The 519985-nt window shown below is 43.4% G+C and overlaps 9 protein-coding genes and 1 long non-coding RNA gene across 44 annotated transcripts; 5 read left to right on the top strand and 5 right to left on the bottom strand.

Annotated features, from left to right (window-relative positions):
• Window positions 1-3566: 3566 nt before the first annotated feature.
• CAMK2G (calcium/calmodulin dependent protein kinase II gamma) lies at window positions 3567-126304 on the top strand. Of its 8 annotated transcripts, none has more exons than XM_075155366.1 (22): window positions 3570-3877; window positions 5653-5747; window positions 57200-57259; window positions 72849-72903; window positions 73644-73709; window positions 76553-76625; window positions 79736-79838; window positions 80691-80774; window positions 81655-81749; window positions 84378-84500; window positions 86813-86896; window positions 87571-87613; window positions 97034-97074; window positions 109891-109959; window positions 111562-111606; window positions 112270-112318; window positions 114386-114499; window positions 116159-116284; window positions 118940-119015; window positions 119503-119597; window positions 120718-120963; window positions 124903-126304. In XM_075155366.1, exons 1-21 carry the CDS (start codon window positions 3813-3815, stop codon window positions 120948-120950), a joined length of 1794 nt encoding a protein of 597 aa, XP_075011467.1. In that variant the 5' UTR covers window positions 3570-3812; the 3' UTR covers window positions 120951-120963; window positions 124903-126304. The 8 variants fall into 8 exon arrangements, with proteins under 8 accessions (XP_075011471.1, XP_075011467.1, XP_075011466.1 ...); XM_075155365.1 differs by having other exon boundaries at window positions 3571-3877; window positions 123593-126304; XM_075155370.1 differs by lacking the exon at window positions 120718-120963 and having other exon boundaries at window positions 3567-3877.
• Window positions 97081-106217, top strand: LOC142084524 (uncharacterized). The gene is made up of 2 exons (XR_012674389.1): window positions 97081-101161; window positions 101506-106217. It is a non-coding gene; the product is annotated as an uncharacterized LOC142084524 (long non-coding RNA).
• Window positions 126305-132108: 5804 nt separating the features above from the next.
• NDST2 (N-deacetylase and N-sulfotransferase 2) lies at window positions 132109-274513 on the top strand. Of its 8 annotated transcripts, none has more exons than XM_075155361.1 (17): window positions 132109-132251; window positions 190201-190274; window positions 221064-221124; window positions 246733-246875; window positions 247912-249310; window positions 256742-256829; window positions 257025-257179; window positions 258676-258861; window positions 259273-259401; window positions 264633-264815; window positions 265612-265708; window positions 267062-267185; window positions 268727-268901; window positions 269158-269328; window positions 270730-270839; window positions 272339-272441; window positions 272597-274513. In XM_075155361.1, the coding sequence occupies exons 5-17, from the start codon at window positions 248318-248320 to the stop codon at window positions 272720-272722; spliced, it is 2640 nt and encodes an 879-aa protein (XP_075011462.1). In that variant the 5' UTR covers window positions 132109-132251; window positions 190201-190274; window positions 221064-221124; window positions 246733-246875; window positions 247912-248317; the 3' UTR covers window positions 272723-274513. The 8 variants fall into 8 exon arrangements, with proteins under 8 accessions (XP_075011462.1, XP_075011457.1, XP_075011461.1 ...); XM_075155358.1 differs by lacking the exons at window positions 132109-132251; window positions 190201-190274; window positions 246733-246875 and adding exons at window positions 213583-214937; window positions 215032-215137; window positions 217113-217360; XM_075155356.1 differs by lacking the exon at window positions 246733-246875.
• An 8136-nt stretch (window positions 274514-282649) lies between these two features.
• ZSWIM8 (zinc finger SWIM-type containing 8) lies at window positions 282650-346272 on the bottom strand. 3 transcript variants are annotated; one of them, XM_075155353.1, is made up of 26 exons: window positions 345140-346272; window positions 320566-320719; window positions 318795-318889; window positions 312808-312980; window positions 310929-311036; window positions 307920-308001; window positions 306551-306671; window positions 305988-306189; window positions 304953-305128; window positions 301536-302544; window positions 300601-300732; window positions 299468-299647; window positions 297984-298167; window positions 297309-297407; window positions 296281-296405; window positions 294758-294989; window positions 293773-293925; window positions 292758-292980; window positions 292274-292563; window positions 291296-291519; window positions 290526-291008; window positions 289751-289919; window positions 287247-287420; window positions 285717-285836; window positions 284558-284736; window positions 282650-283266 (listed from the first exon to the last, which is right to left on the bottom strand). In XM_075155353.1, exons 1-26 carry the CDS (start codon window positions 345315-345317, stop codon window positions 283063-283065), a joined length of 5469 nt encoding a protein of 1822 aa, XP_075011454.1. In that variant the 5' UTR covers window positions 345318-346272; the 3' UTR covers window positions 282650-283062. The 3 variants fall into 3 exon arrangements, with proteins under 3 accessions (XP_075011454.1, XP_075011455.1, XP_075011456.1); XM_075155354.1 differs by lacking the exon at window positions 285717-285836; XM_075155355.1 differs by lacking the exons at window positions 285717-285836; window positions 287247-287420.
• Window positions 346273-354905: 8633 nt separating this feature from the next.
• On the bottom strand, window positions 354906-382627 carry LOC142084192 (neurotrypsin-like). 11 transcript variants are annotated; one of them, XR_012674283.1, is made up of 17 exons: window positions 379500-380529; window positions 378628-378859; window positions 376463-376508; window positions 374832-375068; window positions 373395-373518; window positions 372515-372690; window positions 371852-371999; window positions 370218-370396; window positions 369670-369811; window positions 368401-368603; window positions 367214-367355; window positions 366735-366940; window positions 366104-366182; window positions 365733-365855; window positions 364923-365203; window positions 362442-363214; window positions 354906-356164 (listed from the first exon to the last, which is right to left on the bottom strand). XR_012674283.1 is itself a non-coding variant. In XM_075154452.1 (17 exons), exons 3-17 carry the CDS (start codon window positions 378697-378699, stop codon window positions 362904-362906), a joined length of 2469 nt encoding a protein of 822 aa, XP_075010553.1. In that variant the 5' UTR covers window positions 378700-378859; window positions 379500-380350; window positions 382573-382627; the 3' UTR covers window positions 362218-362903. The 11 variants fall into 11 exon arrangements, 9 of the variants coding, with proteins under 9 accessions (XP_075010553.1, XP_075010551.1, XP_075010552.1 ...); XR_012674284.1 differs by lacking the exon at window positions 354906-356164 and adding an exon at window positions 357743-361902; XM_075154452.1 differs by lacking the exon at window positions 354906-356164 and adding an exon at window positions 382573-382627 and having other exon boundaries at window positions 362218-363214; window positions 379500-380350.
• A 145-nt stretch (window positions 382628-382772) lies between these two features.
• On the bottom strand, window positions 382773-386280 carry CHCHD1 (coiled-coil-helix-coiled-coil-helix domain containing 1). Its single transcript, XM_075154460.1, has 3 exons — window positions 386068-386280; window positions 385369-385487; window positions 382773-383574 (listed from the first exon to the last, which is right to left on the bottom strand). The coding sequence occupies exons 1-3, from the start codon at window positions 386207-386209 to the stop codon at window positions 383461-383463; spliced, it is 375 nt and encodes a 124-aa protein (XP_075010561.1). The 5' UTR covers window positions 386210-386280; the 3' UTR covers window positions 382773-383460.
• A 5024-nt stretch (window positions 386281-391304) lies between these two features.
• POFUT4 (protein O-fucosyltransferase 4) lies at window positions 391305-405400 on the bottom strand. 4 transcript variants are annotated; one of them, XM_075154456.1, is made up of 6 exons: window positions 404587-405400; window positions 402675-403300; window positions 396396-396520; window positions 394585-394862; window positions 391720-391738; window positions 391305-391482 (listed from the first exon to the last, which is right to left on the bottom strand). In XM_075154456.1, exons 1-4 carry the CDS (start codon window positions 405361-405363, stop codon window positions 394795-394797), a joined length of 1596 nt encoding a protein of 531 aa, XP_075010557.1. In that variant the 5' UTR covers window positions 405364-405400; the 3' UTR covers window positions 391305-391482; window positions 391720-391738; window positions 394585-394794. The 4 variants fall into 4 exon arrangements, with proteins under 4 accessions (XP_075010557.1, XP_075010558.1, XP_075010556.1 ...); XM_075154457.1 differs by lacking the exon at window positions 391720-391738; XM_075154455.1 differs by having other exon boundaries at window positions 391305-391738.
• A 1321-nt stretch (window positions 405401-406721) lies between these two features.
• On the bottom strand, window positions 406722-446322 carry SEC24C (SEC24 homolog C, COPII component). Of its 5 annotated transcripts, none has more exons than XM_075154440.1 (25): window positions 446192-446322; window positions 438041-438243; window positions 434989-435075; window positions 432275-432416; window positions 431103-431281; window positions 429427-429876; window positions 428026-428156; window positions 426690-426758; window positions 424822-424933; window positions 423823-423950; window positions 421023-421161; window positions 418983-419098; window positions 417600-417724; window positions 417160-417351; window positions 416111-416204; window positions 414824-414940; window positions 414172-414342; window positions 413686-413782; window positions 413252-413397; window positions 412628-412766; window positions 411699-411817; window positions 411135-411314; window positions 410287-410478; window positions 409781-409870; window positions 406722-409332 (listed from the first exon to the last, which is right to left on the bottom strand). In XM_075154440.1, exons 2-25 carry the CDS (start codon window positions 438213-438215, stop codon window positions 409192-409194), a joined length of 3531 nt encoding a protein of 1176 aa, XP_075010541.1. In that variant the 5' UTR covers window positions 438216-438243; window positions 446192-446322; the 3' UTR covers window positions 406722-409191. The 5 variants fall into 5 exon arrangements, with proteins under 5 accessions (XP_075010541.1, XP_075010543.1, XP_075010542.1 ...); XM_075154442.1 differs by lacking the exon at window positions 446192-446322 and adding an exon at window positions 445943-445963; XM_075154441.1 differs by lacking the exon at window positions 446192-446322 and adding an exon at window positions 445702-445828.
• Window positions 446323-447866: 1544 nt separating this feature from the next.
• SYNPO2L (synaptopodin 2 like) lies at window positions 447867-484110 on the top strand. Its single transcript, XM_075155436.1, has 4 exons — window positions 447867-448295; window positions 462613-462764; window positions 465521-466182; window positions 481251-484110. The coding sequence occupies exons 1-4, from the start codon at window positions 448191-448193 to the stop codon at window positions 483587-483589; spliced, it is 3258 nt and encodes a 1085-aa protein (XP_075011537.1). The 5' UTR covers window positions 447867-448190; the 3' UTR covers window positions 483590-484110.
• Window positions 484111-495639: 11529 nt separating this feature from the next.
• On the top strand, window positions 495640-513284 carry MYOZ1 (myozenin 1). Of its 2 annotated transcripts, XM_075155437.1 has the most exons (6): window positions 495640-495816; window positions 497972-498073; window positions 499708-499889; window positions 508542-508776; window positions 511147-511306; window positions 512155-513284. In XM_075155437.1, exons 2-6 carry the CDS (start codon window positions 497998-498000, stop codon window positions 512384-512386), a joined length of 885 nt encoding a protein of 294 aa, XP_075011538.1. In that variant the 5' UTR covers window positions 495640-495816; window positions 497972-497997; the 3' UTR covers window positions 512387-513284. The 2 variants fall into 2 exon arrangements, with proteins under 2 accessions (XP_075011538.1, XP_075011539.1); XM_075155438.1 differs by lacking the exon at window positions 497972-498073.
• The last annotated feature ends 6701 nt before the right edge of the window (window positions 513285-519985 follow it).

Below are 519985 nucleotides of genomic sequence, written 5' to 3' on the forward strand. Positions count from 1 at the left end.
CCAGAGAATGTCTATTTAAAAAAATATGCCTACTCATTCCGTTCATTGCTTATTTCTTTTTTGCTTCTTGCCTTCACCCTCCTAGACTGATTTCTAACTCCACCCATTCTCTCTTCCCAGGTCCTTCATTTTTGCTAACGCCCTCTCTTCATACTTGGCACTAGCCAGCACACTGATACATGCTGCCCTTTTGCTTATTCAACCTTGCTGGAAAGATGCTACTGTGCAGCTTCTCCAGCATCCCTCCCATTTTCAATGGTGGATTGAATTCCAGTTAGTTTCTGTGAACTTACTTTGTAGTCCTTCACTCTACTTCCCTAAAGACCAACGCTTTTGTGTTGTTGCCTTTCCACAGACATTCTTCAACATGCCAAAGCTGACCTTAGGCTCCGTGGACAGATGAGGCCTGATCCAAAGTCTATTAACATCAGAGGAAATGTCCATTTTCGGCCATGGGCTTTGCATTAAATCCTTGACATCTCACTTACTTTCTTTAGTGCCTCTTACTCAGCTCCAGTTATTAAAATCAGATTAATCCCTGACAGATCCTTGACAGTTCAGTGTACTGTATAAGCCAACCTGTGCTGCTTCAAAAGATAGAGACCAAAACTGCTACTCTGCTAATGTGAAATCTGCAGCTGGTTAATATTAAGAGCAAGGCATTACTTCCAGATTTTATTCCTGCATAACTGAGGTCAGAATCTCACTTAGTGTTCATTAGCTAAATCTCTCATTACTAGTGCACAGGCTCTCTCAAAACCATTTCTTACTGTTCAGATATTTTCTGGTCTCTACAATGTTATTCTGCCCAGGCACTGTTCAAGATTCACCTCTGTTTGCGGTTTTACTCTCGGTGTAAGTAGACTGCTATGTCAGCCAGAACATCAATATTTCTTTCTGTTGACACAATACTCTCTTATCCATATTGCCACCCCTCCTCCTGTCTACATTCCTTCTGAAAACTCTACTCCCATAATTTAGTCTCCCACTCAGTACTTGGTTTAATCAAGTCTGTCACTCAATTTATATTCCACTTCTCGCTTAACACAAGTTTCTCGGTTAGCAATCTGTTTCTGTAGCACTTGCTATGCAAAACACATGGTTAGCTTTTCTTTCCACACTTGCTTCTCTGTTCCCTTTCTGATTTCCAGACCTCACTTTTCCTTGTAACACTTGAAGATGAGAAACTTCCTCTTCTGTCTCCCTCTTTTTATGTTCCTCATGTAATTTTATGAGACCATTGCAATTAGGGCTTCTTAAATATCATGGGGTGCTTTGTGTAGGGCACAGAACAGTCCTTGAGTCCAGTTAAAACAGTTTTGAACTGCAGAACCTCACTCAGTTTAATACATAGCTTTAGGTAAACCTCTCCTGTTGCTGTATTTGGCTTATACCCCTTTGCATCTTCATCATCTTTCCTCGGTTTGTAGGAACACAGGACAAATGCACAGAAGTTCACATTCTCTCCCTCTGGCTGCTCATTCAGCACAGTGTGCTAAAATCTGGTCTTAAACATCCAACCTTGGTTTTTGTGTTAGGGAACAAAGAGCAGAACAGGGTCCTGTTCCAGTTGTCCGTACATTTTAACATAGGGGACTGGGTTGCGTGTATCTTGACTACATGGCCTAGTGCAACCACAGCACAAACTTAACAGCTTACCTTTCCTGCACAAAGAACATCTAATTTCATTTTGGATGGTGGAAGTGCACTGCAGGTTTGCAACATTGCCCACCACTGCATCTAAAATCTCCCATCTAAGTTTTGTGTTATCAGCCGATTCCCTGGGTAAGGACCGTGGGTTGTCAGACTGCTTTCCTCCTCGTCTGCAGCTCTTCTAGCTGTTAGAAAAACTGGTGGACCACTGAATGAGGCTGTTGGAGCAGTTTTAGCTCGGCAGGAGGCAGATTCACTGATTGGCACCTGTTGGATAGATCATTTGTTGGTTCTCTGAATTATTCTGCTGGGTCAGCAGGTTTCCAGGTTTAAATGCTGGCATGGTGTAAGACGCGGAATGCTGTTGTTTCATAATCACCTTCTAGAACTATTGCTTTGTTGTAATGCTACTGTTATACTGTCCTACTTTTGCTATCTACTTTCTGCATAGGCTGGGTGAATTTTGCCCACTGCATTACTTAGGTGCAGACTTTGCAGCACTGGGCTGGCTGCATTTAACCTGGAAATGGGGAGTGGGGGGGATATGCTGGTGGCTGCTGTCACTGCTTTTCACGTGATTGAATAACATGACAATTTCCTAGTTCCGTCACAGAGCAGTAATGCACGGTACTTACACAGTACTTTTCATTCTCAGATCAGTTTAATACTGCTCCTGGCTTATGGTACGCTCATCTGTCTGTCTGTATGTTCTTAACACAGCTCGCGCTCCCAGGCGTGCAGGAGAGGCCAGAGCAGTCCTTCCCTCTCTGGCTGGATCAGTGACTGCCCTATATAAATCTGCATATTAAGCAGATTCGGCAATTGTTCAGGCAGAGACAGACTCACTTAAGAGGTGAAAATAAACTTGCTTATAAAGGCACTGCAGACAGCACTCTCGTATGGTATGCTATTAGAGAGAGAACAGAGGCTGGTTTGTTTTCTTTTGCAGTTGGAGACTGATGATTTCTGTTTGTCTTCTGCATCCAAGTCCCATCACCATAAACCATACCTGTGTGCGAATGCCGGGTATCATTCTTTAGCAGTTCCAAGACATTTTGCATGTTACCATTCTACCTCTGCACCCGATGGTTCCTTTCCTCGGGGACTCCCACACGCACCCCCCAGGGCTGGGCACCGCCTGACAGCGCTGCCCCCTCGGGAGCGCGCCGGGCCCAACTTTGAGGTGGTTCAGGGGGAGGACTTGGCGCTCCGCTTCCCCCGCTCACGGGGGGGATCGCAGCGCGCCGGGTCCCCTGCGCTGGGCGGTGGCCTCGGACTGCGGCCAGGGCGGGCGGCAGCGGCCGGGAGCTGTCTCTTCTTCCTCCCCGCGCCGCCCCCTCCGCCGGCGGAGCACGCACAGAGCGGCAGGGAAAGAGCCGGGCGGCTGCTGCCTGCGGGGCGGCAGCTTGCGGGCCGGGGCAGGCAGAGGCCGGGTCGCCCGGCACTAGCTCCGCTGACGTGCGCCCGAGGGAAGGCGGCGGCGGCCCCCCTTCCCTTCCCTTCTCTTCCCTTCCTCTCCCCTCCCGCTGCACGCAGGAAGTTTATCCGGCCGCGGCTCTCCCTGCCCCGGGCGCTGCGGCCCCGGCCCGGCGCCCCCGCCGGGGGAAGTAAGAGAAATACCCGCCGGTGCGCCTGGCCGGGGGTCCCCTCCCGGCCCTGCAGCCTCCCCGACACGAGCGCAGTGGCGGGGAGGAGGAGGGGGCCCAAGCCCGCCGCAGTCTGCCCGCCCTCCGTGCGCGGGGGCGGGGGCGTTGACTGCAGTGCCCGCTCCGGCGGCCGCGGGCGGGGGGAGGCGGCCGCGCCCCGGCTGCAGCCCCCCGCGCGGGCGGCGGCGGCGGCGCTGCGGGCGCCCCGGGAGCGCCCCCGGCGGCCACACCCCGCGGCGGGCCGGGGCCAGCGGAGGGGCGGAGGGAGGGGGCCGGCGCGGGGTGTCTCCGAGCCAGTTCTCGCGGTGCTGGCCAGGCTCAGCCTCCTTCCCCTCCCCGGCGAGCGGTGACTGTGCACGGCGGAGCGGGGAGCGCCGAGCCGGGCGCGGGGGGAGCCCGTGCCGCCCCGCCGAGCCAGGAGGGAGGCCGCCGAGCAGCGCGCCCGTCCGGCCCGGCCCGGCCCGGCCCGGCCGCCCCATGCCGCAGCGGCGCTGAGCCTCCCGCAGCCCGAACATGGCCACCACGGCAACGTGCACCCGCTTCACCGACGAGTACCAGCTCTACGAGGAGCTTGGCAAGTACGGAGCCCGCTGCGCACCCCGCGCCGCGCCCCGCTGCCCGCCTCGGCCCCGGGACCCGCCGGCGCTGCCGGGAGCCTTGTGCCGGCGGCCCGGCTCTCCCGGGAGCCGGAGGAGGATTAGCTGCCGCGCTGTAATCCTGCTCTCCAACCCCCCGTCCGCCCCAGCGGCATCGTCGCTGGAGGGAAAGGTGTTTCTGCGCCCGTGGGTCGTCCCCGCTGCTGGATGGGGTGTCCCCGCAGCCAGCCTCGGGCTGCGCGCTCCTGTTGCACCCCAAGACTTCCTCTCTTGCCCCCTTGCTCTCCTCAGGACCAGGCTGCTGAGTTCTCCTCCCCGCATCGTCTCCCTGCTACACGTTGCCGTTCCCTTCAACTGTTTCTGCGCTGGGACACGGCACTGTTACTGCCACTCAACGATGCTTTAGTCCCCACTTCCTTGTGCCTGTGAAAGGACCAGGTGCTGCTGCACCGCGCTTTTCACTCCCTCCCTCCTTCCCTCCATCTCTCCGCACTTGTCTCTGCATTGGCAGACCTGCTGCTGCATCCTAGGACAGGGCTTTGCAGGGGGACCCTGTGGGACAGGAAAGCAGCGTAGCAACGGCCAGGGTAGGATTATAGGGACGGTGCTTTCCTGGGTGCTGCTGCTCTTCCCCTCCCTCCCTTCCTGCACCAACTGCTGGGCTTTGCTGCATCTCTTCTCTCCAGCCCAGTGTCCCTGTTCCTCCCCACACTGCTGCAGCTGTGTGTCACCAAGCCCGGGCTCCAGTGCCGATGCTCACCTTGCTGCTTATTGGTTTATGTAGAGGTTGAGGAAGGGGAGAAAAAGGCAGGACTCTGCAGTGTCGGCAGGATTCAAGCTATTTTAGGCTCTCTGTAGGGCTAACTGTCTTGTGGGACCCTTGTGCAGCTTCTGTTGCCCTTTCTTACGCTTCAAATTGTATATTTGTCCATAGACGTGGGTTCGCGTTCCTGGTCTGAAGGACTTGGAATTTTCTGCCAGTTTTCTTTTATTTGTCCTTTTCCCCTTTTCAGATCTTTCCTGTAAAGCCAGTTGTTATTCTTATCCCACCCTGTTTTGTTGTTTCCTTTAAAAAAGAAGGGACTGCTTTCAAGCGCTCATCTGTGTAGTCCTGTAGATTTTGAGTCCCTATCTTTTCACCTTGGTCTCTGTTGTATTATCTCTTCTTCCCTCTCTCTCAGACCTCTTCTCCAAGTAGCTTTTTGGAATAGTTGTAATAATATCAATAACTCCAGCTTCAGAAAATGTACAATAGCTTCCTACCCACTTCATTAATAGGTACATGCTTATCCCCATTTTGCAGGTGGATAGAGAGATGTAAGAGAACTAGTAACTTCTTGAATGTGGGAGAAATGAGTCCTGGTTGTCTGATGTAGCTGCTGAGGATACTGTCTTCGGGAGATGGACTTACCAGCTAGTGTTTGCAGCGTCGTTCTGAGCTGCTTGTCTCCCGTTCACCAATCCTTTCATGTCCTGTTTCTGTGCCTGTATGGTGTCTCCCTGCACAGTGTGCTGTTCTTACTGCGCTGTCTGTGAGGGGGCTTGAGGGGTCTTCAGGAGGCTTGAATACCATATAGACTAGGTTTTATTTGCTGATCAGACAGCATGCACTGTTCATCAGATTCTCATGTGTTGTTTCCCTCCTCTGTATGTCTTCTGCCCTGTCCTTAATCTGGTCTGCTCTGGGGATAGAAATTGCTGCTATTGTATTCTCATTTTCAGTTTCATAGCTCCTACCCTCTTTATTTTTCTTCTAGGGGAGCCTTCTCTGTGGTCCGCAGATGTGTAAAGAAAAGTTCATCACAGGAATATGCTGCAAAAATCATCAACACCAAAAAACTGTCAGCCAGAGGTTAGTGTCTCGATCTACTCTTCTTCCTTTTATTAATAGAAAATACTTCACTGGAGTTGAAGCTGTAATAAGTTTAAGGGATATGAAGTTGCTTGTCTCAGTCATTATTTCAGCATTACAAAATAATTGAGTTGTGTGGCGAAGAGGAGATTGAAAGGAGGTAGCGTAGGATGATAGAAGAATTCCTGTATCTGGAAATGGATACTCTATGAAGTGACGTCTTTTTTCTTTGTGAGATCTTTCTTCTGCAAGCTGAGCTAGAGGTATGTTTATAGAAGATTTATCTATGTGTGTGTGTACTGATCGCTCATAATAAAGAGAAGTGTTGCAGACTGATTTTGCTGAATGTCTTTTCTACCTAGGAGATCTGTCTTACCAGAACAGATATGATTTTTTTTTTTGAAGGATAGGTGCTATATGCCTTGCTCCTTTCATGCTGTAGTTAAATGTGGTGTGTTTGGAAACTAACAAGTTTGCCTTCAAAGGCAGAAGTAGGTTGGATGGAGAAATTTTGCAAATTTGACTTCTCAACAAATTAGAACAAGTATTTTTTGCTTGTCCTGGAGATTCCAAAATCTGAAACCAGACTGTAGTCTTATGAAAAGAGAAAAAAATCTTAACTCTTCCCCCAAGCTGTTGGTCTTCTGTTTTCCAGGGACGTACATATGCACAAAGGGTAGTGTACCTTGTAGTATGCAGGGAATGTGTATCTTCTAGTGTGTAGGCAATCCCTTACAGGGATTAAAGTTGCTTGGCGGGTGGGGTGGATGAGGGGGAGAATGAGAGAAACTGAACTGCAGTAAAAGATGCTGAAAGCAGAAAGCGCAACAAGCTGAGATGCCAGAGGCAACTGTTTCTAGAAGAGGTGAACAAGACAAGATCTAAGTCCTTAGAGGCCTTTCAGATTTGACAAAATTAATGTATTGGGCCCTTGACTGTCTTGCTAGTTGAATAGATGGCTTAGTAGGGGGATTGACTGAGAAATGAAAAAAAAGCAGGAGGAGGCAGCAAATGATCTTGATAAATGATTTAGAAGTGAAGAATGTTTTGCCTAATCCCTATAAAAGAGGAAAATAGAATATGTAGTCTCCTTTTTGCTGGAATACGAAACGTGATGATAAGAGCAGAAGACGGCTTGAAGAATGGTGAAAAATTTCCATTTACTGTAGTTTGCATGGAGAAGTAGTGTCAGAAGTAGAATGCCTACTCTCTAGTAGCTGTGAAGGTTGATTTTTTTGTTTGTTTGTTTTGTTTGACTTGTGGAAGTAAGCATGTGTGATAATGTGTTGTTTTGGTATCTAGCCTGAGTGAGGTCATGTGGGGGACCAACCAGGGGAGCCCTAGATTGTTTAGGAGGCGTCTGCAGATCCTGTGAGAATTGGTGACCCCTCCACGCTCAGGTGTCAGTGCCTACTGATGTAGGTGGGATATCCAATCTCTTGCGTTCAAAATTAGTTCAACTTAATATGGGAGAGGTTTGAAGGGTGGCTTTTCTCTGCTGACGGCCATTAATGCTGTGTTCACTCCACAGAGTTCTGCGTCCATCCTGTAGCAAGGACTAAAACTCAGGAGAGCCATCTTCTCAGATGCTAGTGGACACAAGCCTGCTTAGAGAAGGGAGAGGGTAGCGTGATAAACTGATCACAGATGAGAAACCATTTTCTTACAAAGGAGGTGGTATTGAAGTTAACTCTGGAGATAAGAAAAATGGGGAAAATGCAAGGTGAATAGAGTTGAAACAAATTCAGAAACGTATTAGCAGAAGTCCAAAAGTAGCAGAAGGAGTGATTGAGTCAGTTTTTAAGTGTTTGGGCACCTAATGAGTTAGAGGGACCAATATATAGATTCTAATTGTTTTTCATATTAAGGTGATGACTGTTTTATGACCCAGCAAGTAGGAAAAGTAAGTATAGGTGAATATAGGCCATGTTTTGATCCACTACTTACTTTCTACATTTCATATCTTCCTACAAATTAAATACATTGAGGATACTAGCCTGGTCCTCAGCTACGTAACTTGAGGCAGCTGGCAACGATTTGCTTGTAAAGGTATTGGTTAGGTAGAGGGCAAGTGTGGGGAGAGCCAAGGAAGGAAATGGATGTTTCTGCTAGTACAGGAGAATATCAGAAACAAGGGACTGATCAGGTTTCGTTGAAGCCTTATGTGAGGACTAAAGAATCTGCATTTACAGTGCAAAGTGGATGGTGACTTCAGCTGAATATATAGGTTCCTCAGTTATTCCAGCTGTGTTTGCTGATAGCTGAAGTAGTTAGTACAAAAAGGGACTGAATATTTTGATAGGAACTTAGTGAATTCACCTTGGAATAGGTCTTTAAAGCACTGAAGGAAAAATGTGTGCTATTTAGACCTTGCAGCTGTAGATCAGTGATTAGGGAGATTCGATTCAGCCTGAAAATGAAAGTCTCCGGGAACAGCATTTTAGAAAGCTCTCTCCCACAGGAGGAGAATTACGCCGTTAATTCTGCAGCAGCCTGGATATATGTTGCCTGATGCTTCCTTTCCCGGAGCTGGCACTTCTCCCTGGGGAGGCCATGTCTCTGCCCGGCAATACACATGCACAGGACTCTCCTGCGCACCCAACTGCACGTCTGTCTGTTGCACAGGTTAACCCACCCTCCGGACCTGCCTCCCGCGTTGTTCGTTTTCCTCTAGGCTAGGAGAAATTCTAGTGCCAGAATATTCCCTTGTGGGGATACCCTGCCCCTCTCCAACTTAAGCATAGCTACATTAAACATTTTGTACCTTCTCTAGCAGAATTTGAACGTGTATAGACACCTGATGTAGTAACTGCTACTTCAAGAGCCAGCGTCTTGCTGCTGCTGAGAAGTATGTCTAGCCCATTGCTGTTTCACAGAAGTTTTGCTTGCTGTAGTGCTTCCTTTGATTATGTCCAGGGAAATGGTAACAAAGCCTTGCTCCCCTTCCACAGTTACCTTCTTGTTACCTTTATTTTTCAAGACTCTTGATGAAGTAATACTAGATAGCTGACTGGGAGGTGCTGAATAGCTTGCTGTACATAGTTGAAAAGGAGGAAGAGGAACACTTCAGGGTGAATTGTATGCATTTAAAGGGTTCTGTGTTACTTAACATGTTTATCAAACTGTTTTCTTAAAGCAGTAAAGAGTTGAAGAGGCATGGTGCTGTTACAGGGCTTCTCTGTGAAAGCAAGGAGGATGTGGTACTGGTCTTTGTGAAGGGCGGTCCTGACAACTTCAGTCTAGTAAGCTTCACCCTTTGTATAATACGAAGTTGGATGTTGAGAGGAGAGTCTCTATATCTCTATTGTCTATGATTTTTGGATGTCTTTTTTAATAAATCATGTCAGTAAGAGCTGGTATAGATTAAAATTCATATTTCGGCTTTAATGAAATATTTGCTATTATTCATATTGTGTTGAGGCTTAAGACAGTGAAGAAAATGCCAAGAACTTTAATGTTAAATAGGGGCCAAATGCTTGTGGAAAGGGAGGGGAAACAGACTTGACTTTAGTCAGCGTTCAGCTGACATGTAAGAGCAGTGGTTATTACACATGGGGGAAATACAATGCTTCAGTCATCTGAAATTCCTATGGGATTGAATGCACACGCTTTTACCACAGCTACGGGCAGAGGGAAGTAATAACTGTAATTTTTTGGAAGTTGTCTTGTGGGTGTCACCAGAATACTTCTTGAACATGAAAATGAATAGCAAGTAGTGCTTCAGTTCCTGGGCAGCAGTGAAGTTCAAATAAAGTAAAATTGCTTGCACGGATCAAAAGGATCAAGAGAGAAGCAGTAGCTTTAGTAGCAGTAGGAAAACATTCAGGATTTGACTCTCGAGCGTATACTTTAAGAGAGAGTCCTGCATTGGAAAGAGGTAGATAGAACTCTATCCTGTGATAATTTTTAGGATGTTGTTTATACCAAATCGTATATAGTGATCCTACCACCACGTGTAAGATTTTTGGCCCTTGTTCTTTAGGTGGTGAGAAATGCATTACATCTATTGTTAAATTTTGTTTGCTGCTGAAAATCTGTATCTTTCAACTCTTGCAAGTGACATCTCTTGATGAAAAAATGAAAAGCAGCTGTCTTGGAAGTTAGACCGCTTCACTGCTTTCTCCTTACTGTGGCTTTGCTCTCGCCCGTGGAATAAAGAGGTGGATTCTCTCCCTGCTCGCCATCTTTCCAACTTTGTAAACTAGATCAAAATTTGCGGTCTACTCAGCTACTTTGTTGTTGTTCCTGTAGGAGGTTATGGGGATTGTGGGAAGGGCAGGGAATTACTTCTGTGTATCAAACCCTGTCGGGAAAAAAGCTCTCTCTTTACACTTACAACTCAGGTTTTTTTTTCGTACACCTCTCTTGTCCTGGCTTTCAGTTCTGTGGTGGTTGCTGATTTGTAGTTTCCCTGGACGCTGAAATGTTGAGCCTGAATGCTGCAGAGGAAGTTCAGCAGCATCAGTCCCTAACCTCTATCTTAATGTGATGTGCTCTGTAAATGTTCTTATCCGGCGTTTGAGTGAGGACTCTCTTCATCTGCTCTTGTGGCTGCCAGGTTTAGAGTCCCCTGGGGGGCTTTACAGCACACCCGCTTGAATTAGGTGCACGCAGCAGTGGTGCACTGCAGCCTGGCAAATCGGCTCTGTCTGAAAGCAAGGAAAGCCCAGCAGAGCGGTCACAGATGGCTGAAGCACAAATCCGAACTCATGTAGAAATGTCCTGTAATAAGTGTCCTCTGCGTGTGCCTGTGTTTGTAGGTTGGGGACAAATGTCCTTTCTTGCAGAGGACAGCAAATCAAACCATGTCTGCTCAGCTGCACTTGCTGAGCAGCCAAATCAGGTCTGGTCATTGGCGTGGGCGAGGAGCGGCCCTTCCTGCAGGGTGGGCCTTAGGCTGAGAGTGAAGTGCTTCGCTGCGCCCCCGTCCTCCTCCTCCCCTCTGCCGCCCGCGAGAGTCTAAGAGGTGCTGTGAGTAACGGTTGGACTCGATGATCTTAAAGGTCTTTTCCAACCTAAACGACTCTGTGACCAGCTGCAGTGATGGCTGGGGATTTTTCTGGAGGTCTTTGCGCACGTGGGGGGATGCAGGGAGCAGAGCAGAGCGCTGCCCCCCCCGGCGCGGTGTGTGCGGCCGGGGGCCGCCTGGCGGGGCGGCCGTCAGGGACTGGGCGCTGCGGGAAGGGGCTGCGGGGGAAGAATCGGTCGGTGGGGTGGGTGTGTGGGTAGCGAGTGGCCGAACTCTCCGCTTTGCACCGCAGCACACATGCGTGTGGCGGGGGGTGGCGGGGGGGCTGCTCTGCTGATGTCAGAAACTGCAGCCCTCTACCTCCGCCAGCAGCCTGCCTCCCCCTCCTCCTCCTCCCCGCCTCCGCCTGCAGCCCCGCTTAGGGGAAGAGGGGCTCAGGTAGTATATGTCACTAGGGGAAATTTCGCTGGAAGAGGTGTTTGGAGAAGAGGAGGGGTGTGTGTAAAAGGAGAGACCCTGACCTTGGAGGAGAGGCTGGGGCTGCGAGCTTGAGGGGGGTCAGCCTGGCTGTTTGCCTGCCCCTACACACCGATGCGGGCAGGAGAGTGGCCTGGCGTGAGAGCCGGCAGCGGTTGGCTGGGTGGCCAGCAGTGGAAGCCTTGCCTTTGCTGTGGCTCGCTATGGCCAGAAGCTGGCTTCCTCCTGCTGTGGATGTCGGTGATGGTTGGGGTTACCCCAGGTTGCCTCTCAGTTTACGCTGTATATTTTATAAAGGAGCTGGAACAGAGCAGACAGGATTTCAGCTCATGTCTGTCTTCTCAGTGGTCACATTGAGTATTAAATTTCCAGCATTAACAATGAGGAGGGGGGGCAGTGGGCACACAGATTGGGCAGGAGTTCCTACAGCCTCCGCGTGAGGTTGGAGAAAGGGGCTTGGCGAGAGAGTCGGGTTTCTTGTTTTCCCAATATAAACTAGGTTTGTGTACGGCAGAGATGTGATTAGGCTAACTCCTGCACGTGTCCCGAAGCCCTTGGCTCTAGAGCATTTACCCTGATTAGCAAGCCACAATTGAAATATTTCCAGGTGTCCCTCCAGTGAAGAGCAGGATGTTGAGCACACTGTAGATATTTGGGGCAGGGAGGGCTACTTGAATTTCTTGTAAGAAGGGTCCAGTGCAAAAGCTGCTGGGTTTATTTGTTGGTTTTGGGGTGTAGCGTGGAAACCTCAGTGCCTCCAAATTTAGTCCTTCTCTGGACAGTGCCAAAACCATCACTGCCAGAGAGGACTCTTCTGTGAATCATAAAGAAATTTGTGAAGAGTGCTTCCCCCTCCCCACCCCCACGCTGCCCCCCAACCAAAAAAAAAAAAAAAAAGGTGAGTTAACACCACTGTTTTAGGAGAGGACTATGACAATCTTTTTGTTCCCTTCCATGCCCTGGAAGTATTTTAGTTTTTCTGGCCCTGCAAATTGGCTGAAGACAATTTTTAAAGGGGAAGCATGCTGATGTAAAAATCTCTCTCCACTGTGCCATCTATGAATACCATCTATCTGCTTCACAACTCTACAACAAGGGCATCACCCCCTTTTTTATTAATTCTGACCTGTTTTGGTGTTTCAGGTATTTTTTTTTTCTTTCCTCTGTTCTTGAAACCTCCTGATTTTCACCAAGATAATAGACTTTACAAAAAAATTGTTAATTTGCCAGTGTTTGACTATAGAGTGAGCTATTGCTGTTGGGTTGGCTGGGGTGAAAGGGCAATATCAGCTGGCACCAGGATCACCAGCACAGGAAACAAGCCTTGAATGTTGTAAAAAGAAATGCGGAGCATCTCGCCTCGTTGTGTGTTTGCCTGCAACAGAAGTGATGTCAGTGCTCAGAGCAGTCTTCTTGGAGGAAGCAGAGGTGCATTGGCTTCTGATGGGCAAATGTGTACTTAAAATTTTGACGTGCTCACTGGAATGTTTTTTTCAGTGTATAGAGGAAATGTCGAGCTGTAACTTAAACGACTGTAGTTCCTGCTGGGCCTTATGACAATAAGCTTAATGCTTCAAAATATGGGGTCCTGTGAGTTAGGTTGACCTCAGGTTCCTTTTTGTACCTTCTTAAATTTACTGTCTATTTAAATAACACTGTATACTTCTGTTACGGCTCCCCAAGCATTCTGGTATTGCAGCCTACCTGATTTTTGGAGAACAGTAGCAGAATACTTCTGAAGAAATGGGCTGGCAGTATCTTAGAAATCAGCTTTTTGAACAATGAGGGTAGCTGAAGATCCGTGGGGCATTGATTTAGCTTTCTGGAGAAATTGAGTCTATAGTTGTAAGATTTTGATTCCTCATAGCTTTTTCTACCTGTTACTCTCCGGCTCTCTTTCTTTCTGTTTTAATTTTGAATTTGTTTTGAATGTTCAGTTGTCTCTCACGGATCAGTTACTTTAACCAGTAATTGTATTAAACTATAATGCTTTGATTGAAAATATCCCTTTAGTAATGCTGCTTTACCCTTCTCCTTTCCTCCCAGAGAATATTGCAGAATTCCTGTTGCTCCCAACGGTTAGATGAGCAGACTGGGGAAGATGGTGGTTGGTGCAAGCGGCTAATTCCTGACAACTCTGAGAATAATTCAGGGATGTAGGGACAGCTGGTTAATATTGTATCTTGCCTTTTTATGCTTCAGGAAAGGAGGAGATAACTGTGGCTTTACTCCTGGTGTCAGGATCTGTCTCATTCTGCTCCTGGCAGAGTCAGAAGGAGTATTCCCCGACTCTGAGATTTGAGTTGAGTAAATGTGATGACCTTTCAGAGAATGCGTGTGTGCGTATGCGTATAGCTGTGATACTGTATTCTCAGCACTTTCGCATTATGTTCCTGAGAGCATGAGTTACATCTCTCTCCGAAGCGGTGACCCACTGTCCTGCTGCTTCAGTCGAAAATTCCCATCTTGAGTTAGCCGTCGTCTAAGCTCCTGCAGCGATGGGCTGTCTTTTCTTTCCCGTGGCTGGAGTCTGCTTAGCAGTGACACTGGGACAAGTCCAGGTTAGAGTCCTGCTTCTGAGAAGGGTGCTAGCTAACCTCTTTCCTTTGCTAGAAGGCACAGGTGATTTGGCTGTTAAACAGAAGACCCTTTTTCTCCAGGGCAGCAAAGGTAGCATCTCTCTTTGCAGTGCTGGTGTTAGTGTGATTCTGTCAGAGTCCCAAAAATTGAGCTGAGAGCTGTCTGGGAGAAAAGAGTAGGCATTGTGGGAATGAGGACGTAGTTAATTTAAAAGAAAAACAAACCCCGTGCAAACACATCTCTGGGAAAGGAAGGTGCTCGCGAAGACGAGCCTGGGAGTGGGCATAGCTCTTTGTAGGCCTACCGAGCCAAACACTAAATGGCAGAGAAGGCAGGGAGCGGCAGCCTGCCTGCTGTGGCAGAGCTGCTGGGTTATCTCTGGGGGCTGTTGCCATGATGACAGTGGCAAACAGGGACTGAAAAATTTACCAGATGCGTGTGAGCCAAAGGATTAAACTTTCTCATAGGAGGAAAGGGAGGGGAGGAGGGGGAGGGCGGGTGATGATGTATTAACGAAGGACAGCACCCTAGTGAGAAACACCAGGCTTGCTCTCCTATAGCCACTGGGATGGCAGGGGGGAATGCGAACTGGCATTCCTCCTCCAGTCTAAACGCTGGGCAACGCTGCTCTGACATTCCCTCTTTGAAGAGGGGGTGAATGCACCCTGCTTTCGCTGGGTAAATTGGCAGGATTTGCATAGTTTTGGCAGGTGAAACATAAGAAGTGGGAAAAGATGGTGTCTCTTTCTTTTTTTGGCCTTTTTTCCTATTCCTTATACTCACAAATAACTCTAGTTCTCTACCTTGTGCGTGGAGCTTTTCCACATGAGAGTTGGTGCAAATAATCAAGTTTCAGTGTTGCCTGCAGGTTTCAGACTATCGAACATGAAGCTAACCAGCCTGCAGTAGTGTTATCGATAACGCAAGGCTGTTGTCATTGAAAATGTCTGATGCAAAACCATGTCAGCACTATTAGGGCTAGTATAGGTCTTCACCCTGCATACTGCTTGTGTCCCTGCTGGTTTCCCTTCCCAGAGCTGGAGTGGTGTCCCTGCATATCAGAGCTGATAGCATGGTGGGGAAGGCCCGGTTAGTGGGCAGGTAGTGCATGAGAGAGGCTAGCTTGGGCAGCTTTCCCTCCACTGGAGTCTGAGGGAAGTCCTATCACTACCCTGGGCTGCAGCCTCCTTTGTGGAGGTTGACCGTTATAAGGACTGGTCCTAGAAGAATTAGTGATTTGCAGTTGGCTGGGGAGCAAGGAGGTGGTGAGGGGGTCTCTGCCCTCAGTGCCCAAAATCTCAGTGCCCCGTAGCTCAAAAGGTGGTACCACTTGGTTGTTTGCAGTACTCAAGTTATCATGGTACCTTTTTGCAGGCTGCTTCAGGAAAGACTTACCTGGTTGTGCTCAGCAAACCCCTGAGCAGCAAAACACATACTAGCATAAAATGTTTGTCTGAAGACTTAGTAAGATAGAATTCTTGTAATTAAAACTAGTTTCTTTCTAGAAGAGCTTCTTCAACTCAAAACATTTATTTATGAAATGAGACATTAATATCTATGGAAATTAATGGTATAGGTCTTTCCCAGTAGCCCAAATCCCAGTAGGCTTTTTAAGCCCCTGTGAATACAGGCAGTGAGTGAGAACAAGGATGTTAAGGCTCCAAAGCCAGTTCCTGAAAGCTTGTGGAAAGGATTCTTTCCTTTCCCTTTCCTCACTTCCTCTTCTAGGCACCTGAGTTAGCTGGTGTAGTCTGCAGCTTCTCCAGTGGAGTAACTCAGTATTTGGATGTGCTTTATCTTCTGCTGTTACTGTGTCATCTCCGGTAGGTCAGTTGGTGTAAACTGTGGTAAGGGATAGCTGTGAAGAGAGACATTGATATTGCAGACAAGTCTCCTTTGAGGGAGGAGGTTTTCTCAATCCCAGGGGGGCAGTGAGAAAAGGAGAAGCGGTCTAACACAGCCTGAAGTCTGAGGTGAAAAAAGGAGGGAGAAGAGCTAGAAATCTTTAAACTCAAGTGCACCGTTTTTTTTCCTGCCTCTGAGCTGCCTTCTTTTACAGGTGGGACTGAGCATAAGGTAGCTCAAGAAGGTGAGTTTTACCCCGACTTCTCTCTTGAAAAAGATTACTTCCTGAACCTGTTGCTTTGTTCCAAATCTGCCATACGTTCCAGAGGGGTCTGCCGTTGGTGGTCTTGCTTCTGAGTGAGGGGTCTCCTTGTCTGTGCAGCAGAATATAGTCAGTGTGTAAAGTTCCCTGCAGCTCTGAGGAGATGTGTGTGTTGATCCAGCTGCTGTGTTGGCTGCTAGAGACCTGATGTCATACACCTAACTTGAAACGTGACTTCAGAGAGGATCGTTCAGTGCTTTCTCTGGGACGCACTTACTAGATGCACATTTTAAATAGCAGGGGTGCCCTGGAAGCTTTTGCAGGGAAAACAGCTTGTTAAATTTCTTCTTGTATTGGTCTCCAGTGCCTGCCAAATATACTTAGCATTTCTACTGTAGTGGAGCAGCTGCCATTCTGAAAATGTTCATGTGTATCTTGGGTTTTTTCTTTTTTTTTTTTTTTTTTTTTTCCCCTCCTACCACCTTGTGTCAAAGCATGTAACATTTCATGGGTGGTGGGCCAAGGAATCACCCAGGATGGCTGGAGGGAAAAATAGATGTGGAAGAAGGAAGTTGTCTTTAGCGCCCCTGTAACCCAGAGGGACTTGCTGGAAGGTTGTTCCTGGAGACTAATGGAGAGTATAGCCTAGTGATGCCAAGCAGGAGTTCTTTCTCTTGTTTGCCCAAAGAGTTGGTATGCTGTTAAGTTTAATTTTGCCTGCCTCGGGGCCTCTCCATCTAAGCTTTGGGTATCAAATGTCCTCTGTTGTGATTGTGTCGGAAAGATTAGAAGAGTTGAAGTTGCGCAGCTTTATTTTATTTTATTGGTGCCAGTGCAGAGACAAAGCTCGATCATGACAGATGTGCTTCTTCAGTGCAAGTTAAAGTAGTGATTCATAGCCCTTGTGTTATTTTAAATATTCCTGATTTTTGGACTGCAGGATTGAAAAGTGACTTCCAGCTCTACCCATTTTTGTTTGACTTGTATGTCATCTGGCCTAGAATCTACCAGCTCTGCAGATTAGGGTATTGTGTTGTTTCTCCTGCTTGTTACGCCCAGATTAAAATTTTCAGTGTTGCCTGATCAGTGCAGAGCAATGATCCACAGCCTTCTCTGTCTGTCTGAATTGCTCTTGCGCTTTATAAGGATGATGTAGAGGAGGGAAGTGTTGCTCAGCTTGTCCTTTTTGTGGAAGTACTTCTACAGCAGCAGACTGGGAGTCGAGCTCTCATAACGCACTTGTTTGTCTTCTCCAGACAGCCAAGTTCAGCATCAGAGACATGAAAAAAGAAGAACAAGGTAGTTTGCTTTTTTGATAGCCATTATCAAATATTGCTGACAAGTCCAGGTGACGCTGCCTGCTGCGAGCAGTTTATGTTGCTGCAGAGCTGGTTACCCAGCTTTAAGGAAGCACATCATGCCTTGTTAACTCTTTGTGGCTGTGTACACTTAGTTTCTTCAGTAGTCCCGAAGCTGAGCCTAAAAAGCTTTCCCTCCCACCACCTCACAAATGGTCAAGAAGTTTCTTGACTTTTCTAGGCTTTTCAGCCTACTCATCTCCCTGACGAAATATGAAATGTTAACTGCTGAACTTTTTTCACATTTGAAAAACACAGCTAAAACTCCTTCCCCATCTTGGAAACAAAACTCAGGTCTCACCGATGCAATTACCTTATCTGAAGCGGTGGTGGGGGCCAGCTTGGGAACAAGGAAACACGCAGCTTGACTGAACCAGAGGAATTTATATTCTTCCTTCTGCATCTCTGAATTCCTGGATCCTGCATTGCAGTGACTTGGCACTGCTGAGACCTGCCTCCCTGCCACACTGCTACCTTGTCTGCTAACCAACTGTAGTCTGGTATTTATTTAGCTGGTTCATGCAAACCCACTGGCACCTGATGTGATCAGCTGATGGGGAGAAGAAAGGAGCTCATGTCCAGAAATGAGCTCACTTGGTGGGATTTCTCTTTGTTAAGCTGTGCACTTTAGGACCCTCTGTGCGTAATGGGATTGAGACAGAGTCGCTGGAGTTCTTGCACAGTTGCAGTCGCTGTGTGTGTGGTAGAAAGGTCGCTGGTATGGCTGCGTCACCTTTGGAGCAGCTCTGTGCCCTACTGTCTCACTTACTGCATGTCCACTTTAAGAGGGTTCATCTGCAATGCAGCTGTTAGCGGGGAAGTTCTGTAAATCAAGAGGGAACGAGCGCAAGCGAGCTCACTGGGTCCTCACCACAGCACAGGGAAACTTGTCCAGAAAGACTTTCTGCAGGAGGAGGAGGAGAAAGGGATGGCAGCACAGTGCTGGTGCTAGGAGCCCCTCCTTTCTGTGCCTGTGTCTGCAAAAGCAGCTCAGCAGCTGGAAAACGTGTGGAAAAGCACAACGGGCAGCAGCCCTGGAACTGGAAAATCCTGTCATGCTTTTCCCTTCCTCACTCCACCACAGAGTCTAACCAGGTGTTTGCTTAGGGCCGGTCCTGTCAGGATGTCTTTATTGCCTTCTCACACAGGATGTCCTGTGAGAATTCGGAGCTAGTGAGCTTCTGCACGCGGCTCAGAAGCGCATAGAGACCTCATGAGTTGCAAGTTTATTACTGTGCCCACCTCCGTTGCACGGGCTGTAAGAGCGACCACTTGCTGGTGCAAGGGGATGATGCCGGTGACCTGTGGGGATGCTGTGATGCCAGGGAGGAAGCCCACAGGTGGAGTCAGCTGGAGTGCCATGGCTGTGCAGGTGTTGTACCTGGCAGGCTGGGGACTGCTGCTGAGTGACATGGTACGAGGAGGAGGAGAGGGACTGTGTGCTGCAGTACCCCTGCTGCAAGTGAGGCAGATGCGCTGTCTGAGGGGGAGCTCTGCAATGGTTGCAGCCCCTCAAGCACATGTCAGGGAGGCTGGCTGGGGAGCGTGTGGCTTCGAGCAAGTGGCTGAGGAGTGGACGGCTTGCTGTTCTGCTCTTCCCCTGCCCCTCTGCTTCTCCAGTGTGCAGAAGCCCTTTGAAAGACTGCCTGGGTATCAGCCATGCCTGGGAGCACTTGTAGGATTGCTTCCTGGTTCCCCAGCCACAGGTTTCTGAGGATATTCTGGTGAAGAAAGTCCTCCATGGTTTCTGTGTTTAAGTAACTGGGAAGCGTGATGCCTTCCCACAGGGATCCGCAGGGCTACCTGGAGCTCCATGGGCCAGAGATGGAGAGGGCCCCACAGGACCTTCCTTAAAGGTGGCTGTAGCTGGGGAGAGTGCACGCTCCTTTTCACTCTGGTGCTTAGCAGGCAGGGCTCCTTCCTTCACTGCATTTAAAAGTATTCTGGGCAGACTTGGTTCTGGGTTTCTACTTCGGTTTCATTATTTCCACTTGGGAAAGCATCTCCTATTGACAGTCTTTGGTGATGCAGGAAAAATTGGTGTATGATTCACCACCTGCTTTTCCTCCTCTGTTTCCTCTCTGCCTCTCCTTGTTTGCCTGGGCATTCGTTGTCCCTCTCATAATAACCGAATTGTGCTAACCGTGTATAACCAATGTTCCCTCCCCTTTTGTCGGGGGACTGGCTGACTTGTTGTAAGAAGTTATTTTTAGGGTTTGCTTCCTGGGATATTCTACCCGTGGCCAGTTATGGTGATGAAAATGTCACTGAGATGCAGAAAGGACTCCCAACTCATTGCTAGCATGCCTGATCTTTCTCCTGTAAGGGTGTTCATGGGGGACATGAGTCCCTTACCACTACATCACTTGTGATTAGGGAGACAGCCACAATGACTGTGCGGCATGACTCCCTGTGAAAAGCACACTGGGCTTCCAGGGTGATAGATTATGTTGCAACTGAATTGGCCCAGGGAAAATAGAAAAAGAAAAAGGAAAGAAAAAAAAAAGAAAAAGCCTTTCTTTGGTTGCATTGGAGTTTGTTTCTGCCCTTTTTCTTTTTTGTACATAGGGATGTCAGTGCTGCAGAGCTGGGTGTCTGTGTGCAGGGCTGTCCCTAACGGGCAATTTGCTCCTTATACTGGATGTATTAGGTTGCGCTGGGTTGCTGCCAAATGCCTGGTCTAGACTAGAGGAGAAGGTATGTGCTTATTCTCTTTAAACACCTCTCCCACCCCAGATCTGCAGCTTGCAACACCTGAAAAAGTTGATCTTTATGGCAGCTATGGCTAGCAAACCATGAATGTAATATGGGCAAATTACAGAGCCCAGCTGAACGAGGCCATGGGTTGACAATACACAGTCTCTGGTGCCAGTGTTGGCTTAAGGAGCACCTGCCTCTTTCTCTAGAGATGTCTGTTTCCTTCTCTGTGTCGCAGCAGGTCTCTTTGTTTTTCTGTCTCATCCCTTGGATCAGGAACCCAAGCTCAGAAGAACCCTTCAGTAAGGAATTTATGAAGTGGTGGAGATGGGAAGGCAATTGGTTTCCAGATAGGTTTCTCGGAGCAGCCATGGAAGTGGTTGCTGGGGTATAGCTCCGGGAACCAGGATCTCCTGCAGTTGAGACTGAGAGAAGTGCATGTGGAGTGGTGCGTTAGTGGACCAGACTGGTGGTATGGAGATCGCTGTTGTGTGCCTGTATTGTAATTCTGGGAGAGGGCATGGGGAGCAGAGACCCCTCAGTGGCTTTGGATCGAAGTAGCGGAGAATATTAACTTGGTTTCAAGCCTGATGCCGTTGGGACGGGAAGCCGGGTGGCTGCGTGCAGGGCTGGTGGCAGCAGTCTCGAGGGGGTGGGCGCTGTGCCCGTGCAATGCGGAGCCTTGCCAGCTGCCCAAAGGGGAGCCTGGTTACAGAAAGATTGGGAGACACTCCTTCCTGACTAGATAGTGTCTTCAGAGTCATCAGGGCTTAGAAACAGTTTTGTGTATGTTTTTAAGTAATCCTTACATTTAAAGTTGCTTTAGTGAGTGGTAACTTTTCCTCTTAAAATGTCTTCTCGCTGTCTCGCTTTTATACAATATGTAGAATTACCTGAGCACTTTGCATATACAGGATCAAGTTTTTGGGCTCTTCAGGAGCTGGAGGCAGCCACGCTGTCTCTTTCCCCCTCTGCTTCGTGTTCCTAACTGCTGCGTGGACTTACTGATACGTGGTGCGTTTTGCCCTTTTGTATAGAAGTGTGTTGGTGGCTCTGCTGTGGGTGATAGCTGGTGTGGTACATATGTGCATGTTAAGTCTTCTTTCACTGAAATTTCTTAGTAGCCTGCTCTGTATTTACAGCTTGCTCTGCTTAATTTAAAGTTATCCTAGTATTGCTAGGGGAACTTAGTCTTAAAATAGATGGTTTGGCCTTTTTTTTTTTTTTTTTTAATTATTCTAATCCTCTGAGACTTGGCGTTTCTTCTTGTCAGAAGAACGTATTTTGACAGAGGTATTCTCTCTTTTGGAGAGGAGTTATTCAGCACTTGGGTGCAGCACCATTCATCTGTGCCCTCAAGAAGATTTTCCATTTAGTTTACTCCTCTCGTTCATGTCCCTCAAATACCAAATCAAGTCTTGTGCAGTGAAGAATGGCCTTCTGCTGAATACCAGTATTAGGAGCATGCAGAAATTCTGTGGTTTTGGTTCCCTCCTGAGCTTCCATCATTTGCGTTCAAATACAGATTTCCTTGGTTCATTCAAAAGAAATCCAGCTGTTTGATGACCAGTGGCTGCATTATCGTATAGCATTTTATTCAAGGGCCACCTCATACAGATGTGTTGTTGGAAAACTGGGGAGTGGATGCAGTAGGTCTGCAGGCTTGGACAGCCCGGACAGTGTCGGCTGAATTCAAGTGTGTCGGGGTTGTATGAGGAGCCTGCATAACCCCTCCTGCACAGGACAGCCGTATGGTTTCTGTTCATATGTTGGTAAATGCGGAGTCAATGCCAGGAACTTCCTCTTCCAAGTAGGGTTTTTCCCAAGGTTTTGTTAGAGATTTGTTCTCTCCTATGGAGAGGGATGGGTGTTTAGTCTTGTTCTCCAGGAGTTTGATTCCCCCACCTCTTGACCTCCTAAAATTTGTATTCCCCTACCTGAAAGAAGGTCCTTCCTCTGTGCCACAAGGAAGGTGTTCCTGCAGCTTTTTTTTAGCTATGTACCCTCAGTCTTGCTTTGTTGTTCCTCCCATCAATTACGTAATGCATCAATAGCTTTCGTTAAGCATCCTTTATCCTCCCAGTACTGCTGCTGGGCAGGGAAGTGTTAGCCCTGTTTTACACTTGGAAATACTGAGAGAGATGCAAATTTTAAAGCGCTTTCCAGAACACTTGGCAATAAGCCATGACGAGTTAGGAAAAGAGTCCAAGTCATATTCTTTGCTATAACAGTGATAAGAAGAGTGTAGGTAGAAAAAAGACTGTGGGCATTTGGCAGGAAAATAACGTGGGCTAAAGCATGCAGTATTAGGAGGAGTTGTAGTCTAGTTTGCAGGTTATAGGAATAAGATTTTGGCGTGTTCCTTGTACTACTTTTCCCTCTGATTTGCTTATTGTTTATGGAATACAGCTCTGAAATACGTTATGTTGGGCATGCCTTTGGACTTTCTGCCCTTCTGTTATTTTTCCGGGTGATAAGAGACGGATTGAAAACTAGAGGTAATTGCTGTTGATACAGAAGGCTCTTATACAGATGACACTAAACAGCATATGATTTTTTTGTGTGTGTGTTTGTGAAGACTAATCAGAAAAAGTGAAGGACATCATGTAGATATAAAATTGTTTCCTTGTATCAGTCATAACTACAGGAACAGGGACAGTAACATCTGCAATGGGTTGCTTTCTGAAGTGAGTAAAAGTAAAGTGGCAAAAATGAAAACTTAGATCTCTGGGATCAGCAACTGTACCTAAGAGTGAAAATAAGATCAACCTTATGACAAGAATTTAGGTAAGTTCTAAAATTGGCCGCATTTCAGGATCTGAGTAAGTAATTGAGTCACTTGTGAAAATTTAGATTAGGGGATGCTGTCAGGAAACCATTCCTACTCCCCACTCGCTGTGTCTCTTTGACTGTCTAATTAGTCTGTTTGTGCAAAGGTTTCCTATCTCCTGGAGAATTTGTAAACATTCACATTAATGTATGGTTAAGGCATTTGAAGTCTTCCCAAAGGAAACAGTTGTAGATGCACAAGGTATACTGCTGCAAGCCCTCTTGATCATACGATAATGTCAAACTAATATGAAGTCTTCAAGAGTAGAACATCCTTTGCCACCCAGGGAGGAATAAAATCTTGGATGCGTTTAAGAAGATTACTGTTAGCTCGTCAGAAGGAATAATGAGAAGTTATGGGACAGAGCTGAAGACCTGTCATTATCTGAAAGCTAGTTCAGGGGAGGGAATAAAAAATGGGAGGGAATGACCAGAAAGCTATTCTACACTTAATAGCATGTGTGCTGGGGATACTGCTCTCATTTCAAATAGCGTGAATCAGGTTTTGTTTAGAAGGCAGTTAGAAACCATGCTGCGGAGGTGTTGGAAGGAGTATCCATATGAGGGGGGGAGCGGAGGGAAAAGGAAAATACTAGGGAGAGGTGGAATGTGATTAAGGTTAATTGAAGTGTGCTGTGAAAACTAGTTAGATGTTCTTGTGTGCCCTTTCTGTAATAAGAGACAAATGTGGTTATGCAACGAATTGAAAATTTATCTTTTCAATAATTCATTTCAAACTTGCTGCCTTGAGACAAATATCATAGATTGGAAAAAAGGATGAGAAACTTGTGTGTCATTAAAGTTGGCATATTTGGAGAGGAATTCTTTTAAAAAGTAAAGGGCTTACAGACTTATTTCTTCAGGTTATTTGTGTTTGGCACTGGGAGATTAATCCCTTCTCCACTTTGTACAGGGTGACTGGGACAGTCCTGAAACATAGATCTGTGTCTTTTTTTTTTTACTGACAGTTGTTTTCTCCATGACTTCAGAGAAGAATACAAGCTTCCCTTTGGAGATACACCCTTTCCTAGCACCACAGCAGGACAGTGGAAGGTGGGGCAAGGGGTGGAGGTTTGACTCCAGCATTGGGAATGATCCATCCTATAGCTTGATTTAAAACAAACAAACAAACAAAAAACAAAACAAAAACAACAACAAAGGACATCCAGCCACTATCCTTTTTCAGTCTGTCTTTTCTGCTACTTTGCTGTCCTAATGTTCCAGCATGTTGAAAGTTGATTTGTTGCTATTCTACCTGAATTAGCAGGTTTCAGCGATCATTGGTTATGGAATGCGAGACAAAATGAATTAGTGGTCTGGCAATGAGTATATATTAAATTTAGGAGCTGACAGTACTGCCCATCATGGCTTGACTTTCTTCGCTTTTGGAAATTGCGTTTGTCTTTCTTTGCACTTGAGCTTTGTCTTCTTAATATTTAGCTGCTGAGGACTAATGCTGGTGCATGGACCTATGCTAGCACTATTGCATGTACCTTTTGGCCTCCAGGTTGCAAAGAATATTTCTGTTAGTTTGTTGGGTGGTTTTTTTGGTGGAGGGCAGGGGAGAAGATAGCAAAGGGAAAGCCTCAAGAACCGGTAACATAGCATCCCATGATGCTGTTTTTAGAAGTTCTGTGTGGTGCAGGTCTACATAAAAGCTTTTTTTTTTTCCAGTTTTTTCACCTCCTATGAAAAGGAATGTTAATACTGTGAAGGAGGATGTGAAGCACAGTCCTCTCAGGCTCAGTCCTGTGAACTGCCTGGATGTGGCGTGTACTTGGAAATAACTTTTTACACTGGAGCTGTAAACATTGTTCTGCTTCTCTCTGTGGATGATAAGCTGGTTGCCTCCAAACAAATAGGGTGTCTGTTCATGACTAGAAATTCAGGTTGATTTAAGCAATATTTGAATCGAAAGCATGAAGAGTATGATGTCAAGCCTTCTCCATGGAAAATGATATTCTAAGTTATTAGCCGATTCAATGCACAAGTCGTAGGGATATCAACTGCATTACTAACTGAAAGCCCTGGTGATTCTGCAGGTTTTGTGGAACACTGAAACACTGCAACAAATCGGGTAGGTACTTCTCTGACTCCTGAGAGTGGGTTTAACTGTTGCCTGGGCTGACTCTTTTAGCAAGAAGCGTGCCAGCTTCCCCTGTGCTCAGCGGCTCTGTAGCTTCATAAAAGTGAAATTCTTGTACAGCCTTCTCTTTTAGGCTTCCAAGTACACACATTGTTTCAGACTTTCAGCTGAAGTGAGAGTTCACTATCCGGAGTCTGGCTGTTTGAGGGGAAAAAAACCAGTATGGATTTGTTCCTTTAAGTTGCTTATGTGCCTGAAATTTAAGGATGTGGTCACATATCTTTAGAAGTCAATGATGTGATCACTAACCCCAAAAAGTTCTGAAAGTTTTTCTTAAGTAAAAAAGAGGAGGTGTGAGGTTTTTTTTTTCCAATTGCTGAGTTTTAAAATGAATTGTTGTTTCTTTTTAAGTCATGAGGTACACCTTAATTGCAAACTGAAGATCTTTAAAGCCATGCTTCTCTTAACTGTCAATTCATTTGGAATAACTGTGAACCCAAATGAAGGGCAAATAGTAGTTGGTTTTGAATTATCAGTGTTTATGGAAAGGCAAACTGTTTCCTTCCTTCCTGTCCTTGCCACAATAAGGGCATTGCTTTTGTGCAATGTAAACTGCATTTAGTAATGGTCTTGTGCTTAAGAGCTTCTAGTTAATGAGACCTATTAACAATAATGAAAAATGGCATCCTTAAAGTGCAGACCTAGTCAGAAAAATGATTCTCCAAGAATGACTGGATGGCTGCGTACTTTCTTGGCTTATTTAATTTAGGGGGTGGGGGAGGAGCACAGTCTTGGCTGTGAAACTAATTATTCTCCTACAAATATGCCTATGATCTGCAGTTCCCGCTGGGGGTTTGCAGGGCTGGGGCTTCTAGTGCTAAAGAGCTTCCCAGACTGAGCCTAGCTGAGACTGGCATAGGCTTGACTTTGCTTTCCCAAGTCTCAGTGGGAGTAGCAGTGGTAAAACCCAGCTTTTTGACTGCTGGAATGAACACATCTGAGTCAGCAATACAGAACAGTTGCATGGAGTAGGAAAGTGATGTTTTTATGTAGTTATTCATCTGGCTATGTTTGTGTTTTGGTGTGTTGCCACCTCCACATCATGTGCTGTTTTAGTTGGGAAGGATATGCATTGCTTTTCAATACGTGAATAATTCTGATTAAGGAAAGGGAAGGATTGGCCATGACTATATTGGATTCAAAATACAAAAAAACCCCTCACATTCCTGCTTAGGAGCCGACATGAGAAGACTGCATGGATGATGTCTGTTCATATGAATAAATAGTAAGGCATTACAGGGAAAGTTTACAGAAGTGGAAGCTTCCTTTATCTCTACCTTAGTGTTCTTCCACTCGGTACTGTACCCACACGTCCATTCTAATAACTCCCTTTTGAGATAGGACAGCCTGCCATGCCACTCTGCAGGCTTGGAATAGCTTCCCCTAATATGCAGAACGTCCATCCTCATTGAAAAGGATTTCTCTGGTTGTTCTCTTATTCCTCTGTTTGTGCTAAGTTCTTCTTAAGAATTATAACTTTTTGTGGTTATAGGTGTTCTGTACATTGGGAGAACTTCCATGCTGTGGGAGAAAGGGGGCAGGTTTTAGGACAGAGGGGAGATTTTCACATAAAGGGGATGTTTATTCTCCCATTTTGGGGGCAGCATTGATTGCTGGAGAGAGCAAGACTTGATTTCTTGGTGCTATACCCTGGCTGCCAACTCAAGCTAATGGTACCAGGCCCTTTAGGGTTTTAATTGGACTTCATCTTCTAGTAAGGTACCCTCCTATTAATTGCCATCTGTGGCAGGATCATGTGCTTGAAGCTTAGTGGTCCTAGATGGATAGCTAGTGGCAATTCCTCTGCCTCTTTTTCTTCTGGTGCTAAGCAGAAGGGTGTCAGTGTCTGCTCTCAAAGGAGCCATTTCTGTGCTGTAATGAAAGCATTTCAAACCACCTTGCCCTTGTCTCTAGCAGTTGTATTTTCCACGTGGAGGTAGAGAGGCTTTGGGGGGTTCATGTAATTTTTCAGGATGTGTTATGTACTCACACATCTGCCCTTCGTGGAAGAGGGGGGTTGGAGTGTTTGCCACTGAGCACTCAAACCCTACCGTAGGGACTGTTGAGCCATCTGTGGAAGAGACTCAACTGCTTGAAAATAAAACAGATTTCTGAAGCTGTTTACGTACGGAAATCGGAAACTGGTGGACGCCTAGGGCGTGCAGCAGCACTGGCTAGCAGCTTCAGTTAAAATGGAGCAAGAAAGATGCTGCGTGGCGAGCTGCTGCATCCCCGGTGGAGCTGCGAGCTTGTTGAACAGGAGGTGCGCCAGTGCATGGAGGAGGACGTGGCTGGCAGCACAACGGGGAGCAGGCCACTAATGGGGCTGTCCAGAGCGCTGCTGTGTAGGTGAGAGGAGAAATTAGCTCTTGGTGCAAAACGTTTTGTGGCCTGACGGCCAAAAACACTTAACAGTGCCAGGTTTGCGTGCATGCAGTTTGGCCAGATTTTCTTTTCCAGGTCTTGCTCTCCTGCTGTACGTTGCCACAAGGCCAAGATTTGTGAGTTTGACCCAGAATTGCAAGGATATGCTTCTGCTCTGTTAGACTGTTGTGTTTGAAAAGATTGGGATTTCTTTACTGAAAAATCAAAACTGAGAAGATTCCCCTAGGCTTTAGTATGTTCTATTATGGTGTTAACAGAGGGAGGAGGAAGAAGCAATTGCAAAGCTGAACACCATGATGTGAGCTTGTGCTAAAACTTGGACCTTGTAATTGCCAGTTGCTCTCCTTAGCTTGTCTGTTTTAGAGATGGAAGCACTGGGCACCCATGCTTCTGCTGGGCATAATTTATCTTGGCATACCCAGTATTGCTGAAAATCAATTTTTTGGGTATTCCTTGGAATTGGACATTTTAATCATATATTCTGTAATCACATTGATGATGTGGCGTCACTACCAATTTGCATAGACAATATTAATTCTGCTGTTTTTTAAACTTCCAGGTATTTTGTAAAACAATTTTTTTGGAACAGGACTTAAGTATTACCTTTTTCTTTTTTTTTTTTTTTTTTTAAATGTGTTATGCCTACTGGACCTAGATAAATGTTTTTTCTCTCTCTCTTCATTGACTTGGTCATTCAGTGCTGCAGCCCAGAGTTTTATTACTCACGCTACTAGGTTAAGTGTTGACTAGTAGAAAAGGAAAGCTTTTACATCTATGAACCCTTCACTAAGAGATAATGTCTTTTGCAGTAACTGCTACTTCATCTCCTTCTCCTCTCTTCCTATGGCTTTTGAAAAGTGTACAGAAGAGCAGGGGGAAGACAAGACACAGTTTGTCGTAACCTGCCATCTCTTTCAAGATGTCTGGAACATCTTTTGACTAGAGTGGGTCAGTATAAATGGCTGGGTGCCACTTCAAGATGCATTTCAAGTTTAGGTATCAGAGCTTAGCTTGTAAGTAGCTGGTGTTGAAGAAGAGGTGCCATTTCTAGGACAAAGAAGTGCCCTTTATTGGAAGTGCCTATAGCAAATGGGTATCTCTGAGGCAATATTGCCCTTTTACTCTCTTTTTAAGGAAAAGATGGTGAGCTATCTGTTCTCTGATCTTGCCTTACTCATAGCTTGTGTGATGATAAGCAAGTCATTGCATTCAGGTGTTTGTTTGGTTTTGATATTAAATTCCGACAGAAAACCCAATAACCTCTCTCTTTTTTTTTTTTTTCCTCCCCACTCTTTCGTGTGTCTCTGTTCTTTCAAGAGTAGTTGAAGTCTAATCAAAGCAAATCTGATTGTTGGGCAGGCAGCATCTGTGGAAAAGCAGAGAGTCATATTGGGCCTCAACCTTTTAAAATGCAGACTATTTTGAGTCTCAGATTGTGTTTCAGCAAAATGGTGTATTCCTCTTTTATTGCTGGTGCTATTAGGCTAAATTAATTGCTGCTTAAAGCACCTGAAAATCCAGTGCTATAAGGTGGTGTAGGAAATGCTGGGTGTTCCTTTTGCAGCCAGTACGAACGATCTGGATCTGTATTTTATTTGAAGGGCATTTCAAATTGTTCTTCTTGATGCTTAGTCATGACCTGTCTATATGTTAACGTGTATTTTCTACGTGATAAATGGAAACTTTAACAATTTATGTGCTGAGCGGAAGGATCTTTCCTATAACATACATGTGAAATATTTGCTAATAAGCTGTCATGTTTTGAGTCACTCCAGTCTCTACTGAGGTAGATGATTAGAGATGGTCTAATGATGCCCTCAGAGCTTTACTAAGCAGAATCTTAGGCACTAAACCAGGAGCAAATATTTTATCTTTGTAATAAGACTTCACATGCTGAAGGATCTCGAAGTACATCCCAAGCTGACTGTGCCAACGGGACCACTGAATTGCAGTCATGGGCTGGGGAATCGCAGAACAAGGCTGTATCTCAAATTGGAGCTGAACCCGAATGATCCTATTTAGTAACTCAGACATGATGAAGACAGTTAACATCTTGGGAATATGCTGCATCAGCATAAAATCAGAAGAAATAATGAAGCTGTCTTTTGGGGTGGTGGTGGTGCTTATTGCTCTTTTAAAAGTATGAGGAACAAAGGCAAGCAGCCAGATTTAACTTGTACTGATGAACACAGGAAGATGCAAAATAAATATCTGTGTTCTATACTGTATTTCTGCCCAAATATGACTCATTGTTTCTCTTGTCCGAATTATATTCCTGGGAGCATCTGATCACCACAGAGCTACAAACTGATTTTGCCCAGTGGTTAAGACTCAGGGATACATCTTGGTATCATGAAGGCAACCAGAAGTCCCTAAGGACAGCCTCTTGTCAGAATAGCTGCCTTGGACAGGGCAAAATACGTTTAAACTTGGCAGGAGAAAATTGACTGGAAAAGCACCTTAGAGCTGCAGACATTTGGTTTTCTGAGATACGCTGCCCTCTTCTTCCTCTGACTTTAGAGAGCGAACTGTCCCAGCTCCTCCTATGTGGGGAACCTGCTTGTTTGAAAAATGGAACAAACTCTTCAAAATCCCCTCTTTTCCTGGTAATCTGGGTGTTTTCCCTCTCTGGACTGAATACTTATCTTGTCGTCCCTTGCTGCTGATCAGAGAGGCCAAGCCAGGTTTATCTTAGCCCACAGTAGTGCAGGCTGCCATCAGCGTCAGGCTCTTGGCGGTGTCACCTGGCTTTTCCTGCTGAAACTCCTTCCTCCCATACCTGCCGTGGCAATTTGATAACTGCTTTCCCCAGACCTGTTTTCACTTTCTCTGTTCCTCTGGTGCCATCTTAGTGATGTTTCTCTTAGAGCGCAGAGCTATCTATAGGCTGTAATAAATACAAGTTTCTCCCATAAGCAATCAGTGATGTGCTTTTCTAGATATGTTGCTGTCTAAATTATTTTCCCCTTAAAGCTTCCATTTCTTCTAGTCACTGAGTCAAGTGTCCTATCGTTCTAATACTTGAATAATTCTTGATGTGTGGTCTCCATTCTGTCCTTGTAGGGCAGACTGGGAGCTTTAGCAGTCTCCAGTTTTAACTTCAGATCATGTAAATTCTTCAGTGCTCTGGCCTGCTGCTTTCCTGACCAGCTAGAGCTACAATTGCTCTGTATGCTCATAGACACAGGAGGAGATGCTGCTCATTGCAAGTTCTCCAGTATATTGAATGGATGGGAGCTACATGTAGGTTTGGGAGTCAGTACACTCTGGTTTTGGCTGTCCCTGTTAAAGAGCAGTAGACAACCTGACGAGTATCAGGCACTGTCTGTTGTTCTCATTGGCGAGGTCCTTGGTTCTGACTGTAAGCAGCCAACTGCATAATTGCTTCTTGGGAAATCAGTGTGTTTCACTAGCTGCTGAAGAGCCCCATCTCTAAAGCAGTCTCAATAGCAATGTCGTATTTGCCTTGCTGTAATCCAGCTCTCTTGCGATATCCTGGTATTACAGACTGGGGTTTTTCTTCTTCTAGGCGCAGGATCCAGGGCTCCGCTGTACTCCTGACTCCTTGTGATTTTCAAATAAATTGCTTTATTCTCACTCCACTTTTTTTAACCTGCAAAACTGGATATTTTTCTTCAATATGTGATGAGGAGAATGGTACGGATTGATCTGCATTCTGTACTTAAAAAAAATGATGACCTCTTACATGAGTGCCAGGAGTTACGAAGGGAGTTGGGCGAGCTCTGATGAATGGTTGTCTCTCACGATGGATCGGAAATTAGGGGTAGACTAATTCAATCAGAAGACTAGAACATCGTACAGTCTGACATAAACCACTTGTGGGCACTAATTCTTGGAGTATCATAGCAAAGGATAGTGGAATTGTACCCCGTAGCGTCATGAGCAGTCGCAGCCAGTGTGAGCTGCGTGCTGCTGCTGAAAGAGGCAGCCTTTCTTCTGACCGTTTGTTCCTTCCTTGCACCAGCACAAATTCTTTATATAGTTACCTGGTGAACCAGGTTAATGATGGATCAGTTCAGCTATCCAGTTCAGTGCGCTGCTGCACAAATGCTTGCACCAGCATCAGAAGCAAAGAGGATGCAGGGCCATTAGGAAACGGGCAGGGGAAGGATGGGACTGCAGTGACTGCCAGCGTTACAACAAAGGAACCTCCTGTACCTGCTGTTGGACAAATCTGCACCAAGACAGTGCCCCGAAGAGCAATCTCTTTCTTCCTAGAGATACTCCAAAAAATCTGGCTTTATCTTACCTGTGGCCTTTTGGGGAAGAAGGTGAGGGGAATCAGTGCTACAGTGGGACCTTTAGTTTATACAGCTGTACTACTGGAATCCTCAATTCTAGTAGCTTAGCTAAGGAATTGGAGATGCCACTCCATCTCTATACAGCTGAATTAGTAAAATACCATCTGAAGGGTAGGCGGGCTTTTTGCAGGGAGCAGGAGGTTCTTCAGTCTAAACAGTGTCTTGCTGTGGTGCTAGCTTTGCTGGTGTGCACTTGTCCTTGCTGTAGGAACTCTTCTAATGCAACATGCAGGAATTGCTATGCCTGTGAAATGTGTTTACTGCTAGACATGATCCAGACAGAAATGAACACCAGCAGTGGCTAGCATTGCCTCTAGCAGAGAATTTTAATGTTCTGAAAGTGTGGATTTGATCTGATGGCGTTGTTTGCCCCCTCACATGCAAGCCTCAGTTTCACTCTCTGAGGTGCAGGTACTGAACCCCAAATTTGGGTCTGAGACTGCTCTGATTATCTATTTAAAGCCACTGCACGTCTGAAGAGAATGTCACACAGTCTTAAGATTGCTTGAATGAAGAGATCTCTCTGTTGCGTCTCCCTCGTCTCTTTGCGAAGTCATTTGCTACGATTCGAGAGCTAGGCTCCAGGAGTGGGAGCGGGTTTCTCTGTGATCCCTCACAGTGTCGTTGCCCATGGTGAGTCACTGGTAATGCCCGAGTTCTTATTTTTAGTCCTGTTGCTGCCATCGGGCTGAAACCATTGGCCGGTAAGAGACTTAAGCATGGAGATAAACACGTTAATCTCCCTAGGCCTTCCCTCTCAGCTGCTGCCTCTGTGCCTTTGTGCATCTCAAGATGTAGCTTTTCCTGGACCATCAGGCAGAACGATGATCCCGCCGTACCCTGCTGGGATGTCTTTCAAACCTCTTCACTATTAAGGGCTGTAGCTGGGAGGAATGCCCTCCGTACACGTGGGTTTGCAGGCGCAGGCAGGGCAGTGTGCTGTGTCTGCAATGAAGGCAGGCTGGGCAGGCTGTTAATTCCACACCGGCACCTTTGCCATCTGGGCTTTTCGTGGGTCCTATCACCGCACCACCTTTCCCTCCGTTCCCTCGGGGAAGAGTCCTGAAACGACAGGATTATTTTGTATAAGCTTTCTGTAGCAATTGAGAAAGTCTGTCGCCTTTGGTGATCTTTTAAAGTATCTTGTTGAATTCTTGGCGAGGTCACTAGTGTCTCTCAGTTATATTGTAGAACTCTAATAACAGTTCGTGCATTCATTCTTAGGCTTCCTTTTTTACTTGCTTTCCTGACATGGCAAGGTAGTGGATATAGGAGTACTGGCGAGTGCTTCTTTGCCCAGTAGTGGGCTGGTGGTGGTGCAAACTGAATAAGGTGTTTTCTTCTGCCCCTTCCTTTTCATGCCCTCTTTCCCAGCTACCTTTGATCCTGCAAAACAAACTAGTTTGCAGATCCCAGGGTTCCAGCTCTTTGTTTTCTGTGCTTTTTCTGTTAGCATGTGCGTCTACAACTTTAGGGAGTCTTTTGCACAGATTTACACCATGTGAATTTTAAGGGAAGAAAGGAGTGTGTTCAGCTGTTCTTTACTTTTATTAACAGGGTAGATTATTTTTTAAATTATGTATTTGGAGGATTTCGCTTGTGGAAGAAAAATGAAGGCACGACAATCAACTGGTGGGGACTTGCTCTTCTTCCAGCAACAGTACACCTGAGTCCTCGTGGACCTTGTTGTTCCAAAAGTCCCAAAACACACATTCAAAGCTGGTAGCACTGTGTGGTTATGGCTGATGTGCTTCTCGGTTTGCTTGGCTCAGTGGTAGCCAGCTGTAGCTCGTAATTTGAGTGAGGCTCAGACTCCCGAGCTCCTGGCAGTGTGCTGGTGATACAAGTACATGCTTAACTCGGATGGAGTTCAGTCCTGTTGATTATGGCTCAGTTAGTGTCATTCTTCTGACCTTTCTGGTCCAAAGCCTTTTTCAGTTCTGCACCCTCGTTTTTGTCCCCACACATGTGTCTTTGAGGGTGGCCCAATCTTTACAAAATTCAGAAACAGATTTTTGAAAACCTCTTTTCTTTCTGATACCTGCCATTTGGAGGGGAAAGGATGAAGTCTTGCATGTTTGAGGCCTCCTGTTTTTCTTGGCAATCTCTTCTCAGGTACAATTTGAAAGCACTTCTGACTGTCAGATCTGGGAGAACATTAACTCAACCTAGACTTAGCATGCTCAAGTGGAGAGTTGAGGCGTAAGTTCAACAAAGTAACTACCAGTATTGTCCTATCTGCTGGGTGATGTGATGTAAAAAGGCAGCTGAAGGGGGTGACCACAGTTTTGAATGTGGAGGTACTGTGCCAGCATGCTGAGGTGGGGGACCAGCCCTGCGGGAACAAGTTAGTCCTGTGTGTGACTGAATTTACCTGGATCTTCTCTGGAGGCTCTAAAACTTATGCAAAGCTGGCTCCTGTTTGTTTTCTCCCCTGTAGTGCTAGTTTTGAAATGGAGAGCTAGTGTGGGAGAGCAGGACGCCAGTAGCTGTGCTCAGAGACCACTGTAATGGGAACTACTGGGTGCGTATTTGTAAATCTCTGCACCCATTGAGCTGGAGATTGGTACTTGACGCTGCTTGCTCATTGCACTGAAAATGGAATTGGCTGTGGGCAGTGGAGTTGTGAGACATGAAATGTAATCACTTCACCCACATGTGCTGTGAGTTCCCGGAGCTGTTCTTCATGTGTGTCTCCCTTTTGTCTTTCTAAGTCTTTCTACTATTATTATTTTTTTATTATTGTTATTATTACTATAGAACTTGTCTCTGGGTGTGTTCAGTGTTTGAGTGGGAAAATGTGCAGGACTGGACAAACAAAGCGTAATTAGAAATCTCTCACCGTGTGTCTGTATTTTTTCCCTCCTCCTCTCCATTCCTCTTATCCTCGTTCTCCTAGTCTATATACAGGTACCGAGTATCTGAAGCTGATGAAGAGAGAGCTTGGTCTCTCTGCTGGTGGTGTAGCAGAAGGTGTGATTGCAGCATGAAGGACATACTTCACTAACTTTATTCTCAGTAGTGTAGAGATAATAGCATTGAAGTCACAGTGATGTGGATTTCAGTGTGGGCTAGCAACTTACGTATATATGTAGATTCCCAGCAGGCCTGTAGAATTTGCGTTGAAGTCCATGAATCCCGCTATTACTACTCTTGCTAGTGAGTATAGTGCTGACGTGGATATGTCTATTCATGCTGCGATTAAACCTTTGATTGCAGAGTACACATCTCCATAAAGCTTTGAGGCTCTTTTGCAAGGACAGAAGGTGCCCAGTAGGAACAATATCAGAAGCTGGGTGTCTGTCTCCTGCTTGTGAGTGCCAGCTCCAGAGGAAATTGTTATGCAGTTTGCTTATCACTTCAGTTTTACTCCAGCTCTCGCTCTGCTGCTGCACTTTTAAAGTGAAGATCTTGACTTCCCAGAGAACAGCTGCTTATGGTATCCCCTTGCACATGGTCTCGTTCACTAAAGCCCAGCCTCCTGGAACTTTTCCAGCCCCTAACCCTATGGAGAAAAGCCTGTGCGATGACTTGAGTCCTTATAGGCAACAGCTTGTGTACAGTGCTGGATGCGTCATCATCAGATCCTAGGGAATGGTGATTTCTGTCCCCTCTCTTAGTCAAGGTGAGGAGGTAGGTGGGTGGAAGATGCTGGTGAGAGCCACCCATCTGTTCATTCAGGGCACAGCAGCAACGAGAGGGCAGTGGAAAACCTGGGGTTTTGATAGCCTACGTCTATGCTAACTGTAGTGTGGTAGGGATGCTGGTGTTTTTAATGCCCTGGAGGTCAAGAAAGTTAGTACTGTGGCTGTGATGTGCATGGGGAATTACCATGACTTTCATAACTTCTGAAATGTGAAAAAGGGATCTGAAAACTAGGAAAGTGACCAAAAAGCCCTGTAACCCATGTGTGCTGCAGCATGCTTTGCTTTACTCCTCCACACACCTTTCCTGCCAAAGGAATGGAAATGCAGCTGTGGCAGATGTATTCCTAACCACACAGCCTGGAAAACTCTGGGAGCTGTTAGCTACGTTGGCTTTTAAGTCCCAGCAGCTGAGTTGTGGTTTGTCTGGGGCATTTTGGTTTGAAGAGGCCTTGATTTCCGCTCCACCCCCCCCCTCACCCCCCCCCCAAGCTCCAGAGAAGATTGTTCTTGGGAAGGTGACTCTGCTCCGCCCTGTGGATGTGTCAGCCCTGCAGCTCCCCAGGGCAGATGCCTGGAGTGCTGCAGAAGATAGAGGAGAACTGTGGGGACAGCAGGGCTGAGCCCAAGACCACCTTGGTCTGATTCTTGGAATCAAAATAACAGATACCTGCTGCTTCCCTGTGTGTTTTGGGTGATAGTGGACAAGTATTGACAGCTGCATTTTGCTGGTGCTTGGGTCTTCACACAAGGCTCACCCATGATGCTGGCTGAGATCATTGCAGTGATGGTCATGCAGAAGTTATCCTCTTGTCCCTGCCAGAGACCTTCCCCTGGCCTGTGTCTGCTATAACCTTCCTCCAGTTTGCTGAGAGGGTTTAAGACTCTTTCCTCCTGTTCACCTGGAACCTCCCCAGATGTATGTGTATCTATCGAGCTGTTGTTCAGAATCATAAGGGTGTTTGTTCCCTCGCTCTGGATATTACCATGGATTAATCCTAGGCTGCCCTTAGCATCTCTTCTCGGGCTCTCTGAAGCTGCGTGTTGGACAGTGAAGGTAGATTATCCTCGCTAGATGGGATGCAACTTTCCTGTGTCCATAGTGTGGTCAAGTGATGACTGTGAAAATCCTTGCTAACCTGTTCTGCAGGACTTGTGCAGCCTCTCTTTCTGGATTAGATGGAGACTTTCACCCAGGAGTAGAAAACAGCTTATATGCAAACTGATGGCCCAGCCACCTTCTGGGTTCCTTTGCAGTAGCCTCAGCTCCATTTGAGCTGCTGCTTCTGCTGGATGCTAGGGTGAAATCCTGTCCCTCATGGTGCAGTTCCCTCTCCCCCTTACTCTTCCCCAGACACACATCCACAGATGCTCTACACTGTCCCTGCTGTGGACCTCCTCTCTGAGCATTCAGTTTTCCAGTGTTCCTGCTGCCCCTCAGTCGGATACAACTCTGGGTATGCTGCCTGTGTTGTCCTCCTCCTTTTTAGTTGTGGTTTACAGCTAGCGTCTTCTGCTCTGGACCTTGCTTCCCACTCGTGCGGGGAGGGTGGTGTTTCCTGTCTCTGCTCCTGTGAAGCTGTGTAGCAGGAGTTGAGAATTATCACGCAGCTTCTGAATGAGGCTGCAGCCAGAAGGGAGTTAGCCTCTGATGTATGCATGATGGGACGGAGAACGCACAACATCACTGATGGCACGTGGGCATAGGTTAAGAAGGTCAGGAAAGCAAAGCAACATCTGCGTAATCCCTTTGCTATTTTGTGTGAAGATGAATGAGTGGCTGGGTGGGGGGAGGAGGCAGCAAAATCACTGTTAGCAGGGCAGATGTGAGTGTGGTTACAGGTTTGATTTTGTTTTTTTTTTTTTAACAGGAATCAATAGATTTGTAGGACAGTAGCAGTAAAACATGCACTAAGCTGGCAGCCCTCTTCTCAGGGGTTCGAGAACTTCCCAGAATTTCTCAGATGGCAGATTCCCTGCAGCTCAGAAACTCTTGAAGAGTTGATAACAGCTCAGCATTTGAAGGGACAGTGTATTTATTCTGTGACAAGTCTTGCATTCCCTAGCCGTGCCTGACCCTCCTGCTCCCTAGCATGTGAACCTCTCTGCAGGTGCCGGCGGAAACACAGCCACTGCATTTCCTCGGTGCTCCCTCCATACCGAGGGGCAGGTCCTGCTTGCTGCAGCCTTTCCCAATGGCCATAGCCAGCACACGGGGAGGAGGTGTGCAGGAAAAGACAATTCCTGTCTGACTGCTGGGGATGAGGTGTGCTCAGAGAGCTGTGCAGAAGTACATTGTAGTCCAGACACTTCAAACTGCCCTGGCTAGGGTAGTGTCTCTGTGTATTTTAGGCTTTCTGCAGCATGCTGCGACTTTAGGGAGCAAAAGAGGAGTGGCTGTCTTTGCAACACCTCTGAATTGCTTGCCTTGCACTCTTATCTTCCTTTGTGGATGAGCTTTCATGTGAGCAGTGACAGCTACTAGAGAAGCTGCAGCCTCAGTATTTTCCTGCGTCTTCCTCCCACCAGAGCTGGCGGTGCTGTTTTGATGTGTGTTTAATAGACCAAGCCCTGAGAGACAGTGTAGGCCAATACTAATCGTAAGGATCTCTTTTCCACCTGCGTCTTCCTGGTCGGTGTCTGTCAGAGAGCAGAAGGCAGCGCCTGGGTGGAGGGATGCGGGGACCTCGTGCTGTCATGACTGCTCTCTGGAATGAAGTGTGCAGCGGCTGCGCTTTCGGGCACGGAGGCCTTGTCTCCTGTGGAAGCCGGGAAGACAGAACCCTCCTCTGCTCCCTCTGGAACAAAACCAGTGGATGACTAATGCAGTCTTTGTAAATACAACTTATCCTATCAGTGACTAATGAAGGCTTTCCTCCTCCCCTCCCCTCTCCCCTCCCCAACCCCCCCCCAGTGTCGCTAAAATAAAAGCAGTTGCTCAGAGCAAGGCTGCTGATGGGATCTCTTTTCTCTTATTCACTTATTAGTGGTGTAGCAGGGGGTGCAGGGCTTTTACAAAAGGCAGCTTATTGTCCCTTTTCCTTATGTGAAACTTAATCCCAGATGGTAATTTGTGTACTCATTTTTGTTAGGGTCACGGCGCGCTCCTAAAGCGATTTTCTGTTCCATATGCTGATCTTTGCTTCTCATACTGGAACCTGTGTCATGTCCACAATGCAGGAGAATCAAACCTTGCTTTAACTTTTTTGATAAAACCTTTGACAGCGTGCCGTTAGTCGTGTACATTTGGACCGTGCTCAGATGCTTGCTCCTGATTGTGCATCTGATCCTTACAAAGGGGCATCCCATTTTTCTCTTGGCACTCTACCAACAGACAGCTCCCAGCCTGCAGGTTAGGAAGCTTGTGGGCTTGCTAAAAGCTCTTGGAGAAAGCTTATTGTTCTAGTGCCATGCTGTCTGGCCCTCGCAGGTACACACAGTACGCTAACAAGCTACCCAAAAGAACCAGAAACAATATTCACCAAGATGTGTATGGAGATAGTACTCATACGTTTGGTAAGTGCGTTGTTAAGAAGTAGGACTTGTAATTCGATAGAAAGCTTAGTTTTAGATGGAAATTGTATATCAAATAGAAAAATTGTAACACAGAAGTTCTCTGAACCCTGCTCTGTGAATTGCTGCCATGGTCCCAAGGGTTATTCATCATCAGAGACAGATCCGTAAGGGACTTGAACAAGAATGCTCTTGAGCGCTGTCTTGGATTTGGCAAGCAGATTCCATAAAAGCCAGTCTGAGCTTGTCACATTGACCTTTTCTGAAAAGGAATCTAGAAAACTGCTTGTAAGTTTGGTCAGTTTGTTTTGCACCTCAAATATATTGCTATTTTCAAGGCAGCAAGGATAGGAAAGGGTGTCTTACTGCCACCAAATACTGTCCTTCCAGCTCTGCCTTGTGAACCTCCTAGAGGGAGCAAAGGAGAGCAGTACTCTGAGAGACCATGTGTCCTCTTTGGATAATGCCATCAAGTGTATCTTCCTCCTTCCCTCTCTGTGCAAACCAACCTCTGTCGCATTCATCTGGCATTTTTATGGCTGCTAGAGCAGTAGTTTACATGTCACTGCAATGTTACAAAAGAGAATTTTCAAGAAATTGTCTTTTTTACTTTCTAAAATTTTTTTTTCAGTCCTTTTTCTGGCAGGAGAGTGCCTCGTTTTCTCTCTCTTTTGCCCTGCAGCTCCCATCCTGCCCTTCCTCCCAGCCAGATCACGACCTGTTCTCTTCTGTCGCTCTCCCTGCCTGTCCTGGTATGACACCAGGTCTTCACTGCAGCCTTTCCCCACCCCCTCTTTATATCCAGCTTATAGCTGGCCTTAGTTGCTACTCCTGTGGCAGCGTGGCTGCTTGCCTTTGCCTACACTTGCGCTCGCAGGTCTCCTGGGTGCTTGCAGAAGTGGAAATAGCCAAGTGCCATGTGTCTGCATGACTTCCAGAGGTCATCAGCAGTGACCCTCAGCTGTCTTTCGGGTACCTTCTGAATTAAGATTTATATGAAGTTACTTGCTGACTTTACTATAAAAAGCCAAAGTATGAATTTTCTTCTATAGGCCTTTTCAGTTTGTTGTTTATGTTTCAAAATGAAAAATTGTTTTATTTAAAAGCACAAATCTATTAGTTAAAATGTGACGTAAGAAGTCCACAAGTATGGTGAAATGGGAGGAGTGTAAGAGGGAAACTTTGACTTCAAAAGCAAGAAATCTGTGCTGGAATTGGACATTAAATCAAACTCTGGTCACTAAAAGGAAACATACTTGCTGTTTAAAACCTAGCATAATTGCTGGTAGTAGAACAGCATCAAGCTGTTCCTCCTAAAAATGTTTCTTTCTCCGAAGAACACAGACCCCTGCTCTGTTCCTCACAGGCTCAACAATGCTAGTGACTTCCTCCTCCCAGAGACCTTTTATCTCTGAGTTCTTGGGCTCTCTGACAGCTTGGTGAGGAATCTCTTGCCCCAGGTCTCAGAGTTTGGCTAAAGAAATGCCACATTCAAATATGACGAAGGGTGATCGATTGCACAAGCAGGACCTGAGCCAGTTGATATAACTCTGCCTCTAGCACAGATGTATAAACGCTGGGGGCCCATGACGTACGTTCTGTGCTGAGGAGCCAGATGCTCAGGGGAGTTAAGCAGAGATTACACTAGAGTGGTATTGGGTGGACCAAGTCAACTGGTAGAAGGAAATAAAGAAGTCTTCCCAGGTCTCCAAGTCCACTGGTTGATTTGTCCATTGCTGTGTTTCTACGTGACATTTTGGAGCACAGTAGAATGGGAAGCTGCTTTCCTCTGGCTCTCCATAGTTCGTTTAGTCCCTGGACCACTTTCTTTTACAGCAGGGATTTGCTGTGTTTTAGGATACCTTTGCCAGAGCTGGATGGGAGATAGGCCTCTTTAAGGCGGGACGTCTTTGCATTTTCAGGAGACTTTAGAGGCCTCAAGAATACATCATGTCTTGGGCTGGCCTACTTTTTGGCATTGCTAGCCAGACAGTTGCTTGGAAGGGGGAACGGCATCGGGTGCTTCAGGAGAATCAGTGGGCTGGAGTACCCAGCTGGAGACTGGACATAGCATAGTCATAGTCATAGACTTGACTAGCATAGTCAATTTGCTTTGCCTGTCTTAGGGTACGGTAGGCAGCAGTTCATGTCTCGACCACTCTGTTTCATTCATTTTCTTGCGCTGTTTCTCAGTGTGAGCTGCCTTGGTCTGAAGGCTGCAGAAATGGTCATCTCTTTCCTCTTCACTTCTCAGTATTGCAGTAAATGAGTTCAGATACGCTTGTTTTGGCTGCAGCTTCCTTAGGGAAACCTGGCATCAAAGCATTCAAGCAATCCTGTCTGTCTAGAGGGCTGTAGAAAGACTGCACAAGTAGTTTAAATTGTTGACCTTTCCTCGATATTTAGTTATATTAGTGACCCTTTATGAAACTATTGCATGTAGGTATACTTGGTAGGATTTGCTGTTACCATACCCTTGGTTGAGATAGGTACCCTACGCAGCATCTTACTTTCTGCCTTGTGCTGCTCTCTTCTGTGCATATTCCTTGCTTTTAACCATATGTGACAACACTGTAATCCTTCTATCTCATGTCTTAAAAGTTATAGACGAGGAAGCTTTGCAGGTGAATCTTAAATTACGGGGTTTTTGTGGTAGGGAGTGGGAAAACCACTGTGAGATACGTCTTCAGGCCAGAGGAATAGATGGATTAGGCAAAAGAGAAGCTGTTCTTTTATTTCTTTGCATTTCCTGAACTACTTAAGATAACGGTGTGGAGGAGAAGCCAGTGCTATCTCAGGCAATTATAACTGTGAGAACAACCATGTTTTCCCCAGGATCCTGTGTGTTTTGGAATTTCACAACCAAGAGTCATGAGGGAAGTTTTCAGAGCTGTGTGATGTAGAAGATGGAATTTACAAATTGCAAAATTTAACATCATTAGCCTGAAAGCTATATTTTGAGGTCTGACCCTTTCTTCTTGGTGTATCGGATAGCCAGCTTCTGTTGCTGAGATCTTCAGCATCCAGCATGTGCGCCAGTGTTGCAGATGAAGAAAATGGAGACTCTCTCTGTTCCTTCAAGGTTCTTTTCCTTTTCTCTCCCAGTTCCTTCTGGCATGTTTGTACACTTATGAAACTGGGGGAAAGAAATCTGTCACATACTCAATGGGTGAGGATAGTTAAAACTTTTAATAGCTCTCCCGTAGGGATTGCATTAGGCACTACAGGACTTTCTTAAAACACTGAATTACTTCACTGCAGGATTTGCAGCTGTGGTGCCTCAGTATTACAGCACTTGAGGCTTTCTTCTGTGTTGTAGAAATCTAACTAGCTGGAGTGTCTGTTTTAGACCAGTTCCCTGTCCTTGGTGCATCTGTAGGGGAGATGTTACACACGTGATTTAGACTTGATGTGATTTGCTCTTAATTCCAATGCATTTTGTGCTTTAGATAGTTAGCAGGCTTACTGCTGCCATCTTGCTAAATTTCAGCAGTGAGGTAAGGCAGTCCTGATGTGATCCATCAGAACTCGTTGCTCGGGTGGTACAAGCCAGCACTGTAAACAAACTGATACCAGTACAGGGATGAGGAGCAACTTCCTACACAGTGTCTTCATCCCTGTTTTTATTTTATCATCTATTTGTTTTCACATTTTTTTCAATCTTTTCCTTGTCTAAAAGGGGGAGCTTTATATTGCATCCTCTCCTGCCTGAGATCCCAGCCCTTGAGGGGGGACTTCTGAAAGCAGGAGCAAGGACAAGAAGAGGCATAAAGGTTTATCGGCGCTGTACAGGAACCTTGGAGACCTAATGGCTGTTGTGACTACCTCTCCTGCTTGCACACTTGCACAGAGATTGCGTTGTTCAGTGCGGGCTCTGTGCCTGCCACAAGATGAGCAGCAGGGATGCTGTGGGCTTAAGAGTTGGTTTGCGGCACCCATCATCGACTTGCAGCAGCATTTATCTAGGCCAGCAGAGATGCAGGGAGCGAGTGACTCACTCAAGGATTCATGCGCGCTCTCCCCCCCTCCTCCCCCTGTCGCAGCTGTGGCTTGGTCATCAGCCATTTGGGAACTAGCAGCTTTATTTGGTTGCTGTTTGTAACAGTTTCTGTTAAGGTTGTTAATTTTATCAACTGCCTTGGAAGCTCAACTGACTTCAGAGAAGACTTAAAAATGCCTTTTCTGCCTCTCTTCTCCTTCCCTGCTCATAGGGCTGCCACCCAAACAGCTGATCTGGCACTGGAGTCGGCTGAGGAGGTGAGAACAAGCAGATGGGCCGGAGGCAGAAACTTCCTAAGCTGATCAGCCAACAGCATGGTCACTGTTTTGGATGTGGCTGATGTCGTTAGGCTGAATGCCTTCTCCGGGCGCCACCTTGGCTGTGGTGACTGGAGGGTCTGGTGGCTTTGCTCCAGCTGAACAGAGAAACACATTTCATGGCGTGGTGGAAGAACAAATGTGGGGACAGTGTGAAGTACAGGAAATCCTTTAAATAATTGTAAAATGGAAAACTGATTACTTTGTGATCACAACAGTTGGTAAACTTGTCAGAGGTTACCAGGCTTATTTTCTGTTGAACTGTGGATGACATGGTCAGTAATGCTTCAGGCTGCTGCTGAGGGTTATGGCCCGTGAAGGAGACCAGCCTGCCCTGGGCAGCCACCGTGCTGGCCTTTGCTCCCTTTCACCAAGGCCAATGAGTCTCATCTCTGAGCTGGGCTTTCTCTTCTCCTGTGATCCCATTTTCCTTGCGCTGCTCTTTTTGGTGGGTGCTCTGTCCTTCCTGTACTCTGTACTTTTTCTTGTGGCTTTGGCTTCCTTTTGCACGCTTCTTTAGTAATTTTAGTCTCTTGTCTGTGTTCCTGGCTACAAGTGTTGTTAATGTTTTTCTTTTACAAGCACATTTTATGCTTGCATTTACTAGGGCCTGGAGGACATGGTTTCTAGGCCTTCCTACCCCCTGGCTGCTGTCACTTCAGATCTTGGCTGTGTTGGATAAAAGCAGCTTGGGAGACTTGCTGTCCCTAAGCCCTGAACAGCGCTGCCTGCCCTGCCACTGCCCCCTTCCCCTGCTGGGTCACGGGACCTGGGAACCTCTTTTTGCTGCAGAGACCAGTCCTTCAGTCCTTCAGCACAGATGAATTTTTTTTTTTTTTTTTTTTGTAAAGGGCTGTACTTCTGTTTTCCCATGTTCCTCAGCTTTCCGGTGAGCTGTGTGAGCTATGTATTTCTATGCTGAGGCTGCAGCAATATCTTCACAATATACTGTATTCAGACGTCTGTAGTTGTCCTCTGCCTGTCGTGCTGAAGGACTGCAGTATTTGGATACGCTGCTTGACAGAAGAACTGAATAAGAGGAGAGAGGCTGAGGAAGGGGCAGGGATCAGTTCTGCTAACATTCACCTTGAACCGGAGATAGCAGTTTTGGCGATAGGATGAGCAGGATCCCAAGTCTCACCTGGCTGGACCAGCTGTCCAGGTAGAGATGGCAAAAAAGGAAGCATAAGGAGACTTTTTTTTACCATGCTGTCTGCTGGGAATGGTGGCTGTTGGGGAGCCTCTTTTAATAGGGGCTGCTGCAGTCTGGATCCCACCTTTGTGGTCCACAGAGCTTGTATGGGACTGCAGAGGCTTCTCAGACACTGGCCACAGGAGACCATGCTCCACTGTCTTTTTTTGGTTTGAAATTCAACTTATGTGGGTCCAAGTAACATTTGTAGGGCCGAAGTGCGCCTTTTATATCAGGGCTGAGGCTATCTGATGGGTAGTGTGGGAGCAGCTTTCTCTGCCACTATTCCTTATTTGTGTGTTCTGCAGAAAAAGGAAGGTTTCATCTTAAGACATGTTGGCTTCACTTCTTAACCGCCACCCCATTAAAACCCAATCTCAACAGAGAAAGTTGCTTTGTAGAAACCAGTGTTAGTGCTTTAATAACTGTTTCACTGCATTTTCTTTCTCCTTCTGGCACACCTCCCTTTCCCCTCTCATTTTTTGCTTGGGATAGGCAGCAATTTACAGATCTGCATGCTTTGAGATAACATGAGAGCAATGGTTGCAACTTCTTGTCCTCAGTCTTTGTTTGTCGATCAGTATATGGCGTGGACTTAATCAGTGAGGACTGCTCTTCAGGGTATGTTGTCTGTTAATCAGCAAATCTGGCCATCTCTGGAGATTAAGTCTGTCAGCTTGATATGGTGCTGTGGAATTCAATGCCAAAATGCACCACATAATTTAGATCCAAACAATAGCAAAAGACTTGTGGGGGCAAAAAAAGCTGTAGATGGCCTTAAAATTAGTATTACCGTAATGTAGCAGCATTAAATGCCCCCAGGCTAACAAGATCTAAACTGATCTAGCCAGGAGCATTAAACATTCATCAAAACAAGAAATAAACTTAGCCAGAGAATAAATCAAAACTGTAGCATAACAGCTGCTTTTTTGGAAAGGATGCAAGTCAAGTGCCTCTTTCCCTGGAAATCTGAAAGCAGGCATGGTGATGGGGCAGGGTGACTACTTTCAAGCTGTTGTGCTTGAAACAGGCCAGATCTTCCACATTAAGGAAGCTGTTTTCAGGCTGTGCTCTTGTCAAGTGCAGTTCCACCCAAACAGGCTAAATGTTGTTTTTTAAAATTTTTAAATTTTTTTTTTCCACTTCTGAACACTGGACCTTATAATAAAAATTTGTTAGGTCCTAGTATGGCATTGAGGTAGGATTTCATGCTTCCCAGAGTGAGATGCGATGAGGTATCGCAGCAGTGCTAATGCTGCCCCTATCAGTTTTTGGTTTGAGCGACTACTCAAAATCCGTTAGATTTGAACTGCGTTGTATCTGTCTTCATTTTTCTTTCTGCAGAAGGATGAAAAACATGGTAGAGAGAGGCTCAAATTCCAAAGATCTGAATTTGTTCACAGATTTGTCACTGACATGGTCTCTGGTTTCAGTACCTCTGCTTTTCTCTTCCATGTCTTTAAAGATAGGAAAAAAAAATCTTGTGCTTCAGGGATTTTCAGGCTGTATAGTAAACGTTTGTTACACACCTAGAGATTCTCCAACAAAAGATGCTATGGAAGTAGTTGTTCTTCTATGGGGATTTTTTTGTTTGTTTTCTAACATAGGTTTTTTTTTTCCCCCCATTTAAGTATCTGTCTTCTAGAAATTTGCCAGAATTTCTATTTTCCCAAAATCTCTGCTTGTGGTCTGCAGGTCTCGGGACAATTAAAGAGAGCTCTGCAAAGAGCCGCTGAGAAAAACATTGCACAGCTGTGTGTGAGCTAAGAGACACCACCGTGCACATTGTCCTGCCCCTCTCATTGCCGGAAGTGTGTGGAACCCCTCTAAAATTTAGACTGTATGTTTCTTTCAAAAATCACTTGTCCCTTCTTAATCTCTATGAAAGCATGTTGGGATGCTGTTTATTTAAACACACATTCTACAGCCGGCCTCTTGGATCTGAAACACACCCCCCCCCAGCTTTCTAATGAAAAAAAAGTAGTTACCTGTGTGTGGAAGTTAGCATTGTAACTGCAGCTCCTGCCTCTTAATCCCCTAATCCACAACTTCCACCTTTCTGTGCATGGGAGACGGCAGCATGCTGCCTGTAACGCTGCCCCAGGCCTCGTGCTCAGAGGTGCAGATGGACTCTCGAGTTGCCGTGTCAGGACATCAGACGTCGTTCGCACTGCAGCATTTCTTGGGGCTCTCATGCTTCCAGCAGGGTAGGAGGAACCACCCCAACACCTGTGGAGCAGCAGAGCATGCTCCTTCCTTCTGCCTACCTTTAATACTGTATTTTTTAATTTTTCCTGCCACCAGTTTTCCATGACCCGTCGCTGTTTTATAGGAAAGATCAGCTCCTTGCACGTAAGCCTTCAGACGATCAGCTGGGGTTTGAGGCTGGTGTCTCACCTCTTCTCTGACTTCAAGGTTGGCTGTAGTCACATGAGGTGCCAGTCTCTCCTGTTGTGCATTTGCTCTACATCTCTGCTGCGAGAGCGTCTGGGGGAAGGGGTTGGTGGTGAAGGAGGGGGGTGTGGGGAGATTCTGCTCTTGGTCTCAGTGAAGTTGCTGGTAAGCTGGTCACATGAAACAAAAAATACATCAGCTCCCCTCCCCCATGCACTGGAGTGTTTCTTGGCTCTGCACCCAAACTAGCAGCTGAGCACGTGATTTACTTGTAAAATGCAGTTTAAAAAAAAAAAGGTGCCATTGCAGATGGGAAACCAGGGATGGGAGGGCTGGACTGGGGCTGCCCTCGTGCAGCCGGGGGCTGCAGGGGCAGGGAAGGGGTATGTCTCCCGGCTGAGTTGCAGGAAGCTGGGGCGACGCGGTGCTGCAGGACATGGGCTTGGGGAACGTGTGCTGCAGGATGTGGGGCTGCAGAGGAAAGAGCGAGCTGCAGGAGGCAAAATGGAGGGGAACCACAGCCCTACCGGGGGAAGGAGGTGGGGGGTACTGCATGTGGGGAAGGAAGGGGAGGGCTCTGGTGCAGAGGTGGGGTGCAGGTGGTATGGGGGTCTGTGTTTTGAGAGTTAGGCTAGACAAGTGCTCTGAACTGAAGGTCTTCTTACAGGATATGAGGTCTGAAGTGACCGCAACAGAGGGTTGTACTAATTTTTGCTCTGTTTTGGTGCAAGAAAGGGGAAATTGTTTGACCATTCAAAGCTGTGGAGCTCAGCATCTTCTGGTTTGAGAACTTCATTCTTTTTGCTCATTGTGTTTGTATCCCACAGTTCTTCCTTTCTCTGGGATGTAGGCGCTCTCAAGCTTTTGAAATTACACTAACCCAATAGCCCAAGGAGAGCTAAAATACGCAGTTACACTCATCACAAACGTGGTGGGGGCCTTCTCGCAAATGCCCCGCTAGGCTGGACAGCACAGCAGTTGCACCGTTCTTAGAGGGAATACAATTACACCACACTTCTTCCTGTGTCAGGACTGTGGCGGGTGCAGTTAACGCCTCCTGGCCACAGCAGATAAAACGAGATAAAAGAATTACTGCCCTTTGCTGTGCTTATATCTGCCTGTCAGTGTTTGTGGTTGGTGATCTCCAGTGCTTCAGCTCAGGAGGAAGGTGGCTGTGTTTTTGTTGTTGTCAGCTGGAGGATGTATTGCTTCAGAGGAGAGCTACAACGCGCTGCTGCAGGAATGGTTCCCAGTACCTCTCACTGCAGCGCCGGCTTTCCTCGTGTCTCATTCCACCCTGAGCAAGGAAGAAATCTTGTAGAAGCAAGAAATGGCACTCTTTGGAGTAGCCAATGAAGCAGGTGGAGTTGGTGAATTGGTGGGTAGTTTTAACGGCCAGTTGGTAGAATTCTTGATTATTGCAGCAGACTGTAGGTACCGACTTCTGTGGCCATAGGTGTTAACCTAGCACACAGTTTGGAAGGTAGCCTCTGTGGGGAAACGTTTCCTTCCCACCTGTTCACCACCAAACCTGGAAGGGATGTTCCCTCTATGACTTGCCTCCATCACGGTGGCACAAAATAAGCTGATGGCTAGCAGGAAAAAAGAGGGGGAATGAAATTCAGATCAGAGGCTCTTGGAAATTCTTCATTGGTTTTTAGTAACTAAAGTAACTAGTTGATGGGAAAAGCAAACATAGAATAAAGACGAGTTGCACAGGCCTTGTATATCCCACTGGCAACATGGGAAGGATGACCAGGGAGATGAAGAGACATTTATCTTGCCAGCAAGAGGAACTGGTATGCCCTGAGAGGAGGTGTGGACCAGAGCAGGGCTTGTACATGAGGAACGGCCTGTGTGTCATGTCAGAGCTTACTGAAGACTTTGACTGGGGCCTGAATGGTGCTTTGGCCTCTGCAGATATCTGCAGTCCTCCACCCTCCTAATGTGCTCATGGTGCTGGCTCATTTTTCAGTGGCTGCGCTGACACCGAAGCTTCAGGCTGAATCCACTAGGCTCTACTTGGCCCATTGCTTTTGGCTGAATAAGACTGGGAACAGCTTTTGAAACAGCCTGAAGAGCAGGGGCTGTAGGGCCTGTGGCTTGTGGGGAAGGATGGGTCAAATGGGGAGGGGGCAGTGGATGCTGTGGAGGGATGTCTCGTCAAGGGGTTTAAAAAATCCTGCTCTGAGTGCTGTAGCAAACTCAGAAGGAGGTCCCTTGCCCAGATTCTGAGTTGATCTCAAATGTGAAGCAAAGGACTATGCCTGCAGTGGATGGCTGGGGTGCTTGGTCCTTCCCTTTCTATATACTGGTGTATGCACATGCATTCAGATTTCATGTTGCTTTGCAGTGCTGGCTTTGGTCAAACCGTGGGATCTGCTGTAGGCAAGAACCTAAGCTGAATGGTGGAAGTTTTCTCTGAGAGAGAGAAAACACCCAGTCTGGCTTTATCTGTGCCTTTGTAGGCAAGGAATGGTATATCAGGCTTGAGTACACTTAACCCCCGTGTGTTCACATTGTTAATTGTGACTGAGATGACTCTTACCTATAGCTGTGAGGCTGCGCTGATCAGTAATTTGACCTCCTTTGACTCTTGAAGTTCCTGGAAAGTTGCTGGTGTCTGTGAGAGCCCAAGCTCCCCACTTCCTCTTAACATGCACATCAGGTTGCTTTTCTTTTGCTTTATGATGTGTACAATAGATAATACTCAGGGTATGCATTCCTGCTGAAAGCAAGAGGACAGGAATTCTCCTTCCCTTACCAGGTCCACCTGCGGGATAACACAAAGAAAAATATTGGACAAGTTGTTTGCTGGTAAACTGAAAAATGTGCGTGTGAAAAGAAAAGGCAGCTTTGAATAACACAGGGCGTAGAAACTGCAATGGCAAAGGTGCACACTATGACTTTTTTAAAGAGATACATCTGTTTTAGGTATTTTTAATACCTTCTTTCCTTTTGCCACTGTTGTACACATGTTCATATCTGCCTTCAGTTAGATTATCTTTGCAAAGTAAGTACAAGGTAATGAAATATTGGAAAAGAATAAATTTCCCTGGCCCACTCTCCAGGGTGCTCGTCAGAGGTACAAATATAATTACTTAAACTTCTACTCTGTGGTGTTGATAGTCTAATTTCTGCATTACTTGAACAAAAACCTGGAAATTCTGTTCTAAGTTCACGTAGTTCGTTCCATTTATTTTGTTTGTTTTGTTTTTCCAGTAAAGTAATACCAAGGGGTTCAGGGATACTAGTGTGTGGAAACACAGCTTGTTACCAACTGTGTGAGCTTTCTGGCTGTCTTTAAGATCCATGTGTGTATGTACTTTTAGGGGTAGTATTACACTTTTACGTGTGGAGTTGTTTGTTTCTGGGAGATTGGGAGAGCGTGGGAAAAGGCTGTTACAAGGTAATATTATTAGTGGTTTTGCTAGAGGAAAAGCTTTGTCAGAAAGTACGTCTGCCAGCATTTCTTGAAAGAAGTCTTGTGTTTGTCTATTGTGTCCTATTGGCACTTGAACCTCCTCCTCTCTCAGTAGCTGAAGGCAAGTGATGAGGATTTCACCACCGTCTTGTTTCTCTAGCTTTCACTGGGTGAGAAAAGTGGAGCTTTGCTGTTTCATCTTCACTTGCTCTCTCCAGCCGTGTCTTTCCCTTAGTGACTTTGACTCTTGCGATGCTGCTGGTGGTGGTAGGGGATGGGTGCGCCTCTGCCCTCACGCCTGGGACGGTGTGCCACTGGGGTCGTTCTGCACTGGGAGGCTGGAAAACAGACTTGGGCTTTCAGAAGTGTCTCCTGCAATGGGAGTAGTATGCTGTTACAGATTTATTAATTTTGGCTGGTCTTTGAAATGGCAATGTAGAAACACTGAAATGGAAACGTCGAAGTCCTGAGCTGCAGATAGTTGGAGGCAGGGAGGGAGAGTGTTTGGGAAGTGTCGTTATATGCTTATTTTCTTTATATTTTTCTTCAGGCATCTACTGTTAGCTCTTGTCAGAAAGGATATACAGAATCCACGGGGGCCTCTGGTTATTCTTAAGGCCTAGGATGATTTTTTGTTTGTTTCTACTAACTTCTGCAGAAGGGGAAATGGTGGTGATCTGAGACTTGCTGGTATTCACGTTTAAAGTGGTGGTGTGGCATGGGATGCTGTCCTGTGCCACCCTATTGCAAATGCTGAGAGATCTCAGCTGTTCTGTAGCGCAGTCCTGTTGGAAAAATAAGAGAATATGGGGGAAAGTCTGTGGCTTGAAGTGCAGGATGAGGGAGCTATCTCTCTTTTGCTGGAAATATCTCAGAGAGGAATTTTAAATTTAAACAAGCAAAGAAAAGCATGAAGGAACCTGAAGGCTCAGACTAGTCTCACACTACAAAATGTATTTGATGCAAATTCGATTTCTGTCTTGAAGCAACTCAAATGATATCTTAGCAGCTGGCACTAATTGACTATCTCCCGGAATTGGCATGATGACAGCAATCAAACTGAATTTATTGCTTTGGGTTTGATTCCTCTTCCGGACTCTTCCCATTCTCAGAAATGTAATCTAGAATGTGTTCCCACAGGAATGATAGCTTCGAGCCTCCTTTAACAGCAAGGATAGAGCATGGTCCTAGTGCAGGATGAAGACAGGTGGACTGCAGTATTGAGCAGCCGGTTGAGAGCAGGAAGATTGTGTATTGGTAAAGGAAGGAGCAGGGTTTTTTTCTTCATGACACAGTTTCTCATCAGAGATGATTCACAACTAAGCGTTAGTTTTGTTACTGCTTCATTTTACTGCATTTAGGAAAGAATCTGCCTTCCCATTGGGGTGGCTAAGCTTTTAGACTGCTAAAAGTTGCCCCCCCTTTCCCCCCCCCCCCCCCTTAAGGGAGGTGTACTAAATAAAGAGTGAGCTTTAGCCACAGGACCTCAGTATAGCTGCAGTTTGGTAAAGTAAGCCAGTAAACACTGCTGTGGGTGTGCTCCTTTGCACGTCAAACCGTTTTGAAACGGTGCTGTTTCTAATGCTTGTTGAAGAAAGTATGGTAGAATTAACTTTTTCCACCTCATTTTCTGGTAGGTGTAAAATTAATCACTTTCACTGATAAATCTTGGTTTGACTTAAGAACTGTTTTGTCCACTCTTTCAATTAGTTTTTAATGCTGTCTTCTGCTTCTGCTTGCCAGGAGAAGGAACTACCTGAAATAGGTGTGGTTTTGCTGACGTTTGTTCCTACAGCAATAAATGTCAGCGTTCCTTGGGCAGGTGGAGGGGATGGGGTGCAAAGGGCACATCTCTTTCAACCTCCCCGGTCACTGGTCCTTTGAGGAGCTTGTGGCAAGACTCTGGCTGGAAAGCGTGTTTGCGTGGCAGCTGCCTGCAGCTGAAACAAAACTCCTCTCCGCATCTCTGGGGAGCGGGAGTCAGTCAGGGCATCATAGCTATGTCCGAAGCTGGGAGGGTTTCGTGCTGTGCTGCCTGTGCAGGGTGGCAGTGTCGGCACCTGACACCATCTTCTCCTGCTCCCCGGCTCAAGTTTGGCCCTCACCCCGCTTGCTTGGGACTGATCTCCTTTTCAGGTTTGTTGCAGGTGTCTGTCTTCAGACTCTGCCTTTTGCAGAGCTCAGCTCCATGCAGACAGGTCTGCCTGTGCTTCCCTGGCAGCCCCTTCTCCTCAGCACAGCTTCCTACCAGGCTGATTAGGCACAGTGACCTTTTTCTTCATCTTTTTTTTTGTTGCTGTTATGTAAATGTTTTCACTTGACAGCTCTAGACTACTTGGATTTGTAGATGTCCTGTGCCCTGACTGTGTGTCTGAAAGTGATCTCCTCCAGGCCTCGGGTACCCTTGGAGGAGAAGGACCTGGTGAGGAAAAATCTCCTACGAAGCAGCCGTGCGTGTAATGGCTAGAGTAGAAAACTGGGAAGTGATTCCCTGGAGAAGAATGGAGCCCAGAAGTTGGGTCTTACACTACTCATCCATCTCTGCCACTACATCTTTGGGGTAACAGACTGAAGTGGTCAGACAATGAAAGGATTTTCTTACAAAAGAGTAAGAAATGTGCATCAATATAAAACTAGTCATATTCCCCACCCTGCTGGAGATTGCCAGATTTTCGTGAAGTAAAGCTATCTGCATTTTGTTTTTTATTTCTGTTGGGTACATCTTTCTTTTACATCACATTATCCTGTCTATCTGCTGAAGTTTGATGCATTTAGAACATACAGACCAAATTATCACGGTTTTGGTCTGCTGTCTTCTGTACTCAGGCAGGGTTGTTTTTGTTTTAACCTGCTCAGTTAGAGATTCTTACAGCTGTGACGTTATTAATTGTGCGTGGCCACTTCTGTCCCTCTATTGTGCATGAGCAGTCCTGTCCCAGTGAATAGACAGCATGTTTGCATGAAGTGAAGCAGTGTCATTTTTGCAGGTCCTTAACTCTCACAAATGGTGCTAACACAATCATTCTTGTTTTCTATTAAAGTAAATCCCTAGACAAATCAAAACCCAACCCAAAGAAATCCCAGTTCTCTGAACAGCCAGTTTCTTACCAGGTATATTCTGAAGAAACCCTGTATTAACGTTACTAGAATGACACTTAGCGCAGTATTTACAGAGCAATAACGTTAAAGATGCTTGGTTTAAATGTAGTCTGACATGCTGAACCAAGATGCAGAAATCATATCATATAAAGGACTAATAAAGAGAAATAGATAGTCACACCTTAGTTTGTGTATCAAACATGAGAAAGTTTTCTCCTGCTGTTTTTAAGTACCATCTCCTTAAGCATTTACGTTTTAAATTTTGCTACAAAAGAGCTACATAGACTGCACTTTTCTGTCCATGTAGATACTCATTGCTTCAGACTGTAGATAGAAGAATTGTCCAAATAGCAAGATTCTCTTTTTTTTTGGCTGGAAAACAGTAAATGAATATTAGATGAGTGTTTGTAATATCCTGTACTTAAGTTTTAAGCATCAGCTATTGTTTAGGGCTAGACAGCTCTGTAACGTAGCAGGAAAAGAGCTTAATGAAATCCAATATTTGGAAGCAGGAGGTAGATGAATTCAGACTTGGAACGGCAGTGCTAAATTTTAACAGGAAGGGTAACTAACATTTGGAGTAACTTCTGTGGGTGTATGGCTTTATTTATCACTTTAAGTCTTGAATGTGAATCCTTACGTTTTCTAAAGAATATACTGTATTTTAGGCAAGTTATGGAAATTGCTGGTTGAATTTCGTAGTTTGTGAAGGGTGGGAAATAGGCCTAATATCCCAGGCCTGGAATCCTGTAAGGTAGGTCAGATGTGTTGCTGTGTTTGTTAGCGACGAGGTGTACTTCCACTGTGCATTAAGAATAATCACCTTCACTCCACAAATGGCTTGCAAAAATAAATTTGATCTTTTGGGCAGAGGGAGGAGAAATTATTTGCTTTGCAAGCTCTTGGTAAGGCAGGAATCTGAACCCATGTTGTCTTTTCATCATTCTTCTGATACAGGTAAGAATACTTTGCAATTTTCAGGTTCAGTGAGACCCTGTATAAGAGATGTGTTAAAGCCCAGCCTTTTGATTGCTCTGCTGGACTCGCAGAGTTTTGTTTTTTCAGTCTCCCACTGGGAATAAGCATTGTTAGACCAGAGAAAGGTAGAAAATTTGCAGCTCCATGTTTATTCCTTATGCATTTAGATACGGGTTGTTCCCTGCAAGAACCAAATCCACTCTGCCATTGACCCCTGGAACGAGAGTCAAATGCCTGCACTGTGCCAAAAGCCACCAGGCAATGAAAGATTTAAAAAGGGGCTCTCTTTGGGGATGGGGTGGGGGGGGGCTCTTTCAAGTCAGAGGTTGGGCTGTGTTCTGGTGCTGCCTACAGCGGGACGGGTGACCCTGCAGGAACGGGATCCATGATCCTCCAAGACCCACAGCAGGAAACCCGCCCAGCCTGACCTTTTGCTGCTCTCGGTTGTGGCGGCTGGCTGCTGGTGCTCCCGGGGCTGGAGTGTGCTTTCTCTCTGCAAGTTGTGCTTGAGTTTGCCTGTTTTGTTGCCCTGGAGACAGAGGAGTGTGGTATGCTTTCCCCCTGACCAGAAATAGTTTCCTGTACCTTGTGACCGGAGCGCTGTACTCCTCCTCTGGTCTCCGGCCAGGCTGTGTGGCGCTGGAGGGATGGGGTGCGGGGTGATGACCTCTTGTCACAAGTTCTGGTGTGGCTGCTGCCCATGATCACTAGCTGCCCTGCCCGCTCCCCTCCCTCTGCACGATGGTGTAGGATTTCAGGGGAGCAATTGCTCTTGATTTACATCTCCCATGGCATTTTGATGGTTATGTCATTTTGTTTGAGCCTTGCTCCTGTCAGCTGTCTGTCCTGGCTGTCAGGACTCGGTGGCTGAGTAGCACGTGGTGAGCTCTTACCTCTCCTTCCCCCTTTGCTCAGCTGTTTTTGCTGTCTGCTTCCCTGTGTCCTTGTACTTGGGAACAGATTCTCAGCAAGTGTAACTGCGCACGAGGGCAATGTGATCCGGGTGGATGAAGGATCCCCTTCTGTAGGAGTTCCAAGTAGAGCTGGGAGGGTAAGTGGGGAATTTGCAAGACCCAGGCGTGCAAGCGGGCTATGGATAGTTTATCTTAAACTGTTGTCCTGCTGTGAGAATCTGGCCCGAAGGCAGAGTGTGCAGCACAGTCTATTACCTTGCAGCTGTGTTCTGCAAAACTTAATTTGTGAGAGATGCTGCTGAAAGGGGAGCGGAGGCACCCCCACCCCTCCCCAGCAACAGAGGTGAGAAAGCGCTTGCACTGCACCAGGCCTCGGGAGTGTGGAATCTCTCCAGGCTTTCTTGCTGCCTGCTACTTTATTTGAGAGTGGTTCTGGCATACAATGGTAAAATATATGCAACAACAACAATAATTTCCAGGACTGAGAAGGAAGGAGAGATGAAAGGGGTAATTTACCTTCCTCCATCCCTGAACAATAGCAGATGAGGATGTAAGCACGTCTCAGCCCTATAAAATATTAATTGGGACATTTTCTACAGTTCAGCAGTGGGAAAGAAGACAGAAATCCTGCAGTGCCCTGAGCTGCTATTCCCAGCCTGGGAGAGAAAAGTGTTCTGAGCTGAGATCTGGCTCAGTCTCTGTCTTCTGCTCGTGGGGAAGAGAACAGTTGCCCAAATCCTTCCTTTACAAAGGGAAGGGAAGACCACGCAGAGACCATGGAGCTGCACAGGCTGTTCTCAGGCAGAGCAGTGCAGTATGGCTTTATTGAAGTGGGTCTTCAGTGAGTTTCTTATAAATCAGAGGATGCTGCTTTCCTACCAGTGATCTGCTGAGTAGCCCGACCAACCAAGGGTCCTGCTTACTCCTGTGGAGAAGACTTGTGTGTCACAGGGGATGCAGAGAAGGTGTGTTTTTTAAGCCTGTGTGCTGAAGATCTGCTACAGAAGAAATGTCAAGAGCAGGCAGGGACTGCTCCTTCCCCTTGCTATGTTCTTTTGATGGCTGGACTGGGGAGGAAGGGCAGTCCTTGCTTCTTGCCTCTTTCTAGGCATCTGCATCCCCAAAAGTCTAGAGTTCAGCAGCTGCTAAGGCTGCCTAAAAGAATTGCTTCACTCAGATCTTTTCAGTGAAGCTGTGCTTGTCCAATGTAAGCATTTCACTTGAGAGGATGGGGGCTTTGTAGTGAAAGTTCAGGACTCAATGATCGCTGTAGTGAAAAATCTCCTGTCTGAGCTTTAGTGGCTAAAAGGCCCCCTGCTTCTTGGCTGAGATGGGCAGAGTTGCTTTAGCTCCCTCTCCTTTCCTTGCACTCAGCACGTTACATTTCTAGGGAGGAGAAGTCATTTTTTACTCTCCTTGATATTTTTTTCTTTCATCCAGATGACAGTCGTGCTCGAACTGATGTTGCCTTTGGGCTGAAATAAGCATACTTAGCATTTGGGCAGAAGTTCTCGCCTGGAGATCTCGAAATGCTTGATCAGCATTTCACCAGCAAGTCTGTCCATGGGTACTGAAGTACAGTTACCTTTACGGTACACTGGAGCTGACAGAGTTCCCTACTTCATGTGATGGCTGTGCCCTAGCAGGATTTCTCCCTCCTACTCTGCCCTTCTTCCTCAGTGTTTCTCTGGACTGGAAGCAGGTCCTTTTCCCATTTCATGTGGGCCGTTTCTTCAGAGACTTCTCCTTCTGTCCAGCCTTGGAGAAGAGGGTAAGTCTCAGAAGGGATGTCACTGGAAGTGGCTTTGCATATTTGTGAGGCTGATGGAGGAGCGGCGTCTTTGCCTCTGCTGCTGCTCACTTTGAATCCAAGGAGGGAATATCAGTTTAGCGCTAGCTCTGTAGCGGGAGCGGAGGTCCTCCCGCAGCCTCGGCTGCATAGGCCTCGCCTGAAACAGCTGTGAGGTTTTGGGAGACAGTCGTGTTCCAGTAATGCCCAGCCCTCTGGATGTCTGCTGGGTCACTGTGTTCCTTTCTCCATTGAATATGAACAAGAGCTTAGTTCAGAGTTGTGGTGCTTAATGCCTTGTTTCTTATTCCCTTTCAGATCACCAGAAACTGGAACGTGAAGCTCGAATCTGCCGACTTCTAAAGCATCCAAATATTGGTAAATCTCCTTGGGCTCAGAGGGATGGGGGTGAGAGAGGAGTAATGCGTCTCATCTAGTGCGCTGTAAGAGAGCAGATGTATTCTGAATGTTCACAACAACTTCTCAAACTTGCCTGTTGATATCACCTCAGTTTCTCTCTTTGACAAATTCTGCATGTGACCCTGTCCCATTCCTTAGCATCCTGGCCCACATGTTGACCAAAGTGTGCTGTGTCCGCTCGCCCGTGGAGAGCTGTCCCTGCTCCTCGGGCGATGCACAACTCTTGTCTGCTCTTCTGATGTTCTGCAACAGGAGTGAGCTGTTGTGTGTGTTTTCCCCACACCTGTCTTCTGTTTCCTCCTCTTGGCACTTTTTGACGTGTCCATTTAAATGCTGTATTCAGTGACATGCCCAAAGTTAAAGGAGGGTGGGCTAATGTGTCAGCTCTTCTCATTACAGTGGCCACTTACTCTAAAAACAAGAGACCAAAACCCAAATTGCCCATTTTGGCCTTGGTAAAAAAAAAAAAAAAAACCACAATAGCAATGGAGTAAAGGGAATAGTTTTGTGTAGAAATACAGGAAGAGGCAAAATAAGGCACAACTTCAAACCAAAACTACATTATTTACTGAAGTGTAGAGAGAAGGCATGGATTTTTATCTAGTTCCAAAGCACCGTGGAAGTTTGTCCTGTTTTCTTTTAAAGAAATTTCACATTGCTGGAAGTTGCTTTGAGCAAAAAATTTGGACCATTAATAATCCCCTTTTTAGGATCTTTAAATAAATAAAGCCTCTAGGATCCTAGCTAAGGTCTAATTTGAGTTCATTTATTTAACAAAACATGGAGAAATACCAAACTGCCACCTCCAACCAAACCATTGTTAAATATTCCTGTCTGGGAAACCTGTGATGCATTACATTGACCTTCTTTTGCATAACCCTAGCTGTCAGTGTAGATGATGTCTTAAGGGCATGTGTCTGGTTTACTCCTGTCCTCTGAAGACCTGTGAGAGGAAAGGTGCCTTACAGCATACTCCGTGGACTAGCATCTGTAGCCTATTCCATGCGTGATGAAGAAGCAATTTCCACAAGCTCAGGACCTCACAAAATGCAAAGTACTTTAGTAGCAGCTTTGCAGCAGAAAGAGCTTTGTTGCATCTGAGTGTAGTTGGGGAGGTATGGCATGAAGAGAGGAGCAGTGGCCACTTCCTACAGTAATTTGCACTGCTGAATATATTGGCCGGCAAATTTATTGCTTGGCAATATTCAGAATGACTAAAACTCGTATTAGCTAGTTATTGAGCTTCATTTGCCCCGTAAGACTTGTTGCGCTTAGTTTAGTAGGTGATGTAACTTTTTATTTTGGCCTTAACTTCACTTTCATCCTCTCTCCTTATCATTTCTTACATCTTTTCTTGCCAGGCCTCTCATAGAGTAAAAATTATACATAAGAGGAAAACCACTTTTATAAGTAAACCGCACCGAAAACAGGAGCATACCATTTTCCTGGTTCAATTCTACAGCTTGTTCCTCATCTGTAATGAGTGGCAATGCTTGTCCCTGTTGTATTGTGGTTTGGAAGAGACAGTTTGGGGGAATGTCAGTGGTTCTTGCATTTTCTACAGAGCATTTCTTGTCTTCCTAGAAAGGAAAGTTTTTCTTTTAAGATGAAGAGACCAGTCATTCTAAACTCAACGGGTGGTCACAAATAGCAATAAGGGAATTAAGTTTTATGCCTACAACACAGAATCAGAGTGTGTGGAATAAGACCTCAGGAAGTCATATGGTCCGTTCAGGAGTCCTGTGAAAACGTTTTATACCTGGCTGGTTCCAGGCTTGTTTGTTCTTAAAAACCTTTAATGCTTCCACAGCCCCTAGTGGCAATCTTTCAAATGTTTGATTTTTCTGTCATTTAGACATTAGAGAAAACATACTTTGCTGCTATCTTAGCTTGTTGTTTCTAGTTCTATCTGGAGTATATGTGGAAAGTAGTTTTTCTTTCTTGTAACAATCTTTTACATATTTGAAGACTGTTATCATGTCTCTTTTTAGTCTTCTTTTTCTTCAGACTAAACAAACCCAGTTCTTTCAATCTTTTCTCAAATGTCATGTTTTCTAGACCTCCAGTCTTTTTTTTTTTTTTTTTTTTGCCTTCTCCCCCCGCCCCTTTCCCTGGACTCTCTCCAGTTGCTTCGTATCTTTCTAGAAGTGTGATAATGTGATGGCCAAAACTGGACATAAGATTCTAAGGCCATGTCGGTGCCGACTAGAGGGGGAAGAATTGTTTCACCTGTCCTACCAAAGATAGTCTTGTTTTCACATCAGCCTGTGAAACTTGTCATTTAAATACATTGTTGATGCACATTTGTTTTCTGACGCATCATTGCTCCAGGCAACTTTCTGCAGAACTTCTGGCAAGCAAATAATTTTTCCGTCTTGTATAGATGAGGATTCCTATGGAAGGGTACATTACATTTGTCTTTATTAAAACAAATAGGAAGAAATCCACTCTGTGGGTTCCCCCCCCATTTTGTCAAGACCATTTTGATTTATCTTTTGATAGTATAATAGGGTTGCAACTCCCCCCATAGTAACGTGATCTTTAATAACAAAGCCATATATTGCATCGTGTAGATAATTAATAACACTGTTGAATACTGTTGGACTCTAGGCAAACTCTTGAAGATATCACTTCATACATTGTTCCAGTTTGGCAGTGATCAATTTTGAGTGTGTTTTTTCAATGAGTTGTATGCACCATTGTAAGCTAGTTCTGAATACACATTTTTTCTAAATTGCTTATGGAAATAGTATGTAAGATGCTGTCAGAAGCCTTGCTGAAGTCCAGATGCTGCATGCATTGCTGCTCCCGTATTCCTTAGACTTGTTACATTGTCATAGAAGAGAAACATGTTGTTCTGACATAGCGGTAGGTTATTCCTTGAAATGCATATTAGCAGTTAGTAATCACCTACTTACTGCCATTCTATGTTGTAAACTTTTCTGGTTGAATACTTGCTGTGTTGCCTTAGCGTGAGCTATGCTAGTAACACTGCACCAATCCCGAAGAATTCTGCAGATTTTGGGCTTGCTTTAATTTCCCCATGAAGTTTTGTTGTTACTGTTTTTGTTGCAAACTGCGTTGGAGCATGTCCTGCTCTTCTACAGTGACCTGAGCCTCTAGTGAGTCTGGGGCAGAGGATTGAAAGTTAAGACTGCGAGGTGGGCTGCTTTTCTCTCCTGCCTGTACACAGGATATAAAACAAACCTATTTTGAATTTGTGGTTCTTATCCATTTGCTGCAAGACAGTTAATTCTGCTATGGAGATTCTGGACTGCAACACACTGACTATAACACTGCTACTCTGATAAAATAAAGGTCACTCTAGGTACAAAATAACGGTGATATTTCCATTTGCTGTTGCTCTTTGTGAAATGACCACTTTCTGAGTTATCCTAACATGCCTTCATCAAATCGCAGCTCTTATTATAGGGTATTGCTCTGTAATTGGGTGTTTCGCTTGTCTTCAGATGCACATTATCGCCAAGGTAATCACAGTGGAGTAATCCTTCTAAGAGCTTAGTGTTGCAGTAAGGTTTTTTGTCTGGACAGAAGAAAGTTGACTTGAGGCAATTTTCTGATTTCTGACTCATGGTATGTACCGTGTTCTCATTGTGAACCATCCTTTTGAATGTGCCGTTATAGCTGGTCACCTCAGACTTTAGTTCAGTAGAGGAAGGACTTCTTTCCCTAACTTTCAACTTGTTTTTTTTCCTCCTGACAACTTTCTAGAGTATTTTGCGTTCTGGTCCAGAGAAACTATTTGCCAGCCATGCTCACCAAATACAGCAGAATTGGGTGGAGGTCAGTCAGTGATCTGTTCACTCCATCCAGTTTTAGAGGCAAAAAAGATGCACTTATTACTGAGGATGGGAGTGTTAAAGAGAGGCAGAAGGCAACATCATTAAGACCCCACTGTCCATAAGCAGATAAAGTGTCTGTGGAAGTTGGCAAGAGTCACGGCTGTATGGGGAATTCCACTTCTTGGACAACTTACTGTTCAGTGATTCACTTATCTATAAATCTTGTGGGCGTTTGACATGGATGTATTTGGGAACATGTAGGAGAGAATGATTTGGTTCTCTTCTCCCTTGGTCCCTGCTTTGCAGGACAGAAGCAGGTTCATAGCCCTGACCCTTCATTTCCAGACGCTTTCTTGATTGTGCCACTGAAGCTTGTGCAATGGCTAAGATAAAATAAACTTCACCATTGCCTTCTGTTTGTTGTACGCTAAACTTACAATGTGTTGAATATCAACTCTTGCTTACTGGAACAACTCTTTCAGTCTTCTGCTTAGTTGTAAACTTAATTTCAGTCAGTCTGTATTTGTTTTTTTAAGTCCTGTAATTAATTCACTACATCAGGATTCTTATGTGGAAAATTCAGTTTTTTCCCGTGCTTCCTGTTACCCATTAAATATTAGAGCAGTGACAGAGCTGGGAACCCCAGTATCTTCCTGCAGGCTTGTTCAGTGCAGACGTGAAGTTCAGCACAGTGCTGAACATGACCTTTCCTGTCCTAGTACTCCCAAAGCAGTAATGATGCAAAATTTGATAAAAACCCTCATTCATAGTTTTGAAAACTCTTCTCTAGCATTCCTGTGTTCTCCTACAACTAGGATTGTGGCTTGTTCAGTGCACCATGAAGTCCGCTCTGGGCATGGATTTTGTCCACTGTGTTGTTAGGTGTTGCCCTTCTCCTCCTTCTAAATTTTCTTTGTTATGCCAGTCTAAATATGTGCCGCCTCTTTGGATCTGTCACCAGATGATCTGTACTCTTTCTTAGATATTTTTAACCCAACTGTACAAAAGTAGTTCTTGAATATCTTTTGTTCATAGTTCAAACTGAGCACTTCTGGTCGGTTATTGTGTCCCAGCTCATGGCAGCCTTTGCTGTGAAGAGCTGCGTGCACTTAGGTCTAGAATAATAAAAATACATATTTTAAGAGAGGCTGGTAGTAGCCCAAGAGCCAGAGCCAAATTCTGTTTCTCATTTCTGCCTTCATATCCTTTGCTGAACTGCTTCAGAGTTAATTTCTTTGAAGGAATTTATAGCAGTAGCGAAATGCTGTCCTCAGCATCTATCAGAATTACTGCTTTTTCAGGTTTTTCCTACTTCTGACTTTTTCTTCAAAATATACTTGCACTTGAATTCTTTTTATTTGAACTTCTATCTGTTGGCTTCTCTCAGCATAAACGATAATTTTGGACATGTCCTTATTTAAAGTGGAGACAAAATGGTATAGAAATCTCCTGTGAATTAGAAGAATTTCTTTTGACCCAGTTCAGTTTTATTTCCTTTGACAAGTGGTCTGTCCTCCTACTCCCTCTGTCTTGTGGGAGTGATTTTGATGGATGTGTATAAAAAAGGCCGCCAGTTTGTGTGCCCTTAAATGATGGTTATGATCAAGGTGCGAATTGCTGCAAGGACCAAGAAGGATGCTGTGCTTCTGTGTGCAGCCCAGATGGAGAATCTCACAACGCTCATAACTAACTTGGGTGGGAAACGGGGTGCGTTGATCATGTCTGCAGACCTAATACTGGATTTGTTGTCTTAGTGGTATCTAAAGTTTGCTCATTCCTCATTTTGAGATACGGCTCTTGATAAGCAAGCCCTCACTTTTTCCCCCCTGCTGCCATTTGGAATGTTTTCCTATCTCCGTTTCCTTAACAAGAGATTTGAATTGCTTCCATAGTGAACAAGAAAAAAAACGTAGGCTGTGTTTTGCTGTAAACAGCAGATTTCCTTGTTTTCATTTGGCTGCAGACATCCAGACTGCCTTTGCAATTGGGACAGAAAGGATGTTATGTGCAAAGAATAGTTAAAATGCTGGGGATTCTCCAGTGGTTTGGCCACGCTTGCTGCCCTATGGAAGCTCACTGATTTCCAAGTGGGATGCTCCTGCGCCTGGCCCGCTGTTTAAAGCTGCTGCCCTGCGATTTCTGTTGCTGGGGGACTGCTCCTTTTCTCTGGTAAAACTGGTGCAGAGAGGGGATGGTGTGGGGAAGAGAAGAGAGCTCGTAGCAAGACTTATGCTTTAAGCCTTTCTCAGTTACTGAGCAGCTTTTACTTGGAAGTGTCATGGGGCTGTCTGAGAGGACAGCAAGTTGCTGTGCTTCCTAAGAGGTCAGACAACAATGTTCTTGGCCTTAGGCCTTTAACCTCCTCTCCTCTTCCTCCCCCACCCCACCAAAAAAAAACCCAGCCACCAAACACTCAAAAAAACCCTCTAACAGAGTATCAGCTAGACTGCATTCCTGCTGGAAGGTTTGAGCCTTTGAGCTGCAAGTTACCGTTTATTATTTCCAGTCCCTGCACCGTTAGGGATTTAGGAGAGTGCCCATGCATGTCTGGCTGAGAGGAGGCTCCCCAAAACCCCAGGCAGTCCAGCTTTTTATTTCTCATTCTGATTCTCCCACTACTTCTTTCACGAAATATTGTTTATTTACCTCTTCTTGTTTTCTTCTTTTTCTGTGTCCTCTTCCTATAGCTTTTCCTGTAGTTTTAAGAAAAATGTATAATCCCCTGCAATTTGGAAATGGAGTAACAATTGCATTTTCTTCCTTTCCAGGGGATATATTTATTCTGTATGTCTTTGTGGTCTGTACTAGAGACGTATTCGGATTCCATTATTCATCTCTTTAGCTGCCAGATTTATCTGTATGCAAGCAATCCCTTAAAAAAAAAAAAAAAAAAAAAAAAAGTGGGACGATGGCCAGACTCAATGCACTCAAACTCTAAGGTACTGCAAAAGTTGGAGGAGGATTCCCTACTTCCCCCACCCCCCCCAGTTAGAATAGAGTAGCATTGAGGAAATGGAAGGAACCTCCTTTGGGGTTCCCCCTGCCTGAGCTCTGAACAGAACGGAGGGACGGCTGCACTCTGGTGAAATCGTGCAAGCGACAACCTGCCTTTTGAACAGAGCTTGCCTCTGTGGGAAGGTTTCCTGACTGTCCTGGGCAATGTGAGAAAGGAGTTGTGAAAATCAGGTTAATACAACAAGGGTGGGAAGGTGTCAGGCAGAACACCTGCCTGCACGGGCAGGAGCGCTGCTTTGCAGCACCAAAGGCTGATTCGTCCCTGGTGGCAGAAATGTGTGTAGCAAAGTTGCAGAGCCTGTATGAGACCTAAAATTTGTCACAGCCTCGATCTTTATTTTATTAATTCTAATAAAGTGGGTATTCTCTGTGTATTTTCTTTGAGATACCAATCAAATTGGCTTGTTATTATTTTGGGGGTTTTTAGAAAAAGCTCTCATATAATACTAGTGGTTATCAAAAGTACTTTCCTTATCTGATATGTGGATAGTCGGAAATTATTAATAACAACTCTGGATGGTCGTGATTGCACTGTTATCAGGAGAGCAGGAAATATTCCTGCTAATGCACTCTTTTGGCTTGTGTAATGTTTAAGTAGGGCATACTAAATGTTATATATCATGTGCTGAAGTTCAGCCTTTCAATACAGACATTGCAAAATCAAAGGAAAAATAACATCTAGTTGGCACTGAAATGTTTTTAAAAAAATACTTTGTGTTTTCCATTTTTACTTTTGCTTTTTACCTCTGCAGAAGGACCAATTTCTTAACAGGAAAGATACTGTTCTCCCTACAACTTTCTAGGCTGTGAATTTCTGTGCATAAGGGAATTTCCCCTGACTTGGCACCATGTACGGCAGAAAGGGCACTGCTTTAACCTCATTTTTTAGGGCTGGAGTGTTAAGAAGGTTGGAGTGAGAACAATGATGAGGAAAAAAAAACACCTCTGTGTGCGTGTGTGCCGTTTCATACTCCCTTAGGACTGTTCCTTGTCTGTCTTTGCAGAGCCTGCAGCAGCTTGGTTCTGCCTGAACCGGAGCAGTGTTAATAAGCCCTTCTTCCTTTCCATTTTCCAAAGCTTTAAAACTGCAATTGGTGTGAAATGCTGTGAGCTTGGGGAGTTTACAGCAAGCTCGTATATATCCAGCATACTGTAACCTCTCTGTGTCAGATTTGGAGGGAGGAGGAGGGAAAGAGTCCACGTTCCTAAGGGACTGGTTAACAGCAGCATGCTATGTCCTGTTAGCTAACTGTCCTGCTGCTGTTAGTTACTGCTCTAACAAAGCTGGTCATTAGCTGCTGGAACAGATGATTTCTAGAGGATTATTTGCATTACACAATTTAGTACTTCTTAATAGCAAATTTTTAATTAAAAGGAAAGTCCTTTTGGAAGCAGCCTGAGCAGCTGCAGCTGAATTCTGCGTGTTTAATGTAATTAGAGAAACAGCTGGGGTGGGAGCTGAGCACCCAGCTCACAGGCAGTGACAGGTTGGTGGTGGCTCCTCGCGGGACAGGCATCCTGAGTGATGAGAACCGCGCGGGAAGTGTCCTGGCACGCAGCCAGACTCGGAGGTGGTGGGACAATTCCCATCTTGGCTGCCCAGGCTGGTGAGCAGCTGGGGAAGCGGGAGTGGGTGGTAGCCATCTGCGTCAGTTCACTTGTCACTTGTGCTGCCACGGACGATAGCGCTCAGTTTGCAGTCTGTCGGGCCGTGTGTATTTGTATCTATAGTTTCAGCATCTCCTGGCACGTTGGAGAATATATTTGGAAGAGGGCATCAGGCAGGTTTTAGTCTCCAATTTTATTCTGCTGCTTCTGGCATGCACTGTCTCTTGAAATATGCCCCCTGTGGTATCTCCTGCCTCCTCCCTTTCTCCATGATACAGGCAAATGTCTGATGTATGGTTGGAAACTGCTGAGAAGTGAAGCTGCGGCTGCTTCTAACGAGTGGCTGACCTTTAAATAGCATTGTTCAGTCCAGAAGATCCCAGAGCACTTTTGAGTTTCCACTACTAAGGCTGTGTGAAAGAGTTACTGCCTTGCAATTATCGTGACCCAGGAGACAACCAGAAATCTCTGTTGCCTTGTATTGGCTCTGCTGCAGGTACTGCAACGCAGGCAACTTAATTTGAGAGCCCCAAATATTATGTAATCACAGCACGCGATGTGTGTTGGTGCAGAGGTAGTTGGCTAATAGTCTCCTTTACGTTCCCATAGTATCCAAATGCTTTACACTCAGGAACACCAGTGAACCTGGATTTAGCAGACAAGATTACCCTACTCTGTAGCTTGAACACTGTCCCTAAGGACAGGCAAAGACCAGTGGTATGTAGGAGCAAGCATATTTCAGCCCATGCTACCTTTTCCTAAGCAGAGATGAGTAATTGCAAAGCGAAGATACTGGGAATTGTCCCATGAAATACTTCTTCTGTTGTGTACTTGCCTTTTGCTGTGACTTTGGTAACTACTTTGCTCGCAGAGATTTACTTGCAGCAGGTTGCCAGAAACCATCCTGTGTTACAAGAGCCTGCCTGCCCGAACTGTGGGACGAGCCCCCGGACAGCCCTGCTCCACTGTTTGCTGTGGACGTGGGATACAGGGGAATGCTCATCCTGGGTCTTACGTGGCAGGCATAAATGCTCCTGGCCTGTTATGCTTGACATAAGAGTAAAAAGATAATAATATTCAGCACACTGGGCAGAGTGAAGGGAAGATGTGGGTCAAATCTAGGCTCAGCGTAATCTGTGTTTGTGACCCCAGTATCAATTGGCCTTTTACATCTGCCCCTTTAAAAATGAGATGCGTGTTGCTTTTCAATGTCTTTTTATGTTCCTGTAGTTCAGGTGGACTTTTACATGAAGAAAATCTTTTCTGATTTCTTCATGATTCACTTCAACTTTTGCATTCACAGCGTCTTGCTTTGCATGACTCAGCAGCAATTTGCACTGGTGGTTAGGCTGGTACAGTTCGTTATGAGGGAGATGTTCCTCTTATGCTCAGTTGCTTCGTATCACACTCGGGCATCAGAGAGCTGCGGCTGCCTGTACAGGGTCACTTTATTCAGGCAGGGAATGCAAAACACGTGGCATGACTGTTACTGTACTGCTGTTTCTCACTAAAATGCTTAATTTTCTGTAGTTAGTGTCATAGCTTATTAATATTATTTCTTTCTAAAATAAAAACTGTACATGCATGAGGATTTTGAAACACTTTGAAGTATCAGCTTAAAGTTTTGTTCTTGAAGCAAGATTTCCAGAGACACGCTGAAGACAGCAGGCAGAGAAAAGTAATATTCACAGCAGATGTTCTTAGAAAGTGCTTGAACTCCTGGTACGCAGCTGCTGTTAGGTTCAGTAACCGCAGCATGTCCCCTTGAGCCACTCGCTGTGGTATCAGGCTCTTTGCAAATGCTCTGAATTGCATTAGGGCCTCGGACCTGACACATACACCCACACAAGACAGAAAATAATTTGCGTAACTTGCATCAGGCAGTGTTGAGATCTGAGTTTTTGGGGAAGGGGAGTGGTTTGGTCTCACTGTTTTTCTGTTGTTAGTTATTTTTCCCAAAGGCCAGCTTTGTGGGAGATGCTTCCTGTACGGGTAAGACCAGTTTACAGTTTACATAGGATGGGGCTGGAGAGGAGACTGAGGGAAGAATAGGATGCTTAAACCAGTTAGCTAGGTTGTGCCTTGTGTGTAGTGATGCATCGCAGCTCTTTAACCATGCAGAGTTACAGGTATGCATTTAGAACTGGAGGGACAGTTTTAAGTAGCAGTCTCTCATTACCCTCGGTAGAGTACCACTACAGGTACCAGATTCAGGACTGTATATGAAGAAAGCTAGGCTGTTTTTGTGTCCTGCTGAAAACATTGTTTCAGTTTCATCGAGGTGCTGCACTGAAACCACTGCTTATCTCTCCCAGAATCTGTGTGCTTCTTGGAGATACCATCCAAGTGGTGATGCACACATTCTGCTGGCCGACCAGCTGTTATTGTTGCAGAAGATGTTTCTACGTAACAGTCTGTGATTCTGCTCCTTTGGATAGCATTTGTTCTGGCATTGCTTACTAGTGCTGTGGTTTATTTGTTATTTCTGAAGTTATCTGTAAGACTTGACGGTCTTACAAAATTAGATGTGCTTGTGAACTCTACGAGCCCTCTGTTCTTTGTGTGGATGGGACTTTTTTCTGTGCTCTTACTAAAACGTTGGGTAAAGTCTTTCGCCATATCCTGTAACTGATCTAGTGCCTCGTTGTCTGACTTGCTTCTCTTTTCTTTCTTACTCCCCTCTCCTCATCTGTTCTTGCTAACCTTTGTAGTAAGTGCTCTTTCATCCATCAGAGACCTTTGACATGGGAGCAGTCATCAGGTGACCCTGGCTGTGTGTGGTGTTGGCAGGGACTGATTTCCCACATCTGTAAGAATCCCTGGGTTAAGAGTGTTTGGCTAGGAAGGAAATAGAGTTTGAATTGCTGCTTCTGGGCGACAGAATCAGTTAATAGAAATAACCTACCTCATCTTCTGGTGAGTAGAGAGAGATCGGGTTCCTTGGCACATACTGGACTCTTGTAGTTTGGTCATCTTTTGGAAGACCCTGTGTTGCTGTTGTGCAACTTCCCTGTTGCTGCGACTTGAGACTGTTTTTGTGATGTGTGCGTTTGTCTGCTGCGCTAGACATAGACGTCACTGCTCCCCTGATGAGAGAAAAAAAAAAAGGGTTCTGTAATATTTTTGAAGAAAAGGTTAACTGGATGAATACTTTTATTTTTAATTCTCCATTTTTCTTATCATGGGTAGTCAGTTTTGGGGAATCCTTTACCCTCCAGCATGTACATATGATTATATTTTTCACCCTCTCGTGTCAACAGGTTACACAGGTAGGAGCAGCCTATGTGGGCTCTGCTCAACTGCTTGGTTGAAACTGAACTTGTGGTAGTAATGGAGATGTTAGATGGTGTGTCAGGACCAGCAACCTGTGGAACAAATGGGATCTCCTTTTCATGGGAGAATGTCTGAAACAGAGGACGGCCAGTACTCGGGTTCCTGTTACCCACTCTTGGAATGTCCATTCGGGAACACGTGCCCTGCCTTAAGATGGAGGGCACTCACGTAGGACATCTTTAAAGCAAAGAGGGCTCTATACTGTCTGGAAGGTGGAGGAATCAGATGGTATCTGCTGTTTGTGTATCTTTATGATGAATGTTAACACAATGTGGATCATATTTATGAAACGAAGTGGAGAAGAAGCCAAGAAACTTTTAAAATGCTTTTATCCTTGACACGAGCTAAAGGTGATGGAGTTACTTCTGAATATATGCCATTTCATGGGCTGGCTGAATAGTTTTGTAAAAGGCGGATCATGTTTTTAAGCTGACAGTCCCTGGTAGTTAGCACTGATTAGAAAGCAGAGCATTGTAACTTGTGTGTCAGCAGAGTGAACCATGGCATCAGAGCTGCCAAATGCAGTATCCTTGCTGGTCAGGAAGGCTCTTGTGGCTCTGCAGGAGGGTAGGTAAGCAGAACGTTAGGGTGAAAGGGCACTGCGTGCTCCTGCTGTTCTGCTACTGGGTATTGCTTTTGTTTCTTCCCATTAGCATCGGTATGAAGTAGGTGTGGGCTGGAATTGAAAGTCACAAGAGTTTTGGTATATTCAGACTTTTCTTAATCCTTTTTGACTCCCTTCATTGCTGCCCACCTCCACACTTTAAGCCTAATGTTTTGAGCTGTTGCTAATTACTCGTGTGCAGGGTGGTGGGGCCCACTGTCATCTTTCCTATAGCTTTTCTGGGTTTTGCTGTTCTACCGTTACTCCTTGAGCTTTGTTACCTCAGCAGATTAAATCCCAGGCAGATATTGTTCCAGCATCGCTCTGGGCAGTCATGAGGAAGCAGCTCCCTTGTTAAGTTAATGACCTGCGTCCTGCCTCCAAGGCCTTCTTTTGCTGTGCAGCCCTAGGGTGATGTACAGCGTCAGTATTTATGAACTGTTTCTATCCTCCTATCATGGTTCCTCACCTAAGCATGCAAATACTGTTTTACTGTCCTTGAAGACTCTTTCTGCTGCCTCTGCCAGTCTTTGCCAGCTGAATTGTTACTTCCTTCCCTGTTCATAATGTATCTGACAAAATTGCTTTCCTCTAGACAAAGAGATAGCAACAATCAGCTCATTTATGTTTTACTTTCTGATGTAGTTTGCTGCCCGCATCTTTGCATCAGTTTATCGTTCACTATTTCTCATTTCTACCTGCAGACGTGTTTGCTGTTCCCTTTTCATGGCCACTGCTCTTAGCCTGCTGGTGGCTGTGCTTCTCTCTCAGGATTTCCTTTGTGCCGCTCCTCTCTGCTTGGTGTTTCTTGCAGTGCCTCAATGACCTTTCAGGTGCCAGAGGAAGGAGAATGCTTTTTCGTGCACACCGAGCATCACCAGACATGACCTTATTAGCACATTCAGTTTTCCCTGAAGTTTCTCCATCTGTTCCCCCTTCATAAAGTCCCTTCACAGACTTTTGCCCGTGCCCTGGGCCTCAGCTCTTGTTCATGTGCCTGTCTCCTGCATTCACCTCAAATAGTCTTGTGCAGTGGAGTGAAAACTGCCTTGCACTGGGAATCCAAGTATCTGTTTCATCCACTTCCCTTCTTGTTTCCAGTCTTGAATGGAAATCTTTTCTCTTAGGAAATACCCTTCTTCTTGCTTGCGTTTTTGTAATGCTGCCTCTTCTGGTTTCTGCCAAGTGCTCAGGAGGCAAGTTTTCTTGTAAACACAAAGTTGTATTGCATTGAAGTTATTACAAAGCCAACTAAAACTGCTTACTTGGAAGAAATTTTTTTTTGCAGCAAATGATTTGAGGAACATAGTTCTTAAAGGTGGTATGTCTGTTTTCATGCTGTAGGAACAGCATATTGTGCCTGAAACACCTGCTGTACTGGTACTCTAACTGTACTTGCTTGGTTGCAGCATTATGCCCTGTGGAGCGCTCCTCCCAAACCCCTGCAGTTAGGTGCAGTAGAAATGCTAAGGAAAGGAAATTGGTCAAGCGACCAGTCCAGAGAGCTTGTAAGTAAAGGCAGGAAAAATATAGGAAAGGACAGGCAGAGAGAATAATAAAAGAATGAAATCCTTCTAGGAAAGGTCCTGGCAGTGGTCTCTGCACATCTGTGCTGCTCTCAGTTTTGAGTTAGTGTGTGTTTGCATGCATGTGGAAGGGTGCCTTAGCAAAGGAGAGTTGCAAGGAGGATTAGAGGAGAGCATTGAGAACATTTGCAAAGCTGTTCCATATGAGATACGAGCATGTGCCAAGTGCTAGTTTGAAACATTCCCAAGACGGTGATGGTGGCTGACGTCATGTGCCAATAAGAGGTGCAAACTGACCTCTTGATACTGGCAGAGAGAAAATAATGATGTTGGGAAAAGTCAAGACAGGTCACCTGTATTTTATGTGGAAGAGAATGGAAGACAGGGAAGGGAGGCAAAGGTGCCGTTAAAGTGACAGAGCACGATAACGAGCTTTTTCTTGCAGGGATGAGAACGGTAATGTTACTTTGGTCAATACTCAATTACAAGGTGTTGCAGTGACTGAGACCCAGTCTAGTCTCAGCTAGTTGCTTTAGTTGGGTGAATCAATAAGGAAGGACTGTGGACGGTCATGTGAAGAAGACAACTCTTCCTAGTCAGGATGTGAATGTTTAGGAATTGAGTCAAATAGGATTGCTAACTTTTGACTCTGATTGGCAGGGAAAGTAGTGAAGTTTTCCAAGCAGGGGAGAAAAGCAAAAAGTAGGGGGTAGGTAGCAATATGAAATTAAGGGCTTAGTTTCTCCTCTTGGGTTAGAATTAGTGCCTAGGTATCCAAGAAACATCAAAGAAACGGAGATTTTGATTTAGACAAGAGGAAATGGCGCTGAGCTGGCTGCAGATATACAATAGTTATTGCCCACATGTAACATAGGGAAAGGAGGACAGGCCCCAGAAACTCCAGAATACCAGGGGATAGTGGCCCATCATGGGGGCATCCCCAGTCCTGCAGATTAAAAGGGACAAGGAAAGGGAAAAGATGATGGTTAATTTAGGCAATAGGAGCTGAACTAGGGGGGATAGGTAAGGAAGCTGAAGGAAATTTTGAGAAGGGCAATGTGATCAGATATGTCAGTGGTAACAAACGTGTCAAGAAAAAACGAGACAAGAAACTGGCTCTGAATTTTGGGTAAGGATTTGGGGTGTAAGTCAGAGTGAGGAAAACGAAGGAAAGGGAGGGAACTTCATGGAGCTTTACAGATGAAAGGCAGAAGGGAGATCAATGGCACTGATGTGCAGGTGGGGTCGGAAGTCAGTTTTTGGGTTGGGGGCTTGTTTGGAGATTCTGAAAAGGGTTTGTTTTAGGAAGTAAGAATGGGTGCGGGGAGATCACAAAATGTGAGCATGGAGGAAAGAGTAGGCAGATGTGAAAGGAGGGTACTGAAGTGTTAGACAAGGAGAACGAACAGGAGGTCAAAGATATTTAGAGTTTGTTTTGACGCTGGGGAGGGGTGGGTGTATGTGAAGGACACCCATCTGTTCCTTTGAGATAACGGAAGAAATAGGGCACTAAGTGAGCACACAAAGCGAAGGGCATGGGGAATTAATAGACTGATTGGGTTGAAGGAGAACTTGGCTGTGTGCATGGGTTTGATTTGTGAAGTGTCATATTTGCTACATGCTCTGTAAATCTCCATTTCTTGATTATGTTTTTGCAGTGCGGCTCCATGACAGTATTTCAGAAGAAGGTTTCCATTACCTTGTCTTTGATCTGTAAGTGTCTGTCTTTGGCTTTGATGCTTCACCAGTTATACAGGCACGTGGATGGTTGACTAAGGGTGGAATAAAAAGCACCTGCATTAATATAATTCTCCCTTTCTTTTTTGAGACCTGTAGATGCCTCTGGCCTATTTTACAAAAATCCATTGACTGTGTGATAGGGGATGGACCAGGAAGGCTCCTGGCAGCAGGTGTAAGCATGGGATGGCAAAGGACAGCTATCCTGTATCGGGAGGCTGTTTGAATTTTGTCTCTGAGGCAGCCTGGAGAGGGTCAGAGGATGGGTGTTTTGCCCAAGCTTAGCATCTACTAAGCTCTGTAGAGCAGCGTGAGCAATTCGTGCCCAGTGTGTCAACAGTGTCCTGTACACTGGTGGTGAAATGGGAGTCCAAGGGGTCAGTCACATGGATGTATCAGTGCCATGGTGGTGGAGCTCTGCCCTGGCTCCTCTGTGCTGCAGGTCAGTGGTGGAGCTCTGCCCTGGCTCCTCTGTGCTGCAGGTCAGTGGTGGAGCTCTGCCCTGGCTCCTCTGTGCTGCAGGTCAGTGGTGGAGCTCTGCCCTGGCTCCTCTGTGCTGCAGGTCAGTGGTGGAGCTCTGCCCTGGCTCCTCTGTGCTGCAGGTCCCCACACAGGCTGCGGGAAGGGGCCCCGATGGGGTGGCCATGTACGTCCGGTGCAACCTTGAGCTAGACGTGCACAGACTCTGTAACCTCCCTTGTTCTTTTGCACTCCAGGGTTACTGGTGGGGAGCTCTTTGAGGATATTGTTGCCAGAGAATACTACAGTGAAGCAGATGCCAGGTAAGACTGTTTCCAGATCCTTCTGTTTATCTGCCACGTGTGTTGGCAAGTGGAATGAGTTTCCTGACTGCTGCTCTGTGCACGGCTTTGTTCTGACACTCTTGCTCCCCGCCTGGAAAAAACAATTCCTCTTTTTGCTATTAGCATAAACTATTGTCACCGGTCAGCCTGACTCACTGCAGCTCTAGCCCTTGCCACTTGCAGACACTGCTGTCTTTTGCCACTTGCAGACGCTGGCTCTTTGCTGGAAGACCCGTTGCTAGCGGCTTTGCCTGACCTTTCTGGTGGGTGGTGACAGGGTGTCCTTAGTGAGCAAACGTAGGGGAGAGCTGTCCTGTGGCTCTGAGAGCACTGCCTGCCTGGCCTCTGCCTTCTCCTATGGGTTCCAGTGATGTGCCATTGCTGTTGGGCAGACCCGTTTGATTTGCCTGTGTCTAGGTAATGGTTTACGGGGCAGGGGGGAGAGGGGCTTTGAAGGCTATGTTTCTGTGGAAGCCCTCTCTGACTGTGAGCTGGTTGGCACAGTGAGAAAAGGCACAATATGTGAGAGCAACCTTTATATTTTAATATTAAAAAGATTTAGAGTTATACCCTTCTTTTTCTGAGTGTGTCCCCTCTCTCCCATGCGTGAGCTTCCTGAAATGGCTTGTGTTTGTCCCTTTGCAGTTTATGCAGGGTGGTTGTTTTGCGCAGCAGCAGCTGAGGGTCTGCTCTGACCCATCCGTCTGCTGGACGTGCAGCATTTGGAATCAATGCTGGGATTAAGCAGTTCCTGTTCTGCTTTAGCAGGGCCTGGGAGTGGCCCAATGGTGACATTTCACCCCTGCTTATTCTGCACCTGGGTTCTTATCCCTTATCCTAACCCTTGCTGGAGCAGGAATTAGGGGAGCCGTGAGAGGAGAGGGGTAAGAAGGGAGTAGCGGGTGCTGCTGCAGGGTGAGCTTGGTAGGCAGTACTGTGAGGAAGATCATAGTGCGTGCAAGGAAGGGAGGAGTATGACCTGGTGTGTTAGTGTAGGTACTGTTGTGGGGTCTGTGGGCGCTTACTTCTTTCCCTGTGATATGCTTACAGCCTCTGTCTTCTGGGCATTGCACGATGCTTTCAAATGAGGCATTGCACCGCGTGCTCCGCTGTGAGCCGTCTGCTGATGGGGAAGGCCAGTGGGCTCGTCATCTCTGATGGAGCTCCTGGCAGAGAGGTCTGAGAGCCCTGTATATGTTTTTAGTGGGGTGTACAGATGTTGTAGGCACAGCACCTCGGACAGATACACAGTCACTCAAGCTGTTCTGCCTTGAAGTTGGGAAGTTTTGAGGTTATCAATCATCATCCTTCCCCCTGTCCCTCTTGCCAGTGCCTGTTCCCTGAAATGGTCAAGAGCTGGCAGTGACAGCTGCTCAGGAAAATTATGGCAGGGTTAGGGGAAAAGGAGAACTGTCTGTTGCTCTGTGAGCCTTCCTCAGGGTGCTCAGCCCTCTGACTGTCAGCCGGCCGGGTCTCGCAGTGCCCACAAGATGACAGAGTGAAACTCCTCCCTTTCTCTCCCCATGCCGAGCTGAATTCCAGAGCAGGCTGGGAGAGCGAGGGAGCGAGGTCTGTGCCAATCCGCTGCGCTTGGCTCGCCTGGGACACCTCACACTTTTGCCATTTTTGGCCAGAAAATCTCTCTCGCTCAGACTCGGCTCTGTTCTAATTATACATTTTTGTTTTGGGAGCGGGGAGATATTCATGGACTCCCGACCCTGAGGATTGTACTGCCAGCTCCAGAGGGGTGGGAGTAACAAATACAGTGCTTCACCTCCTCTCCTCTTCCTCCCCTCACCCTCTTCCCATCTTTTTCAGTAGCCAATTTCCCTTCCCTCAAATATTTCACTCATTTCAAATTTGTTCTCCTGGGATTTGTAGAATTCGGTGAGGGGACTGACTGATCCTGCAGTGAGGACACAGACCCATCTGAGTTGCCCACATCTGGGTGCTTACTGCCCAGTTGTCAAAATCCCTACTCCATTCCACATTAGCTTCTTGGGAGCTGAGTAAATGTTTAGCGGAAGAGATGTTTTCAACCAGAAATCTCACCCATGGGTGTGTTGCGCTGTCCTTTTGCGACAGGTGTAAATAACATCTTACTTTTGCCCCTGTGGCTACAGCAGTGAGAGTGGCAGAGACACGGTTTTCTGTGAGCTGGGGGAGTGCAGCTCACTGCGCTTAACAGGGAATGAGTCTGCTTCTCAGATCACTAACCCCTTAAGTGGGATCTGTACTTAAAAGGCACCCAGCAAGCGGGTGTGTGCGCACATTGTGTATGTAAAGTGCTTGAGATGCTGCTCTGAAAGCTTTGCAAACTGGCAGGCGCCCAGGAGTCGTCATCCTGAATTTGCCGGGGGAGGCTGCTGCTCTCTGAAAGCTTATTCTTTGCTTGGGACTGGCCCAGCTGAATGTTTCCTGGAGTGGTTGGGTCTTGCTTGCCCAATCTTGGCTGCTGTTTGGGGATGCTCTGGTGCCTCAGTTCTCCTGTGTGGGGTGGGCACTGTTGGCTGAAGGAACAAGTGAGATGTTTAGTGTGATGGGGAGGAAAGGAAGGAGGCGATGGGAGGTAGGAGAGAGGTTTTGTGGTCCTGCTATAGATAGGATGTTTAGCATCCTGTTGCTGAGGGGGCTGGGGGTGTCCAGCTGTGACAGTACTGAGCTGTGGCATCCAGTGGGCATGATGAAGGGATTCAGCCTGGGGTCTTGAACTCTACCTGGTACAAATATAAAAATTAGGGAAATAGTTCTGGGATGAGATGAGATTCCAAGTGTATGTGTGTGTGCGCATAACTCTGTATGTCTCTCCCTTTATCTTGCAGCCACTGTATTCATCAGATACTGGAGAGTGTGAATCACATTCACCAGCATGATATCGTGCACAGGGACTTGAAGGTAATATTTCCTCCATGCCACAGAGGCAGAGGAGAGCAGCCAGGGGATCATTGGGAGAGGCAAGACAGGAATACTGTGTTGCCAACTGGCAGGGTTTTTTTCACTTGAACTGGGCTCAGAGTTCCTGAAGCACAAATTTGTTCCTTCAGAGTTTTCTAGAGGGTGTGCTGAACTTCCAAGGAAGATTTCAGTCTTCATGAACCTCGACAGCTCTCAGCCTCTTTGAGGCAGCTCCAGGATGGAGCTGTGAACTCCAGCTGGAGTTGTGAACCTTGGACTGCAGTAGGCTTTCAGAGAAACTTGGGTAGGATTCATTATAATGAAGGTCACTTTCTAGTCTGCCATTGAAGAGATCTCTAGAGACCTGGGGCAATCTCTGTTCAATCTGCCAGGATGAGTTTGTCTGCACAGAGCATGTATATTTTTATTCTGCACTGTTGCCAAACACATGCCATTGGGCTAGGACAGAGATGCACAAGAAGAATGTTTTGTGTCATTTCTTTCTTATCTCATCAATAGAAGTGCTTTTAATCTAAAACCAAAACTGCTGGCCAGTTAAACACTGGGTCAATCAACCACTTGCCACATTATAACACATTTATAGACCCAGAGCCCCCACAGTGTAGTTACTTAAACTCCCTTCCCACGCAGTGCCAGCTGGAGCTGGAGCTGGGCAGGCCCCAGAATGAAGAGGTTTGTGCGGGAAGGTCTGCCTGCCCTGCAGCCCTCTCTGTCTAAAGTGGGATGGTGATGGCCACCAGTGGTCCAGTTAAATTAATGCAGGATGACACCTGCTATTCGTGTTGGTTTTGGTTTGTTATACAGTGCATAAGGGGAAAAGGATAAAAATACTTTGCAGAGAGCAAGGTAAGAGCATGTTGCAAGCTCGGTGGCAGTGTTCCCCCGGTGTTTTGATCTAGCGGGCAGCTGTTAACCCTTAGTGTTTCTGGCAAACTCCCATGCAACACTTTTGGCCTTCTGATTCAGAGCAGTGTGAAAAGATGCAAGTGATCTACTGCGGAATGGCTGCTCTGGATTAGAGCTGACACCTGAGAAAGCAGCCTCCAAGAGGCACTACTGTCCAAAATTAGGGCCTCTGTGAAAATCAGTAGTGTTTTCCAGTACAGGATGGTTTAAGTTTTCCTTCACATCCTGTGTTCAGACATAATCTGTTTTGCTTCCCGAGTTTTGTTTGTGTGAAAGTTGTGAACTTGTTTAGAACTTACCAGCTGCTAGACGCTCCCCACTGTAGTTAATGTGTTGCTTCTCTTGCTTGCTCTGATTCACTGAAACTATCCAGGCCTGAGGAGTAGCCATTCCTTTTAGCAATAAAAGATCCCATGCTCTTTATTTAATATTTAGCTCCTTGCCAAAAGCTTGGCCTTCAGGATCAGTGTGTAATAACTGCAGAAATTGCTTCAAGTGAAGTTTTGTCTTTTGCAGCTCCTTCTCATAAGCCTGTCTTTTGGCTGATAGCTCTTAAAGAACTTCAAATGTTGAGCTGCCCATAGGGACCGTAAGAAATTAGGGAATCCATTCACATCCGTACCAAAAAGTTTGTGAAACCTGAGACAACCCATATATTGGCAAACATGCACATGGATAAGCACCATTAGCCTTGAGGTGTTTGTAGCTGTATTTTAGAAGCAAATAGTGCTTAGCTAGCACAAGCTTGGCCTAAATTTCACTGTTTCTTAGTCAAGCCAAGCCCAGGTGTGATCTGAAGTTGGTAGAGATTTTCAGACGACTTCATTGGTCTTCTGCTTCGGGGACTTGTTTACACTGGTAAATTTTCATCAGTGTAGGTTGATTAAAACAATCTTTTCCACTTTCCATATAGTGAAAAGCCAGTGGCATCCAAATGTATTGAGACCCAGTTCCCTTTCCTTCCATGCTGCAAGGACTGTGGTGGGCAAGGCTGTTCTACCTTTGTTCAAAGCAGAAGCAAGGCACATGCTCAGTACTTTAAGGCAGGTGAATGAGCAAAGCATCTTGTTCCTGTCAGGCAGAACAGGGATAGAGGGTTGCCATGGGATGAAACTGGTGAGCAGGCTGCAAAAAAGACTTTAATCAGATTTGTGAAACTGAGACAAGCTCCTGTTTCTGGATTTCCAGGCTTCCATCTTGCTTGGTTAAAAACTCAAGTTGATATGAATTGCACAAATGATCAGAAGGTGGTAGGATGAGAAGTCACATTTGTCCTGCCGTCTACAAGTTGGGTTTCCTGCAGAGCTGTAATAGCCACCACCTTAAAGCCTTTGGGATTTCAAAGGGTCCCATGTAACTAGCTGCTCTGCTGCTTCAGAGGAAGCTGCTGACTCTCAGTACAGCTTTTGGAGTTGTGTGAACTCCTCTGCTGGAACACAACAAAATTATGATTTGAGGGAGATTCATGTGAGGCAGAAATGTGAGGGGCAAAAGTCTGTCTGCCTTTCCTGACACATGGGGGAAGTGACATGGCTGCTTGCTGTATAGGTGACAGCAGCAGTAGCAAGACAGCATATTTTACGCTGCTGTATATATGTAGCATGAAAAACCAGCTTACAAGAATACTCACTGCTGTGCTGCTTATGCCAATTTGAGGCTGAGGCTTTTTCTGTAAGGGATGAAAGCTACTGCCTGTCCAGATGATGCCTTCCCACATTACGGCGCTGTATTTGGCAGCCGTTATTAGCATCATATTTACTTTTCCAGTGCCTTGGGGACTGTGTAATGTTCATGGGGAGAAACATCACTGCAGATTGTATCTACTGCATCTTTGCCCCCTTCCCTCCCCCCCAGTTACTCTCTGCGGGGATGACAGAAACAAATTTTGGGTTCTGTGCTGCAGGAACTGTACTGCCAGTGCCCTCTGGTGTCAGCACGTAATGTATGGGCTGAGCTGGGAGAGGCTCTGGCTCCCACAGAGGATTTCTGTTGGACTTGAGGATTTTCTGCCACTCTAGGTCAAGGCCATTTGTTGCTGCTGCTCTGCCTTCACCTGAACAGCTTTACATGCCTGCTAAATTCAGTCAGCAGATTCAATTTAGTGATGTGAATACTGAGGTAGGAGGCTTTAACGAGGATGTCTGTCTTTCATTCTTACTCCCTTTTTTCTTTCTTCTCCCCAGCCTGAGAATTTACTACTGGCAAGTAAATGTAAGGGTGCTGCTGTCAAACTGGCTGACTTCGGACTGGCTATAGAAGTCCAGGGAGAGCAGCAGGCCTGGTTTGGTAAGAGTGTTTGAGCTTTCCCACTTTTGCTCCCCCCTTTCCTGGTGGCTGGTTGAGTTGCACCCTCCCTGAGTGTTTTCTCTCAGCTCCTCCAGCACACTTGTATGTATTTGGCATTGCCACTTTCCCTCCAAGCATCTCAGCCTCTGGGTCCTTGGGCACGAGCCTAGGTGCAATAGAGGAAAGAATATGATAAATAAAGACAGAAAAAAAGGCTATGTATTTCTCTATTTTTCTTCTTGGTTTACAGTAGATGCTAGTGTCAGAGATGAATGCAGCTGCTAAGTTTAGACCCTGATCTGAACTTTCCTACTGCTCAGGAGTGTAGACATCTGGAATTTTGTTTGGTCATTTTACAGAAATGCATTTGACGTGGCCTTCCTCAGGCACATTTGGATCTGGCCTCATCTTTGTTTAGCTAAAACATAATTTGAAATGAGACCTTCTCAGGCTAAACATCAGCTCTGAGACTCTGCAGTGCTGCAGAGATTATGGAGAGATGGCTACTTCTCCTGGTCTGCCCACACCATTTGGCAATCGGATGTGTCCCATCTGTGTCTTGTGTTTTCAAACTCCAAGCCATTATAGGTAACAATGATATAAGGCCTGGCATACAAGTTTGTGCCCAGCTGGTTGACACGGTCCCTCTTTTCTGTTTTTCCTGCAGTACATAGACACTCAATCCCATCTGATTTTTTTTTCCCTTTCTCCTGGTTTGCTCTAGCAAATATGAGATGAAGGGTGGGAAATGGGTTTTGAAATTTGTTGGTTACCACTAGTGGATTTTGTGATATGGCAAGATCTCTTCTGCTTGGGTACTGTAAGTACTTCATGTCATCCATTTCCTGACAGGGTTTGCTGGCACTCCAGGCTACCTCTCCCCTGAAGTCTTAAGAAAAGATCCTTATGGAAAACCAGTGGATATATGGGCATGTGGTAAGATTCTGTCAAACCGTTTCACACTTAAACACCACTGTATCATATAGAAGAGCAATTCCTTATAACCTGTTGCTGGGAGGGTGTGCAGTGCTCCTTCTTGTTGGGTGGAGAGATGAAGGCACACTTGAGGATAAGCACCTTGTGTAGATTGAGTTAATATTGGAGCCTGAACTCATTTGATTCTGGCTCCTAATCCTTTCCTCAGGCCATCTATCAGATGTTTGAGACTCAAGAGATAGGACCTGTCTATGCTTTGCAGAGTCAGTTGTTTAGGTAACTAACGATTTCCTATTACACTAACTTTGTAGAATATGAAATACTGAAGAGACCTGATTTTTTAAAAAGGAAAAAATGAAATGTAAATGCATCTGGGACCAATAATTTAAAGATATGTGATATCAGTGTTGCCTGACATGGACTAAATGGTTCTCTGCAGGCCAGGAGTGTTAGCTTTGTCAGTGGCATTTTTGTCCCAAGACCATGCACAGTAAGCATCTAAAAACCTCGTCCTTCCTAAAAAGTCCCTTGTTGCCCAGCAACCCCAGGGGAGGTGGCTTCATTTTATTCTGAGAGCAGCTGGGAGTTGTGGCTCACCAGCCATGATAGCCAGGGGAGGGATAGCATGATGAGGGACATCATGCACCTTGTTCTAGCTCCTGGCAGCTGGCGTTAAGAGCTGAACATGAAGTGCCAGGGTGAGGTTCAGCAGAGGAGTGGTTTGAATTGTCTTTTTCTACCTCGGAAGGCTAAATATGGTGGCAAATGAAGATATAGAGCAATCATTGCCTTGGGGACTGTTAAGAGGGAAGGAAGAGGGGCTGAGGGAATAATTGGCATATTAGCCTAACCATAGTGTATCTGTGTCTCTCCCTCCCAGGAGTGATTCTGTACATATTACTAGTGGGGTACCCTCCCTTTTGGGATGAAGATCAGCACAAACTCTATCAGCAGATCAAAGCCGGAGCCTATGACGTAAGGGCACTTTCTTGCTGAGTACCTGCATGGGTGTAGAAGCCAACCAAAACATGGCACTATCTTACTTGGTGTCCAGCAGCAGGCCCCAAGCTACTGTGCAAAGTGGTGTTTGGCGTGTTCATGCATTTCGTTGTCTTCACTGGCTGGGATACAGTCCTGTTCGGGGCTACTGAAAGGATATGTGGAAAGCATCGCAGTGGGCACCAGGACGTTGCTGGTCATTAGGGAAATGCAGAGCTGGAAATGCAGATGGTGGGAAATGGTGTCTTCTAGTGCATTTACCACAAAGTGCTGCAGACATAGCCAATACTAGCTCTTTCAGGGGAGCAGAGGGAAGGTAGAATGAAGAAGCCTGTCTTTATCAAGGCCTAATTAAAAGTATGGGGAAGTATTCTGTAGAATAATAGCTTAAGTTACGGCCTCTGGTCTCCTCAGTGCCATAGTGGAGTTTCTTCCAGCCGTGGAAAGCATGGAGCCCAGGGAGAAGACTGAATGGCAGGGACCTTTGGAGGGGTGGCTTTGTGGTGGGGATCAGCGTGGTGGGTTGGAGGCTCTGGTAAAAAGCCAAGCAGTTCATGGAACAGTTCTCTGAACATGGCAAAACTGAGGTGTAAAAAGGTGCCTGAAGGAGAGGAATATCAAGGAGGTTAGTACTGGGAAGCAAAGGTGGTGTAAAATGAGGTTTGAGTACCACAGCTTGAATGTTTGACATAAATTCTTCCAGGTACGGAGAGACTTGGGAGGGAATAAGGAACTCCTGGAAATCCTAGCTCAAAGCCTGTGGGCATGAATATCAAGAAGAAGTTGGGGAGTTCATTTCGTAGGCTATCTTGCGGTTTGTATTTTTAAAAAAAAAAAAAAAGAGAGAAAAAAGAAAAAAAAGCGAGGGTTTTGCTGGACCCCAGTTACCTGCCAGCTTCTGTGCCTGAGACCATGAGAGTAGCTGTGCTGGTGAGAACAAAGGTCTGCCTAACCCCATGTCCTGGCTCAGTGGCTTCCTGAGTGAAAGGAAAGTGATGTCTTTGTACTTGATAGCCTTAAATGAACTTGTGTTCTTCTCTTGCCTTCGTGCCCCTCTTGTTTCTGTGTTGCTTGTTCTCATTTGAAGTGTTTTTGCACTAATTGTATCGATGGGGATTTTCAAAGCACTTCAGGGGTTAAACTCTTTCTGTAAGTCATGAGGAGTGAAGTGCCTGATGCCTCTTATCTACCTGCTGTTTTTGAATTCTTACCTATAATGAACAAGTTCCAGTAGATTCCTCCCCTGTTCTGCCTGGTAGAAAAGAGCTGAAGTTTTACTGGCGTACCTGCCCCTGGTGTCCTTACCCCAGCACCGAGTACGCACTGGACTGGTCTGTTGTTAACTCTTGATCATAGAGGAAGTGGCGACTGTGAATTGGACTTTGTGCTGTTGGGTAAGGGGTTTGCAAGGCATTATCATGGACACTTCAGAGTTCGGGTCAGGGGAAAGTGTCCTGGCTGGAAGCTCAGTATCATAATTTTTGAGTAGTCTCTTGCAACGTTTGCAGAACAAATTGTATAATGCCTTGCTGATGCCTGAGAATGCAGAAATAAGATTATATGGAAAATATGGTTGGTTTATTTTTTTGACCCAACTGAGCAAAGCACAAAATGCAGGAGAAAAGAGATGGGATAAACTTTTTCTAAATGTTGTAGTACTGTAAGGAAATGTTCTCAGGATAGATCAATCTTCCCCCGCTTAAAGACAGGGGACTTCTATCTCAACAGCACATTTATCTTTGTGTTTCAAGTTCACCTGTATTTGTACAGTAGATTCATAGGAGTAAGACCTACTGCATTTAATCTCAGCATGCTGTGATCTATACCACATGCAAGCATCTGGAGGATGGTGTAAATATCTCATCTTTATCATAACTGGAATTATAGAAGAGAGCAGTTACCCCTCATGGATGATCAGCAACTGAAATACTTGAGATTCTTTTCTTTGTTTCCATGCTTCTGTATTCCCATCCACTATTACATCTCTCTCGCTCCCCAAGTAATGACTTCTGGTATGGTGGATGCTTGCTAACAGCTTGCTGGTGGGTTGCTACACCTAAGTGACTGGTATTGTTCCAGGATATAGTGCTTTATGGTGGAAAAGTATACCTGATGGGATGTTCTCTGTTAGCAGTTTTCACTTTCACGAGGTTTTGCTGTAGTTAAGCGCTTGTGATTTTGCATATGCTGTTACAGCTTTTTAGCATGCTGGAGAAAGAGCAAGGTGGGGTAAAAAAGATAGTGCTTGTGTTTTTTCATATCAGAACTCAGTTAAAAAGATCTGTGACTTTACTTTTTTGACTGTTGAGTGTGAAAGAAATTCCAAGGTCTGAGTGATTCCTAAAAGGCTTGTAAACTGTTAATCTTCGTGCCTGTGTCTGGTGAATGGTACAAGTGTGTCCTGCTGTCTGGTACCATTCATTTGCTGGATTCTGTACGATTTTTATTGAGTGTGGATTTTCACAAAAATTGATGTGTTTTGCAAATATGTTAGCCGTGGTATCAAAAGGGCAAAAGCTGGAATTCAGCTGTGTAGGAGGGAGAATCTCTTCTGCTAATAGAAGATATTTTCAGTTCATCATCTGCTCCTTCTTCCTCTTTCAGTTCCCATCACCTGAGTGGGACACTGTGACTCCTGAAGCAAAGAATTTGATCAACCAGATGCTGACGATAAACCCAGCAAAGCGCATCACAGCTGACCAGGCTCTCAAACATCCATGGGTCTGTGTAAGTGTTTTCCTCTATTACGGATTGATTTGTGGTTTACCGTGAACTGACATGTCAAGAAGACTTAGCTGCAGAGGAGCCCAGAATATTTTAAATATTTCAAAATGTGATTTTTTTTGGAGGCTGACCTTCAACAAGCCAACTTTGTCATGCTGTGGTGCTTTTATTGCCATGGTAGGAAAAAAAAAAATCCCTTATTCTTTTAGAAGTTTTGTGAATGTCCATAGTTTCTGGTTTTCCCCACATCTCCTCTTGCAATCCATATCATCCTAAAATGTCAGATGGAGTTTGGCATCAGGCAAAATATTTTAGGATTTTTTTTTTCTTCATCTCTACTTCAGTTTATTGCATTGCATCTTTGCAATGTTGGAACATTTCTGCTCTGCTGCAGCTTAACTGGCTGTAAACCTGAAATCAGTGAAAAATCTTTTGCTGTTCTGTGTATGTAGTTTCTGCCTTGCCAGACCCCGCACGTGAATATTTTTCATCCTTTTCAAAGTTGGCAAGGAAATCCCAGAATGCAGCTGGGAGTGGGCGTAGGGGAGGGCAGCAATGGTGCACTTTTATCTCTGCAGGATGAAATAGCTCCACCTAAATCTAACCAGATGCTCTTGTAATACCATAGCATACTTCTGCTTTCTAGGATGTGTCTAGTATGTTCCTTCGCTCATTTTTTCTTGAGAAACTGTGGTGGTTTTTTCTTTCCACCACAAAACAACAGATCAGCAATTTAAACTTAGTTATGTGAACATTTGTGTCACAGGAGTGTAGAGTCTGCTGTAAAGTGATGCAAGTTCCTTGGAAGTCAAAATTTCACACTAGCTGAGACTTTGCATCTCTCTTTTTTTTCTTCTTGCATGCTTGTAATCAATAGCAGTTCCTGTATATTTAACTTTTGTCCCCATGCCTGTAACCAAAGCTATATGTATTACGATAGCTCGCTCCCTGTGGCAACACAATATAGAACAGTTCAAGAGAGGCTTTCCTTCTCTGAGTTATGGGGAGTTCGATTTTACTTCACAACCATTTCAGCCTCTCACCCAAACTACCTCCTGTTGAGTCTCTTGTTTCCATTTGCTGAGCAGTCCCTGTGTGTGCAACATACGTTTTCTTTCTGGAGATGTATTGCTCCTCGGAAGTAAACGTGGTAGGAAATCTTAATGGTTTATCTGAGACACCGAGTTTCTTAGCATCACTGAACTTCTGAAGTACGTGTCCTGACTCTTTTAAGCCCACATTGAACAACTGGACATTACTGTCACTCCTAAGGAGGCTGAATGAACAGTGACCATCGAAGTTGTTAAAGAGGGCAGTTTAGCTACATTCTCCCTCCACACTGCCATGTCTACTGCAGCAGGTGACTAGCTTTGACAGGATTAAAGCAGAGACTTCCCATGAAGCTAGCTAAATAGGAGCATGGTTTATACTTTTGGGTATTGCAGAATTTTTTCCAAGCAGGAGAAAGGTAATGGAGGGTTTGTACACACTGATCTGCCAAGTTAGTCATTCACCCACTGACCTTGTAAAGGGAGTTGAGGCTTGTGGCTCTATGCAAGAGCAACAGCTACCTTGGCATTAGTCTCTGGTTTCCTCATGTGCTCTAAATGTCTGGCAGCATCAGTCTCTGGTTTCCTCATGTGCTCTCAATGACTGGCAACTCTTCTGGGAAGTTCTCTTTTTGCAGCTGATGGGATCCCTGTCTACTGTGGGTGACAGGTGTGCATCACTGGCTAGAGGTTATGCTCAGATTTTTGCATTGGTACAATAGAGCTATATGATCTTTTCTCTTACACACTGAAAATCTATTTCTGCAAAACTGATGCAAAGATGCTGAGGCCTCTGCTAGTCAAATACTTATATTCAGGGAGTTGCCACGTCCAGGAAGGCTACCGCTCACTAGTATTCACGTACTGCTTGGAATTTTCCCTTAGAGCTGTAACTAATGCAACCCAGATCTTTTCTGTAGTGCCTCTAACTCAGTCCCCCACAGGTGTGCTTGTTCATTTGACTTTGTCGTCTTATTGTCTTGATCCATTTGTGTGCCTGAGATACAGGGAACATTGATTCTCACCTGTGCCTCAATCACACAGTTTCTTGGGCACGGTCCTGTAATAGCCAACCTTGACTAAACATGACTTGCTGTGTTGGGAAGTTCTTTACTTATGAACCGGTTGCAGTATTTTGTAGCCATGTAGTGGTGAGAGGCTTGGCAATGTCAGCTCGCATGTCACGGTTGTGTGCAAGTGGTGAGAATGCCCCTGGCTGATTTGGTTACGGTATGTTCTTGATCTTTTGCTGTTCCTGTTTTTCAGCAACGATCCACTGTTGCTTCGATGATGCACAGGCAGGAGACTGTGGAATGCTTGAGAAAGTTCAATGCCAGAAGGAAGCTAAAGGTAAGTATATGTTAGTTTGCCTTAAGTTTGTTTTTAATCTTCTGAATTTGAGGTTAATGCCTTTCTAGCAACAGTATTGGTTTTTTTTATGATTAACTCACTAATGTTAGTGAAGTACCTTATGTGGTCCTCCAGTACAGGGTACTAAAGAAGTGTTTTGAGGAGCTGGGTAGTTTCTTTCTCCGAAGCTGTAGGTTTCCCATGCCTCTTCTGCTACGTAATCACCCCTTCTACCTCCTGCAAGAGAGTTGAAATAGAGCAACTAGTTCTTAAATTCTGGGACTTTTAGTTTTGATCACTCTCTGCCTCCCAGCAGTAGTGTATCAGTCGCCTGTAGCTAGGGCAAAGCCTTTGGCCCGTGCATGGAGCAGCTGTCTGCTGTTTGAAAGTTAGGAAGCAACTATGTGTCTGAACATAACTCTTAGTGCCATTTTAGATTTCCTAGGCTATCCTGCCTGGTCTCTAGCTGCTGCTCTAGCAAGGCAGGACTCCGAGTGGTCCCGTGTCAGGTCCGACAGCCACATGTGGGAATCCTGGATACGCTAGGACTTTCCAGGGTAGCATTGGGATACCTCTGCTTTGGCACCTGATGGACTGTGTTCTCCATGGGTCAGCCCAGCACCTTTCTGAAGTGAGTGGCCCTGTCTGTTATCCCTGCTTTCTCTTCCCCACAGGGTGCAATCCTCACGACGATGCTTGTGTCTCGGAATTTTTCAGGTAAGTTCTCACTGTTCCCATCCCTTCCTTGGTTTTGTTTTGTGTGAGTGAGCCAGAGGGTATTTTAACCATTTTGGGGTTGAGTAGGAGGGAAGGAAACATGCTCACAATTCATCATGGTGTAATGGCGGTCGCTTTGTCTTGGCTGGTCACCGGTGTGGAATAGGAAGTGATTTGTTTGGGGAGGAGCACATGGCGCTGTAGTCTGGTACAAAACAGAAATAAAGTCAGCTGCCACAATCCTCTCGTGATATTTTGTTACCAGATTATTTTTGGGAGACTCTAGCTGGCATTTGTTAGCTTTCCCATCTGAAACCAGGAGTAAAGAACTCTTACTAGGTAGCAGTGATTCCTTTAGACCTGAGGCAGGGATACAGAGCAAGTGATAATATTGGTGAGAACAGGGACAGGAGCTATTTGGTTATTATATTACTTTGACTCATCAAAAATGGGTCTGAAGCATGTAGCTATTAGAGTTTTCCTTCTTGGAGTCTCAGAAGTGGTTTTCATCCTTTTAAGCTTAATAACTGGTAGTCTGGCTCCCACCCAACTGCATTACGTAGTGCACTTACTGAAAATGCAAATCTCAACATGCAAATCAGTGCTTTTTGGAAGATGATTGTCTTGGCTCAGCACATCTAGGTGCTGCAGTCTTATCAGTGTTCATTTCCATTTGGGTGCAAAACCTCTATTTGCAAGTGCTTTTGGTTTATGGGGTTGTTTGCTTTCTTTGCCCTCTTTGCCTTTTTTTTTTCCTCTTTAAAAAAGGGCAATCATTAAATGCATGAGTCAGATTTTTATTGCACCTGACTACAGTTACTTTCAAGTGGAAGTCTGCTCTATGGATTATAAGTGATGATCACATGAATGAAATAGAAGTGTATTTATTTCATCTGGCCATTTACTAATGGTGGATACCAATACTTATATTCTGCGTGATGTTACAATAAACTTTAATCGGAATGAAAACCTCTGTGAAATGATCATCCCAGCATTCAAAGTGCGCATTCATGCATACATTCTTTTGTGAAATCAAGGCAGCATTTTCAACCTCTTGTATGGTGATTTAAAAAAAAAAGAAAAGTAAAGGTTGTGAGATCAAGCTACAATTTTCCTTGCTCGGGTCTTGCTTTCAGGTGAACCTGTGCATGGACAGGACATGGATTCCATGACATGGAATATGTCAGGACTACTTGTGGCTACAGCAATTTCTCTTTACTGCACTTCTGATAGTTTGGCCTTAAAGGGACAGAATAATTTTCTCCATTCACCTGTCCCAGGATTGTGCTGTTACAGGACTTAAAAATTATATGTTGTTTTCTGAGAACGATTCTGAAATAACTGTTTGAGGAGCTATGGCACAACGACAGGGCTTCTGCAGGGCTGTACGAAACTTAACATTTTCTTGGGCTTTTTGCTGGTGTGAATGGTTTTTGATCTATTCACACAGCTAGTTTTTATTTCACTTAATTGATGATTCTGAAATAGTCAGGGGTTTTATTTTTTTTTGAACAGCAGTTTTAGATTCATTATTAGCCTGCAAATGTTGTCACTTGTAATGAAGCTGCAGAAGTGCTTGGGTAAGAAAATCTCCTGTGGCCCAGATTTTAAGTACATGAAATGCCTGAGAGAAGGGTTCTTCTTAATGGTGTGTGACCTATACATCCACTTATTCCCTGAGCTCGTATCGAGGAGGAAAAAGCTTGCTCTGCTCATTCTTCTCGGTCTCAAGGGCTGAAGCTGCTGGATCTGCTTCAGTTAACAGCCGAAGAAAAGGAAATCCTAGGTGGCCCATAGTGAATGCAGGGTTCTCAGTATCACTGAGTTCTGCTTTGATGCCAGCTGTGACCCCAGGTAATGAGACGCTCTGAAAAACTGTCCAGAAAGAAATGTTGTGAATTTAGATGCAAAGCATTTATAGCCTCTGCGGATAGTAGCTATTCCTAATATTTTGATGTGTTTGGAAAGTGGGGAGATCAGCTACTCTTGTTTTCTTTGCAGGACTGTGTGTAATATGAGCTTGACTTTTTTTTATGATTATTATTTTTTAATTTACTTAGTTTTTTTAACTGCTGCAGTTGAAATACATAAATCTGCTGAAATTGAAGAATAAGTACAAGCTAAATGAAAGTAAAAACTTAGAAAGTCCATGTGGGAACTTTGGGTAGAGCTCAGACTTTTCCTATCGTGACAGGTCATCTAACTGCGCTTGAGAAGTTCTGAAATAGTACTTGTTTCTTTCCCTAAAGACCTTAAGGGGGTTTTATTTTCTCTAATTGGGTGACAGCGTTTTGTGGGCCTCTAAAAGCCCCATTCCCAGCAGACAGGGAACGAGATTTATGAAGAGAGAAGCTTCTTCCTGGGGATGAGATCTTCTAAAAACTTCTTCACAGATGTTTTGAACCAAGAGGAAAATGAAGGCTCATGTGACCCTGGTATCAATTAATTAGGCGCGATAGTACTATCTGCAGGAAACATGAATATGACTTTTTTAGTCCTCTTGTCATTACTATCTCCTCTGTCACACATTTTGTAATGTGGAGTTCCTTCATTTGACAGTGTGGTTTTAGCTTGTGACAAATTGTATGCTTAAAGAGTCTGTAGCACTACTCTTTCTCTTATTTTCCCATCAAAAAATCTTACTTTTTACAAAGCAAAAAAAAAGTTTCTGTTCTTTTATGAGTAATCTGTTTGCTAGGTGCCTTTTGGCCCAGGTCAGTTCCTAAAGATAAAGGAATGTGTTCTGGCTCCTTTCCCCAGTTATGGTATATTCAACAGTTTAATATTGGCTGTTTGTGGTTCTGTTTAAAAGATTGTATCTCAGGTCAGCTGTAGACTATTTGTCAAAAGCAGATACAGTTGCACTCCTTTCAGTATAAGTCAGGAAATTGAGACCTAGCTATAATAAGGGGTTTGTAGCTTCTGTCCACACTCTGGTAGGTATTGAGTCATCTGCGAGAGAGAACATTGCAATCTAAACTTCACTATGGGATCTTTAGAGTCACGCCAGGGTATACACAGGATGATTTGGGTGCTCACTTGTGGCTTTTGAAGTTCAGATGGTCCAAGCAAACACTGATCTGATCTCCGTTCGTTTACAGAACACAGAAGTACAGTCAGATAAATCAATTGATTAGATCACATGCAAGAAACTCCTAAGTCACCTTCTGAGAAGTAAATGTAAATTTATTACTAGGAGGAAGTTGGCAAGGTTTTCAGAGATTCCTAATAGCTGCAGTATTTCAGGGTGCCTGGACTCATTTATGTAGATAAAACTCTGTAAGTAAGCCTGCTATAAACTGAGTGAAAGGATGGTTTTCGTCTTGGAAACAGCCATCTTCACAAAGTGCTGAGAAGTGGCTTTTCTCCATAAGTTAATTTTTAGGCAAGACTTACCAAGTGGACTACGTGAAATTCTTAGCACTGTTTTCCTAACTGGATTGCAACTGTTAATTTGGGGAGGAATTGTTCAACAAGCTTTCACGCTCTATGAAATTCACTTCTCTCAAGTGGTTCAGTGCAAGTCCTGTGTGCTACCCTGTGTTCAAAATAGATCCTAAGGCAGACTTTGTAGGTAATTAAGCCTTGTGCCTGAAACCTCTATCTTTAACTGATGCTGAGCTTTTTTGGGGGGAATTGGCACTGCTTGCTCAAGTCAGTTTTGTGAGGGAGCTATTATGGCAGCTTGTGACAATAGCTGGAATTCATTACATGTCTCTACAGATCCTTATTAACTCTCCGATGTGAAGTTTGAGGTTTTTAACTAGATAGGTGAGGTTGAGAGAGGCTGGAGGCAGATCCAGGGAGCAGAGTGCTTTCTAACTAAGTAAAGAAGGGCTGAATATGCCTATGCATGTTTGGTCTAACCTGTATAGACACGTTTTTGAGCTGACTAAAGAGCAAGAAGAAGGAAACGATACAAATACTGAAGTGGTACTGAAATATTTCACTGTCCTGTTATGCCTGCCTTCCAGAAGTGCTTGTGAAACTGAATTTTTGCTATTTTGTGTATACATATATATATATATACACACACACACACTCAGATGGGAATTTGGGTTTTTTCCTTTAACTGAAGTAAAGTTAAAATTGTGCGAGTAATATATTTGAAGTTTCTGCTGTGTTGTGTTAGTTATTTAGATATCCATTCAGGACCAGAAATTTGTATCACCTGACTCATGTGAACACTAATGTCCTGGTGTGAATTCAAAGGATGAAAATATGGAGGGAAAAATTTATCAAGATGTTTCCAGAGAGCTTTGAATAAATGAGTATGAGATCACTGGGAACCACATTTCCCAAACAGAAGATGAGGTCACATTTAATGAAAAATTAAGTTGTTTTTAAGTGATTTCTCTGTATCTACTATGTTGCTTAAGAAACAGTCAGGGATTTCAGAGAATGGTGCTCACCTACTACAGTGTGGACCTGCTGAAGTAGTGTACTTCAGTAAGTAAACTTCCATTTTGCAGCTTCCCAGAATCACATGGATTTCATTGCTACATTTGAATGTTTATCACTATGGCCTGAGAGACTAATTTATCATCAAAAGTGGATTTAAATTATTATAATAATTCCCTGTACTTTCATCTTCCTCTCCCTAAAGTTCAGGAGAACTTTGAATGCCTTTTCTTGTAGTGTTTGCCCTTCACCCCTTCATTTCTTGGTTTGTCAGGAAATGGAGTTTTTATAATACTGCAAGAGAGGTGCTCTCATATTTTTGTCAACTCTTGAATTTGGGACAGACTGGGGCATTCAGGCTCGAAAGTCTAGGATGGGTGTTCAGACTGTTTTGACCCTTTAAGGTTCTGCTCCTGCTTGTGTGTGTACATATGCATACCTGCAAAGAGAGTGTCTTTCAGGATGTGAAATTTCTGCGTTGGTGGGAAGGTGTTTAAAAACATTAATTGAAATGTCACAAACTATCAGGCTGGCTCCTGGTTTTTGGCTTTTTCTACATATTCTTGCTGGAGAATGTTTTGGTTTTCTGAGGCTGGCAGAGGCGAAAAAAGCAGAAGGAAATCACCTGGCTCCCACACAATTTCTTCATTATTCACTAGTGGGAGAACTGGGAGCTCTGTGGCTTGTGCCAAGAGGACACCAGTGGGTTGTGTATTTCAGGTTTTAGTTTTAATGAATGCTCCCTCTTTTAACCTTTCTCTGAAAGCCATTGGGGCATGTCTGGGAGATGGATGTGCATCTTCAAACACTATCTACCCTTGAGATTTTCCCAAAGCATTGAAGTATGTGCACAGTGTTAGGCATTGGCTGTGCCTGATGAGATTAACTGGATAGGAAAGGTGTCTGCTATGTCTAGAGATCCTATGGGTCCAGATCACATAAAGGCTTGCATTGCCTAGTCGTTTGGGGTTTTTACCTGCCTTTCCACCTGGTTCTACCCTTCTCTCTCTGCTTGTTTTAAAAAGAGTGTTTTGAAGTGTCTGACAGCTTTTCATGACCCTTTGTTTACCCTGTAGCAGTTCTTGGAACAGAATCACTCTAGTCTTGTTGAGGAATAGAAGCCCTCATGGAAGGCTTTTCATTGAGGGGGGACATGTTAAATGTTGCTGCTTGTCTATTGCTCAGGTACATTTCTGGAACAGTGGTGTCGTTCAGGAGGCAGAGGGAGTTAATAGCAAAGCAGGATTAAAAAAAAAATCAACTTTTCAGCAAGAGAAAGAATCCACATTGTAAATAGGTAGTCTTTGTATTGGTCTCCCACTTAGTGCATAGCGTTCCTATGCAATTGCTATTGCAACAAGTTCCCATAGCAAGTCACTGGAGAATCTAAGAGAAAGGGGACTGCTGAGACAGAACCCAAAGTGAGGGTAGAGAACACAAGACAACTCCCCTCTCTTCTGTGAAATCACTCTGCTGTGTTTAAATGGCCGCTGCTAGAGTGACTTGTGCCTAAATAGCCATCGTGGCAGAGAGTTAAGCATCAGTCTTGGCTCTATCTTCTCCTTAATAAATAGATGTTCTTGAAGTTACACTGCATTTGTGGGCATTGTTTGTAATAGCAGCTGGAGGTGCCTCTTCATGGCTATATACTGACTCTTGGTTGGTTTGTGGTAAGACCCAGAAGTGACATCAAGTTGAGAATTAGTTAATCTGACTTTCTTTGAACTGAGAATATGAGGATGACAAGCCGCAATTCTATGTCATTGGGAATTCTGTGTTGGTATGATACGATTTTTATTTTAGTAATCAAGTCTCAGCAAAGTCCAAAATTCTTTGTGGTGTAAGTGCTTGTATTTAGAAGCTGGGTTGTCTGTTAGACTAGCATCATGAGTTAGTCAGACTTAACAAAAGCAACCTCAGCGTTATCCCTGCATCCCACAAAATACTCTCTGGAAGCTTAACCAAGATGAGAAATGTGGCTGAGATTTGACAGCTGGGGACAGGGCAAACCCAGGACAGGCTGGGCGAAGGGCTGCTCCTTCTGGAAGAGGAGTGGGGCTGGCAGCGGGGGGAGGCACTATCCATGGCTGTGTTTGGAGTGGGTATTTCAGTCCCTCTTGGAAATTCCCTCCTCCACCGCCCCCCTTGGCTCTGGTACATCCAGAGTGTTTAGTGTTTATGGCTGATGAGTTCAGCATTACAGATTTGTGTGTCTGCCAGGAGCATGGTCCAGAGCCCAGGCTGTTTCCTATGGAGGCCAAAACTGAGAAATGTGGGAGAGGGAGGGGTATATGGGGTGTCTACAGGGGAGGCCTTTCGTGTTTCTCTTCAGAGATTAACTGGAGGGTGTCCTGTTAAACCAGGAACAGAACTGTGCTTTTAAGCTACCGGATTAGCAGTGTGTGCCTTTGTATTGCTTCATTATAGAGGAACTGTTAACTCCACGGAGAAGAGGGAATTTAATCCCTTTGATGTTTGGAGGAAGTGGGAAGGATGGTGAAAATAAATATTAGTACCTCATGCCTGGAAAACTGCAGAGCATGGGCACAAGACCATTTCCTGAACACTAAAGAATCTACCTTCATGTGTCCTTGGATTTTCCGCCTCCTGTTGTCTCTCTGCTAAGCTGCATGTTGGGTGGTGCTGCCTGTCTTCTAAAATTATTCTTGTTACAGGAAGTCTTGTCTGTTGCTTGCTGCAGAAATTCCACTTGCATCCCCTTTAATTTCTGTCTCATAACATGCACAGGTTGACCTGTGGGTAAATCTGCATGCCTCCCTTTTGTTTGAGGTGTCTGCAGTCATCTCTGCATGTGAATGCATTTCATGGGCTCTCCAGTGGTCCTTACAAACCACAGTATGACGCATGAACTAAATACACCACAGACCGAGTTTCCTTCTGCAGTGCTAGGCCCGTGAGAGGACAGTGTGTGCTGCGCGGAGGTACAAGCAGGGGAGGGGGCTAGGTGGGCAGGCTGCACTGGGGAGCACTGGACCAGCATTACGTGGCGTTGGGCCACATGGAAGGGCTCTCAGCTGAATTTGCTTTAACGCCATAAAACGTGACTTTAGCTGTCTTTTCTCCACAAAGACAAATGTGAGCTTCTGGGGAAACTGCAGAAAGTGTGAAAAACGTTGCTTCCCAGTTTGTGTCTGGGTCATTCCCAGGACATATGGTGGTGCTGTTTCCCTTCTCTGATGTTTTTTTTCACTTCAGGAATGTCCCATTTTTTATATTTGTTAAGTTGCAGAATCCTTTACTCCTTCTGAAGTGTTGTAAGGCCGTAACAGTTTCTTATTTTCAACAGTTGTTGTGAGATGCCTTGATGTATGTGTGGTATAAATGCTGCAACCCTTCTGACGCCATGGTCACCTTTGTTCTCCTTCTCACTTGCATGTGGAATCAAGCTGGTCTCTTTCATCATGCCTTGAAGGTGGCAAGAACTTATTTGTTAAGTTCAGTCTTGCAATGCTTTAGTAAGTGTACACTCAGCAAAGAAACTGTTGCAGGGCAGATGAGTTGCTTGGGACAATTTGTCTGCCTACCTTTACGTGTGCACATTAGAGCATTGTGTTTTGACACATCACATTCAGAAAACCTCTGCACAAGGTTCTTCCAGTGTTCTTGGATGGTTTCTGAGAGCAGGAATGAAGACAAATTCCTGATCTAGCTTTATATTTGCATTAGGGAGTAGAATTAGGAAGACCGATTCAGAAATTGTAATAAACTTATATAGGGTGCCGCCTCTTTATTGTGAGGAGACATTGTAGTCATTTGCACCAGCTCAGCTGATATTATCCACTTAATCCATATCTGTAGGGTCATGTGGTAGGGAAGGCAGGGTGGAAAATGCTTTTGACATAAAACTTGAACAGTTGCTTGGATATTGCAAAAACATTTTTGCCTAATGTTGCTGCTTCTAGAGAGAGAGTGAGCACTCTGTGCTCGAGTTGGTCAGTGTGTCTTTGAGAGTGAAGCATTTCAACCATCATGTGAGCGTTGTCTTAGGACTTGCCTTTTCTCTAGGGCTTATCTTTGCTGGAGCTAAAATCCAGGTCAAGTACCCAGACCCGTATGCTTCCCAGCAGCTGCTTAGGAGAGGCGTATCAGTGTGTTGGTTCAGTAGGTCTCTAGCGTGCTGTGTACAGAAGTTGAAACACAAGAATACATTCTTCATGAGTAGGCAAGCTATGTTTTATATCTGTTGAGGTTGCAGATGGGGTCTTACTGTTGACAGTCATTGTCAACATACCACTTTCCTGTAATAGATGGAGCAGCTCCTTCATCAGTCCCAAGTGTGCCTTCTACCAGGCATTTGTTGTGGGTTCCCTGTCTGTGCTTATGCTCTCGCTTTCATTGCTAGTGCCAGTTGTTCAAGTTGAGCACAGCAGAGCATCTTTATCGTTCAGTGAAGAAATTCAGCCTCGTTCCTGTCTCTTCTCATTCTCCCCTTTTTTTTTTTTTAACAGTTATCGGATGCTGCCTTTTGCATTTCTCCAGTCTCTTCCTTTCAGCTATCCAGATGTTTCCCCAGAGTAACAGCGAATAGCAGTAATTAGGAGGCCTCTGCGTTATCAGTGCCCCCTTTATAAGCAAGGTCTGTTATGTGAATGGCTGCAGTTGAGGGTATAGTCTTTATCCTATTGCAAAGATCTGGCAGATTTCTTTAGCTTTTTCCCCTGTAACTGCTGGTACTTCTGAATGGGGTCACTGTGTGAGTGGAGGATTCAAATAGAGGAGCTCTAAAATCTCATTTCAGACTTGGTCTTCCTGAAATGGTGAAAGTGGGGGCATTTTTGCCTAATTAGATGAACAATAGATAGGATGGGTGACCCGCTGCCATCAGGATGGATTTGATGAGTGACTTGGCCTTGTTTTCCAGGTGTCTTGCTGTTAGAGAGGAATTAGCAGGATGGTTGTCCTTCTGAAGTCTTGTGCAGTTTTGAGGGAAGTGGGGAGAGACAGCGAGAATAGTTTTGAAACCAAAATCTGACCTACTTCTCCTGCTTGTCTCCACAGCTGCCAAAAGCCTGCTGAACAAGAAGTCAGATGGAGTGAAGGTAAGTTCTTGCTTTCCCATTTCACTGTCTCTCCCACCACCTGAACAGAAGGCAGCTGCTTTCTCTGGTGCCCATCCCCTTCCAGGGTAAAACCACAGCCCTGTCTTGTGGCTGGGATTGTTATGTTCAGTATATTGTTTTGATGCCCTGGGTGGGATCTTAATGTTCCTTACATGCACCTTATACATCACACAACTAGCTAAGTGTGCTTTTGTACCAGCAAGATTTCTTTTTCCCCTTTCTCTGAAGTATGGGGAACGGGTCAATGCTGTGGGTTAGAAAGACCAAGGACTTGCTCAAGTGTGACATATGCCTCTGACTAGTCTGTTCTGTTCAGTGTAGAATGCTTCTGGGTATCAAAATTGCACAGAGCAATTGTCAGTGACTGATGATACCCAGCAGACCCCATGGAAATCTCTTTGTCTCCGTCCTTGGACAGATGCTGAAGGTTGAGCTGGGAAGAGGGTTGGGGAAGGAGGAGCTTCCAGATGTTCCATGTTTGGACAGAATGGAAACTGAGTCTTGTGTTAGAGTTTGGTCCACGTCCCTGAGGGCCAGGCACTCTCCTGTTCCGTTCTGAGGGGAATTATTTTTTCCCCACTTCAATTTCACTCTTTGTGTGCATGGTCATCCTTTAGTTCTGGAGGTCAAATAGGCCATTCCCAAAGCTGTGTGTTGTGCAGGTAGTAGCCATTTACCATCTGGTACTAGAATAGAGACAATTATGGGCTAGAGCACTGTCTTACCCTAGCTGCTCCAAAGGATAACTGTCTTCCACATGGGAAAGTAGGGTTTGTTTATTTGCTTGCATTTCCATTTGAAGTCCAAATCTTTCTCCACAGCTGTTAGGCGGAATAGTTCATCTCCTCGTTTTGCACTGTGGACAGTCTTCATTCTCCCCATGCTGGGGGGTTGACACGCACACTCCAGGACCAGCGTGCTTGTTCTCTCCTGCTCTCTTAGCCCTTTTCCATTTTAATAAGGCTCTGTTTCCAGCGGGCTCACAATACAAGCAGGCTGCTGGAAAAAGAGATGTTTTCAGAGGAGTTATGTTTATTTTGGGGACTGCTCTAGTAAAACCTGCATTCTTGCAATTCTGCTGTGTTCTGCCCTAATGACACCCAAGTCTTTGGGGTTTTGTTACCAAAATGCTACATGGAATTGCTGTTCTTGCCCTAGGATACTTATCTTTGAAATGTGCCTGCAAGAGTGAGCTTTTGTGCCTTTGCACCTGCCTGCCTCTTGTACACACATGTATTGGACACATGCACCCTAATACAGCAAGTGTGTTTGAGTTGTCACGTCTGTTGATATGGAAAACATTACATAAAATCGCAGTGGAATAAGAATGGATGATCCCAAATGTTGTGAACTGAGAACCAGTAGATACATCCTTCAAAATCCCAACGTGGCAGGGGAGAAGCAACTGGAAAAGCAGCAGATAACAACATGTCTACATGGTTTTTGTCACCTACCTAGAAAAAAATGGCTTTCTTCTCAGGATTCTTAATTTCCAGCAGGCTCTCAGTGAGTGCTACAACTTGGCTCAAAATCTTCCAGAAATGGACAGATGATGTGCACACAGGTTTTGAGGCACAGCTTCCTGGTCATGTAGTTACAAGGAGACATGTATGTTAGAGACTTCCAGCTCCATAGAAAGCTTGTGGTATTTGGTTCATTGAGAACCAACTGTATCTTCCTCTGTGAAAAGAGTAAAGCTGGATTTGCTTTTCTAGCTGATTTGAAGTATTCTTCAACTCTTCACAGTATATGTTGTTCCTGGTATATATAATTGAATACTTGTGATAAAGTGGAAGGTAGATTAGAGAGCATAGCATTCTCTGTACATGGTGAATGGGGTTGCCCTCTGGGAACCTCTTCTCTACTTCTGCATGACACTGGAGACCTGCAGTTGAGAGTCTGAATGCAACTTCCTTGCTCCTAAGTGTTAGAGCAGTCTTGCTCTGCAGTATGAACCTCAGTGGTGTCTACGAGGGGCATCGCGTGCTTTCAACCTGGGCTGAGGGCCCTCAGAAGAGTTGTTTAAGCTTCCTGTTTTCTCCAAAAAGCTTCTATCTTCAGGTATGGCTTTTGAGTCATCATTTGTATAAGCTTTAAAACTCAGAAAGAAATTATGTATTTCTTCTTAAAGCTGGTGTTTTAAGTAATCCTTTTGTTCAATAATGCATACTTTTAAAGTACAGGTCGCTTCCCCGCACTGCTAAGTTTGGACAAGATAGAGAGCAGGTCTGTGTGTGTTTGTAGTACATCCTTAACACTTCTGTTGTAGGATTTCTGTGGCTACATGCTTATCTCCTTCCTTGCCCCTACTGTCTACATGTATGGTGCTGCTTCCCATTAGTCATCCTATGGAAGTATAGCCTTTTACCACTTCCATTTGCTTATTGGAGCAGTGCTGGCACACTTGGCTGCTGTGCAGCAGCCTCTGTTGGTCACTGTCTGGTTGGTGGCCTCACCGTTGTGACTGGCTTGCTTTTCATGCATTGCTCCTTATGCAGGAAACTTGTGGTTTTAGCTGCACTGATTTTCTCATCCTGGATAGTTCTGACAAACAACTTCTGCTGGTGACTGGTTGAGTTAAGAGCATTTGGTCTTGCATTACTTGTAGCAAACGGTGATTTTCTGCCCATTGCAGTAGTGCAGAGCACAGATACCATGACTTTAACACCAAACAGATTTTCAGCTTTGTGGTATCCTTTTCAGTCCCGCTTCCTATATTAATAATTTTACATCAGATGTAGGTTTAGAATAAGCATTGCATGCTGTATTTTCAACTGTAGTCTGCTGCTAACCACATGCCGTGTGGTTAGGCTGTTTCTCATGTTCCCTCTAGATATGGAGATTCTTGGTTTGTTTGGTGGTTGGTTTGTTTGCTTGTTTGTTTATTTTTCTTAAAACCTTCTTGGAAATTAATTCCTTATGGAGATGGAGAGAAAATATGTTTCAGTTTTTTCACTGGCTTTATCTGGTCCAGGGTGACTGTGCTCCATGAGAGTGTTGCCACAGATATCCACACAGTAGATGAGAATGGAAAGAGTATTTCTTCCACAAACTGATGATTACACTAGTGTAAAAATCAATGGCTTTAAGCCCATTGAGAAAAAAAATCACCAGTTTGTCTTCCTTTATTTTCTGTTCAAGGTAACTTTCCCATCCTTTTGGCTGGTATTCAGACATATCTATGCTAGAATCCTGCATTATTTGACAAATACAGTAGGAATTTCTATTACATAATACTAGGCAAGTTTGAGTGAGGCCTATACATCTTTCTCATGCTTTATTCCCAAGAACTCCATGAAAATGTGTTGGTGAATATCAGATGCAAGGTGCAGCGTGTTGTTGCTGATTTAGCATAAATAAGAGAGGAATGATATATTAGTCATATGTGGTGATATGAGCATCTAGTCCGAGTCATGTTGAGCTGATGTGTAAGAAAAAAACACAATTTTTGTTTCTATAGGAATTGGCTTTAATCCCTTGTTGCAGCAAACCTAACACACTAAAGCAATGGGGAGGCATGCATTTTATTTGCATCAAACCATTTTGGAAGGGGGGGAAGGGGGAAGCTTAAATCAGGAGGCGAGGACTGGAAGGAAATGTTTTTTATTCCAATATAGGTGTGTCCACACTGGGGTTATTTTGATAAATTTCCATGTGTATGACCCTCTCCTCTAGCAAATTCCTTTCCAAAATCTATTTGAAGCATTTCTGGTTTTCATTTTGCACTGCTGCTTCTATTTCAAGTACTAATTCTGCTAATTGGTAGATATTTCATCAGCTTGGCACTTGAGAACTTTTCCATTATCTTAAATAATGAATGATTTAAACTGCCTTGAATCTTAAATTGTCCCTGCTCACCAAACCTTTGGTAGTGCTGCACTCACTTTCTTCAGGCAGAATTTGGATCCAGCTGATGGAGTAGCAACAAGGAAGGCCCAGGTTTTATCCCCAAGGAACATGCTTTTCTGCTTTCAAATCCAGAAAGTGAGGCTAGAAGATACTGGGTGACGAATTGCAGAGCCATGTAACATACCACGTATCTTGTGGCCACCACTGTAGGTCCCAGGTATTTTTTTAAGATTCTAAGTTTATGAACATCATTGTTGCAGCTGCCATTTTAAAATTTACTTTAGATAATTTCACGTCAAATCTGCTTGCTTTCTTGTTCCCCTTTCTGCCTGTAATCTGGACTTGCCATCCACTGCAAGGTGAGGGAGGGATTAAGGAATGGGCTGGGGCAGACACCTGGGTGAAGATTAAGGACACTTTATGCTGAATGTCCTTTCTCTGACCTTGTCAGGGTCTGGGCTCCCTGTAGTTAAGTGTTACAGTCCTACTGTTGAGATTTTTTTTTTGGGGGGGGGGGCACTGGGCAGCACTTCAATCAATCGTGTTCCCTTTTTCCCAAAGGGGAATTTCCTGTCCTACTGGTGTGAGAGGATGCATGTGTTTCCAGTTCTGGCAGGGCCCGTCAGATCCATCTTTATAATCAGAATTTGTTAATGCACAAAGTGCTATTTTTAGTTAAGTATGTAATTGTAAGTATTTTAAAATTAGTTCTTCTCTAAGCTCTTTGTGAGTTTCTTCTTTTCTTTCTTTTTTTTTTTTTTTCCTAAGCACCTTGGTTTGTGATTAGGGAATACAAAATGATAATGTTTTTCAGACCCGGTGTAATATTCTATGTAAATAGTAACTTGTGGAGAATGCTATGGGATGCAGGAGATTTTAACAGCATTCACTTGCAATGCTCTGCAAAATTTTTTTTATTTTCTACCTTGTCTCTCTGCTGCATGCACACTGAATTCTTTCCCAGTAAAAGCTGAATAGCATAGCTGAAAGGAGAACTCAGCTGAAAGAGTAAAAATCCAGATTTTTGGTGTGACAAGGTTAATGTTGTAAAACCTGTCCTTCATCTTACATAACTGCGAAGAGGCACCAAATACCATTTTTTCTGCTGTTTGTAAGGAATATTGTGGTAAGTGTACATTTTATGCCTGGCGGGTACCGGCTTTCCCTGCCCTTTGCCCAGTAAAGAGTATATGGGGAAGGCAGGATGCTCTCTAAGCTGGCATGGCTGCTGAGAAAGCAGTTAGTGAAAGTGTGCCTTAGACAGAGAAGGCACAGTAGCGAGGTGAACCAACAGGGAATCCTTAGAAAAATCTGCAAGGGTCTGGAAATCCGCAAGGGTCAAGTAACATCCATGCAGTGACCAAGAGGAGTTAATGCTCCTATTTCTGTATCTGTACTTTTTATGATCTTAAAGCCATACTGTTTAAAGATTGTTATGGTGAAGCTAAATGAGGAGAACCCAAGTTCACCTGAACAGCACAGTTGTATGCTGAACTGTTTTATGCAAGATGTTTGGGGAGCACTTCAGATCTGTTCAAGTGCTGACATCCAGTAAGACATTCTACCTACCTTCGATGCATTTACTTTTTGCACTACATTGTTGTAATGCCTAGAAACTCCAACTGAGATTAAGGGTCCGGTGTGCTTAGCCCTGTAGCGATGCCTAAGCAGAAAATCCCTGCCTCTTAGCTTACAGTTTAAATAGATGAGCTGACAAAGGGCAAGAGAGAAGATGGATTTGACAAAGATGAAATGATTTGCTCAGCATCACACAAAAGGACTAAAGCAGAAGTAGAAATAAGACCTTAAGTCTGCTAGTTCAGGCTGCCTCTCACTGATCTGCTTTGAGTTCAACATTGTTTTTTTCCTACCTGAAGTCCTGAAATGACTATTCTCTCTATAGGAATATGAGTTGCAGCAAGTGTGATATTTTAACATACTGATACATACAGTCAGTATCAAACTGGGGGAGAAATGCATGTAGAAGACAGAAATACAAAAAGCTGTTGTAAAAACATATCCATGTTAAGTGCCCAGAACTGTGCATGGGTTTGCATGCTTGGACCTTGCCTGGAATCACTCTACTCCCTATAGCATCCTCTAGTTTGTGTTGTATTTTCTATAAGTGCTCGGAATGATTTACGCTTGCCATTTCTAGTATTGCTGCTATGCTGAAGGGACAGTGATTCTTCAGGTTGTCTTCTGTCACCTGCTGACTTCTGTTTATTGTTACCTGAAGCAAGAGTCTTCCTTAAGTTTCATTGTAGACATCTGCTCCACTTTTGAGATGAACACCTGAATTTCACACAAATACAGAAATAGAACTTTAGCAAATATTCTTGCCTGGATTTGAGAGGAAAATGTTGTCTGTTCGGCTTTGGGAGAATTTTTGTCACTCAGATGTAGGGAAATCCTTAAAGAAATCAGTGAGGTATTTTACCATAGGCTATCTCTCTGCCTTTAACAATTTTTTGCATTCCCTGGGACGTCTCTGCACTGCCTAGAAATACTTAGAGATGTAGCTGTGTTATGGAAGGGAAAGAGAACTCTGTCTGTAACTAAACTTCTGTTATCTTATTTACTTTGCTAAGCTGCAGTCACATTACAGGAAGAACAAAAGTTTTGCTCACTCAGCTAGTCACCTTGGGAAAGGGATGTAGATGGCTCTGATGCAGCTGTTACAGAGGGGATTGCGAGACTGATCTGGTTTTAGTAATTTCCTTGTATATGTTTTGACTTAATAAGTTTTGATGCTTTAGCACTTACTGCTGGTGCCTCATGTTGGCATTATCCAACCTGCCTTGAGTTGTAATAGTACTTTTATGCTCTGGTCTTAACACAGACCTCACTTCCCACCCTTTTCACACTGCCTAGCTAGCTTTTCTCCCCCCTGTTATTATAGTAGCCAATAATAATGTGTTTCTGGGATTTCTACAATACATCATGTCATGTTAATAGACCAACACTGTTTTAGATGTAGATTGTACTCTAATTAAATTCTGATATGCAGCGGGTTCTGTTTCCTCCTGTGTCAGTGTTACTTGTGCCTCTAATATAGGAGGGTGATTGTTTTCTGTATGGCTTGGTTGACTCTCCTTTCATATTGAACCTTTTGCTTGTCTCTTAACATTTTCTGCCCCTTTTCTTGTTTCTGTAACTCACTGGAAATCTATATGAACTTCAAATGAGACTGTCTTCCTTAGAGAGAAGTTTCCCTGCAGTGTCCATATAGCCTCTGTTTGTCTGTTGCAACTTATAGGATACATTAAAAATAAAAACTGAAGCTTTGGAGCAGTTTCTGAGCTGGTGTGGGTGTGGATTTCCACTTCTCCCAGTTAAAAATTCCCTGCTGTGACTGGGTACAACGATTCCTCTGGGTTGGTTCCTGTTGGTGGTCTAAGCATTGTATTCATGCACTGGTAGTACATCCTATTTTAGCTCTAGCTTGAGGAAAAGCTTGTGGAGAAGCTTAATTGTCCTAAAAGAACATAAGAGGAATCACAAATTTCTAAACCAAGTAATGGCAAGCCCTGTGTTGTGCCTTCATGAAGTGGAAGATTGGTGAGCCAAATGCTGAACAGATCAGCGTTCGGAGTCTGTCCGTATGGAATTAAAGATAGATGAGGCAGAAGCTTTGCTAGTTTGAGTCTGTTCATGCAGGGGCTGCGTGATTCTGGGCTGTATGGTGTGATTAGGAATGCGGCTCTGGGTATGAGGTGAACATGGGCACTTCTGCTCTCAAAGACATGCCAGTCTGTATGTGCTTGCGCTCTGATGCGAGGATAGCAGAGACAAAGGCAATATTCAAGGTGAAAGCTGTGAAGTCTCAGTAAGTATATGAAATGGGGAGGTACAACTCCATGGCCTGTACTGAGTTGAAAGGCTGCTCTGGAGGTGGTCCGTGGAGTCCAGAGCTACATAGCTGAGCCCATGCCATCGTGGTTTTTGGCTGGGACATGCCGTTCTACAGTACGCTGTGAGCTAGACTCTGTAGTACCTCCCCATGAATAGCAAGCAGCAGAGAAATAGCCTAGATAGTACCAAAGGAGAAGGGCAGATGAAAACGTATGTGGAGAGAGCAGAGGAAAGGGATAGCATTGTAATGCTGAAAGACCTGCCAGGCTCAGCTTGGACAGGATGACACTAAGAGTATAGTGGAAGAGCAGAGAAATGCATGCTGAGCCGGGTTTACTGGAGAGTGCAGTTTGGTGTGAAGGTGTCTTTGAAGATGACTGAAGATGCCTTTGAAGAAGAGTAGAGTCCAAGAAGGTTGGGTAGTGTTTGAGCATTGCTCCCTGTTTGCTCTTCTCCCAGTATCTGAGAGCGTGAGGTGTTCTGGCTGTTGAGTGTCTCTTTGCCTTCCTTGCCTTTCCTCTATGTCTGAGCATGGGTGCACCTTGCCTCTCAAATCACCCCCAAGTTCTGTGTGAGGGAGCCTTTCTCCTCCCCATGCTATGCACAGAAATTCCCTCTTCTTTCTTTAGCTCCTGGGGATGCCCCTCCTGTTGCGCCCTCAGCCCTATCCTCTGATTCTAGTTGCAAACGCATCTCTGCTTCCTCCAACGTGAACACATGGGGGGGTTTCTGCCTGCCTTTTCAGTGTGGCTGGGGAAGCTGCGCCGTTTTCTGAGGTGGGAGAGCACATAGAGGCACCCCCTTGCATCCCACATCTTGTGCATACATATTCCTCCCTCTTCTCCTCTCCTTATAGGTGGGGCACCTATGTTCTGACCTCGATGTTTGAGTGGAGGGGGGTCTTCAACCCTGCCCTTTCCCCTGGTGTGTGGTCATGTTCTTTAACGGTGACTTGTCTCTGCGCCTTCTCGCATGTCTGTGCATTTCTGCTGCTGCTGATACCTGCCCCTAGGGGAGCGTTACTGGCAGGGGGGCCCTTGCTGGCACACTAATGTGTGAATAGTTTCTGTGCTTTTCTTCTCATCTCCTCTCTTCCCTTCTCTTTCCCTCTCTCAATGGTGTGTCCAGAAAAGGAAGTCGAGCTCCAGTGTGCATTTGATGGTGAGCACCTCCCGTAAGCTGCCTGCGATTCGTGCGTCCGCCATTCTCATGCCATGCACGCTCGGCTTGTGCTCATCACCGTACATAGCATGTCTGTGCAGGGGGGCGGTGGCGGGGGGGATCATTGTGCACTGAAAGGTCCATGTCCTCACTAAAAGGGCCCTGTGATCGTCTGGCCCCCGGCCAGTCGTACAGTTCCCATTTTGTGCAGAAAATCAACTGCTGGCAATGCAGTTTGACCTTGCCTGCTCTAAGTGTGAAATGAAAAAAGGCAGTGGTTCTCCTGGGCTCAACAGAGCAAGTGCGTGCCTTGCCTGGACATGGGGCTTTGTCATTCTGTTGCAGAGGTGCCAAAAAGAGGAGCAGGTGCTTTGCCTGGTGTTGGTGCCGTCATCCTTGGTGGGAGCCCTGCAGTGTAGAACAAACTGGGAGTCGCTCCAAATGTGGCAGAGACTGATGGGGCTCCACTGTTCAGATGAAATGTGTGGGCACAGCACCGCTGGGTAGCTCAGAGCTGCCCGTCACTTCTTTTTTTAGCATACTTACTGAAAAGGTTTGTCAGAGCCTTTGTAATCCAAAACTTCCTTTTGTCCTGATCTCGTTTATGTATCCCAGCATGACCAAATACCCAGTAACTGCCTCCCCTGTCCTGTTCATTTCCTTTTTTCATCCATCCAGATGTTTGACATCTATAGAATTTGTCAGAAAAGTAGTCAAATCCACTCTCAAGGGAGCAAAGAGAAAATTGGCCAGTGCCATATTGTAAGGAGTCATACACAGATCATTAGATGATGCCTTTGTCTCTGACACTGAGATATGAACAGTAACTAAAGTACAAAAATTAGTTGTTGCATTATCTCCTTTACACAGAAAAAGAACAGAAAATATTTCTCCCCTATTGCAGGTAGGAACAAGAATGTTATAGTACTGAGAAAGCAGAATAATTTGTTTCTACATTACTATCTGGAAGATACTTCTCCTCTTCCTCCTTCAATGACAGCTTAAAACTATGTGAACAGAAAACAGTAATCCCAAAGTACTGCTTGGAAAATCTGATGTGAGGAACTGACTTTTCACCGGCCCTGCCTTTATGAAACTCCAGGGCAGGAGTTCATTGTGCCTTTCTTGCCCTTCTTTTCTGCCCACTGCCAGCAATACTTAAATTCCCTCTGCATGTTGTTTTAAAGCAGCTGGGATATGTAAACCATGTAAGTGTCAGCCTCAGAAAGCATGGAAGCCGTGAAGGTGAAGGTGGCTAAATAACCAGAGACGGCCCATGTGTTTGGTACTTATTTTCTTTTAGTTGGCTAGAAATGTGTGTCCCCAGCGATATGATCACTGGTCTGTTTTCTTTCTCTTGCACCCTCTGTGTTGTTTGTGCCTGTCTGTCTGTCTCTTGTCTAGCTCAGGAAGCGCTGCCAACTGCTGTGCCAAAACTAATCATGTTCCATAGATCTTAAGAAGGGCCTGGCACCTTTTTAGGTGAATTGGCCTCTTTTAACTTGAGCTGTACCGCTGTGAATTACCAAGGATCGTAGCCTGCCCAGTGACTGATGTTGGCTGGCAGTAGAAGGGGAAGGAGGGGTAAGAGTTAGCTGTGGTGCCTGGGGCTCTGGGAAGGGCAGGCCGGTCTTTTCCAGGGAAGGGCGGTTGGTGAGGTGGCCACAAGACACCTAGTGTGTGCGGGAAGCTCAGTCTGTCAGATACCTCCATCTGAGAAAGAACTGTGGAAACTGCTTAGGCTAAGCCTCCTGCCTCTTATTTCCTTGGGACTCTGTCCTGGAGTAAAATGCTATGTGATTCTGGACTAGCAAACATGATAGTTGGTCTTCTTCAGTCCACTGGAAGGGGAAGAGTATGATGGATGAACTGGGTGTTCAGTGCAGCCTGGGGAGTAGGCTGCGTGCTTTGGGTCTGCGTGGGTTTGCACTTTGTGAGGTGACATCCCGCACCTAATAAGCTGCTGTCAACTTTTTTTCAGAGCAGTGGCTTCCTGGATGGTTTTTTTTTCCCATTTGGCCTCAGTTATAAAGCCTTCCAAAAAGTCAGAAGTATTTTTGTATAGCTGTTTTCACGCTAACTTTATCTTCTTATCCCAGTGGAGTAAGAAAAATGGGCCGTTCTCTTCTCACTGAAAAAGGTTTGGAAGATAGATCTCTGCATTAGGATCACTGTTTCTGAAGAAGTACAGGAACCTCAGTGCTGTGTGGAGGGTGGACCCAGGCCTTGCCAGAAGTTTGGTTGTGTTTATGCCACAAAATAGCTTGGGATTCATTTTTTTCAGATTGATCTGCTCCTCTCTTACATCCACAGCGGCCTGTCATCTCTTCTCCCATCAGGCTGGAAATACATGCAGGAAGCAAAGCTCTTGGAAGGCCAAAGTCTTAGGACAATGCGGGGATGTATAGGAAGAGGCAGTAAACAGTAATTTGTGAAGTGTTTCTCCTTTCTTAGCTTTGGGGATGAGTGTGTCATATGCTCTTTTTTTTCCCATGGACTTTCAAAGAATTCTTCCCTGCCTCTCTCCTACTTCTTTGCCTCTCCACCTACCCCATCTTCCTTTTCTGTTTCTCCTCTCTCCCTCTCCAAAAGGGATAGCTAAGCCAAGGCATGCTGCTTGTGAAAAAAATATGAAGTATTGGTAGGTGTGTGTGAAGTGTCAACCTCATAGGATCTGTCTCTGGTTGACATAATTAAACCCTTGGCAGATGTTTTCCAGCTCAGCATTTGACTTCTGCATTCTCTGTGGTGATTACTGCGTGGTGAGGGCCTGACGTTTTGCGGTATGAGTTTGCGCTCCCCAAGAACAGTGGGATGGAGAGCAGCTGCAATGAGGTCACGCTGCTGTGAGCTCCCATCCAGTGCCCCTGATCTATAAACCAAGGAGTTTGGGTGAGGCTCCTCCAGTGCTGATTTTGACATTGTTGCTGGTGTTTGGCAGCAAGAGAGCTATATACCTGGTGTGGGTTACACGGCAGTGTAACTGTGGGCCTAATTCTCCAACAACTGACTGGATTTGTGGGCTAGGAACTATACACTAGTGGACACAGGTTTGTCATCCTACAAACATAGACTTGGCTCATTCCTGACGTAACTGACATACATGACTCAATGGGATGTTTCTTTGCAGCAAGCTGGTGACTGCCTCACTGTTGTGCTATGTGAATGCAGAAAATGAAGATTTTATTCTTCCACCACCACCAGCTACAAGAGAGATTGAAGAGGGGACAGACTAAAAACTACTGGGCACCATCCAAAGGACTTGCTACTTGGGGAACTACATGGCCTTTTCCTTGCGTCCCACTCCCATCCCTTTCCATATTTTGGTCCTGAAGTCTCCTTGTTCAGGTCTCAGCAGGGTCACAACATACCATACCTCACCTTTTCTCTACCTTTTCTAGGGCTGACCACACTTTTTCTTGCATCAGTAGATTCCCTGGGATCTTCAGCATCATCACATATCTAGGACAGTTCCTGCACACTTTGAGACTTCTCAGACACAACTCCCATTCGTCCCCTGTTTGAGACTGCACCATGACTATTGTGTCTCTCTCACTTCTGTAGTCTCTTTCTCTCAGGACTGCTGCCATGTGTCATTCTTCTTCGCCAAATAGTTTTGTTGGTGCTTATTGCAGGATTCTCCCCATCCCTTTGGGCTGCTGCCTTTTTCCCTTCTGTGTTCCTTCCTTATAACTCTAGCAGTCCATGCACATTTGGGTTTTGGTACATCCCGTACAACATCTTTTGCCTCTGTGGGAAGGATGGTGTCCAGCGACCTGGGCAGCATTCCTTCTTCCTTCCTCTTCTTGGTGATCGAGCCTGTGGGGAGGGGAGGGTCTGAGGAGATGGTTGGGGTTGAAGCAATACTGTCATTTTCTTGCTGCCTCTGCTGCCCAGCAGGGGAACTAAAACCATGTTTTTCTGTCTCAGCCACAGAGCAACAACAAAACCAGTATAGTAAGCACTGCAAAAGAAACACCCCCAGTGCAGACGTCCATGGTATCTTCCCCAACCACTTTTTTTTTTTCCTGTTTGGTTTAATTTTGATTCTGTCCTCTCCCCTTCTCCCCTTCCCCCCCATCCTGAGTGCTGCTTGTGCTGCTCTGTTTCAGCTTGTGTTTTGGCTTTGTTCTGTCTGTGTCCCTGTGCTGCTGTGGGGCCTGATCACAACCTCACAGGCTTTGGGGTGGGGATGCTGAGCAGAGCTGTGGTTGGATGTGGGGATCGCAGCTTGCCTGGACTTCCCCTTGTGCCATCCCTGTATAGTTCTGTGTGTCCCGTTCAACTGTTCCTGCTGGCTTTGGGGAGGCTGGTTTGGAAGAAGAGAGTGTCAAGCTCCATCCACTCTCCAACACCCAGGAAATGGAGGATGGACTTCAGGACACCACAGAAGAAAGAGCAGGCAAAGGGTTTTTAGAGGAATCCTTTGATGGCCCATTTGTCCTGCTCAGTTGTGTGGTTGATCCTCTGCAGCTCACTGACTTGCTGGGCTAGCATTTTCTGTTTGGGCTGTACGCAGCGGGCTTCATAGGGCGCCCTGTGCCTAGTACGTTGAACGGCACAGCTCGGTGTGGTCTGCCTCAGTATGCTTGGAAGATCAGGCAGCAGTGCAATGGGTGAGAGAGGCAGATGGGTGAGTGTTTATCACTGCCCCGTCACAGTCCCTGGTGCCCTTGCTGAGCCACCCTGCAAGAGTGACAGCAGTGGGAGGAGATGGTGCAGGATCCTGAAGTCTTGTCCCGGTAATGAAGGAGCTAGTTAGCACCTGTAGGCCTGGTAGCTGCTCTTTGTTGTGTGTCTCTGGAGAGCTGGATTTGGCATTTTTTGGGGGGTGGGAGGGTGGGATTTGGTGTTTTTGTTGTTTGTTGTAGGGCAAAGGGTTCTTGGGACACTTCATAATTTTCTGCTTTCCCTTCACTGGCTTTGTTCATTATGGTTTTGATACTGAGGGAGCCTTTCTAAATTATTAATTATTGTTGTAATTATTGAAATTGGATCTCATTTTAGAGACTTTTAGAAAAATGTGCCTTTTTTCACAGCCCAGTTCCCTTAGCAGCTCCTCCCTGAGAGGCATTGAGGTGGTCTGGCTTATCCCCTTTTTATTATGGAAATTATGAATGTCCCTTTTTTTAGGGTAAAATACCTGGCAAACTTTCCAAAAAACTGGGAGACAAAGGCCCCAGCCCAGTATTATCCTTTCCTCCCCCTCTCCGTCTTCTGAAGCATTTTCCAGTGAGGACACTGCTGAGGGGTCATTACTTCATGAACGGCTGCAGAGGGTGCAGTCTGGCTGCTCAGTTGCTGTCTGGCGTTTGTCCCAGCCTGGTTCACTGGAGGCAAATTGGGAATTGGGGGCAATTGCAGGGAAGCTGGGGGCTTTGTCTCCTTGTGACTGTAGCTTTTAGTGCAGCCTCTCTCTTCAGGAAACCTGCGCAGGAAGTGTGCGCGCACGCACGCAAGCACACGTGTGCTGTTTGGAGTTTGTGGTTTGTTTTTATTTTTTTTTTAATGTCAGTCACCTTTCTCCACTTGCTGGGGAGCAAAGAGAAATGAGAGAATGCTTTGGAACTGGAGTTTAATGATTCTTCCATCCTTTCCTAGGAGCCTCAAACAACTGTTGTGCATAATGCTACAGATGGCATAAAGGTAAGGGATGGGAGCGTTGCCAGAGAAACCTCCACTTCTCTCTTGTCGTTCTCATCTTCGTGTGTCTTATTTCGGTTTCTACCTTTCCGACGTCTGGTTTGTAGCATGCTCCTGAATACTGCTGGCAGTAAACTGGGAGGATTGTGTTGTATGGCTGTGGATCTCTGGAAGAGGCTGAGTAGGGACAACTGTTCAAATATTATCATCTCTTTCCTACTGTGGTGTGTAATCACCACTCTTCCGTATGTGGGGTGGAAGAGAAGATACAGGCACTTACGCGCTTTTTTTTTTCTTCTCGAAATGGAGACCTGTTCCTCTGAGAGAGCCTAGGAGCCCTTCTTTAGCTTCTTGTGGCTATTCTTCTTCCAAACAGAAGCAACTCCCATTTGATCTCATTTGACAGAGTTTGGTAACTTCTGTCCTTGTAGAAGTTCTGGGTGGATGGCTTGAACGGCTTAAACACGCAAAAGCTGAGCAGAGATGCTGTTAAGTTTTGCTTAATATTTGGCCTGCTTCCATCCAAATCTTCCTTGTATCATCCTCTCCCTGCCATCCCTGCCAATGTTTTTGCACTTTTCCCTGTCTTCCTTCACAAAACAAATCAAACTATTTACTCATGCTCCCGACTGCTGATGCCTGGTAATGCTCTGTTCTGCCATGCAGGGTTCCACAGAGAGCTGTAACACCACAACCGAAGATGAGGATCTGAAAGGTAGGTGTTTTGCCTGTAATTTCTAATACAGTTAAGTGCAGGCAGGGGATCCTGGAGATTCGATCATTGCCTTGAACTAGCTTCCCAGATTTCTGTGTCTGACTCGGTTCATAAATTCGCCATGACACTGTCATTCCTGTCACAGGGCCCATGCATTGGGAAACCAGCTGACTTGGCCTCTGTGGTGTATGAACAATTTGCCCTGAGCTAATTTGTTTTTGCCTCAGAGGTGGAATTCTTTTCTTGCAAATATCATAATCTGTTCATCTCCAGTCCATTTCTAGGCTTGGAAAATCCCTACCAGTCCCTTGAGGTTTGGAGTCTGGTTGTGTTTTTGTGCTTCCCTGTGAGTTACAGGGAGTTACTGCTCTCTGTTACTGCTCAGTCTCCCTTCTCACCCCTTTCTGGGAATCTCTTTAGTGACATGCGCACACTTCCCTCTTTATTTTTTTCTCTTTGGGTCTATTTTTGTTTCTAAGATGAAGATCATTCTCAGCCTATCGTCTCTGAATGGAAATGATTTTTCATGTCCTTGACTGAGATATCAGTAGAGGGACAGGCTGAGAGGAGATTTCACAGCTTTCAGTGACCGTATCATAAATATTCTCTGCTTGTAAAACTCTTTCGATGAAGGAGCTCCAAGTCCCATATCTGCTCATGTTGTTTGAGCAGCTGTCCTTTTCCTGACTTCCCTAAAGAAGGACAAGCAGACATTTTCCTGAATGAGCAGGTTCGGGATGGGTGCATGCAGTTTGCATTCCGAGGCAAATGTGTTAACAGTTTGCATTTTGAGGCAGAGGTATTGTCATTCGCCCTGTAGTCAATCTGAGTTACGTATCCAGGGAAAAATCAATGCTGACCCTGTGGTGTAGCAGCAAAGTCACCTCTGTCAGTTGGGCTAGTTCCTGATGCTTTTCCTGTGGCTTGTCACAAGCTGCTGGCTCCTCTTCTGAGGAGTCACAGGGAGCAGAAACACATGCCAGTGAGAGAATGAGCTCTGCAATACAGATTGTTTCAGATAAGACCTGACCTCATTACAGGACAGTATTCTAGCTACCACCTTTTTGCCAAAGAGTAATCTGTGGTTTAAGAACCTAGCTTTGAGGGAAGGGAACTGGATGGTTTTGGTAGTATGGTAATGAAATTGATTTATCTAATCTCTGCTGGATAGCCATCCAGAACAGATATTTGTCTACAACCTTGTCTTCTTTGGCAGCTTTTGTTCAGGAGAGGTCCCAGACTTGAGCCAGTTGAGCCAACGGGTCCTGAAAGGCAGGAATACGAACGCTGTGGGGAGAGGAAGGCTAGGACTGGAACAGGAGGTGGGGGGAAGGAGGGCAGCTGGCCAGGGCTAAATCTATGAAGAATTGTGTAGGGCTACATTGTTGCAGATCAAAACAGAGGGGTTGGCGTTTTTTTTGGCAGAGGTTAGAAAATTTTGTTATGATTTTAATAGAAGGGAGCATTTTGAATGGTGATTGGGAGGGAAGGAGCTTGCACAGTAATGGTTTGTGCTATGGCCAGCTCTGGTAATTTTAGTGCTTCAGTTTAAGTGTAGCAGCGTTCACCAGTGTTCCTTTTCAACTCCTGCCCCTCCATGTTTTAAGCTAAGCAAGCACTGAAGCAAAACTTAAATAGACCAAAAGGTTTGGGGGTGTTGGAGTTCTCGGCGTTCTGCATAGCCATGACTCTGGGGAAAGGGAAGTGCTCGTGCAATTCCTCTGCCAACTTCTTATTTTCAATAGACAACAGGTTACGCAGATCTGTTCTGCTGTGGTGTAGGAGACATTGTCTTGATCCATCAGTGACAGTTGCCTCAGGGATGTGTTGTTTCCACTGTGGTGGTGCTAAAGCCAGCACCCCCCACCCGCTCCTGTGTCATTCTAAATTGCACAGCAGGTCCATGTTGTAGAGCTGTCTTCTTGGCTTTGTCCTGGAGGATACTCCTGCATGTTTTGTGCCCAGCATTGTGGTTTCTTTAATGTTCTCCTATTTCCTTTCTCTTTTTTTATTTACTGAACTTGCGTGTTTTGTTTGTGTTTGTGTTTTAATTCCCTGCCATGCTAGCTCCCCCTCTCTCCACCGGGGACGGCAGCTCAGTGCTTGAAGGACGGAGGCACAGTGAGAGCAAAACACAGACTGAGTCCATGCAGTCCCAGCTTTCTCTCTGTTTCTCAGCCAGTAAGTCCAGGGGTGCAGTGCTTCACGGCATCTTTTTCCCACCCTCCCTCCACCTTTCCCATTTCTTCTTCCCCAAGATTTTTCCTTTCCTTAACTTCCTTCCAGAACGTTGATTTTTCATTTCCAGTACTCCAGAATAAAAAGAAATCATCTCCCTTCCTGCAAAATACCCTCCTTTGCACACTGAAAATTTCCAAACCTTTCCTTCCCTTTTTGAAAAAAAATAGAACCTCATCCTAGCTAATTTCATTCCCTTGCTTTCATCTGGGTGAGACGTGGAGTTCTCTGCAGAGACACTGCCTTTTGGGGTATCCTTGGGCAAGTCACTGCATCTCTTAGTTTTCCACATGGTAGACGGGGTCAGTGGTGCAGGTCTGCTTGTGGAGGGGATGCGCGAGGCTGAATTCAGTCTCGCTTGTCAAGAACTTCTGAGCACCCCAGACATGGATGGTGCTCGGGAAGTACAAAAGGAACAAGAAACAGTTTTTACAAACTGCTTCGAGGATCCTTTGGAAGGGAGGCTGTTGCTGCTGGAAGACCCCTCAGCATTTCTGAATCCATTGTCAGGTGCTCTGAGTGAAAATCCTTGGATCATGTTGGTTCTGAGGGGCATTTCTCTATTGTGAGCTTTACCTTGCGCGTCTGTCTTGCTAGCTCAGTTAGCTGGTACCGTGGTTAGTCTGCCAGTTATGGTACTGTCTGCCTGATCTCTGCTGAATTGGCTGCCTCCATAGAGGAGCCTGTGGCTGAAAAACTCTGAAAATGGATTTGAAAAAAGCTAGTAGGTTGGCGAAGATCTAGGTGGGATTCCCAGCCTTTCCCCTACACAGACATACCATACTAGCTGCCTGACTATTTAAAGCTATAATGGGAGAATCCTTAATGTGAGTTGGGAACGTCTGGAGTATTTGATACTGTTCAGGTCAGTATGGGAAGGAAGGAACAGGCATGCCCTCTTCTGTCTCCTCCTGTGTTCCTTCCCTGGTTTCCTGCACACAGCACCAGTATCTCACACGATGCAGCAGTCGGAGCTTCTCTGTTACTTATTTTTGAAGTAGCTCTAAGAACGTCAAACTGCTGGTTCATGAGGTGCAATGGGAAAGCTGTTTTGCCCAGCCAGAACGGAAGGGAAATGATCTCTTCTGAAGTCCTTTTTGCTGTGAACTGTCCATCACTGCTTTCTCATTAACTCCTTCCTCTTGCTCATAGCAATGCCCTGCTTGGTACGCTGAGGAGTGCCAAATGACTTTTCTGCCGAGTGGGGCAGCATTCTCCCACCCTGCTCCCCTCCGAGTTGAGATTTGCAGTGATTTGGATGCCTTACTTTCTTTCCCTTTCACTCACATCTCGTACTTGCTCTCGTGCTGCTCTGTCACTACTCTGACCAGTGTTATAGGTCACCCTCGAACTACCTCCAGCAGCATTAGTGCTCTGAGGGCTCTGCTGCACCGGTGCCAGGGTGGTCCCCTCTGAGCAGTGTCCAGCCCAGCTGATGTGTGACAGAGGCAGGAGAGCGGGTGGAGGTTGCTGGTGGGATGTGGATGTCTCTGTGTGCCGGCCGGGGTTGGGGCTGTGTGTGTTTGTACTTCTTTGTTGGTTTTTATTTTGCTTTCTGGTTTTTGTTTGTTTATTATTTTAATGCTTACATTTGTTTTGCAGCTACACAGTCTTGTGAAGAGAAGCTTCTTGCCTGGGACAGCCCAGGGCAGACATTGGAGTTAGAGCGTGCTCGGTCGGAGCCTTTGCTAACTCCAGTAGTTCCCTTTGTACTTAACCGTGCACCGTGTAAGTTAGCAGCTGGGTAGCAGTAGTGGAGTAGTGCAACTAATACTAGTCACCGTAGATGTAAAGCTCCCCCCTTCTTCTCTCCACCTCTGTGCCCCTCACCCCCCGTCCGTCCGAGAAGGGACGGAGCGCCCCTCTGACCTCACCGCTGCCGCGAGGCGGTACCGGCGGGAGGCACGGCCGCTGGCAGCCAGGCGCAGGCACGGCGGGGCCGCCGGCTCCCGGCGCCGCCCGCCCGCCCGCCGCGGAGACGCTGCCGCCGCGGGCGGCGCTGGCTGCAGGGAGCGGCGGCGGCCGCCGGGGGGCGCCGCGGTGCCGCCGCCCGGGCGGGCCGGGGAGGCGGGGGTGCCCCAAACGCGGCCCGCCGGCCCCGTCCGCCGGCTCCCTCCGTTCGCCGGTTGTGAGCTCTGCCCCCGGTGTTCAAACTGAACGCCGCTAAAAGTGCTGCCGTGGCCGGCCACGCCCGCGGTGTGCCCATCTGCAGTCTCCTGTCGGCGGTACTGCGGCGGCAGCGCTGGCAGGCTGCTGTAGCGGGGCTGCCTCTTAAGTTACTCAAAAAAGACAGTAGAATGGCCGTGAGTCACACTTTTATCTCTGTCCTGGTGCATGCTTGCCTCCCTTTTGTGCCCCTCTGCGGTGTAAGGAGGCCCCATGGATTCATCAGGAGTGGCAGGCGCGAATGCCTTCCCCCATGACATCCTGAGGCTCTCTGTCCTTCGGAAAAGATGGATCACCTCCTGTGTGCTGGTTGTAGCTCGGGACATGTAGTAAAAGCAAGAAGACGAGCACAGTCTGATGGAATGGACTTGTGTTGAAGTGTAGGGTCGATGCTGCTGCATGTGCCACCTGGGAAGGGGGTGCAAATCTCCTTGGGATGAGTCAGCACATGATGGCTGTGGTCTGCAGATTTCCCCACTCATCCCAAATAGAGCCTTTCCCATGGACTCCATCTTCTGGACATTGCACACATTTGTGTGTGCTGTGCATAGGAGGGAGGTCCAACAAGTAGCCCTGCTTCATGCAGAAGCAATTCCAGACAACTTGCTTGTAAAGATGTTTTTCACAATAGACATAGCCCACTGTGTCTTTTTGATCCATTCCCTGTATACATCTTCCGATGTGTGGAAGTGTATACAGCCTGAGTGGCAAAACCAGCTCCCTTACTATTGTGAGCCAGTTGTCCCCTATCTGAGACGTTGGGTAGTATAATTCTCTTAACTGATTTCCAGAGTGGGTGCAGACATCTTTCAAGGCCAGTGAGATTATCATCTTGTTGCTCTTCAGCTGCACTTATCAATGGTGGGGTGAGATGCACACATGGATGAAAGTTTACAAGGGAGGGCAGTTCAGACTAGCATCTTCTGGCATTTAGAGTGGAATTCAGCTTCGCTGACTTGGACATCTGAAGATGGTAGGTTGGATTTAAAGACCATCCCCCTAATGACAGGCATCCGAGATGCCTTGGGTGAGACTTCCAGAAGTGCCTACTTCCTTCAGGGTCTAAAGGAGGAACAGTCAGGTGACTGGTTCCATTTCAGACACCTACGTTTTAAATGCCTAAGGGCAGATAAATTCCACTTCTGGTAGTAGAAATTGTAAATTATTTGATAATATTAAAGGTAATGCACCTCCTAAATGCTTGTATAATGTGCAGGATATTCTACCTACAGGGGTAGTGTGGGAAAGGCTGAAGAGATGTGAGGGTGTGCATACAGGCTTAGGCGTATACATGGTGCACATATAGTCGTAGAACTAGAATTGTGTTATTTAACAGAGCCGACCCAAACTTTGCAAGTGTTAAGGAGTCTTAAGATCAGCATGGGTGATGGAACACCTCAGAGGGGATAGCATCTGGGCAATCGGCTGTGAGAAACCAAGAGAAGAGGAGCTGGCCAGAGAAGGACCAAAAAACAGTAGACGACTAGCCTCCGTCTTCATTCATCTTTAAGTCCAGTGTGCTGGGTTGGGTTAATGGCAATGCTGTCAGAGTGTTGAAAAGAATTGTGCTGTAGGAATTGGCAGAAGCTAACTGCCTGACAAACAGAGTGCGCACTAGTATATAGCTAGGACTTGTTCATCCAACCCATCCATCCTGCTGCGGTTGTCTTTCTAGCTTGCAGAAGTCATCCCTACATGTCCCAGTTGCTTGTTTGCAGCATTCATAATAGCTGAGGTATTGGTGATAGTGATAGGCAAGTTGTTGGGAGACTTTTTCCAGTTGGCTTGATCTGTGTGGTGGCCATTTGTATATGACTGCTGTCGTGAAGGGTTTCCACATCTTAAGTTGCCAGACAAGTGCTTCACATTGGCAGGTTCACTGACATTCATTGGTCAGACTCCCCAGAAGCACCTCAGGCTGTCATTCAGAAGACACCTCTGGTGCCTTAGACCTTTCTAGAAGAAAAAAAAGGAATATGACATCTTTATTTCCTTTCTCCCTGCATTACGGGATCACCATTCCCTTTTCATACCACTGCCCCTCTACTCTCATGTGGATGGCTGTCATTACTGCATATCTCCAGAATGCAGGGAGCAGCATCCTATGAGATCTAGACTAACAGTGCTCCGCAAATTGCTTGTAGGAAGCACCCACTAGCCCCATATTCCCATTGAAGTCTTATGCACAGTTAAATTGCTCTTTCTTCTTGTTCACAGTGCGTAAGCAAGAGATCATTAAGATAACAGAGCAGCTGATAGAAGCCATCAACAATGGAGACTTTGAGGCTTATACGTAAGTACAGATGTCTTCTGACAGGTTGTTTATCCGTTTATGTGCAAGTGATGTTCTGGCTCCTGGGAATGAGGAGTTGGCCTGCAGTCAGGGATGGTAAAAAGTTTTTTGCGTTTTAGGCTCCATCAATTAGGAGTAGGGATATGGTAGAGCGCTCTAAATGAACATCAGGTAAAGTCAGGTATCAAACAGTAACAGGAGCGACAAAAGGAAAATGTCCTGGCTTTGTAACAAAGTATGGGGGAGGGCAGTGAGATGGGCAGAAAGAAAAGCCAGAAACCTGGAGGCTTGTTTTATGTGAAATGCCAACTAGCACCAACTCCGTGTTGTTGCAGTAGGACTGAGTCCTCCAGGAACTTAGTCCTTGGAGTAGGGAAATAGTTAGGCGGACACAGGGCGTGAGTCAAATGCCGTACCAGCGCTTCATTGTGTCAATAGTCCTTGGGCTCAAATGCAGACTGTAAGCCTGTGGTGCTTTTCTTTGCAGAAAAATCTGTGATCCTGGCTTGACCTCATTTGAACCTGAAGCACTGGGGAACCTGGTTGAAGGAATGGATTTCCATAAGTTTTACTTTGAGAACTGTGAGTGGGTAGATTTGGTAACACCAACAGCCTTCTCTCTAATCTTCTTTTATGCCACATTTTGGGAGGAAAATTGCTCATGTTTTTAATGGCTATGAGAACTAGCAAGAACTTGATCGTGCATGGGTTATGATGCATTGATAAGAGCGAGCATGCTTTCTCTCAAAAGCCTTTTTCAGTAACGATTTCAATTCCAACCCCCAGATCCCTTCACTGTAGGCATACAGTTTGCTTGGTGCAAATATTTTGTAAGCATGGACTGCAGGAGCTTTAAAAGTTTGAGGCACCAGATTTCCTACTGATATGGAAATGGAGAAAATGAGCATATTTTGACAGAAACAACATGTATATTTGGGGTAGACATGCTGAACGGCCGGACATAAAGATAGTCATGCACAAATCAGTCATGCCTTCGCTTTGAATTTTCCCTGGATGGTTTCAGATCTCTAACACCTAGTGAACCTGTTACGTGGATACAAGGGTCACCTTGTCAGCCTGGGGCAGGAAAAAGAGTTGGGAGAAATGCTATCATTTATACTAGCGAATTTGCCTCCCTTTCTGGATGTCTCCACAGGATGAGATAACTTAAATTTAAATCCTGAGCTGTTCAATTTGCTTTATTTTGGGTGTTAGGTCAAGATCCTTAGTAAAGGCAATTCCTAGTGCTCTAAGTATGCAGAGACTTTGTCTCTCTCAAAAGCCTGTTCTGGAGTGATTTTTACACTTCTCTGAGGCTTGTTCATATTTAATGCAGCCCTAGCTTAAGGATCGCCTGATTATTTGACTCCTTTGCAACAATGTTCTGTAATTAAAAGATCTTTCTTATAACTGAAGAAGCAGCAGCACTGATGTTGAAAAAGTGACAAGTATGCTTTGCAGAAGAAGTGGGAGCAAAGGGGCCAGGGGATTCTAGACAATAATAAGTGCACAGTTCCTAAGGAGAAGAACAGGTGATAGGGGAAAGAATTGCTTGGATTTTGCCTGGAAAATTGTAGGAGCAATTTTTATGGTGTCCCAGAATCCAGTGGAAGGTGAGTAGAATACAAAAGAGGTTGGAGGATGCGGGGGCTGTTCCTTCTTAGTAGTAAAGTGAAGCTGATGGTTTTGCATGTTCTGCCAGTACTGTCGAAGAACAGCAAGCCAATACACACCACCATCCTGAACCCCCATGTCCATGTCATTGGTGAAGATGCTGCCTGCATCGCGTACATCCGCCTGACACAGTACATTGATGGCCAAGGCCGGCCTCGCACCACGCAGTCTGAAGAGACACGCGTCTGGCACCGCCGAGATGGCAAGTGGCTGAATGTCCACTACCACTGCTCTGGAGCTCCTGCAGCACCTCTCCAGTGAAGATCAAATACAGGTATGGACTATCAGGGAAGGAGTGTATTGTACACACAGCTAAGGCTGCTGTATGTGGGAATTCAGTATTCAAGGCTGTTTAGCTGGCTGTGAGAGAACCATTTTTAGTTGTTTGTAGGCTAAAAGCTTCCGCTGATCAGTTGGTGTTCCTTTCTCTAAGCCCTGTCCTCTGGACTCAGTAGGATTATCTGCCACTCCTGACAAACTGGAGTCGTGTGCGGACGGTTGTTGCTGAGCAGAGCTACCCTTGTAGCAGCAGTGCTCCCTCCCAGGTACTCAGCTCTGTGCTCGGACAGAGTGCTAATCCAGAGCAGAGAGGAAGAGCATCTCATGCTGTCCACAGGTTTGCTGCATCCCAGCTATCAGGGATCTACCTTTACATGCTGGTGATTTCAGAGAACTCTTTTGATAAGCATGTCATATTCTAGAGAGGATATTGTAAAATCTATACATAACAATTTCTATGCCATAAGGGTAAAGATTTATTCATATCAATTTTACTACCGATTTTCTCATTAGCAGAAGCTATTTAGTGTACAATGTTGAGAAAACTCGGAAAAAAATATCTAAACAAATAATAATATCAGAGGATTTAAAATATCCCCCAATTAGCTTGCCACAATTCAGCATTGGAAGAAACTTTGATTATAAAATTTGACATGAAGAAACGATTGTTGCTTGCCTCTGAAGGACAGCAGATCCGTTTGCTTCTGCAGCATTTAGGCATTCTTGTTTATTGCCTTACTGGTTTCTTTTAGTTAGATGTACAAAGTCTTTCTGCCTCCTTTTGTTTTATGCTGAAGTATATGTCACATTCATCTTAAAGATCTAAGTTTCCTAATCTTAGGACCTTTTTGCTAAAGATTTTCTATTTAAGAGCAAATACAAAAAAAAAATCTACACCTGGGAGACAAGCTTTTTTTTAGTGTGGTCATTTGAAGATGAACCACTGAAGTATAGTTACCAATTGAGTCCCAGCCTTGTGTACTACTTGGGACTAAGCCAAGAGCAGTTTTTATTCTTAGGTGTAGTGAGGGATTCAACCCTACTGAAAGCAATGGAAAGGAATGTGAACTATCACAAGCAAACGGCACAGGTCACAGATGGAATTTGAAAAGCAAAAGCCAGTTGGGGGCACCGGAAGCAGGGAAGCTTTCAAGAGAGCTGGACAATCAGCTGAATTTCCAGGGAGTAAGGCAGTGAGAAGGATAAAGCCTTTGCAGGGAAACAAAAAGTAACTAACTTGCATCAGTTTTCATCACAGAGATGTTGAGGGAGACTTCTGTCCTGCATTTAGTCCAAAAAAGATGCAGAAGAAATTATTAAATTAAAGGTCGGTATGGCTCAGTGGCTATGCCTAGGAGTTCTGAGGAAGCTTAGGAATGGAGAGTCTTAGCTACTGCAGAAGAGGTATGTTTCCTTGACTTGGCTGCTGAAATGTTGCACCTCGTCCAAAAGTATGTGCTGGAGGGTTTTTGAAAATGGCAGAGCAGAAGCCATTTCCAAACCACAAAACGTTGGTTAAAGCAATATTTTAAACAACCTACAAACTAAATTGAAGTTGAAATATTTGCATGCATTTCTGGGTTCTGAAGGAGGTGTAATCACATGCAGTTACGAGTGGGGTCAATGTGGGCAGCCCCCATCTGAACACTTGAATCATTTTGGAGCAGTGTTGGCCCATGTGCAGTGAAGGGTAAGGATGAAGAAGGAATGAGGTGAATAAGAACGCTTAAATAGAAATCAGTGGTTTGTTCTCACCTGGAAGGCAGAGTTCAGTTTTGGGTAAGTCATCTTAAAAGGAAACTGCAGCTGTAAAAGAAGCTTGAGGTTAATCAGAGGACTTCCGTGTAAGGAACCAAGAAGGGAGAAGACTAATAAGAGAGTTTGTGACAAAGATTTGCAAACTAAGAAATGGTAGAAATAAGATTTTGGCTGCACTTTCATGGCCAGACAATGCTAAACAAACACGAAAAAAACCCAAACTTAAAACTAATCAAAATAAATCCAGTAATTTGACACAGGAAGATTAGCCAGGAGAAGCCTTTGCTAAAAGCAGTCACTAGGCCTACAACTTTGCAAAACTGTGGAGAAGCTCATACATTTGTTTAAATATTAAGAACATTCAGAGACAAAATTACTGGAGACTTAAAAAAGAAACCCAACACCACCACAAAACAAAACCAAACCCCACAAAACAAAAAACCAAAACCAGGTCTTTCAGTTGAGGGCAAAAGCCAATGGGAAGTGAGGCAGAAACTGTTCCTTAGGACCAGAGCCTTTGATCACCCCTTGGGAAACTTCCTCAGCTTCTGGGACATGTCACTATTAGATAGTGGGCCCGGGTCTGCTCCAATCAAGCAAGCAATTCATTTTAGCAAGTAGTTCATTTTTATTGGCACACTCAGCCACCTGGAAGGGAAAGTGTGTGCCCCTTGTTTTCAGGGCTCTCCTCACAAGCTCCAGTCTGTGTTGCATTAGGAAGGTTTTCTGCCTGCACCAAATAATTAGCCTGTAGAAAACGTGTTTTATTAATTGTGTACAGCTAATGTTTGGCTTTATTTCCTTCCATCTTCCATCCTGTTCTCCCCTCTCCTTTCTGGGTGGACACTACCTCTTCCTGACTGCAGCAACTTGTGGAGATACTCAGCTGGAGGGCAATATCTTCTTAGCAAGCAGCTCTGGAGTGCCTGAGTGACAGCAACGGTCATGTCTGTTTTGACGTTAAAAAAAAAAATACAAATTACAAACAGGCAGCAGCCAAATGCACGAAACCCTGCATGCATCTGATGCTCCGGGCGCTGCCTTTCTGTTGTTTTCCATGGATCCATCGTGTCTGTTTCTGCTGTACGAAGGTGTTTTTAAATCTAAAGAAAAAAAAGACATGTTGTTTGTATAAAATAATAAAAAACAGGAGTAATGCTAAATAAATGACAGATTATCCAACGTGCCCCCTCCCCCAGGGCTAAGAAAATGGCAGCAGCTGGAACATCTTTCAGAAATGAAGTGAGGGGGAAAGCAAAAGTGAAGGAGAGAGAAAGAGAGAGGGAGAGCAAAAAAAGGAGGCGGCTTGAGCAGCGGATGGCTGAACTGTGCTCCGCAAAGCCATGGTGGAAGCTAACATCGCATTCAGGCTGTGCTGCGACTTCAATCGGTGAGAGGTGGCGGGGAGACCCCAGAGGAGCCAGTGTGAAGACTGGGGTTCAAGAGAGAGGAGGCGCTTCTCTTCCTGTTGCCTGGCAGACTGACTTCAGCCTGAGTTTCTTTGATTTCTGCACAGCAAGAACGCTATGGAAAGCTGGTTGCTCGGCTGCTGGATCCCAAAACAGACTTTTTTTTTTTTAAAAAGAAAAAAAACCAAAATGGGATGTTGACTTAAAACTAAAGATGGAAGTAGGGATTAAAAAAATGGGTTTCAGTGAATATAACTTAAATAGAAGCTTGCTCTTCAGAGATACTGGTTTTAGAAACAGCCACTACCTGGCCAAACATGGAGGTTTGAAGCCAGATTATTTAATTTAACAAAACAAAACAAAAAAAGCATTGCATTAAGAGCAGAGATTTGAGAGGAAGAGGGTACATGTATGGGATTTTCTATTTTTTTTTTCCTTTCTAGTAGCATAGTTGGGATCCACAGTGCTGCAGAACACGTGTTCCTTAGGAACCAGACAAAAAACTTAGTGTTATGTTCTTCATGAAGACTTGCACATACACTCCTATATGAGGCATAAATAGCGTGTGTTTTTTATACTGAAATATATGCACCCATAGAATTAAAGGGGTTACCTGGCCTCCTGTTTGATTTGTTTGGTCTCCGAGTAAAATAGCAGTGGGAGCCAGCAGCCCCAGCCAGGTGCTTCTCCCCACCACTAACCCATCTGATGTTTGTAAGTGTCATGTTTCCTAGTGTTTATTTGGGTAATTTTTCTATTTTTTACAGTGATGTTGTAACACAGAAAACTACCAGATCAGAACCTCAAAAACCATAGCCGAAGGACTCCAGGCCACCTCCCTGTGTTGCCTCTGGGTGTTAGAGGATACCTCAAGAAGCAGAGGGGAAAGGGAATTAGCACATGTAATCTGATGTTTGTCCTTCGGGCCAATTCATCTTCCTTTCTTTTCTTTGCTGCCAAAGGAGTCCATTTCCTTTATTCATTGGGTGGGGAATGTGGAAGTGTTTTGTTGACCTTACCAAGGCGGGAGCCTAGCCCCAAGAAGAAGATGGCCTTTCAGGCAGACCCGATAGGATTTTTCTTGACCAAGGGAAGGCATCACTTGCAGAAGTTGGGATGGGCTTTTACCTGAATTTCTGTCTACCCCTAATCATTTTTCAGATCTTTCGAGGGAGTTAAAGTGATTGCATTGACAGCATACTAAGTGTGAGGCAACCTTCTTACAGACTACGGAAGAGAAGAAAGCCAATTTGGAATTTTAATCCTTATTTAACAGAATGCGGAAAATAAAAGCTGTTGCACAAAGTGGAGCTGTTGCTTCGCAACAGATAGCGCTCTGCTCCCTTTGTTAGCAAGGTGCTATCCCACACCAGGATTAGATCAGCTAACCCTGATGAAGGAAAAGACCATCCACACTTCCCAGGTTTGTCTGAGCAAATACGCTTTTCTTCCTCCCTCCACCATCTCAGGGAGGAGTGGGGATTGAACCCATGGGGGGCAAACACTAGATTTTATTATTTTGAAACATTTTTAGGACAGCGCTAAGCCAGTGAGTGAAGTGGAAAAGTGAAAAGCCTTGGTATTTTATTCAGATTTTTTTTTTAAAGCCACAAAGTGAGAGCAAACAGGAGATTACAATTATGCCATTTAAAAAAGATAAATACAAAACATTATGCATGCCTTCTTTAGGTCTGATCTTCCTTGTCTCTTTACCTGATGATTATTAATAATTAAAAAGAAAACCCTCTGTATTAAGTATCTGCATCTTTCAGAGAAAATTTAAAAAGAACAGAACCTTTGGTTTTTTTGTTTTTGCACAGTCTTGGAGACAAACTCTGTTTTGGGTTTTTTTGTTTGTTTTGTTTCCTTTTAAGTTAATGAGAACCTTAGCTTGGTATGGCCATTATCAAACACAGCTGTACACCTTTAGCATTCTTAATGTTCTCTTATGGGGCTAATATAAGCATCTATATAATATATATTATAAATATCACATTTTAAACAGGAAATGGAAGGCATTTGATGCAGAATTTTTGCATGATATAGAAATAATTAAAGTTAGCTAGTGTTTGTTTGTTTGGTCTGAATGTTGGTAGAACCTTCATAGCTTTGTTACAATGAAACCTTGAACTGAAGATATTTAATAAAATAACATTTAAACGGTGTAAAGTTTTGAGCGTCACGTTTTTCTCTTAAACCAGGGGACAATGTGGAATTGGCACTTCTGGGATAAGAATCGATCTGCAAAGCTTTTTGTGTGTGTGTGTGTCAGTAAATCATGTGATTTGAAAATGTTATGTTTAAAAAGGAAAAAAGGTGAGTGGTAGGTACCATACCTAAAACGAAAAAATACTAGCGTTAATAAAAACAAAGGGACAACAGAGCCTGTTAAAGTGAACTTTATGGCATTTCCCTGACAGACCATGGGATAATAGGAAATGTTGCTTCTGTTCCTGATGGCCTTAACCCTTGGCAAGCCTGTGCCATTACCTTCTTTCTTGGTCTTTGTTTTCCTCACCAATATTTCAAAATCTTTGTGGGAGAAGCCGACTTGCCATTAGGTTTGCCTGATGTAAACACGCTGAACTCAAGCTGGCTGGCAGCTCCTTGTGAGCTAGCGTGTTTTGTGTCCTAGATGGGATGCTCCTGCGGAGGCACAGGGCAACCACTCACCTGTACAAGTTTGCCTGGTCTAGCAGCGTAAGCATGATTTCCCAACAGAAGTTAGTTGGATTTAGCCTGTCTTGTTTCTGTACTGCCTCTTGTTATTAGCATTTCATTTATGCTGCCTCGGGTAGGCTTTGTTCCACGCAGGCCTTCGCTGCTGTGGCATTTCTGTTGTATTTCCCACCTTGCAGTGTTCATGCTGCTCTCCCAGGGGCACGCTGCTCAGCGGGGAGCCCGCAGCGAGGGGCTCTGGCCCTCTGCGGAGACCCCTTCCCAGCCGGGCCGGGAGCGCGGCTGTCGGTGGGACAGAGGTGCTTGGCTGCCCTTCTGCCTCTCCTGCCAGCGGTGGCCCTGTGGCAGCTGAGCGTGGGGCGGCCCTGGCACAGCTGCGGCTGTGGTTGCGCTGGCGGCACACATCTGGCGTTGGCACTGGCTGCAGCGAGGCCTGCGGGGCTAGCGAGCCTTTGTGCCCCCGGTTTGGGGGCTTGGCTGGCCTCCCCCCCTCGGAGCTCTTCTCAGGTGCATGGGAAGTGCTGCAGGTGGGAGGGGGTGGCGTTGCCTTATCACCGAAAGCGAGTTCAGTGTGTTTAATCCCCTTTAACTGCAGCAATTACCTAGTAAATAGGTGTCAGTCGCTGCTGCTTAAGGAGATGATTGCTTTTGCTGCCTGATGAAACAGGAGGAAAATTGTCCTTAGTGTTTAAAGGGAGAAGGTAAGAGTTTTACAGCCCACTTCACTGGGACTGCAGGCAAGCTGTTCGTGGCCAGGAGAGATAGCTCCTGCTATTACGGTACCAAACAGAGGTTCTGCTATCATTTCTGAAATCCAAGGCAGCATCGCTCATCAGGTGAGGTCTCCCCTGAAGCAGCTAATCGTATCTTGAAGAAATGTTGCAGTGTGATCCAATATGCCCATGAAGTTAGTGATGATTTCCCATGTTCTTAGTAGCTCTTTTAATCAGGACAAGAGTCATTTAAACACTTACTGAAAGCACGATAGTCAGACTAATGCTTATGGCAAGAATATTTATGTAGTGTATATATGGGACTTTTCAGAGGGTTCCTGTATATGTGAGTGATTTAAGTACATTTTAAAAAGGTGATGGTGTAGCATTTAAGCTGTACTCTATGTGTTTTTACCACTTGCAAGTGTTCTATTGGTCAGTCTTGGACACTGAAAAAATGTACCAATGGGATAGAATCTGCTCCAGAAAGGGTTCCTGTCTTATGTTTTCTTACGTTATAGCTGACAGCAGGGATTGGGAATGGTACTTATGTGCAGTGTGATAGCTCCAGTATTGAGCTATCAAGCAGAGATATTCTCAGAAACTTGTTTTCTAGTATGCCATGTCTGGTTAAAATCTGCTCATCATGTTGGATGGCATTTTGCCATCTTCCTACCTAAGAGAAGTGTTTGAGCATGGTTTTCTAAGATCCCTCCCTCTCTCCCAATATATGCACATGCATGCTTGTACACATAGGTTGATTACTCTGTGGGAGACCTATGATTGATGGTAGCTTTTATTTGTGCCCAAATCAGATTTCCCTTCGAAGTAGGATTGGTCTGCTCTCACTTGCTGGGCTAGCGGCACAAAGTCTGGCAGGATGCTTTTATGCCGTAGTATGTATGAGAAGTGGGGAGAAGCACGAGCAGAATTAGACCTCAAGCGTCGATATCCTTTCCATTTTATTATGAAAACTGTTACCTTTTACTTATGTACTTACTTACTATGATAATGTAGACAAATGGACAGAGCGTTTGACTACCAATCAGGAGATTTGCGATCTGTTTTTGGTTTGGCTGTGACTCTGTGGGGTAACTGCAGACAAGCCACTTGAGTGCTCTGTGGTTCAGCTTTCCCATTTGTCCGTGCAGATAATGAGGCTGACCTCGGTAGAAACCGCTGGAAGAGACTGATGAACAGGGATGCAGAGCAGCTGGGTGGTATTGCTGCTACAGATGGCATTTTTTTTTCCCTGAGAGTTTGAAAGGTTTGGGACTGCAGACTAATGCACCTGGAATGCTTGTTTATTTGGGTTTGGTGTAAATTTATTTTAGAGTTGGGAAAGGTGGCTTTGGGGGCACTTAAAGTGGCTTGAGTGGAGGGTTATGAATTTTTCCCTTGAGATCCTTAGTGCCTGAGAACTCCTCACCTGCATGAATGCCCTGCCTGCCTGCCAGTAAGGAGTAGAAATTTACCAGTCGGTGTGTAGCATTATGGAGAATTTTAAGCAAGCAATTTCTTCTATACTTAACAAGTATTAGAAAACAAAAATGCATATGCTCGTGGTTTTTAAGACAACCTGGCCATAGTGAAAGGATGCAAATAATTAAGTCAATAAAATCTCAGTCTGAAAGTTCCTTATGCTGCAGTGGGGTCCTCTAAAGCACAGGTGGATGGGGGGAGAGGGAAAGGTGGTTGTCCCTAATTTGTGACAATTTACATAATTTTACCATAATTATCCACGAATGGATGGGCAGGATGACATTTATTCACAGAAAACTTTTTTGTTGATGCATCCTATGACTGCATATTGGCAGAGTTGGGATTTGGCCAGTTCTTGTTGGGATGAAATACTGTTTCATCTGATTTATTTCTCCTTCATGTTTCTGTGGAAGAGTGTAGTGTTCATACCAACAGAGGATAGCCTGCAAAAATGGCATCAGGGCTGTGCTTCAGAGGCCTTGTTTACATTGGAACATCCTATAGGTTATATCAGTAGTTATAGCAGTGCTACTGCTGTATGGTTGTTCCTGTTCCAGAAAGCAATTATTTATTTGTTTGTCTGTTACTACATGTTTAGAAGTTCAAAATAAACTGAAAAAAGTACTTATACAAGAAGGGCATGTGCTACTCGTGTCACTTGAAATTCATTGCTTTGGATTTATCATATTTTTCTTGTACAAAAAAGGCCCAAACTTTGACATAGATTGTCTTAAATATTTTTAAGAATTGTAAACAGATTTCAGCCTTGTTCATTCCAAAATACTATTAATGCTGAAATTATTTTAAATCTCAAAAGTCAGCAAGTTTGAACACCTTCTAATCCGTTACGATATCAGTAAAAATCTTCCATACCTATTAGAAATACTTCATTAAGTTACTACATAAACAGTAACACGTTTAATCTTTCATGCAGCATTATACTTTGACCTTCCCTTTTGAAAGAAACCAGCTTCCTGACCCATTAAAACTTCAATAGAAGTGGGCAAATATAAATATTCATTATAACTAATTTTTTTTTACTGAATATCCAGAGAAGGATTGATTGATTGTTTGTTTCTATGTGACCTTCAGAAGGAGAAGTTGCTCCAGAGAAATGCAATGTTGGCAGGGATAGCACGTGCTAAGCGAGATCGGCACAGAGCAATATGATAGCCTGGAAGATGGAAAGGGAGTAATAAAGCCAAGCCCTCAGAGTGGTTTGGAGTGTGAGGAGGCTGGTGTGGGGAAGAGAGCAGAGCTTCAAAATGAATTTAAAGGTGTCTTGCGAGTGAGTAGAGGAACCTACATACGAGGTAGCTAGAAAGACACGACAGAGGGATTGAGAGTTGTGATGTGGTGAAACAAAGAGGAAGGCAGGCGAATTCTGGTTTGAGAAGGGAGGAGGAGTTTGGAGAGATGGGGCATATTTTTGGGATGGTTTCTTCCACTGCAGATTTAAACGGAATTTTAAGCCAATATTATTGCACCTGTATAGCGTACTATAGTGTGCAACGTACACTCCTGTCAATGATTCCCCTCCCTCAGTGCAACTGAGATTGGGGGTTGGACTGGGGGAGAGAGGAGAACTACCAAAAAACTTGGTTTTATACCAGAATATCAAACTGTGGTTTGAAACGGTAAATCCAGTTTGACAGAATGTAGTACTGGATCATAAATGCGACAAGCACATGACACTGCTGAACTGCTGCAGATTCCCTCCTTGGCTCAATTTGCTCAGCTGTTTTGGAAAGTGCGAGGTCTGTGGTGGATCGGGTGTCACCTGCTGCTGCCACGCTGGCCTCGGGATGGCTGCAGGTGGGGGGACGGTGTTTAATCTGATGTAAGCACTGTGGTACGTGTTTGGGTTAATTCAACAGAAATGCAATCACGTGTTCAAATATGTGCTGCTGGGTATTTCGGCAGCGCGGTCCAGTGCGATGGGACCATGGCCTCGGCGTGGTGGTGGGAGCAGCTGCCTCGTCAGCCACTGCCGAGGTGGGGGGGCTGTCGGCCAGGTGCAGAACGGGCTTTTGAACTGCACTGAGATATGATTGCTGATCGGTTTGTCTGCTTTACTTCTGTTATTTGATTCACCTGCTAACTCAGGCTTAACGGGCTTACAAAAGCACGGTCAGTGCTTCAGGTACAAACCAATTAGCTGAAGATGAAAAGCCCTGTATAAATGTGTCTGAAAGCAGTGAGTTTCAAGCTTTTCCAACTTTTCAATAGAGGAACAGATCCCTGTACAGCAAATTTACATCCTGTGTGGTGTTTTGAGGGTTTCCTGGGAGTGATCCACAGGGCCCGGGCAATTCTCGGACTGGGGGATGGGAGGTGCTTTGGCAGGGTGAGGCCTCGTTCCCTGAGCACCTGCTTTCCCTTTGCTCTTCTGCCACCGGCTATTCTGCTGCTTTTGAGTGCTGCAGGTAGCAGCGTGGTAACAGCGCTCCCAAACTGCTCTCCACTTCCCCATCCTCTGCTGAGAATGAACGGTCGCGTGATGTGGCTCCACGTCCCGTTCTGGCTTCCTACTGCAATCTTCTCTAAGTAGGAAATTGCACCGTGCGTGTGTGTTTCTCGGGAGGCTGCTGCCGCCGGGGCCGTTACAGGGTGGCAATCCCTTCGTCCTGCTTCTTGGGGCACCCCACGCCTCCCGCGCTGCCGGCAGCGCGGCGGCAGCCCCCGAGCCCTCTAATGCAGGGCCGCGGCGGTGTCCCGTCCCCCCTCTCCTCCCGCAGCCCCGCCGCTGCCGCGCGGGCGGTGCCTCCCTGCTGCAAAACCGCAGCGAGCGGCCGCGCTTGCAGGCGGGGGCGGTAAACCCGCCGCAACGTGTTTCGGTAACGGCGTGCAGCGGCGCGGCTCCTCCTGGACAGGAGCAGCCCGGCCCCAAGCCGCCCGCTCCCGGCTTCTCCGAAACCACTGTCCCCCGGCGCCGCTCCTCCCCGCGGGGTCCCGCTCCCGCCGCACCTGGGGGGCCTGGCCCGGCCCGGCCTGGCGGCGGCAGCGGCCCCCGGCGCGAGGCGGCCGGAGGGCGGGGCCTCCTGCCCCTCCCCCGCGCGGAAGATGGCGGCCGAGCGGCGCGGCGGCGGCTCCCCCAGCGGCCGGAGGGACGCCCAGCGGCCGGGAGCCGGCGGGCCGCGGCCGGCCTGAGAGCTCTCCGCGGCGCCGGGGGCCGCCCGCCCGCCCTCCGGGAGCCGTACTCTGCCCACGCCAGCCCGCCCGGCGGGGCCTCCCTGCGGCAGGTGAGGTGGAGGCGGAGGACAGCGGGGTGGCGGCGGCCCGGCCCGGCTCGGGGGGCGGCGGGGGAGGGCGAGGGGGAAGTTGTGTGCCGGCCGGGGAACGGCGGCCCCGGGCGGAGGGGGGCCTGCGAGGGGCGGCCCCGCGCCGGGCCGCGGGAGGAGCGCGGCTGCGGCCGCCGCCGGGGGGGCCGAGCGGGGGCAGGCGGCGGGGAGGGCGCTACCCCCCGCCCCTGAGGCGCCCCGCAGCCACCTGTGCGGCCGGGGGGAGCCCGACCTCGCTGGGAGCCGACCCCGGGGGGCACCCGGGCCCCGCCACGGCGGCCCGGTCCTCCGGCGGCGCCCAGGGCCGGAGGTTTCACAGCCCTGCCCGGCTACTCTTCGTGGGCGCCGAGCCGCCGACACGCGGTCCGGAGCAGCAACTCCTTCCCCATCGCAGCTGCCGCGGCTCCCGCCCCTCGGAGCCCCCTTCTCTGCGGCCGCCGCTTGGGCGCACGGTCCTGTGTCGGAGCGGCGCTCCCGGCCTCGCTCCGGCTTTGTTTACCGCACGGCGTTGTGTTGCGAACGGCTGGGTGGCCGGGTACGGCGTCGACCGCCGCTGAACGAGTCAGCACGCACCGGGGCAAAGGATGCTCGTATCCCCGTCGTACGGCCACAGCTGGGCTGCGTGTGCTACACACGCTTCTGCTTGGGGCTTGCATTCAGTGGAGGCCAGCAGCGGGTACGGTTGCGGTAGCATGAAGACACAACGAAAATGATGTTACGTAGGAAAAGCTGATGGAACGTGAGAAATCGTTCCTATAGTATTTCCCATCCTTTAGTTGTTAAAACATATTTGCGGTGGTGAAGTGATAAATAAAGCGCGAGACACCCCTGTTTGCTTATGCAAGAGTGAATAAACTCTGTGTTGCCCAAATTAGAAGTGGGCAAATGTCATATATCTGAATTTAACCACAAGCTACTACGCTACTCCACACTGGGATTCTTTGTGACCAATCTTGCCAAAGAAGTATTCAGAATTGTTAATTGTACGTGCGTTTCTCATTAGGAAGTGTAACCTTGCCCTTTGTGGCAAAGAGGTAAACTAGAACCTTCTAATGAATTTTTCAGGTTACGTGTAGTCAATTCAGTTACCTACGGTAATTGGGAAATTTTGGATGATGGAAGAATCTAGGTAGCGCCGGTACGGTGGAACACCTTGTGTACAAAAACACCCTGAGAGCCAGAAATAATTACAAGCTCAGCATCAGCCCCAAGAGTTTATCGGGCTGGGTGCCCACACGTGCTCACATTGCCTATGTGAGCTGGTTGTGCATCTGCACCAGTAAGCAATCCTGGAGCTGAGCCCTGTAGGACTGCTGAGCAGAGACACCTGAGGCACTCCATGTGCAGTGGGTTTGGGGGGTGTTTCTGCACTGGGCTTCTCGGTGCAGCTGTTTTCCTGGCACTGAGATTACTGATCCAACTCCTGGCAGGTTGGACCTAGAAAGGCTGCTTAGTTTGTACTTCACACCCCACAAAAGTGATTGCGCTGCGTTAAGAGCTAGGCTGGTTCTCAAACCAGCCTGACTCCACTAGACCAGATCTGAGCCAGTGGAAAAACTCTGCTTAAATCTGGCAACCAGTGTAAAATGTTCTAAAACTTTTCCACTGTCAGCAACTGTGAACAAGTACATATCTCTTAGGGTTATTGTCTTGTACGCTTGCTGCTTTCTTTTTAAAATTTTCTTCCTCATCCCAAATTCCTCTTTTTGCTCTTCCGTAAGTCCATGATACTGTTTTCCTTGCTGCTGCTTCTTGGACATGGTTTCCTGACATGTCTTTTCTTCCTCTTTCAATGTTTTTTCAGCCCTTGTAAAGCTGCTTTTTTTATGTGTGTGTATATATATATATGATTTTGAACTAGGAAGTACTGGAATTTCAAAAAGGAGTGAAAATGAGCTGCAGAGCAAGGACACAGAGCAGAAGTAGCGGTACATCTGTCCATCTCAAATTTTTTGCTCCAGTCGCTTTTACTCTTGGGTATGGGTTCTCAAACGTGGTGTCAGAGCGGGGAGCGGGGGCCAATCCTGCCCTCCAGTATTGCTGACCATAAGGAGAGAGGAGTTCTGGGGCATTTGGCAGCAAAATGGGGTTGTGATACAGAAAAATTGAGAATCGCTGTTTTAAGGTATGGAATAATACCTGCGAGTGTTTATCAGGACATGAGTGTATTCTTCAGCAGTATCTAGTAGTGCAGTGAGGGTGCTACCTGCTGCGTGGTTTTTCTGTAAGGCATATTTTACTGTTGTGATGCCTAACCTTCAGTCTGATATGCATCAGACTTCACATAGGTGACCTGGTAGAAAAGCCTGCATTTATAATTCCATGATTTCTTAAAAAAAAAAAGGGGGGGGGGAGAGGCAGATACCCAAATGGAGATGAGGCCTTGATGTGTCTTGAACCACGGTGTATCTCCTCATCACTGAGCTTTGTTTCAGAGGTTTAAATGCCTATCTCGGGTCTCTCTGTGGTATATCTGGAATATGCGGTGATTCTCTGAGCAGAGCTGCATAGATAAGATAATCCGTTTCATTTTAATTGGCAGAGTTGTTTACACATGATCTCTCGCTCATTTTCCTCTTTTAAAGGAACGCATATCCATCCCTGATTACAGCTCAGGTCAAAATCCCTCAGCACTTGTAGCAAATCTCTTTTAATTGGTCTCATTTAGCTCTCATAAGGTTGTGTTTTAATTCTCTCTCTTCCGAATCCTTTTCCCTAGTCTGTAATGTAATTTATTACAGGATATTTTATAGACAAGGGAACAGCCTCTGGCTGTCAGCAACCTTTGCAGTGTATCAAATTTCCAGCTCAACAGGCAGCTGCAGTGGAGTTTGTGGGTGTAAGGCAGCGATGCTGCAGCAGCAGCACACGAGCAGTCTGCGGTAGCGGCGCCGGGCACGAGTGCCGGGTCTGTCCTGGATTCTGGAAGTAATTGGGGTGAATGCTCCCGTTTGCTGCCTCTGCTTCTCTAGCCTTTTTGTAGCCAGTGCTGATGCAAGGGTCTTTGAGTTCAATTTTTCCCTTTCTAGCTGTCTTTCCAGTCTCTGCGATTGAATGCAAATACATCTAAGTTGCTGCTGTTGTCTGATGACAGGCTTTGGCAGCACGGAATTGGTAGAAGGCTAATGCTGGGAGCGTATTTTTAGAAGGCCCAGGGCAACGTTAGCTGTCTTTGTAAAATTCACTGTGACTTTCCTGAACGCAGTTGCTTTGGTTAATTGAACGTAATGCAAAGAGGTGAAGCTCTGTGTTTCATTATGTCTGCACCGAGGCTCTTCACCTCTGGCCTGTAACAGCACAGTCTGCAGGCGCGGCGCGCTGGTGCAGCGTGCGCCTGATCTCCGGGTGCTCTGACATCAGCTCTGGAAGTCTCAAAGGCTGTTGGGTTGTGTTTTTTTTCCTGAGCTGGGCCCCCTGCCCTGACCCTGGCGGTGTTCCCAGTATAGCAAAATCAGAAGGGAATACGTGCCTCTGCTTCAGCTGCTGGAGTTGAGATCCCAGGCTGTGTGGTGCAGCAGTGAAGGTACAGGCAGACTTTCTGCTTTGCTGATCCTGCTCCGGAGGCAGGAATCTCCAGCAGAGCTGTGGAGCACAGTTATGTCTTAAATTGCCACTGAAAGATTTACTGGAGTACATACATCAGAGCCCTAACTGTTCTTTCTGCATAGCGATATTTGAAGGTCTCAGGCCTCTGGCAATTGCTGTTTGGGGACTGTTTTTCGATGTAGACCTATATCCAGAAAGGAAATTATATAGATCACTAGACTCAATCCATATGTGCCCTATTAAAAATGCAGTAGAAATCTCTAGACGTGAATGATGAATTAATCTTCTGCACCAGGAAGATATCCTCCATCGCGTTCTTGCCTGCTCTAATATTTTTAGTAAGCTAACTGATCTAGCAGTGAATGCGAGGGGGTTGATAAGATTGTAAAATGCAGTTTGGATCTTCTCAAAATATTTGTGGCTTACGCTGGGCAATGTCACAAGATCTGTTTTCACAGAAGTGGGAATTGGTGTTTGCTTGTTTTTTAAAGCTGCCCAAACTCTCCAAACAAGGAGAGGGATGGTCATGGACTGTATATATAGACTCAGCCTGCTTTTGAATTTGTTGAGTAAAATGAATAGTGCAAAATAAGTAAGGACAGCTTCACGCAGCACTTGCTTATGTACTAACAACACCAAGAAGGTGTTCAGAAATACCTGTCTCTTCTTCCAAGTGTTTTGTAGCTGTGTGTAACCGAAGCTGTTCTTCCTGCTGAGGTTGCAGACATTGAATATCAACAGTGTCTGCAGCTGCTCTCAGGCTGAAATGTTAACACCTTAACTTAGCCTAAAATACTGCGCACTTTCTTTGCAGGAAGTGAATTTAATATTTGTCATTAAATACAAATTACGAAGTTAAGCATTAAAACTAACAATGATTAGATACCAATGTTCATTTTTTTTCCAGAATCGAAGGAGGGTGAAAAGGAGAGACATGTTTTGTCCTCTGCTCAGTGTACGGGGCTTGTGCAGGTCCTAACACGGGTCTCCGTGCTCCCTGTGTTTGTTGTGCCACAGTTACCTTCTTCAGCGCTTTGGCGCATGTTTTGAGTGTGGGATGGGAATGAGGGAGAGCGATCTCAGGTTTTGGTGAGATCCGAATACAGCTGTACTGCACTAGTCTGATCTGTTTTCTCCCTGCACTGCAGTGCATTATTCTGAATTCTTTCTTTTTGCCTTTGGAAGTGTCTGTATTAATGGAAACAATTGTCTTGGGCATTCCCTGTAAAGCAAGAGACAGCAGAGTCTGTCCCCTCCTCTCCTACCTTCCCGTCCCAGTAATGTGGCTCATACGAGGAGACAAGGCTCGCAGGTATCTCCTCAGGGAGGAGGGGTTTTCACAGCGGGGGAGGGAATAGGGCATGAAAACTGCATGTGTTAAATGACATGCCAACAAGTCATAGCCCTCTCCGGGGCTGGGGATCACTGCTGCTTTTATTTATTGATGTATGTTATTCCTCTGTATTCAGCAGTTCCCTTGGGAGCTGGGTTGGCATAGCTGATGCAACAAGGAAGGAGTAAAGAGGGACAGGAAAATGACAATTTTATCCCTTCTTAATCTCTCGTTGCAGTTCTGGTCTGCCATCTGGTCAGTCTCTTTGAAAGCGTACAACCCCAGCACCCTGCCCTTTCTCCTCTGTTTGTTTCTCCGCTCTCCTACGTCCTTCATTTCTGCATCAGAAACTGTCTGAGAATATGGTGTTCCTCCGAGTGGTTCATGTTGGGAGGCTCCCATGTCAGGACCATTAGATTATGTGATGGAGCAACTTGTTTTTCTTTGATCATGTTTAGTCTTACGGTTCCAGACGATTTCCATTAGCCTAATACTTTATTGGTCTTTCAGCTTGTCTCTAATTAATGCTAATTTGCTTGGCAGTACTTCTGAAGTAAAATCAGAGCTTGCATGTGGATTTTTAGAGCTCTTCAACAGATCTTAACTCTTAAATTTTAAATCACTTTGGTATAAATTCCTCAAAGGAAACAATGGGATGTCAGGCCTTAGCTGTGATAGACTCCAAGTAGTAGAGATCAATTCAGAAAAGAAGGGAAACTTGAGATTTATTCCAGAAAGGTTAGAAGAACCCCAGAACATTTTATAAATGTCTGATTTTGTCTTAAGAGCCTCTTACCGAACAGCTTTGCGTTAGCTCTCTAGCCCTACCCGATGCTTTAAAGTGCATGGGAAATTTCATGTCAGAAAGGGCTTTTACAACAGTCAGTTCTGTCATCTCTTGGATGATGAGAGTTGGACTCATCTGACTACGCATGAAAATCTACAACTAAAGTGTCCACATCTGAGCTAGGCACTGTAAGTTCCCTTTATATTAAGGGTATGTTAGGGTGCAATTCATTTCACCCTAAAGCAGATGTCCACATTTGGTGAGGTGAATTACGTTCTGGAAGTTCTTTTTTGTTTTTCCACTGAATATAATGAAAACTGAGGATGTTAGTCCAGATGTAGAAAATGTCAGCAGGACAGATATCTGAGCAGAAGATAAGTTGAACACCTCCCAGAGTGACACTAACTTGCTCCTAGTCCTGGGCTGCTTTCATTGTAGCGTTTTTAATACCTTCACTGATAATTGATTTACATAAATTTGTCTCTTCTGATCTAAACTACCTTTCCCATCTTTAGAGCACTTTTTCTCTAGATACTTTTTTTTTTTAGCTAATGCTGGTGCAGTGATTCTGTGCCACTCACACTTTTTTCTAAAAGCTTTTGGAAATGCGGAATGTTACGGCATGCTCTGCAACTGTTGGTTCTCTTTGCCCTTGCCTCTGTGGTTAAGTTGTTCAACAGCCAGGGTTCCCCTGTAACTGGTAACCAGGACCTTGCGGTGGTCCTGGCCAGCCATGCGTGTCCCAGAGAAGTCAGACCAGGTCATGAGTAGGTCCTCGTTCAGTTCCAAACCTTAACCGCTGAGATTATAGTTAGCTCTGGAAGCAAGCTGAATGTCAAAATGTCAGGTGATGGCCTATGATTTTTTTTTTTTTCCTGTAAAGAGACAGGCTTCTCTCCTGCACAGACTGGGTTTTGCACTGCTGGAAGTTTTAACTTTGAATGAATGGTGAGGTCAGGCTTGGAGTGGCCCAACACAGTGGCACATTGTGTCTAGATCCCTGCTTGAGATGAATAATGTAATTTCATGGCAAGTTGAATACCTCTTAATATTTGATGGTCCAAGGTGAACGAGGAGCACAGTGAGACTGGGAACTCTGTGCAATCTAATTAAAGGCAAAAATTTTCAGTGGAGAAAAGGTTGGTGTCTTGCCTGACTCTTTAAAATGTCATCCTCTTCCATCTGTCATCGCCCGTGCCTTGTTTGTGTTTCTCTTTGGGGCATCACCTGTGTGTGGGTCTGTTTCAAGTGTAGAGATGTCTTTGAAGTGGCATCGTTTGTCTCAGCTGCGGAGCTACGGAACCAAAATCATTGGCACCTTACTGTTGGTGAACTGCTTGTCCTTCCAGAGGACCCCTCCTCATCGAGGGCTGCAGAGGTATGAAAAAGAGCAGGCAGAAACTAGTGTAGACATTGCATCGGTCAACGCAGGGTGGCCATGCGTGAGGGCTGCTGCAGTTCCCTGTTTCATCAGCTGTGTGAATCTGCTTTTAGCAGAACGATGCGAGCTATCACAATGTCGAATCTCTCTTTTCAGTGGGATGAAGTGGGATCCTGGCCCAGTCTGGCAGCTGCGAAGAGGCAGATTCATTTCAGTATTGAAGCCTGGCATAAATTGCTAGTCTCCATGTCTGATCTACTGTTCAGAACACCTCTGAAACATCAAGCCTTCCCCCTGCCCTCCCATTTCAGTTACAAATAATGTATTTTAATTTGTTACTTGTAATTTCATTTTTTTAATTAATTTTTAATTAAATGTTTTGGATTCAGTCAGCAATACTTCAGCTCAAACTACATGTGCTTTACTTGTGGCTGAGTCATAATCATCTTCCTCATAAGTAGAGATCTGTCACTGTCTCCTGATTTAGTTTTGTCTGCAGGCTTTCATCCATATCCTTCCTTTATGTTCCTGTTTCAGATCTGGCCGCTTGTATCAAAGCATGATGTGAATAAGTCTGCTTTCCTGAAGCAAGGCTGCCATGAAAACGTGCTGTTATCATGTGTTAGCGTCTATGGTTTAGCATCGTGTAACCCAGCATGGAACAGGGTATGTTTCCATGGCCCAAGTCCACATAAACATATAAACATAGAGCTTTCTGCAGAAAAACTTGCTTTACCTCAAACAAAATATTGATGTTTGCTTTTCCCAGCATTACTTTTAAATACAAATTCCTCACTAACCACATGTGACGGTACAGTGCCCGTGCTAGCAGGCAGAGCTTGTAAGTCCCTTTTGGTCTTGTGCTGCGTATGTGGGCAGGTTAAGAACAAGCTAGTGTTCAGGGATTGTCATAATTGCAGTTGGTGTTGAGTATAATGTTTCTCTGAGGTTGTTATAGTTAATTCTTTTGCATGTTATAGAGCTATTGTATAATTACCTTATTTATATGTCAGTCCTAGCTTTTTCCCATTGTTAAATGAAAACAGGGTAAAGATGCCCTTTGAACATACTCCTCTTGGTTTGCATTTAAGCTGATGCTACCACTGGGGAAAGCAATCCAATCCTATACTGACCCTTCTCAATATTGGCACAACCGCTCAGCAAGCAGGATCAGGAAACTGATGTGGAAATTAAAATAAACAGAACAAAACAAACCTCCTTTTTTGCTATGTTATCATTCTCCAGGAGAGAAAAAGTTACTTTTCAGTTATCGGTAAGAAACCCAGCCAGGCCCAAATGCTTTTGTGTTGGCACACCACAGAGTGCCTTGGGGATAGGATGCGTTGATGAGGGGCCAGGACTGCTCTCTTTGGACAAGAGGAGAGGTGTGTCCACCCAAACACATGCCAGATGATCGCCTTAAAAGTACAATTTCACATGGTGTAAGCTGAAGAGGAGTCTTACGCTACTTCTCGTTGCATCAGTTCTGCAAAATTTTTAAATGTCAAATTTATCTAGATTAGACTTAACTAGCAGTGGTCATAACAAACTCCAGGGGAATATTGGAAACAGGCAGGATGATAAGAGCCGAGCTGCATGCCTAGCAGACTGAGACCCAGTAACTGCAGCCCTTCATTGCTGCCTGTTCTTTTCCACTTTTAATTGGACATTGGATTAATTTTTCTATTGGTGATTTCCTCTGAGGGGAAAGATTGAAGAAATCATAGCAGTAGTTGTTTCTGAAGGAGATACATCCAGGGGAAGAGGAAAGCAGTCGCTTTGATCAAGGCGCGGACCAGCCCTGGGATCATAGGTTCTGCACTGTATTTTTTTTGTGTCCTACTCCAGGACCTGCTAGCTTCTCTGATGAACAGTACTGCATTATCTTTATGTTTCTGTACAATTTACCAGAAGGACGTGTTCTGTCAGAAAACTGGTTATGTTTCTATAGAATGGTTCTGGGTTTTGTTTTTTCCATACCTTGTTGAAAAAAAAAAAAGAGATCTTTCTGTGTTTTCCTCAACATCTTTTCCTAGCACCCTGCCACTGACAGTCTGACCCATGATACTATTCTGGACAGATCTTTGGGGACTGAAATTGTTGTGAGTGCTCAGGCCCCTTCCCCTTCCTGCAATTATACCTTCCTGAAATGCATCCTGTGCAAGGGTAAAGATCAGCGAGAGGCAACGCTGAAAGACAAAGCAGTGGAAATTGATACAGTGTCTGCACTGGAAGCAAGGCTGTTCTTGAAGGATATATCTTGGTCTTAAAGTCTATATTGAGTAGTTTTAAAAATGAGCAAACTTTTAAAAGTAAATAAATACAGACAGACAAACACCCCTTCATACAGATGTAGGGTGTAAACCACAAATGCAGGATTCTGTTTTTCCCCCTGTCATTAGGTTTCATCTGGAGAAAGCATTAGGTAGGGATGCAGAGGTTGTTTGGTCTTCATAGGCTAGTGGTTTAGAAATCTCATGCTTGCTCTACCAGGATGGGACTGATGGCACCAAGCTTGAAAACGAGTGTTGAGAGCTCTACTGGTTTTGTCCCGTCTTCACAACCCTTTGGCACTGGTGTTAAACCGCCTCTGCTACCAGCTGTCTCTCGGGATATCTGTAACTTTTCCTGGGGCTGTATGGAGTTCCATCTTCCTTTGCAGTCATGACTTTTTACCGTAGCTGTCTTTCAGTGAAGCTATGAAACTGCTGATGAAGCTGGGGAAGTGGTGGCAAGGCTTGTGAGCACACATGCCAGGACTTTCATGATGGCCGGAATAAGGTGAGGGAACTCTCAGCCAAATGAAATGGCAATGCACAGACATTAGGATATAATCTAACACTCAAATCTTAAATTTAGATTTCCTAAAACGAATTATCCTCAGGTAATATTTTTTAGAAAAATCTTGCCATCTAGCTTGATGCCACCTGTCTTGAAGGAAAAGGAAGGAAAGAAATGTTTTGTCTCATGTAAAGTTATGGGAACAGACTGGCTACTGCAGTGAAATCCATCCTGTGAATGTGAGGAGACTTCTCATCCCTTTCTTCTGGCTGTAAGGCTGGCCTCACTGAGACTGCAGAAATAGAGATCAGTGGGAAATACAAGAAAAAAAGTAGAAAGGACTTTTGACTAGTACTGATCTGAATCTAGCTTCGAGTTGGTAGTACTGGTGCAAAAGAGTCTTTGTCCTGTCGCTGTCACCCAAGAGCATCTTAAACAGGGATGAGGAAATGTCACATGAAAAATTCTTGGAGATGTTTGTTAATTTTTATTGGTTTTGGAAATGGCAAATTCTAGGAAGCGGTACATGAGAGCAGTGAGTGGAGTAGTTCTTCCCCTGTCACGGTTGCTGGGATATGGTGTCTCTCCTGGGGAGCAAGTCATACAGTGCATTTTTTTGGCTTGGCAAACTTCCTGCACAAGGTCAGCATTGCCATTGGTAATATAGCATCATCATGCTTTAAATGTACTAGCTGTAGAGGTTATAAATGACTACTGATTTTTTTGAATGCTGCAATATTTAAGTATTCAGCTTGAGGCATTTTATTAAAGGGACCTCATTACCAGAGCAAGTGCCAAGTGCTTTAAAAATTCTGTGCCTATTTAAAGTAGCTCCTATTGGGCATAACTAATCACTGCTAAGGCTTAAAACCTTTGGTGTATAGTGCATCTGGGAGGAGGTAGCTACGAGACTGGGCAGAGGAATCCCCTTTCTCTTCCCTTTTCAGTAAAAGCTCTTTCTCGACACAAAGGTCCAATTGCTGCTATTTCTTCTATAGTGTGCAGAGCAGTATGTGGGCAGCAAACTAATGCAAAGTGCTCTCCTGTCTAGTGTTTCATTGTTCTTTCTGCCTGAGGCTTTGCAACCTTGGTCGTCTTTAGTTAAAATCTTTAAACAATGGATTATCTGTTTTCATGGGCTTTAGAGGATTTGAAATAGCAGTCACCCTTAGGCATTTGGCTCAAGATTACAGGAATAAATACATTCATCAGATCCCCCTGGCCCTTCCAAGAGCCAGGCAGTCATAAGCTTACCGCTACCATATTCTTCTGCTTCTAACTCCAGGTGAGTGTGTCAACCTCTTAACATTTGAGGTAAGCCCTGTTCCTCCTGACCATTTGCACTCAGATGGTTTGTGAGAAAGGGGGGGGATGCGTGTGGTGAGGTTGAGAGCGCCTACAATAGGGGACCTTCATTCTTGCTGGGATGTTGTCTTTTACTACATGACCAATCTGGATTTTCCAGGAGATCAGAAAGCTGTTTTGAAAGCCAGCATTGCTTTTTTTCCCCCCAAAGCCCAGCAATCTGAAAATTTCATATGGCTTTAAAATTTTCAAATTGTAATGTAACTTTAATCAATATTGACATTTCTGATCTTTGTGTGCCAGCTGCTATTTTTCTGAAAGATGGCGCTGGGAGTGGAAGGCTCCATACTGGAGATTGCAAACCAGATGCCACCCAGTTGCGATATCTGATATGGCAATTTCTGTAAGAGCGCTTCCTGATTGCGCTGTTTAAACAGTGAATGTAATGTTTTTCTTCTGTTACTATGAGATCTAAAGTAGTTTACAGATATCAGACATTCTGCTGTGTTGCTTTGGAGAAAGATGTCAGCTGTCAGAATGAGACTCAAAATTTACTTCCGATAAAAAACTACATTTTCTAAAGCAGTTTATTTCTGGTAAGAAGAGCTGTTTGTTGTGTGACTTTGCATGGGCTGTGCTTTGCACAATGGGACTGACTTTCTTCTAAAGAGCAGCTTTATCTCAGGAAAATTCATTGCATAGAGGGGTCTGTGATGTCTATACATCTGAGGTCCTTTCCACCCCTAACAGATTCTATTGATTTTCAGCAAGTGCTATTTCCCAGTCTTCTGAGCTGTTCTTATCACACTACATCATGCTGCTCATCACAATTAAATAGCATGTGCTGGTTGGCCACTGGCTTTATCAAAAGACCCTCCCAACACAGGTACGCAAATTGGAAAAGGAGAAAATTTTATTCTCTTTGGAAGGTTTTTGTACTTTGCTTTATTTTTTTTTCTTCCTTCCAGCGAGTAAGTAATGATAAACATTTACTAAACCACACTGTATGTTTTCAAAGTATATAATACACATTATCTTTGCCTTTGAAAACTTTGAGCTTACTTTTCAGCAGAAGATAAAAGATACAGGCTGGATCGATGGGCTGAGGCCAACTGTATGAGGTTCAACAAGGCCAAGTGCCGGGTCCTGCACTTCGGCCACAACAACCCCAGGCAACGCTACAGGCTTGGGGAAGAGTGGCTGGAAAGCTGCCCGGAGGACAAGGACCTGGGGGTGCTGGTTGACAGACGGCTGAACATGGGCCAGCAGTGTGCTCAGGTGGCCAAGGCGGCCAACAGCATCCTGGCCTGTATCAGGAATAGTGTGGCCAGCAGGAGCAGGGAGGTGATCGTGCCCCTGTACTCGGCACTGGTGAGGCCGCACCTCGAATACTGTGTTCAGCTTTGGGCCCCTCGCTACAAGAAGGACATTGAGGTGCTGGAGCGTGTCCAGAGGAGGGCAACGAAGCTGGTGAAGGGTCTGGAGCATAAGACTTATGAGGAGCGGCTGAGGGAACTGGGGTTGTTTAGTCTGGAGATGAGGAGGCTGAGGGGAGACCTCATCGCGCTCTACAACTACCTGAAAGGAGGTTGTAGCGAGGTGGGTGTTGGTCTCTTCTGCCAAGTAACAAGCGATAGGACGAGAGGAAATGGCCTCAAGTTGCGCCAAGGGAGGTTTAGATTGGATATTAGGAGAAATTTCTTTACTGAAAGAGTGGTCAGGCCTTGGAACAGGCTGCCCAGGGAAGTGGTTGAGCCACCATCCCTGGAAGTATTTAAAAGACGTGTAGATGTGGCGCTTAGGGACATGGTTTATTGGGCATGGTGCGTTGGGTTGACATTTGGACTCGATGATCTTAGAGGTCTTTTCCAACCTTAATGATTCTATTTAAAGCATTTGTAAATACAGCTGAGTCAGCTTCAACACTTTGCACGTAGATTTTCATCAGAAGATGGTGGAAGCATGGAGTCTTTTTTTGGCTAGTACTTGCAATGATTGCAGCATTTTCTACTGTAGTTTTAGTCTTTACCACCACACCTCAATTCGCCTTCCAGGGGAAAAGTAGTCTCACTTTTTTTTTTTTTTTTTTTTTTTGTAATTGATGGATAAGAATTATGAGAATTGGTAACTTAACTAAGCAACGTAGCGGGTTTGCGTCTGCACTCTAGAGAATCTGTATATTGAGGCTGGTGTCTTTTTCACTAATGTAGATAGGTGGGATAGGGAAATGAATATGAACTATCATGAACATGAATATCTGTTACTGTGGTTTTGACTATCAAAAAGAATAGAAGTGTATATACAAAATACATATACTATGTGGTTATTGATATTGCATTACAGCTAGAATACTTTTTTATGTTCCTGTAAGAATTAGCTGAGCGATACAACGTCAAGGGAATAAATGTAGCGTAAGCATGCTTAAGACTTTGTAGAGCTGGTTAGAAATTCTGAAGATGCCACCCCCACTGAGCATGCATGAGCCTGGGGCTGACCCTGGTTTCTCTCCTGGATTGCAGGTCCCTGCCCGTTGGACATGGTCAGCACTGGAGTTGCACCAGAACCGAGAACCTGTCCTGTAGTCTGGACTCTGCAGCCTCTGTATAGAGGGGATAGGAGGGAGCTCCCGTACTGGGGCAGCCAGGGGTTGTGAGCTGGGGCAGGCCAGCGTACAGAGTGAAGCTGTAAGTTGTGGGAAATGAAGACTATGGCTGTTGAAAAAAGATGTCTGATTCTAGGAAATGAATGGGGTTCATAGAAACGGTGGACTGCTGAGGTGCTAGTAGGCTTTTGGATGCTAATGAAATGGAAAATACTGCATCAGGAGGGTACTGCTTGTCAGCTTGTGTTGCCAAAGGGGAAACGTTAGACAGGAAACTGACAGATGACCAGCAAGGACGGGCAAGTATGGCAAGAGGAACATGAGAAGGTTAGCTTATAACAGGTTAGGTGGGAGAGACAGGCTTTGGAGGAGAAAAGAAGATGAAATAGCTAAGATACAGATAGCAAGAAGTAGATACAAAGGTTTGTAGTACCTTCTTGTGCCTTGGATGGAATCCAGGTCTCTGAATCTGAAGACCTGGCTGTCAGAGAATACCTAAAACCTTCTGGCAATGCTGCTTCCATTTTATAGTTCTTCCACACTGAGAACAACCACGTATAGTTGCTATAAGGCAAAAGCCCAGCTAGAACTCAACCTGGCCACTGTCGTGAGAGACAACAAAAAATGCTTTTACAAGTATATTAATGACAAAAGGAGAGCCAAGGAGAATCTCCATCCTCTATTGGATGCGGGGGGGAACGTTGCCACCAAGGATGAGGATAAGGCTGAGGTACTCAATGCCTTCTTTGCCTCAGTCTTTAGTAGTCAGAGTGGTTATCCTCAGGGTACTCAGCCCCCTGAGCAGGAAGACAAGGATGAGGAGCAGGATAAACTCCCCATAATTCAAGAGGAAGAAGTTAATGACCTGCTACGCCACCTGGATGTTCACAAGTCTATGGGGCCTAATGGGATCCACCCGAGGGTACTGAGGGAGCTGGCGGAGGAGCTTGCCGAGCCGCTCTACCATCATTCCCCTGGTTAACTGGGGAAGTCCCAGACGACTGGAGGCTCGCCAATGTGACGCCCATCTATAAAGAAGGACCGGAAGGAGGATCCGGGGAACTACAGACTGGTCAGCCTGACCTCGGTGCCGGGGAAGATCATGGAGCGGTTCGTTTTGAGGGCACTCAGGAGCCATGTCAGGGACAACCAGGGGATCAGGCCCAGCCAGCATGGGTTCATGGAAGGCAGGTCCTGCTTGACCAACCTGATCTCCTTCTATGACCAAGTGACCCACCTAGTGGATGAGGGAAAGGCTGTGGGTGTGGTCTACCTGGACTTCAGTAAAGCCTTTGACACTGTCTCCCACTTCTCCTGGAGAAGCTGGCGGCTTACGGCCTAGACAGGTGCACTCTTCGCTGGGTAAAAAACTGGCTGGACGTCCGAGCCCAGAGAGTTGTGGTGAACGGAGTTAAATCCAGTTGGCGGCCGGTCACGAGCGATGTTCCCCAGGGCTCAGTACTGGGGCCAGTCCTGTTCAATATCTTTATCAATGATCTGGACGAGGGGATCGAGTGCTCCCTCAGTGAGTTTGCAGACAACACCAAGTTGGGCGGGAGTGTTGATCTGCTGGAGGGTAGGAAGGCTCTGCAGAGGGACCTGGACAGGCTGGATCGATGGGCCGAGGCCAACTGTATGAGGTTCAACAAGGCCAAGTGCCGGGTCCTGCACTTCAGCCACAGCAACCCCAGGCAACACTACAGGCTTGGGGAAGAGTGGCTGGAAAGCTGCCCAGAGGAAAAGGACCTGGGGGTGCTGGTTGACAGCCGGCTGAACATGAGCCGGCAGTGTGCCCAGGTGGCCAAGAAGGCCAACGGCATCCTGGCCTGTATCAGAAATAGTGTGGCCAGCAGGAGCAGGGAGATGATCGTGCCCCTGTACTCGGCACTAGTGAGGCCGCACCTCGAATACTGTGTTCAGCTTTGGGCCCCTCACTACAAGAAGGACATGGAGGTGCTGGAGCGTGTCCAGAGAAGGGCAACGAAGCTGGTGAAGGGCCTGGAGCACAAGTCTTATGAGGAGTGGCTGAGGGAACTGGCGTTGTTTAGCCTGGAGAAGAGGAGGCTGAGGGGAGACCTCATCACACTCTACAACTACCTGAAAGGAGGTTGTAGCGAGGTGGGTGCTGGTCTCTTCTGCCAAGTAACCAGCGATAGGACGAGAGGAAATGGCCTCAAGTTGCGCCAGGGGAGGTTTAGATTGGACATTAGGAGAAATTTCTTTACTGAAAGAGTGATCAGGCCTTGGAACAGGCTGCCCAGGGAAGTGGTTGAGTCACCATCCCTGGAAGTATTTAAAAGACATGTAGATGAGGCCCTTAGGGACATGGTGTAGTGGGCATGGTGTGTTGGGTTGACGGTTGGACACGATGATCTTAGAGGTCTTTTCCAACCTGTATGATTCTGTGATTCTATGATTCTCTAACTTATGGTTAGCTCAAGATACCCCTGTGGCAGATCAGGTGATAGTTCTGCCCATGTGATATCAGTGGGATGATTATGTAGTGGAATTCATCATTTAGGGTTTTGTTTTAACATGGAAATTGGAGACAGGAGGAGAGACGCACACAGAGGCATGTGTATGGATGTACACCATCACATTCAGATACTCTGAAGGTTGTGAGGACAAACACTCGTAAGATAGAACATATCAGAATTCATTTTGCTTATACAACCTTAATGCGTCCCCCTTAAATAAAACAATTTCTGACTTACATGGATCATGAAAATACAGGGGGAAAAATCTAATTTTCCCAAACTCATTCTTTTAATTCTACCATCTATACATGTTTTATTGTAATTACTATAAGGAAGAAAGCATGCTACAGATAGAAGTTTTTTTTGTATCTACTGGTATTAATTGAACTTTTGGAACCCAACAGTGTGCGTTAAGGAAGCATTTCTTATGTATTAATTCTTCTTACTGGTGTTATAGAGTAGTATGTGCAATTTGCAGCCTTGAAATACTAGATCTTGGGAGCTGAACTTGCTAGGACTTTTTTCCCTGTCTTTGGGGAATAATGAGTTGCAAAAAAAGTCATACCTTGAATTACTTCCTGTATTTTGTCCTTTGGTCTTCTCTTCTGTGACAATAGCATTAGTGTTTCGGCCTAAATGATAGTGAAGCTTTGCTAGCATACAGGGAGAAAAACCCGTAAATCTAAGCGCTTTTAGGGAAGAAGGAAGTGGAGAGGTTGAGGGTGGGAGGTCCTGTGAAACAGCTTGATATACAGCCTAGGAGTCAGTAGTTCCCCTTCTTTTTGCAGTCATCTTGTCCAGATGGGGTATTTTCTTTTCCCTGTCAAACCAGCCTCTTTTTTCTACCCTCTTTCTTTAGGGAAAAAACTGCAAGAATAACATGCAGTGGCACAGGTGGTTTTTAGGCCATGAAACTTAGAGATAGAGTAAGGAAACAGGCAGGAATCCACTGCTGAAGCAGCAGATCCCACAGGTAGTAGGATAAATGATGATGAGATCCCTCTCCTAATCCATCTACTGCATGTCCTAACAACCCAGATCACTGACCACCTTGAGTTTGTCTTGCCTGTGAAGAAGTGTGCAGTTTCAGAATTTATTCTAACGTAATAGCTAACATGCAAAGTCTTTAGGCAAAACAAGTTTTGTGAATGATTGTGAGAAAATCTGTTTAGACTCAAGACTTGAAGCAATAGTTCAGAGGTCTGGCTCCCTTTTCATCTCAGTGACGTATTACCACAGAGTCGTTTCAGTAGTTACGCTTCTTCAAGTTCCCTTTTTTTTTGGGGGGGGGAACCCCACTTTTTATTATTGTTTTCTACATCAAGAATCCATGTTATTTTTCCAGGAGGATCTCTCCTTTTGTAATTTCTATCTGTAGGGATTTAAATTTGGGGGCTCTTAGTGGAGTCGCTGTATTTTCTGTAGACTTGAGTATCTTTTGTTACCTCAGTCGTGTTTGTGTTGCACTTGGTGATGTAGCTGAGCAGTCCTGTGATCTGGTACTTCATTCTTAAGCAGTCCTGAACAAAAATCTCTGTGTGATCAGTGGTTCATTAGGCACTATAGTTAAAACAGACCCATTTTTCCATATTACCTAGTTCTAATCCATGTCTTCACATTGAAGAGACCGAAGTGTTTAACAATCAGTTGATCACGGTGTTAAACCAAAACAAAAAAATGCTTCACCTCTGCTCTGTTACAAGGCCACCTTTTTGTAAGACTGCTGCTAGCAACCTGCGTGCAAATTTTGAGATCTTTTGTAACTTCGTGGAAATTAGTTAGTTCTCAGAGTTGTGATTGGTATTTAAATGATATTTTTATTTATTTAGCCCTACGAAATTTCCACTACAGAAGGGAAGAGGCAGTCCTTGCATCCAGAAGCTTACTACTTGGAATAGTCAGCATACAGATTTAACGCAAAGTATGGGATGCAGCAAACATCGGTGTTGCTGCCTGCTGATGCTGACCCATGGCTTGCGGGGTCTTTTCATTTCTGAGGGCTGCATGGGGCTGGTTGTGAGCCACCAGCCCTTTACGGGGGGAAGGAGAGCTGGTAGGCTGGTGGTGGGAGTGGGCATCAGATCTTCCGGAGCAGAAAGTCGGGGTAGGAGACAACCAAGACTTTGCTGATGGATTTAAAAAAACAAACAGGACGTGAGTCATGTTCCTCTACCTCTGTCAGCAACACCCACAGGAAAAAGTCGCTGGATGCATGTTTTCCATATTAAAGAACAAACTTATTGTGCAAGGTGTTGAGGCTTGGAAGAGAAACTTAGGCAGAAGAGGGAAAATTGATGCGCAGAAGTCCTTTTTAAAAGGAACTTAATGGAGATGTTGATTTGTAATCGACCTTTTCATTTTGTGCCCAACATTGAATTCCGCTGTTTTGAAGCTTCTAGGTAGTTTGTCTGTGCTAGAAGTTATTTTTTGGGATCAAATGGAAAATGGCATTTGCTTGAGGCCTTTTTGTAAAACGCTCTTACCTTTTATGTTATCTGCATAACATGCATCAGTGGAAGATGCCTGCTGTGCCTACTATTCCCCTCCTCCTCGACTCCTTAATTAGCAGTATTTTTAGTTATTTGTCAGTCCTTTTTCAGGGAAAAGGTAAAAACAGGTGAATTGAGTAGAACACAGATTACTCTGGAGACAGGTAAACTGAATTCTCAGTGATGAAAGGAGAGAAACAGGAAAACGGTAGCTTATACGCAGGGCAGGTCTTTGTCCTGTCTTAGTGTTTGTGGGTAGATTATGTACTATTGTTTTGTTTTTTCACAGGACCTGCTAAAATGATGGTTTTCCAAGTAGGTGTCACTGGATTGTGTCGCAGATTCACTGGAAGCGTGTGTGCAGTGGAAGGGGTAGCAGTAGCTGCAGTGTTTGTACCTGTGCTGCTTCAGAGAGGGAATAGAGTCAGGCAAGTGGGACCATCTTCACTTACAGCCTGTGTTGACAAGGAGGAACTCGGCAAATATCCATCATATTTAACTTCTTAGCATTAGATAAACATGAAAGATGCTGTTTCACTGATGTTTTGGTGTTTGAATGCCTCTGGCTCATCCAGGTTGAGCACTCTTTGTCATAACCCCTCTCTAAAGTGCCAAAAGACCTTTTTTCATATGTCCTAAAAACACAATGTCATTGATACTTGGTCATTGCCAGCGTCAAGTGATTCAAAACCATTGCATGAGCTTCTGTCATTTCAGAATTAGTGGTGATCTCATCGTTAGGCCTATCTGAGACATCCTTTAATTTAATATTTTAAAAACTGTTGAATTGTCTGGAATTGTTCCTCTAATAAATGGAGAGATTATTTGACCTAAGTGAAGCCCTGATGGCTAACGTCTGGGAGATAATATCAGATCTCTTTAACAGTATTTAGATATCTGTCCATGTTTTCCAGTTGTCTATACAAGAAAAACTGAAATCAAGTAAGAGTACCTCTGAAGATGGATAGCAAGATATTTAATCTATTTCAGGGCCACCTGTAATTGCAGGAGATGAATTACTGCCTATGCGAGGCTTCTTAATTAGGGAGAGGGTCACACACTTCCTATCGAGGTTTTCAGATGATGGAGGGGAAGCTAGCTAGCACACTGACAGAGGTTTGGCTCCAGCTTCTGTCAGTAGTTCTGGCCAGATCAGGACAGAAGATCCACTTCATGGTAGTGAAAAGATTAAAGAAATGCCTTACTCAGCCCGCTCTAACAATTTGGGGTGCATGAAGAGGACAAATTACTGTGTAAGAATGTCCGAGTGGGTTGTTCAGTGTATTTCTTCTTTTCTGTCAGTTAGCTAAGTAACTTCTTTGTACCTAATTTTTTAGGTATCGTTTGGCTGGTTTTTATATATGCCACTTTCTTATTTCTGTAAAACAGCATCATGAAGGCACTGACTGCTGCAAACTTCACATCCTGCAGGTAAGAATTATGTCTGATGGCAAGTTCAGAAGAACAATACTCCAGTGAATAGCTAATTTGTACAGCTGTTACACTTGTTTCCACCATCAAGGGAGGAGTGTCTCTTTGCAGTGTACTACAGTGGTGCTCAGAAAACCCAGCAGCCCTTTAAAAACTCCGTATTTACCATCATTCTTCACGATGATGGTATTGCTGGTAATTTCATGGTGAGATTTTGGTCCTGTTGTTCCTAGGCCTGTTGAGCTGTGAGGGAGGTGCTCTGAGCTCTGCTCTTTAAGCCCTAGTGCAGGGGCACAGAGAGGGTAATACCGCTGGTAGGAAACATCATCTCAGATGCAGAAGGTGCAGTGTATGCATTGTCGGTAGCTTTCATACTGATTACAACATCTCTACGAATTATGGTCATGGCAGAGTACTTTCTATTTATGAAATAGTTTCTCTGTAAAAGAGATATTGACGATCTCTTGTTTCGAGTAGTGGTTTAGGAATAGATAGCTTGCTGTCATCAGAAAGGGAGACTGTCAATGATACTGAAAAGTAACAAATTCAGTTCTGGCCAAAGGAAAAATATTTCATTCGGCGCACAAATTAGTCTGTGGAACTCATTGCTATGGTACATCATTGAGGCTAAAACTTTGTGGGGTCAAAAGTAATTGGTATTTATGTGTTAGAAGAGTACTAATTTTTTATATATACAAATCCCTGCAAATGAAAACAAAATTTTAAGGCCTATTGGAAGGGACAGATAGCTTCCTTGAGCTTAAGGTATCCCTAAGTGTAAAGGATAACAAGAAGGACTATTTTTCCTGATGACTATTTTGCAAATTTGTCTTCAAGGCTTTCTTCTGCAAGTCTTTGAAATACCTGGAACTGGACAGTACAGATGGTGGGATAATGATGTGAATGAGTTTTAGGCCAAATTCAGAATGACATTTTTATGCCCTGTATAATTTTGAATTGTTTTAAATAACTATGATTCTTACCAGACCACAAAACAGTTATGAATATCCCACTAAAAGCAAGGTGTTATATTCAGATTATTACACTGGTGATAAAATGTTAGGTAGAAACGTATTCTGCAATGCAGGCAGGCTACTTAAAATAAATGCAGGCTTTTGACAGGATTGAGGAATAATGTAAAATTTTTTTTTTTTTGAGGTATCTTCAAGAACTATAACAGAGAGTAGACCTAGTTGTTATTTGAATGGATCAGGCAGACTATAGCACATCTTCAGCTTGTTCTCAAATCACATTCGATTTAAACAAAGTCCAGCGTTATCTCATTTTGGACTGAAGTCTGTCTGCTGTAGTGTTTGGCTAAACCTTTGTCCTTGTTGAGAAACTGGAGAGAGGTTAGAGGCCTGTGCCGGTGCTCAACCCTTGCTCCACAGGAGCGTGACTCGTAAGTGGGCAGTTGTGTTTCTGTGCTGCTGGGACGGGTCGGATACGGGTGGATTGCGAGGTGCTCTGGCAGCCTGTTGATGTCGCTTTGTCATTTACACATAAAAAGCCCGTGTATTATTCAGTCCTGCTCTGCCACACCTGAAGTGCTGGGCCATGCTGGTACAGAGCAGCCCTGATTCGGTTTGTTGTTTGTAGCGTTGATGCTCTCTTGAGGCATCAGGGCACAGGCGGGCCTCGGCAGGGCTACCTGCACCTTTTCTGGCCAGATTGCTTCTGAATAAGCGTGCAATGCCACAAGCTAGAATGAGAGAAATTAAGTTGGTGGCATATGGTCACAAACACAATTATTTTCAAAACAGTTGTTACCTCTCCTAAATGATTAGGTTTCTCTTTGTTTTTTGTGCAAAAAGGTAATGTTTAGATCCTTACTGGTTCTGTTAGTCCCAGTTTTTTAAAAATTCATTTGCTTCACATATTTGGAATCTACAGTTCATGAGTGAAAAGACACATCAACAAACGTGTGTAGTTGATGGACAAAATACTGACACTGTATTAGGGAGTTATTGTTCGCTATCCATTCAACCATCAAATGCCAATAAATTAATTAAGGATATCAGTGTATCGCTATTATAACATGTTATCTTTTGATTGTGTGAAAACAGAGGAAGACTTGTCAGCAATAGAAGATCTGAAAAGAAATTGTTTAAAACAATGCAAGCATCATAACTTGGGATATCTTTTTGCATTTATGTGTTTGGCTTCTGCGTTTTCACCTATGCACTGGAGTTTCTTTGGCCTGAGCTCCAGGCCCTTTTTTATTTCAGTGTCAGATACTGGCCTCTGAGAGAGGCGTGACTGACCTGATGTGGTATCACAGTTTATAAATAGATCTAGAAAATTAGGGCGTACTCCCAGTTAGGGCTGAGCTCTGTATGATGGAATTGCGTTGGTGGACCAGGACTGGTGTGGTAAAGGATGCTGCTGCCAGGAGCTGAGGTGCGTTGGGAGCGGTTCATGATCTCAGGATTGGAATAGTAGAGCAGGGAATAGGGAAGAATAAAAGGAAATGAGTGCATTTTAGCCGGTGCCTTTTGGTTTTTTGTTTTCCTCATTAGCAAATTCACTCATTATGTGTTAATTAGTTTAGATTTTTTTGCTACCTCCTTGACTTATATTATCTCAAAGACCGAATGATATGACACAAGACATGTTAGATAAAGATTTTTGCATACAGGCTGATGGAAGAATACAGTGCAAATGGAGAGAAGAGATGCCTTTTCATAAAAGTGTCCGAATAGAATACATTTAGATGCCAAAGGCACCTTTGTGTAACAGCTGTTACTTAAGAATTATGGTTTATTTTATAATGTACTGGAGAGAAATTAATGTTACTGAAAAGTTACTTTTTCTGTATAGATATGTAATATTCTTATATCTGTCCTCTTTTAGCATATGGTCGTTGTGCATAGTGCTTTATTGCCATCTATCACCTCTCGTCCCACCATTTTCCTTCATATCCTGTCCTTTGTCCTCAATGCTGAAATTAAAATTTATTTAATACTGCTAAAACTAGGGATTCTGGTTTTGGTATATTGGAGAATAAATTTGTGGTTGGAATTGTTTTCATCCAAGCTGAAATTTTGTCTGCTTTCCTGCAATTTCTTGTGTGCTACAGTTGAAAGGATATTCGCCATGTATTAGTGCATATGTGGCTGGAACGGATAGTGGAAGTGAGAGGCAGAAGCTGGTATTTTCTTTCCCAGTGTTTTTTAAGACAGAAACTAAATATAGTGAGTGTTAAACAGATGGCTATGTTGTCGCATAATAAATATTTGAAGAAAATTAAATTATGTCCTGCCTGTTTGCTGACGACAGTTCCAGCCCCCACAGTAACAGCAGTAATAATAATAGGAGGATTTACAGTGTACTTATTTTTTAATTCTCAAAGTGAGGTACCTAGGGAAGGTCGTATAAGGAGATTTTTTTTTTAATGTGGGAAAGATCAAGTGATGTGCTTGAGGTCATCCAGCACGTCAGCAAGTCTCTTGAAGGAGCATGCAGGTCCCCTTGACTTCCAGGCAATGCGTTTCCATTTTAAACCATGCTGATTTGCAAATACTTACTTGAGCATTTCCTTTAGAACTTCATTGTTTGATATTTTTTTTCTTAATTCCCACCTCATTGTTTGTAAATGTTAACTTGCCAAGAGGAGATAATAAAACCAGACTTGCATTCCTGTCCAGTGTACTTGAGCAACAGGCTTGCTATGAAAAACCTACACTTGAAGGCCCTCCTGAGAGTTTTGTTGTGAAGAGGAGAAGGTGGTGGGTGCCAGAGAGATGATGAAGACTTAGCTGAAATGAGAGGTTTTATTTATACAGCTGAGCTTCATCTTGTGATATTAATAGCATACAGGCATTTCTTTTGGATAGAGGGGATGGATTCTGTATTTAGCTGAGGTCGGTGCGTTACTCTCTCTGGCATGAGCCAGAAAATCCCATTGCCATTTAGCTGTTCGCATACATTACCTTATCTTGACTGGGAGGACTCTCTCATTTTCTTCTGTAAATCATTCTGATGTTCTAGGTTGAAAGCTGTATGTGAGAGAGACAGGATGAGAGCAAGAACTGTAGTATCTCACTCAAAGGTGAGAAAGTTGGGTAGCAGATTGGATCCACGGCAGCAGAAAAGTTAATCTGGCCCATGGTCCACCCCCTTTTCTCAGGACTCTGCAGCCGTGCTGGAAAGCAAGTTGAGGAGTTTATTAATTGTCCCAGTTACCCGTTTCCTGCCAACTTTTACTGATACTTTTCTGTCCTCTGACTGGAAGTAATTGTATCACATGACAGAAGTGTAATTGGTGCTTATCACATGATAATTTGTGTGATGGGAGTAGTTTGCTGCTGTCTTGCAGCAGAGCATATAATCTGGAGTGTGGGTGGGATGTTTCTTTTTTTTTCCGGTTGATGGGGAGAGAACAAGGCCTGGGATTCTTCCCTGCCTCCGTAAAAAATTGTCATCTGCCCCAGCTTAAAGATTTATTAATAGCATCCTGATCTCTTACATGCACGGTTGGTCCTGTTGCCTGGATACAAACATAAAGTGATTAGAAAGCTATCATTAATATAAAATGAACAAAATAGGTCATAAAAGTACCTAGTTAGATGTTTTTCCTATGTCCCCACCGTACATCTTGGTACTCGGCTCTTTTGCTTGCTTGTTGCAGATTGTGCTTTGCTGTAATGCTGCATTAGGCTTTTCACTAAACTGCAAGTGTAACCTCCATGATATTTTCTGCCAGCTCTCTCTATGTGGTTTCTTCCCTGTTCTTTGAAATAAACCCATATCGGTTTTTCTCACGTCATTTGTACCCTTCCATAATCCGTTACCTTTTGTGTGTCTTTGGTCAAATGCTGTCTTGTTGTCTTAACTTCTTTCAGTACGCAATTGTATTTTTAGTTTCAGTGTGCTGCATTACTCTTGTGGGTAAGTGTATGCACTGTGTCACATAAAGGAGTGTTAAACGTCGCTACAAAAGCCCCTTGTTTTATAACATCTCCCTAGGGTCTTGTAATGGATTTGTTAGGGCTCTGGGGAGACGGCCCTTTCTAACCTGGTTTCTAGTTCAGCTGTTCTCTTTTCCATCATTTCCTGCAGCATTTCCGATTTTCTTCGTGAAAATATATGCTCACTTCTGATGCCACTCTTGCTTCTTTCTGCATGCTTTTTTCAAGTGTAGATGAAAATGTCTGTGACAGGTTTGGGAATGTTTCTTCAGTTAATCCTCTATTTCTTAAAGTCTATTCACATGTAGAAGCGCTGTACTTTAACTTAAGGTGTGGTTTTTCTCTTTCCAGCTGTTCTAGTAGCTCTCTGTGATACTTTCGTTTTAAGGGTGAAGTAACTAAAGCAATTTTTCAGTTCTCGTGACAACAACCAACTGCTAGAGTTGGACTGCAGTGACCGAGTTCTTAGTTTGCTTCAGTTGCGAAATAAACTGTTCGCTTAAACCCTGCCTGTGTAGGCCCTTGGTATGAACTGCCAGAGAAGGAGGAGGAATGAAAACAGCGATACTGGCTTCCTGAATTCAGGACAGTAAAGAATGAAAGTATTTCTTGCTTTCTCTTGGAGAATTGTTATATGTCGTTTAGCCACCAGTATTACTGTGAATGAGTGTTAGGTGTAGGCATCTTACATCTGTTATTTGGTGATTAGGGAAAGGAATGCAGGAGGATTGTTTTGTGGTTAATATGCTATTAACTGGGATTAGAAAATTTGACCTAGGTCTCTTGCTCTGCTTTTCATGTGAACTTTGGTAGTTTACTTCATTGCTGCCTCAGTTCTGTTTTTGTCAAATTAGGATAATACTTCTGTTCTAATACTTGTGTGCTATCTCTGTTTCTTTTGAAAAGTGTGTGGGACAGGGACTGTCTTTTGTTAGGCATACAGAAATCTGATTATATATACAGATACAGCTGTGTGCTTGTGTATGTGTTTGGATAGATACATAATATATAGCAATCCTAACCTTGGCTGAAGCCTTTCAGTGTGTATTGTAATGTAAATAGCAATGAGAATATGGTTGAAACAAATGATATGATGCTTTCTCAACAATTTGGTGACAAAATACAGCTTCCTGTTTTTAACTGCAGGTGATGTTTTTAGGTCTTGCCATAAATACTGTATGATAGCTTTCAGAACTCATATGCCCATGCACAAATATATAAAAGAAAAATTTCTGTCTGTCATTTCATGACTTTATTTCTTTGATATCATGATTCATTTTATTATAAAACCCAGTCTCCTTTTTGGCTTACTTTGCGTCATAAAATGCACTTATGAGAAATAAAAAAAGAGAAGATGAGAATGCCGTATCCAGTCAGAGAAATGATATGTGTAACATGCTGTTCTGTTTCCAGTAGTACCTGATGATCAGTTGTTTTGGAGGAAGTGATAAAATCTCCATAATGGACAATTACGTCATTATGAGTGAGAGTTTCAGAAACGCTTAAGAGATTTAAGCACATACACGTCACTGAAAGGCAAGGACGTTAAAAAAAATCCAAACTGTATAAATGCCAATGTCCTTTGTGTTTGTAGAAACTAAAGATGTTTCTATTTTCATATTTATTGCTAGCTTTTACTAAAATATTGGCTCTGATAATGGGTATGCATGGCTTCTTCTCCCTTAATTCCTCCCTTCCACTTTAAATAACTTGACTTTTAATTTTACTGTGTGTTTTGTTGTTGCTTAAGGTAAACATCTCGTTTAGGCGAGGTTTATCAGCTGCACAAATATGGAACAGTGAAGGCTAGCTAAGTAGTAGGCTTGTGGAAAAGAAGCAGGTGTTGTAGTGGATTGTACCTTGTACATAAGTCAACAATGCAAATAATGTATATGAAGGAGCCCAGCATCTGAGTCACGTAGTCTTTCTCTCAACTGCGTACTGGAATGATGGACTGCTGCAGCTGGTTTTGCATGCCATACTTGAGGAAAGGTGAGGACCAACTGGAAGTAGCTCAGGAGAAAGCAATAGCAATGAAAATGTGACCTACAAGGAAAGAATGAAACAATCAGGACTGTTCAGGCTGGAGAAGCTAAAATAATTTAAAAATTTTAAAGTGTGCTGCAAAGAGAAAAATAACAATTTATCTTCCATGTTCACACAGGGTAAGACCAGAAGTAAAGGGCTTAAATTGCAGAATTAGAGTAGACTTCAGGAAAAACTTTCCAACAGCGCAAGCAGTTAAGCAATAGACTGGATTGCCTAGGGACCTTCTAGATGCTCTGTCCTGGAAGATGTTAGCAGAGATAACAGGCGAATGTGTCACAAATGCTTTAGATATCACTGATCCCACCTGAAGGAATTTTCTTCCAAGCCCTTGTCTGTCATTTCAAGGGTACCGAAATTGTTTCTGTATAGCTTCCCTTCAGTTTTAAGTGTATTCTTTGCCCTGATAATTTTCGTTGCATTTTCTTGAGGATTTTTCTTTCTGCTAAATACAGTTTCAGTCAAGGTAGACTTAAACACATTAAAGGTAAAGTCTGTGTTAAAGAATAAAGAAAATGTTAAAGAATACATATAATGTCAATATTATTTTTTCTATATGTCTTGTTTACTTTTTTTGATCAAATTACTGTTTTCACTGACACAACATAAATTCTTACAGAGTAACTACAGGTAATTTATAGCTCATAATTAAAGACCTCCCTTTCTCTTTCTGCTTTTTATTTCTTTTTTGTTTTCTTTGTTGCTGTGGTCCCAAACTGCCCACAGCACGCTCTGTTAGAATTTCCTAAACTAATCCACATTATTCTGTGTATTCAACCAACCTCACTGAAAGTTGTGTTCAGCTGAAATTTTATTTCAGTTTTTGCTTTCTTTTGCAACTATTTAATAACAACCTGAAAGAAGATAGATGCTAACCTTTGAGAGCTCCACAAATACCCTTCTTCCACGCTCAAAACTGATCAGTGATTCTTGTTTTGTTTCGTTTTGCCAGTTTCCCGCTTGTGACAGTACTTTGTTCTTCTTGCCTGCACAGTGACTTGAGTAGCCCTTTGTGAAGGACTTGACCAAATCTTTTGAGAAAGTTCCAGTAAACAATGTGTTCTTGTATTCCTTTACTCCATCGGGTTTTTCTAATCCTTGAAAGAATTCAGCTCCTTAACAGATCTACCTTGTGTTCGATTAATCTTCTCCCCTCAACTATGCAGAAATCTTCAGTGTTCACATGCTCAGAAGCATTCTTCTTCCCTCTGTTCTTCAGAAGTCTTCGGGTTTTTGCAGGCTTCCCAGTTTACAGGATTTCAGGTTTGCTTTCCTATGCTGAGGTGGTGCTTACAAATGGGAATACAGGACCAGTATCCCGTGGACATTTTTCAGTGGTGTAAGTTCTCACACAGTCCCACTCTTCTCCTGTCCCTGCATAATCTGGTGCAGAGTGCCATTACGAGTATTTGTGCAGATGCACAATGCACTAAATCTAAAATTGAAAAGTACCTGGCTCGCCACAGCATGTGCCCGCACAGGGCAGTGGCGTCACGACAAAGGCGTTGTGCGGCTGCTGTGGGAAAGGGAGGGGAAGGAAGGGAGATACCTGCTGCCTTCTGACAGTGCTGTTGGCTTAACTGTGTATCTGGCTTAAGATACGTCAGATCGTCTGTTTTGGTCTTTTCCTTTTGCATTAGGTAATTTAGGCTGAGAGTAGGAAATTCTCAACAGAAAGTCACAGAAATGTAAACACAGTAGTGCTGAACAACATCATGTTTAGCCATGTGGAGACCTTGTCTCGTTGTATCTTACTGAGAAATGTATGTTTTAAAAACTTTTATTACAGGCTGATTTTTTTTTAAACTTCTAAGATGCTGAATGTTGGAGGTGAATCAGATGTAGATGAAGACACTAACAGGGAAGAACCAGAGATAATAGAAATAATGAGAGAGTATTAAAACTAGGTATTTCCCATTTGTGGGGAGCCACTGGAGAGAATGCAGTCAAAAAGTTTAACCTGAAATGTGTTTGTGTGTGCGCCAGGGGAAGAGTGACACTGGAAAAGCACTAGTGTTTTTCCAAGCACCAGAAGCCTTTGGGGTGAGTAGCTGTGCAGCAGATAAATTGGTTTGCAGATGCATCATGGCAGCAAAAAACAAATTAATATGGGTTTGGGTTATACAAATTAAAGTGAAGTTCCTTCTTGAACAACTGAGAGAGTTAACTTGCCAAGTGTGCAGGCCCAAACATCTTGTTTCTAGCCAGATGTAAACCAACTGAAGAGAGTTGAGGAACGAATGACGAATGAGTACAGACCAAGGGACCGATGGGCAAACATGCCTGCTTTGGCTATGCGATAACTAGAAGTGTAGGTGAGAGATGTGATAAGAGTCTACAAATATTGGAGAGGCACATACTAGAAAGATAAACAACTAATTAATTTAGTAAGGTGAGAAGGGGCATAACTAGAAACAAGGGAATGAGATTATGAAATATATTAAAGTGTGGAATAGTCTGCCCAAAGGAAAGGTTGGAAGAGCAAATATATAAGAACAAATATATAATATATAAGACCGGTAGAAAGATTCAGGAAATAATCTAACATCAAAGAGTCAGCTTTTTGATGAAAATAGATTGAATAATTTAGTAAGTCTCTCTCACCCATTTAATTTATGTTTGCTTTTGAGGTATTAAGGCGATTTGGCAGCCCCTCTTAACTTCTTAATTTTGCCTCCCTAATACTTCCTGCCGATTCAAATCTACATTATTGCATACCAATTTAAGATGCTGTCTTTCTTTAGAAAAATGTTTGAAAAAGGAACAGTTGGGAAAACAATGTAAAAAGATATAAGGGGAGAAGAAAGGTGAATAAGCTTTGGGAATTACTTTCAAGAACATTGTCTTGCTACATTCTGCCTAAAAGCTGTAGCTGCAAATAAATGGGAGCAAACTAATAGCAGATGTAGAGGTCTGGTGGCACTGTTTTGTTCCTGTTTGCATCTAGGTGAATGATGGTGAGGGAACTCCCAGACTGCGAGTTACTATTTGTGTTACGTGTGGCCAACCTGCAACTGATGGGATGGTAAGAACAGGAGCAAAACTTTTTTAGCGTGGAGGAAGGCAGCAGAGAATTTTTCCTTAATGAAACAAAGTGCATCTTAAATTGCAGCCAGAAAGTCAGTTTGACTGCATCTGAGAGGATGGAGAGCAGCCCTAAGCTGCTCCGTTTGGTTTGTGCAATAGGGTAGATAGCAAAAGGTGTTCAGGTTCACTGCTGCTCTGGGTGGCTTCTTGTCTGGATAGATGTCAGGTGCCTGCTAAGCTCTGGTGTGGCGAAGGAAGATAACGAGGAGGAGTCTCATGGAGCCGCTGCCAGAGTCGCTGGCTTGTGAGAGGGAAGGACATGGCTATGCTTAGCATTTGCTGGCTGGCTCCTGTTGGCTGGAAGGCAGCCCTGGGATTAATTTGAGGAGATTATTTAAAGAATTTGGGAAGTGTACCAGTTTTGGGGTTTTCCTTTCTAAAGCAAAACCCCCTAAACCTTAGTTTTCAAACAGCACTAAAAGAAAGCGCATTTAGGATGCCACATTGCATTTCTGTACCTGGTCTCTACATGCAATCTGTACAAGATTTAAGCTGCTGTCTGAGCTCTGGTATCGAGGACTTCACCTAAAGGTATGTTCTAACTTTTTCATTATGAAGAAATGTCTTCATGTGAAATTTGAAGCCAAGTTCTCGGTTCTGTGATGCTTATGGTCATGGAAGTTGCAACTCTCTGACTGGTGGACTGTCAGCTCTTAAGCCAGGAGGTTCTTAGCATATTCTTCCCCTTCCTGCTTTTCCTTTTACATAACTGGGGATCCATTTCAGTGATTAAGAAATATTGTCTTCACTTTCACTTGCTGTGTTTTTTAAAGAGGCACAATAGTGTGTGCACTGTCTTGTTGAATAATTCGTGTTTAGAACAAAGGGATTGTTTGCTCAGCCCGTATGCAATGATCTTCATACGTGTATAAAATAAAGTATTCTTTGATCTTTCTTTCCTGTGTATCTTTAATCCAGATCCATTTTGCTCTTCCCCCCACCCCCCCCAGCTGGAGGGTGTGCTTGTGAGCCAGGCCTTGTTGGCTTTCGCTCTGTGTGCTGGCTTCTGAACAAAGGTGCTGCTGAAAAGGTGAGTACTTAACTTCCCTCCTCTTTGATGCAGATTTACGTTCAGAGGAACTGATAAATTTAGACTCGCCAAACCTGTCACGTTAAACCCTATCTAGGTTTGCAATGGAGAAAATCTAATCTACCAGCTCATAAAATCGTGTCAGCCGTCAAAGCACTGTTAAATTCTGGTTTAGTGTAAATTGTGTGGCATTCTGCAGCACTGCAGACCAGAGAAGCTGAAAGGTAGGCATGCTTCATCTCTCGAACAGATCTGAATTTAGAGCCAGAGAAATCTCTGAGCCCCTGAAAATAAACAGTAATAAAAATACGATTCCTACCCTATGACCAGCATGGGAAGGGATGGCTGAGAGGAGTGCTTGACTACCCATTTCCTGCATAGTTGTATGAATTCTTCATCAAATCTAACGTCTATCACATCAGCTGTCTTCTGAAAGTAGCTGAGGTACCTGAGCATTAACTGAAAGAAAAAGAAAACAGGCTTCTATCAAATCAAGAAGGCTACGTATGAGATGGGGGTAAGTTTAATAGTATTGCTCTGCTGTGAATACTTATCAGGAATTTCTCGAAACCTTTCGCTTCAGTCGGTGAAATGCTGAGTGTGCCAGGCAGGCAAAGGTGCAGTGTCGGGGGGAGCGTGTCATTTTACAAGTATTTCCAACTGGCAGTGAATAGACTAAAACAACAGAGGATTAGCACAGAAGGGAACTTTTAAAAACATCTAGAGTGCTTTATGGTTGAGGAATGATGTTTGTGTTTTATCTGCATGCAAACAAAACTTTGTTTATAGGAGAGTATTAATACTTGAAGGAGGGTAGATGAAAATAAATATGTGATACTGTAAAGTCTATGTTGATCTGTTTTCCATGAGACTGCATTAACCATCAGAAATGGGGATGTCATGCATGAGGTTTGAAGATCGTTCTTCAGGAGCATCCGTAAAACTTTATCCTGTCAGGTGTTTTGTATGTATTTTGTCTTCGGCAGACAATTTTCCTTATACACGTTCTGTGTTCAAAAATACTGGTGTTATCTACCTCTACCTGTAAAACCAGTCTGCATTACAGTCATTAGCTTAATATTTTAGGAATCAAAGAGACTTATGAGTAAAACGTTCTAGAAACTTCCAACTAGTAGCCTAAAAAGGCTTTTTATATACAAGAAAGTGTGTAAAGTAAATAGCTTGACTTTATGAAGAAAAATATCTTGGAATGTTCAAGATTAAAAGCAAATACTGTATATTCCATCAGAAAGCTGTACTTTTATGCTTGATAAAACTTGAACATACTGAGATACATAGATTTAGATTTTGTCAGTTACTGTTAGCTCAATTTTTCCTGTAGTAAAGATTTAGTAGAGATATCACTGAATCGTATTACAAGAAATGTGATTATTATATATATATTTAATAAAATATTTATTAATTACTTAAAAACCATGATTTAAGTATAGCCTTGTCTTGAAAGAAGCTGTTAAACACTTCTTAGGAGAGAGATGCGTATTTGTTAAATGGAAAGAGGTTGGAAGAGCTCCCGTTCTGTAATTGCAATTTGGATTTTTTTTTTTAATCCAGTTGTTTTAAAAATCAGAGTGTTTTCACGATACACTTTGCTATTGGTCTGATCTGGAGCCTCTTCATCTTGTCTCAGAAGATTTGTCTGTTGATGTCAGAAGTCCATATTAACATGCCACTATTGTATCAGAATCGTGTTTCCAACCTTATAGGAATATTTCATGGAGTTTACTGTCCAAAAGGTGTTACACTTTTTAATTTCCTTTTTTTTATTTGTTTTGTTTTTTGTTTGGTTGGGTTTTGGGTTATTTTGGACTTTGGTCATTTCAAAGATGTCTACTAAATTTTGAAATCATGAAAGGCAAAGCAAGATTCTTTTCCTGGTGTAGTGTATAGCTAAATATGCCTGGTAGAGCAAGATCTTGTTCTGTGATTCTTTTGCTCTCTGATATCTGTAAGAAAAACCTTTCTGACTAAGGGCACTTATAATCTCTTAACGGAAGGACACTAAAATAAGTAGTCTACTGCATACCGCTCAAAAACCGGTTCTGTGTGGCAGAAGTGCGTCCCTGACTGACACTTGGCACAACAGTTTGAATTGAATTAGAGTTTCCGGTTGTGTTTGGCATGTTTCTTCTGTCAGAAAGTGGCGAGGAGCAATCATGAGGAATACAACATGCAGAAGGATTTGCAAACAAGCGAGGAGCAAGCATAATAGCTAGAGGTGGCAGGTGGATGTAAGGATCTGGCCTGGAAGTCAAGTTACAGTTATGAGATTGTAATTTTATTAAATAATCATAAAGAATAATTCTCTGTACCTGGGGGCTTGTAGAGGATAATCATTTCCAATGAGGTTTAGTTCAGCAATTACCATACTACTCTTGAGGCTAAGCATCTTTGGTCTTTTTACTGTTAGCAGCTAAATCATGTGAGACTCAGTGGTACAACTGAGTTGGAAATAGCATTTTGGTTTTCTTCTCTAAAACTTGCGGTTGTAGACAAGGCCCTAAAAGCAAGCAAAGCTTATATGTTGAAAAGTGTTAGGGCAGTTACTGAGGATACTTGTGTTTTTGTTGTTGTCCTCTAGAAGGCATGGATTCCTTACAAAGAAACAAAACAAAAAAACCCCAATCCCTCAAACAAACAAACTCCCTTAACTTTATTTCTAAATGTGATACTTTCATGAAACATGGAGTTTTAGGGACCTGAGTCAAGTTGCTTCTTTCTTCTTGTCGTTTCTCTCACCCTTTTAAATGAGTTACTGTCGTATCCATGTAATTGGCTGAGCTGTAGGCATGAAGTAACTTCAAGGAGCTAATAAAATGTATATAATGCACAAGTCAGATTTGTTAATCAGACAGCCTGATGAGACCAGAGATACAAAATATTTCTTCATTTGGAATATTGTTGGATTTAGCAATGTATTTTTAGGTATCGAAAGAAGCCGATTGCTCATCCCTGATGTTCTGTGGTATCTGATTCTTTGTGCTCCCATTTGTCAAGGAGGAAGGCTTGAACACCTTCTTTGATACATGTGGAATCTGTAGAGGCATCTCTGGAGTCCTTACATTAACGTACTGCATGCTACTCTTCATTTTCCATACCCAGAGAACTGATGGTTTGGAGGTGATTGTAAGTACGTAAGTTAACTGCAGGAAAACTTTCTAAGCCCTCTTTTCAGATCTTCACTCAAACCAGAAATTCGGGCGCAGGGCAAAGTTTCGGACCCCTGTGTTAGAAACACTGGATTTGAACATGAAGTGCTCTTCTGCTGAGGAGCTCTGGGCCCGCGGGGCTGCATTATCAGCAACTGCCTGAATCTGGCCCTTCCTGCTGAGGGATTTTTTTTTAAGCAGACTGACATCTCCCTCTCCAGTAAGCAGTAGAATCCTTGTGATTCCTTTCAGATGTGCTGGCTTTTTGGACTAGAGTATACGGGGGTGGATATTGCATTGTATTTGGTGTCTCTCCCAAGCTGGCAGGATTGTTCCCAGCTGTCAGTGACTCACAGTAGCCGAGTTGGTGTCTCAGAGTTCAAGTTAATGGAATTTGCAGTTCAGTTTCCCTTGAATTGTTTGGCAGAGATGAAATTTCCCATGAACTAGGAAGAGCAGGAGAGGTTCCACAATGTTGAAGCTTTGAATGTGTGTTGGGTCTGAAAAATTGCTGAGAAGTGCCGTCCTTCCTCAGTCCTTCCTGGGGATAGCTCCTTGCCAACAATCATGCTTTCAGGTGTTTCATTTTGTTCTGTCTAACTTCTTACGCTGTGCTTATTGCTGAATATCTCCCGTTTCCAGAACTGCATTAAAAATGTGATAAATGTATGTCACATGATTGTAATCTTATTCTTTCTCTACATGGATGGCAAACTTCATTTGGATTTAGAGGTTCTGTTCTCTCACCAGGGTAATTACTTTGTTTATGTCAAAGAAAAGGGGCACACATGTCATCAATGCAATTCATTCATAGAATTAATGTATTTACTGGGCAATAAATTACGTTTTATCCTGTCTTTTTTGCTACTTGTTCTTTTTAATCAAACAGGTTGTCTTTGCCCCTTATGTTAATGTGAAGGGATATTTGAAATAGCTGGGGTGTACCGTGTAGAATGGGGACCTGGGTTTACATGTTGATTCTGACTGTTGTTCTGGTAGTGTGTGATTCCTCTGGAGAGCCTGCTGGGCTCCGATAGAGCAGCGTTTGGACATAGGCAGTATTAAGTGCTGGCTCCGAAACAGCGCAGCATCAGTAGGATGCTTTGGATTTTGTTTATTTTCTTTGAAGATGACTGCTACGTGACTGAGAATCACTGTCATTTTCCAAAATAAATAAATCTTCTGAAGCTTATTTGCCTTGTTGGTGCTCTGGTTTAGAGTATCAGAATATATGGTGCAGTTATAGTCGGTACTGACTAGCCCACATTTGTGGCTCAATTATACTGCATGCAGTGCCTTGTTCCCTCCTCTCTGTCTGTGGTTTGTACCTGTGAACCTTAGGTATGTGTATGAAAGGTATCTTCTAGTTCAGAGCACTGTTTGAAAATAGATGATAGGCAAAGAAAATAGCAAGTGTTTGCTACTCAAAGTTGAGGCTTTTCCATTGTCATTAATCTAGTACAACGAAACTCCAGGAACCCAGACCGAAAAGATGATATTTAGTTCACTAATCAGATAAGCAAAGAGGGAAGAGGTAGTGGACACAATTTTATTTTCTGGATATACTAAGCAAGAATAGCCTGAGAAGACTAAATGTGTATGTGTTTCAGACTCCAGGTACATTTTTCCATTAAACAGGATTACCTTCTTCTCTTCGGTTCTATATTTGCTTGCTTTGTACGCCCTTTTATAAGTAAGAGCCATAAAAATTTTCAGCCTTGTTCAATGGAGTCACAGATAATGAAACTTCTCTTTTTCCACAACATGGTTTGCCATATTGATAACTGCTCATGAAGCTTCTCAGTTCTCTGATATCTCTTATCTTATAAAGATCCAGATATGCTTGGTTTCTTCAGCCTTTAATGCCTGTTGGCCAGCTTGAGGGATTTCAAATATTTTTGGCTAAATGTGCAAATACTGTCTTAGATGATTAACTGTGGCTATGCTTCTAGTCACCCTAAGAAAGCAACATTTCTGACTACTTATGTACATGATGCATCAGGCTTCAGGGACTTCTTTCCTGCACTGAGTATTTCTAGTGACATAGCTGATAAAATTAACCAGTTACTCCAGAAATTGGAGAAAATATTTTGTATTCTGTTTTTTTCTAAGATCCTTCCCACTATAAGGATCATTGGAAGTTATATCCAAATAATGGGGTTGAAAGTAATCAATCTCACGGCTATAGGAGATGACATTTATAGTGACATAATGACCCTTTCCAGGGTTCTTTTCTCCATTGATACAAAGTACTCATTTCAGTGTCTGGTAAAATCAATTTTCATTTTTGATACATCCACCATCACAAGAAAATGTTTTCACTTGAAACAGTTGTTCTACTTTGCGCTTTGTTTTCTGAAGGCTCGTGAAGGGTGGGAGAGTTTCACCGTGTTGACTGCTGAAGACTTGTTTGCACGAATGCATTGAGAAAAGGTGAAATTAACTTTTTAAAGATAGGAAGTCAGTATGTAGTAAGCTCAAGTACCTTAAATCATGGTGTGGACTTCTTATTCACAAATAAGTTAACCTGAGTTTGCTATTCCTTTAGCTTCCTTTCCAAACGCCCCAAGAATAAAAGCTCCCTCCATGTATGTCAAGGAGTTTTGCTAATGATCTCCCCTATTGATCTCAGTGGCATAATTGATCTGGCAGAAGTCATGCAGTAAATGCAAAAGTTTGTAATGTTTATCACTTAGATTTTCTCAGCTCTGTGTTGTGGCACTGACTTTGGTGGTTGTTCGGAGTCCTAAGAGCAGTCTTTACTAGAGGTCACAATGTAATTAGCATCATCCTGATCAGAGTAGCCTAATTATGGTCTCAGAATTGTACTATTGTCTCTTGAAATGCACAATAGATGATAATACTGCAAATACTGTGTAGATACCATATTGTTACCTGGACTTCAAAGTGCAGTGTTTCGTAGTCCCTTTAAGGGCAGGAAAGGATACAAAGAGGGGTAGAGAGGTACCTACGCAAATGAGAAGTAGCACAGTACCATATAAATATGATCCGAAGTTTAAAAATTTGGAACTTTTTTGAAGACATGACAAATCCGAAGTAATGTATTTTGGAAGTAGTGAATACTTTAGCACAGGTAATTTAAAACCTTCTTTTTTACGTTTCTTTATCTACGCAAGAACAAAGAGTTATTCAGAAGAGCTGAGCAGAAGCAAACCTAAACTGCTAACAGGAGGTACTTCTTATTATGCCCAAATTTGTCTGTGGAACTCATGGCCATGCTTATTATTAATTCTGAGGTGTAAATGGGAATCAGTGGGACTGGGCATGCATGACTGATGGAAAAGAGGAAGAGAAAGAGCCAGATAGAAGAGGATATAAACTCACAGGATACAATGTGTGAGTCGATTTCTAAAAGGCTTGATGATTATTTTCATGAATATTTTAATTTAGGATTTCTTGAAACTTTTCAAAAGGGGTGGAATGGCTTAATTTCAAATCGTCCGATATTTGAGCAAGATAAACTCCAGCTCTGAATTGTCTTCTGTACTATCATAGGGTTTCCTGATATTGTGAACTAATGTAATCATTAACTACCAGGCAGACAGTGTAAGAAAATTCACTCTCTGTTTCTGGGAGATGCTTTTTGTGGAAGGGGAGCTCCCACAGAAGACTTATTAATTCAGCTTACCTTGTCCTCTGTTCTACCTTTCCTCTTGGTTCTGTAATTTGTAACTTCTCATGTTCTTTCTTACTCTGTTGATAGTGCAGGATTCCAAATCCTTCAGTCGTTCTCTCCTTGCAGCTCCTGTCTGGGTTCATCCCAGCTGACTCCTGCAGTCTAATAGAGGGAATCTCAGACAAAGCATGTAATCTCATATTCTGGAAATTGGGAATCAAAAGCATATGTTTCAAGCGAGGAATGGAGTATCTCCATGTTAGAGTACCTGAACTGCTGCCGAAGTGGCCGGTCCTGTGGCAAAAAGGAATAATCTGGTAAATTTCCAACTGTCATTAAGATATCCAGTCAAAACAACTGTTTTTAAGTCAAGAACACTGTAGACTATTTCTTTTACTGAGCCACTTGGGAGAATCTGAATGTAAGGGAATTTGCTTTATGTGCACGTAGCATTGAAGGCAGTGGATGTGCAGAAGTCCTTCAGCCAAGTCCTAACGGCAGCAAGCAGTCTTCAGGGTCACCTGTCCAGCAGTGACTAGTTGGCATACTGTCTCCCCTACCTGAAATGGCACCTGGAACTTGCTATTTGCCATGTAATTATTAAGAAAAGCATACGTTTATTCTTTTGGCTCCACAGTGCTTTAAAAGCGCTTCACAGCTGCATGTCTGTTCCTCTCTTCTCCTAGTGCTCTGTGTTTGAGCTGTTTTCTTGCTCTTTTTTCTTAAGCTGAAATGTTCCATCTTGGCATAAGAAGAGGTTCCTCTTGCTTTTGCTGTCTGTATTGTAACGTCAGTAGCTGAATTGGAGGTAGAATAGTGGCTTACTTTCTAAGCCAGTACAGGTGAGGAAAAGCAGCAACACAAAGGGAGTAGGTACATCAGAGTAATGTAGTGAGGGAAGAGAAAGAGAGAATGATGGGGTGATGAAAGGCAAAACATTCCCTGAAATGAGCTTCTAAAAAAGCACAGAGAGAATGTGTGTGTGGTGGAGAGGGAGTTGTTTCAAAAAGCTATGTTTGTTCCCTGGAGGCTCCCGTGTGCTATAATTGAGTCAGCGTGTCAAAGTGAAGTATGTGGCAAGCTTGGGGACTGGGGGAAAACTGCTTCTTCTGCACATACAGGGCTTGGATGAACCCTGTCTTACAGTGATAATAAGCACTCTGCTTTTGCATTGCTGAAGCCACAACACAACAGAATAGCTGTCCAACCAAGCTCTATAGCTGATGTTTCTCTAAGAATTGCTTTAAATCTTCGTTTGATTGGGAAGCTAAGAATAATTGGCTTTGACGTTGCTTCTGATGCAGATGAGAACGATGATGATCAACAGAGGGGAAGATGACTGAATGCGCTATTGAGATACAGGCAATGCAAGCTGCAAGGACCTTCCTTAATTTATTTCTAAATCTCAAAGAAACAAATGTCTGCATGTCTTATAATATTTCTTATGTTGGTGTAATGTTTTGGGGATATACTGACTTTTTTTTACTGTCTGATTTTTGTGTTTTAAATGAATGGAAAAAGGATGATTACAACACTTTGTCCGGGCAGATAGTTGCAGCCTTTGGCTGTGTGACTTCACGCATGATGCTGCACTGGCAGCTCTCTTCTTGGCCATAGCTTGCTGCAGCATTGCCCTAGGAATTCATATGAACTTGAAAACCCTTTAAAGCCAATGTTTCCATGCTAACAAGCTAATTTTGTCTTGATTGTTTTTTATGTAGAGTCTTTACTTTTGGTGCTTTTGTATTTTATAAATCATGCTTACTGACATATTTGATGTTCTGATTGTTTCCATAGTGACAGCAATGGCAGAAACCTGTAAATGGAAGGTGACAGCATTGTATTTTCAAGATTAACTGTTTTACAGAGGAATGGTTTGAGGGGGTGGGAATACAGTAGATTTTTCCAGGCAGTCACAGAATATTTAGGAGTACTTACTTGGAGGTCAGAGAGAAAAGGCAGCGGGGACAGAAGGATTGGTTTGGTATTTTGGCATTCGTTTGTGTGGGGAAGCAGTGAACACAAGGTCAGCCTAGAAAATATGAGATGTTGTCAGCAACATGTCTCCTTTCTTGCTGCTCCAAAAGATGATGAAATCTTGAAATGCAGAAAACTGCAATGTACTAATTATATTCACAGAAGAGATAGAAGTTAACATGCCTGTGAGACAAGTGTGTAACATACTTTTGTTTCATAATTTTTCCCTTCCAAATTCATAACTTAAGTGCAGGAAGCTTTTAGCATTAGAAATCAGACACTTACAAAGCCATTAGTGAGAGCTTCAACCTGCTTTTTTTCCTCTGGTAAAATCAGCTGTCTGATTTTATTTTCTGGGAAGCAAGGCTTTATCCCCTTTCATTACACATCACGTTACCCGTGCTGTCAGTAAGATACCTTGAGAGAATGCAGGTGTTTGATTAGAGTCCATGCCGCAGCAGAGAGGGTTGTTTTAAAGCATTTTGTAGGAGAGACAAGCCTCCCCAGCATGTCCTTTTGTAGTAGGTGTTGATGCTTCTGTCTGCGTGCGGTCACTTGAAGCAGTTGCCTGAATTATAATGTATGCCCACCTTTCTTGTATCAGCACAGACGAGTGGGAGGAGATAATGTGAGAGATGCTTGTAAATGATGTTAAATATTTTGTTTTGGAGACTAACCCTTTTCTCTGAAGCATTTGGGAACATTCAAAGTGCGCTTTCCCTCCTCACGACTGTCAGAGTGCCTGGGATCTGCGGTCAGGTTTGGGACCCTGTGCCCAGGTAGTTCTGCCTAGGAAGCGTAGGTCAGCCTGCACTGCCCATCTCCAGGCGGCAGGCACATCTCCGGCCCCGAGGAAATCAAGCAGGCTGGTAGTAAGACACAGGTGTTACACTCCAATTTAACACATTGTTAAATTCCAATGTCTTATGCCTTCCAGCCAAAATATGGCATCATACTGTAAAGTGAATTTGTGTTACATCTTATGACACTGGGGAAGAGAAGCCGGCAGCTGGGAACTTGTGTTGCCTTGAAAGTTGCAAAGTTACTTATTTGTCTGTGCCTGAGGCCTCTTAGGTCACATCTGCATTGGTACCTCAGCTGGTTCTTCCATTAATTTGGTATCATAGGAGTGGGGGTACATAAAAATATGTAATTTATGGTTCTTCTTTGTATTTATCTGCCACATTTTGGTCAGCTGGCACGTTGGAGAGTGTTTTGATTCTGGTTTTCCTTTCACCCCACTGAAGGGAAAGTTTCTCTGTTTTGTACCAGCTGGAATTACTGTGTGTAAAACTGGAAAGTGGTTTAGAAATCATGGGAGCACGATCAGAGTTAGTTGTAGCAGAAAGGCTGAAGTAAATTGTGCCATCTGTTCTAAATACTGTCCTCTTGTTTGCAGAATGATACAGAATTTAAATGAAATCAGTTTCTTCATAAGAGACAGGTTCATTTATAGATAGTTAAGCTGTTGAGGTGCTGACTTAGTGGGAAAATAAGAAGATTAGTTAGGATGTGTTCTGTCCACTCCCCCACACCCCCCAAAAAAAATCCCCAAACCCATTGGTTTTGCGTTATTTACACTGATGGACCTTTAAGGCATAGCTTAGTGCTGTGCCTTAAGTAGTGTCCTGTGTCCCAAGCATATGCTGGACATCACTTGTATTTCAGTAGTGTTATGAAATGTAGACAGAAATAGACATGTAGACATGCCTCTGTCATGTGAAACTTGTATCCAATTTCTTCATCTGTAAAATTCACTTACAATTTGCAGCCTTTTCTGATCCCCCTTAGAATGAAGGGGTAGTGTTTTTCTTTTTGCACTATTAGTGATAGCAGTTAGTGCTGATTCATTTTCATTGCCCCCCCTGCTGCTTGTTAAAAGATAGCTTTATTTGCAGAGGTATCACGGTGTGCTTAATTTGGCTTGCAGAATCTTTGTAGCTGTTTTAATCTTATGTGAAATAGGTAAAATCCAAGAGGAAATTGGGAATTAAAAAAAGAAAGAAACCAACTATTCACATGTAAATTTACCCATTAAAGCCATAGACCATGTAGATTTGGATAGTGTTATATTCATTTCTTGAAGTAGAACTTTCCCTTCAATCTCAGAAAAACATCTGCAAGGAATAAAGCATTTCTTACATGTCTTTTGCTCCTGGTTCCAATTACAGGCAGCTGTCTGATTTATACTCAATGAAAACAGCTAATTGTGCCCTTGTAAACTTTTTCAGTTTAGCAGAACATGTATTTATTTGCATGAAAACGTTTGCATGTGAAATACTGAAAACCTTTACTGCAGATACAACATTTTAGAGTTCAAAACATAAATGCCTCTAATGCTCTTCTAAAAGCTCTTCCTTCACTGGTTGATAGCGTTCACCTCTCCATGTGTCATTAATGTTTAGCGCTATTGTAAGTTCTTGGATAACAGATTGAAGTGACTTTGTGTGTGTTGTTTTAGATAGCATTAGCCAAACAAATCGTTAGGGCTCTTGTAGTCATTTGCTCTCCGTCTCTTATGAAACATGAAACTCTCATGATGCAGAGGATTTTGCATTTATTCTTTTTGTTTCTAAAGTAGTGGAAAGATTGTTTAATGGATGATGTTGAATACGAGTTCCTGTTTTACGACAAGTTGTTAAAACACTCTGACTAATCAAAAAAAGAAGAAAAAAGGGTTTAACCTAAAGTATGTTAAAATTTCAATCCCATAGGATTCAGAAGATCTTTACCCTTATGGGGATGGTCTGAATAAATAACGCTGATTCTTTTGAAGAGATTTTTATTAAACTCTTCTGTTTGATTAATTTTGTGGCACACTTGAAGTTAGGAAGCTATGGAGTTAGTATCGTTTTGCTTATTAGAGAAATATTTTTTGATAAAATTGTATGCATGAAGTTCATGGGGTGGTGTGTCTGCAGTGGGACATGACTGGTAGTTCAGTGGTATGGTGTGTGTCCATATTCATTCCTACCTTGAAATGACTTGTATTGAGAATAGCTCAGAGAGATTTCACCCATGGTTGTCAATTTAACTCAAGATGTCTTGGCTTTCCAGAATGCTGTCCTCAGAATTTTTTGATTCTGGACTTCTTGGAAGATTTTTGTGTGCTTTCTAATCGTGTTTTTTAGCCTTTTTTATTCCCAGAAACTGTTTTAATGTATGCTTTGAAAGATTCATGTGTAGCATTTTTACTGTTTTGTCCTCTGAATCTTTATCATTGAGTATCTGTCTTTTTTGCTTGTTCTTTCTCACTTGTGCATTTCAGCCAGGTAAAATATGAGTTTTATTCCACAATGCTGATAAATGTAAATTTGAAGTTCTTTTGCCATGTTTATTAGAAATTGTCTTTTGTTTAGCTGGGATGAAATTGGGAATGTCAAACCAAAAAATAAATGTTCCTTTCCAATAACAGATGAACTTTTGACATTGACAGGATCTACAAAGCTGTTAACCTAACAACTGCATAAATTATTTCTGTGGTGGTGAATGATTTCTGACCTGAAATCAAAATGGGTGTTTATTCCTCAGATGGTGATGATAAGTTAATGTGTTGTTTACTCCCAGAAGTAAAAATTCCTTTAAAACAAAAAACAAACTGAATTGTAGCTTCAGAGGTGTAGAAGCCTGAGACATTGCCTTTTTTTACCCATGGTATTCAGTGAGGTGGCTGTTGGCCTGGATGAAGATTGCTGGACTTGAGTCTTCTCATAGAATCATAGAATGGTTTGGGTTTGAAGGGACCTTAAAGATCATCTAGTTCCAACCCCCCTGCCATGGGCAGGGACACCCTCCACTAGACCACGTTGCTCAAAGCCCCATCCAGCCTGGCCTTCCAGGGATGGGGCATCCTCAGCTTCTCTAGGCAACCTGTTTCAGTGCCTCACCACCCTCATAGTGAAGAATTTCTTCCTTACAGCTAACCTAAATCTACCCTCTTTCAGTTTAAAAGCATCAGCCCTTGTCCTATCACTACATGCCCTTGTAAAAAGTCCCTCTCCAGTTTTCTTGTAGGCCCCCTTCAGGTACTGGAAGGCTGCTATAAGGTCTCCCCAGAGCCTTCTCTTCTCCAGGCTGAACAACCTCAACTCTCTCAGCCTGTCTTCATAGGAGAGGTGCTCCAGCCCCTCTAATGATCTTCGTGGCCCTCCTCTGGACTCGCTCCATCAGGTCCATGCCCTTCTTATGTTGGGGGCCCCAGAGCTGAACGCAGCACTCCATGTGGGGTGTCACGAGAGCAGAGTAGAGGGAGAGAATCACCTCCCTTGACCTGCTAGTCACGCTTCTTTTGATGCAACGCAGGATGCAGTGGGCTTTCTGGGCTGCAAGGCACATTGCCGGGTCATGCTGAGCTTCTCATCCACCAATACCCCCAAGTCCTTCTCTTCAGGGCTGCTCTCAGTCCATTCTCTGCCCAGCCTGTATTTGTGCTTGGGATTGCCCCGACTCATGTGCAGGACCTTGCATTTGGCCTTTTTGAATTTCATGAGGTTCACACGGGCCCACCTCTCCAGCCTGTCGAGGTCCCTCTGGCTGGCATATCTTCCCTCCAGCGTGTCGATCACACCACACAGCTTGGTGTCATCGGCAAACTTGCTGAGGGTGCACTCGATCTCACTGTCCGTGTTGCTGACAAAGATGTTAAACAGCGCCGGTCCCAATACCGACCCCTGAGGAACGCCACTCGTCACTGGTCTCCACTTGGACGTCGAGCCGTTGACCGCAACTCTTTCAGTGCGACCATCCAGTCAATTCCTCATCCACCGAATAGTCCATCCATCAAATCCATATCTCTCCAATTTTGCCCTGTCAATTTGATAAATGCCCTCTTTCCTTCTCTGATGTCATTATTCTGGGGCTGAAGGGTTCTGGTTTATATAAAATAAGAGGTCATTGAGGACCAGAAAAGCATCTCAGTGAACAGTGACTCATGGCTGCCCTGCCAGTCCCTCCACTGTTCTGGCTTAGCTAGGGGTTTTTGCAGTTGTGTTAATTTATGGCATACCGTCAGTCTCTGTGAGTACCTGTGGATATGGAGTATCTGATTGACTGAGCTTCCTTCAAGGTTCTGAGCAGGAACAGGAGAGCATTTGGTCTCCACTGTTTCCGCGTATCAGGCGAGTCAGTCTGGGGCTGGGGCATCTCTCTGTTGTATTAAAACACCTTGCAAGACATCTTTTCTCAGACACACTAAGTTCTGGCTCAGTCTCAACTGGTCGGTGGATGGATACTTAACTCAAAACCTGGCATATTTGCTAAGTTTTAATGTATTTATTTTCTTTTTTAATGTAGAACAGGATTACTCATTTCCCTATTTTAATGTGGTACTTCAGGGAATAGCTGTAGTAAAGCATTCTACTGCTAAATCATAGCACTGTTACAGTGTAGTCACTTCACATGTTAATTTTCTTGGTAGGCATGACAAGGTTTTCAGAGCAGGCATCTCCTTGAAAAAAGTTAATTTAGTTCTGGGTTCACAGCTGTGGCAGCAGCAGATTTGTTTGTCCCCGAGCAGGTGAAATACGGGATCCTGTGTCGTGCCGTTGCCAGTGCTGTCCCACTAGTGAGATTCACCACTGGTTCAGGTTCACCACTGGTTCACTTCTCCGTAAAATTGCTGCCAGTTGAGATGGTAGCTTTTGTAACGCGAGAGCTGTGTGGAGACCACCAAACTCGATCAGAACCAAAGTCGGCTTCGTTCTCAGCCAGCCTGAAGCTGTTGCTGTTTTCCAGCTTTTATTATTGCATGACAGGCACACATGGTGGGCAATCCTTTGAACGTTGGCTGTGCTCTACTGTTTATTCTTCTGTTTTGGGAAGCTGGGTAAGACGTTGATTCTGTGTGGGCATGCTTCTCTCCTCACTTCAGTACCTCTCGGTAGGGTGCCTTTGAGATGCTAGCTTTAGCCAATTCATAGTATATTTGTTTCCAAAATGTGTATCTCGGTGAGACACATCCACATTCCCATTCTGGTGGCTGTAGGAAGACACGCAGTAGGACAGCACGGTTGGTACGGCTCTCTGCTCTTGGAATGTTTTGTGGCACGTTTCTGAATATTGGTAACATTGTCAGTGTCTTCCCCCTTGCCTAAAGTGTGCTGCTAGAATGGATTTGGGAAAGCTCTCCATTTCTGTGGATATAGTTTTTGGATCACAGGAAGACAAGTGGATGGTGTTAGTAGACAGCAAGTCTTTGAAGTATGTTAGAATCAACTTCAGAGAGAAAGAAAATCCCTTCCCTGAGCTAGAGATAAACAACAATGCTTTCAAACCTTCAAGAGGATCAAGGTGAAACTCAGCGAACAGCAAGTGCAGAGAAGATGATCCTGCTTTGTGACAAGTGGCAAAAATATCTTCTTTCCTTTTTGTGCTCCCGTAACAAAGCAAAATAACAAAGTACTCTGAGATTGTTCTATGAAAGGAACATAAAAAGCTTTTTATGTTAAATATCTTCATCTTAATAGATGTGGGTAGAATATATTTTAAAAGGGATGGAAATCTCTCCTTGGAATTCTGAAATACCTTCACAAGTAAGTGAAAAGAACTGAATTTGTCTGATCGTGCGGATGCATTTAACAGTGTTTATTTGCTTATTTAGACTTGTAGGAGGCTGATATCTTCCAACTGGTATGTGTCACTCCCAGTTTAGTTGGCTTTGACTGGGAGAGAGAGAATGGAACACTCTCATTTCTCTTTTCCTTGTTAAATTATTCAGGAAAGAAGGAAAGTACTTCTAAACCATGCACCTGAAGTACATTTCAAAAGGTAAGTATGCCCCTCTTTGCCTAAGGAAAAGGTAAGGCTGACTCGGGAAGATGAGTTGGAGAGCAATAGAAAGCAGCCCCAGAAGTGAAGGGACTGTAGGATTGTTCCCTCCAGGGTTCCCTTTTGGTTTTTGCAAGATTGAGAGCCTTGGAAGACAAAGGAGAAAATAAGACACATTTTTTCAGAGGAGGAAAGTATTTTTCAAAAGCAAGAATGTATTCACAGGGCTTTGAAATGGTTGTTGGTGGATAAAGGCTGAAGTTCAGTGGACAGAGGTGTGTATTACTATGCCTTATGGGTTGCAATGTCATGAATGGTAAATAAAGACTTATGTAAGAAACTGAAAGCTGAATGTCCAAAATTCAAATGGGAACAATGAAGAAAAATTGATAGTTTTGAAAAAAACTGTGATTTTTTCAACATATTTGCAGATACATGAGGACTGCTGGGAGGACTCAAAACAACTCTGCAGGTCACCTTTAACAAAAAGCTCACTGTGTAGATAAGGCTGTAAAAAAAGTACCACACAACAGCACGTCCCATATGCAATACAAAAGTGAGAACAAACTCGGAATTGAGAGGTGGTGGGTTTGGGTGGGGGAGGGAGATTTAAATGTGTCCTTCAGGAAAGAATCTGTGTAAAGAATTGAGAAAGAAATAAGATGGCAGTGGCAGCAGCCAGGATTTGCAGAGTTTTTCAGTTCTTTGTTTGGTTATCTTGCATAAGTGCTTTAGCCAGAGACTCTTTCATTAGCTGCATGGGGCCAGCTTGGAATACAAACGTGCATGAATCCAAATGTAATTTCCCTGTTGTGCACATTCTGGCTGTGACAGCTCAAGTTATGAATGTAAAATAGCAGAAAAAAGTTCAGAAGATGGCCAGGCCTGAAATGTTAATAAGAACTGACTTACCCAGAGCTCCTGTGAGCTCGGCGAAGGTGCTGCCCGAATTTTAAGTCTAGCTGCTTCCATGCTTCATTTTGGTGTGCCTTGGAAAACAAGTAATACCCTGTTTCTCTGTGCGTCTAAGTGATTCAGCGTAGTAGAAGTAACAAACATTTACTTTCACGTGAGATGCAAAGCAGGCAAAGGGTTTGATACTAATTCTCTGCTCCAGTTTGTGGTCAGCGCTGGCACACAGGCTGAGTTGGCATCAATGGCTTCGATCTGTAGACATGAAGTACTGTACAGGGAACGACAGTATCTTTGCCCTTTCAGGCAGTTCTGTTTTCTGTGGGGCAATAATCTGCAGCTTTCCCTAATTCCCAGTGTTGAAGAGACATTTGTCTTTCCTCTGGGGAGGGCTGGTGCAGAATAAGGGATTTCCTCCCCCCTCATCAGTACACTGCTCACAGAAAGGGCACCTCCTCATGGCTGTGGGACTGTGCAGGCAAGGAAAGGCCTTTTCCCTTTCCCTCTTCTACGTGCAACTTGCACAGCAAAGAGAAGTTGCAAAGTTTACTACTTTCTCTGCTTCTTCAGCATCAGTTTTTCCCGGCTCTGTCCTCTCTCTCTCTCTCTCTCTTCTTCCAACCTCCTTCCATCTCTTGTTACCATGGAGAATGAAATGCCAGTTCCATTCAAGTTGTCGGCTGAATAGGTTTTGAGGTTGATGGATGGTGAGAATCTCTTATCCCTCCTTCTCCAAACACCGCCCCTGCCTGGTTCTTGACATTTCACTTGCCAGAGACTGGCAGTCAGCGAGAGGGAGCTGAAAAGGAGGCTGGCAGTGTCCTGCTGAGATGCTCTTTCAGTTCTGTGGACGAAATCAGCAACCGTGAGAAGGTCTTAAGGACTTTGGTGCAGAGCCTTTTCCTTAAGCGGGCTGAGGCATGAATGCTCACTTGAGTGCATGCTCCCGCTTCCCCAAAGCACCCAGGGAAAGAAAGATTCATATACGAGACTTGCTCCTGCTTATGGCTGCGTTTCAAGGGGTGATGTAACCTCTGCAATGTAAAGGGAAAGGTAAGGAATGAAGGAATACAATGCATGCCCTGGCATAACCTGTTCCTCTCGTATATACTTCTTTTAGCCTTCATCTTAGTGCCACGTCACACAAGAAGTGGAATTTCTTTGCTGCAGTCTGGCTTGCCTGGTTTCCTGGCTGCGATGCTGAAGTTAGCAGGAGAGTCTGTGTTTAGCGGGATTCTAACAGTCCCCGTATGCACTCGTCGCCTACGTGTGGTATTACTAGCGCAGTGTCAAAACAGCCTTCTGAATAAGGTACCTTTTAATAACAAATACGTGGAATTGCGGATCTTGACAGGCCCAGGGTTGAAATGTGATGTTGGGGATGCTGCTGAAGTGCATGAAATGGACAAAGCGGAAAAATCAAAGTGATAGCACTATAAAATTACACAGAAAATATTTCTTTGTTGTGATTTATTACTTCTCATGGAAGATAACTATGATTTTAGAGGGGATCAGAATTTTCAGCTTGTGCTGAAAGGCTTAAGCTTGTCCTTTTTTACTGGAGGAATTGTTTTGACTGATGACCGCTTAATAGAGTTTGGGAGAAGTGAATACCTTGGCATTGTTTGATAGGTGTGTGGATTTCGTTTCTGGAAGTAATGGTTAGTAAATTTTATGACTTTAGAATTTAATTTCAGATATTTTTTCCAACGAGAAGCGTTCCATCAACATATACTTGTTGGGAGAGGGAAAGTATTTTTGTGAGCTTTCTGCTAAAAGACGCTGTGTCAGAACCATAGCAGCATAGGAATTAATACTGGTGGTATACTTTAGCGGGTGGCATTTCAATTTGTTTAAAGTCATATGTGGAATTTTTTTCTGGGTGCTTTTGAAAAGCTGTGCTTGATAAGTGATTGTGAACTCTTTCAGTACGTCTTTTCAAAGCATTCCATTGATAAATACTTCCACACCTTCTATATGTTTCTAAACTTGCTAAACAAAAACATCTTTCCGCACTACCACCAACAGCTTTTGCATTTGTCTTAGCTCCTCAAGAGTTCACTTTCCATTTGATGCTTTATGTCCTGTTTGTTGCTGGATTGTTGTCTCCCTGCTGGAGTTTTCCTACTGTGCGGTTGCTTTTTCTGTTGTGCAAGCCACTTCCAAAATGCTAATATGTTAGCTATGCAGCCACTGGTGTGTTAAAAGGGAATTTTTTAATTCCTGCATCAGAAAGGCATGTGCGTATGTCAATACATACAAAATAAAAATAGATATATGTATATGAAATATGTATGAATACACCATCCCATTCTTTAATTAGTTTATTGTAAAGATTGTAGTAGCATTTTTGTCGCCAAAGCTAGGGATTCCCTAGAGGGATGCACGCATAGTGGACCCAATTACCCATGGCTTTTAGTCATGTGAAATAATATGTAGGACTTCGATTTCCTGGTTTGAACCTGGTTGGCTGGGGTACTGCAAAAAATGTAGATTTTTCAAAAATACACCACTGAAGCAGCTTCTTTTTACCATAAGTACATCACCCATGTCAGATGGAGTTGAGAGAAATTGATACATGGAGGAAAAAAAGGGGGAAAGTCCATTGGGACACAGAATGATACTGTAGTTTGGGATTAGCTTCCTAATGGGCACTCAGCTTCATGTTGCCATTTGTACGGGATGGGGAAAGGGTGACCATCTGTTTTAGCATCGTGATTTTGAGGGAGCTGAAACAGCATCAGCATCAAGGCTTGCACGTGTATTTCCATTTATTCTGTTAACCTGCTGGGGTTTTTTGATTTAGATACTAACTTCTCTATGGAAAAAATATACTCCTACCTGCTTATGAGTTTGCATGAGATGAAATCCCTGATCTTTCTCTCCCACTCTGTTTGTGAGGATTGTTATGCTAATAATTTTAGAGGTTGTCAAAAGTTTTTCTGGGTATTTCTGACAGGTTTCAACTTCTGAAAAAAGATCTTCCAGTTTTCAACATGGATATATTTAGATTGACTTTGCCCTCTGAAATGCCTCCTCCTCTTCCCCCCACCAAGATCGACCTTTACTTGATTGGGTTTTTTTTATTTTTATGTTTTCCCTAATGAGAATTGGACTGACTTAATAACAACAACAATAAATTTTATTATTAGGACACATCTGGTAGCTTCTCTGCTTTATTCCATCTAGTCTTTGGTTAAATTATTCTTGGAAAATTTTTTTATGCCCCACTCATTTTAGATTCAGAGTTGCAAAATACTGGTTTTGTAACTGCTCCTCTGTAAACTGTCACTCAGACATTTTATGGGTTCCAAGATTTTCATGAATATACTGTGGTCAGTACTATTAACCACCAAAGGTGACTTTTTTTCTTTATTATACCTAGAAATACCTCCTGGCTTCAGAAATTGGCGCTTAGGTGTTGGCTACTGTAATCCAGTGATCCTTCCTGGTACATACTGTTCTCTTACATGTTTTTTCTGCTATTCTGAAGGTTGACTGCTGCTGACAGGGTTTATTACTATACTACTGTCTAGATTTCTCTAGAGAGGTAAAATGCCATGAATTCCCCAGCTATGGAAATCCTGAAAATTTTATCCTTTGCCTTAGGTTTTGATTGTGGAGTCTAGTTCTCATATTCATTCTTTCTTTCTTGAATTCACTCTTTCTGAATTCTGCAGTAGCCTGGCACACCTGATACCCATCCTTTATATTGTACAAAATATAAACACTAAAAGCAAAATGCAAACACCCAAATGTTATGTGATTTAATGTCAACTTCAACTATTGATTCAAATCCAAGCTTTCTGAATCTGTGGTCTTTCTGGAATATCTTCCCTAAGCCTCAAAAATAAGTTGGATTTGGAAATGCAGCAAAACGAAGGAATTCCAGAGTGGCAGTGTTGTCCTCTGCCATTGGACTCAGTAGTTTCCTGTCAGTGAATTTGTTCAGTCTTCCACAGCCTCTGTTGCAATAAAGCATCATGGATCCTGGGGCGTGTGCCATAGCACAGGAGACCTTGGATGCAGGCAGGTGGTTGTGCCCATGTGCCTGGGGAATCTTTGAGCCTAGGAATTAATGTTATGCATAAATGGTATTTTTAGGCAAAAAAATGGCAGCATGAGGAACATCAGCAGGTACTGATGCTGTATCCAGCAATAGGGGGGCTGAAGAACACCTTACTGACATGCCTGCTGTAGCATACAGGAATGGAATAATTCTGCATTGCTGATCAAGCCCATGCAACAGATTGCTAGCTAACTTCTTGTTTAATATGTTTAAATAACATCTCAGTTAATGCTACAGCTAGTTTGAAGAGAAGTAAAATAAATTGGTCAAATGTGTTATTCTAACTTTCTTGTTATCTCTCATTATATCATCTTTGACAAAGAGTGCTTGATCATAGAGAGAAGTTACTAATTCTGCATTAAGGTATTGATCTAATGAATTGTTGCACTAAGACTAGGAAAATTTGCTAGATAATTTGACTGTTCTTTATTTGTTATTACCAGGTAATCCCTGGTTTTTGTCTTTTATTCCTGTTTCACTGAAGTTGTCCTTTAGTGGAAATAGGGTATCTAAATTATTTTCCATATTTCCCCTGGATCTGGATCTTTTATCTTTCTGCCCCTTTCCTTCTACTGCTTACCTCTTCCATAAATGTGTTGGTTCCTTCCTGCAGTCTTTCCCTGCTGTACTTTTCTTCTGCTACGATCATTTTTACCTCCTCCTTTCTCATCTGAACAGTAGCCAGAGCTTGTCATTTTCTTATCGCACCCTAAAGCCTCCTGGCTGCTATTTACGTACAGGCAGCTGGAGGAAGATAAAGCGCTAAACCTCCTTCTGTTTGCTAGATGTTTTACTTCACCTTTTCCTCAGTGATCTGCGCTGGGTTTCCGTTCAGAGCTTTCCCAGGCGGTGCAGCATGGAACTGACCTCGTTTGCTTCAGCTCAACTCCCGTCCCTGCTGCCTGGTGCCCCGGTCAGTGAGGACGGGCAAAGCTTTGTTCACTGCAGCTGGGGAAAAAGCCCTGAGCAGAGCAACAGGCTGAAGCTGTCTGTCCACGGATTTATGAAGACAGCTCTCCACTGGTTCGTACTTTGCAAGTCACCATTATAACCTTAAAGTCTGGAAAATTAATTTTAGTTTAGCTTTTGCCGAGGCTTCCTACCAGCTCTGGTCAAGTGAAGTTTTAAGCCCTTTTATTACAGGCTGGTCTATATGCAAAGAATGAGCATCGTGCTCTCCAGTTGCTCATTCTCTTTATCTCAAGTGTCACTTACTGGAATCTCTCTACCTTTTGCCTCCTGTAAAATGTAAACTGAATTACAGGCATATAATTAAATCAACATATTAAGTGTGTGAGGAATGAGAGGCAGTGGGGATTTTGATGGCCATATCCACAGTCAGAATATTACAATCTATGATAATCAGATATCTAAGCTATTTTCTAGTGTATTGAGAGCACTGGTTGTGTAAAAACAATTTCCAGCTGAGACAAAATGTATTTCTGTGCTAGGTCAGCACAACAGGCGATCATTTCCCCTTACCTGGCAGAGCTGCTTCTCCATAAACTGCTGCTAGTTAAAAGACTCAGCTGTGCAGTGTTACTGCTTATCAGGAATGGGGAGATTTGAATGATTGCTAAATACTTGTGAAGGTTTGACTGAAAAAATGTGACAATTTCAGGTACTCTACGTTTGCTTTTGCCTGTGATCCCTGTCCAAGTCAGTCTGTGGCATCTGGCATACTTTATACTTAAAATTACCTTGGTCAGTGTCTGAGACTGATTTTCTGCCTGATTTTTTGTGCCTAAACGTCATGCACATAGTATTGGTGCTTGCATCTATTATCTATAGATGTATTGCATTGAATTCTCAGAGCTGAGACTTTTTATTTATTTTGTTTATTTTACATTATGCATAGCAACTGAAGTTCCCGTTGTCTTGCCATAACCCAAATTTGGAACACAAAATCAAAATGAAAAACTGTAAAACAAAATATAGCACAGGAGGCATGACAAGAAGTAGGATTAATCACTTTAATGTAAATACTATTCCCTCTAGCCTTGGCTTTCTGAATAGGTGTTTGATGTCAGTTTACCATAAAGACTGGGAATAGCAGACTAGTGCGGGATGGAGTCAAATTTGGGTGCAACATGAGGGATGTCCCTTATAATTGGATGGGTTTATGTAGTGTATGCCTCAAGGCCAGCTGCTGGCAATTTCAGATTTCTCCCTGTGAAATCCTCTCCTTCGGTCTTGTTCCAGAGCTGTAGCACTTGGTACCAATACATCCCTCCCCACCCAGTCTGGTTATATTTTGTTGGCTCTGTATTGCTCTTCCCCAGCTGTGACTATCAGTAGAGCAAAAAGATAGGAGAGAAGCAGGGGAAGGGATATCGGAAAGTGGTATTTGCTTCTGTTTTAAATAAAAGTTAACATTTTTTGCAGCAGAGGGACACTGTAGAAGAAACAGGAGGGTACACTAGGGAGAGGTTTTGAAAATGCTGCTAGTATGTCACTCTTGTTCAGGGTTTTGACTCCTAGAACATATTCAAAGTTTGTTACCATTTTACAGTTTAAAAGTCTAGATGGAAATAACCAGTATCTCAGTTGCATAGTGATTCTTGAGATTTAGAACTAGACACACACACACACACACACACACACACACACAAAATATGGTCTAATGGACTAGGACATTCTCTAGCCAGCCTCTCTATCCCCTGCCTTCCCTTCTAGTCTAGTTCTAGTATAATAAAGGTACTGTTTTGTGAAACGTGATCTCAGACTATGCTTCTCCTGGAAAGGTCAGTGTTGCTCTCATCTGCCACAGTTGTGGCATTTCTGTCTTGCTTCAGTTCCTGCAGTCAGGCAGCTGGAGGGTGCATTCGATCAGCTCATAAATCTGACCAACTGATAATAATTTTTTGGTGGATTAGTTATTTGGATCAGTGTGCTATGAATAGCCAGGGATGTGGGTCCACCTTTTTTGCTCGTAGCCACTAACATTGGTTTATGCTCCTTGTGGAATTGTACCCTGAAGCTATTAACCCGCCTCTGTAATATGCTTTTGGATAACCCACTGAGCAATATTATGTTGCAGATGAGTACAGGACAAGCTGCAGTTTCTTCTCCTATAAACAGTATCTCATTGCAGTATAATAACTGTGTACGTGTGGGTTGTGATGTCCTCTTATGCAAGGATTTTCAGACTCACTTGGGCTGAGTATCATCTGCAGGAGTAACGTCAGCTCTGGGCCAAGCTAGCATGGCCATAGGTGGAAACACACTTCTGCTCCATCCTCCTCTGTCATCTTCTCTCATATTGGCTCTCTCTTAGGCCTAATCCCAGAGGACCGATTACCTCTTCCTTATTTCCTGGGACCTTAAACTTGTGTTTCCTGTCTGTGCTTTGCAACCCCGCAAATCAGGCGATGCGCGAGGTTAATCACAAACACTAAACTCGTGCTCCCATACGTCATCCTGCGATGCCTCTGCTCCTGAGCAACACTGAGCAGCAGAAGCTGCCGGTACGCAGAACTGTGTTAGTGACCTCAGTCAAAAGACATTAACTGGCTTGGCAGAGGAGCTGGCCCTGCCGTTCAGATGGGAACCAACAAGATGCTGTCAGCAGTTGCCATCATGTACAAACTTGGAAATTGTTTTTGAGATTCTCTGCTTTGGCAGTTGATCTTCAGAGACAGTATGGATCTTTTATTACCTTCATCCAAATGTGCTTTTTCTTGATTTATGGGGAAGGGATTTATACAGTAAAGGAGGTGGCTTCTAGTCCCATCTTCCCGTTTCCATATTTTATCTAACAGTTGCTTCAGTTGTTTGAAGTACGTGGGTTTGTTACTCTGGATCATGGATATAAATAGATGCCGGTAGCATGAGGCCTTATCAGCTGTGCGCAGCTGTACTTGCCTTTTCATTTTAAATCTAGGCACCTAAAGTGCAGATGAACAAACAATTTGGTTTTTCTGGAACTTTTAAAGTCTTTGGAATTTGTTGAACGCTGTTGCCTCTGTGCTTAAGGTAAACTAGCATTAGCTTTTTGGGGGAAGGCTGTGGCCTACGTGTTGGAGCTCAGAGTTAATGTTCAGGGTGATGAGTATTAAAGTCGTTAATGGTTTGATTTTGAAATGCTGTGTATGTATGGACAGTCATGCTTAACTAAGTATGTTACTTGCATATATTGGACAGCCTAGAGAGTCAAGTCTGGTTTCCTTGAGAGTATCATCTTTATGTTCTTCGTAGAAGTGGCTCTTGGGAATGCCTGAGGATGCTGAAGCGAAGAGGAATACACACGGGCAAAACTTTAGAAGACATGATTTCAAACACTGTATGGGGGGTGTTGCAAATAGCCTTTGTAAGCATGATAGGTTAATTTTTGACCTCTGAATTACTGTGTAAGCACTGAAATTGGCCTTTCTTCTATTTAATTTTTACAGTTAATATTTTATTTTCCATGGGTACATTATTCAGGTAAGAAGTTATCCATACAGAAATCCCAGGCTCAGACCTGGAAGCAGTACCTCAGACCCTGAGGCGATTCACCTGCTGAGCCTTTGGCAGCTTTGTTGAGAGCCACTGCTGATGTCTCTGCTTTGTGCTCCTGGAACATGGGATGCTGGGAAGGCGGCTTTGGAGGAGCTGGAGGAGCATTCAGGAGCCAGCTGGGGTCCACGGCTTGCAGATTTGGGCTGAAGCTCTGGCTCTGCAAGACTTAGAGCCATGGAGCTGATGATAGCAGCAGTTCCAGAAAGGGTAACCGGTGAAAGAGTATTATATTATATGTACTGTGATCCCTTCTGCTTTGAGAGATTTGTCAGATGGGGTTTCTTACGGGGCTGCATCTGTACCCCAGCTAAGAGTCTTCCCAGAACTTGGAGCACTGCAAAGCACAATGCAAAGACTGGGGGTTTGCCTCTGTGCAGCAGGGTTTGTGTGCTCGGGGTTTTCCCATTATCTGGTTATTCCCATCCCCCACTATCCTGGACAATGGAAAGCTGAGTTAGTTTGTTAATGCTTGGTTGAAGGCTATATCAAGTGGTGTCTGACCAAGCTAAGAATAAAGTGTTTAGTTCAGATGTTTTCTCCTGGGATGCTCAATGTTCAGAACATTTATGACAAAGACTGAGAGGGCAGATAATCCTATACCAGACTCTGCTGCTAAGTCTATCTACCTTTGAATAATGGCTTTCTTCCTAAAACAAACGTACTCAGTTTGAGATATCTTTTATCTCTGTAGTATGAATGGCAAAAGTGCTTTTCTGTTTTCTGGTTCTAGGAAAGCCTGTAGGCCTGTGTGGTTTGCATGCGCTAAGAAGTTGTATAGCAGAGGTATTTTATGAAAAAAAAGAAGCAAATTTTCTTCCAGTAAAAAGTGTCAGTTTTTTTACCCCCTTACACATTATGTTGTCAAATTGTGAAAAGGTGTCCAAAATGAGGTGTGCATGAATACGTGCATAAATTACTTACCATAATGTAACTTCCCCCAGGAAGCAATGCTAATATTTTCTTGCATTTGCCTCTAAGGGGTAGAAAAGTATTGTTCTGTCCTTGGGCTGTGGTAATCTACAGAAAAAAAATTTATCCAGTTTGTTACTTGTAAAATCTGTTGCCATCTCAGACTGAAGTTTTTGCTTCCTTCACGTGGTTTTGCAACATTTGTTATGCCGGGTCTTCAGCAGTCGTGTTGTGCAAGACATCTGTGCTCACCTAGGAGAGCACCTGGCTGTGCACTGGTTTTCTCCTTTCAGCTGGAATCCCGTGGTCTTCCTCGGTTTAGCCTTTCTGCTTAATGGGTACAGTAATGTGTAACAGACTGAGCAACAGCACATGGCTGAGCCTCCTCTTTCCTTCTGGAGCTTGTGACCAGAGACTAGTGAAAGTAACACTCGATAATTTTTATTAACCCAGGAAGAAGGAGGAAAACAAAAAAATCTGGCTGAAAAAGATAAGACCAGTATGCCTAACTTACAGTTCTTCTTTAATCTTTTTATTTTATTTGCAACTTTGGGTAATTTCTAGTCAGTTCAGTTATTCATGTTCCTGGCTGAAGGAATCACTAAAATCAGCACTACTTTACTTTCATTTCCTGAGCTGAAAACTGCAGTAGTTCAGGTATTGAAGTGAATCAGACAACCTGGCTGGAGAATGTTTGCAGTTTGGAACATATTACTGCCTTACACTGTCAGGTACACATATTTATACAAAACAACTTCTCTCTCCCCAGGTTCATGGTGTTTTCACTCAGTCTGCGTCTGGTACAACACAGCTCTTTCTCAGACTGCACATACACTTCTTGAGGTAAGGAAGAATTGATCCAAAGGATAATTTTGGCCTGGGTAGCATGGTAGACAGAGACACTGGGAGATAATATTTTGTGGGTCTTTGGTTCAGTGTGTTGATGAAACTCATAAGAAACAAATCTTTCATGACTTGGGACATTATATCTACATTATTATAATTTAATACTTTATGTTTTCTTGATTGTGTTACTTATGAAATGCCATAAAGTACAAGTAATCAACTGAAGCTGAGTAGTGACTCTTCAGGTTTTCAGTCCTGTATACTCCTTGAGGTGATTTTTTTTTTTTTCCCCTTGGTATTGGCACTGAGTTATAAAAGCATTAGAATCTGTGCTGGGTATCTAGTCTATAGCGCTGTATAATAGTACTATAGTAAAGTACATGAACATTTACATGTATTTACAAATGGAAAGACTGAGATACAGAATGAAAGTTAAGAGTTGACTTGTCCAGCTCTTGGACAAAATCTCCTGGGTAGGAAAGGATGTAATGTCCTCATGTATGCTGTAGCTATTAGTATATTAAGTCTAAGGTTATTCTAGGCTATTCTTTCTAGCTTTTCTGTTTTGTCCAATATGCTCTTCAAAGATCGACTTTTTGAATCACAATTACTCAAGGAGTGGGGATATGAAGATGAAGCAGTAACCTTCTCCAGAGTGCACCAGTAGTTATTTTTGACACTAGCTTGCTGTACTTTCAAAAGCAGAAATGTTCATTTTGCTTCAAGTGACTTTCTCCTCCAGAGCTCAGTGGGACGATTGTGCACAAGATAGGGAGCTGTTACAAGTTCCATCCTATGGGTTGCTTTGATCTTAGGAGCTGAAGCCAACTCTAGAGTGTCAGAACAATAGATTTAATTTCTCATCATAATCTTCTGCGAACAGTGCTAATAAGAGATTATGACTTCTTGTCTCCCAAGTATTCCCTCAAACATGCATTCCTGCTAGGTCCTTATCAGCTGCTGTGCTGGGCTGTCTCTGGACCAGAAAGCATGCATTTTCCAGCCCTTTGGGAAGTGCCCATTTCATGTTTCTGTGTGCCTCTCTGATTAATAAAGTTGTTTTGAAAGGGGGAATTTAGAAAGTAAGAGTGGTCACACTTCCAGGTTTGGTTTATGTGCAGCTCTTTGTGTTTAATGTGTCTACCTGTTTCTGGGCTGGGGCTAGTCACTGAAACGTGGTCCTTGTAACAGAGGAGTGTTGCATCACCTGGGATGGGTATTGCAGAGCTCGCTGTGATTCAGCTGATCTGATTTTAAGCAGGACAGGGGTATCTGTGTTAAATTTCAAAGTTCTGTGTTAAACCCGATGTCACTTTTCAGCAGGGATAGACCTTTAATCTTCCTGTTATCATGCTGTAGGGGAGTTACAATGACAGTAACATCTGTGCTTGCTGTATAAGGCTGACTGCTGTTTCAGGAGCCAGTTTGTGCTTTTATCCAGTGTCTCCTAATAGTACAGAGAGTGCAGGCTCTGCACCTTCCTGCAGGAGGCTTTACAGGATGGCACCAACTACTGGCATTGCAACATGTGGGCCTTGGGACTCCATCACTTGCCATTGACTTGTGAATACTTCTGAGATCCAGAGCACTCCAGAAGAGTTAGGAGGCATGTTGGTTGCAAGTGAGGGAAAGTCAGTAGGCAGCCAAACCCCAAGCTTGGTAGGTGGGCATAGATGACTGAAGAGACTGAATCATGGCTTTAGTGAATGGATATGGAATGGATATTCTGGTTCTGAGAGTGTCTTGGAGATCCTCCAGCCTCAACCTTCCCACAGAATTGCCATGTTGAGAGGAAGGGGGTATGATTTCCCTTTACTATCTCCCTCTTTGTTTCTGTACTCCTTCCTTTCTTTTTCTTTATAATTGTTCTTTAAAGAAATAACATAAAACCCCCTTACAGATTTTCATAATTTTAACAAAACAAAAGGGAGGTGCATAGGAGCCTCATTCATCACCTTTTGTCACCAGACTTGATTTGACATCTGAGACTACAGAGAAACTTTGGCAAGTGCAATGATTTCCCGTGTGGGGGTAATAAGAGAGAAAAAAGCTGTCAGTTGAAAACAGCAGGAGCTGCATTAGCAAATATAAATTAAACAGATGGCTAAGATACTGCAGCTGTCGCATAGAAGCTCCAGGAAGATCTTTAGCTTAGAGCTGCAGGAGGCTATTTTAAAAGGAAAGATGAAAACAACAACAAAGCAAACTTTAGCGTGACGAAAGAGACAATAGAGCCATTCAGATGATTACATGAAACCTATCCAGCACTGTTTTTTTTTCTTCACCTTTTCAAATCTTAGGACTCTTAAGTTAATTTAGGATCAGGTATTATAAGATCACATTACACATTTTCATATCGTGGGTTTGTCTGCTGGTTTAGAGGTACTCTTCTGTACTTCTGTGCGAGACACTGATTCTGACACATGCTCTGGAAAGTGGGGAGAAGTGTGACACACATTGCGCGATTTTGATCTTCAACTGCTTGTTTTACAGCTGTTTCAAGAAAAACTTTTTATGAAAGAATTGTTTATAAATAAAATGTTTATGGAAAAGCAGTGTTAAAAGTGTTAACATTTTAGTGGAGGAAGCACCTGCATTTAAAGTGTCTTGCATGTTCAGTCATAAGGAAACATTTTTCAGACTCCTTTTCAGCTGAAAAGTGACTGCTCTTTTCCTTTTGAAAGAAGTGATAAAACTGCATCGAAGTATGTTCATTATGTTAAAATATGGACATATGTTAAAATGAGGACAAATTGGAATTTCAGTGCTGTTAAGGCAATTAATTTTCTAAACATTGTGTCCGTAATGTATTTTCCTCAATTAGGACTGATTGTTTGTCATAGATGCCTTGTGCATAAGCACAGACTGTTACGCTGCCTTATAGTTGGGTGAATATGTGAATTATGAAATAGGTGCAGCTGCATTTGGAGCCTGAGTTTTACATTTAAAGAAATAGTGTGCACAAATAGATTCCTAGACAGACTGATTGACTTCCCAGAGTTCTGCTTTTTCTGTTTGCTTTTTTACTGCAAAATTTTTCATGTATTTATGGTGAACTTTTTAAATGATACTTAATATGCAAGAAATTCTGGATTTTGATTGTACTACAGCCCTTTGTGCAAAATTACTATATCTTCAATTCTGCATATTTTTACCAAATTGTGGTGTTCCTTTACAATAAATATCTTTAGGTGCAGTTAGAGCTAATTCTAAACTTCATCTATACAGATGATTTGAGAACTACAAAACCTACATATCAAAAAATTAAATCTTTTGTTCCTCTGTATTTATCCTTCTTCCCCATCATCCCCATAAAGTTTGAGTATATAAGCCCTAGCATGCTCTGAAAGTCGGTGAACCTCCATTCTGTTAGAACTACGAAGTTCATCATTGAGACGTAAATGCTCTTTACTGGCTAAATCTTTAACCTGTCCTAGACTTTTCCTGATCTTAGTGGTTCAGGACTCAAATCGTGAAGGGCATTAAAGGGCAAAAGCAACAGATTGAGCTTATTTGTGTGAGCTTGCTGAGAACATATAGCCTCAGTCTTCCCATACCGTTCAGGGTGCTTCAGCTGTCTGTCTGGGTAAAAGTGAGCTCCTCATCATTTAACTGTGCATTTCTTTTGTGGTTGCGGCTTCGTGCTTCAGTGTAGAACAGAAAAGCTGATTATGCTGAGTAACTGTTGTTTCTACCCTTTAAATTTCATTTCTACCCCTGCAGAAACTTTGGAGCAGTTATAAATTCCAGAAAACTAAGAGGGGAAAAAAGCCTCAGCCTGAGTGTATGCCTTTTCTTCCATTTTTGCTTAAGAGAAAAAAAGTTGGCCTTGAAGTGTACTTGACCTTGAAAATGATAAATGTGGGATGTCTTCATCAGTGATGGAGGGATGTTTCAGAGTAGGTGACCTTCCGCTGGGAAGCATGGCCTCAACCTCCACATATTTGCTCCCAGACTTTTGCTCCGAATGCCTTAGCTAAACTTCGCTGCCATGATGTGCTCAGCAAGGGAGTGGTTTTGTGTAGGCAGGACCCAGGGCGCACAGAAAGATTATGCACCCTGCAAATTCCCTGTGAGCTCTCGTCCTGTGAAGAAACCAAGGGATCAGCCAGCATCGTCAGGAGGCTAAAGAGAGATGACAGTTAAGAAGAGATGGGAAGGAGCTAAAACAGAGGAGTGGAATGGGAAGAAACAGAGGGGCAAGACAGCGTTGCCTTTAAAGGTGGTTAACCTTAAATTTTCCTGCTGAGTATCCCAAAGGCAAGAATGAACTTTAGAGCTAGAAATGTAGTTACTGTCTAATGGCCACATTCTGTCCTTGATCTTCATGCAAACCTTCTGTTGATACCAATGGATGCTATGGAGGATGGAGGGGTTACATGGTTGCTATGCTGTAGGTACAGCAAATTGAGTGCTGTCTGGCACAGAGCTAGTGGGGAAAATGTCTTTATAGTTTTTGAAAGAAGGCTGTGACATAAATTTTCATGTCATATGACGTGTTAATAGCTAACTCTCATTGATTAGGAACAGCTGCTTACATGCAAAATGTATGCTAGTGGAAAAAGGCAACATAATCCAGCTTTTTCTAATGCTCTCATGACAAGAAAGTGCTTCTTAACTGGAAGCAAGAAGGCCCAGCCTTTTGGTACTATAGCTTTGGTGTATAGTTTAGCCAATCTGCAAAAAGATTTAATGTATTTTGGCTCTCATTTGAACCTTGTTCTTTTTAAGCCTAGTCCAGAACTGTCAAGTCTGTTTTTTAGGTCAGCGCTGTTCTTCACGCTATACAGATGGGTACATCAGTGAGTGAGAGAACATGTAGCAATTATAAATTACTGCTTATTATTATGCTTATCACTTCAGAGTTCATATAAATAATTCTTAAGTGTAACAAAACAGTGCATCAGGTAGCCCTGGTATGTGGGCTGTGCTGTGTTAGTAAACTAGTAAGTTACTGATTAATTTACGGTAGCTACTCTCTTTCTAATTTGTCTCAATAGCAGAGAAGATTGAGTTTCATGTTTAGTTTTGCTTTAAAGTAGATTTCGCTTTGCTTTTCAGTGGAAAACAACTGAATACACCTGCTTAAATGTTCGTAATGAAACCATCTTTCATATGGAAAACAAATTTTCCGTATTGTTAAGTAGTTTACTTCCCTTAACTATGGCAATTCCTGTCTTTGGAATTTGAGCTCCATTCTAGATTCAAGCATGTCTGATCTGAATCAGTTTGTGGAAAAATGTTTAGCCAATTTGTAACCCACCACAGGTTTGAAACATGGCTCTGCCAAAGCGTTATGCTGTGGTGCATAGCTTTGGTGCTGTGTGTTAGAAAATTGTGTGCTACTGCAGATGGATATGGAGAGACACCCTTCTAAAATAAATACAGGTATCTACTAAAGAAAAGTCTTTCAGAGATGTGAGACAGATGAGTTTCCTTTCCCTGTGTAAGCAAGCCCTTAGGTGATAAGATTTGCTACAGACTTCTAGCAAGATGTGGAAACGTTGAAAGGCAAAATGTAAATGCACTACTGCTGGTAGCTGCAGGCTACCACCCTCAGCAGCTCAGAATAAGGCTAAACATGACTACAAATAAAATTGCAAGTAGTCATTTGGGAACCTGGCATGATGCTGTCTCTCCACCTTTGTTAGGAGATAAACAACAATTGGATATTTGATGTTGTTTTAAACTTCAGTGAGAAAATGGGCGTCTTGAATAGAAAATAATAGTAATAGCACAGTTAAAAGTGACTGTCACATGAACTGGTTTCTTGTACCAGAGTTCTGTGTTCTTTGCAGTTGTGTAAGTTGTTTCTAGGCGTTCATTCAAGTGCTGTTAATATTCTGTTCTTTTCTATTTGGCAGAATATATCTGACCAACGCTTTATCTTAATTGTCTTTATTCCTTTATCTTCTTGCTTCTTAAAGGAAAAAAAAAATAACCCAACAATTATTTTATATAAAATAGTAAAGTCAAATGCATTTGCTGCCAAAGGGATCTCTTTACAGAGGGCTCTGTTGCTTCTAGCTCATTCACGTGAATAAATGAATGCAGAGGCTTGGTATTGTGAAAGCAGTAAATACACATCCTTCATTTGCAGTCTCTAAAATATGTTGGTCAGAGCTACCCTTCAGGGTTTTGCCAGCATAACTGTGTTTTGTTAAGATTCTGCAGAAATCACCCTTAGTTGACATACAATATTCTATGCTAGATTCAGTTAGATACCACCAAAAATGTGCTTCTGCCAGTATAGCTTGTTTTTTCAGGGAACTGGTATTAGCTGTTCTGGCAAAATAACTTTTTTGCCTGTGTAACCCACATCTTGACTAGGCAGATTTGCTAGTATAGCTATTTTAGCAAAGCCTTTCTACTGTAGAAAAGACCTTATTGATAATACTGTGAGGTTCCCACAGTAGATGAAAGGCACAATACAAAGGGCTTTACAAACATGAATTAAGCTTCACAACACCCTTGTAAAATAAATCATTCTTCTAGCTTGCCAGTGTCTAGTTTCTTTTGATATGAGATGTTTTGTGGGAATGAGAAGGAAGGGTTAGAAGATTCAGAGTTGGGGGAATTAATGTCTGGTAGCATTGTAGCATTGATAAACTGAAATTTCTAACTTGTTGGAATCATCTACCATCTCTATCTGATGTTTAAAATGTCCTATCAAAATCAGTGGTTTAGAGTATCAAATAGCTACTGGTTGGTGGTTTCACCTGATCTTTGATAGTGTGAGGGGTTCTAATATTGACACTTGTTAATTCCTTTCTTCCTGAAAACCTGGTGCTGGCTTTTGTGTATGTGGTGTTCTCATTAATGCTGTTTTTAACTACAGTGTTCTCTCTGACTGATTTGCATTAGACTCTTGCAGTCTTATACAGTTGGTCTAGTTCAGGGTATGAACAGCTTACACAGTTAAGGGATCTCAAAGGGAATGGAGAAAAGAACAAAACTATAGATTTATGCACAAGAATGATTTTCAAGTCAAGTCACTCGAAAGTTAGAGTAGTCTGATACTGAGTTTGCCCATGTGGTCTTAATTCAGTCATTTTTGTGTGTTACTTATCAAGTAGTTTTTAATTACATTATCACATTCTATTTATTCTTTTTCATCTCTTGGGGAACAAGGAACAGAAGAACTCTGCTAGGCTGTAGGTTAATTTTCTTCTTTACCATTCACCAGCATTGCTTTTGAATTCAACCTGTAAACTTTTGGGGCAGGCCCAGGCATTTCCACAATCCTCTGTTAAACACCATGTCCTGGATTCTGTATTAATACATCTATCAAGAATTTAAGCAAACTGTGCAATTTAGTGTCTTCCCAGTTCAAGGTCTTCATGTGATGGTAATTGCTTTCAAGATACCTTTCCTCACCAAGTGTAGTGAGGGACTCACTTCTGAAAAGCTGTCCCGGATCCCCTGAAATCTGGAAGATGGTGGAGACATTCGGGCTGTGTTCCCTGTCCTAACCCTTAGTGCATGCTAGGGGAAGTTCCAGTAATTGTTCAGCGATGGGCTTGATCCTCCGAGAACTACTTGATGTGATAGGAGTATTTTTGCGCTCTGTTTCCACAGCAACAGCATTTCTTTTTTTCCCCCTCTTAAGATGGCTGTTGCTTTGAGAATTAGACCTGTGGAGGAGCTTGGCCTTCTTGTCCCCTATTGAGATTTCAGCTTGCACAGGTCAAGAGCGGAAGGAATAGGATGGGGAGAGTGTGACTCTCGGCAGAGCCGGTGTGATTATGAAGTGACAGTGGAAGGAACGAGACCTACTTAATTGTGGCTTTTAGTGTTAATAAAATGATTGTGTTGAAAGTCATTGCTCTTTCTAAGCTCTGCAAATGAAAGGCCTGGGACTGGGACATTGGCAACGATCATTTTAGCCCTTTGCATATGCTCTTGTAATCATGTAGGACCCATGTCGGCTTCATGTATGTGTTCATGCACAGTATGAAAGCAGGTGTACATTCTTCTGTCCACCTGCTCATAGACACTTTTTGTGTGCATGTCACATTAAGAAACCTATTCTTCTGTCACAAGCATTCGTCCTAGCACTGTGTGAAAGGGAAGTGTTATGTTTAATCGCTCCACTGAAATAGGAAGTAAATGTTAAGCCACCTCTTGGGCATGGTACCTCCTGTTAGGTAGCAAGACACTTCCCTTCAAACTGTACACATGCCAGTCTCAGCATCTGCTGCCTGGAGGACTAAGAAGTTTTCAATTTTTGAAATATTTCCATAGATCAGTCCCTTCTTGTTATCATTTAAAGGTGGGTGAGAACAGAAGCATTTGGTTTGATACTGATCTCTTGCTGGGGTTGGCTTTTTTCATCTGTAGTTAAGAAAGCAGTCTCTTCTTATGTGGATGCCTAATGCAAGCCTAAATACAATTGCTTTATTTTTTCAACTGTTTTATTTTGCCTCTTCCCCAGTATCCTGGTCCTAAGAACTAAACTTAGTCATCTTTTCTTGCAGAGCATATGATTTGTGGTACTGAGCTTGTCTCCTTTAGTCCTCTTCCCTTTCTTAGGAATTGCATGTTCCAGGGAACATTGTAGTAAGTGCTATTCTGCTCTTAACACACTCACTAACTGAGTATGTCATGAAATAATTTAAAATTCCATTTAATTTAAAATTCAGACAAGTCAATTATATTATTGATATTAGATTCGGGAATCTACCCTCCTTTAAGAGTGAATATCTAAAGTGGTATTTGTCACTATGTTATGCTTTTTCAGTAAAGGCTTCTGATTGATATCAGAGTGTGGTAGCTCTTCACCATCAGTATTTTAGTTCCAGGTAGTTTTCAGTCAGGATGCCAGAAGTTTTATATTTCTCTCTGACAAACAGTAAGCGGATGTGTTGACTGGCAAAATCAATGGCTAATGGATGAAACCACATAATCTGGGGTTATTGTGGAAAGGCATGTTGTTTATAGCCATTTTGACAGTGCTAAGGCCAGAAATTCACTGATGCTTATCCATATAAAATGTAAAAAACTGTTCAGGATTAAGTATCCAAGTCAGAAATGTCATATATGTACAAAAGCCAGAAATTAATTAAAATACCTTTTATTACTTTCTAATTATAAGCACATCTGGATGTACTTTCTTGTTAAAGATCTTGTATTTAGTTCAAAGATGAAAAGCATTCCAGTACTGAACCATTTTAAAATTGAAAATGAAGTTTATGATTTCAAGTCTTGCATTGCTTGACTTCAACTCTTTCTGGTTGTATCTAGCTCTTTTTGACTGCACATTGAAGAAACCGTGCATTTTAGTTTACTCAAGAACTTGGTTATTGAAAGACTAGAGTGTAAAATTCCATGTCTGGTTAACATTCAGTAATTTACCACTAAGCTACTTGACACAAGTTAAAATTTATGTTAATACTGTCTTGATTAAACAGCACTCATTATCATTCACTGTGATTTGGCCAAATCTGTTTCCTAGCAGATGTCTCAATAAAGGAGCCATCCTACTATAGCATGTCCAAATTAAGTTGAGTGTATTGCAGTAATGTTTTGCACTTACATAGCATCTTTCATTTCAGAGCACTTCACGGAATCATATATGATATTGGGAAAACATATTAGGTTATATAATGTCCAAAGCAAATTTATACATTTTAAAGAGCTACAGGACATTTTATAACTTCAAAGGTGTCTTGTATTACGATTTTTAGTGTTTAGTACAAAATAGTTGTCTAGTGGTTTCTAACACAGAACTCGGTTTATATAGCTTGCAGAAGAAGGTTTGAGTTAATCCTCCGAAGGTGGGAACAGATGCCTCTATAGGTATTAAATATTTCAAACCACAGCTTCAAACTACTTTTAAGTAATCCTTTTCAGCCAGTCTTAGAATCTTTAGTGCTCTTCAAGCCTCTCCTCTTTAATTTTCTTTTGATATTGTTTTATCACCACAAAAAATACTTGTGGTTTCCTATCTTTCCCTTCAAATATTCTTGGTGCCTACTTGCAGCATGACTTAAAACTCCTGTTGTGTGGGCTTTGCCAAACTAACTGAAAACTGAAGTGCAAAGGACATTTTTTTTCTGTTTGCAGTGTTAGGTTCATAGCTATGGGTTAAGACATTCCTTCTTAGGTCCTCACAATTTGTTTTTATGTATTTTGTTACTTCAGTTTATGTGTGCAGGGAAAGCTGATACAAATCATAATTGTGCATATGCAAATCTAAGGATTTTCTACATTGAAATTGTTTGCCTGTAATGTGCTTTTCCAGCCCCCATTTTCCAGCCTATCCAGCATTCGGAAATTGTGTTATAGCTGCAATGTAGTGCAAAGCAGATATCTGACACATGACACAAAAGAAGTCCCTGCCTAATTTTCTTCTGTTTAAGAATTGGACTAACCATGTTTTGCATTTACTTAATGATTACGTTTATCGATTGTGTTTTACGACTAGCATAACTGAGAGCAGACACTGAAGGCAATTTGCCCAAGATCCCAGTATTTCCTGTAATTCTGGTTGTGTTTTCCTGATTTGATTTGAAATGATCCAATTAAGAACTATATGTAATTTCATAGATGTGTGATGTGTCAAGTTTGTGGCTCATCAGATAACGTTCAGGCTCACCATTTCCCTCTGTGCGTGCACCTGGCTGGGTTTTCTTGTAATCACAACTCATTTTATTGCCAAATTTTCCCAAGCTTGATATGACATGGGCCATCTAGTAAGGTTGATGTCTTTGTTATGTTACAAGGTGAATAGTTCAGTTGGATTTCAGCCATCCTTGAAAGAAAAAAGTAGTTTTTCAAAATATTAAAACTATTTATTGCATTTGTCTTTATATAACTCAAAGGCAGTTGATGCGATTTTACTTAAACCAAGGATGTAATATTTTAGTGCTGAAGGCAAAAGTTAAAGAAGCTGAGGAGCAATTGACAACAGGCTGAGAAGGTAGAGGAGCTAGTTGGCATAGCCGGGAGGCTGCGGGGGCCTCTCGCCTCCTGGCCTCCCTTTGACTCCTAAGTCCCTGTAGTCTGTTGGCTGCGTTGCTGGTGGGGAGGTGCTAGATGTGAGAGCTTTGAGTTTGATTTAGCGCTGGTACTGTAACATTTAAAGGAAATGAAAGATACGGCAAGTGAGAACTGGTAAGAGATCCTCTGAAGGCTTTCTGAGGCATTAATGGTCCTTGCAGTGGAGTCCTCTTACATTATTCATGCCCTTGAGCTTTTAGCCAAGCTGAGCACTCTACCTTCTACTATCACACTTGAGTGCAAAAGGAAATTAACCCTGTAGTGATATATTGAAAGTTTTTTCCTAAAATAATAATTTTGACAGTGTGTTGAAGGGATAGAAGTATCTCTCTGGAGTGATCTAAGAAAGTGCTCAAGAATACTCTGCAGCGAAGCGATACAAAGACTGCTTGAACCTGTATGCAAGTCCTGGGGTCCCTTCCTGCCTCATCAAAATATGTCTTCCAAGTTTCAAAAGGAGATATGTCTTACAGCTGCAAGATGAGCTAGTACTCAAATCTTTCCAATGATGCTATGGAAAGCTTTGCTGCAGAAGGCTTCGGCGTGTTAAGACTGACTCTAGTAGCCAAGACTTCTCAATGATTTATAGATTAGGTAACAGAAATCTGTACCTGAATTCCAGCTTGAGTCTGTAGATACTACTGTGTTTGTGATTGTTTCTTTGAATATGTTTACATTAGGTAAACTTGTTATGTTTAGGATTCTTCGTTTCTTCCTCTCCCTCCCTCCATTTTTAATTTATCCCATCGTTACGTACAGTAGGACTGTGTGCTCCAGGGAGCTTTTAGGAAGAGTTCAGAAACAGGAGACTTCTAATGCAATGGATCTATATTGGTAATTGATCTGGAATATTTGTGCTGGAGTGGTCTCTTATATCCAGCTTTTTCTCCCTGTCTAAACCCCAGCTCCTCTGAGGTTTCACAGTGAGTATCCAGAATGTAAAACAGATTATTGCAAACTAGTGGAGTATGACCTCACTCAGAGGCTAAGAGTTACTTTGGGGAAGGGAGTGGAGAAAGTGACTGTAAATAAAAATCCTTTGCTGGTGCATAAGCTTAAGGATGTCTAAACTTCAATTTACCGTATGTACCTTTTGTAGATAGGACTAAAATATCTTTCTTTGGAGGCAGGGAATATAACTTGTGGTGGAAAAATGCAACACCTGTGCCAAGTACTGGTTAACTTGTGAGCACAGAACACAGATTTCCCTATGTGCTCACAGACTCTTTATATCCAGATTCCTCCTTTTTCTTTCCCACTTACAGAAAATCATGTTCAAGGGTAATATTTTTAAAAGCAAATTATTACTTAGAAGGGCAAGGTCTATGGCTTTTAGGTAAAAGACAATTCTGAAAATTTTACCCAGGAAAGTACATGTCTTCTAGGTTGGAGGGAGTTGTTTTGTTTTTCTTGGAGCCAAGAATTTAATGCATTTCCCACTTGACATAAGCCTTAAGAATAATTTGATTAAAAGACTGTGCCTTGGAGTCCAGCAGTCTGGAATAAAGGGTCTCAGTGAACAGTGTATCTCTCCATGCTCTCGTTTTCAGGAGAGACTAGAAGTGTTTGGACTACAGCAATAAGGACCAGGAGGAAAATGATACCTAAAACGCAGTGATTAGTACTAGTCTGGGTATCATAACTGCACTTGGGACCCTTAAGAGACAGAAAGGAGAAGAGCTAAAAAAAAAAAAAAAAAAAAAAAAAAAATCATACTTGTGAAGATTGTTCCTCCGGAATTGTGCTCTTAATTGTGCAGCCTCATAGCTGCATCTTAAATGAGCTGTTGCAATTTTACCCCTTGGACATTTTTCAGGCTACTAAACATTTCCTTTGCTGGCAGATATCAGCAATACATACTGCTGAATGCTCTTGAGATCCGAATGTTACTAATGGCACTTTGAGTGATGATTGAGAAACTGTGTTGAAAGTTTTGCCTTACTTTTCAAGTATGATAAGCATTTGATACTTAAGCAGTTAAACTCTTTTGACATCGGTTCAACTATGGCATTTCCTTATAACCATACTGATGGCAGATAATTTTCTTGATGTGGTGTTCTTGCTTCAGTGTCAGTCAAGATGTATGATCAGTAATAAATGCAGTGAAAAAGATGCTGGAAGTTCCAGAAAGTCTATGTTGAAGGGCTTTAGCAGGCCAGGCTTTTCCACCACTTGCCTGTCATCTTATGAGACAGTGCCTTTTAGAATAGCTCTGTTCTTGGTTAATTTTGTCAACGATTTCAAAAATTCCTGTATTGTTTTGTCCTTCTGTAGGTAATACTTGCAGATTCCTTATATGCTGCTTATTTAAAGAAGTCTCAGTAGTGTTACAGCTTCTAAAATGGCACGAGCAGGTGCAGTCAGGCATGAACCCCCCTGAGCCCCCCCTGCTCAGTCAGTGGTAGCGGGGTTCTCCGCTCACCTCCGCCGGTGTACAGCAGGAGAGCCACGCTTGGATTTCAGTCCAGCCTTCGGTTGCCCTCATCAGCAATCGTGAAGGTGCCTGCAGAGCCACTGGGGTAAGGGTGCAAGCCTGTGACTGGAATCAAAGAAGCTATGTACTTAGCCTCCATTGCAGTTAGTAAAAAGGGGGAGAGATTGGGAAATAAAAGCAGTAGTCCAAGGATGAGAGAGCAGGGAATCACCGCTCCTCTCTGTCAGAAGTGTGACAGGAAAGTCCTGCTCTGGAGGATGGGTAAGCTTAGCCTGGGAAATAAGGGGGAGGGAATGCAGAGGCTGGGTTTCGCATAAAGCATGCTGGCTCCGTTTGGGTATTCAGCATGCCTGCTATGCTTATAATGTTGGTATTTAAATAGCTTTAAGCAGGCTTTGAAGTTAGAGCCATGTTGAGTTAAGGTAGAGGTCAGTGTGTTGTAACTGTTGGCTGAACATTGATAACAACTTTGTGTACTTTTACATTTTTAAGCTATTTGACAAAAAAAAAAAATTTAGGAGTATGATTTTTAATAGAAAATTTAGTAATTGTGGCAGTTTTATGTGGCAAAACCCAGCAAATCGCAGAAGGTTGTTAGTTTTCTGCATCCATATTACTTTTCTTCATGGCCTAATTGAATGTGTGAAATGAAACTCTTGGGCCCAGATTTTTCCTCCAACATGCAGAGAAGTGTGTATTTATGGTTTTAAATTTTGAACCGTGCTTGTCAAGTGTTTTAAAGCAAAGAAATCCCAGGCAAGAGGGAAATGGGTATCTCCCATTCGAATTGGCATACAGGCGTAATGGCTGTGCCTGGGAAACTGGTACAGAGCAGCATTTCACGCTGCAACCCCTGCAGGCACTGGCAGCAGTGAAACAGAGGAAATTTTAAAGAGTATCGGTGTAGACAAGCCCAGCGCTGCTTATGTGAAAGGACTTGGTCCAGAAGATTTTATCTTCTGTTTAGGTTTGCTGTTCCCTGCTCATGTCACACCGCCTCACTACTCTCCTTCCTTCTAACTTCCAGGACTGCCTTCTCTTGAAGGTGAGGCTCCCCTTCCCTGATCTTTGTTTGAAGAGGGTGTGAGAGACAGTAGCAGAGCGTTGAAGAAGGGCTGCATTGCCTGTGTTGTCAAGAGCATTTTAGAACACTTGGGATGGTGACTGCTGGAGACACAATGCTGCTTCAGGCCTTTTAAGATACAGGTGAGCAGAGATTGCACTGGTATAAAGAGGCCAGTATGGGTTGAAAGAGCAGTTACAGGAGAGCACTCCAGTGCAGCTGAAGTGGGGAAAAAAGTATTTCCCCCCCCGGCTCCCTCCCCTCCGTTTGACAGGAATTTGTTTACATAATTAGTAGGAAAACTGCTCTCAGATATCTGTAATTCTCTGTATATTCCCATGGGGAAAAACACTTCCAGAGATCTGTGATTTTATGTATATTCCCGTGGGGACAGTAGAACGTATGACTGTAAACCACCCTTGATACCACATCTTTGGCACGTCGTCTGTCTCTTCCTTCAGATGTGCACAGCCCTTCCTTGCACTCAGAGGTTGCAGAAACCAGCTAAGCATCAGTCCTGAGGGCACCAATACCCTGAGAAGTTTCATTTGGGACCCCCACCTGTGCACTGTTTCCCCAGGGATCCAGGGACTGCCCTCAAGCTCAGGCCTGGGCCTTCGGTCCTGGCTTGAGTGGTGTGGTAGGTGTGCCTGTTTCCTCTTCTGTCTCCAGCCTTGTTTCCTGGATTGGACCATGAACCTATGTTGTAGATAATGTGTCTTTTGTCTTGTCCTGTCCCTGGCTCCGTCTCCTTTTGCTCCTAACTGGACCCCCGGGTGGCCCTTTACATGTTTCATCACCCTCCTTGCTTGGGACTGTCAATGGACCCTGTCACCAGCACACAGCTCTGACCGCCATGTTCAAATATGGCGGGACGGTACCCACTAAGTGCCCTGGGGTCTCCTGCTCTTCCGCTCCTGGAGCAGCCAGCCCTTGATGCACCCTGAGACCAGAAGACATTGTACCAACTGAGCCATTTCTGGTGAGAAAGTGGCCAGAAGAGGTGAACAAACTACCTGCAAGATCACTGTCTCCTTTTGAAGCTGAAACAGTTGCAAAGGCGAAAACGTAAGAGCACAGGGTTAGAGTGTTTTTTTCTTGCTGGTCGTATTTTAGATTTGTGTTTTGTTTTGTTTTTTTTTTTAAAAAAAAAAAAAAAAACAAACTGACACCAGCCACCCACAGTACTGGTAAACCACACATGGCACGTAGCAAAAATTCTCTTTTCTGTCTGCCCATACTTGCCAACAATGGGAGGTGGCACCGTTGGTGATGGTCACTGTCTCTGTCACTGATAGGGGTTCTTGGAATGAAAGGGATCCTAAAGTGAAGGGATCCACTTATGTAGCAGCAAGCATAAGATCTTGTAAAAAAAATAAGTCATATGTCTTCCTTTTTGTGGCAGTATATAGCTTCTTTTATCTCAGGTCAGTGGTAACAGCTTCCATCCTGTACTTCATAAATTGTCAAAGTATCATCCTCCCATTCTGCCCCTCATATTTAGGAAGGTCTCTAGAAATGTTCAAAATACCTACAAAAAACCCTTGATTTTAAAAAAGTTAGACCAGTATTGTTGATTACTGTTGTCTTATCTTCTGTTGCAGCTTTGCCTATACATCTTTCTCTTGTCTCTTTTCTTAAGCTTAAACTATAAGCTCCTCTTTGTTCTGTGCTTGTGTGGCACACTTCATACGACTTTTTATCACTGTAGCTGCAGTGATATAATTTACAACATGTTTTTCCTGCAGAAGAAACTGCTACTGGTATGTCTTCCCCATTGCCCATAGTGGATCAGAGCATCTGTCCATCAAGATTCAAAGTCCTTCCCTTATCAAAAGTAATCCTCATTGTTTCAGGAAAAAATTCTGTAGATTATTATATTACACTTTTCCTAGATGTTTATTACACAGAGGTGTTTCTGTGCTTTGTGATTGATGTTTGTTGTTACTAATTCAAACATGCTTATTATAAATATTAATGTTTCATAATTTTCTTAACATCAGTGTTAATGCCATAGTAAGCACTACTGGATAATTGTGTATGATGTGAAACAACGTAATCTCAAATTACCCAAATTCTTGCCCCTGAGTTGCACTGTGTATTCCCTGTTGTTTTATCAGGAAACCAAGTTAATAGTTCTTAATCTGTCCAGTCTCTCCTCTTGACTGTTTTGGATTTTTTCATGTGCCTCTTAAGCCTCCTGTTGGATTTTAAAAAAAAAAAAAAAAAAAAAAGAAGGAAAAGAACAGAAAACCAACAGACTTCAGATGTTTTTCTTTGTTATTTTTTTGAATTAGTAATTTCAATCCATTACTTCAATGTTTTTCTGTTTTAGGATAAAGTGGTGAGAACTGAACAGTGTTTCACAGTGGAAAGCACATGTTAGTTCTTGTACTACTCACCTTTTAATTCCTTATACACCTTAATATAACTTAATTTGCATTTTAACTGCATTTTTTACTGTCACTACTTATTGAGCACACAGTATGCTTTCATGAAGGTGTCTAGTTTTTCCCTTTTTTGTGAGTTACTAATTTATTTATGACCCTGTTTAAAAAAAAGCATGAGTGGTTATAATTTTCACTGTTTAGCACTTCGCTTTTATTAACCTTAAATATAATGTATCATCATGTTTCTTCTTCTTAATTCGATTCTTCTGAGGGGAATACATATGTATGAAATTATTGTTTGGATTACAATTTGTTTGTATTGCTGAAGTGCATGAGTCCTCATCACAGATCAGGTGCCAGCTGTTTTGGATGCTCCATGAATGCAGCATAAAAACCAAATCCTTCATTTCAACTCATTTGCAAGCTACAGAAGTCAGGTTTATTAATCAAAAACTCACTGCGCCACCATTTCTACTTCTTTAAAGTACGGCGTTTGCTACTTCAAATCTTTAAAATCTTTTCCTACCGTTACGTTTGATTAGTTCAAATAGATACATTTGCTGTTTGCCAGTGTTATGATTTTATCGGATTTTATTGACAGCTTGCCTGACGTCAGTGTTACGTGCCATTTTTCCTGAATTTGTGATCTGCATTTTGTACCATGATTTGTATAATATGAAAGTTGTTTCCATACAAATGGGATTATGTTTTTCTCTTTAATAGGGAATGTTTTTATTAGACTCTGTGTAATCCTCTGCATATGACAACTCTTTTCCTACCTCGTTAATGTGATGTACTCTGGTTTACAGCCTACTGTGATCACAGCGTAGTGACTTCTGCCACTCTACTGCGTTTCAGTTTTGCTTGTTATGTCATTCTCTTCTTACACGGCAGAGTAATTTTCTCTGTCTTCTATACCATTCTTCATCCTACATCAGTCTCTGGAGCCCCAGATGTTACTGGTCTAAAAATGGGACAGAAATTAACCCTGAACTCAGAAGACCCCAAACACTCTCTTTTACTGCTTTTATAGGCTACCGTGTAAGAATCTGTCTCGATGGCTCTCACAGGGAGAACATTTTGAAAGGGGCCAGGGCTATATCGCAGCGCTGTCAATTCCGCATCCCTCTGCTCTGAGGGATACCAGGAGTAACCACAGGCTGCGCAGATAAACCAGTTACCCAGATACTCCATCTGTGTTTCCCCCCCAGCCTTTTCCTTTACCCCCTACCTTGTGGGCACTATTCAGTGCTGTTCTGTCTGTAGCCAGCCTACACCAGTAGCCAGCCTACACCAGTTATGAGCTCGGGGCTTGTCATCCACTTGTCAGCAATTACACATTATTTCCATACCACAGCTTCAAAATCTATCGCTGTCTTCAGAGCTCCAGACAGGCCTTGCTGTCTCGCGTTGCCTTGGTTATAGAGCTGCCCTGCGCCACATCGGGTACTGGTGAACGGGGGAAGGAGGATCTGCTGGCAGAGGATGGTCAAGAGAAAAATCCTGGGCAGAGTCCTTTCCTAGTAAACTGCATTTCGACTTCTACCAGTGTCTTCAGCTGTCAGAAATAACGTGGTGTGTGATGGGAAGTTTCTGTAGCAAGGAGATGGTACCTGTGTTTACAGCAGCTTAGGTGTATGATGCAACACGTGGAGACTTTATTTTGCCAGCACTGGGTGCCCCTAGGCCTTGTTTGTCAGCATAGCTGTGAGCGTGGGTTCTCCGCTGTCCTCTTCAGTTCGTCTGTCTCGGGGAGCTGTTGCCTACATCTCTGAACTTCGGTGGGGTCAGGGAAAGTCTAGGCGATCGAGACGATGTAGCTTGTATTTTTATTTATGCGGGGGCTGAGGAAAGGGCTGCCCGGTTTGTGAGAACTTCATTGTGACGGATTAACTTTCCTCTTGAATGATTGCGTATGGTACATCCAAATGAGAGATCGCAAAGTGGGCCGGCAGCCCGAGCAGAGCAATTAAAAGGCCCTGTGTGGGCAGGGAGTCGGCGAGAGGGCCGCGCTCCCTTGGCACGGCCTCCTCCAGTGCGTTGGGTGTTGGAGGCTCTTTGTGCCTGCGTTTCCTGCCGGAGCGAGCCCTCCCTCCTCCCAAGTGCTCCAGTAGGTCACTGGTGAACCTCAGCGGGAAAAGACAAAATGCAGTTTATGAATAGCTTTACAGTCCCCCTTCTCCCGCCCACCCCGTTCTCTGTCCTGGGAATGCGCTGCCCACACAGTGACCAGAGAGGAATCTGGGGGCTTTTGCAAGATAATGCCATATCAGATGTTCCATTCTCACACTTTCTTCTTGTATTTTCAGAACTGTTTACATATTTCCTTTCAGTTTGCATGAATAAGCACATCACAGACTAAAAGGGGGAAATGCATTTGCAAATGTGCAAAGCCACATAACTGTAATAAATTGCTTTAATTATGTATGGTGTGTTTAGTTTCTGGAAGCCTATTGTGCATTGCTTCAACAAGTAGCCTTTCCTGTTTGCTTGCTGATGTTTACCAGGCTGGCCACCCTCCCAAAGTAATCCTCACCCAAATTCTCCACTTGACAGACGCTCACCGAGAGCCTTTTTGATCCTCAAATGCTCAGTGTCATCTTGGATGTTGCTCTGGCAGACAGCAAAAGGTAGAGACCAGGTTTTCTCCCGAGGAATTTAGTGTCTTACCATATTTTTAAGTAATACGTTTTTCATCTGGTTTATGTTTTTAGAAAGGTATAAAGTTACAGCTCAAGGCAGAGTTGTCTCAATTGTGAATACAGTTTCAGCCAACTAGTAAGCACAGGTGGAGGTCATTTATATCATGCTCCTCAGGCCATCACAGCTCCTGGGTACTTGAACAGTGCTGTTGCATGCTTCTCTGTAGTTACTGTTTTTCCTGGTAAGAAGTTCCTTCTATTTTCCTTTCCTTTAATGTTTAGGAGGATTGGAAAGGTGCACTAACGAAGTGCTTTGGCTTTTTTATTTTTGGATGAAAAAAGCTACAGAAGCATAATTATGTTATTTTTACTGCTGGCTAAATAATATTTCTCACTCTCTTTTCTTGTCCACCATTGCCTGTATTTGACCCATTGGGTTTTGTTTCAGTCTAGAAATGAATGTGCTTTTTAACGATTTCACCTTTTGTAAGGTAGGTAGTTTTGGAGTTACTAAGCTTACGTTATTCCCTACGACAATCAGGAGGGATTTAAGGTGTTACGCAGTATGAGAAAAGGTCTTACTTTTGAAGACTTTCAACTTGAAGTTGAAAAGGAGGTGGCAAAAATTAAAGGGAAGCTTTTCTACGTTCTGTTGGTGTTTTTCCCTATCTGTAGTGGGGAAAAGCTGTTCAGTACTGTTGGGATTAAATGCAGAGAAGAACGGACAATAAAATTTTCTCTTCCTCTAGAAAGAAATGATTTTTCAGAAGGTTCAGAGTCAATTTGGAGAGCTAAAACAATCCTTCACATTATGGTGGCCTGTCTGTGCCTGTCATACCCCTAGCCTTCTCTGAGGAGCTCCAGCAAAGCCAGCTAAAGTGATCCTAAGTGTCTAGAAATAACCTTTGTGCAGCCCTTCCCACAGCTGGGAAACTGATAGCTTTCGTTTATTCCTCTGCTCATAACTGTATGTGTGCAAAAGGGAGATACTTGCTCTTCCTTCCTGGAACTTTCTCTCTAGAAGTTGCTATGCTCTCAGGATACGATGACCGTATTAATGAATTCATCAGTCACAATAATCTGATTAAATTGATGGGGGAGAGGGAGCCAGCAGATGAAACAAACAGATTATTTTAAGATATATGAGATACCCAATTAAGTGACTGACTCACTCGGCATTTAAATGGAAGTGTTGCACAAGAGATTTACTGGTAACCAATGTAATAAATTATACTATGTGGTTTTTCATCTAAGAGAAAGGCTCGTGTACTGTTACAGGGACCTGTAATTACAACAGTGGCAAATTATTACATGTAAGAAATATGAGGTATATATTACTTTATTTTTTTTTTAATATGCATATATATGCTTAGTAATGGACTAGGGTATGGACAGTACTATGGAGAGATTAGCATGGATTTTAAGCCTTGTACCGGCATTTTGGCCAGGACCTGGTGAATGTGTTTTCAGGCATACAGGAAACTGAGACTTGAGTAGGAAGGGAGTTGCTTCATGTTGCTGAGGTTTCGGGGGCAATCCCCTAGAGTACAGAGATAATGGAAGGGAAGCTTTCTGTCAGGGAGCATATGTTTTTGTGACGATTACACTGTGTATAGATTAGGACTTCTGGGAGGGAGGGAATGGGAAGATGTGGTTGGAACATAGGACCATCTGCCAGTACCTTGGCATAGTCATTTCATTAATGAGAAGCTTATTAGCTTGAGTCCAGCTGAGATAGATAAGAAAGGCAGCAAAAGGGACAGAAAACTGTCATCCAGCCACCATTGAAACAGGGAAGAGATGGCTCTGATAACCTGTAAAATCTGATTTTGTTGTTCTGCTTGGTAAGAAGGTATCAGTCGTCTTGTTGCTGAAAAAATGTTTTCCTTAATTTTGTGATGCAGCGTGGAACGTCCTTTGATAGGGAAGATATATAACTGAGGGTGAGCGAGCTGGAATTGACAAGAAGGTGCTAGGAAAAAAGGCAAGAACAGTGATTTTTAGTGGGAAATTGTTTTTCCATCAATGACTCTCTTTTCCCTTTGGTAAACACTTGAAGGTGCCCTGTATTGAATGTTGGATATTTAATATTTGCAGTGACAAAGGATGACACCTGGAAGACACAACTTTGAGAGCACTACAGTCCCAGCCCTGGCTATGCCAACAACCTCAGAGAGCGCAGAGTCTGGCCTGTGCTCCATGTGAGGCAAAAAATCAGGGGGGTGCTCTGGGTGGGCGGAAAATAGTGCTCCAGAGGCAAAAAGGCAGTGGTTAGGAGCCTGTGAACTCTGTCCCTCCGACCTCACGCTCCTGATTCTGCTGCTGACATGGTAAGTGTCCGAGCTTGCGCTCTTGTTCCTCAGTTTTGCTGTCCTGTAAATCAGCAAAATTATACTTAGCCTGTTTTAGGGAGAGCTTTGCTATTATTCTGTTGACCCAAGACTTAAATGTTATTATATTTAAACAGCTCTGTTTTTCTTTTGACAGTTGAGTCAGACTTGAGTCTGGGTGAGGGTGAGATGGCAGAGCCTTTTTGCCTGGAGAAAATTACTTCTAACCAGAAGTACAAAGTGGTTTGAGCGTTGGTATTTGGGACATTATTTCCCTTTTGTCTGGTTTTATACTGTTCAGGTTGGACTGGTAGTTAAGCTGAAGGGAAGGAATAAAAAAAAAAAAAAGTGTTTCCCATGAAAAGCCCTATAATCTGCAATTGCCTAGGTCCACAGGAGCATGGATGCGTTCAGGACACGGTGCGAGGGTTGTGCAGTTCACTGGCAAGATGGTCTGGTAAATAAGGCTGGACAAGGGCAATTTCTGTTTGCACTGCTAGGATAAAAAAAGCAGTTTCCCCTGACTTTTTTGCTGATTTATGCGGTAACTCAGATGGGGCATTGTCTCTGACTTTGTCTATTGTAAATCTATTGAAACAAAAGGAACATGCATTTTCAAAAAATGAGTAGAAGAATATAGCTTAGGAGTGTCAAAACACCTAAGCAGAGTGAGCCTTAACTGAAAGGGGTTTGGTTAGTCATCCACTTTGCAAATTCTCTTTTTGTATTGAGAAGGGGAGAAGATTAGTGAGATGAAAATCTATGTTATTACAGAGATAAGAATGGGTTATGGTTGGGTCCCAAAGGAGAAAGAAGTTTTTTAATATTATTAAAATACCCAGTCCTTTGCTGTGATTCATGTGTAATGCTTAGACAGTTCCATGCCAAAAAAATAATTATAATACTGTACAGCGTGGTGTTTATATACGTAAATGTATGCACAAATACTGGCACAACATAAATTTAAATCCTGACCCTCTGCTTGTTGAATTCAGTGGAAATACTTCTGATGGTTGTGACAAGCGTTAGATCAGATTCTCACGCTGACATGTAAATGTGGTCTAAACTCAAACTGAAGCTTCTACTTTTGCAAAATTTTTTTCTACCTGCCTTAAAACGGAGCAGAGTTGATTGAAAGTCTTTAAAAAAATGTCCTGCACACCAGACCCCGCTGTGTTTCATCTACTGAAACACTGTTTGATAGTATCCTACAGTGATAATATTCAATTTCCATGTTGCATGCTTTTTAAACTGCCAGTTCATGTATTCTCTCTCTCAAGTAGTGGAAGAATATTGTTGGTCCCACAAGGGCATGGTAGGTCAGGGTTTTGGCTCAGTCTACAAGTCTAAAAGGCTTTGCACTTAGCGAAGCCATAAAGAAACTTCCAGCTGGCTGGATGCCTCTCTCAAAAACACAAGTGTGGCCTTATTCTGAAATGATGCTCAAGCGAAGTTGTGTATGCTTCAATCTCCTGGGTTGAGAGAGGAGTGGGAGTGGGACCTTCACTGATGTTCCAGTGAAGCCAGGAAAATCAGGTGTTTGCATGATGCATGCATGATGTTTGCAGAGAATTTAATCACTGATTGAGTCAGAATCACTGTGAAAGGGTGGAATAAGATGGGGGGAGAGAAACAAGGAAGGCAGCAGAGAGCTTTTAACTTGAGGTACGAAAAGGCATTGTGAAGGGAAGTAGAAATTTTCATTTCATTGGAAGCACAAAAGCTCCCTTAGCTGTTTATGTGAACTATGAAATTGTGGCGCTCCGTGCAGTGTTTTCCTTCCAGCAGCAGAGTACAGAGCTGAGTGCCTGCATTGGGAGTGTTATGTACAGCTTTGCTTTAGTGCCTTTCTGGGTCAATGACTCTCAAACAATGCAGCAGAGAGCTGCTTTAGTCGCGCTTCTATGAGTCTATCTGTAAGTACTGATACTTCTCCCTGATTGTAACCCAGTGTCCTAGAGAATCTACAGGCTTTTTTGACTACTAATCTCAAAGCTTTTATGGTGTTCCTTGAACTCAGGTTGGTTGATCATGTATACCTTTTTTCAGATGCCATTCTTCCTGACAATTCAACCACAGTTAGATTGTTGACTTCAAAAGACCAAGTGAAAGGATGTGGCCGAGTCCTTGCACCTGTAGCATTGAAAGAATTGATACTCTTCTCCTCACATTGTTCTGGCACTACTCTCTCAGTAGCCACAATGTGTAGCGTTGTCTCATGGAAAATAAGGAGAAAGAAAATCACTGGTTCATGCAAAGATTTTTTTCCCAGGCATAATGAACAATAGGATCAAGCAGCTGCATCATTTATATTCTTTTAAAATGGATTTGTGTACCAGGTTGTTTTACCTCTGCATCCCAGAAAATACAAAGGAAGAGGGATGGTAGGCAGAGTTAAAATAGTGTATTTAAATATTCTTCCAAACAAGCTCGTATGGTAGCGGGGACTTCTGTGGATGGATCGGGTATCTATTTCCATTTGTGGGAAGGTTTGGTAACGATCTGAGCATTGATATAGCCAACCTCAGAGGCCATTGGGAGCCCCCAGGGAGGAGGGAACAGTCTTCAACATTTGTGTGTTCTTCACCAGCTGACTGCACCTGCAGCCTTCACCATCAGCGGCCGGGTATAGAGGTGTTTTGGAAAGCAGCAGTGAGAAGCAGAGCTTGAGAAAACTGTGTGAAAAGAGAAAGAAAGCTATCGTATCTCGAAGTGTGGGAAAGATCCTGAAGGCACATGTCTATTTCTGAGCATTGGCTAAACTGAATTTGGGGCTGAACATTGGCTAAGCATGTAAAAGGTAACTGAGTAAGAAGTTTTGATTTCTTCTTTCACCTCATCCCCTTGAAAACATGAATTATTTTTACCTATTTTCTCTGTTACCATGTATGCAGATTTCCTTCCTCTCACCTACTGAAAAGGCAAAATGCACCTAATTAAACGGGTGCAGATACAGCCAATCTGCTAACAAGTCTTACCCTTTCACAATTTGGCTTCAAGGTATCATATTTATTCTTCCAGATTTGGATTTCATTCGGTTTTGTGTGTTTGCATCCAGAAAGAAGCCCTATATCTGTAATTTTTGTTTGGTTTTATTGGATGGAGTATCTCTTCTCATTATGTATCTTTTCTGTACAGCCAGCTGTGCTATGGCCGCTTATTGCGCATCCTGGAAGTTATTACTATGAACCTCAAAGTGCATACGAGGAAAGCTGTCTAAACAACACATGAGAACTGAATTATGGACAAAACCCCATTTTCTTTATTGCACTGTGTCTTTACAGTCATATCAAACATGTGGTTTATACCTTTTATTTGGGTATAGATTATTGGCTTTATTGGTTTTCCCCTTTATAAAAAATGAACAATGTTAATTTTAATTTTAATTAGTTCCTTGGTGAGGGTGAATCATAACTTGGAATTGCCGATTCATAACGTTGTAGGCACATTTGTGAGGTTAAGTGAGGAGCTGTTTATACTTTGTTCTTTCCCTCACATCATCTTAGATATTGGAGGAATCCCCTCTGCAATGTAGAGTGCACTTCGCTTTATGATAGAAGACAGAGATAAAAGTAAGCATAAAGAGCCTGAAGAGACAACGCTGTCCAGATCAAATATTGACAATGATAAATGAAAAATGTAGAGAAGGAATTACATGGACTTAAAGTCAGCAGGCTTCTGACTTAATTTGCTTTATTTAACGGAGGAATAAAATGAGAGGAAATAAATGACCCTCTTCCTCTTGAAATTCTCCATGGTAGCTGTCAACTTCACTGTAAGCTGGCGGTTACCATTTAGGCAGAAAGCCTTTACATAGCTTTCTGTTGATATTAAGTTCATTCCTGTGGGATTTGGGCTCCTAGGTGTTTTCAGGCTGGCTATCTGGAAACCTAACACATGATTGCCTTTCATTAATCTGGTTATTTGTTTTCTTTTTTTTTTTTAAAATGCTGTTTTTCTTAAGATAACAATGGCTTTATGATTGGTATAGGGGAGATAAGGCTTTGCTTTGTCTGTGTGAGCCATGGTTTATTAGGAGCACGGAAAGACTAGTACCGAAATAGGTGTCTTTAGTTCTTTTGGGTGCTCTTAATTTTGAATGCTTTGGGGAGGAGTAGCCTAAACAAGCTATGAGCAGAATTGTTTAAATGATCTGAATGGGGTGAAAGGTTTAAATACAGTGCTTTGCTACTTTAACCCAGTAATTCAGAGAATGTTCAATGCTATCAACTTAATTACAGCATTGCTGTCAGGAGGCAGTGGCTCTGTGGCAGGATGGAAACTGACAGTCTTTTAAGATATATCTGTCTAATGCATAAATCATAATTTTTCCTTACTCAAGACCATTCTTTGCTCATTGAGGAACAGTGAGAAACAAAGAGGGGGGAAAAGAATTCTAGCAATGGAAGTTCATCAGCTGAGAAAGCTGTTTCCTTCTTACCCGTGGGATGAGAGCAAGTTGTAGTCATTCCCTCTTTTTTACAAATTTCTTCTCACGAAGATGGCATGATTTTAGCTGCTAGGATGCAGCATTGGGAAGAAGGTTGTTACTGATATCTTTTTCCCCTTGGCCTTGATTGCAGTTGGTTTGCTTTTTTGCTTGTTGGGAGACATACAGCTAGCTGATCGCAGGAGAGAAAAGGACAGAGGCAAAGAGAGAGAGCATTACGGTTTTAACACTTCACTGCTTGCATTGGCCTTTCTGAAAATTGGACTGCTGGAGCAGTCAGGGTCATGGGCATTTCAGAGCAGCACAGTTGCAAGCAAGCAGTCATGCTGATGGCAGACAGGGTCTGGGCCACATGCCCTCCATGCCATGAACAGGCTTGTAGGGAGGAAGCCTTTCCTTTGTTGTGTGCAGGCGAGGTGATGGCACACAAGGACATGCAAGATCTGAAGTAGGGCATTGGCTGAGTGATGAACCATGCTAAGCCATTTGCTTTACGTTATTGAACTGATGCTTCTCCTTCCTCAGATGGTTCTGCCTTTTTCATCTGTTGTGAAAGCTTCTCTGGTGAATTACGTTGAAGGCAACCCATCATAGAAGAGGGAGGGGAGGAGTTTAAGAGATCACTTCTAAAACTTCGAAAATGAGACTGCTTTCTCTTATCAGAAATATGAATTCAGTTAAGAGCTTCACTGGGTCCCAGAAACCATTTCCCTTCTCAAACCAGTTCTGCTGGATGCGCATGAATGAGCCATAAAGGAGCTATATGTGTTAAGGTAATCTGTTTTAATGGCAAATGTCTTTGATTAACTATTTCAAGTATATCCTTGCTGCCTAGTTTCCATATCTTTCACTTCCTTGGAGATTTTGACAGGGAATGCAGTTTTCTCCATGGTGCTTCTTTCTTGAGCGTTTGCAGCTTCTGACAGTGACTTTTTCTGATGATTGTTCGTTGGTTTCCCTCTTTCCCACATAGCTCTATGCCTTTTCTCTCCCCCTTCCCTATGTACATTTTCCCCTTTTTTCCTTTTTGATTGCTGCAGTCCATCCATTCTTCCTTCCCCGTACCCACTGTCTTCGCTCTGTGTTGTCTTTGTGCAGCTTTAAACTGTAAAACTACACAACTCTTTCAGTGATGTTATAAAGTATTTGTTATCCAGGAAGAAATGCAAACCTCAAGTGCCTGTGGTTTTTATTCTCTATTTTATTCTTTTACAGAAATTAACTAAAAATCTCCACCATTTACTAAGCAGGGCTTTCTACTTTCTGTTCATGTCCCTGTAAATCTTTTCATATGTTGACTGTATCAAGCTACCTTCTATGTTTTCCCAGTGTATTCTTTATCATTATATATTTTCACCGTGCTTCTGATTTGGGCTTTTAAAATTATTATTATTTTTAAACTAAGGACTGCCATGTTTCTTTGGTGTAATTACTACAGAGACATACAGAGTAGAACTGTTTTCTATCTAGTGTGACTTGGATTGTTTGCCCAGACTGAGGATAAGACCTTCATGGGAAAATAGTTCTACTTGGTTGGGCTCCCGTGTGAATACTGTTCTTCTGACTAAGTGGACCCTGTTGTATTTGATTAGTGTAAATATTAAGGTTTTTATGCTTAGAAAGACTAAGCATCCTTCTCATTTTCCTGAAAGCTGTTTTATCTCGTAGCAGTGAAGGGGACCACACACATGCTTTCGTATGTGTCCTGGGTGTCCCAGACAGCATCTGTTACACTCAGGTTTGGCCTTTTTTCCAGAGTAAAAAGTAAAGTGAAACTTTCAGTGTGGCTGGTGTTTAAAGAAATAAAACTGTCAGGAATACAAATGTCATTGCTTATTGAGTCTCCATACGGCACACACCCTGACTAATGGGAGCTCCTGCAGGAGCCTGCATGGCCGGAGCACAAGCTCCTGAGCTTTCCCACTCTATTGTTCATGGCTGGTAAATTTGAAACTAAATACAAACACAGGAAAAGATATGATGCTCCTAGAGTTAATGACATCTTTCCAAAATCGCTTAATTGTGTGCTAGGCAGAGATTCATTTCCGTTAGTAAATGCTTGGATGCCTAGAGATGAAATGTGGTGTTGCCTTCTCTGTTAAGCGTTTGGGAGGTGGTGCTTAGCAGCTGTTGACAATGGTGGTAACGTGCGCTTTGTGCTGAGGGCTTTCCAAACATACAAATCTATCTGCTTCTCATGGACAACATAGGCAGATGAGTATGTATGGAGGAGGGAAATGGGAAATTGTTAGGCAAGATTTTTACCACCTCACTTGGCTGTCTGTGGAAATGACAGCAGTGTCATCCCTTTAAGTGTTGCTTTAAACCACTCCTTTAGTTTAAGGTTCTTCAAAATAAATCTTGCAGTGAAACAGATTTGGCCGATTCCAGTCATATTCTACTGACGGAAAAATCTATCTGCTTGATACTATCACTCTGTTCTTTGTGTCTCATCACTGGCTACTTATCAATTACTGCGTTCGGTTTAAATTCTTTGTTACCCCATTCAACTGGTGTTAAATTCTGCTTCCCTTCTTACCCTGCCCTGTTGTGTTTCTACTTCTATCGGTTGTGACATGCCTTAGTGGAAAACTCTGGGACTGCAAAGAGCAGGAGTCTCTCTACCTCATTGATGTAGCTGTTTCTGAGCTTCTGTGAGTATGAGCAAGTTGCATTTTTAAAAGCTGAAGAGAAAATTATTTGTAACTCATGTTCCTCTTTGAGAGTCTCCCCTGCATTTGTGATCTGTTGATCCTTTTGGTTTTTTTGAAGTCTGCTGTATTCTGGAAAGTAAAACCAACTAGACCAGAGTGATACTCCATCTTGGTCCAAGTCGCCACTTTGGTAATAGTTCGCATCAGAAAGTGCAAGATATTTTGCAATGTAACATTGGGTGACAGCCAATCCCTATGGGAAACTTACATTAAATGCCATTAGTTGGATGTTGATGTATCTGCTTGTGTGGTTCTTAACGACTACCATGGGGGTAGTGGACATGTGAGAGTCTTATCCACTGCCATTGTATAAATTCTACTAATAATTAACCTCCTAATTTGATTGTTTTTCTCAGTGAGTTTCACTGGGTTGTCACAGTTCTGTGAAAAACATTTCTTTAGTTGTCTATTCCTTTTTCAGTGACATCAAACATTCACCCCTTTTGTAGTTTAGTTGTTTTGCTGTTGCGTCTGGCTGTTTGATGTTTACCCTGGTGTGCTGGGATCTGTGGAGGCCGGGCATGCAGGGCTTCTCATTCTGCCTTCTCAAACTGTTTAGTGAAGAAACATAAGAATTATGGATCAAAATAAAAGAGGACAGTTGTGTACCGAGGAAGGGGTAGGTGTTTTTTTTCTAAACTAATCTTTATCTAACCAGGAAAAAGGAAAAGAGAAAATTTTGCTCTTGTAAATTTGCGAGGAAGGCAGGGAGCTGGGCACACTTGGTTATATTTACAGGCAGCGCAAGTGTGGTTCTTACTTGTTTACTAATTGGCTGCGGAGGTATTAAAGATCATTGGAACTCAAAGGTCAGAGTTTTTGCTGAATCAAGGTCTGTGTGAGCTGGAAAGCTACAGGAGAGTACTTGTGTATCTGAGACACAGCTGATGTGGAAGAGCAGCCTTTAGAGGCTGTCCGACAGGTATAGTAAAATCAGCCTTTTAGCCCTAACCCTGTCCTAAACCATGCCCCCCCCTTCCGGTGACTCCGCTGAGACGCTCTAACTGACAAGCTGCTCTGTGTGTGTGTGTACACACACAGAAGTTTCCTGAGCTTCAGTTAACTTCACAAAGTACTTCTCATCTGTGTGATCACTGGCCAGGTAGAGGGGTGGAGGAAGGGTGTAACTCCATCCTTCAGTGGTTTGTTTTTGTTTCATAATATACCTAATGGTCCTGACTCTTTTAAAGGCTTTGGCAGTAGACTACACAGACTTTGTCACACTACTGAAGTTTTACTGAACTGATTTAGCTGTGGCCAAGACTAAAGAAGGTAGCGTCTTACAGTTTGCTTTGTTGGCTGTTTCAAAGGCAACGATATTAATGAACAGATGTGAGAAATCCCATTAGGACTGTGCTGGCGTGTCCAGTTCTCTCAGCTCATACCACATTTGCTTGTTCTGTGAACTTTTTTCTTTGTGCCTTACCTCTGAATCCAGGTTCCTGGTTTGTTGCTTGGGTTTTTTTTTTCCCCCTGCACTTGTCGTTTCTCATCTCGCCCCACTCTTTCTCACTCTTGCACAATTGAGCCTGCTGCAGTGCAATCCTACGTCATCGTCCAGTCGGTGCCAACAAGGCTGTTGTCATGGCCTCGTTCTGTCCTCATGCCATCGTTAGTGTAATGTAATCATTACCTTGGTTCTGGAGAGCGAAGGTGCTCCTGCTAAGTAAATGTTTACGAACACTGATGGAGGCTAACATTAGGAAAGAGAGAGAGAAGCACTGTTTAAAGTCTTGTTTCTTTTTTATTTATTTTAAAACAGGACGTTGTTCCTGAGAGAAGCAGCTGATGAGTATTTTTCCTTCACCAGACTGTGATCAGAGGTAAGTGCAGAATCTTTTGCGTTTTTATGGGCTGACATCTCCAGATTTGCTAAGGGAAAGAGCTTACTTAAGTCCTTTTGAGTGTCACAATAAGAGGCAAGGAATCAGGTAGGAGGAGGAGGCTAGACTTGTATGCTGCAGTGTGAAATTGCACTCCTCCTTCCCCCCCTTAGAATGATTTGCGGAGGAAACATTGTCTTGTCTTCGGTGGCACAGTTGTCAGCATGAAGTGACAGATGAGTTAATTTGGATCAGAAAGGAATTTCTGATGCAGTTGCTGAGTGAGATAGGACCGGGTGATTGTTTATTGCTAAATATTACTTTATTTAAATGGAGTTACTGCTTCCATACCTTGTGGGCAAAATTTGGGCCAATGTTGTTCAGTATCCATTAACTCTGCCTTTGAAAAGGAATGGGAAGGATGTGGGCTAAAAAGCTTTTAAAGTTTCAGATTTTGCATTTCACAGAATCTCTGACCCGTGCATAACAGCTGTAACATCCCTTTGGGAATGACTATATTTACATTGCTCCCAGCATACTGGAACTGCATTCATGACTATACCCACAGGAAATATCATAAATGTAATTAAAAATAGAAATATTAGGTTGGTCTAAATTCTGTGCTGAAGGAAAGGAGTCCTACTTTTTTTCTCTCAGTTCTGTCTGGATGAATAGTGAGGGAAGGCAATTCTTGTGGAGTTTATTTAGGACATATGTTTGTATACTGCACTCTAATGTAGCAAAAAAGCACCGTTCCTGTTGAGGTGCCTGATGCAAAACTTGCAGAGATTCAGGCTCCTGTGACATTTATGGATTTCAGGTGCTGCAATGTTTGCAAAAAGGCCAATCCCGTTTTAAAACTGGAATTTCCTACAGTCAGTGCAGTAGAAGAGGGATGATGTCATCAAGTCTTGCCTCGATTGAAAGGTTCCTAGATTCTTTGCTTGGAAAGAACAGAGATGATTTCGTTTTGTGTGTGTTCTGGACAAGTCTGGTTGAAATACTTTTTCATGCCTGAAGAGTGTTCTCAGTTGTACAGATATCTCAGATTGCTTTACACGAGCAGACCATTATGGCTTCAGCTGTGCAGAAAATCAGAGGGCAGAAAAGGGAGGATGGAATGGCGCATTCCTCGTGCAAGTAGACTGGGTTTATAAAAAGGAAATTGCAGGACCTAGTACTTAATGCTGAGTTCCAGTGTACAGAAACTCAGGTGGTGAAGAAAGGTGGACATGCTAAAATGAGGACTTCAGACTCTCTGAGCTCTACACATGCTACAGCTCTAAACTTCCTCTGTCAACTGGAAGCTGAACCTTAACCCTAATTTTCCTGGGAAGCCATAGACAAGTTTGATACTGTTGCCCAAATGAAAGATTTCTTCCAGGGCTGGTCTCCATGCAGCTCCCGCTTTATTTTGGCAGCCCCTTCCCAGCCCCACTCACAGTGCAGGTCTATGCTTTTTCTTTCTCTCAACCCTAACCTTGAGTTTTCTGGAGACACGTAGACAAGGCTCCTCAGGCATGGGTCAGATAAAAGGATTTTGGAGGGTTGGAAAAGAGGTAGGACCTATGTAGTTGGTGTGCACTGTTTTCATAGCTCATTCTTCCAGTGTGATTCAAATAGTAAATGTTGTCTCCTGTAAACTTCTTGTTGTCAATTTTGCAGGTGCGATTTGCAGAGACTAGTAAAGCAGCAAAAATAACTTGAAGCATGTGATAAAGGTTTTTGTACTTGCAATATATTGTTATGAGGAGTAGAGTGGTAATAGAAGCCAGGGCTACTTTTGCAAACTCAAGAGTAGAAACAGAATAAATTAAACAAAAATTTGTGATGGAGTAGAAGGAGTGTAATGACCACTTTAGCGTTCTGTCCAGCTTGAATAGTTGTGTAATTCCAGAGACACTTGATGTAATATTCACATGAGAAATTGATAAATATTTTTAGTAAGCAAGAGAGTGAAAATATTAATGGAATGCTTTACATATTCTACTAATGTTGATGTATATGTGACATCATGGCTAGAACAGCAAAGGGAGAAGAATGTTTGATTTCAGGTACAGCCACAGTAAATTGCCACTGCACCTTTGATTTCATTGACTCAAAGGCTAGGAAATGGGGAAAGACAGCAAAAATGTAGACATGATAGCAGGTGGAGAGGGGACCATGCAATAGAATATATAGCCAGGTAGACCATGCAGAACCCATTTCAGTGTACATGAAAGCAGAGTTATTGGAAACTGTACGTTATTGTTACTCATTTAAAAGTGGACTTTGGGCTTTCCTTGTGCTAACCCATGATTAGTTCATCCTTAGCAGTACTTACTTATTGGTTAATAATGCACAAAATGCCTGCAGCTTACTTTTCAAGAAAATTTTATTTTCCTAAAAGCCTTTATTTTCCTGTGAGATACCTCAATTCTATTCAGGCATAGCAGAAGTAGAGGGACAAATAACTCCTTTTCTCTTGCATTATATTTTATCTTTTTCTGGTTCCTACCTGTGTCTATTTTGTTCTGTCAGTTGGTCCTAATAAGGACTTGTCTACCATGTATTTCTTTGTAGTCACCAGTTCTTCATCTCCTTGTCTGGGGCAGGTTATAATAACCAGTTCCTCTGAAACTTGTGGAACTGATCCAATCACATCCGTGAGGTCCTGTCATTGAAACATCTCCAGAAGTATGCTAGTTTACTTAGACGGTGTGTCTTTATGATGTCATGCCACATTTATGCAACAGAGATGAATTCTAGTGCTTGGATAGGATTTAGTCTTAAACATTTTAATTAGTTTATTGGACTGAAATTCAAGAGAACTGGCAAGTTAATGGTGGATTTTTGCTAGTTACTATTTACATCATTTTTAAGGATTGGTTGTTGCTGAAGATGAGCCTGTTGAGTATTAAAGATGAATACAACAATGAAAGAACTGTCTTAAATTGTAGGCACTACTAAGTGTAAAGACTATGTAAGGCTAGCAATCTGCATAGCAACACCTATTAACCTCATTATTCTTTCCTCCGTATAAGCTTACTTTATCCCCAAGTGGGCTTTGGAGATCTTCTGTGAGATAAGAAATGTGAGCACAGCTGAACAGAGGCAAAAAATTAATTACAAAGCAGAAGCGCACAACTTAGGGTGTTCTGACAGGGGCAGTTCCTCTCTTCTGAATGTATCATCTATTTGTCAATTGAATGGCTTAACTCTGGCCCTTTTCACCCTTCTTGCCATGCATTTTAAATTAATATCATCTTATGGTTGGGGAATGCTCTGTTCAATACATCGAGAGCTTTTTTCCTACTTTAATGTGGAAGAGGAAGAAAAGTAACATGTTACCATCAAGTTTTCTCCTATAAATGCAAACACATGTTCTTCCTTTCTTTCACGTTCTTCCACAAAATGATTCATGTGCTTATATATTACAAAACTCTATTAGACTCTCAGATTATATTTTCTATATCTGGCATTAAAGCTGTTGATCCATTACTGAGCTAAGGCCCACACCAAACTGCCAAGATCTGTCCTAAGGCCATGCTTAAAGGCTTGGAAATCAATTTAGGTTGTGATTACGGACATCTTAGAGGGCTTCCCAGAAAGGACCTGTCCAGTCACCAGTTACAAGAGATTAATATTGTTTCCATTGATTTTTAAATCTTTTCCTGCAACCACTATGCACCAGTCTCTTGTCAGGGCGCAGCAAGGGCTGGGAGCTGAGGCAAGCCAGGAGGCAAGGGTGACCCCAGTGCCGGCACTGCTCTCGCCAATGGGGCGCAGTCCCGCAGGGTCTGAGCATGGCAGGCAGAGCCGGGTGCCGGTAACAGGGTCTATTGACAGTCCCAGGCAAGATGGAGTGATGAGGCTCCATCCAGGAGTTTAAAAGACAGGGCTGGAGACAAGGCTGCAGCATGGGTCCAAAGTCCACCCAGGAGACAGGTCCAAAGACAGCAGTGGGTACAAGCTACAGCATATATACAAGGGGTCTTTCCAGGAGACAAGCTACCTACAGCATAAGTCAATCCAGGAGACAGGGCCAGAGGCAGGGCTGCAGACAGATACACCTACAACAAAGTTCAGGCAAAGAGCAAAGGCCCAGGCCCAAGCTTAAGTGAGGATGCTGGGCCATAGGCAGAGGGGGTGCGTGAAGGTCCCACGTGAGACTGGTCTGTGCCGTTAAGGGCTGATGGTGCCCTCAGGCTCCTGACACCTCCAGATCCTTAGTGGGACAGATGAAGGGTTGCTTGCTCTGCATGCTATCATCTCTCACAAGTTTTAATGATATAACCGGTACCTATAACAGAGCCCCTTTATTTCACTGAAGAGGAAGAAAAGGGTTTTTCCTCACATGCTTATTCTGGCCCCAGAAATTCTTGTCATCCCTCAGATAAGCACTTCATTGCAAACAGGGTGGATGATGGCTCACTTGTCTCCTGATGTAAGAGGCAGAGGTATGCTTTTAGGAATACAAAACTTTTACTGTTTTTTGTTTGGTTTTTTTCTCCCCCTTAATCCCAAAGCCAACTACACCTAGACCTTCTCGAGAACCATGCTCGTTTTCTATTTCAGTGGGAGGCCAAAAAGAAGGATAATATAACATAGCTGTCTTTGATTGAATTTCAGGTAGGGTAGATTTCACCAGTGACAACATAAACATTCAAGCCACCTAGAAATTTACCAAAATCTTTGCAAATAAAATGAGCTTATTGGAATTGAACAGATTGTTCATACACAACTCTGCAGGGTCCATCTCCTTTCTCAGCCCCTATCCCTGCCTCAGTTCTGGCAATGTTTACATGGCTTGTTATGTCAATAAGCTATTGTTGGGTTTAATTGTAGTCTTCCTTGTGCTATGGAGAGGATCTCTGTTAACCTCAGTTAAAGGGGAAATTCAGGACAGGAAGCAGTTCCTCTGTTAACAAACAGATATTGGCTGGGTTAAATGCATCTTTAAATCTTCTCCTATCCCTCCTGTGGCTACTCAAGGGAATGAGAAGTTTTCCCTCCTCCCTTGGTGATCCCCAGAAAATCTGCTTTGTGTCCGAGTATCTTTTTGAGAAGAGCTAAGGTAATCTAGATTCTTTCTCAATATTTGGGTGAGGAAGGGTGGAGGAACTCAAAAGAAATCTAATTTTTTTCAGGTACATAGTGCAGTATTAAAGTACCTCAATAGCGATCTATCTTTGCTAGTATTTTTCCAGTGAAATTTATACACAAACATGTTTGGTCTTCGCTAGCTCCAGCGAGAATTTCAAGATTTATGGGACTGGCTACAGCATATCCTGTGTGTTCTCTCTACCTGTAAAATGTGGTAAAGCAAAGTGAATCAGTGAAACAGGATGGGGGACAAGGTCTGTGCACAGAGGAGACTGGTGTGTGTGTGTGAGACTGAAGAACTGGGTGAGAAGTTCTTGTTTGGCATATTACTGTAAACCACGCTAGATTTGTTTTGTGTTTCTGTCTGGAGGTTGAGAATTGTTCAGGGATGGCACTATCAACACTATCCTGCCATGGTGGCTTACAAATAAGGCTTGATCAAGAAAATTTTTCAAAGAATGTAAACTAAACAGATATCTTGCTATGTCTTGGTATTTCCAGAACCGTTTAGGCCCCATCCGTTTCTCAAGTGCAATCAGCGTAAGTAGCATCCTAAACTTCAGGTATTTTGAAAAACGAGTAACAGAAGAGCATATGTCCTTCTGACACGGCAGGGTATGAAAAATGTGTTTTGCCTAGCCATTTAAAGTCATCCTAAAGGTCCAAGTAAATGTCGTGTTGTATAGCCCAATAAATGAGAGACGTCAGAGAGGATTATCAAGTGTCTTTTGGGGTATGAAGCCAGGATTTCAATATAGGTCTGTTAGCATATTTGCTTGGATGGTGGGATTTTGTTCCTTTTTTATTTAACTTTTCAAGACTGGGTTATTTACAAACTAAGGCTACTTATTTCAAACATATTTAACTTGATACCATATACCCTTTTAAGCTACTTATACAAAGCACAGCAAGAGGTTTGGGTCTAACCAACATCCTGGAAATTGTGCTGTTACATAGTATGACCCTGATAAGGATGATCCTGCAAATACTGTTAATATTTTTGTAACAACCACCACTAGGTATAGAGACTCTAAAAGGCCCCTGTCTTTCTCCGAGTAGTTGGTTCTGGTTTTCAGATGGGTTTTCCAGATTATGAGTATTAAAAGTAGAGGAAAGATACAGGATGGTCCAGAAATGCTGCAGCGGGCACGTGATTTCATCCAGTGACAGAAGAGAGACTTTTATCTGAATCATGACTAGACATTTTGAGTTTGCTTTCATTTTCCTGGGCATTACCCTAACAAAGGTTACTTTTAAAATCTGTTTTAATTCAGAGATTTACAAAAATTGTCTAATAAAGATATTGACACCTCTATGGTGAATTAAAGCTACTGATGATTGACTTGATTTTCTTGGTTACCTTTCCTTGGACCCCTCAGAAGTAGTCTGCTGATCCTGGTGGAAAACCTCTGCTCTGGTGGTGTATAATTCTGCAACTGTGCCTCTGCTCTCACTACGATGATGAAAATACATTGAGTAGTGCGTAGAAAGATCACGTAATGGTGTCAGAAAGGCCTTACTGTATATCATAGCCAGCACAGGGAATATTATAGAGAGACCGGCATGGTTACCCCAATCTTCATGACAGGGGAAGCTGTCTGGGAAGGGGAGGCTGTACTTACAATGTGCAGCAGTAGAGGCTGTCTCTTAACTGGCAGCAACACCCAGCATTTCCCCCTTTATTTCCAGGGCTCTTTGGAGACAGTCACCACAAAGTGATATTGAGCAGAACTACAGCTTGCGTCATGCCAGGGTAGTTAGGACTGACTGTTTGGGAAAATACCACTGAAATCTCACTGTAACTACCTGCTAGCATGAGGACATAGTTGATGTACTTGCTTCTACGTGATGCTTAACAGCAATTGAGCTAAATTCTTCTCTGCTTGCCATTGATCTGGGGGAGTAGGAAAGTGCGGGAGGTTTGGGTAGGGAGGATGGAGAAGAGGAAATCTGGCTTTTGAGAGCGATACTGAAGTTTCAACTTTAGGCAGCGAGCAAAAGTTAATTGTCTTCATATACATGGAGCAGCAATAATTCTTCTCTCAAACATTTTCTAAGTGAATAAATTTGAAAAGACTACCAGCAAGTGTCCAATAAACCTGAATCTCTATAACACACTGGAGACTGGAGAAAAATGTGTATGGTGAAAACTCATCATGAAAATCTTGGTTATTCTAAAAAACAGTCCTTTGTTGTATGGAGTCAGGATTTTCTGTTGTCTTTGTGATTAGTCGAGTATCGAGAGATTTCCAACATCTGCTTTTTGCATACTGCAGCTTGAATGGAAAGCGTTTGTTTACTGGCATAGACAGGAGCTGGAAGCTAAACATTTAAATGGTTTTAGGCCATGTATAAATGAAAATTTTTGTCAGCATCATCCATCTGCAGTTGACAAAGAGGCTTACAAACTTGCAGTGCTGCATTGTAGCATGACATGTATATGAGAAGATTTTTTTTAAACAAGAGGCAAAATAGAGACTTGTCTCCTCTGTTAGATGTGGAAACCACATTTTTCAAAGGTACTCAACATCCATTTAACTTTTGTTGATTGATTAGGACAGCAGCACTAGTTTCATGTCTGTAATCCTTATCCCTCAGCACCTTGTCTTTTATTTACCACGTAGCAATAAATATCCTAAAGTCTTTGTGCTTTTTTCAGTTTTCATATTAAATAAATGAATAAATAATTTGCTGTGTTTTTGTAGTGTATCTTCTAGGATTAAACAACACTGAGCAAATCATTGTGCCATTATAGGACAGAGAGAATACACAATAGTATGCCCATTCTGAACTACTTTTATTGTTCATGCAAAAGGAAAATAATCTCCTTATAATAAACAATTTAAAACATTTTCTACCTTAGCTTCCGGGGCTTGTTCCCGTCCTGTCAGAGTAATGAGACAGTAGAAAATATCTTTGAGACAGACCTTACTGGAGCTACCTGGTCAATTTAACTGTGAGAAGCTAGACGTTGTGCAAAAGCAGGTTAAGTCATAGTAGGTAACCCCAAGAGCCTGAGAATTGACCCTCGTTTCTGATTTTAGTTTTTAGCTCGTTATTGTCGGGATAAAATTTTAAGGCGGTGCTTTGTTTGCTTTATGACAGAGATAGCACCTGAATCACTGGGGTTCGGGCCTCTTTCAGAGCGTTCTCTAATACCCTGTAACGTTCCATCGCATTAAGTTTTCACTGTCTTATTACAGAAGTGTTTGCTGTGCGCTGTCAGCTCCTGTTAAAATAACTCCTCTAGAGATGTGTGCTAGCGTGTCATCCTGTCTGAAAACCCTCTTCTCCCAAACCCTGACTGGGAAAGGATACAACTTTGAGCATACCTAGGGCTTTGTGTCTTCAAAGAGAAGCAGAGTATGCTGCTGTGGTCAGAAGCGCCTTCTTTCCTGCCTGCCTCTCTGCTCCTCTAGGACACCGTTTTCTATTATGTTTTAAAGTAGAGAACCCCTCTTGTGCCAGTCTTTTAGTGTTATAAAGAGAGTTTAGCTCCCCCACCACCACTGCGACCAAACACGCTCAGATAGGGACAGAATATAATCTCAGATATATGTATTTGTCCTTTTAACATGTTAATTTTTTTATTAGTGGTGCACAAGAAGGTGATTTTTCTGTGTCCCTCTACAGATTTATTCCAGTCTCCAGATTCCAGTAATAGAGTCTGAGAATACTTAGCTGGTGTGCTGTTGGGTTGGTTTCCACCCCCCACCCCCCCATTAATGAGATCAGTTCACTGAGTGAAACTGCGAGCCACATTAGGGCAAGAGAAGCAATTTACTGCTGCTAAATACATTTGCTGAGCGTAGTTTCCCTCAGCTTGTCAGTCTGGAGGCATCCATAAACCTGTGACAGCTTCAGAAGACGAACTCTGGCAGCAAGCTGTCAGGGTGCCAGGCACTGCTGTCTGTGGGCTCCCTTCCTCCCCTCTCTCCCCTTGCCTGCCCGCTTGCCCTCCCTCTGCCTGCCTGCCTCTCTCTTCTGTATCTCTCCCTCCTCTTCCCCCCCGCTCCCCGCCTCCCTCTACCTTACTGATGTGGGTTTAGGTGCTGCTGTTCTCCGTGGCGGTATCTTTTCAGTTTCCTCCTTGATCTTCTTGCCATTGGAACAAAAGAAGAACTGGCTGCCCGTGGTGCAGCACCTGCCCCTGCAGCCTGGGGAGCGAAGGGGAGGAAAGTGGGGTGCTCTGCATCCCTGCCTGCCTGCGCCGGCAGTGAGCTTGTTCAGTCACTTCGCTAGAAATGCCTTTGAACTGCTGCCAGATCCCATTGTCTGCCGTCCAAATGGAGTTCAACGCCCTGCCGTGATTAGATGCACAATGTGTAAGAGGAGGAAGCAATGGAGCTGTATCCCCACCCTGAAGGAGCATCTCAAATCTGCCGTGTGCCATGATAACCCGAGTACTGGACCACGCTTCTCTGCCTCCCTCTGCACACCGTCTTATTTTCCTCTCATTGTTCCTGGGATTTCAGGGAGTGACACAGAAGCTTTTCAGAGAGGAGCTACAAGGCAAGATAGTTTCAGGGGAGAAGAGGGCTGTGCTTTTGAACTGTTTATGTGGGACTGTGCTTTGCCCACCATCCACCTGTAGCTGCAGTATGATATACCAGCTAGTGGTTAATGGTGCTTACGCTCAGCAGTGATGTGCTCTGTTTTAGCATGAATTTATTTACATTCTTCCATTTGTCTGCACTTAAAATTCCAGCATTCTTAGGTTCACAAAATGATCTGAGAGATTTTGGCAACACTGAATGCAGGGAAGGCAGCCACTGCTACTAATAATGGTTCAGCCGTCTACCAACTGTGCAGCCCAGCTGCCCTTCTCCAGAAAGGCCAGCTCATTTTATGATTTTTCTGAAGAGCAGCTCTCAGGCTTTCTTGCTTTCCCTTTGGCTCCATGTCTTTCCTTGGGTTGCTGACTGTCAGATGCCTTTTGAGAGAGTAACTTCACTTGAGGATTTCACTTTTAAAGGTAGGAATTTGAATCTTTGTGCTTATCTTTGCTATTCCTTATCTAGTTGTTACCTAGGTTGTTACAAGAAAACATTGTTTTCTTTCATGCCTTGTTATTTGACTCATTGTTAACCAGTCATCCTCTGCAAGGACAATGCTTTGAGAGGAGAATGGAGGAGCTGCTCTTCAGTGTCTCTATTAGGCAGTGCACTAAGTGGAATTGGCAGGGCTTGCATTTCACACTGATATGCCTGCTATGTTCCTTGCTCATTAAGCTCTTTGTTCGTTCCTTCTCCTCCTCCTCCCTCTGCTCTGCCTTTCCCTCCCTGATAGGATGTCTCTGCATCTAACCTTGCTGCTGGGTTAAATTCAGGTTCTGAAATGTGCTGGAGGAGGATGAAATCTGTCCTGTAAGGAGCTGGTGGCTCACGAATGCACTTGAATAGTACAAGGAAGCTGGTTATAGCTGCACGCCTTTGCCTAGGCTACTGCTCACGCTGCGCTATAAATAGATACTCCCTTGACCCTTCATAGTCACTTTATGTCTCGGGTACCTGACTGGAAGATGAACAGATATCAGCAAGATTGGTAACTGATGAAATCATTGTAAAGATTAGAGCCATTACAGATAGAACATTTTAAAAATCAGATGATGTCTTGTATGTTCCCTGAGGACTCATGCAACCACATTTTCTAGTGGTTTGTCACACAGCAATCTAAATTCTCATTTGCATCTCAAGAGCAAAGCTAGCTGTGCTAAGTTAATATTTAGCAACTTGAAAGCTTAGAAATGGAAATTTTTATAGATATTCTTTTTCCTTTCACCACAAACTAGTAAAAGAAGACCCTTTGGTTAACAATATATTTGATTTCCATTTTTTAGTTCCTTGGGAAATAAGATCCACTTGGAACCTTATTCAGGTTTTTGTATGACCAGGATTTTCTGGTCGTTAAGAAACTTCTTGATCCTCGAGCTGAGATGTAGCTGCCATTCTCCTGGTCAAGGCACATTAAACAAAATTTGGGCCTTTAAAAATGTTCTTTAATTCATGCTGATAGTACAGATGCTTCTGCGATGTGACCAAACACTAAAGATGTAGGAAGCAATAGCTTGGCCTGGAGTGCAGACCAGAAACTTCTCGCAGGGCCTCTTCTCTTAAGGGTCTTTGTTTTTTCCTCTTACAGTAACGAATGTACTGTCAGATGGTTAGGCTGCTTTGTAAGTAACTGTGTAGATGTAGCTCCTGCTGTCTAAAACCTTCCCTCTACAATGTGGCTATATGGAAGAGGAGACACAATTTTCAATTCCCTTCTCTGCCCTCCCTCTTCACTCCCCAGCTTCAGCTCATAAAGGATGAGGAAGGGCCTCTGCTTAAGTGATGTCATATGTTTCAGGTTAGCTAAAATTGCAGTGAAATTTTTTCCATATTGTATTAGGATCTGGCCTTCCTATAGGCCATTCAATTCAAGAATCCCAAGAGACGGTTGGACACGATGATCTTAGAGGTCTTTTCCAACCTGTATGATCCTATGATTCCTATGATAATGAAAAGGTCTATGTTGACAGGAGTGTTCAACCAACACAGAGCTGAAGTAACCTGTCAAAGATTGACTTGCTGCTAACTCTGGGAATCTCGGGTCTTACCTCACTGCTGGAATTGTCAGACAACCTCCTTATGTGGCTTTTCTGCTTCGATGATTTGAAAGAAATTACTAAAAAATACAGATGATCTTTCAATAAAAACGTTCTCCATTGTTTTAAACCATCCAGAAATGATGTATCAAGTCTGTTCACGTTAGATCAAATATAACGAAAAGTCTTTAACCCCACTGCTGTCCTTCATTGTGAAACAACCACTTTATGCGCTCAGTAAAATGTTATAGCATGTCAGAGGCATTTTGTGAGCGGATGCAGCCATTTGCCTGAAACCACAATTAAGGTTAGGTTGCACGAGGTCCCGTTCAGCCTGGTGTTACCGCTTCAGTGTGTATAGATGTGTCTCTGTTGTCATACCTCATTCCACACATCTGGACCCTGCTGAAGTTTTCTTCTAGCAGGATGAAGTGCCACCTGTAGCGCAGAGCTGGACTGGAGCAGGTACTTGAGTAGTTATTACTCTGTGGGGTGCCTGTTTTCTGATGCTTCGTGATGGAATCACCTAGTGCAGTAAAAGCACTCAGGTGTGTTTGAAAGCTGGGAACCTCGTTTTAGTCTCTGAAACACTCTAAAGAAGGTGATGGATTCAATAAGCTTGTTTTAAGAGAGGCAATTGGTAGTGCTCATTTATAAAAAATGTTGCTAGGTTGCTGGAAAATGGGAGGGGGAAGAGGTTGAGAAGGAAAGTCTGCAAACTAAGCCTGCTTAGACACATTAGGATAAGCCCAGGCATGAAGCGAAAGGAAAACTCCGAGTTCTTCATTATCTAATACTCCCTTAGGGCAATAACAATCTCACTATAGAGCCAGCAAGCCAGGCAAAGGGGCTGGCGGAGAGAGAGCACACATTGTTCTCAGAATATGGCTGGTGCTGCAAATCTGAAGCCATCTTTAATGCAAATATTCCTCAAAGGGATTTGGTTTTGTTGCTTACCATTTAAAAAACTGCTTTCAAACCAGTGTGATGCCACCTTCTGAACAAAAGGTTGTAAAGTTAGGTATTGTACAACAAAGGAAGCGTAATCTTGCTTTTTCATACCCCCATATATGAGCTGAGGTTATGCAGAGACCCTCCTTTTTGGAACTGAAAAAGACCAAATGGAGAAGTTTACCTCTCTCTGCTTTAGTGTGTTCTAGCTTTTCAGCCTTTCTGTGTGGTGCTTAGTGGCCACTCCATGTTGTGTGATTCATTTCACGGTAAGTAATCATTTTTATACTGAAATTTCTAGTGCAGAATATATTTGTGTAAAGGCCAAATGTTTTTCTGGGGGATGGGGGGGCGGGTGGAATGTGGGAGAGCACATAATGCAGACCTCCAGCGTCTCCCACTGATACATGTACAGTTGTTCTGGTTTGGATTTGTATAAGGAGTGGGGGATAGAAGTTAAGTTGTCTCTTCTGAGGTGGTAGGGTGGTTAGGGGTAGGATTTGTGGCTTTGGTTCAGTCTGCATACATTAAATTGGTTGATTGACATTAGTTTGTTTAGGATCGTGAAGGAAAGTGGACCTCTCAAAAAAAGTAGAGGACTCAAATATCTCCTCTTATTTGTATTCCTAGCATTTGCAGAGTCCAAGGTGATTCTTCATATAAGCAATTTGACCTAAAATAAATTCACTCTCTTCCCCTTCCCAATAAATTAAATGCCATTGCCAGTAGTTTAACCTCTGAGGTGGCCGTTGCTGAATGAGTGTGGTTCCCGTTTGACGCAAATGCAGCAGTGAAGAAAAAGAAATATATGAGAGCCTGGCAAATGTGGTGGAGGGGAAGAGAATTTTCACCCCTTCCATGGAGCAACCTCTATGCTGTCAGCAAACCAAGCAGAGTTATGATCCTTCTGCTAATTGAGAACTGCTAGAGGATTTTTCACCTTCTGTCTCAAATCTTATTCTCTGGAGTGTTTGCAGTAGAGCAGCGAGCGGTGGCAATCCCACCCTTATCGCTCTTCTGAAGTTTGTGTTTTACCCAGGTAATGTCAGGATACCAATTCATTCTGATAAGTTCACAAAGTGCTGTTGAGGCATCAGTGCTCAGCATCTTTGTGTAACGTGATTCTCATTTTACAGATGGCATTCGGGAAATGTGTAACTGCATCAAGTTAAAAGTGGAATAAAGGACTGAACCTGGTCTTACTCTCAAATTCCCTAGCTTTTAGGATGATGTCTAGCTCCCTTCCAGAGGGTATGTGAAGAGCTCTCACTGTCTTAAAGATGGTTTTTGAACTTATTTCTGATGCTTGTGGACCAGTGCACAAAGGGGAAGTTGAAGATTTTTCATGTCCCACCCTGTCTCATCTCCTGTAATAATGCTGCTCCTCCTTCTGCCCCTTCTGTAACTGTGCAAGGAGAGAAGGAAGCCAAAAAGGGCACTGAAATCTCCCTGGCAGTTCCTAATGTTGGTTCCTGAACATGGAGCCCTCGCTTGTGGCTCAGCTGTGGAGTCTTCCTCTCTGAATGCTATGGAAAATCAGTCTCTGGATGAGAGGACGCAATTGGGTCCTCAGTTTACATGTTCAGGAATGGGTTAGAAAACAGTCACCCTGTCTTAACTCTGGAGGAGCTGATTGAGGGTGGCATATGGCTTGATAACCCCTACATACGCCCCTTGGCGCTGCTCGGGTAGAGTTATTTGTTGGCACTGCTGCCAAGGGACTGCTCCACTGAACAGAGGGACACCAGGGGTTGAAACCGAGAGCCGCGTCGGTGGGTTTCTTGGAGCTGGAATGACCAATGCATTTATCAAACTGGCATCCCTGTGTGGCCGAGGAGAAGGATGTGCAGGTCTGCTCTCTTGGCCGGCATGGGGGGATTCTGGTGAATTTGCACATTTGCCCGTGCTCCCCTCAGCCGAGAGGGGAGTCAGGCAGCAAAGCCAGCGCCTGGCGAGCGCAGAGGAGGCTGGGTTGCATCCAGCGGCAGGCAGCTGCCTCGCGATGCTGCCTGGTCGCGTCAGATAAACTGGTTGGGAAAATACAGGCAGGTAGAGGGGAATATGGGCAAAAATAAGCATAAAAGCACTGGGACAGGATTCTTGCTACAGGTACCAAGATGTCAGCAGGTCCTTTGAACGCGCTTTCCATTAACACTTGTGGTCACAGATGTTCTGCAAGCCACTTAGCGCTTCACGGGAGAGTGAGGACAAAGTTTCAAATTATTGCAGAAACAGTAACCCAGATTCATAATGAAGACTGAATTTTACAATTCAAGTAGAGGCTTCATTTCTTTGTTGTGTAAGAAAACAGAGCATGTCTTCCAAAAAGCTGTCATCTTTATATTCCAGCTACCAAATTAATTATGTGAGAGTTAAGTAACCAAATAATTAGAGTTAAGATTAATTTGTGTATTTAACTTTAAAATTAATGTCTAAAATTTTAAAAGATGTTTATCACGGTGTATTTCTTAGTAACGTAATTATAGCTCTTCAAAGTTGCTGTCTAGCTAAAAATTATTTAATTCTTGTGTTTTGGCTACAATGAAGAAGATAAGAAAATTCAGAGTTTGGATATCCAGACTGCTATTGCTCTCCCCTTTGCACCAATGTTGAGTAGAAAAAGAAGAAAAAAAATGTCGTCTGGAAGTATAGTGTTAATCTAATCTGGGGCCACTAAAAGACATTTATTATTTAGTTATAGTGTTGCTGCAAAGTCAAGTTTGAATTACTTGAATGCTCTAAATGTGGTTGTTTCTCTCCCATCACATCTGTGCACAAGACTTTAGTGTTAAGTGATCTGAAAACTATTGTTACCGCACTGAGATCAATTAGCACATTTGTACTTGAGATTTCAACATTAATGGTGAAATTTCAGCATTTATAATGTTGTATTGTGGGTATTCTTTAATGTAGTAATCTACACTATCAGCTAGCTAATACTGCTTTTGTTTCTGGGAAACGGTTTGCAATTGAAAGGGCAGAAGCACCGTAAGAATGTAGTTGAAGCAACTTTCCTGCCTAATGCAGTCCTTGCCTTCTTTTGCTCCCAAATGCTTCTTTCTGGACAAAGGGAAGGGATGAATGCAGTTAGACAGTACTGTAAGCGTGTTAGATTTTCACAACTAAACCAGCAGTGGGTTTAATCAGGATATGGATGAAATAATGCTGTGGTGTGTCTGGAATATTGCAAGACATGGTGAATTTCAGACTTACAGACTGTATGAGCCATCCTCCGTCAGCATTAAATACATAAACTGTAAGCATGCTACTGTATTTCTCCTGGAACTCGTCTTTGAAGATGAGCTGTTAAGCCTTTTAGACCCTGCTTCTTTTGATTATTAAAGAACCTATCTTTTTTAAATGTAGGCAAGCTAGACCTAACGTCTCAGGCAAATTCTGTCTTTAGGCACTATGTTTCTGCCTCCTTAAGCAATGTGAGCTGTCATTTTCTCCTACTCCCCTCTGACTCCCTGTGCACTCCTCCCTTTATCTCTTCCTCCTACTCTCAGCTTTGCATTTTGTTTTGTGCTGCCTCCTATTCCTGGAACAGTCTCCCAGTCTCTGCTGCCAAATCCTCCCTCCCTCTCTCTGCTCTTGCAAACCTGTTTCTTCCAGCAATCATACCCAAGTTGTTTACTTGACTAATTGTCTCTCTGTATGCTTTCTTTCCTGTATCTGTTGTTCTGGATCATGTTTCTTAATGTGAGATAGCACATATGGCGGGATAAAGGATTGTATTTGCCACTGTTTTGTTGAGCATTGTTTGCTCTAGCTCTTCCTACAATGATTAGTAATAAATTCCCCTTCCCATTTTGAATGCAGAATTTTTCACTTTGTTCACTATTTTCTGTATGCTATTAAAGAGCAGCCATGTTTTATCTTAAGGTAATTGTTAGGCTGTGGAAAATTAGTGTCTCTATTACAGCAAGTGCCATCAGCTAGCCTGTCTGTATAGGCAAAGTTCAGCTGTGTTTATCAATTTGCATGAAATGGTGGTAGAAAACACAGGGTTCTGTGGGCAAATCTCGTGGTGCTCAGTAATATTACTGTCATTGGACAGCTTCACAAAGGTGGTAATTGTGGTGCCGTGGCTGTTATTTTCCTAGCATGGACAAGCTCGCAGAGGCATGCATGGAGATGTATCTGCTTACTGTTTAGAAAGCATTTTTGTGTCCTTGTTTGTGGAACAAGTCTTACTACAAAAACATTCCAGAAAAGCAGAAGACCCACAGTGTTAGTAAAACTGTGTTGGTAAGTAGTTATGTTGTTGTATGCAAGTGGTGGATCAAGTCATCAGGTTTTTTGCAGTGCATTTTATGGGCTGAATGCCTTCTACCAGGTTAGACCAAGTGAAGCGCGTTCTTTTTCCTACTGAACACCTCGCCATACAGGGGGATGCACGTTTCCACCTGGAGAGAATTTCACTTTTCTGGCAATTCTGTTCTTTCCCTTCCAACTGAGGCAAGGCAATCTGATCACTGATTTTTAAAAAAAAAGTTAACTGGGGTTTTCTGGTTTCAATTCAATTATTTGAACCAAGTTGAAGATCTATTAAGAAAGAAAAAGAAACCCTGAAAACATTAATATTGCTTTAGACTAAGTTTCATAATAAACAGTGTTCTGAATTTTCTTAAGTCTCGCTTCTGATAATATCTGGCCTTGTCTCTTACTGCTATGTGTGAAACAGAAATAGTTTCATAATTGTTTAATCCTATAGATACTTAGACAAGCTTGCAAAATGGCACACAAGACTAACCCCATTAATTTTGACATGAAGGTTAGGCATATGTTTTTCCATTATGAGAAACTAAAAGTGGACTTCAAAACTAAATTTCTTCATGGAAAAAACAATTTCTTACTTCAAAACATAAATAGTTTCCATGTTAATAATGAAAAATGAACCAGATTTTCAGTAGTTGAATGCATTTTATTGGGAATTTTACTATCTGTAAATTTTGGAAAAGAGTCTCCAAGATAGCTGATTTAGTCTCCAAAACCCGTAACTGGGCACCTTGCAGTTTTCAGTACCCAGATCCTTTTGTTTTCAGCTGCAGTCCCTAATGGAGATGTACATTTTGCTCAAAAGTCTTGAGCTTTTCTGACAAAACTTCGGTTTTATCAGAGAGTAGACTTGATTGCAAATATGGCAGCTTTTGTTCCTGAGTTTGTCTGTACTGTTAATGAGGTCCTGGACTTATTCTGCATGAAGGAGTATTTTAAAGATGCAGCTCCATATTAGAAAAAAAATTATACTCTTAATCAGTTGACTAATTAAAAATGTAAGAATGTAGCACCTACTTTAGCAATTAAGTCTACAAAATGGGAGGAAGGTGAAGAACTAGTGATGTGTAATTACAGTACAGTTTAAAATGAATTAATGTATTTGAGACATGTCTTTTGAAGTAAGTTTTATTTCTCTGTGTTGTCTAAAAACAACATTTCTACAAGGGGAACAGAAGGTACAGTGTTGAAATTCTTGTTTAAAAATGTAATGAACATGGCATAGTGTAAACTGTGGTGTGGAAATAAGTGTGCATTGCCTGTGTTGCTCTGATTTTATAACAATTACAAACACAGATGGTTTGAGAGAAAATTAAATAATTCCACCCACGTTAAGAGAAGGAAGTCTAACAATAGCCGCAACTCTTTATCACCCTGTTTCTTTAGCAGACTCCCTCCTGCTGTCACTTACACATCCTTCATGCATTGAAAACTAAAGCTGCTTCAGAGTCCATCAAGGCCATAAGGAGCCCAGTAGGCTGGAGTTGCCCTGACCCACTGTGCATGGGGTCTCTGACCTGTGCTAACTCTAGTTCTCCGTCCCACAGCTCCAAGTGGCTGGCCGCAGAAAGGAGCTGGTGTCTCACGATATCACCTGGTTTGGGAAAAGGGTTAGGGTCAGAGTGTGCATAGACCTATGTGTCAGGAAAGGCACAAAACGGAAGGGTAATGAATGAACACAGATGGAGACCTCTGGCACAGGCAGCATCCTCAGCAACAGCACCCAAACAAGACAAATAGAGGCGGTCAGTGACAGCCACTGACCACCAGGTTCAACCTAGAATCCCGTGATCACCAGATGAGTCCATAGTTATCAGGCAGGTCCAAAGTCAGGTCAGCAAGGCAGAGCGTACTTCTAGTGTAGTTCATGGCCTGAGCTCAGGTGCAGCAGGCAGGTCAGTAGGTGGAGGCTGGGCAGAGGCTGTTGGTGTACGCAGGGCCCTGACAGTCTTCCTTACAGAGTCCCCCCCCTCGAGATCTATTTCTGCCATAACCCTTGTGAAAAACCAGATGATGATTTTCATTGCACAGGTGGCTATGAAGGCTTAGTGAGGGCAATAGAGCACTTGGCATTTGTTCCTGTCTTGCAAAACCAGGCCTCCAAACCACTGTCTCAGCCAGCCTGTGTAATCTCCATAGACCTCAAGTCATCCCTTTTCCACTCATTCCACTCTTCTTCCCTTTGCTTGTTTTTACTTGTTTTGCCTTTGCTAGGCCAGATTTATAGCTTGCTTATATCATTTTCCCCTCACTGTGTTAAAAGCTGTCTTACAATAGGCAAGCCAGCGAAAATGTGAATATTTTGTTTTCTGAGTCCAGGAGACTTGCTTATTTCAATCACACCAAGGTAATAGAGAACTGAATACTAGAAACGACAAAGACTGTGAGATATGCCATTAGCTTTACACTGGATGGAGGTCTTTTGAATAGACGACCTCAGCTGAAGGCAGGCAGGAGGGAGCTGCTCTGCACAGCCAGGGAACTCGTTCTTTTACAAGCCCAGCAAATTCTGACCGTGTGAATATTGGTGCAAATACACAAGAACGGGTAAGCACAACAGCCTTTCCTGACGTTTTATGCTTTGGTAGAGCATACTTACAGCTTTCGTCTGGTGTCAGTTTGGATGAACTTTCAGTGTAACAGTATTAACCTGTTCCCTACTGTCATATGTTCCTAGATAAAATAGATTGGAAAAGAAGATTAGCTCCTATGTGTTACCTGACAGGAGGAAGGAACTGAATATAGAAGATCAGCCTCTTGCTAATTGAGGTGAAATTTTTGAAGGGTAGCTCAAAGGAAGAATGGTTAGTCTGCAATTGCAGATAAACTCTCATAACGTACATTTCTATATTAAGACACTTCAACTCTGACTGACACTGAGTTGTCTTGTTTTTGCCACAGTGTGACTGTATTTCCCCACTTGATTAAGTTACTTAAGACAGCAGAGAAGGCGTTTTGCTTTCTGCAGCAGGATCGTTTATCTGAATTGTGGTAAGCAGGGTGCATGAGGGAATGGAAATTAGATCCTTGTCCATATCTAATCTGGAAGGAACTGCATTTATTTCCTGTTCTCACTGTTGAGTTGAAGATGTTCTGCCGTGATAGAGTATACTTGTTGATTACCAATGTAAGGAGGAGGCTGAAGATGGTGTGTTTCCACCGTTTGGGGTGACTGAGATACTCACTTCCCACCTGGGTGGGATGGGAGAGCAACTTGGAGTGCCCTTGTGTGGCAGACTCTGACCTGTGCTAACTCTAGTTCTCTGTCCCATAGCTCCAAGTGGCTGGCTGCAGAAAGGAGCTGGTGTCTCACGATATCACCTGGTTTGGGAAAAGGGTTAGGGTCAGAGTGTGCATAGACCTATGTGTCAGGAAAGGCACAAAACAGAAGGAAGGGTAATGAATGAAATTTCCAGAATGAAACTGTGCAGTTCTTGTGGTGGCCTGATACCTGGGTGTTAAAACTTCGGTAGTATGTGAAATAAAGAAGTGGGGATGCCACTTTGGTTATCTCTGAGGAGAGTGAATCATAGAATCATAGAATCATAGAATCATACAGGTTGGAAAAGACCTCTAAGATCATCGTGTCCAACCGTCAACCCAACACCACCATGCCCACTACACCATGTCCCTAAGGGCCTCATCTACACGTCTTTTAAATACCTCCAGGGATGGTGACTCCACCACTTCCCTGGGCAGCCTGTTCCAAGGCCTGACCACTCTTTCAGTAAAGAAATTTTTCCTAATGTTCAATCTAAACCTCCCTTGGCACAACTTGAGGCCATTTCCTCTTGTCCTATCGCTAGTTACTTGGGAAAGGAGTGCCTCCTTTCTCTCATATGAGCAGTTGCATTATAGAGACTTGTGCAGCCCCAGCAAAGGGGGCTTCCTTTCCTTTTCATTCCAGCAAAGGTGCGCAGCTGCCAAGCTACATATTATTTTTATTAAGTAGGTAGCATCAGCAACTGTTGAAGGCTGAGATTTTGTTTGATTGATTGTTTTTTAAACAATTCTTCAGGTTCCTGATTTGCACATCTGATCTTTAGGGAGGCTGATAAAAAACTGTTTTCCCTTCCGAAATTTGTCCTGTGCCAAGACAGTGAAACATGTCAGGGCTTGTGGTGCTGACATTCAACTGGAGGGAATACCTCAGTGTAAAAGGTTGAAGTTCCCTTGCTTTTGAAAATTAGTTAGGTCAGTTGTAATGACCCTAAGCAGTGAGTGTAATATGATGGGGAGATGGCAGGGAGCTGAAAACCGGATTTCCTGGAAGCCCTTATAAGGACCTTTTCATTTTCAGAGGAAAGGATTGGTTTACATGGCTAGCAGGTAGTGCTGGGCCATGCCTCTGTCATTGGCACAGGAAGGACTAAACCTGTTGTTTCTTTTTTTGTACTGTAAATTAGTAAGAGAACAAAGATCTGCTGCAAACTAGGTTGTCGGTGGAAGGGATATATCATGTATCCCAACAGCAGGAACCTTGCAGGAATCATGGGATCGCTGTGCAGCCCCCCATGGAGCTGGGCTGGCAGCATGAGCCGGCCTCTCCAAGATCTGTGCCTTCATGGTGCCTTCAAACTTCATTGCACTGGCACAAGGGTAAATTCAAGCCTGTGTTTGGGTTTCCGCCAGGCTGGGCTGAGCGCTGTTCATGCAGATCTGTTTAGCATGGACTGCAATTTGTTGCTCTTGCAGAAGGTGTGAAGTTACATACCTGTCTGGGGATGATAATAAAAAAATAAAAATAATTATTACTTCATCGCACAGGTCTTCTCCTCTTATATCAGACTGACACGTTTCAAGCCTGCTGGCCAGCTGGCAGCTTTCTGACTTACCACAGGTCTGTACCGAAAGAGGCCTATCCCTGCACGGGGACTTGCCGAAGCAGAGCACAGCGCTGGCTGGAGGCTGCAAGCCTGTCTGTCGGAGCAGCATGGGCACCATTAGTGTTTCTTGCCTCTTTGATCCGAGTTTTGTATTCCTTAGGCAGTCTCTCTGCAGAATTTGACTGGCAGTGAGTGCTAACTGAAACACTCGCCCAGAGCCCAAAAACGAGCTTGGTTGGCAATTACATTATAGCGTGGCTGTAATTTCCACAGGTTTTTTTTTATCCAATATGTGGAATACAACCAGCATTTATTCTCCTGAGGGTCTACTCATTCTTTTGCCGTGCGGCTCACTGTGCTCTGCTGACATTACTTGCCAGGTTCCCCACCTTCACGAGAGAGGGGGGCTGTACCTGGAGGCCTGGCATGCAGATACACCACAGACAAGGGAGGGGCTGCAGTGTCTCACAATCAAGCAGACAGACGAGGAATTTTGTGTCATGATGACACCATTAAAGTGGAATGGGTTAGAAAATCGATCAGATTCCTTCTCTGATTACTGTGTAATTCAATTACTGCAGTCCCTCTGGGGCCCAAGGCAACAAACCGTCTCGCAGGAAGTGCCAAAGAAAGACCTCTGAATTAGAGCTGTTGTGGACAAAGGCAAGATCCTGCTCCTGTGTGTTCCAGAAAGAGGGGTTATATTATGAATAATAAAAAGGGCTGAGGAAATGTACTCGTGACACTGGTTTTTAGGGTGGTAAGACCTTCTGTGGCCCAGCTAGGAAGGAGCTTGTATGACAGAAGTTCTCGATAAAGGTGTCAAATGACACCCATTATCTTCCACATGCCATGGCATCAATGTGCCGGCAGCCCCAAATACACATCTGGTCACCGGTTTTGCACAGGTGCTGGTCTTGAGCATTTATACTGATCCCCCACTATAATTTCCAAGCGTTGGAAATATCTGGAGATCAGACGTTAAACCCACACAATTCTGATTGCTATCTTGCTTTCATATCACATCAGTTGCCATGTGGCTTAGCAGCTGATAATTCACAAAACGGTTTATGTTTCACATTAACACTGTATATCACTAGGAAACAGAACATCTAAGTTTTATAAAGCATTTGTCTTAATGCTGGTGATTTGTGAGGTAGCTGACCTTACAGCTGGTGCTCTCTGATCTAGCGATGCTTTCCTGACAGGACGGGAGCCTGCTGAGCCTGTGTCCTTGCACTGGTGAAACACTTCATCCTTGCTGTGCGTTCTGACTGCCACCTCCTGCAATTTACACTCAGGCAGTCCTGGCAGGAGTTCGGAATGGACCTTAATTTAGCTATAAACTTGAGGTTTTTGTGGTGTTAGATTCCAAGGAGTTTGATCTCAAAAGAGGACACAGGTACTTTCTTTTCCTTTAAGAGAGAACAATTTTCAGTGTGGGTTTTGTTTTTTTTTTCTTTTTCTTTTCTTTCTCCAGTATAGATCCTTCTGGGCTTTGTGTTTTGGGTATGGGTGGTTTCTGACAGCTCTCTCACCTTTTAATATAAATTTTGGTTGGTATATTTGTTTTGTGGCTTTTTTTTTTCCTTTTTATTTGAACCTAAACCAGCTGATGTGGTCGCTGAAGAGCTAAACGCATACCGTGCCAGCTGGCATGCCCTCTGGCTGTGAAGCCTTGTTAAAGAGATCGGAGCTGACGGATTCTTGAGCAGCAATCTGATACAGGCCTTTTTTTTTTATTTTGTTTTTTTGAGCTCACCCATGTAACAAATGGGGGCTTGTTTGGGAGCTTCGCTAGAGGCTTGAATGGAGTCATTGTTATCAAAACACTGCTGTGATTCAGAAGCACCCAGCAAAGGGGGTTCCTCTCCCTCTTGCCCCTCAGCTGGGCACTGCAGGTGTTTCATCTTATTCTCTGGTTTCATCTTATTCTACAGAACAATCCAGTTGTCTTGTGATTTTCATCTTTAAACTGATAACCAGGAAGCTGAAGCTCCAGCTCTTTGCAAAATAGAGACTGAGTTCAAAACTAAAAATTAAGTTGGAGCGGTGAGTGAGTGTAACCAGGGAAGAGAAGTGTTTTCCAGGTTGATGTTTTGGGGGTAAAGATTCGTAAAAGTAGTACAGTACTTTGCCAGGCTTTTGCATAGATCAGCATACTCTTGGTTTTCTTACTGTTACTGTGGTGTTTAGATTACAAATTCTACCCCAGAAACACTTGCTTAGAAATTTCTGCAGGCAATGCATGGGCTCCTGAGCTTATAAATCCCTCTTTACATTATTTTCTCCTGCAAAAAAACCTTCTTATACATGTTAAGATAGTGAATTTTTGAATCCAATATAGTCTAATTTTTTCTATTTTATCCAATGGGATTAAAAACCAAAAGCACGTGAGCTATTTGGGAAGATACTGACTTGCAATTCTCAGTCTTCTCAGTCAAAATAGAGTATGTAGGAATCTGAGCGGAGTGTTTTGTAAGGATTTGTTGCATAGGAGTAGAATAAAAACTGCTGCTCATAGTAGCTAATATGCATGGTGCTGTGTATATATTGTGTCTTACAGGGAATTCACCTCATAAGATACAGCTTTTATTGCTTGATACACTGGCAGTCGCAGTGTATCACTGGGACGGAACTTGACTTGAACTGGAGTTACAACCTATATCCTGCACTTAGTCCGGAGAGTCATGCATTCAAAATCAGTTGTCACTTCAGTAACAAAAAAAGGAAAAAACTATCTGAATTCTGTTTTTTACATCTTCCCATAGTAATTTCTCCCCTTCTTTCCCTTGTCCTTTTTCCAATAAAAATTTTAACAGTATGTAGAGACAAAACAAAAAGATGATCCATTGTCTGTGTTGAAGAAAATACAGCTTATTGTCGCTGGCTGAGCTGGATTTCCAAAGCCAGCTCTGCCATTACAGAGGGCCATTTGGGAATGGAGACTCGATCCATTTGGAGTCTGGGGAACAGAGGGGGGTTTTTTTGTTTGGTTTTTTTTTTTTTTTAAATCTTGATTCATCTGCTGCCTTGCAGTGTGACCTTCAGTAAGATTTGCTGTGTCTCAGTTTCTCCAGTGGAAAATTATTTCTGTAATGTACTTTACATTTACAGTCTACAGCTATTCTGAAGACCTCATCGGGGCTAAGGTTTCATTGTGCACTACACAAGCCAGTCTCTGCACTGCTGAGCTTATAGCATAGAAGTTATTTGAGAGTATACTTAATGATCATTATAAGGCTTGTGTAAAGAGCACTCTGACTCTTTTCCATCCGCTGTCACAAAGTTAGCAATATTATATCTCTTAATATAAAATCTGCTTGGGTTTTTTTGTCTCTGCTTCAAGCTGCACCAACAATTTGGAAAACAGCCTGGTGGGAGTCTTTAGAGTGGGACTTTTGGCCTCATCTGTGAACTGATATTTTCCCTGACTCAGAAGGATTTTTTTCTGTTTAGTAATGCACATTACAAAATAAGCATCTGTCTCGCAAGTAATTTCTGGCGGAGCAAAATAAGCATCTGTCTCACAAGTAGTTTCTTTCCTGGTGGAGCTAGTTATTAAAACTCTGACTTTACTATATGAAAACCTTATGTCTGTCTTAAATTCATGGACAAACTAGTCTTCTAATATTCTTTGTTTTATCAGAATGATAGTAACAAAAAGACTCAAAAATGGGAGGAATGGAGAAAGGATGAAGAACTGTTTTGGTAGTACTTTTTGTTATTGTTGCTCTTGTGCCTCCTGGTGTTGTAAGCTGTGCCAGTTGGGCAGGTGGTTAGAGGGACTGTATGTGGTGGAGCACGTGTCCGCAGGAGTGCGGGTGTGTGAGGAAGAAAGGTTTTGAGAGAAAAAAGTTTTTTTAACTTTTACAGAGAGCTCATTTTGGGCATGGCTGACTTGGTGAGCAACATCTGGCATTCAGGGTGTCCTCGCACTGTGCTGGGAGGGGCAGCAAGTGCTCCCCAAAAATGTGCCTGTATCCCAAGTAATGCACACTTGGGTGTTGTTGCTGTAGGTAAGTCACACTTCTGGTAAGGGAGAGAAAACTACACAGTGATTTTATTTTTAAACCAAGGAGCAATTTAGTTACTTTCCCTGGTGTTTATGTTTTAGATGGCTTGGTGTTTGTTGGCTTTGTTGAGCATTTTATCCTGGAAAAATAACAACATATGGTGAAATAGTCTGCTGTCATAAACACAAAGCGGGAGGTGAGAGAGCTTCGTAACAAGCAGCTTTCACATATTTGAGACCAACCCAAATTTATGTCATGCAGTTGGTGATTTAAAACTGGCTTCATGTTCTTCAATGGCGTATGAGGGAAGGTGAGGAAGGTTTCGGGAGCTGTTTTGTCTCCAGCTGCCACTGAATCAGTTGGCAGCAATTAGGTGTGCAGTGCCTGGGCTCCCCCTGGCTCTGTGATGCCTGAGGGACGATGCCTCCCCCGGGGCCATGTTTTGAGAGCCCTGGAAGAACATGAGTTCCCAGGACAAGTGGGGTGGCCTTGTGGAGAGGGGTGGGAACCATGGAAATCGGGAGCTGTGGGGCAAGAGAGCTGATGGGAATTTGAGGCATCTTGCTGGGTTCGGGACAGCAGTATCTGGAGGGCCTAGGAGTCACTGGCAAGGACTCGGACACATCATCGTTAGTGTAAGAACAGGACAAGACAGAGAATGTGAGGGCTCTCTCCTCCTTTTGTTAATTTTGAAATACAGGCTAAAATAAAAGGGGTTCATATTTTCTGTTCAGTGGCATAAAGAGGAGTGGGGAGAGGCCAGGTACGATGGTTCTGTTTGCTGTAGTGTGTGAGAATCTCACCCAAGGCAAATGCTGAGTCCCCTTGCACTGCCGGGACTTTTCTTCCAAAGACTATTACAATTGTTCTGCCAAGCTCCTGTACAAATGGTGCGCGTCACTTCCCAGGGAACAGGTCTGCCTGCTGACAGGCAAGTGATGCTGCCTACCTAGCACCTGCTGATCCTGCCATTTCATTTCAAACCCGTTAAATACCATGAATCCATACTGCGAATTGACTTTTTCTTTTTAAATTGCAGGATGCGAAGAGAAGGTGCCATCATGTGAATGCGAAACAGCTAAATGAGAAACAGGACACCTGGGAAGGCTGAGCTGAAACTGCTTGTGCACAGGATGACAGACTGATTTGCTGTTGGAGACGAGATTCAGGAAACCCCGCTCCTCCAAAAGACTTTCCTGAGTGCAAGGAGAGGAACAGGAGGAAGCACACAAAAGAGCGATGGGAATTGAGGGCCATGGTTACTTGAGATAAATGGCAGATCCCTGGGAGTCTAGCCTTGTAGCTGTTTGCTTTAGCTTTGTCTCTCTCCGCAGCTGCTGTTTCTTTTTTGTGAGCTGCTGCTGGGTACTGCCACGGCGGCACTGGAGATTTCAAGAGCAACGTGGGTGCAGAGTGTGAGGAGGGGGTGGGCAGCCCGCCTCACCATGATTCAGTTGTGGAAAGTAGTGCGGCACGTGCGACAGCTGGAGCTCCACAGATTGATCCTGCTGCTCATTGCCTTCAGCCTGATCTCCATGTGCATCCTGGCTTACTACGTCACTAATAGTCCCAAAATCAAGGAACCACCACCCCTGCCCTTCAGTGACTGCAGCAACCAGCACCGCATCTTGGTCCCACCCCAAGCCAGCTGGAGGCTCGCAAAATCTGTGGACACCTCACGCACAGATCCTGTGGTGCTAGTCTTTGTGGAAAGCATTTACTCCCAGCTGGGGCAGGAAATAGTGGCCATCCTGGAATCTAGCCGATTTAAATACAGGACAGAGATCGCCCCTGGCAAAGGGGATATGCCCACCCTGACAGACAAAGATAGGGGACGCTATGCTCTTATTATCTATGAGAACATCCTTAAATATGTGAACCTAGACGCTTGGAACCGAGAGCTGCTGGACAAATACTGTGTAGAGTATGGAGTGGGGATTATAGGCTTTTTCAAAGCCAACGAGAACAGCCTACTCAGTGCACAGCTCAAGGGTTTCCCCCTTTTCCTACATTCTAACTTGGGGCTGCGGGACTATCACATCAACCCTAGTGCTCCCCTGCTCTACGTCACCCGGGCTAATGAGGTGGAGCAGGGTCCCCTGCCTGGTGATGACTGGACTGTGTTCCAGTCTAACCACAGCACCTATGAGCCGGTGCTGTTGGCCAGCACGAAGTCCTCGGAGTCCATTCCTCACCTGGCCACCCACAAAGCATTGCATGCCACAGTGGTGCAGGACCTGGGTCTGCATGATGGGATCCAGCGGGTTCTGTTCGGCAATAACCTCAATTTTTGGCTGCACAAACTCATTTTCGTGGATGCCATTGCCTACTTGACGGGCAAGCGCCTCTGTCTCACACTTGATCGCTATATCCTCGTCGACATTGATGATATATTTGTGGGAAAAGAGGGCACTCGCATGAAAGTGTCTGATGTAGAGGTAAATCACCAGAATAACTACAGGCCCCAGACAAATTTCTAGTGTGTGTGGTATGCCAGGAAAGTCAAGGTTGCATTTAATTTGAGTGAAAGAGTTGATTGCTGCAGTTGTTCTCATCTTAAACAGAGAAGTAGCCTGCGAAGATGCTGAGGCACCGTATGTGATGCTCTCAACAGTTTTTCCAGGTTTAAATGGAGTGTTTTTCATTCTGGGACCTGTAGCTGGCATCTCTGAATTTAAAAGGAGGATGCCTGTGGTGGTCTATCCCATCTTCTCGTTAACACAGGGAACAAGCATATGCAGGTTTCTTCTGTCTATTTGTAGCTGTAAACTCTACCTTTCAAAAGGAAGAGGCAAGTTGTGTTAGAATAGAATAGAAAAACTGTATTTATTATATTATTATTTATTATAATATATATAAATGGTATATATTATATTGCAAAACTGTAGACCAGTCCATGGGGTGTAAATTGCTATAGTCTCTGTTTAACCATCTAGCTTTTCAGGACATAACCAAATTAGGAAAAGAAAGGTTTTCTCTCACCCTTTGTTACGCCCCCCGCATATCTGCCACCAGCAACCCCCATCCCTGGGCAGGGAATATCCAAAAATTCACCAGAGAAACATGCTCAGACCAAGCCTTCATGAGAACCGTCTCTGTGGCCTCATGATTGGGAAAGAGAGATGCCATCTTTGTGGTTTGCTTTCCTTGGCAGTTCCTTGAGTAATACAGTGACCTATTAGAAAAGGATATAGGGAAAGGCACAGAGAGAGATTTTGTGGAGGAGAGGGAAGCAAGACAGGCAAAGGAGAAAACAAGTAGGAAGAAGGTGAGAAGCTAGGAGCTCCTTCTAATTCTCTGTGTCCTTGAAAGTATGTGATAAAGTGTTCTCCTAAGTCTGTGGTATGTGTATATGTGCTGCCTCATGGAGCCAAGGACTTGCCTTTGTGTCTTCCCCATCAGTTCTGGTTTGTAGCCATTGAGGCAGGTGCGTTGCCTGTTTCTGCAGGTATGCTGAGGTTGCTCCCAAAGATACGAGGCCCCAGGCCTTTCACTCTGGATTCCCATTTAGCACTTGCCCTTCGATAGGTCCTGGATGGAGTTCCCTGGGTACCAGCCATGTCGATGATAAGCCTGTGACAGCAGCTGCCCTAGCATGTTTCCAAAACAACTTCAAAGTGAAGCACCCATTATCCTTTCATCCAAGGGCACAGACCAATTTGAGGCAAAGGTATAAAACAAAATGCTGTTGTACATGCGTGTCTCCTTACCTGAACTGAACCTCATCCGTTACATGTTCCCAAGAGCACTCTTCGACCTCACTAGGAGTCTTATCACCTTTTCTACATCTTGTATGCATCCGTGCAAGACATACCTCAGTTCATCTCCATTTTTTCAGGTCTTTGAGATTTTAAGTTCTGCTTCTGATCCCAGGTTTAGCTTGGGGAAAAGGGAACTCTTGCATTCTATTTGGAGCTAGCTTTATCTTTTCAGTTCGTTTGAAGCTGCATGCCTGAAGCAGCTCTAATTGCATGCCATTATTTATTTTATTTCCTTCATTCTTTAATAATTCTTCAGAGCCATCTTTGACCATAACTCTCTAAGCAAAAAAGTATAGAAAATGTTTCCAAGCAGACAGATGTAGAAAAATGGAACAGTTGTATATAATACTTAAGGAAAATGCTAAAATTTTATTCATTTCACTTCAGTGTCCCTGTGTTTTGAAGTGCTGAAATGCTCTGAACGATTTTTTTTGAAGGATCACAATCTTATCTTGGTCCTAAGCAGGCCCTGCACCCTCTAGTCCAAACTGGCAGAGATTCTCACCTCTGTAGTGTTTGTGCAGGTTACAGGCCCATGTGAGAAAACAGGAGATAGGTGGCCAAAGCTCTTGGAAACAAAGGCTGCTCTAGTGATGTTAAAAACAAACCCAGACAAGATAATTCCAAAAGATGCTTTGTTTGGGTTTTAACAGGGTGAAATGGAGGAATAATCTGTGATCAGTAAGCAGAGAATCTTGGGCAAAGCAGATAAAACCCAGATTTATCCATTTAAAAGAAGCTCTCTGATTGCAGAGCCACAAAAGGTTAATGAATTTTTATTTTTTAAAAGCAAGAAATAACTACATGGATTTGTTGATAGTCTCTCACCGTGAGGAGGGAAGGGGATATCATAGTGACAGAACAGCTGGCATTTTCTTTGGCCTTTTATATGAAAGTTCCGTTTCAGGGCTGTTATCTCAGCACACAGCTCCTTATCTTAAAGCTTAGATTACAGTGGTCAAGGTAGCCGTTTGAAGATTGGATGTTGTGTGAAGGTATAAAATTGACTCTGCTATCCCAGTGAGTCTGTTTGCCATATGCAGGTCCACGTTCAGAGAGCTTCCCAGACAAAATGACTATTAAAAGAAAATGCTGAATATAATTTGATCAAATGCATGCCCATGGTAGATGTCCTGTGTGAGAGGAGAAATGTTTTTGTTTGTGATGCTTAAAGAAGGGCTGAATAGCTTGCTTCTTTAAAAAGGAAAAAGGAATCGTGCTTGCTTTTACTTTAAAGATTATAATCCTTGAGTTCCTGTTTCTGATGGAGGGCTGCAGCAGGAGCTTGCAGTCCTCACTTGAAATGAAACAGTTGGAAGTTGCACAAGGAAAACGTTTTTCCCATATAAAGTTTACCAGAGATTTGAGCTGCACATAATTTACAAAACAAAATCTCGGAGAATCCCTTCTCTTCTCAATTATTCCACATTCAGTCTCTTCTAAAATCATAATCCTCAGAATTTACCAAACCTCCATGGAACTAGCCAACAAAGACAAGCCATTTCTAATGCAAAAGGATCTGGCTTTTATGGTCCTTCCTGGTCATCTTTAGGTATGAGGAAAGAAGATTAAGTAGATGAGTTTTTGCATCTTTTGCTGGTAATCTCTACAAGGGCATAAATAGTGAGCAATCATTGCTAGCAAGTCTGAGAGCAAGCTAAGTGAAAATCAAGGACAGTCATTTCATTTTGGGTTATGAATGGTGAGGGTGGAAGAGAGAGGCTAGTGAGGGTGGCTGTCAGCCAGCTCTTGCCTTTCTAAATAGTAGAGGATGATCTTACCTGAAAGGAAAATGTTTAGCAGTTTCTAACTCCCCGATTCTAACATTCTAGGGGAGGTAGAAATACCAGTACCATGAATGCTTTCTCTTTTTGACAGCACTGTTTTGAGCTGTGCCAGTGCTACTGCTGGGCAGCGAGAAGACTGCAGAAAATCCTCTTGAGAATGTGCTGCCCAATGTCCACAGGGGCAGTTCCCATGAAGGAGATGTTTCTGCAACATGTTCCTAGTATGCTTTCCCTGAGCATTTGAGAAGAGGCTGTCAAAGCACTCTGCTTTCTTCCTCCATTTCTTATCATCTGTTTCTCTTCATTTGTCCATGTACTGTTTTCCTAGGCTCATGGTATCTTCTCTTCCCAGAATCTGACTCTCAACTTCATTTCCCCCTTTTCTTTTGCCTCTTTTTGGAGAGACCGGAGATAGGGGAGGTAATATTCAGGGTTTGTATGAAACAGCTAAAATCTCTGCAAACACTTGTGGAAGTTAAAAATTTCATAGCATGAAGGTTGAGCCCTGTATTATTGCAATGTCAAGGACACCATGCCATCTTAGAAGAGGATTAGGTCCTAAAGAAGCAACCTAAAGAGGGTACAGTCAGGGTGCTGTGGTTTCCCCTGATTTCTTCCTCACTCCTAGAATTTTAACCCCATTGAGAGGGCTTTTGTCTTTCATGGGATGGCATCAAGAGCTTGTAGTGACTGTTGGGTAAATCTTTGCAGATCCATCAGTGAGAGAGTATATAGATTTTTTTAATGTGTTGCAACAAAAGGCACAATTTTTAACTTTTCCCTAACATTTGCTTAGAAGTAAATATTTATGATAATTTGAGATTATTAAAAAGCCTTTTTTAAAGTGATGGGCATGGAACATCAGACTAAATTTTAGACCTTTTTTGCATTGTGTCCAGAAACGTGCATTGGAATGTAGATGTCTGTCACTTGGACCTGCAGGGTGGCTGCCCCAACTAAGTACTAAAGGCCTCCAAAAATTCAGGTTGTGGGTTGCAGAGGATGTTCCCTGATAGACTGGGACAAGCGTGAAGCAGGTCTGGCCCTGATGTGGTTTATGAGTTCTGGTGGCCAGTGCTGGGAATCTCTTGGAAACCCCATCTGTTTCTTCCTGGGGTGAGCCTTGCTGAGCTTCTAGCAGGGAGCTTAGCTGTGGAAGGGGCCTTTTTGGCTAGCTAGTGGGCTTCGCTGCATCTTAGAAGGATTTTTGGAATGGAAGATAGATAGAAAATATAAAACAGAAATACTTGGAGGGGATAGGAGGAGCAATTTTCTAGGGGAAGCAGCTTTGCTTTTTAGAAATTGGGGGGTAGCTAAAATGCTAGCCTTCTGTCCCATACCACGTGAGCAACTAAATTTCTTAAATATGGACATGAAGATCTGTTTGCATCTGGCTAGCTATTTTATATCTTAATGGATAACCTACTCCACATTTCTTGATTGCCTTTCGTTTAAGAACCTCAGAGCGCTTTATGGATATAAATGAAATGCCACTTGAGTCACCTGTAAGATATTATTAGTACTATCATATTCATCCTACTTTATAAAAGAGAAGCAGAGTGCAGAGGTGTCAGAACAGAGAGAAGTGCCATCTTCCCAGCCCATTCCCACATTTGTATTGTTTCACCTTGCTACAGCTCACCGACCATTCTGAACCAGTGTGCTAGGGAACAGTGAATGCGTATTTGTTGAAGCAAATTTCCAAATATTTTACTTGGCACCTTAGTCTCCTTTATCCTGTGCAGGGGAAAGACATTTCTTCAAACCCATGCCGTGCCATGTTACGGATATGGCTGTGAAAAGGACCCAGCATCAGCAGAGGGATGGCACACGATTAGCCATAAACCTGCCAGGAAAGCAGGACTCAATAGGGTTCCATAGCCTCAGAATTTCTGGGGCCCGCCCTGGTCCCTCCCCAGACACAAAGAATTGGTGCCTGCTGGAGTAGGGCTTTTTGGGATTTATCATCAGACAGATGTGTCGTCATGGTAACCCCAGCCAGGCTTTAAATCTCCGGTGCAGAGGAATGCTAAGCCTCTTAGCTGCTGTCTTTCCTCCCTCCACCTTCCTACCCGAGGATGAGGAACTGGTTGTGCCTTTCAGGGCAGCAGAGAGAAGTGGTGAGGCTTGGGACAGCTCTGGAGACAAGAAAAGAAAGTGGCACTTTCCTCTCCAAGATCTTGGGCGATGTGTTCAAGGTGCTGGTCCCAAATTTGATGCGGTATTATCATCCAGCTGGGCAGACAGGTGGTTCTCTGTAGAGAGATGCACAGCTCTTAGTCTGTGCTCCGTGATATGTGGGATGAGTTCCTGTGTCTTACGGGGTTACATGAGGGAAACTTGACCTCCCATTGCCTATTCTGGATCCTGTGTAGGAAAGGAGGCTTCAGCCTCCTGCCATGTCACCTTTTAAAAGCACTGCGTACATTTGTGATAGGTTCTGGAGATGTCATGTGCCATACGTTTCTCAAAATATTACTCTTGGGTGGGGACTGGGGTAAGGATGTGGTAGGCATGTGGCCATATGGAGGAGCTGGGATCTTTGAAATTTGTCCCAGGCTGCATTTGATGTCACTGTTGTGTGGATGTGGGGAGGGGGAACAGGCAATTAAGTGCATCTCGAAGGAAAAGTCTGGAGGCTTGGTTCCTTCAGAGAGAGCACTGAGAGTGTCTGCAGCACTGCAGAAATAATCTGTCCGGTCTTCCCACCGTGCCGTGTGTGAGAGGTCACGGGCTGCCTGCTTTGGGAATAAAACCGCTCAACTTCTTTGCTGCAAGACACATTTGCAGTGGATGGGTGATTGAAGTAAATTAGAGAAGTCATCATTTTTAAATTAATGTGATGATCAGTGTTTGGTCAACACTGTTTTGAAATACTAGTGACAGCAGTGATTTATCAGGATACCCTTAAGTGGTAGGTGTCAAGGCTGGTCCCTCTACTGAATGAGAGTTTGCATTTGTGAACGCACTTTCACCACCTAGGGAGCAGTGTGCCTAAACAATGCCTATAGAGTGTGAGCCACGTGAAGGCAGCATTGTAGTGCTTTTTTGTGCTTCTTGAGGCTGGGGAAGGACAGCTGATGCAGAAAGATCTGCCCATCTCCCCTGCACAGTTTGAGAAGTCTGTATGCTTTCCCCAGTATGTGCCAAGTTGCTTGTGTATTTGCATCTAGCTGTTGCTGTCTGCTGTTGAGAGGTCATCACCTTCACCTTGGTGCAGCCACTGATCCATTGCTTTCTTAGAAAAGCTATTAAAATCTAAATAACTGCCTGGGCAAGGACCATCTCTGTCACCTGCCAACAGCCTTCCTGCCAGGTTCCTATTTGATTGAGAACTTCTCCCATAGAGAGCTGCACCAGAGACACTTTCCCCAAAGCACGCCGATAACAGCAAAGCATGCATCTCAAGGCTCCTCTCTTTGTATTATTTTCCAGCAGAAGAAATTTGACTGGAATTACTTTGTCTCTCACTTGCCTGTGACATACTGAGCCTCTGGGGTTTTCTTCTGTCAAGGCTGTCTGCTGTCTTACTCTGTATGTTGCTGGACCTTGGGGTTTGTGGCACAAGGCTCCTTCCCTTTGGCTATAGCAATTACTTTGGACATTTAAAGCAGACACAAGTGAGCAAGAGAGAACCTGTAAGAGATGTCATGACTGCAAATGTCAGCTCCGCTGAGTTTTCTTTCCAGAATCCAGGAGACTTTGCTGCTACAGAAGGATTTTGGCACTTTCAAGGGACACAAAGCTAGGGATGCCTCCCTGCCGTGGCAGGACTCCTACCCAAGCATGGGTAGTTCTGTGAATCCACCTTTGCTCTCTAAATAAAAGCCCCCTCCCTTTGGATCACTTAGTTACTGTTCACGATATTATTGACTTCTCTTCCTTCGACTGTGCACCATGTGCTGCGCCATCCTCCCTTTCATTAACACGTAGGCTCAGAGAAAGGGCAGAGGTTCAATAGCAAAGTCCCAGCCAACATGGGAGAGGAAGGGAGCGTTGAGGTTGAACCTGGAAAGAGTAAGGGATCTGTTGCTTGGAAGTGAGACTTACTGTCGTTTTGCCTTAGCACAGACACTGTGGGTCCTTAACATTGAAGTGGGGAGCATCATCTGACTGTGGTTTTAAAGTGACACCATTTAGTACAGCAGGACTACTTCAAGTAAAGACTCTGTATGTGGAGGCTACTCTGCTTCACAGGCAACAATGCCTTAGCCCCATCCTCTGTGATACCTCTTCAGACTGAACTGGGCACCAGTAGAGCACAGATAAATGTTACAGAGCAACTCAATATGAACATTTCATTTTCCTTTCATTCAAACAGGCTTTACTGAGCACCCAGAATAAGCTGAGAACTTTAGTCCCAAATTTCACCTTCAACCTGGGCTTCTCAGGGAAATTCTACCACACAGGTAAGCCCCTGGCACCCCTTTGTCCCAGTACCTGCATACAGCCCCCGTGTTCGTGGGGGAGTGTGTGTAACACATTAGAGAGAGCATGATTCTCTGTTGGAACGACTCAGCATTGCAGGGGATTAGCCACTGCTTTGAAACATTGAGCCCCTCTTCTGCTTTTTGTTTTTGCACTTCCTTTTCTGCCCTCTGTAGGTACAGATGAGGAAGATGAAGGGGATGACATGCTGCTCAAACACAGGAAGGAGTTCTGGTGGTTCCCTCACATGTGGAGTCACATGCAGCCTCATCTTTTCCACAATGTCACTGTGCTGGCCGAGCAGATGAAGCTCAACAAGCAGTTTGCTGTGGTAAGGGGCATCGCAGTTTATTTACTTTACAGTACTAATCTTTAAACATTCTTCTGGAATAGCTGTTCAGACCCCACTGAACCCAAATACTAGTCTAGTAACTCAGCTGCATTTAAGAAAGGCATTTCTGAAAATTTAAATTGGTGCGTGGCTCCTGCTGTCTTCAGGCAAGAAACACCATTCACGCGCCTGCCTGTGCAATGGGAAGTGCTTCCTGGCACCTGCATGGCCCCAGGCAGCTCCGCTATGTTCCAGGGTGCAAATCCCAAGGCTGTTGTTTGCTGAGGTGTGAACTTGTAGCATTGCCATCCAAATCCAATTAACTTACAAAGTCTGGCAGTGAGAAAGCATTTCCTTTTCCATCCTTATTCACTGTGGTTTTGTGAGTCACCTGGTCAGTAGCATAAAATGCTCTGTGTGCTAACAGCCCTATTTCTGGCTTCCCCTGCTGAAGGAAGTTACTTATCTAGGAAGTCCAGGGGAAATTCCCTGGGTTTTGGCAGAGGAGCGGGAAGCCTTGAACATCCTGCATTGCTGGAACAATGTCTGTTTGATGCTTACAGACCAGAGTTGAACATAGCGTACATGTTTCTCTGAAAAGAAATGTCCTCTTCATTTCTAGTTTGGTTCTTTTGATGGTAATCCCCTTGGGAATAGCAGGCTGCTGTCTTGTGTTCCCACGACACACACAGATTAGGAATGATCTTGAATTCAGAGAACAGTTGCAGCATTATAGAAACAATTTAGGCTGCTCCTTTTCCTGGTTAAATAACAGTGCAGTCTTTTGCAAAGAGAGACAAAGCACAGAACACAATTACACATGTTTAACGTAAAACAGGCTAGCAGTGGGAAGGAGAAGGCTGTTGCTTCATTTAGGGGCTCTGGTTTTATTGTACATCACCAGGGCAGAGCTGTCATCATTCATATTGTTACCAGAACCACATAGTGGAGTTAAAAACCATGAAATTTAGATACTTCCTATCATTTTAGTATAGCTCCAGGCCCCATATCTTCACCCTCAACAGTCTCTTGCTTCATGTCTGCTTTTCTTTGAATTGCTAGAGACAAGACAGATCCTAGTCGTCATCTTCCTTTTCTTCTATATCAGTTAAGGAAATTTTGTTTTCCTCTAGTGACTCAGATCTAGGCATTGTGGGAGTGAGATGTGTCACTTAACAGCATTGATTAGTTTGTAGTAACCAAGGAGCCTGACCCGAGGCTTGTGAATTAATCTGATTTGTCACACCTGCAAGCTACAAAACCGTTCTTACAGCAGCTGTTACCAGTGCTGAATGTCCTTGTCGATACAGAATCACCCTTATATTTCTATAGATGCATAGAACATGAAGTACAAGCAGTATTTCAGGTTTCCCAAACCAGAGAGTTTTCATGTTACTCTGTCACCTTGCTCCAACTTGAAGTCTATTACTAAATATGATCCCTATTAAGAATATTAGTGAAATATTGAATGATCAAGCTGCATATTCTGCTTCCAGGAGCATGGGATTCCCACAGACCTGGGCTATGCCGTAGCCCCCCATCATTCTGGAGTTTATCCTGTCCACACACAACTCTATGAGGCATGGAAATCCATTTGGAGCATCCAAGTAACGAGCACAGAGGAATACCCACACCTACGGCCTGCCCGTTACCGGCGTGGATTCATCCATAATGGAATCATGGTGAGCACAGCTGGGTGAGCAGAGCCCACTTTCTTGCCCAAGGGACAGTCTCCTAGTGACCTGCATCAGAGACATTAATCTTAATATCATCAGTGGTTCCAAAATCATTAAGTCAAGCAAAGAGAAAAAACTTGGCTAAAGCCAGTTTCTGTGTTTCTCAGTACAATTCAGAGGTCAGTACTGAACGGAGAGCAAAACCAAGCACAATAAGACTAAATTGAGATCCCACTGACTTGTTCGCACTGGGATGAGTAAATGGTTTGGAGGAATATCAAGAGAGTCCTCTGAACCTATGTCACTTATGTCCCTTACTCTTTATATTGATCCACAGAGTGCTGCTTCGACACATTCACGTGTAGATTCTGCTGCATCTGCCTCTTATCTAACTTTGCTTTTCTCTGATATTGCCAGGTTCTGCCTCGACAGACCTGTGGTCTTTTTACTCACACTATCTTCTATAACGAATATCCCGGTGGTTCAAAGGAGTTGGACAAGAGCATTCGTGGTGGTGAACTCTTCCTGACGGTGCTCCTGAACCCAGTAAGCTCATCTGAAAGGGGAATCAGTGCACGGGTGTCTCAGCTTATGTGCCTGATGTGGGAGAGGACTAGATCTATGGGTGATTCAGTGTAAGCACCCATCACGGTGTGGATATCTCCAGTGTGATGCTAAGGAGACGTGAAAAAGAGGGCCAAGGAAGTACTTGCTAGTTAATGCTGCTTTGCTTTACACACTGCCAAGGAAGCACAAGTATTGAGTGTTGACAAGTGCAATACTCCGCAGATAGAAACTAGCCAGGGTGACATGCTGAGCGTGGCCCAGCGTAGAGTGAGTGTTACCTAGGCTGCTGCATCTTCATGAATCAGAAGCGAGATGTGCCTTGGCCCGTTCCGTTCCACACACATCTGCTGCCTGTTGGCTTCTCCCCTGGCTCACTGATGAGTTTTGTTCAGAATAATTGCTTTCTCTGAGCTTTCGTTATGGAGTGTTCTCCCCTTTCTTTCAAAATGTATACACTGGAAACAATTTCTGTGTGCTTTTTCTGTGACGTAGCTGTCGCCCTAAGGCATTTTTGGGAGATCTGGGTCTAACATAGATGTTTCTTTTTCCCTTTCAATACTTGACAGTTCCATCAAGCCCCCAAGCTAATGTAGTACCTTCAACACCCTGCAGTCCCCTCCCAGTTCTTAGCCATGGATGGCAAATCACATGAGTTTCTCACTTCCCATTGAAGCTGGGAAGATGTACTAGGTGGCAAGAGACACACAAAAAAGTGGTCGTTTTTAGAAAATTGTGAATGGATAGAATTAGGAGATGAAGCTTTGTAGCCCTCTTCAACCACAGATCACACTCCCTTACATTCTTGCTGGTTGGCTGCAGCATTAAGACATGGTGCTCTTTTTGATTGTACAGAAGCTTTCTCAATTCCCCACCTGAATTTGTTTCTTACTAAAGCTGATTTGGCACCCGTTGTCCTCCCTTTCTCTAAATGGACATTGCCCTGCCAGGTTTAGATAGTGATTTTAGAATGTCTGCGTCTCCTGAATACAATGATGTTTAATCTCTCCTTTTCTCATGACTTTCAAATTTCTACCTTCTTACTTCTCCTTTATACGTCTTTCCCACCAATGCCTGAGTATGGGCAAGAAGCTATGCAAGCAGATCTGAAGGAAAGTAGGTTGGTTCTGACTAGCTTTCTAAGTGGAAACCTTGGAGTACTGTCCCGGTCATTGAGTACTTGTTTGTGGGATTTGTCATGTAACATCAGCCGCTCTGCTCACCGTGATTTTTTCTTTCATTCCCTCCTTCTTTTGCATCTTGATTGCAGGGTTGAATACGCAGCTTTAGCCACTTTTGGTTGGGGCTGTAGAGGCTCAGTGAATCAGAAAATCAAGCTTTTTGCCTCAATGAGCTTAATTTTTTCTTGTCTCTTGCTTTTCCTAGTGTTTAGTGCCTCTCTACTCCTAGAAGTAGAACTGTGATAGTGAAAATACCCTCGCAGTGTGCTCTGGGTGCATCATACAGACAGGCTGTAGTTTACAAACAGGCCCTGTGTTTCTGAAGGTTAGCCTGTGACCAGCGCTGGCTTGGATATGATCTGCAGAAGGTATGGGTCTATAACAGCCCTAGCTAAAAAGCTGTAAGGGTTCATACTTCCAGGTCTGGAAGCCAAACTTCTGTCCCCGAGGTCTGGAAGCCAGCCTTCTGTCCCTATTGCCTGGGACAGAACCGTTATCTTTACACATGACAACTAAATCTACCTGCTTAATAAAAGTCTGTAGTAAGGAGAAGGCTATTCTTTGCATTATGTATGGGATTGATTGGTCAGATGGAAAGAAACTGCTTTCTTTTCTGTGACCATTGCTTTTCTGGGCTTCTGTTCCCATATGTTGGGTGAATTCCACCTTGTCCCACTTCATAATCGTCAGATCTTAAAGAATGCCTGCAGAAATAGCCACTGTGAAACTTAAGAGCTCTAGGTTTCTCTTGGAAAACCAATTGCCAGACTGTAATCCAGAGATCATTGCTGGTCTAGGAGGCTGTGCCAAGGAATTTATAGAAACATAGTTTCTAGAGCTACCCATTAAAATTTGCTGATAAGCATGTGACAGTCGAAGCAGCTGGCAGTGATCTGTGATCCAAAAAGTTCAGGAAGATTGTGCTCTGGTACAGGATGAGCTTATTTGCCAGATTTACTGTTGGCTCTTCGTGATGACTTTTAAAACTCTTTCAGGCGCCTTCAGATGCTTCCGATGTTTATACTTTTGCTTCCTTTTGGCAGTGGAGCATTTCTCTCTGTCAGCAGTGGAGTACTGTGCTCTAAGCTCCTCTTCATTGCTCGTGTTTGCAGAGTGACTCAGACCCTTGCGTTCCTCCCCTCGCTGATAGAGCCATCTCACAGACCTGATAGAAAGCTGGCCAGCCCCGCAGCCCCAGCAGTGATCCGGAGCAGACTTGGACCAGGCTCTTTCAGTCCTTTTTGGTGCTTCCAGCTCCCTTTGAGTGGATATATGCATGCAGGAGTCTCCAAGCCTGTACGCGTATGATTAAGTCCACAGTGCAAACAGAAGATGTTTGATCTTCTGACTAGTGAACAAGGTCTGATGTCAGGAAGGAGAATAGCTGTTGATGTTCAGCGGACAGGCTGCCGTGTGCCCAGTCGCTATTTCCGAGAAGCAAAGGGCATCTTTGTGATCACTTCTCACAAACACTTTTGCTCACACTATGCAGGCAGGTTACTGCTGTGTCCACAGCTGCTTGTTACGTGTTGCAAGGATGCTCATACCCTCCTGTTTTCTGTATTCTGTATCCTGGTCTCTGTGACCTTTCCTCTCATTTTTCCTCAGTGTGAAGGAAGGGAAACCATGGCATGCTGACAGTGGAAGGGAGGGGGAGAGGAGGGAGGTGTTATTACCAAGCTAGTCCCCCAGTGTCACTGGGTGTGGGTGGGAGGGAGGGAGAGATGGGACTTGAGCATAGCTTATGTCAGAAGTAGTGCTCAGAGCTGTTTTGGCAGCAGTAGCTGTGACGAGGCAGAGCAAGCTGCCAGGCCTTGTTGAACAGTGCATGTGTGCTACAGGACATGATGCACGCTCAGAAGTTCAGGGAAATGGCTCTTTGGTCGGTCTTGTCTTGTCTTCTTCTAAATCCAGTTGCTTGGGACTGTTTGCAGGTGACAGCATTACCTATGTGAGCCATTTTACCAAATGTAGCCAGTCTTGAGACACAGTTGCTAACCTGGATCACATGCAGGCTTTTTTTATTCTGGAAGTCTTGAAGGGGCCCCAGGTGGTGACCTGCATCCTCCCTGCTGCAGTACTTGGTTTATGCCAGTGAGCCAGACGATTCACGCAACAAATTTTTCCTCTGAATGTTTCACTAGCAAGTCAAAAGGATGAGCCACTCTTTGCTGTCACACCACCTTCCTGGTGTCTCCCAGAAATGGGCAAAATACAACATGAGACGCGTTCTTTTGCTGCCTTATGTGCTCCATGGCACGGCCCTACAGTTACACAGAAGATCTTTCTGTCCTTTGCTCTGTGTTGGATTTAACACATCCTTTTTACAAAACAGCACCAAGCACACACTGCTTTTTGAAGCGTAGGTGCCAGAGCCTGTCTGGCAGGGCCTCTCTGTCAGCTCAGTAGGAAACCAGAAGTGAAAAACTCACAGGCAGACAAATGTGATAAATCTTTAACTCCGCTTACTTTCAGTGTGTCCCAGAGTCCTACCACTGTTTTCTGTTGCCTACTCCAAGACCCTGGGGTGTGAGCACCTTATGGACAGGATTAAATTCATTTCACGGTGTCTTGGGGATGGCTCAGGCATGAAGAGCTACGATCTGTCAGCACCACTCGTTGCACTAAGACCAGTCCATGGTGACACCGGGCAGAAAACTGAATTCAGACCTCCTGAATGCCAGCAAATGTCTTCATCCCAAGACCATCTGTCTCCTGTTTCCCCCTTTTGCTCTTCCCCTACTGTGAGTGGGAAAGCCATTCCTGCCCCCTGCCAGGGAAGCCTGTTGTTGCCTGCTGACCTTACCTGGCATCATCAGGATTCAGCCCTGAACTGTGCAGCAATGGGTGCCCCTGTTGTTACAGAGGTTTCTTCCCCTCCCTGCACTAGCAGACAGGGGGTGGGGAGTGCTAAATCATCCACGTAGTCATTCTTCCATTGGCCTTAGTGTTCTCCTTTTGTTTTGCTAACTTCTAGCCATGGTGTGGTTTGTGTCTGACAAAGAGCTGTTGTGTTACAGGCACTGGGATGCCCAATTCCATGGGACCTGTCAAAGCCACACACCAGAGCCAAGCTGACAGCAGTCTTTTGCGCTCTTTTCCAAAAGTTAAAATACTGAAAAATAGACAGGAGGGAAATATATCTGCTTGAGAGAAGAGATGGCTTGGCAAGGCAGAGAGAGCACACCAGCTCCTGAGCACTGCCGTGCTGGGGGGGCTCCCATGGGTGCTCCGTGCCACTTTGCCCAAGGGTTTACATCCTTAGGCTTCGCAGGACATTTTTCAGGGGCTGCTTATGCTGAAGGCTCTTGTGAGCTAAAACCTTATCAGCTGGTGTCTGTTCCCAGGACAATGTGCAATGTCTCTTTGCAGTCCATGTTCAGATCCCCAGGTACGCTTGTTTGTATTTTAAAGTGTGACTTGCCAGTTGTTCCTTTACATTTGAGGTGTCAGCTCCAAAGTGAATGAAAGCTGACAGGCTGTGGGCCTAGAAATAACTCCTGTGAAAACGGTCCCTTGTGCCGCGGTGCCCTGGCCTTGCAGCATGCTGCCCCCCGCCCTGGCCTGCTCCCCTGCTGTAGCAGGCACTGCAGCTAGAGAGGTTGCCCCGGTTGTGCCTTGGGGAGAGGAAGGGAAGCTCCTGTTTTCCCATGAAACAGGCTTTGCAAGGTTTGGCTAGGAGGGAGTCACTGACTAACTCTTGTTCCCCTAAATGTCCCAGAGCCGCTTGAATGGCATTTTGAAACTGTTCTGGACTCACGTCTGGGGCTCAGTTATCACCCCACCACCATTCCCAGGGGTTACTGAGAGGTCTGTGTCCCTCCTCTCCTGAGTTCCTCCTGTCTTGCAAGCGCTACATTTCTTTCATTTTTCGTCAAGGCAGTGCTGTATCCTGGCAGATGGACATTTGTCAACCCAGACAGCCAGGGCAGTCTGAGATGTGAACAGCCTCATGCTGACAGTGGAATCAAGCTAGAAGGAAGCAGTACTGTTACCTGATTTACCAGTATCCCATGTCTTTTCTATTTTCAGATCAGCATCTTCATGACCCACCTGTCCAACTATGGGAATGACCGTCTGGGACTGTACACTTTTGAGAGCCTGGTCAAGTTTGTGCAGTGCTGGACCAACCTTCGCCTGCAAACATTGCCCCCTGTCCAACTTGCAAAAAAGTACTTTGAAATCTTTCCCCAGGAGAAGAATCCCTTGTGGCAGGTGAGGAAGCAGCGTTAACCGCTCCTAGTGGTTTTCCAAGAGGTATGTTCCACATTTAAAGTGTAGAAAGACTGCTGATCCAGAGCACAGAGGGGTCTGCATAAAGCTTTTACGTGTGGCTTGAGGCAGCAAGTGGCAAATTGCAAAGTGGAAGGGATGGGCAGTAGGAGCAGTAGGACACAGTCACGGTGTGAGCTTAGGGACAGGGATGGCTGTCATAAGTGATTGGGGGGCAGGCTTGCAGGCATTTGGGTTGTTAAAGGGCTTATGTTAGAGCAAGCTGCTGTGAAATGTTACGTGTGCAAGGAAGAACCCTGTTTGGTGCTGGAGGAGGTTGCAGGCATGTTAATGTGGTTAATCTTAAAGTAATTTCACACTGCAGAATTCATGTTCATTAAATAAAAACATGCTTATTCCATTTTATCCCAGTGCAGCAGCTCTCTGCATGGTAATGAGCAGATGAAATTAGCTGAAGGTGATAGAGTTGTCTGTCTGCTAGAAGTTCACAGATGCTGAGCTGTACTATCATGGTGGCCCAGCCCAGCATGGCTACAGAGGGCAAGGCCTGTGATTACACTTTCAGAGGGACTTTGGCTCCTATGTCACTTTGGAGCTTTTGAAAACGTTCCCCCGTGTTTTTACTTAACTCTTCTTGATGCCTGGCAGAGCAGCCGTGTGGCTGTGAAGTGTTCTTCATATGCTAATAGCATTTTCCCAAGAGGACTGGCCTTCCAGCTTTTCCTCCCCTTTCCATTAACTCCTGTGGTAATGCTTAATCCCATCACTTGTGCTGCAGAATCCCTGTGATGATAAGAGGCACAAAGATATCTGGTCCAAAGAGAAAACATGCGATCGACTCCCCAAGTTCCTCATCGTGGGACCTCAGAAGACTGGTAATGTGAATACTTTATCTAAAGACAGGTTGCAGCTTCCATCTCATTCCTCCAGAGAGGAGAGCTGGAAAGGTCTGTGTTGTAGGTCTGTATGGCTGCCCTTTGAGCAAGCTGCCAAATGGCTGCAGAGGACATTTCAGAGAATCTCAGATTTGTTCTAACCTAAATCTGGCAAGTCCATCAGTACTTTGCACCCTGCCACTTTGCTTGGCTCAGTCCTGATTTGCAGGGAAAAGCCCTACCTGCAGAGTTGTGTTTTGGCTTTTCCACATAAGCTCAGAGAAACTGTGACCTTTCTTAGTGTGTCACAAACATAAGCTGTCAGCAGGACTAAACGCACACACTTAGCAAAAGTTACGATGAATGCCCCCTAGTGCTTTTATTGCGACAGATCTGTGTACCACTGCATGCTCCATGTCACTGTCAGTGGGAGGCAGAGATCCGTTTTTGTCTGACCTCTGTCACCATCTCTTAACTGCTGTGGCATTGTGGTTGGCAGTGATATGGCTGTATGTACTGTCCTGAGGAGTCCTTTCTAGGCTGAAGAGAGCAAAATCTCTTCAGCCAAAGCCAGGTCTTCAAACCTTGGCTTTCTCTGTAGTGCAGTGAAATAGCAGCTGCCAACCATGCACAGCAACTGGTGATCCTGGCCTTGGGAGGAAGCTTTTCCCAGCCCAGCTGCTGTTTCCTGCCTGTGTCACTGTGCAGCTCTGTTGGTGTGTGTGCAGCATGGGTCCTCCGGTATCACGGCCCAAGCTGCTTGCAATGGCACGGTAAGAAAACCTTTCTCTCGGCTGATGTATTGGCCTGCTGGAGGCCTACAGCTCTGTGCTGAGCAGGATTATCTGGTTTGGCTGCGTAAAGGGAAAACATCTACAGCAGAGGCAGGCCAAGGCTTCTCTAGCCGAATTCTTACCCAAGGACACTAATGTTGTCCCTGGCATTTCTCCTTCCCACACATGCGATACCGTCCTGCAGTGCCCAAGCCACCTCCTGTTTGGCAGGTATGGGTTCTGCCACATGACAGTGTGGCTGTGCCACCAGGGAGAAAAAGCGTGCGGGTAGCCCAGCCATGGTAAGAACACAAGATCGCCTACGTGGGTGACAGCAGTCATGCTAAGAAGGTGACTTAAATCAGCTGCATGAGCTGAAACATGGGATTGAACTGCTGAGTCAAGTTCAATCCCAAAGTGCTTGGTGTCGCTGCTCTTGTAACCTGCATGAGTTAAGGGGTGGGTTAGCCAGGCATGGTAGCAGGGTGCCCACTTGGGGACTGTTTTTTGCAGTGTAAAGCCTTTCATTCAGCCAAGCATTATGTGTGACCCAGGTCCCGTTAACTGGTTCCTGTTGCAGGCACAACAGCTGTGCACTTCTTCTTGACCATGCATCCAGCTGTCACCAGTAACTTCCCAAGTCCATCCACCTTCGAGGAGATCCAGTTTTTTAATGGACCCAACTATCATAAAGGAATCGATTGGTAAGAATCCTGACACGTGTTCTTCTGTGATAAGGTGTGCCCATGTTGTCTTCTCCTGAGTCTCTCTGTATGTCCACTTGAGCCACCTTAGTAGCTTCTCTATTCCTAAACAGCTGTTTTCATTGCTATTGCTCAGTGCATGTTCTCTATTTTCCTGCTAATCCAACTGCTTAGTCCCGAGAGCAGGACAGGCAGCTTCTGATATTAGTGACTGTTCGCCAGGAGATTTCTGGGCACGATTTAGCTTTTTAAAAATTCAGTCTCTGTTGAATGCACTGCTGTCATGAGGTTTCTTCTCCTTTGACATGCAAAACAGACAACAGTGTGCTCTTTAAAAAGTTCTTCGTGGTTTCCGAGTTAAGACACTAGGACAGAGGGGACAACCTCCGTGCTGTTGTGCTGGGCCCTTTAGACTTAACAGAGTCGACGCTGCATTCCTTGCACTGGCTCCAGTGTCTCTTTGGCCACATCCGTACGCTGTTCTTTATCTGTACAAGTATACAATTTTGATGAAGTGTTTCCATCTGGCAGGGAAATACTGGTGTCACTATGGCACTATTACACCACTGTGTTTCCAGGCAGAGAAATTTTAAAGTTGTTTCTTGCTCGAAGCATGCACTTTGGGTCCACGATGGCACCGCACTCCCTCATGTGCGGCTCTGAGGGACGGCTGTGTGGCGGGAAGGCATTCTGCCGTGGCATTTCTTTGCCCATGAGCTGTGGGAGATTTTGTCTGACTTCTCTAATCTCTTAGAGGACTGTTGTAAAGATACTGGAAGGTGTTGGTACTTGAGCGAGGCTCACGTGAGTCAAGCATTACAGAGCAGCTGTACTAGCTGATGGACAGGCTTGGAAAGCATAGGCTTTTATGTGCATCTCCTGGAAAAGTCATCCAACTTGAGTGTAGCATCACATGCGAGAGGAGAATCTTCATGTTTAGGATAGAATTTGAGTTTGTTGTACAGCTTATATTTCAGCAGAGACCAGTCTTCCAGTGCTTTACAGTGTCCTGTTCCCCCCTTACCCTCTATCCTACCATTATTCGAATGTCTTACAGTTTGTGTTACTAATTTTACAAGCTCCTGTGAGGCAGAACAGAGCTCTTGACCCTGTGCCTCTACTATGAACTGAGGTACAAAGAGAGAAATGATTTAGATGGGTCTAAAGGAGGCAGTCAGTGGCAGGGCAGGCAGCTGATTCTGGCCTTATTCTTGGGACAAAACCTTTTTTCTCCTAGAGCTTGCAACTAGTACCCTAACCTTGGCCTTTTCCTTCCACTGCCCAGGGACTTGGGGAACACACTCGCAGCAAAATACTTTCTTACCCTTTTATCATCTCCAGCTTTCTGTGTTGTGCTCTACCACCCCTTTCCAAGTCATGCCTCTGCCAGCTCTGCACCCGTTTGCCCATTCATTGCCGTTCTGGGGAGGTGCAGTTGTTCTGTGAACTGTGTCTGTTGAAGAGGAGCAAGGGCATCATTTTGTCATGTGCCGTTTCTTTGTTGGGCCGTGCTGCTCACCAGCGTCCTGTCTGTTCGGCAGGTACATGGAATTCTTTCCCATCCCCTCCAATGCCAGCACAGACTTCATGTTTGAGAAGAGCGCCAATTACTTTGACACAGAGGTGGTTCCAAAACGTGGTGCAGCCCTGCTGCCTCGAGCCAAAATCATTACTGTTCTGATCAACCCTGCTGACCGAGCCTATTCATGGTACCAGGTAACTTCCCTGCGCTGCTCTGCGGGTGAGGGCCAGAGAGATATTCCAGTGGGGTGAGGCGGAAAGCCTGGGGCAGAAAGCCTGTGGATCCATTTCCACAGAGGGGCCAGGGGAGATGATGCAGGCTGCCTGCAGAGTGTGACAGTTACATACAAAGGCATTGGTGGGTGGTTGTGCCGAGGCAGTGGAGTCTGCACAGAGATGTGTAAGGTGGAATTTTGTGTTCCTGCTCCTAAATTCAGCTTATGTTTTTCAGCACCAGCGTGCTCACAATGACCCTGTGGCGCTCAATTACACTTTCTACCAAGTGATCTCTGCAAAATCCCAGGCCCCTCAGGAACTGCGCAACCTGCAAAGCCGATGCCTGCTCCCTGGCTGGTATTCAACTCACCTAGAGCGCTGGCTGACATACTACCCGTCTGGGCAGGTAGGAGGTTTGCAGTAGAGGCTCTCTTGGAGCCCCTTGTAGGTTTAGTGTAAAGGAGAGAAGAACAAACTGTAACATGTGCATGTGCTCTTCCCCTCCTCGCCCCCTCCACGCCCATTGTTTTCATTTCACCTTCTGTCTTGTCTTTTGGAAGAAGAGCCACCACTTGCTTCCTCCTGTTATGAGCTGATAAGAAATCAGGCTTGAATGCTCCAATTTTGCACTTTACTGCATTTGTAAAAGTAAATAAGTGCAAGAGGATACTGTGATCTCCCAGAGAGTTCCACGATATTGGGAAGTTCAGCAAGAACAGCAGTGTTAGCACTCCCTTCCTTTCGTCTTGGCTGCCTGCAGCCCAGGGACCCTCTTCAGGCCCAGTAGGTATGCAGCTACTTGTGGTTGCGTTGCTTTAAAGAGAGGCTCTTGGACTCTGCCACTTGTTAGTTCCCATGCTGTGAAGCCTTTAGCTGTCTGCTGAAGGGAAATTTCACTGTAGAGATGTCAGGATTCTGTGTTTTGTGTATAAATTTGCAAAAAGTCAATTATTAGACAATATAGACTATTTCTGTGTCTAAATTCCCAAGAAATTTATAAACTGCCTAATACATTGTGAGTCAGGATGTATTTTTTTCAAGTTCCTTTCTGCTGCTGGGATTATCCTCAGACAGTCTATAATCCAGCAGAGTCTCATAATGTCCATTTAGTCTCTTATTCTTTGCGAAAGCAGCAGCCTAAACTGTACATCATAGATCTGCCAAGACTAAAAGAGACTTTTGAAAACATTCTTGGGTTCGTGTCTCATTGCTTTACTATTCTGGGAGGTTACTGCTGTGAGGAATGATAGAGCCAGACGCACCATCCTTGTACTTACTATGGGTCAGGGTCTCCTACCTTCCCCAAACTTCAGTTCATGTGACTATTCTTCTATTGTGTTCTTTGGAATAGGTAATTTATTAGCACAAATGTTGTTCATTATTGTCTATCATACATGTAACAGGAGATAATCATAGGTTACAGAAGAATACTTAGCACAATGGCTGCTGACATCTAAAAAGAATACATGAGATACAGAATACAGAGATACTCTGTATCCATGTTGCTGCTGGGCCTTAATGCTCGGTTACGTGGGGTGTGGCCGAAGGCAAATTTATTAAGCAAAACCTATCATGATCTACTGTCTTGCAGTATTTTTGCACTATCTTGCAGATAGTGGCACATATCATAACTTCTGTCTGTGGTGACAAATGGGCCGCATCCCCCGCTGTGTTGCTCTAGAATAAACAGGCTTTGGCAGCCTTTACTCACACGCACAAAGGCCAGGGGCATTTTTGAGAGCCAGGAAGCTCACGGGTGTCATTCAGCACAAGCTGTCAGAGGCTAAGGTGGCTGCTGTCTTTTCAGCTTCTCATTGTGGATGGTCAGGAGCTGAGACACAACCCTGCCTCTGTAATGGACAACATCCAGAAGTTCTTGGGAGTTACGCCGCTCTTCAACTACACCCAGGCCCTCAGGTAGGGAAATTGTTTTGGGAGGATGCCTTCTTAGCTAAGTGTGATACTAACAAGCACTTGATTAGAAGAATGCTTCTTATCTCTGACTACAAGACCTGCCAAGGTTTCAGAGGTATGCCTAACCCTAAAATTAGGCTCAGATAGCATGAGGTGCTACGCTAAGACTGAAATTATAACTTAGTCTTTCCAGAAATGAGAGGGGAAGGGGTGTTTTTTGGCACTGTCATGGAGAAGCATGAAGTTGCTCATAGCAGTAATTACGATGTTTTCCATTTGGTCTTTGTGGTTTCAGAAAAAGTGCTGGAATTATTAGCACTCCTTATGCTTTGTGTTATATGGGACAGAAAGTAGAGGAAGTATGATAAAAAATGTGTGACAGGCTGCTTATATCTTCAACTAGATGGAGATTAGGGACACACTGCACAGTTTTGAGGTAAAGAACCTCTTATTACCTATTAGCAGGTGCCCAGAGCTATGTTAGGGAGCGTTAGCGGAGGCACTACCTCACTGCTAGTAAGTTGAAGGATGTTACTCAGCCATTACTGTGATCTTGCCCACATTGCAAGTGCAATTAATCTGGATAGATTAAGTGCTAGCTGAAAGTGAACTGTGGCCATATCAGTCTTCAGTGGAAACTCTGCAAGCCCACTGGAGATCCTGAATATTGCTCTTTGCAGCTGAAACCGGTGTTTTCGCATCTTCTCTGCTGTCGCAGCCTATGCTAGCTGAGGGTAGTGGGTGGTGTGCGTGTGTGTAGGCATACGGCAATTGCCCTTTCCTTTAACAGTAGAGAGAGGAGAACCAATTCAGTTCTCTGCCTACAGTTGTTTTCCAAGGGGGTGGCACATGGCTCCCCAGGGGAGGGCAGACTGAGAGAAATGTCAGATTACTTGAAAGCCTTACTTGCTGAAGCACATGTCGTGATGGTAAATGGGCTATTTACAGTAGTGGTAGTGGCTGGTACCCTTCAGCCAGGGTCAGAGAAGAAATGGTATTGGTCAGCTTGCCTCACAGTTTGGTTAGAGGTACTTGCTCAAACCTCAAGCTCACCTTTGGCCAAGTGAGAGGACAGGACAGACAAGACCAGATATGGTTCCCAGCATTGCCTTATACCTATGTTTTAGCAAGAGAAGAAACACCGATACTTTAAACAGCCAGGGGATTCTCTAACACTTTTCAACTATAAAGAGGAGATTTAAAAGAATTCACATACACTAAAACATTATTATTTTTCCCCCTCAAAGCTTAACAGACAAATATTGTAACACCATATTACCTCTGAAATTTGCATAAAGCTGAAACAGTCATGGTTGTAATGGACTTGTCAAAGTAGTCAAGTGGTTAAAAAAAAAAATTGAACCAATACCATAAATAAATAAGTAAAACCTAAACCCAGTTTTTAAAGCATTAAAATGGGAAATACCTATAGAGCTACTTAATTTCTGCTGCTTCTAATTGGGCATGTGGTCATACCTTTTGAAGACAAGTGTCCTTTTCAGATTTGATGAAGCAAAAGGATTTTGGTGCCAGCTGCTAGATGGAGGAAAGACTAAATGCCTAGGAAAGAGTAAAGGAAGAAAATACCCTGATATGGATTCCTCGGTGAGTAACTGTCTCAAATCTGTTGGCAGCAAGAGATGTAGAAACATCCCAGCAAACCAACCTGCATTTTCCTACCACCTATGTCCTAGATGACCTATGGAACATGTGCTGAGGGTAATGTTTTCACCCTAATGTGGTCTGTATTTTCCACACAGTCACGGCTGTTCCTAAGAGACTTCTACCGGGAGCACAACATTGAATTATCCAAGCTGATGAACAGACTTGGACAGCCCCTTCCAACCTGGCTCCGAGAGGAACTGCAGAACTCCAGCTGGAGCTGAGAGGGACTCCCTTGCCCCCAGTGCCATTGGGATGTGTGGTGCTCCAACGCGTGCTATGATGCCACCTCTTGTCAAGCCAAAACAAGTGGACAAATGAGCAGGAGCAGAGAATGTGCATGTGGAGCCTTTCCCCACCATTGGGAAGGGCTGCTGCCTCCGACACTGCCCTGGGGCATGGACTGCAAGTCACATTCTTGAGTATTAATGGTGTGTTACACTTTGACTTTTACTTTCAGGAAGGATTTGGAATGCCTGCCCCACTTTGAGCAGGGGAGAGAGCACGGTTAACACTTTATGTTTAAATTGCTCTTCTCAGTATATGAAACAGGGACTAGCTGGAGGGTTAATGTGTTACTTCTCTGAGTCCAGAAGTAAAGACTTAAGAGGTGAGCTATTGAGCCCACTGCTGAGAAGAGCAGCAGCTTAATAAAAGGGGAGTCTAGTCCAGTGAACCCCAGCTTTTATCCAGTAGTCTATTTGGCAGCAGCAAGGTACAAGAAGACCTTGTCCCTCCCCACACAGAGTACAGTGGCCATGATCATTATCATTACTTACAGTGCCACTGTGTGTGGCTGTTGGGGACTGCACTTTCTTGGAGACGTAGCAGAAAGATTGCCTCTCCTTATCTGCAGCACTGTTGGTGGGATATGGTGTCCAGTGACAGGCAAAGCTGCAGATATTGACACACAGAATTGATTTGTTATCTTAGGGAAAAGGTTGCCATATGTGGCAACATGGCAAGTATTTCTCTGCAGGGACTTTAGACGTTTCAAAAGATAACCAAGGCGTAGTATGTCCTCTTAGAGCACTTTGGAGGCATGTGTTTGTTAGTGCAGCACAGCAGCTGGGGGAGGCAAAGCTCAGGTATTGTAATATAAGGCTGATGCAGCTGAAAGCAGACAATTCAGTTCCCCATGTCTGATCAGCTTAAAAAAAAAAAAGCAACATTTTTTTCTTTCCAACAGCTCCAGGGCCCCTACCACATATGCTGATAGCTAGCACCTGTTTTAATCCCCCTGCAGTCCAACAATCCAAGTAGAAAAGCCAAAAAAAAAAAAAAAAAAAACAGTTAAAAGTAAGTACCTTTCAGATATGAAGGGAAGGCTGGGAGTTTTAGAAGTGGTTTCCTGTATCCAAAAGGGGCCGTTTAGTTTACTACTTCTGCACACAGTCAAGGAAGTACACTAAGGTGCTTTGCCTCCTCCTGCAGTTGCTGGATCATTATTTTCAGAGGAAATCCTCCATCATGGTTGTACATGTTTTCTGTTGCTGAGCCATGGGCTTCTGGAGTTGTGTCGGCCATCGTCCCTCCCTCCCGGGCACAGATGGACCTTGGAGATTGCTGCAGTTCCAGAGAACAGAGGGGCAGGATCCATATGAACACAGATTACGGAAACTTCCACAACTGTCATGAGCTCCTTTTCTCCTATCCAGAGAGAAGTTGCTTCAACCAAGCTTTTCCATTGAGCCTTAGGTATTGTGTATTTCTGAATGAATGGTGCATTTACCGTTGTATGTAAATGTATATAGTATGCAATATAGTATTTTATTTCATGTGCCCTTGGGAAAGGGTTATTTTGTGCAGCCAAAAAAAGGACAGAAAGACTAGAAATCCCTCTCTCGCTCCTGTTAGAGAGAAGAGCCCGACTTCCTGCACTGGATTCATGTATAGCATCATTCACATTGAATGATAATGAAGAAATTCTTGGCGCTCGAAGCTGAGCACAAATGTCTGAATAAAGGCTAGAAGTAGTAGTAAGTGGAGATTCAATAAATGTACTACTTATTTTTCTTCTTTGTGATGATTTGGAGTGATGTCATGGACCCTAAGCTGGTAGAAGGGTAAGAAAAACTGAAAAACCTACTCCAGACCTTACAGCTGATATTTGGGAGGGCAACAAAGGTGTTTAAGTTATATTTGTAACAACACAGAAACAGTTCCTAAAGCTTCTTTCTCTGTAAGTGCACCCGTAGGCTTGCAGAAGCTGGCACAGCACGCAACCTGTGGTTAGAGACTTACTCTTACTGGTTTGCACTAGTGATGACTTTTGGGCCACTCCTGGCTACTGCAGTAGTTCCCAGCTGCTGTGCTGCACAACAGCGCTTTGCTGTGCACCTCCTGTCCAGGTGTGAGCAGACCTACAGTAATAAGCAACCTTACATTCAACTGGAAGCAAAACACTGTTTAAATAGTCACGGTTGTGACAGCATTATAAAACAGCCTGACAGCTCTCACTTCACTAAGCACTTCACAAATAAACGCAGCAGCAGCAGCGCAGCTATTTTTACGTGCTGCAAGAGGAGGAAGAGGATCCCAGGACCAATGCTACTGATGCTCCATTAAACACAGTTTCCGGCTCTTAATCCATTACAGGTTGTCACTTACACAATTACTTTATGCTTTACCTCAGACTATGGTACATCTTTGAGGAGATGGACTCAAACATTAAAAAAAAAAAAAAAATCAAGGTACCAGGAATAAATGTTGGGAGGGGCTCAGTGAATGTCAGGGTTCTTGTACTGGCAATAGTCCTTCAGTCAAGGCAGCAAAGGGCAGCTGTGTGTTCTCATTATTTGTTCTTTCCCTCCCCCTGATTGTTTCATTTCTATGCTATGCTAGTTCTTACTGCTTATGCTAATGGCAAACAAATCACCTGCTGTGGTCACATCCAAATGTAGGATGTCCTTATCTGATTTAGCTGATGAGGAGTCCTTTTCAAATCTGGTAACTCCCTCTGGCAGCATGTTGCTGCAGAAGCTACTCTCTTTCCAGACATCCCTTCAAAGTGGAAACAAACATTCCCTCCTAAGTTCTTAAAATCAGAAGCCCTGTGATATCAAAAAGCCAACAAAAACATCTCTTCCAGTGAGATACACTGGTGACTAGATACTGACCCATTAGGCACTTACACATTACAGACCCTCACACTTCATTTTGATAGTGGAAATAAACCTCCTCTTCTTACCTCTCTGTTCAGTAACAGAACTTCATGGTAAGCAGCAGTTCACTTCTAAGACAAGGAAAATGGTAAGCACAAAACATGACCCCAAAAAATTTTTGTAATGTATTAAACATATTTTTGTAGTCTGATGCATAGGAAACATACCCATTTAAAAAGGAGCAATTTGACCCAGGTATCAGAAAGGCAAATGATTGTAACAGAAACAGTAGCAAGGTCACGTCACTCTTCAGAACTTGAAGGGTGCACAAAAGGTGAGAATTGGCAAAACAAACAACAGGAAACAACTCTTTTTTTTTTTTTTTTCTTTTCCTTTTTTTTTTTTAAAGCCATCAGACAGTGTGGATATACCAACCTTAGAAAAGAAAGCTCAGCATATGAAGCTGGAACTTCTACTTGCACACAACCTCTGGAATTCAATCAGGAAGATACTTAGAAGTAGGCTGCTACCTCTTTCTACTAGGTACAAGAAATACTAGTGTGAGTCTTAACTGTAAGGTAAAGGCCCTTTAAGGGAACTGGGAGAATTTCTCTGTAGGTGGCAGCATGTATCAACTCTACATAAAAAAGCTGATTGCTGAAAACTGCAGTTTTCAATTGATGACGGCACTGCAAAGGCACATATTCCTGGCAGAAGCCTGCAGCTCCTGGAAGTCAGAATGACACACAAGTCTAGCTGTATGACTCTAACAAGCAACTTGATCAAACTCATCCTGTTGTTTTTTTTCAGCCCTCGCACTCAGTTGGTAAGAGAATCCTTTGATTCCTTGCTGTACCAGTAGTAACACGGCAGGAAAAGCAATGACAGACTGGACTGAACATGCCAAATGAATCTGAAACAAAACTGTTCATCCCCCTTGGTGAATCCTGAGTGTCTCCTGGCTGACACGGTGCAGCAGCGAGCAAGACACCAAGACGGTGGCATCTCACACACACAAGTGTTTCCAGCAGGCTGCCTCAAGCCAGGAATAAAAACTCCCATCACGCAGTAGGACATGGATTCAGCACTGGTACCGCCTCTCCAGCTATCGGGGCTTTACCGACAGTTTGTTTCTTTCCCCTTTTTCTTAAAGGCTTGGGACAGAGGGAAGAGAGCAAACACTGAGCCTTGTTAAGATTACAAACTAATGCTGGCCTCTGAGAAACAGTTTTTAAACTGGTTTTGCTACCAAAAAAGTGTTCCCGACACTCTCATCTCCACTGCTCTTGAGAACTAATTGTAGAACTAATTTATTAAGAAGCAATCTATTTTTGGCTTTAAAGAGTGGTTTTCTTCCACAACTCTTATTTCTCCCCATTCTCATCTATATAGTCTGACTGACATCTCCAGTCTCTCAAACATGCTTGTAAATAAGCATGTCCGTAATAGTGACTCTGCCCCAGCAGTCTGAAACCCAGCTCACATGTATTTCACTTAGGGTAACAGAAGATCATAAATCAGGCTGGTCTCAGAATCCCCCAGTGTCAAGTGATTGGAAAAGAAGCATTTCAGGACTTATAACAACATGTTGACACCAACGCCCTGTGCAACAGCTGCCCTTTTAAGCCCCAAACTTCCTGACACAGAAGCTCTCCTGTAAAGGCAGGAAGCAAAGTAAAGCATCACATAGGAGGAAATTGTGGGGACCCAGTCCCTGATCATGGTGCACACTACCTATGTACATATACTATATACAACAGACTTCTAGTGCATTTCCAGCATTTTCCCCTTATAGCTCACATTCCCTTCATGGCAATAAAGTAATGGTGTAGTGCAGCCTGTGCAGTATTAAGTAGTTATGACTGTTGAACTGTAAGCAGGCAACACCAACAAGGAAAAAAGTCACTTACAGAGCACAGTCACTGTCTTTATACCAACAAGAAACACTATACAGCGGTGAAGTGACCTTCTGACAGCATACAAAGCTTGCATTTGAATGTTACCACTGAGAAAAAGCATTAACTAGAATCAGGCTCCAATGGAAACCCTAGCACAGGACAGACCCAAACTGCACTTCCAGCTTTCACAGATTAATGCCACTCTTGGACAGGTGTCTCCATTCCCTGCCCCAACTGCAAGTACCTTTAAAATAGAAACAGGAAGCAGAAAGAAGTTCAAAAGCCACATTTGAATTATGCTGGGCGGCAGGGGGTAGTGAGAGGCGAGGTAGTTTAAAAAAAAAAAAAAAAAATAGTAGTATTTAAGAAAGACCCTCTTTACCATAATGATGTTATATGGCACTTAAATTCGGGCACAGAAAGAAAACACAAAGTAGTCTAAATAAACTGTAGTTGAGAGCTGTTCACTCTATCAGTAGGGCTTAACAGCAAAGTCATAAAAGAGTCATGGTCATCAACAAATGCTGAGAGGTCCTCATAGCCCAACCTGCCCTTTTAGTTTTTTCAGCTTAGTGTTATATTAAAAAAAAAACAACCACCCTCAGTAGCAGACTTTTCTGTTTTAGCATGCTCTCTCCCCAGGTGCATCCTGGAAAATTCATTTTTATACCCTGCCCTTCTCTTAATATCTAGGTAAGAAAAATAAAACTTTTGCAACTCTTACAGAAAATTATTTCAACTTTATGTCATATTACAGCTGACTGACTTATACCAGGAGGTGGTGATAAACTTCATGGATACTTCAATGCTTACTCTGTTTTCCATTGACTCTGCGTTTTGCAAGACTGTTCAGTGCACTCTAGCACTGTGTAGCAGTGAATAAGCTTGGAAAAGTAAAAGCCTGTATTCTGCTCCAAAATACAACAGTGCTAGGCTTGATAAAAAACAAACCCACACAAAGAATTAAAAAACAGTTTAGGTTCAACAACTCCCCAGGCGGCTATTTCTGAATGGGTTTTCAGAGAAGGAAAATACATACGGCAAATAAATATTAATGACAGTAAACAAAACTAGACAGACACACACTTTTCAGCTAACTCCAGCCATACCTGTTGCTAGGCATGTTGCTTCATCAGATGACAACTCCCAACTCCGCTTGTTCACGGGCTGTAAAGACACTGAAGTCCAAAGGCAAATACTGTTCTGCTAACTCATATTCCTGGAAAGTGATTCCAAAGGAAAACTTTCACAGGTAAGAAAGATGACTGTAGGCGAACATGTCCAGAGAGGGAGGAGGGGAGCTGGCCCTCTCAGAGGTTGGCGTACCTGATCTAGGTATGCCATTCGTTCCAAGGAATGAGGCATCCAATTACTAAAGCCTTTATTTTATCCATTCCATAAGAGCAAAAATCCCAGCAGTAAGGAAGAAATTCTTCACTATGAGGGTGGTGAGGCACTGGAACAGGTTGCCCAGAGAAGCTGAGGACACCCCATCCCTGGAAACGTTCAAGGCCAGGCTGGATGGGGCTTTGAGCAACGTGGTCTAGTGGAGGATGTCCCTGCCCATGGCAGGGGGGTTGGAACTAGATGATCCTTAAGGTCCCTTCCAACCCAAACCATTCTATGATTCTGTGATATGATCCTAACACTGGAACACCATCTGCTTTTATCTGCATGTACTGATCCTTGGACAGAGCATCAAAAGGCACATCTATGCACTGTGCCAGATTGTTTAGCTGAAGTACCCACGAAACTTCAAGTGCAGACAGTGGGTTAAGTCCAAGTGCAAGGCTGCCCTTAGCACGCTGCCCTTATTAGGACTATTAAGCAGTTCGATCTTCTATACTAGCAGGACGGTGAAAACCAGCCTAGAGGTATCTTGCAGTAAAGACATCAGCCACTTCTCAGTTGATTTCATCTGCACCTGTACAAATTTGACTTCTCCAACTCCCCACTGAAGTGAGCTGTTATTTCCGGAGACGCTAAGAGCTAAAAGGGAATGTATAGTTTCTATGGTCACAAGAGGAAACAAATCTGGCAAGTGAAAGCAAGTCATTGTGAACAGAAGACACGGGAAGAAGTACAGTCTAAAGACCTCATTCATCTTACCTTCAAGGAATGGACAGTGAATTAGACTTCACCAAATGTAACAATAACCCATTGCAAGGTCTCCCATCACAGAATATCATCTGTCTTCATGCAAGTGGGGGCCAGGCTCTATCCAGACAAATACCTGTAGCTATTAGTACTGACTAAATTCAGCATTTGCTGCCCAGCCTGGCAAGAGGTGGTAGCCAACACAGAAAACAGCTTCTCAGCTACGTAAAATCATTCTACACTGGAAGAGCTCTAAAGCATTCAGCTGCTGTGGCACCTGGCCTTCACTGCAGCCACTTCATATGTTGCTGGTAAGGGCGAGGACGTAGAGAACATTTACTCTCAGTGAAACAACACATAAGTTAACTGAAACTCAAAGGAAATTTGAGTTGGCTGTGACCTCTGCTCTTTGGCAGGTCTTCTGCTGAAATGTCTTTTCAGAATTTCTGAGCCTAAGTATTTTCCCCACTCCTGGAATAGTGACCAAACTAACAAGACTGCACTGGGTAATAATTTTCCTGCTTTAATAGTAGATTAATGCTTCTGGGGCCAGCGGGGCTCATCTCATCTCCTATAAAGGAAAAATACCACAAGAACCTTCCAGCCACATGGCAAGAAAAAACATCATCATCTGCTTTGTCACCTTCCCCTTTCTCCTGTCCTTGCTCAGATATATTTCCATGGGATACAGCTCAGGAACAACAACAGATTAACAAATGCAGAGATCCAGGACTGAAAGCATGTTCCGGAAGACCTGAATAAATGAGCGTGCAGCACTTCCACACAGGCTCCCATCTCTCTCTGCTCACTCTGAGGAATTTTTTCAGAGAAAAGTTTGGAAACTTCTGAAACTACTGACCTGTGCCTCATACTACTGAGCTGCTTGTTCAGTCAGTGTCAGCCTGAGGTAAGATTCCCTGGCTCTTCCTCTGTTTGGGCTCTGCAGCTGCTGGAAGACAACTCTGACAGGGTCTGTCATATGGAAGCAGTGCAATCTGTATGAGGACTAGAATGGGTAAAATAACCAAAGGGAGAAAGTTCTGAGCACAGTGAAAGATAATAGACATTGTGATTCCTTTTCTCTTATGGTCTTTATGGGGAATACACAGAATGAAAGCAAGTACACTTCCAGATAAAGTCCATTCTAACCTCACGGTAAGCAGCTCCACTGTATTTTCTCAAAACAAAGATACTGGTGACAGCTCTCGTGCTCCTGGTGTTTTTTAATTACGGTAGTCTGAAGACTTGCCTGCTCAGGGTCTAAGTGTAGCTTTCTAATAGATACCACAGATAAGGCTCTGCCATTTCATTTCCCCACTCAGTCCAAATCCTCAATGCAGTAACAGTCACTTCTGCTCCTGATATTTAACACATTCAGCTCTTTTGCCCATTTCCCTTCTGCTTCTTTCCTTCTAGAAGGTACTCCCTTCTCTTCCCCTAATTTTCTCCTATAAGCAGTAGAAAGCAAAAGATTAGACTTTATTAGAAAACTCATTTTTCTCCAAACTCCTTTCCCAGTTCTGAACATGCAAGAACCAGAGAGCACAGAAAGTGCTCCAGGAACCCAAACCTTCCAGACATCAGGCTGTGCCCTCCAGTCAAATCCAGGGGTTTTGCCCAGTAACAGGCAGCTCATAATCAACATGGAGTTTAGTTTAAAAACCACAAAACTTAACACATTCTTACGAACATCAGCATTTATATATTAGCATGTAACTAGACACCTTATGGAGGAATACAAGGGACTGTAAGGAGATCTTTAAATAGTTACTGTTGCACAATCAGAAGTAGAGGAACCTCAATCACACTCTCTGGCCTGTGCAGTACACAAAGTCAAACCAAGGGAGCCTGTTCATCTGTTTTGCCCTATGCCTATGAGTTAGTTTACTTTTTAGGAGTATCATTGAAAATATCAAATACAAACAGGCACATATTTCTAGCTTGCAGAAACTAAAAGCTCCCCATTGTCCTTGGCTAAAGCCGAGTAAGAAGCAAAATACATTACTACTAAGAAATTGGATTCTTAACATCCATCAATCATCTGACTTCCAGTTTTAAAAGTCCTGAAATTTATGTGCTTGTATGCTTACAAATGGCAGTAGCCTTTTAAATTTCCTTGGCATAAAAATAAAAGCCTTCTAAAATTAATTTTCTGCAATGCTGTCCCTATTGGATATCTTGCATAGTCCACCAAACACCTCTCTAAATGCATGGAGCAGACCACTAGCCTTCTTTAACAATTACATCAAGGGTAAGCAGCTACTGTTTTTCACGATACTTTGGAAACACAAAGCTCCGCATTACCACATGATATCATTGGTGTCAATACCAGAAAAGGAACCTGGTGGCTGGCAGAAGTGTAGGCAGAACACCCCAGGCTTACCACCAACTCCCCTGACACCCATCAACGACCCAGTCTGCACGTACCTCAGCCTCTGCAGAGGCATGTCATTCTCAGAGCAGTACCAGGCAAGGAACTTCTGGCTCACAGCTTGTGTAAAAGCTCTGGCCACCTGCCTTGTGCTGCTCCCCAAGGCAGAACAGCTATCCACCAGGGCTCACAGGAGCTCCCACTGACACACAGCTGGCCAGCTCCATCAGACTGTCAACATCATAGCAGAGAGAAGAGAGTCAGTCTAAGAAAACGAGTGTTTAATCAGGAAACGAGAAGAGACAAGGGATAAGAAACTGATTACAGGAGAGTAATACCCCAGCCAAAAGAAACACGATTGTACAACTCGGAACGACCAGGATCAAAACATCCTATGAGCCAGCAGTGCCCAGTGAGGGACACTCCTGAGAAAGAGCCCAAGCACTTCTGGCAGTCTCCAGGCACCTCAGCGCGGTCATGGACTCTGACTGCCCAAGCTCCAGCCTCTGCCCTCAGCACCTGCTGCAGAAAGCCGCAGAGGTGGCCCTGGCCCGGCTACTCCAGTCTCAGCTTCTCTCAGCAGGAGGTGCTGAAAGGAACGGAGGGAGCACCGGCTATGCACAGCAGTCCCAGCCTCTCCTGACAGGAGATGGTATGTGGAGTAAGAGAAGCCCATACAAAAAAAAAAAAAAAAAAAGTTTACATATTTATAAATGCCAAAATAAATATTTAAGACAGAATCCCCCACCCCTCTAACACGTGCGTAATCACACTGCAAACTGCTCGCAGGACAGCCTCCAGGGGCTCAGGGAAAAAAGCAGTGACTACACCACAGGGCAGCCAGCTCAACTTCCTTCTCATTTCTGATGCTTCTGAAGCCTGCAGCCCACTGCGAAGGAGGAGGAAGAGCGAGCAAAGCAGAGCGCCAACACGCAACAGTGCTGGAGAGGAATGTCATGGTATAAATACATCAGATCAGTGGTTTCCAACAAGTTAAAACTAAAATAAAAAAGACACCAGAAGGAAGGATGGTGTAAATGGAACTACAACTATGCGGGGCAAAGGGTTGTGTGTCCGTGGAGCTCCGCCTGCTGTCACGGCGAGAAGGTGGTCATTTCCAGAGAGACCCTTTGCCACAGCTCCTTTGTCTGCTTGCCGCGCTTTAGGTTCTGGAGAATATCATTAAACTGCATCATGCCCATGGGAGTCAGGCAGAAGGCGCTTCTGGCGCTGCGGATGGCATTCACAAAGTCATCGTAGTCAGCTGGAGTGAGATGGATCAGCCGATGATGGATGTACTGGATGGGAACAGGGAAAGAGCCTTAAGGTACTTGCTCACCACCCTCTGGTGACACTCAGAGGAGGACTCAAGAGCTCCCAGAGCAATACGTCACATGATCCTGTTATCCCACAAGAGGTCCCAAGACTCAGAGGCTCTGACAGAGGAGAGCTAGCTCAAAAGACAGCAGTGTTATATCTCACATCCTAACATGGCCAAGGCGAGCGTCCTCTCAAAGCAACAAAATGCACCACACAGCATCAGCAGGTGATCTCTCCTTCACAGGCACTAAATTGTGCCATAGTACAGCACAAAAGGGTCAGCTAACTCTCCACCCCACCACCCACCAGCATCTAACCCTCATGCCATTCATTCTGCAGGTTGTACATGGGGACCCAGTTCACTCACTGGACATCTCCTTTGCCAGCGGCTATGGAAGGAGTAAGGCTTACACTAAGTTGCTACAAAATATCTCTAGGCTTAGCACTGTCACTTCCACCAGCTTCTCAACTAAGGCCCCAAAACTGCAGGTCCACCTTTTGAGAAATCTAATGTAGCTCAGAAAAAGAGCTTAAGTGAAGAAGCTGTCATTTCTCAAAAATATCACCTAGGTGATAGGACAGCTAATCCAACCTGGACAGTACGTCTACAGAATCATCCTTCTGGTCATTTATCCAAGAGAAGTAGGTATATGTGTGGCATCCTGTTTACACTGTTTTAAGGAACAAGCAGCTCTGGTGTTCCAGCTGGCTCACTAAAGCACACTTGTCCTGGTTTCAATAAATCCTGAGATATCTCATCCGTACCGGTAGCTGACCAAGCCACTTCCACTATTAGTGCCAGCACTGGCACACCAGACAGCCACGCCAGGGCTTCATGACGAGGGGAAGACAGGCTACAAACAAGGAAAGAAAAAAAAAGATAGACTGGGAAGGGAGGTGGACGTGGGGCCTGAAAACATAGCAAAGAAAAAGTACAGAAGTTAAAAGGTACGGGTAGCATTTGGAGGGAGGAAGAAAGTAGATGGGGAACACAGAACCAGCCTGTCCTTTGTGGTGAGCACAGGAGGCGAGAGGCCTTGGAAGAAGCAGTACAATGATGCAGCCTCCATACAGGCAAGCAATGCCTATTCCAGTCCCCGCTGAGGGAAAGGGATGCATCAGGCCATAGACCAGCTCAGCTACCAGTACCCAAAGTACTGGTACTGGTGTGCAGTACCTTCCCCCCTGCACACACACACGCAGGCAGTACCTGCAAGGCAGGCAACGGCCTGGCAGCTTTGGCAGGCAGGAAGACAGGCCACACATTACCTGCAAGTAGGCCTGCTGGCACCTCTGCACCAGCTGGTGGAAGGCTGGGGTGCGCAGGTGGTTGTGCACATGGGCAGGGTTGAGCCTCTGTAGAGCTTCCATGATGATCTCCTGGAGCACAAAAGGACTCAGCACCCCCTTGGCCGCACCAACGCAAAACTGATGCACGTAGTTTACACCTGCACAGGAAGGAGAAGTCAGAACAACAGTGTTAAGGTAAGAGAAACACAGGAAATCAGGTACTTCCCAGCAAGAACCTGGATTTGGAGCACCTTCTTCTCAGTGTAATCTATCCTCCAGCAGGCTTGGGGGAGACACTCTAGCAAACTCATGGGAACGAGAGATCATTCTGATATATCCATCAGGTCTGAGTAGAGACCGGGTACCACCTCAGTCACTGATATTCCCAGCTCTGTCTTTAAAGGGGATATGAAAGAAAACTGATGTGCAAGATAACTACAGAGGCAAGGATGCACTGCACCTCCTCCCATTGCTTCTTGCCTCCCCATCTAGGAAGCACCTAGATGCTCCAGCACTCAGGCCTTAGGGAGCCTGAAGAGACAGTCAAGCTTCCCCACTGCTGCCTACAGTGGAGCTCCCCCAGCAGCAGCAGGAGAAGCCATGCCACATGTTTGTAGAGGTTGTTTGTTTGTTGTTGCTGTTGTTTGTTTGTTTTTTTAAAGTTCTTACTGATGATGAAAGAATTAAAAAATTTAACTGACAAAAAAGATCCAAGAGCAAAGTGGAAGTAAAAACAAAAACAAAAACCCCAAACAATTGGTGGTTTGAGCACCTGTTGCTATAAAAGGTCTTCAGAGAAGGTGTAAATATACATAAGAAAGAGGAATACCTACAAGATAGTGGAAAGGGAAAAGAAAAAGTTGTTGTTATAGAATGAAAGAGACACAAGTTCTGAGCCCTGTCCAACCCCATGCACTTCATCCAGTGCCTCAAAATTCAACAGCATGCCTACAGAACCCAAAAATGGGACAACTGCCTGGATGAACGAGCAGCAGGGATCTTCTGAAACATTCTCAGAAATGCGGTCAGATATCAGGCTCACCCAATCTTTGAAGTTTCACTCTTTAGAGAGCTTTTTCCCACCATGGTCCAAATCCCAGCAAGTGGATTTCTGCTGAAGTACTGCTCTGAGCCTTACCTAACTTCGCAGCTAACCCAAGGAGCCATTTTACATCCTCCGTGTAGGGTGGGCTGCGGGAGAAGTTGTTGGGATGGTCGTTGTGAGCTCTTCGGCCAAGCATCTCCAGAGCCAGCATCCCTGTGAGAAAGGGGCAGCCAGAGTCAAGCAGCATTTCTGCCCAGTAAGACTTAGTCTAGCACTTCAGTCACTGCAACACAACCTGATTGGCCTGCCCTTCATCAGCAGAAAATTCCCTAGCTGCAAAGAGTCCTGAGAGAAACAAAAGGCCCATCTTGGAGCCTGTCACCACAGGAAGTATCTGCAAGAACATCTGGATCTGCTGCTCCAGGCTGGGAAATCTGCATCGCCATCACACCTCACTAGAGCTGCAAAGAGACACTCCACTAGCACCTACAGCAGTGTCAAGCAGATAGCCCCAAAGGCTGCACTACAAGAGATGTCCTGAAAGCAATGCATTTGCTCCAAATTTTGCAGCAGAGAAGCTACCCACATCAACCTACTCAGCTGCAAGACAACAGGCCAACACTGAGCTGCAGAATTGCCAATCTGCAAACATTTCATTTATTCCACTACAGTTCTTCACGCAAATCCTCCCATTTAAAAGGTTTTAAAATACCAACAAGCACTACGTCTTGATCTTCCAGACCCTTTTCCCCCACCCCCTTCTCTGTTATCCAGGCTATTAAACGCCTCTAGTGGCTTACCACTTATCACTGCACCCCTTTCTGGCTAACAAGTACTTTCTTCTCTAGCTTTCAACAGAAAAACCTCAAGCAACCTCCAGATGGTCTTCCTTCCATTTTCTTGCTGTTTCTCTTCATCTGCTGCCCCAGGCTGGCTTTACTTATGTTAGAGGCTCCCTTCTCCCTCCCCAAGTATCCACTGGGTTGGACCATGACTATGTATGAGTAGCTTACTGCAATCTAAGCTCAACCACAAAGCCCAAGACTGACATTCCTGTACCAATGGCAGTTCAGGTAGAGACTCTTATTTCCTCATAAACAGTGTGACTGGGAAAAAAATGCTAATTACATACCCACTCCCCACAAAATACAAGTTCCCTTCATGTCAGTCTTCAACAACCTAGCTGGAGAGGCGCAGGGCACATCCCTCTCTGCCTCTGAAGACTCAACTGGTATTATTAAACTAGAGGTGCCTGAACCATCCATGAGCAGCAGGAGCTGAACTCCATTTTTTCACATACTCACAACTTACACAGCCACATCCTCAGAGCCCTATCCACATTCCTTTGCATACACCTGCTGAAAGGCAACACTCTTCCCAGCTCTAATCCACTCAGCTTTCGCTTCTACTCTGATGGCTCTCAACAGCAACTGTTCAATCTTCTATTGTTTTGTCTCCATTTTTAGCCTCCACATATGATCATGAACTGGCTTTCCCCATGTAGCTAAGATGCCATCACCCCCAACAGGTGCAGTAGCAAATTGCCAAATGATAGTGAAAACCTGCAGCCCTGCCCTGAATCCCTCTCAAGGGGGCCATAGAAACCCACTTGGCCATCCTTACCAACTCGGTATGCGGAGTGGAGGTAGTGCAGACCCTGGGGGCTCACAGGCTGACTGTGCTGCTCATCCTCGGCAGGAAAACCCCCTGTAACAAGGGAGTTGGGCTGTGAGGACAGAGTTGTCAAGGAAGCCCCCTGAATCGCTGGGAACGTTGATCCTGCATGGACACTTCCTACTGAAGAGAGCAAAACAGCAGCATTAGGACCCACCACCAGCCTAAAAGAAGGTTTACTTGGGCCATCATCTCCCTCACCTGACCGCCCCCTGCCAATGTAGTGTTCTGTTCCTCTAAACAGAACAATACAGCAACCAAAAACCACAGACTTACAACTGAAATACAATGGGCTAGCAATATCTCTATTTTGTTTGCAAGCAGGGCCTAAAGGGGGTCAGTTACATGGTTGTCCATCTCTTTTGCAGTATACCATGAACATGCACATCATCCATGTTTTACATATAAATACATGTGTTGACTCAAAGGTCTTTGCTATTATTAAATGACATGTCTGGTTCTGATTTTTTGTCCAAGAAAACAAGCAAGTGCATGTCTACACCTGATGAGAAACTGCTGAGGAAAATCATTGAGCAGGAACAGTATTAAGTCATTCAAAGATCAAGTCCAACATTATGAGGTTCCTCCATTTCTGCTGTAAGACAGCTATGACTTCATCCAACTACCAGGTGGGAAGAGTGTTACTGGAGGTTAGCCTCCAATCCATCCTGGGAAGGAACAGCCATTGCATACACCGGCAGCACATACCAACAGTAAAAATAGCAAGGAAACTTGAGAAGCTGTGTCACCTTCAGACACTTAACTAGTATGGGCAAAATCAAGGGAAATCACAGGAAAATCCATTACATTGTACCACCTAAACTTGTACAGACAGGAGTTAACACTGAGCCAGTAAGCTGTACTCTGACAAGGGACTCAAGTTTATCTAACTTGCCCTCTCGAGAAAGATACGGAGAGGAAAAAGCAAGGTTTGCCTCAGAATTCCAGAGCAGAGATGCCATTAGGTGTGTGCACATTGTTACCCTTATTTCACAGCTTCTCTGTGGTGCTACTATACCAGCTTGGGCAATGCCACAAGTTCCAATTTCTCCTCTTCCCCTGCCACCTCCAGCATTTTTTTTTTAAATGTTCACTAGTGAATAGTTGAATACCTGAGAATAATGTGCCTCCCAGGAAAGATCTGTCTGACCTCCTCAACCAAGCAGACACACAGTGCCAAACAACCCACAAAGGGGGGCAAAATCCATGTTGAATTTGAAGTCTGGCCAAGGAGAATAACCCGTAAGAATGAGCTGAACTGTTGCCAGAGCTCAAGCATCATCACATGACTATGTACTCCAGGAACAGTGAAACAGTATTTTAAGAACTGAAAACAGAAGTTTATGCAAGCTATAAACAATGGCAACCAGAAGGGGTGGAGTGGGTTTTTTCTTTTCTTTATTTTAAGTGCACTAGGATGAGTTAGCAGTGCTGGAAGATTCATAACTCTTTGGAGGAGTACAGAAATGGTTTCTCACAATTAAGAGTCACAGCATCAGCCCAGGACTAAGGCTGTCAGCAAAGGATGTCTTCAGATCCCGAGGCCTTCAGGACTATTCTAATTGCTTTTGTGGTGGCTTTTTGGCATCAAAATGCAAGATAAAAATAACTGAAAAGATTCTCCTGATAAATCTGGATGTGAAGGAGGCCAACACAGCTCTTCAGTGTTTTCCCATGTACCAGTCTTCTAGCACCTGGTGAGTTGCGAAGCACTGATAAGCAAATGTAGTCAAACATTACAGCCTCTCCAGTGAGGGGATAACAGAGCCTCGGTCAACCATGACCCACTGGTGCAAAACCCCATGGCAATGACAGCATATCCACAATTCAGTCAACATCTGCTGTTCCAGTGCTGCACACTACTTGATGGGTCTCCACCACCACTCTAGCCCCAACACAACACGTGAGCAATCGTTCAGATTGCCATTGACATGGTCCTGCCAAAACATCTGTCCTCTCTACAGAAGTTCCACATTTCAGGTACTGGCTGCCTCCAATCCCTGCGGGCAGGAAAGACACCTATTAGTGCTATGTAGCAGAAGTCTGCCTGCTGCCTGCTTCTTGCACTCTATTCATCTGACCCAAAGGAACCACAAGAGCCTGCTCAAGATCATCTATGCTCATCTTGCCCTAAGGAGAGGGGGAATAAAGCTCTAATAAGTTAGAAGTCAGAAAGGCCAGGAGGGCTCCAAACACACTTTAGTCTGAGAGGCCAAATAATCTCATGCTGGAAATTTAGCTGAACAGAAATTAAAGCTCCACTAGCTGAATCAGACCCCGTGATGAATCCCAGTACCCTCGAGCATGCGCATCTTTAGGCTTGGGTAGATTTGGTCAGAACTTTTCAATGCAAGAACCCTGGTTCCACTTGTGCTCAGTGAGGGGCAGGGGTACAGCTAGGAGGCACAGTAAATAAACCTGTGCTATGCACAGCCCAGGGCTGTAACACTTACTCGCTACGTTGGAAGACAGTGACAGTCCTGTCTCACTGTGATAGGGATGCACAGCAATCTGCGTCATGGACGGGACCGGCACACCAGGGAATGACACTGCTGTAGCTGCCAATGATGGTGTTGTTACCGAATAGGGGTACTGTGCTCCTATGAATGCTGGATGGACACCCTAAAATAGAAAATAAGTAACAGTCATGTCTACTTCATCTGGCCATTTAGTAGTCCAAAACATGATGTCCCCACACAAACCCCAGAACATTCCAAGTCCAATCTGACAGGGAGGAGGAAGCACAGGAAGAATCAGCACAGAAACTACGTTGCACCACATGACCATTACATTTTCTTGCTTCTCCTCCTTTTAAATCTAACCAGTTTGCAGAAAACCACTCCAAGAACTTTCAAAAATAGGCAGAGGTTAAAATAACCTTTGTTTGGTTTTCCCTCTGTAGTCTCTATTTAGCCTGCAAGCTCTCAAGAAGACAAGCTTTCTATCCAGTGCCTTCTGAGAAACTATAGAGCAATAAAAATTAAAAACTACTGATGTATTATATTTGGTATTCTCTTGAGACCTTACACGCACCCACAGAAGGCTCCTTATAATGCAAAAGCTGAGCTGGGGAGCCAAAGTAAGTATCACAAATCGGCAACTGCGAGCAGAAGCTAGACCTCAAGCCACGGCAGGTCTGAGCCCCACACTCTCCCCAGTCAGATATACTCTTTCTGGAAGCAGCCACACGAAGTCACCGTAAATGAACAAGGCACAGGCAAAACTCACCTGCGGGTACGCTGAGCCAGGCACCGGGAAGACAGCTGGGCGCGGCATATGCTGGATAGTGTGTCCAATATACTGGGGATTACAGGGGATGTGAGTCTGAAGGGTGGTGTAAGGGTGGAGGCCCTGCGTGTGTGTATGTGCCATTGCCGGCCCTGCCATTGTATGCTGCTGGTACATGGTCGACCCCACAGAGATCACCGGCATGACTGTCGCTGCTGCGGTTACCGCAGCTGCCACTGTTACAGTGGTCGGCTCAGAGGTCACCCGGTTGTCTGTCAACCCACGTGCTGCTTCAGAGGCAGCCCGTGCACCACTGGCACTGCAGCCAGTGGCACCTTCTCTCTGGGCTGGGGTCCCACCAACAGTCTGTTCGTAAAGCCAGTACCACTGGTGAGCCACTTCAAAGAGGACTTCCGGGTACACACCACCTCCTTTGGCTGCCTCTTCTACTGCCATACAGGCCTTTTCCAGCATCAGATTGTCCTGGGGGCAGTGAAAGAAAAGCAAAAGTGAAGAATGCAAAACCAGAAACACAAGAAGGCAAAACTACAACAGGAGAAAGTATAAGCCTCTCTGAAATGACTGACACTATGGGGAGCAGACAGATCACAACTATGCAGCAGAAGAACCAGTTATTCATGAAACATAAGAAATCCACAGATTTCTGGGATCAAGGCTGTCCAGTAGCAGAGGAGCCAATCCCACAGGTAACAGCATGTCCTTGATGCTGGAAATCAGCTTGCACTAGCCAGCCCCCATGTGATGCTCACCTGTTCCTTACACTGCACCAGAGCCCTCTGGATCTCATTTGGGTTCAGGGCGTGGGCATGGGGCAGGCAGCTGAGTGCCAGTTCAGCAGCTGCCCGCACCATGTTGGAGTCTCTGGCCCGTGAAGCTCTGTCTGCCAATGATGCCACTTCTGGGGGAGTCAGATGTCCGTCCCAACACTCCACCAAGATGTTCAAGGCTGCGCTACCAATCTCCATGGCCTGCCCTAAGAGTAAAAGAGAAGACTCTCACACCCACTGTATGCCCAGCACAGTTCCAGTCAGCTTTCCCTCAACGGGAGGTGCACTCCTCACTTCCTTCAGGAGCAGCAACAGAGCCCAGTTGCTCCCCTTAGGCTCTAAGTCAAATTTAGGCTCTTCCTCCCAAAAGAGAGGACAGGCAAGAGCCCTCAATAAGCAAGCAGTGAGTGAGGGTACCATTATCAAAGTTAAGCTAAAGATGCATTTGAGGCAGTAAGAGGAAGTTGCTGTAGCGGATTTTAGTACCCACAAACCACAGCCTGGACTGCCGCTCTATTTCCATTGTGTCAGGAAAACACGACTTTTCAAGGGTGTGTTTTTCAGGCTCTAGAAGTCATGTGGATAGAAAGTAGTAGTAGGGCTAGGTGCAAACAGAAGAAGAAAGAAAGTGAAATCCTGAACATGGCCAAAGAGCATGTTCAAACTTCATAAATGTCTGTCTCTTCAGGAGACCCCCGAAGGAGAAGTTAAGACCAGTCTCTGTGTGAGAAGTGATCTATGGCTCTGAGGACTGAAGGATGTTGCAGTATAAGCAAGAAGAAACAGATCACAAGAACTTTCCAGGCCAAAACAAGCATCACTATGTAAATCACTGGTGCTCAGCTTGTACTGCCAGCTGTGCCAGCCAGCACATCAGCATCACCATTTTTGGGCATAAGCTCACCTCCCTCCCCTCCTTCTTCCCCAAAACCAAGCTCCCCAATAAAGTTTTGCTGTAACCTGTGATCCAAGAGACATGGGAGGAGTAAGTTCGAGAGAGCCAGTTGGGAGACACAAAGTTGTGCAGCCCTAGTGCATACAGCCCAATCTCGAAGGCGCAGAGGTGAAGGTTGCGGTGTGGTCCCTGGTGCCCACCGCTGGAGGAAGGGTGGGTGAAGATGGAGGTACTGCTGTTTCCTCCTGCTTTGATAAGGACTGTCTTGGCCAATTCAAAGTAGAAGTGAGCAGCTGCTTCTGAGGGCTGGTTTGGGACATGAGGAGCATGGCTCTCCAGCCGTCTCCCTTTATATCTAGAGCAAAAGATAAGAGGAACCGTTCAGACAGCAACAAGTATCCTAGGTTCACTAGCTGGGGGGCAGGGTTCCTGTCTTTAGGGTCCAGAGGAAACAAAGCAAACATTCTCAAGGAAGTGTTTCCTGATGCACACTTGTTAGTTCCCTGACATCAGGCCTAGAGGTTGCCTCCGTGCATTGGTATTAATTACCTGCCAACTTCCACAGTCTTTGCACGGGCTCCCCCACTGGCTCTCCTACTGCCACTGGAAGAGGAAGATCCAAGGGAATCACTTGAAGAACTGCTGATGCTGTCACTGTCCTGTCCTCTGCCCCAGGATGTCGTTGCCCATCCCCCACGTAGTGGACGCCGACTGAGCGTTGGAGAACTGTCAGAGGTGGTTTCAGGAGCGCTGCTGTCAATACTAGCCATGCCTACAACAGCAGAACCAACACAGTAATGTCACCAGGGCTGGTAAATGTAATGTGGGTAGGTAAACTCTTACCCACATCACCTAAAGTCCCCACTAAGATCAGTCATGTCAGTGACAGTCAGCCTTACAGTTGCCAGGCATTCAACTTTGCAAATTGTGAGAGATTAAATTAGTCAGTTTGGCCACAGATATCAGCGTCATTTTAGAGTTCTTGGATTAAAAAGCAGAAAAGTTCCAGAACAATGTACCTTTATTTCCCCCTTCATACCACCCCAGCCCCTCACTCCATCTGCCAAGCTTTGTGGCAGAATATAACAACAAGAAGGCAAATATACATACAAAGTCAAGTTCCACAGATTGTATGAGTATGAAGAAAACCCTTCTGGTTTATGCTGCACAATTTACACAAAAGGTTCTTCACATCCTCAGCCTCTAAATTATACCCTTCCCAAGAGAAGTGTAGAGAGGCAGCAGCTCCTCTGAATTTGCTTCTGGACCCAGGAGCACAGTGCTCCACTCCCAGAGTCCAGCAATCATTCAGCTCCAGATATCTAAAATCCATCACCCAGAACATATCTGGTGTGAGAAAGGTATGGTAAATTGCTATACAGAAGGGGGCAGGAAATCTGAGGAGCAAAACCTATTGCTCCATGCCAAACACCTCAGAGACAATCAACTGCTTCTGTAGTACAGGAAAGGCTGACAAGTGGAATGAAAGAGCAAGGGAATTGCTGAAACCCCAGCAGGCCGCCTAGCACAGGACTGGATGCTGTATGAACTATTCAGTTCCTACCTGTGTGTTTCTTCTTCTGCCTGACAGGTGAACCCCAGCATCTCCCATTGTATCCACCTCTGTTTCCAAGGGCCAGACGACTGGGGACCTTTCCCTCTTGTTTCAAGACAGTGGACTCCACAGCTGGCTCACAGGGGGACCTCTGAGAGCTCTCTACATAAACAGGACAGTGACAAGGTAAATGTTATGATTTGTTTCTGTATCTCTAAAACCAGATGTGGCCATTTAAAAGATATAAACATCAAAAGATGCAGGATTTTTATGAAATGAGTGGTATTTATGAGCAGGATTATCTCAATTTGCTTTCAGTATATCATCCGATATATATCATCCGATATATATCATCCGATATATGCATATCATCCGATAGCAGGCCAAGAACATTTAATCTTAACAACTCAAGATTTGGAAAATTTGCTGCAACTACGGAAAAATTTTAGAATAAAAATGCTCCAGCAACCCTAACCTTATTGCAGTCTTCCTCAGCTAGTATTGATCTCTTTGGGAAGAGTTAAGACAGCATCTGCTTTCCACCAAATGCTGCTATATGTGATGTTTGCCACCAAAGTGGAGGCACAGCTTGAAGAAAACCACGTTTATCTCTAATGCCCCTCAGCAATCTTAGTTATTTATCCTACATAAAGGTACCTGACTCAGTGTGTAATTTTTTTAAATACTGCACCTCTGTGATGCAAACCTAAAAGATAGAGTCACAGTAGTTTTATGTTAGTAGTTTTATGGTTACACAACTGGGTCAAGATAGGAAAACCTGAAAATTAGCTTGAATTTCTATGCAACAACAATGTGTACCGAAATGGATCTAACCAAACAGGTAACAGGGGAATGACGTTCTATTAACCACCAAGCAGACAGATGGTAATATAAGTCACTCTGACTACTTCCTAAAACAAACAAAAACGTACAGTGACAGTTTTGCACTTTTAACAGAAGGGTTTCAGCATAGCCCTTACGCAGCACCTCTTACCCTGTGCACTCTTCTCCACGAAGTTCTCAGGACTGCTCTGGACTGCAGTGCTTACAGCAGCTTGCTGAGTGACAGAAGTCCCTGGAAGCTGCTGGATCGCTGCAGTGGACTGGGCAGCATGTTTGGAAGGAGATTTTTGATTTGCTACTGTAGGCTTGCTGGATGAGTAGAAGGAACTCAGAGTCTGTGGTTTGTGAGTTTGACTCTCTCTGTCTAGGAGTTTATCTAAAATCTTTAACAGCAAGAAAAAAAAAAAAAAGAAGAGGCATTACACTAAGACATAGAGGGAAAGTACCAAACCAGCTTCCTGGTGGACAATAAATTCCATTTGCTTGGAAAAAAAAGAAAATGTTTATTCTTTAGAAAGTAGGCATCATCTTCCTGCACTGAAGATCAGCGATGCACAGTTGAGAGCCATGTGGCCTGCATTACTGAAGAAGCAAAGATTCATTTGTACTCAGCAATATCCCCATTTTCACTTCAAAAAGCCACTAGCTTTACTTGGAAAGCACCCAAAACTCACAATACAGAAGTAATTCTGCTACATCAAGGACAGAAGAGAGGACTGTATATTTAGTTCTGCCAGTCCTTAGATGTTCTTGTTTAAGCCACCAAAATTCTTTACTCACCATTCAAAAAATCCTGTCATACCATTACTGAGAAACTGGTAAAGCGTTTTGAGACTTTCAGACACTAGAGAAACTGCCTTCTACCGGCCCACAATAACATTTTCTTATCCTTACTTATTACATAATTGGGGACAATGCATGACCACATTTTATGGGTTTGTCCATTCCTACTGTTCATTCTCATGAAATGAACACCACAAGTGTGACAGAGCATTTATTTGCAGATGACTGATATCACAGTGTCCCTGTTATCCCCTGCAGAAGAGAAGAGTATAGCAAAAGAAGTGCTTCTACTTTAGGAGACAGAAAGACACTAATAATATTCCTGCTAGGTAGAAGTGTTTCTGAATATAAAAGATTAATAAAACCCTTCCTAAAGCTTCAGCAGGTTTTGATATTTTTTCCTCCTTTGGGGTGGCGGGGGCAAAGTTTTACTATCTCTTTTGCATGGGAAATTAAGGCACAGGTGAAGTAAGCTAGTATACCAAAGAGGTGAGAGATTAAGAAACAAATGCTTTGCTAGATATACTGTTGGGCAAGCCAACATCCCTGCAGCAAAACAGAATCAATCCCCAGACCACACACAGAGTGCACACTGAAAACCCCTGGGACAAAGGACTTGTTTTAGCAGGTAAGCAAAAGCATTAAAAGCAGTGAGAACGCATCTCCCAACCGGACCTTAAGAAACCCATGGAAAGAGTGCTTCTTCCAGGGCAATGCACACTGCACAATCAGATTTTGCATCAGTGGAAGAATACAAACACTACAACATAGCTTGTAAATCATCAGTACATGACAAAGCAAATTATGCTCACTGGCAAAGCTATCAAATCCATCAAAACCCAAACATGGTTTGCTCTGCATCTCCCGCTCCCCTTTTAAAGGGAAACTCACCTTCTTCAGCTTAGACTGATCATCCTTGTACGTAATCATCAGGGCTAGTGCCAGATCCCCTTTCTCCCTTCGGGTGCCTTCACACAACAGAGGATGTTCTGCTTCACTGACAGTTGTTTTCATGCCTGCAGGCCAGAAAAGAGGGGATGAAGAGACAAGTGAGCCCATGGGACTACACCACATCCTGAGCGCTATCTATACCTCAGACTATTTTATTCACCTCCCTGTCACAGGCAAAAGAAATTTTTTTTTTCCCCCTATTTTTCTGTTAACTTCAGAAATAGGTCATGAATAAACAGGAGCTGCTGTCTGTCCCCAGAATACTAAGCTTGCTACAACTGTCAGAACAACCAGATCCTAATATGCCATGGGAAGAGTCCAGGCAAGCCCACAACTCCATCTTGAAACAAACTTTTCCAGTTTCTGCAGATGCTACCAGCCAGCATTTCCACACCATAAAGAACTCATCTTCCTCCTTTCAGAAATGAGGCAAGAGAGGACAGGCCTTGTTTAATCCATTCTAGTACTTTTTGCATGCTGCTTTAAAACAGGCATACAGTATTGTCAACATAATATATATAATCAGTGCTTTGTTGCTGAAGCTGATAAATGATAGAAGAATCCAGTATTATGCTAAGATCCTAAATTATATGATAACACTTGAGAGTACTGCTGCTAGTCTTTCACTATCATTGTCTAACCTCTTCTGAAATGATTGCTTTTTGTTCTCTGAAACTCTCCATCTCCATTAAAGCCCAGGCAATACATCTTCTGTGACAAAAGAGCAAGAAGAAAGCTAAAATTCATGTTACTACTTTAACATTCCTGTCCCATATCCCCCTTCCATTTTTCACTACTTTGCACCTCAACCCTGGCATGCAGAATCCTTCTGCATCTGGATCTGATAAACCGTGCAAACACTTTCATTTCTGCGCCAAACTGGAATGAACTACGAGCTCTCACCATCCACAATGAGATAGGATGCAGAACATGGATGAAGAAAAACTTTTCTTGTAAAAGATTCTTACCAAGAGCAGCAACAGCTGCCTCAAAACCAAGCTCTTCATCTCCAGGCATTTCATTATTCCAATTACGGCTTGGGGGTCTAGAGCCTGTAGGAGAAACCACTGAAAGAAGACAAGAGAATTAGTGCTCAGCTTTCAAAACTAGGACCTCAAGGCAAAAGCCATTTCTGAGAGCTTTCTGAATTTGCAGAGCTTCCTGTGATTCTATTCCTAGCCTTGTACGTGTTTCAAAACCACAGCACTGTCTTGTTTTTTTTTTTCCCCGTTTCTCTCTCTAAACTCAGAAGGCTTCAAACCAGGCAGGTATATTGCCAAGTCAGTCTTCTAATCCCAGGTTGTTGTGTTCTGTTTTTAAATACTAGATTTATTTTAGCTTCCTCTGAATATAACCAGCATAAGATTAGAAAAGTCAGTCATTTATAACTATTTTACAAACACACACGTGCTGAAATGTGGTAAGTTTCCAGTTGGTTTCAAATGTAAGCAGACGGAAAGATAATTTCATTGGGGCACAAAGTACCTCTAAAGCAACATGAAGGTGAAGAGCAAGCAACAGTTTGTGTGAAGAATCAAGATTAAGTTGTTCTTATACAGAAGACAGTTTCTCTTTGAAACCCCGCCCAAGACCTGGCATCTCAGAACATGCCCTTCGCACACCCAAGCCAATGCAGACAGTACCTGGAGTGCACAGGACATCAAATATAAAGCTAGCCAACATCAGAGGCAGGACAGGACGGTAATCACATAATGTCCCTTCTCGCAGTTCTTCAGCTCTTCCTCGAATAGTGTTCATCTCATTAGTGCCCAAGGGAATCTTCTTCAAGAGGGCTGCAATCTCAGACTCCTGATATGCCAGTTTCACCTGGTAGTATCCACAAGGAAACAGAAGAAGTTGTCATCAGCACAGGCCTTGTGGGCAGTGGATCATTTTTCCCTATACATATGTTAAGGTACAGCAACAGTTTTTATTGGATCATTAAATTATAGCAATTCTTAGCACCCTACCCACCTTTACCATTCTCTCCACTCTCAACACACAGATTTTCGAATCTAATACAAGTCTTGCCTCATATTTATACACATTTTTTTTACTCAAATTATCATTTCTGCATACAGAAAAAAACGCATCAGCTTTCATAAGAACATCAGGAGAAGCATTTGACTGGATAAGTCAGTGGAAAAGGTGATTACTCTTAATTGTAGGAAAAAAGGATGCTATGTTAAGTAATATACCCATTCGAGACAACAGGGACTGACTAGCAGAAGAATGGGCATGGGGTGGCAGCACGCATGCCACCAGGATGAAGACGGTTATATTTCACTACTCTGGCATTCCTGCATTCTCTCCATTCTTAACATGTGAAAGTGATTGTTTTCTTTTAGTTAGCAAGTGACTGCCAATCTCACAATCTTCTAATCAGACCATAAGAAGTACAGATAACAAGTGTAGTTGGTGGATACCTAGCAACAACACACACCTCCAGGGACTGAACAACCCTGCAGTAAAAAGCAAGGTGGCTGCGAATCACACAGACAAGGTCTTAATTGGACACTTCTTCTTCCTAAAAAGGAAGCCTAATAGTCATCAAGCAGTGTCCAAAATAATATGCCTGCACAGTGCACATGTTCACTTGCCAATGAATGAGATATCAGCAAGAGCAACAATTTTCAAACATGTAACAATTGCACCAATTTACTCTAAGGAATAAGTTTCAAACCATTTCACCAATGTAAATATGGACAATTCCATTTACAAATGGCTTTATTTTCCCCAGATTAGCCAAGCAAACTGGTAACATATTTAAGATAAGAAGTAAGCTGTTCTAATCGAAATAATATATTCATAAGAGATTTTGTACTCATTTAAGTATTTTCAAGCCTGTAGCTTCGTGTGAAATCAAAGGCCTGCTGGCACATGAGGTCTGAGCTTCCTATCAATGAAGGTAATGCCAGATGAAGTATACGTCTCATCATTTTTCTGGCAGATCAATGTGTGCTATTGGTATGTGCACACAATCCGTTTAGTCCCACTGCAATCAATTTTAAGGAAACATATAAAAGCATAACCAAATTTCAGGAGTTGAAATGGGAACCACATGAGCAAAAGCATTTAAGCAGCACAAGGTTGTTTATAGATAGTGCCTTTTTGAGATGTTTCATACCTCCAGAGCCTTTGTAGAGGCAGGTGGTCTCTGCAGCTCCAGAGCAAACATTCCTATTCGGAAGGCCAGGTTGTGGTACTCCAGCCGCTCACTCAACACAGTCAGCAAGAAAGCAGCTTTAGACAAGGTGTTGGTTGCCATCCAAGTCTGCTTGCTGGTTGATACCTTGTTCTTTTTGCCCTGTTTGAGGAGGAAATTGTCACAGGACTTTCTTAAATATCCTAAATGATTCTATGCTTGTCCTCCTACCCTTTGCAATAATCAGTAGACAGGAGAAAGAATAAAACACATTTAAATTTTATTCCCTTTGCTGAGGAATCACAAATCCCAGTGGTTACTGACGAGCCTCATTCCTTCCCCCATCTCACCCCAGCACAACACAGTGGAAGAGCTGGCCTGTTGATAAGACATATGTCCACTATTGGACTGATCCTGTGCAGGCAGATGTTGCATGCCTGTCCCTTCCAAGGGAACCCTTCCATAACAAACACTGCTTAGTGCCACTACAGGTGATTTTCTGTAAGTTTATGCTTATTTCTTTCCTCTCCAACCCTCTATCCTGAAACAGCAAATCTTCTAATATTTCCAATGGTGCAATTATGAAATAGGAGACTAAGGTTTTGGAGAGAACCACAAGAAACAGGAAGGTCACCTGCACAGAGCTGCACAAAAATCAAGACTTCTTATGGCTGCTGTATAATCTCATAGCGCACAGTAGCAGGTATCTCTTAAACAAAACATCCTTTGAAGCTGGTATTAAATAGGGTGTTTTGTTCAATGAGATTTAAAATAGATTCCTAAGGGAGCTGCAGCTTTTAACAGACAAACCAAGCTTGTCTCTGAAGGATAAGGAAATGTGAAGAAGCTTTTAACTAAACTTGAGTTTCTGAAGATTCCAAGTCCTGCTGAATGGCCTCTTATTTTCTTTCTCCCTTTTATTCACACACACACACACACACACAGAGTGATCAGGCACATTAATGACATCCAGACAAGTTCAACCCAGAGAAAGCATCAGTGAAGGGCCCTGAATCACAGCAAATGAGAAATGCCTGGGAATGCTGTTGTATCCATCCCACATATTCCTTCTAACTTACCCTCTACCCCCAAAACTACACAAGCTCACTCTCTACCTTAGTTGGTGGCTGCTCCACTTTGAGATCTGGAGGGTTGGCCAGTAGGTCCCTGGCGAGCTCTACGGTTAAGCGGCATGCTTCATTACTGTATCCATGTGCATACAAGGCCTCTGCACAGGCAAACAGGATCTGCAAGAAAGATCAAATGGTCATATTCAAACCACACTCCCCCACGCTGGAGCTAGCCTGCTCAAACCACTTGTCTCAAAGACTGCAAACACAATTCACACTTAACTTCTGCAGCAGGTGTTATCAGAGTCCTCCTTGCCTGGACCTTCACCACCATCCCTTTAAGCACTCTGCTAAAAAGCCTTTCTTCCATGATTAAGAAGAAAGTGCCCTCCAAGTGCTCTAAAAGATCAAAGAATAACTCAAAAAAAACTAAAACCCAAACTGACTGACTATTTCCATGCATCTCCATTTCAGCTGCTTGCTAATATAGGTGCAAGCTCTAAACGTATTTTGAGGTTATTACATGAATGTGACACAGTCTATTTAGATTGCCCCTGGCTTTCCAGAGAATTTCTGCTTACATGGTTGGATTTAAATTTTTCCTGATGGGCATGTCTCAGTCTTACTTAATTTTTAATCTCAGCTCAATTTTGCCGTTTCCAAGAGTGAGACTAGGGAAAAAGCACACACTGTTTTGCCTACATCTGTAAATCCTGGAGTGTGAGATGGGACCAGCTAAAACTGGGACACACTTAAGTTAGCACAGAAATAGGGAGTCAAGTCTGTGGGAAACAGAGGTGTGATACCACTGCATTAAGACTGTAGATACCTTATGATACAATGGGTTATGACGACATTATAGTTAAGCACTTGATTTAATAACATACTAGGTTAAGTATGACAGCGAGGAGAGTGGCGACACCATGATGTATACAATACATAAAACTGCAAAACAATGTTTTGAACTAGATTCAACTCACCTCCATCCGGTTCTCCTGCTCCAGAGGCTTTATACCAGCAAATATATCCTGCTCCTCTTCATTTCCCCCTTCAGCTTTGTCATCATCTTCCTTGGCTACCTCTTGTGGATTCAGATAGTATACCTGGTAATCGTCTTCCTCTTCACCATCATCCCCTCCCCCTGCTGCACCGTTCTCTCCCACCTCTTCTGGCTTCAGGCTCACACCACCGCTGTTCTCATCTGCAGAAGGCAGGTCGTCATCACCACTACCCATTTCCCCCACAGGATCCTTGGGCGATTTCTTGGCCATGGAACTGCTCCTGACACTGGGCTCAGGTCCCTCAGAGAAGTACACCCCACCATCCTCCTCAAAGGTGTCTCTGTAGCTCCTGCTCAGTGGGCTTTCTGTAAAACTAAATGTGTTGCTGGCTTCTGCACCCAAAGCCAAGCTGCTGTCATCCAGGCTCATCTCTGCCAAGTCCGGCTCCAGAGAGCTGTCTTCACTGCTCATGCGGCGCTTCCCACTATGTTTACTGGTCAAGCCTTTGCTCACTGGCAACTTTGCTTTGCCCACTGCAGTCTTATACACAGCTTTATCACCTTCTGCTGAAAGTCGTCTCAGAACCCTCTGTGGCGTTTCAGAGACAACTTTCCGCTTTCCAGTAAGTTCCTTCGGACGAACTGCTGGTTCCTGGGGAGAGGGACGCAGCCTGTCCCCAGGCTGCAGACATGGTCCCCCAGGCTCCTGTCCATGGGTTCTACCAGCCTCACAGGCAGTTTCTGCACACTGCAACCGGCAGCTCCTCTGCTGGATGGCCTTTACCCAACAGAACGAGTTCTTCTTGTCAGTGCTGCTATATGTAATCCCAGGAATGGGATAAGCTTCCTCCCAGTTGAAGTAACAGGCTTCCACAGCTGGCTTGAAACCCTGGAAGAGCTTCTCCAGTGATTTCTTGTGCTGACCCCTCTTAACATTATCTATGACCTTCAGCTGCCACTGTCTGAGCTGTGAGCAAAGGTCCCTGCGCCTAAAAGAAGTAAGAGGACAGGTTAGAAAGCAGACACAAAACACATTTGTGACAAACTACCTCTTAACCCACAGAACACCTCCTCCTTTTGGTCAGAAAAATCTTCTGCTGAATTAAGTATAGACAGCATTAGTAAGAAGACAGGCTGAAAAAAGGAAACAGGTATATTAACAACTAAGTCCTAGACAGGCCAATGATATAGAAACAAAATATGAACAGTACCAACATGAAAGCATGATACAAACTGGGAGGTTTAAAATTAAATACTGTCTGCTCTGTTTGCTTATCTGCCCCAGATAAGGTATTAACAATGTAAGCCTCAGCAGTCTGAGACCAGAGGGTGCCATGGGGAACTGCTCTTGGAATCATTCATAAAACAGTTTGCAGCAGCTGTGAAACGGCCCTGTGAACAACTCCAGTCAAGACGTTCACCAGTACAATCTAAACAGCCTACCCAGGGAAGCACAATGCCAGATAGGACCACCTAATCCACCTCCCAGGCGCTTACCTCTTTACCCTGATATGCTTGTCTGGAGCACAACAATTTAATTTAGGATTTAGCAGGCTGTCCTCGGGAGACAGCAGCCCTCGGCAAGCCATAGGCACAGAACAAGCAAGACAAAAATAACTGATGTTCAAATAACTCTGAGGAAGAAGCAAGCTGGTAGGGTTATATAGATTTAAATTACACAGCAGTTAGTCCTATGCCCCATATTACCACGGGAAGAACACAGTATTTCTGCATTGCCCAGCTCCAAGTCTCATGTAGGGCCTAAGCATATGAGCAAGGCAGTCTAAATGGAGTACACGTTTGGGTGATCTAATTCAAGAAGAGGAAAAGACATTTCTAGAAATTGCACCAAGTGTCCCAATCAACTGCCATCGTGTTTTCTGCCACACATTTCAGAGATCTGAATTACAAGCCCAACACTTCAATTCTCTTAGATTTCCTATCAAAAGCAAAAGCACAACAAAATCAAATCAAAACAGGGTGACCCAAATTAGGTGCAAAGGGTATTAGGACAAAAGGGTCTAAACAAAATGGACTGTTTCTATTTGTCCATTAAAGAAATTAATTAACAAGAGAGCAGACTGGTAGGGCTTAGTCAAGGAGAGGATTTTCAGAAGGAAAAAGAAGAAAGGGGAACTACTCAGGAAAGCTAACATATGGATGACAGCCTGCAATGAATTAGGAATGAGGTAGCAAGTGTCCTTATGATTCACTGGAAAGAATAGCAAGGATGGGTAGAAGAGGGTTCTTCTTGGTGACTATTCAAACACCAAGAGAATAGGTAATCAAGCAGGAGCATTTCAATTATGCATGAGCTCAAGCAGGAGATCTGAGCCAAATAACTCAAATGTGAATACACATAGCACAACTTCATACTTTATTAAAAGCCAAAATCTTTTATGGTTTTTCTATGTGATCTGATTGATGTGTGTGTTTATTTTAAGCCTTAATCCCAGTTTCCTACAGTTTTTGATTTGTCTTCATCTCCTATATTTAGCTACTTCATATAGTAAACTGTACAAGACAGAAACTGCATCCATTTTAGGGTCCCTGATATACCTTACATAGATAGGGCATTTTATTAATGTTACACAACACTTCACAGAAAGCAAATCCTGTTAATGTGTAACTATTGAAAATACCGTCCTGTTTTCATTTGTTCTGAAAAACTTTTTCTGAGCGCTTATAGCACATTAAACTTATTCAGTACATTCTACACAACACACTTTGTAGACCAGATGTACAAAACAAATTATTACCATGTCAACCACAGTATCTCAACACGAGCCCTCAGTACCTCCACTGCTATTCAACTAGTGCTAAATAAAGATGACAGTGATTTACCAAGGCCCAATATGGTTTAGAAACCTGCAGAAGTCTCACAATTTTTCCCCACACACACAATTGAAAACACTGACTGAAAATCATACACCAGTGACACTGTTTACCAATACACTGCAGAGAATAAACTCCGTAAGAGCACAGAAAGCAAAAAATGGTTCATCTTGAAATAGACAACAGTGAATGTTGTCTAAACAGAAATCCATTAAACTGCTGAATAGTTAAATTTAGAAAGCATTAAAATTTATTGGTAGTCAGTGTTATCATTCAATGAAATGTTCTCCAGTGGGACACTGAAATGCAGAATTACACTCACATGTAAAAGAGAACTCTCAGAAAACAATTTATTCACACTCTATGATGTTGCTAAAAGCGAGCAGCAATAGCAATTAAAGTTTAAAGTAATTATAGTGCTTTTGAACCTTGCATAGCACATAGTCCAGAAGGACTAATGGTTGAACAGGTAATGATACAAACACGAGACAGGAAGAAACTCTTGAGTGTGCCTGAATACCACAGAAGTAAATGAGAGACTGAATCTGATTCTGGTGCTCACCTCTGTGGACTAATAGTTGGGTCAAGGACAGCCAGCCTCCAAAGAACCACCATCTCATCACACATACTTGCACAGGCATGAGCAGCTACTTCTGACTGGCCATTGCTGCGTCCTGTGTGCCCGCTAGCACTACTGTGTGATGCAGATGTTCGCACGCTGTACCACCAGCCGGTTATCTGCAGAAGAAAATGTTCAGTGGAGCTGTGTTGTGGCCAACATCTCATCCCCTGCTCTCACTTAACCTCATAACCACAAGGAAACTGGATCTGTAGCTAGCACCATGTTTTCATTTGACTCCAAAATAACTACGAGTATTAAAGAAGTATTGGTTTGTGAGAACTAAGGGCCTCTCAAAATTTCTCTGTTTAGAAGACACGTGCCCACAGAACAAAACACTCACAGGAGGTTCTCTTACTAGAGGCCTTGGAGTGAAAAAGTGAACAAATGTGATAAATGAAGCATTTCCTTTTCCCTGCTCAAAGTTGAGGTATGTGATAGAGCAATAAGGAAACTTACACTGCAATTACAGAGTGAGATCAGTGTCCTGAACTGTCAAAGGAAACCTTTTTCCTGATATTATTTTTAAAAATATAAAAAAATTTATTACATAAACCCATCAAAAGATATCTTCTAGAAAAATAACAAAAGAATCTGAGATTCGACCACGCAACATATATCTTTAGTTTTTATCAAAATGATAGCTCATTTGTGAGTGCGATGTACTTTGTTTAGAAAAAAAACATTAAAATAAATCACCTTGACTGGGCAGAAATCAAATCAAATGTGCTGAACAAGAGTTCAGACTCCATATATTAATGTTAAAAGAATTGAGGTATTTTGGGACATCACTAAATCAGCACAAAAGCAAACTGTAACATCATTTTAGTGTGGAGAAGCACATGCCCATAATGCATAGAGACTGTTAAAAAAAAAAATTTATTCAGTCATGGATTGTATAGGCACATGGCACCAGTCACTGGCTCAGCCTGGTTCCCCAGAATTTCCCTCCCACCCCCAGCAAAGAGATTTGAATACCTGCTCATAGTTGAGACACTGGTCAGTCAGAATCTCCAGCAAAGGAGCTGCATTGCTATCCCGCCTCTTAAACATCTCCCGCACAATAGAAAGCAGGTTCCAGATTCCTTCAGGCTCTCTTCCTCGCAGGGGACGCAGGAGACAGGCCCACTCGGCAGCAGCTGGTGGCTCCGTGGAAGAGAGATACATTGAATTCACATCACTGTAGATAAAACAGAAGAGCAGGGATGAGAAAAAATTAAATCAAGCACATCCATACAAAATCCTGAGTATATTCTACATCAAGAAGTATATTTGCACCTTAAATGGGACAGATAGGCATAACCTAAAAGACAGGATGCATGACGAGACTGAGAACACCACACAAGGAAGGTATTGTGCAAATACACTGTGCTCTACTGAAATAACATTGGACAAGCTATGCAAAAATACAGTCCAGAAGAGTGACCACGAAACTAAGCATCCTTCAGTCCATGGCATCACATAAGGGTACAGCCTATACAGTGAATGAGCTTACAGATTACATGAATATCACATTTTCCCTTCAATAGGAAACAGTTTACCTGAAAACAACAGGAGAGGGTCCACAGAATTTATGAAGGGTTTTCTTTATGTTGTCACTCAGAGTAGATTCATCTAAGTACCAGGTGCTTTGATCTGATGCAGAGGGTCCGGCAGTGGGATCTTGACAAAAGAATAACACATATACAGTCTGCAGGCTTTGAAGCTATTTTCCTCTGTGTGCGCAACCACAGAGATTATAGGGAGCACACAAGCAGTGTTACTCAGTTTATTTCACTCACTGCAGAACTCACTATTCAAAACTATCTCAAAATGCTATCATAACATTACCCTAACCACTGAAAACACTAAATTGGGAGACATGGCTGGCATGCTGAATAGTAGCACTACAACCAGTGGGACCAGGAGAAATTCAAGGACTGTGCCAACAGAAACCTCATGAAGTTCAGTGAGGAAAAATGTAAACGTCTGCACCTGGGACAGACCCCATGCATCAGTACAGATTGAAAACCAAATGGCTGAGCAGCTGATAGGGTTTGGTTATTACGGTGGATGCCAAGCTGAACACAAACTAATGGCAAACTTTCACTGAAAACACAAAACAAAAGAACCAACCTGCAAACTGGGCTATATTAAGAAAAGCACAGCTAGCAGATTTAAGGAACTTATATTATCCCCCTCTACCTGGCACTGGTAAAGTTACACCTTGAATATTGTATCCAGTTTTGGGTGCCCCAGATCAGGAACAATACTGAGAAAACAGAGAGGATATAGTGGAGGGGTATCAAGATAGTTAGGGGCACGGAGCACATGACCTATGAGGTGAGACTGAGGAAGATGGGCTAATTTCATCTAAAAAGGAGAGGTTGAGGGGTGATCATTAACAGCCTACAACTACTTGGAATCACAAACACAAATCACAACGCAGACAAAGTCTTCTTGGTAGTAGAAGATTATAAAAAAGAGTATTCATACTGGACATTAGGAAAAAATTCTTGACCAAAAGGGTAGTGCAGCACTAAAATAGGAACACTCCATAATGTCTCTGGTAATCAAGACTTGGCTAAGCTAGCCCAAGCCACAGCTAACCCAATGTAGTGTTGCAAACAGTTCCATTTCAAGTAGGAGGTTGGAGACGTCCCCTCCAATCAACATCTCCAGGAATTAACACTGACTTAAAAGGAAAAATCTTCTGTTAGAAAGGTGCATTGCCTTCCTCTCCATATACTCTGAGGCATCCATTACACCAGCAAGTACCTGTTGCTGTGCCTATACTTATCCCTCTTCCTTGACCTCCACCTGCAATCCCAGCTACGTGGTAACAGACCACTTCAGAAACTCAATGCAATGGAAATATATCCACTTCCTATCTGTGACACAGATTACTGGAACAAGATATATCAAGGTTACCTGGGGCTCCACACACTGTGTTGATGGCAGTAGACTGAGAAGATAACAGCTCATCCAGCAAGCGCTGAGCAGTTGGAAGAATCTGAAAACATGAAGCAAACTTTCAATATACACAGTATTTCTTATCCTGATATACCCAGCCAAAGATCTGCCTGGTTTTTCATGACTGAAGCATAATTTCAGAAGTATCAAATACACACAGTCATATTTTCAGAAAAGACTATAGCGGGTGCTAAAGATTATACAATAGCAAACCAGCTGTTACACTTTCTTGTCTCCTTTCTCAAAGGAAACCTATATCCAAGGCTTACTTCCTACATTCACAGCCTAAGCAGTAAACAAAAGCATCATAGGTTATTAGTTCCCTTCTCATTTCTTGAGAAGTAGGAGACCACAGAGAGTGACACTGCACCTAATTTTGAGAGATACGGAAGTGACTGCAGTCAAGGTCACCATTTTCCTGCACTTTGAATGTTCCTTATTTCTTGTTCCTAAATAATTTCTCTAAAACCCAAGCTAAAGGGAACAAAGAAGCAAACTATAAATTACATCTATACATAACCTTTTGGGCAAACTTTAGCTTATTTACCATCCTGTTAGCGAAGGGACTATATATATATTAACTCAGACTCAATAGTAAACTAATGCAATCTCAGCACTAAACTAATGCAATCAGAGCTTCTGGACAATTCAGAGCATGAGCAGAGAAGGCTCACACCTGCAAAATCCTAAGCAGATATACCATTAACGTGCTCTTCTTTGAGAAGAAAAAAAAAATGCACAGTAGAAAGTGTTTTTTCCCACACTAAGTCTGGGCTGAAACCGTAGATCCATTTAGTCTTTAGCATGCATGCTTACAACAGGTTAGGCATATAGTTAGGATTTAAATGACTTGCAACAGAACATCCGATATCCCTCCACCTCTCCCCGCACAACGGCTGAGGATAAAGATCACACTTACTGTAAAGCAAGGCACATTCAGTACACCTATACTTGCAAATAATATGGACCCATCTCAAACAGATGGAAGAAAAACAATGCTTTAGATGGGTATTTTGCATTTGAGTCACATGAAGAAACAAACTCAGCATTAAACTATTCTTGTACCTTTTTCCACTACTACATATTTTAAGTCACCACGAAGCAGAAAAGTCACAGATCTAGGCAATGTCACACCTTAAGGTTGAAGTATCAGGGATCTGCAGTGACTCTCCTTCAGGCATTTTTGCCAAGATATTAATATTTAATTGGAATAGGAGTACTGGCTTCATGAAGGGAAATAGCTCTTGGGAGAAGAACTGGGTAATAAATTCCAGCGGCTAAGAATCACTGACATTTTCATAGATACAGAAAACACTTTCTACAGAGATTTTGAAAAACATCTCCTTATCTAGCTGCATTCCTACAGACCACCTTCCCTTTACACTTGAAAGTAATTCAGCATTATATTACTGTACCATAATGTAATTCACAAGCTGGAAATAAGGATAAAATAGAATAATGTGTACAGCCTACTCTAATTCTACATCATGTAGTCAAAATACAGGGTTGTGGTGGTTTAACCCCAGACAGCAACTAAGCACCACACAGCCGCTTGCTGTATCAGAGTATCTATCTCCACTCAGAAATCCTGAAGACTGGCAATGAGGTTGTTGGAAGAGTCTGGGGTGCACCTTGCCTTTTTCAAGGGAATTACACAACACAGGTTAAGATGCATCTGCCAATAAACCCCAAACTTTTCTGTTGGGCAGCATCCATCAGATTATCTGGCAAGACAGTAATAATTAAATTAAATAATCCAGATGTTCCTGGGTGCACAGCTAGTATACATGACTGACGGAGAAATAAACCCTGCAAAGAGGAGCAGACACAGAATATTTGGAAGCAAACAATTCACATGCCATTCAGGAAACAACTACCACCCTGCTAGCCTTTCAAAATCCTCCTTTATTAAGCACCAGACTATGTGACATAAAGCTCCGAGTCCTTAGGGTAAGAAGAAAAGCTTTGTCTGTTATGTAATGCAGCAAGAAGCACACACTATTAGTGCTGAACTCTCAGCAACAAAAAAGCAGTATTTTTATATCACTTTCATATTATATGATTCCTCTATTTCCTCTCATAAGAAGATCAGTATTTCTGTAGGAAATTTAGAGGACATTTTAGCAATAGAATATCTTAGTGTCCCAAGCACAGCACCATAATATGAATTTTAGGCACATGCTAACAGTAATCTGACTCCTACTTAAGACATTATGCATGCACTACTGAAATGTGACAGATACCCATGCAGGCCAGTTTTTTCTCAATGTCCTTTGGTTGAACCAACAAAAAAAAGTTGCCAAGCCTGTACATTTTTAAAGCAAACATTTCACAATCACTTAGGTATTCTTGTGTATTTTGTGCAAGCATTTTAGGCAGATGATATAAATGACCTGACCTTGAACAACATAGATATTTAAGGAATAAGAGAGCAGATTTTGCCTTTGACTAACAAAATTTCCTCTCTATTACTTTCCATAACCCAAATGATTCTTATGAATCACCAAGAAGCTACACCGGGGGAAGTCAAAAGGGCACCAATTGGGTGCATTAGAAAGTGCCCACCTAAGGCATATACAACACATTCCCTGGGTAGTCTTCTCCACTTAACTAACCAAACACACAAAAAAGAAGCAACCTGATTTGTTCTGACCTGTTTTTCACCACCATGCATTTATTTTACTGTGTTTGATCTTCCACAAGCTAAGTGCGTGTTCATGCTAATATGAATAGCCACCACTCTTCTTTCTCTTTTTAAGACACTTTTAGTCTTTTACTTGGCAATAGACAATTGTCAAACAATAGAATAGCAAACCTGAAAAGAGCAAGAACTGAAAGCCTTCCCAGAAACTCACAATCAAATAGCAAAACTGCTTATCTTGCAACAAAAGACATCATATAAATTGACCCAGAATAAAGATAACTGAATTTAACAAAAAGTCAGTCCTATCAATTGTCCCCTTTTACCTGTTGTGGAAGTTCACTGATTAGGTACTGAGCAAACTTTTGCAATTGGTCTCTTTGCAGCCGAGACAAGGACTCAGAAACAGGTGCTCGTAAGCATACCGCAGATGCCTGAAGAAAGAAAAGGAGATATAAACTGCCATTAACAGGTCAGACTTAAAGCTGTGTCCACTGAATGGATGAAGTGTCATGAATAGTAGCTGTGCTGATGCATATCACGCTTAGTCTTGATGGACAATTTTTTTTTCTGTAATTATGTGGTGTGTTGCAGATAAGATGCAAATAAGCTGTCTAGGCTTTATAAAAAGAGTTTTTAAGAGTTTCTTTTCAAGGAAACTGCTTTAACAGCTGTGCTTAAGATCTGTTGTTGCTAGCAATTGCACAAATACTGGCAGGGATTTCACAAACAAACCTCTAAAATAGGACATTATTCTTTAAGCTTCTGGCAAACCAACCAGCTCTGTGGGGGGCTGTTTCACAGAATCACAACCACCTCATTTATCTCATTAGAGGCTTTTTCTTCAATCTTAAAATCAGTCTCTTTCCATATCTTAGAACAACTTAGATAATAAAAAAAAACCCCACCACTTGTTTCTTAACCTTTTTTTCACTCTACAGAATAAAAAATGCCCAAATGGCACCTACCTAAAATTTAACCTGGAAACAGGCAAGAGCAGTTTGATAATAAAGATGCTTCTGATATTGATTTGTCTACATAGAGCAATACACCTTAGCTTGTAACTTGCTAGTGTTAGCAGTCAGTATATACAAACATGAAAATCCCTTCACTATAATTTTTCAGGTAGAAGACAGGATTGGCAGGAAAAGCATGATCTTTATCTTACACATGGTCCAAACTTTCCGAGTGTAAGTAATATAAATGAAAATTTGTTTCCTTATCCTCATTCTCCATACCCACCTTTTAAAACTGGGACTAATAATTCAAAGCGGAATCCGTTTTTTTGCCAACTCCCTGGTCCTAAGTACAGAAAGTGTACCGATATTCCAATGATTTCACAAGAGTATCAATTTAAGCCTATTACAATTGTCCATTGTGAAATATTAGCATGCTTCAGCAGGTTATTAGCACTTATTTAAGAATCTGGAGTTGATCATAAGCATGTTAGCTATAAAATGTTCTGTGACAGCAGAAAATCTTCTGTTGCTTTCAATCATGCAAGCTTAATCCTTCCTTAAGATGTACTTCTCAGCTTCCCAAAGACTGAGGAAATTAATCTGTATGCAAGACTGAACCCTCAACTTGTGTATTTCATGTTAATTCTACGCATTTTCACCTGGAGTTCGCTGGGATAAGAAACACCTACTTTTCACGCTACACAAGGCCACACAGAATACAAGCGGCCAAATAAAAACATAAACTTAACTGACTGTTTGAAATCTACAAGTCAAAATGACATTTATCTGCCTCAGTACGTGTTAAAATGAACGGGTGAACATAAAGGCCAACAGTGATCAAAATTACTTTCCTTCTGCACTCTGAATGATCAATCAACCAAAAGAAAGAGCTTTCAAATCCCGTATTTACAGAGACTTTTATTAAAAGACTAACTATTGGTGACCTTTCACTCCTTGCAGAACTGAAGAAAGAATGAGTAATTCTAGCATTTAAATGAGAAACAGGAAGGGGCCAAAAAGGACTCTGTATCTACCCTTAGCAATTTGCACATTATCAAAGGACATTCTGCAGTTTAGAGCCTCAGACAATTCACTCTGCAGACTACAACTGTGAGTGCACATTTGCACAATCTGTAACCAAAAGGAGTGCCAAGAACAACTTCCCTAAAGAGCGTGCATGTTACATAAAACTGTAATGAGGAGAGACTCGTGCCTAGGGGAGAGCAGAATGTGTTTAAAGGCCTACATTGTGTATCCGGAAGAGGCAGAGCGCCACGACGTGAGCACACCACTTGGCCCCAGCTCCGCAGGTACAGCTGCATGACGTGATCCTGCATCGATCAAACATTACCGCCACATTGTACGCACCTTTGGGTGGCACCATCTGTGGGGGTACCACAGTGGCACTCAGATGGAAACCTGTTAAAATTCAAAAGTCCAACGTTACTCTTCTGATGCTTGGGGGACAGATTCAGCTAGCACGGAAATTTAGGTATGTGCCATTTAAACAGCAAAACAACATGCCTAGCAACAACATCCATATAGGGATGGACGTGGATCTAGAGTCTCCAGCACTTGTTTCTCCCCAATCAGCTACAGCAGAATATTAGCAGAGAGGCATAACATGTTATAAGAGGTTCAAAAATACCAGCTTTTAATACATTAATTTATTTATATATGTATTTCTATTAATACTTAACAGAAAAGCAGAACTGGATAAAGCCATCCCTGAAAAGTGTGGTTTTTTCATCACAGGGTCAAAGCTAGACTATACATATTTTACTCATGATTTCTATGTTAATTAACTCTGGCAACAGTGCAGAACAGGCTAGATGACTTCTTCAGAATTATTTCTATGTCAGTCAACTTTCACAATTTTACAGTGAACTAAAGGAGGCAGCACTTACATCTGAACACTTACTTTCACTTTGTGGCTTCAGAAGCTACCCATTTCTCATAAATTATGTACCTCCTTGCAATTTTGCGAATATCCCATTTTTATAAACCATGTACTCAGAAGACAAAAAACCCCTCTTGCTTAGACTAAAATCAATGGAAAAACGAAATTTCAGCAATAACACTTGAATGAATCCAGCCCCATTAATCTGTGATCAAACAAATAAATTATGCATCTCATCTCAGCCAGGATGACAAAGAACTTTAATGAGGCTTGGCTTCGTGTAAACTCATGTACAATGCATACCAGTTGTAGTCATAATGCAGCTTCCTCTACAGATAATGGTTATCCAGAGGCACACATATTACGAGCAGGAAAAGGCCATCAGGAGCATGAATCTTCTACTTGTCTTGAAGGTCCCTATCACCAGTTAATCACTCTCTACAGCAATGAGAATCAGCCTCAGAGCCTTTTTGCTAGTCTCAAATTCAGTTTTAATGAAGCATAGAAAGCACCAAGGGTATCAAAGCCATAACCAAAATTCAGTCCAACAATATACCTTAAGTGAAAAAATATGGCTTGGGACAGATGATTGAAATAGTTTCTCCATCATCAGCACAGAGAAGTACATTATAAATCCACACTACTAAGTTTTTATTATGATATTGTGAGATTATTACAATGATGGTGTTCAGGAGTGCACGTGACCTACTAAATCCCATTTAAAACAACGTGCACTATTTCTTCCTCAAAATATAATCCCTGTGCCAATACAAACTTGCTCTTACCTTGCTTAACCTTTCTATTTCTCCTGTTCACCAGAATTCAAATCCTCTTCCTGATGTGGGTGATTATTTTGATTAGTACACATAATGTCACCCAAATTCTTCAGCCATTTTAGCAATTGGAACAGAATCAAAACAAAAGAAGGCATTTCACCACAAAATTACTGCACTGCTTATTACTAGCTACAGTTCTAATTTATGTTCCACACTTGGATAATACAACCCAAACAGTTCGGCTAGTCCTTCTGTTATACTAGAAGCATCTCAGACTAATGCCGAAATGCCCTAATTTTCACAAAAGCAAATTAAGCATTTCACAAACTGGAATTGTAGCAATTCTGTTTGAGAAAAAGAAGTATTCGAAAGGCGTTAGAGAAGAATGGGTCACAGCTATACACTCTTATCAAGCTCCTACCATGAAATTTTCATTTGTATACGAAGACAGTTAACTGACTAAATGCAAAGAGGGAAGAACAGTTATAAAAAGAGACAAAGAAAATTTAAGGGCTTCACCATGACATATCACAAGCTTCAACTCAAACTGTAGCTTGAACATGTCTGCTACTGACACTGCTAATGCAAGCAGCTCTGCCCAATTCTTTTGCACCACCAGTCTTGCTGTACTGAACAACTGTTTGTGGGATGGCACAGGAAACCACATCAGGAAAAAATTCTGGATTAAATTAATGGTTACTTTTACCAGGAAAAATAACACAATTCAGTTCACAGGGCAGCTTACAAAAGTCGGAGCATGCAGGGGCTGAAAAGTTGACTATGAGGGGGACCATTCTGGAATGCTCAGCCCAACACTACTGTTTAAAGAAATGGTCATCAAATTGTACTTGTTTACAGTCACAGTGCAACTATTGTCTTCTCCTGCAGACCACAGCTCTTACCCTCCTGCTTAAATGTGACGACAAGAATCACATCTACTGCACACCTGAGTCACCTGGCCACCTCATGGAGACCACAAGAACGTTCTTCCCTCCCACCCATCCCCTGCTCCACCTACCTGATAATGGCTTATCTACTCCATGCATAACAATACATTACAAAAACACGTCTGCATGTACCAGCAGCATTCATTCTGCAACTGCATGTAGCCCACCACAAAAAAACTAAGATCTATACCCTATTCTTGATAAGCTCCACTCCCAGGAGACCTCCAGAATAAGCTGCAGGCCAGAGGAATTGCTCTGCCAGGAGTCTCACCCCCCTGCCTACCATTTTTCTTAAATGCACTGTGGGTGGAGAGCAAGCTTAGTGCTTCTGTGAAAGCACTTAGGCTTTCTACACAGAAAGTGCATCTTACACTTCTTGTGAGCACCAGATTTACCACTCATGCACAGAACAAATATGTCAAGCAGCCAGCACCAATGTTTCAGAGGATGTGTCAGGTACATGCACTGTACAACATACTCGCTATGCGCAGAGAGCACCAGGAGTGATCTACTGCACCCACGAAGCAGGTTTTATCATGTAGTGAAGAAGGGGTAGCAGCACACTGTCCTCTCTGATACTCAATTAAGACCCATGGTTTGATCAAATGTAAAAGCTGGAAATAATCAACTGCTGCCTAGACTAGGTCCTACAAAATAGAGATGGCTTCTTTTTCAGTCCATAACCTACCCTTCTCACTGCTTTACCCCTGAAACTTAAATCTTTCAGGAAAAGTATCTAAAAGAAATGTATGCTTCTCACTGGTTAAAATCCAGTTTTCAGAATTTTAGGATAGCTACGTCAATGTCTTTTGCATTTAGTATTTATTTTATCATGAAACTCATTTATTGTAAAATTTCAGGTCTGTTTATTCATTTTTCTGAGGTCCTGTTAGTCCTCATGATTTCAGGTGGAAATGCACAAATTTGAAATACCCCAAGCTACTCAGAAAGCAACTGGAATGAAAAGATTTAAGTGACCCATGAGTTAACAACACCCTGCTAAGAATACTTCTTGCAATACAGCTTCCGAGATTTCTTCATTGAATTTGGTAGTTCTGATGCCTCTATAACAATGACAGCAAACACACCTCAGCATAGAATTTAAGAACTTTTTCTCTGGCTTCCCCAGGACTAACAGAAATGTGAAAACGAGAGCTGAACAAAAGCTTTTAGACAGGAAGTAAAGCAAGGCAATTTTGGACTTTTGTTTGTTTTAAACAAAGATAGGAGAATCTCTAAAAAGTGGAGACTTAGAGACGCAATTCAAGGAGATGCAAAGTTAGAATCCAGACTGAACCAGCTGCTGCCTTCCTCATTTGTTAAAAAGAAATTAAAACTATGATAGAAAAAAAGTCCCTGAAATCAGCACAACACACCTATTTGAGAACAGCAATAATGTCTTCAGTGTAAGGAGGTGGATATATGACTACTACAAAGGGAATGTGCAGGAGAAGGTCTACAAAAGCCAATTCTTTGTGTATATACAGTAGAACACAGTAAAAAAGTGGGGTTTTGGAATGTGGTGAAGAGGTGCTATTGTTCAGAAATTATGGATATGGATTTGCATGTGGACAAGATGACTAATTTATGTTTAAAAAAAAAAATCTTACGCTGCAAAAGGAAATGGGACAAAAAGAGCACAAAGCACATTTCAGGCTTTGTCCTGTTGATCACAATATCACAATGCACTGCCCAATCCCCCTCCAAATCAAATCCCCTCTCAAGGACTGCTTCATTTCCTGCATTTCTTTTCCCATTTGTCAGTATCTGAAACTCAAAACTGCAACCACACACCTTAAAATCATTTGGAGTAGACAACTGAAATTATATCCACCCCACCTGTAGTGCCCAGCTTCTGGGCTGCTACTCATGGGGGGAAAAAAAAAAAAAAAATCCTTCCATTAGATAAAGTTCCTCTACTAAGGAGGAAACGACGTTACTGTTTAAACCAAGTTACTTCCTTCCCTTCCACACACATAATCCTTTCTCAAGAAGCGCAGTTGCTGTATGTGTACTTGAGAAGTTCCTCCCCTGTATCATTCACCGCCTCCTCTTTTTCCCTACTCCTCTCCTCCTCCCCCAAGCACAGTTTTTGCATTAATATTTCTAGCCTTTGTTCATTTACATTGCTTTACATCTTTTTAATTTATTACTGAAACAAGTTTTGACCACAGTCTTAGCACTGTATATTAAATATTCTGCTCTTTTCCATTGTGAAAGTCCCAGGAATTACTGAATTTCAGCCAGTTGCATTTTAATTCATTTTGGTCTCTCTTAAACATTTGCCTTCCTGAAGTTCAGCAGAAGCCTTAGAGGCCTCTCTCAGCATTTCAGTTCTGACATCAGGAGCTTATTAATGCACTCAAAAGTCGGTTTAATCCTATTTAGCTCCATTTCATTGACGTTCCAAAATTACTATCTGGTCTCACTGACAACTCAATATACCTTATGTATGAGGAAGTACTTCACTTCCATTCCCAAGAACTCCTGCTATTGTTACTACAGTAGACAATGGACTAGGTAAAATCCTTTCAGACGCTTTACCCTATATTCAGATAACAGTTCATCAGTCTCTTGAAATTTGCATATCTCAATGAATATCTCGTTTTCTTTTCGTTCTCTCAAACTTTTACAGTATGACTCCCTTTTATTCCCTTTTTGAGGGTCCTTTACCTAAATTTATTCATTCCACTGATCACTGAGAGTTAAGTATTACTGGTACTAGCAACTAAACAGGCCCATAGAAGTCTCTACCCCTAATCACAGGAAAATACAGGAACTTTCCTCCTTAACATTATACAGCTTTTTATATTATCATTTTTCTTATTACAACCAAACTCAGTTCCCACATGCCAATTAATATTCTAATTCTGAAGCTTACACTTGCGGAAAAAACAACACATCTGCATTGGATTGACATGGCCCACCTACTAGCGTCTTTATTTCACATAGAATGCCTTCCTGTCTAACAGCTGTCACTGGAAAAGCCAACTCAATATTCTTCTTTACTTCAAAGGATTTAATGAAAAATCCAGAGTCCAATTCTTTGTTTAAGATAAGATTAGTTTTTATAACCATGAAACATAAAAAGAACAAAATTAAGTGAGGAGAAACAATAAAACCAGCTGTCCAGCAACAGGGAGTTCCTTCTGCCAAAATGCTACATGAGTACCTGTATTATTAATACAACTCTCTTGCTACAAGAATAATTAAATCTTGCAAACTTCCTCTCTGCCATACATGTACTTTAGGCAAGGCATTCATTTGATCAAACCACTAGAAAACCAAGTTCTCTTTATCAATGAGGAATTTAAGCATTATGGAGACAAAGACATTCTACACAGTTTTTTCCAAAATGCTGAGACAGATTAAGGATCTAATTTTTCAGAACATTTCTGGCTTTTCACTCAGTTTCACAGCTGAGCTAATTGAGGCTGAAATAAACATAGTATTTATCTCAAGACATTACAAAGAATGCATGTGGCAGGGAGTTTAGTCTAGGATGCCAGAAAAGCTTGCTTTGAGACACAGTCATACCACTGCTGTCCCATTGCAGATATGGTTTTGGGAATCTGAAATATCTAGAGACTTGAAGCTGCAATGTTCTTACCTATCTGGAGAGGGTCTTTGACAGCCCTCACCCGGAACAGCTGCTCCCCTCGCTGGAACTCATCTGCACTGCCATTCGCCAAACACGAGTACAATCTGCAAGAGACACACATAACATGTCAAGATCAGTCTGTTTTTGAGAAAATTCACATTATTATCCTCTTGCATTCTGTGTTGACATGGCTTTTGAAAAATTCTTACTATCTTCATCTTTAAGATGAAGTCCATCTCTTTTCTGCCATTTCTCCATTACAATTCAACGATAAAACTCATTAGTCTCATCCTAACTGGGCTTGTGTATAGCCACTGGCATTTCTAGGAATTTCAACCTAAGGCTCTGAAATACAAATTCATTCATAGCCTAAAATTAAGCTTTTATATAGAGTATAATATCAATTCAAGGTCCAATATTAGCATGCCACAGTGAAAACTCCTTGTACTTCTAGATGAGTTACCTGCATGCTCACATCGAGTTTTTTTTACATCTGTGCTCATGAGAATAGTGAACATGTATAACCAGCTGGCTTGTTCTATTCCCCCACAGGTGATCTTACTAATTACATCAGCACCTCTGACACTACGTCCCCCATCTGATACCAGAACTTTAGATGAATGCATCTAAGAACTTCCAGGATGATTCTTTCTAAAAGAGCATAATATCACTACTTTGCAACAAAATTCTGACTGCACCGTTACATGGGTAGGCCTCCTATAGTATAAAAGCTTCAGCAAAAATACTTTGGTAAAAGATCTAAAAGTACAGAGTTTTTGACTATGTACTCACACAATTTATGTGGAAACATAAGAAATATAGTCATCTTTCTGACAGTATCCACTCTGACCACTGATGTACTCAGCAAATTCTGATTCTCCTACTTACACCAACAAAAGGCTTGCACAGCATACTGAGCCACCCCTCCCCGGCAATTTTTCAGTCCATCTGACTCAAGCAACAGATTCAAACTGGAAAGAATACTGCATAAGACTAACATAAGAAAGACACTGAGGTGCTGGAGTGTGTCCAGAGAAGGGCAACAAAGCTGGTGAAGGGTCCAAAGCACAAGTCTTATGAGGAGCGGCTGAGGGAACTGGGACCGTTTAGCCTGGAGAAAAGGAGGCTCCAGGGAGACCTTATTGCTCTCTACAACTACCTGAAAGGAGGTTGTAGCGAGGTGGGGGTCGGTCTCTTCTCCCAAGTAACAAGTGATGGCACGAGAGAAAACGGCCTCAGGTTGCACCAGGGAAGGTTTACTTCGGATATTAGGAAAAATTTCTTCACCAAAAGGGTTGTCAAGCCTTGGAACAGGCTGCCCAGGGAAGTGGTTGAGTCACCATCCCTGCAGGTATTTAAAAGACGTGTAGACGTGGTGCTCAGGGGCATGGTTTAGTGGTGGACTTGGCAATGTTACGTTTACAGGACTCGATGATCTTAAGGGTCTTTTCCAACCTAAATGACTCTATGATTCTATAAGGACAAAACTCTACAAACAAGTTACTGTCAGGCAAATTAAAGGGTGCATTTATTCTGCTATCATTTACACACAGAACCTGCATGTGCACATGCTTTTCCTGGGACATATGCAGGGCAGCTCACCCTGAAATAAAACCCTGTATCATAGTATATCCCACAGTAACCCATCCATGTATTGCAAAATGCACAAGAGAACACCAGAAGCAGCAGATATATGGGACATCAAATGGACAACGATTCTCCTCTAGTGAACGATTCTCCTCTTTTCCTTAAGCGTCAATGAAACAGTAGTATTCATTACCTGATATCTTCCTCATTTTCTGGGAAACTCCAGAAGGCGATCCGAAGCTGCAGTTGCTCAGGCACTGGAGGATAAACTTTCTCCACCACCTCAAATGGAATGTGAAATGCAACCTGTTTTGCAGACAGTTCCACCAATGGGATCACCAGCCCATCTAGCAAGACAAGAAACAAAATGCAGTTAGCCATTCAGAGAACAAAACTCATGAGAGGCTAAAGTGATTGGAGCAGGGAGCTCTTCTACTTCCTCTCTTATCTCACTAAGTTCAAGGACCAATTTTGATAGACAGTAAAAGGCAGCACAGAAATTTTCTGAAGAATTGCCTGCCAACTTTGTGTTTGTTTTCAGCCCCCTAGGGCAGGGGTTCACATTCCTAAAAAAACAGTCCTTCATCAGGAGAGCTACATTAGCTTAGCAGACTTCAGCAACTTGAACTTTGTCTCCTGACAAAACTGAAACCATTTAGCAAGACTTAAGGTAACCAAATATTTTTCACACATTTCTGTTAGAATATGGCAGCAACATCCTCTGAATGCCAGGTGATTACACAAAGAACTATTACAGTGTATATGCACAAGACAGCAACGGAAAGGTTATCCAGGAACCTTAGTATTGACTTTTTTGGTAACATTCAGTACTCAGCAATTTACAAGATCTTAATTTCAGTTAGTATTTGTTGTTTTATTCTCCTCACCATCACCTTTTGTATCATATCTGTCTTTATGTTTCAAGTTCTTTACAGAAGCAACTGGGAATTCACATTCAGTGCTGACTATACCAAGCCCATAAGGATCTTAACTGAAGGCACCAAGAGCTTTATCCAAATACACTTAACCACCACTTTCTACCAAACTAACTCCACTTTTTATGTTTTTAAGTGCAGATGAAGATTTCTTATCATCAGGCTATGGGAACCTTATGTTTCTGCTTCACTCTGAGCTAGATTACACTCTACACAAAATGCCAGACATGCCTTATCTGCAAGCACCTCACTGCTTTACTGAGATCACTTCCCGATCCATCACTACAGCAGCCTTGGTTCCCCTGTCTTCCAAACCCTGTTGCCAACACCCTAATTAATTCAGTTTCAGATATTCGATGTTACGAGTCTTCACCTCCCTAACCAGATTCTGAAACACCACTAGAAGCCAGAATGTAAACCAATCCGGCCCTCAGCTTTCCCTCCCCACCAGCCTCCAAGCAACATATCAAAGGAAAACTTAAGCCCTGATGTCAGTAAGAGCTTTCTCACCCTCTGCCTAGAGATGCCCTCCAATCCCAACAGCTGGGAATCAGATAGGAAGGGAGAGGGCTTTGAAAGTGCATGCACACAGCAAAGCAGCCAACATCTCCCCCAGTACTGAGCAGATCGGTCAAATGGAAGGATTGCATAAATATGGAAAGAAAATACAGTTTTCAAACATCCACATTTATGATTTTTTGATTGCAGTGAAATTAGATTCATTAGGCAGCATCCAGTTCTCCCAGACAGTCAGTCTTTCGCTGCCAGGATTATTTCTCCATCACTAGTGACTTTTACTCTATGTTATAGACGGAGCCTCTGTTTTACAGTGTTATAATCCCAGCCACAAATGTGAGAACAGCAGATTGTAAAATGAACAACGATGGAAAAGTGGAGTGTCCCTTCTCTACAGCTAGCAGATAAATAAGATTTTGGCAGAAAAGTCATCTCATTTCCACTTTTGACAACCAGAACAGGTGTAAAGCTTTCATCAAGTCACTAAAAAAATTACTATTTTTAAGTAGTCACTAAAAAAAAAAATTTACTATTTTTAATTAGTGCAACATAGTCAACTTAAGTGTCATTGCTGCTACTACAATAGTAGTAGATACCACAGAAGGTCCAAACTGAGGCACTTAAATACTTGAAATTACTCTGTGCAATGAAAGGAGAAATATTTCTTGTGGTTTTAACTGCACTTTCTGTATAGAGGCACTTGATCCAAGTCTTTCATTACACGATACTAGAAAAGAGAGAACACCTAAAAAACCTCTACAAGGTACAAGACTCAAAAAAGTCTTCAGTACCAAGTGAAACACCTGCACATTCTTCAAAGAGCTGCAAGCCTGCAGCCTGGATGGTATTCCTTTTTACAAGGATTTGGTGCTGCGTATGAAGGTTAGATTAGAAATGCTAGAGACAGACTAAGTTGTCAAAAAAGCAGCAAACGCAAACGCATTCTGCTTATTATTCTATGCGTACACCTTACTCTTAAAAATATTTTACTTTACTGTTGCAATGGACTAGGACACTGTCGTGGTTTAACCCCAGCCAGCAAAAATAAACGCCACGCAGCCGCTCGATCACCCCCCCCCCGGTGGGATGGGGGAGAGAATCGGGAGGGCACAAGAAGGAAAGCTCCCGGGTTGAGATAAAAACAGTTTAATAATTGAAATAAAACTAAGTAGAACAGTAATAATAACAGTGAGAACAACAACAATAACAGAATACACAAAGCAGGCAATGCACAACACAACTGCTCACCGACCGCCGACCGCGTGCCACGAACGGGGGGCGAGCCCCCCCACACACCTGGTTTTTATACTGAGCATGATGTCCCATGGTATAGAATACCCCATTGGCCAGCTGGGTCCACCACCCCGGCTGTGCTCCCCCCTCCCGGTGCAAGCACCACCCAGCAACAGCCAAAGCATCAATGGGCCATCAACGCTCCTTTCACACCGAACCCAAAACACAGCACACCCCCCCCAAGCTAGTGGGAAGAAAGTTAACCCTGTCCCAGCTGGAACCAGGACAGACACACATACAATCAGTTACTAGGTCTCAATGGTACTAGTAGAGTATACCGGCACTAGGAGCAGTAGTAGGATCATTGCAATCACCCTCCAATCTCTCCACTACATAGTATGGCTGTTCTCTTTCAAGCTAAACTAAACTAGCTCAAGAAAAATACTTTGACAAGTGTTACTGAAATTACCTCTCCTGAGAAAACATTTCTTCCAGGTGGGAAGACAACATGAGCCCTCCTCATCTGTGCCAGTGTAAGTCCAGCGCAAGTCAGCCAGCTTGATTTTAACAGTTTTACACAATGAACTAAGGTAACAGGCTGACTTTGCATTGAACTCATTAACTGATTCATCAGCTGTACTGTGTTAGTAGTAATCAGCAGAAGACAGGTGGCCAATTATCTGGCATATCTATCATAACCCGCAGTCAGACATTCACAGCACATAGCTTAGACATTTTCAGAATAAGGTGAAAGCAGTAAAACCTGGTGGGGAAAAAATAATCTAACAAGCGATAATCTTCTCTATAAGACCATGCATCTTTCTAAAATGCTGAATTTTCTACAAGTAAAAAGAGATGTGCAAAAGAAATAGTAGAAAACAACCGAAAAGTAGAAAATTATTTTCCAATGATACTTTAAGGGCAGGTGAATTCACAGTAGCTAACTTGGCATACAATGTAAATACTAAAATTAAGAAGTTAAACTGCCCTAAGTTTCAAGGGGGTAGTCCCTATGTAGCCAAGGTGAGACACTTATCTAGAATGTGACTCAGAGCATCAGAGGATCTTTTCTTGTTAGGCCTCCTGTAAAGTCAGCTTCAGCTGAACAGTCTGAGTTAGGTGCTTAAATTAGACTCTGAATACTCTCCTTTGAGTCCTAAACAAAGAGAGATCCATTCAAAAAGTTTATCTCTAGATACACAAATCCAGGGTTTGTGGATTCATACCTACTTGTATCAAAAGGTATTATCAATAAAACAGACAAAAGGTACTCTCAGGTACTATAATAAATATATTTTGAGCAAGAAAAAAAAGGAAAAGTCTGTTAACAAAGAAAAGGAGAAAGCATCACAGCTTCTGCTCAGAAAGCAAAGATAAGGACAGCAAGGAAGATTGCAAATTTAATATAAAAAATGATACAGTAGTGAAATCAAAGATGTAATACAAAATTGACAAATCTGCAAGATAAATCTATTCAAGGGAGAAGATCATTTTAAATTGTGGAGCAAAACTAGCAAGAATCACTGTCTCCTCTTGGGAAGCAGACATGATGACCCACACAGAACAAAGGAAGCATTTCAAGTCTTGGAAGAATAAAGTCACAGGCAAAGCATAAGTAACCTCAAACAATTCTCACTCACAGGTTAAATGACTAGTAAAACCCAGGTCAGGAAGGGATTTTGAGAGGCCGTCTAACTATACCTCCTACCTAAGAGGCAGGATCAAGCATATCTAAACCATTCTGAATAAATCACCTCTCATCTATTTACTGCCACGTGGAACATGCAGCTTTTTATAAGGACTATCCTACCCTTTTTGCTATTGTTTCATATGAATTACAGGTTTGATTTTTATAGCCATTTTATAACAGCTAAAACTTTAGCATAGACATAACTATTCCTGCCGGAACAACAAGGAAAAAAACCACAAAACAGCCAACACAAGCTATGCACACAAACATGCATTTTCACCAGTGGAAACAACTTCTGTGCCAGCAGGGCTTACTGGCATAGGAATGCATGTGTGGCTACATTGCTTAACCTTTCCTAATATATGGTAGGCTGTAACAAGTTGCAGCCAACAATTATTCATAAAAACAGATCATGTTCAAACTGAGCTATTATTCCTTCAGTACAATAATTGAGTTTCCATGATAGACAAACAGAGAAGAAACTGCTTGAATAATCAGCAAAATAGGGGCCATGAGAATACCAAAGAGCTATTAAATGGAACTGAAAGAAAAACCAACTGGGCCAAGCACTGAATGCATTTGTTATCTAATTACATTATTTCCATTGGGTTACTTTCATTTGACACACGACTCTAAAAATAAACCATACATTCAAGTGAATAAATACAAATGCAAGTTAACAAATCTCACAGCAAGAGATAAGACACAGTACAAAGACAGGACGCATTGCTTTTGCTATATATATCTTAAGAAAAATGGCATGTTAGGCTGCATTATCTTTTTAGAGATGAGTCTATAGCTTTGATTTTATAGCTACCCCTAGTACCCACCTCACATCTCCCCTCACCTTTCCCGCTGGCTTCAGCCCAAAATGTAACAGCGCAGACCAAAGTAATATAACTATACACAGAACAAGCAGATGCAGAAAATTAAGTGAAGCACTTCTGATATCAAAAGCTAAAGTGAGAAGAACAGTAAAAGTAACAGGAAATAAGCAGTATGCAATCTCGACCAGTGAAGGAGGTATGGGGGGGGGGGGGTGTTATAAAACCTGTTTTACAAACCTCATTTAAAAAATGGTAAATATTACACTGCTTTTTACAGGATTTGCCACGTAGAAAGATAAATCTGTTACTGTAGAATGCACTATAAGCATTTCTGCTTGTTTTGTTTTAGTTAAGTGCCTATCAGTAAAATGCCCCTTGACTTAAGTCAATGATATATTCTCTCTCTGATACCCCTTAAAACCAAAAAGTGCTGAGAACTCTCAAATATGGACAAGCAGAGCAAGCATTACATTTAACCATAATATACCTAAATCAAAACTCTTTAAAAATATTTGGTTTCCTACTGTTTTCTATTTTTTGTACATTTCCTTCTAAAATTCTGCTGTTGGTTTTACTTTATTCTCTTGTTCTTTTTTCTTTTCTAGAAATTTATGCTCACAGTTGATGTCTTTAAGAAGAATGTGCCAGAGCAATATATTCCTTCAGGTCTCAAACTCTGCAACAAACATCAGAAAACTTCACCTTTGCCTTGAACTCTGTAATATTCGAAGATGAATGCTCTGAATGTTTCCCAAGGTGAATATTGCAAAATGAAACATAAGTCTTTTAATTAAAAATTTACTCTTCATTTCAAATAAATCAGAGCCAAGGTATTTAGGCCATTATTTACACTTCTTTACTTGTTCCTCTTCCATTTTACTGCATAATCAAAATCCTATAAAAAGCAACATATGTGTTTTTAAAAATAAGCAAAATTCACCTCTGAACTGAGCGTGACATGATATGTAACTGAAGCATGTTGCAAAAGTCTGAGATATTTTCTCTTCTTTCAAAAGCATTTCTCATCCAAAGCTCCATCCACAAAGCTCATTAACTTTAGTTCTCGTTTGAAAGAGGTATTCTGTTAAGAGCAGAACTGATTCAATGGGTCTCAGACACACCACCACCAGTCAGTTTTCTGTCACATTAACATTTTGCCCAGGTAGGTCCCAGCCCTGCGAAGTCATCAGAAAGGGAATATCTTCAGATATCTTCAGCTGAACTAATATATTTGCAACCTATGTAAGCAGTAAGGGTACATTTCTGTCCGCTTGCTGGTTTGTGGCTTTCAAGCACAGACTTGTGAGATGGGTGGCTAATACCTGTCCCATACAATTTTCCAAACTTCAGGCAACATTATTAAAAAATACAGCACATCTATAATGCACTAGTACAGAATACATAGAAATGGTGGAATATTAAGAGCATTCTTGAATAGTCTTGGGATTACAATCTTGGGAGTAAATTAAACTACAATTAAGTGTAAGCTTCATGATAGCTATGTTTCCAAAGAGGTAAAGGAAAAGTTCTCCGTCTCAGTAGGAGAGATATTGCAGTCACTCTAGTCTGTGCCTGTAAGACTTGGAACGTATGAAGTACTGAACCACAACCACCAAGCTCCAGAAGGAAACTAAATACTTAACATAAAAAAGCAACTAAAATAGCTAACATAATTTTAAACATAGAGAAGAGAGAGAGAGAATATACAAGCACTTGAAACAACAGAAGAAGTATTCACCTTTAAACACCCATGCCAAAATGGTTGTACTCTGGGTTGTAAAATGATCTTTCCAAATCACGCAGCTGGTCTCAGTGGTGTTCATGGTGGACACATACATACACACACACCACAGATTGCTCCAGCACAACTGGAGCTAATGGGTGCTCTTACGGCAGCCCAGCAGACATGCCAAGTACTGAACAGGCACCAAGAATGAACTTTCTTGCCCCAAATACAATACAAGAGAGGAAACCAAACTGGCAAGCTGAGGGGTGAGGACCCCAAGACTGATCCAAGACCCTGCAATGTCAGACCCTGATAGCTGAATGGACATAAGGAGTGGCTCCCCCTCACCCAGTCCTGGTCTAGCTTGACTATGTGCAGAATGAAGCATCCGAAAAGCTGAAGACACAGTGTAATATTCAAATACTGATTCCCAGTTGTCTTCAACTAGCATTCCTCTGTTTCAGATTAATAACTCCATGCTACCTCATACCAAGGGAAAAAAACCCACAATGTTCTTTGTAAAAAACAAGCAAACCACAGTATTGCTAAAAAGTAGGAGTTTATTTTCCTTTTACCGATTAAGGAAACCGATACAACAATACATGTTCCTGGTTCCTCAATTATTCAAGCAGTGTCAATCTCAAGAAAATAAGCAACTCCTTTACACTGGAACACCCGCTGTACCAAGTCAGAATAAAGTTTCAGCTATTTGTTTCTCAGATACTACCCACTCCAAACCAATTCCCTGCAAAACACCTCAGCATTCACAAAGCCAGCTGCAACAACAAATGGAGAACCGCAGATTCCAGAAAAAAGGCTTTGGTGGAATTCATCTGTGTGAGTTTTTCACATGCTGTGACAGACCAAGAAGGTTAGATAGTTCAAGAATAGGGATCAAGTGATGGAGAAAGGATGCTACAAACACTGCTGCTGATTGATTGTTAATCAAGCTTGCTCAGAAAAGATGACTGGAGGGAGCATTCTGACTTGAGGGCTCCTTTGGGTTTTGTTGTCTCTCAATGTTTTTGTATTTTTAAAACATCCACATACTCGTAACAGGCTAGCAAGTGCAGCTAAACTGATCTGGAAAAACAGCAAGGGCAGGGCACTGTAATGCAATCATCAGGTATTTCAGGTAAAGTTAGCCACAGGAAAAACTCTACAAATACAGGTTTCTCCATTAGGGTGGTACAGCAGGATGATATTCTACTATGCAAGAATGAAAAAAAAAAATATACATATACACACACATACATATACACACTTTTTTTTTAATAACTGAAAACATAGCCCTAGAGAGAACTAAGTGATCAACAACTAGCAAAATGCTCCAGGGGACAAATCAAGATTCAGTTTGAATCACTAGTACATTGATTTGCCCACAGGATAAAGCAAACAAAAAAGAACTATCAAAGTAACTTGGTAATATTTTTCTGTCCATGTAATTCACCTGTTAAATTTGCACATTACCCTTCTTACTGCCTGTAAATAACACAGAACTCCCAGGAAGGAAAGTTATCAACTAAATATGTTTTTTTTAAATTTAGGAACAGGTCTGATTCTCCTGTTTGCTGTTTTCTTCTTCGTCCTCCTCCCCTGCTACTACCCCCGCAAGCTTACTAACAATATTAAAACCCTAATGGGATCTGTGTTTACAAGACTTTCTTACATGTCTTATTTCCCCACCTAGATTTATACAACTCTATCTGGATCCCATAACCATTTTGCAGCAGTGAAATTACACTGAGAATAATGTCACAGGGTAGCAAATGCAGAGATATTAATACCATGTTGAAAGCAAAAAGAAGAGTTGGGGGGAGGCCTACATCAGCCCTAAGCCACAGAATGACATTTTTATGTACAAAACAGTTGAGAAGACGAATAAGCAACAGAACTTTTTCATTAGCGTTTACTGGATAAGACTGATGAGATTCATAGCCAAAAACCGTTAAAAATACAAATCCCAGATGGGCAGATTACGGTCCAGAATTGGAAACCTCACGCTTAACTGACAAACTGCAGCAACTATAACTACACAAATTCCATTACAATCATCACAATAACATTTTAAGAATGGCTTTTTTGGTTTTTTTAACCCAATGCAAAAAGGTTCGTTTTCTCACAGGAGGGTGTCCAATTCACCCCCAAAGTCTCCGCCATCTATAGCAAAAGCCATAACACAGAGTCAAATTTCAGCTCACTTTGATTTGTGAAAATTGCTTAACACTACATCACAAACAGCTCATACATGCAAGTGAAAATGTTTAATGGTTCAAACTATCTTTTTGTTGCTGTATTTTCATTTCCCTTCAAAACCAGATAAGTATATTATTTGGCTGACTGCATAAACATATCCTGACACCATGACTTCTGTCTCCAAGATTAAGGCATTTTAGGAAGCAAGAAGTAGTTTATTTTATAGGGCAGACCTTAAAATACATCAAAATATCAAAAAAAAACCCTAATTTTTTATTTTGCGCACAAACCCTGTAGATTTGCAGAATACAATACTAAATCACACTGTGGATTTGGAGTGGACGAGTGAGGGTTTTTTTTCAAGTGTCAGTGATTTTAAACCTGTTAAGGTTCCCCTTCTGGTCATCTGAATTATGAAAAAAAACATTTCTGACAAATCCATTTCACAATGGTTTTCTACACTCACTCTCTGGATGTGTACAGAGCTTAAAAAAAAAAAAACACCAAAAACCAGCTGACTTAACTTTGCTCACCTGTGGAGAAATGGCATCATCATAGTGCTAACATCAAGCGTAAAGGCTGCATCCCAAAACAATTTTTGTTAAAGAATCTGCATGCCTCCCAGAGGAGGGATCCCACTTACTCAGCTCAACTCCTGCTGTTTCAGTATTAGACTGAGTTAAGAAGTATTTTATCTTTATGTTATTACTTTTAAAGTTACATCTTTTAAATCATAAAGTGTCTGAGTATTATGCCAACTCCTGGTAACACTTCCACAAGATTTCGTGAGGCATAAAAAAGACCTACAAAAATAAAGCTGGTGAGTCTTTATAATGCTAAGCAATACCTGATAAGAGAACTAAAACTTAGAAGATGCATGATGTGTGTGTAAGGTCCAAGAGTCCTAACCCACTAAGCGTTTAAATCAGTAAGAGCATGCCAAAAATCCCACAGCCATGTCCCAACTTTCCCTACAGTAATTCATCATTTCTTCCTGTTAGCAAAAACCTTCTACCAGTAGCAAAACCTTCCACTGCTGTATAAAGGGGTCATGATCTCACTTCAGAAAGGCTTTCTTTGAGACGCTCTAGTTCCCAATGCCTCTCCTTTTAAGGCTAACAATGTTGAAACAAGCAAGCAGACACAGAGAAATAGTAGGGGTTCTTATGTTAGCCTGCAAACCGCACACTCATTCATGCAGCATTACTTTCCCTGAATTTCTAGAGATTTGTGGGGAAATGGTTCCTTTTTCTTCCCACACTCTCTCCAAATGAGACTTCGCCCCTGAGTATCAGACCCCTCAGCCCTGTGCCACACCAGATGAGAACCTGAGACACATGGGGAGCAAGTTTAACATCCTCTGACCGCCAGATCAGCTACTCAGATCACCTTGTCAGACAATCCAAATATAACTTTGTTTTGAAATTTCCACAAAATTATTCAGAAACATTCTTTCATCCCACAAAATATCAGTGTCTGCTATAATCCTACTGCAACAACAGCCAGCGGGGCTACCGTTACTCTTGCCACAACTTAATCAATAGGGAGAAATTATAATTTAACCAAGTAATGTAGTACTCGCATTACCCGGGGAAATCTGGGAGCTTAGTACTGCTGAGCAGACCTATGCTAGAAGAAAAAGGCCAATGCTTTCTGCTTACAGGACCTTATAGAAAATGACACAAGAAGCAGCCATCATGGCAAGAGGCTACAATGTATGTGAAGATGGAGGCAAACTTCTCGATACACCTTCTGGGAGCAGTTGCTTGCTTCTACTTCTCCCAACTTCATCTGCCGTTTCCTGTGTCAGCAAGAAAAATTTCAGAGGCAAAACATCTGAAGGAATCCTCTCTTCAAAGCAGCATGAGACATTAATAAGAAAAATGACTACCCCTGTTGTGTTATTCCTCCTTTCACCACTGGTAAACATGACTAAAGAGTTTCAATACACTCAAGTAAATTTTAATTGCCAAGCAGATAACCCACTGTGTAATCATCCCTCAAAGGTCCTCGTGCAATTAGTAGACAGAAGAAGAGCTGCACATCTGAAAACTTTTTCTGCACTCCAAAGGTCAGCTGGTTGAAGAACAGATTTCCCTTCTTTCCTTAAAACTTGTCTTCCTTATATCCTTAAAGCATCATAGCTACAACACTCTTACTATATTAGAAACCAGATCTCTAGAAAAAAACCCACTTGAATCAAGTCTTCAGAACTTCAGGACAAGGTAAAGGCGGAAAGCTACAAGTTATATTTGGTAACCAAAAAGATGTTTGATGGGAGAGGGAAATAAAGATGAAACCAAAATCCATTATTTGGTTTCATGACTCCAGGACAGAACACCAGCACATTCCTCCATCACTAAACTCGAATTCCTAAGATGCTAGTCACCTAAGTTCTGCCTCATGGTTGACATAAGATTTTGTCGCAAACATGTACAACGTACCTACAGAAAACATCTGCTCTGAGCAAATATCAGAAACTCTCCGAACACAAGTCAAATGCAGATCAGAAAGGTGTATTTTCCATTCAACTCTATTCTTCTCCTATGCAATAACTGTGAAAATCTTCTGCACAGGGCTGATGAAACTGGAGTATTTGGTGTTATGTTGATGCCTTATGCCAGATAAGATCTATTTGTCTCTTCAAGCTCTGAATCTCAAGAGCAAAATGTCGGTAAGCTCTTTTCTCAACTCTCACCCACTCTAACATGATTGAGATCCCAAAACTGTAACACCAGCACTAGGCAGGCAATGCAGCATTCACAACTTGACAACCTCCTCTGGAAATTCAGACAAGAAAATTCTTAATCCAAACACCCTTCCATTTCCCTCCCTAAAAAAAGAATTCATTTCAAAAAAAGAGCAGCCTGGGCAAGCAACCGACAGCTGTTAGAAATCCTAAAATGAACAGCAGATTTTTGTAAAGCAAGACAGACAGTGCTACAAAACACTGTATTCATGCCAGGGCTGGCCAAGGTTTCATGACAAATTGGGCAGCTTGCGTTCAGAATAATTCTACAGCTGATGAAGCAGATCAGCTTCAGGCAAGCCGTTTCCCCTGCACTGTTACTCCTCGCTCCCTCACCCCATGCAGAAAGCATGCTGCATAACCAGGATTGTGCATTCAGAGCACAGACATAAAAAACAGCTCCCGTTTCCTGAAAGCAAGGTTTGGTGCTACCAGTTATTCCCACTTCTGCCCCACACAAGGTATTTTAAAAGCTCAGAATTCAAAATTATCTCCAGTGGCCTAAGACAAAAAAACAAGCTACAAAGACCAACAGGGACCGGATATTTTTCTGAATGTAGACAATGGAACATAAACACAAATCAAAAAGTCAGACTGCATCACAGCTGAGCATCAATCTCTATAAAGAAGTATTGATATGTTTTCAGACGCTGAAAGGAAGTCATACAAAACACCATGCAACCTCTACTATTTAATGTGCTGCTCTCTACCATTAGTATCCATCCTTAAGTATTACATGCAAAATCAATCTCTAACCAGCTTTTTTCCTGTATCTAAATCCCAGAGCAGTGTCACTTGGCCTCCAAACAAATGCACTGGCAAACTCTGAAGAGCTGCATTATGAACATAGCAGAATGAGATCAGGCCAATTTTGTTGGGGCTGATGGGAAAGTTATTGTCTGAAAAGAATAGATCAAGGATGAGGCATTCTCACCTCTACGGTGAAAAAAAAAATTAATTAAACATCTGTCAGGAACTAAAAGAAGATACCGCCTCTTAATATCACCAACAGGAAACCATCAGAGGTTTAAAAATCTGTTTCATAGACAGGAGTCAAAAGAAGTTAGATACCAAAATGCTTTTGAAAAAAATCTTACCTGACTCCTATTTTTACCTCCTTTGGTTTTGTAAAAAACTCCCCAAATCTAACTACATGTCTACGGCTTTATGGGAGGTTACAGAGCCTACTCAGCAACATCCCTCAATTCTAGGTTCTCCCACTGCAGTTCAAAGGTGCAGCACAGCAGCCCCTGACCAATCTGAACCACCACTGCAGGACACAAGCTTCCAAAGCTGGCAGTCCTCAGCCTTCCTCAAGCTCTCCACCCCCCAGCAATTGCATTTCCTCTCGCTCAAAGTAAGGCATCTGTCTGATCATTTCTTAGCATCCTATGGTTGGAGGAAGTTCCTCCCTAAAAAGAATAAATTCTCTTCCATTTCCCCCTCATCACCTATAGAGAGAACAAAAGGAGGGAAACAAAACTGGGTAGCAAGGAATATATGAAACAAGCAGACAGCTACAGAACATTTACAGAGGTAGAAAAAGCACATCTATCATTTTCAGTGCACAAAAATAGTAACAAAAGCAGCACTGGAAAACTCTGAGGCACTGATTAACTACAGTTCATTGCATGAATTTGCTTAGGCAAATGCACAGTATCTCCCAAGATCTCTCCAACATCACAAGACTGAAGCAAAGTCAACCACCTTCTGAAAATGTCCGTAGAAGTCTTGAAACACTTGCTGCTCCTAACTAGCCAGGGAAAACTAACTCCCTGTCCTTGAAAAGGATAAGCAGCTTAGCTGACCCCATGCACTACTGCTTTAAATGCAATCAATTAGTCAATGAAAACTTCTAAAGGCATTCCGGGTCAAATACAACTAACTTCTCTGTGTCAGATCACCCTCTCTTCAAGCCATGCGTGAAAGTTACATGCAGGTTAAGTTACAAACATTTTAACCTGGCCCATCTAGCTAGCTGGTGAACAAATTTACAGCTGCATTTCTCTTTTTCTCCATCTCAGCATTTACTGACCTAAATATGAGGTAGCAAATGGAATTACATGCAATATGCAGCAGGAACTGTAAACAGCTCAAGAGAATTACTAAATTATGCCCTATAGACTTCTCAAAGGTACTAGATTCTCATAAAAAGTTGTAATTTCGTTTGTACACCTATTAATTACATACCAACGCACCAGCAGGACGACCATGAAGCTTAAACGTCAAATACTTACCAATAATCTTTACATCAGCAATCAGTGTTTCCTAAAAGCATGGAACTTGGGCATTCAGGCCATCATCAAGCTATTCACTTAGCCTCTAGCATGGATTAACAAGGATTTGTGTTGGTACATTCTCCACAGATGCAAATTTACCAGGTAAGAACTCCAGTACAGGGATATTAAAAAGAAAAGAAAAAGATTAAAGGGTAAGTCTTGAGAATCACAATTCTGTGATAAACAAAAGTCAGGCAAATGTGAGCATATATTGAGAACAGTAAACCTGAAGTCCTACAAAGACCAGAAACAAGACATGGAGAGATTCCGCGAGGTCATACAATACTCAATATTCACAGGTTCCGCAAACTTTTTTGTACTTCAGGGAAGAATCTTGTTCTGTCACATACATTGACAAGATGCCAGTAAGAATGGCTTGGCTGCACATAGCCATTGTTTTAATGAATATATCTAAAAAAGAGTCCAGATGGTAACTTGACTACATTCAATTTAAGGCCACCTCACTTTTTCCATTCTTTAGTTCTGGCTGGGGAGACATGCTCAAAGCAGCATCTTTAGAGATCTCAAGCCTAATGAACAGAAAAGCTGCAATTAATTTTTCCACTAGTTTGTGTAAAAAGAAAGAAAACAAAGAACCATACTACTGAGATTTTAAAACATTGCTGTTTTCATTTTCAGATCTCCACCAATGAATTACTTGTGTTTACCAGTATTTCCGGATGCCAAAGAATGATCATCATCTGCTTAAATCTTTCACCTCTCTAAACAGAACAGGAAGCCAGAATTGGTGGCCCAGGTGTTCACATGCCCACTGTTTCAACGAGTCGCCTCATAAGTGTCTTAACTTGGGAGGAAGAAGTACAGCTGGATGCTTTCCTGTGGAGACTCTCATTGCTCGCAGACAAATTCTGTGTAACATTTCTTTTATCATCCTACCTATTTATATTTTTGTAAAAAAATGTGGACATGTTCTTCTATATTGTTTTTGGTCTCTGACCTCCCTCTTTTTCATTCTCTCAAGTCTATTCCCCCCTCTCCTGCATTGCAGCATCCAGCTTTTTTCCCACAAAGGGACAGGATTATTTCTTTTTTTTTCTTCCCCCCTCCATCTTATCCATTTATCCTTTCCCTTTCCTGTATATGCCAATCCTTGTCCCATATGAAAAAGAAGCTTGAAAGCTCTACTATAAGTCTCACAGCTACAAACTAAGCCTAGCAGACAAAAGAAAGGCATAAAAGCCACTGAGACATCAAGAAATAACACTCAGGTCCCCCTACTTGCAGCAGCCAAATGAGGATGTTAAGAATTTGTTTAAAGACTCTACTCCTGCAACCTTTTCAGGTTTTCCTCTCTATGGAAAGATAATGTCTTAACTTCCAAATTTTTTCAGTGCTAACCACACGCCAATAGAAATTTAGGTAAATACAGAAAAATCAGAACACAGATTTTCCAGTTGTATACATCTTAAACGTGTTCAACCTTCTCCTAATTGATACTGTTAAATACTGACATTTTCTCCTTTCTTAGGTTTTTATTGCAGCAACCTAGAAACACTAATAATGATTCATAATAGCAACAATATTTTATTAAACCCAGACACTTTTCACAGCATCACTTTTCTCAAAATACGCAATTCCAGAGGATTTTAAGTAATAGGTATATCACAGCCTGACAAAGTTCCTTTGTTTCATTCTTTCCAAAGATAGTGTGTTTCCAGCTGTATGGAAGCAAATATACATGAATTAAGCATAATCAAAACAAAAGAGTTTTCACAAGCCTTGCCCATAACGTTTAAAGCACCATCAAGAAGCGTACTCGAAGACACCACTTTCAGTATTTTCTGTTAAAAATGCTACACAACTAGTAAGTGGTACAATATCCACAGCCTTGCCAGAACGTTGCTGCCATTCTACACGCAAAGAAACAAAGAAGAAAGGATGCATCAAAAACCACACAAATTATGACAAGTATGAGAATCTTCTGGTTGGAAATCCTATTCGTATTGCTTAAGACTACACTGCTTCAGAGGAGGTAACTTAGAAATGTATGATATGGTATTTTGAAATTAGAACCAGTATTTTAAATAATTTGTATATTATGCATCACTGCTCTTTAATCTTTAAAAAATGAAAAATCTAGGCCTAATACATAGGCCTAGATACACACGTGCTTTGAATTTTACTTTTGGAGGTTTTGGAAGGGTGTTACAAAACAGGAGGAGGAAGGAAAGAGATTAATACAGATAACGTGGATCAAAATAAAGTTGAAAAATTAACTTCTAGCCATGACACTATTTTAAATTACCCTTATAACTGCTTTACAGTCTTACAATTAGATAGGTGACAGAAAAAAGTTGTCGGTCTAAAAAAGCAATGAAATCTTAAAGACATTCTTGCACTTTAAGAACTAAAGAATAAATTGGTTTTGACTCTTTGGAAATGTTACTCAAAAATACAAAAACAAAACAAAACAAATTTATTACAGATATTCTAAATAGAATAGTATTTACTCCAAAAGTTCATTAAAGTATGTAAAACATCTTTTGAAGCTGTACATTCCTTTCTTCCTCTGGAACAAACTGCTGTATAATAACTAGGACACCGGACAATTAAGAGGAGATGGTCTCTGCTCCCAGTTTTATAACTGGCATAAGATGTTGTTCAAATCACTGATGTCCATTTCTGTTCCCTCAAAGCTATACTGGGAGAGGAAGAGAGGTTTTTTGCTTGTTTGTTTAAAAGACCACCCTATGATCCTTGCCATTCACTTTTTTTTTTTTAAATTCCTTATTTCTGGTTTCATATTCCTTATTCTTAAAATTTAACTCACTGTGTTATCCTTTCCTTAGCATACCAGTAAAAATTACATTACTCAGCAACCACGGACTATCAAGAACTTAATGGACAAGAAAGCTCTCCTAATCACTAGACTAACTTCAATACGCACACATTTTCCTTCAATTCTATGTGAGTTTAAAAACATGTAAGGTCACCTTTTTTATATTCGGTAGCTAGTAGGGTAACTTAACTATTTTAAAAACCTAGACATCATAACCAAGCAAAGGTTCATAAACTAGACTATACAAAAAGCAACTTTCTTAGTTACCCTACAAAAAAAAAGTCAATTTGAGTACTTAAGCCATCTCTAATCCTTTACCAACTTTTCATAGTAACTGAAATCACTGAATTTACATTTGCTTAAAATTAACTTCACCATATTATTACACAAACTCTACAAAACAGACATTGATTGGAGTATATGCTACTTCAGAGAGAGAAAAAAGGGCCTGGCCACAAGTCAACATGTGAGTTTTACTTCCACAACTCATACACAGAATAATTTTTACTTTGGGTATATTATATTTGAAAACAGCCGTTCCTAGGTCTGATCAGTTCACTTCTTTTCTCACTTCTTCTTTTCTTACTAAAGCCACAAGAAAAATATAAACTGTACAAAAGGTGCTGTTTTTCTGTATACAGATTATGCTATGACTTTGTTGCTGTTCCTCAAACTGAACTGGAACTCCAAAGTTGTAAACTTGCATATTAAATCACATTTAACTGCTGGCTCCTCAAACATACAGATCATGCCACTATATTAGGACTAGAAGCAACACCAAACCAGAGCAAGAGGAGCATAGAACTGACAACAGCCCAATGCAATTCATGAAGCTACGAGGACACCTCTGCCTATTGAACAAGCCTACCTGGGTTTCTGAAACTTCCCATCACTTTCTGAACTCAGCAACCCGCAAAAAAATCTCTAATGGTCAAGTGAAGGGTCACAAAGACTCACCCATGTTGTAGGACATTAGCAAAAAGCAGACCCAGAAAATGCAGGTTCTGAAACTGAGTAATCTGCCTAGAAATGAAGATGCATCTTGAGAGTAACTAAGCTCTAATTTTAAATCTTTCAGGGTTTTCATCAGGGCAGGAATTACATCTTCTCCTACCTCTTCTCCTACATGCTTTATAGCCTATCAGAAAAAAAAATCTGATCTCTTTTGTTCCTGTCCTTTATCAGCAACACTCCAGAAGCAGCAGGATTTTTTTTTTTTTCAGTTTCATTGCCCACTGCTTTGCTGATGGGTAACCCCAGGTACACAGAGGGGACACAGCTCAAAGCATGAGGTTCTCTGTAGTGGCTGTAAGACAAACAAAATTAGTCTCCTGCTTGCTCTTCCTGCTTATAGCACCAGACTACATAGATATTCAAACACATTAATTTAACAAAGAAAACAACTTTTGGTGCTAGTATTCAAAAAAGTGATATAAGCAATAATTTTAGGCATGAAAAAAAACTTTTAAGCATGAGAAGAAAAGGCTGTTTTAACAAGTGTTATCCAGAGTAAAATACTCCACGAACAAAAGACATTTGCATTTCGTTGTAGAATTACATTTGCCCTGATAACCACACACTTCAAACCTGAAGTGTAGCTTGAGAGAAATCCTGAGATGTTTTGTCTTCACTTTGTTTTTACCTCAAGACAGAACTAGTTACCTACAGGTAAAAAATAAATAGATAAAAATAAAACCCACTTTTTAACAATGAAGAACAGGTCAAAGAAAAAAAAAAAGAGGGAGATAAAGAAAGGGATAGGAAACAAAGGGAGAGCACAATCCAGAGTCTAGGATCAAACCTGAATCCTTATCCTTGCTTCCCCAGAGGTAAACATGCCACAGAGAAGAAAAACCCCTGTAGCTTCAGTCAGCCTGCAATGCAAATAGAACATCTGTGATCTCTGGTCATTCAGTAACACAGGGATCTCCTCAAGGTGATAGGAAGGAGAAAAGAAACACAAAAAGAAAAATCCATGGATGCCAGGAAGAAAGATGAATAGAAAGATGAGACAGGAGAAAATTAGACATTTCCCAGTAGAAAGATGAGACATTAAAATAGGGAAGGAATGTGCAAGACTTCTTGTGAGGGGAAGAGAAGTTTATCTAAAGGAAGAGGTCAAAACACCACAATAGAGTTAAAACTGGATTGGTCATTTAAAATCTCAGCAGTAAAATAGCATCTTTTCCTAATAGCTTCTTTATGTGGTTTCTGCAGTACCCGCTTCTGAAAAGAGGGGTACACACATTCAATTATCTCTGAAAGGCACAGGAAAATGCAAATGAAGAGACAAATGTGTGAGAGTCATTCAAGTTGCCATCCTTCCAAAAGACAGAGGTATCACTGCCTTGTGAAACCAGCTTTTTGTTTAACAGAAACTTCTAGACAGCTTCTGAAGCAGCTTCTATCCCAGCTCTGAAGCAGTGCATTTAATTATGCCAATCAGTCTTGATAAATGACTGCCTCTAGAGCTTCTCTGTGGTGGCTTCAGCCCTAATGAATCAATGTCCCCTTTGCACCTTGTATTACAGCCCAGTAAGTCCCTTCCTCAATTTGAACTTTTGCTTCTGCTATATATCAAGTCAACACCACCAGCCACTATGGAATAGAGTACAAAAGTAGGTGAAATTAATTTACTAGGGTGAGAAAATATAGAGAAGCCTATTTTCTGCTAGCAGCTAAGCCTTCACTTTCACGTTACCTTTACTCTTTGGATAGCTGATCTCTGCTTATTCCATAAGCATTTGTGTATCTTCTCACCAACATTTATATTTTTAAAATTCTGTTGCTTCTATAAAGAAACTCATTAGGGAGCTATACAATAGTTTTGCTCAACAGCTACTGTTTTGGGTTTTTAATGTTAATAGTGAACTTGGATATATTATAACATATATTTGGGCTAAAACAGATTTGTCATGTGTTGTACTAAATTAAAAAAACACAACAAACAAGACGTATTACACCTGTACCTCCCAGAAGTGTGAGTTGATTACATCATCTCCCTCTTAATACCAGAGGCACAAATAAAGTAGGAAAAAAAAATCAACTGTAACTTCGTAATACACAGTAATAGTCAGTAACAAAACAGCAGCAAACCCGAGAGTCTTCATTTCCAGCTTCACCAGGCTCAAGGAGCGGACACACTTTGGATGACACCAACATTCTTCTCCAAAAAGAACAAGAGTCTGAAGAGCACAGTATGAATTTGAAAGAGATGATGTGTTTCTCCTGCTGTTTTCTGCAATTACTGCTTGAGCAAGGGTTAACTTTATTAAGTTTATTAAATAGTTACTGGCAATCCTGAGGAAGAAGTGTTGCTCTCTAAGCCATTTATTCTTTGTCCATATAAATTAATGAAAATCAGTCACTGTCATTTTAGCACTGTAGACACTGCTCAGACTTTGATCGGGTTGTCTCTCTAAACTGATCATACCCTCACCTCAGGCTCCGTCTATTCTCTGCCAATGATTCCCTCTCTACGGCTTATAGTTTTGAGGCACTGTGCCCAGAACTTAACGTTGCGGGCACTCCTAACAGTTTGGAAGAACATAAACTGTCTGGGGCTGGATAATGAGAACGTTTTCTAAGGAGATCACTGCCTGCATCAATTCTTAGTTAAGTCTGAGGGGGTTTTGCAATACAGTATGCAATAGTTCAAGCTTACAGTAAAAGAAAGGAAAAAAAATCAAGCTTTCTCACTAGATTAAAATAGTTTCAACACAACTCATCAGCATGCTTCCAGCAGAAGCCGGTGTGAATGAATAAATACAAACTGAGCATAAATATTGTGAACACACTATTTAGCAATCCTAAACTTCTAAAGTGTTTGGTAAACATTTATGCTTCAGAAACTGTGAAACAGAAAGGACTAAGGGTGGAAAAGAGCTTAGAAGCTTTCGAGAAGAAACAAAGCCACAGTGGGTTTGGAGAGATAATGTGTGTACTTGAACATTTCCTCTTAAGACCTCTGTCACAAAAATCCTTGTGTGAAGATAACTGATTACAAAACATTTGCAGAAACACTAGACTTATTTCAATTACCAACGAAAAATACAACTGTTTTAAAAAGTGAGAAGAGAAATGAGAGGATCATAATGGCTTTCATAATGGTTTCTGGGAAAGGAAAGACTGTCCAGAAAAGTGGAGAAAAGGCAAGTGGGTGCATTCATTGGTAGAAAGGCAAAAAATGGGTGGAATGTAATTTGATATGGAAGAAAGTGAGCTGGAGCCACAAACCAACTCAGGGAACCAGATGGTTCTGAATATACCCTGCAAGGACACTGTTCTTCAAAATATCCATTCACCCTAACTTCGGAGCTGAATTCCCTGTCTGCCCAGTACAGCTGAAAGCTTCTAATCAATGATGTATACAGGCAATGGGCAAATATCAGTTACAAGCATTACCTCATTCAAAATGAAAAAACCCAGGGGTAAAAACAAGCAATCAAGGCAGCCTAACGTGAGAACAAGTCACTTCTAAAATAAATGTTCAAAATTATGAAAGGACTCTTGGTATTCCCAAAATTGACATGCTTTGCTGAAGTTTCCTCTGGAATTTCAGTACAGGTGAATCAGTAAAGATTGAGAGCAGTTTCAAAATCTAAGGGCATCCATTAAATGGACGCAACACATTCCTCCTTCACATTAGCAATTGTACATTTGAAGAGAAAACTCCTTTCTAGAACGTAATATAAGAGGACTATAAGAGGACAGTGAAAATTAAATGAGGGAAAACCAACCAGTTACAGTCCTATTTTTCTAATGTAACTACTCAAGATATCCGACTTCATGAAGAATTCCGTTCCAAGGATCATATTAGAGAAACTCAGACATTTTTCTCCACCTTTCATCATCTTTCTAGCAAACTGATGGGGTGACTGACAAAAAAGTGAATAACTCAACTTTTTTGTGACCCTCTGCAGTTAATACTCTGTATATTTGCAACAAGCTACCCCAAGCCTTATTGTTAAATTTGCAGTAAGCATAATCATAATATTAAAAATACTCAAGAACGAAATAAAAAGTTGCAAAAAGTAGGAAAGCCATAATTGAGGTGTGTGCGGGTACTTTGTTTGTTTGTTTGTTTAAGAGGAGGACTCCCCAGCCAACAGCACTTCCACCAGTCTCAGGGGGATTCTCTTCGAACTCACTAATGAAGAACTGCGTGCTCACAAGGACAAACTCAAAACAATTGAAAAAGCTAGAAATCCTTTCTATTACATAACTTGTCTGGCTGATTCCAAATCAAAACACAGGCTGAGATCCAAACTGGAGGAAAAGACTAAGAGAATATAGTTCCTCTTGTTTTCCCTTAGCATTTAACACTGAAGAACTCGGTGTCTAACCTCATTTTTTGTTTGCATAGGCAACTACATCACAGGCCACTGCAAAATGGTAAACTGCGGAAATAAAAACACACAGCTCAATTCAGAATGAGCACATTTGAGAAGACTCACTACAACTGACATCCTCAGGATCCGGCAAGTTCTCAACACAAACTGAGTTTTTTCTGACCACAAAAACACTTTCAAAAAGAGCTGTTAAAAATAACTAACTTGGTACAGGAGTTCTGAAATCCAAGGAGATCCCAGATGATGACAGATCCCTCATCAGACCGGACTCGCTGGCAACACACTGTATACAGTTAAAGTACTTGCAAGTGTTCCATGTTGGTAGTATCATACATGACTTCATAGAGTGGATAAGTAACTATTTAGGCAGCAAATCCATGTTCACATACTTCTCGAAATAACTCTGACCAGAGCCTGGGAATTGCCAGCAAATCCCTTTAAAGCAGGCAACAGTATACTTTCAGAATGTCTCTTGTTAAAGTAAAACTTTCATACAAAGGAATTAAGTCTCTCTACAGATAAAACCTAACAAATATGAAGCAAGTACAAACAATACAACCCTTGCCTATGCAGGTCTGCAGAACCCAGAACTGCAACATCTCAATATGGTGTAAATAATTACAATTATCACAACAATGATGTTAGCTATTGTGTTTCTCATGTCAGGAAAGAGACTGAGGATTACAAATACGCACAATCTACTGAAGTGATTTTTCATTATGCAACAAGTGGATGACAGTAGAGAGAGCAACTGCTGCTTGCTTTTAATTCGGTCAAGAGAGCTAAAGGAACTAGGCCAAGACCCAGAAAAACACACAATCATACACTGAACCAGTGCAGAACAGTTGGCTAAAAGCATCTCAAAGTTGAATAGAAACGATCACCTTTTCAAATATCAGTCTGACCTGTAGATCTGTACAAACCAGTTGCATACACCCCTGCCAAACTAGAGATGTCTTACTTCCCACAGCAGTATGTTTTCAAAACTTCAGCTCCTTTCCAGCAAGAAGACTTAAAGCAAAAAGTGAAGTTTATACGCTTTGCCCTGTGCGCAATGCTTATTTCTACATCTCAGGATTCATAGCTTTAAAAAACATAGCGCCAACACTGTTCCCCTTCTTTACACCAGTAGAATGTTCCATACTAAAACCAACGTGTCCTGGCTGCAGGATCCAAGAGAGCTATCCAACCTGGATATGTATTCAGCACTTCTCTCTCTCTCTCTTGTTTTGGGTTGTTTTTTTTTTTAAAGTTTCCGTCCTACCCTCAGCTCTAATCCTGACTATTCAAGAGACAGAGGCGGTTACATATCTGGGACTAGAGACAGTTCTCAAATTTATCAAAAATTTAAAACTTAGACTGCTCTGGAAAGCCTACGGTTAATGCAAAGTGTATTTTCTGGTCCTAATCCAATGACGAGTGAGCATTTGTCCATAGCATAACATAGCCAGATTTCAGCACAGTTCAATATAAATTGCATTCTCTGTTCACATAAGGCCAACATTCAGAAGAGAATGAAGTTTTGCAGTTCCAGATAGGGAGATATTAATGAGGCAGCTGATGGTCATGAAGGTCGGCAATAACAGGAAAAGTACTGATGCTGGATTGAAATAAAAGAAAGAAGATAAAAGAAAGAGTAGAAAGGGCTTGTGTAATTTCTGTTAACTGTATGTCTGGCTTTGCTTGGTGTAAACGCCACCTGAATTCTAGGGTCAAGATGCATCAGGATAAAAGAGAAATTATGTTTCACTTTAAAAACAAAAATCAAGCAAAGAGTTAGTAGGTATATGAGAGTTTTAAATAATTTTTAATTGCTAATGTTATCTATTTTCCTGTCTGCTATTAAAAATAAATTACTATCAAAAGAAAGGAAGTATAACAACTCTTGAAGCAGACACGCTGTAGTTTGCTGATTTCTTTATGACAGTCTTAAGGCCCTTTTACTCTACTACTACAAAAGTTAGTTTGCTAATTTACTAGGAAAAAAGAGAAATGTAAAGAAACAGACAAGGAAAATAGACTGCTCTATACAATGATGGCTTACATGCCTCTACATGAGCAGTTTCATAGCAGTTACAAAAACCTCCATGAAACCTTAATGTATATCAATTAAAGCAAGTGGGAACCTATCTATAGTTCTTCTCAACCAACTCTGTAGTTTGTTTATAGAAAATTGTTTTCAGATTTCCAAGAGTAAGCCCAGAAAATCTACTCAGAAAAGCAGCACTACAGTACTACAGAGCGCATGCAGGTGAAAACTCACCCAAAAGACAGCTTTGCCTTAAGATCCCCAGTAAATTTTCAGTTTCAATCTTTGGTCAAAAATTATCCTGACAATGATCCTACACGTGACTTTTCTTTGCACCTTTGACATTCCTTCTGCAGATCTGCTCACCCACCAACCCCCCTTGCCCCACAACTTCCACGAGTCCAAAGAGCATCCCAATGAAACTGGGTGACCTCACCTTTCATTTTGACAGTGGGAGAATTGGGTCCAGCCGATTGCTTCCTCCATCCTCTCCAGTTCTGGCAAAGGCTCTCTGCCTCAGAGATGAAGGAACAAAGAGAGTCTTCTTCAAAGCGATCGGAGTCTTCAAATGAAAACCTCTCCCCGTCCTCCCACTCTGCGAACATGAGTTCCATCACATCCGACAGGCGACGTGGGGGGAAAAGAAGAAAGACAGAAACAGCACTGCTCGCTTTTAACAGGTGGATGGACTTGAGGGCTCCTGCAATACTTCAAATCTCAATCCTCATTCGATCCCCATGCTACAGTACCAGGAAAAACAGAGCCAGCGCTATCTGAGGTGGGAGAAGCAGGAAATCAACTAAGGGGAAGCTCGTAAAAATCCCAGAAAAAAACCAAGTTCTTTAAAAAGTTAAAAAAATGCTTATGTCCACAAAATGTACTTGAGGCGGAGGGGGTTTGGTTAGTCTATGAGAGCTGCCTCCAGGCGGGACAGGTGCCTGCCGCCACACGGAGGGTCTGAAGGCTCCCGACGCCCACGGCCCCGGCGCTGGAGGACAAGGGAAGGGGCCGGTTTCCTTCTCCGGGGCTCCCGCTGGGGGAAAGCAGGTATCTGTGCGCAGGGCCGGGTCTCCCTGAGGTTGTGCTTTTCTCACTCTCGGTGCAGGAACCGGAGGGCGAGGGCGGGAAGGGGCAGCGGAGGGGGAAGGGGGGGACAACTTCCCTCCCGCTCGCGGAGGCTTAAAAACGGCCCGGCGCGGCCGGGGCGCCCGCGGCGGGGGCGGCGAGACCTCCCGGCGGCTCGTCACCGGCGCCAGCGGGCGGCGGGCAGCGGCTCCGGCCTCATGGGGGCGCGGGCGGCGGCAGGCGGCGGCAGGCGGGGAGAGCCCGGCTCTGGTCGCCGGCGGGTAGGGGCGGAGGGCAGCCGGTCGCCGCCGCCGCTCCCGTCGCGGCTGGACCCCGCGGCTCTAGGTGCCCATGGCCAGCGGGGCCCCGCGCGCGGACGCCCCCCCGTGCCCGGCCCGATGGCGGTTCGCTGTCCTGGCGCGACGGCGGCGGCAGCGGCGGCGGCTGGTCCCTGCCCGGCGCGGGCACCAAGATGGCTCCGCGCTTCCCAGCTTCACCTGCGACACCCCCCCCCGCCAGCTGAGCCCTACTTCCGCCGCGGCTCTTCCGGCTTCCGCCGCCGGGCGCGCAGGGCATGCCGGGACAGCCGAGAGCCGCGGGGCGCGGCGGGGTGAGCGGCCTTGGGCCTCGCGTACGGGCCCGGACAGGGCCGCACCTCCCGGAAGGGCCGAGCCGAGCCCCAGGCTGGGGGGTCGGGCTGGGGCTTGGCTCGACCCTTCCGGGTCAGGGAGGGAACTGCCTGTGGAAAAAGGGGTGCCCGGTAGCCGGGTTAGGCGCGCTGCGAAGGCGGGTGTCCCGAGGGAGGGGCCGTGGTGCTCGGCTGGGGCGTGGCTGCCGCTTCTTAACAAGCGGGTGCACCCGGGGACAGGCCGGAGCAGCGGGCTGCGGGGCGGTTTTGCTTTGAAGGGGCTGTAATAAAACAAAAGCTTGCCTGTTGTGCCCGCTCGTACCGCCAAAGGCAACGGGAGAGCACGAGTTATGCTAAACGGCGGGATTTTACCCGCAGAACGTACCGTAGATAAGTTGCATGAGGTAGAAGTAACTCAGCTGTGATCATCTGATTGGAGATGAAAGAAATACTAAACTTCCCAGTAACGTTTTCTATTAAACAAAAAAAAAAAAATATTAGTCATGAAAGAAGAACGAGGAAAGAACACAAAGGAAATAAAACATGAGGGGAATACAGCTCTTAGAAGAACAAGCCCTGATCAAAAATACCAGTCAAACTGCAATGACATCTTTCCTCAGGCCAAAAAAGCCCCTGCCTCTCCAGCAGAGGCTGGAGGGAAGGAGGCAGGTGTCTGGGGAGTCGCAGCAGTCTGAACAACTCTGAGATTAAAACAGAAAGTAACTTGCATGTCAGTTATGTGAAGAGTTGCACAGGTTAGGTAAGGTTTTCATATCCTACCCGCACTGAAGGGGGGGGGGGGGGCACTCTGAGCTTTTTCTATAATTCTATTTTCTTTCGGAGATCTAGTGCATTGTGTCATTGTGAGAGTAGACCGGTAAAATACCAGATCGTAAGTTTTCTCTATAAGTTGAGTAAGCGTCAGCAAACTGCTATAGGCTGGACCTGTCCCCTTCCCATGCTTGTATGGAGGAAAAAAAGCAAATGACAGAAAAAAAAGAGCTAGGGAAAAAAGAATTACATACTAAGAAACGGTAATCCTAGAGCTGAGAGAAACTGAACTGCGTCTGGGAACACTCACCATCTCCCTCATCTTAATTCACTATAGTCCTTGCTCCAAAAAAATTACATTAATTCATGGGTCCTCATAGTAGGTCTTAAGAGATGCCCCTTGGACCTCAAGGGAAACTTCCAATGTGGCTTGTTCTTACATATGTAATGCTTTAAGATCTTGAAGACAAAGATGCTTAATAAAATGCCCATCAACTGTAAGAGGTATGTTTACTTGTGTAAGTGTCAGATCCTTCCGTGTCTCCTAGTGTAAAGTAACTTTTGGGAAGGGCCAGAATCCTGAGCAAAGGCAGGTGGTGGCTTTCCTACAGTAAAGGAAAAGGCGGAGTCTGTAGCCTCCTAGTCCTCAAATGTTTCTCCCAGACTTCATCTAACAATGTGTTGCTTGTCCAAAGCCACTGTTCTAAAAATACACAATTCTTTTCAGGGAATCCTCTTGAGGAGATATCTGAGGTAATATTCAGATATATGAGAAAAGTATTCACATCATGTCTTTTTACGTAAATAAATCATTTTTAGCTGAATAAACTCCCAGAACGTTAATAGGCCTGCTGTGCTCTTTTCTCAGAAATTTTTGCCATCAGGCTATCTGTGTACAGGTTCATTTCATAGGAAGAGCTCATTTATGTTCTTGCACACATAGATATGGCAAGGCTTGACATCTGACGAGTGATACTATCTTTAATAATCAGTTACACAGGAATATATGTATTAAAGCCTATTAAATCAATTCAGGATCTCCGAAACGCAGAGACTCTTTCTTGGTGACAATAAAAGAATTGCCTAGAACCTGTTTTTCAGCTAGCGAGGAATATTATTAATTAATTGTAATTACCCTGTGAGCTAATGACATACAGTTGGACAATTAGGTAATTACTGTGCTCAGTTCCTTTCTACAGGGTGCAGGGGCAGGCAGAGAGTGATACTTAGTGGAGCCTGAGGCTTTGGAGCGTCAAGAGTAAAATGCTGTGCCCTTAGTTCTACAAAGTCAAAATGTTTAGACTTTGGTTCCACAAAGATAACAGTGATAGGATACTGGATATCCTCAAAACCACCACAGCAGCATGTCAATGCTTTGCTGGTGCAAAGACTGTATCAGACTCTGCTAATACAAAGTTCTCCACAGATGTCTGAAGGAGGATCTTCATCAGTGTAACTCTAGCTGGTACCACACCACTCTCCACACTTGGCCCGTCACTGTCTAGTCCGTGGCTTCATCTTTTCCTTTTTTCCATTGTCAGTGATCTGAGGTTCGGGAACCTGGATATCATTTCTGTTTTTTTTAAGGTAGATTCGGTCCTGGTATCCTCTCACTTACAAATTTACCAGAGTTGGGGTTTTGTTAACCTTCTACCAAATTACTTTCATTAAGACCGTGTCAAAATTCAGTGTAACACCTAACCATTACAAACAACAATTTTGACCTCCTGACCAACCCAAGTCTAGCCCAAAGTCATAGCCAAGGTCGAAACAACCTCAGTCACAGTGCAGACAACGTCAGTCACGGTGCAGCATGCAAACTTGATGATTGTCTTCATCCTTCTGATGAAGGATAGTTTTCCTCAGACATAACCCACCACAGTCTTACCAGGCAGAGGTACAGGAGCTGTTTGGTTTCAGGAGGAGAAAATTTCCACGCGTAGACCAGTATCAGAATTTGAGGAATGATGCAGTTTACTACAAAATCTCTGCTCAGCTGCTCACGTGGACACCTCAGTGACCTGAGCCAATGCAGAGTTCAAGTTCTGACCTGGGCTCACAAGACAACTGTCAGTAATCAATGCTTCTTGTCAGCAGAGCTTCTGTTCCATGGTACGAGGAGGATTATCACTTCTTAAACTAAGATGCGGAAATAATTCCCAAATTCAGTAAGGATCGTCCAGGGCAGTGTTTGGAACTCCCCAAGTTCAAGAACAATTTGCATCCTCCAGGGAAAGAAAGAAGACAAGAACAAGAACACCATGAGAGAAGAGAAGAAAATACGGGAGAGCAGGATGATGCTCCCAATGTCAAGCATGTGAATCAAATGCTCCAAGAAGATGGCCAGTCTCTAGAAGCTGGGGGGAGGAGTGGGGGGGGGTGGTGTAAGAGGGGACTACTCCAGGTAAGAAAGCCTTGTTTAGTGCATCCCTTCCTTAATTTGCGATGGGTCTGTTTTGTCTTGATTTGTTTCTGGGTGCTTTGCCAAGTGCCAGGCTCTTTGCCAAGAAGCAGCTTTCAGGCTCTCCGCTCCCACTTTCTGTCTGAGTGCGTACTTCTACTGCATGCCACACTCCCAGGCTGGTATCGCAGCCACAACTCCCAGCCTGTCCATCTTGGCAGGGTATGCCCACCATGCTGTCTCCTCAGCCTTAGTCTGGGGAGGTGCAGGAAGCCCTACCCTACTCCAGGTGTTTTGTCCCTTCCTACACCTTCTCCTGAACGTCTGTGTCTGATGCAGCTGGCAACAGCTTTGAAGCAAATGAACAGACACATGCATAGAAAAGACAATGAAGACAAATTTCTACAGTGTGCACAAAATTTTATATAACAAAGTGATGAGGCCTGTTTGCCACGGGGTTGCTGCCTGTTCCTTAGTGCTGAATATTGAAAGAAAACAAAGAGGTGAAAATGGCTTTTTATGTTTTTTACCATGTTAATGGTTGGTTAATGCCAGGCTGCAAATGACATTCTGAGACTGGCTTGGTGCTTCTCCCAAGCCTTTTTCCCAGGTGGTGGCTAAGGTTGGTAACAGGTTGTTACTCTAAGCAATCTACCACACGCATCCCCACAATGCACCAAGGTCAACATCCCGTAGGTGCGCTAGGCAGGCGAGCGGAGGCAGGACACCGCACGAGCCAGGTATGAGGCAATACGCTGTAGCACATCGTGGCGAGTTCTTTCTCACAGGTTCTGGCTAATCCGACAGAAAAGTTGTCCTGCGTTGATGCCCAACTGGATCAAATTTGTACTGCCAAGTGACCTGTTAGTGCACAGCACCAGCAGTAATTCAGGAGAGGGACACACCTGCCTGATAATGGGAATTCTGGCAGGTTACATCAATAGCAGTCTGAGTCAAGGGCTTTAATACATTGCAGAGAATCTCTGCCACATAAGAAAGCAGAGATACACGAAGGTATCACAGTACTTTATGGACTGTTTCATGAAAGAAGGTTTTCATCTGTGGGAAAAGTGTTTCCCTGGTGAGGAAAAAATATTTAGAAGATTGTGGGAATCTAAAATAATTAAAAAGCTGAAATTTTCAAGTGTATTTTGATGGGGGAAAGAGAGATGAAAGAAGAGCAAAATAAGAAACTAAACACATTCCGTCCAAGGAATAAAGAGGCAACTACAGGTGAGATTCAGCACCCTGACCTAGATGTTCTGGTACTTGAAATGGCGTAAATGGGCAGGGAGATACAGCGATGGCATATGGCTGGTGCTGCTCACTGATAACTTTTGTCAACATTATATACGACACAGCACTGTTCGCTTTTACCAGAACCCAGTAGAGAATACACGTTACATCAAGAAAAGGCAGAGGAGAGGAGGAACGGTAGAGAGATTTACTAGTGTGAGATGCTTCAAATTACAAGGGGGCTTGAGCACATTATGTTTAACATTAAATTGGATCAACCCTCATTCTCATCCTTCTCCTTCCAGCTTTGGGATACCACAAGTTGCGGAAATTTCCACAGAAATCTTGCTTTCACTTTCTCAGGCACCACAGGCTGAAAGCATGGAAGAGGTAATGAAAGTAATGAGGCAAACAAAGCAGGGTGAACATTTGCACTTCTATCTTAAACAGCATTTCAGGAGACCGAAAAAATGTATCTTCTGGCTTGTGCAGACCAGACTTGCATGCGTTGTTCCCCTGGCCAACATGAGGGAGCGCAGGTGTGATTACTCGCTTCTCCTTGTCCTCAGGGCTATGGCTTGGAAAGGCACAGGAGTTCATAAACACTCATCCATTTTTTCTTCCAGCCAACTTATTGCATGAGACAGGCATGTATTTTCCCTTGTGGATCTCCCAACAGGCAAAAGCTGTAGTCACTGCTGAGGAGACTGTGAAAAATAGTATCTGACAATTTCAGCAGTCCTCTGCTAGGAAGAAAGAAATTCAATAAGAAATCCTGCAGAAATGACAAGGTTGCCACTCAGATGGTTTCTCCCTTACAGGGATGTACTTTTTTTTTTTCTTTCTCTTTTATTTCAGAGGAAGGAAATTGCTGTTCAAAATTCCTCTGCGTCCATTATACACAATTTTCAGAATGCAGCATTTCACATGAGAGAGACGAGCGCTCACACATACCCTGAAGCAGAATTGCAACATTTACATTTGTTTCCTGTCTTAAGCTCTCACTGGGGACTAAAAATCAAAGAGAGTCTGCGTTGCACCCCAGAAGTGTCTGCTTTTCACTGGTGAGTCATGTGGTACTCTACGAGTCACATCCAGCGTGGTTTTATTCCTGATCGCATGGAAACTAAAACACGTCCTTGCCATGGCTTGAATCTAACACAGACTCAATAACAAAATAAAGCACTCTAGAGATTTTATCACTGCTGATGGAGTGGGACCCAGCTGTTCAGCTACATTCTGACTCGGCAAAGATTTCATTGTCTTTTCACATGCAATAATGCACTCAGAAATGACAAGCAAAGGCAAATTTTTAAAGCACACATATGGCTTTGTGTCTAAGTAATACATCGGATGTGCAGAAGAGTAGTTTCGTGTGCTCTGGCACTATGACAGTATGGCAAACTGCAGATAATTCTTGTATCTTAAGTTCCTGTTCCTCCTAGAAGGCCACCGTTTCGCAATATAATGATCACTGTTCATAACAGGTATTATACATCTCCACAGAAATCACAACCAACCACCATTGTTATTTATTTCAAAACACTGGGCCTGTAGAACAGATGGAGCGAATACTGCTTTAGCACAAAGAAGGGACCGCACACAGCTCGTTTCTCCTTGCTGTGCTTCTAACTGGGCAAGTGGCTGTGCAAGATGCACGGAGCTTTCCCAGACACTGAACACTGGGAAGCTGAAAGCAAATCTGCCCTGAGGAATCACAAGCTCTGGAAAACAGGTTTCCTCCATTTGGATTGAGCAGTTTCCAGTCTTTGGCTAATACTTTCCACAGGAGACTTTGAACGGATGGTGTCTGAGATTCTCTCTTTGGAATCTTATAGAATATGAACATATGCCTGATATTAAAGCCTTATTCAAAAGCAAATTCACTGTTTGTGAGATGAGTCACTGGTACGTACATACATACATGGAAAATGGAGTCAGTAGGGGAACACTTTGCAACAGCTGTTAAAATTATCGTTATAAAGCAGGAGACAACAATTATGGCTAAGACCTCATGTATGAACATAACTACTACTCTTCAGAAAGCATAAGATGCCGATTATAGATAATAATGCCTGCAAGGATTACTGAGCGTATTTTGTCTGGCCTCTTGTATTTCACAGGTTACACGTATATTTTCCTCTTCCTTTCACAGTAACCTGCAGGAGCATTTGTTTTCTTCTTCACACTTTGTTCTTTCTTCTGCCACTACCAAAGCTGACAGTCTGACAGGCTCTAATATGCATTATAAGTTCACAGATAAATTAAAGGAGTAGCATCAAGCTAAAAGGAACTGAAAAGAGATGTCCTCCATTTCTCAGAGGGGAAAGAAATCACCTGTTAGACTGTACGTCCTCTTTTTTTCAGTTGATGTCACATTTGGACATTTCCTCAGCTAAGGTGGAAAGATTGTGAAAGCACCAATCTCTCTCTCCTTTGTCTAGAGAGCAGGTGGGTAATTCTTTCAACACCACATTTACAGAAACTCAGCAATTGATAACTCAGTTTGTCTAGAGAGCATATTAAGCTAACTAGCAATGTTATATACTTGAAAGCTTTCTAAATACTCTGAAAAATCTCTTTTGATGCAGCCATTAAGCAAACATAGGTTCCCTGGCTTATATTACTTTCAGTCTGCCAAGAAATAATCAATCAAACCTCCAAGGGTGACATTCCTTCTCTATCAATCTACATCTTTAGAAATCAAAAATGGTAATCAAAGAAAAAAAGATGCAAGTGCTGCAGTAGCTGACCCTCAGCACGCCTCTGCTGTAGAAGTCAGATTTCTGTATTTGCTGTTGAGGGTGCAGTCAGTTGGTGAGTAAAGGATCACTGTTAGGGAGACGTGGGAAGCCCATTCATTCATGTCAAGACCAACATACAGCATTCTGCAGTATATGTAGGCAGATCTTGGCTAACTGAGGTAATCCAGCAAACTCAGAAGTACCTTGCTCTGCTGTATTTACAAGCTTCTCACATCTTCAGGAGCGGAGGCTTTCTACACGCCATGAAACCTGCTCCTTCAGATGAAACTGGCCATAGCGAAATTTGCACTGTAGCTGCCTCTCAGCACTTTAGTCTTTCAAAATATGAAGATTAGGCACCTTAGCACTTAAATACAGGAATAACAGATTGCTGAGGAAAAATGATTCTAAAGTGCAAGAACAACATTGTACAATGTTATATGGACAGTAAAATAGTCTATGTATTCTGCACAGCCTTTCCTCAGAAAAATAATCTAACCTCAGAGTTAGGGAAGTGAGGTTTATTATTTTAAAAATTTAATTAATGCTATCTCCCGTCAGAATTCAATGGGAGATTGAATTGTCAGTTCAACAATTCAACAACGTAAGATTCTGTCTTACAAAAAGTGTGGTCACTACAACCACACGCCAGCGCTCCATTTAAGAAAACATACCTTGACAAATTTTGTGCTCATGAGCGTGGGTAAGGGTCAGTGCTTTCCGAGTTATATGATGTTTAACTGGCCTCTTCCGTGTCAGAAAAGAGAAGACCCTAATAAGAATATTATGCAAGTCACAATGACTGAAAATTACCTGAGCTGCTAGGTACAGAGATAACACCTCTCAGTCACTTTTCTGTTTCTGTAAGAAGCAAGGGAGAAAAGATTTTATCTTTTTTTTCCTAGACCTACTTATTTGAGCAAGTAGGACTTACTGCAGGGTGCTCTGTAAAACAAATCGGTTGGATCCTTAAAATGATCTGGTTGCTTATAGGTAAAGATGGTCATCTCATTCTATTTTACCTGCAGATCTCCTGGCCCTGATGCATTCAGGAAGCAAGCTCTTTGACCAGGATCCTCCTCCTTTAGGAGACTTAGGGATCCCAGATTAAATCAGCTGCTTCTATTTTCAGCTCTCTTCTCTAGGTAGGTGACCAGCCCTTAGCAGGTACTGACAGCTGTTTGTTTCGTGAGCTGACTCAGAGGCTACTAGCTTTTTTAGGCAGATCTTCACTTTCAGCCATGTGCCTGCAAAATGCTGTGACAAATTCCTGTAAAACTTACCGTCCAAAACTTTAATGCATTTCCCAAGGTAATTTCCCATGTCTTCTTGAGGGAAGAAAAGTAGATTTGTGTAATTTTATCACCACATTTGGTGCTGAATCTAGCAACCTATATTTATTCAGGATGGTTAAATATAATAGGAGTAGGAATTTAGTGAGAGGTGGCACGCACTTTGCTTGTTTCTTCAGGCATCTTGTGTGTGGACACTCCTGCCTCAGCTGAACAGAGGCATCCGATTCAAACAGTGCATCACCCCCAAGTGTCAACAACAACGTTGCATCAGTTTAAGCAAATTGTTAAACCCGTGTAATTGTGAAGACAAGCCTTGTAGGATAATAAAGATTTCTTTATCTAGGTCTTAACCTAGCTGTGGTTTAAATATTTGGAGAGTTAAAAGGGTTTCTGTTGAGACCTCAGTATAGTTGTGCTGAATCACAGCATCTCCTTCTTAGTCTTGCTAGAGAGAACAAAATGGTAAACCTGAAGCAAAGGAGATTTCCTCCGGTGTCTTTGGTTGCTGGTTCTAAAAAAGCACAGAGTGTTCAGTAGTCTGAATAGTACACTTGTCCCCTCTTAAACAGGTCTCCATTCCACAATCGGAGTTGTAATCCTACTTTATCTCCAGCAAGCCTGTACATGCAAGTGGGAGGGGGGAAAATAGTAAGGAAGGAACTAACCTTTAGAAGCACATTTTCTTCTTTGCATACAGCTCAGTTTTAAGCAGAGCAGGTTAGTTAAATTGCAAAGAAGGTTGGTTTTTTGTTGTTGTTTGAAGGGGTTTTGTTCTGCTTTTGAGAAGAAAGCAACAGAGAAGTATAAACTTTTAAAGTGGTTTCAGCTGAGTTGTCCAGTTACATTGCCACAGTAAATCTCTCCACACTCCTGATCTTCACAGTGAGGAGGGCCCACTGTCCGGGCTAGCATGTCAGGCGAACGTGACAGCAAGCCGCTGCATGACCTCGTCTTGTGGAAACCTTTGACAGGTACCTGCTGCTGGCTCCTGAGCCCTGGGGCTGGCATGGGCTGGGAATCTCAACATGCTCAGCAAATGCTTCCCAGCAGATTTAATTTGTGGCAATTTTAATTCCTGCCTGTGTGTTTCTTCTGTTGGACAGCAACTGAACATGAGCCCAGCGTTGAGTTACACCTGTATCCAGCTCAGCCCTTCGAGCCACAGCTGCCCTGATGTCTGTATGAAGGCCACCACAGATACAGATAGGAGAAATAAGGCCTTTTGCTTGGCTGACATCAGAGCAACACAGCTTCACAGCTTCTTTTTGGTAAAGCTGATCCAAAGCAGTTGTTTCTTCCTTTCAAGGCTAGTTTTGAAAATCTGTGAAGAGAAAGGTGCCTTTTATTTCTGGCAGAATGTGTGGGATTTGAAAAGCAGGAGGGGAAGATCAAGTGGTGCACCAGGGTTTCTCCAGTTTGTTTGAATTTGTCTGTCCTACTCCTGTCCTCCATCAGCACCTCTTAAATCCAAGGGTTTTTCTAAACACAAATGACTCTAGCTGGATCATCCACGTACATCCATTTTGCTGGCTCTACTTCCCCTTTTCACTTTTGCACATAAACACAATCCGTAGAAACCTCCTGCCAATGGTAGGTACCCCCTCTAGACATGCCAGCTGAAGAGTGGCACAGCACCCAGCCCAGCAACCCAAGGTTGTCTAAGCAGTATACTGTCTTCCTCCATTAGAAAGAGGAAATTGTGCCCATGTAAGAATTTTTTTTAATGTCAGTGGTGATGCCTGAATGCCCGCCTTCCTCTCTCCTAATGAACATGGTAGCTATCCTAGTTAAAAAACTGCATGAAGTAAAGGCCCAATTTCTTCCTAATTCATATTTCAGTTTCAAAATCCAAAGCCAGCTATCTTACTGCTGGCAATCTAAAACAAGTAAGCTTTTGCCATACATTCCTTCCAAGCCTTTTCACCACATGAAGGCAGCAGTCAAGTGCTTTAATACAAAACACGAGACTTGACAGACTTGTAACCTTAACCACAGTTTCGACTTTGTTTCTTTCCCAGGCAGAGACTACAGAAGAGTGTTGCAGAACTGACTTGGTGAAACGCTGCCCGCTGAGGCGTGGAGGGCTGACTAAAATACCTGCAGTGTGCTTCCCCCCATCGATACACATGCCATCCATTCTCACGAAACCTCAGCCATGAGCTCTCAGCTTTGCACAAGCAAGAGAGGAAATGTAGGTAGGTGTAGAAAACCCCAAAGGCAGACATGAAGTGAGGGAGGTGTTAACCACAAGCAGCTTTTTCTTCAGTGAGTGCACGTCAGTTCCCAACAGCAGGCTGGAGTCAGTATGCACAAAAACTTATACACTATAATACTTGGAGTCTGCATGAGCTACACCAAACCCCAATCTAACCCTAATGACTTGGGAAAGTCAGTGCAGTAGCAGGGACCTTGCAAGGAGCTGAACTATTTTTCAAAACAGACTTTTTATACAGCAATGCAGATTTCAGCAGTGGACGGGAGAAGAACAGTGTTCTTGCATCGGTGGCTCGGTCAAACTGCATTTCCCTCCTCCCGCTTCCACTTTTCCAGAGGTTGGCTTTGATTCTTAGAGTGGTGACACATGAATCCTAGGCTGAAAGAAGACTAAATCATGCTGAATAAGTTTGTTCAAAAGTAGTATAGAAAGTTCAACTATAGAATGAATTATGAAGCTGATATATCAAATCCTGGTAAGTTTTAAGTGCAATGAGTTGATCTGCAGATAACCCTCACCTGTTCCAAATGGCCACAGTATGTGGCATGTGAAGAACTGTTACATTTCAGTCTAATGATAGCAAACATGATGCTGACTGCAACATGCTTTAGCACGTCAAAGCTGCTCTAAAAATAACATTAATACAAAAATTTAATTAGCTTAATTCAGTGCTGAAAAAAAACCTAAAACTGCCCTTGGAACAGGTTCCTTTATTAAAAATAAGACAGAGCCCCACACAGTCACAGTATAATCCATTTATTAGCATACCTTGTGAGCCACTGGTCTTGATCCAAGGGGACATGAGAGTTCTGGCACTTGACTGATTTCAGAGGTACTCGGCCCCTTGGTTAGTAGAAAGGGATTTTAATAGGACTGAGTGGGCTACAACACAAGTGAGCGTTTCTCCTTGATGTGGGAAATTAAATATTTTTCTGAACAAGGAAAAATACAGCCCAAGAGATGTGCATTGGTCTGGGTCACAGTGCCTTGTTCCACAAGGAGCGGTCCCAAGTTGGTTACCACCAGGGGCCATTCTGTTCCCTCTAGCTGCGAGGAACTCCCAGCGAGTCTATCGAGATGGTGTTAAATATCACAGTGCAGTTCATCTCTCAAAAGCTTTCATCTGATTGCTGAATACACACATAAAAGTCTGTCTTCAAGCAGTTGGTGGATCACCGCAGCTTTTTTTGGATGAAGACACTTCAGGATATTGGCTTCAGAAAGGAAGACAGACAAAAGGCAGGCCCACCTCTCTTACCCCTGAGAGAGCGAATATTCATGTTCCTGGTTCCTCACCAATGCCTCCACTAACACCTTTGGGGAACTGTTATGTTATTCTCTGCTACAAGGGTACAAGGATTACAAGGGTGATCGACATCCTGTCCAGGTTAATAAACTGCCTGATTAATTACAGCATAGAACATAATTAATAGAAATCATCAGAACAGTGTTCAGCTACAGGAAAGGGATAAATCCTTAATCCAGCTTCAGCTGGTCAAAGCCTGGACTGGTGTCAAGATAGGGCTGAAAAGGGTACCAGTGCAGGCACTGCAGGTCGGGAAGGTAGCAGCACTGGGTCAGCCTTTGTGGCGCACTGAGGTATTCCCTCAAAGAGGGAGCCTGGAGCACTGATAGCTGCTCATCAGACCCTTACCATAGCCACGTTTCTACTCCTGCCAATGCCCCCACCCAGTCACAGGGACATTCCCTTTCTCACATAACCAACGTGTGCCACACTGCTATGGGAACTTGTCTCACAGCATCCACGTGGCACAGCGCAGCCACCAGCAGCAGTGGCTGAGCTCTCAGCTCCTGGAAATAGTGTATGTGCATTATCCAACGGACTAATGCTGCGAAGGACCGTATCAGCCCTACAGGCACGTCAGCCAAGGCAAGGCTCTACTCAACTACTCAGGTGCTCCCTGCCCAGAGCTGCGTTACGCTCCCCAGCCGTACCTACAGCAATCGCTCTGAGCTGCGGCGCCTGCCTGAGACAAGGGGGGAATTAACCTTGGCAGGTTTGCGTCCCGCTGTAGGTAGGCTGCCACCAAGACCACAGTAGCAAGTTTAAAGCTAGCTCCAGCATACATACATAATACGCATACAGTGCTGAAATCACTTACAGCGTTCTTACTATAGAAAATAATTCTGAAAATAATCAGCAGATGGCACAGCCTCCCCTGGCAAACTGCATTCAGTTCTGGTTACCAAAGCTTAAAGATTCAGCAGAAAGAGAAGACATGGAGAGACAGTCAGCATGTTATCTGATACTTAGACAGTTTGGGTTGAAGAGAGACAGAGAAGCCACAATTTTAGAAAAGGGACTATCTCTAGCGTAATGGACAACAGAGAATATAAAGCCAAGCCCCTTATTTCCTCTCAGAGCTGAGAGCAGAGGGACAGATGGGATTCAATGAAAACAAAAGGCAATTAATTCAGGAACCATAAAAAGAAATTATGTGCTATGGAGAATAAAATTGTATTGGTTCTCATTGCCAGAAAATATTGAGGCTGAGAGCTTAGCTGGATTAAATAAGGGATTAAACATTTACATGGAAGATGAAGGCTGGTTACATCAAATAGTTTTTAAAAAGTTAGGGATATAAACTCTCACGCTTTAGAAAAAGAAGAATCACAAAAGGATAGTGCATAGTGTTTGTACAACACCTAGAGGACCGAGTACTTGTAGTTGTATTTTTAATAGTAATAGCAGTAATGCAAGTAATTAATTTAAATGGGCCAAGAACAAAACTCCCCAAAAGGAAAGGCTGTTAAAACTTTTTCAGTACAAACTCACATGTGCTATCCTTTGAAACATCTGATGCTGGCCAACATTAGGTACAAAATACAGTCGTAGGGTGGCTGAGTGCTGCTCATCCAACCAGGCAGTTCCAGCAAGCCTCGGTGGCAAAGCACGTGAGTTTGGTTTGGGCCACAGTCCCAGTTTAAACAGTAAAGAGCAATAGTGGTGCTCTGAAACAGGTTAGGAGAATTGAGGAGAGTATTGGCAGGCTTGCCTACAGTACCAGTAAGGTGTAAAATTAGGCAAAGGAGATCGAATACTTCCTTCCCGCCTCCTGGCTCATGCAGGACTTATGGGATGTCACTTACAAGGATTCTCACAGCTTTCATGGTGACAAGATCTAGGAGAAAGAAATATTTTGACCTAGAACATGAGAATTTCAGAAGACAATGCCAGGCCTGTGTCTCACTCATGTTACATGGTAATTTATTCTAACTCCTGAATGGCAACCAGTTAAGTAGGCTTAGGGAAATAACCTCATAGTTTCAATCCTTTGGGTGTTTCTGTGCCTGTTGGGATTATAGGTATAAGCTGAAAGATCAAACCAGGTTAAAGAGAGATGTGACAGCACCCAAGGCACAGAAACTCCATCTGAGCTGCCGTAGCATGCTGGCTTGGGGGAGGCTGAAGGTAAAAGCCATATCCCTCCATGTTTCCCAGACGGGTACTGTTGCTGCCGGTGCGGAACTTGGCATTTAATCCCCCGCAAGACCAGGGGTCTGTAACATAATTGCCCTCGGTCCTCCTGTCATTTTAATTCCTGGGAGATAAGGAGCGGTCTGCAGCTTGCGTCTTAGGGACTCTCTGCCAGCCGCTGTAGGACAACACAGCCAGCGTGGAGCCAAGCACAGCGCTACCAAAGGGTCAAGCCTGGCACTTCAAACCGGGTTATCAGCACCAGCTGCACTGCAGACATTCAGCCCCTCGAGAAGAGGCATGAGCAGATCAGATCTGTCTTGAAGGCCAGTTTGCAAGGGTTCTGGCATTGCATGTTTTCAGAATTCCTACAATTAAAACTTAAAAATAAAGTTTACATTGCAATCCATTGCAGCATTGGTAACCCAACTGTCCTATAATTCCTGGAGAGGGTAAATGGAACTGTTTAGTTTAGCATTCACACACAAAATCAGCCACCTAGCCAGGTCAGCACCTTTACATTAAGCTGTTTTATAGAAGACAAATTAACCCTTTGGGCAATCACTACTCATTGAATCCAAGGCAATTTCTAGGACTCTGTCACCACATGCCCTGTAATATGACTAATTTGTAATTGCTGTAATTGCTAATCGACAGGCTGTGCTCTGTCTTCTGTTCTTGCCTTGGTAACACCGAGGTACTGAACACCTCAGTGCCTTGAGTGCAGACCTCCCAGATAGCAGGCGAGTGCCTGACCCAGTCATTGCCTACCCTACAGTGCATGAGCCAACCCAAAACGTGCGCATCGGGCACAAGTTCCATGTGGCCCATTCTGTATTACTACTCCATGTTCGGGTCCTTGGTTATACATCAAAACTTACGGCCCCTGCTCCTGAGCAGACCTGCCTTCTCTCTGGCTTGGCCACACACAGCGAGAACACACTGTGCACTGCACAGCTGTTAATGCACTGAGCCCTTCTGTCTATTTTTATATCTTTCTACCTACTCAGGAATAATAAATTAACTTACAAAAGTGATTAAAGCCTAAGAGAAAACTCTGTTCATTTGTTTGAATGAGAAGGAAGGAAGAAATTGAAGTGTTCAACAACCCCTGCTTTCTCTCAGCATTATTTCTGTTCAGGCTGAGAACTACAGCTTGATGGCACTGCTTGCATACCCTCCAGTTAAGCCAGTGTACTCCCACTGAGAGGGATGAGAAGAGAAATAGTGCAAAGAAGAGAAGAGAGGAAGCATAGCCCAGAGGTTGCAAGAATAGGACACACTTTGGGAAAGCGGGAAGCTGCTTTGCAGCACACTTACTGTTTTATGCCTCAAGCAAATTACTCACTCCCTGTGTTTGTTCTGTATCTATACCCCAGGAGTATTTCCATGTTTCATGGGAGAACTGTGAACACAGAGATATTAAAGACTTACATCACAAATAAAGGGCAGCTACTAACTATGGCGAATAAGGTACCAAGAAAAAGTCCCCGCAGTGCTGTTAAATCGTGACTCAACACCTGAATGTTTGAGATTAACATTACATTTGGATTTAAAGAAAAATAACATGTCTATTCAGCCTTTTCAGGTCACGTTTTTAAGTTCTTTGTAGTAATGACATAAGAAAGAAAGCTATTGTCTCTTAAAAATGAAGATTAACTCTCACACCAACAATTGATTCTAGGAGATGCTGCTTTAAGGAAGAAAAAAAAACCCCAAACACAAAAGAACCACTATATTTAGAAAGCAGCAATAAAACCATAGCATCTGGCAGCTGGAAGTGTGTGATACAGGATTACAGCAGGAGGGACAAGCGTCTCTTAGCAGGGACAGACACTTTAAAGGGATCATGTGGGAGCAGACCTGCTATTCAGAAGAGAGAAGGTTCCCCCTAGAGACATAACAGGGAAGGAAAAAAAACCCAACTGTTGGCCTGTTCCTCACCTCAGGGTTATGAAAAAATATCTGAAGATTGCCACTGTGCCAGAGCCTGGTGCCATCTTCCAAGCATCTCACCTCTCCTTGCAGCATTTTTCAAGTATGCAAACATAAAAAAAAGGGAATAGATTTACAGAGGCAGGTCTCTCTCCACTTCTACCATTTCTGCGTGTCAGGGCAAAGGAACAAGTGTGATTGCATGACAGGACTCAGATAGTCAGAGCAACATAGACTTATCATTCTTACCAGCGTGCACCTGCTTTCTCTGCTCAGAGATTATGGACTAAAGTGAAACCAAAGACTTTAAAGAATCAGCCATAACTGGTTTTCTCCCAGTTCTACGTTAAAGTCTCTTTCCAGTGTCCATCGACAAAATAAATCTCCATCAGTCACAGGCCAGAAGCCACAGCCTTCTGCTGCTGTGGGGCAAAAGGACCATCTGTTGAAGTTCCTAGAGCTCAGACATTTTCATTTTAGCTTGGTCACTTTCTTGATCCAGGGAACGTATTTGCTGACTTTTGTGTACACACCGGGGGAATCCTTCCGACCACAGCCGTAACCCCAGGAAGTGATCCCCAAAATGATCCATCGTCCATTTGACCTCTGACACATGAGTGGCCCTCCACTGTCACCTTGGCAGCTGTCCACCCGTTTATCTTCAGAGAGGTTCCCAGCACAAATCATGCGGTTAGTGAACTTCTGCCCGTAACGGAGCTCACAGTCTTCCCGTGGGAGAAGAGGCACCACCCCCTGCAGCAGGGTTCTCGAATAGGACTTCCCTGGAACAGAACAGAACAGCCGGACCAGTTCACCTACAGACAACAGCAGCCACCTAGAGCAATGGTGCTCCACACAAAATCAGATGTTTGTACATTTAGTGTCAAGACTGTGGCACAGACATAGGCTAAGCGCAGCATCTCTGAGCCACCAGAACTTCAGAAAACAGTACTGCCAAGCCAGACCACAAAAAAGAGCTGTAAGATCAAAGAGATGGGGAAGAGGTTGGAAAACGAGGTTAGATCAAAGGATGAGTCTTACTCCTGGTTCTGCCAACAAGTAACTTGAATGTTCTTCAATTTATTTCACCTCTCTGAGCTTCCATTTCCTCCTCTGTAAACCAACGACAGTGCTTTCTCAAGAGAATAAATGCAGTAATATTTGTGAAGTGCTCAATCCTCAGAGAAGTTTTGGAAGATGTTTCAGAGGCATCCAAATATTATTCAAAGGGAGCTCACTTCATCTTTGGCCAGATTTGTCTCTATCTGCTCATATCTCTTTATTACTCCAGACTTGCTCAGAACATAAGGTTCCCATGCTATATTAGAGCATGACCTTTCTGTGCCCAAGGTTTACAGTAAGTTCACAAGGTAGTAGGTAACTGCACCTCTCATTGGGAAAGTTGGGTTTGGTGCGTGGGAGGGATTCTAGCCATTAAGTCCCAGTAGAGCTTAAGGGAGTTACATGGCCAAGTTGCTCCTTGATCCTCCCCAGACACCCCAAAATGACACATGCACCTCCAAAGACAAATGTATATTTGCAGTTAAACACTTCGAGCAACAGCTGGGAAGGATGGGTAAGTAAGTCCAAAATCAACAGACGAGCTCCTGGGGCTGTTTGCCTTTTGGCAGCAAGTCTTTCTGAACATATGGCTTTGCTCCAGTCACAGCAGCCCCAGGAGGGCCTCCTTGCCCCAAGTCCTGCATTGCATCTCTGAACCCCAAATGGAGGAGGACTGGACAGCTGGTTATAAGGCTTTGTTTAGAGTTCAAAGTTGTCTCCAGACCTCACTAATGCATGCATGTCAGGACTCCACCGAGCCCAGCATTTTAAAACATCACCTTGAAAGTGTTAAGTATTTAATAATTAATACTTTCTAGAATATTCCTTGCTCCCTTTTAGCTAGGAAGCTCCATAGCAATGTGCTGCAAGAAGACAGGTACAGGCTGTCTCAAACCTAGTGCAGAAATCAGCCTCAGAGCCCAACTGTCCCTGCAGCAATATCCAGGGAGATGGAGCAAGGTAGTCTGAGAGAGATTCCTTCCACCTCTAAGCCCCCCCTTCACTACTACAGTATCATGAAGAAGGCAGGAGGTCATGGAAACATGGGGGCCTCCCATAGGCTTTGTACATCAGCTCTGCACAGGCTGCTGCCTAAGCGGTCTGCTGTGGCAAACGTGCATTTGGAAGGGGGAAGAAAGAGAGGACTGTGGCCAGATGGCAGCATTGCTCTCTCCCACAGCTTCAGAAGGATGCTATGGCAACCAAATGGTTCCACTATGGGGAGGCTCAAGAAGCCTCAAAATCAGAAGAAAACACAATGGCACAAAAATCACCTCACCTCTCCGCTCCTTGACACCATGTGCTGGCACAGACAATAGGAGCAGTAAGAACACAGCCTTGAGTTGTGCAGACACAAATTAATGGCCCGTGTAGGCTCCTGAACCCAGACTCCCCCACCTTTCTTGTCCTCAAAGCCCCATCACTCACCTGTGTCTCCCCAGCCGGAGATGATGCAAGCTTGCCTGTTGATGTCAGACTTCTCTTTCCTGTTGGGCAGGCAGACAGGCAGAACGTGGCGATTGAAGGAGAGACAGTGCCCCTCTCTGCCTCGCATCCGGACCAGGGCAATGTCATTATCATTGCTGCCGGCCCAGTAGTTCCTGTGGAGGACGATCTGCTCCACGGGCAGCTCCCTCTCAAACTCATCCTTCACGCCTGTGTGGTAATCGCCCACCCGCAGCAGGTAGCGCCGCACATCAACACCAAACCTGGAGAAAAAGACACTCAAGGTCTTGATACTCCTACTAAGAGAGAAGCAGACTCACCCAAGTCTCAGTTGCTATGAGACTGAACCACCTCCTCACAAACTGATAAAACAGTGCCAGCTACAGGACTGGGGGACCTCTTTAGCAGATGTGGTAATGCCAGCTGTTGGGGTCAATGGGTGTCCCATGCACAAGACTTTTTTTTTTTTCCCCTATAAAAAGGGCTACAACAGTTGCAAGGCGTGTGACTTTGTGTTCACAGTTCCTTAAAGTACTGAAGAATGGCAAAATGCTGGTTCCTTTTAAGTTGTAAAGCCTCCAAGTTAAGAGGGCAGTTGTAAGCAGTGAAGGATAAAGCAAGCCTATAATGACTCATCCCCATAAGTGCTCCACGATCTCACACATCATAACCTGAAGGTCTTGCTTTAGAAACTTTGCTCATACGGTTCCACTGGGCTGGGAGGGTAGCCTTGTATGAGGTTATCTTGTTCATCTTTGAGTATCCCTCAGGGCTCCCCACTCACAAACGCACCTTTTGAAGCAGTGGGCTGCAGTCACTACCCAGCAGCTGCTGATCAGTGTTGCTCCGCACAGCAGACGAGTATCTCGACGAAAACCCTTCAACCGTAGTGAGGCCTGCCATGGCCAACCGCCTCTGAAGGAGAAACAGCAGAATAATAGGCACCACACACACAGGAGCTGTTTTCCTCTTTTCCCATCCACTCTGCCCCATCTGGGCTCAGCTGGCATGCATTGTCCCCTAGATGGGCCCACTGGTTCAAATCAAGTTCAAAAATCACCAGTGAAAATGTGTGAATGTATTCAGCGTTTGCTACACTATTTCCAGAGTCTGAAGGAAAACTGGAACCAGTTCTGGCTTTTCCAGCCATTCCAGGGTAGTACCTGAGAGCCTTGTTTCCACCTATGATCCTTTTCTTGCGACGGTGAAGCAGGCGCATCCCACAGACACCAGATTCTGGACCTGCACAGCAAAGTTAGAGCAGTTGGGTAGGTACCTTCAGCTCAAGTATCAAGAATTGCTGTCACAGAGCCAAATACCATTTGTCTTCCCTGAGGGCAGTAATGCTCATGGTAGTTGACTGCATTGTGCATATGGAATTCATAGAAGATTTGATCCCACAAGTTTCCTCAGTTTTGGTGGAGGTGCTTACCTCCAGTATCTGTAGTCTTATGCCAGGAATGGGACCTCTATAGCTATTTCTTCAGTGCTCTAAACCCCAAAGTTTGCTCATGGTTACGGCTCTAAGGAAGGGTACGGTGATTTGGCTGTGGGGAAGTTCTGCAGGCTCAAAGGCCTGACATGGGTGGAGCTCCTCATTCTGGAGCACCTTGTGCTCCTAAGAAGAGACAATGAAAACAAGGAAAAAGTAGGAGGTGCAGGACAGGATATGCTTATTTTGTAGGTGAAGTTTCAGCCAAAGAAGAGAGGAACTACAGGGGAAAAGCATAAAAGCATGCAGAGATACTACAACTGGAGGCCCAGATTTCTGCACAGAAGAAATGGGCACATCACCTCTTCTTCTGATGTCTTGGACCTTCTCTTCCACATAGTCACAGATCACACCAGCATCCTCACTGTGCCAGCAGCTGTGAATCCCGGTGTCAGGCCTGACACACTGCCCCAGGGAGTGCTCCGTGCCGCTGCATTCTACGCTGTCCAGATGGATGGGCCCGTGGCCTTCACCAAAATAAGCCATCGCCCTGGCCTTTGCTGTACCACTGCAATTAGAGAGAGGGTGGCTAATCTGCAATAAGCAGGAGGCAGGTGAACCTCATGCACCAGCACATTTTAAGAGAAATAATATTTATGTGTCACTCCGCGCACAGACAGTAGTACAGTACTTGCCGAAGGCACTGTGAGAATAGGACCCTACTCCCTCAAGCATATGCAGGTATGCCAAAACTAAGAAATGAAGCCCCCAGAAACAGGTCCAGAAAGAAGCGATCCCCCTGAGGGCTGTTTCTATAAGACGCATGTACCAGAGCTCTTACCTGAATCCCAGTTGCCTGCAAACTACTGCAGCGTCTCTGTCTGTCCAGCCATCATCACAGACGCTGCCCCACTGCCCATTCAGGAATACCTCAACCCGTCCCTCCTTGGTGCTTTCTCCATCCACCAGCCGCACAGGAGGCCCTGCAGCAGAAAACACATGGGTTGCTGCAAGCAAAAATACCAGAGAGTGTGAGGGGCCCAGAATTTGGGTTCTATAGGAAAAGATGAATCCCAGACATCAGTAAGCTTAAAAAAAAAAAAAAAGAAAAAGGAAAAAGAAAAAAGAGTGTTTCTATATGAAGACTAGAAGACTATGTCCCTCATTTCACCTCTGTGCTTAATCAGAAGACTACATACATATTGATTTATTTAATATATACTGGAAATCATTAGCGGATCATATTCTGAAAGCTGAGTAAAGAGGAGAACAAGAACAAAAGGAAAGTTATTAACTCCTGAGCCAACAGTGGACAAGCTTAAACATGTCTTGGAAATAAATCCACTAAATTATAAAATTACTATATTATTCTAGGCAAGAGAAGAGCTCTACATCCAGGAAAAACAAAAAAGTGGGATGCCATCTATTTCAATAAAAAATGTCTGACAAATTGGAAAGTCTCCTGTAGTAGGGAAAGGGGAGAGTATCAGTATATAAATAAGGAAATTATGCTAACTTGAAATACGTCCACAATTTTAATTAGAAGTGTGCCATCCACACAAGAGAGTGCCAATTTCCACACAACAGCCCCTCACATCTGAAGTCCTCTTGTCTTGGCAAGGTGCTAAGTTATGTTAGGACACTAACATAACTACATCAGTTTCCTAAAGGGTCTAGTTAAAGGGGTCCCATGTTCCCACAGACATGGGGCTGAGGCGTCTCATCAGCGAGCAATGGCACACCAAGGCAGCCACCGTTCCTCAGCCCCTCGGGTTTGTTTTAGAGACCGCCAACACAATTCTCTCCACTTTCAGTTTCTCTGCAGGTCTGGCCATAGGTCTGGTGGAGCCACAGCTCTGCGGCTGTGCCCCAAGACAGCCAGGGCTCGCTCCTAGGAGTCCTCCTCAAAAAGCAGCCCCCTCACTGAGACAGCCCAGGGAAAACTCCCACATCTGCCAGAGCTTCCAAAGGAACAGACCAGCAGGTGACACTTCCCCACCATCCAGGGCAAGAGGCAAGGCAAGTTACCCAGGCTGCCATCCATGGCGGTGTTGCTCTCGAGGGAACAGCGGACTCCCACATCCTCAGCATGTGAGCAGTCATGCTGCCCCCAGTTGCTGTGGGGACAGTCCAGGAGGGAAAGCTCTGTCCCCAGACAAGCCACATCATCCAGTAAGATAAAGCCTTGGCCAGCAGCATAGTCCCCTTCAGAGGCCAGGGTAGCAGGACCACTAGGGGAAGGAAACAGAACATCACATCAGATTCATTAAAACTCATTAATCCCACAGCAGGATCCAAGCTCAGACCCAAAGGGAAACTCTCCTGCAGAGCTCAGCTGACATACTGGTGGCCTCCTGACCTAAACCACTGAGTGACACACAGGATGGCAGTCAAGCAACTTGCACATCTCACCAGCTTCAGTTTTCAGGGAGGCCCGCTCAGACCAGCCCATTTTCTAGTGTCTGGTCAAAGGCAAATCACAATAGCACAGAGGGCCAGCTATACCACCAGGCTGCTTTGCAGATGTGACACAGGTACATCAATTTGGGGAGGGGCGAGTAGAGGAGGCATCAAAAACATCAACATTTAAGTCATTCTACTTCTTTTTATAGGAAGTAGCTACCTAGAATTGAAATGCAGAAATTTAGGCGCTACAAGAGATGACAAACACAGTATGCAGCTGAACTCAAAGGGAAGAATTTAGTTTAGTCTCTTTTCAGTCTAGAAAGCTGAAATTTTACAAGGATACCCTAATCATATTAAAAAATCCACAAAAAAACCTTTTCTGGCTCCAAGACTACAGTATCCTGATTTTAAATCTTCCCCAAACTCATACCTGGAGGGACAAGAGTTCAGCAATGGGCTGAAAGAAAAGCATTACAAAAAATCCCTAAAACTACTCTTTTTTTGCCCTGATGGTCTTTGTTCAACTACGGAAGCAGGTGATGTGTTCAGCTGACAGAGCAGAGGGGGTGGCAGTGCTGAGCTGATACACCTGGAAATTTAAGGTGTATTGAGAGAACTTTCTGACTTTGGTCAGGGGTTCATAAAGACAGTATCAAGGCTGTTACCTGCTTTCAAAACTGGCCGAGGCAAGAAATAATAAAGATTTTTTTTTTCCTGGGAAAGGGTGTGGGTACCTATTAATCTTTCCTGAATGAAGTTGTATAATGGTAATAACCCTGCTAACAAAGACAGCATTGAAGGAAGTAAGGTCCAGCCTATCCCAGTGAAGGGCGATGGAATCTAATCCCCGAAATCAGGAAGCACAGACACTACACGCGCTCTCAGTCCTACCTGAAGCCCAGCTGCCTGCAGACCACCTGGGCACCGAGGTCCGTCCAGCCATCATCGCATACTGTGCCCCAGTCCCCGTTGTAATAAACTTCTACCCTGCCTTCGCTGGGGCTGCGGCCACCAGCCAGCCTGACAGTGCCCTCTGCAAGAGGTGGGAGACGGAAAAATCAACACTCAGCAGGGGTGAAAAGAAACAGCCTGTGCCCCACTGCTGAAGTCTTTTTGCAGCCCATGAGTGAAAGAAACTGAAGACACAGATGTCCGTGGGTACTCAAAACCAAACATTCATTGCTCCCAAACATGCCCATCTGTCAGGGGAGGATTCACCTCATGCCACCTGCGGAAAGCAATGGGAACACCACCAAGCCTGGCTCTGATGCATTCCCACCTGCTGCTTGCTCTCTGCCTCCGCATCTGGCAGTCCTCGTGGGAGCCATACGTAGGAGCCCTGCAGGATCCTGAAGCAGGGGAGCTATCTGCTGGGCAAGCTGTGTAATATGGGAGTAAGACAGACCACATCTGACTGGCGTAGAGCTGTAGATCTGTACCTGTGAAAGGGTCACAGGAGACCCCAGCATCTTCAATGTGGTCACAGTTCTGCTGTCCCCAGTCACTCTTCTTGCACTGGTCAAGTGAGAGTTCATTGCCTGAGCACTCCACTTCATCCAGCAGGATTGGGCCAGATCCCTGCCCATAGTGAGCCCATGACAAGGCTTTCGGGTTCCCACTGCAAACGGTGCAGACACATATGCTCACAGTAAGGAAGGTCACAGTCTTGTGCACTTGGAGTCTGCCTTGCACAGGGACTCTCCTACGCTAGGCCAGTGGCCTCCCATAGATAATCTGTATTTCTGACACAGTGGCGTTGCCAACTGTTAACCGAAATACCTTATTGGAAAGTTTTGTAACAAGACCTTCCAACACATAATAAAAATGTGCCAGCAACATGAACAGTTCAGACAGGTGGCCAAGAAGGCCAACGGCATCCTGCCCTGTATCAGAACTGGTGTGGCCAGCAGGAGCAGGGAGGTGATCGTGCCCCTGTACTCAGCACTGGTGAGGCTGCACCTCGAATCCTGTGTTCAGTTCTGGGCCCCTCACTACAAGAAGGACATGGAGGTGCTGGAGCGTGTCCAGAGGAGGGCAACGAAGCTGGTGAAGGGTCTGGAGCACAAGTCTCATGAGGAGCAACTGAGGGAACTGGGGTTGTTTAGTCTGGAGAAGAGGAGGCTGAGGGGAGACCTCATTGCTCTCTACAACTACCTGAAAGGAGGTTGTAGCGAGGTGGGTGTTGGTCTCTTCTCCCAAGTAACAAGCGATAGGACAAGAGGAAATGGCCTCAAGTTGCACCAAGGGAGGTTTAGATTGGACATTAGGAAAAATTTCTTTACTGAAAGAGTGGTCAGGCCTTGGAACAGGCTGCCCAGGGAAGTGGTGGAGTCACCATCCCTGGAGGCATTTACGAGACCTGTGGTGCTTAGGGATATGGTTTAGCGGGCATGGTGGTGTTGGGTTGATGGTTGGACTGGATGATCTTAGAGGTCTTTTCCAACTTTAATGATTCTATGATTCTATGACACCTGGGGAGTTCTGAGGACAATGATGTTTCAATCTCAGCAACAGGCAAAACTCCCAAAGTTTGAGGGATCTCAAAATGGAATAATCTATTTTAAACAATTCTGTACTGATCTGATTTTCAAGAATGCTCAGTATACAACAGCTCCCATGTTAAGTGCTGAACGGCATAGAGGAGAACGAGGTGCTCTCTCTTGCTTTCCCGTCTGAAGAGGATAAGGGCAGTCAGTGAAACTGGACGTGTTTAAACTTAACCAAGTAAAGAACTGCAGTTCACACATGGAAATCATCATGGCAAGTTATCACTGAGGCTAAGCAGATTTGCATTAGGACATGTGTGCAAAAATAATGAACAGGGATAAACACAAACAGACCTTGGATAGGGATGCACCAACTTTTTTTTTTTCCCCCCACAGCGTAACCCATAAAACTGACAGGAATTAAGTACAAATTCCCTTTAAAGGATGATCAGTCCAGAATTCTCTTTCCCAGGGTTTCTGTACACTTCCCATAGAAAGGGCTGGTGCTACAGTGAAAGGACATGCTCTCAGATTCTTCATTCTGCCTGCCTCTCTTACCACTCCATGATGTACAGCAGGGAAATTACCTGAGTCCCAGCTGCCTACAAACTACTTCAGCATCCCGGTCATCCCACTGGTCGTCACAGATGGTACCCCACTTGCCATCATGGTAAACCTCCACTCGCCCTTCAAAGGTCTCCTTTCCCCCAACTAAACGCAGCGGGGCACCTACACCTGTGCTTCAAGAAAGGGAAAGAGAGCACAACAGAGCAAGACAGAGACAAAGCACATCCAGCAGTTCAGGGTGTAGAACCATTCACCAGCCAGAGGAGGTCTTGGGATGCTCTTGTCCCACCCTACCACATCCTCCCCACTAACCCCACCCCAGAAGCATCTGTGATTGCAGCCCACAGTACGGGTGCTGCTGGTCCAGGGCTGGCTCTTTAACTGGCTGCTACAGCGACTAGGACTTTGCTGCCTGTAGACAAAAATCTGGTTTAATAAAAAGGAGGTGAGGTCATAAGCAACAGCCATCTTTCAGTGATTGTAGAAGTATTCCCACTCTGAGTACTTGGGATTGGGAAAGGATGGATAATTTTCCACTGGAAGGAAGATAACCACCTGTATAGCAGGTGAAAGAAGAACATGCTCCAATGATTTGCTCTCCACTGCTTCACGACCTTAGATTTTCCATCTTACCAGCAACACTGATGCAAGAAACAGGGAGCGAACCTCCCCTGGAGATTTACCTTCTGGAGGGACACATGTTACCGTGGCACTCCCCTGGTTACAAGCTCCCGACACAGCTTCCCGATAGCCACACTGCAGCAGGGCTTTCTCATCCCCATGGCAGTTTGCTGACTGCAGGTGCAGGGGAACAGGCCACAGTCCGGGATGACTCTTCTTCCCAGCTGTGCCGATCTCACTGGTACAGAGAAAGCAACAGAGCAATGAAACGCCGTAGCTCTGCTGGACTCACACGTGTTTTCCCTCAGTTCTTGTGACTCTCCAGCGCAGCGCAGCTATTTCACACCCCAGTGAGCCCACTTGATTGGGAGTGCATAAAGGGGTGGCCATGTACAATCTAATGGGAAAGTACAAGCAAGCACAAAGCACTTCCCACCATCTAACCCATTTTGTCTTCCTACTTACTGCAGAGGAGTTGGTCTGGTCAGAAACAGCACCCTTGTTTCAGATAAACGATCAACAGATTTGAACATCCAAATGCCTGAATCACCTTCTTCCTTCTCTGTGGACCTTATCTCCTTGCTATTTGGAACTTTGAAGGTTCAAATCCCAGATTCCCAAAGAGGGTTCGCGCTCTCGAAATTTCTAATAGATCACTACACAAACTCCAGCTGGTAATTCTAAAAAGGGGATACGATCTCACAGCTCACTCATCACAGCCTGGAGCACCAAGCAGAAACTACTGCTTTAAAAAATTCTTGCAAATGCTGGTTGCGGTTTGACATAGCCATGGAAAGAAAACAGTAGGAAAGGACCCTGGTAAGTGGGAAATGAGCCCACAAAACAAACTCCTCTCCCCCAGCCAACACATTATGCCAGAGGGACTGTTTTTTCCAAGGCCACATGAGCACGTAACTCTCGCAACCAGACTGAGGTTCCCACCTGAGACCTAGTTGCCTGCAGACAACACTGGCATCCCAGTCAGTCCAGTGGGCAGCACAGATGGTGCCCCAGAGTCCACCGAAGTACAGCTCCACACTGCTATCTTCAGCCAACCGCACAGCACCTTCCAAAAGAGAAGAAAAAAAAAAAGCTACTATTTTCTGATGGAGGTTTCAGATCAGCAAGTCTTGGACTTGAACTGCTCCTGGCTTTTCTCATCCCTGCTTTGCTGATGCTGTCACTGAAGTGACTCGTATGAAGGAGTGCGGGACGTGGCACCTTCCCAGTTCCAGCAATGGCTGCTCGGGAGGATGGCTGGTGCTATGGTCCATTTCAAAGCCATGGTAATACTGGTAGGAAACTTGGGTTCCGCCACAGCTCCAGGATTTTCCTTTTGTGAAATGGCGGTGATTTTACATGCCACCTTGAAAAGGTGTATGGAAATGGCAGACTCTCTAATTGCTATGACAATCCACTGATTTATTTTCCACCGATCACCGCACCTATGAAAGTCACTGTTGCTACAGCTAGATGTTCAGTAACAGCAGGTGAATCCTCTTTAACTTCTCTAAGAAAAGGAAGTGCCAATGTAAATGCCCTTTCAATTCCCACTGCACTACAAATATCTACCACTGTTTAGAAAGCACATCTCCTCGCTCAGTTATATACTGGGAGAAGGGTACACCTCTGTCTGTAGCACCTCAATGCAGGCACACAGCACAACTACAATTGTTGTATCTTTCCCTTTAATGAAGCTGTCTTTGAAAGCACCTCCACTAACAAGGGAAAAGACTTTGTAATTTCATTTATTAAATTAGTGCTTTACCTGCTTTGCAAAATGCAGGAAAAGGGACAAAATTCAGAAAACAGGAGGACAAACAGAACATTTTCAAGAGCGTTGCACTGGAGTCAGGGTACTAAGAAAGCTCAGCTCCCTTGTATGCCTCAAAATAAGCGGCAGTCCTTGTGTCGGCACTGCGAGGAATTTTAAAGTAAGCCTATGACCTACCTTGCCACAGAAGATTTACAAACCTAGCCACAGAAGATTTTTCCGTGTTATATTTGAACTGCTATGATTACATGAGGAGAGCTCCGATATGGACACTTAAGGAGCAGGAGTGGGTTGTTTTCCACATAACTTAAACTGTTTTCAAAGTGGCATAAGTTAACAGTAAAAAAAAGAAGTCTCCTTGTATGAGAATAAAAACATCTATACAAGGCATTATGGCTACGGCAGCTTAAATCCACCCCCTACTATATACAGACGTTCTTCTCCCACACAGGCTAGCCTCAACAATTCGGGACAGTTATTGTACTGTGCTTCTTTCACAGGGTGCCCCACCTGCTGCTTGCAAGTCTGTGCAGCATGCTTTCCTGGCCTGAGCCCCCCGAGACAGTGCAGCCCGGGCGCTGGCAGAGACAAGCAGCAGCCCTTACCTTGGTTACAGTCGCAGTTAGCCCAGCCGATGGCCCCTGACGCAAGCCGGTAGAAGCACCAGGGTGTAGTTCCCCCGTCCGGGTTCCTGCAGTGGTTGTGGTCCCCCAAGCCACGGTCTGGGTACTGCTGAACATAATCGGGGAACTCTGCCCAGCTGAGGCACTCTGCCCCGGCCTCGGTGACCGCCAGCGAGCCATTGTAATACCCAAGAGGTCCGACACCACACACACTGGATGCTGGGCACAGGAAGGGAGCTGTTAGCATCACACCCCAAGGCTCAGACAATGTGGGAGATACCACCTGATCTCCTGAAACACCTCCTGTGTCTGCAGTCTTGATTGCTACTTGCTTGATTTTAATTCTATCACTCTTCAAGACAGCTGCTCAAAGAACGTTTATAATATGTACTATCTAAAAAACAAATTGATCTGAAAGTCATGAACTGCGCAGACAGATCTTTGAAACGTGTTAATTCTGGGCTCAAACATTGACAATTTGAACTGGTTCCCTTTACTGTTTCTTTCAATAGATGTACTCACTCACTCTGGAGCAGCACTTGCGCCTGGCACACAGTCCTCCACTTCCTTCCCCACCTGCTTTGGCACCTGAATAAGATACTCTCAAATTTGATCCTAGGCTCTTTAGAAGATTAATTGCCTGTCTAAATTGATTGAAACTGAGAAGAGTTTAAAATTAGCTACAATTTCATTCTATAAAGCAGGAAGTTGGGAAATGACATTGTATTTCATTGTCTGTATGTTCCCTATACACATTAGCATATCACCTAGCTTATCTGAACTTGGCCAATGTATAGGAAGGGAAAGGCAACCTATTTTGGGGGGAAGTGCAGGTGCCAATGTTCCAGGCCAGTGCCCATGTGAAATATCTCATGCAAAGAAACCCCAACAATTAATTTAATATGGTCTTTAACAAAAGACGAAAACTCTCCGTTCATGACCCTGAAATAAGAAAGAGGAAAACCAGAACCAGATGCTGTGTGAGAGTGGGCTTTTTAGAGCCCATAACATGGGAAAAGCGGACTCAGAAATGGATAACAGTTATAGGTCTGTTCATCAAATAAACAAAAAGAAGCCAACACTTTCAGAAAACCCTTCTGCCGTAAAGGCATGTAGGGCAAACAGCAAGGGGTACAAAGAAACTTTGCCTCATGCCATTTGCCTTCTAGCTCCTGCCAAGCCCAGATGTAAGTGACAGCTGAAGGTTAACTGCAAGGTATAAAAATGAGAAGCAGTTACAGGTGTCTGGAAAACACACCACGTGCTTTGCATCAACTGGGACCCTTGGAGGGGGGTGTATGAGAATTCAGTAGTTACGAGAGTGGGGGAAAGGTGAGCGTGCGAAAAAGACTGAGGCAGAGAAAGAGATGAAAGGAAAAGAACCTGTGGGAGAAATAGGGAACTGCAAGAGTATTAGACATGAAGAAAAGAAAGTGGTCTGGCCATTTTGGGGAAGGAGATAAACAGACATTGAGGCAGGGGAAAAGATTGAATAAGTGATGGAAAGAAAGGAAGAATGCCAGGTAGCAGTGGTTCATTGTACCTATGGTCTCAGATCACCACTGCAGGAAAGAATCTGCCCGATGACTGAATTAATAACTTCTTGTTCTTACCTGCACTCTGCAAATGGTTTTGGTTGGGCTGGGATCCCAGGAAAGCCTGGGAAAAGAAACAGAGCAAAAGCAGAGAGATGATTATCCGATGAAATAAACATGGGCATGTCCTAAAAGCAGCTCGGCCTTTTGCTGCTTTAGGCAAACACACCCTAGTAACCAGCCTCTTCCCCGCTCTCCCCATTGCTCCTCTTCAAATCCAATCACAGCTCTGCCCACTAACAACAAAATGAATAATTACTAGCCTGCAGAGGTTTACCCTTGATCTAAGCACTACATTACAGGGCTCTGCTTGTTCTTTTCCAATAGAATTGGAAGCCTGAGTGAGATGCCTATGGAAAGAAAAGCTGGAAGAAAATAATTGTTACCAGTAACAACGATAATGAATAACTACGCATTCTCTCTCCGTATATAGGGCAAGCCATCTATGGCCACAGCAGCAAACAGAGATGTATCTACGTGATGAGGTCATGCCCCCAGGGATCCCTGTTAAAATAGTAATAAACATCTGTATACAAAGTGAGAAACACCTAAAGAAGAAAATCCAACAAGGCTTTTTGAGGATTTCGGTTTTAATACATGAGTATGTGATATGGCCTATGGTATTATTATCCAAGTGGGGTTAAATAGCTAAGAACAAAAAATATGAAGCAAAGCCCTCAGAATTCCAGCATCCTGTCAGCCCCAAAACTGCATTTCCTCTTGTAGGCAGTGTTTTTGGTGGTTATAACTTGACTGCTGGCTGAGAGATAGGGATCTCCACTTCAACACCATTACATACTGTGCAGGCAGGTGCAAGATCTTCACAGACCCAGAGTGAAAAGAAGAAACTGTACATGCTTCTGCTAGCTCCATGTAGTTTTATTCATCTTTAAATACTTTTATATGAACATTTCTAATACTTTTATATGAACAAGGAGTTCTAATTCATAGAGCAGAGGTGTGCATGTAAAGAAAACTAGCTATTGGAAATGGTTCTGTTTTTCTTCAAAATGCTGTAATTTTGATTCTCTCAGCTTCATCTCTCCCTGGAAAAGGGGAAGAGTAAAATTTGGAATTAAACCAAATCCGCCTCTGGAATAAGCAGGGATAGTTCCCATAGATACCTGACAAGAATGACACCTACTCATGGCAGATGCTATTTTCCAATCAAGCTTATGAATATGGTCCAGCAGGTGTTGACAACCATGGCCAAACTCCAGCATCACCTTCCAGAAGTCAGAATGTGACATTGCATATTGAAGATTAATTTCTGAGATGGTTCAGAAACAGCAGATCAGATCTCAGATGCGTATGCACAAGGGGATGCACAGATATAACAACATTTAACTGAAAAACCCTTTCCAGCCAAAATCCGTCTATCTGCATGCATCAGGCTATTCCGAGCCCACATAATGGTCTGTGAACCACCAATGCTGAAGGACTCAGCTGAGGATCTCAAATCTCTTTGCAAAGAGAGGAAAGTGAGCTAAGCTACACTTTTGTGACTGCACCCAACAGGTAACTTAGCCACAATCCAGGTCCTCCGACTCCTAGCTTTTAGTGTGCACCTGCACACACATGTAAGTCTGCAGGCAACAGAGGGATGGGTTGGACTAATAACAGACTATACATGAAAGCCTGAACCTGCTCTTCTTGGAGACTAACCATAAATGAAAGAACTGCAGTCCAAGAAATATGCTTCCCTTCTAATGAAAGATTAGTTGCTGCCAGTTCCTGTAGCAGTTTCCAAAATCCCCCGATGCTGACCATCACCACCACCAAATTTTAGTGTAAACAGCCTGTGCTGCAGTCACTGCCCCAGGTCCATGTGGCTATAAATCATCTGTCCACAACAGCAATAGGGGTAATCAGTCAATCAGCAAAGAACAGAAACAAAGGATCTCTCCTGCCAGGGTCACTGCAGCGCTTGAGAAACATAGGAAACCTGAGCCAAAGCATCTGCAAGCCCTTGTGCATCCTGCTTTCCTGATTTATTTCCTTCTCTGAATGTCATATGCACAACGAAATAAATCCCTCCCCAAGCCCCCAACCCTTCCCAGAGACCGCAGCTGCCTGGACGCTTTGGAAAACACATTCGAGTAATAACAAGATCCACTTACGGCAAGGATATTAAAAAGCCATGTGACTTCGTACAAGCAGATAGAAGAATAACAATTTCTTACCTCTGCGCATCTGAGACAGGCTAACAGACTGGAGAGCTCTACCAGGAACCCAAGTACTTTGGGGATCTCCATCCTTTCTGTACAAAGTGGGCAGAAGGTTCTTCAAGCATCACATTCCCGTTCAGCTGCTGGGCTCAGCGGCTGCCTCCTCCCCGAGCTCTGCAGCTGGGTTTCCCCGGGAGCAGGGCACTAGCTGCTCCGCACCGGAGGGAGCGGGATGCCTCTTTCATATCTATGCAGGGAAAGGGATATAAGGGAGGGGATCAAAGTTCCCAGCAGCATCTTAGAATGTCACTTTCCCCTTCCTCTCCCCATCTCTTCTCCTTGATCCTTCTCTTCGGAAAGGGGAAAAGAGGGGAGAGAAGTAAGGGGGCAGAGAAGTAAGGGAGGAGAACATGCCCCAGAATTTTTCTAGCTCCCTTGAAAGCAGGAGGAGGCAAGCGCCGGCCAGTGGGGCGCAGCCCCCAGCCCTCTCCCGCAGCCCCGCTGTCCCCTCCCTCTCCCCCAGCCTCTCTAGGTACGCGCTTCTCCCCAGCGCCAGCCCCCGCCTCCCGCCCCTCTCCGCCCCGCCGCCGGGCCGGCCGCTCTCGCCTCCCCGGCAAAGCCTCCTGCCCGCCCCTGCCTCTTCCTTCTCTCCCCGAGGCACAAGGGCTACAGCTACGGCTGGGGCTGTATCTGACCGCAAAACCTCCAGCAACAGAACTGGAAAAGGAAAGGGCTTGTGCGCGCACATTTGCCAGAGATTAGACTCCTTGGAAGGAATCTGGACTTTACCCCCCCACCGCTGCCGCCTCGATTAGCTGCTTGCAGCTTCCTGAGGTCAAACTCCCCTTAGATTTGAACCCAGGTAAACGGGACCCACAAAACTTTACGTTAAGCAGCTTCCAGATCTCCCCGTGGAAAACCCATAGGTGGCACAGCCCTCTCCAGGGTGCATTCCCAATTTTCAGCCCTGCATCTTGCCATCATGGGTATTGCCTCCAGAGATCTCTTCCACCAAGTGTCTCCTTGATCTTGGGGAGTAAAGTTATTTCCACTCTATTGGCTAGGATGCTTTCCAGAGAGTTGATCATTATTGTATTGTAGAAACAATACAATGGGTTTTTTTTAGTGTTTTCCGCTTACTGTTCCTTCATATGAATTAGGGTTAGAGGCTGCAACAGAAGTTTTAAACATTATTAAATCTAAGAAGGGGAATTGGTCAATTTGAAACTGTTCAGTCTTGGAATTTTTTTTTTTTTTTTTTTTTTTTACATCTTCCCTGTGCTGCTCCTCAGCTCAGTCTAATGGACATTTCCTATATTTATATTCTGATTTTGGAGGGATTAACTCCTGGTGTTCTGCAGCATGAAACATGAAGGTCACCTTAAGAAATGAGCTCACTTCTGGCCAAGTCTGCTGAGCAGCATTTCCAAAGACACCTTCAGCATAAAAACAAGGAACAGGCTGATAAAAATCCATTGGCTTGACAAAAAGCCTTTTTTTTTTCTTCCCTCGCTTATTGCCCATTACTCACTTCACATGACAGTTTTGCGTTGCCTCATCCTCAAGTCACTCATCAAATGCAAGGAAATTCCACTCCATGCTGGAACTTTTACAGGAGTCGTTGAGTGGTAGGAGGGAGCCCTTTCTGGAGTGGATTTGTACCACACTGCATTCTGCACACTGTGGATTTGGCGAAGAATTACACTCAGTTGATTAGGAGCAAATCTCCTATATCCTCCTAGCAAGGAAAGCAGATGATCAGGGCCACAAAGGATAGAAATAGCTTAGATACTACAGCACACTGTAACTCTCAGGCAGCACTCACGGTAGCTTTTAAGTTGCTTCCCTCTCAAGGCAAGGCTTTCCTAGATAAAGTGGTTTTAAAGGAAATACAGACCAGTGCACCAAATGCAACAGAAGTCCACGTCTGGTATTCAGTTTCTGGAGGAATGACAAATTGCACAAAGATACAGTGGCTTTTGCAGTTGTCTCCTCTGTGGCGGGTCCTTTTTTGGAACTATTTCCTTCTTGCCAAGACTCCCCGCTGGTTTTCTGGCACATGTGACGACATTTTCTTGAGAGAGGTGGATCCCAGATTCTCAAAAGCTTCTCATGGCTACATGGTCCTCTCCAAAGTGGAGAGGAAGACCAAGAAGGAAATAATATCAATATAACTATGGCAGTTTAGATAGGCAACATATCTACAGATAAGGTAAAACATATCTTGAACTTTCTTATGTGGGCAAGTTTGAAGTAGTTGTAAATACCTAAGTCCACAAATCACCTTCTCACCATGATATAAGCACAGTTCTGTAACAATAAGTCTATGATTCCCTACAGAGTCTCTCTGTCTTGATTTTTCCAGATTATTCTGTATTGACCCTTCTGAACAAGAAGTACCATCTTCTAAAATGCTCTTGGCTCTCTGGAATTCAACCTATTTCTCCTGAACTGGCAGGACTACTATTCATCAAAACCAGCTGAAATATCAATGCTTCCTCCATAAGAGATCTTCAGTGAAAGCCTAAAAAGAGAGGTAGTTAATAGCAATCATATCCAGAGCTGGTATAATACTCAAGCTGTGAAGAACAGGAGTAAGATCAAGGAATTCCAGCAGATTTGCTTAAATCCTGTAAATCCGACTTAGGAGGGTAGAACAGCTAGTCAGCTTTTGTTTAATTCTTTCCCCACCATGCAATCACATACAGGTCTCTGCAGCAATGTTCTTAACCAGTGGGCTCAGCACCAGAACCCAGTTTTCTTTTACTCCCCAGCAACAGCATCATGGGGTGGTACAAGCCCTGAACTCAGAGAGGACAGTGTCATTCACGGCAGTTATGCATATGTACTATTAACGGAATGACCCCCAATATAAGCGTGTCACAGAACGTGTTTATACACCCAATGTAAGCTTAACAGTGAGATATGGGGAAATGACAGCAGCTCAAATTGCCAAGGACAATCAGTAACTGGAGGTTTTTTGGTTACAGCATGGAATCCTGAGCCGAAGGAACTGCTAAAGTACTGTTAAAAGAAGCACTGTAAAACCTGGGTGCATCTGAAAAACATTCTCTTTCCTTCCTTCTTCCTCCAAAATAAATGCATTCCTTTAAGGACTGGAGAATCTTAGCATAGTAATTTTAAACTTACAGTAGACATGTAAAAGGTCAGAAAAAAATGCAAACAACTGAACTTATGAAAACTCACTATGAAGCAGTAAAATCCAAAAACAGCTGTCCAGATCAGTGGGAGCTGCGCAAAATTTCAAATGTAAAAATGCAACAAAAAAGCATTAAGTTTCTCTGTTACAGCCTCTTATATAATGAGACAGTTCTTCACAGACACTAGAATTTGGTACATTTAGCATAGCTGCTAGGTTAAGAGGTGCAAAACCATACTTATAAGTTTTAATACAAAGAAAGAAAACCCGTCATCAACAGAAGTCAATTTAGAATTCATCAGTTCCTCACTCCCATCTTAGCTTGTCTCCTTCAGAAACAAAGAGTTAGCAAGTAGCTCTCCTTCTCAGAGAGCGTCTTTTGGACTGAAAACGCAAAACGTCATAGAACCAAAGTGTTCTTCCAAACTTAGATGAGGACATCATGTTCTTACTGACCCCAAGTCCTCTAGAAGACCCATTTATGCCATAATAGCAACAACAGAATAAGCTACCCTGTGGGATAACCCACTAATGAGACATTGTAAGTAACAGTTAAACAAAAATTGCTTCAATAACTTGAAAGCATACACTTGACCAATATTTATGTGATGAACAGGTATTGGCCTGGGGCTCCAAAGAAGTCAGCTCAGCTCAATGCAAACTCTACAGTCGCATGTGGGTAATCACACAGTCTGTATGTGCCTGGCGTTCCTCTTACTCTGCTTTTTCTTTATGCTCCAAAGAATTAGCAATATAAATGGTTATATCATTAGTTCTCTGAGGCGCTGCATTTTTCTTACCAGTTAGGTACTGGTCCTAAAACAACAGGGGCCTGCCTGCAGTCTTGTGGTACTCCAGTGAAAAAAAAAACAAATCAAAACTAGTAATTAATTACATTATTTCAGTATCAGTCCATGCTTGAACTTTCTCTCCCCCTTTTAGTTTTTTTACCAAAACAATAGAACATTTTATTGTAGATTATGAGTCGCCCAAGCCAAACAACAGTCTTGCATTATTTTATTATAGTACAAACAACATAATTCATCTGACATGGCACCACAGCTGTCCCTCCTGCAAATCAGAGGGCCTAAATCACAAGCTTCTACGTTAAAGTTATATTTGATCCTTACCAATGTATTGGGTATTAACAAGGTATTTTGCTGGAGATTTCTTCCTCGTTTTACACCCTTCTTGTACAGCAGCAGGAATTAAAAATATTTCAAGAGGAACCGAATTGTGTATACATACATGTAGGAGTACAAATCATGAGATTACTATCAACTTTAAGTTGGCTCAATGTCTGGGCCTGAGCACTTTTTGATAGCAGCTCAGAAGTTAGGCAGGAAGCTCATGCTTGAGGAAAAGTCACCCCCTAACTGTTAGAAAAGGCATTTACATGCATTCCTAGAAGATTTTAATTCACAGAGAGGACCTGACTCCACGCTGTGGCGAGTTGAACAACACACTGCAGAAATCCTAAGACTGCAAGACCCAAGAACCTCATGAACAAAGTCAGCTGATGGTCAAGATGGGTGTTTTTCACTCTGGAAACAAAGGTGCAGTCAAGATCCATACAGCAGTGCTGACAGATACCACTTGATATCAAACACTCACTGAAGTCTACTTTTCACTTTTTGCCAAAGACTCCAACTTTAATTGCTTGTTTGCGGTCCCTTTGGTAAAGCACATTACACATAACGCGTGATCTGAGGAAACCTCCTCAGGAGCTTGTTCACTTCGCTAGAAGTTAAGTTTCCCCTGGGTGACAGGGTGTCCTCCTCATTTTGATCCTTGCGCTCCTTCTGAAACAGAAAAAGAAACCTCAGAATATTACCTCTATTTATTTGCTGAGTTGACTCTCACCCCCAAAGGCTACTACTAATTGTACTTGGATGTTTCTTTGAGAAGAATGCTATTTCTTTAAGGAACACTTATAATAGCACTTGGCTCAATAATCACAAGGCTTTCAAAAGCTGATGACCTTTAAATGGTGAAATTAATGAATGACTGACAACTTGCAAAGATGATATTCTTCCATGTTCTTAGTTAACAATATTATAAACTAATAGTAACAACACAGAAGATTTTTTCTTTTTACTTTCTATTACTCATTTATTTCCTTTGTAATCTACCAAATAAATTGTGGAAAATTTTTCATTTATGCTCTCAAACAGCAACAGTAAATAACTATTTATTAAATGATGGTACTATTACTGAAAAAAATGGAAACCTGAAATCGATTTAAGGATAAGTTTAGTACAGGTACTTACCTTTAGTCCACTTTTGAAACTGACTTGATTTCAAATTTATCATATAGCTGGAAACCTTTAGTTTCCAAACAATATGAAATTTATTTTTCAAGAAAATGTCTAGCCTCCAAAGTCAGAAACAACCTAAAAAAACTCCTAATTTTCAGAGAATTTCTGGAATAGCTGTAACTACCTCATGTATCCCGAAAATTCTGTTTGTTATGAGGACTACTGAAACCACCGGTTATTTCTCTACCACCTTGTCTCCACCCTCACCCCTGCAAGCACAGAGCTATTTACAGATTCATGACAGATTGGAATTTGGGAATCCTAATTCCCCCCACTCTCCCCCACTGTCTAGACAATGCAGGTATTGGATGGGTACCTGAGTCAGCTATTTCTTAATTTTATGAATCAGGGCAGTTCCTGAAACTTACCTACACTGTACATCTCCCCAGTTACAATATAATCCACATCTTGCACCACACAAATCACTGCTCTACTTAACAGCTCCAAACTGTACTCTCCCTCATTCAGAACTATCAAGTAATACGGAGAAGAGCAGTGACTGTTATTAGAATCATAGAATCACAGAATCATACAGGTTGGAAAAGACCTCTAAGATCATCGTGTCCAACCGTCAACCCAACACACCATGCCCACTACACCATGTCCCTAAGGGCCTCATCCACACGTCTTTTAAATACCTCCAGGGATGGTGACTCCACCACTTCCCTGGGCAGCCTGTTCCAAGGCCTGACCACTCTTTCAGTAAAGAAATTTCTCCTAATGTCCAATCTAAACCTCCCTTGGCGCAACTTGAGGCCATTTCCTCTTGTCCTATCGCTAGTTACTTGGCAGAAGAGACCAACACCCACCTCGCTACAACCTCCTTTCAGGTAGTTGTAGAGCGCGATGAGGTCATTATTAACAATAATGTTATTGCTTCATTGGTGCTGAAATGTTAGTGATTAAAAACTGGAAGAAATCAAAACAAATGGCCTAGGTTAGGGTCAACTGACAGCAACTGAGCTCTACTTCACAAATTTGACAACACAAAAAGGACTGGATGTGACTATTGTTTCATCCTTAGTTATAATGTACCAAACATCCAGTCCCTTCCTACACTCCTTTATCTTAATTCTAATTTAATTTAACTTCTACATTCAAAAAGGACAGACTGCATGTTTGATCTACATCATCTGCATCTCCCCTACAGCTCAAATGAGTTACAACACAAATCAAATTGTTCAGAGAATGTTGTTATTGTTGGCACACAAAAAATGATTGGGGGCTTCCTCCTTCCCTACTATTAGCCTTAAAGAACACAAAAGAGGCCTTAATTACTTCTGCCTTTGCCACGCAGTCGTAGAACATCCGGATCTCCTCGGCACAAGCTGTATCGTTGAAGTCATGCTGTTTCCAGCAGGCCATCATTACTGACATCTCCGTAATACACGACGCCTCTAGAAGGAAAAAACACAACCAAAAATGTCAGGTGTTTGGGATTTCATGCTAACAGCCTCCACAGTGCATAAACCTCCAGAGAGAAGATGGGGTAGGGGCAGGTGAGAAAAAACAACACTAAAGTAAAGATCTCATCTTTGTTTTGTGTAGAGAAGATGTTGCTAGCACAAAGATTAGCACCATTGCTGCCACCTAACATCTGATTGAATTCTTAAGATAAATACTATGTTGAGATGTAACAAAGTATTTTACATGTGTGATTCACATACGGAATATCACAAGACGCAAATTTAGGGTGGTTGTATGAGAAAGTAATCTTTCCAAAAGAACCCGTGTGCAAGTTCTATGGCACAAGCCAGACCCTTTCCCCTCTGCTGCCCTGCAAGCACAAGGCGCTTCCGCGTGTCAACTCGACCCTTCCCAGGGTAAAGCCGCAGGAGAGCTGTGGGCCAGCGCCCGGGGACAACGCCGGAGGGCCCCACCGGCGGCAGGCCTACCCCACAGGGGCTGGGGGCCCCCATCCCCGGCCCTTTACTCCCCGGTGAGGGGACGTTTAACGGCCTGGCGGCGGCAACTCACCTCCCGCCTGCTCCCTGCGGTTCGCTACCTCGTTGGCCAGCACCAGCGGCCGGGTCGGGCGGATAACCGGGGGCCGCTTCTTCTGCCGCCACTGCCCGGAGACCCAGCGGGTGACCCAGGCCGGGTAGACGGGCGCCGCCATGCTCTTTGCGACAGGCCGTACAGTGAGCGGGGCCCGGGCCCCGCCCAGCCGGCGGGCGCCTGCGCCGCCCGGCGCGTGCGGCCCGCCCTGGTGCCGCCGCCGCCGCGCGGGAGCGTTGCGGCGCGAGAGCGTGCGCCCGGCTGCGGCGGCTGTGCTGGGGCTCGGGATGCCCACCGCGCCCCGGGGCTGCGACGTAAACGTGCATCCGCCGGGAGCCCGGGTGCGGCTGCCGGTAGGTAACGTCGTCATTCCGTTAAACGGCAAATCCCTCCGGTCGTGGTGTAACCTCGTTTTTCCTCCCCCACGCCGTTGTCCAGGCAAAGGCCGTTGGAAATTAAGTAACTTCTCACAGTTTCTGCGTTACAGGGAACCACCCGATGACAACTGTAGCAAGTCACACCTCAGAACCTTTCCTGCAGCACAGCTAACCACTGAAGGAGCGTACGCGCCAGAGCAGAAGAAATCGTGATTGTTTCAAATAATTCAAATGGAACATCAGGAATTCTTTTGTAACTGTATGGAAACTTTTCTTGGTGCTTGAATCCCAGCACCACTCCGCTCTCAGCCCTTCACCTCTCTCCATTACATGGATCTCTTCCGCATTGTTTACTGACGCTCCTCCCTCTCTTCCAAGAAGATACTGAAACTGCTGCTTCCGCAATGGTAGTGGTGGTCTCACAGCCTCATACTCGGTAGTGGAGAATCCCATCGTTGCCAGAAGTTGCTTTCCTAGTGTAGGATTTAAATCCCTGGAAGTCCTCAACTCATTTGGCTGATTCTGTAGCCCTTATGTCCCCACTGAAAGTGACAGGTAATACAGAGGGCACAGTAATGTTTCAAGGGCTGGGGTACAAACAGATTCCTGCGCAGCGTGAGGGACAAGGTAGATGTAGAGAACTGACGAGTTAGACATTGGACTGGGGACCTAAAATACTCAGATGCTTGTCATATAGTGCTCACTGAATAAGCCATCTCATCACCGTATCAGGGCTCCTTCAGGCACCAGCAATTTCCCTTGTGCACTGGTGGACGTGGGAAGAATCAGTTTTCTTCCATAGGAACATTGGAACAATTTTTTGCATTGCTTTGCAAATTGTGCAAAGCACATTGCTTTGGATGAAAAGAATATATTCAATCTCCTAGCTATGGACATTAAAAAAAAAAAGCACTCCACTTGCCTCTGCCCAGTCAAGGAAGTTAACAAGACATTGGAAGTTTTGTACCTTAATTTAAACATCACCAGACCTACACCAGAGTATTCTCATTATCAATACTAGAATTTACTGCATCTGCAGATTTAATATATATGCTGGTATGCCTGATTCTATAATTATTTTTGGTCAGAGGGATGTTTCTCTACTTCCATTTTCTCTGATGGGACAGGAAATGAGCTATCATTCTAGCTTGGCTACCAATGGAGAAGAAAAACAAGCTGACACCTTCAAATTAGGCTAGAGGGCTTGCATCCTGCAACTCTTAACATTAGAAATCTTGCAAATTCAAGTCAGGGAGATGAAGTACTTTTCAGTATTCTAGTTCACGTGAGGTTCAGCTACTCTTGTTTTTGCCTCTTCTAGTTACCCCTACTGATACCCACTTTTCTCTGCGGCGTTTGCCTGCTGCAATTACTAACCAGACTTGCACAATAAAAGGGAAAGATGCAAACAGTAGGACATGAGAGAAGCTGAACTGCGCTCCCTGTAAATCAAACTCCCTTTTTCCAAATTACATTAGCTAATGGTGGCAGCACCTTCAGGTACAGTCACCTTCAAAAGCTGATCTCTCTTTTAAGTAATTCCAAGAAAAATGGGGGGCAGGCTGGAAAGAGAAAGGCAAGCTACACAAGGAGAATTGTAATAGCTTCCTGTCAGTTACTGTTGTCTGCATTAGAATTTCTTTTGTTGGCATTCAGCCCGGGACTGGAGCATCAGCCTAAGAAATTCCCGAGCAGACAGAATAACCTACGTGATGGTGTCTGCACACACCATGCAGAGATGTCTGAAGCAAGACACGAACATTTGTTTTAAGGGAGAATGTGGAACTACAGAAGAGGTGTGCTACTCAATAGCCAAGGTCTCTCTATAGCCTGTATTTTGTACAGCTGATAGCACTGACACACTAATGGATGGGATAGAAGTTCCGACTTCATGGGGACAGTCAGAAACCCAATTCCCTCAACACACTGACGAGTGAACCCCACAGGTGTTTCACTGTGAATCCAGAATGTACAACTATAAAGAACAGGTAAAATTCTAACTCCATTTACAACTAATTTACTGGATCAACATAGTTAAAGCTGAATCCTAGCCTGCATTTCAGCTAGTCAAAATCAAAATGAACCACAGAGATTAAACTATTAGATTAGATTAAACTATTAGTATTTGTTTTGAAAAGAATCTATATCACAACTGGAGTAAGGGCCAGTTATCATACTACAGTAAATGCTATGCCACAATTAAATACGATGCTAATAATGCTCTCATAAAATACACCCTTAAAATGAGATTGTTGTCTTAAATACCTCTTTAAGAGGTGAGAAATTACACCATGGATCCTTCGCTTTCTGGAGTATCTGTGTAAAACCTCCAGACACTGCCTAAAAAACAATTAGGGGATGAGGCTAAGAAATCAGTTGTATTGAGAGAAATTAAAAAAGTTGATATCCATGTCTTTCTGAACTGCTTGGATCCAGCTTTCAGGTAAATTCCCGTATATTCACTCAAGTTTATCCTGAATGCCCCAGTTCTTCTCATACGACTTCATAATACCCTCACCTACCACAGTTTATTCTCAGCTGTCTCACCCCGACCTCCTTAAACTCCAATTTAATTGGAGGCACCTTAAAAGTTAAGGCACCCCCACTTTAACTTTAGTAGTGAAACTAACCAGTTTGCTAAGACTGCAGTTGGTTCAAACTTACTCCTGTCTGCTGAGCTATTGTGTTTGGACAGTATTAGCACTTAATACACTTATTAGCACAAATGCATTCATTAGCACAATGACAGATCCAATTTCTTTTCTGACGCCCCAACTCCAGTGCTAGCCCACCTTATCCTGAGCTTTCTCAATCAGATCTGCTGCCCTGCATTATTCTGTCCACCTGACTAGTTCTGAGCTGCCATCCCTAATGCGTAACTCCCAGATCTACTCAAATCCACCCCATTTCCACTGTAAATTACCTGATGCCTCCTTATTTGCTCAGAGATGCCACAAAGTATCATGATCTGCTCTGATCCATTCCAAGATCCCCAGAACCATCTCTAGCTGAGACACTTCAGCATTAGATGGGTCTTTTCTGCAGGGAAGAATGTATATAACAGCATACAAATTAAGATGCCAGTCGTGTCAGAGCTCTGGAACAAATCCTGCAGTTCCATTCTTCTCCACCCTTCCTAATTCCTCTGCAGGGCCATGCATCTCTCACTGCCAGCTCTGAGACACTGAATCATAAGAGAAGTACAGTTTGTTAAAGCCTTTGGCTTTGGCTCAGCTGGTCATATCACTAAAAGGATTTTCTCTCTGATTAATTTCAACCTGTCAGTAGAGGTCTCTGGGCAGAATGAAGGAACCTGCCACCCTGTGTTTCCGATTAATACAACTTCTCAGAAGGTGCCTGGAGATCCATCAACAATCTTAATTAAATCCAACCAAATGGATGACAGCTAATCATTAAGGGAGTGCCTCTCTTGGGACATTAGCTGAAGAGCGGGTATGCAAGGATGGTAAGGGAGGCAGATGGCTGCTTGACTAACATAGCAAAGCCTGTTTAAACAGTGATGCCCTGATGGCTGTGTTTCAATTCAATTTATCAATCCCAGTCCTTTAGGAGTTATTTGTTCTTCCACGCCAGTTAAAACTACCCTCTGCCAAGGTACAAGAGGGGCATTTCTGCTGTGATTCTCCAGCTGCTGCACTTTGCAGATTTCCAGGGAAAGACTCTCGTTCTCCTTTCCCTCCAAACTTACACATCCACCTTTGCTTGGCTCTCATTCTACTTACCATCACAGAGGACCCAGAGATCCTTCAATGTGAAAATTACTACAGAAATAAGAAAAGGCAATTCTTTTTCACAGTTCTAGAAATTATCAATGTTAGGTATCAAATCAATATTCTTCAGTGAGATTATTTGCTTCCTAGAAACTGCAGTCCTTGCTAAAAGACAGAAAACACAGACTACTAGTTCAGTATATAAAATACCCAGCTTATTACTGAAAAATTAGGCAGCACCTAGTATCACAGTTTTGGCAGGAGAACTTCAGCTTGTCCAATGCAATGAATTGGACTGCTGGATTTTTAACCTTCTGTCAAGACATTTGTCTCTCCTGTCTCACCTCTCAGAGGGCACAAACTTATCCTAGCTTGTCAAGTCAATTCTGACACACAGCATCAATAGAATCTACTAGCATTTCATATGAGCAATAATGAGGAGATATCTATTTTTAGAACATTAATGCTAGTGAATAAAGCTATCCTGACAGCTTTGAAATCCTCCCTCTGGTCACACGTAAACAGGCAAAATGCATGACAAGCAGTGACTCATCCTAGTTAGTAGAAGCCTACCAAAGGGTTTACAGAGGTTATCTCTTTATCATCCTCAATATTTAATATCTTTGCTAAAATTCCCTATTAGTCTCAGTTGTGTGTTTTTATGAGTATGGGCACCTGCACTGTAAGAACTTGATTAAGAAAGATGTTGTATATACTGTTCAGTCTGAGTATCATATAAGCCTTCCAGTAATCACAACATGAGTGATGACATTCAGCCACCATCTAGCTGGTTTGGATTTAAAACAGTGAAGTGAGAAATCCAGTTGGCAGTCAAGAACAGAAATCAGAAATCTTTTTCCAAAATATTAATAGTTGCTGCAGTGACCTTCCTTCTTGTCTGCATTCACATACTTGCATTAGTAGAAAGACAACTAGGATCGTAAATTGAATTCACTTTGGTTAAGACTGCCAGTAGTCTTTGGACATTATATAGCAATCCCTTCAAATGCATTATTATGTAAATTAATCTCAAACTCTTCAAGGTTATGAGACCCAGCTTCTCATCCTGCCTCCTCCAAATAACAGGAGAGAGATGAAAGCAAAGCCCTTGTAGTAGAACCACATTTATTCAACATTTTGCAGTCCTTGCTGTGCAGAGAAGTGGATGTTGTGAAGGTCAGTCAGCAGAACTGCAACCACAAATCTTTAGCCAGCTGGGAGGATTCCCGCCTCTCCTGCCCCTGAGGAGCTTGCCTGGCAGCTATACAAGTTACTCATAATACGCCCTGGAAGAAATATTACAGCCTTAATTCTTACGCACCATGTATAATAAGTGAAACACATTTAGAATATTAATATAGACAATAGACACACTGTTTATAAATCATGGACATATTGTGACATACAGGAGATACTGAAGATAGTATGATCTATTACGACAGAAAAAACTCTGCAGATGCACAAGAAACACAAGGCTTGGGTGAGCATCAAAGCTGTAAAGAGTGGTAGCTGATACTCATTACCTTTTGAGAAGTTCACCACCTGTAAGAATGTAAAGAATAGTTAAACCTAGGAAGACACTAAGAACTCAGAAGAGAAAGCTATTGAAACTGCTTATGACTCTTAACTACAAATTGTACTTTGAAAAACTCAGACAAAAACCACAGAATATCTGTGATAAAGTTACTTTCATATCTGTGCTACTTTCATACCTGTGTTAATAAGGGACATGGCAATCAGAAATACTCATGCTTGGCAACAGACATGAAGCTCAAAGCAACAGCCTTCTGTAGTACATACATACAGAGAAAAAAAAAACAAGCAAAAAAACCCCTGTAGGACTAACAAAAAACCTTGTTGACTGGTGACTGTGATATACTGAGTACAGATAATAAATAGTGGTGAAGGAATACATGGTTGTGAACTAGCAAATGAATAAATATGGGTCCCAAGGAATAAGTTTTTATCTGGTTTGCTAGCTACTCTTAAGTTTGTACCACCATATCTTCAATTCTATTGTTAGTTGACAAACGAGCTCATTTTGCTGAGCAGGAAGGCAAAGTGAGGCTTTAGGACATCACTAATCAAGAACTAAGCAGGTGCTATGATACACATGCTTATATTGGTACTTCCTCCTGTTATTCCTGCAAGGACAGTACATTAAATGTAGCATGTCTAATTTTGGCAACAGCAGATAAATTATAACAAATACCTGGACTTGGTTATAAATCCCACACTTCTAGAAAATCTACTTAAACTACAGGATAAAATAGCAAAAGCAGAATGTGCTAGTACCTGATTCTTATTTTTTATGTTTAGTACAAAAAGATGAGAATTTCCCTTCCTGACTATCCCACCAAACGCTTGAATAAGAAAGGGTTTTGAGATATAGCTAGTTAAGAGAACCATGCAGTCAAAGACGATGGAGTGATTTTCTATACAGAAACATGAAATGAAGAGAATCTGAAGTAACTGAAGGCACAAATTCAAACATTTATTTAAATATCATTAAACTGTTCAGTAGAAGTTAATATTCAGAACTAAAGTAGCCTTAATTTGTTTGATCTTAATTTACTTCTCAAGCACATTGTGGCCACTTCAATCCTGAATACACATATCTGTAATCTTAATCTGATTTGAGTAATCCACTTTAACTGAAAAAAAAAGGAATGTAAACTGATGAATGCATTTTAGCTGAAGAACCATTTGTTACTGATATTACAGAAGAGATACAAAAAAGCAGTTTTCTCCTTAAAAAAATCAGGTGAGATCAGCGTATATTTTATGTATTTTCCACATTTACAAGAATCCAGTGATAGTTACGGGTCTGAAATCTCCTCTGTCAAGGTGCCCAGATTTTAACACTGCAATATTGTTGTATCACCTGAGAGGCAAACATTGAGATGCATATCATTACCTATACTAATATTATACATATAATATCATACCTACAACATTATGAATGGGAATTTGAGAAAAAAAAGAGATTAAGTGATACATCCACAGCTAAGCAATAGATAGTGACTGAATTAGGGACCAAATGTAGATTCACTCCTGTTCCTAATTTTTACTAACAGGCTTCAGACTTCCCATAGCAATGCATGAATTGCCTTACAGAATGAAATTACCCCATAGACCCTAGAGCTTCATGACCAACATTCTGTCTTAGGCATGGATAAACTCTGGCTATTTAGTTAGTAGTTACTTCTGAAGAGGGAGGAGAAATGGAGAAATAAAATACCATTATACCATTAGAGACATCACTGCAGTGTGGCTATATTTACCTGTGCTTTTAAACCCGTGACACTAAGCGAATTAGTCTCCCTCCAATGCAAGATCAATTATTTCAGAAAGGTACCCAACGTGGCAGGGAACAGTGGACTTTATTTATATCTGTAAGAGATACATGCTACACAACAAGGAAGATCTATCCACATGTCATCACTTTTAGGAACTCCAGTCACAGACCAGGATCATTACTGTAATAAGATTTGGTAGAGATACAAAACCATCTCAGTGCACCTGATTCTGATCATCCACTTCAGCACAGAAAGACTGCAAGGTTTGTATCCAAAGTGCAGAGACCACTGGAAAGGCACCATCGTTAAAATGTATTTGTCTTTGCAGAAAGCTGCAGATACTCGAAAAGAACAAATCAAAGGCCTCTGAATTGCTGGTATTAAGGAGATAACAAGAAGTCAAGTTTATAGCTGGGATTTCAGCTTTGATGGAAACTTAAAAGAACCAAAGCATACTAATTTTACTCTAGTTCTGCACAATACCAGGTAATACACTTCTGGTGTGAAATACTTTGTTGAAAGTTGTGAATTAAATAATTTAGTCTCTCATCCCATCGTACATATCACCTGGAAAGTTAGCAAAAGAGGAAAATTAGGCAGAGAGTAAGTGACCTACCTATAGCTATTCAGTTACCCTGAAAAATAGGAGTATTTGAGGCATGCTTACTTGGAGAGAAGAGACTTTATTGCTGCAATTTCGTAAGGCACAATTGCTTTCCTCAGACATTTGTCTTTTGTAATTGCTTCGCTGGAAAAGCTATTTGTTAATAGCAGCAAAAAGTACACCTTAATGAGGAGAGTAAGTGACTGATAAAATACTATTAAAAATTATTAATATTTTGGAGATTAAAAAAATCCCTGAAATAACTTAGGGTGTTTGAGCAAGAGTCTGAAGAGGTGTTCCTCTGAAGTCATGTAAGCCACAAGGAAACTATACCAAATGCAAAAGGAGAGTAAATTCCTCTTCTGCCTCACATGTTGACACCTGCAACTCAGGAGTGGCTTCACACCACAGAGCTGAAATTCAAATCAAAGCAGTTTGCTGAGATCTCCGCTGCTGAAATCCAATCATAACAGAAACTTACTTACTTCATGCACCAGAAAAAATAGTCTCTGTGAGAGTTTTTCATCTATTTCAAGGCAAACATTTGGAGCGAGGTAAGAATTCGCAGTCTCAACTTTCAATGCAATTTTCAAATCAAGCTCTTACAAAGATGGGTCAGTGTTGCCTTGTCCTCTTGAGAAAAATCTCATGCATATAGTCCCAAAATCTTCCCTGATGTGACTCATTGCGATGAATCATAGCAGTGAGGGCCTCACCCTGATCAAGGCTTTGCCAATAATCCTGCAGCCACATCTCTTTCCAACTGAAACAAAAAAAGAGACACCACCATAAACCATGAAAAAAACAAATGAGTCTGCAGCTGTAATAGCATTGAAGCCATTTTTTTTCTTTCACATAAGAGGAAAACAGGCCCAGAGATGGTCATGACAAAGTATGCTGTTACCGTGCCATTGTGCTCCAAGTCATTTAAAGAAATTTGCTATGAAAATTTTCTACTGAAAATATAAGTTCAGCATTAGCTTTACAACATTCTAGAAGTATCAGCATGCAACTGCAGTGTTAACCAAAGAGACTAAATTATTAACTGTAGAGAATAAAACTTCTATTAAAATAAAATCTAGCACAGAGTCCTTATATGATTTTGGGAGTAGCCTTCCATGGCCAGTATGCGTATAACAGTTAGCCTAAGAATCTTTTTTTTTTTTTTTTTCCCAAATAAACCACTTAACAATTAGAGAATGACAGCTACTCATTACAAACTCAGGTTATACATGGCAGAGACAAAAAATCATTATATCCCTCAACCCTGACTCTACTCTTTATCTCCAGACTACATGGTCGAGTATACACTTTCTCTTTTTCAATGCATACATTCTCAAACTTTTCACAGCACATCACTGCAACTTTCAGCAATTCCCTTCCCACTCATGATCATGTGGACTACTTCTCTCATTTGTGTTATATGAAGGTACGGCAATAATTTATTTATCTCTTCTCCATTATATCTGCTACCCAGCCACGTAAGCCCATCAGAAATTTTGGAAAGAAGGACCAAACATGATGCTCTTTTTAATCTGTCCATATGAGTTACCCAACACTTGTTAACTTATATACAGAGCTTTTTGCTTCTTCTCCCTCCCAATCACAGAAATAAGTACAGTGCCTTCGGTGTTCAGTTCACTATATGTTAAAGCAAGCATGGCTGTGCTGCCCAGAAGCAGATCTCAACCACTACTCCAGGAAGACCAAAAGAAATGCACAATATGTCATAGTCGCTTTCTTTGTGGAGCAGCCTACAACTTGTATGCCACAGGAATTAGTTTTCTGTGGTCATCATCATCTGATCAGGAAACACCTGAGAATGGTCACATAGGAATTAGGGCTTCACCCCCCAAAAGGTGGAGGGATCAACAGCCCAACTGAAGTGCATCTACACCAAAGCACGCAGCATGGGCAACAAACAGGAGGAGCTGGAAGCCATTGTGCAGCAGGAAAACTATGATATAGTTGCCATCACGGAAACACGGTGGGATGACTCACACACCTGGAGTGCTGCAATGGCTATAAACTCTTCAGAAGGGATAGGCAAGGAAGGAGAAGCAGTGGGGTAGCCCTGTAAGGGAGTGTTTTGATTGTCTAGAGCTTAATGATGGTGACGATAGGGTTGAGTGTTTGTGGGTAAGAATCAGGGGGAAGGCCAAGAAGGCAGATATCATGGTGGGAGTCTGTAATAGACAACCCAACCAGGATGAAGAGGCAGACAAAATATTCTATAGGCAGCTGGGAGAAGTCTCACAATCACAAGCCCTTGTTCTTGTGCGGGACTTCAACTCACCAGATATCTGCTGGAAATACAATACAGCAGAGAGGAAACAGTCTAGGAGGTTCTTGGAGTGTGTGGAAGATAACTTCTTGACATAGCTGCTGAGTGAGCCAACTAGGGAAGGCACGCCGCTGGACCTGTTGTTTGTGAACAGAGAAGGACTTGTGAGTGATGTGACGGTTGGAGGCTGTCTTGGGCATAGCGATGACGAAATGAGTTTTTGACTCTTGGAGAAGTAAGGAGGGGGGTCAGCAGAACTGCCACCTTGGGCTTCTGGAGGGCAGACTTGGGCCTGTTTAGGAGACTGGTTGACGGAGTCCCTTGGGAGGCAGGCCTGAAGGGCAAAGGAGTCCAGGAAGGCTGGACATTCTTCCAGAAGGAAATCTTAAAGGCATAGGAGCAGGCCATCCCCATGTGCCAAAAGATGAGCCAGCGCGGAAGAAGACCGGCCTGGCTGAACAGAAAGCTTTGGCTGGAACTCAGGAAAAAAAGGAGAGTTTATGACCTTTGGAAGAAGGGGCAGGCAACTCAGGAGGACTACAAGGATGTCGTGAGGTTATGCAGGGAGAAAAGTAGAAGGGCCAAAGCCCTACTAGAACTTAATCTGGCTACCACCATAAAAGACAAAAATGTTTCTATAAATACATTAGCAACAGAAGGAGCGCTAAGGAGAATCTCCATCCTTTATTGGATGCCGGGGGAAACATAGTGCAAAGGATGAGGAAAAGGCTGAGGTATTTAATGCCTTCTTTGCCTCAGTCTTTAATACTAAGACCAATTGTTCTCTGGGTACCCAGCTCCCTGAGCTGGAAGACAGGGAGCAGAATGAAGCCTCCATAATCCAAGGGGAAATTGTTGGTGACCTCCTACACCACTTAGGAGGTCTTACACAAGTCTATGAGGCCAGATGGGATCCACCTAAGGGTGCTGAGGGAGCTGGCGGAAGTGCTCACCAAGCCACTTTCAATCCTTTATCAGCAGTCCTGGCGAACCAGGGAGGTCCCAATTGACTGGAAGTTAGCAAATGTGACGCCCGTCTACAAGAAGGGCCGGAAGGAGGATCCGGGGAACTACAGGCCTATCAGTCTGACCTCAGTGCTGGGGAAGGTTATGGAGCAGATCATCTTGAGTGCCATCATGCGACACATACAGGACAACCAGGCGATCAGGCCCAGTCAGCACAGGTTTATGAAAGGCAGGTCCTGCTTGACTAACCTGATCTCCTTCTGTGACAAGGTGACCCACTTAGTGGAGGAGGGAGAGGCTGTGGATGTTGTCTACCTAGACTTCAGTAAAGCCTTTGACACTGTTTCCCACAGCATTCTCCTGGAGAAACTGGCTGCTCGTGGCCTGGACGGGTATACCCTTCGCTGGGAAAAATCTGTCTGGACGGCCGAGCCCAAAGAGTTGTGGTGAATGGAGTTAAATCCAGTTGGCGGCCGGTCACAAGCGGTGTTCCCCAGGGCTCAGTACTGGGGCCGGTCCTGTTCAATATCTTTATCAATGATCTAGACAAGGGGATCGAGTGCTCCCTCAGTAAGTTTGCAGACAACACCAAGTTGGGCGGGAGTGCTGATCTGCTGGAGGGTAGGAAGGCTCTGCAGAGGGACCTGGACAGGCTGGATCGATGGGCCGAGGCCAACTGTATGAGGTTCAACAAGGCCAAGTGCCGAGTCCTGCACTTCGGCCACAACAACCCCAGGCAACGCTACAGGCTTGGGGAAGAGTGGCTGGAAAGCTGCCCAGAGGAAAAGGACCTGGGGGTGCTGGTTGACAGCCGGCTGAACATGGGCCTGCAGTGTGCCCAGGTGGCCAAGAAGGCCAATGGCATCCTGGCCTGTATCAGAAATAGTGTGGCCAGCAGGAGCAGGGGGGTGATCGTGCCTCTGTACTCAGCACTGGTGAGGCTGCACCTCGAATACTGTGTTCAGTTTTGGGCCCCTCACTACAAGAAGGACATGGAGGTGCTGGAGCGTGTCCAGAGAAGGGCAACGAAGCTGGTGAAGGGTCCAAAGCACAAGTCTTATGAGGAGTGGCTGAGGGAACTGGGACTGTTTAGCCAGGAGAAAAGGAGGCTCAGGGGAGACCTTATCGCTCTCTACAACTACCTGAAAGGAGGTTGTAGCGAGGTGGGTGTCGGTCTCTTCTCCCAAGTAACAAGTGATAGGAAGAGAGGAAACGGCCTCAAGTTGCACCAGGGGAGGTTTAGAGTGGATATTAGGAAAAATTTCTTCACCAAAAGGGTTGTCAAGCCTTGGAACAGGCTGCCCAGGGAAGTGGTTGAGTCACCATCCCTGGAGGTATTTAAAAGATGTGTGCTTAGGGACATGGTTTAGTGGTGGACTTGGCAGTGCTAGGTTAATGGTTAACCTAAACGATTCTATGATTCTGTGATCTATGGTGGGACATTTCTGCAGTGTACACCAACAGAGACCTCAAAATAAACCTTTTAACACAGATTACAGTTTGAGGGATCATAAACAGAGGCTTACTTCCACATTAAAAAAAAAAGTCTGCCAAAAGGTTCCTTTGTAAAATGCAGCACTTGGACATAGTGTGAGACCACTTTGCCTACCAGCTAAATTCATTAACCTTTGTTCAAGGACTGCTAACATGAGTTACTTGTTTTTTACAGCACTGAGTAAGGGCAGACGTTAGGAAAATGAGTATACTTGCATAAGTACTAGAGACAAGATTAAGTGGCAGTAGGTAACAGAAAAAAGAAAATGTTTTCCAGCTGAACTCTACGGAAACAATACTGAAAGGAACTCCAGTATCCAAGTGAAGACTTTTGTCAAATACATTAAATAAAAACACTTTGGTATTTTTCTTTTTACATTGCTGTTATTGGTTTTTAAGAAAATAATTTCACTCTGATTCTGTAACTTGGAAAAAATTGGTACCCCAGGATGAACAGGACTGTACAAATATCCTGAAACTACCAACTACATACACCTGAAACGTCATTATCATGAGATACAGATCTACCTTTAATCCTGGCTGATTATTGGATTCTATTGCAAGAGACGCCTTACAGTGTACATGTGGCAAATCTGGTAGACTTTTAAGCTGTTTTTTCTCTTGTCATAAATAAACTGTGACATTGACATAAAATGGAACTAGCAAAACCATGATGGTTTCAAAATATTCCTTTATCAAAGGCACACTGGCTTCTCTTTTCTGATGCTACCACAGATGAAAGAAAACTTTAGGTAACCGGAAAGGTATTGTCACTTAGTCTTATAGTTATCCTCTCAAACGGCCCACTTTTGGAAAATGAATCTTTATCAATGAAACAAACCAAACATTTCTCTCCACAAAGGTGGGAGTCCAAGAATAATTGGAGATTCTGGTTCTTACTAAACAGATACTCTACTCATCAGTAGCACTATAACTCACTATTTTCTGAACAAAGCAGCCAAGAATTCAATATATTATAGTGACTGACCCATAACCTAACACATACAAATGGTTGTTCTACAGCCTTTCTTCTTAAGCTTACTTGGGTGTGAAGCCCAGAAGTCCCAATACAAGTGAGGCTGCAAGCATAAGGATTTAGGAACCACGTCTCCACACTTAGAGCTAAAGGACAGCAAGGTGAAGGTATAATAATGTGCTCCGGCTACATATACCTACACAGAGAGAGATTCTGATGCAACAGTTCTGTCAATTCAGCACATTCATCAACCCTAAAAACAAATTACATCTGGGAGTAAGGGTTACAGAGCATGCAGATGTGCAGGGTAACCTTATTGTAATTGGGTATTTGCTCTAAAATATATATAAACTCCAATTGCCTTTGTTGTTCTCTGAGTTCCAGAAGCCTCCAGAACTCAAAGTCACAGTGTATGTTTATAGTCAGACCTTGCATGTTGCATATATTCTATCATTTGTAACCCCACTAGGCCTGTGTCATTCTTCCACAATAATGTTTTCTAAAGTAACGAAATACACAATTGACTGGCTCAGTAGAATATCATCTAAATTGATCATACAGGTAACATAATATTACTGTCAAACTCTGACAAAATATGAGCATGTTTAGCTAATGCATTGATGGCAATTTTATGTTACTATCGCACCACCTACAATTCTAAGTAATCATGTTCCATTTTGGAGATAAAAATGGTAAAAGCTCAGATGCTTACGAGAGAGAAACCACTGTATTTCACAGGAGATCCCCTTGATCATGCCTCAGAAGGTATAGACACATATCTTTCTAAAGTAAATAGCAGACAATGTAAAAGCCAGTACAATTTTTCCAGACATATCTCATGTCTATAAATATGGGGAGAATAACACACTATCGTTCAATGAGACATGGAAACTTCCGTGGGATGCAGCTGTAGCTTGGATTATGGACTAACTATATTATGTTCAAAACTCCTTGCTGATGACCACTGCACAGCGTGATGGAGTACCTCAGCTTGCAGGTAAGTGGCTTAGGCACCCATGCTGTGCTTTCAAAGGTATTTCTCTATTGCCATCTGCTGCTCAAGTAAAAGAAAATCTATGAAAAAATAGAGCATCCTCTCACAGAGTAGAATGCTACAAGGGAAAAGCACATTTTGCTACCGACACTGAGAAAAGGTATTACTATAAAAAAGCTCCAATCAATCAATCAACCAACAGAAAACAAAGGATTATGGACCCCTTTTACTTACAGGCATAACTATTCAATTAGTCAATATGAGAATTAATTGTACTGTGAAAAATGCTTTTTAATTACAAACATCACAAGTTTTGTGAAATAGACTTTTCCTAAACAACCTGGATGACTTCAGGCTTATTTTCTTTTTTTTAATTTCAGTTGGCCATTTTTGAAAGCATCCAAATATAGGACAAAGTAGTTCCCCAGACTTACAAAATTTTTCATACTTTTTTGTGGATGGATAATGTAATAAAAACTTTTTGAGAGCTTCATATCCACATAGAACTTAGTTCTGGGTTAACGGACTTGAAATGACGGATTCTGCATTTTCAACACACTGTTTCTTCTAAGATTTTAACACTCCTAAGCGTTCAATTCCTTAGTCTAGGAAATTATTAACAGAGCTGTAAACTCATAGAAACTGGGATAGAGTATATTGACAACTTCCTTCTGGACAGTGCATGAGATCTTCCCCATATTTTTAAAAAGTCAATAATTTAATAGTTCAGTGGGACTGATATCAGAACATTGAAATCTTTGGTGACAGATAGCTATGAACATAGGCAAGATCTGCTATGGCTGAGGGTTTATCTTTATGATGGCTGTCTGATAGCTTATAGGAAGTGAATTGCATGCACTTGAGTAATTGCCTAAAAAGACATAAATTATTGCAGAAAAATTACAAACCTGGTGGATCCAAACATGTTACACTAGCAATACACACTAAAAAAGTGCACGCATGGTTTATGAACTGCAAGAACCCTTCCTTCTAGCAACTGCAACTTCAAATACTGTCAATGGAAAAACTCAAGGTTTGGGACTCAAGCACTGACTTGTTTTGTACCAACGCATGTATAAATACTAAGTAGACCATGCAAACAAAACTCTCTTCTGCCTGTCAAAAATGGTTGCCTCAGGGTTGGTGTGGTTCATTTCCTGCTGACAGGCTTCAGGGCAGCTCGCACTAGAGACTAGACTGGGCTATAGGCCTGGGAGACTCCAGCAACACTAGCAATCCCTGTGCGCAAAGGGGACAAGAAACTACTCAACCTATTCTCTGTCCTGCGTGGTCCCTCTCTTAAATAAATGGGATGGCATCCTTCAACACAAGCCAGAATTCTGTCACACAAAACAACAAAAAGTCTTGTGAAGTATTCTGGGTGAGCCTAACATCTGCTCTTAAGTCAACAGGAGTTAACCAGGCCTGCACAGAACAGTGGCAACCCCATTCTTGACGCAGTACTTTGTAATGAGGTATAGAGCTTCTTTCACCCAAGGGCTACCAAGTGGTTTACCATCACTGTGCTCCCAAAAAACATCCCTCCCCCAAATAAACAAAACAAGAGGCTAAGACAGTCAAAGGATAACCATGTTGCCCAAGGTCACAGAGCATTTTAACAGAGTAATATGGGTGTCTCACGCTCCTCATTCAACCACTAACCAATACCACTGTCCAAGGCTCTTTTTCAGCCTCAGCGTTACACAGTATTAGCAGAATACCATACCACTCACAAGACATAATATAAAGCGTAACTGGAAACGTATTAGGAGATCCTTTAAGTACAAAGCATTATTAAAAGTTACAGCTACTATTACTTGAAGCTTTTTTTCCTTCAAAAAGCATAGTATTGGTACATTACCTGTCTCCTCCAGAGAGGTCTTCAACACTTCCAAACCCAGGGGTTGGCATAGGACATCCCATGTGCTTGAACTGAGCTATGCGAGGTCTGGGAGCTGGAATTTTCCCATGAGACTTCTTGTGTTCCTGCTCCTCTTTGACCCGGGTGTTCTCCCTGTCACAGATGAAACACTCGAAGCCATTCAGGTAATTGGGCAGAGTCATGTCATTCACACCCCACTCCCGCCTCTCCAAGCTCTCTAGCAAGAACTGGTTTTTGATTCCACCAAGGTTTTTATACTCTAGATACTTCATATATTCCTCTCCATTCTTGTCCAGGAAATCAAGATACTTTGCCAGCTCTTGAGGGCTGTCAAAGTCATCTATAAGAATGATGGAGAGGTTGTTTGGCATCCAGTCCCGCACAGCTGGGGAGCCTCGGTATACTGGGACAGCACCCAAGTGCATTGGACGCCACAGCTTCTCTGTCATGTAGTCATCACATATGGCATTCTCCAAGGCCAGATGAAACTTGTACCTGGCGATAAAAGTCATAAATTCAGAATCTTCTGTAGTGGCTGTAGAAGTGTCTCTCAGTCGCTCACTAGGAAGCTCACGGTTATGCAGGCATTTCCCATAGGAGTCAACCTAAAATAACAAACGGCACCTTTACAAAGTGATTTGTTTGCCAGGAGTTTGTTTTCAGAGCTTGTAGTTCTCATAAAATTCCTAACTTTGATCAGTTCCTAGCTACTTTAGTTTAGCTTCACTTTCACTCCAAGTTTGTTCCCTTGTGACAATTCCTAGAGTCCCAGTTCTAACAGCTTTAGAGGAAACCAAGTGCTCAGTTTCAAAACCAGCATAAACTATGCTACAGATTGGGGGTGGGGAGGATTGCGGAGAAAGGAAGATGTTAGTAGCAGATAAATCGGAACCTGAGAGGTAAGGAAGGGCATTCAACTCTATGTTAATTTAAAAGTTATCTTTCTGCTTAACAGAGACCCAGTACCTTTCCAAACAGTTATTGCACACAGTTCCTGCCAGTCTCAGCAGGCTGGCAAAAATCTTCCTTTTGTTAGACTGAGAAAAATAGATGCAGGGAGCGAAAAGAATACTGTCTAAAAATGAAAGACAATACACTTGATCTGGAATCTGCTTCGTACTTTGACAATACACAGTCGTATTTTTTAAATTATTTTGGTTTTGCTTCACTACTGAGTACATGATGAACTTGCACAATAAATGAATCACTACCAATAGAAACAACAGAAATGACTAGAAGAAAGATGTTTCAGATAAAGACTAAAAACACATGCTTTTTTTTCTCATCTACTATCTTTCAGAGTTTTTAAGAAAAAAAAGCACTAAACTTCTTTTCTGCTTGAAACAAACTATGTTATTTCAGCTTATGAAGCTACTCTCCATCAGCTGTGCCACAGCAGTACAAACCACCACAGAAATAACATGGTCCTACCACAATGCAGATAAGGAGCAGATTCTCGAAACACAGCAACCTTTTTATTGCACGCCTACACTTTCAAATAGGAGCAAGGCTTGTAAATGGACAGCCTTCCTGTACACTAACTTAAAGGTCCAGAGGTTTCAGCAACTTCTAGCACTTGGTACACAAGACTAAGCTTACTCAGGCTTAGCCCAACTTGTGACTGTTCCCAAGTCTGGCCAACTCCACAACTAACAGCTAGCATCAGGCCTACCTACTGGCATGCGGTGTAGTCTAGACCACGCTTTGGGAAGGAATACAACTAGTTTTTCTGTCCAGCTTGTAGTCAGCATGCATCCCGTAACGATTCGCGTCTTGGCTAAAAACAAGGACAAACAAACCCCGTTAAAAACAGGAGGTGGAGGGTGGCACCCAGGCGGGCTCAGCTCCTACAGCAACACCATGCCACAGCTTCCCTGTGCACCCCACCTACCTGGATGTATTTCATGAGCTCCCGCACGTAGCGGTCCCTGTCCGAGGGGACATCGCAGTGGGACTGCATGTACAGCACCGGGGCATAGCCCTTCCGCCGCCACGCCTCCTTCTCGGCCAGGGGCACTGCCGGGCCCCGCAGGTACCCCACGCCGGGCAGCCACTGCAGCGTGAGGGGATAGTCGGACTCCCGGCGGAAAGTGGCCGTGTAGTTGAAGAGCTGGATGCCGGGCGGGTGGGAGAGCAGGTAGTTGTTCATGGGGGACTCCTCGTGGAAGAGCGCCCAGGTCTGGTGGGACAGGCGCGGCAGCGGCGCCTCGTAGGCCCTGAAGTCGGTGCCGTAGAAGATGAGGGCCTTGGTGCGGCGGTGCCGGGCCACCCGCCGGCTGCGGGTGACGAGGCAGGAGCCGCGCGGGCAGTCGATCCGCTCCGTGTCGCCGGGGAAGTGGGGGAAGAGGCTCCCGCTCCACCACAGCAGGATGGGCAGCGCCTTGTTGCTCCGCGTGTCGTTGTTGCCGGGGCCGCGGTACGACGCGGCGGCGACGAAGGCCGCGCCCGGCGGGACGGCATCCTGCGCCCACCCCTCCGCCCCGCACGGCTCCTCGGCGTCCGCCAGCCCGGCCTCCCGCTCCGCCGGCGGCCCGCCCGGCGCCGCCACCGGCGCCGCCACCGGCCCCTCCGCGGCCAGCGCGGCCCCCGCGCCCCAGGCCAGCGCCAGCGTCACCCAGAGGCAAGTGGGCCCCCGCCGCGGTACGCGGCCCGGCCTGGCGGCACTCATCCCCGCCGCCCTGGACCAGCCCCGCCGGCCCGGCCCAGGAAGCGGCGGCAAGGGCCCCGCCCTCGCGCGGCGTTCCGTCACGGGGCGCGCGGCCAAGGGCCGCAAGGGGCGGAACGGCCGCCACAGCGCGGCCGAAGCGGGGGTCCCCGGGAGCGGGGCAGAGCCGGCCGCGGTACCGCCTCTCTCCCCCGCCTGTCACTTGCTATCCTCAACCCCAATTAACAGTGGCTGCAAGGGCAGCGGAACGTCACACGGACCTGTTAGGAGAACAGCAGCACTTCACTCTTTGTGCGGTCTTACTTCAAGCTGATACAAATCCTCCGCCTCTAAGGCACCCGCACGAGCAGCACCTAAAGCTGACAGGGAACACCCGGGCTATTCCGCGGAGGCAGGGCCTGCTGAAAGCAAGTACACCTGCGGAGCGGTGGTTCCTGCACCAAGCCGGCGTTTAGGTGGTGCAAGAAAGTACACCGAGAGTAGCTCCTCCTGAAGACCATAAAGGGAGGGAACAGAGAACATGTTTTAGTAACAGTAACAGAACGTTTGTGGGTTTGTTGTGTTTTTTTTTTTTTTAGTATCTACAGGTAGGTTTAAAGCTCCCTTAAAGCTGCTCTTCTGTACCAACCTGGAACAACTCATTTGGTGTTAAAATACTCTGTAAATGGGAAATTGGTATTTCAAACTCAGCCAAAGCTGAGTTTGGGCTACACTATAAAAATAAAAAAAAAACTAGAATTACCACTCAGTTATGGAATTGCTAAAACCTTCAAATTCATTCCTTAAGAGATAACTTAACCCCAGTCACAATACTTAAAACTGATAATTCATAATACAGGACATTAGTCAGTATGGACATGAGTAAATAGGTATTCTCTATCTGTAAAAGGAACAGGTTAAAACACAGGAATCTTTTTGCTTTCCTTTGAGAAGTTAGGTCCCAACACTACTCGGGCATGATCCAGAAGCACAGCACAGTCAGTACAGAAAGACTACCACCCCCACGCCATCCCCACCAGCTCCTCCACTTACATCCCAACAGAGTGCTAACAGACATGGGCTCTGCAAGGCAATTTCCACGCACGTCGGAAGGGGTGCTGCCACAAAAATGCCCACAAGCACAATTTACTCCACACGATTAATGTACAAGATGCACAAGGCCCATCGTTATCGCAATATATCAGATCAGTAGCAGATTCTGGACATAATGTACATTCTGTAGGAGAGTAATATCAAAAATATTCTACAGCAAACTATTGTTGGATATTTAGCAATGATTGTCTTGTGCTTTCATACAGATTGTTGTAAGCTTATCGGCACATTGTACAATATCAATGTTCTAGGCTACAGTCAAGTTATACTGCCAGTTCACTCTGAACTTTATTTTTGCAATTAGCACCCTCCCCTCCAAAAAAACCCCCCACCCACCTTCCCTGCTATCTTAACTCTGAAATAGGAGCTCTGTTTCTCGAAAAATGAAGACTGCAGAAGTCTTCAAGTTAACACTGTCACAAGGTAAGGGTAATACTTCCCAAAGTAGACCAAAAACCCCCCAATCAATCTGACCTAAGCTGTTAGAAAAAATGAAAATCTCCTTGCAAAATGAAAGTTCAGAAGGGGCAGAAAGTTAAAAACCATTCATCTAGGTAAAGGAACACTGAGATTAAACAGCACCTTTTGTCTGTTGACTCTTGAATTTCTTATCACCATTCACTGTGAATAAGGAAAAAAAAAAAAAAAGACTGAACTTGATCAGCAGAAGATTGGATTGTAAAGAATCAATCCGCTAGACTTTAGCCCTTCCCATTTCCTCCCTCCCGCAAAATACAGGGTTTGGAAAAATAAGCAGTGTTTATTTACTAACAATGACATAAAATACATCTTAATATATTTTTATTTCTTTACAAATTAAAAGATGCATTGGAAAAACAAGTGAAGAAAATGCAAGGTTCATTTATGATTTCATTTCCACCCCCCACGCCCCTCAATATTAATACTAGAAATTAGTATTTATGGAAATCTGTGGTTGCTGCGCCTGATATTCCTGGGAAGTTGTTTTTCCCCTCTGGTTAAAAATCCTCTAGATTTTTTTGGTTGGAGGCAGTACGTGGAGTAATAAGTCAGCCACATTCATACAAAAACGCTGAAGGTTCTGTCAGCTACATCTTGAAAGAGTTTCTTCATTACAATTTTCATATTCCCCTTTCTGTGTAGTGATGGGAGGGAAGACAAACTAGCAGCATTAGAAGAAAAATGGATTTATATACATGCTACAGGATACGGAACTAAAACCACAGCCAGATATTTTTCTGCTCTTAACAAGGACTTTCCTCTGAAATATCAAGCCCAGATAATATATTCTCTAATCCACCCACATTCTTCCTTCCACTTTTAGTGCTATTGGTAGATTTAACTCCTGGGTGTTGTCAGAACACTTGTTAAGCGTTCAAGCTATAATATACAAACCCCCTTTCAAAAGCGAGTAAACGAAGCCCTTAAAATTCTGAATTTGATTTACACTTATCCCCTCTTCACAGGATTCTTCTCATCCACCCTTGCAGAATGGAGCAGCAGAGTGGCCAAAGTGGATGGATTAATCTGTCTGAGGTATTTTAGTTTAACAAACAGGCTTATAAAAAAGGTTTTGTGCAAGCTGATCAGTAGGTAGAATGGGGGAGGGTATAAACATCCAGTAATGAAACTCTTCACTATGGCCCAGATGTTTTCAATAACCAAAATCAGGTACTTGCAATACCTACTACAGTATAATCTAAATCTCAGTTTTTGTATCCCCTTCCTTGTATTCCAGGGTACAAAGCAGTCTCAAATTTGCATCAGTATAACTCAAATTCCTGCTTGTTTGCAATAATTCACAATAATATATTTGAAAATGGCCACCTCCTTATCATCCAGTTCCTACACAGCCCCACATCACCTTGTTAAAAGTATTTTCTGCTTAAGGTTAAGAGGCTTTTGTTCCCACCACCATCTGGATAGACAGGTAAGCTCTGCAGGAGGGGCCACGGAACATGGATTGAGTAGGACATTACAGAGCCGTGCAATGAGAAGGACTCACCGCACACGCAACAGGAAGCACCGTCTCTACCCCTACGCTGTTCAGAGGCCGTTGATTGTTGCTCACTGAACTATTACTTACTCCATTACAGATCTGCACAGCAATGTATAGTACAGGGAAGATTGTGGAAAGAAATTTGCCCTGATGCCTCCTGGCTTACCACTCATTTCCTTTTTCATGGATTTCTGGTTCAGACAGCCACATGATACATCTGCGCTCTGCAACGTCATGTTTATCTCTTAAGAGAAGGAGACACAAAACGTTTGGCTGCTCCAGCTCCCATCACCTGACCTGCCTCTTGTCCTCCCAACCTGCGCATCCTCTTCACACTTGGAGCATGCACACGCGCCCATACAAACACACAGCAACTACCAGAAGTTTTGAAGAGTTATCGCTTTTTCACCCAATGTTGAATCATGTACAGTGAACTGAAAAAAACTACATTCATTACGACAGGATTAGCGAGCATGGGGTTGGGGGGTGAACTCCTGCCAAGCACAGGAAACAATTTAGATACAAGTAAAAGACCTGGTATCAAAGGCCTTTTTTTTTTTTTTAGCCCTCACCAGGAAAATTTTTCATCTCTCGTACAGGACTGGGAGAGGTTGAAAGGATTTCTGCTTATGCAATATGTATTAAAAATTATGGAATTGTACAGATTTCTACGTTGTCCTTTTTGAGGGCGCTGGGCCTTCTGATCAGGTCATTAGTGGAGACTGAAATGTCACTGCTGAGTTCCAGCACCACTCCCTCCTCTAGCTCAGTAGCTGCCGAATCTCCTTATGCATGTGACACAGGAAGTCCACATATGAAGCCCCCCCACTCAGGCTCTTGTCCTCCACTAAAAAGTGTTTGAACAGCATTTCCAGCTTATCTTCTTGCTTCACAATTATTAACTACAAAAACCAAAACAAGAACAAAACCAACAGTGAGTAGGTTAGCAAAATTAATGTTCTTGGAAAAAAAGAGCAAAAAGCTGAATAGCTCCAAAATCCAAAGACAGATTACCAGAATCACAGCATATATGGCTTATGTGCTTTGAATTCTGTAAATAAGCTGGGTTAAGTCTCAATCCTTTCTAAATAGAAGGAAAATACCACATACGTGGTTTGTGCATTAGTAGTATATTATAATAGGCCTGAAAAAATTTAGTTCTAGAACTATGGTAAGCACAGAACTCCAAAACTAGTAACAAAATTTTTTTTCAGATCCTTGAAAACTTTTACGTTTGAATCACATTTATGAGATTAGGAAGAATAAGTTCAGCATTGCAGCATTACCAGGCATCACCTGCTCTGCGAAAAGGGAAGGGGATTTAAAGCTACGAATGGGGGACATTTTTACCTTCATGTAGCGGGATCTCTGCACTTGAAGCATGTCAACAATAGATCGTACTTTCTTTGAAAAGGGGTTTTCCAAGACAGGCAGGGTACTCTGGAATGAAAGATATCCAACCCCCATTAGTCATGCGAAGTAGAGCAACATTAAACAAAACAAGTTTTGTCATACTACATAAGGGTAGAGATATGTCTACCCCCACTAACATACTATCTCTTTGACCTCAACTAGTTAAAAGAGAATATAGCATGATACCAGAATTAAAGGTCAATTATTTGTTCCATTTACATATCGACTGTTCTCTTCACCATCAGTGGAGATGTGGCTTGTCAAATAAAGCTAGGCAAAAGCATGCCCAACACGCCCAGTACATTTCCAATACAGTTTCACACACCTGTGCTGCTCTTGTTCCTAGTATAAAAAATTAACACTATTTTCTCAACTTGCTTTCTCATTGTTTTAAGTTTTAGGCGACTATCACAGACTAGCTCCCGCATTGCCATCCAGCTCACCAAGGCGTTGCTAATCTGACTGAAGGATGACACTCCGAAGAGGTTCTGGATCAGGCCTTGCTGCACGTTGACTCCCACCCACACAAAGATGTTCAGCCCATTTTCCAGCAGGTATATGTCACCCTTGGAAAGACGTTCCTCTGAGTTCCGGATTGCTGCTGGCAAGGAGTCACTGTCAACATCTGCTTTGGTCTGTTTTAGAGTGAAATAAAAAATAAAATAAAATCAAGGTTATAAAACAAGAACATTTTATGAAGCCTTGAATATTTCTGCTTCTAAGACCCCAATGGTTTTCGCATTTCTACGACTTATAAAACTGCAATAGCTGTTACTGAATTATCATCTTCTTTAGCTTAGTTTTCTTACTGAATGTGACACAGAAGCAGATCAGACTCTTGGTCAGCAAAAGAGAACATAAGGCTGCTGTGAAATTACTCTGTAGTTCCAATATTGCCTCCTGGAGTAGGAATGTAATTAGTTGTTAGTGTTATTCCAGCCACTATGCTACTGAAAAGTCAGAATAGTACGTGGAGTTGCCCTGCAACGATGAAAATTACTACATGAAGTTATAAGAAGCTTTAGGACTTCTAAAAGACTATGAAAGGGTCAAAAGAGTTTTCTTTGCCACTAGTCACATGCTAACAGCTCAGGAAAAAAATCCCCCAGCAAATTCACAAGATACAGTAACGCATCTATCACTGAGTGAAATTAAGTGAAGTATCCTAACAGATGGCAGATCCCAAATCCTTCTCAAATCGCTTTCCCTTGCTAAAATATAAATGCCAGTCCTTACGACAAGTCAAGACAACAGCAAGTCTCAAGTGGTAAGAATATCCTGAATTACTCACCAGGGGCAGAAGCCTGGGATAAAAGAAAACATTTGTTTCTGCAACATCCATAGATGTGACTAACTGACGAATGTAGGCACGGTCATCCGTTGTGACCTCCGGACCAGGCTGAAGGACGTCACTCTTCAACACACAATTCAAGTACACAGGAAGCAGTTTCATGCATTCAGGGAGAATCAGCTACAAGTCACAAGCAGAGAGAAGTTATTCAGCTGTCTTGCTGAATAAGCTTACATTTGACAAAACGAGGCTTGCATGAACCAACAAAGTGTGGTACAGCTGTGAGGAGTGAAAGCTGATAGTCTAATTATATCATGGATTTGCAAAAATAACATAAAACTTTTCTCTGGAGCAGGCAGTGCTTCCTGGGCTCCAGACAGATGTCCAAGAAGCCATTCTCAACTATAGTTTTACTTGCAGTCTCTCTACTTCCTTGAGTCTTCTCTTTGCAAATTTCTACTGAGCAAAGCAATTGAGTTTTTTTGAGTAGATTAAGTAGAAAGAAGCTCTTCATCACCTTTTAATATCCGAGCCAGTGATTCAAGTGAAAGCATCGGAGCTTACCTGGCCAGCAGAAGAGGGACTAGCACAGTTCTTTCGATAGCAAGCTAGGATCTGGGCACACTGGTTGATCAGTGCATCTCGTACAGTCTTTACTGGACTACCCAGAACTCCACGATATGCTGCACAGAAAGAGGAAAGAAATGGATGGCTATCAAGTGATTGCTCATGAACAGTAAAAAACCCAACACTACTTCCACAAAGTAAATCTAACCAACTATTGTTTATGAAAGTATTTTTTCCCTCCCCTTCAAAGTTGTGGGAAAGAGATGATACATTCCTATTGAAGATCTGAAGAAGCTCCTTTACTTCGTTTTATTATTCTTCAATATATATCTTCTATATATTCTTCAACTCTTTATCTCCCATTTAAAATACACTTAGTCATACTTGAAAGCAAGGGGTACTATAAAAACTCCTTTTATAGCCTGGCCATCTTTCTTTAATGGATTGTTTCTTACATTTTAATGGCAATAAACATACACAACTCAATCTCTGCTGGATTTGTAGGCTTTTACTGCAAACTAGAAAGGGTAAATAGGGTACGATAGTATGATATTTAACCCATATCTATGAGCAAAGGCCACCATTTCCTATTCCCGGAGCAAAATTCTGGAACAGTTAAAGAACAAACTAAAACAGTCCAAAAATAAATACAAAGATGAATTCAGACAGCTGTCAATACAAACCTCTATTAAAAAAATATAGACAAGAATTTGTATGAAGAATAAGCCTACACCCTCTATCTGTACCTCTCGTCCTAAGCAACAATACTATCATCACAGCTTTATGCTCTTTCCCATAAATGACTGAAGTATAAGGATTGCCACCTGACATTTGATGCAAAGAGAATAAACAGGTGTCATTGGATGACAACAGGCATTTTAACAGCAGTTAAAGGTTGCAATTCTTGTTAGCGTATTTACCCTTACCATATTTAGCCAAGTAATTAATGAGTGTGTCTGTCTCACAGTTTCGATAGAGGTCGGCAAGCTGCGTGCAACAGTTTAAGGAGAGGTTGTGAATGCGGAGTCGTCGCTGTCCTGCGCAACTTGTATATAACAGAGCACACTGGAGGAGACAAAAATGCCAGGATATAGAAAAATGAGGTCCTGCTACAATAAGAAAGGCAGGGTTTGAATATACCTCATTAAAAACTAGGACTCAAATGCCTAAACAAATAAGATAATTATGTAGAAGACTTGCACGATAAGCTAAAAACATATGCTAAGAATCAGGGTCAATGAAAGATAACAAGCAGCAATGGTAGCAGTTTGTATTAAGGAGCCTGATCTTGGAAAGTACATTGTAGATTGAAGCAGTCTAGGTCACCCTGAGAACAAGTATGCTGAAAGGTTAAGGGTATATAGTAAGGGGCAGAAAGAAAGAACGAACAGTTCCTTGAAGGAGTGTCTAATAATTCAGTTCAGAACGACCTCATCCTCTTCTGCAACTGGCACTCTCCCCAGTTGAGATTTGGTTCCCCCCGACACAGTTTTGTTGACAATTCTAAACTGTCAACTCACTTCTTTCTCCTAGAAAGCCTATCCCCTCACCTGAAGGAGTGCACCACTGTCTTCACTCAGTTTGTCATCATGCTTGAATTCCACTGTGATTGTTTTATCACAGTCCAAACCTGCCATCTCTACATCAGTTGTGTTGCTCATATAGAAAGCTCCAAAAAAGTCAGTTGCTCGAATACCTAAAAAAGAAAAAACCCCAACATGAACCACAATTTTCAACAGAATAACAAGACAGACAGCCTTTGGAGCCCTGAAAACCCCGTCATCGGGGACACTAAGTTATCTTGACAGATTTCAGCAGGGATCTTTGCTCAGTCTCAACAAAAGCCTTAAAATTTCAAAGCTTTAGCAGAGCTTTTTGCATAGCCTAGTCTCAAGATGTTTTAAATTAGGGAAAAATCTGTTACTTCCCATATGACATGCTTGAAGTGGTCAATTTGTTAAGATTCATTCATGCTAACACCCACCTGTGCTTGTGCGCACTCTCATTACAGCATCAAATCCCACTTCTTTCTGGACATCTCTTCTCAAGTCATTCAGGAACCTATCCTGGTCTGTCTCCAGCTAGAACACAACCAATAATTCAAGTTTCATACTCCCATAAATCAGAGCTGCTTCATAAACCATAAAGTAATTTAAAACCAGATACTATCCCCTGCAGTCTTACTCTAAAAATCAGCCATCATACAGGGCTCAGTGCCCTGTTAATAAAATATTGTGCCAAAAGGTAACAGCATAACTTTTCTTGGTGTTGTTTTTGTTATTAATGGAGACATTTTGTGTAAAGACATAAAGCTAACAAAATAATTTTGGTGAAAATCTTGACATTTAAGTAGCAATTTATTTCCAAAGAAGTACTTGTTCACTATGGCTCACACCATGAAAAAGAACTCTTAACTAAACAATAGTTCTTATTTAGATCAAATACCTGTCTGAGTCAATGTCACTCTTACCTGGAAATACGCATACTTATAAATGGAGCCTCCTGTCTGGTAAGTTACTACACCTAGTGTTGCCACATCCAAATACTGGTTTGGGAAAAGGAACAGATCCACACAGCAGCCCTGGGCCACACAGTCCTTGGCCAAGTTGTTGTAAAAGCTTGTCTGTGGTTGAAACAAAGTCTAAGAAAGGAAGTCAGAGATGACATCAGAAGTTTGTGCTAAGAAAAGAAAAGTGAGATCCAGTTTATAACCCCAGTTAATACGCTTTTATACTTTAAGTTTCTTTTCAGGGAAATTAGGATCATATAAATTCTTCCTGACCCTGCCTTTGAAGAACTGTTGAATATTACGAAAATTACTACACATCTCGCTTTAATTGTAAGTTCAGCACATTTACTTTAACCCAGCTATGGTATTTTATTCTGTATAAGAATCTAGATCTACCTCTTCTTGTTCTCATACCAGAGCTGTCCTTATGATGTCAAGTCTACACAGCTCTGCTTCAGAACAGAAGATAAAAGTGCAATGTTAAAAGATATTAGCTGGGATGGTTACATTACTGCTACCCTTATAATTTTTTTAATGTTGCTTCAGAGGTATTTTATCTCATAAAAAGTATAATATAGACCTGTAATTTAAGCATCATGCAAGTCATGATTACCTTCTCCTTATCTGTGTTGATCAGTTTCTTATCATCCCTGTTCTTTAACTTCCCTGGGGCCTCTGCGATGGGCAGAGAGGTGTGGAAAATGAAGAGTTTGCCAGCACACTCAGCTGCCTGCAGGAAAGCGAGTGCAAAAGTACAGGTTAGAAACATTTATAAAAATTGTAAGGGAAACTGTGATTCAAGAACAAGCATTCAAGCATCTTCATTATTTCACTTTATGTCAGGAAGGCACTCTATCAGACACACAGGCTCAGTTATCACTTGGTGACTTCAGTGGTATCCAACACAGGGAGCACAGCTTACTGGTCAGTTACAGAAAAGCAAGTTTTAGTTCTACTGGACTGTGCTAGTTCCATGGCTCCAAGAAGACACGGAGCAGTAAGCAGGACTCAGCTATAAAAGGTTTTGTGCAAATGTGTTAGGTTGCTTTCTTCTCTGATTTGCAGCTACTGAGTTTGTGGAAAAGGAAAAGAGTCACAGAGATGGCAAAGGATTTTGTAATCTAAGCTTCAACAGACCATTAATTTTAAATCAACAACCTATGTCAACACTAGCCAATGTTTAGTAGGTTATTTTCTCTGACACATGCAGTATGTAAACAATCAATTAGTAATTTCTGTTATTTCTTGACTGAACAATTGTCATGGAAACTGAGTTTAAGAGAGACTTCTAAGGAGTTACATGACAGACAAAGAGCTCTATGAACAGTTTTGGATGGAATCATACAGGCAATCAATTTGATCAGTATATACAAGTTGGAGTTAGATCATGCATGTAACGATCTGGATGAAGTACTGGAACGGAAAAACTTTAGGAAAGGTTTACTTGGTTAGCACATTGTTGTGGGCAACTTCAACAAATTGCATTCTCTCCTTTTATTTAAGATTATACCAGAGCTTTAAGCACGGAATTATAAAGACACCACGTTACATAACTCCTCAATGAGACACGACAGACTTCAGCACTTGGTTTTAATGTTGGAGGGTCTTTTTTTTTTTTTGTAAGTTCTATAAACTGTTCAAAGCAAAACCCAGCCAGGTTGAGATTAAGTCACGTCTTGTACTCTGAGCAAAAATTATTAAAAAAAAATTGGATAGAGAACAGATAGCTACACGCACTTGAAGAATAAACCAAGTACTCTCTACATGTAGTGCATCTACCACAAGGAGACTTAAGAAAAGCTTTAGATTTGTCGTCTTTAGAATTAGTGTGTGTTAGCAGAATATGAACTTCAAAGTATTCAGTCTGAACACAGTTTGCCATGACAATGCGTTTACTAACCTTCAGTGCCTCCAGCCCTGCTTGAATCACAGGTGCAAAAACAGTTTCTGTTTCTCTTGTGTCTGCAAACATTTCTGGAATCTGATCCAGCAAACTAGCAAAGAACAAGAAAAAGGAGGAATTCAAGATTCCATTTAATTGGAAAAGGCACACAGTTGCAGTTGATGACCTATGAGATTGAGGTGGTTTAAACAAAAGTCCCTAATGTGTCTGTAAATCTGCATAATTTTTACAGTATTTGGCATCTCATCATCTATCTGTGAAAAAAATGCTTTGTCATTCTTCATTGGCTTCTCTCATCCATATCCTCAGTGCTTGCTGTATAGCCTCAACTGATGCCTACTCCAACAGCTCTTCTGTATTTCTGCTCTTTTAATATATTCCAATATATACTGGTAAGTAAACTCTTAGGAAAGACTAGTGACTCTTGGCCTCTTTTTGCCAAGCATCCTGTGTACTATTCAAAGATTAATAGGTTTAATCCACAGTTTTGTATTTATGCTTGTTAATGCACTACAAAACAGGCAATGCCAGGTCTAGTTCCCAAAACATAGTTAGCTACACACTATAGTTAATTACAGTTCAAGTATTGTGTTAAATAGTCTGCCAAAACTTTGCTAATTTCTCTTTCTCTTCTTCTAGATTTTGTCTTCTCTATTCCACTCAATTTTCTCCACAGAACCAAAATTAGACACCACTGTTGCCTCATTTTACAGTTATTTAGGCAGTTGCCTTAAAGACAGTGATTCAGTATTCTTACAACTTCCACTCTGCATCATTCTGGTTGTGTTTTGTTTTGTTTTTTCACAGAAATGCCCTTCTGCGCTAAATCCCCTCATATATACCCTCTGCCAAGATGGACTACGAGCCAAATATACCCTTACCCCATGAATTTTCCCATCCTACTTTGCCAGCTTAATCTCAAAGAGTATAGGAAGTTAAAATACACGGAGTGACTTCTAAGTGAATAACATGACAAATGAGCACGCAATGCTTGAATCTACCAAACAAGAAGTTTGCTACACATGTTGTAAATCAATTTCTATTACCTGGCAATAACTGTCCTGGACTCATTCACATTCACTAGAAAACCATCAAGGAGTGGCACAAACATATCTGCCACATCTGAGACAACCATCATTTGTGGCTGGGCCAGTGAGCTCTTCACGTTATAGAAGTGTAACACTTTGTTGTAGGTGACAAAGCCTACTCGAATGGCTGATTCTTCCATGTTGCCTTCCCTGTAAGAGACATACTTGTCTTCACATCTAAGTAGGTAGTGAAATCATTACACAGAAACCAACACAAAAAGGGGTAAGGGTTTATTTTCACCTAGAAAGTACCCGGAAAGATGTTCTGCTTGGCTTTTTTCTGAAGAAAAGCTTGATAGGATTATCAAATAATGTTTTATTTTCTAGCTTTTTTTAAAGGGGAAAAAGTGACAGTTTCCTCCATTTTGACTGGCTACAGCAGTACACAATATACCTACCTGGGCAGGTAATCTAGGAGTGACTTTAATTCTTCACATATTAGCCTCACTAAGCCACTCTTCACAGCATTGTAGGACACATCAATCATGAAAATGAAAGCAGGTGGACTGGGAAACTTGTTATTCTGTGGAAGAGAGGGAAGAAGTCACATTATGGCCATGTAATGCAGCCCACATAACGGCTCTGTAACATAGACGAATGCTGGTCAAAACTCTAATAGCTTTCATGTACTTTTCTACTCATGAGCAGTAATTATTTCTTCAGATCATTCTCCCATCCCTGCCCAACTAACAGGCATGTAAGCACACTGTGCTTGAAACAGACTGGTATTACATGCCCTAGACCAATTTTGCCATTGCTCAGTGAAGAACAGGTTAGTCACAACTAAATCATCCACATACATGACTAGGCCAGATAGGGAGAGTAGACAGGGAAGTTTTCTGCCAGTTTTCAAGACTCTGGAATCTGACCAGACTTGTTATAGGTGATTTCATCAATACAAAGCAAAAGATTTTCCTCTCTGTGAACTGCAGCCTTTCCCTTCTACTTAAATATCAGGTTCGCTTTGGGAAAGAAAAAGTTGTTTCAGTCAACAGTTTTCTGAAATCTATAGGTCATACTGGAAGGAGCACACAGAACAAATGCAAAACAAGAACTTTCAAGAAAGCTGGGAAGAACACACCTCATTTGATTTAAAAATGCTTCTTACGCTGTTAGAAGCAAGATAATTGTTTTTTTCCTTAACTCAAAGTAAAGCTGAGGCATCAGAAGATAACCAGTATAAAGTTGCAACATTTAGGCATTTATTTTCCCATCATTTATTTCAGCAGGGATATAGGTTGCTTTAATAAACACCTTGCACATGTTTTTCCTATTCCTTAGAAGTTTATTATTATTTAAATCTTTTAAATTAAAAGTGTGACAATATATATTTCCACACTATTCTTGTATTTTTAACCACTATTTGAAATTTAAGTTCAATTAAGTCTTAGGCAACAGGTGGCACATTGCATAGTTACTATTGTACTTTTCTTGAATCTCTCCTACATTCTCCTTCTGCCCCAAGGACTACTGCAAAAGAGTCTCTCCTGCAGAATTGCTAAGGTAACAGCAGTTATAGCTGCTTATATAGCTCCAGAAGAGAATGACAGAGGCAGCTGTAACAAAATTGTATTATGTCATGTGTGATCAAGACTTCCTCTACTTCGGGAGGTAAGCAGACAAGCACATTATCTTACACGATGAAGTGGGTTGGAATAATGCTGTTAATTATCTCTGCCAGCTAGAAAGCAGCTAGAAAGAAAGTCATTCTTACTTTTAGGAAAATAAACTTTTTATTTAAAAGCAAAACAAAATATAGTAATAAACATATACTGCTGTACCTTGCAATAGTCAACTGTTGCTAGAAACTCGTAAGACCCCAGTGATAACTCAGGTCGATCATAGAAGTCTACTCGCTTTCCAGTATGATCCAAATGTTGGAAGTAGTGAGGTGGCACTGGGGAAGGAAAAAACATTAAGTTCAGTGACACGCCCATGATAAACACTGTGACTAGAGAGCTAACGTGACAACAGCTGTTTCAAATAAAACCCCAGGAAAGCTAGCTAGCACTCTGTGCTAGCATGCAAGTATTACTAAAAATATTCATGCAATTTAAGAGCATCCTTAAAGCCAAACTGCTTCCAGTTTGTCTTATGCACCAGGTGGCACACTGTATAGTCACTATTGTACTCTTCCTGAATCTCCTTTACATTCTCATTTTATGTTTCGTATCAGAAACGTTACTACAAGACGCTCTTAGGATTCTTCCGAAGGATTTAGTCCAAAGGAAAAATATAACAATCTTGTATAAGTAGTAACAAATTGCTTACAATAGAGTTTGAGGCAAACTACAGGCTACAACATTACTGACTCAATTCAGGCTTACCAAACGATTGAGCTCCTTAATTTGCTATATGAGTTAGCTTTTTCCTTCCCTTCCCATGCTGCACAAGAGTAAAGCCTTCTAGGCACTCTCAGATGCAGAGACTGCCATAAGCCTTTTGTCAGAAAAGACAGGGTACTTCTTACAGTGGATTGTAAAGCATTAAGAAGGAGGAACCAAAAGTGTAACCACATGCCCAGTACTTTTGTGCAGGTACCAGGCATCGGAAGGTAAAACAGGAGTTAAGCTAAGTTTTTGCCTACAAAAGTCAGCTGCAGAAACAAAGAAAGCATTTCCCTTGTGGCCCAAGAACTACCATGACAGAGTCCCTCCTGCAGAATTGCTAGGGTGACAAAACGTATTCCAGGTATAGATGCCTATATAGCTCCAGGGGAGAATAAAATGAGATTATCTGTAATGATAGTATTCACCACCTTTAAATTATTCTGAACGTTCAAAGTTTCAACAGTTCAAAAGAAAACAAAGTGACATCATTACGACTATATATATAAAAGCACCTATCACTCTTCTCTCCAAGTACACATCCAGTACAAGCTACAAATCTGATTGTTTTTGCAGAGAAAACAGGAATTATTTTCAAGTATTAGGTATAACTACATTGTATTTTCACAGCATTGCTTTCATCAGCAGTCTCTGAGCATCCCTCTCTTTTCTGCCCCTGCTCAGTTGTTACAGGTACAGCCATTCATACAGCTGCTGAGTAAGCAGGGACAGGGAATGCATGCAGGCTGAAAATCACCAGACAAAAAAGTTTTTTAAAGTTGGCCATTTCTAAGCCCCGTCAGCTTCCCATTTTGGTTTGTACAAACAGTTGTACAGCATAACTGAGGTGATAAGAACAAACAGTCCATTAAAAGTCATCGTACTACCAAAATTAAACACTCAAAACATCAACGTAAGGTTTATTGTACCTTACATTCCACTGTGCCTTCAAAACAAATCTATGGATGTCATGCTATGAGCTGCACATAGTGACTTCTGCTTAAAAGGAAGCATGTTTTATATTAATTTAGAAGAGCAACTATGATTGAACACTCCTATTCAGCTGTAGCAGATTTAGCTGCAATCTCATCTCTAAGCAGTGTTTAAACAGGCTTTGTGAGCAAAAAAAAATAATCCTAACTCATGCTACTGACTAGATGTATCTCAGTCTGCCATAGAAAAATGTAAGTCTGAAATACCCTAAGAAAATAACATAAATAATTTTTCAAACCACCATACATTATGCTACAAGTACCTCATGTTAAAAATTTGGTACAATAATACTGCAATGCATAAGCACCTACTTAATTTTAACATAATTTCAGAACTGAGCACTGAACATGTTTTATAACAATTTTTTTACACGACTAAACACACATTAAAGCACAGTATACATTATAAATGATCATAACATGATAAGGATTTATTTACTTGCATCTTGTTCAAAGATCACTCCAATAGAGCCTAGAGACCGATTTCCAGAAGAAACCTTACCCTCAGTGACACAGCTGCAGAAACAACACTGGAACCTCCTTCCACCCTCAATGAATTGCATAAAAGGGCACATGTAAGCCTTGCACCTATTACATCGGACAGGACCGGATTCTCCATGGTCTACCAAGTAAGGAAGGGTCTGTAGAAGCAGGGGAAAAAAAAGGAAAGAAAGGTCACATGGTGACAAGGAAGAAGTGACCACGCATACCGCAGAGCTTAAAACTATCTCCCTGTACACTGCATAGGATTTAACACTTTGGCAGCTGTGGAGAAAGCGCAGGGGGTGGGAGAAGCCTGAACAAGTATTTCGTAAATGCTTTTCAACTCAAGCTTTAGCACAGCAGTTCTTTGTGGGCTGCAGTCATTAATGGGCTATCCCACTCAGACACAGACAAGTACTTCAGCATGGTGCTGCAGTACCTCATATAGTAGTATATACTTGAGAAGTATATGCCTGAGAAGCATGAGCTCTAGCAGCTCTAGCAGGAGGATCACACTGCACAGCACAGATGTATCCCAAGTGAACACAAAAGACTGAAGCCATGCAAAGAATGGCTCTGATAACCTCATGGGAGTAAGCATACAATTTACATTTCACCACAGGTTGGGTATTTTAAAAGCAACTCTTCACCTCTTATATTTTTTCCCTTGTAAAAAGCAAGCTTTTTGACAAAATAGAAGCCAGTCATTGCATTCCATATATTCAAGAACATAGAGCATCCACACTATCTTAAAAAATTTCAGCTGATAAGACTTATTTTTTTTAAGTCCACCATGAAATACATTATATCCATAAGTTCTGCTTGTCTTGACCCCATTGTATAGCAAGTCCACAAAACTGTTATGTAGCAATACTGTGAACTATTACTGATAATATATTCTTTTTGCAGCCAAACCAGAATAAGATGCTTGGCAACTTCTGTAGCTTCTCAACTTCAGAATGAGCAGGAAGCACTTTAAAATTATTAAGATAGAACTCGTGCAAGCTACAAGCTGCATTCATAGTTCAAAGCATCTTTCATAACTAAGAACCTAGCTCAAAAGAAAGTTTAACTACTTACTTTTAAATTTTCTGACACTGAAGATGTCCAGTCTTAATTCTCTCAGCCACCCTAAACCTCTGATCATGTTTAAGAGACAACATATTCATTGAGTAGGAGTTGAGCAAATGCTCCAGTCACTTTCTTCCTCTTCATGCCACAGATGTGTCACATCTCTCATTCAACCCCACTAATCATTTATTGACAATACAATGGTTTTGCAGCCAGCGTTTCTCAGCTCCTATTGCCCAGGCTGACCTCCTCAGAGGAAACAAAGTTTCAAGTTTTCTGACTGCCAGGCGATGTTGGTATTGTACTTCCATACAATAAGCTTTTTTCCTCAGCCTCTCCCCAATAACATGCATACAAACAAACTACAAGGGTGCTGTAAACATGCAGAGCTACACATAACTTGTCACTAACCACTTACTCCCAGAAAGCACAGAGATACTTCCTTCTGAAGCCTCAAGCTTTGCTTTCTGAACTGTGCATTAACATAGGGCAAAAGTCCTGTATCTGGCAACCAGGTGCTGAATTTTTACATATTCTAGATTTATCTGAATGCTGTATTTTCATGAGACGTTTATCCTCTCATTACTGATATGTTAAGCTTTAGCTCTATTTACAGTCTTACTGCTCTGAACAGCTGAGCCTTCATCTGTTGGAAGGGCCCCTCCACAGGGACTTTGCCCTTGCCATAAAGAACTTTCTAATGCTAGAAGCTGACCAGTCTCCAGGGCTATTTTCCAATCCTAGCCATGTTTCTTCTGGATATCACAAGTGTTTGTTCAAAGCATAAACACACCAGGAGACCTAACAACTAGTTGTTTGTAAAGCTCCTCTAAAAATGTGCAGCTCCACAAGCCTCCAGGTTTCTCACATAAGATAACATTCTCCTATTGTGCTCCTTTTAAACTCCAGCCACAATACAGCAATACAGGAATTAACTTCACAACTTAGTTTTATCACAAACCAATTTTCAAAATCCAAACCATAGTTTAGGAACATTAATGAAATGCAACAGGAAAAAAAGACCCTTAAAAGGATAAGGATATTCCTTTCCTCAGCAGACGCTAAAGTTAACTTTTAACAGGGCACAGAATACTGCAAACATATGTATTCAAACTTAACAAGCATATTTGTCTTTATGTCACTGCTTCAAGCAGGCTAATACTACACAGTAGCCCAGAGTAGGTAAAAACCAGACAGAGTGGGTCACATTACACCTAGAAGGAAATAAGTGCTGCACAGAGCAAGGGCAGAAATACAAGTGTAGCTCAGCCGTGCCCAGAACTTAGTCTTGTGCTGTCACCCCACGCAGTGCTATGCATGTACATGCACATTAGACAGCTTAACCAGTGCTGCTTGATACATTCTCATCCAATTCCATAACTTGACATCCTAGAAAAGACTTAACATCACCATTGAAATACTTTAGGCCAAGAAAGAAATTGAGATCAACTGGAAGTGTACGCATTTGTGACCATCCTAGTATTTTGGTCATTTGGTCATAGTGCTTCACAGTTACTGCAAAAAAGTTGAAATTATCATGGCGATCAAAATATTAAGTGTTTTGAACACAATGTTCTTCTGCCTTACGGATCTCTACCACACACTTGCAGGAGAATCAATGCTTAACTAATCTTCATTACCTAAACATTCCTTCTCAACATATCTGCTAAATGTTGATATCTAATAGCATTCTCCTGACAAGTTCAGAGTGCATACAGTGCATATGTAACTCTGCACATGGTTCTCACCTCCTCTGGGGGCAGAGTAGCCAGCGGTTTTATGACAGCAGCTAGGGGAACTTGGGATTGTTTGGCCATATCTGAGGTGCAGGGAATATTGTAAGATGTGCATCTTATGTAGCGGGGGCTTGCGTTACCTGGGGAACAAAGAAAAAATCCCCACAAATTTCAGTACAAGTTAAGTTTACATTCAAGAACAGAAACAAAAATACCTTCAGCTGTGTTGTTAAGCCACAGAGACTAAGAGCTTACCTAAACAATCAACTAATTTCAATCTATGCAAAATTTGAATTCCAAACAAAGTGCCTCTTTATGATTAACTATGCATAATAAAAGCCCTTAACTCAAAACAAATGAACTTGACTCCACATCAACTTAAACCTCTAAAAAGGCATTCCTGTTTCACTCTTTTTGCAGACTAAAATGTACTATAGGCAGAAAACTCAACTCAAACATTTCTACTGTTTGATTTTGTGATTTTGGCTGGAGAGTAAAGCACTTGATTGTAGAATCAGACTCTGAAGTTTTAGGGGAGCTTAAAATCTCCAAAAAAGCGTGGGAAATTAAAAGATGAAATATCCTTTCTCTATGAAGCCCATGGACCAACTGACATCCCACTCATGATTTAAAAAAATACAGTTCCAGTTCCCAGTCCAATTCAAATGATATTGCTAGTAAATTTTAGTTCTTAACTGTCTTTGATATAGCTCTACAGAAGAGGCTTCATTTGCTGCTTTCTGATATCCCTGCTAATGCTGGTCCCAGGTATCTGTCTTGGAAAACATTTTTTACTTGCGAATTAGTTACTAGCTACCAAACAATCAGGAGAATCTAAATTGAGATCAGATCAACACAGGACTTGAAACTAAGCTTCTGCTGGTAAAACACACATCCCCAGCCACTGAAATAATTCCTCAAACTTTTCCTTTAAATACATAGACAGTTCTGACACTGATTCTTTAGAGTTTGTGTTTTGTTTGTTTGTTTAGGAAAAGAAAAATATTTTACCTTGATCCTTGACCAAGAAATTCGTAGTAACAAGAGGTGGGACCTGCCCTCTCACTCCAGTGACAAATGGTTCTGATCCACGGTTACTTCTGTCATCTTCAATCACTTGAATCTATGATGGAAAACACCAGATTAATATTTGGAGGCTTGGTTTCAAAGTACTGTAAAATAAAAAATTTATATCTCTAAGGCAGTGAAAAGTGAACCTGAGGCAAACTACCTCTAAAAATAAGAAGTCTAAAGCAAATAAGTTTTGTCAAGCAGTCACCTCTCAGTTTGATTTCGAGTAGTACTTAATGACTATAAAAAAAATTACAAGTTGTAAATAGTATTTTTCCCCAAGTATTTTGAGTAGTAGCATATTTTGTGTTTTAAGGCCTGATCTGAACTCATAAAAGCCAAACACAGATCAAGAAAGGAATTTCTGGTAGTATTCCCCTGTATACTGGTCCTAGCCAAATTCAAATTAGAAGCTTCTGTAAGCCTCAGGGTGAAGTTCTATAGATAACCCAGTTTTTCCTTTCTGTTATGTTCCCACTGCTTTCATAGTATGCATTTATTTCTAACCACTGTAACTCTGACCTAAAGACAGATGCTTGCAAGCTCAGGTGGAAGTCTTCATTACTCCGTGGTGCTCAAGAGTTTATGATTTGAATTCTGGAGATGTGGAAAGTGAAGTTTCAGTAGACTTGTCAATGAATCAAGCTTAAACTTCACAAAGCCAGTAAAAATCTTAAATTTCTTAGTATTTCAAATTCTTCACTAATGCCAATATGCTTAAGATAACGGAAATGCATATAAATAACAGTTTTACTTGACTAAAATGTCCACTGACCTTTGCATAAGAACAGAAAATTGTAGTTATACACAGTTTTAACTACATTTCCATACTGGTGCCTGAATGAAACCATTAAAGCTAGCAATCATTCTTCTGGTCTTATTTTGCCACCAAACACACATGCCTTTGCTTAGAGTAAATTGTGAAATGCAGAAGTTTGCATGACAGAACTTCTACCCTCTCACTAAGGATTCCAAGTTGCAAGCAGAAAGCCTCCCATAGCGTCAGACAGTGACTACTCTAGGATAAATCTAGTCCCATTTCAAAAGTCTGCAGACTGACTAACGTTGTATGACCAACTTTGGCTAAATGAGGAAGAAGTGATATGAGGGTAACAGAAAGTCAAATGTGGTTTTTTTTTTTCCAATCCAAAAGGTAGCTGCTTTTTTCTTTCTTTAGGTAAGATTCTCTACACATAACCATTAATTTTTCAAATTCAAAATTTAATGGTTATGTATGAGCACAGATAATGAGAGAATGTTTATAGCTCCCCAATGCCTCATATTAATCTACCAGAAGATTTATATCAGGAATTAACATCAAAACAAAACAGTTCATCTGCAATTTTAGAACTTCAAAGCATTAGCCCAGTACTGGTATATCAACAAGACCAGTAACCAAATTCTGCTCAAAACTGTTAGAAAACATGGCTACAAAGGCTCATGCTGTGTGTACATTAACACGAGACACACATTGTATGGACAACGATACTGATGGCTTACACTGAAAATGCCAGTTGGAATCTGATGAAGGAGATATTCTAAAGATCAGACAAAGTGAAGGGGAGACATTCTTCATGATCTGTTTCTGAAACAGTCTGCTTTCTATTGCCTCACCATTCATCACAGAAGAGAAGATTTTAACAACCTCTTGTGGTGTAATGTTACTCATTTTGATAAGGCAAGCAGAAGACAGCAAGGAAAGGGTAAAGGATTAATGATGGAGGGTTAGTGAGGTGAAGTTCAGGTTTCAGGCATGCACAGATGGTCACCAACACACAGACTACAATTGATATATATACAGCACTTACTGGACTAGGAATTGCATCTGGGTCTATTCTGTGCCTGGGTTTCTGCTGGGGTGGCAGCTCATTAAGTTGCTTTTTTAAAAAAAAAAAAGTAAGAGTGCCACCAAAAAAAAAAAAAAAAGAAAAAGAAAAAAGAAAAGAGAATAATAAACCAAAAAGTAACAGTGTTACTTCTCTCTACCCAAACCCGTAGCACTGGAATTAGATACATTTGGACATTGGTTCATGCAACAGGAAACATCAGCTTCTGCAGCATTCACTGATCCCAAAACCAGTCTTGCCAGGATATTGGGCTTGGGCTCTGAACACATTGCTAACAGAGGTGTGGCTCATGTGCTCATTTTGGTTAGAAATTGGGGGTTTATGCTTTAAGAACATGCTAAAATGAAGGCAACTGACACAAGCCATTTGAGATCTCATTTAGTGGAAGAGAAGAGAAGCAGACAAGCGATTAAAGACTTCTTACATTCTACAAAAAAATACGGTCATAAACTTTACATAAACCTGGAGTCTAAACAGCTAATCTTTTTTGTATAGTAGTAACTTCTGAACAGCACCAGTCCAGATCTAAGATGTAACTCAAGACCAAATTATTTTTATAGTTTTGAAGTAAACTGATCCTAAGCACTGCCCTGGAAAGGTTTCCTGTTATCAAATGACTGTGGCCTTCTGAGACAATAACTGAACAGCATCAGCAGCAGTAGACTAGTGGCAATAATACTGCCAGGCTTAATATTACTCATCATTGCTAACCATTACACATCACTGCTCGTCCTTTCTCAGAACCTCCAATCTGAAAGATAATCCCAATTTGAGAAGTTGTCCATATTTGACTGAAGTAGCGTCGTGACGTAATGACCCAAAAAAAGGGTAATCAACTTTTTGACAGATTATAGGAAAAGGGAGAGGAAAAGCACTACAACCATCACCTATTAACCATACTTTAAACTTGGATCACAGAGTTCATAGATCGTCACCTCAAAACCTGAAATTAGTTCACCTTGGAAAGTCATTAAGCAAGAATCCAGAAATGAAGAAACAAGCTTAATCAAAGCCCTCAAGGATTCTCAAAATGTAACATAGTACAGAAAAAGACCTGAGGAATTAGAGCATTGATTTACATATGCAGTGCCTTTCTTTAGTCACCAAGAAAAATACTGCTTCTGGGCTTATTCATAACAAAAGACTGAAACTGGATATATGAGAGAAAAGTAAGCAGGAAAACAGACTGATGTTCTTTGGAACGAGAAACCCGTTTTCAGCTTTGGTCTTTGTCAGTTCTGTTTTATGTAAAGACACTATGGAAGAGTTCACACTGGTAAGAACAAAGTAAGCTTACAGGGCTAGGAATGGAATCTGGATCCAAGCGTTTTGGTGGAGGTGGTGGTCCGGGTTGACTTCCATAATTTGGCGTTCCTGGATAGGCTCCTCCATAGTTTGGTTGGGGACCCCTCACCTGCCCAAAGGAACCTGACAAGAAAGGGACAGCAAAATCAAACAATGGCTAATACTAGGCGTTTCCTTATTAGGCACTTTCCACTTTTCCTGCCACCGTCAAAAAACAAGAAAAAGAAAGTCAAGTGCTTTCCAGTTAATTAGGATTAAACATATTTATCAGAGTGTTTCAGCTTAGACCTGTTCACCTCTATCAATGATCCAATAAACTGATGTATACAGTCCTCCTTAAAACCAGACTTAAGGAAACACAGGTTTTTAGACTAACATAACTATTTTTAGAATAATATGATTAAAATACGCATTAAGATCATGCACTATGAACATTTAGGTTAAATTGCAGAACTGCCTAATAGAAAGTGCACACAGAACAGGCAAATAAGCTAGTGGGTGACCCATAATTCCTCAAACTAAAGGTATGCAAGGATTTCTCTCAGGACATTTTGGCTTGTCTGAAATTACAGTAATAGGTTAATGTGTGATTATCTCTTTTGTTTTGTAAATACCTGAAGTTATTTAGTATTACTTTAGGCAATTTCAATCAGTTATGGAATAACAGCATGATTTACCCCATTACTGTTTTTACAGTTCATAGCAATTTGGACAGATATTTTTAAGTAATTTACTTGGTCAGTTGTGCAAAGCTGCATGGGGGACGGGATTCTCAGTCCTGACACTTGCACATGACTACTTTATCCTAGCTATCTGTAAATGTTATTGATTAAAAATCAGCCAAAACTGTTTACAATTCAGAAAGCTTAACTGATATTACTTCTAAGCACACACAAAATGTGAAAGGTTCTGCAAGGAGAAAAATACACAGTTTTGTGAATTAAAGAAGAAAAAGTAGCAACTCGTTTTCATATACATATTGTGTATGCACATTGGCCACAAATTTTAAAAAAAAATAATAGTAAGGCTTTTCAGGATTTCAAATCTCTACTTTTGAACAGATGAGGTTGCAGACATCAAATGAAAGTTCATAATAGAATTTTGATCACAAATTCTTGTAGCATTATGGCACTAATTATTAAACAACTTTTTGGCAAAGACAGGATTCCTTTAGTTTCATTAATCTGATTAAAACCTGTATGACAAATATCTTAGAATGACACATCCTATTGTTTATCTTGGATTTGTCCTTCAGACATGAGCACAGGGAAACAAGAGGGAAGCTTTGAAGTGCAGCCAGGATCCTGCAAGTAACAAACCTGAAATCCAGTTCTCAGTTTGCAGCACACAGAGAACACACAAAACTTACAATTCCTACACTAGGAATACTCACCGTTCTGCTGCATTTGGTATCCTGGCTGAGGAGGATGAGTGGGAGGAGGTGGTCCATGGAGGCCACTCATGGGAGGCCCAGGGTGTGGCCCTGACATAGTTGATGGAGGTGGTGGTGAGGATATATGATTAGGCTGGGACGTTGGTGGTCCAGCAACTGTCTGCCCAGACAGTGGTGGGCCTGGCATGGTAGGTGGCCTTGGGGCACCTGTGGCAGGAGAGTAAGAAGAAGGTCCAATCCCTGTAGAAGAGGGAGGTGGGGCAAAACCAGGGACTTGAGTAGGTAGGCGCTGAGTTGATATTGGTTGACCAAGAAACGGAGGCTGTGCCAAAGGAAGACCCTGAGACACACTGGTAGGAGGGGGTCCTTGGCTTGCAGTGTAAGGTGTGTAGAGACCAGATCCTGTTGCACTAAAGCTTCCTGAGACTGGGGGAACCGATGTTGGGGGACCTGATAAGAAGAAAAGATGATATAACATAATTTTATTCTATCCTCAAGACAATTAAGATGCAAGCAAAACCCATTTGCTCTAGATCATCTAAATAGGTCTACCACTTTCTCATCTTCAGATGGACTTGCCAGTACTAGCAGAGACAAACCTTAAGTGAACACCCTTCTAAATCGATCAGAGAGCTGAAACTCCTCCAAGGGATCTGAAACTTGATAGTTCCTTCATTGTCCTCTCAAAGTCTGAGCTTCTTATTTTATATAATCAGAATACATTTCAGGATTCAGGGCAAGAAAAAAGGGGCAAAGCCAGGAATATGCAAAACGAGAACCACTACAAGTCTGTCTACAGATTTCTTGAACGGAAACAAGTTTATATCTTAAACTCCACACTAAGTTGGAGCCTATAGTTCAAGAATGGTTTTGAGCTTCATGGTTTTAATAGCATGGAACTAGCATCTTCTGTATTTACCACTGTACTATTTCTGAGGATAATTTTAGACACATTGCCAAAAGGCTGGAGAAAGCTGCATCCCCTACTCCTGATTTTCCTATAAAGTCTGTGTTAGAGTATGAGAGATGCTTGTCAAAAAGTACTTTACCAAAAGAATTTAAAAAAATAAAATCAAAGTGTAGTCAGACCAGCTTACATGTATTAAAGACAAATCTCTAGTCTTCAATTTAAAAAAAGAAAAAAAAAAGTCCTGTAATCTACAACAGTGGGACTGTAGATCTAATACAATAGAACAAAATATCTAAATTCAGTTTATACTGTAAGTATCTTCTCAACTTCCAGCAAAGCCCTTCACAGAATCCTTCAGAGTAATTTCAGCCCTTTGTGATTTACTGAGCCCTTTTTCCTTCTTTTTTTTGATTGGGTTGCTGCACAACAGTGGCGAGGCATGTACACTCTCCAACAGCTTACTTAGGGATAGACTGTTTTTGTGTTTCACACCAAGATTCACCTAGTTGTGGAGAAATATTGTTACTCTCTTGTTACTGATGTCCTGCAGTACTTCCTGCATTATCCCCTACAATAGCCTCAGTTCTGTTTTCCCCAATGATCACCTTATTAGTCAAGGAAACTACTGTTTACTATGGCAGATGTCAACACCCAGAGAATTCCCATCACTATATGGTAATGAATCATTGACAAGAGCAAATCTTTTATCAAATTACTAGCCTGAATGAAAAGCAATAGCATTATTTCTGTAGCCAGGAAACCTCACCATAGCCCAGTCCAGCTGGGGGAGGAGCAGAGGCCGTAGTACTACCAATTGTCATCCCTGCCATGTGATTGCTGAGCTGCTGTACACTGGCTGGGGGGGGACCATATTGCTGGAACGTAGATGTCTGGCTGACAGGCGTGGGTGCTGAGCCTGGCAGAAACGGCTGAGAAGCAGGTGGCCTGAGAAGGAAGATGAGAAACTTCACTGGATTCCCCATTATACAAGCAGTTACAATTCTCTGTGCCTTCTAAAATTGTTCTACCACATAAGCACTAGCTGGGTCTCAATTATTTACATGAAGCACTGCAGCTCCGTTTTGGAAAAATAATTATATATCCTGCACGGATCTGAATCCCTTTCACAAAAAAATGTCTATTAGTTCTTAAAATCAAGTTCTACGTTTACAGCAATTTTTTATTAATTCCATTTTAGTTATTGCAACAAATCAGAAATACTGCAACAGAGTCTACAGGGTAAGCAACACCAAGGCCTGCACAGCTATGTAAGAATGCTCTGTTGCTCAAAGGATTTTGACTCTCCAGCTGAGAGTGCTGAGCTTAACCAGAAGGAAACAAAAACCAACCACTTTCCCCATAACCAGTAATCAGAATGAAGCAGTGACGACTGTTGCCACTTTCACCACAGAGGTAATGGCAATACCTTTCTGGAGAAGATGCCCAAGAGCTTTAAATGAAGATAACTGAGGGATCCATAACGGACAGAAAAGGACGCAGAACCAATACTAAGGAATTACTCAGTAATGACAGACAGCAACATGCTCCAGAGAGAGATAATTCACACTGCCAAGGAGTCAAATACCATGGCTGTGTGGATGCAATTGTTTTAAAACAAGACAGATTATGGGAATCAGAAAATTCCTTATGGGAAAATGACTACCACAAAGAAAGCCTTTGGAGGAGAATTAGTTTCGACCAGTCACTGCCATGTGCTCACATCCTTCCAGAAGTTTTTCATCTCCAGAGATTCTTATTTTCTAACAAATACCCCTACAGCAAAATGCTGTTCCAAAGCAACAAGGAAGCAATAAAGAAAGTCAGTGTCCACCACAGGAAAAACAAAGTATTTAGTTTGTTTTAGATCCTAAAAGGTCTAGACCTAGCATAGGTCTACCAAGGCAGGCCTTTATTATGATTTGCTCTTCTTGCATGTACCTCTGCATTGGGGCTGCTGAGGCTGGAATCCCATTCTGCACATCTCCGTGTCCAAACTGACTGTATGCCAGGTGGCCAGAAGGAAGAGATGCTCCAGTGGCTGGAGGGGGAGCTCCAGATGTTGGAGGGGCTCTTAACGAACCTATAGACATAAGGGAAAATAAAAATAAATAAATAAATAAATAAATAAATCACAAATCACTCACAGAAACAAGGGCTTGACCAACTACCATGAAAAATCCAGGAAATAAAAAAAGTGCAGAAACAGTTTAGCGGTGGCCAAATTTATGTATCAATACTCCATGAGCAACAAATAATTTATACAACTGTATTAAAAGTAGCAAAACTGAAAGCACAAATATTTTTAACCAGTGTCACTAGTCACCATCTCCACACAGACCAACTAGAAAATATGTACTGTGGAGGGTATTCAAAAGACAATTTCATCTTTTGATGAAGAAGAAAAACGTTATCTTGTCAGTAAGGTATTAAATTCTTCTCCCGCCAAGTCCAATTATTTTTATCCAGACCACAGAGAGTATTCACATGAAACCTAATGTTCATTACAGGTCAATTTTCCCTACTTGAAAGGTAAGCAGGTTATGTGAGCAAATTCCATTTTCAAAAATTACATCCAACTAACTGTTTTTATAACATAACGGGGCCACCACAGACTATTCTTCCCAACTTCTCAAGGTTGGAGGCTAACAAGAATACTTTCATCTTTCAGATTGAGCGGGTTCAGTCACAGCCCAAACATATTTGCCTCAGAAACAAGTCTTCACGCTTTCCACAGACTGCACAATGCTGGATACAATACCAGCAGTCCAACTGCAGTGTCTACTTCCAAAAAAGAGAATATAAACTTCTATTTTAATAATATTATGTTAAAAATGCTGATAATTAGAACAACCATATAACCATGCCTGCTAACCACAAGGGAACATTTTTCATGTATGGGGTATCATTAAATACAGGGACTAAGTAGAGTAAACTGCCCCATCAAATCAGGGCAGCACATACACACTGTTGTATCTCTCTGACAGTGACTGGCATGACAAGTTTAAAAGGCACTGTGAAACCTTCCTGTGAGGAACCCTTATGAAACAGGAAAAAAGAGAAGCCATTTCTCAATTCTACAGTATAATTTATAAACCAAAGCATGAAGTTTCAACTCATATATTTTTATCTTATCTGCTACATGTAATTCTTAGTAAGCTTGTGGATATAAATTCAAGGAAGGAATTAACTAGACCTTGTATGAATAATCAGTAACTTCTTGGGGATTTTTTCTTTATTACTAAACCTCCTCCTATTCTTCATTTTGAGACTTAGGACTTAATTATTTCCAGAGACATTTATTATTTTTATATACTTTCATCTCATTAAATCTTGTCTTTTCTACACTACTGTTCCAGCACCTTCATCTTACTGTTCCTTTGGCTAAACATTTCCCTATCTCTAATTATTTGTATGTTATGTGGTATGTCTTTTTCTGAATGTCTTTTGTGATACCTTTTCAGTTAATTTGATATACTTTCCTCTATTTTGGAATCTCTTTCCTTTGACAGTACATGTAAACTGTTTGGCATTATTATCTTTTGTCTTTGAAAGCATATTTAATCCAATTCCTGGAGGGATCTTACACATTTTTTTTTAACTTCCCCCCCTCAACTTTAACAGACATACAATTTGACAAATACATGCTTACTTCAGAAAAAGCTTCTGAAGTCTTCGTTTTCTAGCTCTTGTCAGAAATATACTTCTGTAACCATTACCACAGACTGCTCAAATAGCCACTGAAAAAAACTCACTTGAACATGTATGAATATCTAGTGGTTCATTATTTTAAGATTCATTACTCTTGAGGAATCCTGAAGTTCCCCTTCAACACCTTTGAGATATTGTTCTTACTCATCACAGACCTCAAAAAGGAGGTAGATCACAGCAAAATGGGAAATGCCTGTGATTTTACTCAAAGCCCTGAGACTATATGGTCTTGACCCAGTTCTGACTCCTTACTCTTGTAAAGAAATTGATACCACTGGAAATAGCCCTTCCAAAATACCACTAGTTGGAAAGAAGGAAAAATACAACATGATTTCTTGCAGTGTTTCTAATTCTTACATCTTGATTGCTAGCTTTGCAAAAGTATTTCCTTCTTCAAGCCACAGCTTTTGGAATTGTAATTATTCCTAACATATATTTGGTTTCCATGCTATAGCCAAGGAAGCTAAAAACTTCTTTTTTCCCTTAAATGAAAGCACAAGTTACAAATGTCTCATGACTTCCAATAACAAACCCATGGTGCTTGGGGAGATTTTCCATTTCTTCATGGCAATGCTATCATTTCAAACCTCACATTTTAGCTCCCTCTCAGGTGGGAGACTGCATTCTTTTAAACTAAAGATTGTCCCTGACAGAACCTGAACAGGCCAATTCAGGTTTTGAAATCAGTCTTCAGAAAACATTAGTCTCAAGTCAGGTTTTATCTATGAATCTGCAGGCGTAAGGGATTTCTACCAGGATTATTTCTTCATATCCTATTTATGTTTCTGGAGTGCTGCCTACAAATAGATTTGGAAGTGTCCCACCCAACTCTGCCTGAATAATCAGGTACCCACACCTTTGAGATAAATATCCATATTAAATGGGAACTTGGCACAGAGGAAGCAGCACAGCACAAACACTCCCACAGAAAGGACACCATTTACCTATGAAATTAGGTGCAAGAGAAGAAGTGTCAGAGTTGAGAGATACAGGAGAGCCCTTCGAAGGGAACCCCAAGGAAGGAAAGTAACCTGGAAAGACAGAATATGCCAGTAAATCAAGCCTGAGAGAAAGCACCAAGAGACAGTGTTTCCAATGCTGAGGACGTCTGCAGTGCAGAAAGTATCATACATAAAATCCATGTCACATTTACCACATTATTCTTTAAGCTATACTCCCTCTCACTGTTCTACCACGTACAACATATATTACCAACATAATTCATATATTAACGTTAATACAAGTGTTAAAAGTATCATAATCTGAGTCTATGTAAAACAATCCAACAGCAGTCTAATTGTTACTGGTATTCAGATAATGTGTTTGCACTTTCAACTGATCTCATCAGAAGGAAACCGACAGACTGACTGAAAGACTGCTGCAAAGTTGTCCCGGTTCTTTCAACAGTCTCATAGCAAGAAGCAGCTATTTTCAGCTAGCAGCACAGTACTCCACTTCTGGTCCCACGCAAGACTAGCATCTGGCACAGCATTCCCATGTTTCCATTAGTTAAAGCTAGGGTTTGTCACATAAATCAGATGGGAAAGACTCTCTGACTGCGGATGGCACCTGCTCCCAACACTTCTCCACTCAGTCCTCCAAGCAATTTTATTGTTATTTTTAAAATAAATCCCTAAGACAACTACCTTGAGATCACAGAATAACATTGGCAGTTTTCCTTTTATTCCTCAGTGTTCACTAAATTCCTGTCACTCTACAGCCTCTGAAATTAATTCCCCCTCCTCTACATTATGCAAAGACATACAATAGACCTGCAATAAAAGACCTGCAATAAACATAACATGTTGGAGATGGGGGTAGAAAGGATAACCATCTTCACTATCACCTGTCTGCTGTCTTTGATAATGCATTGTTTGTTTGCCACTCTTTTCCACCTGGGTATAATATTCAGCAGCTACTACAGGTCAACTTCTGGCTGTTATGCTAGTGCTCTGAATTTCACATTCCTTCCTTCTAAAGATAGAAATCCCGGATTTACAGTAACAGGTCCAAAATGCACAACTTGACAACTGAGATTTCTTTAATACAGTCTGCTAAGTCTAAGAAGGATGGTCTCAGAAGAAAAGATGGAAGAGAAATCTCCACAAACCACAGGCGGCCTTTGCCTGACATATCAATAAAGTATAGGAGATACTACTTAACTAAAAGTGCAATACACTTTTGTTGTCCAAATGAGACCACTTTGTTGTCCTCAGTGTCTCACTACCTTTCAATCATTACTGGCACAAACAAAACCTGCATTTTTAATCTGCACAAGTTTTTGTGCATATTATCAAGCTTTCTAGGTATCAGCTTACTGAGCTGTCATGAACCACATTTCAGTTGTTCTGAAATTAAAAAAGGAAAACCAGAAATAATTCAGAAGGAAAAAAGTTAATTCCCTTAACAAGAAATGCTTTTCAGACTTGTAAATAATTCTTAAAGTATCTGATGGAAGATGCTTATCGGTTTCTTTTCACAAACATCCTAAACATTCTCCACACTGCTAACAGCCAAAACCTGTTTTCTATAAATAGCTGCACTGATGAAACTTTTCCAACAAATCTGTAGAAATCTTCATCCTTTTTGAATCTCCTTCTCTCCCTCACTGAAGCAAGTCCAATTTCTCCCCATTCCTTCCAGGGACAGGAGACACTAGTTAGTCAATGGCGACATTGAGCAGCCAAACAGAGCACTCAACAGCTGAGCTCTGTCTTCGCAGGAAGCAGGATTTCTTTCCTCTGCCCAGTGCTGATACTCATTACTTTTATAGGAATTTAAGCCCTCTGTGAAATTAGTTCAAAACTCACAGATTAAAGTGTTGTTGGAAGAGATTTATTGAGAGGAGGGGAGGAAGAGGATTAAGGAAAGAAAAGGAAGATGGAGCAACTGAATAACCCATTCTTTAGCACACCACACTAACTCTTCTTCTACTCCACTACCCTGCTAACTCCAGACAAAAAAACCCAACAGTGCAATCATTCAGCTCCCAAATTTCAGTTTCCCACTTCTGTTAGTTTCAAGACAACTACAGGCACTTTGATTGTTCTATCCTTCTCACTGAGTTTGGTTTAAAATTCAAGCAGTTGCAAAAATTCAAGATTTATTTGGAGGTGAAAATAATACAGAGACCATTAGCATGATTAGATATTCCTCATTTCCTTAGAATACCAAGCTAAAATCTAAATAAACATTTCAGAGTGAAAGTTTGTGTTGTGCTTATCTCAGCAGAACTCAATTAATCCACATGATTCTGAAAGGCAGAAATACTTCTGCTCAAAGCAATAGTATTTTCTCCTCTACATTTCAGATGTTAAAGTCACTATTAATCTCCTAAAGCAATTCAGGTACTTGGAAACAAAGACTCCTAAAGTCCTTTAATAATTTTAAGTTAGCCTTTCTTTTGAAAGCAGGAAAAAAGAGTTGAACTATTTTTTTTTTAACAGACAAAACCAACAAGTGATTAGATCCTGCAGAATCAGGGAAATTCTGGAACACATTAGCTTGCCCACGTGTCCATAAACTTTCTACTGATTTTAAAGGCATTAGAGAAAATAACTCCAAATACACTTTCTGCCTATAGAGTTGTATGTCAGAACTTTCTACGTAATAATGTAAGGCAGTCTCAGTTATAAATCTGTTACAGTCCCTAGCTGCTGCCCCTCAACATAACCTCACCAGGAAGACTGTCCGAGTCAGGTGCTTCCGTACCACGGGGGAAGGGACATACAGAAAAAAAGCAGGCTGTGCTTCTCAACATGTTAATTTTATGAGCTATCAAAAGAAGAGTAAGCCCTACTAAAATGGACAAATGACAGAACAATAACCTCAGAATGTACAGGAAGAACATGATTATTAACATCATGTAAGCTACATACAGCAGAAAAGATAATTGCTACCACAAAATAAAGACTAACAATAGGAAGCATACAGAAAAAATTCCATGCACGCAACAATTCACAGGTTATCAATCATTAAGTTTTGACTGAGAAGTACCTTGTGGAGGGACTGGCTGTTGATATCCTGGCATCGGACCATTATAAGCTCCATATTGCGATTGAGGAACCCCTGGCAATGGCTGTCCTCCGTAGGCAGGCTGCTGGTATCCCTGATATCCAGGCTGAGGTTGCCCATAAGGAGGCCCTGTGTGAGCTTGCTGGTTTACACTCATTGTATTCACATCCCCAAACTAATCTCACCTGCAAAAAGGGGGGGAAAAATGGCTTTTAGCAGACATAAAACCAAACTGGCCAACTCCTCTACTGTTTTCACAGAAATGAGAGCTCCTGAGATACTAGGGAAAGTAAAATATTAATAGTTATTTACTCTTGCACAGCAATTTTTTCAAGTAAGATAAATGCTTTACAAGAGCTAGTTAGAAAACAATATTTTCAGAAACTACGTTTTCTAATCAACTTATTCACTGCTTCATCCTGGTTAGACTTGTGATCATCATCATAGGAAAAAAAAAATCATAATTTGCCATTATATAGCAGATGATTATCAAGCTTCCTGAGACACCTTACGAACTACTTCCACCTCACAGAACATCCGATCAACAGAAAACAGATTTCATGACATAGATGGGAGATTCCTTAACATAACACTTCAATAACACTGAACAAGTTCAGCTTTCATCTCTATGTTAGTCTACTTGATCATGCTTCCTTGCTACAAGCACCACACACTTCACGATCCACAAAGGCTGCTTCTTGAGTTGTTTGACCAGAATCCAGAACAGGACCAATATAAAGTTTTTTGGCTTTTTTTTTTTTTAAACAATAGATTTAAAGTCCTTATTATGTACATGAATTTCAGAAAACTAAGATATTCCAAAAGCAGCATATTCATCTAAGAAAGATGTTCAAAATGGAAAAGCATCACAGGCAAAAATGCCTCTAAAGGAGTTATACAAAAGGGAAAGACCTGAAACAGAACGTCAGAGACAGGAGAGATGTTTCTTAGCAAAATTATGCAAGAAATCTTGCTTAACATACAGATTCTCAATTCTTCTAACGAACTGTATAAAGAGGTTGACTAACTTTATAAAGACAGAAATGGCATTGGTAGACCTCAAACCAAGCAGGCAATTCTTACAATACCACAGCACCAAGCAGGCAGATAAGCTACAGAGCCCTTGAGTTGTGGAGAGCCACGGACATGACTTCACAGGCAGGAGATTCCCTTATGGTCTATTTCTCAAGGATATTTTGCACGCCCTGTACTCCTTTGGACACTCCATATGTCACTGTTACCCTCTTCAGCTAAGATGATCTACACTAACACTATAAAGAAATGTGTGTTTAGAGCAATTTAATTTTTTATTAAAAGACTGCAGTTTATATAAAAATGCAGAGTTAAGGTGACGCAAATAACTAATTTTGCCCTCATATATTTGCTCCAAACCCTATGATGAATTTGTGCATTAAAGATACATAGTAAATTTTAAGACAGAGGCGACATAACAGCTGCAAGAGCCATCAGCTAGTTGAGGCAAATACCAACAAGGAATCTACCGCTTAACTCAAGCGGATAACAAGATACCTGAGCTGTTTTGCCTATACATTGATTAGAGTATGCCAACCAATGCTAAGGTTGGTTCTTCACATTATCAAAAATACGATGTCAAAGAATTATTTCAACAACTGACACAACAGTTGTACAGCAAGGGCACTAAAATAACTACAGCTCTGTAAGAACCATCCACACAGAAAGAAATTCTTTCAGATACATAGAGATATATATATATAAAGGGAAAATACATATATCACAACAGAGCGATCTGTTTACAGAAGAAAGCTAACATAATACATACACACTACATTTAACCTCCTGTAAGTAGTAAACATGACAAATGTCAATACTAAGACTGCTAATGCTTACTGTGAAATTAGATATTAAACTTTATATGAAAGGAAATAAATGAAGTGTTGTATTTTTATTCTTCAAGCTGTATAAAGGTAATGATAGGGCTTTTGTTTAGAAAAAGAACATATCTTAAAATATTTAAAGGTAATTTGCTCTTGAAAGTAACATATAATGTAATTTGCAACAGCTTACAACAGTGTGACAGAATTTTTGATCAGCCTGCAGTGTTTTTAAACATAATAAACACATGATAAACATGACAGCAAGAAAGTCATTGCTAAAGATTCTGGTTTCCCCCACCACCTTTGACTTAGTTCTGCAGAACAGTCTAACCTGAGCACCATGGGGCCAGGAAATCTGGACTTTGGGACCTGCTCCCTTCCCAAGTTCCCCTGAAGGTTAACCTCTTCCTCCCCAGGTAGGCTACCAGTGTCACCACATTGCAATCACAGACCTACCTCCAACCACATCCTGTTCAATGCAAACCGTAAAGCAGGAGAGTTCTTCCTGCAGAGGTGGGGGTAAAGGGAAGGGAGAACACCACAAGAAGACTGCTCTACCCACACATTTTGGAACATCCGGACAGAGCTTCTGCCAAGGAAAGAGGGCTGCTTTCTCTTCTTCCTACCCTTTACTGTTGCTTATTGGACTGTGCATGAGGAACTTGGCTTCTAGTCACTGCTCCTACAAACAGGTCCTTCCTCCAGGAAGAGCTGCAGGCAAAGTAGCAGCATCTTGCAGGATACCTCCTGAGTTATAATCATTAAGACACTCTTCACAGGTTACACCTACAGAAATCCTTGAACAGATCTTTGAACAAGGAATTACTACAGGGCAGGAGGAGATCGATTTTTCATGCTTTTTTTCTTTTTTAAAGCATGATGGGGCAAGAACTCAAGCACGTCCCTTGCAAACCACTTCTGACTTACTGTTGTGAGTGTATACTCAGTAAGTGACCTTACCTGATGAACTTTTACTATCCTCTTTTCAGCCTTCCCTCCCCTCCCTCATGTGAACATCAGTATTTCCCGCTTGAGCAGGGAATATCTATCGGCTTGCTGCTCTCTCCACAATAATACTGAAACCAAGAAGTAAGCTCATTTAATGCAAGTCTTACAGAGGAAACGAGTTTTGAGCTATTTTCCTACACTTTCTATGGGAAAAATGGCTACACAAAGGAGATGGTTCTAACTCAATGTCGCAACTGACAGAAAGGTAGATAGACCTCAGACCTTTAGCTAGCACATGTGGCAGCCAGCACAGGCTAATCTCCACCATAGCACAAGCTGATGCTTGCTCCATACTGGCAGAAGGTCAAGAAGGGAGCTGGAAAGGAGGAGGAAGACTCAAGAACAAACTTGGTGTTGAAGCTGGGGAAAACGCTGCTTCGTTATTTCGGTTGCTTGACTTGCTCTAAACGTAAGGCTAGTGGCATGCTTGCTCATCACTGATGTGGAATACCATAAAGGGCAGGGCCAAGAGTATCTACCCCTGAGAAGGTGGAAGATGGTTGTCACTGAATGAGACATTTTCCTTCTCCCCCAGTACAAGTCATTTGTATCGAACAGCATTCATTTTGTCTCCACTCAGAAAAATATATATGTAAAGTAGAACTGGTCACTTTAAGAGATATGAGGAAAGGGAGAATTTTACACTGTTTACGACATGCTAACAAAAATCACAGAAAGAATGAAATATATACATCTGATAGGGAGAAATGGAGAAAATAGGCTGTTTCACTCGATAAAAATACTGAGGATATTCTTTTGCATGTAGTAACACATTACCAAAACTAAGCCAAACATAATACCAAAACACGCTGTTGAACATCATATTACTACTCAGCAGTTAAAATATACAAAGCTCAAGTAAGCAGGACTCATGTTATTGGGAAAATACTATGACAACAAGCGGTCATTACTATAAATAACAAACAATTTTCTTGCAAAGCACAAAGCAGTCACTCTATGCCATTTTCTATTCTTCTGTATAAAGGCAGTTGACCATGGAAGTTTTGGTCAAAATAGTTACACAGCTAAAATTCATACCGGAACACTGTTATACAAGACAGACAACCGCTGCTGATCAGCAACGAACTGATGGGAAAAAAATACACAGTAATACTGGGCAGGGGGGGAGGAATCTTAACTTTTACGATACTTTCCAGATTCCTCAGTATCCAAACAAAGCAGACTACAGTGCAGTTTTTATGGACTGTTTTTTTAAAAAACCTAGTGATTCATATGAGCTAGTTTCAATCAGCAAATCTCCCAAATCACTGAAAACTGCATATTCATCATTTTTTATGCTCTGCATTCACTGTTAATTCCCTTTTGAAACCGAAAAGCTTGATCTCATCAGTTCTTGATCACTTTCTAAAGGAAACGCATACAGCAAAATTGCTTTCCTTCAGAAAGATGCTAGCGCCTTTCTTCTGGTCCCAGAGAAATAAAAGGCTTGTTTGTTTCAACTTCTGGGGAGACTGATCCTTCAAAAAAAAAAAAAAAAAAAAAAGACAACAGCATGGCCTCCTATATTACGCTGAAACTGAAGGAAATATGTCTACTTAATTTCTGAACACAGAAATCAAAACCACTTCCAAAAGATGGGACAGAAGGGGACCCTTCTGTCAGCATGCTCAGAGATCAATTCAGAATATTACCTACAGTGCTTTTAATGCTTCTGTTCTGCAACTTTCTGGAGAAGCAGCAAAGTTATGCCATTCTTATAAAGACCTAGACTCTGGAGCTAAGAACACTCTTCTGAAAGGCAGATGTCCTTGCTTTTGTTTCACCGACAGCTTGACTAGGGTCCTCTACAAGCACTCACGGAACACTTGGTTCTCTTCAGATACAAAAAAAATCCCGTTTTGTTTTGCTACAGAAAATCCTGGAAAAGAAGCTCATATCCTGGAAGCCAGAGACTGCCAACTGATGGGGAAGCACTCAGGCCATTATAACAGGGTGCCTCCCATACATTTGTCCAAATCAATCCAAATGGCACTACTGGAACTGACTCGCCAATTCAGTTGTATTTTTGTGGTGCTCTGTCTTTCCACCCGGGCAGATTCTCACACCATAGGTAATATTTTCTTCATCTATGCATTTTGAGTCACTCCCAGAAAGATCTGTTTTAACAGTTCATGTGAGGTATAAGACACACAGTTTTCAAAATGAAACTTTACAATTGAGTATCAGTGAAAGTCCAGAAGCCACAATATTTTCACTGAAGACACTTTCAGGAGAAGAAAGGATAGATTAGCTACTAGAATTTCTTGACACAACGGGTACTGGAGCAGATTTTTGCAGCCCAGTCTTTCCTGGGCTATTTCGAAGAGGTCTTTCAGGCTTCAGGACGTAAAAATCACGGTTTACATCTAAGGTGTGATCGCTTCTATGTTCTTCTAAAGAAGGGCCACATTAAACCCTGTTTTGTCAGACTGATTGATCATCTTGGGCAAGGTCCAATACAACATAAAAGCTATGAGAGAGTGAAAGTGGTTAAAAACTGAATACAAAAAAAGCTTAGCCCTGACCTAACCTTAAACCTATGACTATTTCCAACCCCTGCCACCACCACCAGATTTTTACTTAAGTCAACAAAGAGTATAAAATGTGATTGAAGTCTCCTGGTGGGACTGATTTACATCTCTATCTCTGTAATAAAGCTCTAAGAAAAGATTTCAAAAACACTCAGTTATGGGCTTTGCTTCTAGAGAGCAATCCTACTTTCAAAAGTAATTGAAAATATGACATCAACAAAATGACAGTGAAAGATTTCTCTCCTCCTTAGCTACATCCACATACATGTTACAACGTGCGAAGTCATCTGACTCATTTCTGTGAACTTTGCACAAGTATAATTGATTAGAAAAAGTTACAAGAGTAGTTTAAAGTTTAGAGAAGAGGCCAGAAGAAAGAATGGATGAACAGGAATATATAGAATAGGACTAAAAACATATTATAATGCTAAGCAAGTTTTGTTCACACACATTGTAACACTGACCGTCTTTCAACCCAAATTTCTGTACTCTGACTTCCTCTATGCAAATATGCATTACGCAATTCCCATCACTCACAGGAAACAAAGCAGCTCAGAATTAGCTTTTTCTAAGGCATACTGCCCAGTTTATACTGTCTTTTAGTGCTTTCTATGTTAACAATGAATCTTGCTGAACATGTAAGAACAAGCTCTATCTTCACAATTCATCGCTAATAAATCTTTTCAAACCTAAAAAACAAGAAACATCCACCTTCTCTCTTCTGTGGAGACCTTGTTGTTGATCACTTTTAGTCACTCTTTGTACCTTGTCCTTCCTTAGCCAACCATCAATTCTTTCTTGGATTTTTGACCCTCCTTCTGATAATAAGTGTTACAGGAAGAAAATATAGTCCCTACAGTAGCAGGAGAAAACATTCAAAGAGGTACAAGCATCAAACGACTCATTAAAGAAATAATCCTTTAGACATCTGTTCACTGCGATAACTCAGCTTTCAGCCATGAAATTAGAACATAGAGCTAATGTCCCAGCATATTAAGAAGAAATATTCCTCATATCGATGCCCACTTCACAGTCTGTCTATAGCAATAAAGAATCCTGAGTGGTACAGCTTCAAGCAGAAAACGGTAGTTCCAGAAACAAGAACCTTTTCCACACAAAAACAGATAGAAATGTTTATGCTTCCACAGACAGCATATATACATGATTGAAGGTAGGTCTCCTCTAAAGAGAGAGGCTCTGGAGTTTTAGCTCACATTTATTTCTATCCACCCCATAACCAGAACACCTACTCTAAGAGAATGGCGGGTGGAGGGGAGAAAGTTAAAGCCAAAGTTCCCTAAACCTACTCAGGACAACTTCATATTAATAAATAGTAAAGACTTTAGGACAAAATCAGCAACGAGTCACTTCCCATTCTAGTGGTGTGATTTTGTTGTGAACAACAACAACAAAAAGACATCGCATGTTATGTGTCAGGTGGCAATTTCTCTCCCTCTAACATACATCGCTCCCCCCCCAAACATTTGCTAAAGTTGACTAAGGAATACTGTAACAGAAAAGGATCTAGAAATATTTTTATGGAACTTTCACATTAATGGCTAAAAATCAACACTGAGTACCAAACTGAAAAATCTGTATTTTAACATAACTGTGCAAATGTTAACTCTGGTGAATAACTTCTGATGTGGGTGTAAGCAATTCAGCTATGTTTCAGCAAGCACTTCCATCAGCCAGTAAGTTTAAACAGAACTTACCTACAGTGTGACAGTTACCAAGGAGGCCCAGTTTGGATGGGTTTGCAAAGTCTCTCTAATAAAGATTTCAGAGCTAAGACACCACACACAGATGCTGAAAAATACTCAAGTACATCCCAAGATGTACTTGAAAGAAGTGAAGAAATGAAAATTAAAAAGAAATGAAACTAATCTTCATTCTACTCCAAAGAGCATTACTCAGAAAGAGTGAAAGCGAACTCCAACGATACAAAACAAACACGTTTACGTGGAAAGCAAGAGTCCATCTCACATAACCACTTCTTCAAGACTACACTCGTATTTTGGTCATCCATCTCCATTCCTTTCCTCCTTCCTCTTTCAAAGCCACAGGCAGGCAGACAATCGCTAAGTTTTACTACCAAATCCAACCAAACTCAGTTACCAGGTCTCCGCACGGGACGACCGTCCTTTACAAGCCTGAATGAATGGAAGCTTGAACAGTACAACACAAACGCTGGGGGAAGGATCCGCGGATTACAAGAGATTAGGGATGTTGCCGAGGGGGTATCTACCTCACAGCGCACCCGGACCGAAAAAAACGCTCGGCTTTCCGGGAGGGAGCGACGGCCCAACTCGTAGCCCCCGGGACTCGCCGCACCACACCGGGACGCCGACGGCTCCCCTCGGGGCAGCCCATACCCTGGAGATGAAGACCCCGCCGACAGCCGGCCCCAGCTCCGCAGGCCGGCACCCGCTGGGCCGGGCCGAGCCAGGCCGCCGGCGGCGCGGAGCGCTCCCGCCCGGACACGTTACCGGGGAAGACCCAGGCCCCTGCAGAGGCCGGGCGTGGCGCGCAGGCACGGCGGGCCCGACGTGTCACCCGGCTGGGCGCCGCCAGGCCTCAACTCCTTGGCCAGGAAGGAAGCGGCGGCAGCGCCTCGGGCTCGGGCCCCCGCCGGGCCGCCGGGCGCGGTGCCGTCCGTCCGCCCGCACCAGGCACCTGCGCGGCCACAGCCGGCAGGCCCAGCGCCCCCCCCGGAGCCGCTCGGCGGCCTCACTCACCGCCGCTGTCCGCCGCTCCCGGCGCTGCTGCCGGGCCCGCTTCCGGTTCCCGGACCCGCCGCTCCCCCGGAAGCGCCGCTCCCCCGCCCGCTGCCTGCCACGTCCGCACTCCCCGCCAACCCCCGGCCGCCGCCGCGCCCCACCCGGCAGGGCCCGGATGCGGCGCAGGCGCCGTGAGGCGGAAAGCGCGCGCACCGCCTCCGCCCGCGGGCGCTGACGTCAGTCCGGGGGCGCACGTCGGCCGCAACGCTCCTGGGCCGCGCGGGCTCGTGATGGGCGCCCTCGCGCACCGTGGCGTCGCTGGGCGGTTGACTGGAAGTGCCGGGCCATGGCGCCGGGGGGGGGCCCGGCCCGACTTGAGGCTCCGGCGGCCCAGCCCCAGGCCGGCGGGGGACCAGCCGCCACTCCGGCGGCGGCCGTCGCCGGGGCGCCCAGGCTGGAGCCGCGCTTGCCCGACGGGCGCTGTGCACTTTCCTTGGGTCTAGGCGAGCCCCGAGTGGGGCGGGAAGACTCTTGGGGGGCTGCTGTGGCGGTGATGGGGGGCAGAGCCGCGGAGGCCATTTTCTCAGGTTGCTTCCACAGTCTGAGAACCAGCGCTCCACCGCAAGAGCGGCTGAGTCGTGGGCTGAGGGCACGGCTGCGCTGCAGCACAACCGCAGCCAAACACTGCTGAGCCTCAGCCCGTACCGATCACGGTGTGTCCCGCCAGCGGCCTGTGAGAGACCATGACACGGGAGCACCCGGGGCCAGTTTTGCACCAAAATGCAATGGCGGTGCAAGAGTTGTTCACTACCGGTGCACCCACCGGCACCATGCAATGGCACTGGATGAATGGTGTTATAATACTGGCAATGGAGTAGTCAACTGAGCAATGGTGGGAGTAGGCAACTGAGCAATGGTGTCACAGCAAAAATGTGTCCTTTGAATGTTACGGTATAAGGGTATCACAGAGATTGGTAGGATACTTGTTAGTCACTGAGAGCTAAGAGATGTTTGTCCTCAGGATCTTAACAGAAAATTACGTTTTAAGCCCTGTAGCAAAAGGGGAGACATAGATTTTATTTTTTATAACTCCAAGGGATCAAGGTGGCTTGGGATAGCCAGGAGATCTTGTCTGCCATGGTCCTAAAGAGAAGACAGTGAAGAACCTGGGTGCAAAGCCATTCTCTTGGCCATTGGGGAGTCTACATATGCGGTGCCTTGCAGAGAACTGTTTGAATCCCATCAGTGTAGCTAATCCAGGCTATTCGGGTCCCAGTGTCTAGTATAAGGAATGGCTGTAGAGGATGTCAGGGAACAGCAAGCTGCAGAGGGAGCACATTACATCTGCAGTCTGCCTGTGGTTTTCAGGGCAGAGAAAGAGTGCTACTGTGTAGTAACACTAGCTGCATGGAGAAAACAGAGGTGGAGAGCACACCACTTGCAAGCTGGTTTTGTTCAATTTCTCAGGGCCAGGGGCTATCACCTGATCTTGTACAAGTTTGTGCCTGTGTCATGTCCTTGCCTGAAACTCCTACTAATGAATCCTGAGTGCTGGCTGACTATGATTTGCATTTGGAATGGGAAGTGGAAATAAATTTTTTACTGAAATGCTTCCAGCTTTAACAGTGTCAGACAAAGCTCTGGAGAGACAGGAGGTGCGCTATTTTCAGCCGTGCTCCAGTGAGAGATCCATGGTGTATGTGGGGGGGCACAGAGGGTGAGATTGACATGACACGTGTGTAGGACAACTCTGGCCCCTTACCAAGAGCAGAATCAAATGTCTAATCATAGGCAGAGCAGCAGCTGAGAGTCCAGAAGAGCAGGGAAGGCTGGGCTTGACAGTCTCAACTCTCTTCTTGTGTGTGTGTGAACTTGAAGGAGAAAGTGAGCAGAGGGCCTTTCGGGGGACCGGAGGATCGTGGTGTGAATTGTGAAGATGGGAGTAGAAGATACCGCCTGTTAAGAACTGAAGTCTGGTTTGAAGTGGGGAAGACAAAATATCCAAAGCACAGAAATCATGGGAGCTGAAGAAGAAATGCTCATCACTCTGTCTGGAGGTGCCCCCTGGGGCTTCCGGCTGCAAGGGGGTTCAGAGCAGAAAAGACCCCTTCAAGTGTCAAAGGTAGGACCTCGAGATGTGAATTGTGAGGGCAGAGTTGTTCCACTGAACTCGGATATCCCTACTGAATCAGGCATCTTTCACTACTGTTAAGGAATGCAAGAACTCCTTACTATGGCAGCAGATCTTAAGAGGAAAACTTGGGTGGAACGGTCAAGCAGGGTGTGGGGTGGGATACAGATCCTGAAATAGGTGCTGTTGAGGTAGAGAAAAGTGTCAGGTGAAGACCTGCTTCAGTGCAGGTCTGTACAGCTCTCCCCAGTTCTCAGCAGAGATATAACCATAGTGACAGTGCAGGAAAAAGGGCTCAAATACGGAAGCTTCAGTACTTGTGTAAGACATCCAACTAAAGAAAAAATAATTTAAATTGAAGGAACAAAAGCCATATTCGTAATTCAACTGTCCCTAACACTTCATTACTATATTCTACCTTTCAAAATAGAGGCACATTTCTTAGGGTCTCTTCTGTTGGTGAAACTTTCTCAATACTGTCTGAAGTGAGTATTTGTGATGCTCTAAGCAGCAAATGTTGGCTCCATTTCAAGAATTAAAGAAAAGCAGTTGTTTGGATGGGAGATGAAATAATAAAAAAGGAATAAACATGAACCTTGAGTTGCACTACTTTTGATAAACAGCTGTTACTGTTCTCTTTTCATAAAGACTACTGAGTAGCTTAAAAATTAGGAGAAAAAGTCCTGTGTTTGTTAACCTCATTACAGCTGCGTTAGCCTTGACACAGTGGCACCCAGCAGCAGGAATGAAAAAATGCTATGCCCAGCTCCTTCTGTTACCTTAAGTAGACTGCCTCTGACAGAGAATTTTAAAATGAAATGTTCTGAGTCATTTGGCTCACCCCAGGTCAAGGAGTGTTTGTCTGTAACTTCTGCTGAACGGTTTGGAATCCCATAGCTTGGCCTTGAAGTCGATATTGCTTACATAGAGAAAGATGATTTTTCTCCAGGAAAACAACTGTGCATACTCATAGGGCTTCAGGTGCTGAAGAGAAAGAATCAATATCCTTGAAACAGGTATCTGGCATCAGTGGTTGTTAGGAAAGTGGCCACAAACTCTGTAGGGTCTAGGATTATTTTGACTCTTGTTATTCCCCCAATAGACTAGAAACTGGGACTGAAGAGGGAGGAGATACTGAGTATCTTATAAAAATTCCTCAGGATTGAGCAGCAGCAAGAACTAGCCATTACCCAGGCTAAGTTGCACCCTAAGGTGAATGGAATATTGCTCAAGGATTAGTAACACTTCCAGAAAGGTATTAACTAGAAGTAGCTCTCATCCAGAACTGGGTGTCATACCTTAAGTCTAGCAATACAAATATATATATATATTTTACAATACTTGGCTATCGCATTAAAAATAATGATGGAAAATATAACTGATACAAATCCATTTGAGGCTCAAAGTATACATCATTCTTCAAGCAGGACTTTGATTTTATAATTATCATTTTGGGCTATTATTGTCTAGAATTTAATGGCATCCAGGTGACCATACATACTCACAGTCTTAAAGGCAACACTGTTTAAGCAGTCTCCAAAAAAAGGATTTACGGATCCTTACTGGGAATCCAGTAAGATCATATTTGAATGTAAACTGCTTAGAAGACAATAAACCCCCAGGAGTTATGGAGTAACCTAATTGTCCTCCTCTTACCATGCAGAGAGTAGAAGTTTGAATCTCAGTTTTCGGCTCTTTGAGTTGAAAGATCAACTCTTCATTCTTCTGCAGTTAGGATTCTGCTATAGACACCAGCAGGATGAAGTCTGGGCCAAAATGCTGCCTGCAAAGCATCTTCCAAAACTCTTAACATCATTAGCACTGTCCATTTGGATATTTTAGGAGCCAAAGATGGAAATGGTCCCATCACTAAAGAAGCCTGGCCAGGGATTGTGGCCTTATGATTTAGCATAGAGAAACCAGGCAGTATTGTGTGTTTCTCTGTTGGTTTGTTAGAGCTGGGACTCGTGTGGATGAGCAATTCGCTCTGTTCAGCCCCACAGCCCTCTATGTGGTCAGAGGGAGGTGTCAGTGAGATTGAGCCTGCCTAGTAGAGGTAAGCTCAAATAACAACACGATGTTCATTAGTATGGTGAAGAATGTGTTGTCCATGTATGGAAAGACAGATTAGATAAATGAGAACGTCTATTAGTAAGCTGATTGCTGTCAAAGAAAGGACTCTCGGCAAGAAAGAGACCAGGAAAACTTTGGCGTAGCAGAACAGAGGTATTAGCGCTTTGGTTCTTACAGCAAACCTATTTGGACAGAATGGGGAAAGACAGAACAGGAACATGGATGAATCTGGAGAAAATGTGATAGGAGATACAGGCATGAATATCCGATAGGTGCCAGGAGATACTTGAGTGGATACAGTTGGTGTCTCGGGGAATTCCAGTGCTGTCATTTTAGGCGATTTCAACTTGTAGACTACAAAAGTCATAGTAGTAACACTAAGGAAAGATGCTTACCCTTGAACGCCGAGTCAAATTGTTTCTATATATCTTTCTGGACGAAAAAGAGAGATAAAAAGCTAGTTTGGGCCTAGCAAGTGGAAAGGAATCAAGTATAACAAGTTATATATAAATGATATGCATTGTAGTTATGCAGAGATGCTGGAATTACTAGAGCAGACTAGGTTAATGGTCACTCCATCTCCTGCTTCCTGTTTCCTTTGTGTTTCCTGCAAGTGTTTCAGAGGAAGTTGTAAACTTCACCAATGCATCTAATTTTCTAGTAATGCAATGCGGAGGGAAATTTTTCCACCCCAGTTGATTATCAGCTTGCCTATGAAGTAAATAAGAATTGACAGTCCTGGTGTTTTCCCTACACATAAACATAATTATTTGCGAGCAGCTAGTGCTTTACTTGTCTGACTAAATCTTACATGGTTTCCGAATGAAGATTTGATAACACCAAGCAGCTAGGCATTCCAAAGACTAAATGTTGCACAAAGTAGGATTTCCTGTTTGAGTTGCTCTTGTTGTATTACAAAGCCCTGCATAATTCATCATTTTACATGATCAATTCACACAGTCACAGGTCTTCTTGCCTTTCTTCTTTCTAAAGTTTACATCATCATCATCTTTTTATTGTTTCTCTATATGGAGATTATGATAAAATCAATCACTAATTGCTGGTTTTGGTTTCTTTTTTTTTCCCTGAAAATTCTTCGGGTCTGCTGTATGTGATCTTTTTTCTTTTTTTTTTCTTTTTTTTTTCTTTTTTGAGACGAGATGGTATTTAATGATATTAGAATGTTTTCAGCATTATTCCTTATCGTCTTCAAATACATTGGTGGGCCTCTACTTGATTGTTCTGTCATAAGCTGTTCACAATGATGGCTTAAATTACTGGCTTTTTTCAAGTTGCAGCTAACTCAGAATGTACAGTGAGCATATGCATTCTAAACTGTCCTTTCCAGTACAAAGTATTCAACTGGCTGCAACTAAATAAAGTAAATTAACATGTTGGAAGTGGGGTGTGAACCCATTTTTCTACAGACTGAAAGGATGCATAGCTGTAGTTTAAACCATTTGACCAAGCAAGGGATCAATTCTAAACCTCAGTCCAGCCAACGCAAAGGGGTAGAAAAGCAGCTGGATCTTCACTGCTGGATCCAGCTGCCACAGAGCTTCTGTGCCATCCGACTCCCTGTGGGTTATGGGTTCAGGGACACATCTAGAGCAAGTTGCTGGAATTATATACCTTGTGGACAGCCTCTTGGGTCATATATAACTAGCCTTGTGTTCAAGTAATCTTATAGACCCAAACCAGCTCTGCCTGCCTCAGGATCAGGGAAACACACATTGCTTCTTCCAGTAGTGCCCAGTGGATATTGAGCAAAAAGCTCAAATTTAAATAACGTAAGCAAGACTGAAATGCTAGTATTAATGCCAACTGACTATGTGGTTCCAGGTCTGTAACTGCAAATTTCTATTCCTCTTGTCTTAAACTTGCCTACAAGAGCACATACTGACTATTTTGTTCCACCCAAACAATCATTTGCAGTGTCTGGGTGCTAAAAATGTCATGTGTATGTGAAGGATACCATACTGATGAATATATGAAAGGGATACCATAACAATTCAGTCTCATAAAAACAGATACAGTAAGAGTGGAGGGTGAGACAAAAGAAGAAGCAAAAGAAACTTTATTAGTGTCTGGGGAGCCCTCAGTGAGAAAGAATAGATGATTTTTAAATCAGGGTTGTATTAAAATATCAACTCAGTAATGAGTAAGCAGCAGACATTGATATGCTCAGCAGGCAGATACACAGCAGGATCAAACATCAACAGAGGACATGAATAATTCTGCAGAAATTAGGAAGGATTGAATATGGAGAACTAGAGAAACAAAGGGGAAAATAAAGAGTAAAGAACCTAAAAAGGAAAGGGAAATCTCCATTTTGTTCTTAGTTAGAGCAATGTCCTTTTAAGTTAAATCAGTCAAATGACTGTGCGTTCATATTTGGCTTATTGTGATTCCTAATGAATCTTTTAACTCTTACCCAGTAAAGCAGATAAAATATAGTGGGATCTTACACTATGCCTTACCAAAATAAAGCTGATTTGGTATAGCTCAGTAGCTGTGGTGCATATGGCACCACAACACAACAAATCTTTGGCCAGAAACAGTCATCGGGAAAGAAAGAAAACAAGCATAAAAGCAAGAAACAAAAAAGATCCATAGATGGCAAGGTTTTTATTTTAGAAAGGCTGAGGGAAAAGTACATGGTCCTGACATGTACAGCATTCCTTGCAAGGAGAAGCTATAAATGATGGGAAGGTTCACCCATTCTGAAAAGAGAGTAAGGGAGAACAAAACCATCAGGTTCCTGGAGGATTACTTTGCAATAAGGATATGTGCATCAAATGCATTTGAAACTAAACAAAATGTAAAATAGCTAGCCTGAGAAAAGTCATAGGATAGGACATAAGCATTAAGCCCATAATCAACCGAAATAGAAACATAACATGAAGCTATATTAGGGAAATAATTTTTTACGAAGATAAACAGGGCAGCTTTAAGATGGTGCACGTGCATGCAAAGTTGCCTTTAGGGATCCTGCTACAAAACAAGATTTATTCCGTGAGAGGGGAACCCAGTTACTTACTATACAAAGCAAGGAAGGCACTTGTACCTCCAGCATAGTCTGGTGCACAATACTGAAGAATTAAGTGGAAACTGGAGGCTTTCCAGCTGGTAGTGATAGAAGAGGAGAAAGACCTGGGCGCATTAGTGCATCACAAGAGGATAATGAGCCAGCAAAATGATGCATCTCTGAAAAAAAGCCGAACATAAACAAATGAGCCTCGGGTAGCCATATTTGAGATAGGAAGGCATTGATTTTACTGTCTAACGCACAAGTGGGAATTCACTGGAAATATCATCACACCTATGGAGTCAGCCACTTTCAAGAAAAATGAATTTAAGGTAGAGCAGCTATAGAAAAGGAGGGGAGGAGAGAAGCCTTCTTTCACCTAGCAAAAGGTTGAAAGATATGATTGCTGTCTACAAATAGATGTTGGGCAAGTATCAGCAGCACTGTTCAAATATAGGACAGCATGTCACTGATAAAATGTGCAGAACACGACTAACCAGGGAGGTTCAGCAACAATTTTCCAATCTAGAAAAAGAACTGAAAACCTTTTGCAGTCAGTTTATGAACTGGAGTAAACAATATGGCATCTGAAACAACGGGGGATTGGCCCTGATAACTCAAGAGGCTCCTTTCAGTTCCCTGTTCTGTACAAATACTCTGCAGCAATGGAGTGAATTGTTCAGGGAAGCAGTGACACAGGATTGTATAGCTTCTAAAACCAAGAATTGTTTTGTCGTTGAACAGCAGTTCATCACAACCTCCTTTTTTCCTCTTTCTCACATATCCCCACTTTCTCCTGTATATTTCTCTGCTGACAATTCACCATTTCTACTGCCTCCTCTGCCAGATATCCTTGCTGCCTGTACGCTGTGCCGCTGGTCCCTGAGACCCACAGCCTGGCTGCTCTGCCCCGGTCACCTTTGCTCGTGTGACATTATTCCTGCTGGAGGTGCCAGCTCTAACCTGAATAGGTCTGATGGCTTCCAGGTTTGCAAGCACCTTCTCTTCCTTTCCCCCTTTCAGTGGGCAAGCTGTTCTTTATCTATTTTCACAAATATTTACTGTCACACCTAAAAAAGCACTGCTGGCAGCCTAGTCTATAGCAGTCACTAATGCTGGTTTTGGAGGGCCGAATATGTCTGCCAGTGCTGTGGAAGGAGTGCCTCAAGCAGCTTTGGGAGTGCTCCTGGACATGTTTTATGGCCTGTTGGCACTTAAGCAGGTGTCACCCTTGGCTGCCAGTGAGGGAGCATGGGCTGCGGTGCTAGTGGAACTTTCCAAGGAGCAGCTGGGCCTGGCCGTCACCGCGTGCCGGGAGAATGTGGGGGGCTCCAGGGCTGCTGTCCAGCCGAGAAGCTGTAGGCTCTGCACCATGCTGGGACAGCAGTGAGCAAGGTGCAGAGCTTGGAACGGGAGCTCTGCCCTTCCTTCCCAGCAGAGATGGGGGGATAGGATCTCCAGGACAATGATAAGAAGGTGGCCTAAACAGAAAACTATATTATCATGGTTGCAAATCACTATTGCTGATTGTATCAGCTAATGATCTGGTTCACAATTCCTTGTGCGTCACCAGGGCTTGGCGCTACTTGCAAGGGAAGTAGCCTTACACAGGAACTCCCTCCTGAAAGAAGTACAGAGAGCAGACTGTGTGGATGGACTGGATCGGTGGTTATGCCATTCCCTCTAACTATTAGAATCTTGGTTTATACTCTATGTTTACTCTCAGATAATTTTTAAACATTTGTTAAGCTATTCCTTTCTCAGTGTCCAAGCCACTTCACTCTGTGTTTATTCTTTTTTTCACTTCCTGCCTTCCCTCCAAAGGACAATCATGCCTGTGACAAAGTATGATGTTGGCTCCTGGTCTTTCACACATTACTGTCCTGAATGGTTTCTCCTCTGCTGTGTGACCACAGCTGTGCTGCCCCATGCTTTTTGCTTCCACAAGTTGTCTAAGACTTCTGTTTGAAGGACACTGCTACAAAAGCTTTCCCTCTCCGCCTTGCACAGGTGAAGAGTCTGGGCAGTTTTGTCTTTACATCCTATTTGCCCATTAGCAGGCAGGTGTCCTGTAAGAATCTCTTGGCAGATGACTGTCAGCAGTTGTGGTGAAACCACACAAGCTACATCTATACCTGGTACATTAAATGTACCTTGGGCCACTTTCTGGCACTGATGCTAGCTGCTATAGAGTGGAATGAAGCCCAGCAATTAACCTTTTCTATTCTCCCAAACAAGATGGCTGCATGCAAGCAGCTCACAGGCAGTGGCTCTGGGAATGGCCTGTTCTAGCTCCCACACTGTGCCTGGGAATTGTTCTGGAGAGCATTAGCTGGTCCTGAGACAAAGTTGTTCCAAGGATCATTTCAACAGTTTAATGCTACAGGCAATTGCGGTTCAGAGCCCAGGTTCATTCGCTGGCATTATTCAACCTGCTACTTGCTAGAACTACGGAATACATCTATGAAGGCTGAGCCTGTTTTTTCCTGTATGTTCGTACCTACAAGATGCCTACAAAGATGCTGCAAGGCACAGGAGGGTCTCTATGCCAAAGTTCCCCTTTGGAATCCTTCAGGTGAATGGGGTACTTGACTAATCCGTACCTGTGGCTGATCCTATCCTCGCTGCTGCAGAACAATGGTGCTTATCCTCCTCAGATCATTGCTGAGAGGCTCTCTTAGGGTTAATGAGTGCTGTGTTTTGGTACAGTAACCCACACTTGCAGATATGATGAATGCTGTGTACAGTAACTTTTTGCAAACATAAATGTTTTTTTGTCTTGGATTGTATCCTCATTCTATCAAAATAATAGTAGGTATGTCTTCTTCTAGTTTGCCTTCCCTCAGCATAAATACTGTGGAGACATATTATACGTAAGACTGCTGCTGTTCAACAATTGGTAGCAGCTGAAAAGATTCCTCTGTTCTGAGTAAAGGTTTTGTTCAGAGCTTGCATATCCTCACTGCCCTTTAGAGCACAGTACTAGCATGTAGTGCTAAGGTTGAGAACACCTTGTTCTGGTGGACTGAAGCCATGTCTCTGGATGACTCTGCCCTGTGTTCAAGGCTCTCTCACTCCTTCTGTCCCAGTTCAGTGGCTGTCCCTGTAAAGAGACATTTTGGTGGCTGGATTTGCTTATGAGCTCTAATTCCCTTAGATTCCCTAAAATCTTCCGTCAAAAGGACAAGGCTGAGCTCTAGAAGAGGACCTACATGGGACATGTATAAGCATGCTTCCTCTGATCACTCAATTCCTTTTGTCCCAGCAGCTAGATGTGGGCACTGGGACTCTTGCTTTTTGATAAACATACCTGTTCCTCCTGAATCCTTGCTTCATATAAAAAACCCTTGATATCCTGCTGTTTACTCTGTTGAGAGTAAAATGCTTATCAAGTACTTTTAGTATCTATCCTAGTACATGTGGCATTATTCCTTCTCATTGGTATTACAGTTCACTCACTTTTCAGCTAATCATCTCCCATCAAGTAACAAAAGGCCATGGAGATAAAGCCTCTTTTTATCTACCTGCAGCCAACTCTGGCTAGATACCTGTTCCCAGCAACGACCCCTGTGCTAAACTTTTTGCTTAGGCAAAGGAGGTGGATTGTTTGGGGTTGTTTTTCTCTTCTCCGCTCCACCCCCCCACTCACCCACCCCCCCCCCCCCACCTTGTATTATCACAACAAAATGCTCCTTTTAAGACACTTGGTTTCAACAGAGAAAGAAAACTAACAACCCCTGATTGGTTGCATTTGTTTTTTATCAGCCTGTATCCCATGGTACAAATCAGAATTCAGTCTAGTGCACTGAAGAAGTTATTCTCTCTTTCCCACACTGGGATAGCAATATCCCCCTCACCAGTACACTCTAGGCAGTAACATATTACAGTAGTCTTGTATGCACTAAATCGATTGGCCAGCACCAGCATCCTCTGCCACTACCAAGTTTCACCTCTAAATCCCTTGCCCAGAAGCCACCCAAGTCTGTCCTCAAGATACTTTCTTTCACCACTCTCCCTTGCTGTGTTCATCCCAGAAAGTGTGTGTTCTCTCCCTTCTTTCTCTATGTAAAGACTCACTAATTAAGCTTCACTGTGGATGACCTGTGAAGTAGGTCTGCAGAGACACTGGACCTACTTTACCAAGAGGCAAGTCATCCGTGTCACCTCTTAAACAGGAATATGGTGTTAATCAGAAAGTTATTGGAACTAAATAGAGAAGTGTAATTGTAATGGTTAGTGTAATTATAATTGATTAAAGTAAATATTCTCCAGTAAAATAGCTTCCAATATGGCATTGCCATGAAGATGTGATGTTATTCACATACTTGATAGAAGGCATAGAAAAAGTATCTTGCTGGATCTCTGTGTTCAGGTGGCAGGTGAGACAAAGAAAATCTAAGAGCCAGAGCAAAAGACTGTTGAAAAACTTCCTGATTTCCAGGCTTCTGTCATTTATGGCTCACAGTCTTGAGTGTTTTCTCCAAGGTCACACAAAAAATCATCCAGGTCTCCTGAATCCCACTCTAGTGCTTTAGCCACAGGGTATCCTTCCTTGCACAAGTAAAGATTAGGCCCTGGCCTTGGAGGAAAACCAAACCAAAGTAACCAAAATGATGTCAACACAGATGTTCAGAAAGAAGAAGAGGTGGAGGGTGTTTGTTTCTGCTCTTGTATCTAGCAAATACTGCGTTTGTGGTTTGGCTGAGCAGGAAGTTCTGGGAGGAGCAGACCCAATTGCTGGTTGGCCCCTGCCTGAATTAATTCCCTTTTGGTAATGCTTTATACTGCTTTCTACTATAACAAGGCAGTTCTTATCTCTCCATGGGAACCCTGTGACAGGACTACATTTCACATAAGGCCGGGAATGAAATTTAAACACTGCCTGAGTGTTGGACCCCATGGCATTGTAGCTGCTGAGGGGAGGAGGGCAGCTGTGTGATGAGAGATGCGATCAGAGTGGAAGGGGCATTGGATGGGAAGATGAATTGTATTCAATGTACAACTCTGACATGGCCTGAGTTTGCTAGGTTGCTGCTGGCAAGATTTTAGGAGATTAGGGGAAGACTGATAGTGTAATTTGTCTTCCTACCTTATAGATTGAGCTCTCCCAATGAGAGGAGGCAGGAGGTGCCTTGAGGAAGCAAGGGGGAAGGCATGAACCTATTACAGCTTATTCCTGAAAGGTACTGCAAACCACTTCTGATTACCCACAGCGTATTTCCTTTCGTATGAAAAAATAGTGCTGGCCAGCATGGAAGGTGATTGCAAAGTTTCAGGATGGGTTCCCTGGGCTGTACTCAGGCAATATGTGAAGCCACTGAGTTACTATCAGGATTACTTTATTCTTAGCATCCCAGCGTGTGTTCACCCCCCACATACCACTATCTAAATATAGTCCCTACTGAAGGACAGATGCTGCCAAGTTGCATCTGACCCCCTCTTCTCTTGCATTCTGTTCCCAAAAGCTAGGCCGAATTCTCCTGAGACACGTCCAATAATCAGCATGTCCTTTTGTCTCCCCAGGGCTGTACAAAGAAACTTGTGTTAAAGCCTGATCCTAGCCCTGGCCTTCCTGGCCTCTCCTAGCACTGGCCTTGCCTTCAACACCTTTTCTTCCTCCATTCCTCCTCATTTGTTGCCTTCACCCTTTTCCTTTTTTCCCCTCAGCTGCTTCTATCCTTTCCCTCCTGTCTGATTCAATATGATCAATGAGGGAAGAGGGCAAAGTAATGAAAGAAAACATGCACAGGTTTGTGCATGTACCTAGGTGCTGCAAACACCCAAACCTCTCTGACAAGAGCTCTTTTGTCACAACAGAAGTTCTGCTGAGAGAGCGGTGAGATGGACAATCTTCTGAGTAAATGTGTTTTATTACTTTATAGTTCCAGTTTTCCACACTGATTTGTATTTCCAGTAGCATAAATCAGTAAGGACCTGAAATTGGGATTCCCTAAACCCAGCTGAAATCTAAATAGGACATTCCTCCCATGTGAGCCAAGGTGGGCCATGGGGGAGTGTGTCCACTGAGGCACGGACTGGTAAGTGTAACAGGCAGTTAGTTACAAGAGACTACTCAGAGAATTTGTGGAGAGGAGAGGTCAATCCTCGCAGTACGTGCTAGGAGGTCAGACAGTGCAATCCCCCAGGGCCAGGTCTGGGGCTACCCCTGACCACTTGTCAGAGTCCCTCAGTGCTGCCTCTCAGTCGCAAAAGAAAGCTCTCCAGGGGTCTGCTACAGGAAGCAGAGAGGACATCTCTCTGAAATGCCGCTTTTCCCATCCTTCCCCATCTCTTCAGAACAGCTGCTGGGTGACACCTTCCAACCTGTCTGCAGCCTAAGCAGAAGCTCCCTGTTAGCCATGCTTCATGTGGCTCACTAGGTGCCCAGGAGATGGCATCTTTCGGACATGGGGAGCAAGTGGCTGAGCCTGAGGGCAGCCTGACCTTCAGGGTGGGCAGCCGCCCTGGCCTGGGGCCTCAAAGGCTCAGTGCTGCCCTCGCTGTGAGCGAGACGTGCAGGCTATGGGTTGTCATTAAAGGTCTCCACAGCACCGTGCTGGCAGTCATATAAAAACTGGCAGGCTTGTGCTGGTCTCTGTCCAGAGGCTCTCCAGCCTCTGGCCCACTGCACCCTGCTGACACGGTTGTGGATTAAGTCCTGTCCTTTCTGTACGACATGCTTTCTTCCTTCTCTCCCTGCACAATCCTCTTCTGCCTTTAACTCCTTTGCTTTCCTTCCTGGCAAGTGCAGTGGGGTAGGGACTTGTCATTAAAATGAAGTTGTGAATAGTTCGTTTCCCTCTGCCCCTGGGAAGCAGATTCATAAACTTCCAGGGAGGGATTTATAAATCTGTGGGAGACTGACAGCCAGGAATATTTACGTGCTATTTTCAGACTCTGTAGGTCTCTTCCTGGGCTGGAAGAAACCTGGTCCTGTTTTCCCAAGGAGGAATGTAGACAGGGAGAAGTCCCCTCCTGGTTTGTAGAGCTAGTTAGCAGGCTCCCGCAACAGCACTGAAGTAACTATAGTTGCTTTAGTGCGTGGGCCTTCTGCCACCCTGGTAAAATCTGAGCACAGACCAAGCCAGAGTCAGCATCTTTACTAACCACAAAAGAAATGCATTGCCTGCTCACGTTGCTTAGCCCGCGTGGGACAGCTTGCGTCCCACCAGCCTACTCTGATCTAAAGGTGCCTGAAGCAGCAGCAGGCAGTGTTGTGAGCGCAGCCTGACCCTCCCTGCCTGGGAATCCCGAACACTTGCCTGCAAAGTCCTGCAGTACTGTGGGACCAGAGGATTGCAGGAAGCTTACTGGCTCTGCTCTGGGTGGTCACCAGCCCACACCCAGTTGATTTCAGTGAGCGTGGAGGAGTACAATGGGATGCGAGGAATGCTCAGAGCACCTGCTGACAGCCTTTAACCCCCAGTCCCCTTGCTCCATAATTGGGAGAAATACTAAGCAAGTGTGTTCCCATCCAGTGCTGAGCACCAAGCACTTGGCCATGGAGCAGCAGTTGGCCTTTTGGGGAATACGAGAAGGAGACCCTCCTTCTAACCTCTCTTCAACTTCCTAACTCTCTGCATTAGCTGCTGTGTCGGTAGGTAGCACTGGAAAATGTATCCCTCTCTTCTCAATTAACAGCTGCACCTTGAAGGGAGTATCAAGAAGCAGCATTTATATTGAAACAGCAGAAAAGTGGTTCTTCAGCAGTAGTTCATTACAGACCCATACGTTCTCATTTCAGGCTTATATTAACAAGGAGGGAGATAAAGGACTAAGATGACAGAAGCTGATGGATGTAGCAGCTGGGATGAGCCAGTCCCTATTTTAAGCACGCAGGCAAAATTTGGGATCAAGCTGGAGAGGCTACAGGGTGATAAAGTGCCAGTGAACACACAAACAACTCGGAGCATAGCCCTCCTCTTTCCATCTTCTTCCCCAACACCTCTCAGTCCTGCTGACAGGCTGACCTGGGAGGAGTGCTGCTCTTGCCTGCTCAACGCAAGCCAGCAGGGCTGAGCCCTGGGCGTGCGCACACCCCATGGGTGCAGAGGGCCTGGGCCCTGAGACCAGCCAGCCATACCACTCTCTCCTTTCCTGCTCCCCTCCTGCCCCTGCAAGAATAATGACAGGGCAGCAATCCTCTCACATCCACTTCTCTTTCCCTGGGCTGCCATGGGAGTGCGGGCAAAGCAGCTTGTGTGATTTTATAGCTGAGTCTGGTTGCTCGAGCAGCAAGGCTATAAGATATGGGAGAAGGTGCCCTGCTGTGTATTACCTCTCTGCAGGGATCTGCCACAGTTCATTCACTGCACCCTCTGTTAAACAGCTCTGCACTGATTTGTCTCTCACTTAACTGCAAGATCTGAAGAAATATTCTAGAAGCATCTACAAATCCACCATATTACTGTCTTGGGCTTGATTTGCCCTGACCCAGTGTTTTTGCCTAGCTATTCTTTTACGAGCAAAATGAGTGCATTATGGGTGCCCATATCCTACAAGACTATCCCATTGCTTGCCTAGATGGGAGAGGTCTGTGGTTTTGGGCTGAGTGGGCATTTGGCATGCTTGCTTGCCCTAACAGAAAGGCTAGGCTGGATTGGGGGTTTCAGTAAGAAGTTTAACTGATGGATGGATTTACTCCAAGCTTACACTTGTGTAACAGGATACCATATGGCCTGATGCAGATGTCCATAAATATATTGGCCAAAGCCAATAGAGCAGGAATGCTTGACAGCAGGAAGTGCCTCGGAGCCACCATCTCTTCCCAACGTCAGCTTCCCAGGGATCTGTCAGGGATCATACCAAGGAAGCACAGTAGGGGCGTACAGAAGGACACACAGCTGTGTACAGGGATAGTCTGGAAAGAGTTCCTGTTCCCTTTCTGAAACACAGACTCCCTAGGAGATAGGGATCTAGAGGAAAAGAGCATGCTCTTGAGTCTTTCATCTGCACTAAAGGACTCGAATTGGTCAGGCCTATGCTCAGCAGAGTGACACTTGGAATTAACAGGAATACAGAGACCAAAAGGCACAGCCGGGGCTCACCCAAGAGGACTGGTCCTCCACCCTGACAGCACAGTAGTCTTAGGCCTTATTTTATTCTGTCAGGGACAGAGCAATAGACCAGCCAGCAGGAGACAAGCAACTGAACTAAATAGCCGCTATTCTGCCCTTAATCCCTATCCTCTCTCTTCTGCTTTTCCAGATCCGAAAGAGAAGCAAAGCGTGCCGCGGAGGCCTGTGGGAAAATGATGTACTAGTATCTATCAACGGGAAGTCATGTGCTGGCCTCTCCCATGCTACTGCCATGCAGATCATTGACTCCTCCAACGGCATGCTCAACATCCGCGTGAAAAGGTAACCTGCTCCCAAGCACTGGTGCTGTGACAGTGCAGGCAGTAGGGCAGCTTCATCCAGCGCAGCAATCCACACCTAGCAGAAAGAAGGCAGGCAGGAAGCCTTCGGTTTCTCCATACTGCAAGGTCTACGAGGGGGACTTCCCCATGGCTAACATGTGGCCATCCAGAAGTTTTGTACTGTCTCTGTGCTGCTCTCCAGAGTGGCTGGCCCTGGGGCTGAACTGACCCCAGACCTCCCTGCCCCTGCCCCTCAGGCTGGAGGGAAATGTTTGCAGTGTGAGGGCTATGCTGCAAAGAATGAGCAATTTAGGCTCCAAGCAAGCAGGTGCCATAGGGCAGTTCATCTCAGCAGTTAACAGAGACTCCAGTTTATTCTGGGTAAATAACTGTTCTGTATAAATGGATTTGACTACACATTGGATAATTGAGCCAAGACAAGACTACCTGAGTATTTACTACAGCAGGCCATTGCAGTCGATAGGGTGTGAACCGATTTCCACAGAGGTGTGTAGCTGAGTCGCTTTTTGCAGGAAGAAATATCTCTGGCAAAATCTCTAGTCCAGCAGAATACTGGAGACCAGGCTCAAATTTAAGCACAAAAATGGTCCCAGTAACGTCCCTGGTTCTACCTGTGCTAAAGCTAACCCAGTGCTTGCTGGATGAGGCCCAAGCTATAAATGAATCATATAAAGACAAAGGCAGCAAAGCTGTATGAGGTCCCAGCTAGTCCACACTACTGCCAAAACAGAAGTCACCCTCAGGAGATAAGGCCCTGGTGAAGGGGGCTGGGAGATGTGATTTTTACAGCCTTGAAAAGACAGAGCACTGTGAGCAGTGGGAGGGAGAGCCATGCTGGTTGCTGGCATCTGTAAAGTGGTGGCAGAGATGGGCAGTGCTCAGAGAAGGAAAGCCTGAGCATGTAGGATCTTCCCCTTGGCTTCAGGGAAAGCGCCGGTGCCTTCTGATGTGCTCACCCCATACCCTAGCTGTGATTAAGTGGGATGAGTGAGCCCTGCACAAGATGTCCAGAATAGCTCCTGGTCCCTTGCCAAGGCCTTATCTCACCCCATTGGAGCCTATCTGCAGCCAACAGGTGCCTGGGCAAATTCCAATGGGCCAAAATCAGCACACTTTGAATTAGCGAAGTGACAAAGGCAGGCTTCTCGCAGCCCTCTGGGAGCCAGCATCGGATGGTTTGGAAATAACGTAACCAGTTGGCTTCATCTTCTTCATGAGTGGAGAACGCATCAAATATTGCTTTCTGATCACATCTCTATTCCCGCTTCGTATTTATGTTCCCAGAGAAAACACCAATCAGTCCTGTTCAGAAAGGAGAGGTAGCTGGATGACTGGAGTATGCAAGGTCATATGTGTATGTCTGTCGGTGTGGGATGTGTGTGAAGAGAGAGAGAGAAAGAGAGGGAGGGAGAGAGATTGTGACCTGACAGGGCAGAACAAGAGAAACTGGCTTACAAGCAGTAATGCTTTTCAGTTACCTGGTTGAGTATTTAAAGAGGAAGGACTGCTCTGTTTTGCTTGGGGACCTTTGAGTTTGCTCCCCAATGAGAGTTCATAATAGCAAATATTATTAAAAAATAAGCTGTCAGAGAAATTGTCCCACCCTTAGCAAACCTTCCACAAAGGTTTGCATTTGACATGACTATAAATTTTTCACAGTTCTGAACTGGGATCCAAGTTATGAATTCCATGGCTTTACAGAGGCAATGCTGTCTGCCTGGATTCCTGGTATGCGTGCTCAGAAGGCAAATACCTAGGGGTGCTTTATAACTCTGACAAGCTCTGGTGACTCTGGCAAGGGAAGGAAGAAGTTCCCCGCCGCATCTGTGTGGTGTGGAATCAAACTGCTGTTGAAATCCAGACTCACTCTTGAGGAGAGGGAGGGCAGAACTGGCTCTTTTCCCATCAGCATGGCCAGTTCTCCCTCGCTCCGGCAGTCAGCAGTCGGGCTTACTGCCCCAGTCTGCCCTGCCCCTACTCTAGCCGTCCTTCCAGCTGACTTACAGGCTAGAAGTTGCTTTGTCTAAGCCAAAGGCAAATGCCACCATGGATTGGACTGGCTGGCATGACTGCAGTACTGTCGTCAGAACCCAAGCATTGGTAGCTAATTTGTGAAGCAGTCCCACAGTGAGCAGGCCATACACATCAGGGTGCGCTCCTACCACAGGATAGCGGAGTCCTACCCCCAAAAAACACTTGGGCCTTCTTCTCCTAAGTATCTCCTATTTACTCCCACATAGAGCTCAGGGCAAACAAACAGCACTGACTTCTTTGGAGCCCACTCCGAACTAAAGCAATTTGGGGGATGCCGGGATCCGCAGAGCTGACACAGCTCCATGGTGCAGTCCCAGCTGCAGGAGCAGGGGCTGAGGCATCACCCGGGCCCCCCTGGGAAGCGGCAGGCTGTAGGGGTATGTCCCACTCTCCTGGAGAATGTTTGCTAGGCAGGAGAAATGCCTGGGGAGCTGATTAAGCTGTCTCGGTAGATTTTTGTGCTCTCAGGGCATTCTGATTTTCGAGTGTTTAATACCTGGTTTTCAAAGAGTCATGAAGCAGAAAATCAGGATGAGAGCATGTAGCTGATGTCAGAGATGAGTCTGCCCTCAGTGTCTGCACTTCAGGTGTCTGTACCGCCTGAAAGACGTCTGAAACACCAGCTCAATCACATGTGGGAGTTTCCTTCCAGCTCAGCCCCACTAACCAGACCTCGCTCACCACTTTTCCGTCTCCCCACAGGATAGTTGGTGGGGACCAGACCGGCCCACGGCTCCAGCGCTCGCCTTCTCCAGGGCAGCGAGTGCTCTCCCCGCCGTCCCCGCTCAGCCCCCCGGCGCAGCTACTCAGCCCTGAACCAGGAGGAGCCCCGGCCACCGCACAGCCCTCGCAGCCACGGAGGTCGCAGAGGCACCTGGAGAGCCTCACCTCCCCGCCAGACAGTGAGGCCTACTATGGTGAGACAGACAGCGATGCTGACAACATGGCCCAGGAGAAGCACCGCCGGGCTCGCAAGAAAAGCCCGCGCTCCCCGCCCGACAGCACCAACAGCAAGATGGATGCGCCTCAGGATGAGGTGTCCCTGTCCGAACAGAGCGGCTACGAAAGCATGCCAGAGGCTGCTGCGCAGGGGGGACGTGAGGTGGCCAGCGCCGTCGGGGTGGCCAAGAGGGAGATTGCCTGCCCGCCTGGCAGCCGCACAGACACTCCATTCTCGGAGAGTGAGGGACAGTTGCGGCCACCGTCGACAGAGGGACGAGAGCCTTCTCCAGAGGCGATGCTCCTGCCCCATGCCACCAAGGCTATCCGAGCGGAACGCCATCTCATCCCCATGGTGGGGCCAGTGGAGCACCCGGTTGATGAAGACCTAACCACCACGTATGTGGAGAAAGCCAAGCAGGCCAGTAAGTACTCTGCACCCTGCCACTCACCCATGCCCTTTTCCTATGCTGGATCTCCTTCCAAAAGCCTCATTTCTGCAAATGTCAAGTGGGTTAGCCCCTCTAGCTTGGGAAGAAGCAGAGTCAAGTCAGACCTGCAGGGACCGGGCCTCCCTATTGCAGCTTTGGCACTGTGGTCTACCTCACAGAACATGTCCCAAGGAACAGATGAGAGAAAGGGTCTGGGATCTGGGAGTCACTTGTAGAAGCTGCAGCCACACAAGCAGCTGTGCTGTAGCACCTATATGTGCTGGAAACAGGGTGGAGGTCATTGGTTTCTTCAACACTTTGGGCTGAAGAAGACTCAGGGGAAATGACAGTGTCAGGAGAGAAATTGGGGCTTAAATTTCCCAGGCCTGGCCTTTCAGAGATCTCACAGCAGCTCAGTTTTCTCCTTGACTGTCTGTGTGTCCAAGCACAGGGCGCTCGTTCCGAGGGGCTCCCAAGGAGCCCCCTGTTCAGCTCAGCTCTCCATGGGCACAGAGGCATGTAGTATTACACATGATTAAGGACCGAGTAGAGATAATTTTCAGTCAGCATAGCCCTAGAAGAGTATTGTCAGTAGCTCATTTATTTCTCTCACCCTGTCAAGCTCAGGGAGGGGCTTGTCTACGTTGACTTTCGGAGGATGTTTTCTCTGCAGGCACTTGCTGCAGCAAGGGTATCCATGTCTGGCAGCAGCTGGTGAGCTCTGGTAGAATTTATCACTTTTTAGGTATTGGCAGTGGAGGGCTGCCAACAAGGACAGGCGAGAGCTGGTAAATCAGCTGTTGGAACAGTTCCTTGTAGTGGGACCCCTACTAGTCAAGACCTCTCCAGGTGGAATAAAGTACTGAAAAATGTAGTGTAGTACATGGGTGATGGACCTGAAGTGACCTTAATTGTGAATATCTTTCCTGGTTTCTGCTACACATAGAGTATTTCAAACCCAAACACGAAGGCACAGTTGTGATCTATCCAATAATATTAAAAATAAAGTAATCAAAAACTTGTTTTCATCTGTGTACCTCAGTGTGCAGTATGATTGATTAATTTACACTTCTCTGAGCCTAGAAAGAAAGCAGGTTTTAAAAAAGTGACTTAGCTGGGGGACAGAATGGGAAACTTAGACACAGGAAAGTTACTAGACTGAATGAGAAATAAAGCACACAGATTCTAACTTCTGATTCTCTGCTCCAAATGCTAGACACTTTTCCCCAGACCACATAATATTGCAAGGCAATTGTTAAGTCTCTCTTTTCTCTTTTCCTTGGGCTAAACATTCCTTTATCTATTCTGCCTAAGGGATCCTATGGAGGTAACTTTCAAATCTAAGCTGCTTCTGTCAGACAGGGCACTCTCTTACTGCTCTGGCCTCTGTTGGGAGGACAGACGGTTGGGTCCCTTACGTCAGGCCGTGCTAGGCAGTACAACTGACCCGGTGCCTTGTACTATTTCTTCCTAGTCTTTAGCACTCACTTTCCTTAGGACAGCAAAGAAAGTAGCACTTTCAGCCTCTCTGAGGATGAAGCTATTTTTTCCCCCTTTGAATAACATATAAGCATGAGGTGAATGTTGAGAAAGGCATGTTCAGCTGTTCCCTGCCACCTGATAGTCCTAGCAGTGGATGAGCAATTGCTTTACATCAAGACTTATTTCCATGGACAGTGTCAGTACAGAAGGCTCCCAGGAAAGCCATATATTTAATGCAGAGCATTTCTGATGGCAAAATAATATCCCATGGCGGAAGGTGATGCAACTCTATTGCCAGCTAGAGGTAGGGTTCCCAGAAGCACTGCAGACTGAGATAATATTTTATTCACCTATTATCCCTCCACTGCTCACCCCGTTCTGGATTATGTTTGGCCATGGGTATCCTTATCTAAGAGTTACTCCGCCATGGATGTCAACTCACATGGCCAGCTTGGCCTTTTCTTGGGTTAGGAATCTTGGCAGTAAATGTGAAGGCAAAACTCTATGTCCTGATCATGCTGGAACACAGCAGCCATTAAACCAAAAGCCATGATCAGCAGCCAGTAACTGTGTGGGGGAAGGAAGCAAGGAAGGAAGAGGGATGCAAGGTGTTCATTATGTGGTGAACAGAGCTAAGGAGCACATATACCTGGAATAAACACAGGAGGATATGGGACTGCTGAGCTGCACTGGCTCCGAGTGGAGGCTGCCTGCAGAGAAGCTATCAGCATGGGAGGCACCAGGTACAGCAGCTCTTGCCAGAAAGATGTGGCCTTGGCAAGGATGTTTGGGCATGCATTGGTTCAGCTCCTACAGCTGCTCCAGGCTCCCATGGAGCCAGCAGAGTTTAAAGCTCTGTTTCTCTGCCTTTCCTTAGCAATACCGACAGCACAGTAGCCTACTCTGGGACACGGAGACTCCTGGGTTTTCCTAAACAGAAACGCAAAATCCAGCTCATGGTTTAGAAGCTAGGCAAGTTTTTAAAATCTGAGTTAACTACGGTAGGTGACTTGGACTATCAGTCATGGGAGCCTGGGGCTCAATATATATGCAGTAGACATTTAAGGACCATTTTGACTACCTAATCAGATGTCTGCCTTTTGGAGCACTACCTATCTAAATATACTCCCGCTGCACCTGCTGAGCACACCCTCCTTGCCTTGCCATGGCCTTCTCCATTATAGCGCCCACCGCTGCACTGTAAGAATGTGAAAAATTCCCTTTTTGTTTGTTGGGACGGTTACCTACATGGTTCCTCACCTTTTCTTTCTAGAACATGCTCTTTTCTCATGCCTGCTCTGATGTTTTCTCCAATTTTGGGGGTATTTCTCTTGTTCTTTGTATTCATTCTTTCTAACTTTTCACTGTCATTTTTAAGCTAGAGACTTTCTCCCTTTCCCACCTGTCCTTGCACCTCAGGCAAACAGAATTGCAGGTATAGTATTTCTAGATGAGTATCTAGAAACATCAAATTTCTAATAATTGAAATCCCTGTACAAGAACAGAAATACATAATAATTCTTTTGCACACCACCAAGAGTAGCAACTGACATTCTTCACAGCTCTATTGCGCTGCAAGGATCTCAGTAAAACTGCTATTGCCTGTCAGCTCTTGGGTTTTCTCAAACTTAAGATCTGTAGCTCTGCTCTTTATTTCCTACCTCTAGAGCTTTGTCCTCACTGCATGCTTTCCAGAGCTCTCGGCTTTCCAGATCACAGGCAAATTGATTCAGCCCCCCTACCTCCCCTTTTCTGTATGATTTTCCTTTGTTTCTGATGTTGCTAACAAATGTGATTTGGGCTGACTGTATACTGTTCTCAAGATCATCAATGAGACTAGGAAATGCTTCCCATATTTCCCCACCATCTTTCCTAGTCTCACCATGATGGGTGATCAGTTTTTATGCTCTGATTGTTACTGATTAATTTCCTCTTAATTTTCATCTGATTGACATTTCTCCAGTACGTATTTTTTTGCATCAACTCCACCAGCTCGTGACAGCTACGGCTGCAAAGGCTTTCCCTGCCTTTGCTAAGAGGATTCAAATCACATGGCAATTGCTGGAGGTGACACTGCTGTCTAACACCTGCTTTGCACTGCAATCACACAGGAGCAAATGGAGCTCACTTATTTACACCAGGCAACGATTTGACTCCGGGAGCAGAACACAGTGTGGTGGCAAGTACCAACAGCCTGAGACGAGCATTTGGCAGTGGATGGGGTGGAGCAAAATAAGCACAGGGAAGAGGGGGCAGCAACTGGTGGTGCCACCTCACAATGCCCTGCGTGTCGTCAGCTGCTGAGCTGTGCCTCTCCTTCCCCAGCAAAGACACAAGGCCTTAGAGCTCCTTAGAGAGGCAACAGCCCTTGCAGTGAAGTTTGAGCCAAAGTTCCTGCCCTATCATGATTTGCACATTGGTATTGGCTCATTTTTTCCAACCTGTGGGATGAGCACGTACATCATCCCAGCCCTCCACAGGACACATGGCTTGGACATGCTTGCTTAAAAACAACTCAGAGCATTGCTGATGCAGACTAGTGGGGCAGTGTGGGGAGCCACACACCATCCAAATGTGAGGAACTTGCCCTACAAATAATAGGACTTCAGTCTTCATTGCTACCCAGTGGCTCCTATGCACCCTGGTGTTTTGCTCAGTTTTGCCAGCAAATAGGGGCTCTTTGCTGTACGTTAAATGAACTACAGGAGAGCATTCATACTTGTGAATAGCCAGTATTTTGCCTAGTCTGAAGAAACAAAAATACAAATTTGTTTCCATACCACTAAAACAGTAACTTGCCCTCTTTAAAGAGGTGATTAATCCCTGGGGAAACTGAGGATCTTTAGGGCCTCAGTTCATCATCACTGTAAAGGGCCAAGCCACATCCCTCCCTGAGATTATTTCTGTGCTGCTTGGACAGTGCAGAGGAAAGGAAGAGATAACAAGACAGAAAATACAAATAAAAAAAACTGAATGAGTTTCAGGAGATTAGTGGAAAGCAGGAGCTTGTGGCAGGGAGAATCAGACTATAGTTGTCACAAGTAATTGCTAGTGAAGTTCTTTGGTTCCCCATAGCTCCTGCAGTGTCCTCCTCTGCTCACCCCATCCTCAGAGGCTTAGGATTCATCTGTACCCAGGGCTGCTTCTCCTCAGCCACCTGTGCTTTCTAAGGTGCACTGTATTTTTATCCCCATCCTAAATCATCTCCCAGGGACAATGGACTCAGGCTTTCTCACAACTGGAAATACCAATTACTAGCAGAAGACAGATGTACCAGGACAGCCGTCTAGCCCTAACTTGCTATCACACTGTAGGAATTTGTTTCAGTGCAAGAAGTGCTTCAAAATATCTCAATTTAAACTTATCCACTGGACTATTTTTAGTTCCTAGGACTCAAGAGCCTCTCCATGTACGGTAGGGGAAGGGAGGGAAAAATGGGTGGGGAAATTTCCTCCTCTGCTTTATATGGGCCTGGCTGCCCGTGCAGAGTCATCAAAGTTACTACATTCCATATCAGAAAAGGAAAACCTTCTTGTTTAAAGCGGATGTACAGCAGCATCACTTGACGAGATAGGATGCTTATTTATAAGTGGCCTATTCACTGGAGGGTCAAACACATTACCTCTTCTAAGAGTGACTGCAGTCACATTTCTCTGCAGAGAGGGTGAGTGCAGCAAGCCATCTATCAGCCTATTACAATCGGTATAGGCCACAGGAGCTGTGAACAAGATAAAGTACCTGACTGGCAGTTTGAACTTACTGCACCACATTTTCTACTTGGCTTTCAGCTTTGACAGTTGAGACTCTAATGATCACAGTTATGTGGTTGTTAGGCTAGCTTACTGGTTTTGTCATTCACTGCAGTCTAGAAGACCAAAAGGTTTAGGATAATAGTCAACTGTCCCCATCCTACCTGCTTTAAAGTAGAATAGAAAAGCATTCTGCACAGACAAAGGGATTAAAATTAATTGCCTGAACTATTGATCTTACAGGAAGTCTGTTCCTAGCAGTATGAAGCAATGCTGAATAACCCTTGGCCCTTGCTACTCAGTGAGCAGCCAGCCACTAGGAAAACAAGGACAACAGCCTCCATGGTTGAATCACAGATGGAGAGTCTGATCTCACTTCAGCATGCATTAAACTGGAAATTGCTTCCACTTGGGAAATCAATTTACATACACTGGTGTATGCAGTCTGGTTGTATGCCTTTGCTTAAGAATATCCCACTTAATAACTAACATTCAGTTTTGAATTCTCTGCAGTTTGAAAGGCATTTATTAAAGAAGACAACAGTGAGATAAACACTGTGCATCTGGAGCCTCTTCCTCCAGTTCTAGGCTTGAGTATGGCATCCTCCAGTTTTAGGCTTGAGGATGGGGTTTGAGCTTTTGCCTTCGGTTTATGTTCTTCTATAGAAAGCACAGAGGTGGTATTTTCAGGCTGATGTATTAATTGGGCAGAAGACAGAGATTATACGCTAATGTTGTCTGTCTTGGCTAGTGTGGATGAACTTTTCCTTCTTTCTTGAGCCATCTCAGAAATTGTCACGAGTAATTGGCCATCTTCCTCAGGTATTCTTACTGGAGACTTCCAGCATCATTCCCTCGGGCATCACTCTTGTCCAGCATTTCAATGCAGATGCAGTGGGTTGCAGCACTGGAAGTAAGGCTGATAGAGCTCTGCTCTGCTTCACCTTTGTACCTCACTGCTATTCTGCTGCCCCAGAGCCTAACAGAGACATGGATTTAGCTGAACATGTGTTAGCTCAAGATAAATCTAGCTGCATATAATATTCTCTGGGAGGGGAAAGATCTTTAGTATTTGAAGATGTTTGGAGGAAAGCCGTATGTGATCCCTGAAATGAAAAGGTATATACTCTCTTTTGTCCTAGTATTGCTACTGAATGAGATGCCAATTTAGGCATCTTTTTTAAACTACCAGTTACTCAGACATTACTTCTGTATGTTATTATTGTCAGCACAAGGACTCTGACTCTGGGTCACAGTTCCTCAGACATGGTCAGAGGCCATTCATCATCCTGGTGAAACAGTGTCAGCAGTTCTCTTCTGAGCTTACGCTTCCACGGTCCTTGCAGAGCCCCAGCTAGTGATTTTTCAGAATCTGCTGCCACACACATTAAGTTAACATAGCCTGTCCTTGCACATGCAGTTATGGAGTGACTTAGGTTGTCTAAGGCTGATGGGGAACAATGAGATTAAGCCAAAATTTTGCCAATAATTCAGATCTCAAGGTGATTAGAGCAATAATCACACTGAAACAACTATATATATAACCCCATAAACTGTCTTAGCCAATCTGATAGTTTCTACGTTCCAGGATTTTGAGAGCTGAGTTGAAAGAAATCATAATGCAAACAGGCAATGGGAATCCCTCTCCCTGTCCAATGTTGTTTCCAGTAGTTCTGAAAGTGATATGGGACCTTGCTGACAAGGTTGGGACAAGTCTGCTCAGAGACAACACTGAAATGAGACAAAGTGACAGTGATGGGGGAGGGAGAGGCATAAAAGGGTGAAGCATAAAAGGACTTTGACAAGGGGTAATTAAACAACAGAGTTACTGCTCAAAAAAGTGAAAGAAAATTATAGCTAGGAAGGAGAAAACTGTCAACCTGACCAATAATAGTTCTTCAGTTTCACTTAAATCCGTTGTAGGAAGGGAGATCAGTTTGTTGTGAAATCTGTAAAGCTTCATTGTCATCAGTGTATCTACCGCTTGCGTTAACCAAGAATCTAGTCCTTTGTATAAAAGGAATAGGAGCAGGAACGGGGGCAAGTAGATTCAGCATATCTTGATACACTGACTATAATGAAAGGACAAGGCTGAATCGTATTCTCTGTAGAGGTGAAATGTAAGGAATTAGTGAATATTGTATCAGAAGGGCCCTCAGTCCTTGATAAATACCCTGGAATAATGGGAAGGGTCGTAGGGAAAGAGACCAAGAATAGCACCCTTCTTGTACACACAGGTTCTGGGGATAAGGAAAAAAAAATAAAGTTTAGCTTCAGTTAGGTGAACGAAGTAGTTCTTTTGAGGACATTTTATGGAAAACAAAATGATCAGTAAAAACAACATGGACTAATAAAAACTAGAAAAAGAGATAGTCTTTGACCTGTTCAGTAAAATAAGACTTCGTGGCTAAAGAAATAAGGTGGACACAGTATATGTTGGCTTCTGTAAGATATCTGATATGGTTCCACATGACTTTTCCAACGAGAGAAATATGGATGAGATAGGACTACTGTAAGGTGACTGCACAATTGACTAAGAATAGAACAGAAAACATAACTATTAATGGCTCGTGATGTCAGATTAGCTAACTGACTAAGTTGGTAGCAGTGTTTCACTGGGCTTCTGAATCTAACAGGACTACCTCTATATTTTCACCCATGGAGCTTTAAACACTAACATATGTCAATCAAATGTCCTCTCCACCTCAATGTTATATGACTGGCGAGGAGACAGATGATTAAAAATCCCAACCCTCCTCTCTTCTGTCAGTGGATCTTGTCCTCTGGCTGTTCTAGACAGAACAGGCAGTATGTGCTGTGGGGCACCCCACAGTCCTGAAACTGCTGCTATTCAGAACTGGGACCTGGCTGGGACACCTTGCAGCTTTTCTCTGGTCTTTCTTCCCACAGAAAACCAGGTGTGTGAGGGACACGGGGGAGGGAGGTGGGTTACCTGGATTGAGGAGGTACACCAGTATTGTCTTCCTATCTGCTTTTTCAACTGCAAACTCCTGCTAGTGAAGCTTTTAAAATGTTTTCTGTTTCTCTTGAGTGTGTTGTACCTAGCAAGCAGTAACAGGAAATAGCAATAATACCATTTTTAATGGATGGCCTGAGGATTCAGCAGAGATTGCTGTGTATTAATCAGCAGATGACATAAGGCATGGAAAGTATATAGTTGTTTCGTGAAAAGCTGGATTTTTAAATGTAGTAGGAGCTTGACTGGTTGCAGAAAAGGACTAAAATCAATTGGATAACAAGAATATATGGCAAGTGCTACAGGATTAATCCAAGTCCACAGACCCAGATGGTGAGCATATGCTTGTCTGTATTACTAGAGGGTGGATGCTGGAAACACTGAAGGACAAAGAGAAGATGAATCAGTGGTATCCTGCTGTCAGACATCAAGCAATTTTGTGAGCAGCAGAATTAACAGATCCTGGTGTCCTTTTAATTTGTGTCTTGTGTTTGATATCTCATTCTCTCATGTTTAGTAAAACGCAAATCTGTCTGATGTCTCTCACATTCAAAATGAGAACTCATAATCTCTCTGTTGTGTGTTTTCTTCAGTTTTTGTTGCCTAATTAAGACTGCGCTCAGGCTTCCTGCTTCCTACAGCAGGGTCTATCTTATCTGTCCAGCCACCTATTTTCATGTAAACTTGTAGGAATGTTGTATCTTTGTGACTTCAGACTCTTAAAATAAGCAAATAGACTCAAAAGCTATTAGCGTGAAACAGGTAAGATCGAAAGACATGCATGACTGCATAAACCTTTCTTAGGAAATCGGGCTAAAACTGCAAAAGACAGATTCACTAGTGCATTCAACAGGTGCTGTCCTGGCAAAAGAAAGCTCTCCTTTGGCAGTCTTGTCACAGAAGACTATGTAGGGAATATCCAGGGCCCGCGTGTGAGCTGTCAGCACAGGAAAGCTGGCCATGTGTGCTACCTTTTGCACTGAGGACACATTTCCATCCAGCTCAGGAAGAAAGGCAAACTCTCACTCAACTGAGGGAGATTTTTTTGAGTGAATAAGCTATTCCAGTCTCCAGCAGGATACCATGAGACTAATACATTGCAGCCATGCACAGCAGTGTCTCCGCACCCTCTCTGCCTAGCAGAGCTCTTCAGTATCAGTGTGGGAGTTGCAGAATGGCTAAGAATGGTCAAAAATTTACAAAATGACTGGGTATGTTTTTTCTCATGGGCTGTTGATTCACCTGCAGAGAAGCTTGATTTCTGTTTTTCTAAAACCAGAAGATTGCAGTGTCTCACCGGGAGCTCTTAAAATCACTAGCCATTTAAGAAGAAATACTGGTTGACAAGTACTTAACTATATATTTAACTTCAGATACATGCTTAAGCGTTGCAGGCTTGAGTGGGACTGAAGCATTTGCCTGTAGCATCCTAAATTGGAGCTGAAGCCATACCTATGTTTTATATTATGCACAGATTATGTGATGGAAGTGTGCAAATATCCAAGAATGAGAAACAAGTTTTCTGTCCCAAGAGTTTCACCACTTCTTTTAAGTAAAAGAATATGTACTCCTTTGCTTTACTGTTTGCAATTCAAACATTGGTCAAAGCTTGAAAGGTTGAAGATTTCAATAGGGAAACACTTAGAAGGCCAATATAACCTATCCAAATCTTATTTTGAAAGGACTCCAGGTATGAAAAGCATGAGATGTCTATAGCCTCTAATGACTTACTGAGATATTTGCAATGTTAGCCATGGAAAAATGACCTTGTCTAAACATAAATAGCTGGCAGAACAAAATTCTAGTTGATCCCATGTGAAAAAATAGTAGACAAGTAGTATTTCATCACAGAGGAACAGGCTCTTTATCTCTGAAATTAGCAGTGTGCTTTTTTCTATGGTAATGGCTTTTCTAGAATTTGGTCTTTGTTAATAAAATTTACCATTGTTTCTTTCCTAGTGAACATGAACAGTATCTGACATCATGTAAGCCTGCTTGTTCAGTAGTTTTCCTGAGCATACATTAAAATGCTTTCTTTTAATAGGGTCTGATCTTGAACAGATTTATACTTTTTACACTTCTCTTTACTGTAATTAGTAACGTAATTTATTTCACTTCAGTGATGTTTAGTTAAATTAAGTTAATGGAAAAATCTTTGTAGGCTTTGCTTAATAGAAATTTTTCCTTTTTGTGGATTATTCCAACAGAATTTAGTGCCTTAAAAGTTAACAAAAAGTTTTCTGTAGAAATTATCCACCATACCAGCATTTAGGAGAGTTTTATAACCCTTTCATTTACTCTTCTATCTATTCCAATTGAATGTTCTTAATAGAGAATTTTTTCTGTACTGCAGAGCTGTATTTTCTTTTCCAATTGCATATTGTATATATCAGATTCTACAAGGTTTTCCCAAAGAGACCATATCCCTATGTGTGTAAATATTCATCAGAGAAGAGGAGACTGAACCACTTTCATTGCTCTTGCTGCAAGAGCCTCTGTATGAGGCATGACAGGTCTCTCTTATAGCAACATTGCCTGTGGAAGTTGTCTTCCTTGGCATGCAGCGATGGCTAGTGGATTTCAGGAGGCATGGTCAGACCTTCACTTTTCTAGACTCCCTAACACTGGAGGTGGTCTGCTCCAGTCCCGGGCTACAGTGTTGCTAAGGCTGGGACTGCTGGGAGGAAGAATCACAGGGCAGTGTCCCTTGGCCAGAGGTCTGGGATTCTCTCACAGGACCTATTGCTCGTGTACAGAAAGAGGCAGTAAGACAAGACCTAGCGAAAGTGTGAGGAGATGCTGAGCAGGCCACAACTGCAGAGATTTGTAGACTCCCAGCACCCTCTGTTCCCTTCCTCCCCATCCACCCCAGTCTTCACTATCAGCATCTCGTCTTTTAACACCTCTCAGTCTCCAGCGCTAGAGCTCTGAATGGTGCTGACAAAACACCACTCCTCAGCCTCCAAACGCTCCATCACCCTCCCTGGGCACAGCCACACTCTTCAGTGGTGTAGGTAACAGCCTCTGCCATTTTAATTCAACTAGACCACTTCACTACAGGCACCCAGGATCCTAATGCTCCTCTGTTAAATGTTCCTCAGGAACCATGGACTGGTTCTCCTCAGACATTTCCTTCATCCTCAGAAGGAAATTGATATACACGTGAAAAGAAAGCCTCTCCTCTCTCTTTTCTTCCTTATATTTACCTGGAGCTGGGTGCTCTCTGAGGGTTTCAGACAAGGAAAGTTGCTTTCCTCCTGGGTGGGCTTCTCTGCCTGTCGATGTTGGACATGAGCACTTTGTTAGTCTCATCTCTTTGAAGGGCTCTTTAGCACAGAAATGCTGGACATTGAGGCATTGGAAAAACTAACCTGAAGCTTGCACCATGGAAGCAGTGAGAGTATAGAGTATATTTTCTTATTTTAAAATAAAAAAGAGGAATTTCTCCTCACAGGGAGTAGAGGGTGGGGGAAAGAAGAAGGGTGTTTAAGTGCCAGGTGACAATGTCCATCACACTACTCAGTGATGAAGCTAAGAAGACAAAAATAGACCAAGTGACCTCATGGCTTTCGGCAGCAATGCCTACGAGACAAAAGAGAGGCTTTAAAAGGCTTGTGGAGCTGATAGCAAAGGGCTTGGACACCTCAGAGTTTTGGTTCTGCTCCAGCAGGGAACTGCTTTGCTTCTCTCTCATTGCCTCTGTCTCTGTTTATGGGGAGTTGTGAATTAAACGGGCTTTGTGACATGCCCAGCTCTCCAGGTCTGGACTCTGCCTTCTCAAGCTTGGATCAGCCTTATGCAGGTACAGATGTCTCTCCTCTTTTCTATTTTTTCTTTTTTCTTTTCTTTTCTCTTTTCTCTTTTTTCTTTTCTTTTCTTTTCTTTTTCTTTTTTCTTTTCCTTTTCCTTTCCTCTCCTCTCCTTTCCTTTCCTTTCCCCTTTCTTTTCCCCCTTCCTTTCCCCTTTCCTTTCCTCTCATTTTTTTTCTCCTCTCCTTCCCCTATTCTTTTGTCTATTCTGATTTCACTCTTGCTCTTTACCTTCAGCAAGTAATCTCAGGAAGATTTCTCTTTCCCTTTTTTCTTAAACTATTGTGGGAGACTGTAGCCTGAATACCATGATCATTTTTCTGTTGGGAGAATCAGTATAATTATTTATGTGCTTTAGCCTTTGATGAGAAGGAAAGTAGGAAGAAGGGAAGAGGGAGGCACGTAGCAGGTCCCAGAGGGCCTTACTTGCCAGCTGCTTCAGAGCACAGGGCAGTTCAGAGCAACTTACTAGGGAAGTTGTGCGTGGATGCTAATGCTGAGCCAGGATCAAGAGTTGGTGGAGGCACAGCCAAGACTGTCTACTGTTATATTTTCTCTGACACTATTTGCGCTAGAGTTAAGTGCTTTCATGGTACTCTGCTGATGGAGGGGGCTGCACAGACACTCACTTTGGATGGTGTAGCTCCCTAGCTGTTAGCTCCCGATGTCAGAAATCCTCCTGTGAGTCACTGAGGGCTCAGAGTTTACATATTCTGGACTTGACTGAGATTCTGTAGTGCTGTTCTTCCTCCTTGTAAATTTAGAAGCAAAATACAAGCCAGGTGAGGTGTAGTAGCTTGTAGCAAGGATGCTTGTAGCAAGAAAGAAATCTCTCTTATTTTCTCCATTGTGAACAACCCCAAAAGACACATGCGTGCAGATTTCTAAGTGAAGTGGACAGACCTTCAGGGACTGTAGCTCATTTCCATCATGGACAGCAGGTCTTTGAGGGCAAGTCTATGGCTGGCCTGAAGAGCAGTAAGCCTCCACAAAAACCTGGAAACTACTTCAGTCTTGGTTCAGCAAGATGGAGTCATTCTGTAAGGAAAGTTTTGCAGAGAGCCTTCCCTTTGCAAGTGCGAGTACAAATAGTGAGCCATTTTTTCAGCACTGATTTTGCTATTTCCAGTTTTCTGAGTGCAAAGGGGAGGAATGGACTGTGCATCCATGTGAGGTGATCTCAAACTGCCACAGTGCCTTTGCTGAAATCCCAAAGTTGTGCGTGGATGTGCCTTGGAATGGCTGCAAACCTTGAGAAGAGTCTTTCCTTATATTTATCTTAAGCTTCCTGGAAGGATGACTGCTCTGCAAATCAACACCTTATTTTCAGCATGGGGTGAGAAAGGGAAGCTCTTTCTGCTGTGGTTACACTGGTGCAGTATGGAACGATGACACCTGCCACAATTGTGCAGCCTAGCCAGGTTTTGGGGGGCATCTGCAGCCCTCAGGAAAACTAGTATCCTTCCTAGCTAAGCTCCTTGTCCCCCACTGCAGGTAACTTTGCCACATTAGTAGATCCCCATTGAATGAATGCTCTGTGATAAAATGGTCAGAAGTGAGATCCTGAGAGGACTAAGCAGCTTCCATCCTTTCCTGAGCTAACACCGTCCCCCAGCACTGCCTGCAGCTCCCCTCCCCTCCCCTCCCCTCCCCTCCCCTCTCCTCTCTCCTCTCCTCTCCTCTCCTCTCCTCTCCTCTCCTCTCCTCTCCTCTCCTCTCCTCTCCTCTCCTCTCCTCTCCTCTCCTCTCCTCTCCTCTCCTCTCCTCTCCTCTCCTCTCCTCTCCCTTCAGCAGGGCATAATTCTCCTCTTTCTGGAGAATGTCAGGGCTGGACAAGGTGCTACACAGTTTTTTGACAAATTATTAGATGCAGGCAGTGAATGGATGTTTCACCTATACTATCATGCTGGGAGAAAGACAATGGGAGTAAGGAAAAGGATGAAATGAAAGAAATCAGAAATTAGTCTATGGTTTAGGCATGTTCTTTTTTTCTTGCAAAGTTAGTGCTGATTTCTGTCACTTGAACACTGATTCAAGGCATGTCCATACCTTCCTTAGGGCAGCCGACTTTGGTTTTACTATTGAATCTTGTTCACCCCCTGCTTTCCCTGCATGCAGGGCAGAGAACACAACGTTCCTCCCTGGGGCTTTACTGACCACTGGGCTGGCAGAGCAGGTGGAAAATTATTATCCCTCACTTTCATGCCAGTGTCCCAACAGGTGTTGGCTTTTCCAAGCAAGCCTGTCTAAGTGGATTCCTTCTGGCCTGGCTGATCAGTTGTGGAGGTCTGGGATTCTTGCTCAGGAGCAAATGCTCTTCTTCCTTGCTGGGCATGGGGCACAGGCAAGGGACTGCAGCAAGGGTGAAAACATGCCTCCTGCTGTTGCAGGGCTGCTGCAGAGAGCAGCGAACAGCCCTACACACAGCACTGCTGCAAGACGTTCTGACTCTGTAGCTGGCACTGCAGGGCGCCAGAGCAGGAGCAGCCCAGCTGTGCCTGCAGAGCACCTCTCCCATTGCTCACATGCAGGGGTGCTAACAGTAGCAGCGGCTGCTTCCCAAACTCTCAGGGCCAGAGGGATTGCTGGCTCCTGGGAATCCTCCATACGGTAAGAGGAAGGTCTGCAAAAAGCAGGACTCCACCTTCAGGGTGACAAGTAAATGGTAAAAATTCCCAGCAGCAGGGGCATGCACTGTAAAAATGCTGTGAGATACAGCCTGGGACTCTTGGCCACACGCTGCAGAAATAGGAAATCCCAGGTCTGACCAGGAAACAGAGACCGTCTGTCAGACTGGGGAGAGTTCCCTCCCCACACCTGCATGGACTTCCATTGTGTTTGCAAGGAAAAAGAAAACTGCACCTGGGTTTCTATCAGCAGTTCCTAAAGACACTATCAGCAAAGATAGGAAAGAAAAAGAAGGGCAGGGGGTGACAGTGTGTTTCCTCCTATGGGCACTAGAATACCTATAGCCATATCGCTGTCCATCTTTGCCCACCCAGCCTCTTGCTGAGCTCTGAGCTTGCCTCTTTTTGTCTCTTGCAGAGCTCCACCGCCACGAGAGCATCCAAGAGAAGAACGTGAAAGAAGCCAAAACCAAGTGCAGAACCATTGCATCCCTGCTGACAGACGCACCCAACCCCCACTCCAAGGGGGTGCTGATGTTCAAGAAGCGCAGGCAGAGGGCTAAGAAGTATACATTGGTAAGCTTTGGGAGTGTTGACGAAGACCGCTCCTACGAGGAGGAAGACGGAGTTTTTCCAACTAGTGAGTCTGAATTCGATGAGGAAGGTTTCTCTGATGCCCGAAGCCTAACTAATCACTCAGACTGGGACAATACTTACCTGGACATTGAAAAGTCCAAGTCTGACTCTGAACAGAAGGAAGAGAAGCAAAAAGGTTTGAGTGAGGCCTCAGGTAAAGGAGCACGATTATTTGAGCAGCAGAGGGAACGGGCTGGGAAGTACACAGTCGAGAAAGTCCCAGCGCAGAAGAGCCTCCAGCTTGCCCCAGCTGCCCGGCCACAGCAGGGCACGGTGAACGGAGATATGCCTGTGCCACAGAAGGCAGACAGCGTGCCCCTCAGCATTCACCTGGAAGGCGTGCAAGTGCCCAGCAAGCAGCCAGCCACCCTCCCCACTCAGCTCCTGGCTCCCCCGAGCCCCACTTTCTTCCCACCTCCCTCAAGCACCCCCGACCCCTTCTCTGCAAGCACAACAAGCATGTTCAACAGGTCCGCACGGCCCTTTACTCCTGGCTTTTCTGGCCAACGCCCAGCAACATCCTCTGTCATCTTCAGGCCATCTGCACCCAAAAAACCTAGTGAAAGTCTGGGTGGGCAAAGCACGGTGGTTCCCCCTTTCTCGCCTCTGGCTCCAGGAACACCTGCCAGTGCACCAGGGCCAACACACCGTGGTCCAGTCAGCTCCTCCACATCTCTGTATATTCCGGCACCAGGAAGGCCAACACCACCGCTGGAGTCACAGCCAAGAGGAGGAGGAAGTGCTCCAGAGACTAAGCCTTCTGCCAACATTGCCCGGACATCCACCACCTCTATCTTTCTGTCTTCTCCCTCAAGGCCCGCAGGGGAGGTGGCCTCCACAGCATCCCAGCCACGAGTCCCTGGAACAGCCTCTTCTTCTTTGTATATTAGTCCAGCACCATCACACCACACAATAAGCAGTTCCCCCATACCAAAGGAGCCTTCTCCTGCTGTCTCACCAGCAATGCCACGACCTCCTTCCGAGCCGTTAACCTCCAGGGAGCAGAGGATTGCCGTGCCGGCTACCCGCACAGGCATCCTGCAGGAGGCTCGCCGTCGGGGCAACAAGAAACCCATGTTCAGTAAAATTGAAGAGAAGAAGAAGAATTCACCCAACCCCGAGCTCCTGTCTCTGGTGCAGAACCTGGATGAGAAGCCAAAAGGTGACCACCCCGGGGCAGGCTTCGAGTCTGGGCCTGAGGAGGACTTCCTCAGCCTGGGAGCTGAGGCCTGCAACTTCATGCAGTCCTCTGGCCGCAAGTTCAAGACCCCACCTCCAGTGGCTCCTAAGCCTCAGCAGCAAGATGCTGGACTGGTAAATGGGGCCCAGGACATGCCTCAGCTTAAAGGCAAGGGGGCAGAGCTCTTTGCCAAACGCCAGAGCCGCATGGACAAATTTGTGGTGGAGACAACACGGAAGCCAGAGTCCAAGCCCAGGACCCCATCTCCTTCCCCTTCTCTGCCCTCATCCTGGAAATATTCCCCCAACATCCGGGCTCCCCCTCCAATAGCTTACAACCCAATGCATTCCCCTTTCTATCCCCTGGCAGCCAGCAAATCTCAGGCTAGCAAAGCAGAGAGCAAAGTGAAAAAGGCACCTGGCCAGAAATCAGGGATCAAGGTCATTGATTTAATGCGCCACCAGCCCTATCAATTAAAGTCAGCCATGTTCTGTTTTGGGGATCCCCCAAGCCCCAGCATTCAGGAGTCTCCTGGTCAGCCAGCCCTGCAGGCGAGCTTGTCCTTCACAGCAGCCAAGCAGGTCCCCGTGAAAACAGCCAAGACCCAGGAGATTCGACGCTTCTCCACTCCAGCTCCCATGCCAGCCTCAAGCAGCCTGGCACCCACCGTGCTTGTGCCCCGCTCGGCCACCACGTTGGATGAGCCAATGTGGAGAACAGAAATGGCCTCTTCTGCCCCCGCTACACCGGCACCCTTCCAGGTGGAGCTCAGCCAGTCCCCTAAGCCATACCAGAGCTCCCCAGAGCCTGGTCAGGCGGGCCAGGGGCCTTCCCCAAACCCAGCCTCGGCCTCTCGGTTTCAAGTGGCCAGGCCCAAATTCTCAGCAGCAAGAACAGGGATGCAGGCCAATGTGTGGAGGCCGAGCTTTGGCCACCACTGAGGCAGGCACCCCTCCCATCCCGTCCGTAGTCCTGCAGAGGTAGTGCTCGTTTTGTCTTTCATGTCAGCTCAGTACATTGGGATGAGTGACACAAAATGAAGAAAAGAGAAAAAAAAATTACGCCCCTTCTGCACCATCCTCTCCCCCAGCCTCCCCTTGGTCTCAGATGGGCAGCTTCGTGGCAAGGCTTACTGGCTGTGGCTACAGCAGGAGGAAGAATGTGGAGAGAGGGCACACGTGTGGTACACAGAGACTGGAAACTTGCACGCAGCAGCAAAACCCACCTCTGGAGGGGTGAATGGCAGGGGTTGTCTCACATGAGGACAGTAGGGGTTTTCCTCTCCCAAGGGCTTTGGAGTCACCCCTGAATGGAGGGAGACTGGGGAGCAAGAGCTTTCCAGGAAGCAAGGGTCAGAGGTGGGATTACAGTACAGAAGCCCTAGCTTCCCCATTAGACTGCTTTTCTGTCAGTCTGTACACACGCACCTGTGTGTGCGCACACACATGCACACAGCAGCACTCAGCAGGGAGTTCAAGTAGAAGTGGGGCTTCGCCTCGGACACTTCTCCCAGACTCCCCTCCGGAGGGGCATGGGAGAGGAGGCGAGAGAGCAGAGTGAGCAGGGGTGTTTGCGCATGCGTGCATGCGCAGTGTGCCCTGCGCAGGAGGGTGGCAACGCGCCTGTTCCTCCAGTCACCAGGGCTGGGGGTAAAAGGGAGAGTCATTCTAGCTGGTGCTAAACATGGCTATCAGGTCTGGGAGCAGTTTGCCAGAGAGGGGCGTTGAATGGACTTGATGGGGCTATTGCAAGCTGGAGGAACTGCAGAAGGAAGTATCAATTTTTGAGGATACACAAAGTCAAAGCTAAGCTCAGGCAGTGGCTGATTGGCACAAGGAAGGTCCTGCAGCTTTAGTCCCACTGGAACAGGATACAGATGCTGTAAGTACAGAGGAGGATTGTGTGGGAGAAGGTACAGTTGGCTTTAAAAGGAGACAGGATTGAATATGCATTTGCACATCATCTTTTTGTTTAGTTTAGGACAGAAATGTGGCTAGATTGGCAATGGGTCATGACATAAAACTTGCTGAAAACTCTGTGATGAGATGGAAAACAGAGCCCCTTTACAGACACTCTCAGTATGGATTTGGAGGACAGGGAAACAGAAAGTCACAAGTAGAATTTCATACTAAATGATTTAAGTATCCTTGGGGTCTATTTGAAGTGCTCTGAGAGTCCCAGAGGATCTGCACTCTCACACACACACAGAGCTCAGTTTGCTGGCAATGCTGCGGAAACAGGACTGGTTATTCCTTGAATGTCCCAGGCTAGCCTGAGACTTAATCCCTAAGCTAGGCATACAAGAAGAAAACATTCCCTTTCCCAAGGAAGAATTCAGGATATTAGTAGGGACTGTGCATGTGTGTGTGCATGTCATTTGTCCTCTGGTTTGCACACACCCCTGCCATTTGCTTTCTGCCTGTGCTCCCCCTTTTGCAGCAGCCACTTTTACAGTGTGATTCCACAAGTACACCAAGAAAGCATTGCTCCTGAAGCACTGGCTCCCAAACACAGCAGATGACCCAGCTGCAGGGAAGGGGCTTGCCACCTCTTCCTGCATTGCCCAACCTTTTGCTATAGACCCTCAGGAATGAGTACTGGAGGCAGGATGAGGGTCTCATAGCCCTGCTTGAGGCATGTCTCCATCTCATTAGACTTGCTCCTCTCCTTCAAGCAGAAGCCGTTCTCTGACTGGACTGAGCACAAACTTTGGATGCACAAAACTGTAGGTTCTGGGGAGAAAAAAAAGAGTGCAAATCGGGCTGATGCCAAGTCTGTAAGCAGTGCAGCTAGTGTGGTTTCACACTAAGTCCAAGCCAACCTTCCTCCGTGCGGCTGGAGCTTATGATGTGTAGCTCTTTTCATGAAAGCTGGGGGCTCTACTTTTTCTTGGAGGCTCTAAAGTGCTTCTCTGTGAGCACCTAGAGATTTTGCATGTGTGCTCTCCCACAAAGAAAAGGAGGCCTGGAGAACCTAGGTAGCAGCTCTAGTCCCAGGCAAGCTTGGGAGGGAGAGAATAAGAAAAAAGGAAAAGTAATGCACAATCCTACCTTTGAATCTTTCACACTCTGGCTGGGCTTGTTCTGCAGGCCTGTGTTTGCAGTGCGTATTCCTGGGGGCCCTGAAACATAGGATGAGCATGCTGGGCAGGGAGGAGGACAGCAGTTACACCTCACTTGGCAGACTATCCGCCATGGGAGAGGATGGAAAGAATACGCTGAGTTAATGAGCAAAGGGGTGGCTGAGCCAGAAGAGGTGCTGCACCTGGTTGTATGACGTAGGAGCAGCCAACCTGAACTGATGAGGTGATTGTATGTGTTCCTGGAAAGCCCTAGAGGCGAGGTTTTAGGACAAGTCGTCACCACAGAGTTAATTCAGATCACCAGAATCCACTTAGCTCTGGTGAAGGGGAGCAGCCATGCTACAAAACCTAACTTGGACGATTGCTTTCTCACTCATCCTGTGCTGCGTTGCATTGCTTGCATTTCTGGGAAAAAATCCTGTACGCTGTAGCAAGCTGAATCTCTGTGGTTCTTCCCAAACATGGAAGGAGGAGTCTTCTATTTTTCTAAGAAAGCTGTGGGAAGGAACGCAAGGACTAGCAGTGCTCCAAAAGCTTCGTCTCTAGTCTCCTTATGGAGTGCTGTCTATCATTGGCTAGTGGTTTTAGCCACTAGCCTTAGACAGACAAGCAAGGTCAGGTTGAAAGCATTACTGAACTCAGGTGTAGAGGGGGGTTATGTGGACCAGAGAAAAGGTGCTCGAGATAATTCTGCAGTGAAGAAATAACCTCAGAAAGTCTGAATCTTACTCCAGTGTCCCTTTCCCTCAGTCCCTAAAGGTGAGTGCTCTCAGGACCTGAGTGTCTTGGAAAATTCATTTTGCCACTGGAAAAAAAGAGACGTCTGGCCTTAACATGTAAGGGAGATTGCATGTGGTTAGTATTTCAGTGGCCTCACTCCAGATTCCTGGGAGATGCAAGCCAAGGAGTGATGGCCAAACACTTTTGAATGTTAGATGTCAGGACCCAAGTGAGTGGAATAACTACATTTGGCCCATCATTTCTGATAATGTAATGGGCAGGAGATGAAAAAAAATGTTAGGTCCGATTGGAGAACGAATATTGAACATCAGAGCAAGGAAAAGAACCAGGAGGCTGGGGATCCTGCATTTCACTTGAATATCCTTGGTTCAAAGCTATGTTCAGAAGCAAAGGCAAAGTAGTTTGATGGATCTCAGCCCCTCCCGATCTTTTCTGGATCCTATGCTGACAGAGGACTTGATCTGCAGAAGCAGAGGGTGTTGCAGATGAGGCCTACAGTGCTTGTGGCATATCCCAAATAAGACCTGTGGCTGCAAGTAGCATGAGATGAGAAATAATACTGAGATGCATCTGCTAAGCTATAAGGAAGAAACCTGCAGTACTGCTGGCTTCAAGCAGCTCTGCTAGTGTCTGCTCATGAAAATATTGTGGCTGGCCTGTTAGAAAGGTCACAGGTGAGGTTACAAGGAAGACTTTTGAACCATATAAGCTTGTCTTGAGCCTCCCCAAATTTCTAATTCCTCAGCTGTTGAACAAGCACAGACATAAACAGTTGTTTGACAAATTTTAGCTCCGACCTGCTAAGTTATAAGCTGCAGTGGTAGGCCAAACCCCAGTGTCCCCTTGTTAAGCATTTGAAGATGTCTGCATGGGCTCTGACTTAAAACTGCCTATCATCTCTCCTCTCTAGTATGCTGCAGGTTACACACTGCAGCTATGGCAGTTCTGGGCATTTATCTTTGCTTCAGAAATACCAGTTCTTTCCCTCTGAATATATGGGAACCCTTGCCATAGATAACCTCAAGATCCTGCAGCAATTGAGAGGAAGAATCCCGGAAGAGACTAGTGTGATGAGGAGTCACTGATCGCCAGACATGAGCACAGTGCAAGCCAAGGTTGTCCCTCGGAAAGAATATGCTCCCTTTCTGCTATAATATCCAGCATCCCCAACCAGTCCCTCTTCCTAGAAGAGACTCGTCAATGCTCTGAAAATGGGAGCCCAGCAGCAGTGCTCTGTCTGGTGGAAGATGTGATCCCAGAAGAAGAACAGAGTTGGCATCTTTGTTTATGGAAATACTTTTTTTCCTTTTCTGTTTTGTCTTTTTTTTTTTTTTCCAATTTACAGTCACTTTCTATTTGTTTGTGCAGAAGAATAAACTTGTGATATGCACTTTACATGTGGCAGTTTGTCACCTTCTTTGCTTGGCACCCAGGAGGAACTGCTATGTGTACAGCACATGCAGTTAGCACTACCAACAAACTACTAAGGCCAAGAGAATATGAGTCCAAAAAAGGATGGGATGTTTCAGCAATAAAAACACCTAAGTTGGACTTAAAACCCCTATACGTTAAAAAAGCCCCATGCAAGCAAAAACTTAAGTGAGACCCAAAACTTTGGTGTTACAGGCTATAAAACACTCACCTACTGACAGGGTGGAGAAATTTATGTGCCAGCCCCAGCTGGCCTGCCCCAGCCCTGCCCCTCAGCCTGCTCTAACCTGAACCCTACTCTCTGGTTGTAAATCTGGTATCAACAGAAATTTGTCGGCTCTGGTAAGTCCAAATACAAACTCACATTGAATGATTCAACTTAGTATTAACCAAGAGATCAGAAAACCGAATCAGTCAGAAAATCAAATATATCCCATTGTATCCTCAGGCTCCAAGCCCAATCCTAACTCTAACCCTAACCCAATTAATGTTAAAGTCTACTCGATTTCTGGGTCCTGAGGGGTTCATTGTGCTCAGTTTAGGACAAGCATTAGCAGGTCGCCTTTCCCAGGCGCATGTCACTTACAGACAGCAATTCCTGAGCACTGCAGGAGACACTGGGGTCAGCTGTGGGATTAGACTGCAGACTCTGGACACTTGTCTAGGTATCATTTTGTGGATGTTTTTCACATTAATTATAAGGAGGGGTCCCTTATGCAGTGGTCTGGAGGTGGGTCTTGGGACTATACAGCATATTTCTGATTGATTTGCGGACAGGAAAAGCGCAAAGGGGCAGCGATATTTCCTGATGCCAAACCTGAGTTTCTGACCAACCAGAAGCACAGCTCCCAAAGAAATAAGTCTACAGATGCACAGGCTGCAGATTAGGACTGCATCTTGTTTTGCTTAATAAAGCTGACGTAGTAGGATTATGAGCTACTCCAGATGGTTTGACACATTGCGGGACAGTTGCTGTGTCCCGGGCTCTGATTAAATTCCCTGTTAACCTCTACAACCTTCTCAAGTGAGAGTCATTTCTTCTCACAGCAGATCATGTCAGAAGGAGCCAGACAAACAGACTTTCAAAGGTGGAACAGCAGCCAGCCCTGAGGTTACTGGCCCAAAGCAAAGCTGAAGGATTACTGAACAGCTATGTAGCAGGCTAGGGATGAACTTGGACTTTAGTGCGCTACTCAGAGAGTAGTTTAAAACCAGAAAATAGTAAGGTTCCTAGTGGAGATATCTACCCCCAAACAATCATACCCGATGGAAGGAGAAATGCGGTACTCAGCAAAGAGTACAACAGGGCAAGTATGTGGCATGTAGGAAGAATAAGGGTATTCCCCCGCAGTGCATACCTATAGCTTCAACGGCCACTAGATGTTGCCACTGTTCTTTCTGAGTTAGCTGGGGTTTTGGCATTCACCTGATGCGGTGTTAAGTCTTGAGGGTTTAAAATCTCAGGAAATCCTTTCTTTCTAATCTATCCTCTTTTGGCGTTCACATATGGTGTTGCTCAGTCCCACATATCAGAGGAGAAGGCCAGCCTCATACCAGGGAGTTTTGGCAGCGAGAGGCTTGCTGCAGCTTGGAGGGGATTCCTGGGTGGTAACATGTGGGGCCCGCAGGCAAACAGGTTGCCCAGCAAGTAACACACCATGGGCATGCCAGCTATTTCAACACACACTCCAGCTCTGTGATCAAATCCTACATATTTCTGTCCCAGTCCTACATCTCATCGTGCATTGAGCCCTCTTAGCGGCAGGAGGGAGCCTGGCATTAACTGTGTGGTGCTACAAACTACTGACAAGTCTTCCTGACGTCTGTGTAAAAGAGATTAAGGAAGACGTGTCTGGAAGAGATTAAGCATATATGAAATATTTTAAAATAACAAATATTATATATGATGTATTTCAAAATTAAAAAACAACCAGAAAAAAAAAGGCCAAATCAAGAGTTTTGCAACTTTTTTTCAGAACAGATTGAATCATGTTGAAATCTGCTGCTTATGAATACTTTCAGCACAGATCAGATCTGGGCTCCAGGGAAAAACGGGAGCAGGGTCAAGGTTTAATTCTCTATCTTTGGAAAATTAAAATGCTGAAGGCTATTTGCCAGATTGATGCTGTTTGCCACACTTCCACATGATCAAAATGTGCTCAGAAGACAGCACTGCTGGCGACGCCTGTCTTAGCTACTGCTTATGTCCATCTAGCACTGTGTAACGAGGCAGATCTCATTTGCTCCTCTTGAAATGATTTTGCAGACATCAACAATTTGAAGTTAGACCATTTGAAATTAGGAGCACAAGAATGCAGTGCAAAAATAAAGTAATTTTGAAGATATAAGTCAGAGAAAGCAAAGCTTTGTGCAGGCTGTTCCTAAGGCACTTAAGCAAAGGGTATATTTGGAAAGAGGGAGGTCATCACAGTGAGATACAGACAGTTCCTTGCATGATTAAAAACTCCTCCCTGAGGTGCTGAAATGTCCTACAGCAGCACATGTACTACCCAGCTGACCTAAGTGGAAACTCCATGTACTCAAGCAAAGATTGAATTTAGCCACCAAACCTCACCACACTCCAGGTAAATTCCTCCCCCCCAAACCAAAACTAAAACAGCTTGTGGAGAAGAATTGTGGAATCGGGAGTTTCGGCCAAGGTAAGATAGGACTTCAGCCTGTGCGCTGAGAGCTAGCAGACACGTACATATGCCTGAGATAAAACGTGAACACCTGGCTTAGTTGTCTCCTCTGTAAGGAAACTGTAAACATCAAAATGAAAAAGCTCTCAGCTAGGGATGCTGCTTGCAGTCACCCTGAGGTGGCAGATGTGGAAGCCAAAGAAGAATTGAATAAAGCAGAAGAGGTGGTCTAATGAGCACCAGCTGATTCAAGAGCTGAAACAGGTGAAGGGAATTGTGAGCAGACGTGATCGTTGCTGGAAGGAAGAGAGACTGGGTTTTTTAGTATGTAAGGGAGACGATTTGGGTGATGAGGGAAGCAAAGGAGAGAGAGACAGTGGGGTTGCCCTGTTATGATAAAGAATATTTTCTCCAGTATTGTAATAATAAAGGATTCTGTGCATGTATATGTGAGGGTCTCTGCAATCATACACCATAGCAGTTCATCAAGCAAGGCTTGTAATGATTTAAAACCTTGAGCATTGAGTGGGTAAGATAACAGTAAGAGCCCTACATAACTTCTTAACTATGCTGAGTTCATCGTATTACTTATGGCAGAAACATCATATTGGTACAATATTCCCAGCAGAAAAAGCCACTGAGCTGCTGAACCTGGCAGCATGGCAGAGCACAAGTGAAGCCTCTGCTAGACCCACCACTGACATTTCTAGACTAGTGAACTAGACATTTCTATCTCTCAGGAGAAACTGTGCATAGAGAGGAGAAAGGAGCAGGATTTAGTTCTCGGCCTGGTAACTGAAAATGGAGACATATAATTTTATTTGAAGGTAGAGTAGGAGGTGAGAATCTCAGTTAAAGATGTGCCTTGGTGCGTAAGTGTCAGACGCAAAATTGCTTTATCCAAATCACCCTATAAATCCTGGTATATTTGGTATATTATCCTATACTAATAGGATAAACCCTCTCTTACATTCTTTCTGGGTTCAAGGTTTAGGCTCTGTGCAGTACACTCCAGTTGCACTCTTAGGTCCTGTGTCTCGCCCAGTGTATGTATATATGCACATACAGATGAAGATAACCTCTGGAGGATCAGGGTTGCAAGGACAGAATGGCACTTCACATAGCACTGAATGAGGGCTATGGATCATCTTTCAAAGTGGAGGTGGCCAAGATCTCTTCAGAATTTGAGCCTGATGACAGCCATGGACACAACAGCACTGAAAAACCTGGACAAGAGACTGGTCTAAACCTTGGATTTTGCTACTGGAGTTTCTGAGGAGTCCGATGATTGGTCTAGGAACCTGAATATTACCCACCAGCATCTAGGGAATAAAGGAATCTCCCCATTTGATCATTTCAGCTTCCAGATACTGTTTCGAAGCCCTGGATAAAGATCCTGCCCTGTACTCTCTACTTCTAGCTTACTTTTCTTCATATGCCTGCTCAACCTGTCTCATTTCTAGTTCCTCACCACCCTGCCTACTTCTCACACGAGACCTTGACTTGGCATACAAATGCTGTGTTCTCATCAGATCATGGTTCCCATCAGTCCTTGAAGCTGGACTTCAAAGTCCTTGGCCTTGCCCGTAACCCTGCTTGCCTCTTGCCCTTTGGGCTGGGGATCCACAGAGGAGTCTTGTCTCCTGGAGCTGGCTCACCCTGAATTGCTGTCAGTGCCTTGTTTCTGGTCCTAATGGCTGGGCACGCCTACTCATTACCTGATTGAGATCCTCACACACCATGCTACACATGCCTTCTCTTCATCTCCTTGCTATTGCTTTTCCCTAGTCTCTCTTGAGTTTTATAAGAGGGCTCACATCTGTTTCCTGCTCACCTCTAACTACCAGCTAGCCATGGAGCACTCCCCTCCCTTCCAGCCTGCTCAGCTCCTCTCTCCCTGCAGCTGCCTGCTGGAGCAGCTGTGAACCCCTGGGGTGGCAGGAAGCAGAGGAGCAGCAGGTCATGCTCATGGCAGGGAAGAGCAACCACACACTTCCCTGCTACATCATCCTCTGGAGCTACACCATGCCTCAAAATCCAGCAGGTTTCTACATGATATCCATCTGGCACAAACTGTTCCCTTAAGGTGTAATTTGTGCTCAGGAAGGCACAGATGATTGGAGAAATAATACAGCAGCTGTAAATTGGTCTGAAAACAGCTACTGGAAGCAAGTAGAGAGGAGGCAGAGTAGCATCACTCTAGTGACTGCAAGAAGGTTCCATATAGTGGTAGCTGCATTTCTCAGCTTCTCACCCCGCAATATAAATCACATTCATTTCTTAGATGATTATCAAAATGGAGCTAGAAACTTCTTAAAATTGAGAGGTAACTGTACCTCATGACTTTCGGAAAGGAGAGGTAAAGGGCTGCTGATTTTAAGCAATATAGCAGCACATTGCTCACTATGCCCCCCCCTACATGCCATCACCGTGTGACAGGCAATAGCTCCCTTGATAAATAGGGTTTGGAATGCAAGGAATTTGAATAGGAGAGCAACGTCTCAAAGAGTACAACTGGACTTCACAGCAGGCACTGGGCACTTCAGGCAAATGACCAGCATGATGCTAAACCAATCCAAGAGAAATAAACGTGGTGAAAAAATACGCCTCTTTGTGCAACCTGCAGAGAGCAGGGCTTGGCCAACACCAAGAGACCTGCTCCTCTGTGGCCACCTGCACTTGTGCGGAGTGGGTGAGAAGTGTGGACAGATGGTCAGTTGTGATAGTAGTATTTGACACTCCCTAGCTTTGTGCAGATGTAAATGCCTTCACCAGACTTGAAGCTCTGTGATGGTGCCCAGAGCAGGCGGAGGGTGTTTACAGTTCAGTTGTGCTATCCCTGTTTTACACTGGCACAGCTCCAGGGAGTTACTCGCAGATCACCAGCATGGGAGTGTGGGGGCAGGATCTGGGCCATCCGGCCCGCATGCATCATTCTGGTGTACCTGTTGGGCTCAGTGAAGGATGCAGCACTCTTTTGGAGAGTGGAAAGCTTACAGCATGGTGTTACAGTAGATATGAATGAGGAAGAATAAGAGCTGTGCTATAGGCACAAAGCGAGGGATACATAGTAGTTATGTGAGAGGAAAGTGGGAAACTTGAGGCCAGGAGATTGCCATACATGCCCTGACTCCAAGCAAGGTATAAAGGCTGATTATTGCCCGTAAGTATGTTACACACTCTTATACAGGATCTTCCAAACAGTACTGGGGGTTAACGCTTTGTGCTTTCAACCCACTTATCACACTGGGAAGTTCTATACACATTTGATGCAAGCAAAAACAACTCTGCAAAATATAGGAAAAAGGGAAGTGGCTGTCTCCTGATGTTTCTTTATATCAACTTTGCTTGCAATTCTCTGTGCAGATGATTTTCTACTACAATTACAGCTGTGTTTTAGGGTTCCCCCCCCCCCCAGACTCCAAGTTTATTCAGTGAGCAACTTGATTTTGATCCAATGTGAAATAGGAAGACAATGTTTTCTGTAGGATTTCTGCTTTACATAGAAGCTGAATCATAGAATCATAGAATGGTTTGGGTTAGAAGGGACCTTTAAAGGTCCAACCCCCCTGCCATGGGCAGGGACATCTGCAACTAGATCAGGTTGCTCAGAGCCCCGTCCAACCTGACCTTGAATGTTTCCAGGGATGGGGCATCTACCACCTCCCTGGGCAACCTGTTCCAGTGTTTCACCACCCTCATTGTAAAAAATTTCTTCTTTATATCTAGTCTAAATCTACCCTTTTTTAGTTTAAAACTATTGTCCTGTTGCAACAGGCCCTGCTAGAAAGTTTGCCACCATCTTTCGTATAAGCCCCCTTTAAGTACTGAAAGGCTGCAATAAGGTCTCCCCGAAGCCTTCTCTTCTCCAGGCTGAATAACCCCAACTCTCTCAGCCTTTCTTCATAGAAGAGGTGTTCCACCCCCCTGATCATTTTTGTGACCCTCCTCTGGACCCACTCCAACAGGTCCATGTCTTTCTTGTGCTGAGGGCTCCAGAGCTGGACGCAGCACTCCAGGTGGGGTCTCACCAGAGCAGAGTAGAGGGGCAGAATCACTTCCCTCAACCTGCTGGCCACGCTTCTTTTGATGCAGCCCAGGATACGGTTGGCCTTCTGGGCTGCAAGTGCACATTGCTGGCTCATGTCCAGCTTTTCGTCCGCCAGTACCCCCAAGTCCTTCTCGGCAGGGCTGCTCTCAATTCCTTCATCCCCCAGCCTGTATTGATACTCGGGGGTTGCCCCAACCCAGTTGCAGGACCCTGCCCTTGGCCTTGTTGAACCTCATGAGGTTGACACGGGCCCACTTCTCGAGCTTTTATGTGCATCTTTGAGTAATCCAGTAAAATGAGATACGTTCCCTTCATCCTAAAACCAGAACCCAACTGGGTATAGGGGAAAAAACAGGGAGAGTCACTTCATAATGAACAGGAACTAAAGAAGGGGAGTCATTCCCATGTACAAAGCTGCACCAAATGCAGGCAATCAACCCTATTTCTGTCATGAATCAGGAAATTAGTTTCCTTGCTATTTAATTCTGCTGGGTTTCCCATACACATTACACAGCTACTTCCTACAACTCTGTAAATAGCTTTCTAGACTTTGTGGTTTTCCTACTACCTCTTGCTTCATGCATACAATTATTTTTCTTCTGTGCTTTCTGATGTATTATTTGAATGCCTGGCATTTGGGAAGTATCTATGAGAGCCTCGAGGACACTGGGTTGCATGATGGAGTGAGGAGGGGGCAGAAGGAGGGTGTAAAACAGAGCAAGACCCAAGGGAGCTTTTGAGGCATTACTGACAAACAGGATATTGAGAAGGTTTTATGAATTGCATTACAATGCAATAAGAGAAGGAAGGGGAACGGCATGTCGATTTGAACAGAGAGGAGGAAGAAGTGAGGCACCTATGGAGTGCCTGGTCTTCCTGGGAACTGAGGCAGTGATTGCAGGAGGGCTGAGGAGCAACCTTTTCCTTTCCCCTCTCCTCGGGGCTGGCGGCAGTGCTATCTGAGACTCTGCCCTCTGGGCTGTTGGCTATTAATAACCGCAGGATGCCTGTGCGAGCAGCCTTCAGGAGTCAAATTCACAGCACTTCGCATCAGCACTTTGTGCTGGGCAGAGCTTGCCTGCACCCAAGCACCCTGGGTGAGTGGGGCTGCTGGACAAGCCTCCCCAGCAGCACCCAGAGACGGGCTGGGAGGAAGCAGCCCACTGCTGAGCTCTGGGGCAGGTGCGTGAGCTGGTCTGAGCCTGGCACTGCAAGCCTGAGGTGAGTTGACCGGGCAGCAAAATAGTTTAGAGCAGGTGCTGGAGAGGGTAAAGACTGGTTTGGTTTGCAGCAAAAACAAGGAAATGACTGCTGCAAAGACCGATGCAGAAAAAGACAGAGGAATTGAACCAAGGGACAGAACTCAGGGGACAAAAGAAGAATTGTGGCCCTGGCTTTATGTACGGTATAGTGGGGAGGTTGGGGACTGAGGCTCCAGCAGCCTCCTTGCAGTGGGGTGGCTGAAAAAGCAGTAGTCCCAGTGTAGCTCTGGACCCTGTCCATAGTGAAAGACTGCTGCCCCTTTCCTTACACTAGACCAATTGCACGCAGCAGGTTTTCCACTCCCCAATCCTGCTGGATTAGTAAAGGAGGACAGCAGAATGGGATGGACTTGCCCTCACTGCTCCTTGGGAATGGGTGTGCTAGAGGAGCACGGTTCCCCACCAGGGCCAGCCCTTTCTGCCTTATCCCAGGGAGTCCACATTTGGGGCATACAGATGATTACCCTCTGTTTTGCCAGTCTTATGACCCATCAGATGGGCCATAACCTCCCACTCCCTCTGCCTCCTGGCAGCATTGCCCCTTTCCTGTCAAGGAGGGCCTGCTTCTTTTATATAGCCAAGCAGATGTCCATCTGCTCGAGGAGAATGTGCAGCGCGTGCTTTATAGCTGCACCTGCTTACGCTTGCTTTGGGAATACACCAGGATGGGTTCTTTTATGATGTGAACTACATAGACAGCGTCTCAGTAAAAAGAAAAGCTTGGAAATCTGAAAGAAAAACTAATCCAAGACAGTATCTGCCAATGTGATTGGAGCTGGTTTGCTGTGGCTGGGCTTCTTTTAGCAGTTATCATCACCTCATCACATGAAAATCATATTGCAAAAGGAGCAATGGTGGAATGAAACTGCAAAATACATAGGAGATAAAAATGTCTTGATCACAACAAGGGCAATGTAAAAACTCCTACAGTCAGCTGTTTGCTTGCTAGTTTTAAAATATAACTCATAGTTCAATGTCTTCAGTTCTGAAATTTTAAGCAACTAAAGTGCAAAAAAGCACAATGAGAGGGATGATTAGTTATTGTCTGCTATTGCTGAAGCCAACAGGTCTTTGCTCATTTTTCTTCGTATTTTATTGTATTAACTGAGGATCTGTCCCCCTATATGCTGTTGTTTGGGCATGGACAGTGATGAAGTGAAGGCAGGACATTTGTCCTACTTATTTACATTATGCGTGATAACTCCCCAAGAAGGACTCTGAGAAGCTGCCTGAAGTGGAATTGCTGAGATTTCTCCTAATTTTCCCTGACTTTGCAGTACAGACCTCTCATCCTATCTGGGGACAGAGATGGGGAACACTGTGCCAGAAGAAATCTCCCCTCCTCCCCCCTCCAAAATGATATGTGATAAGATCGATACATAAGATACAGGTGCAAGTCATTTCAAAAAACTTGGGCAAGCAACTTTTTCTTTAACAAGTTTGCCTGTGCCTTTTTCCTCCAGCCCTTCTGTAACAAAACAGTAGCAGTCATAAAAGACAGAATTACTTAGGGTTTTGATTTGTTTCTTTTTTTTTCAGAACTTGCAGTCTAGTGGTTTTTTGAATACCTATTCTAATTCTAATAGGACTATCTAAATATCCAAACCAAACTTGCATATTATTCAAAACACTCCCAAATAACTCACGGACAGACCCAAACTCTTTATACAAAAATATGTATTACCGTTAATGATATCTGCATGGTATTATAATATGGTATGATAGAGCAAATTTTCAAACTGACGTTCTGTTACTGCAGCACAAGATGGTAACAGAGCACCACTATGGCACACGTGGGTGCTGGGAGACTGCCATGTTGCAATTAAAATGCCTATTTTGGATGACAATGCTATATGGCACCTTGGCGATGCTTCTGCTGTAATCTACTGCCATATCTTCTGTCATAATGCTAAGTCTCCAAAGAACACCACAATGGCCTGCTGATGATATTCTGCATGGGATGATACCATTTACTAGCTCCTTCATGTGGAAGGCGTGGAAAAGAACCTGTGTGTGAAATGAAGGCTGTGTGTCTCTTAACTGTAGATGGCAGCTAAAAGAGAGGCAAGAAATACATTTCCAGTGTTTCATTCTCCATTTCCTTGTGTGTTTAGAGCAAAGCAGAGAACCCTTTGTGGGAATGCCCCTTGCAGGGACTCCTGCTCCTGTTAAAAGGAAAAAGTCCACTAAACTCATTGGGAAGCTGACACACGAAGGTAAGATATGCAAAACAGCACATGTGAGAATTGTTTGGATTTCAACCTGAATTACAGCCTTTAAAATTTCACACCCTGTCTGACTGAATTCCCAGAGCAAGACATGCAGTGAACACACCAGGAGGCAGAGCCACAAATATCACTAAAGCGGAGCCTTCAGCCACATCACATTTTCTAATTTACTATTAAAAGGCATTGCACACACACTTAGGTCAAATGTTGACCTAGATTACACTTTGTAAACCCATATTCTCCTGCAGCATTAATTTGGATGCACACCAGTGTGAATGGAAAGAGAACGTGATCTTTTACGTGTACGAATATTGCAGTGCCTAGTTATATTCTAGATTGTTCTCTCTCGTATAACCTTTGTCTCTAATTTGTTTTTCTTCTATGTGAGAGAATTCCTTTGATTCCAGCACTCATTAGTTGAAAAAGTCAAAGTCCTTACAGGGGGGTAATACAGCAGGAAGAATATAACTTGGGACACTTTTCTTTCTACAGAATACCTGTGTATTGGGTAGGGTGACTTTTAATTAACTGTGGTATCCATATCTTCTCTTTACTTTTGACAGCATGGGGAAGGTTTTGAGAGGTTTTGAAAAGTAATAATTCAGTGCTGTCCCTTTCTTCAGCCCCCAAAAAAGGCTGTAGAAACTTCTTTACTAGGGTACAGGTATATATTTTTCTGTTTGTCCATAATCCTTTATTCAAGTAAACAAATAAAAATCCAATTTTCAGTTAAAGGGCATTTCCTCCTGTGCTATGAAATAGTGCTATATAAATTGGCTTGCTAAAAAAAAAAATAATTTCTTCAGAGAATGTCTAATAAAATGAATGGCCTTATACCCATTTTATACCAGTTTAAGGATGGAGATTCATTCTCTGTTGTAAATAAGATGTAGAGGTGGTTAAGTGGTCTTAACCTTGCTTCATGCAGAAAAAAGAAAGCCTAGGAAAAGTTGCTTGTTTCTGAATGAAAAGCTTTAACTGCATTTCTGCAAGATTTTTACACTGAAAATGTTTGAATCCGTTCCTTTGATGGAGAATTGGTGGTACCAAATTAAATGGAAAAGGACTTATCGGGTAACCAGCGTATTAAGACTTGAAGAGAACATCAACTACATTTCCCTTTAAAAATTCTCCTTAAAACAAACAAACAAAAAGATATAATAACATTGAATCTTGCCATGGTTTCAGGATAATGTTTAAACCAAAGTGCGCCAGAGTTGTCCTTATTTATTATGTCAGCCCAATCCGAAGAGCTGACGGCCACTCATCTAACTCCAGAGGAGGGGAGGTGAGTCTAGGGCAGTAACCAGACAAGGCAGTGGTGCATTTTGAGGCAGTACTAAGGAATCCTGCTGCTCTGACTGAGGTGCTTCAGATGTGGGACACATGCATCTAGCTCCACTCTTCTCTGTGCAGATTTGCCTTGATTGCAAACCAGAGTAAATTCCACCCATCTATATCCAAAGCGCATCAATGTAAAAATTTGGTGCACAGGTTATTTCCTAAAAACTTAATTTAGAAGAGAATTTGGCTGCTTTAAAGTCATTACTGATGCTGGAAAGCAATGGACAAGAGACTTGGACGAGAGCACTTCCTAAAGCGTCCCATTTCATGTTTTGTAGTCATGCCACAAGAGGTGTCCAAGCTGAACTTGGGGAAGAAGATCAGCATCCCCAGAGATGTGATGCTAGAAGAGCTTTCTCTCCTCACTAACAAAGGATCCAAGATGTTCAAATTACGTCAGCTGAGAGTGGAGAAGTTCATTTATGAGAATAACCCTGATGCCTTCACCGACAATTCTGTGGTAGGTCAGAGATTAAAACTACAAAGCTTCTCCATACACCCAGGGGAAACAGGAATGGAGTGTACCCAAGCTCCCCTCTGTCTGGATGTGCATGGGCCGGGGGCAGGAGGGGTCTACCAGCAAAGTAGTGCAGGAAAAAGCCAAAATTATATAAACACACAAGTTTTATTTCCTTTCAGCAGCAGTATTAGTTTCCTTTGGCAAATACATGGGTGTCACACACGCAGCAGCATGAGAAAATTCAGTACTGAGTGATGAGAGAGGATTGCATGTTTGGCAGGTGTTCAGAGCTGCGCAGGGCAGGACTAATTGTTTTTGTATCCATTCCATTTCTTCTTTGCAAGATGGAAATGATCCATCCAGGTCTGACTTCAGCTCCAGTAGATGCAGTTCTATTTTTAGCCTAGGATACACTTTTATGCTTCCTGCTGGGCAGAGTCCTCTGCTCATTTCTGCAAGAAGTTCCATAAATGAAAACTCAGACAGAAACCTCTAACCTGACACTGCAATATCTTCAGTTTATTTTCTAGAAGATACATTTGTTTTTTTCTAAAGTATTTTCCTATCAGATGTGGTGTATAAATTCAAACATTCTTTTTTTTCCCCTTTCCCATGAGTTAGTACTGTTATTTAATCTTTGAACTTCTCTCTACAGTTAGTTGCCTGGTGTAAAGTCTTCTGAAGATACTTAAACTTTTACAAATGAAACTCTCCTTTCACAGGATTGTCAGCAGTTCAGTAAAACAAATAGAAAATGTTTCAGGTTCATATGCATTTTGATGCAGCATCTCCTGATGTTCTTTAACATTTATTTGGTGTCATTTTATCCCTTTATGGCATCTATTTTCCAGTCCAAGGAAACTCAAGCAAAATAATAAAAGTCAAGCTGCCAAACAAAAACACGCTGTTTTTTAGCCCTCTGATGTTTTCAAAAGCAGCAGTAAGTAAATCTTTGTAGTTCACTTCTAAAAATGACAATTTGGGAAACAGGATGTGCAAAGATGCCTGAAAAAAAAATGTCATTAAAATTACAACAGTAGGTCAGATTACAGATCAGGGATGACAGACCAGAGATATAGCAAGCGTATCTGGTGTTATTAGACTTCGGGCAGTTTCTTCATCTCTTTGTGCTTTGGGTAGTTCATCTCTTCAGTGAGCTATCTCCTAGAAAGGATGTGAGAATGAATGGTGTGTTTGAACTTCAGACACTTCAGTTGAAAATCCTAGAGAAATGCAAGCTGTTTTTACAAATACTCAGCAATCTCAGAGCTCCTAAAACATATAAGGGCCAAGTTCATATGTCAGAATCTGCTGCAGTGAGGAGAAGTGAGAAAATAATAAAGTGAGGGAATAAAAAGGCTGAAGTCCAAACTTTCAGAAATTTGAGGGTGTCACTTCAGGGTGTCCAGTCAGAGAAATACAAAGTGAATGAGCTGTGACAAACTGACTCAAAACTGGACATGCACAGAGTCCCTCCAAGACTGACATTACAAAGGCTGATGACAATTGCTTCTTTTTTGTTAGCTGTTATTCCTACTTTGTTTATTCATCCATGCCTGACGTTCACTCCATAACCTTTCTGTAGTGAATCTCTCCTTCTATTCTGTAAGACCACCCCTGCTCCCAAGCTCTTTGAGCAAGACTGTAAGATACTGTGCTGTGGAGAAATGTATTTGAGGGTTAAACAAGACCTTAACAAGTCTAGGATTTTCTTCATGGCTTTGCTGTATGAGAACAATGGCATGGTCTCCAAACAGCTGGTACTCTGCTTTAAAATCCTCCATGATTCACTTTCAGCGCTATCTTTTCTCCACATTCAAGGTACAGATAACAAGTCTCCTTTGGTCAGTGCAGGAAGACTTCAGACTGCCCTACAGCCCTCGCTCAGGGCCAGCTTAACAGGATCACAAACATAATTGTTACCATTTGCTGGCTGCCCTGTGCGCTCTGTGCAAGGACTCTGGCAGGCTGCATCCACTGCCTCTGTGGATAACTGTTCTCATCACCACAGCCAGCATGAGTTAGCACCTTTGCTGGCAGTCAGAGTAGTGAGAAGAAAAGCTGAGCGATAGCAGCAACTGAGCCATCCTCTCGGAGAGCTGGTTGCTCTTGGGCAGGTAAAGGCAACAGATCTGTGGCCTCACTGTTATCTTCCAAACCATCAGGACAATGCCTGACCTTAGCACCAAATAACTTTCATCAAAAAGCCCTTTTGATTGCAATATTTGATTAGCGTTCTGTTCCCTTCCTTTCTTGCTCCTGGCTCTGCTCAAAGGCACATGCAGAAAAGAAGGCTTAAACAAAAAGAAACTGTGGGAGGAAGATATGAAAGAGTAAAGAACTCCTACTGCTACTTCCAGTTTCCCCTTCCCCGTTAATTTTCATGTCCTTTGCTCTCCATCCCAAAGAAGTCCTTGTGCTTTTAAGGCTGTGGGACAGTGAAGGGATTTAAAGCTGGTGGTGTGTTTTCTGCTTTTATATCATAGATTTCTTAACTGTCTTAGAATATTCTCAGGACACACCTAGCAAAGCAAGGCAAGAAAGGTCTGAGATGGAATACAGATTGTTTCTTTCCCCCAGAAAAAGTTTAACAGCAAGGTAATGGAATATAAAAACACACGAAGAGAAAGGTTATTAAAAATAAATCCAAACCATATAAGGGGTCCCAGAATAGCCTGTGCTGTAGCCATAAACCTTTTCCACACAAGGGAGAAGATCTCAGCAGTCATGTGTCATCGATCCACCCTCCTGCTTCTCTCCTCCAACCACACTGGACAATCAGATCAGCCTCCTTACTTTTAGCAGAGAAAACTTATATATTGTGTGCGCGTGAACGTCAGACAGCTCCATGCAAAAGTGAGAACCTGCCACTTGCTCTATCACTGCTGCGGCTTTACCCATCCAGTTTAAGGCAAACAGTAGCTAAACCCACAGTCAAAAGGACCAACCATTCCCAACATGAGCAAAATGAAATGCACTACCTATTGTATAGCTGTTTTCAACTGTGACCCTCTTCTCTTGCAAATATACAGTTCAAGGGGATGTTTTTAGGGAGGGCTGAGTTTGACACTTTTAGCACACTGATATCCTGCCAAACAGGGAGAGTTCATGTGATGTCCTCCTTGTTTGCTGCTGTGCTGGAGAAGCTGGGGTCTGCTGAGCCCTGTCTAGTAAATCAGAAGAAGGATTTCTTCTCCTCACCCGAGGCTCTGCCACCCTGTCGCAGGAACTGTGGTTCTCTCCATGTCTCAGAGGATATTATCAACTCACAGCTCCTCACTGTGGAGCTGCAAGATCCAATTTACTACTGACTAAAGACCATGATGAAATCCTATCTTGCTATCTGACCAGCATCTGACCAACTATAGCATGAAGGAAATTACTACATTTACTTTTTAACGGTGAAACTGAACCATGGGGTAGATATTAACAAATCACCCAAAATCATAGAGAGGGTCTCAGTCTTATCTCTGCATCTCCTAAATCCCACTTCACTGTTCAGCAATTAATAGATCAGCAGTTCACGGACCTTTTCTCCACTTCATAATGATAAATTTGTTTGGCCTCAAACACATCAAGATCATGTGAAACTATATTTCTTAGCCTTACAGCCCCACTCATTATTGCCCTACCTCCTCTCAAGGTCCCACCTCCGCTTTGGGAACCTCGTGTAAGACCTTCCTACTATCTTCAAGGTGAAACTGAAAACAAAACCATAGTTATGCTTTTTGGGTGTTGCTGTTATGGTGTTTTTCTTCCAGTGAGGATCTTTAAAAATAGTCTTCTGCAAATCAAAGTCTGTGGCCTGATTTGGGTGACATGCAGGAGACAGTTTATAAAAAGACTTGATTTGCCTCTTTTTTTTTTTTCCCTCTTTCTGCTTTACCTACCAGATCTTAAATTAAAACCATTAGGAAGGTGGAATAACCAATATCTGAGTAGACAATTATCAGCAGTAGTACATCAAAAAACCCCGGACCCACAAACAAAAAAACCCACCTTGATACTTTCTCAGACTCGCCCACAAGTTAAAATAAATGCCGTTTCCACATCTTTGGCAATGCTTGGATGAAAACAAGCTGAACATGTGTCGGCAAGTAATTTCTGCTGGACTTCAGATAAGGTCTCTTCAGATAAGCTAAGACACCAACTGTGAAACAAAACATAAGAAGTGAAAAAGGGTTAAAGAATTGGATTACTGTTGTTCTGGATAATGGCAGGAGTTACCCTGTATTCCTTTTGCTGCTGAACAAGAACTCAGAGGCGTAAGCAGAGGTGGCAGGAAGAGAATGGAAGTGGTTATGTTACAACGCCAAAAGTGGTGCTTCACAGCAGACAGAAGTACACAAACAACCTGCCTCAGAGATCTTACATGTTAAGTAGCCAGACATGATACAGTGTGTGAAGGAAAGCATAAGGACGGAGGAACAGAGATGTTATCATGCAGCTACTTGGTTCAATGCACAAGCATGCACTGATGGCTCTGTTTGCCCCTTAACGTACTTAGAAGAATGCCAGTCAAGATCACTATAGGTAGGGTTAAAGGGAAAATGTCAGGAAAAGCATTCTTTCTAGGAAGTCTGCTCTGCAGGAAATATTAAACCTTTTGAAAAAATGTTACAGGATAACCGCAAGCTGAGATATGAGAGAGTGTCAGGTATTGACCTAAGTGGAGTGAGCCAGCTGAGATGTAACTTTTCTAACAGAATGAGCCTTACTGTGCTTGAGTTGGATCGGTGCAGAAAACCTGGAGGTCCCAACTATACCCAAAGCTGTATAAAAGTGAACATGAAGTCTGGTGCCTTCTCACTCAAGAAGTGACTGGTGTGGAAACAGCAGAATGACAGAGAGGAAGACCCGTTTATTTTCCACAGCAGTTTGTCGGAGCACTGTGAGAAAACTTTGGACCGAAATTCTGAAACTCAATTTCTTTCATCCACAAAGACAATGCGGCAAGGATGATATAAAATATACAAATAAGATACAAATAATTTTGGGTAGTATTAGATAAAAATTCCCATTATTTAGATGGGTAAATTCAGGCATAGAGGTGAAAAATAATTTGCTTAAGATTAAACAGCAAGTCAGAAGCAGACCTGGAAATAGAAAGCAGGAGCTCAACCCACTGAACTGTGCCTCTTGGGGGAGCATGTTTAAACAAAAATTAGCTTAAGATACTTTAACAGCTGAGGTTACTTTTTATTTTCATCCTTTTTTTAAAGTGAATCATAGGTTTAAGGCTATGCAACTCCAAATTAAGGACCAAAGCACACACTTCGATAAAAACAGCAGGCAGTCTATGAGACTCTCAAAGTGTCTACATTTTAAATCTCCCATCCCATCATTAAGAAGCATTTGAGTGGCTGCCACTGAGAGGACGCAGTCACTTCAGTAACTTCAGAAGTGTTAGTAACCACATAGGCATCAAACCTTTGGGAAGCTCTTTATCAGTGAGGTGGAAATAGAAACACATTTGTTGGCCTCAATCATTCTCTTTAGGGCACTGCAAGGAGCTGACGGGGAGCACACAGTGTCTCCTCCTGGGGACTGCCTGCAGTGACGTCAGGGCCTTGAGATACTTAGAGATCTCAGCTCCATTAGTTGGATCGTCTTTCATTATCTATTTTTCATGAGACACATGCAGTAGCTTTAGAGAATTCAGAATTCATCCATCTAGGCACTCAGCCTGCAGGATCAGGCTCTTGCTAGCACTAAGGACTTGAAAGACATGAGCCCAATTTGTTTAATCAACCCAGGGGACTACACATCACATGAACTTGCCACAGTTGTTCTTTTGTTAGAGTGGATTTAGGGATGCCCAGGGACTGATAACACCCACTACCTTCAGCAATGCACCAACAGGGCAGACCCTACCACGGAGTGGTGTGTGATCTGCCCCCAGAGCCAACAGGATAAGGTTATCAGCCTTCTCAATTGGCACTCCTGGGCTTCTCTCCTCTGACTGACTTCCACCAACAGGGTCGATCAACCCTATCTGAGAAGTCGGTTTTGTGATGTGAATAGGCATATACGTAAAAGCTCCACATCCTGTTAGCAACGTCCCAAGACACGCATTCCCCTCAAGTGTAAGCCATATTTCACTCCGAACACCCTGACCAGAGGCATGCTATAAGTACCGGAGACAAAGCTGCACCTACCCAGCTTTGACTACGTCAAGACTCCTGCTTGAGGCTGCCGTTCCTGAGCTCTACTCTCTTGGAATGAGCTCATTTGAATCCACCGAGCTTCAAGATTTCAAAAAGATGACTTTGCCTTTGCCTCCTGTTATAGAAAAAGAAGATTCTCCTATTAATTTGAGCTAAGACAATCTATTGTGGTGGGCAAAACTGAAGAAAATTATATTTTTATTCTAGCAAGTGAGTAGACTGGGGTATTGCATGGAAAATGGGTCTTTCCTATCTGAATGGAGATGTCTGCCAAACATAGGATGTTTTTCCAGTGGGTCCATGAAGAATCATGAACTAGCCTGAGACCAATCAAATGAATTTCATTTGCAGCTAAATAAGATTTAGGTGTGACTTTCCTGAGGCAGACCTTATGTTTCAGGGAAACTTCACTCCTGCTTAGTGATAATACTGCAATTTAAAATAACACCAGATGACAATGATGCCCCTTCCTTGAGTCACATCAAATACTGCTGTGCACAACATTCAGCCCTTTTTACTATAGCTCATGTTATGCTGATGTTTTGTGACCTTTTGTTTTTGCAGGCGAGTGCATGTAAGTAACCAGAGGAAAAGAGAAATAAGCATTTAATTTTCAGGAAGGGCACACAGCATGGGTGAAACTTGAAGAAAAACAGATGCAAATTCTGTTTTGAAATTACTGAGCAAATCAGGAGAAGCATTAACCTTGCATATATATTAATGTTTTGAGAATAACCTCATTCTGAACCCTAGCCCTCAAAAAAACCTTTTTTCAGTTTGCCTTTTTACAGCTCCCACACATAATTGCTTTTACATAGCTCCCACACATAATTGAACAGATTGCCCTGCTAGCTCCTGTGTACAGCTTAATGCTTACAATCCTATCCCTTCTCAGTGCTTCCTGACATTCATGGGAACATTATCTCCTCTGTTCCTAAAAAGGGAATTCCCTACAGCTAGGAGGAGGACAGACAGTCCTTAAAGGCCCTCGGGGCACCAGCTCTGCCACTTCAGCCTGCAGCTGGCTGCCTGCCTGGGTTGCAGCCTGGTGACCTGCTGTGAAACCCTGGACACTGTTGCTGGAGACACACGGAGCGGAGGGTTAGATAATTCTGCCTTGAGCCGTGTGGGGTTTTCGCTTCTCATCTATTTTTAGCTGACCGAACAGCTGGCCTTGGAAGCCTGTTCACAGCCGGGAAAGCTGCTTTTTGCTAAACTGTACTAGGTGTAAGAGCCCTGAGAAAGCCTTAACGCTCTGAGAGCCAGTCCTGAGGTTGGCACTCTTGTCTCCCATTGGCTGCCTGAGATGAATTTATACAAGCAGAATTGCTGCCTGAGGAACCACAGATTCATTCAGCTTCAGCTGTATTTGTTACATCTTTGCGCATCTATAGCCAGTCCCCTAGTCCAACAGGAAAGACCATATGTGATATATATAACCCAGGTTACTTGTATTATAGAGCTGTGTGGGCTGTAATTCACAAGAGACACTTTTTTATATCTGATAGGAGTCAAGCTTTGATCTCACTTATGACCGATGTTTCCAAACATATTATATGAGTTTCTGTTCCACACAAGTACTCATTAAAATTGCTGTGTGCAAGGACAGGACCTTGTGCTGGCACCACAGGGTCTATAAATCCTGCATGGTCTGTTTGCTCTTTCACTATGTACTGCACTGTATTGTGCCTTCTAGTCTGGACTGGGGAGAGTGGACGGCCTGGACAATAAGACCAACTTGATTTTACTGATGGATACAGCTTGCTTTCTTGTCTTGTTGCTGGTTAGATTTGGTTCATTAATGCACATATTGCTACAAACAGAACTCTTCCTTTTTGTCATTTTCCTCCTGTGGTCTCCAGGAAGTCTTTCATGTTTTCCCAGGCTGCTATTTCTACAGTCTTTCTCAATGTTTAAATATCCCTCGCCATGCAGACCTTCATCTATATGGAAAACAGACATACGGGCTTTTATGTTGTCTCAAGTCCCCCGTTGTTCTGGTGCCCTGTAACACTTAGCTCCCACACTGCAATTGAGCTGACTTTGCTGGGCTATCTTAACCTTGACACGAAAACACTTCCTATTTCTTGTCCAGCTTGCTTTCCCTCAGGTTAGCCAATGTATCTCTGTCTGGACCTTTACCTGCTCTGGCAAAAGCTGTATTTCCTTTCCCTTCCTCCTGTATTTCATACCGATCGCTGTTGGGGACAATACAGAGATCCCTCTCTTCTCACTCTGATCATATGCAATGACTATGAGGTGTCCATTAAAAGGTATGCTTCTGTTGCCCTTGCTGCTGTTCTACAACTGCTCCTATACTGAATATAGAGAATAATTCACACGAAGTTCTGCCACTGGTTTTGTAACTGAGACACAAAACTGGTCAGATCACCAGGACTCGGGAGTTCATGTTCTGGGGACCCAACCCTGCAAATGTGAATGGACCATGTCTTGTAACAGGGATTCCTCTTTTCTCCTGCTGTAGGATCACTTTCAGAAGTTCATCCCACCAGGAGGGCATTACGGGGAAGATGCTCATGGCTATGCCCACGGGCGGATGGTAGGAGGAGTGACAGCTGGGCAGCATGGCTCCAGTAAGCAGCAGTATTCTGCTGTTCCTCCTAGGCCTGGAAGCAAAGGAGGCCCTGGGGACAGCGAAGGGGAGCATGCAGGGGAATCGGCTGGAAGAGGTAGAGAAGGAGGCGATGGTGCTGAGAAAGGCAAGTATCTCTCTGCAGGAACAAGAAATAGCTAAAGCTATCAGAGCTCATGCCAACCTTTCTCTTAGGGACAAATAAATTAATTTGACTAAACCCTGAATTCTTCCAAACTAAATTCCATTGCGAAGGAGAAAAGTTAAACTGCCTTTAGCTTGATAGTTTTGTTTGCATGCTTCTGTATTGCTCAATCATAGGCAAGAAGCAGAAATACCTGCCTTGGCTGGACCAAAGCAGTGATGGGAAACTTAACTACTGAGCTCCTAAGGTTGATACAGCAGTATGCCAGTATGGCATATCCTTTCCTTTAAAGGGTTTCATGCTGACCACTATTGGAGATAGTAGTATTAGCTCTTTAGCTCAGCAGCCTGACCTGACACATCAGTCTTGAGTATATCAGCTCCGATTTCAAATCAAAGTTTTCACCTGAACAAACAGCACATTTTGGATAATCTTCAGAAACGAACAGCACTATTTCAAAAAGTTACCTGGTAATCACCACTGGTCTACTGAAGCAGTATCTTTATGAGTAAAAGTATTTTTCATTGAATTTAGTCCTTGCTTAATTTTATCCTCTGTTTGGTTTGGCCAGAAACCTCTAGAACCACATCCCTTATATGAAAATCAGCAGGTGAAATTGTTATTTTAACAGTCCCTGTGGGATTTTACAACAAAAAGCAAATTTGCTTGGGAACCAGGAACCGCTGTCATAAGTGACCAAATGAGTGACTTGTAAAATCCAAGGTTTTTCATTTACATTCTGGAAGAATGTGCATTTTATAACAAAATCACCTTTTACATTACTGGGCATCCCTGTGAAAAAGAAATCTGTGTAGACTCTCTGTGTTCTTATAGGAGATTTTTCTCCATTATTATTCTATTTCTGTGTGCAGGGAGAAGGAGGATTAACATCGTGCCATAGCTTTTATTGCAGAGATAGATCCAACTGCTTTTATTTTTCAATCCTAGCAATCAATTTACTTGTAAACTACTTAGTTTAAGTCCTTCACACAGAAAGAAGGGGGTAGTTGTTTTTATTTTTTAATGAAAGTGAGATTCTTGTACATGCCTGCAAATCTCTGAAACCAAGAAAGCCCAGGATTTGGCAAGGTTTGAAAAAAATAAGCAAGACAAAGAAAGAAGGTGTGAAAAAGAAGAAAGTTTCAGATAAGAGTAATAGCGTTCATTCTTTGCCACTTACTTCATAAGGATTTATGTTTTCTACACAAACTATAGCACCATGAAAGCACCAGAATGTCTAACTCCATTAACATATTATTCCCATCTGTCCTAATCAAGCTAAGCAGAAATTATTGCTCAGGAGTTTTAAGGTTTCTGAAGGATAAGAATCTTAACAGTGTGCTACATATCAATACACAACCAATGTTCTTATTAGCAAGGTGGTATTATACACACTTGGAAGAAAAAAAGAAAAAAAAAAAGAGGCACACAGAATGAAAACCCTTGTCTAAGCTCATTTGCTTAATGGAGCAGCCAGAAGCTAACCTAAAATTTCTGGCAATCAAGTATCTGACTTAACAGCAAAGTGCAGCTCTGTCACTGACAGGATTTTAACTTCCAGAGAGATACCCCATCATATTTTCAAATTGCTTTTAGCCATCCTGAGGTGTTTGAGCCAGGCTTATCTCTAACATCCTGGCTCAGGAGGAGGAAAATATGGATGTTTGTTAATGTAATCACAAAGAAAATGCCAACTTATAAAAATACTGACACAAGGGAGATGGTAATTTTATTACATTCAAGAATAGACTACTGAGGAAGACGTTAGTAAAGATGGTTGTGGGTTGCTAAGACCCTGAAATACGATGGTTAAAGGTTTTTGGTCAGTTAGAGCCAACTTCAAAGTTTGAACCTACTTTGGAGTTTATAGTCAGGGCTTTGTTTGTTGCATCTGATGATGATGATGAGGTTTATGTGGAGGGTTATGTCTGCTATGATCAGACAGAGAGAAGTAAATTATGAAATTAGATAGCATTTTGCCTTGTATAAAGCTTCCCCCAAGGTAGTGAAAGAGATGATGGGATAAGGACATTGGTTCTTGGGGTAAGAGGTTTCTATTTGAGCAACCAGAAAGAACAATGAAAAATTAGCTTTCAAATATATGCTCTAAAGCAAATTCCTGGATGAGTGGCTCTTAGATTGTAGTACACCTGCTTTTGTGGCTAAGGACGGAAGTGGCATGTGACAGTCTTTTTTAAGAGAAATCTAACCATAAAATCTCAGACTTGATCTAGGAGTTACAGAATCTGGAAACAAAGCTGGTGTCTCAACTTCAATAGCAGCATACAGAAAGGCAATGTATTTAGAGTAAGTGTCATCTAAGTGGAGTGTTTTACCTTTCTCTGTTTACAGATGGAAAGTCAGGAGGCAAAAAAATCACTATATTTAAAACTTACATCTCCCCCTGGGAACGAGCAATGGGTATCAGCCCCGAGGACAAAAGTCAGTTCACCACTGACTTACTGTCATATAGTCCCAAGGCTGATTTCCCCCATTACAAGTCTTTTAACCGGTAAGTCTTCTTGGATATTCAATTCAGTTTATTTAGCATGAGAAAACACAATGACCCTGGCCATAGCCCTCCTGTCTTGTGCAATGTAAATAAGTTTAAGTTGCATGTCATGTTGCTCAGCACAGTCTCCTGTGGATGAAACGTTTAGAGGCCTACGAAGAGAAGATACATTAAGAGCTGGAGATTTTAATTCAGGACAGAAAACCTACGCAGCAGGCTAAGAGGACTTTAATCCTATTTCCCTTTCTTTCTCGACCCATTTGATCAGGGAGATTTAGTTTGCCACTGTTTATTACTGCAGCCATTTAAAGTTCAAGAGTTCCTGAACTCTTGAAAAATACTTACGATCAGAAGCCATATACTTCACAGTACTTCAGATAACAATCAGGATCTTCCTGCTGCTTCTGATAAGAACTGAAAGTTTTACAAATATTTCTAGGGCAGCAACAATTTTCTGTTAGCCTCTCTATATAATTTTGGCACCCACTTCCATAGCCTCAGCACATCTGTACCCAGGACAAACCCAAATCCCACTCACTTCTGCAGTAACACAGCCTCTGCCTCCTACATGTACGGGGTACCAATAGGTGTGAAAGGTGTATGGTTTGATGGAGATTGATGCAACAGGAGTGAAGGAAGTGCACAGGAGCAGAGACAGGGGTTTTTGTTTTTAAATCTTTTCTAGTACATAGGCAATGGATATGTATATGTTCTTGGGAAGGATTTGTTGGCCAGTCAACTGCAACAGTGGTAAAATTTACAATCTCGATAACTTTGATAATTTATTTTCTAAATCCCGTTGTTTACCTATGCTCTGTTTGCTAACTCCATGTATTCTCCTATGCCAGGACTGCCATGCCTTACGGGGGTTATGAGAAAGCAGCCAAACGGATGACCTTCAAAGTGCCTCAGTTTGATATTTGCCCTTTGCTTCCAGAATCTCTCATGATATATAATCAAAATTTCAGCAACAGACCCTCCTTCAACAGAACCCCAATACCTTGGATGCCTTCAGGAGATTCCTCTGAGTACCATACTGAGGTCAATGTGCCAAGGAGTGGTGAAACAGAAGAGCTGTAAATCCCCACTGCCAAGGCCTTCCTTTTTTCTCAGCCCTTTTTATTTGCAAGTTGACAGTAAGGAGCTGAGAAGTGCAACTCTAGTTCTGTCAGCCCTTCCCTTCTTTTGCCATTAGCCCAGACAAGTTCCTAGCAGGTTCTAAACCTATCTTCGCTGTGGTGTTAATCCATATCAGAAACAGCTTGAGGGAAAGGAGCTTTTTATTCACCAGGGCATAAAAGGGCAAAACTAGGAAGTGTTTTTCTGTTTAGCAATGCTAAATGCTGCCTGTCTGCTCCATAATAAATCTGTTTTGTCATATATTAACAAGTAATAAAACACGAAGAGGAAAAAAAGCCTTTGTGTATTCTCTTTAAAAAATGCTGCTGAATCAATTTGGGGATTAGCAATAACAGAAGTTTCAATCTCACAACTAGACTTGGAAGAAAGATCGGGGACTCATGGGGATGGTCATATCAAGGTGGCTTGGATAAATACTGCAAAATTGATGGTGAAGAATGATGACTCTGAGAGGAAACGATACAGGTAATCATAACAGCATCAGAGACAAAATAGCAAGTCAGCCTGTCAGTGTAACAGACAGATTTAAGTCTTTCACTGTCACCTCAGATTCTCCAGTTCTCCAGAGTATAAAACAGGTGATAGCTTAAGCAGTTTTTTTTTCACGTGGAGAGACCAAGAAGGCAATAGGTCAGGACAGAGGCACACCCAAGTGAGATGACTTGCCCATAGTTAAAGAGCAAGAAAGAAAAAGCTTTAATTACAACAGAAGTAATTTGACACCCGCCACAGTGCATTACTCAAACACACAGCATCAAAGTCTATTCCATTTCTTGTAACAGTTTTATCAATGCCACACATATAGAAAGAAAGGCAGGCACTGTGGAAAACCAATAAAGAACTTTATTTTTCTACATGAAATACCTTCTGTTTCATGAACATGTGCACTCTGACACATAACATACAAAACGGCCATTTCATTACCATACCCTAGCTCAGCCTGCATGCAGACTGGTTTGGAATTCTCTGTCCTGGTGCCTTCTTTAGATCAACATTTCCTCTTATAAACAGGGCTAATCAGTTTATTTACAGGGACAGCTTCCATTGAAGTACTTTTAATTTAGGAGTTTTTCCTCCTTGTTAGAAATCCCTGCAACGATATATTTGATTTTTATTCTGTTTAGATAGTTATGAGGTTGGCTTTATTACACTCCTCTAAAAGGCGACTGCTAGGTCTACCCTGAGATCTCTTAAGAATTGTGCTAATAACAACAAGCTGCAGAAGTAATGAATGAGTAGTTTCCTAACCTTTCTGCTGAAATGACTAAAGAACATTTATTATATGTCCTATTAAATGATTAAGAAGTATCCATAACTCAGTTCTGTGACTAAACTTAAAAACATTAAGGTGGTACTGTGATCTTCTGAAGAACATTGCAACACAAATGAAAAAGCTTGTCTTTTTTGACATGTTCCTACAAAGTATTTGAAGTTTGAGTTGAAAACAAATCCTCAGAAAAACTTGTTTTGTTTCTTTGGATAAAATGGATACAGGAATTAGTTGAAAAGACATTTCCCACATTGGTTTCCTTTTTTAATCCCTACATAAATACATGCAAATTTCACTGGTGAAAGACATTTAAATGGGAAATTCTCACATTCTACTAAACTATCAGTTTACTCTGTATTTGATCTCTGGCTGGAGAGAAGGTTGCTGTGGATTTTCCATCATTTTTAACCAATCTAGCTTTTTCAATTGCATTGTAATTAAGGGGGAGGGATTTCTTTTCCAGTTCAAAAAGTATTCTAACCATATTACAAGAATCCAGGCTACAAAGAGAACACCAGAAGTTCAGAAAGACAGTGGAAATTTCAGAGAAAAGTAGGTGACACTAAGCAAAATATTTTCCCACCAAATATGCCATTTATTGCCTCTCCTTTTCTGGCAGGGATTTTAGACTCTTGCAATACAGAATTACATTATTTTTTAAAGTGAAATACAGGATGCTTTCATGGTAAATATGTCAGGAGCAGCCGAAACAAGACAGTTTGGTACCTGGATGTCATGGTCTATTTTCAGTAGCAGGTGTTCCAGATCATGGGCCAGTTAGACATGTCAAGGTGCAGAGAGGGCTGGCTCCTCCGAGGAGGGGCGAGCCCAGCACAAGCAGTGCCCTCACCAACCAGCACACAAGCCTACCACATCTGAGCATGGCAAGCAGAGCTGAGTGCTGGTGGCAGGATCCATCAATCATCCCAGATATGGTGAGGGGATGAATCAGGCACGGGGGCCATCCAGGGAGTCTGGTCAGGAGCAAAAGGACACAGAGCAAAAGGACACAAGCTACACTGTGGGTCCAAAGTCCATCTAGGAGACAGGCTAGCTCCAGCACAGGTCTGAGGTTCACCCAGGAGAAGAGTGCAGGCCAGCACCCCTACAACATAGCTCAGACAAATACCTCAGGCCCAGGACTGAGCTTAAATGGTGTTTTTGGGGTGAAGATCCCAGGAGAGGCTGGTCAGGGCAATTAAGAGCTGTTGATGCACACAGGGCAATGACACCAAAATGTTTGGGAATCCCAGTATAATCACAACAGTCATTTGAGTTCTACTGAAGCATAGAAAAAAAAGACTAAATAAAATAGGTCCTTAAACATGCAGGGAAAGGTAAGAACTACTGTGCAGAAATAGCACAGTGCTCTCTGGTGGTGTAGTTTCAAAGTTCCTGCATACAAGGAAGGCAGCATCATCCAGCAAGCAGGTCAAAGGACTGGGTATATACCCAAAGCTCTCTCTGGTTCATCATGTACTGTTGGACAAGACTTTTTGTCTGTGCGCTCCATTATCCCAAACCCTAAATGGGGATAAAAAGTTGCAATGTGCTTGGAATTAGTATTGTATCACTGCAAATTATTAATAATATTGCTATAACTCATCCTTGTAAGCTAAGAGGATCCTTCAGTTTTGGTAAATTTGCTTAAAGAGGCATATAGCTCTTCTTTTGCCAGTACACTTTCAATCTCAAATCCTGTCAAGCAGGATTTATGTGCTTTTGTTTCTAGTACAGAATGAGAAATACAACACTACATGTTGTAGAACAATTCAGACAACTATTGTCTTGCTGTTTACATAGCTTAAGATACATGCTAGTTTAGTCATTATTCAAAGTAACATTAAAAGTGAACAAAAATCAGTAATCCAAATTCTGTCTCAAAAATAATTAATTTCAGGGAGGCTTGCAGCTACTGTAATCAGGGCAGAAGTTTGTCCAAAATGATCAAATATTTAAGAGGAAGTAAGTAACTGCTCCTGCTCTTTGTTTTCCTTGGGCTATGATGTAGACTCAGGGGAATTGCCTATGTCAGAGAATTATTTATATTGGGAATAAGAGGATTTTATAAGATTTAATTACAGTGGATTTCCTCCACATACTAGGAGCTACAGAATGGAAACTCAGTCATCTGCTTTTAAGCAGGATCATCATAGTTAGAGATAAAAAAGAACTAACAAATTATTGAGCCCATCCTCTTGTAAAGGCAGGCTACAGTTCCCTCATAAAGGATGTACTGGATATTAAGCTTATACTCCATGGAACAGCAGCCAAAAATCCATTTAATAGAGAGGTGCTGGCCCATGAAAAACAGATTGGATAGAATTTTGTGACATTCAGAAAAAAAAAATTCTTATATTTTTAATTATTTACAGTGTTATTTTTAGAAATATTATTTTACAGTTTCCAAGCTTTGAAATGTTTCTCTCATGTAAGGCAACTTGTATGATAAAGAATCCAAGCCATGCTGAAAATGCATAAAAAATAGTGCCCACGTTTTAATGTAAAAGAAAGATGTTTAACAAAATCTCAGCAATACTATCCATAAATATGGACTCGTATGTTTTAAAATCTTGCCTGAAGTTACAGTTGATGGCATAAATATTCGGCAGGTAGTAGCACAGTTGGTATGCTTCTCTGTGATGCACAGAAAATCTTCCATTTGACTGCAATGTATTCCCTAATCAAAGGGTTTGCATCTCATAATTGTCTCTTTTATGTGAGCAGCTTGCCATGAGTGATGATGATGATATAATTCATACAACTAACATCTGGGAATTACATTTGATGTTGTTACTGACAGAGCATTTAGAGGAGATGGCTTTGTCATTAGGCTTAGTGACTCTCTGAAATAAAATTTGGAACAGTTTCAGGCTGTTAGGAGAATATGGGCTTTGTCTTGTTTGACTTTTTTTTTTAAATCATACTGTGAATACATATAATGTATTCACTTCTCTTATACAAGATGGCAGGCACCAGACAGCCAAGAGCCTGAACATGATCGTTCTGTTATAGAGCAAAGAGATCTGCATGTGGCCATCCCACCATGGAAAGCACTGACTTGTGGCGCAAGGCTTGAACACTCACTGCACTGAGGTTTTTTTCCTGCCTAGCTTGTCTGCAAGTATATGTCCTCTTCCACTTAACACTGCCACAGGTGCAATCATCTGGCAAACACCCCGCTTCCAAAGGACTGCCCTTTGGCACAACAAGCTGCTGTTAGCACTTCTCAGGCAACTTATGGGGTACACCGCTGCCCATCAGCAGCACGTATGCTAATTTCTCTTGAATGAGTATTGGAAAAGTTTGCAAACCAGCCTGCTGGCTCACAGCACATTAATACATTTATATGCAATCTCATCTATGCCCAAATCCTCAAATTGCAGGTTACAAACTAGTTTAGACAAGTTGCCTATTCTGTCTTGGAGATGTGCCCGACCAGGACACAGATAATCAAGCAGAATTTGCAAACACATGCAGAAGCAAGATTGCACACATTTTGTGGAACTCTACAACTTTTGTGAACTGCTGAGTATGTGGGATTTGAGACACTATTAATTATATTCATGGCATCATATATCTACTAGTAAAAGTCTCTTCAGCTAATGTAATTAATTAGTAATGCCTTTATGCTGTACCTCTTGCTCTCTATGTATTAACTCACAGTGTCATCTCTCTGATGATCATCTTCTGCTTGCTGTACAGCTTACATGATGCTTTAAAGTGTGCAAGTACTTGCTCAGATATATAGTGTTAATTAACACATGCAGTAAAGGGAAAAGAACTACATAAACCACTCTGAGGCAATGCTCTTAAATGCAACCTAAACTCCAGTCAGTTTAACAAACAAATTCTCAAATATAAACTCTTCCTTTAATTTTCAACTATACTTTTTAGAAACATTATTTATATCAAAACTTTTAATGCACATTTTCCAACTTTTTTTAAGAAAACCTGCAGGCTCTTTTTTTTGTTTGTTTTGACCTTTTGATTAACAATAAAAAAACACAAAATGTTTTGTGCAAAGAGTTTTAATTTTAGAAGTCTGGTTTTCATTTAAAGAAAATTCCATCTGATGTAGTTTCAGGGAGAACTGACACAAATAAATTTGCAAACAGGGACCACTATCCTTTATCCTTTATCCTTCCTAAAGGAAGAAGTTATAGGTATAGCTCTAGCCAGAGCCTTTCAAAAGCTCTAGCCTATTTGCCTTTCAAAAATCCACACTGAACAAATAAATGCGTAAATAAGTTGAGATTAATTTATGGTTATAAGTTCTTCTTCTAGTGCCAAACCAAAATAGTTATTCTTCTTTATTCTTCTAACAAGGCTTACTGGGAACACTTATTTTGGGGTAATTTGGACAGGGAAGGCACAACCATACTACGAAAGGCTGACAAAGGTCTCAACTCTTCCCAGGCTCAGACATGAACCACTGTTTTACTCCATGGCCCTGCATTTGTAGCTGAGGAGAAAAAAAACATACAAGGAGGGTCCTAACAGCAGTGAAAAAGGCTACCCACTAAGCAATGTTCTACTCATGCTCCAAAACATCCCTCTACACAAAAGGGTAAAAAAGGACTCTGCAGACTTCCCGTTCTTACTGGGGGAAGTTCCTGCCTTAAGCAACGATCTCATTATACATCATTCACTGCAGGGAAAACGAAGTGGCCCCTGGAAGGAGGAACAAACAAATGAGAAACTTTCTGCTGGCCAGCCTAAGGACAACCTATGGGCCTTATCGCAAGGACCTCCCCTGCTCACAGATGCTATACAAATTCAATTACACTGAAGAGCGCTTTAGTAAAGCTCCGCAGTGCCTGGCTCAGATGAGTAATTACTTCCATATTCTATTATAAAAACAGCCATACTTTAATGGGCCTGAAGCTAGCATGGATTCAGGGCTTCATTATATCTACTATCTCTAAATGTTTCTCTTAATTATCTTTGGTCCCTAAGAGAGGCTTGAGGCCTTCCTCATTTGCTCTCTCTCCCAGTATGATTGGCTTGATTCCCAAAGCAAAAGACTGAAATGGGATGGGAAGTCAGAAGAAGTAAACAAGCATTCTTCCAAATGCACAAACTTGTTTTGGTATTATTTTAATGGTGTTAGAGATGCCATATCAACAGCAGTGACACAAATGGTATTGCAGACACGTGTATATACAAACAGTATGCTTTAAGTGTTTGCTCTGGGCAGAACAAAAGGTAGCCCCAGTCCTCCAGGCATACTCTATGCATCTGGTATACCACTGACGGTATACCTGAATTATCAGAAGCTGGTAATTCATCTAAAATAAATAAATCTTTTGGATTCAGAACATTATGCATCAACTCACTCGCTTCTCATATGTAAAAATGGGGCTCAACAACTGGATAAAAAGAATTTCCTCCACAACTTACAGAGCTGGTGGCACTCCTATAAGTATTGTTACAAAAGACGTATCTCTCAGATGTCAGGAACACTGAAATACAAGAGCAGAAAAGAAAATGCATTAGCCCTCATGTCTTCATGTTTCAGTTTGAGTAATTAATTACATTGTTTATCCAGGGTGCTAGCACTAAGATACCAACTGCTCATGGAAATGGCAGTTCCCCCAGTCATCTTCAGACTGTCTCTACACGCATGATCCTGAATTCATAGGAAAGGACCCATTTATTTCAGTAGGCTTGAAATGTGTTTTTTGGATATCACCAAAAATACTACTATGCCAGAGTTAATCTTATTACCAGCACTCTCCACTGGTGACAGGAAAATCACATACTGCAATGTGCAGCTGATGCAGTTCAGGGAATGTGAGCTTAGTACTAATTTTACATTGTCTAGTATTCAGAAAATCAAAATACAAATTTTTAAAAGATCTTACTCAAATTTTCCCAGATCCTGAGATGGTCTAATTCGTGCCTAAAGTACTTGGACAGATGATGTTGACATACGATGTTGTGGCTCTAACCTGTGAGGAAACCCAGCTCTCATATGAACTGCAAGTAAACTTTTGCTAGACATGAATGTGTTGGACTGTTACCTTTGGCTCCAGTCACATCCCACAGCTATCACAGCCCATACTTTGCTATTGTTAGAAATTATACACACTCTGCAAGCACGCCTATTTCTTTTCTGGCAAGAAGAAGAAATTTCTGTCCAGGCAGCTCTATCGAGCAAGCTCTGCTGCATCGGCTTAATGCGCTGAACCTGCGGTAAGCTCCTCCGGGAGAAACGAGCCGCGGCACTGCGAGCAGCCAGCGCCCTGCGAGGCCGGGCCGGGCCG

Source organism: Calonectris borealis, chromosome 7 (assembly GCF_964195595.1).
Source record: "Calonectris borealis chromosome 7, bCalBor7.hap1.2, whole genome shotgun sequence".
Taxonomy (NCBI): domain Eukaryota; kingdom Metazoa; phylum Chordata; class Aves; order Procellariiformes; family Procellariidae; genus Calonectris; species Calonectris borealis.

Bases quoted from the DNA above. Each gene is read 5' to 3' on its own strand.
- CAMK2G (XM_075155366.1), top strand. From the start codon at position 3,813: ATGGCCACCACGGCAACGTGCACCCGCTTCACCGACGAGTACCAGCTC. The intron at 5,748-57,199 runs GTTAGTGTCTCG...ATTCCCTTTCAG, and splicing joins CAAAAAACTGTCAGCCAGAG to ATCACCAGAAACTGGAACGT. The intron at 57,260-72,848 runs GTAAATCTCCTT...ATGTTTTTGCAG, and splicing joins TCTAAAGCATCCAAATATTG to TGCGGCTCCATGACAGTATT.
- NDST2 (XM_075155361.1), top strand. From the start codon at position 248,318: ATGATTCAGTTGTGGAAAGTAGTGCGGCACGTGCGACAGCTGGAGCTC. The intron at 249,311-256,741 runs GTAAATCACCAG...TCATTCAAACAG, and splicing joins TGAAAGTGTCTGATGTAGAG to GCTTTACTGAGCACCCAGAA. The intron at 270,840-272,338 runs GTAGGGAAATTG...TGTCCTTTTCAG, and splicing joins AACTACACCCAGGCCCTCAG to ATTTGATGAAGCAAAAGGAT.
- ZSWIM8 (XM_075155353.1), bottom strand. From the start codon at position 345,317: ATGGAACTCATGTTCGCAGAGTGGGAGGACGGGGAGAGGTTTTCATTT. The intron at 308,002-310,928 runs GTAAAAGGGGAC...TCATGTTTTCAG, and splicing joins TCAGTGAACTTCCACAACAG to ATTCTTCCAACTGCTCAGCG. The intron at 293,926-294,757 runs GTAAGAGGTGCT...CTGTTTATGTAG, and splicing joins CGTGGAGAAGAGTGCACAGG to AGAGCTCTCAGAGGTCCCCC.
- LOC142084192 (XM_075154452.1), bottom strand. From the start codon at position 378,699: ATGGAGATCCCCAAAGTACTTGGGTTCCTGGTAGAGCTCTCCAGTCTG. The intron at 370,397-371,851 runs GTAATTTCCCTG...CACCGTTTGCAG, and splicing joins TGTAGGCAGCTGGGACTCAG to TGGGAACCCGAAAGCCTTGT. The intron at 366,183-366,734 runs GTGATGTGCCCA...TTTGCTGTGCAG, and splicing joins CCAAGACATCAGAAGAAGAG to GTCCAGAATCTGGTGTCTGT.
- CHCHD1 (XM_075154460.1), bottom strand. From the start codon at position 386,209: ATGGCGGCGCCCGTCTACCCGGCCTGGGTCACCCGCTGGGTCTCCGGG. The intron at 385,488-386,067 runs GTGAGTTGCCGC...TTTTCCTTCTAG, and splicing joins CCGCAGGGAGCAGGCGGGAG to AGGCGTCGTGTATTACGGAG. The intron at 383,575-385,368 runs GTAATTAAGGCC...TTTCTGTTTCAG, and splicing joins ACTGCGTGGCAAAGGCAGAA to AAGGAGCGCAAGGATCAAAA.
- POFUT4 (XM_075154457.1), bottom strand. From the start codon at position 405,363: ATGAGTGCCGCCAGGCCGGGCCGCGTACCGCGGCGGGGGCCCACTTGC. The intron at 396,521-402,674 runs GTAATGTACCAA...CACAAACAACAG, and splicing joins GACCTCTCTGGAGGAGACAG to GTCCAGCGGCGTGCCTTCCC. The intron at 394,863-396,395 runs GTGAGTTGAAGT...TTTTTGTTTCAG, and splicing joins GTATTTCCAGCAGATATCTG to TTGGAAAGAGATGTGGCTGC.
- SEC24C (XM_075154440.1), bottom strand. From the start codon at position 438,215: ATGAGTGTAAACCAGCAAGCTCACACAGGGCCTCCTTATGGGCAACCT. The intron at 435,076-438,040 runs GTACTTCTCAGT...CTGTCTTTCCAG, and splicing joins ACAGCCAGTCCCTCCACAAG to GTTACTTTCCTTCCTTGGGG. The intron at 409,871-410,286 runs GTGAGCTGGATG...CTTTCATTCCAG, and splicing joins GTCAGATTAGCAACGCCTTG to AGTACCCTGCCTGTCTTGGA.
- SYNPO2L (XM_075155436.1), top strand. From the start codon at position 448,191: ATGGGAGCTGAAGAAGAAATGCTCATCACTCTGTCTGGAGGTGCCCCC. The intron at 448,296-462,612 runs GTAGGACCTCGA...CTGCTTTTCCAG, and splicing joins GACCCCTTCAAGTGTCAAAG to ATCCGAAAGAGAAGCAAAGC. The intron at 466,183-481,250 runs GTAAGTACTCTG...TGTCTCTTGCAG, and splicing joins GGAGAAAGCCAAGCAGGCCA to AGCTCCACCGCCACGAGAGC.
- MYOZ1 (XM_075155437.1), top strand. From the start codon at position 497,998: ATGCCCCTTGCAGGGACTCCTGCTCCTGTTAAAAGGAAAAAGTCCACT. The intron at 499,890-508,541 runs GTAGGTCAGAGA...CTCCTGCTGTAG, and splicing joins CCTTCACCGACAATTCTGTG to GATCACTTTCAGAAGTTCAT. The intron at 508,777-511,146 runs GCAAGTATCTCT...CTCTGTTTACAG, and splicing joins AGGCGATGGTGCTGAGAAAG to ATGGAAAGTCAGGAGGCAAA.